This window comes from Sus scrofa, chromosome 10 (assembly GCF_054392235.1).
Source record: "Sus scrofa isolate SSC_HxYL_T2T_F1_AM1 chromosome 10, Sscrofa_HxYL_maternal_Yorkshire_Landrace_v2.0, whole genome shotgun sequence".
Lineage (NCBI taxonomy): Eukaryota > Metazoa > Chordata > Mammalia > Artiodactyla > Suidae > Sus > Sus scrofa.
Genome location: NC_139392.1, coordinates 59,264,266 through 59,832,067, shown reverse-complemented (window position 1 = coordinate 59,832,067; position 567,802 = coordinate 59,264,266). Strand labels below are relative to the sequence as shown.

At 44.1% G+C, this 567,802-nt stretch overlaps 11 protein-coding genes, 1 long non-coding RNA gene, 2 other non-coding genes and 1 pseudogene across 60 annotated transcripts; 8 read left to right on the top strand and 7 right to left on the bottom strand.

Moving 5' to 3' along the window:
- The first annotated feature begins 61,289 nt into the window (after positions 1 to 61,289).
- SPINK4 (serine peptidase inhibitor Kazal type 4) lies at positions 61,290 to 70,697 on the top strand. The gene is given in 4 exon segments (NM_213864.1): positions 61,290 to 61,374; positions 67,401 to 67,441; positions 68,736 to 68,848; positions 70,571 to 70,697. Coding segments are annotated over 4 exon segments (261 nt in total). The 5' UTR covers positions 61,290 to 61,313; the 3' UTR covers positions 70,617 to 70,697.
- Positions 70,698 to 76,243: 5,546 nt separating this feature from the next.
- On the bottom strand, positions 76,244 to 89,426 carry BAG1 (BAG cochaperone 1). 2 transcript variants are annotated; one of them, NM_001244791.2, is given in 7 exon segments: positions 76,244 to 77,246; positions 78,160 to 78,222; positions 79,723 to 79,830; positions 82,690 to 82,803; positions 85,752 to 85,834; positions 87,313 to 87,441; positions 88,969 to 89,426. In NM_001244791.2, coding segments are annotated over 7 exon segments (756 nt in total). In that variant the 5' UTR covers positions 89,138 to 89,426; the 3' UTR covers positions 76,244 to 77,156.
- A 332-nt stretch (positions 89,427 to 89,758) lies between these two features.
- CHMP5 (charged multivesicular body protein 5) lies at positions 89,759 to 104,244 on the top strand. Its single transcript, NM_001244744.1, is given in 8 exon segments — positions 89,759 to 89,856; positions 90,661 to 90,765; positions 92,133 to 92,179; positions 92,649 to 92,742; positions 92,880 to 92,951; positions 98,131 to 98,239; positions 101,477 to 101,589; positions 103,552 to 104,244. Coding segments are annotated over 8 exon segments (660 nt in total). The 5' UTR covers positions 89,759 to 89,787; the 3' UTR covers positions 103,603 to 104,244.
- Positions 104,245 to 116,289: 12,045 nt separating this feature from the next.
- Positions 116,290 to 190,184, top strand: NFX1 (nuclear transcription factor, X-box binding 1). Of its 6 annotated transcripts, none has more exons than XM_084979831.1 (24): positions 116,290 to 116,388; positions 120,550 to 121,554; positions 133,484 to 133,642; positions 136,085 to 136,162; positions 141,218 to 141,323; positions 143,291 to 143,362; positions 145,162 to 145,301; positions 148,750 to 148,849; positions 148,933 to 149,150; positions 156,539 to 156,636; positions 159,766 to 159,796; positions 164,298 to 164,377; positions 165,293 to 165,401; positions 167,647 to 167,766; positions 170,814 to 170,893; positions 173,695 to 173,925; positions 174,764 to 174,837; positions 176,166 to 176,267; positions 176,807 to 176,848; positions 185,374 to 185,472; positions 186,166 to 186,232; positions 187,388 to 187,533; positions 188,188 to 188,292; positions 189,910 to 190,184. In XM_084979831.1, exons 1-24 carry the CDS (start codon positions 116,364 to 116,366, stop codon positions 189,980 to 189,982), a joined length of 3,360 nt encoding a protein of 1,119 aa, XP_084835957.1. In that variant the 5' UTR covers positions 116,290 to 116,363; the 3' UTR covers positions 189,983 to 190,184. The 6 variants fall into 6 exon arrangements, 4 of the variants coding, with proteins under 4 accessions (XP_084835957.1, XP_084835956.1, XP_084835955.1 ...); XM_084979830.1 differs by having other exon boundaries at positions 164,295 to 164,377; XM_084979829.1 differs by having other exon boundaries at positions 159,766 to 159,838.
- Positions 190,185 to 191,136: 952 nt separating this feature from the next.
- LOC146399457 (uncharacterized) lies at positions 191,137 to 270,624 on the top strand. Of its 8 annotated transcripts, XM_084979933.1 has the most exons (13): positions 191,137 to 191,269; positions 200,232 to 200,294; positions 200,820 to 200,923; positions 203,947 to 204,105; positions 207,308 to 207,408; positions 212,249 to 212,378; positions 216,401 to 216,743; positions 217,213 to 217,326; positions 222,452 to 222,641; positions 240,664 to 240,815; positions 241,087 to 241,172; positions 243,537 to 243,644; positions 244,999 to 245,129. In XM_084979933.1, exons 9-12 carry the CDS (start codon positions 222,509 to 222,511, stop codon positions 243,544 to 243,546), a joined length of 381 nt encoding a protein of 126 aa, XP_084836059.1. In that variant the 5' UTR covers positions 191,137 to 191,269; positions 200,232 to 200,294; positions 200,820 to 200,923; positions 203,947 to 204,105; positions 207,308 to 207,408; positions 212,249 to 212,378; positions 216,401 to 216,743; positions 217,213 to 217,326; positions 222,452 to 222,508; the 3' UTR covers positions 243,547 to 243,644; positions 244,999 to 245,129. The 8 variants fall into 8 exon arrangements, 6 of the variants coding, with proteins under 6 accessions (XP_084836059.1, XP_084836060.1, XP_084836061.1 ...); XM_084979937.1 differs by lacking the exons at positions 191,137 to 191,269; positions 240,664 to 240,815; positions 241,087 to 241,172; positions 243,537 to 243,644; positions 244,999 to 245,129 and having other exon boundaries at positions 216,499 to 216,743; positions 222,452 to 222,621; XM_084979934.1 differs by lacking the exons at positions 212,249 to 212,378; positions 216,401 to 216,743; positions 240,664 to 240,815; ... (1 more) ...; positions 243,537 to 243,644; positions 244,999 to 245,129 and having other exon boundaries at positions 222,452 to 222,967.
- Positions 202,578 to 217,567, bottom strand: AQP7 (aquaporin 7). The gene is given in 8 exon segments (NM_001113438.1): positions 202,578 to 202,890; positions 203,244 to 203,461; positions 203,669 to 203,787; positions 203,993 to 204,130; positions 204,529 to 204,652; positions 212,163 to 212,289; positions 216,379 to 216,429; positions 217,547 to 217,567. Coding segments are annotated over 7 exon segments (987 nt in total). The 5' UTR covers positions 216,405 to 216,429; positions 217,547 to 217,567; the 3' UTR covers positions 202,578 to 202,655.
- On the bottom strand, positions 267,286 to 272,187 carry AQP3 (aquaporin 3). The gene is made up of 6 exons (NM_001110172.1): positions 272,079 to 272,187; positions 268,923 to 269,049; positions 268,419 to 268,556; positions 267,972 to 268,090; positions 267,553 to 267,770; positions 267,286 to 267,466 (listed from the first exon to the last, which is right to left on the bottom strand). The coding sequence occupies exons 1-6, from the start codon at positions 272,184 to 272,186 to the stop codon at positions 267,304 to 267,306; spliced, it is 873 nt and encodes a 290-aa protein (NP_001103642.1). The 5' UTR covers position 272,187; the 3' UTR covers positions 267,286 to 267,303.
- Positions 272,188 to 282,399: 10,212 nt separating this feature from the next.
- NOL6 (nucleolar protein 6) lies at positions 282,400 to 304,407 on the bottom strand. 2 transcript variants are annotated; one of them, XM_084979832.1, is made up of 26 exons: positions 304,252 to 304,407; positions 293,710 to 293,913; positions 293,512 to 293,628; positions 291,736 to 291,915; positions 291,223 to 291,391; positions 290,859 to 290,993; positions 290,611 to 290,774; positions 290,405 to 290,525; positions 290,142 to 290,200; positions 289,958 to 290,059; positions 289,636 to 289,751; positions 289,318 to 289,495; positions 289,040 to 289,162; positions 288,718 to 288,866; positions 288,492 to 288,567; positions 288,128 to 288,268; positions 287,644 to 287,761; positions 287,408 to 287,562; positions 287,161 to 287,324; positions 286,676 to 286,828; positions 286,356 to 286,453; positions 285,483 to 285,607; positions 285,280 to 285,369; positions 284,169 to 284,363; positions 283,952 to 284,053; positions 282,400 to 283,797 (listed from the first exon to the last, which is right to left on the bottom strand). In XM_084979832.1, the coding sequence occupies exons 2-26, from the start codon at positions 293,911 to 293,913 to the stop codon at positions 283,648 to 283,650; spliced, it is 3,384 nt and encodes a 1,127-aa protein (XP_084835958.1). In that variant the 5' UTR covers positions 304,252 to 304,407; the 3' UTR covers positions 282,400 to 283,647. The 2 variants fall into 2 exon arrangements, with proteins under 2 accessions (XP_084835958.1, XP_003130726.1); XM_003130678.5 differs by lacking the exon at positions 304,252 to 304,407 and adding an exon at positions 295,375 to 295,562.
- Positions 303,447 to 424,388, top strand: UBE2R2 (ubiquitin conjugating enzyme E2 R2). Of its 5 annotated transcripts, none has more exons than XR_014817777.1 (6): positions 303,447 to 304,229; positions 385,532 to 385,618; positions 405,333 to 405,430; positions 417,144 to 417,267; positions 418,120 to 418,254; positions 420,986 to 424,388. XR_014817777.1 is itself a non-coding variant. In XM_084979891.1 (6 exons), the coding sequence occupies exons 3-6, from the start codon at positions 385,595 to 385,597 to the stop codon at positions 421,203 to 421,205; spliced, it is 477 nt and encodes a 158-aa protein (XP_084836017.1). In that variant the 5' UTR covers positions 304,677 to 304,811; positions 305,732 to 305,823; positions 385,532 to 385,594; the 3' UTR covers positions 421,206 to 424,388. The 5 variants fall into 5 exon arrangements, 3 of the variants coding, with proteins under 3 accessions (XP_020920359.1, XP_084836017.1, XP_084836018.1); XM_084979891.1 differs by lacking the exons at positions 303,447 to 304,229; positions 417,144 to 417,267 and adding exons at positions 304,677 to 304,811; positions 305,732 to 305,823; XM_084979892.1 differs by lacking the exons at positions 303,447 to 304,229; positions 417,144 to 417,267 and adding exons at positions 304,677 to 304,820; positions 305,732 to 305,823.
- On the top strand, positions 341,858 to 347,931 carry LOC146399456 (uncharacterized). The gene is made up of 3 exons (XR_014817801.1): positions 341,858 to 342,204; positions 344,578 to 346,524; positions 347,750 to 347,931. It is a non-coding gene; the product is annotated as an uncharacterized LOC146399456 (long non-coding RNA).
- A 1,441-nt stretch (positions 424,389 to 425,829) lies between the features above and the next one.
- Positions 425,830 to 562,756, bottom strand: UBAP2 (ubiquitin associated protein 2). Of its 29 annotated transcripts, none has more exons than XM_084979836.1 (28): positions 562,583 to 562,756; positions 518,026 to 518,165; positions 501,216 to 501,321; positions 499,586 to 499,696; positions 493,932 to 494,085; positions 491,650 to 491,727; positions 478,068 to 478,122; positions 474,877 to 474,980; positions 467,814 to 467,866; positions 463,423 to 463,490; positions 459,365 to 459,548; positions 455,778 to 455,991; positions 452,551 to 452,828; positions 450,249 to 450,418; positions 448,590 to 448,803; positions 440,156 to 440,195; positions 437,273 to 437,456; positions 436,464 to 436,512; positions 431,567 to 431,762; positions 430,883 to 430,974; positions 430,615 to 430,662; positions 428,271 to 428,349; positions 427,873 to 428,078; positions 427,501 to 427,600; positions 427,311 to 427,418; positions 427,104 to 427,171; positions 426,823 to 427,017; positions 425,830 to 426,741 (listed from the first exon to the last, which is right to left on the bottom strand). In XM_084979836.1, the coding sequence occupies exons 3-28, from the start codon at positions 501,276 to 501,278 to the stop codon at positions 426,646 to 426,648; spliced, it is 3,207 nt and encodes a 1,068-aa protein (XP_084835962.1). In that variant the 5' UTR covers positions 501,279 to 501,321; positions 518,026 to 518,165; positions 562,583 to 562,756; the 3' UTR covers positions 425,830 to 426,645. The 29 variants fall into 29 exon arrangements, 15 of the variants coding, with proteins under 15 accessions (XP_084835962.1, XP_084835959.1, XP_084835960.1 ...); XM_084979833.1 differs by having other exon boundaries at positions 501,216 to 501,293; XM_084979834.1 differs by having other exon boundaries at positions 437,273 to 437,438; positions 501,216 to 501,293.
- LOC146399455 (small nucleolar RNA SNORD121A) lies at positions 438,168 to 438,249 on the bottom strand. The gene has a single exon (XR_014818501.1). It is a non-coding gene; the product is annotated as a small nucleolar RNA SNORD121A (small nucleolar RNA).
- Positions 443,523 to 444,482, top strand: LOC146399454 (UPF0235 protein C15orf40 homolog pseudogene; annotated as a pseudogene).
- On the bottom strand, positions 459,161 to 459,243 carry LOC146399453 (small nucleolar RNA SNORD121A). The gene has a single exon (XR_014818500.1). It is a non-coding gene; the product is annotated as a small nucleolar RNA SNORD121A (small nucleolar RNA).
- LOC146399452 (uncharacterized) lies at positions 562,239 to 565,110 on the top strand. Its single transcript, XM_084980961.1, has 2 exons — positions 562,239 to 562,296; positions 562,340 to 565,110. The coding sequence occupies exons 1-2, from the start codon at positions 562,239 to 562,241 to the stop codon at positions 562,936 to 562,938; spliced, it is 657 nt and encodes a 218-aa protein (XP_084837087.1). The 3' UTR covers positions 562,939 to 565,110.
- Positions 565,111 to 567,802: the final 2,692 nt, after the last annotated feature.

Below are 567,802 nucleotides of genomic sequence, written 5' to 3'. Positions count from 1 at the left end.
GACTGAGTTTCCTATATGCCAGGAAGTCTAGTTGCAACACTGTGAATTAGGCATTTGTTAACTGTTGCCATTTCACAGAGGAGAAAACTGAGGCTTGGGTATCACAGGGTTGTGATCACACAGAATCATCTTTCTTCCCTTGGCTTCCTGGACACCCAGCTTTCCTGATCTTCACTGGCCACTCCTTTGCCTCTTTTGTGGGCTTCTCTTCCCCACTTTTCGAAGGCCCCAGGCCATGGTCCATGATGCTTTTTTCAGTCTACGTACTCCCCAGGCGTGACTTATAATAGCTGTATGCTGATGAAGGCAATTTTTTTTTTTTTTTTTTTTTGTCTTTTTGCCTAGAAAAAGGGCCGCTCCTGTGGCATATGGAGGTTCCCATGCTAGGGGTCAAATCAGAGCTGTAGCCGCTGGCCTACGCCAGAGCCACAGCAACGCAGGATCCGAGCCACGTCTGCAACCTACACCACAGCTCACGGCAATGCCAGATCTTTAACCCCTGAGCAAGGCCAGGGATCAAACCTGCAACCTCATGGTTCCTAGTCGGATTCATTAACCACTAAGCCATGACGGGAACTCCTGAAAGCAAAATTTCTATCTCCAGACCTGACCACCCAACTCATTCAACTGCCTCTCTTACCAGTACCTCAAATTCAACACATCCCCCTGCAACAACCTACTCCCTACAATCTACTCCTGTTCTCACCTACCTCCAAGAATGGCACTGTTGTTCATTTATTTTCCCAATCCCCAAACCTGACAGGTGCCCCCAATGTGCTTCTTATTCTTTTATTTATTTACTTATTTTTATTGGGCCACACCAGCAGTATATGGAAGTTCCCCAGGCTAGGGGGTCTAATCAAGAGCTGCAGCTGCCAGCCTATGCCACAGCCACAGCAGCGGGGATCTGAACCATGTCTGCTCTGTGACCTACAGCACGGCTCCTAGCAACACTGGCTCCTTAACCTACTGAGCGAGGCCAGGTATCGAACTTGAATCCTCATGGATACTACTCAGGTTCTTAACCTGCTGAGCCACAATGGGAACTCACTTTTCTTATTCTTAAATGACATTTCCAATCCTTCAGCAAGTCTTGTCAGTGCTACCTTCAAATCATCAGAATTAACCACTTGCTAACTCTGCTGTAGCTATCCTGGACCAAGGCACCAATATCTTAACCTGGGTTATATGGTAGCCTCCTAAATGGTTACCCTGCTTCTACCTCTTTCATGCCCCTTCCCCAGTCTATTCTCCAAGCAGCATCTAGGAAGATATCTGTAAACATAAACAAGTTCGTGCCATTTTATTTAGAACAACTTCCAAATGTATAGAAGCCCTGTCTAACCTGGTTTCTATCTCTCCTCCACCCTCTTCTCCTATCAGCCTCTAATGTTCTACCTGCTGTAGTCACACAAACCGAATTGCTGCTATTCATTGCATTTGCCCTGTTTTTTCCTGCCTCAGGACCTTCATACTTCCTGCTCACTTAGCCTGAAATATTTAGCCTCATGTTTCATTCAGATCTCTCAAATGTCACCTTATAAGAGAGATCTTTTCAGACTACCTTATGTAAAAATAGTCCCCCAGCCAAATCTGCTTAACCTGCTTGATTTTTTTACAGAGTAGGTATCACTACCCAAAATTATGCATTTATTTATTGTTGTCTGTCTCTCTCATAAGATCAGCTACATGGGTGTAGGAACTTTCTCACTTGTTCACTACTATATCCTCAGCTCCTAGAACTGAACTGGACACATTGTTGGCACGGAATAGATATTTGTTAAAATACCTGTTCATTGAATGCTTATGATCATCTTAATAATGTCAGAAGGGGCAAGAGGAAGAACTATGTATTTAGAATTCAAAAATCAAGAGTTGTTTACCAGGAAACTGGTGAGGGTGAAGCTGGCCCCAACAGCCTATGCCCAGAGTAAGGATAGGGCTCAGAATAATCCCCTATCTGAAAAATGAGGGGAGGGCAAAATGGAGATGTATCTTCCATACATCCAAATAATGACCAGGAGACAGACCTGAGAGGACATTAGGGGGTCACAGACCTACCCCAAAACACTCCCCTCCCCAGAAATCAGGGAAAAGGAACAACATTTGCTAACTGTCTATCTCTTGGGAACATGCAGTGTCCACTGAAGCTTGACACAGGCTCATTAACCGCCCATCTAGAGGTACCTAGAATTGGCCAATTTCTTACTTCAGAAAGGTCCAGAAGTTCAGAAACCTTCAAGACACTGCCCAGCTGTCCAAACATGAACTGGAGTTAGAAACAGAGACAGACCCTATTAATACCTTGAAGAAGCACCTGGTGGAGGAAGATGCAGTGCTGTCTGGCAAAAGCTGGGATCTGAGTTTGGTAGTTTGCCCATCAGTGCTGGTCTGCCCATAATCACCTAGCTGTCTGCTTCTCCCTGCAGGCTGCCTGCAACTGGTTAGTGGCATTTCCTCTGCCCTCTCACAGTATCTTCATCTACACCTGTCAGTTTACATTTGTTCACCCTAGTAGACAAGAAGGGCATAAAATAGTGCCTGGCACGTGGTAGACAGTTATTTCAGTTATTTATTTCTGTGTCACACACCATCCCAAAGCTTAGTATCTTAAAATTCACAATTTCTTTCTCACAGTTATGTGCGTTGGCTGGCCGTGCTTCTTCATGTGGTATCAGCTGGGCCACTGGTACTGTTGGAAGTTCCAAAATGGCCTCTCACATAGCTGGCAGTTGGTACTGGCCAGAGGCTGGGTCAGAACGGGTCCTGGGTGTGGGTCTTTGGTTCTTCTCCCTGTGAGTTTCTCCACAAAGGCCTCTCACATGACACCTTGGGTTTCTTATGTTCCTAGAATGAACATTTCAAGAACAAGGTAAGAAGATGCATATCCCTCAGGGCCCAGCCCTAAGCATCAGTTCTGTGGGCATTTTAGTTAAAACAAATTATAGGGCAGTCCAGATTCAAGGGGAGTAGAAATAGACCCCACCACTTGATGAGAGGAGGGGTAAAGTATAGGCAGCCTTTCTTTTATAACCGCCATAGGTTGCCCAGTGATCACAAATTATTTCAGTTCCACATATAAAATACTTTAATCTCCTCCCCAAATCCTCCAAAGGCTCATTCCATTATGACCTCAGGCTCAGGCTCCAAGTCCAGAAGCATATCCTCTAAATTAGGTCCAGAATCATATCATTTAAATTAAGTTCATAGGTCCTCAGGGTCAGGGATTAAGAACTATAAAACAAAGCAAGTTACATTCTTCCCGTACCTGAGCAATTCAGTCCAAAGGCCATTAGATAGGGATGAACAAGGTAAGAGTCTAAATGGCACAGGCAGTGACAGTGTGTCAAAACCCATCTGAACAAGGAAGAGGGTCGGGCGGGGGTGGCAGCCCAGCTCAGGGTGTTAAAGCCCAAGCAGCATAAAGACGACATCCATGGAGTATTAGGGGTTCCTGTAAAGTAGGGCAGCCCAGTGCAGAGTGTTAGAGCCCAAGTAGAATGAGGAGATTGTTAATTACATGGAAACTGATTAAAGGAGTTCCTGTCATGGTGCAGCAGAAACAAATCCAACTAGAAACCATGAGGTTTCGAGTTCAATCCCTGGCCTTACTCAGTGGGTTAAGGATCTAGCATTGCCATGAGCTGTGGTGTAGTTTGCAGACATGATTCAGATCTGGCGTTGCTGTGGCTCTGGCATAGGCCAGGGCAACAGCTCTGAGTCGGCCCCTAGCCTGGGAACCTCCATATGCCGTGGGTGCAGCCCTAAAAAGCAAAAAAATTAAAAAAAAAATTTTAAGATGATAGTAATATATTAATGTTAATTTCTTGATTTGGACTGTTGTATTTTAGGTATGTTAGAAATATGGATATATTTGGGGGTAATATGGCGTTGTGTCAGAAACTTACTCTCAAAGTCTGAAAAAGTATTTGTACTGAACTTGTAACTTTTCTGTAAGTTATCTTTTCCCCCCACACATCCACCATGGGATGGAAAGACGGGGACAAGAAAATCACAATAGACACTTCCACTCAAAAAGGGTAATAAAAGGTGCATAGCAGGAGTTCCCTTCGTGGCGCAGTGGTTAACAAATCCGACTAGGAACCATGAGGTTGCGGGTTCGGTCCCTGCCCTTGCTTAGTGGGTTAACGATCCAGCGTTGCCAGCGTTGCCATGAGCTGTGGTGTAGGTTGCAGACGTGGCTTGGATCCTGCGTTGCTGTGGCTCTGGCGTAGGCCAGCAGCTACAAATCCGATTCGACCCCTAGCCTGGGAACCTCCATATGCTGCGGGAGTGGCCCAAAGAAATAGCAAAAAGACAAAAAAAAAAAAAAAAAAAAAGGTGCACAGCAGTCCTTAGGTCTTGAGGAAATCTGAGATCCAGTCATGCACATATCATCAACTCACTCTGTTCCAAGGACAGGGAATATGATACCCTCTGGGCTCTCGGCTCCATCCTCTAGGTCATTCCTCTTTTCCCTTGTTTGCAGCAGAGTAATTTGTCCAGGCTACTTCCCTGGGTGCCTAGTGGCCTCATTACATTTTGAACTCTCTGTTTTAGTCTAAGCTATTGGTACTTATGCTAGTACAATTCTCTTAGGGGGAAAGCAAACAAACAAAAACTTTGTGAGTTTTCCATGAACCTTATTGAGTTTCACTCCATTCAATAAAAATTATACCCCCAAATCTCAAGATGATCTCTCTCTCTCTCTCTCTCTCTTTTTTTTTTTTTTTTGGTCTTTTTAGGGCCACACTTGTGGCATATGGAGGTTCCCAGGCTAGAGGTAAAATCAGAGCTATAGCCACCAGCCTACACCACAGCCACAGCAACACCCGATCCTTAATCCACTGAATGAGGCCAGGGATCAAAACTGTGTCCTCATGGATGCTAGTCAGATTCGTTTCCGCTGAGCTATAAGGGGAACTCCCTCCTCCCTTCTTTCTTTAGGCTATGAGGGTGCTATGGGACAAATCCTTAAGATTCTTAGAAACACTTTTGTCTAGCTAAGAGGTCTAGAAGGCACTGCTTGAAATCTTTCTGAGATCATAAAGTGTTATACAGTCACATCCTTTACCTTTAGTCCAGGTTTTACTGGGAGTGTCCTAGAATTAATCTTTCCTCTAGGTTTTTGTAGGTTTTTTTTTTTTTTTTTGCTTTTTGCTTTCTTAGGGCTGTAGCCATGGCATATGGAAGTTCCCAGGCTAGGGGTCGAGTTGGAGCTACAGCTGCTGGCCTATGCTATAACCACAGCAACGCCAGATCTGAGCAGGGTCTGCATCCTACACCAGGGCTCACAGCAATGCCAGATCCTTAACCCACTGGGGGAGGCCAGGGATTGAGCCTGCAACCCCATGGTTCCTAGCTGGATTTGTTTCCACTGCGCCACAACAGGAACTCCTGTTTTAGTTTACTTTTAGTGAACTGTTTCTGCAGTCACAAACCCTGATTGGGGTTTCTTCGAACAACAAAGAAGGTTTTCTGCTTCATACAGTATTGGCTGTGAAAATATCGGGAAGTTATAAATGGCTTCATTCACTTGGTTGAAATTTGGTGCTGATTGCTGGCTGGGACTTTAGCTGGAGCTATCATCCAAAGGTCTGTTTCCCTCCATGTGGCCCTCTCCACATGGCTGCTTGGGCTTCCCTACAGCATGGCAGCTAGCTTCTAAGAAGGATTATTCTAAATGCAAAAAGGGAGTGGGAGATTCTTAAGGCCAAGTCTTGGAAAGTATTCAGTGACACAACTGCCACATTCCATTGGTCAAAACAAGTCACAGGGCCAGGAACTCCCGAAACCCTTCTTATATTAAGCTGAAACTTGTTAATAGCTGTGATGCCAGCTATATTCCATGGAGCCACAAAGAATAAACTCAATCTTCCTTCACTTGCTGGTCTTTCACTTATTTAAAAAGATCAGACATAGGCCTTCTTCCAACCTGAAGACAATGCCTCTCCAGGCTGACCAATGCATTTCATTTTTCCTGTTCTTCATGCTTCATAGTTGAGTTCCTTCCCTTTCCTGATCATTCTTCTTTGACCCAGCTCCAGCCTGTCACCTTCCTTCATCCAAGAGCAGTGCCCAGAACTGGATGCAGCATTCCAGCTGGGGTCTCAGCAACAGAAGAGAGAAGGAGGGGAGTTCCTGCCGTGGCACAGCGGAAATGAATCCGACTAGGAACCATGACGTTGCAGGTTCAATCCCTGGCCTCGCCAGTGGGTCAAGGATCCAGGGTTGCTGTGAGTTGTGGTGTAGGTCACAGACGCGGCTCAGATCCTGCATTGCTGTGGCTCTAGTGTAGGCCGGCAGCTACAGCTCCAATTGAACCGCTAGCCTGGGAACCTCCATATGCCACAAGTACAACCTAAAAAAAAAAAGGAGGAGAAGGACCATCACTCCCCTCCATATTTCCAAATACCATGCTTTCACCAATGCTTTCTAACACAACTTTCATTTTTGGATGTTCCTATTAAACTAAAAGATAGGCTGAAGACAGAATCCCGGAACAGTGGCAACCCCCCCCCCACCAGGTTGATTTGGGTCCTTTAAAATATAGTGTTTGTACTGATCAGGGTTTTCGACTGCAAAAACAGCCAATTACATCACTGCTCAGCCACGGCCACCGCTACCAGTGAAAACTCAACACTAGCAATTTAGGAGCAGCTGCTTCTGTTGCTGCCATGCACTTTCTACACTACCCCTGCCTCTTAGATTCACCTTCTAAAAAATAAAAGTTCTCGGTAGGAATGGCTGAGCCCAGTTCATATGTTTGAGCCCTGGCTGCAAGGAAGTGAAAAAGAAAATTCGTCTTTCTGCTTCCACGGTGGGAGCCAGGGCACTAAAGCCCTCAATACTAAATTGTTATTATTAGAAAATTTTTCCAAAATAAGATAGGGGTTTGCATGTTGAATGAACAAATATAACGACCTAAGTTCAGGTTACTTTTCCTCTTAATGGTCCTATCATCCAACCCGTGTTTCCCATTTAATCTACAGAAGGATATCATGGCAGAGATTGTTAAAGGTCTTGCCGAAGACCCAGTTTACCAACACAGACTATCAAGTACAGCCCTGTGTTCTGTCAGTTCAGGGACCTGTCAAAAAAAAGAAGTTGAATTGTTCTTGCTGTGACTTGTTCTGGGAAATCTCTACTTCCTTTATATTTCGAAAAATTCTCGGATGAGGATTTCCCGTTGTGGCACAGTGGTGACAAACCTGACTAGTATCCATGAGGAGGCAGATTTGATCCCTGGACTTGCTCAGTGGGTTAAGGATCCAGCATTGTTCTGAGCTGTGGTGTAGGTCGAAGACACAGCTTGGATCTGGAGTTGCTATGGCTGTGGCGTAGGCCAGCGGCCATAGCTGCGATTTGACCCCTAGCCTGGGAACTTCCATATGCCTCGGGTTTGGCCCTAAAAGTACAAAAAAAAGAAAGAAAGAAAGAAATTCTTGGATGAAAGCATAGTTTGCAGAATCAACTTTTTCTCCCTGCAATGGACAAGTGTTAATTTTGTATTCCCTGTATTCATTCCTCAGTCTGGTAAGAGATGAACACACTTCCCCATGTGGTTGGGATCGGCTAACCTCACCATGGGCCCCTCACTGGACTTAGGACTCATCTCTCGCCCATCAGAAAGCTATTTCCCTCTAGCCACAGTGATTAGTTCAGGAATGGACTCATGGCCCAAGGGGGCCAAGAAGCAAAGGTCCGCCCTCCCCACGAGTTCTGTAAATGTTGAGAAAAAGCCTCTTCCTTTCCTCTAGAGTGGCCAGCCTAGATTTGCCGAGGTTGTTGTATTAGTTTTCTAGGACTCTCATAACGTTTGCCACACGCATGGTGGCCTAAAACAATAGAAGTCTACTCTTTCACAGTTCTGGAAGCTATTAGTCCAAACACAAAATGTAAACAGGGCCAGGCTCCTTCTGGAAGCTCTAGGGAAAAAAATCCTTCCTTCCTTCTTTTATCTCCGGTGGCTTCCAGCAGCCTTGGGGTTCTTTGCTTGTAGCTGCATCACTCATTATGCCTATCTTCATATGGCCTTCTTCCATGTGTATCTTTCTCTTGAAGTGATGTGTCCCTTTCTTATTAGGACACCAATCACTGGAAATAGGCCCATCTTAACCCAGTATGACCGCATCTTACCTTAACTAATTTCATCTGCAAAGACCCTATTTCCAAATAAGATCCTTTTTTTTCCCTCTTTTTAGGGCCGCGCCTGCAGCATACGGAATTTTTGGGCTTGAGGTTGAATGGGAGCTGCAGCTGCCAGCCTGTGCCACAGACACAGCAATGCCAGATCTGAGCACATCTATGACCTACACAGTAGCTTGTGACAACCCCAGATCCTTAACCCACTGAGGGATCTAACCTGCATCTCATAGACACTATGTTGGGTTCTTAACCCACTGAGCCAAAATAGGAACTCTGATATGAGATCTACTCTGAGGTGTTGGGTAGACATGAATTTGAGGGGTACACTATTCAACCCCTCCAGCTACCATGTGGAAAGAGTTTGCCTGAGAATTAAGCTAAAATGGACAGAGGGAGGTATGCCCTGCTCTGGCCACATCAGACTCCGCCTGGAATGATCGGTTATGTGAACCAGCAAATCCCAGCTTCCTTTTTTCCCCTTAAGTCTGTTTGAAGTAATAGAAGAAAACTGACTACCACCTCTCCTATGTCAAAATTGGAAAATCATTCACACAGGACCCGTATTCCAAATGTCTTCCTACTGCACTTTTCCTCCAAAAATCTCTGATGGGGATTGAGCAATCCCACTTGGAAGTTCTCTTAGTGCCTTGGATTTACTTCATTTGGCCAAGAAACAAATGTATTTTGAGCAGCTGGATGATCTCTTACAATGTCTTCCACCATTATACACACCACAAAGGAAAGGAGGCCTAGAAATGAAAAGTGAGCACGGCCCATATTCCTGAGGCTTCCTCCCCCTTCCTGTCCCTCCTAAGATTTAACAACATTTCTGCCCATGGATTCTGAACCTCAGGATCCAATCTCCCTGTATTGAAATTTCCCAGGGGTTGCACCAGTGGGTTTCGGAATTTCACAATCAAAGAAACGGACAAATTGCCATGATCATATAACAAGTGGGGACAAAATCAGAGGAGGGGAAGGGTAAGAGCTGCTGAGCCTAGGAATGCAGGTCAGGATGGGTCCCTGGGCAGGCGGGTAGAGGAGAGGGCATTCCTGGCAGGATTGACATTTCAGGAACCAGAATAGAAATTTGCTCTGGAGTTCTCATTGTGGCTCAGCTCTTAATGAACCTGACTAATATCCATGAGGATGCAGGTTTGGTCCCTGGCCTCACTCAGTGGGTTAAGGATCCAGCGTTGCAGTGAGCTGTGGTGTAGGTCATAGACTCATCTCGGATCCCACGTTGCTGTGGCTGTGGCTGTGGTATAGGCCGGCAGCTACAGCTCTGATTCAACTCCTAGCCTGGGAAATTCCATATACCATGGGTGCAGCCCTAAAAAGACAGGAGAAAAGAAAAGAAAAAAAAGAATAGAAACTTGCTTCCTGCAGGCAGAGTGGACTGGGTCCTCTCTGGACTGCCTCAGAGGCCACCAGCTTCATGCTGCCTGCCTGCCAATCCTCACCCAGGAATTTCCCAATCATTCTGTGTTAGACTGGTCACACCAGAAGGCACCTGTTCTCACTTAGCTCTGAGGGCTGTGATGTCTCTGCTTTATTGCCACCTGGCGTTATAGTCCACCCCTCCCAATTGCCTGGGGAAAGCTGCTGCCGGTTGGTTGTCACTCCGCTCACCTTCCTAGTCTGCATGCCACTCTGTTAGTCCCTGGCCTGGGAGGTATGAGGAGGAAGTTGGCCTGCAGATCATTCCTAAAGTTTTTTTTTTTTTTTTTTCCCCCAGGGCCACATCCATGGCATATGCAAGTTCCCAGACTAGGGGTCAAATAGGAGCTACAGCTGCCAGCCTGCGCCACAGCCACAGCAATGCTAGATCCAAGCTGGGCCTGTAATCTACACCACAGCTCACAGCAAAGCCAGGTCCTGAAGTTGATGGTGGTGATCCAAGCCCAGTCCTTTTCTTATAGTAGGGTGGTTAACTTATCTCTGTTTGCCTACAACAGTCCCAGTTTTAAAACTGAAAATCTTACGTTCCAAGACCCCTCTCAGTTCTGGAAAAACTGGGAGGGTTAATCACCCTAATTATAGGACCCCCAGGTTCTCAGAGGAAACCTGCCTAAGCATCACGACTTGAAGGCAACATCCCAGGTCTGGAGACTCTGGACCTCCACACCCTACTCACCTGAGCATCCCCACATGACTGGTATTTCTGAAACTCCACATCTCCCCATAGGCCTGTAGGCAGCATGGCAAGTTAAGAGCACAGATTCTGGGAGTTCTCATCATGGCTCAGCAGGTTAAGAATCCAACTAGTATCCATGAGGATGCGGGTTCAATCCCTGGCCTCGCTCAAAGGGTTAAGGATCTGGCGTTGCTATGAGCTGTGGTCTAGGTCACAGACACAGCTCAGATCTGGTATCATTGCGGCTGTTGTGTAGGCCAGCAGCTGCAGCTCTGACTTGACCCCTAGCCTGGGAACTTTGTATACCGCAGGTGCGACCCTAAAAACACACACACACACAAAGAGCACAGATTCTGAAGTCTCCCGTTCACTAGTTGGGTGGGCTTGGGCAAGCTCCCTAACCTCTCAGTGCCTCACCAGCAAAGTGGTACCAGTAACAGTACATCTACCTCCTCATGTTGTCGTGAGAATAGGGCCCGACTATACAAATGTTGGCATTTATTTCCATGCCCTCCTCCCAATCTAGTCAGTGCCTCCTCCCACCAATGGGTACACACCCACCTCTCTACTGGGCACACGTCAGAGTCCCAGTGGTGTGGCACAGACCCTGGCCCAGACCATGGGAGGAGCCAGGCTGTCTTCAGAGGCTTCACCTAGTCTTCCTCTCCCTGGGCTCCAAAGTTGGGCCTCTGAGCAAGGCCTGATTTCTTTTATTTCTGAGCAGAATCCCAGAAGGGAAATGCTCACGGGTCCCATTAGGAGGGCCTAGCAGAAAGGGATGAGCAAAGGACCTCAATGGCTTGGCCAGCCCCCTGGTGTGGACAGAGGCCCCAATGCCTCTGGTCCCCTGCCCCCGGGGTTAGCCTGGTCCCTCCACCAGCTTTCTCAGCAGCTGTGCTCTCACACCTCAGCCACTAGGAAGAGATTCCTGGCCAGGAACATTTTCTCCTGGGAACTCTGCGAACAGTGGCAGAGTGCCTTGAGGGCTCAGGGTTTGTGCATGGTGGGGAAGTGCACGTAGCTCCTGCAGACAGCAAATCCATGTGACACTAACAACTGGAGATGGGGGCTGTCTGCCCACAGAGGCACCCTGGCCTGTGTTCATTTCTTCCACTCGCTTCACCGCAGGGAAGTGCAGGCACTAGCGCTGGCTTTGTATGTCACCACGAAAGCAAATCCCAAAGCCCTGGTGCCAGGTTTCAGGTCCTCTAAGGAGAAAACCCCAGAAGTCCCTGGAGGTCTCCCCACCTCCCCTCAGGCCAGCCACACCAGGCCAGCTCTCAAAGGCCTCTTGTGTCTATCCTTTTTCTCATCTTTCCCCACTCTGATAAATGTCTTGGGATTAGCCCTTCTGTGTTTATTGGATGAGCAATTTGTGTCTGTCTGAAAAGCTATGTCTGAATAATATTTGGCACGAGCTGAAGAAATGTGATCTGCCACATTCTCCTCCAGGCAGCTCTCGAGCCAGCCCATCTCCTGCCAACAGTGCTGTGCAGCTCTGCAGCTGGGGCTGCGGCTTCCACATGCTTGTGCAGAGGGGAGGGGTGGGGGGAGGCTGGAGGGTGAAGGAGGGGGCCTGTGGTGGCGTCAGGAACCAGAGTGACAGAGGGATAGAGCAGCCTTAGGAGATCTGCCAATCATTCTGGAGCCTCTATGATAATTTGGGGGCAATACAGATGCTCATGGTGGTCCCCCCAGGAACTCCAGGGCCCTGAGCTGCATAGGGGCTCTCATGACTACCTGGGCCCAGAGTCCCAGGTGTGAATTGCAACAAAGGAGATTCAAGGGAGTCAGGGGGTGGCATGTAGCTCTCCGGCCTGGACTGGTAATTTGTGCTGGGCTCTTCAGGTTGGGGTTTTTTTGGTTTTGTTTGTTTGTTTGTTTTTTGTCTTTTTAGGTCTGTACCCATGGCATACAGAGGTTCCAAGGCCAGGGGTCACATCGGAGCTGCAGCTGCTGGCCTATGCCGCAACCAGAGCAACGCCAGATCCAAGCCGTGTCTGCAACCTACACCACAGCTCACGGCAATGCCAGATCCTTAACCCACCAAACAAGGCCAGGGATTGACCTGCATCTCTATGGATACTAGTCAGATTCATTTCCACTGAGCCACGACGGGAACTCCTGTTTTTGATGTTTAGGGCACACCTGCAGCATATGGAAGTTCCCAGGCTAGGGGTCGAATCAGAGCTGCAACTGCCCACCTACACCACAGCCATAGCATGTTGTAGAGCTGAGCCCCATCTTCGACCTACACCACAGCTCACAGCAATGCTAGATCCTTAACCCACTGAACAGGGCCAGGGTTCAAACCTGCATCCTCATGGATGCTAGTTGGGTTTTTTAACACTGAGCCACAGTGGGAACTCCTGGGCTCTTGAGGTTTGAATGTTTGTGTGGGATGGGGAGTGGTAGGAAGTGCTGAGGCTGTTTGAATGAAACTTCATCTCCGCAGGTCCTGGAACTGGGGACAGAGCTGGCAGTGATAATCAGGCAACTCAGTTATGTGGTGCTGAGGAGCATAGAGGAAATTTGGTGGGTGTGGATGTGTTGACAACCTCTACCCCCCCCCCCACTCAAAGGGCCTCTGTTCTCCCTCATCACCATCTCTGCTCCTTCCTTAGAGCCCACGTCATGTCTCTTTGAATCCCACGATGCAGGTCCCTCCTCCACCGGGCCCTGCTCTCCCTAGTCAGTGATCAGATTGCAGGCAGCACATCATCCCTGGGCCCCTATCAGGGAGCACAAAACTGGCTGCCAAGAACGCATCCACCATGGATAACAGAGTAAAGGGATGAATGAGGGAGCCTGGGAGCTTAGACCTCAGGGGTCAGAGATGCACAAGAAGACAGAAGATGGTCAGACAGAAGCAGCGATGCAGGAAATCAGTTCAGGAGTGAGCACTCATGCCCAGCTCCACCCCCCACCTAGAGACTGCTGAGATGGGTAGGGAAGGCCAGCTCCCGGGCATGGGCCCCTTGCCCCTCTCCAGTAGCTGGACACCCATCTTAGTGTTTCAGGAGCTGCCATCCTTTCGGTTAATGTGTTTTGAATCGTTCCCTTGTGCCGTACTCCATAGGGTACCATCTGTCCCCTCGAACAGAAAAAATAGATGTACCCATAAAAAGGTAGGAGCGATCTGTGCTCTTACAGAGGTAAGAGGGAAGGCTGTAAAAGTTCAGAAGAGAAAGAGGTTCATTTCCTTGAAAGAGCAAGGAAGTCTTTGCAAGGATGGGGGTGATGCATTAGACCTAGACAAAAGGGACATGCATCCCAAGTGCTGTCCATCACCACCCAGCCATCCTATCCCCCAACCCTCCCCACCCCCAGCCCCAGCACACACCCCATTTGGTGTCCATGGCAGAGTTTGCTGATTGATCCTTTTACTCTTTCCCTGAGCCCAGATATGTTCACGGACTCCTTCTCAACACAGACAGGTGATCAGAACCATCCCACACCTTGGAAGGTACAACCAAGACATGTAGGAATAGGAAGCAGAAGGAACAGAGTGATGAGAAGTACCATGGTGGGGAAACACTGAATGCATATGATGATGGGACGCATGGGTAAGGTTTGTGAATAGCAGACAGTGGATGATGCAGCTGACGAAGTAGGTTGAGGCAATATCTGGAATAGGGTCTTGCCAGACTAAGGTGTGTGGGCTTAGGCCTGGAGGTGGAGGACAAGGGGGGTGGGGGGGGGTGCGGGTGGCAGAAGAGGCAATCGTGTGTCTGAGGTGATCGGGAAGCCATTCTGGCAGCAGTGGGTAGCATGGGCTGGGTGGGGAGAAGCCGGAGGTGGGTAGACCAGCCAGATGACTATCCCAAGCAACAAAAGCGCGCGCCTCCTCCACGCTCCTTCGGCACTTGGCAAAAACATCTGTTCACCACTCACCCTGCTGATGCTCTGAGAGCGGTCTTTTGACAGCCTGACGGCCCCACAAGACAGTGGGTTCCTTGACAACAGGAACTGTTTGCTGCCTCTCTGGGGCCCCAGGCCTGACATGGTTCTTGGCAGGTGCTCATTATATATTTGCAAAGTTACTGAATGGGGCGGTTGAAAAAAAGGACAAGGGGCATACAGAGAAGGGCACAGATTTCCGGGACAACATCCTGTTTAGCAAGTGCAGTTCCTTAGACCTGAACATTGGCACAGCTGTCTTTTGGTGGGTATGGAGTAGAGGCCTGTGTGGGCAGCGCGGGTGGGGAAGGAACTACACAGCTCACTCCTAGAAGCTGGGAATTGCCAAGACTGTGTGAATGTGAGAGTGAGAGTGTGTGTGCACGTATGTGTCCTGGCTGGGGAGGTGCTTGAAGACATTTTGGCTTTTCAGACAGAGGTAGACAGACAGACAGGAGACCCCATGATCTGTACTGTCTTAAGGTACCTTAGGAAATTCTATTTTATTTATTTATCCTTTTAGGGCCACACCTGTGGCATAAGGAAGTTCCTGGGCTAGGGGTTGAATAGGAGCTACAGCTGCTGGCCTACGCCACAGCCATAGAAACATGGCATCTAAGCTGCATCTGAAACCTATGCTGCAGCTTGCAACAATGCCAGATCCTTAACCCACTAAGTGATGCCAGGCATCGAACCCGCATCCTCACGGATATTAGGTCAGCTTCAACAGGAGCCACAACAGGAACTCCAAGATAGCTTAGGAAATTAAAACTCTTTTTTGATTGCAAGTACTAAAACTGTTTTTTGATTGCATGTGACAGAAACTCAATGCAAGCAATCTTAGAGAAAATGGGATGTTTATTGGCTCATAAGGTGCCTTTGGGCACAGCCAGAATCAAAGGTTCCAACAATGTCAGACTCTTTCTATCTCTCAAATCGGCTTCTCTCCACAGGTCCGTCAGCCTCCTTCTAAAAGCCACGCACCCTTCACAGGCTGGAAGTATGGCTACCAGGAGCCTAGGTCTCACATCTGGGAGCTCCCCAATCAGAAAGATACCACTTCTTTTCTCACGTCCCAAGGTCAAAGTTCCTAGGAAAGGACTCTGATTGGCTGTGCTTGTGTCAGGAGCCCACCCCTGGCCTAAAACTAAACACAGTGGCTAAGGAAGTAAGGCCACCAAAGAAGGAAAATGCTTCCACCAAAATCTCATAGTTGAAGTAGAAAACGAGTATTTCCTGGAGGCAGAGTCAACAATAAAAACCTTGCAGAACAACCCCCATAAGTGGTTCTATTGTAATCAATATTACACCTGCAAATTTTTACCTCAGGAAACTAAGGCCCAGAGAGCGTAAGTAACTAGTATAGCACACACAGCTAGTAAATAGCAGAGTGTGCTGAGATTTAAATCTGTTCAATCTGGCTCCAGATCCTTTATCTTCCTACTGTGTTATATTGCCTATCACTACAGAAGGAGAGAACGAAAGGTGTAGGGCTGTAAGGAAGGAACCTGGATAGTTTCTCAGAAGATCCAAAGCCTGAGCTGAGAAGCCTGTAGAAACTGACTGGTGCAATGTCATGGAAATTTGGAGTAAGAACCACCACCACCCATCTTAATTTCACTGGAGATACCTGAAAAGGAATGTTTCATTTTAACTTCTTTTTTCTTCATCTTTATTTACTTACAGTAGAGTTAGATGACACCAAGGAAAGTAAACGAAAGAACAATGAGGTCCCATTTTCACCTATTAAACATTTAAGCAGCAGTGTATGAGTCATGCTGGCAATGGTGGGGAGACAGTTTGCTTCTAAGTGACTGGCGACAGGACAGAGCAGTCCAACCAGTAACAAAACAATTTGACCATGAAAGTCAAGAGATTTAAGAGCTTTCTTTAACTTTGACCTGATCATCTCACTCTTTAGAAACAGCTCATGGGGTCACAAAAGAAAACCTAGGTGGTGCCGTGTGTGAGAGAGACCTCTAAAACTGTGTTGGAGTTCCCGTCGTGGCGCAGTGGTTAACGAATCCGACTAGGAACCATGAGGTCGCGGGTTCGGTCCCTGCCCTTGCTCAGTGGGTTAAGGATCCGGCGTTGCCGTGAGCTGTGGTGTAGGTCGCAGACGCGGCTCGGGTCCCGCGTTGCTGTGGCTCTGGCGTAGGCCGGTGGCTACAGCTCCGATTCAATCCCTAGCCTGGGAACCTCCATATGCCACGGGAGCGGCCCAAGAAATAGCAACAACAGCAACAACAACAACAACAGACAAAAAGACAAAAGACAAAAAATAATAATAATAAAATAAAATAAAATAAAATAAATAAAACTGTGTTCCTCAGAAAGACTGAAAGTAAAAGAAAAGGAAAAAAAAAAAGAGAACAATACAAATACCACATATGCAAATACAAGCAACCAAAAAAATCAAGGGCTGTGGTGTTGGTAACAGATACAGTTGAATTCACAGAAAATCAGAAAACAAGACACAGGAGAAAATGCTGTAATGATAAAGGCTGAGGGATCTGTCATAAATATTTATGCACAAAATAATATAGTATCAGAATTTGGAATGCAAAAACAATAGGAAATATGTGGAGAAGAGACAGAAATATAGTAATTCTAATTTACCTCCCTTAGCTCAGGATTGATTAAGAGATCCTATAATAAGTAAGGATTTGTTAAATTAGTATGATAGATTGAATTAAAAGACATCAAACTCCATACCTTGAAAACCTTGAATATATTTTTTGTGAGTGTCCATGGGTCATTAACAAATGACCACATGGGAGCTCCACTGTGGCTTCAGTGGGTTAAGAACTTGACTAGTATCCATGAGGATGTGGGTTTGATCCCTGGCCTCGCCCAGTGGGGTTAAGGATCTGGCGTTGCTGTAAACTGCAGGGTAGGTTGAGGATCTGCTGTGGCTGTGGCTGTGGCATAGGCCAGCAGCTACAGCTCCAATTGGAGCCCTAGCCTGGAAACTTCTATAGGCCTCAAAAGCAGCCCAAAAAAGCAAATGATCACATGTAAGGCCACAAAACCCAACAGAACAAACAAAAATCTTAGCACGTTTCAAAAAGCAGGATGAATTCAGACAACATTCTCCAATCACAATGCAGTAAACTAAAAAGTAATAGTCAAAACAGAAACTGAAAAGCAATAGAAAAGTTGGAAGTTCAATCAAAAACAACAAACAAAAAACTACACCTGAATGGAATATTATTCAGCTCTTCTTTAAAATGAAGGAAATTCTAACACAGGCTTCGACATGGATGAACCTTGAAGACATTATGCTGAGTGAAACAAACCCGTCACAGAAAGACACACACTGTCTGATTCCACTTATGGGAGTATCTAAAGTGGTCAAATTAATATAGACAATGTGGAATTGTTTCCAGGGGCTGGGAGGAGTGGGGAATGGGGAGTTGTTGTTTAATAGGTATAGAGTGTCAGTTTTGCAAAATGAAAAAGTTCATTTTGTATATTGCACAATAATGTGGCTATACTAAACACTATTAAACTGTGCATTTGGACATAGTTGAGATGATAAATGTTGTGGTACATGAATTTTAAGAAATTCTCTCTTAATTAGTTCTCAAAGTTTAAAATATCTTTTTTTGCAGGGGGAAGGATAATTCCCAAGGAAATAGTGCACAAAGCAAGTCAAAGGAATGAGCATTTTTGTGGCTCTTGGCTAAGTCTCCCATAACCTTCAAGGGAGGATTTAGAGGGATAAATTCTGAACAGTACAAGCTCTGAAACGGACACACGGAAACTGCTCCCCCCAAAAAAAAAAATGTTTTTCTTCCTGTACTGATTTAACAAGCATGTGTGCCAGGCCCTGTATTAGGCCCCAGAGAAACCTAAAAGGGTTGAGGTTGCCTCTCCTCAGTGAGGACAGCCTGGGGGGAGGCAGGCCTTGGGGAGGTATGTACATTATGAACCAGAGCCAGGCTGGACCCTGCCTGAAGGGTTACGGGAAGGAAGGAGGAGGGGCCGGGAGAAAGCTAAGATTCCACCGGAGGAGAAGTGCTATGAAGAGCAGTGCAGGCAGAGGAAAGGCCCAGAGAACAAAACTGAAAATTCTGTTCAGCCCCACCTGGTACTTCCAAGCAGGACAAGGGGAAGGAGTACAAACAGCTCAGAAGGGGTCCTTCTCCTCTCTACAGTTAACCCCCTCCTCACCTGGGCTTCTGATTGTGGCGTCTTCGTGGTGACCATAGTTAGATCATTGCACCTCTCAGACAGCCAGCTTCCTCATCTACAAAATGCCAACTGAGAATGCCACCTGGTTTTCACGAAGATCAAATAACATAAGGCGTTTTAAGAGTTTGGAGCCTCACGCATATTCGGCACACAGGAGCAGATGGTAAACATTTTTTTATAGTCAAGGGAACATTCTCCAACTCAGCTATATTCCTTATTCTTTCTCTCTCTCTCTCTCTTTTTTTTTTTTTTTTATGCCTCAGTACTTGAATCTTTATTTCCTTTTTTTTTTTTTTTTTTTTTTTTTTTTTTTAGGGCTGCACCCACTGCATATGGAGGTTCCCAGACTAGGGGTCTAATCGGGCCTGTAGCTGCTGGCCTGTACCACAGCAACTCGGGATCCGAGCCGCGTCTGCGACCTACACCACAGCTCACAGCGACGCCAGATCCTTAACCCACTGAGCAAGGCCAGGGATTGAACCTGCGTCCTCACGGATACTAGTCAGATTCGTAACCACCGAGCCACGAAGGGAACTCCGTTGCTCTCTCTTTTTTAATGGCTGAACACATGGCATATGGAAGTTCCCAGGCCAGGGATTGAATCCAAGCCGCCGCTGCGACCTATGACTTAGACCGCCACAGAGGCAATGCCAGATCCTTTAACCCACTGCACCAGGGTGGGGGAATTGAACCTGCAACTCCACAGCGACCGGAGCTGATGCTGTTGGTTCCTTAACCTACTGTGCCACAGTGGGAACTCTCTTATTTTCTTTGAAGTTTAGATGTGCTTGAGTCTTCCTTTCCTGAAATTTCTTCCAAGATTTCCTCTATACACTTAAACACCAGGTTACTCCTGAGGAAAAAGGAAAAGTTGGCTCTTCCTATTATCTTTAGGACCTGACACTTGGCAAAAAGAATGGACTCCTTAGCTTTAGGCAGCCTATAAAATTCATAGCCACTTCATGGCTATGAATTTCGTGGCACCGTACCAAGCATGGTGCCACGAACACCCAGGGCCCCAACAAATATTACAGGGGCAGTGGCACCTTCTGTCTTCAGGTGTTCAGGGTTTTATCTCCTGTACCGTGCAGATAGCATGCTTCATGCCTGATAACTTAGTTTATTGATTAACTAATTGAAATGAAAACAAACAATTGCGAAAACTGCCCTGGAGGCCTGTGCAAGATGGAGTGGGGATGTGGAGGAGGAGCGCCTAAGCTTCACAGCAGAGCAGCGTGATCTGGGCTCTGAATAGAGAACGGACACGGGGGTTGAAGAAAGAAAACAGAGTTAAGGAGCAGAGCTGGGGGCCCCTAGAATTTCTTGCAAGGCTGAGCAGCTGTTTCCCATGAGGCCGTGTCCAGTGGCAGGGACACAGCAACTATTAACCTCCTCTAGAGGGTTCTCTGCAAATCCTCCTCTCACTGCCTCAGCCCTCCCAGCCTTACCTCATTGGCCAGAGCTTTTTCCCTAAGGAGAACAGAGCTCTGCCAGCATCCCAGAGTGAGCAGTAATGGAGCAGAGATTAGGATCTGACTGAGTTATAGTCCTAGCTTTTCTATTCTTAACTCGTAGGCTTTTATGGAGCTCCGGGGGTTGAACTGCCTTTTAAAAGCCCACACATGGAAAGCATGGTGGGTACAACTTGCTCACCATTAGGGAAAAAAATTAAGTTAGAGCTCCAAGTCATGGCTGACATTGGAATAAATTCCAGATGGCTGAAAGCTTTGAATGTAAAACATAAAATCATAAAAAGAGTAAGAGAAGACAGATGAATATTTATCATTGAGGAAGATAAGGGGGATTCTAAGACCATTCTAAATTTAACACCAAAGTCAGATAATAAAGAAAAGACTGACACTGGTTTAAAAAAAAAAAAAAATGGGAGTTCCCATCGTGGCGCAGTGGTTAATGAATCCGACTAGGAACCATGAGGTTGCAGGTACGGTCCCTGCCCTTGCTTAGTGGGTTAACGATCCGGCGTTGCCGTGAGCTGTGGTGTAGATTGCAGATTCGGCTCAGATCCCGCGTTGCTGTGGCTCTGGCATAAGCCAGTGGCTACAGCTCCGATTTGACCCCTAGCCTGGGAACCTCCATATGCTGCGGGAGCGGCCCAAGAAATAGCAAAGAGACAAAAAAAAAAAAAAAAAAAATGGAGTTTCCCTTGTGGCGCAGTGGAAACAAATCCAACTAGGAACCGTTAGGTTTCAGGTTCGATCCCTGGCCTCACTCAGTGAGTTAAGGATCCAGCCTTGCTGTGAGCTATGGTGTAGGTTGCAGACATGGCTCGGATCTGATGGTGCTGTGGCTGCAGTGTAGGCTGGCAGCTGCTGCTCCAATTAGACCCCTAGCCTGGGAACCTCCATATTCCATGAATGTGGCCATAAAAAGACCAAAAAAAAAAAAAAAAGGGTAGAAATATTAAGAAAGAACTTCAATTTCAGAAGTTCAGAGTTAATGGGCCATGGGCCATTTCTTGGCATGGTTAATTGGGAAACCAAATTTGGAGTATCTGATAAAATTACCCCCTTCTTTCTCCCCACATCTGTACTAATCAGCCAGCTGCAGTGGGGATTCACTCAAACTGCTGAGAGTGGGCTTGTGGGCCAGAGGCAAGGTCTTGTTCCAAACAACAACTAATGCCCAGGAAGGGAAGAGAATTGTTGTACCTAAAAAACAAGACAAATCCTCTTCTTCCTTAAATACTCTCTCTCATCTACCCCCAGCTAGCACGTTCCTCTCCTCCCATCAAGTTACTACAGGCAGGCTCAGTAAACAGAACAGACAAGAACAAAAATGCACAATTAAAACATGGACATGGAAGTTCCCATTGTGGCTCAGTGGTAACAAACCCGACTAGTATCCATGAGGAAGGGGGTTTAATCCCTGGCCTTGCTCAGTTGGTTAAGGATGTGGTCTTGTTGTGAGCTGTTGTATTGCTGTGGCTGTGATGTTCGCTCCAGCTGCAACTACAATTTGACCCCTAGCCTGGGAACTTGCATATGCCACAGTTTTGGCCCTAAAAAAGCCAAAAAAAAAAAAAAAAAAAAAAGGCTAAATGTCTAGAAAACTACACATTTGAGTAAAGTCAGGACTATGAAACAGGGCCATCACAACCCACCATCAGAAAAACTAACATTAAGAAATAAGAGTTAAGAGTTCCCATCGTGGCTCAGCAGATTAAGAACCTGACACAGTGTCTGTGAGGATGCAGGTTCAATCCCTGGCCTTGCTCAGTGGTTTAAGGATCTAGCGTTGCCACAAGCTTCCACGTAGGTCACAGATGCAGCTTGGATCCAAAGTTATATGGCTGGAGAATGATAACAGAATTGAAGAATCAAGTGGAGAAATTCTCCCCAAATGCAGTTCAAAAGTACAGAGGTGGAAAGCATAATAGAAAAGTTAGAGGCAGTGGCTGGTTTGGCCCAGAGGCTGCAGTTATGGCTTTCAGGGCCCTCATTTGTAAGATGGGGACATTCATTATAGCTACCTCATAGAGCTGTTTGGGGAATTAAATAGGGTAATGTGTCAAGTGCTTTGCTCATTGCCTTACGCACAATATGAAGCCAATAAATGTTACTGTTGTTGTTGATGCGGTTGTTGAGGTAAATGCTGAGAATAAAAAAAGAATGAGGTCATGTTTATTCAGCACCTACTGTGCACACAGCAGGGCTGAGTCTTAAAGGGACTTAAAGGATTTCATTTAGTTTTTTTTTTTTTTTTTCTTTTTTTACAGCTGCACCTGCAGCATTTGGAAGTTCCCAGGCTAGGGGTGGAATTGGAGCTGCAACTGCCAGCCTATGTCACAGCTCATGGCAACGCTGGATCCTTAACCCACTGAGTGAGGCCAGGGATTGAACCTGCATCCTCACAGACACTATATCAGGTTCTTAACCCACTGAGCCACAATAGGAACTCCTCATTTATTTTTATTAATTACTTAATAAAAGTATCTCATGTCCCCGTGTTGGCATAGCAAAAAAAAAAAGGAAAAAAAAAAAAAAAAAAGGAATCATGGAGGATGGATCCAGATGTTCTACCATCCTATTTTATAGGAATTCCAGAATGAGAGAACAGAGGGAATGGAAAGGGAGAAAAAAAGGAAATAAATGGATATAAATTACATCCTATTTCCTAGAGGTCAAGAAAAAAATAAGCTTTCATGGTGAAATGGCCCACTGAGCACTGAGAATAAATTTTTTTTAAAAAGACTTACACACTTGGAGTTCACATCGTGGCTCAGTGGTTAACAAATCCAATTAGGAACCATGAGATTGCGGGTTCGATCCCTGGCCTTGCTCAGTGGGTTAAGGATCCGGCGTTGCCGTGAGCTGTGGTGTAGGCTGCAGACACGGCTTGGATCCCGTGTTGCTGTGGCTCTGGCGTAGGCCGGTGGCTACAGCTCCGATTGGACCCCTAGCCTGGGAACCTCATATGCTGCGGGAGTGGCCCTAGAAAAGGCAAAAAGACAAAAAGACCTAACACCCAGGCTAATTATGATGAAATTTCAGAACGTGGAGCATAAAGGAAATACCAAGCAATTTTGTTCCGCCTCCTTACGTTTATAAGCACATTTTTCTAGGAAGAGGACCCAGAACAAGAATCCAGTTCTCAAAAGAGCAACTAAAAACTAAGTCCCTCTATGAGGGCAATTTCGCCAAACAGGGGGGCTTGTGGGAGGGGCTTGACCTCTAAGGGAGACACTCCCCCATATGTTGTTCCACATCTGGATCTTTAATAAAAAATACCTCAGGTTGACACAGGGGGAAAAAGGAAAAAGAAAGGTTAAGAAGGGCGGAGGATGGGTCCAGAAGTTCTACCACCCTATTTAGTAGGAATTCCAGAATGAGAGAAGAGAGGAAGTGGTCTTTTTGCCCCCTTTTCTTGCAGACTTGGAGAGTAAGTTTTGACCAAGCTTAAAACCAGCCTTTCCTTAACTCAGCACATTATTACACTGGGGTTTTTTTTGTTGGTTTTTTGTTTGTTTGTTTGTTTGTTTTTTGTCTTTTTGCCATTTCTTAGGCCGCTCCCTTGGCATATGGAGGTTCCCATGCTGGGGGTTGAATCGGAGCCGCAGCTGCCAGCCTACGCCAGAGCCACAGCAACGCAGGATCCAAGCCGAATCTGCAATCTACACCTCAGCTCACGGCAACGCCGGATCGTTAACCCACTGAGCAAGGCCAGGGATCGAACCCACAACCTCATGGTTCCTAGTCGGATTCGTTAACCACTGAGCCACGACGGGAACTTCGTTTTTTTGTTTGTTTGTTTGTTTTTTGTCTTTTTAGGGCCGCATCTGCAGCATATGGAATTTCCCAGGCTAGGAGTCGAATTGGAGCTGCAACTGACAACCTACTCTACAGCCACAGCAACTTGAGATCTGAGCCTCATCTGCAACCTTCACAGCAGTTCATGGCAACGCCTGGATACTTAACCCACCGAGCAACACTAGGGATCAAACCCCTGTCCTCATGGATACTGGTTGACTAGTAGGACTCCTACACATTCCAGGAAATGTGCCTGCTTTTTAAAAAATCTCTAAGACGCAGACATGCTAGGGGTATTTGCTACTCTGAAAATCTAGCTGGGAAAATGGGGAAGGGGGTGGGGAGGGTCCTAAGATGTTGCTGCAGACTTGCAGCATTGGGAACAAGGAGATATGGGCCTGATCTGTGCATTAGCCCCGTCTGGGAGGCTGGAGACCTGAGTTGGAGACTCAGCTCCATCACTTCCAGCTGTGTGATCTAGGTCGTCCAAGGAGATCATCTTTCTTTCAGTCTGTTTCCCAGTCAGTGAAATGGGAACACACTCTGCCTATCGGGGTGGGTCTGAGGCTAACCTGGCAAAGCAAAGAAAATGCTCTGAGACAGCAAGTTCTAAACCAAGAGTCACCAATGCAGATGCCTGCAAGGGTCACCCAGGTAAAGAAAACTTTTGAAGTGGATGGTTTAAGACACTAGGAGATGGTGGAGACCCTGACCCCAAAAACACTCCTGGAAGCCAAATTTGGTCCTTAGTCACCTGCTCATGACTGCTGCTCTAAAAAAAAAAAAAAAAAAGGAACAAAGTAGCTCTCAAAAAGAATGTGTATGTGTGTGTGTGTGTGTGTGTGTGTATATATATAAAACTGGGTCACTTTGCTGTACAGCAAAAATTGACAGAACATTGTAAATCAACCATAATAAAAAGAATAAAAATCTTTTTAAAAAGAACATAGCTCTCAAAATTGAGGTAAAATTAAAAAAAAAAATTTTTTTTTTTTTTGGCCCTGGGTTCAATTTTGAGTTCAATTGTCATCCCCTCTCAAAAAAAGAAAAAAAAAATAGTAATAGTAATGAATGGAAGTCCAACCCCAAGAATGTGATCTTATGTGGATATGGGTCACTGCAGATGTAATTAGTTAGGGCAAGGTCATCGTGGAGTAAGATTGGCTCCAAGTCTAGTGTGACTAGTGTCCTTACAAGACAGTCATGTGAGGACAGAAAGACACAGGAAGAAGGCCATGGCAAAGACACAGGCAGAGATTGTGGTGGTGCATCTCCAAGCCAAGGACACCAGAATCGCCAGCCATCATGGGAACGAGGAGAGAGGTAATATTCTCAGAATCCTCAACAGGAACCAACCCTTCCAACACCTGGATTTCAGACTTCTAGCTTCCAGAACCCTAAGAGAATACATTTGTTTTTTTGTTTGTTTTTTCTTTCAGGGCCACACTCATAGCATTTGAATTGTGCAGCCACAGCCACGCCAGATCCTTAACCCACTGAACAAGGTCAGGGATCAAACCCGAATCTTCATGGGTCTTACCCGCTGAGCAACAACGGGGATTCCACATTTCTGCCATTTTAAGCCGCTGCCGAGTGTGTGAAATATTGTTATGGCAACCTGAGGAAATGAATACACTCTCCTAAAAGGAACAGGCATGAATTTCTGATTTTCATCGTGAGTCAGTGGGACTTCCAGCACACACATGCTGGCAGGGCCGAGGACCAGGGTGAGGTATGTAAAGTGCACAGATCCTGCAGTTCCCTGAGGCAGTCACGCTTAGGTTCCTGCAAGTGGGTGCCTCCTTAAGAGCCGGGCACCTCCGCTATGCTGGAGTGTGTGGCAGTTGTCCTGCTTGAAGGCTTTATCGGAAATCTTTGAGTGGTGCTCTGGAGCTGATTATAAAATGTAGTTTCCGAGCACTTAAACCCAGGGTAGAGCAAATAAACATTTATTTCTCACCGTCTCAGAATACTTCCTTTTTGCTTAAGATGGAGGTTGAAGGGTAGCAGAATATTCCACCCCAAAATATGATGCATAAGTTCAGGACATGTCACCCCAAAATATAATATATTATTTTGTTTGGGGTTTTTTTGTGTGTGTGTATGTGTGTTTTAGGGCCCCAGGTCTGGCATATGGAAGTTCCCAGGCTAGGAATCCAATCAGAGCTACCCCTGCTGGCCTAAGTCACAGCCACAGCAGTGCGGGATCCAAGCCGCATCTGCTACCTACACCACAGCTCACAGCAAAGCCAGATCCTTTAAGCTACTGAGCGAGGCCAGGGATCGAACCCAAATCCTCATGGATACTCGTCTGGTTTTTAACACAATGGGAACTCCCGATATATTATTTTGGAAGCATTTGAAAAACAGCGAATGCAGGGAGGGGCTTTCTCTGAACTCGCCATATCTGTCTAAAGACAGATCCTTCAAAATGAACTCAGTCATCATAAATCCCTTCCCCAAAGGAACCATCAACTAGTGAAAACTGACTCTCATCATGGGAGAGAAGGTTATAAATCACCCAGACAATCTTTGTCACAAACTATTTTTTTCTTTAAACGTTCATCTTTCCTAAAAACTATTTCCTTTCCTCTGCGGCCTACATCCCCTCCTCTCCTTCCCCTTTAAGATGGTATTTGATCCTGAATTCTAAGCTACCTCAGGGAATTACTCTTGTGTCCCTGGGTATCTCCCATGTATGCATGAGGTAGACACATTAATAAACTTCGGTCTGGTCTCCTCTTGTTAATCAGCGTTTTATTACGTGAGTCTCAGCCAAGAACTCAGAAGGGCACAGAGAACATGGTTTTTCCTCCCTTTGTAGGTTTCTGGGGATGGGACAGTGTCACTGAGACACCCTACTCAAAACCCTGGGAACGTTGGCAGAAGGGTAAGAATTATTATTTTCTTTTTAGGGCTGTACCTGTGGCCTATGAAAGTTCCAGGGCTAGGAGTTGAATCAGAGCACTGCTGGGCTATGCCATGGCCACATTCACTCAGGACCAGAGCGACATCTGCAGCCTACTCTATAGCTCATGGCAACGCAGGATCCTAAACCCACTGAGTGAGGCCAGGAATCGAACCCACATCTTCATGGACATAGTGTCAGGTTCCTAACCTGCTGAGCCACAATGGGGACTCCCAGAGAGTCAAAATTCTTACCAAAGTCAGAGCTCTTGGATCCCTGTCTGTGGGGACCAATCAGAGAGGAAGATAAAATTTCACATTGTCCCTTCCTTTCTAAATTCAGATTAGCAGGAGCAAAACATTACTAAGAATTCAGTTTTTTGAATTGTGACTTATGAATTTGGTTTTAGGGGTGACTTTTGGTAACCTATCCTTTCCCTCCCAGGGACAGTTATCTACTGCTTCCCTGTTGTCTCCCTTTCTGTCCAGAGACCTTGGCTTGCAGGCAGGTTGTTGGTTCTGGTGTGTACAAGTGGTTCACCCAACAAGTTGGGGGCCCCAAGAATTTGGTCAGACAGGAATATGGGTCATACTCTGTTTGCAGCTAGCCTCCTAGGTATTTTTTTCTTTTGGCAATCTTTGTGCATCATTCTTTTTTTTTTTTTTTTTTTTTTTTTGTCTTTCTGCCTTTTCTAGGGCGGCACCCTTGGCATATGGAGGTTCCCAGGCTAGGGGTTGAATCGGAGCTGGAGCCGCCGGCCTACACCAGAGCCACAGCAACACAGGATCCGAGCCGCGTCTTCAACCTACACCACAGCTCACGGCAACACCAGATCCTTAATCCACTGAGCAAGGCCAGGGATCGAATCTGAAACCTCATCGTTCCTAGTTGGATTTGTTAACCACTGAGCCACAACGGGAACTCCTGTGCGTCATTCCAGATCTTGGGAACATTGCATCTTTTGCACCCTTTTTTGGGGACATCTCTTGCATCCATAGTTAAGTCATGAAAGTTTAGGTGTCAAGTCACTTGATGGTTATATCTTTGGTTTGAAAGAAAAGGGAAAGAGATCATTTTTGAAAAAGAAGTTCAATACTGCCAGAAATATTTACTGTTTTGTCCTGGCTGCAATTTGATAAAATAAGATATTGAAAGGATTTTTCTAAAAGAGCTTTATGGAGTACCTGTCGTGGATCAGTGGTAATGAACCCAACTAGTATACATGAGGATGTGGGTTCAATCCCTGGCCCCACTCAGTGGGTTAAGGATCTGGTGTTGCCATCAGTTTCGGTGTAGGTTGCAGATGCGGCTCAGATCTGGCGTTGCTGTGCCTGTGGTGTGAGCCAGCAGCTGCAGCTCTGATTTGACCCCTAACCTAGGAACCTCCATATGTTGCGGGTGCAGCTCAAGAACATGATAGAGGTTGGAGACTAAGAGGTACAAGTTACTACATATAAAATAAATAGGCTACAAGGATATATTGTACAGCACAGGGAATATAGCCATTATCTTATAACTATAAATAGAGTATATAATCTTTTAAAATTGTGAATTATGTTGTACACCTGAAACTCATATAATATTATAAATCAACTATACCTTAATTTTAAAAAAGAAAAAGAAACATGAGTCTTCTCCATTAAAAGAGTTGTTTTTACAACTATATGATTTCCATATTTGCCTTTTGAAGCTTTGTCATTTTGGTTAAATGGATAACAGTATTATTTCAGTGGTCTATGCTACTATTCAATCAAGTGTTTTCAAGTCTTGATTTTTTTTTTTTTGTCTTTTTGTTTTTTCTAGGGCTGCACCTGAGGCATATGGAGGTTCCTAAGCTAGGGGTCTAATCAGAGCTATAGCCACCAGCCTACACCAGAGCCATAGCAACATGGGATCCAAGCCACGTCTGCAACCTACACCGCAGCTCACGGCAACACCAGATCCTTAACCCACTGAGCAAGGCCAGGGACGGAACCCACACCCTCATGGTTCCTAGTCGGGCTCATTAACCACTGAACCATGATGGGAACTCCCAAGTCTTGATATTTTTGAAAAACTTGCCCAAAATCAGGTTGGACGTGCTGAATCTCAGGTGCCTGTAGATATACAGGGAAAGATAACCAACACAGCATTTCCATGTGTGTTCCAGGAACCCAAGTTCCAGGAGATATTAATATTCCAGGAAAAAGGGTGGATGGGCCTGTTGAAGGTTGTACTAGCCCAGGTTCCCCGGAAGACAGAGCCTGAGGCCCAATTATATGCTGAGGCTTTTTATAGAGACACAAACCCAAAACTTCAAGAACGATATAAAAGGGAAGGGGGGGTGATGGAAAACAATGCAAGATGCAGAGAGGAAGGTGTTCCCATGTGGTGCAGTGGATTAAGGATCTGGTGTTGTCATGGCAGTGGCTTGGGTTGCTACTGTGGCAAGGGTTCAATCCTTGGCCCAGGAATTCAACATGCTTCGGCCACAGTCAAGAAATAAGATGCAGAGAGGAAGAGCTGGTTGCCCTCAGAGCTACACTGTTGGCTACAGTGAAACACTTAAGGAAAAGCAAAAGGCCAGGGCTCCAGGACTCAGGCAGGGCTGAGAGAATCGAATAATACAGTTACCAAATAAGTTGCAGAAATACTGGCATTACATGGTCCCTCTTAAAAATGCATGTTAGCACATTAACAGTTCTGGGAACACATCAGCAAAAAAAAAAAAAAAAAAAAAAAAGAGAGAGAGAGTTTCGTTTTTTATTTAACCCAGCATTTTCCAAACTTATTTGCCCATTTCTTTCATGCCCTGCTTTGTAGAACTTAGTTCTGATGGGCTGTGGATACTGGAATTACCCAGGAGCCTATCAGAAATGCAGAATCTGAACACTCACTGCAGACTACTGAATCAGAATCTACCCTTTAGCTGGAGCCTCAGGCCAATACGAGATTAAAATTTGAGGAGCTCTGGCTCAACAACATTGCTGAAAGTTCTGAAGGAGCAGACTTTAAATGGAGCCTCCAGAAAACGATAAGCCCTTAGACTCTTGTCATGCCTCTATCATCATGATCAGGAAAGAAGCCATGACCACTCTGCTACGGGAAGCTGCTGAACCAGGAAGCTAGTGATCATGAAACAAGTCTGCCACAATCCACACCTGCAAAATGGATCCCTCATGTGTTCCTTCTCCTCACTTAGTTCCAGGTTCCAGCCTTGTGCCAGTGCCTTTAATTGGCAATGCCTCAATCACATTTGGAATGCCAGCTGCAAAGAGTCTAGGTAGTGTGGCCTCCCAGCTTAAACTAGAAGGAAGTAGAAAGGGATATTGTCCACAGTAGCCATCAGTGGGGGTGTCAAAGAAGCTCTGACAGGGGCTGATATCTCCCCCCCATTATCAATTCTCCCCTTCATCCATGGTAAGAAAACTTTTAGTTGGGAACACAACTGCCCAGAATAAAGACATTTCCCAGCCTCTCTGCAGATAGATATAACCATGTGATTAAGTTTGGGCCAGTAATATAAAAGCGAAAGCATCACATATCAGTCCCTGGGAATCTTTGAGAGACAGCTGGAGCATGTCCTTTATACTCTTCCTTGTTCCCCCCACCTCTAGTGCACTGCTTGGAGCAGAGATGCCACCACATTGACAGTGAGCTGGAGGTCTACACCCTGGTGTTGGCAGAGCAGAGCTGGAAAGAGCCCACCCTCCAGCTCTGATGACTGACCTCCATGTACACGAAGGACAAATCGACCACTGTTATTTTGGATCACTGCCAGCAGATCCTAATTCTAACCAAGGGCAGTGGTTCTTAACATTTTGGCAGATCCTTGATCCCTTTGAGAATCTAACAAACACCCTGGATCATCCTCCTTAGAAAAATGCAGATCTGTGTAACTTTTTTTTTTTTTTTTTGCTTCTTAAGGCCAAACCCGCAGCATATGTGGAAGTTCCTAGGCTGGGGTCGAATTGGACCTGCAGTTGCCAGTGTATGCCATAGCCACAGCAATGCGGAATCAGAGCCACATCTGCAAGCTGCATCATAGCTCACAGTGACACCAGGGATTGAACCTGCATCCTTGTGGATATTAATTGGATACATTTCCACTGTGCCACAATGGGAACCCCCTTGTATGACATTTTTTTTAAGGCTTTTGTATAACATTTTGTAAAAATTTTAGGGACTACATGTTGTTTCTTCCTAAAGACTAGGGACTCATGGATCCCTAGTTAAGAAGCCCTAGAGTTGAGATTTTCAAGAAGTGACTGTAATCAACAGGTAAATGAAAAAGTGAGAACTGGGAAGTGGCCCCTGGATTTGGCTTCAGATTGTTGATGTCATTGGTCGGAGCAGTTTCAGTGAGGTTGGGTGAGGTGGAACAGAAGCTCGACTACAAAGTGCTACAAGAATGAGAATCAAGAAAGTAGCGGCATGGAGTTCCCGTCATGGCTCAGTGGCTAACGAATCCGACTAGGAACCATGAGGTTGCGGGTTCGATTCCTGGTCTTGCCCAGTGGGTTAAGGTTTGGCATTGCCATGAGCTGTGGTGTAGATTGCAGACGCGGCTCGGACCCCGAGTTGCTGTGGCTCTGGCGTAGGCCAGCAGCTACAGCTCCAGTTGGACCCCTGGCCTGGGAACCTCCATATGCTGCAGGAGTGGCCCCAGAAAAGGCAAAAAGACCGAAAAAAAAGAAAGCAGCAGCAGCAGCAAGTATGGTCAACCATTTAGAGTAGAAAGGCCCCGATGATAGAGGTGGCCAGGAGACAGTGGAGGTCAAGGGCTGCAGGGAGCATTTTCCTGGACTTCCTCTGCTTCTAGGACTAGACCGGCCAGAGGGAGGGCAGAATGGATACCACTCAGTGTTGCAGCCCAACTGGTGGCTTTAGCTTTCACTGTCCTGGAAATGCCAACAGTCTCAGAAATGGGAGTTGAGGGGGATCCTTGGAACAGGAGACATCTCTGAAGGAATAAAGGCTAGAGGATGATATGGGCTCAGCCAGAGTAGATGCTATTGATTAAGTTCTTCCCCTTCAGACTCCACACTAGGGTGGCTCTGGGCATCCTTCAATGAGAAGGGGACTCTCCTCTGCCCCCCAAGCCCTCCCATGGCCTCTGCTGTCTCCTAGCCACCCCCATCTTTAGGGCCCTTCTACTCTAAATAGTTGACAACACTTGCTGCCTCCACTGTCTTGATTCCCATTCTTCCAGCACTTCACAGTCTAGCTTCTGTTCCACCCCATTCCACCTCACCGCTGCCACAGCAGCTGGATCCCAGACCTGAAACCAGTACTTCCAGCAGCCTTGCCACATCAGTGAAGCTAACATCAAAGCAGACCATGGCTTGTCCTCACGACCGCAGAGGGAAGCACACCATGTGTCCTGGTTTCTCTTCTCACCAGGAAGCCTTGGACTGGGTTCCCGGCGTGCTTCCATGATTCTCTCCACTCATATCTCCTCAACCCTGCTCCGTGATCCCAGGCTTATCCCTTTCTTGTCATCCTGATGATCCTTTCCATCATCACTGAGCACATTAGTTACTTATGTCCTCTCTTTTTTTTAGCATCGTTCTTTCTAATGATAAAACCACCTTCCCAATGAAAGATTTATTGTTCGGGGAACCGTCCCCAACTCCCCATGGTGGTGAAATTAGACAAAGGCTAATCACATGTGGGAAACTGGAGAAGGAAATGGCTCAGATTTACACTCGATTCCTGTGGAACAGCATTGTCAGTGGGAGCCTATGACCGAGGCTTTACTCTGAGTGGCTGAATGTTTATAAGGACACAAAGTGCCCATTTATCTCCTATCTTGGGAGGAAGCAAGGGTCCTCACTGGGGCCTGGCACTTGCCAGTGTGCTGATCGCTGGGCCAAGTTGCCAGGTTTCAGTAATCCCTCAAAGGCATCCAGGGAGCAAGCGAGGGTCCCAGGTCAGAGCTGGAGCAGGGTCTGCTCTCGACTTCGTGACCCCCAGGATGTACCTCAGCTGCTCTGGACCACAGCAACCACCAGAAAGGAGACCAGGCTTACCAAGTAGAAGCTGTCCTGCAAAACTTAGAACCATCCCACTGGTATCCCTTCCACTTCCCACTGCCAAAGCCCCAGTGTTTAAAAATGAAAATGCTCAGGAGTTCCCATTGTGGCTCAGTGGGTGAAGAACTTGACTAGTATCCATGAGGATACGGGTTCAATCCCTGGCCTCACTCAGTGGGTTAAGGATCCAGCATTGCTGTGAGCTGCAGTGGAAGTCACAGAAGCAGCTTGGATCTGGTGTCACTGTGGCTGTGGTGTAGGCCGGCAGTTGCAGCTCTGATTTGACCTTTAGCCTGAGAACTTCTACATGCCCTGGGTGTGCAAAACAAAACAAAACAAAACAAAACAGAGCACTCAGCAGCCACAGAAAACCTTTCAGATAAATTAGGGCTGAGCCAAACATTCACATATCGGGAGCCTGGTTCCCTAGGGTAGCCTTATCCTCCTCCCAGGATCAGCATTTCCTGGGTGAGGAGGAAGAATCCAATAAAAAGAGTGAACATCCTCCTGCAATTCTAGCAGGGTGCCCAGAAAGAAACACGGGCTATGGCCTCTGAAAAAGCTGGGTGGCAGTCCTAACCCTGCCACCAAAATGCTGTGTGACTTTGGGCTCATCCCTTAACTTCTCTGAGCTTCTACTTGCTCTCTCGACAGTAGAATAAGAATTCTGTAAGGGAGCAAAGTTTACCAGCCCAAAACCTCTCTTTGGCATGAAGAAGAAACAAAAGGCTCCAGAAGTTTTTTCTTTTCCCCTTTGTCCTCCTTAACTGCCTCAAAGAATTTAGAGAGAGGGCCTTCTCCAAGAAAGAGAACTATCACCAGAGCTATCTATAGTACAATATGAATGAGGCATGGCAGACAGGGTGGGACCCAGCAAAGTCTCTTTGTTAAAACTCCTCTCTGTATCCCTTTTTTTCTACATGTCCCAGCATGTCCCATTTGTTCACCAAACATTGTCTCTTTTTCCATCTTCCTACAAATTGCCTTCCTTCCCTTTGAAGTCCCAGACACCACCCCCTCCTCCTTGGCCAGAAAAACATATAGACCTCATTATGCCTGTCTTTGGACTATCTCATGTTAATGTGGATTTCTTGTACATAAGTCATTTAATTTGATTTTCTCCTGTTAGTCCGTCGCATGTCAATTTATTTCTTAGACTAGCCAGAAGAGCTGAGAAGGGTAGAGGAAAATTTTTTTCCTTCCTGGCAGTTCTCATAAACCTGGATTTTTCCTGTATAGTACTTGTTCCAAGTCTGTCCTGTCCTAGCCTCCAAGTCTAAGGTCCCTGAGGGTATATACTATGTCTCTCCTATTCATCATTAAATTTCCAGTACTTTGCATAGTACCTGGAACATAGTAGCTGCACCAGAAATATTCCTTGAATGAATAAATGTGTTCGATAAGGAAGTTCATACTGTTCTTTAGTTCTTTGGATTAATAACAAAACAAATCCATCTAAATTAGCTTAAGCAGAAAGGGAAAACAATTTTAACAATACAGGGACATATCACAGAGATTAGGTTACAGCCTAGCCTCGGGAATTTAGCAGAATCAGAAATACAAACACCAGTGGAAGTCTTCCCATCTTTCCTTTTTTCTTATCAGATCAGCTTCTCCTGATTTTCACTTCTATTCAGTGAGGAAAATATGACTAATAAGACAATCTAAGAGCTGTACGTTATGGACCAGGAAGCTGGAGAGAAATTAAGATAGTGCTTCTCCCATCTCTATTTCTTCAAAATTCCCAAGCTGAAGTAAGTCAGAAAGAGAAAGACAAATACCATATGATATCACTTATACCTGGAATCGAATATACGGCACCAATGGACCTACCTACAGAAAAGAAACAAACTCATGGACATGGAGAACAGACTTGTGGTTGCTAAGAGGGAGGGGGAGGGAATGGGATGGACTGGGAGTTTGGGGTTAGTAGATGCAAACTATTGCACTTAGAGTAGATAAGCAATGAGATCCTGCTGTATAGCACAGGGAACTATATCCAGTCATTGTGTATATAAATGTATACATGGGTCACTTTTCTGTACAGCAGAAATTGACAGAACATTGTAAATCAATGAGGTTTGTTTTGTTTTTTTTGTTTTTTGTTTTTTGTGTTTTTTTTGCTTTTTAGGGCCACACTTGCGGCAGATGGAGGTTCTCAGGCTAGGGGTCCAATCGGAGCTACAGCTGCCAGCCTAACCACAGCCACAGCAACACAGGATCCAAGCCATGTCTGTGACCTACACCACAGCTCACGGCAACACCAGATCCTTAACACTGAATGAGGCCAGGGATTGAACCTGAAACCTCATGGATTCATTTCCACTGCGCCATGACGGGAACTCCTAAATCAACTACAATTAAAATTTTTTTTAATTTAAAAAAAAGTTCCCAAGGAGTTCCCGTCGTGGCGCAGTGGTTAACGAATCCGACTAGGAACCATGAGGTTTCAGATTCGATCCCTGGCCTTGCCCAGTGGGTTAACGATCCGGTGTTGCCGTGAGCTGTGGTGTAGGTTGCAGACGCGGCTCGGATCCCGCGTTGCTGTGGCTCTGGCGTAGGCGGGGGGCTACAGCTCCTATTCGACCCCTAGCCTGGGAACCTCCATATGCTGTGGGAGCGGCCCAAAGAAATAGCAAAAAGACAAAAAAATAAGAAAAAAACAAAAATAAAAATAAAAGTTCCCAAGCTGAAAAATTATTGTTCCAGTATGAGTCAGGTGCCTGATCCTGGACCAATCAAGAGGCCAGGGGCCAGTGTCCTACTGTAGAACCATGGCAGTTCCACTGCAACCTTGTGATTTGGGTGTGGGAGAGTTGATTCCTGGAAGAGAGTTTTGGGGCAGAACAAACTGTGGATATCCACTGAAGTGAGCATGAGCTTCCTAACATTCAGCAGCCCCAACTTCCCAGCCACAGTTCCAGCATCTCCTTGGATTAATGCCAGGTTCTCTGGGGCCTCCACTGGGCCTCCAAAGGCCCTTGACAGAGTCTTCCATTAGATTCTAGTATCTGGATTTAAACTCTTTTTTTTTTTTTTAATGGCTACACTTATGACATATGAAAGTTCCCAGGCTAGGGACTGAATCCAAGCCACAGTTGTGGTCTATGCTGTAGCTGTGGCAACACTAGATCCTTTAATCCACTGTGCTGGGCTGGGGATTGAACCCTGGCCTCTGCAGTTTCCCCAAACCACTGCAATTGGATTCTTAAGCCACTGCACCACGGCGTGAACTCCTGGATTTCAACTCTTTATTGATTCCTCAGAACCCTTCTTCCCCAACAATGTCAGCGTTCAGAGGTACCATGGGCACTTGAGGCTTCACAAGGAGGGCCTCCTCAACAACCCGAAGATGCTGCTGGGCCTTCCTGGCTGCAGAAGGTGGAAAGTGGAATCAGGAGAGTCATTAGGAAAGGTCAGACCTCAGGTGGAGGTAGTTCTCTCCATGATTTCTCCCCCAATCAGGACCCTACTCTTCTAATTGCCTTTGGCCATCAAGCAAGATCGCCCTATCATGAAGATCTGCACTGCAAGAAAGAAACTTTACTGTGTTAAGCCATTGAGAGGTTTTTTTGTTTGTTTGTTGGGTTTTTTGTTGTTGTTGTTGTTGTTGTTTTATTTTTTTGCTTTTTAGGGCCGTACCTGCAGTGCATGGAGGTTCCCAGGCCAGGGGTTGAATGGGAGCTATAGCCGCTGACCTACAACCACAGCAACACAAGGATCCTGAGCCACGTCTACAACCTACACCACAGCTCATGGCAATACCAGATCCTTAACCCACTGAGCAAGGCCAGGGATCGAACTTGTGTCCTCATGGATGCTAGTCAGATTCATTAACCACTGAACTATGACAGGAACTCCCCAAGCCACTCAGATTTTGAGGCTATATGTTATTATCCATAGCCCAGCAGACCTAGACTAGTACATCTCTGCTGGAGCCCCTCTTCTCTAAGGAGAGTTAGACTTGACCTCCTCCAGCACTCTCTCTGCCCTTTGCCCCTGACAAAAACCACAAAAGGGCAGTGCAGCTTTGCAGTTAGGAACACAAGCCTTAAATCCAGTCAGATCTGAGTCTGAACTCCAGATCCACCACAGACAGACTGTCAGGATGCACCCAGCAAGCCTTCAAGCCCTGCACTTGCCCAGCTTTTACGACCAAAGAAAGAGTGTGGAGTCAAGAACAGAGACGTCAACGGTTCATGGACAGGGGGTGCTTACGGGTATGGAGCAGGGTCCTGGAGTGACACCCCACTGCGTAGCTTGTGGCAGGACAGAGCAGCAGTCTTCGCTCCAGGCGGGAAGGGAAGCTTGCCAGTTATAAGGGGAATTGACGTCAGGTCGGCTCATTAGTTACCATGGAAACAAGCAGAGGGACACGCCCCTTGCTGCCCTTTTGATAAGAATAATCACTAGCTGGTGCCTGCGGCCAGTACATAGGCAGGTCCATCATGTAAGTGGGGTGGAGGTGAAGCACACACTGGTCAAGCAGGGGGATGTTCAGAGAGCAAGAGCACAGCCATCTTGAGTGGCCTAAGCATACAGAGACCTCAGCAGATTTCTTGACCTCTTTGAGCCAATTTCCACATGAATAAAATAAAGATACCCAGTCCAAGGTGTTGGTAAGGGTGACATAAGGTATTATTTATGGATGGTTCTCAACAGAATGATGCCACTGCCCTGGGGGGAGGGGACTAGAAATTTGTAAGGCCGTGTTTGGTTGTCACTATGATTGTGGAACCCTTTTGGCGAGAGATGCTAGATGTCCTGTGAAGCCAGGACACTTCTATACAGTGACAAGTGGTCCCTCCCCACCTCCAGCTTTCTTTTCTTTTTTCTTTTTTTTTTTTTGCTTTTTAGGGACACAGCTGTAGCATATGGAAGTTTCCAGGCTAGGGCTCCAATCAGAGTTGCAACTGCCGGCTTCTGCCACAGCCACAGCAACGAAGGACCTGAGCCTCATCTGCGACCTACTATACAGCTCATGGCAACGCCGGATCCTTAACCTACTGAGTGAGGCCAGGAATCAAACCTGCGTCCTCAAGGATACTAGTTGGATTCGTTACTACTGACCACAAGCAGTGACAACATTTGACCCATCGAGCCACGAGGGAACTCCATCAGTCTGCATTTGTAGTTGTTGCACATTTGCAGGGAATAACTACTTCTTTGTATCATCTAATGGAATTCTGTCCAAGCATTTCCCTATTAAAAAAACACAAAACAAAAAACAAAACAAACAAAAAACTGCATATATATATATATATATATATAGTCTTCTCTGTACAGTTCCAATATTAACACATTTGCTGCCGAAGAGAGCATGAACTGTATGTTCTTTTATTATAAATTCTTTTTCGTTCCCCCTTTACACTAACTGTGATATTTTATGGTTTAATATTATGAAATTGAGATGTAGGTTGTTTATATTATCTATGAATGCTGAAGTGGCACTGAAAAGTATTAAAAAGAAAGGGCACTGTGTTGCAAAAAGTTGAGAACCACAAGGTTTAGGTGACCCTATGACAGCACACCAAGTGCTCAGTAAATAGTACCTATTGTTAGGAAAGCTGCTGTCATTCTTTCTCACCTCCAGGCACCACTGGGTTGAGGACCCTGGTGACCAGTCCTGCTGTGATTCATCAGCACGATGGGGGAGGAGAGGGCGCAGCCTGGGAGCCAGTTCCCCTGGCGGGGGAGTGGGGGGGCACTTGACACAAGCCTGGGTTCAAGGCAGGTTCCTGGACCCCCTCCCCTGGAAGCACAATGTCTCCCGAGGAAGGGAGGCCCCCTGAGGAGCCCTCTACCAGGTTTATTGCAGCTCCCTCCCTCGGAGCAGACCAGCAACACTGGACTTTCCCCCAGAGCTGAGAGGGAGGCCAGCCAGGAAGCAAAGCCGACAGGCCCCACCCAGCTGACATCAGCAAGTTGGCAGGTCTGGGAGGAGTGAGGTAGGCCTGGGAGCCTGGTGTCTTACCCCCAGAGGAAGGGAGGAGGGGAGAGAATTGGGAAGAGAGGAGGAAGGGAGGAGAACGGCAGGCAGGGGTTGGAGGTGAGTGCTTGGCAGTCTGGCTCTGGCCAGTCTGGACAGACTAGGAAGAGGACCTGGGGCACCAAGTTACCTCCCTACTTGAAACTTCGCATTCAAGGCCCCTGCCTCCCTCTCCATCCTCATGCCGCCATGCCTGAGACTCTCCTACAGGACAACCTGTAGATCCCTCTAAAGGCCAGGCTAAGAATCCATGCCTGTGTGCCTTAGGGTGAACTGCCTAACTGCTTTCCCCTTGTTTATCCAGCTTGAGACTTCTTTGAAAACATCTCCTTCTCAATGAAGTATTTCCCAGTCTGAATATGATTAGTTCTGTCTCTGTGCTAAAATCTATAGATGTCTGAGGTAGACTAGAACGGCTGTTTATCACATTAGTACAGTGTTTGAAAACTTCAGTCTGCGTCAGAATCACCCAGAAAGCTTGTTAAAACACAGACTGCTGATTTCAGAGTTTCTGATTCTATTCTGGTCTGGGGTGGTTCAGAGGAGGAATCCGGAGGATGTGGCCACCAGTTGACCCTTGAGCTGGACCCAGGCAATCACAGGCTTCTCACCCCCCCACCCCGTCTTTGGAATGGACGCTCTGGCTATGGTTCCCGCAGTGGAAGCTGTTTCAAGGACGCAGCCTTGAGAGAGAATGTTGTTGTTGAGATTATCTGAACTGAATATATATATATATAATATCTGAATCTAGTTAAGGTCTCTTTGTTTTTTGATTTTTTTTTTTTTTCGTCTTTTTAGGGTTGCACCCATGGCACATGGAAGTTCCCAGGCTAGGGCTTGAATTGGAGCTGTAGCCGCCAGCCTACACCACAGCCACAGCAACACCAGATCTGACCCATGTCTGTGACCTATACCACAGCTCACTGCACCCCCAGACCCTTAACACACTGAGTGAGGCCAGGGATCGAACCCACATCCTCACAGATACTAGTCAGATTCTTAACCCACCTGAGCCACAATAGGAACTCCCCATATAGGCATATTTTAAACAAACTCTAATTGTATGCACTTATTGCACTGTATTGCTAAACACTAGACAATGTTCTCCTTGAAAGCTAGAATCTTGTCTTCCTAATATTTGTGCCTTCAGCATACTGCAGAGAGTAGGGCTTTGATAGATAGTGTAAGAATGGATGGAGAGATGGAGGGATCATTGGAAGAATAAACGAATGAGTAAAATGCCAGATGAATGTATGCATGTGGGCATGGGTGGATGGATGGATAGGTGGATGGATGGGAGGATGATGGATGGATGGGTGACTGTCTCCGGCAGCAACACAGAGAACCAGGATTCCTGGTGGTACCAGTGAGGCTGGAGTAGAAAGTGATAGAAACTTAGCTGACTCCTTTACTGTATTTCCAGACCCTGTTCATCATTTAAAGTGAGCCCCCCAATGGCCCCTCCTCCCCAAAGTTCCCTTGATTATCACTTCTCAGCCTCACTCCCCCATGAATGTTGTTTTTACCCCTTATACTCCCACACATGCCTCACTTACTTCAACACACACAACTGTCTTATGGGGCTGGCCACTAACTAACCACCTGGGGTGCAAGTTTCTCAGGGCAGGGCATGCTCTTTGTGTCAGACTCAGAAGGGAAAAGGAGTCGGGGGAAGAAGAAGAGAAAGTTTTTCTCCTACCTCTGTGCTAACGAAGGCACAGATCACAGAGGGTGGTGAGGAGATTCTTGCTCTGATACTTCCTCACGTGACTTCAAAAAAGCACTTTACATGACACATTTCCTCTAAATATATGTCTAAGGCTCCTAAGAGGGACACAGTTTATTTAAAGACTCATTTTGAGTTAAATAAGGAGCAGAAAATCACCCAGGGTCCCTTCGGGGTGTTTAAAATTGGAGCGTGAAAAGAAAATTATATGGAGACCAATTACTAACCTTTGAAGACTTTCCACCTGGGGGTGAGAGTTCCACTGGCTCTTCAGCTTCAGACTTTCAGACTTTTTTGTTGTTGTTGCTGTTGTTGTTTTGGCCACACCCTCGGTGTGCAGAAGTTCTAGGGCCAGGGATGGAACTCTCGCCACAGCAACGACCCAGGTCACAGTACTGACAACACTGGATCCTGCTGAGCCACTGGTGAACTCCAGACTTTCATACCCTTTTTTTTCTTTTTACAGCCACACCCTTGGCATATGGAAGTTCCCAGACTCGGGGTCCAATTGGAGCTGTAGCTGCTGGCCTTCGCCACAGCCACAGCCACAACCAAGCCAGAGCCGAGCCACGTCTGCAATCTACACCACAGCTCACGACAGCTCTGGATACTTAACCCACTGAGTGAGGCCAGGGATCGAACCTGCAACCTCATGGATACTGGTCAGATTTACTTCCACTGAGCCATGATGGGAAGTCCAGGACTTCCATACTCTTGTTTCCGCCCCCCATGGAAGCTCTTAGCTACCCAAGCCCTGTCCTCCTCTGCCAAAAGGACTTGAATTTGGATGGGAATTGCCAAAGGATTTACAGGTGAAAGAAGAGCCCCTCTCCAACCAAAATGGGACAGAATGGAGAATCTGGGACATGAAATTCCCCAAGGATTGAAACAATTGTGAAACACTTGAATACTCTCAAAAGAGGAGAGGTGATAACAAATGCGGAATAACTGTCCGACCACAACGTTACCTAAAGAAATGTAAAGAAAGTTCCCATTGTGGCTCCGCAGGTTAAGAACCCTTTCCTGGGAACTTTCACATGAGGCAGATGAGGCCGAAAGAAAGAAAATGAGAAACAACTTGGATATCCAATAATAGAAATGATTTGAAAATGTGCTTGTTTCTTTTGCCTTTTCCTCCTCAGCACAAATCACATGGGCGAGCTATTCTCCATTTGACCCTTTGAATCCACTGTCCACCATTTTCACCCTCTCTGTGCACTAGGAGGCTGACCTCTGCAGAATATTTGTTCCCCTGCCTTCCAGTTCAGTTCTGCTAATGGGAGGCGCTGGGAAGAGATAGAAGGCAGGTGGAGAGAGATATCAGAGTCATTACCCGCTTAGGTCCCTCTCAGCCAGACCTCGGCGACGCTGTGGCTGCCTCCCACCACCTGAACTCCCGTGTGACAGTCTCCCTTGCAGAGTTGCAGCCATTGCTGTGGCTCCTTCAGGACTAGGGGCAGTAACACCCTTGTACATCCTGGCTGAGTACTTCACCCTTTCTTATGTGTTACCCTCGTCTTGCTGGCATTTTTATAGCTAGTCCCTTATGAAGCTCTTCAGTGGCTGCATTGAACAGACCCTCTGTTTTCAGCTGAGACCCTGGCCATGAGAAGGCAGGAGGAGCAGGTTTCAAATTGAGAAGGCAGGAGGAGCAGGTTTCAAATTTGTTACTGAAGGGATGCAAAGAGAAAGACGGAGGTTTCCTTTCTTTCTTTTTTCTTTTCTTTTCTTTTTTTTTTTAGGGCCACACCTGAGGCATACAGAGGTTCCCAGGCTAGGGGTCTAATTGGAGCAATTAGCTGCTGGCCTACGCCACAGCCACAGCACTGCCAAATCTGAGCCGCCTCTGTGACCTACACCACAGCTCACGGCAACACTGGATCCTTAACCCAGTGAGCGAGGCCAAGGATCGAACTTGCAACCTCATGGTTCCTAGTCAGATTCGCTAACCACTGCACCATGATGGGAACTCCTGTGTCACCCTCATCTTGCTGGCATCTTTATAGCTAGTCCTTCATGAAGCTCTTCAGTGGCCGCATTGAGCAACCCCTCTGCTTTCAGCTGAGACCCTGGCCAAATCCACGAGAAGGCAAAAAGAGCAGGTTTAGAATTTGTTACTGAAGGGATGCGAAGAGAAAGACAGAGTTTTCTCTTTTTTTTGTCTTTTTTTTTAGGGTCACACCTGTGGCATATGGAGGTTCCCAGGCTAGGGGTCTAATTGGAGCTGTGGCCACCGGCCTACACCACAGCCACAGCAACGTGGGATCCGAGCCACACCTGCAACCTACATCACAGCTCACAGCAACACTGGATCCTTAACCCACTGAGCAAGGCCAGGGATTGAACCCACAACCTCGTGGTTCCTAGTCAGATTCATTTCTGTTGCACCACAATGGGAACTCCAAGACGGAGGTTTCTGACATGCAAAGTGGGATCACAGAGAAAGAGAAAAAACTCAAAGTCTTTCTTCACATTATTTCTTATTATTCTTTAGTTAGACCCATTGGTTTTTTGTTTTTTGGTGGGGAGGGGGCACACTCGCGGCATATGGAGGGTCCCAGGCTAGGGGTCCAGTTGGAACTGTAGGCACCAACCTACTCCAGAGCCACAGCAACTTGGGAACTGAGCTGCCTCTGCAATCTATGCCACAATTCACAGCAACGCCGGATCCTCAACCCACTGAGCGAGGCCAGGGATAGAACCCACATACTTGTGGATACTAGTGGGGTTCATTAACTGCTGAGCCATGACGGGAACTCCCGGTTAGACTCATTATTAATTTTCCTTGTGAAGCAGATAGAGAGTTGTGCAGGAGACTAGATCATCTAGAAACAAAGAATATAGAAATCAGTTTTTCTGCACATTTCCAGGATGTGATCTGTAACCACTACAGAGATGTGGCTAACTGAATCATAGACATGTAGGATGGAATATTAATGATGATTACAGCAAATAAGAGCTTATGCCAAGTGAAAAACGACAGTATGAAACTCATAGTATGATCTCAATTATGTTAAATACATACACACATGTGCATAGGAAAAAAAAACTTGTATGGGGTTCACCAAAAAGTACAAAGAGTTTTGCCTTTAAATGGTGGTGGGATGGTGGGATCTATTTTTTCCCTTCATATTTGTCTTTATTTTCCAATTTTCTACAGTGAGCATGAATTACTTCTGTAGCCAGGATTTGATTTGTTTTTTTTTTAGAGCACACATATATCACGCCCTGCTCACATTATCAGGAACAAACCAGACTGACCCTGGCCAGTCCCAGCCAAGGAATCTGCCTCCAGATATGCCTTGGCCTGTTTTGTGTCAGGAACCTCAGCAAACAACTCTGTGAGTTAACCCTTTCTTCAGAGAAGATTAGGAGGTGGTGAGGCTGTGTCCCTTCTGAGGAGTTTCCTGTAGGAGCAGGGGTGCTACAATACCTCCAGGTGTCCTGAGTACCTCCTGTGACGCTGTGGGGAGCTCTTGGTCTTGTGGTTAGGGGTAGGTTGGGCTACCCAGGATGCAGGGAAAGAAGTTGAATCAGAAGTAGCCCTGGGAGTTTCTGTTGTGGCTCAGCGGTTTAAGAACCTGACATAGTGTCCAGGAGGATACAGGTTCAATCCCTGGCTTTGCTCAGTGGGTTGAGGATCCATAAATGTGGCTTGTGGCTTGGATCTGTTGTTGCTGTGGCTGTGGCATAGACTGGCAGCTGCAGCTCCAATTCGACTCCCAGGCTGGAACTTCCACAGACCACAGGTGTGGCCCTGAAAAGAAAAACAGAAGTAGTAGCCCTGTCCTGGAGTTCTGGCTGTGGCGCAATGGGATCAGCGGTATCTCTGCAGCACCAGGACGACAAGTTCAATCCCCAGCCCAGCACAGTGGGTTAAGACTCAAGTCATTGCCTCAGCTGCGGCTTAGGTCACAGCTGAGGCTTGGATTTGATCCCTGGCCCAGGAACTCCATATGTTGAGGGGTGGCAAAAAAAGAAAAAAAAAAAAAAAAAAGAAGTAGCCCTGTACATGGGAAACAAATAAGGGACTCTACTACCAGTGACATGCACAGAGTACAAATGGTGTCCTTGGAGCTGTGTCAGGACCAAGTGAAGACATGAGGTCATCCCTCTTCCCACCCAGGTGAGTGCAGCCCTGCCTTAGGGCCTTTGTGGGGACCCTTCCTGCAGCTTGAAATGCCATCCATCCCATCTCTGTCTATCACATTGCTACCTGACTTACCCTTGGCGAATTTAGCTAGAATAGCAAGAAGTCTTTATCCAGGTGGGTCCAGGCACTGGGTGCTCACCTCATCTGTTCCGGCCCCAGAGGCTGCAGAAGGATGCCCCCTGCTGGGAGATGCATCACACATGAGATCTCCTGAGGGCAGGGCCCATGTTGTGTTGTGTAGTTTGATTTCCTTTTTTCCTTTTTTCTTTTATTTTTTCTTTCTTTCTTTTTGCTGCTGTGGGGGAGAAAAAAAAATAACATTCTCTCTACCCTTCTGAGTTCTTTGCTGAGACCCCCATAATAAAAGAGAGGTTACCAAGAGAAAAACAAAAATAAGCTTATTAACATGTATATTTCATTGGTGATACCCAGGGGGAAATGAATGACTCCCTGAGGTGGCTTAGGATTCAGAAAGAATATTGTCTTAATAGGGGCAGGGAATGCAGGACTTTCGGAGGAGAGGAAATGATTTTAGGGTTAAATAAATGGGCCCTTAGATGGAAGGCATGATAATACCTGGCACATTTTATCTTCTGGGTGTGCTATCACCTTCTAGTCTCCTCTCCTGTCATAAAAGTCACTCTTCCCCTGGGAGTTCCAGTCACGGCTCAGTGGTAACCAACCCAAAAAGGATCCATGAGAATGTGGGGCTGATTCCTGGCCTTGCTCACTGGGTTAAGAATCCAGCATTACGGAGTTCCCATCGTGGCTCAGTGGTTAACGAATCCGACTAGGAAACATGAGGTTGCAGGTTCGACCCCTGGCCTTGCTCAGTGGGTTAAGGGTCCAGTGTTGCTGTGAGCTGTGGTGTAGATTGCAGATACGGCTGGGATCCAGTGTTGTTGCGGCTCTGGCGTAGGCCGGTGGCTACTGCTCCGATTCGACCCCTAGCCTGGGAACTTCCATATGCTGTGGGAGCAGCCCAAGAAATGGCAAAAAGACAAAAAAAAAGAATCCAGCATTACCATGAGTTATGGGGTAAATGGCAGACGAGACTCAGATCTGGCTTTGCTGTGGCTGTGGTGTCCACCAGTAGCTGTAGATCTGATTCAGCCCCTAGCCTGGGAACTTCTGTATGCCATGGCTGCAGTGCTAAAAAACAAAACAAAACAAAACAAAACAAAACAAAAAGAGTCACTCTTCCCTAGTTGATGATCCCATTGGGGAGGGAATCTATGACAAATGAGTTCTTTCTGAAAGATCTATCTTTAGGCAGATAAGGGGAGTTCAGAGAAAGCTTCTCCCTAAATTTGCTATTTTTCAAGTGCTTATAGCTCAAAATAATCAACATGTCAGAGTAGCATATTTCAGGGCAGGATGTTCTGCTACCCTTCATGTGGTTATTGATGTTACAATTTTCGGTTCCCTTCTTAGTTACCTCCTCCCTGGGCTAGTCACCCTCCACCCATTACAAGCCAAGTCTGTGGGAACAGCCCTCCCCTGGTGCTCGTCAAGGACCCTAGGGAAGGCCCAGCCTGCCTGCAGTCTCACTGTTGCCTGCATAGCTCTCCCCACCTGTGCCGAGAGCCAGGCCCACACAAGCGCATGACCTGTGGAGGGAAAGGCATTGCAAAACCAGTTCACATGCTCACTGTCGAGGTGAACTTTTTTTGCTTCCTTGATGGGTCAATCTTCTAAGAACCTTCCCTGTACCTCCTTGCCTCTACAAATGCTGAGAATGAGAAGCTCAAAGTCCTCCGTACAGAACTCTGAGCCTTGGGCTGTGTGGCTGGCCGTCTATCTGGTCCAGAGCAGTGATGGTGTCCCTGGAGGCTAATGGGAAGCCTCCTATTCCCCTCCAAACCCTGCTCTTTCCCTTCCTCCTAATCATTACAGTTACTCGGTCGTGGCAGACATCTAGGCAGGAAGGACCACAGGTACAGCCTCATTACCTGTCCACACTCCCCAGTGACATGCCTGCAGCCTTAGTCAGGCATGGCTAGGTGAGGGCAAAGAGAGGGAAGAAGATGCTTGTTACCTTTGGCCTAGACACTACACAGAACTGCCTTTTGGGGGTGGTGGTGGGGGGCTGCACCCGAGGCATGTGGAAGTTCCCAGGCTAGGGGTTGAATGGGAGGTACAGCCGCCAACATACACCACACAGTAAAGCAGGATCCAAGCCCTGTCTGAGACCTACACTGAAGCTCATGGCAATGCTGGATCCTTAATCCACTGAGCTAGGCCAGGGATCAAACCTCCATCTTCATGGATACTAGTTGGGTTGGATACTAGTTATGGTTCGTTGAACCACTACAGGAACTCCCAGAACTGCATTTTGTTCCTGTTTACATTCTTGTCAGCGAGTGTACTCATTTTAAAGCAGTGCCTCTCAAATAGCTATGTACATAAAGAGCCCCTGGAGGTCTTGTTAAATCATGGATGCTGACTTGGTAGTTTTAAGGTGGAGCCTGAGACTCCAGCTTTCTAACAAGCCCTTGATACTGCAAGGCTTAAGGGATTGAATCTTATATTTTGGCTTAGTGAGGTTTTGCCTGATCTATGAAGGTTATCAGAACTCGGTGTCAGAATTAATCACTGGATTCCATTGTTTCCCTGAGACCTGGCTCAGACCATGGCACATCTGCTGACGTAGTCTGACTCATCTGTTTCCCAGGGGCTGCAGGGACAGGTAATCTTTGTTGTCCTGGTACCTAGGATGCTGGATGCCCAGCAGTGTTTTGAATAAACGAATGAATACATTAATTGCTTTTAAAGGCAATTTACAAAAGATGTAAGTTGTTCATAGCTAGGACAACATTTCCCAAACTGTGTTCCTTGGGACACCAGTAGAGGTGTTAACAGATATTTGTTAAGCAATGGGGAGAGGGTGGGAAACTTCTGCAGTCAATCTGGGAACTGCTGTATTAAAAATAGGGAGTTCCCATCTTGGCTCTGCAGAAGCAAATCTGACTGGTATCCATGAGGATGCACTTTCAACCCCTGGCATTGCTCAGTGGGCTAAAGATATGGTGTTGCTGAGAGCTGCCATGTGGGTCGCAGACTCAGCCTGGATCCTGCATTGGCTGTGGCTGTGGTGTAGGCTGGCAGCTGTAGCTCTGATTTGACCCCTAGCCTGGGAACCTCTGTATGCCACAGGTACAGCCCTAAAAAGACAAAAACAAATAAAAAAAAATTGACTTCTGGGGAGTTCCCATTGTGGTCTAGGGGTTAAGGACCCAACATCCTCTCCATGAGGATGTGAGTTCAATTCCCAGCCTCACCGAGTGGGTTAAGGACCTGGCATTGCTGTGAGCTGCAGTGTAGTTCACAGATGCAGCTCTGATCTGGCATTGCTGTGGCTGTGGCTGTGGCATAGGCCAGCAGATGTAGCTCTGATTCAACCCCTAGCCTGGGAACTTCCTTATATGGAGCATTGGACCCTAAAAAGCAAAAAAAAAAAAAAAAAAAAAAAAAATTGAGAGGCCCCAAATGTCAATAGTGTCACTGTTGAGAAAACTTGCCTTTAAAGTTGTTCTAAATCATCATCTGTAATTTAAAATTTAGGATGCTGCTTAAATTTATCTGTTTCACCACAAAGAATCAGGGAAAATTTATTCAGTAGAAGAAAATCCATGATCAGCAATTTGGAGGTCCAAATCCTAGTTAACAATACTATTTTGTAAATATAAACCACATCACAAAGGGCCCTATGCATTTTGCAAGGAGATATACAAATAAAACAACTCATAGCAAATATTTTCTTTAAAAGTTTAGGGAGTTCCTGCCATGGAGCACTGAGTTAAGAATCTGACTGTAGCGTCCCAGGTTACTGCAGAAGTATGAGTTTGACCTCCATCCTGAGGCAGTGAGTTCAAGGATTCAGTATTGTTGCAGCTATGGCAGAGGTCACAGCTATGGCAGAGGTCACAGCTGTGGCTCGGATTCAGTTCCTGGCCTGGGAGCTTCCATATTTGCCAGTATAGCCATTAAAAAATAATCATCATCATAAAATAAATAAATAAAAGTCTAGGATGTTGCTTGGATTCAGGTATTTTAGCACACACACAAAAAAGGGAGAAATTTGATAAAGTAGAATAATAAGGTACAAATAAATATTATGAGTGAAGCTGGGAAGGATCACACTCCCGGCTACATCATAAGAGATTCTCCTACAGGTGCATAAGGAGACATAAAAGAGCATATTTTGTCACAAAGTTATTTGTGGTGGTTGGAGATCTGAATGAGGCATCCAACACTAGAATGTTCTATCACAATAAGAGCAATGAATTAACACAACAGTGTAAACAGCTCTTTAAAACACCTGTTGAATTGGGGGAGTGAGGGTAGTAAGGAACAGAAAGAGACCTCCAGCCCAATACTCTTAATTGAAATTAAAAATTCATGCCTACAAAACAATGCCTCATGCTTTCAAGCACTCACAAATAGAAAAATTTATGAATCAGGTATTAATACACTTTAGAGTTGGATTTTTAGGAATTCGTCTCCACTGCCATCTGGTGATAGCAATCCAAAATTGAGGCATAATTCAGTTTGTCTTTTTTTTTTTTTTTTAATTTTATTGTAGTATAGTTGACTTACAATGTTGTGTTAATTTCGGGTGTTTTAAATCTCTAATTTCTTGTATATTTTCAGTTCTGTCCTCTTTTATACACTTTCCTATTTTTCTGGTTGTTGTTCTTTTCTTTTTTGGCCACACCCTAGGCATGTGGAAGTTCCCGGGCCAGGGGGGGATCAAACCGGAGCCACAGCAGGGACCCAGGGTGCTGCAGTGACAACTGGGTCCTTAAACCACTGCGCCACAAGAGAATTCCCCAGTTTGTCTCTTTTTTAAATGAGGTATAATTTATTTACTATGAACTGCACAGATCATAAATGTGTAATTTGATGAATTTCGACAATTGTCTACTTCAGTGTAATCATTACTCTAAACAGTATAGAGAACATTGCCATCACCCCAGAAAGTTCTCTCCTACCCTTTCCAGGAAATCCTCCCACACCCTACTCTATTAGCAACCACTGATCCATTTCTGTTACTATAAATAAGTCTTGCTTGTTGTAGAATTTCATACACATGGAATTAGACGGTGAGTATACTCTCTTGTATTTGCCTTTTTTTTTTTTTTTTTTTTTTTTTGGGGACTAAGACTGCGTCATTCAGGAGTTCCCAGGCCAGAGACTGAACTCATGCCACAGCAGTGACCTGAGCCATAGAAGCGACAACCCTGGATCCTTAATTGCTAGGCCACAGGGATCTCCCGAGTTTGCCTTCTTTTAGGAATTATGTTTTTGATTCATCCATCATATTGTGCTTATCAATTGTTGATTCATTTTTATTGCCTAGTGGTATTCCATTGTAGGGATGTTTCACAGTTTGTCTATTCACCAGTTAATGGGCATTTGGGTTGTTTCCACTTTGGGGCTATTACAAACAAAGCTGCTATGAATATTCATGAGTAAGTCACTGTGTGGACAAATGTTTTTATTTACCTTTGGGTGGAATTTCTGGGTCATAGGAAGATGTATGTGTGATTTTTTAAGAAACTTCCAAAATACTTCTCCAAAGCAGTTGTTTCAATCTGCACATTTACTAGCAATGGTGTATGTCAACAACAAAAAGATGAACAACCCTAGTTTATTCTTTTTAATTGCTAAATACTATTCCATTGTAAGAATATACCCTGATCTCAGACTTCCAGCTCTAGAACTGTTGTTTAAAAAAAAAGATGGAAATTCCCTCCGTGGCACAGTGGGTTAAAGGATCTAGCATTCCTGGGCATCTATCCAGAGAAAACCATGACTCAGAAAAGATACGTGTACCCCAATGTTCATTGCAGCACTGTATACAATAGCCAAGACATGGAAGCAACCTGAAGGTCGGTCAACAGAGCAATGGATAAAGAAGATGTGGTACATACACACAATGGACCATTCCTCAGCCATAGAAAGGAATGAAATAATGGCATTGGCAGCAACATGGATGGACCTAGAAATAATCATCCTAAGTGGAGTGAGACAGTGAGACACAAAGGGTCATATGCTATCACTTATATGTGGAATCTAAAAAAAAGATAGAGTGAACTTCTTTGCAGAACAGATACTGACTCCCAGACTTTGAAAAACTTAAGTTTATCAAAGGAGACAGTTTGGAGGGATGGGGAGGGATATGCTGGGGGTTGGGACAGAAATGCTATAAAATTGGGTTGTGGTGACTGTTGTACAAATATAAATATAACAAAATTCATTGAGTTAAAAAGAAAAAAAAAAATCCAGCATTGCCCCAGCTGTGGCATAGGTCACAGCTACGGCTCCGATTCAACCCCTGGCAAGGGAACTTCCAGATGCCATGGATGTGGACATAAAAGAAAGAAAGAAAGAAAGAAAGAAAGAAAGAAAGAAAGAAAGAAAGAAAGAAAGAAGAAAGAAAGGAAAAGAAAAAAAGATGAACAGGAGTTCCCATTGTGGCTCAGCTGGTTAAGAACTTGACATAGGGTTGGTGAGGATGTGGGTTTGATCCCTGGCCTCACTCAGTGGGTTAAGGATCCAGCATTGCTGCAAGTTGCAACATAAGTCAAAGATGCAGCTGGGATCTGGTGTTGCTGTGGCTGTGGTGTAGCCCTGCAGTTGCAACTCTGATTTTACCCCAGCCCAAAAAGTTCCATTTGCCATAGGTATGGCAATAAAAAGAAAAATAAATATGTTAGCATGTGAAAAATTATCCAACATCATTAGTCTTTAGACAACTGCAAATTAAAACCACAGCGAGATATCATTTTACACTCACTAAAACGTTCAAAGCAAAACGTTGAGACTGGAGAACTTGGAGGCCATTGGCTATAACATAGACAATAGTAAATGCCAGCAGCTCTCCAGGGACACCAGCCCTACAAAATAAGAATTCAGCATGGGATTTGCACGTGCCTTCATAGACGATCGTTGGTCAGATCTGGAAATTGAGAGATCAGAAGACAAACCTGATGTTTTTAACATCAGGCCCTTATAACTGTTCTTTATCTCAGGCTGTAGATTGAACGTGTTCCCCAAAATTTGTATGTTGAAACCAAATCCCTATGTGATAGTATTTTGAGGTGGAGCCTCTGGGAAGTGATTCAATCATGAGAGTCCCTTGCCCCTTCCACCAGGTGAGGACACAGAGAAAAGATGACCATCTATGAACTAGGAAGTGGGCTTTTTCTGGACACTGAATTTGGCAGTGCCTTGATCATGGACTTCCCAGCCTCTAGAAATATGAGAAATTAATTTCTATTGTTTATAAGCCACTCAGTCTGTTGTATACCTCAGTTTCTCATTCAGGAGGCAAAGTGTATATTAGCAGAAGTTGTTTCCTGACCCTCCTAAGGAAGGTAAGGGTATGAGTTAAAACCAATTAAAACCAGGTAATAGTCTCAGGATAGAGCTGGGTGGGTTTCAGGGAACCCATGTGCTGCCTGGGTCTGCCCAGATTGATGTAGCACTTTTGTAGCTTTGCCACCTAACTTCTCTCCCCTCTTCCCCCTCTGGTATTCATTCTTTCTTCCTTCCTCCCTCCCTTCCTTCCTTGGCCATGCCTGCCACCGAACCAGGGACAGAATCTGAGACACAACAGTCACCAGTAACAATGCCAGATCTTTACCCACTAAGCCATAAGGAAACCACTCTTCCTCTTGTTCTGACAGCACCATTCATTTGGTTCTTATCATGAATGAGGCTTTTAATACATACTTTTTCTAAAACAACAATCCTGCAAGGTACGCATTATTACTCTCATTTCACAGATTAGGGAATTTGGGCTCCTGGGGTTGAGGAACATTCTCAAGGTCATATAGCTAGTGGATTCATTTCCTGTGGCTGCTCTAACAAATGACTTCAAATTTAGAGGCTTAAAAAATACATTTTACCTTACAGTTCTAGAGATCAGAAGTCTGATGTGGGCCTGCAGGGCTGGCTCCTTCTGGAAGCTCTAAGGGAGAGAGAATCTGTTCCTTGGCTTTTCCAGTTTCTAGGGACTTCCTGCACTCCCTGGCTCCTGGGCCTGCAGCAGACTGACCTCTGCTTCCATCACCATCACATCTCCTCTGATTCTTTTCTTTTCTTTTTGTCTTTGTCTTTTTTGTCTCTTTAGGGCCGCACCCGAGGTATATGGAGGTTCCCAGGCTAGGGGTCCAATTGGAGATACAGCTGCCGGCCTACACCACAGCCACAGCAACACCAGATCCAAGCCGCATCTGCAAGCTACACCACAGCCCACGGCAACACCAGATCCTTAAACCAATGAGCGAGGCCAGGGACCGAACTTGAAACCTCATGGATCCTAGTGGGATTCGTTTCTGCTGCGCCACAATGGGAACTCCGCTCCTCTGATTCTGACTCTCCTGCCTCCCTTTCCTAAGGACATGTGATTACACTGAGCCCACTCTGATAATCCCAAATAATATCCCCATCTCAAAATCCTGATTTAGGTATTCCCACTGTGGCTCAGCAAGTTAAGAACCTGACATAGTCTCAGTGAGGATGAGGGTTCAATATGTATATATATATATATCTCAATCAGCTTGGCGCCCTTCCTTGTGCTTCTCCTTGGCTTAATTGCACCCTAAACACAATCACCTGTAACCTAAAGATAGGTACTCTGAGCACAATTGACTGTGGACGAAAGATTATTAGCACATTATATTTTTCAGAAACTTTCCTAGATTGTTCTAATCTCTGATCAATACGCCCTTTCCCAAGTACTGTTATTCTAGGCAATAACCTAGAAGACCACCACCTCGATCACGCTGAGCTCTTCTTTTTTTTTTTTTTTTTTTTTTTTTTTTTTGTCTTTTTGCTATTTCTTTGGGCTGCTCCCGCGGCATCTGGAGGTTCCCAGGCTAGGGGTCGAATCGGAGCTGTAGCCCCCCGCCTACACCAGAGCCACAGCAACGCGGGATCCAAGCCGCGTCTGCAACTTACACCACAGCTCACGGCAACGCCGGATCGTTAACCCACTGAGCAAGGGCAGGGACCGAACCCGCAACCTCAAGGTTCCTAGTCTGATTCGTTAACCACTGCGCCACGACGGGAACTCCCAGAGCTCTTTTGACACCAACTTTGATGATTAACATTCCCTGAAAGAAAGAACGCCTGTTTGCCTCAACCCTGATTCTTATCCGATACCCTGTTTTCCTCCTTTTAGACTATAAAACTCCCAGCAATTCTTCCCCAAAGGAGATCACAGTCTTTATGGCATTAGCCTGCTGTGGCTTCCTTTGCCTGAGAAAGCAATGAAAACTTTTTTTTCCTCCTTAACCCCACACTCTGTCTCTACATTTCTGTTCGGGACCAGTGGACAGAGACCGAGTTTCCAAGTTTTGGCAACAGGGTCAGATCTCAAACGAATAGATGAAATCTCCTCTTAAAAGTGCAGAGGGGTGTCCTTTCCTTCTACTGCCATCGTGTGGGGGTCCTGCAGCTTTGGACCAGACAGAATGGAAGTGGCCAGACCTGGGACTTGGAGCTGGGTGGCTGAGGAACCCAGCACAAGAAAGGATGTGTCCCGACCAGCCTTCCCTGGAATGGGAACCTCCACGTGGGCTGCTGGTAACAGGTAGATGCGCGGGCGGGGGCATCTGAGGCTGGAGGGAGGGTGGAGCAGGATGTAGGCTGTGATGTCACGAAGGATCATCCAGGGGCAAGCTGGCCATGCTGGCCATGCCATCTGGCAGGCTCACGCCCTGACTGAGTTTGGTTTATCTACCTTAAAACAAAGCCTTTGTCCCCTCCAACCACAGCAGGGTTCCTGACTCAGACCTAATGGATCCTGTGTTGCCGTCATCAAGGAGGGGCTGTATTCTTACAGGAGCTGGGCACCAGTCCAAGTCTCAGCAGGCAGCCTGAAGTCTGCTGGGTGAGGCTGGTAAGTGTGGGCTCAGCCGGTGTGCATGTCCTAGCCTTCCCTCTGATCTGGGGCAACAGATGAAGGAGTCATCAGCTCCCCTGCTCAGTTCTGTCCTTTTGGTGTTGATCCCAGCACTTGCGCAGGTCCCCCGGGCTTGGCCCCTGCTCTGCTTCCAGTATTCCCCACTCAAGGCACTTCCTTTGGCTGCACACATGTCATTGCTCCTCCTCAGGGCCCTCACAGCTGCCTTGGGAGGCAGGCTAGATGTGGGACATTTCAGCATGTCCGTTTCTCAGATGGGAGCATAGGCACAGGCCCAAAGAGAGGAAGGGATGCACCAAGTTCACTCAATAAGTTGGTGGCTGGGCTGGGATCTGAGTATGAGCTGGCTTTCTCCTCCTGCCACTCATTCCCCTGTTCACTCCATTCCAGCTACAACCTACTCCTCAATGCTTACTTCCTGAGTATGCCAAGCTCATTCCTGTCCCAGGGCCTTTGCACTTGCCATTCCTCCACTGGGCAGGCTCTTCCCCCAGATCTTTGCAAGACCTGCTCCTTTCTTACAAGTCATTATCTGAAAGAGCAGCCTCCAAATTCCCTGGTAGCTCAGTGGGTTAAGAATCCATCATTGTCACTGTTGTGATGCAGGTTTGATCCCTGGCCCAGGAACTTCTATATGCCGAGGGCATGGCCAAAAAATAATTAAACAAGATAGCAGCCTTTCTCCCTTTTGTCACTTTCTCCCCTTACACCACAATTTCCCTTCTACATAATATATGTGCCTTTGGGGGTGGGGGGGGCTGCACCTGTAGCATATGGAAGTTCCCAGGCTAGGGGTCAAATTAGAGCTGCAGCTGCCGGCATAGCAATGCAGGATCTGGGCCTTATCTCGACCTACACTGTAGCTTTGCAGCAATGCCAGATCCTTAACCCACTGAGTGAGGTCAGGGATTGAACTCGCATCCTCATGGATACTTGTTGGTTCCTTAACCCTCTGAGGTGCAATGGGAACTCCCCATATGTGCTTATTTTTAACTTCTTTGTTGTCTGTCACTCCACTAGACTATAAGCACCTGGAAGACAGGGACTTTCTCCACCTTATTCACAGCTGAATCCCTAGTGACTAAGAACAGTGCATGAAATATAGCAGGCACTTAATGCATATATACTGAAGGAATGAACAAACTGAGGTTGCCTTAGTTCTGGTCCGGAATGCTCTCCCTGTACATTTTTGCATCCCAGAGAAGCCAGAGTATAGGGATGGTGAAGGAGGGGTCAGCCCAGGCTGGAAGGAGGCAGCATTGCCCCTTCACCAGAGAGGCACCAGGCACTCTGACCCAGGCTGTGCTGCCTGAGTCCTGACCTGTGCTGGCAGGCTCTCTCTGGTTCCCACGACCTCAGGAGCATGGCGATGGCAACTGCCTCCACTTCACAGCTCATTCCCAAGCTGGGACCATCTCTGTCCTTGGATCCACTGTCTTCTGCTCCCTCTTGGAACTGTCACTCAGTTTTTATTGGGTGCCTACTGTGTGCCAGGCTGAGGACAGGGCACCCACAGAACTTTATGGGCAAAGTGGACAGGCCAATGTCACCAGAGGATGGAGGACTTAGGAGCAACGGGAGCAGGGCATTCAGGGTGAGTGACAATGACCTTGCCCAGGTTGGTGGAAACAGTAAGAAAGGTTTCTGAAGAGAGGGATATTAGAGCTGGTTTTTATAGATGAGAGTGAAAGGGATAGAGATGGGAGAATTTGCACTGCTGGCAGAGAGGATAAATTGTGCAAAGGACTCAGTAGGACTGAAGAAGCGTGGGGCCAGCCTGGGGCCAGGCCAAGGAGAGGCTGACAAGGTGGGTTGGAATCAGATGTTGAAGGGCTTGGAACACCAGGCTGAGGAGCCTGGGCTTTTTCCTGCTGGTAGGGAGCACCATTACAGCATTTGGGGCTGGGGTGACTTGGTCTGATTTGCATATTAGGAAGCTTGTCCTGACTGCCGTGTGCAGTGGTTTGGAATGACGGGTGGGGAACCAGGGATATGAGTTAGGTGACTCAAGATGGCCAGGTCAAAAATGAGGGTGGCCAGGCCCAGGGTGTGGCAGTGGGTATAGAGGGACAGAGTCAAGAGGGAGTTCCCGTTGTGGCTCAGTGGGTTAAGAACCCAACATAATGTCCGTGAGGATGTGGGTTCGGTCCCTGGCCTCCCTCAGTGGGTTAAGTATCTGGTGTTGTGCAAGCTGCAACATAGGTCGCAGATGTATCTCGGAACCTGTGTTGCTGTGGCTGTGGCAGAGGCTGGCAGCTGCAGCTGTGATTTGACCCCCTAACCTGGAACTTCCATATGCCACAGATGTGGTGGTAAAAAAATAAATAAATAAACAAACTTAAAATGAGATATTTAGGAAGCAGAACCTATACACTCAGTAGGAAGACAAAGAAGGCCACAGGCTTGGCTCCCAGATTCCACAGCTGAAACGTGGTAGGATGTGGAGTGGGAGGCACTGATTTGGCCCTCTGACCATTCCCGGCTCATCTCATGCTTCTTTCTCTGCTCACTGACCCTGCCTTAGCTGCACTGACGTCTCTGTTCCCGCCATGTGCCAAGCTTATTCCTGCCTCAGGGCTCTTATGCATTCTGCATTTTCTCTGCCTACAATTCCATTTCATTCTGCTAGAGCCTGCCCTACCCACTCACCCCTTGGCCTCCTAGGGGGTGGGTCAGTCTTGGATCCCCTCAAAGCACCGAGCATGTCCCACTCATGGGACTCAGCCCAGTGTTGATGCTACAGTTCTGCTGTGTATTTAGTACCAACCACCCCTTAACTACAAGCTCCTTTAGGGAGCTGACTATCTGACTTATTCCCTTACCCACATGGAGCTTGGCGCCTAGCTGCTCATTAAACTCTTATTGAATGAGTGAATGAAGTCTGAATGAATGAATGAGGTTTATTTGGATACACTGACATCCATAGGGGTACTGTCCAATAGCAGTTGGATATGCTTTGGTGGGAGGACAGATTAGCAAGTTAGAAAGAGACCTTGGGCAGGGGGTGGATGGTAGGTGGAGTCGGCACCCCACAGGACCCTTGATTGTACTCTGGATTTTGAAAGATGCAGAACTCAAGCTTTCTGGTTCCTTGAAGCAGCTAGAGCCATCAGCAGTCATTCCTGCCACATTCATAGAGGTCTAAAGTTCAAAACAAGCGAGGTGACACACTCCCTTACTCCCCTCTGTCCCTTTCTTTCTTTTTTTTTTTTTTTTTTTTTTCCCCTCTGTCCCTTTCTCAGTCTAACGTGGGACACTGGCAGACAAAGTAGGGGACCAGGTGAGAAATGCAGAAAAGCCCAGGCGCTTCATCATATACAAGGGTTGGGGCAGACATGGGTCTGGAGGTCTGGACCTACTCAGCTTGGAGATGCTCAGCTGGGGCTCGTGCAGGTGCAGGAGCCTAGAGACAGGGAAGCAGACCACTTGTGTGAGGAAGGCCTCTGTGCTAAACTATGCAGGGAGTTTCTGCTGTGGTGCAGTGGGTTAATGAGCCAACTTGTCTCTGTGGCATTGCCGGTTCGATCCCCAGGCCAGCTCAGTGGGTTAAGGATCCGGTGTTGCCTCAGTTGTGGCAAAGGTCACAGATGCAACTCAGATTTGATCCCTGGCCCAGGAACTTTCATATACCGCAGGTGCAGCCAAAAAAGAAAAAAAAATCCAACAATGGACACAAATACTGTTTATCACTTATACATGGGACCTAAAAAACAAAACAAATAAATGAATATAACAAAACAGAAACAGACGCACAGATATAGACAACGAACTAGCGGTTACCAGTGGAGAGAGAAAATGGGGGAGGGGCAAGATAGGGGTAGGGGGTTAAGAGATATAGATTACTAGGTATTAAATAAATAAAGGAGCTCCCTAGTGGCTCAGCAGAAAGGTTGTCATTGCCATGGCTCAGGTCATAGCTGTGGTATGAGTTCAATCTCTGGCCTGTGAATTTCTGCATGCTGCAGGTATGGCCAAAAATAAAAAATAAAATAAAATAAAATCACAAGGATACATTGTATGACACAGGGAATATAGCCAACATTTTATAATAACTATGAATGGAGTATAAACGTTAAAAATTGTGAATCACTGTGTTGTACACCGGAAACATATAATATTTACTTCAACTATACCTCAATAAAAAAAATAGTAAATTTGAGATGATCAAACCTAAAAAAAATTCAACAATGAAACTGGCAGGGAGTGAACTCCCCATCATTGGAGGATGAATGACTTCTTGGTGAGGCTGCAGCAGGAAGGGCCAAGTAGAAGAAGGGACAGGAACTAGGTTACCTTTAAAATTCCCCTTCTTTATGAAATGGCTTCCTGCTTTAGGACAGGAAATCAAGGTTAAATATTTGCTCTGGTCATTTAAGCAATGGAAGCATGGCTGCCACCTGCCTCAAAGGCACTCCTGAGAGGGGCGGGAGGATCTAGAAAATGCGTCATGGGCCTGGGGCAGGAATTGGCTGCAGATCTGAGGTTTCCATCAGTCTGTAGATGTGACTGGTTGCCTATGGCTCCTGAAGGGGCTATTAAACGAGAATGTTTCCCATTGATTCATTTAACTATTCTTACAAGTTATCTATAGGTTTGAAATCTTTCAAGCCTGCAGATAACTTGTAAAAAGATCAAAAAAAAAAAAAAAACAACTAAAACTAAAACTTTAGGGGTTTTTTTTTGGCTGGGCCCATGGCCTGTAGAAGTTCCTGGGCCAGGGGCTGAACCTGAGCCAAGGCAGTGATTTGAGACACTGCAGTGACAACACCAGATCTTTAACCTGTTGCTCCACAAGGGAACTCCACTAAAACTTTGATTCAAACATTTCAGAGTGAGGCTCAGCATCTATAGTTTAAAATTCTCCCCAGGGAAATTTAATCTGCAGGTTGAGCAAAAAAAATCACTAATTTAAATGAATTAGAGAAATGCATATATAAATAAAATCTTTTTTTTTTTTCTGTCTTTTCTAGGGCCACACCCGAGACATATGGAGGTTCCCAGGCTAGGGGTCTAATCGGACCTGTAGCCACTGGCCTAGGCCAGAGCCACAGCAACACCAGATCTGAGCCTCGTCTCTGACCTACAACAGCTCATGGCAACACCGGATCCTTAACCCACTGAGTGAGGCCAGGGACCGAATCCGAAACCTCGTGGATCCTAGTCAGATTCGTTAACCACTGTGCCACCATGGGAACTCCAAAATCTTGTCATTCTTTTTATTTTATCACTTATTTATTTATTCATTTTTTGTCTTTTTGTCTTTTCTAGGGCTGCACCTGTGGCATGTGGAGGTTCCCAGGCTAGGGGTCCAATCAGAGCTGTAGCCGCCGGCCTATGCCATAACCACAGCAACACCAGATCCCAGCCATGTTTTCGACCTACACCACAGCTCACGGCAATGCCAGATCCTTAACCCACTGAGGGATACCAGGGATTGAACCCACAACCCCATGACTCCTAGTCAGATTAGTTTCCGCTATGCCACAACGGGAACTCTTCTTTTTATAAATCAGAAATTCTTTGAAAGCAGATAATGAAATACCTTATTCATATATATTGTATAAGGGATTTTTATTTTTTATTTTATTTTCTTTTATGAGGGACTTTTAGATATTCATTTGTCTTGAACAGACTGATATCTGTATTTAATCCATTTAAGTGTAAGTGGACATACAAGGCAGCAAAGCACAAGGGCTTTACCCTTAAGTTTTACTCTGCCGTTTTTTGCTCTGTCCATTGTGCCCACTTCATGGTGCAAAAAAGGAAATAAAAATAATGAAAAGAATAATTTTTAGAAGTTCCGTCAAGGCTCAGTGGTAACAAACCCGGCTAGTATCTATGAGGATGCAGGTTCAATCCCTGGCCTAGCTCAGTGGGTTAAGGATCGGGCATGGCCATGAGCTATAATGTAGGTCGCAGACACAGCTTGGATCTGACATTGCTGTGGCTGTGGTATAGGCCAGCTTGGCTACAGCTCCCATTTGACCCCTAGTCTGGGAACTTCCATATGCCTTGGGTGTGGTCCTAAAAAGCAAAAAAAAAAGAGAATAATTTTTATTTACATTTATACCTCATTTCAGATACTGCAAAATGTTTTCCCATCTACTATCACCATTCTCTCTTCACAGCAGGCCTCAGAAGGATACAGAGCCAGAACGATCATCGTAATTTTATAGTGGTAAAGTGAAGTCCAGTTTAAGGAAATGGCTTTTCTGAGGTCAAAGTTGCTTAGTGGTGGCACTGGCAAAGGAACCCATGACTCCACCCCCTTTTCTCTGCCTCCGCCCACCTCCCAGTTGCTGATTTTTTTCACATTTGTTTTCTTTTTTCTCTCTCAGTCTCTCTGAATTGGTCTTTTTTTTCTGTTTGTCTTTTTGTCTTTTTCTAGGGCCACAACTGTGGCATATGGAGGTTCCCAGGCTAGGGGTCTAGTCGGAGCTGCAGCCACCAGCCTATGCCAGAGCTTCAGCAACTTGGGATCTAAGCCATGTCTGTGACCTATACCACAGCTGACAGCAACGCTGGATCCTTAACCCACTGAGCGAGGCCAGGGATCGAACCCACAACCTCATGGTTCCTAGTCGGATTCATTAACCACTGAGCCACAACGGGAACTCCTGAATTGGTCTTTCTATCTTTTCCTCTATTTCAATTTTCCTCTCCCTCTTGCTGCAGCCCTCAGGCTGGAGTCAGCTTTGCAAGTTGGTCAAACTTTCTTACTTCCAAAGTCTCCCGGCCATGGCCCCAACCCCAGGCCATCATGAGTAAAGAGCAAACCCTTTCTATATGCCAGGGTGCAAATATTACCTCTGGGGACACTTCCACCCTCTCCATCTGGCCTCAGATAAGATAAGGGTGGGGATCAGCACTATAAAGAGGCCCCAGAGGCCCTGGCCCTGGCCCCAGCCAGCTCCCGCCACGCCAGCCCAGGATCAGCATGGCTGTCCGCCTGTGGGTGGTCGCCCTGGCCTTGGCTGCCCTCTTCATTGTGGACAGAGGTGAGTAGGCAGAGCCTGGATTCTCTGTGGCTTGGTGTTGGTAGGTGAGCTTCAGGTAGGGGCAGAGGTAGGGGCTGGAGCACCCTGTGAGGCCTTGGTTTCCTGCATATACCTTCTTTCTGCTCTGTGGGCTAAGAGAAAAGAAACCTGCGGAGTTTCTGTTGTGGCTCAACCAAAATGAATGTGACTAGTATCACGAGGACACAGGTTCATCTCTGGCCTCACTCAGTGGGTTGAGAATCCAGTGTTGCCATGAGCTGTGGTGTAGTTCGCAGACACGACTGGGATCTGGCATTGCTGTGGCTTGGCGTAGGCCAGCATTTACAGCTCTGATTCGATCCCTAGCCTGGGAACTTCCATATGCTGCAGGTGTAACCCTAGAAAAAAAAAAAGAAAGAAAAAAATAAACCTGCATTCAAATCCTAACTCTGGCCCCAAATTACAAAAGTCCTGTCCCTGGGAGTTCCCGTCGTGGCGCAGTGGTTAACAAATCCGACTAGGAACCATGAGGTTGTGGGTTCGATCCCTGCCCTTGCTCAGTGGGTCAAGGTTCTGGCGTTGCCGTGAGCTGTGGCGTAGGTCGCAGACGCGGCTCGGATCCTGCGTTGCTCTGGCTCTGGCGTAGGCTGGCAGCTGCAGCTCCGATTAGACCCCTAGCCTGGGAACCTCCATATGCCGCGGGAGTGGCCCAAGAAATAGCAAAAAGACAAAAAAAAAAAAAAAAGTCCTGTCCCATCTTTGGGATCTCTGTTTCTCCAGCTATAAAGCAGAAGGTTGTTTCAAAGCTTCACTGTGAAACTACTGGGCTAGAGATCAGGGAGGCAGAATGGAGAAGGTGGTGGTGCTGAAGGAAGCCCACCCTGGGTCCTCTGAGCTCCCATATGCTCTGATAGGCTGTGGTTGTGGGGCTGAGAGCAGCCAAGTGAGCACAAGAGAGCCCTCACCCTGGGCTGGACACAGGCAGCTGGAGTGGGCCAGGGGAAGGAACCAGGCACCTCTGCAGTCTCACCCTTGCTGTGCATCAGGCACTGCTGTGGGCTCTTAAAGCAAATCAGTTAGCAAGCCAGAAAAGAAATGCCCTGATGGATCTAATAAGATTATATTACTATTATTTTTGCTTTTTAGGGCCGCACCTGCGGCATATTGAAGTTCCAGGGCTAGGGGTCGATTGGAGCTGCAGCTGCCAGCCTAGACCACAGCCACAGCAATGCCAGATCCTTAACCCACTGAGCGAGGCCAGGGATCTTAGCGAGGCCAGGGATCGAGCCCCCATCCTCGTGGATACTAGTTGGGTTCTTAACCCACTGAGCCACAATAGGTACTCCCTTTTCTCTCTCTCTCTTACTTACTACTTACACCCCACCCATCTCCTTTTTTTCCTGATGGATCTTAAAGGCAAGGAGGAAGGGGAATTGGCAATAAACGAGACAGGCACAATGTACCTTAAACAGTATGTCAGAAGGTGATAAAGCCTGAGGGGAAAATATTGGGCAAGGTGATGGAATCAAGAGAGTGCTGCAATGTTAAATCAGGGGAGTTCTCTCTGAGATGCTGATGTTTGAGCAAAGATTGAAGGAGGCAGAGAAGTGAACATGGGGCTATGTGAGAGAAGACAGTTCCAGACCGAGGGGAACAGGCAGTGCGAAGGCCCTCAGGTAGGAGCATGCCTGGAATGTTTGAGGTACAGCTAGGAGGCCAGTGGGGCTAGAAGGGAGTGAGGGGCAGGGTGATAGGAAAGAGATGATACAGGCAACCGGGAACTATACTAGGTAAGGCCTTGAAGGCCGATGTGGGAATTTGGCTTTTCCTTGAGTGAAGTGGGAGGCACTGCAAGGTTATAAGCAGAGGTCTGTGTAAAAGGATTGCTCTGGTTGCTGTGTGGAGAACAGACTAAAAGAGGAAGCAGGGAGACGACTTACACCCCACCTATCATCAAGCTTTTGATCTCAGAGAGGCAGCAGTGAGTGATGGCTTGGAGCGAGATCTTAATTTTCTGCTTGGGAATTGAACCTGGGCAGCCTGGTTGAACAACAGGAATCCTAGTCACTAGACCAGTTAGAGGCTAGAAGCGGAATTGCCCTGATTCTTGCTCCCTGTTGAAAGCAAGAATGTTTCACGGAGGCAAAGATTGTGAAAATAGTCCATTGTTAGAGTCACAGTACCACATGTGGGAGAGCACACAGAGAAGTAGTTTAAGTCAGAAGCAAATAAGTAATACACGCCCTAAAGAGGAGTGTGGGTGAGTGTGTCCCACTGGGTGAGGAGTGTCCCAGTGAGGCAATTTATGTATTTATTTAGGGCCGCACCCTCAGCATATGGAGGTTACCAGGCTAGGGATCCAATTGGAGTTGCAGCTGCCAGCCTACACCACAGCCACAGCAACGTCAGATCTGAGCCGCATCTGTGACCTACACCACAGCTCAGGGCAACGCTGGATCATTAACCCACTGATGGAGGCCAGGGATTGAAACCTGTACCCTCATGGATACTAGCCAGATTTGTTTCTGCTGAGCCACGACGGAAACACCCAGGGAGGTGATTTAAATCACTTATATAGCCTGGTTCTTCCTGGTCTTTGTTTACCTTTAGCCAATTATCTTGTTTTGTTTCTCACAACCTGACTGGACACAAGTCCCTCCCCACTATGCTCACGCATCTTTTGGCCAAGATGGATTCCACAGCAAAGGGTGCCGGGACAGTATCAGGACTTATTATGGCCTGGAGCCCCATCCCTTTTTGACTCCTAGGAGTCCCACTGCACATGTGTAATTGGGGAGGTCTCTTTAACCCCAGGAGTGATTGAAGTGGTCATCTTATCTTTCTACTCAAGCAGAGCTCAGCTCCTGCAATTAACTTTTTCCTTGAAGTGTCAAAGAGAAACAAGGCTCAATTTACTCAGCCTAAAAGTCCCAGGTGTTCTCAGCCCAGGGGCCCATGTACCTCATACCTCAATGTCACAGGGCAAGGCCCAGCAGGGCCCCAGGGACACTGACTTCACGGCCAGTCCCACACCCCTTCCTCCTTTCTGGGAACTTAGACTTGGGCGTTGGGGCAATAGAGAATGGGTCTGGGGGCTCTGGCCTGGCACAGCCAGCTTACCACCAGCCTGGCATCCAGTCCCTGAGCAGTTCTCTGGTTGGAACACGGAGGAGGACTGCCCTGAAGAGAGTCCTTTTGCTCATTTCAGATTCCTGGCTTGGTTGAGTGAGGAAGGGGCACCTTGGGCCAAGGTCAAGAGGGCAGCCTGAGTGTTAATGTTACTTCTTCCCACATCACCTAGGAAGAAACTCTGACACCACAGGGTTCAGAATTTCTCGTCCTCCCATGCACATTCATGGTCAAACCCTGAATACTCACTGTGGGGGAGGAGGGCATTGCGACATGGGGCAGAGACAAAGGAGCCCCAAGGCGTGCAGGTCCATAGGGAGGCAGGAGTGACCCAGTGATGGGAGAGCACAGGGTCTGGCTATTTGTGGCCTCCGAAATTTATATGTTGAAATTCTAACTCCCAAGGTGATGGTATTGGGAGGTGGGGCCTCAGGGGCCTTGTTTATAAGGGCACTAATCCCATTCATGAGGGACCAGACCTCATGGGCGCAGCTCTAGGAAAAGAAAAAAAAGGAGGGATTCAATGGTCATTATAGGGAGCCCTGAGAGGGCTATATATATATTTATATAGTCTTTTTAGGGCTGTACTCTTGGCATATGGAGGTTCCCAGGCTAGGGGTCGGACAGGAGCTGTAGCTGCTGGCCTACACCACAGCCATAGCAATGTGGAATCAGCCGAGTCTGCGATGGATGCCACAGCTCGAAGCAATGCCGGATCCTTAACCCACTGAGCGAGGCCAGGCATCAAACCTATGTCCTCATGGATATTAGATTTGTTTCTGCTGAGCCACAAAGGAACTCCAGGACTTTATATTTTTTTTAAGTGCTTCCCTGCTCCAATAATTATATTTCATGAAATGCACAAATCCTATCACTCAGTGAATCCCATTCAAAAAGTTCTGACGATGCATATACTTGTGAACCCAGACCCCTCTCAAGACACAGAACATTTCTATCACTCCAGAAATTGTCCTCATGCCAGTCAATCCCTGCCCCTACCCCCACCCCTCAGAGGCAACCATGGCTCTGACTTTTTTCCACCCTGGGTTAGTCTTCCTGCTCTAGAATGTCAAACAGATGAAACCACACAGCATGCAGTCATTTGGGTCTGGCTTCTTGGGCTCAACATGTTTTTGCAATTGAGCCATGTAGCATTTATCAGTTAGTTGCTCATTTTTACTGCTGAGTTTTATTGCATTGTACGTGTGTATTTATCAGTTACTTGCTCATTTTTACTGCTGAGTTTTATTGCATTGTACGTGTGTGTCGCAGTTATCCATTCACCCACTGAAGGACGTTTGGATAATTTCCATTTGGGGTATTTATGACATGGAAGGGTTTTGAGCAGCATGGTGACAAGGGTAGATTTAAGTGTTGACACTTAAACAGTGCATCAGAGGACAGGCTTGGTTCCCTGCTTCCTTTCTACCTTGGAAATCTCTTAAAATAGCATCTCCAGGAAACACTAAAATCTCAGTGCATAGCCCACCTCCAGGGATGGAGAGCTTCCCACTTCTGGAGAGAGTCTCCTTCCCTAAGGCATTGCTCCCACTGAGAGAAAATTCTGGAACCCACGCCTGCCTCTTTGCAGCCTCCTCACACAGATGGGCTCTGCCTTGGGAGGCTGAGAAGAGCTCGTCTCTCGCTTGCCCCCAGGACAGCCCTTCAGAGACTTCAGGAAGCAGCCTGCCCTTCTCCAATTTACATCAGACCTTTCCTTCCACCTGTGGCATTAGATATGGCGCCCAGTCTCTCATCTACCTGTCGTGGTCGCCGGTCACATCACAGTTTGCTTTTGTCCTGTAAGCAGTTCATCCAGACCTCAAGGGGCCGTGGGTCCCAACTATGTGTGTGGAAGGAGCGGGCTGTGAAGGGAGAGACCCGTGTGCAAATGCCAGCTCTGCCCTTAACAAACTGTGTTGCTTCACCTCTAAGACTCTTTAATAAGCTGGTCAAGTGTACCGGGAAACAGACTGTGAGATCTGCATGTGATTTGTTAGGGCATGCTCATAGGGTAACACCTGTGAGGGATGAGGGACGTTGACTGTGATACAATGGATCAGGGGTGGCCCTTCAGCACTGTTCTGAATAGAGATGAGGAGTTCAGGCCTTGTATCCACATCACCCTGATGGTGGATGTGGGCTGTTCCTTGGTAGGAAGTGTGACCTCTAGCAAGGCAGCTCCATTCCCTGGAAGGTAATTCCTAGGACAAGACTTGCTGTGAGCAGCCAATTCTCCTTGCAGCTGGGGAAATGAGTGCCTCAGTCCTGTGGGTGGTATCTGGGTCACAGACCTTAACACCCACTACTGCTTCCTCTCCTCCCCATTACACAGGAGTGAGAAAGCTGTGATAGTAGTCAAGGTCATGTATTGTCAAGGCCTGGTACACAGAAAATTAATTATTTTCATTATTATTATATGGAACATAACAATGCCAGTGAGACCTAATAAGGAACAGGCTGGCCTTTTTTTTTTTTTTAAGGCCACACCCGTGGCATATGGAGGTTCCCAGGCTAGGGGTCAAATCGGAGCTACAGCTGCTGGCCTACACCACAGCCACAGCAATGCAGGACCTGAGTTGCGTCTGTAACATACACCACAGTTCATGGCAACGCCAGATCCTTAACCTACTGAGCAAGGCAGGGATTGAACCCGAGTCTTCATAGATCCTAGTCAGGTTCATTACCACTGAGAGACAATGGGAACTCCTCAGGCTGGACTTTATAATTCTAGACTTTCTGTCTCAGTTCTGATAACACGAAGTCACATGAGCTTTCTGGGAGCCCCTGTCTGGTGACTCAATACCTTTCCTTGAGGAATTCCAGACTGGGGAGTGGCTGGGGAGAAGCAGTCCTCAGACCCCTAAACCTGGGGGTTCAGAATCAATATAACCTAACTTTGCTTTTTTGCCTTTCAGAAGTGCCAGTGTCGGCAGAAAAGCAGGTTTTCTCAAGAATGGTAAGGCAGCTGCTTGCAATCCTGGCCCAGAGTCTGCTACTGCAGCCTTCCCTCTGCAGCCGGAGCCTTCTCTTCTATGCTGGGAAACCAGCGTTTTTCTTCTTACACATTCTGCTCATACACCTTCAATGGCTCCACAGTGGCCAGAGTGGCTTCCTGGGCCTGCATACTCCCCAGGCCAGCCCTTCCAGGCTGAGCAGGCCCAGCCCCCTTACCAAGGTTTACACAGCTAATCAGAGCAGAATTCAGGTCTCTAGGGCCTGGAGCCTTTATGGCTACATGGCACTGCCTGCCTCACCCTATCCCCACCCCAGTCCCCGCTCCCAATCCTGACCCAGGTCTTATTTTATTTATTTATTATTATTTTTTTTTAATGTCTTTGAGGGCCGCACCTGCAGCATATGGAGGTTCCCAGGCTAGGAGTCCAATTGGAGATACAGCCTACACCACAGCCACACCAACGCCAGATCCGAGCTGCGTCTGCGACCTACACCACAGGTCACAGCAATGCCAGATCCTTAACCCACTGAGCAAGGACAGGGATCAAACCTGCATCCTCATGGATACTAGACAGATTCATTTCTGCTGAGCCATGACAGGAACCCCCCTGACCCAGTTTTGATGCTGACCTCAGGGCTGGCCTGAAATCCTCTCAGACAGAGCCTCAATTTACGTACCATTTCCCCAGCCTTCTCATCCCAGGATCCTGATAGGTCATGCAGGACAGAGTGAGCTCAGGAGACCCCAGGGAGGCAGGGTCTCCAAGAATGATGGCTGGTTCTCTCTCCTGGCATTCTCAATAGGATCAGTAGCAGAGGTTCTTTTTTTTTTTGCTTTTTAGGGCTGAACCCTTGGCATATGGCCAGGGATCAAACCCGAAACCTCATGGTTCCTACTCAGATTCGTTTCCACTGTGCCACGATGGGAACTCCAGCTGCAGAGGATCTAGTTAGATGCTGTGAGGGCTGTGTGAGCCCATAAAGACAGGCACACACCTGGATGTCTGCATGCTTGGACTCAGCAGATCCCCTACACACTTAGGCACATGACCACAGCCATAGCCATATACACGGTCACGCACACACACACACAGACACACACACGCATAAGCAAACATGACAGGGGGCCCTGAGTGGTTGGTTTCGTGCTCTTTGGACCCACACTGGGGCCTTCTTGAGTTTGGCTCCTCCCTAGAGCCTTCCCCCCACCCCACCGGCTCCAAGCAGAACCCCTGGGTCCCTCCCCTCCGCCTTCTCATCCTTAAGTGCCCTCCCCCACTTCCTTTCTTCCACAGCCCATCTGTGAGCACATGACGGAGTCCCCAGACTGCTCCCGGATATACGACCCAGTCTGTGGCACAGATGGGGTCACATACGAGAGTGAATGCAAGCTCTGCTTGGCTCGGATGTAAGTCCACCCCCCAACACACACCTTCCCCTTGGCTTGCTTGGGTGGGCCCCATCTGTGGTGCATACGGATCTGAAAGGAACAGGACTTAACCTGCCTTTTCCTTCACTCACACTTGGCCTGGGAAGAGTTCCCCAACATTTGCCTGTAACAGCATGAGCACATGTATAATTCAAAAGAAGGCACATGGTTCCAAACAGAAAGCTCACTGGTAGGGGGTTGGGGTGGGGCCAGAAAGCCTGGGCTCTTTTCCTTGTTCTGCCCCAGACTCACTAGTGACCTCATTTGTTCATTTAATCCTCCAGCCAACAATTATTTATTAAACACCTACTACGTGCCAGGCACTGGGGATACAATAGGGCATAAACTAGACATACTAGCCTACCGGCAAACTGTCAGGCTAAGGAGAAGCCAAGCTAAAAGTCAGTTGGCTGCAGCACAGAATGCTATAGGCTCCGGTGGGGGTGCATAGGGTCCTGTGGGTGTCACACAAAGACAAGGGCAGGGAAGACTTCCCAGAGGAGGTGACACCTTAGTTCAGCCCTGAGGGATGAGTAGAAATTAGGTAGGAAGAGGAGGGAAGGTTATTCTAAGTAGAGGAATGAGTTTGGAAAGATCTAGAATAGAAAGAAAGTTTATATTTGAGGAAATATAAGAAGCTGGATATGCTGGAGTATGAAGTTTAAAGGAGAATGGGGGAGAAGCAAGAAATGTGTCTTGAGGCATTCCCATTGTGGATCAGCGGGTTAAGACCCCAACATTAGTTTTGGTGAGGATGCAGGTTTGATCCCAGGGCTCGCTCAGTGGATTAAGAATCCTGCATTGCTGCAAGCTGTGGCATAGGTCACAGATGCAGCCTGAATCCTGGGTTGCTGCGGCTGTGGTGTAGGCTGGCAGCTGTAGCTCTGATTCGACCCCTAGCCTGGGAACTTCCATATGCCACTGGTGCAGCCCTAAAAAGAACAAAAAGAAAAAAGACATGAGTCTAGAGTGAGCAGGGCCAGAATATGTCCTTGGTACATCAGATCTCTATATGGTCACATTTCTTCACTAAGACCTGGATCTGGTCAGAGCTAAGTGAGATCATGGAAGAGAAGAAAGTCTTTGGAAGCTGCAACACTCTAGACAGAGGACAGGAGAGCAGCAGGACACTGCCCTCACTTAGAAAAAGAGCATGATGAAGACTCAAGGTTACAATTGGGGTAAAACTGACAGGCTATAAGGTTGGGTGTGGGGGTGAGGGGGTAGGAGGAGGCAAAAGCAACATGCTGGTTTCTAACCTGTAGGCTTGGGTGGCTTGTGGTACCAAGTGGGGAGACCTGGGGGTGGTAGCAGGTTTGTGGGGCAGTGCTGTTTGTGGACAGTTGCCTCTCTGGGACATCCCTGCGGAGATATACAACGGAAAATGGCAGGAATAGTCCTAGAGTTCAACAGAAAGTTCCAGGCCAGAGGCAGACTTGCAGCCATCAGCCTACAGAGGTAGCTGAAATCCCAGGAAGCTGAAACCTCCCAGGGGGAGGGTGTACAGAGGAAAAGCTGGGGAAGGATATGTCCGGGGAGCCTGGGGACCTGTCCTGCACTGCACACGGGGTGGGGGTGGGGGTGGGGGTCGGGGGGTGGGCAGAGTTGAGGAAGGGCTGTGGATGGACTGGGCCAGGGCTCCTGAAGGGCTTATGACAGTTCCTGAGGAGGTGGCCTCATGCTCGTCTGCTGTGATCCTAGAGAAAACAAACAGGACATCCAGATCGTGAAGGATGGCGAATGCTGACTCCACAGGAGCCCCTTAAGCCATGAAGCTTCGGGCTGGAGGACAGCTCTGGGAGTGGAGAAGATGTGACATTAAATAAAAGATCCAGCACAACCCAGCCAAGCGAGTCAGTGTCTTTTAGGACTTGGGGAGGTGGCTGGGTTGAGGGGAATTTTGCCCTTTCCTCCCTAGTCTGAGTCTAATGTCCTCTCCATCACTCTGGTGTTCCTCACACATTCCCCTAGAGGTCCCAGGTAGCTTCTGTCTTTTGAAGGGGACAGGACTCTGAGAGGCCAGCCCCTGTCCCCACAACTCTGACCCATGCTCCTGTGTGCCCCAGCCTGGCCTGTCACTGAGGTCAAGAACCCAAGTGAGGGAGTTCCTGTCATGGCTCAATGGAAACGAATCTGATTGGTCTCCATGAGGATGCAGGTTTGATCCCTGGCCTTGCTCAGTGGGTTAAGAATCAAGTGTTGACGTGAGCTGTCTCGTAGGTTGCAGATGTGGCTAGGATTCCGTGTTGCTGTGGCTGTGGTATAGACCCCCAGCTGTAGCTCTGATTCGACCCCTAGCCAGGGAACCTCCATATGCTACGGGTACAGCCCTAGATAGACAAAACAAACAAACAAGCAAAAAAACCTATGTGAAATCTGTGTCCTCTACCACTGCAAGGCCCAGCCTCAGACAACCTTTGGGAGGGTCCAACACCCCGACAGCTTTCTCCCTGGGCTACACCAGCACCCCAATCTCACTCTCAGGCCTTCACACACATATCACCACACACACATCAACGCTGTCGTGGCTGATATTCAGGTAGTGTTCATTGCACATCTGAAGTGCTTATTAAAATACTGAACCAGGAGTTCTTGTGTTACGCAGTGGGTTAAGGATCCTGTATTGTTACTGCAGTGGCCTGGGTCAAGGCTGTGGCTTGGATTTGATCCCTGGCCCGGGAACTTCCACATGCCACTAACACAGCCAAAAAATAAAATAATAAATTAAAAATTTATAATAAATAAATAAATGAAATAAAATACTGAACTAGGTCTGTAATTGTTGACAAAAGGTGTGGCCCCCAGCCTTGGAATGAGTACCCCCTGCTCCCCAGCCACCCACAGCAGGATGACTTCCAGACCCTGCTCTGCTCTTTTTGTCAACCTGCACTCTGATGAGTTGTTAAGTATGTTGAACTTTGGACACAACCCCAAGCACACAAAGAGCACACGCACTCACCCAGTGGCCCACAGGAATAGCAGCATTCAGAAATCTCCCTATGTGGGGTTCCCTGGTGGTTCAATGGGTTAAGGATTTGGTGTTATCACTGATGTGACTCAGAAGCTGCTGTGGAGTAGGTTTGATGCCTGGTCCCAGAACTTCTGCTTGCTGCAAGTGTGCCCCCCCCCAAAAAAAGAAAGAAATCTCACCAAAGACAGAGATCCCAGCCCGTGGTATATACAAAACATCTACTCCTCTCTTGGCCAAAGTTTATAGGAGCCCCTCCCTTTTTTTTCTTTTTCTTTTTTGGCCTTTCCTATGGCATGCAGAAATTCCGGGGCCAGGGATTGAATCTGAACCACAGCAGTGACAAATGCCAGATCCTTAACCAGCTGAGCCACCAGGGAAGTCCTACAGAAAGCTCTTGATAGTGGTGGTGGTGGAAAAATGAGTGTGGAGAGGGGCCTGGCCAGGTGGGAGCAGTTTCATGTGGAGTCAGATTCCTGCTCTACAGCAGGCAGGTAGAGCAGGAAATGCTCAGTGGGAAGACACCCTGGGAGGAAAGTGGGGGCAGGAAAGACAGGAACCAACAGTCCCTGGACCACTGAACTGGGAACCAACCTGGGCAGGAATTGCTGCTGAGAGCTCTACAGGAGGCAGGGACTGAGAGGTCCCTGTAAGGTCCTTCCACCACTGTTGATAACAGAAACTTGTTTCCCACCTGCATAGTGATGGTGTAGGATTAAGTTTAGTTGTGAGAGATCAAAAAGCCAAAATAACAGTGGCTTAACTAGGTAGAAGTTAATTTCTCTCACACACAGAATTACGCTAACTTCATGCTTGTTTTATATTGTTACTCTGCTACCCACATCAGTTTCCACCTCAATGTCCAAATAGCTGCTCTGGATCCAGCCATCATGTCTATGCTCAGCCCGCAGAGAGGGGGAAAGAAGAGCACTGTACTTCTTCTGAGACACCTTCCATAAGATGTACACACTCTGGGAGTTCCTGTTGTGGCCCACTGGGTGAAGAACTTGACATAGTGTCCATGAGGATGCGCGTTCAAAAACTGGCCTCACTCAGAGGGTTAAGGATCTGGAGTTGTCATAAGCTGTGGTGTGTGGTACAGATGTGGCTCAGATCTGGCATTGCTATGGCTGTGGTGCATGTCAGCAGCTGCAACTCTAACCCCTAGCCTGGGAATGTCCATAGACTGCAAGTGCTGCCCTGGAAAAAAAAGAAAGAAAGAAAAGATACACACACACTCTGTTTCCAACACTTTAGCTAAAAGTAGTTTCTTGGCCATGCCAGTAAAAAGAGACTGGAGAATGTTATTTTTATCTGGTTGGCCATGTGCTAAACTGAAGGGTAGAAGTTCACTTAGTGCAAAACGACAGTGTCTATTGATGACATTTAAGTCTCTGCCCTAAGTGGGAATCCCCTCTTATTTTTATTCTTTTATTTGTTTGTTTGTTAATTTATTTATTTTGTTTTTTTGGGTCGAACCTGTGGCACATGGAGGTTCCCAGGCTATGGGTCCAATTGGAGCTGATCCAGCTGCCAGCCTACACCACAGCCACAGCAACACAGGATTTGAGCCACATCTGCGATCTACACCACAGCTCACAGCAATGCCAGATCCTTAACCCACTGATAGAGGCCAGGGATTGAACCCAAATCCTCATGGATACGGGTCAGGCTAGTATTCCACTGAGGCACAATGGGAACATCTGGAATGCCCTTCTTATAAACAAGTGGCATAGCTCAGCCAAGCTCAGTGACCCTCTCCTCCCAGGCTCCCACTCACATGAGCAATCACAAAGGTTAAGCCTGAAAAACATTCCAGGCACCATGCAGAAATACCTGATTCCCTACATTGCAGATATGGAAACTGCGGCCCTGTTTTTGGGAACCACTCTGAAACAGAAGTGTGGGCCCCTAAAGGCCTATCTGTGGCATGTGACCTTGCAGCCCTGGCCATTACTAATTGGCCGGAAGATTCTTCTCCAGACTTTTCAAATTAAAATAAGGAAACAGAGGCAGTTCCTCTCTGGTAGTGAAGCTATAAGATCTGCCAAGTGGGGATCACTGATGCTGACATGCAGAGAGATAGAGAATGATTCCAGGCAACGTCCATGTTCCCAAAGCCCAACTGCCCTTGAACTCCCCAAAGTTACACAAGATAGACATTCCATCAACAAATTTTCTGTTTCGACAATCTCTTTGGAATAAGTTTCTGGTGTTTTCAATTAAGAGAGTCCAGACTACCAGATGAAGAAGGGCTTCTCAGAGGGGGTTCCTTTTAAGCTGTGCCTTGAAAGCTAAGTAGAAATAATTGACTGAACAATGTGTGGGAGAATTCTTCCAGTTCTGTGAGGCTGAAGGATGTTTGTTTTTGTCGCCTTGAGGTGGGACAGATCATGTTGTGGGGAAGTGGGCAACCGAGAAGTGTTCTATCCCTATTCACACACAGAGGTGCCCTGTGGTGTGCAGATCTGTGTGGTCTGTGTCACCACCCTGCACATCTGCTGGGCAGCCTACTTAAGACAATGACCATTGGATGCTGTGTTTTTCTTTTCTTTTCGTCTTTTTAGGGCCACACCTGCAGCATATGGAAGTTCCCGGGCTAGGGGTTGAATTGGAGCTGCAGCTGCAGGCCTATGCCACAGCCACAGCAACACCAGGTCCAAGCCACATTTGCAACCTACGCTGAAGCTGGTGGCAACACGGGTCCTTAATCCATTGAGTGAGGCCAGGGGTCGAACCCGCATCCTCACAGACACTGTATCAGGTTCTTAACCTGCTGAGCCAGAACGGGAACTCCAGGATGTTGTAAATCCATGGCTGACAGCGCTTCAGTGGGTGTGTCAGTAGAAATTTCACTAATTTTTTTTTTTTTTTTTTTTTGCTTTTTAGGGCCACACTTGTGGCATATGGAGGTTCCCAGGCTAGGGGTCTAACCAGAGCTACAGCTGCCAGCCTATGCCACAGCAATGCCAGATCAGAGCACGTCTGCAACCCACACCACAGCTCATGGCAACACTGGATCCTTAACCTACTGAGTGAGGCCAGGGATCAAACCCACAACCTCATGGTTCCTAGTCATTTCCGTGCACCATGATGGGAACTCCTGTAGAAATTTCATTATTGATGTGTGTGCAGTCAACACTCACTCATTCTCCAAATGTTTATTGAGCACCTACTATAATCCAGACAAGCCACTTGTAATACACTGTTAACAAGACAAAGAAGCTCCTTAGCTCAAGGAACTCCCAGTCTAATATTAAAGGCAAATATTAATCAAACAATCCCACAAATAAATCATCATAGGCCATAATAAGTGCTATTTATGGTAAAAAGAAAATTTATGACAAACTGTGAGAGGATATCACCTGGGGGCTTGACATGTTCTCAGACACTAGGGAAGCTTCCTCCATAGAAGAGACATTTACGTTCTGAGGCTGAACAGAAGTCACCTAGGAAGTGGGGAGGGGGAGGAGAAGGGGAAGGATGACGTGGGGCTGTCCAAGCAGAGGCACAGCGTGTGCAAAGATCCCAGGGCAGGAGAGGACACAGAGCCCCCGACCTAGACCCAGAGTGGCTCATAGTTGATAGCAAACAGAAGAGTGGCCAGAGATGAGAAGGGAGTAGGGTAAGGACCTTGGCCTTCATCCCAAGAGAAATGGAAGCCACTGAGGTTTTAAAAAATTGACGTGATGTGTGCTTCCTGATCACTCAGGCTGCTGTGGAGAATGAACTGGAGAGGGTGAGAGAGGAAGTGCAGAGACCAACATGGAGATAAACGGAAGGAAGAGAGAGAGAAAATGAGTGTGAGAGCCACTCTCTGTCAGCTGGGAGGCCAACTGGCAGAGATTAAGAGCATGGACTCTGAATCAAGCTGCCCAGTTGCTGTCCTGGCTCTGTCACCTACTCTACAATCTTGAGAAAAATGCCTCCGCTCACCTCTAAAGCAGGGACAAAATCTGTCTAACTCCTGGATTGTATGAGGATTAAATGACTGATACACCCAAAGAACTTAGAATGGTATCTGGCACACAGAACTTGTGTTCTAGGGCCACCCAGTGACTGCCTACTAAGAGATAAATTCTGAACTGCTCTGATTAAAGGTGGGGGTGGGCTGGTTGTGCCCTGAGCCTCTTCCACTTGTCCACCCACCACCTGATCCTAGGTCCCACCCACGCAGCCCTAAGTTCCTGGGACTTCACTAATAAGGTTGGCCTCAGAGTGGCCTGTTAGGAGCCTATCTCCTGGGCACTGTGACCAAAAAAAAATGGGGTGACAGCAGTTGACCTGTTAAGAGTTCCAGCAAGCAGGGCCACTTTATAACATAACTAGACAAGAACCTCAGCAGGTTCTGCTTCTCATACTTCATACCAAAAAGAAAAAAAAAATTAAATACTCACACTTCCTAATAAGTATATAAACTTTTATTTTTCAAATAACAGCAAAGGGAAAAAAGGCAACAAAACACAGAAACAGTCTTGAAGGAAATATAAATCTCAGAAGGGTACAGTTAACAGAAATGCCTTTGAAGGAACTCCTGAGAAGTTTATGGTTGCCCTCACCACCTGCTGGCTTTACCCATAGCTCCTCTCTCTACCGCTCCTAAGCCATGGTTCTGACCTGGTTTCTCGCAGAGACTTAGTAAACTCTGGGTTTGAACCTTCTAGAGATTTGCTTGGGGAAAAGGAAGTTCACATATCAATCACAGGCCCCACTCCCAGGAATGGCCCCTGGAGATTCATGGCCTGTGGCTGGTCAGGGTCACTGGGAAGTGAGGACAGGGTCTATAAACCAACAACTCAGCCAACTGTCCCAGAATGAGGTCACAACAAGGGACACTTGGACTACCTGTGTGCCAAATACTTGTTCGGAGCCATTTCCAACATTCCTGACCTGATGCAGCCTCCTGGTGATCCTGACTTAGAGATGGAATGATGACGTCACAGAGGAAAAAGGCCTCATGGACCTGAAGACCAGGATGGCCTACAAACCCAGAACCACCTGAGGACAAGAGAGAGCACTCGCCAGCCCGAAGAAAGGACCCAAAGTTCAAAAAAGCTGGAAGACCTGGGCAGGGGAGGCCCCTCCAGACCAGGTGGGCTGCTAGGCAGCACAGATACCCAGACATAGAATGAGAAAACTGATGGGAGCGCTCAAGATTGTATGGATGACATTTGTTCAGAGAGCGGGTGTAAGAAAAGCAACGCCAGCCATGGGCCAGCTGTCCCCAGCAGCCCTGGAGAAAGCAGGTAACTGCTGCTCCAGAGAGGGCAGAGCTGGGGGAGCCATTCTTCAGGGTAGCATAGCCTCCTCCGCTGCCCCTCAGTCGGCCAGGGCCAAATTTGTGGACTGCAGTCGCTCCGTCTCCAGGCAGATGTTCTGCTCCACTGTGTCACACTCAGCTAGGAAACCCTAGAAGACCAATAATGCTGGGCAGTGAGGACCATTCAGGGACGGCCAGCCCCTGCCAACCCTAGCCTCAAAAAGCTCTTGGCGGAGTTTCCGCTATAGTGCAACAGGATCAGCGGCGTCTTGGGAGCACTGGGATGCAGGTTCAATCCCTAGCCCAGCACAGTGGGTTAAGGATCTGGCATCACCACAGCCATAGCATAGGTCACAACTATGGCTTGGATCAGATTCCTGGCCCAGGAACTCCCTATGCTGAGGGGTAGGCAAAAAAGAAGAAAAAAAGCTCATAGTTCCCATTGTGGCACAGAGGAAACAAATCCTACTAGAATCCATGAGGATGCGGGTTCGATCTCTGACCTCACTCAGTGGGTTAAGGATCTGGTGTTGCCGTGAGCTGTGGTGTAGGTTGGAGACAAGGCTCAGATCCCTCATTGCTGTGGCCGTGGCATAGGCCAGGAACTGCAGCTCTGATTCAACCCCTAGCCTGGGAACTTCCACATGCCTTGGGAGCTGCCCTGAAAAAAAAAACAAAAACAAAACTCTTTGCCCTGTCATCTAGGGAACTCATGGGTGACTGACTCAGGCTGCCATACGTATGCAAGGATCGAGAAGGCCTGGGCTCCGGAGTGAAGAGAAGTAGAGCGAAGCACAGGACCAGGGGGCCCTGTCCCTATGAACAGCACCTCCTGGAACTATGTAACCTGTCAGCCCTACCTGCTCTCCAATTAGTTTAAATCCAAATTTAAATACAGACTCATGAAAGGGGCTCTTCTCTTATGTTCTAGGTTCACACTGAGAAATAACAATTGAAAGAAAGCCCTCAGCACACACCACACTTCCACCCTTCTCTACTTTGAACACATTACACACATTACGCACCACATGTTATACTCTGATGCTCTACCACGCAACTCACCTGAATCCTTTTCACCAAACCCTTCCTTTTCATTCTACTGTCTTTGAAATTTTCTGGCAGAATCTATGGAAGAATAAGATGACATAAAAATAATCCTGAGTGAAAATGCCATAAGAACATGTCAGAGAAGCTCCCTTCATGGCTCAGTGGCTAATCAACCTGACTAGTAACCATGAGGATGCATGTTCGATCTATGGCCTTGCTCAGTGGGTTAAGGATCCAGAGTTGTTGTGAGCTGTGGTGTAGGTCATAGACGCAGCTTGGATTCCTAGTTGCTGTGGCTGTGGTGTAGGCCGGCAGCTGTAGCTCTGATTTGACCCCTAGCCTGGGAACTTCCATATGCCATGGGTGTGGCCCTAAAAATCAGAAGAAAAAAAAAAGAGCAAGAGAACATGTCAAATACCCACAGTCCCTCAAACAGGCCACAGGTCACCAACATGAATGAGGTGCATTTTCAGGAACCACTTCCCTGGTCTATATCCTACATGGCCCTTCCCATGGCTGCCACTCCTGTAAAAGCTCCCTTTGTTCTCAGCATCCAGGCCATAGATCTGTAACATGGACTCTGTCCTTTCACTGTTTCTTGCACAAGGACACTAGCCCTGGCTGGACTATGAGTCACTGTGCAGGAAAAGAACAGTGCTTTTCTGCTTCTTCTTTATCAGGCCCCTCAACACCTCCCCCGAAAGAATCCTAAGCAGAGTAGTTCACCCCCAAGAATGAGCCATCAGGCTAGAGATAGCATTACTGCGTCATCTCTAAGAGAGAATGTGGTGTCAATGATTCCCAAAAGCCTCCCAGGAGCTGGGTCTGACTGAATTCTGTCCAGGCAACAAGCTCAATGGAACATCAGACACACAAGTGGCAGGAAAATGAACTGAAGTGCACCTGCATCTTCAGTTTCCTAATACATTCTTAAGAGATCTAGTGTCCTTTTTGTACACTAAACAGGTGAATGCTGATTTCTTTCCCCTTTTTTTTTTTTTGTCTTTTTAGCACCACACCTGTGGCATACGGAAGTTCCTACCTAGTCCAGGGGTTGAATCAGAGCTGTAGCTGCCAGCCTAAGCCACAGCCACAGCAACACCAGATCCAAGCTGTATCTGTGACCTACACCACAGCTCATGGCAATGCCAGATCCTTAACCCACTGAGGGAAGCCAGTGATCAAACCTGCATCTTCATGGATACTAGTCAGGTTCTTAACCTGCTGAACCACAACGGGAACTCCTGTATGCTGATTTCTTTTCAACCTACAATAAATTTCACTGAACTGAAATTCCTGGTCTGACCATGAGATCATGGACCATTTGGGTCCCAGCTTCTTGAGGATTAGAAGCTACTAGCACACATAAATAAAAATGACAAAAGCCCTACTTTGGTGGGACATGAGAAATCAGGAACCATCTTAGCTTTCTGCTTATTCACAGAATAAGACCTAGCAGTGTCTGGCACACAGTAGGTGCTCAATATACTTAGGCAATGAGTGAGATACTGAAAGAAAGGAACTGACTGAGATAGAGTCAAAGGAAGCTAGAAACTTCTCTATGGAATATTTACTTACCAGTGTGTCAATCTCCTCCAAGATCTTCATAAACTGCTCAATGGTGGCTTTTATTCTCCTATCAAGTTTGCAGAGAGCTTCTGCTTGCAAATCCTTGGCCAGAAAACCCTGTGGAAGAATGACACATCACTGCAAGGGTTCTCTGAGGCTGGTGAAAACGCTAAGCCAAAGCAGCCACAGCCCAGTCCACACTCCCCAACAGGCTGGGCCAGACGTCAGGCCCACAACTTCACCTCTTGGGAAAAACAGAGAAGCTAGCCCTGGGCCACCCCAAACACTGCCAATAGGCTGCTGGCCATTCTATCTGACGTGGCACACTGAGGCTGCAAATGCCCCAGGATGCCTGGCTCTGGCAAAGCCCCTGTCACCAGTGTATACTCATATACAAGAGGCCCACACAGAAGAGGCAGATGTTAAAAGCATAGGGTTTATGGAGTTCCCGTTATGGCTCAGTGGGTTAAGAACCTGACTAGTACCCATGAAGATTCAGGTTCGATCCCCGGCTCCAAGTGGGTTAAGGATCTGGCATTGCTGTGAGGTGTGGTATAGGTCACAGATGGGGCTCAGGTCTGGCATTGCTGTGGCTGTGGCATAGGCTGGTAGCTGCAGCTCCAATTCAACCCTACCCTGGGAACTTCCATATGCCACAGGTATGGCCCTAAAAAGCAAACAAACAAACAAACAAACAAAACACAGGGTTTAGAGTTTGACAGGCCTGGGCTTTAATCCTGACTACTCCTCAGCACGGCCTGTGATTTCGAGCAAGTTCCTTAGCCAGTCTGTGCCTCAGTGTTCTCATTTTAAAATGGAGATCATAAGCAATGAGATTCTGCTGTATAGCACTGGGAAATAAATCTAGTCACTTATGATGGAGCATGATAATGTGAGAAAAAGGAATGTATATGTGTGTGACTGGGTCACCTTGCTGTATAGTAGAAAATTGACAGAGCACTGTAAACCAGCTATAATGGAAAAAAAAATAAATTAAAAAAAAAGTTTCCTGGAAAATAAATAAATTAAGTGGAGATCATGATGCCCACACCCCAGAGGGTTACTGTGAGGATAAAGAAAAATACATGTAGAACTTTATTTTTTTTAGGGCCACACTCACGGCATATGGAGGTTCCCAGGCTAGTGGTCGAATAAGAGCTGCAGCTGCTGGCCTATGCCACAGCCACAGTAACATGGGATCCGAGCCACATCTGTGACACACACTATAGCTCATGGCAACGCTGGATCTTTAACCCACTGAGCAAAGCCAAAGATCGAACCTGCATCCTCATGGACACTAGTCAGATTTGTTTCTGTTGCGCTGCAATCAGAACTCCAACTTTTTTGGGGGGCTGTGCTTACAGCATGTGGAAGTTCCAAAAAAATCAGAAATGGTCAGGAGCTACCACTGTGGTATAGGGGAAACGAATCTGACTAGGAACCATGAGGTTGTGGGTTCGATCCCTGACTTTGCCCAGTGGGTTGAGGATCCAGCATTGCCATGAACTGTGGTGTAGGTCACAGACACAGCTTGGATCCTGCATTGCTGTGGTTGTGGTATAGGCCAGCGGCTACAACTCTGATTGGACCCCTAGCCTGGGAACCTCCATATGCTTCAGGTACAGCCCTAAAAAGAAGGAAAAAAAAAAAAAATTCAGAAATGATCAAAAAAGGAGTTCCCATTGTGGCTCAGTGGTTAACAAATCCTGCTATGAACCATGAGGTAAGGTTTGATCCCTGGCCTTGCTCAGTGGGTTAAGGATCCAGCATTGCCGTGAGCTGTGGTATAGGTCACAGACGCAGCTTGGATCCCGCGTTGCTATAGCTCTGGTGTAGGGCGGGGGGCTACAGCTCCAATTAGACCCCTAGCCTGGGAACCTCCATATGTTGTGGGTGCAGCCCTAGAAAAGACAAAAAATAAAATAAAATAATAAAAAAATAAAGAAATGGTCAAAAAAGATTTATGTCCAAGGATGATTGCACATAATGGTAAAAGAATACTGGGTGGTAAGTAATAGAGAAGTGGTTAGGTAAACCATGATACATTCATATGACATAATATGAAATATTATGCAAATTTTGAAAAGTGTGATCACTTTTTTCCAGTTAAGACTTTTTTTTTCTTTATTGAAGTATAGTTAATCAATAATGTGTTAGTTTCAGGTGTACAGCAAAATGATTGGGTTAAGTATGATCATTTTTAATAACATAAGAAAAAGTTCAATTTTTTAAATGAATAAAAGGAATTTAAAGGGTTCCTAACATGACACCAATTTTTTTTTTAACTGGAAAAATAGATTCCAGTTTTTAGTAACAGTCATCTTTGAGTTAGGTCTTAAAGGTAATATTATTTTCCATTCTAGTATACATATGTCTATTTAAAAGTAAGGTACAATCAGCATATATGAATTTTGTAATGAAAACACATATATATCCATTAATGTTATAAAATGAAGGGGTCAAAAATACGTATGTGGTTTGGGCCTGTTCCTAATCCTTATTTGGTTTCATTACTCCACCTCTAATATTAGGGGAATTGAATAGGATGACCCCACCACACCACCACAAGATCATGCTCAACTTGGACCTTCTTTGAATCAACTGAGAGAAGCTACTTATTCTATTTCAGGCAATGCATGAACCTAGCACAGCAGGTGTTCTGCCAGGAGCACAAATGGATGCTGGCTGGGGTTTGGAAATAATAATAATAATAACACTTATAAAGCACTTAGTCAGAGGCTCAAACTATGTTATTTAATCCTTATAACAACCCTAAGAGGGAGGTACCGTCAATACTCCCTTTTTACAGAGGAGGAACATGAGACAAAGGCGAACTTGCCCACTGTAACAGAAACGGTAGAGCCAAGATCTGAATCCAGGGAGTTGGACAACAAAGGGCATCCTTGTAACCACACATTTGTATCTCTAGAGAGTTCACATAAAAGGAAGAAAGTCAAAGTCCACAGACAGATTTACCTGCTGGATTCCAGTAAGCTCTTTATTCAACTCTTCCAGTTGGTGAGCTATCTTCTCCACAGATCTCTCCAAATCTTTCAGCTTTTTTAGTTCTACTTCTTCTTCTGAACTGTTCTAAAATATGTACAATTATTATTATTGTTGTTGTTTTTGTCTTTTTAGGGCCGCACCCTCGGCATAGGGAGGTTTCCAGGCTAGGGGTCCAATCAGAGCTATAGCCACTGGCCTACACCACAGCCATAGGAATGCAGGATCTAAGCTGCGTCTGTGACTTACACCACAGCTCATGGCAACACTGGATCCTTAACCCACTGAGCAAGGCCAGGGATCGAAAAACTGCATCCTCATAGATGCTAGTCATGACAGAAACTCCTAAAATATTTAAGATTAAAATGAAGTCAATAATCACCAGACAGGTACCTTCCTCCACTGTTGGTGGGAATGTAAACTGGTACAACCACTATGGAAAACAGTGTGGAGGTACCGCAGAAAACTAAATTTAGAGCTCTCATATGATCCAGCAATTCCATTGCTGGGCATATATCCAGACAAAACTTTCATTGAAAAAGATACATGCACCCCTATGTTCACAGCAGCATTATTCACAATAGCCAAGACATGGTAACAACCTAAATGTCCATCAACAGATGAATGGATTAAGAAGATGTAGTACATATATACAATGGAATATTACTCAGCCATAAAAAAAACAAACTAATGCCATTTGCAGAGACATGGATAGATCTGGAGACTATCATACTAAGTGAAGTAAGCCAGAAAGAAAAGACAAATAATATATAACTTATTTGTAGAATCAAAAATATGGAACATGGAACAGATGATCCTATCTAAAAAAAAACAAAAAAAAAAAAAAAACACAAAAAAACAAATAGATCATGGCCAAGGAGAACAGACTTGAGGTTCCCAAGGGGGAAAGGGGAGGGAGTGGGATGCATGGGCATTTTGGGGGTTTTTTGGATGCAGACTATTATTTGGAATGGATGGGCAATGGGACCCTACTGTACAACACAGGGAAATGTGTGTGATTGGGTCACTTTACTATACAACAGTATTTGACAAAACATTGCAAATCAACTCTACTTTAACAATAAAAAATAAACAAATAAAAAAAATAATCACCAAGAATAGTAGCTTCTGCCGGGGGCCGGGGGGGAGGGAATCTGAGAGTTCCCGTCGTGGCTCAGTGGTTAACAGATCCAACTAGGAACCATGAGATTGCAGGTTCAATCCCTGGCCTTGCTCAGTGGGTTAAGAATCCGGTGTTGCCGTGAGCTGTGGTGTTGGTTGCAGATGCGGCTCAGATATGGCGTTGCTGTGGCTGTGGCGTAGGCCAGAGCTACAGCTCCGATTAGACCCCCAGCCTGGGAAGCTCCATATGCTGCGGGTGTGGCCCTAAAAAGAAAAAAAAAGAAAAGAAAGAAAGAAAGAAAGGGTTTAAAAGGAAAAAAAAAAATCTAACCACAAGGGGGATAAACCACTCACCTAGAAAAAATTGTCTTAACTCTGCTGCTTCTTCAAAAGCAAGCTGGAGGGGTATACACTGAGGTTTTCTATCTACAAAGCCTCTGGAGAGAAGGTATTAGGCACACATTTTGGTGAGGGCCCTCACAGCCTGGGTTCAGAGAACAAAGCCAAACCTTGTGCCAGATTCAACCTCAGCCTGGGGCCGATCATCAATAGATTTCAGACTGAAGCCTGGAGTGGTAACAAATTACAGAGAATACCCGTGAGGAGTCCAGAATGGTGAGACAGGTGGAATTCTACTCTTCCTTTAGATGGAATTCCTGCACTCTCTCATTCTGTATGATGATGGATGATGACAATGAATACTTTTACTGAGCATTCCCTCTAAGCTGGGCATCATCCTAAGCACTTTACCTGTATTACTATTTAAGGTCTACCACAATCCAATGAAGGAGGTACTGTTTCAGTTGATGAAAATGAGGTTATTGGAAAGTAACCTAAGGTCACACAGCCCTTAACAGGTAGAGCTGAGACCTGAACTGGACTTGGTTCCACACACCCCAGAACCAACTGGGGGGCCTAAAGCTTCTTCATACTCAACCCTTGGGTTCTGCTCACTGCCCATCATCATTCTCCCTGACCTTTGAGCAAGAAGTCTAGAATGTTTCCCCTTCTCTTACCTTAACAATTGGCAATCAGCAGCTTCCTGCTTTTACACTACCTCAATTGTGCACATTCTTCCTTGTGGCCAAAATACTGAGTGCCAGTCTCTTGGCCCAAGGCTGAACTAGACTTTCCTTGCCTCCACTTTGCTAATCTCTTCCCTCTCATCAGTCTGAATCAGCCCCCTCACTCAAAGTAAGGGAACGTCATTTGGCCAACTATTCCAGTGTCACAATGCAGGGCTGGCCATGATCCTCTCTCATCACCCCAGGGCCTACTGTCCTCACCCAGTTTCTCCTCATCAATTGCCCCTTTTTCTCCCTTAGTTCTCTAGTCTGAATATTTTTTTTTCAGCCAAACAGGGTTTACCCTTGTGGGAGAGTTTAGTAAAAAGAATGATTAAAAGAACATAGGCTCCAGAAATTTGCAAAGTACTTATTCCACCACCAAAGTCACATTATTATCATTTTTTTTTTAGGGCCACACCTGCAGCATGTGGAAGTTCCCAGGCTAGGGGTGGAATTGGAGCTGCAGCTGCCGGCCCACACCTAGCTCACAGTAGCAATAGATCCTTAACCCATTGAGCAAGGACAGGGATCAAACCCACATCTTCATGGATAGTAGTCAGATTCTTAACCTGCTGAGCTACAACAGGAACTCCAAAAGCCACATTACTGAGGCAGCATAACCACTCCCAGTTCCCAGAGTGAAAGCCCTAAGCCATAGGAGCTGGAGGGTATGAGAACAGCAAAACTTGTAACTCCACTAAACAAAAAGAGACTATATTTGTTTAGAGAGAGCTCCTTCATGAATGCCGAATCAGGGTCCCCAATTTGGCTTTCTAAACAGAAACAGAAACATAAAAGACCTGAGGAATTTGGTTCTGAGGTTTTCCGGTAGAAAGAACAATTTACCTTTTTCCCAATTAACATGATCCGGCAACCATTCTGTATTCCAAGTGCAGACAAAGGTGTCTTCATTTCCTTCAGAGATTTTCCTGAGAAAAGAAGAACGTTATGTCAAGTTGTATCAAGTGTACAACAGTGAAAACAGATTTCAGCAAGGGTACAAGCAGTAGTGTGTTCACTAACGAGAAGAGGATGAACTGGTATATATATGACTCAGTAACTTCGCTTCAGATATTTACCCTAACAAATAATTGGACATATGCCTGCAAAATAACTGTTACATAATAATTATTCTTCATCATAGCAAGAAACCAGAAAGAGCCAAAAATTTAGGAACAGAGGACTGATTAACTATATATCACTACCATAGAAGATTACAGGAATTAAAGCTCATTTTTTCCAGGAAACTTCATGCCACAATATATGTTGATGACACAGTATTATAAGGAAAAAATGTTATAAAAAAAGGCACAAATAAGAACCCACACTTCAGGATGCCAGAAACAAAAAAAAGGCTGGACAGAAATATACTGAATTGTTACAGAGGGGTTTATTCAGGAGAACATTTTGATTTTTGTGTTTTCCTCTATTTTGAGACATGGATTTCTACTGCCTTTATAATCCTAAAATCAAATGTTTTTAAAAAGAAAAGACAGGAGTTACACTATGAGGCATAAATAAAAATGCTTCCCATTACTAAATTCTTTATGACTGGCACCAAATGGGATAAATTTAGCCCTATCAGATACCAAAATAACAGGTTGCCATGAGAATGGGCACACAGAGAATAGGGATAGGAGTGGGTGTGTCCTGGCCTAAATCAGCATCATCCGCTTAGCCTGCCACATCCAGGCCCTGGTAAGTATGTTCAGCACCTTGTCTGTGTTAGCACTATGCCAAGCACTGGACACACAGTAGTATCTCCACCCTCGTGGAATTTGTCATTCTATCAGATGTTTGGTGACTATGAAAACAATTATTTAATAGTAACTGTTATGTTCCTATTGTGGCTCAGCAATGTTGCCTCTATGGGGATGCAGGTTTGATCCTTGGCCTCACTCCCAGGTTAAGGATCTGGTGCTGCCACAAGTTGTGGCAGAGGTCACAGATGTAGCTTGGATCCGGTGTTGCCATGACTGTGGCGTAGGCCACAGCTGCAGCTCGGATTCGACCCCTGGTTCAGGAACTTCCATATGCCGCAGGTGTAGCCATAAAAAAGAAAAAAAAACAAAACAAAATGCAATACAAGTTATGAAGAAGTGGTAGGGAGTGCCATAAGAACACACAATGGGAAGAGGCTCTAAGTTACTCAAGAAAGACTGCCCTTGTGCTTCATCAAAAGTGGTAATATTTCTGCCACTCTCATGTAGCTGAATGGGGACACATGTTTGCAAGTATTCAGTACATGGTAGGTCCTCAATAAAAATTTGTTGAAGGAATGAATGAATGAACAAGCACATAAGAACTGTCCCAGTTTGAAAACTAAGAATCACTATTAGGTAAGCTTAAGAAGTTTTAAATAGGTCCTTTGGCTGTAAGGGCTCAAAGCTGGAAAAGAAATACCTACCCTTAAATATGAGTTTCTGAAAAGGCAGTGGGACCCCTGTGGCCTCTTCAACAACCTGGGCCAGGTCTTGGACAATTGGTTCACTACAGCCCTCTTGTGGGATAACCTGAAGATCATGCTTCTCATTGCCTGGGGAGATAGAGAAGGTTTAGATGAAGAAAATTCTTTCAGGAGTCATGGCTCAGCGGAAGTGAATCTGACTAGTTCCCATGAGGCCTTGCTCAATGGGTTAAGGATCCTAAGTTGCCATGACCTGTGGTGTAGGTCCTGAGCTGTGGTGTAGGTTGCAGAACTGGCTCAGACCTGGCGTTGCTGTAGCTGTGGCATAGGCCAGCAGTTGCAGCTTTGATTCGACCCTGAGCCTGGGAACCTCCATATGCTGCAGGTTCGGCCCTAAAAAAGACAAAAAGAAAAAAGAAAACTCTTTCACACAAATCAATATAGGCTGACAGTTTATTTACCCAGCCTTCAAGGTCTGCTCAAGTATTTTTGTTTCCTCTATTATAGTAACTAACAGTATCAGTGATAATCAGCTAACATTTTAAGCACTTAACATTCATAAGCAGCTGACTAGACTCATTTTATGCAATCTTAATCATCAGAACAACCCCATGAAATAGGTCCTATTATTCCCCATTTCACAGCTAGATAAGCAAACTGAGTTCAGTCCAGTTAAGACCTGTCTAATGAGACCAAACTCTAGAGTCAGTACTTGACCTCAGATCTGTCTAATTCCAGATCTGTGCTTTTCTTCACAAGCCATCTCTCTCCTGTGGCCTTTCTGTCCTCTACTCTGTGTTGTACTAGTCAGGGAACTATGTCTCCTTTGCTGTAATGTTTCTTCTTCAGCTTTCTCCCACTGGACACCTGGTCACATACATGGCTGGTGCCCAATAAACAGACAAATGAGTGAATAAACTGAAACAGCAGAAAACTTCTTTTTGGAAGATTCCTTTCTGGGCATGTGGACAGTAAGGAGGTAGCCTGTGTCCAGCTCATTATGCCAACACTTAAGTCTGCTCGACAGCCGCATGAAGTCAGCAGGACAGGTGTTACTAATTCTACTTCACATAGAAGAAAGAGCTGCCTAGAAAGGAGCTATTCCAAGGTCACTCAAACCTGCAGAATTTAGAATCCTGGTCTACAGATTCTGAAGCCTTGAGATCTCTACCAGTTGGTCCTGAAGAAACCCCATGAACTCAGCTCTCTAGAGAACTATCTTGTCTAGCTCTGTGTCAACTCCAACAGTAAGCAGACCCAAAGGGTGCCCAGAGTGTATGCCTGAACCCAACGAACTCAAACAGTAGATAGGAGTTACACATAGCAATCAGAAGCAACATGGCCAAATTCAAGCCTGGCATAAAGACCAACAACTACGCAGGCCCACACTTGTAACACACATAAGGACCACAACCCACGACGTGAAGCACTGACATCGTGGATCTTAAAAACGCTCTGAGATAAAATACACCAGCCACATGGAAAGGTGTGCCGAAACAAGACCCGTACAAAAGCCGGCCCCACGGCCAGACAAGATCCCATGCGTCCCGACACCAAACACAAGGACACACACTTCGAGAGGGCACATAGCCTAACCCACAGACCCCGACGGACTCTCGTAGCCCGGGATCAAGCCCATCCGCAGCCCGCGCTCACTGTGGGTGACGGTCACGCTGAGCCCTGCTGCCGCCATTTCCTCGCTCCGGGCCACCTCTTCACTCAGGGCCGCCTCTTCGCTTCGGACCACCTCTTCGCTCCGGGACACCTCTTCGTTCCGGGTCACCTCTTCGCTCCCGGCCGAGCGAGGCCGCGCTTTCTTCTTCATCCGCGGCCTGCGAGAGCAGGCGGCGGCACCTCTGGTGGATCCCGCATGCCCTCTGGTCACACTCCGGACAGCTGATCGCTCGGAGGGAGGCGAACCGCGTTCGGCTGGGGGCACCGACTGACGCGGCTCCCGGCCCGGCCGAGGGGCGCGCCGCCGGGGGCCCAGCCGCTCCCGGTCGCCTCGCGGTCTCCGAGCGCCGCCGCTCTCCGCCAGACCCGCGTTTGTTGTCCTCCCAGCGGTGGGAACCTAGCTCGGCGTCCTGCCACCCCGCGGGTCCCCTTCCCCGCCTCGCCCGGGCCCGCCGGCCCCGCCCCTCAGAGCAGCCCAGCTGGCTTCTGCGGAGCTCAGTTCCGAGGAAGCCGCCCCCAGGCCCCACCCACTCAGCGAGGCTCCGCCTGGCTCCTCTGGGGCCACGCCCACGACCGCCATTGAAGCCACGCCCCCTGCTGAATGTGCGTCCCTCACCTCTTACCTCCAGCCGCTCTCCTTCCCCGGAAGGCCCAGTTGAAGATCCGGAAAAAGGATCGGGAAACGCCAATAGGCACATTGCGCTTGCGCCAGGGTCCGGAAGTCAAGTCGGAGGCGGAGGTGACTCTGCTTCCGTTTCTGGTTTTGCTCCAGTGTTTAGGTTCTCTTTGCGGCTGTTCAAGATGAACCGATTCTTCGGGAAAGCGAAACCCAAGGCTCCGCCGCCCAGCTTGACCGACTGCATTGGCACGGTGGGCACTTTACCACACATAACTAGGCTCAGGGACTCTGACACTTCGACCCCGCCCACCCAAGGCTTCTACTCCTCCACTCCATTCCGGGGCCCGGGCTCATTACACCTCAGCTCTCGCCACCCCACTTTGGTTCTTGTTACCCAGGTCATTCGTGACGCCACAAATCAGGGACCCCCTAAGCCATCGCTGTCTCGCCCTACTCGTGCCCCACCCCTTCTGAAGCCCGCGTCCACTCACTCTTTATCCCCTCACTGGTTCACACACTCTTCCCACCTCGTCCAGTTCGACCCCTAATTCCTCTACCATCGCTCATCCCTCTCTCACGTCCCCATCCTCGGTTTGATATCCTACCTCAACATTCTGAATCTCAGTAACACAAAATTCAGAACCCTGGCCTCTTATGTTAAGCCACCACTTTCTATTGAAGCAAATAGATCTACAGCCATAGCCTGGATCCACTGGGCACTGGCCTATTTCCTGATTGAGCCCCCAGCTGGACTAGTCTCTGATTCTAGAGAAATCTCAACTCAGACGAGGGGTTCTCAAATTATTTTTCTGCTCAAACACACTTGAGGGCAACTCTGGAATATTACAATCTGGGGTATAGTTTATAAAAGCCCCACCAGTGTTTCTGACCGGGTATCTTCCTCCCCACCATTAGAAATATCTGTTTTCACCTTTCACTTTATGCTCTTATTTTTCCTTTTTTTAAATTCCTCTTTATTCACTCCTCTCCTGCCACTTTTCATGTAAATGTATTGCCATAACTACCACTGCCTTTGATTTTTTTTTTCCCTCAAGGTGGACAGCAGGGCAGAATCCATTGACAAGAAGATTTCTCGCCTGGATGCTGAGCTAGTGAAGTATAAGGATCAGATCAAAAAGATGAGAGAGGGTCCTGCAAAGGTAAGGTAGGCAGCACCTGCAGAAGGTGCTGTGACAGCCTAACTCAAGTACCAGTGGAAGTAGGGCCTGGTGATAGGGGCTGGTGAGAGGTACAGAAGACACGTTCACAGTCTAGTAAGGGGAAAACACATGTGAGGAGGAGGAGGAGAGTTTGTAGCAAAATATGAGAGAAAGGCTGTAGTTTGAACTGGTGGAGAAAAGATGCTGATCACATGTCCAGAAGCATGTACATGGGAATTAGGGCCTTCTACTGAGAAAGGGGAAATCTGGAGAGGCAGGACCTGCTCAGGAATAATGAGTTGCCAGGCTGGTCAGGTTAGATAAGTATAATAGAGTGGTTAAGGAGTGGCATGTTGGGGAAAAGTACCAGTATTCTCTGAATAATACCATCACTACCTACTAGCTGTGACCTTGATGAAGTTACTTAATTTCTTATTTTTCTCTTCTGTTAAGTTCATGGACTGTGAATGTAGAACTGCCTTCTTTTTTCCCATCCCTGTAACTTATTAGGCATCTGAACTAGAGCAAGATGCTTAGCATCACTGATCCTCAGTTTTCCCTTCTGTGAAATGGGAATGATATCTACTTTATAGTGTGAGGATTAAATGAGGTAATTCATGTGACCTATATAATACTGTGTGTAAATGTTAGGGATTATTATAATCTGTGAAGTAATATTATCTACTTTTCCTTCTTCATTGGAGAAGACAAATAAAATGATTTATGAAAAAGTATAGAAAAGGAAGTGACAAGAGGATTTTCTCTGCCATCTTAGTTGGATGGCATGGAATGAAGAGTGACCAGAGGCAGGAAAGCTCACCTAGACTTGAGGAGATGAAAGCCTAAACCATGGTGGTAGTCATGAGAATGACATGAGAGGAATCAATATGAAAGCAAGTTCTGAAAATCTAACAAGATGACAGTGCATGAAGAGACAAGTGGTAAGGTCAATATAACGGTTCTCAACCTAGAGAACTGAGACTGGTGGGGCCATTGTTAGTAATTTCCAAGGTGAAAACAAGTTGAGGGATTTGAGCATGTTGAGTTTGAGTGGATAGCAGACTCCAAATTGGAACTCTCCCTAAAGCACCTGGATATACAGAATCAGCCCTCTTAGGGCTGGGAGTAGAGATAATATGCACTAAGAAAAGGAAATGTACTTCAGTACACTGAGGTGTGGGATGCAAAAACTGAGGCAAGCTGGGGCTTAAACCTGCTTGGGAGGTGAACAATCCAGGAACCACTGTGTCTACTGCTTTGAAGGCAAGAGGAAATAAGTATGTGAGTTGAGGATATGGGTGATTTATTTTACCTTATGTATGTTTTCTACTTCCTTTAAATCTGTTAAAATTTGTTTTTCTCCCTAGAATATGGTCAAGCAGAAAGCCTTGCGGGTTTTAAAGCAAAAGCGGATGTAAGTTTTTAGCACAATCTCCTTTCCTTTAGCGGGTTTACCAAAAGGGAAATAGTCTTCCATTCCTTTAGGTTCTCTCTCTCTCTCTCTCTCTTTTTTTTTTTTTTTTTTTGTTATTTAAAGGCTGCACCTGTTGCATAGGGAGGTTCCCAGGCTAGGGGTTGAATCTGAGCTGCACCTGCCAGCCTGCACCACAGCTGCAGCAACACCAGATCCAAGACGACGTATCTGCAACCTACACTGCAGCTCGCGCTAACACCAGAGTCTTAACCCACTGAGCAAGGCCAGGGATTCGAACCGGCATCCTCATGGATACTAGTTGGGTTTATTAGTGCTGAGCCACAATGGGAACTCCCCTTTAGGTTTTCATACCACTTAAAGAAAATTCTCTTATTTAGTGTTAGAGATGCTTTCTTCCTGAGGATTTCTATATGACTCATATTTCCCATTCTCACTTGACCACAAAAAGGTATGAGCAGCAGCGGGACAATCTCGCCCAGCAGTCATTTAACATGGAACAAGCCAATTACACCATCCAGTCATTGAAGGACACCAAGACCACGGTACTCCCAAAACACCTTTTCCCATGATTTGACTTTATTTTGTACCCTTGTGCTGTTTTCCCATGGTTATTAAAAAGCAGCTTAACCAATGCACCTTCTTAAGACATGGTGTTTTCTTTTTCCTTTTTTTTTTTTAGGTCGACGCTATGAAACTGGGAGTAAAGGAGATGAAGAAAGCATATAAGCAAGTGAAAATCGACCAGATTGAGGTGAGATGTAAACTGGTTTCTGCAAGAATGTGCACTGGTTCTAAAAGAATCAAAATGAATGCGTATGTGATGGGAAAGATCACAGAAGAGGGATCAAATCTTGGGCCTGCCATTTACTAATAGAGTAACTTTGAGAAAGGGTACCAAAGATCTTACTTTCCTGCTGCTAACCTAAGGAGCCTAATGCCATATATAGTTATTATAAGGATGGGCTGGTGTATCTAAACACACAACACCTGGCACGTAATAAGCACCCAGTTTCCTTTTACTTCAGACTCACTTAATGATTAGTAGTTACCTAAATTACAAAGTGGGCATTTGCTGCCCATCTCCCAGGATTGTCACAAGTGTTAAATGATGACATATATATAAGGTGCTTAGCATGGTTCTTGGTGTAGAATTGATTCCATTTTTTAGTAATTCTTTCTAGATTTTTTTTTATTGAGATACACTTGGGATATAACATTGTGTTTAAGGTATATAATGTGATGATTTTGGAGGTGTATATATATAAAGTATATATATATAGTGAAATGATTAGCACAGTAAGGTTAGTTAACACTTTCATCACCTCACGAGGTGATGTGGTGAGAATCTTTAATTTTTTTTTTTTTTTTTTTTTTTTTTTTTTTTTTTTTAGAGCTGCACCCGTGACATATGAAAGTTCCCAGGCTAGGAGTCAAATTGGAGTTGTAGCTGCTGGCCTACACCACAGCCACAGCAATGCTGGATCCAAGCTGCGTCTGCGACCTACACCATAGCTCCTAGCAATGCCAGATCCTTAACCCACTGAGCGAGGCCAGGGATTGAGCCCACATCCTTGTGGATCCTAGACAGGTTTGTTAACCACTGTGCCACAATGGGAGCTCCTAGCATTTCTTTTGAGATAGTGTTTTGGCTGGGGAGGTGAGCCCTGAGAGCCTGGCTCCTCCCTCTGTCATTTAAACAGCCCAGATGGTGAGCAGGGATAGCAGAGGGAGTGGTGACTGGCCAGAGAAAAGAGGCTTCCTTTCCTTTCTGCATGTGTGATAGTGCTCTTTTTCTCTACCCTCGAGTAGACTCTTTCTAAGAGGGTGGGGACTCAGTTTTGTTTATTGTTGTATCCCCAGTGCTCTAAACATACCTGGCCATAGTTGGTGCTCAGAAAGTATTTAATGGTAAACAGGAGTTTAACCTAACTAGGATCCATGAGGACACAGGTTCAATCCCTGGCCTCGCTTAGTGGGTTAAGGATCCAGTGTTGCCGTGAGCTGTGGTATAGGTCACAGACATGGCTTGGATCCTGCATTGCTGTGGCTGTGGTGTTGGCTGGCAGCTGCAGCTCTGATTTGACCGTTAGTCTGGGAATTTCCATATGCTGTGTGGTGTGGCCCTAAAAAAGAAAAAAACGAATGAGACTATTCAAGGAGTTAAAGCAGTTCTGCCCAATCAAGCATTATTTGTTAGTTGAGTACTTATTATGTCTCCAGCATTGTACTGCTTCTGCAGAAGTATTCTCTCATAGTTCTGGTCTTCAGTAAGTGAAGGTATTCCTCTCTTCTTGCTCTTTTTTTTTTTGGCGGCGGGGGTGGGTGGTACATTCTTGAGGCATGTGGAGTTTCCCACGCCAGAGATCAAACCCATACCACAGCAATGACCTGAGCCACACAACAGTGGCAAGGCTGGATCCCAGCCTACTTTTAGCTACCAGGAACTCCTATGTTACTCTTTTTGAGCACCTCCTTAGACTGCCTGGGGCCCTCTCTCTAATCCTCCACAGTCCGAGCTTACAAAAATTTAAGCTTAGTGATAGCTTCCAGGAGATTCACCAAAGAAGTTCTGAATTTGCTTGTCTTATTTGAATAGTACTATTTGATAATATAATGAAACTGAATTTTATTTTCTGCTTTTAGGGCTCCTTGTGGTTTTTTTTCTTTCTTTCTTTCTTTTTTAGGATTCCTTTTGTTTTAATTAGTGCTATTTCATAAACAAAGTAGGAAAAAAGTTGGTCTTTCTGGGTTTTTTGGTATGTTTATTCATCTTTCCCCTCTGGTTGTCTCACTGTCTCCCCAGCTAATTATCCTTCTCTGTACCCTAATAGCTTCACCTGCATGATAGGTGCAGAGCCCCTTTCTTGCTAACTTTTTTGATGTATATGGGTCTTTGGCTGGGCTAGGTATTTTGAACTTCATTTTTTTTCCCTAAAATACCATACTTGTAAAATACTTTCAGAATTCTTTTGTGGCGTAGTGGGTTAAGGATCCAGTGCTGTCACTGCAGTGGTTTGGGTTGCTGCCGTACTGTAGGTTCCATCCCTGGGCCAGGAACTTCCACATACTTTGGGCAAGCCAAAAAATAAAATAAATAAAACAATTTCATTGTTCTATAGTGCTCATTTAAAAAATTTGCCTCTGTGTGTCTTTCCCTGTTTCTTTTTTATTTCCTAGTTTCTGCACATAAAAGTCTAGTGATCCTTTTTGTTTTGTACTGCTTCTGTCTGTTTTTCCAAAATTAAACCTTCTAATTCTTTGTGATGAAATTTTTTTTTGTTTTTTTTGGCCTCACCTGTGGCATGTGAAAGTTCCCAGGTCAGGGATTGAATGTGAGCCAAAGCAGTGACAATGCCAGATCCTTAGCTCACTGAGCCACCAGGGAACCCCAACTTTGTGTTGATTTTTTTTTCATGTGTCTATCCTAGAGTCTTGCTAGGAATCCTATTCATAATAGATGATTTTGGAAGACTTATCTTGATATGTAAAAGCATGATATAGGTTCATCTTGATTAGTTTATTTTTACTCTCCTTTAATTATTGTTGCAGCCAATGCTCCTCTGTATAGCAGACTGTTAGATATGTATAGTGTGGTAGTTTGCCATTTGGAGATGCAGAAAAGCAAGGCATTTTCTTTTTAAAAAAATGTTTTTCTTCATTTTATTTTCTACCTTTTATATGGAAAAACAAACCTCTAATTTGGGTGCCAGGGTGGAGTTTTTAAATGTTTTGATTGCTGTAGAAATTTTTTTTTTTTTTTTTTTTTTTTTTTGTCTTTTGTCTTTTTGTTGTTGTTGCTATTTCTTGGGCTGCTCCCGCAGCATATGGAGGTTCCCAGGCTAGGGGTTGAATCGGAGCTGTAGCCACCGGCCTACGCCAGAGCCACAGCAACGCGGGATCCGAGCCGCGTCTGCAACCTACACCACAGCTCACGGCAACGCCGGATCGTTAACCCACTAAGCAAGGGCAGGGACCGAACCCACAACCTCATGGTTCCTAGTCGGATTCGTTAACCACTGCGCCACGACGGGAACTCCTGATTGCTGTAGAAATTTTGAAGGATACTTGGTGCTGATTTGGCCTTCTGCATTATCAACAAAAGTCTCTTCCCCTCTTTGTGGAATTTTCAGTATGTGAAGAGTATACTGTTGTTCTGTACATCCTTAACACAGTGAAAGATATATAGGATTAGGTGCTTAGCGTTTCACCTTACTATAACCCTGTGAAGTATGGCTACTAATAATCCCCCTTTACAGATGAGGAAATTAAGGCTAAAAGACATTACTTTTCAGAGTTCCCACTGTGGCTCAGTGAGTTAAGAACCCAGCTAGTATCCATGAGGATGTGGGTTCCATCCCTGGCCTCATTCAGTGAGTTATGGATCTGGCACTGCTGCAGGCTGCAGAATAGGTCACAGATGCAACTCATATCTGCCGTTGCTGTGGCTATGGCATAGGCCAGCGTCTATGGCTCTGATTCGACCCCTAGCCTGAGAACTTCCATATGCTGTGGGTGCAGCCTTTGAAAGACAGAAATAAATAAATAAATAAATAATAAAAGACATTACTTTTCATTGAGTAATGGCCAAATTTTAGCTTGGATATTTTTGACTCCACAGTCTGTTCTTCAAACTGTTGTATTAACTGCCCTGCATTATGTTGTACCACTTTTCAGATTGGTTTTACATTCTTTCTGGCCTTGTAGTAGTCTCCCAATTAACTATCAATAGATCATTCCCAAATGCTTTATGTCCTCAGTCAATTTATTTCACCAGCGTGGTCTCAGATACCAAGCCTATCCTGATTCATTTCTGTTTCCCCATCCAGAGTGGGTACAGCTTTTTGTACCACCCAGTTGTTTCCACTGCTACTTCCTTTCCCTCCACAGTGTAGTCACCTTTTGGTTGACTCAAGAAGAGTAATATGGGAGTTCCCATCATGGTAAAGGGTAAACGAATCCTACCAGGAACCATGAGGTTGTGGGTCTGAACTCTGGCCTCACTCAGTGGGTTAAGGATCCAGTGTTGCCATGAGCTGTGGTGTAGTTCGAAGATGTGGCTCGGATCTGATGTTGCTGTGGCTGTGGTGTAGGTGGGCAACTGTAGCTCTGATTGGACCGCTAGTTGCAACCTCCATGCTACAGGTGTGGCCCTAAAAAGCCAAAAAAAAAAAAAAAAAAAAAAGTAATATGCTTGTTTCAGTAACGTCCTTTTTTCTATTAACTAGAAAAATTGATAGTGTAAATGTTGCATGATTTCATGTTTTAAGCAACAAACTTCCTGTGATGACAGAGAGCTTATGGGTTTTTTTTTGTTTGTTTTTTGCCACATACATGGCATGCATGAGTTCTTAGCCAGGGATTGGACCCCCATCACAGCAGTGACAATTTCAGATCCTGAACCTGCTGAGCCACCAGGGAACTCCTATGGCCATCTATTCTTTTTTTGTGTGTGTGTCTTTTTGCCTTCTCTAGGGCTGCTCCCGCGGCATATGGAGGTCCCCAGGCTAGGGGTCTAATCGGAGCTGTAGGTTCTGGCCTACTCCACAGCCACAGCAACGCCAGACCCGACCGAGCCGAGTCTGCAACCTGCACCACAGCTCACGGCAACGCCAGATCCTTGACCCACTTAGCAAGGCTGGGATCGAACCCGCAGCCTCATGGTTCCTAGTCAGATTCGTTAATCACTGAGCCACAACGGGAACTCCTGGCCATCTATTCTTGCAATAGCAGTTTGGATTTTGATGAAGCACCTTAAATTCAAATGCAAGTCTGCCAATTCTATTCTTTAAGTTTACATTTTTATCTCCAAAAATAGGAGGATTATATGGGTCATTATTTGTTTCTAAGATTCGGGGGAGACAGTGGGAGCAGTCTGTATTTAGAGAAAAATGGTAGGAAATGAATAAAAATACTGTCATGTATTTTTGTAGGATCTACAGGACCAGCTAGAAGATATGATGGAAGATGCAAATGAAATCCAAGAAGCACTGAGTCGTAGTTATGGCACGCCAGAATTAGACGAAGATGACCTAGAAGCGGGTGAGTTACAGGAAAAGCAGTATATATGTAGCTTTAGAATATGAAAGAAGTGCCTGCCTGGGACCTTTCCAGCATGCTCCTGTGTGGGTTCCCTGAGAGATAGTTTATGGTACAGTCTCTGGGAAAAGAGCTTGAGAGATGCCATGTCAGACTTTCATACCCCACCACCTCTGGGACAGACAAACTCTGAAGGATGGTTCAGGCACAGACCTCTGCTGATCTGGTGCTTAGTATCCAAACATTGCCATTCCCCGCCATTTTCCTTTTGATTTTTTTCTGTTTATTTTCCTACTTGGAGTCCTCTCCCTCAGAACAACAAAGCAGATCAAGAAACAGTAGTTGGCAAATACTTTGTATGCCTCTACTGTGTGCCAGTCACTGTTAGTTGTGGGGAACTCAGCACCGAAGAAAATAAACATGATCCCTGTGTTCATGAAGCTCCTTCTCTAGCAGGGGTAAGAAACTGCCTGTTTCAAAATAATTAATTAATTATAAGAGCACAGAATGTGGGGAGGAAAAGTGTAGGGTACCATAGGAGCACACAGCCAGGGAATCTAACCTAGTTGGGAGTGGGGGACATAGAATCTGGAGAATGAGTAAGGGTTAACAAGACAAAATGGGAGGGCTTGTTGAGTCACAGAGAGGAGTTTAGAAATTTACTGTAGTCTATGTAGGAAATGATGGGGGGTGTTCATTGTGGCTCAGCTGGTTAAGAGCCCAACTAGTATCCATGAGGATGTAGGTTTGATCCCTGGCCTTGCTCAGTGGGTTAAAGCTTTGCCCTGAGTGGTGTTTGTAGGTCAAAGATGTGGCTTGGATCTGGTGTTGTTGTGGCTATGGTGTAGGCCGGCAGCTGCAGCTCTGATTTGCCCCCAGCCGTAGAAATGTGATATGCTGTGGATGCGGCTCTAAAAAGAAAAAAGAGAAAAGAAATGATGGTGAGGAGTTCCCTGGTGTCTCAGTGGGCTAAGGATCTGGTGTTTTCACTACTGTGCCTCAGGTTAATGTTGTGGCACACTTTTAATCCCTGGCCCAAGAACTTCTGCATCCCATGGGCACGGCCAGAAAAAAAAGAAAAGAAATGGTGGTAGCCAAGACTAAAGTGGCAGTAGCAGAAACAGAAGTGGACAGATGGAAGAAATTTTAGGAGGTTGAATGGACAAGACTTAATGGATGACTTAATTGAATGTGGAGAGAAAGGGAGGTATCACAGATGTTTGCCAGTTTCTTTTTTTTTTTTGTCTTTTCTAGGGTGGCACTGCGGCATTTGGAGGTTCCCAGGCTAGGGGTCTAATCGGAGCTGTAGCTGCCGGCCTACGCCAGAGCCACAGCAACGGGGGATCCAAGCCGCATCTGCAGCCCATACCACAGCTCATGGCAACACCAGATCCTTGACTCACTGAGCTAGGCCATGGATTGAATCCGCAACCTCATGGTTCCTATTCAGATTCATTAACCACTGAGCCACGACGGGAACTCCAATGTATGCCAGCTTCTAACATGAGTAACTGGGTAGAGGGCAGGACGACCCCACAGTGGACACACTGGATTTTCTGTTACATGACTCCTCTCTCACATTACTCCTTCTTTATCTTCTCTTTTGCGTAGAACCTTGTTTTTCCCCATTTGTTTCTTTCTTTTCTTTTATTTATTTCTTTCTTTTTTTTTTTTTTTTGTCTTTTGTCTTTTTAGGGCCACACCTGCAGCATATGGAGGTTCCCAGGCTAGGGGTCTAATCAGAGGTACATCTGCTAGCCTACACCACAGCCACAGCAACCTGGGATCCGAGCCGCATCTGTGACTTACACCACAGCTCATGGCAACACCAGACCCTTAACCCACTGAACTAGGCCAGGGATCAAACCTGGAACCTCATAGTTCCTAGTCGGATTCATTTCTGCCACACCACTATGGGAACTCCTCTTTATTTTCTTATTTCCCATCTTGAGTTTGCTCTGATGAGTCTCTACCTGCTCTTCCATTCATTGTGGTCACTTCCAACTCACTTTGTTCCTAGAATTATTTTTAAGCCTGATTTCATGTAATCATCAATCACTGCACAAAAATCTCAGTCTTATGCATTTCACTGTCTCCTCTCAAGTTCGTTAGTAAATTAGAAAGGCTTTTTTTCTTTTGGTCTTTTTTTTAGGGCCACACCTTGGCATATGGAAGTTCCCGGGCTAGGGGTTGAAATGAAGCTGTAGCTGCCAGCCTACGCCACAGCCACAGCAACACAAGATCCGAGCCACATCTCTGACCTGTACCACAGCTCACAGCAACACTGAACGAGGCCAGGGATTAACTTCCTTAATCCACTGAACGAGGCCAGGGATTGAACCTTCGTCCTCATGGATACTAGTCAGGTTTGTTACCACTGAGCCATAACAGGAACTCCTGGGAGAGAATTTTTTACATCTGTTATTGTCAGGATTTCCCAGTTTGAATTGACCAACTGATAACTATAGAGCCCTCTTAAGACGAGGGCCTAGTAAAGCTGTGGGGTATAGTGGTTTTTATTTATTTATTTATTTATTTTGGGGCCACACCCAGAGCACATGGAGATTCCCAGTCTACAGGTTGAATCAGAGCTGCCTATGCCACAACCACAGCAATGCCAGCTTGTGGCAACACTGCATCATTAAGCCACTGAGCGAGGCCAGGGGTCAAACACGTGTCCTCACAGACAGTATGCTGGGTTCGTAACCTGCTGAGCCACACAGCAGGAACTCCTGTCTGTTTAATTTCAATTTTTGATTTTCATAGATTTTACCATACCAGTCCCCTGGAACATTGTTACTATGGTCAACTTTTGTTTTGGAAATAGAAATTAATAACCTCTTTCTCTCTAGGTTCTTTTTTTTTTTTGTCTTTTGTCTTTTTAGGGCCACACCTGCGGCATATGGAGGTTCCAGGCTAGGGGACTAATCAGAGCTACAGCTGCTGGCCTATATCACAGCCATGCAAGATCTGAGCCGTGTCTGCAACCGATACCACAGCTCATGGCAACGCCAGATCCTTAACCCACTGAGTGAGGCCAGGGATCAAACCCGCAGCCTCATGGTTCCTAGTCAGATTGGTTTCCTCTGTGCCACAACAGGAATTCCCTCTTTCTGTTTTTAAATTTTTATCTTACTTCAGATAATTTGGTTGCCTTTTGTAATATTAGCTGCAAATTTTCTTGCTTACTTTTTTTTTTTTTTTTTTTTTTTTTTGACATGTTGACTCTTTCAATCTCAGAATTGGATGCACTAGGTGATGAACTTCTGGCTGATGAAGACAGTTCTTATTTGGATGAAGCAGCAGCTGCACCTGCAATTCCAGAAGGTGTTCCCACTGACACAAAGAATAAGGTAAAAGCTTTTTCTGTTTGATATACAATTTCCTATACAAAATTATAAAGGTTTTATGCTTGATCACCATTCTGGGAATCTAAAAGGTTTTTTTTGCTTTTTGCTTTTTAGGGCCACACTCACAGCATATGGAAGTTCCCAGGTTAGGAATCAAATTAGAGCTACAGTTGCTGGCCTAAGCCACAGCCACAGCAATGCCAGATCAGAGCAGCGTCTGTGACTGACACCACAGCTCGCGGCAACACTGAATCCTTAAACCCACTGATTGGGACCAGAGATCGAACCCACGTCCTCATGGATCCTAGTTGGGTTCGTTCCCCTGAGCCACAGCAGGAACTCTTAAAAGGTATTCCTAAGTAAGAGTAAAGAAGGGCTATCTCGGGAATTCCTGATGTGGCTCAGAGGATTATGAATCTACCTAGTATCCATGATGATGTGGGTTTGATCCCTGGCCTTGCTCAGTAGGTTAAGGATCTGGTGTTGCTGTGAGCTGTGGTGTAGGTTACAGACTCGGCTTGGATCCCGAATTGCTGTGGCTGTGGTTTAGGCTGGCGGCTTCAGCTCCAGTTTGAGACCCCTTAGCCTGGGAACCTCCACATGCCATGGGTGTGGCCCTAAAAAGACAAAACAAACAAACAAAAACTGCATGGTTATCATTATAAATAGATAAAATTTTGCTACTTGGGAAATCCCATTCACCTTATCTGAGTTCCTGGTATAATGTGTCCTTTTCTTCTATTGCCTCTGGCCGTTGGCAGCCTTGGTCTTTACTTGTTCCCCTTGTGTACATTGAGGAGCACAGTGTAGATGACAAAAATACTTGAGTGGAAGCCAGTCTCAGCTCTGCCTTTATCAATTTATGTGACTTTGAGCAAGTTAGAAATCCATGTCCCCTCTAAACCTCATGTTCTTCCCACCTTTAAAGTCTGGGGAACAAAAGTGGGAAGTAGGTGATTTCTCAGGTCCCTTAATGCTGATTTTGATAAATGTGCATCTTCTCCTACTTAACTCCCACTCTGTCCCCATTATTGCTTGATCATGGGATAGTCTTACCTTTCTTTACTGCCCATGCCACCTCCACTTCAACGTGCCAGGTGCATAGGTTGCTTTTTCTCAGCATACCTGAAATAATGTTTATTAACACTACCATTGTCCACCTTTTCAAATCCCTGGTAACAAGGCCCTGAAGCATATATGTGAGTCCCACTTTTTTTGTTTTGTTTTGTTTTGTCTTTTTAGGATGCAGCATCAGCATATGGAAGTTCCCAGGCTAGAGGTTGAATCAGAGCTGCAGCTTACGGCCTATACCACAGCTCACAGCAATGCCGATCCTTAACCCACTGAGTGAGGCCAGGGATCTAACCTGTGTCCTCATGAATACTAGTTGGTTTTGTTACCTCTGAGCCATGACGGGAACTCCTCTTCCCACTTTTCAAAGGTCACAGATTCCTGACTTAAATGTGCTGTTGAGATAGGGTTTCTGAATTGATAGTGGTATCCGCGCCTGTGAGTTTATAGCCAAGTGTCTTATGGAGGTGACTCCCTGTCCTCGGACGCTGCTCCTTCAAGGACTGAGGAGGCTATAAAAGTTGTTGGTTCCTTTTAGGGATCAGAGTGAAAGTGAGAATCTGAAGGAAGGAACTCACTCCTCGGCCTTTCCTCCTGGATCCTCCTAGCCCATGTTTCCCCTTTCTGGGTTTACTCTTAAATTTCTCTTTCTTTCTCTCATTTTTCCTTTATCCTGCAAAGAGTCATCCCTTTTGGTTCATTTCATTTCTTTTCTTGGTTTATCACTTAACCCTTTTACCTTTCACAAAAAAGCTTGTTCTCATATTATCAGTGGGATTTTTATTTCCATCGATTATCACACTTGAAAATGAGTTTTGTCTGCTAACTATTTGCAATCATTTTTTGCTTATCAGGTGGAAAGTAGTGGCACTAAACATTGCCTCCTTTTCACAGGATGGAGTCCTGGTGGATGAATTTGGATTGCCACAGATCCCTGCTTCGTAGACATGCACCATTCAAGTATATCATGTAAAATAAATACATATTCTGGGATATTTATCTTTCCAAATTTGCCATAACAGTTTCAGATTCCTTTATTCTCTTTGGAGGAAAAGTTAATTACATTGCTTTTGTTTTTTTTCTGTTAAGAGACTCATTGCTTGGAGAAGGCTTTCTTCATACTAAATTTGTATTCCTTTTCTCTTACAAAAGACTAACTTACTTAAAATTATCATTGAGGATGTATGTATGACTCCATTACTTAGTAGTACTTGTGGAATAAAACCAAGAGAATGTGGATGTTTAAGCTCCATGACAGCATATCTCCACAGTCTCGGATTGACCTGATAAACTGATAAAACAAAATTGAAATTAGTGAGACTGTCCATATTATGATTCAAAACCATTTTCTTTCGTGGTATTATAGGTTGGTTAAAGTGATGGCCTTTTTTGGTGACTTTGTTGTATCTTGTGAGTAAATCATTACTGTGTCGGATATTGGAATGGAATTATCACTACTGTATCATGAGTGGATATTTTGATTCTATGGTTGCTTCAGTATTACAGCTGACTTGTAATCAATAATGAATATTTCTTGATATTTAATGTATAGGACATTTATTTATACTCAATAAATATTTTTCAAAAGGATATAATTTTATTTATTATTTTTATTTATTTATTTTTATCTTTTTAGGGCCACACCCGCGGCTTATGGAGGTTCCCAGGCTAGGGGTCCAATCGGAGCTGTTGCTGCCGGCCTATGCCAGAGCCATAGCAACGCCAGATCTGAGCCGTGTCTGTCTGTCAGCTACACCACAGCCCATGGCAACACTGGATCCTTAACCCACTGAACGAGGGCAAGGATTGAACCCGCAACCTCATGGTTCCTAGTCGGATTCATTTCTGCTGCACCACAATGGGAACTCCTATTTTTTTATTTTTAAATTGAAGCGTAGTTGATTTACAGTGTTGTGTCAATTTCTGCTGTACGGCAAAGTTACCTCAAAATATTCATGATATAATCTTTTTTATACTTTTTCTCATATTATATACTGTCATGTTCCATCTCAAGAAATTGGATATAGTTCCCTATGCTGTATGCTTATCCTTTCTAAATGTAATAGTTTGCATCTGCTAACCCCAAACTCCCAGTCCATCCCATTCCCTCCTTCCCTCCCCTTGACAGCCACAAGTCTGTTCTTTATGTCCGTGAGTCTGTTTCTATTTTGTAGAAAGGTTCATTTGTGTTGTATTTTAGATTCTACATACAGGTGATATCATATGGTATTTGTCTTTCTCTTTCTGACTTACTTCACTTAGTATGATAATCTCTAGTTGCATCCATGTTGTTGCAAATGGCATTATTTCATTCTTTTTTATGGCTGAGTAGTATTCCATTGTATATATGTACCACATCTTCTTAATCCATTCATCTGTCAGTGGACATTTAGGTCGCTTCCATGCCTTGGCTTTTATGAATAGTGCTTCAGTGAACATAGGGGTGCATGTGTCTTTTTGAATTGTAGTTTTGTCTGGATAGATGCCTAGGAGTGGGATTGCTAGATCTGTGGTCTTGGTATACTTAGTTTTCTAAGGAACCTCCATACTGTTTTCATAGTGGTTGTACAAATTTACATTCCTACCAACAGTGTAGGAGAAAAGGATATCATTTTAATAACATCACTTCAGCCTAAAACCTCCACCACAAAAACCAAAGTTAATGTTATTTTAATGTTGACTCGGCCTAAGCAGCATTATAGCATAGAGAAAAGACCAAGGAGCAGTCCAGGCTTGTCCTGGATCTGCCATCTAATAACTACTGAGTGGTCTACTCATGCCTCTAAACTTCTGTTTCCTTACAAGTAAAATTGTGCTTACCTCACAAGGCTTTTGTGAGGAATAATCGAGGTAATTGTCTTGAGTACTTTATTAACTGCCATGTCATATGAGGGATTATTAATTTAAAACAAACACGGGATTTATTCTTTTCTTGGAAGGTGCCTGGAGTGCTCCAGCAAATCCAAATTCTTGCCTGACTTCAGGATCTTTAATGGTCCATCCTCCCTCTCTTACTCAACCTCTTCCCAAGAGCAGTCCCTCCTCCAGCCTCACTGGGTGCCTGGCAGTGCCACACCCACCAGCCTTTCATGTGTCAGCAGGTCAATCCAGTTAGAATTTACTGAACCCCAGCCCTGTAGAGTCTCTATACCAACTCAGGAGATACCAAGTACAATTCGCAGCTCCTGTCTTGCAAACTTCACCGTCTAGTTATAGGTGAGGATGAGATATCTGTGTAACCCTTTCCCACCTCCACTAACCTCACCCTTGACCAAGCCTTTCAGTGGAGCGAATGTTACATTTTTGTCACTACCTTCTTCTTCTTTTTTTTTTTTTTTGATTTTTTTTTTTTTTTTGCTTTGCTGTTGTTGTTGTTGTTGTTTGTTTAGGGACACACCTGTGGCATATGCTAGGGGTCGAATTGGAGCTGTAGCTGCCGGCCTACACCACAGCTCATGGCAACACCAGATCCTTAACCCACTGAGCAAGGCCAGGGGTTGAACCTGTGTCCTCATGGATACCAGTCAGGTTTATTACCACTGAGCCACAATGGAAACTCCCGCTACACAGAAGTTTTACGTGTGTGTCCCATTTGTCTATTTTTGCTTTTGTTACTTGTGCTTTTGGTATCATATCTAAGAAATCATTGCCCATTGCAATGTCATGAAGCTTTCCCTCTTGTTTTCTTCTAAGAGTTTTAGCATTTCAGGTCTTACATTTAGGTCTTTAATCCACTTTGAGTTGATTTTTTGTATATGATGTAAGATAAGATCTTCATGCTTTTTTTTTTTTTTTTTTTTTGTCTTTTTAGGGCCACACCCACAGCATATGGAGGTTCCCAGGCTAAGGCTAGGGGTCAAGTCGGAGCCACAGCTGCTGGCCTACGCCACTGCCACAGCAACGCCAGATCCAAGCCAAATCTGTGACCTACACCACAGCTCACAGCAACACTGGATCCGCAACCCACTGAGCAAGGACAGGGATCAAACCCGCAACATCATGGTTCCTAGTTGGATTCATTTCTGCTGTGCCACGACAGGATCTCCCTTCTTTTTTGTAATTGTGGTGGGTTTTTTTTTGTTTGTTTGTTTTTAGGGCTGCACCCATGGCATATGGAGGTTCCTAGGCTAGAGGTCCAGTCAGAGCTGTAGCTGCCAGCCTACACCATAGCCACAGCAACATGGGATCCGGGACGGGCCCTTAACCCACTGAACAAGGCCAGGGATTAAACCTAAGTCCTCATGGATGCTAGTCGGATTCGTTGACCACTGAGCCATGACGGGAACCCCCCCCATTACCTTCTTGAAACCTTCCTTGGCTTCCTTGCAAATTCTCACTTAACCCTTTCAATATTTTCTTCCATTAAGGTTCCAATCTTGGACTTCTCACCCTTCATACTTTCCTTGAGAGATCTTACACCTGTGATTTTAACTATTACCTATGATTTAATGCCTCAAGTGTCACTGGCCTAGACCTATTTTTTATTCTTATTTTCAATTCTGGGTATTCTCAATTAAATGTCCCACCACTACCTAAAATCTAACATCCAGATTATTACCTTGGGCTTCACACTCGGCAAACATTCCTGTTTTATTTTTTATCTTGCCAGTGTTCTTGGTGACCCATGTATTGCCAATTTCGGTGGATGATATTTAGTCCTTGAGCTAGATCTTGTTAGTATGTTGGATGCAAATGAACATCATTCTACCAAAATCTTTGTTCCCTTGGCTTTTGTGATGATATGCTCTGGTTCTCCGATTCTGACTCTTCCCTCCAGGACTTTCTGAAATCCTCACCTCTCCAACCCTGTAATGTTGGTTTTTCTCAGGATTCTAGCCTTTATCCCCCATGCTTCTTTCTCTGCCCACTTATATTTAATGGTCACAGCTATTCTCATAGCTTTAACTGCTGGCATCTAAATCTATACTTATATCCCTGGTCCTGCCCCTGAGTTTCAGAGTCTTATTTCTGTCCAACTGTTGCCTAACAGCTATTTGGATGTTCCCAAAGCCCACAAACACTTCACATTCAAATGACTAAGATAGCCATTACCTTCCTCCCGAATCTCCGTCTCTTTTCCCTGCCACAGCTAATGGAACCACTATCGTCCATCATTCAAAATGGAAAGTTCTTGAGTTGTTCTTGATGCCAACATTTTGCCTCATCTATACATCCAATTAATCATTAAACCCTCCTTTTAACTCCTGAGTGTTTCTCAAATCCAACCCCTCCTTTCCTCTCTCAACTCTTTCCTCTCTCACCTCTCTCAACTCTATAGTGTCTTGGAATAAATGACTTGCTTTCTCTTCATGCCTAGTGTCACTTCCTAAGTCCATTCATCACACACAGCTGTACTGACCTTTCTGAAACACAAATCTGACCATATCATTCCTTTACTTAAATTACATTCCCTGACACTTCCAACAGGACATAAAAAGCTGTCTATGGAAGTTCCCATGGTGGCTCAGCGGAAACGAATCTGACTAGCATCCATGAGGATGCAGGTTCAATCCCTGGCCTCACTCAGTGGGTTAAGGATCCGGCATTGCCATGGTGTAAATCACAGACGTGGCTCAGATCCTGCGTTGCTGGTGGTGTAGGCCAATGGCTATAGCTCTGATTTGACCCCTAGCCTGGGTCCTTTACATGCTGTGGAAGTGGCCACAAAAAGACAAAAAAAAAAAAAAAAAAAAAAGCTGTCAGTGATTTTGCCCCTTCCTCTCTGTAATGGTTTATTGCTTGATATTTTCAGAACTGCCTTCTCTTTCATTTTGAGAACTGCTTCCCTGATTCTAAACATGTGATTATTGGAAAAATACCAATTAAAGTAGCCTTTCCTTTATTTTTCCAATATGGGAGTGGGCTTGTACCCAGGTTGTTCCTATTGAAGTTCATCCCTAGAATTTTCTAAATGGAAACTAGGAGAAATGCTTCCTTTTTTTTTTTTTTTTTTTTTTTTTTGACTCTTTGTCAGGCTGAGAATTTTGAAATACTGAGTCTAGAGAACAGAAGGATGAGCAGAATGAAAGACTCCTCATGGCACTAAGCCCTGACTTCTGATCCTTGAGATTCTCAGAGTCCCCCAAGTCTCTCTGCAGCTCTTCCTTTAATTTTTTCAGCCAAGATTTCTGCCAGTAAGCCCCCTTTCCCGCTTAAACTAGTTGGAGTTGGGTTCCTGTCACTTTCCAGAAAGAGTCCTGAAAAATTTCTCTGCAGCCTCCCTTTGTGCCATGTCCTACTTTTCAATTTTCTGCTCTAATAATTGCATCTAGTTCCCCTGCATCTGTCAGACAGTCACGATTCCCTGCCTCTTCTCAGTTTCCCCTCCCTGGAGCTGTAACTAAGCAATGGGCTCATGTGTCTATGGCACAGAAAGTCACATTGTCTGTGGGTGTTTGCAGCAAAGTAAGAATTTATTGCAGGACACTGAGCAGAGGAGTAGGAGACAAGCCTCAGATCTACTCTAGCTTGGTCTCTGAGTGAAGGGCTTTTAAAGAGGAAGAACAAAGAAGCTGGAGTTAATCATTATTTTGTGACATTTCTTAATCACAGTTTCTGGAGTCAGGTTGCCTGTGGTTTAGGAGTCTCTGATGTGGTAATCCACAACCTGGGGAGGTCTGTTAGCTCATTTTGCCCTGGAGGAACAACCTGAGGCTGTACAGTAAAGATGTTGTTGACAATAGCCATTTTAGTCATCTGACTAGTTGATTAGTGCTGAGTTAGCACAAGATTGAGGGCAGAGGGGACAAACAAAAAAGAGAATAAAGTTTTGGAGAAAGAGGGAATTCCCATCGTGGCTCAGTAGTTAATGAATCTGACTAGTGAACCATGAGTTTTCGGGTTCGATCCCTGGCCTCACTCAGTGGGTTAAGGATCCGGGGTTGCCATGAGCTGTGGTGTAGGTTGCAGACGCGGCTCGGATTCCGCATTGTTGTGGCTGTGGCACATGCCGTCGGCTACAGCTCCAATTAGACCCCTAGCCTGGGAACCTTCATATGCCACAGGTGCAGCCGTAAAAGGACAAAAAGACAAAAAAAAAAGTTCTGAAAAAAAAGTTCTGGAGAAAGAGGTTAGTCATAAACTTGGCAGAGGAACTCAGTTTCAGAGCTTCCTTAACACCTTTATCATTCTGCTCATTCTTGCTGTACTGGGAAGAGATCAAAAGTCAGGCCCTGGTCTTTGTCAATCCCAGTGAGTTTAAGGAAAGTGGAGAGGATAAATCCTGTGGTAGAGGGCCAAAGGCACCACAGAGCCTCCAGTGATCATTCCTGTAGCTGCCATCAGTTAGCATCGCTGATCCGCATCTCACCTGTTAACCATTAGGAGCAGAATAGACTGCCGGTGGTCTCCCCAGGTTGTAATCTCGCAGCCCTGGAAGTTTAGCCAGGCTGGAGGAGATTGCAATGATCCAATACAGAGAGAGAGTTTGGCACTTCTACCTCTATTGTCCATATCCTTTAGCTTTCCACTTAGACATTCTTTTTTTGTTTGGGTTTTTTTTTTTTTTTGCTTTTTAGGATCGCACCTACAGCATATGGAAGTTCACTATCTTCACTATCTAAGGGTCAAATCAGAGTTACAGCTGCCAGCCACAGCCACAGCCACAGCCATTCAGGATCCAAGTCAGATCTGAGACCTACACCACAGCTCACGCCACTGCCAGATCCTTAGCCCAGTGAGCAAGGCCAGGGATCGAACTCACATCCTCATGGATACTAGTCAGGCTTGTTACCACTGAACCACAACAGGAACTTCCTAGACATTCTTATATCATCTAGAGAGTATTTGTTCTATGGCTTCCTGGGTCCTACACACATATAGATTCTTATATAATCTAGATACAGTGTGGGCACTTGGATTTTTAAAAGCTCCCCAGGTTATTCTTCTTTTTTGTCTTTTTTGAGCTTTAGGGCTGCACCCGTGGCATATGGAGGTTCCCAGGCTAGGGGTCTAATCAGAGCTGTAGCCGCCAGCCTACACCACAGCCACAGCAATGCCAGATCCTTAACCCACTGAGCAAGGCCAGGGATCGAACCTGCAACCTCATGGTTCCTAGTTGGATTCGTTGCTGCTGCGCCACAACGGGGAACTCCTCCCCAGGTTATTATGCATAGCCACAGTTAAGAACCGCTGCCCTGAGATGCCTCATCAATCTGAACCTGTTTTCATGGATAAGCAGTCTGACTCTTACCATAAATTTCTGCAATGAAAAGATAGGCAATGACGGCTCTAAGGCAGGGTTTTCATCCAGAAAATGAGTTGGAAGTATTACTTCTTTTTTTTTGGAAGAATTTGTGAAGGATTGATGTCAATTTTTTGAATATTTGGTAGAATTCACCAATGAAGCCATCGGGGCTTGGTTTTGTGGAAAGTTTTTTTTTTTTTTAATTATTACTCTAATCTTTGTTATAGGTCTGTTTAGGTTTTCTATTTATTCACAAGTCCATTTTGATTATTTGCATTTTTCTAGGAATTTTTCCATCTCATTTAGGTGGTCTAATTTGTTGGCATACACATTTTAATAGTATCACCTATAATCCTTTTTATTTCTGTAAGGTTGATAGTAATATACCCTCTTTTATTCCTAATTTTAATAATTTGAGTTTTCTTTTTTTTGTTTGTTTGTTTTTCTTGGTTAATCTAGCTCAAAGCTGACTAGTTGTGCTGTAGGGGTTTTTTTGTTTGTTTGTTTGGGGGGTTTTGTTTGTTTGTTTGTCTTTTTAGGGCCCCACTCTCAGAATATGGAAATTCCCAGACTAAGTGTAGCTAGGGCTCGAATTGGAGCTATAGCTGCCGGCTACACCACAGCAACAGCCACAGCAGATCCAAGCCGTGCCTGCGACCTATACCATAGCTCACAGCAACACTGGATCCTTAACCTACTGAGCAAGGCCATGGTTTGAACCTGTGTCCTCATGGATACTAGTTGGGTTTGTTAGAACTGAGCCACGACGGGACCTCCCTGTGTTGTTTTTTTGGTTAATGAATCAACTTTGTTTTGTTGATTTTTCTCTTACTATTTTTCTGTTTTTTATTTGATTAATTCCTGCTCTAATCTTTATTATTTCTTTCCTTCTACTTGCTTTGGTTTAATTTGCTCTTCTTTATTGAGGTTTGTTTTTGTTTTTTTGTTTGTTTGTTTTGCTGCATCTGTGACATATGGAAGTTCCCAGGCCAGCAATCAAATCTGAGCTGCAGCTGCAACCTACACCACAGCTGCAGCAACCCTGGATCCTTAACCTACTGAGCAGAGCCAGGGATCAAACCCTCATCCTCATGGATACTAGTCAGGTTCGTTATTGCTAAGCCACAATGGGAACTCCTCCTTTGGACTTTAAATGTTAAATACTTATAGCTATAAATTCCCATCTGAGCACTGCTTTTATTGCTTGTCATAGTTTTAACATGTTGTGTGAAGTACTGTTTGTATTGGAAAGGCAGAATAAATGCTTACTTCCATTTATTTTTAATTTTTAGAAATAATGAGTAGTTTCCCCTGGTATACCAGTTAAGAATGATTGACTTTCAGTTCCAAAGTTATCCTTTTTGCCTGCTCTATGAAATGGACTTGGCCCCTTTAAATATTTATCCATTACCAGCTGGTAGGTATTAAGCAAGTCGGTAGAGGGCAACAGAGAGATATTGCAGGAGGAAAAGGTTTCATTTCAGGCTTCCAGTGTTTTGGTTGTGCAGACTTCTGTTCTGTGGCTTCTTCAGTGTATGGTGGCTAGCAGCTGGAAACTTCTCCTAGCACACTCCGACTCCACCTACCCCCCCACCCCCACCCCCGGCCCCACGCCAAGTGGTTTGTAAAGTGCCTCTCATGAGACACCGCCCCATGACTGGCTTTCCCCAGCACCATACAAGGTAGATTTCTGGCACATTCCACCAGTGCAGCATCACAGCAGTTTCCCTCTCATCTAGGGAGCCATAGACATACCCCCTCTAATGAAGTCTGCACCTCTGTTCTGGGGTGATTGTCACTGGACACTTTACCTCAATGGTTCAGGAAGTGGCTCTTCCTTCTATTGCTAATAGAGTTCTCTTTTACTTTATTAGCCAATTCCTTTTTTACTCCAATCCCCTGTTAAAGTTAGTCCATAAATAAAGTGTTTCCTGTTCAAATTACTCTGGTTCAACCCCCTGAATATGGAGTTCCTGGGCCAGGAATCAGATCCACGCCACAGTTGCAACCAACGCTGCAGCAGCAGCAACACTGAATCCTTAACCCACGTGCCAGGCTAGGGATCAAACCCACATCCCTGTGCTCCAGAGACACGGCTGATCCTGTTGCATCACAGCAAGAACTCCTCTCCTAACTTTCTAAAGGTAACAATAAGAGTTTTTGCTTAATGAATTGATCTGTCAAAATTAAGAATTTATGTTTGATAAAAGATAAAATTAATAGAAGACAACTGAAATGTCTAAAACTGACAAGATACATAAATCTTGTATATCTACAACATACAAGAAATCATCAGCAAGAAAAAATGGGCAAAGGATGTGAATAAGTAATTTAAAAAGAGGAAACAATAGGGTTCTGTTTAATTGAGTTCAGTGTAATTAACTGAGTTTAGACTCAGTAATCAGAGAAACTCAAATTAACAAAACAATGAGATATCACATCACATCTTTGGTTTGGAAAAAAAACTGGAAGCTGGATAATGATTATATCTCAAAAATACCTTAGATCTGTCCTCTTCTCTCCATCATATTTGCTGCACCACAAGAGAACTACCCCCCACTTCTATTTTTGTTCCCCAACAATTCACTCTTCCCCTGAGAGCATGAGAAATCTTTAAGGGTAAATCAGATACTAAAGCTGGGTGTCTCTAAAACTGAGTTCCCTTACCGAGTTTATAATTAATCTATCCAAAACTTTATTCCCTTTCTTGTGTCCCCTCTGACCTCAAACCTGTGCTATCTGAACACTAATCAACCAGAGTCAGATGACCAAAACTGCTGTTGTCAGTAACATTATTAATGTACTAAAATTGCTATTATTAGATAGCATCATTAACATACAAACTCAGGACAAGATGAGTTCCCCAGCCATGAACCACCTGGTCAAAGACTTTTAAACCAGAGACAGCCTAACTCCTGAAACTACGATTAAGAAACCACACGAGGAGTTCCCATCGTGGCTCAGTGGTTAACGAATCCGACCAGGAACCATGAGGTTGTGGGTTCGATCCCTGGCCTTGCTCAGTGGGTTAAGGTTCTGGAGTGGCTGTGGTATAGGCTGGCAGCTATAGCTCCAATTAGACCCCTAGCCTGGGAACCTCCCTATGCCAATGCCACGGGTGCAGTCCTAGAAAAGACAGAAAAAAAAAAAAAAAGACAGAAAGAAATACCACATGGAGGTCCTGCTACGGCACAGTGGGTTAAGAATCCAACTGCAGTGGCTTGGGTTGATGCAGAGGTGCAAGTTAGATCACCAGCCCGGTGCAGTGGGTTAAAGTATCCAACATCGGTCACGCTGTAGCTCGGATTCAATCCTAGCCTGGGAGCTTCTTTATGCCTCAGGTATGGCCATAAAAAAAAAAAAAAAAAAAAAAAAAAAAGCCACAGAAATGTAACAAGACGATTTTTAAGCCCAGCCTCTTCCATCTTCTGCTTAAAAAGACAAAAAACAAAACAAAAAACCAAAAAATCCTGACTCAAAGACCAAGTTGGAGTGGATCAGAGGCTTGTCTCTCATTCCCTTGTTTGGCACTCTGCAATAAGAATTGATTGTACTTTTCTTCACCACAACCTGGCATCCATAGATTGGCTTTTCTTTGCATCTTTGCATCAGACAAGCAGCAGACTGTGTTCAGTTAGGTAACAATATCACTTCCTTCAAACTTTTTTAAAAATTTTATTTTATTTATTTTTTGGCTGCGCCTTTGGCATGAGGAATTCCTGGACCAGGGATCAAACTCGCGCCATAGTTGTAAGCTGTGGCAATAGGAGCTTCCTGCTTAGAACCTTTTACTAACTTCTTTTTTTTTTTTTTTTAAGTTAGTTTATTTTATTTTATTTTTATTATTATTTTTTTTTGTCTTTTTTGTTGTTGTTGTTGCTATTTCTTGGGCCGCTCCCTCGGCATATGGAGGTTCCCAGGCTAGGGGTTGAATCGGAGCTGTAGCCACCGGCCTACGCCAGAGCCACAGCAACGCGGGATCCGAGCCGCGTCTGCAACCTACACCACAGCTGACGGCAACGCCGGATCGTTAACCCACTGAGCAAGGGCAGGGACCGAACCCACAACCTCATGGTTCCTAGTCGGATTCGTTAACCACTGCGCCACGACGGGAACTCCCTTTTACTAACTTCTTAATGCTCTTGGAATAAGATCTATTATCACATCCTGCAGGTGATGCACGTGATCTTCTTTACCTACTTCTCCAATTTCATACTGTGCCAAGCTCCTGACTCACTGTTCACCAGCAAATATTTCCATAACTTGAACTTAAGCTATTTCCTTCTTCCTTAACATTTGCACATACTATTATCTCTAACTCTTCACGTAGCTTACCCATCTCATCTGTCCAATTCAAAGAAAGCTGGCCACATTTTCTGGAGCAGATCCTATAAAGTCTATATCACTGTTTATTTCTTTCACAATGCAAATTATTCATTTGTAAATATAAATTACTCAGTTTTAACTTTTCCCCCCTAGACAGTTCACTTCATGAGGGCAGGAAGCATATTTCTTTTTCACCATTAACCTCCTCCAGCACTTAAAAAGACAAAATATGCATTATAACGGAAGTTAATGAAGACTTGTGTTTTTGGGGAAACCTGCACCACTGAATTACTTTACAAATGCAGATGCTTCACACTTAAATCTTGTGTTCTTCTTGGTAATGCAACAGCAAAACACACAAACAAAAGAACTCCACACATTCACCTAACAGTTTGTACTTTAAAAATTATCAGTGTCTCCAAACCTTTCCCCTAACGTTCAGTGTCAATCTATATTTGTCACCGTGCCCGCTCAAGCCCTTTGTCATATCTAATAAACGACCTTTCGTTTTCTAAACTGATTTGTAAGAGCCGATATGTGTATCATCTTTTTATCGTCTTTTTGCAGATTATTTTTTCCCAGGCTGCTTTTTAAAATTTTATCATTTAACCAATATTTTATTAGTCTAGCGACCTTCTATCCTGAGTTCATGGAATTTAAATTTACAACACTTAAAGAACAAAAACTAGTTATCCCACTTTCATAATAATTCCTGTAGAATTAATTTTTCCCTCAATTTGTTACACAACTTTCAGAGCAAGTTAGATTCCAGGCTGCCTTTCCACTACTTGTTTTTATTTTAACCCTAAGTCAGAATTACTCTAGTAAGGCGGTGATGTCTGAGCTGACTCCGGAAAACCAGGTGAAGCCGGTTGGGTGGCGGAATAAAAGCGCACGGTAGCAGGAGAGCACAGCGAATCTCAAAAGGAAAACGATAGATTACGCAAGCCCCAGCACGCCTACCCTCCCGGGACCTAGTCACCCACAGCCACTAGTTTCTTCCTTCAGCCTTACGCCTGGTGCGTCTATCTGACGTCATGACGCACCACACAGTCTCCACAGGCCGCGCAAGCTCTGTGGCCGTCCACCGGGCGCGCGGATGCGAATATTCTCCCGGCGCCGGAAGTCCAGGGCACGTGACCGGGTGACAGCGCTTGCTGGGCTGCAGGGCTCGCCTCAGGTGTTGCGGCACGGGATGGCGGAGGCGCCTCCTGTCTCAGGTACTGTCCTGGCCCTCACGGGACTGGGCCCTTCGCGAGTAGCGGAAATTGGGTCAGTGACGAGTCCTAAGGCACTGGCCATTCGTATCGCGAGAGTGGCGCGTCCTAGGGTTGGGATAGTGGCTCGGAAGGGCCAAGCCACGCGCGTCTTGCATACAGATCTCTTAACCATCTTCCACCGTGTGGAGAAGCTCGGCAGCTGGTTTTCCTCAGAGAGCGGGGTTGTCCCAGGGCGTTGATGTGGGTATCCCGCTCTCTTCAGGGCTCATCTCGGCCTTCCTGGGGCAGCGGCCGCACGGATATCCGACAGGCGGGCGTCAGTCGGGTCACCGCCCTTGACGGTGGCGGGCTCTTGACGCGAGGCAGGTTTGCGCGCTGTACTTCAGGAGTACTCGTGTGTCCTGGGGCAGCACTGCGAGCGCGAGCGAAAGACCTGTGGTTTCCATTCTCACCCTGCCGCAGTTCACAGTGTGACTGGGTGTTTTCCTCATCTTTGAGTTGGGAGTAAATAAATCAACTGTTGCGAAGGTTCCCGCCGATACTGTAACCTGTTACTTCCTCTACTGGAATTGTCTCTGTGTGTGCAGGCAGCCGAATTTGTTATTAATATAACGGCTGTTAATGTAACACCCATTTCCACTTCCTTCAAGGTACCTTAGATCTTTGTTTTCCAAACTCTTTGGACAGTGACCGAAAAGGAGCGTTTTCCATCTTGACCTCAGTGCACACAGAACTAAATATGAAAGCGAACCGAAAGTTTCAGGAAGCAATAGTTTTCCTTACTATCTCTAATGCACTCTAATACATATTTCGTTTGAAAAAAATACTTGTCACAATCCACTATGTGATTTGATTTCCTGACCCACTGTTTCTGAGAAAGGGGGCAGCAATTTGCAACACGAGGTTTGTGAACAGTCATTAATTTAAGACTTAGTTCTGCTACCTACCAGCTGTTGGGGCACCAAAAAGAGTATATATGTATTTGTGTACTTGGTGGCAGGTAAAATGTATTTATTACTATGGGTCTTGGTCAAAAAAGTTGGATAACACACTGCATCTATGTACCCCTGTCCTGATACAGGTATTAAGTCATCTTGGAGGGGGTTCCTTTTTAGGCTGGTGTTTTGTTATTCTCCCACCCATTTTTTTCCTAGATCCTCTAAATTGGATTCATTAGTCTTCCTAACCTTAGACTCACTTCTGGCCCATTTCTACATCCTTCAGTGTTTGAAGCAGAATTGAGTGGGGCTAGTAGTGAGTCATAGTTTTGATATTTGGTGTTGTGTTCTAGGTTACAACCTCTGCCCCCATCTACTGAGGCAAAGTCCACTAGTCCAAAGACCTCCCCACTCTGTCTCCTGTGCCTTAGTTTGCTTTTGCCATGGTTCCAATTCCATATTATTTCAGCATCATCTCTAGCCCACACGTCCATCCCACTTAAGGTTTAGTTCTCTTACCTTTTGCAAGAGAACAGCAGCCCAGTCCAGGGGATATCTTTCTGCCCAGGGGCAGACTCTCCAGCACCAGCTTTGCCTCCGGACTCTCTAATCTACAGTTGTATTTCCCCTTACTCTGTTCCACCCACCTATTGGTCACCTACCATGGTGTTATGGATCTCGGGTACCTCTTGGCACTATGGCCAAGCCTTGGGGATGAGACATCCTATTTGTTGTGTAACTTCCAGCTACTTAAAGTATTGAAAAAATAAAGGTGTCTTTGATCTCTGTGTCCACTTTCCTTGTATGCCCTTTTCCCCTTCTTCATGTCCCTTAAGGGTCTTTCTGAGGGCTTTGCCTACTACCCCATGCCTGGTGGAACATACACTGTGTGTGAATAGATGGCTGCCCTGTGTAGATTCTCTAGCTGCATCAACTCCTTGCTGCTTAACATGAGAATGCCCTCTTCTCATCCTTTACCAGGCTATTCTGGACAACTTTACTGATGTTTTCTCTGCCCCTCTTACCACCGTCTTCAAGTAGGGCAGGACTACGCAACACCCACTTCGTCTAAGCTTTCCCATTCTCCCTTTAAGTTATCTCTTATGTTTCTGGCACACCTTCTGAATTCGTCTGATCCTCTTGCCATTTTGTCAGGTCCTCCACATCATCCCCAGAATTCTGAAAGTTTTCAAGACAAATCATGGATTGAATGAGAGGTTACCCTGTGACCTTTATGGTCTCGCCTTTGTGAAAGTTTTCAAGACAAATCATGGATTGAATGAGAGGTTACCCTGTGACCTTTATGGTCTCGATCAGTTCTTAAATACACGTTTCTATGGTACCTGCTACCCAACCTCTGGCAATGGACCGTGGTGTAAGAGTGTCATCTCCAGGGCCATATAGCCTGGGGTGGAATCCTGAATCTACTTTGGAATACTCCTGTGGCCTTGGTCAAGCTGCTTACCCTCTCCTGGTCTCATTTTTCTCATGAGGAATGTAGGGGTTAAATGACGTGTGCACAGTGCTTAGAATCATGCCTGGCACGTGTTAAGTACCTAATTAATGTTAGGGTTTTTTTTTTTTTTTTTTTTGTCTTTTGTCTTTTGTCTTTTTTGTTGTTGTTGTTATTACTGCTATTTCTTGGGCCGCTCCCGAGGCATATGGAGGTTCCCAGGCTAGGGGTTGAATCGGAGCTGTAGCCACCGGCCTATGCCAGAGCCACAGCAACGCAGGATCCGAGCCGCGTCTGCAACCTACACCACAGCTCACGGCAACGCCGGATCGTTAACCCACTGAGCAAGGGCAGGGACCGAACCCGCAACCTCATGGTTCCTAGTCGGATTCGTTAACCACTGCGCCATGACGGGAACTCCAGGGTTTATTATTAAATCTAAAACCCGCAGGCTGTGCAGCACACCCATTTGTGGCCAGGTCTGTGTTTTGGATAGTCTATAGTCCTAACAGCAGTAACAAAGCACTGTTTTAACCCCTTTATACATGTTACTAGGCTTGCTTTAATCTTCATAGCAACCCTTTGGTGTAGGTACTCTTACTATCTTCATTACTAGGATTAGGTAACTTGCATGAAGACACAGTAAATGATGGGCAGGGATTTAAACCCATCTTCCAGGCCCTATTGATTCATAGAATATTCTGTGTGCTACATAGTTCTGACTTTGCTACAAACTGGTTTCTTAGCCTTAGGCAAATTATTTCCTCTTTGAACTTAAGAGACTGGGTTGACTTTAAAAAAAGTATGTTGCAGGTAGAAAATGAGTAGGTTGAAGGGGTATATGCTCAATTTTTGAGACTCTGAGATTCTGGGCATGTTACAGAGGTTGGGTATGGAAACCCCAAGGTCTCTTCCTGGGGGAAGACATGGGATGTACTCATCCTGCTAAGTACTGTCTATAGGAAATCTTACTTAAATTCCACAATGATCCTTTGAAATAGTGTTGTCACCTTTTGACATGGACGGGGAAACTAAGGCTAAAAGCAATCAGGTGATATCCTTAAGCTCATGTCATAAGTTGGAGGGCTAGACTTTAAACTGATTGTGACTGAATCCAAAGCTTGTTTACTTAATATTACACAATGAAAGACCACATGAACCTTGCTGATTGATATCTCACCCCTGAACTGTTTGCTGACCTTACATTTCTTTTTTTTTTTTTTTTTTTGTCTTTTTGCCATTTCTAGGGCCGCTCCTGCGGCATATGGAGGTTCCCAGGCTAGGGGTCAAATCGGAGCTGTAGCCCGCCGGCCTACGCCAGAGCCACAGCAATGCAGGATCCGAGCTGCGTCTGCAACCTACGCCACAGCTCACGGCAATGCCGGATCGTTAACCCACTGAGCAAGGACAGGGATCGAACCCGCAACCTCATAGTTCCTAGTCGGATTCGTTAACCACTGTGCCACGACGGGAACTCCCTACATTTCTTAGTAAAATAAATATATTTATAAATAATGCCTGATGGCCCAGGTGGGCAGATTTACTTAGCAGTTGAGCAAAGGTGTTGTTAAGGCTGCTGAATGTGGGATGATGAATCAGTCATCCACAAGCACCTTGAAACCACCACTTCACAGGACACATACGTCCTGTGTAGAGATGGTTTTAAACAAAGTCCATAGGAAAATAACTTTAAATATGGCCTACAGTCTCTAGGGATGCATGGGTGACCAATTAATTTCTTTACTTGAATGTCTGTTTCTTTTGTCTTAGGTACTTTTAAATTTAATACAGATGCTGCTGAGTTCATTCCTCAAGAGAGAAAAAATTCTGGTCTAAACAGTGGGAGTCAAAGGAGACTAGATTCTAATAGGATTGGTAGAAGAAATTACAGTTCACCACCTCCCTGCCACCTTTCTAGGCAAGTTCCTTATGATGACATTTCTGCTCTTCATCAGCACAGTTATCATCCTTCAGGAAGCAAACCTAAGAATCAACAGACTTCTTTCCAATCCTCTGCTTCTAATAAATCACTCAAGAGCCATGGCCTTCAGAATCACCCTTGGCAGAAATTGAAGAGTGAAAAGCAGCACATCAGAGTTAAGAGAGCACAGAGTCTCATTGACCAGACCTCAGAAGCAGCTGGGTTAGAAAGCGTGGCCAAGTCCGAGAGTGGGACCAACCTCAGAGAGCACAGCCCGTCTGAGAGTGAGAAGGAAATTGTCGGTGCAGACCCCAGAGGAGCAAAACCCAAAAAAGCAACCCAGTTTGTATACAGCTATGGTAGAGGACCAAAAGTCAAGGGGAAGCTCAAAAGTGAGTGGGGTAACAGATTGACTCCAAAACCTGAGGATGCAGGATCTGAAAACACCAAACCTGTGGGGGTTATCCAGCCTGATTCTTCGGATACATCCTCTAGAAAAGGAATAGTGGATGGCTCTGGGGCCAGACGCAGCGAGCAGAAAAGATACCTACAGAAGAGGCCTCCCTGGGAAGTGGAGGGGGCCAGGCCACGACCAGGCAGGAATCCACCAAAACAGGAGGGCCAACGACATACAAACATAGGATTCAGAAACAACACGGCCTCCATTCCAAAAGATAATCTTAATGAAAGACCAGCAAAATCTGCCTGTGACAGTGAGAACTTGGCAGTCATCAACAAGTCTTTCAGAAGGGTTGACCTAGAGAAATGTGCCGTAAGGAGGCAGGATCCTCAGGTAACATCTTTCCCCCGAGGCAAACAGAACCACCTGCTGAAGAATGTGGAAACACACACAGGTAAATCTACCTAGATGGGTGGAAATGTTTTCTTTTGTTTTTTCAAATTTTAATTTCTGAGTAGGTAATAAATTCACACAATTTGGAAACCAGCAAGTGTAAAAAGGTACACAGTAAAAAGTACCCTTCTGTCCTTGTTCATCATCTGTGTGGGTCCTGCCACTACCTGCTCCCCTCTCTAATAGGTAACCACTTACTTAGTTTTTATATGTCATGAGCAAATACAAATAAGGAATTTTTTTCTTAAAAAATAAGGATTCAGTAAAGGTTTTACTTACTTATTTTGTCCTTTTAGCCACACTCATGGCATATGGAAGTTTCCACGCTAGGGGTTGAATTGGCACCACACCTGCTGGCCTACACCACAGCTCATGGCAGTGGTGGCTCCCTGACTTACTGAGTGAGCCCAAGAATCGAACCCACATCCTTATGGATACTCGTCAGATTCGTTTCTGCTGTGCCACAATGGGAACTCTCACTTTTTTTTAATTTTTTATTTTTTAGGGCCAAACCTGTGGCATATGGAAGTTCCCAGGCTAGGGATCAAATCAGAGCTGCAGCTGCTGGCCTACACCACAGACATGCGGGATCCTTAACCCACTGAGCCGGGCCAGGAATCAAACCTTTGTCCTCATGGATACTAGTCGTTACCGCTGAGCCACAACAGGAACTCCTACTTATTTATTTTCGGCTGTGGTGTGCAGTGGCTTGATGTGGGATCTCAGGTCCCACACTAGGGATTGAACCCATGCTGCAGCGGTGAAAAAGCGCCAAGTCTTAAACCCCTAGAAAACCAGGGAACTGCCAGTAAGAGTTTTAAAAAATGCAGGTATGAGTGGTATAGATGTTTGGCTACAGGATGTTTTTTTGGAGTTGTGAAAGCACAGGTAGGGGATGGTGACACTGCCTGTCCTGGTTCCGCCCTGCATTATCTCTTATCTCCTCATCTGCAAGAATTCCTAGCTAATCTCACCATCTCCAGTTTCTCTTTTTTAGTTCACCTCTTACATCAGCATCAGAAAGCGATCTTTCTAAACACATGTGGAATTGTGTCACTCCCCTGCTTAATTCTGTTCACTTTTTCTCATCACCTACAGATTCTGGCTTCTGCCTTACCTGACAGCTTTATCTTTTGCTGCCTCATTCTCCACATCATTTTATTCTCTGGACTCTATACTGTTATCTTTCCATGATGTTGCGCATGGCTCCTTCTATCCACACTGTCTTGCTCCCACAGCCTGTGGAAGTTCTTGGGCCAGGGATGGAACCAGAGCCACAGCAATGACCCAAGCCACAGCAGTGACAATATCGAATCCTTAACCCACTGAGCTACCAGGGAACTCCTGTCTACAGTGTCTACTACTCAGCTCACTGGTGAATTCTTACTTTTTTTTGGTCTTTTTAGGGCTGCACCCGAGGCATATGGAAGTTTCCAGGCTAGGGGTCAAATCAGAGCTGTAGCCACTGGTCTACACCGCAGCCACAGCAACAGCAACTCAGGATCCAAGCCACGTCTGTGACCTATACCACAGCTCACAGCAACTCCAGATCTTTAACCCACTCTGTGAGGCCAGGGATCGAACCTGTGTCCTCATGGATACTAGTCATATTCATTTTCACTGAGCCGTGATGAGAACTCCAGATTCTTACTCATTTTTCAAAAGCTATAATTTAGTCATGTGTCCAGAAAACTTTTTTTCACCTCTACTAGCATTAAGCTTTTCCAGCCCTGTGATATGTTTTTTTCTTACATATATGCTTCTCTCATAGCACTTACCACTGGAAACTGTCATACGTTTGTATGTCAGTGCCCTCCATTAGTTTATATGCTCCTAGAAAGCAGAAATTATATCTTTCCTTTCATTTTCATGTCTCTATTGCTTTTAGAACACAATGGATATTCGGCTTTATTAGCCAGTACTTCCTTATATTGAATGGAAAACTTTTTTCCTAAAATACTTTCTGTCCCCTGGTTCAGATTCTGTCCTCTGGAGCTACACAGCAGCTAGTCTTTCTCCACACAGCCCACCCCCTGCCCCCCAGTTCATTGCAAATCATCTCTTTGCAGTATTTGAAGACACTTCTCATTTTGCCCTAAGTATATATTTTATCTGGGCTAAATAGCTTCATTTTGCCAGCTCTTCTTCATGGACCTTCGCCATTCTGGTCTTACTCCAGTTTAATGTGACATACAGCCTAATACATGGAGCCACCATCTGCTCAGGCCTACTTTTACTCTGGCTTGAGTTCTAGTTCTTATTCACTTCACCAGGCAGTCCTTTTTGGGACCTCAATTTGTGTGTGAACCAAGGCATTATTATACCAGAGTTGTTCTTGAATTCCCAAGTCTGGTTAATATTTTCCTGTTGCTTCATCACAGGTTACCACAAATGTAGTGGCTTAAGTAAGATAACACAACTTTACTATGTCACATTGTCTGTGAGTCAGGAGTCTGGGTACAGGTTAGCTGAGTTTTCTACTCAGGATCTCACAGGACTAAAATTTAGCCAAGGATGCAATTTCATCTGAGGTGTGGGGTCCTTTTTGATGCTCACTGGTTGTTGTTAGAATTTAGCTCCTTATGGATGTAGGATTGGGGTCCCCACTTTCTTGCTGGCCGTTGGATGGGAGTCACTCTCAGCTCCGAGGGGTCTCCCACAATTCTTTACCATGTGGCCCTCTTCCCAACATGGTAGTTTGCTTGTTTAAGACCTACAGGAAAGCATTTGCTCCAGATTCTTTACATCTCTCTGTTTTCTGTCTCTGATCACTAGACTGTTTTAAAAGGGCTCTCTTGAGTAGCTCAAGTCCACCCATACTCAGGGGGAGATTATACAGGCACCAGAGGGTGGGAATCTTGGAGGCCATCCTAGAGTTCTGCCTAACAAATCTCTCTTGGCCTCACATCCAGCATTTTCTTGGGAAAACATTCATATTTATTGAGTAAATGCTATGTGCAAGCACTGTTCTAGGTATTGGGAATACAGCACTAATGAGAGTTACATTTTGGTGGGGAAGACAGAAAGCACTTAAATATTTAATGTCAAGTGGTGATAATAGCTAAAAAGAAAGTAGGTGAAGAGGACAAAGTACCAAGGGCACCAGTTTACATAGGTTGGTCTCTTTGATGAGGAGATGTTTGAACAAGAGACCAAAAGGAAGTGCAGAAGTGTACCTCTGGAGAAGAGTTTCAGGCAGAAGGAGAGGCAAGTATAGCATTGGGGTGGGCTCAGGGCATTGTAAGCAGTGAAGAGGTGGGTAGGAGAGGAGGTCAGGGAAATCACAGGGGCTGGCTCAAGGGAAGCTCTTAGAGCTAGTTCTGCTTAAGATGGCTCAGCGGAAGCATCCCACTAGCATCCATGAGGGCACGGGTTCCATCCCTGGCCTCACTCAATGGGTTAAGGATCCGGTATTGCCGTGAGCTGTGATGTAGGTTGCAGACACGGCTTGGATCCCGAATTGCTGTGGCTGTGGCATAGGCCAGCAGCTGTAGCTCCGATTTGACCCCTAGCCTGGGAACTTCCAGGTGCGGCCTGTGCTACAGGTGTGGCCCCCCACCAAAAAAAATAAAAAATGAAATGATCGCCCAGCCTGCTATGGAGAATAGGCCCTAACGAAGGAAGATTTAGATGGCCGTTTCAGTAATTCAGGTTGATAGAGACTTGGATTGAGGTCGTAGTGGTGGGAAAGGTAAGAATTGGTTAGACTTTGGATGTGTTTGGAGGGTAGAGCTGACAGGGTTTGCAGATACACTGGCTGTTGGATGCAGGAGGATGAGAGGAGTCGAGGATGAAGCCAGGGTGTTGTGTCTGAGTGGTGCAGAGACTAGAACTGCCACACATCAAAGTGGAAATGCCTGGGAGAGGAGAGTAATGTTAGTCATTCAAACTCTTTAGCTTAGAATAATTAATTGTAGATTTATAGAAAGGCTGCAAAGATTATATGGAGAATTCCCATGTGTCCTTCACCCAGCTTCTTCTAATGGAAAGCTTTCATCTTTTTTGTCAAAACTAAGAAATTAACACTGCTACTATGCTGTTAACTAAACTTCAGTCTTTATTTGATTCTAGTTTTTCCACTAATATCCTTTTTCTGCTTCAGGATCTAATCCAAGATACCACATTGCATTTAATTATCACGTGTCTCAGTCTCCTCTGATTTGTGACAATTTCTTTTTTTGTTTGTTTGTTTTTTGGTCTTTTTGTCTTCTTAGGGCCACACCTACAGCATATGCAAGTTCCCAGGCTATGCGTCCAATCAGAGCTGTAGCCACCGGCCTACGCTAGAGCCACAGCAACTTGGGATCTCAGCAGCTCACGGCAACGCTAGATCCTTAACCCACTGAGGCCAGGGATCGAACCCGAGTCCTCATGGATGCTAGTTGGTTTGCTAGCCACTGAGCCGCGATGGGAACTCCTGTGACAATTTCTTAATCTTTCCTTCTTGAAAAAGGTATTTTGCGTATGTTTTGCTTGTCTCCTTATTCAGGAAAGATAAAGAATTTGGTTAAATTTGTTAGATTTGAGTTGCCTACTAGATTACCAAATAGACTTTTTTCTTTTCTTTTTAGGGCGGCACTCTTGGCATATGGAAATTCCCAGCTAGGGGGCAGATTGGAGCTACAGCTGCCAGCCTATACCACAGCCACAGCAACACAGGATCTGAGCTGTGTCTGCGACCTACACCACAGCTCATGGCCGCGCTGGATTTCTGACCCACTGAGTGAGGCCAGGGATCAGACCCTCATCCTCGTGGATACTAGTTGGGTTCATTTCCTGTGTGCCTCAATGGGAACTCCCCAAACAGATATTTTAAATAGAGAGTTGAATATGAAATTCAGGGATGAAATCTGGTCTAGAGATTTAAATTTGGAAATTATCAGTATGGAGATGGTGTTTAATGAACTAGAGGTCACCTAAGGTGTGAGTGTAGTTAGAGAAAAAAAGATTGAGGATGGAGCCTACCTAGGCCTGGATGGAAGATGGGCATTCAGTAAGGGACATGGAGAAGGAGTGGCAGCTGAATTAGGAAGTGAAATGTTCTAAATACCAAAGATTATTCCATGAGGAGGGAGTGATCAGTTGTTCTAAATGCTATTGCTGCAGAAGGAGAATTACATATTGACTGCTGGATTTGGCCATGTGAAGGTTATTAGTCTTAATAAGAGCACTTTTGGTGGAGCAGTGGAGATGAAAGCTTGATTAGAATGGAAAGAGAGGATCACCCCAAATATAAGTCTCCATGGCTATCAGGGGGCTTTGCTTCCTCTCACTGTGTACTGAGAGAACGTAGCACTGTCTGGTCCTCCCATACTGTCTGGATTCCTCATCCTCTGGTAACAAAATCCCCTGTATCCTTAATTGGTTTCTGCTGTGCTCCTGCTCTTAATCGCCCTATGACCTCTCCATTCACCATTTTCTTCACAGAGCCTGCTTTTTTTCCTTATCTCTCTTAGCTTAATTTCTGAAAGATGGGAAGGGCACATTCCTTTCCCAGTGGCATTTCTAAACTGTTATTCTACCTTTGTATCAAAATTCCTACTCTTTTAAAGCTTCTAAATGACCTTTTTTTTTTGTTTGTTTGTTTTTTAAAGGCCCACACTTGCAGCATATGGACGTCCTGGGCCAAGGATTGAATCTGAGCCACAGCTGCGACAATGCCAGATCCTTTAGCCCACTGTGTGGAGGAGGGGGCGGGGGGGGGGGTGAAATCAAATCCATGCCTCCTCAGTTACCCGAGTGCCACAGCAGGAACTTCCTACGTGACCTTTTATTTCCATCACCTCCCATGTTTCCTTATCTTTGTCATCTGTTAGCCTCCAAATTCCCCAACGCCAGTCCTCATTTATTAATGTGTTTAGTCTGTTTCTTTTCTCTACCACGGTTGTTCTCAAGGTATAGTCCCAGACCAATAGCCGTCAGCAATACCAGGGAACTTGTTAGAAATACATTCACTAACAAGTCTGGGCCTCACCTCAGACTTACCAAACAGAAATTTTGGGAGTCATGCCCAGAAGTCTCTTAACAAGCCTCTGGGTGATTCTTATGCACATTTAGGTTTGAGAACTACTGATTTACTGTAAATTCTGCTGTTGTTGTGGGTGACTTCAGCGATCCGTAGGGGTTATGCCATCCTCAGGTTCTTTGAGCTTGTCAACTGCAATGACCTTCACATTCATTCCACCTCCACACCACCACCAGTTCTGTCTGTCTCCTACCCTTCTTCATTCCCTCTTCAGTCTACGCCTTATCGTAGGTTGTTCGAAGTAGTATCCTTTCACCAAGACATTTGGCAGAATCCCAGCCCTGGACTGATGCTGCAGTTGAGCTGATCTGTCCCATCTGGGTGACAGAATGCCATTCCAGGAAATTGTATAACAGTACAGATTTGGTGCTGCTGCAAATTCACTCACCTTCTATGAGAAGCCTTCCTGATCACCCTGTTTAAATCTATAATCCTTCCCCAACTGCCAGCATTCTCTTTTCCTTCTCTGTTGCACTTATTACTATTTGATGATGCTACTTATTATTTATTTGCTTATTGGCTATCTTTCTCCACAAGATAATAAACTTCTTAAGGGCAGAAGATTTTTGTGTTTGTTCATTGTATATCCTTAGTGTCTAAAGAGTGCCTGGCACATAGTAAATGCCCAGTAAGTATTTTTGAATAGTGGTCTCCAACTTCAGGTGGCTTTCATCACCTCTAGTTTCCCCTTATGTGATCTTGGGTAGCTATCCTTCCCATTTTCACCAAAGACTACTCCAAACCTTCTCCACGCTTATTCAGACCTTCCTAACATTCATTTCTCAGCCTCAGCGGACCTCCTTGCCTCCTGTTTCACTGAGAAAGGGTATAATTTTCTCAACCTTTTGCTCTCTAAACAACTCAGAGCCATCTGGGCCTGTTCTTTCTTTTCTTTTATTCTGAGAGCGCCTTTATTGCCTTCTACCAACCTTTTCATTTTCACACCTACCACTCCAAGCTCTCAGCCTGAAGCTCTTCTCGAGTCTGTCCTGCTCTCTTAAAAGAAAAAATTCCCTGTTATGTGACCTGCCAAGAATGTTTCTTTCCTTCCATTCAGTCTAATCAAGAGTCATCTGCTCTGTGCCTTTTCCCTGTTTTGATTCACTTCTCAGTCTTCTGCCAGCATCACCATCTTGACTCAGAGAGTTACTGGTAAGGTCATGAATGACACAGTCTTTATTATCCTGAACTTCCCTTTGAGTTTGACACAAAGGGATCTTTTCTGAAATATAACTTCCTTGACTCCTTTAGTACCTCAAACTTCTGGTCCTCCTTGTTCTGCTTGACTTGTTGCTGCTTGTGACTTCATGTTTCTCTTCCTCCACCTCGACCCTAAATGTTGGTGTTTCCTGGGGCTTTATCTCAGCCCTCTCTCTTAACTTGGTAGATCTCATTGGGAGATTACATCAGTTCTATACTTTCAGCTATTGCCTCTATGCTGTGCTGACTTGTAATCCTTTACTTCCAGTCGATAAGCACTGCCACAAGCCTTAGACTCACATAAATGAATGTGACGTCTGACATATGCTTCAGATTCAGCAAGACTATCTTGAATATGTTGACTATGCTTATGTTGTATAAGCTTTTAAAAAACAGCTGCCATAGTGTTCCCTGGTGGGCTAGCGTTTAAGGATTTGGCATTATCGCTGCTGTGGCTCCATTTTGATCCCTGGCCAGGGGACTTTCACATGCCATGGACACAGCCAACACACACACACACACACACACACACACACACCTGCTTTACCTTCAAGAACGTAGCTTACTAAACTTGCTAAGGTAAATAACTTTTATTCCCACCATCCAGATGTAATCAGCTTTAACTTTTTATTGTTAGAGAATTTTTCTTTTTCTTTTTTTTTTTTTTTTTTGTCTTTTTGCATTTTCTAGGGCTGCCTCTGTGGCATAAGGGGATTCCCAGGCTAGGGGTCTAATCGGAGCTGTACCCGCTAGCCTACCACAGCAATGTGGGATCTGAGCCGCATCTGCAACCTATACCACAGCTCACGGCAACGCTGGATCCTTAACCCACTGAGCAAAGCCAGGGATCAAACCCGAAATCTCATGGTTCCTAGTCAGATTCGTTAACCACTGAGCCACAACGGGAACTCCAAGAATTTGTCAATGCTCAGTTTTACATAGTTGAAATGATATAAATTATTTTTAAATTTTTATCCTTTTTGTTTATGATAATGTAATGGTTTCCTACTCAATCTTTGAAAACCCTTTTTTTTTTCCTTTTCAAGGCTGCACCTGTGGCATATTGAAATTCAGGGGCTAGGGGTTGAATCAAAGCAGCAGCTGCAGTCTGCACCACAGCTACAGTAACACCGATGTGAGCTGCGTCTGTGACCTATGCCACAGCTTTCGGCAATCCTGGATTCTTAACCCACTGAGCTAGGTGAGGCCAGGGCTTGAAACCACATCCTCACAGATACTATGTCAGGTTCTTAACCTGCTGAGCCTCAATGGGAACTCTGAAAACCTTATTTTATTTTATTTATTTTTGTCTTTTTAGGGCCACACCTGAGGCATGTGGAAGTGCCCAGGCTAGGGGTCAAATTGAAGCTGCAGCTGCTGGCTTATACCACAGCCACAGCAACATGGGATCTGAGCTGCATCTGCAGCTTACACCACAGCTCACAGCAATGCCAGATCCTTAACCCACCAAGTGAGGCCAGGAATTGAACCCACATCCTTATGGATATTAGATTCGTTACTGGTGAGCCACGACAAGAACTCTGAAAACGTTATTTTAAGTTAATATGTAATGTGCCATAGATATACATTAATATTTAAACAATCTCCCATTTGTTTTATTTATTCTTTTTTTTTTTGCTGATATATTTTAAAGTAAATTCCAGATATCAGTTTATTTCACTTTCATATGCTTTTTAGTATACATCTATTTTTTTCTTTTCTTTTTAGGGCTGCACCCACGACATAGGGAAGTTCCCAGGTTAGGGGTGGAATTGGAACATAGCTGCTGGCCTACACCACAGCCACAGCCACACAGGATCCAAGCCATGTCTGCGACACCTCACAGCAATGCTGGATCCTTAACCCACTGAGCAAGGCCAGGGATCAAACCTGCGTCCTCATGGATACTAGTTGGGTTCATTACTGCTGAGCCACATGGAAATTCCAGTGTATATCTATTTTTAAACATGGCCATTTTCTTACATAATCATGTTGCCATTATTATGCTTATCAAAATTAGTGATAATTCCTTGAAATCATCTAGATCTGCTCAGTCCACAATTGAATTTCCTCGTTTGCTTCAAAAATGTCTTTTTACATTTGGATTTTTCAAATCACAGTTGCTTTTGGTTGTTTGGAGTTTTGTTTTATTTTTTATTACATTTTATTGGAGTATAGTTGTCTTACAAAGTTGTGTTCATTTTAGGTGTACAGCAAAGTAAATCAGTTATACATATACTGATATCCATTATCTGTTAGTATATCAGTTATCCTTAGGAATCTGCCTGCCAGTTTAGGGCTAGAAAGGAGGCCATTGTCATCCTGGAGTAGTAACCTAAGGAAAGAGGAATCACAGGTGAGGACCAGGCGGTGACAAAGCCTTTGTAAGGCTTTCACAGGCATGTGATGTAGGAACCATTGGCAAGTTCTGAGCAGAAGAGTGCGTCATCTCATTTACATTTTGACGGGCTCCCTCTGGCTGCTGTGGTGAGAATAGACTGAAGTGGGCAAGGGCAGAAGTAGGAAGACCATTTAGGAGGTGATTGTAGTAATAACAGGTGAGTAAATAGTGGCTTAGACCAGAGTGTTAGCAGCAGAGGTGGGATTCTGAATATATCTCAAAGGTAGAGCAAGCAGGATTTGCCGACATATTGAACATGGAATGAGAGAGATGGCCTTTGGAATGGGTTTAGCAATAATTTGTAGGCTGTTTAAAGTTGACACCTGTCACCATGTAACTAAATATGTGTGCATCCTGGTGGTCAAATTTCACTGTGACTGGACTTAGAAACATCACAATAATTATTTATTTGTTTGCTTTTTAGAGCCGCACCCATGTCATATGGAGATTCCCAGGCTAGGGGTTGAATTGGAGCTACAGCTGCAGCAGTGCAGGATCCGAGCCTCGCCTGCAACTTACACCACAGCTCACAGCGATGCCGGATCCTTAACCCACTAAGCAAGGCCAGAGATCAAACCTGCATCCTCATGGATCATAGTTGGTTTTGTTAACTGGTGAGCCACGAAGGGAACTTCCACAATAATTATTTATTAACAAGCAATAAACTTAATGAATAAGAAACAGTAAAATAAAGACAGTCTTCAGGGTAAAAATCAAAACAATAGTCAATTTTAGTATTCTCGGGTGTGTCCCATAGTTCACTTGCCTTTCTGTGTCCTTTAGTTCACTTATCTTTCTGTGTCCTTTGCTTCTAACTTACTTCTATTTTGGAATGGCCAACAGGCATTTTCTATAAAATTCACTGCAAGTATAATTCTCACAGACAATTCCTCTGCTTCCATCAGCCTCTTATATAGATAGCTCAAACTTAATCTTACTGTATAATGAGCTCTCTCTTCCCTCACTTACCCCTGCAGAATCTTCCACGTGTAGCAAGGTAACTGGTATAATTAACTTTTATTCAGAAATGTTAACCTATGCAGGGTAGGGTATCCCTACTTTCAAGAAAGGGAGTTCCCTTTATGGCTCAGTGGTAACAAAGCTGACTAGTATCCATGAGGACTCGGATAAGAACCTCTATCAGTGGGTTAAGGATTCAGCATGGCCATGAGCTTTGGTATAGGTCACAGACACAGCTCGGATCTGACATTGCTGTGGCTGTAGTGTAGGCCAGCAGCTGCAGCTCTGATTTGACCACTAGCCTGGGAACTTCCACATGCCACGGGTGCAGCCCTAAAAAAAAAAAATAAAAACAACAACAAAAAAGGAAGAATCTAAGTCTGATTCTTCTGTTTTTATAATGAATTCAGTTTAAGATGTGCTCATCTATGTCTAAAGCAGGTAGATTTCCCTTTAATTAGCCACTCAGATTGTCTTTATTCCAGGCTTTCCCCAGAGCAAAAAAGCTATCCCAGAAATTTAACCAAAGTCTAAAACTTTCTAAGAAGAGAGACTATGGAACAGGCTAGATGATCCTCATTTATTCCTTCATCCATTCATTTGATAAATAATACTGAGCGCCTAATATATGCCAGGGACTAGAAATACTATAGTGAGCAAGGCACATACACTGGTCCTGCCTCGTAGAGATTACAGTTTTGGTGTTCTTTATTTCTTTTGACATTGAACTGGACAAACAAAGTAATCTTAGGAAGCTAATATTATGAACTGATTAAAATGTTAGCTTTCAGAGTTCCCTGGTGGCCTAGTGGTTGAGGATCCAGCATTGTCACTGCTGTCTTTGGTGGGTCTGTCAACTAAAGACTTTTCAGGGCATCTACTAGAACCGTCTCTCCACCTTGGATTTTTGGATCCTGTCCAGGTTTAGGTTTCTTGTACCTGACCACTGCAGCTTTGCAAGCCCCTCCCTAGCCTGAATCCATAGATGTGGTAGCTTCAGACAGGGCAAGGCAAGGTGCTATAGTACGCTGCCCCTCTGAATGCTCAAGCTATGTGTTAGGGGCATTTGGCTACTCTGGTCGGATCCTGGGCAGTTTCTTGGGAACATTTCCTCAATTGTGAAAATCCCTACCTTAATGTCTGCTTCTTAAATCCTCTACCTCGGCATATTCTTGCCCCTTCCTGGTCTCAAACTCTCAATAGCCACCTGACGCAGAATTAGGCATCCCTTAAAACCTCTGCATTCCTCTGCATTTGAATTCTTCTCTCAAATGCCTTGCTGATCCTTGGTTGACTAAAGTAAGGAATGTTTTTCTGCATTTATCTGTTTGTTTTTTTAAACAGGTTCTCTAATTGAACAGCTGACTACAGAAAAATATGAGTGCATGGTGTGCTGTGAATTGGTTCGTGTCACAGCCCCTGTGTGGAGTTGTCAGAGTTGTTACCATGTGTTTCATTTGAACTGCATAAAGAAATGGGCAAGGTCTCCAGCGTCTCAAGCAGGTCAGTCATTTCTTTCTTAGTAGTTATTCTCACCCATGTGATATCTTCAGGTATTAAACTTAGCTTTAAAAATACCACTTAATTCCTCCTGAGTATTTTACCTGCAGGGAATGTATGTTGCCTTGATCACATGTTTCAGATGACCATTATTAAGCTATAAATCTTAAACCAGCTAAACATAAACTAAAATATATGTAGGGTACAACAGGGTCAGTCACTTTTTTTTTTTTGGCCGTGCCCACGACATGCAGAAGTTCTTAAGCCAGGATTCAAACCCATGCCACAGATGTAACCAGAGGCACAGCAGTGACAACGCTGGATCCTTAACCCACTGAACCTCCAGAGTTAGTTCGACTGAAAATGGTAGCTTTTACCTAAGTGGCAGTTATAGAAAACAGTTTTTTTGGTGGGGGGTATTTTATTTTATTTTTTATTTTATAATAACTTATTTTTTCCATTCTAGCTGGTTTACAGTGTTCTGTCAGTTTTTCTACAGTTTTTTTTAAATTGAAGTATAGTTGACTTACAGTCTCCTGTAAGTTTCAAGTGTACAGCATAGCGATTCACAATTTTTAAAGGTTATATTCCATTTATTGTTATTATAAAATATTGACTAGGAGTTCCCTGTGTGAGTCAGTGGTTAACCAACCAGACTAGGATCCATGAGGTTGCGGGTTTGATCCCTGGCCTTGCTCAGTGGGTTAAGGATCCGGCGTTGCCATGAGCTGTGGTGTAGGTCACAGAGGCGGCTCAGATCTTCTGTTGCGGTGGCTGTGGTGTAGGCCAGCAGCTGTAGCTCAGTTTCAACCCCTAGCCTGGGAACTTCCATATGCCTTGGGTGCAGCCCTAAAAAGCAATCAATCAATCAATCAATCAATAAAATACTGACTATATTCTCTGTATTGTACTATATATCCTTGTAGCTTATTCATTAGAAAACATTTCTTGTTTAGTTTGCTTCAGAAAATTTGTAAAGCAATTGATTAATTTACCCTTAGGATGTTGAAGTTGCTTTTACTTTAACAGGTCTTCTCTATAGTATTTTGTGGGCTTTTCCCAAGTATACTAGTATTTGAATTTTTTGTTTTCTTAAAGTATGATTGATTTACAGTGTTGTGCCAATCTCTGCTGTACCGAAGTGACTCTGTTATACGTATATACACATTCTTTTTTTATGTTCTTTCCATCATGGTCTATCCCAGGAGATTGGATATACTTCCCTGTGCTGTACAGTAGGACCTCATTGCTTATCCATTCTAAATGTAATAGTTTGCATCTGCTAACCCCAAACTCTCAGTGTTTCCCACTCCCACCGCCACCCACTTGGCAACCACAAGTCTGTTCTCTGTGTCTTTGAGTCTGTTTCTATTTTTTAGTTAGATTCATTTGTGCTATATTTTAGATTCCACATGTAAGTGATATCATATGATATTTGTCTTTCTCTTTCTGACTTCACTTAGTATGAGAATCTCTAGTTGCACAAAGTATACTAGTATTTATGTATAATGCAAATGTTATTAATAAAATGCTTTCTGAACTTTGGCTCTTCTAATTTAAGACATCTGGGTTTTCATGCATATACTCAAATATTTTACCCTACTTTTTTTTTTCAAACCAAGATTCAAATGTTTACTTTGATATTAAAAATAATAGAATATTCTTCCAAAAAATGAAATATTAATTATATGAAGTGATGAAGGTGTTAACTAACACTGTGGTGGTAATCATATTGTAATATATAAATGTATCGAATCAACACAGTTATGTACCTTAAACTTATACAATGTTATATGTTAATTTTATCTCAATTAAAAAAAAACCAACAGGAATTCTCTTGTGGCTCAGTGGGTTAAGGATCCGGCATTGTCACAATAGTGGCATGGGTCACTGCTATGGCCCAGGTTTCATCCCTCACCTGGGAATTTCCACACTCCAGGGTCTAAAATAAATTTTTTAATTAAAAAAAATTTTTTAATAAAATGGATACCCACTTTATTTATGATATCTGAAGTCCTTATAAGTATAAGCCTAAATGCAATATTTAAGCAAAGCATTCAGTATTATGAGCCTGTTTTTTTCTTTATGGCTTCCTATAGATTTAAATTTTTAAAAATTATGTGTGCTCAGGAGTTCCCATTGTAGCTCAGTGGTTAACGAACCTGACTAGTGTCCATGAGGACGCAGGTTCAATCCCTGGCCTTGCTCAGTCGGTTAAGGATCTGGCATTGCTATGAGCTGGGTGTAGGTCGCAGATACACCTCAGATCCTGTGTGGCTGTGGCTGTGGCTTAGGCCAGTGGCTACAGCTCCAATTCGACTGCTAGCTTGGGACCCTCCATATGCCTTGGGTATGGCCCTAAAAAGACAAAAGACAAAAAAAAAAAAAAATTACACATGCTCTTTTAGGGGAATTACATTTATTTCCTCTCATTTTTCTTGACAGATGGCCAGAGTGGTTGGAGGTGCCCTGCATGTCAAAATGTTTCTGCACATGTTCCTAATACCTATGCTTGTTTCTGTGGTGAGTTTTTTTTTTTGCATACAGCGGAGTCTCTTCCACATTGTATCTCAGTTCCCAGCACAGGATGTATGTTGGCCATGTTTTAGAAGTTAGTAATAAGACTTCAAAGCTACAACAGTTTTCATGACATCATATGCATGTAGTGTATCACACACCTTGAGTCACAGGCCTTTGTGCTCTTGGAAGACTGTTCTGGAGATGGGCCTTCTCATCATGACCCACCAGGACTCCTTGGTCTTAGCTTTAGATCAGAGCTGATTGGATGGCAGAGGTGGTACAGACATGGGCTTCTTCTTACCCTTAAGTGTAACAGCTTTGAAATTCCAGATTTGAGCAACATGAGTAAAGAGTGTGGTGAAGTATGAAGTATACTTTATTTTAATCCAAGAAATCAGTCATTGGTCTTTTACAACAAAAAGAGATTTTCTATAAATCAGCATTACAAACGCTATCCTTACGCCCTATCCCTTTATGGAATGCTTCTTCCTGTTTTTAAGTAGTTTAGTTCTTTCATGTGTTAGGAAAAAAACTTTCTGTGATCCAGATGCTCATTATCTGTTGCTAACCTATTTTCCTGCATGTATTTTTGTTTCCCCCTTTCATTCCTATCTTGTAATGGCTAACCTTGACCATTTGGCAATTGATTTTTCAGATTTTGTTTCTTAATCATTTGTCTCCCTTCTTGGACCATTGTATTTTTATTTCTGTCCTCATTATGTCACTGAAACTGTATTTAGAAGTCATCAGTGACCCCTTCCTGACCAAATGCAATGCTAATTTATAAATTCTTAACCTTTTTGTCCTTAATGTTTTTGAGTATTCACTTTTTTTTTTTTTTTTTTTTTTTTGCTTTTTAGGGCTGCACCTGCGGCACATGGAGATTCCCAGGCTAGGGGCTGAATCCGAGCTGCAGGTGCTGGCCTACACCACAGTAGCTCGGGATCTGAGCTGCATCTGCGACCTACACCACAGCTCACAGCAATGCCAGATCCTCAACCCACTGAGCGAAGCTGGGGATCAAACCCACAACCTCATGGTTCCTAGTTATATTTGTCTCCACTGCACCACGATGGGAACTCCTGAGCATTCACTTCTTGAAATCCCTCTAGCTCTATTTCTTTTCTACCTGCTCTCCTTATTTTTCTAATTTTCTCATATTTCTCTTTTTCCAGTTATAACTGCCAGCTTTCACCAAGAGTCAGTCATTGATCATCAACACTTTAACTTCTAGACTCAATCTCTTTGTGAACTCAACTATCTACAATGTTCTTCCCCTTTTCTTTAAATCTTCATCTCCTGTATCATTCAAGATCTGACCCCAACCATCGTCTTCCAAAAGAAGTTTCCCCCTTTTTTATCTCCTCTCTCATTTTGGCCACTTTTTTCCAGAATCTGCTGGTATTTTATGTCTTATTGCTGAAATCCGAGTCTTAGTAAACACTAAATTAGTATTAGTTGAAGGAAAGAATATTCTTGAATATACTGCTTGGAAGTCAGCTTGATAGAAAGCAAGAGATCAATTGAAAATTGGACAAATAAGACCAACACCGAGGCTTAATTACTTTATTTAAAAGGATTTTTGAACATAAAGCACCACAATGAAATTTAAAATCTTGTTAAAGCCTTCACTGATAAATTGGATATGAGACCCTAAGAAGGTAGAGGAATGTGGGGTGAAGGTCAAGATGATCTGAGAGAGGTAGAATGGTGTGGGGGTGCAAATAATGGGCTTATATTACCTGACGATTTACCCCACCCTGCTCTTCAAGGAGACCCTTGGTTTAATATACTTTATTGAGTACTTATTAATGTATCAGATACCATGATACACAGAGGGGAATGAGACTATTCATTGACTTCCCAGAACTTAGAGTCTAAGAGTTAAGACACAATTAACTTGATGCTGTACAGGGTCTGGGGAGGTCTTTAGGGTGAGTGTGACTTTTAGCTGGATGATTAAGGGAAGTCTTCATGAAGACGGTAGAGTTGAGCTGGGCTTGAAAACTTGGATCCCAAGAAGGCTTAGGATCTGTTGGGAGAAATGAGAGTCATCCAGTTATAGAACTCAGGATCTATGAAGCAGAGAAGTAGGAGATGACTGGAAAGGTAGGCCTGACTTCTTTTTTTTTTTGGTTTTTAGGGCCGCACCTGCGGCATATGGAGATTCCCAGGCTAGGGGTCAAATCAGAGTTACAGCTGCCAGCCTACACCACAGTTACAGCAACGTGGGATCCAAGCCGTGTCTGGGACCTACACCACAGCTCATGGCAGCACCGGATCCTTAACCCACTAAGCGAGGTCAGGGATCGAACCTACAACCTCATGGTTCCTAGTCGAATTTATTTCTGCTGCACCATGATTAGGAACTCCAGGGCTGACTTCTTCATGTCAGGCCTAGATGTTGGGACTTCATTTGTTAAGGTGGAGGAAGCCACTGAGGCCATTGATGTGATTCTTTATGAAGATTAGTCTGGTGGCAGGCAATTAGTAGAGTACTTATGGATCTAAACATTTTGGGGATTTATAATAATCCAGATGAAGAAGAGTAAAAGTCTCTAATGGGTTTTAAAGTTGGACAGAAAGGAAGGGATTAGGTAAAATTTCAAAGGTAAATAGGAATTAATAGTGAGAAAGGAACCCAAATGTAGCTCCAGTTTTATGCTTTTAGAAATGGTGGTAGCAAGAACAGAAGAGGGCAGGTCAAGGGAGCCAGGTTTGATGGTGACAGTGAGTTCAGTTTAGAAATGTTGAGTTGGAGGAGTAAGACATCCAGTGAGAGATGTTCTGCAGGGAGTTAGGAATATATAAAGAAAGATCAGGGGGAGTTCCCGTTGTGGCACAGCGGAAACGAATCCAACTAGGAACCATGAGGTTGCGGGTTTGATCCCTGGCCTTGCTCAGTGGGTTAAGGATCCGGCATTGCCATAAGCTGTGCTGTGGGTTGCAGACTCAGCTTGAACCCCTCATTGCTGTGACTGTGGTGTAGGCTGGCAGCTACAGCTCCAATTTGACCCGCTAGCCTGGGGACCTCCATGTGCCATGGGTGTGGCCCTAAAAAGCAAAAAAAAAAGAAGAAGAAAGAAAGATCAGGATTTAGAGATGATAGACTCAGTTGAGAGCAATAGAAAAGATACCAGTAGGGAGTTCTCTATCTTAGTAGGTTAAGAATCGGTGTTGTCACTGCAGCGGTTCAGGTCACTGCTGTGGCACAGGTTTGATCCCTGGCCCGGAAACTTCCACATGCTGCAGGTGCAGCCAAAAAAAAAAAAAAGATGCTAATAGATGAAAGGGTAATGAGTGAAAAGGGATCTTATGCAGAACCTTGGAAGATGAAGGGAAAAAAAACATCATTTACAATTGGGGAAAGGAGGTGAAAGCATTGAAAGGTGGTGGGAGAAAACCAGAACACCGTATTGGAGCAAGAAAACACAGAGGCAGAGAAGCTTTTCTAATAGTCTAGAGATGAGGTTCTGGCCAGTAGAGAGGCGGGAGCAGGACAGGAGTAGAGGGGAGGGGAGGTGTGAGATACACAATGGAAGAAAATTGGCAAGATTAAATACTTTTTGTTTTGTTTTGTTTTTGTCTTTTGTCTTTTTAGGGCCACACCCACAGCATATGGAGGTTCTGAGGCTGGGGGTCGAATCGGAGCTACAGCTGCCAGCCTACACTACAGCCACAGCAACGTGGGATCCAAGCCACATCTGTGACCTACACCACAGCTCACGGCAACACCAGATCCTTAACCCACTGAGCAAGGCCAGGAATTGAACCTGCAACCTCATGGTTACTAATTGGGTTCGTTAACCACTGAGCCATGAAGGGAACTCCAGATTAAATAGAATATAGAAAGAAAAAGGAGGATGACCAGTCTTTCAGCTTGTGTGGCTCTGACAGTGATGATGTCACTAACAGAAATAGGGAACCCTGAAGAAGGCATTGTTTAAGAGGGAAGGTATAAATTGACATAGATATAGGCAATTTGAGGCGACCGAAATCACAATCACAGATGTTGATCAGATGGTCGAACATAAAGGACTGTAACTGAAGATTCAGGGAAATATAGAAAATGTCGATTTGAGGCTCATTGGCATTTAGGTGTGTTGAACCTTGCAGCGTGGATAAGATTTCTGAAAGAGGCAGGCAAGAGAGAAAAAGCAGAAGCCAAGGACTGGGAACAGGCTTCATTTAGGGTGTAAATTGCCCAAGTGAGGAAGAATTCCTCAAGGGCAAGGAGGAGTCCTATGCTTTGGTTTTGCTCTTCCCGCCCATGCACTAAGTTCATTAGAAAGGCTTACTAAAGATTTGTGGAGTGGTTTTGAATAATTATAAAATTAAATCCCTTTTATGCCTACACTATAGCTTTAGATTTCCCACTATGTGGGGGAACTTACGTTCTTTCCATCTCTTACTGCCTGTTCCCCATTGCTCTCTTCCCATATTCCCTCTTTCTGATCCTTATAGTAGCTATTCCCATATTAATACAAAGACCCATTTACAGAAGGCTTATCACGTAGGTTTTTTTTTAAATCTTAGATGAAATGTGCCCATGAGGAGTTCCCATCGTGGCGCAGCAGAAACGAATCTGACTAGGAACCATGAGGGTGTGGGTTCGATCCCTGGCCTCGCTCAGCGGGTTAAGAATCTGGCATTGCCGTGAGCTGTGATGTAGGTTGCAGACATGGCTTGGATCCCGCATTGCTGTGGCTCTGGCGTAGGCCTGGGAACCTCCATATGTTGAGAGTCTGGCCCTAAAAAGACAAAACAATAACAACACAAAAAGTCTATCAGTCGAAGTGGCACTTTTATAACTAAAAAAAACTTTTTAATTTGTCTTTTCCATGTAATATAGAATTGGTCATATTCAGCAAAGCTTTTGATGAGTATAGCATTACATTCAACTTTTTATTTTAGGATGTGGATAATGTGTTTATTGAACTAATGAAAACCACCCTGATGTTTCATGCTATCTGGCTGTATGGTGTTATTTCGTTAAAGTCATTTCATACAGTTGACATTTATACCATTGACTCTTTTCTCTGATCTGATGTGTTTTAGGCAAGGTAAAGAACCCTGAATGGAGCAGAAATGAAATTCCTCATAGTTGTGGTGAGGTCTGTAGAAAGAAACAGCCTGGCCAGGACTGCCCACATTCCTGTAACCTGTAAGTTGGAACACTAGATCCCTGGGGGTTCCTGGTAAATACACTTTGCTTTGGCTTCAAGTACACCTGTCTGGTTAGCATGTAACAGGACTGGGTGAAGGACAGTATGATATTATTTACTGAGAAATTGCTTTGTGCCAAGTACTCTGCCAGAGTTGACTCATTGAATCCTTACAACATCCCATTGGTGTGTAAATATTTATCATCTCCATTTTACAAATGAGGGGAGCAGTGGCATGATCATAATTAGTTGATCAGTTACAAATAAATTTCCACAGGCTTTGACTTCAGACAAGGGTTTAGTTCCTGGATTTGTTACTTTACAGTTATTTGCTGTTGGACAAAGTACTTCTCTGAGCCTCAGTCTCTGGACTGTAAGATAATAATGAAATGATCAGAGTAGAATTCTATGAATATTAAATTAACACACTTAAGAGCCTTGGTATAGAGCCTGGCACATGGTAATTGGTCAAAAAATGGTAACATTTGCCTTTGTTACCCAAATCTAAGAGTAAAACAGACATCAGAGTGTTATACTTGCTTCTAATGCTATCTGGCTTATACTGCGTGGAGCAGGGATTGGGCTAGAGGTCTTGTAACCAAGACTTGGGGGCAGTGCTGGGGAATACCAGTGTGGAGAGAGGCTGTTCAGACTGGATAAAACAGCACAGTCTGCCATCTGCTGGGCAGTCAGACCCTCTTCTTCTGTTGACTGCTTGCATAGGTCAGAACCCAGGGGCTCATCTATTGAAACTTTTCCTTCCCTTAGCTGGCATTTTAAGTAAATTCAGTAATAAGAAATTAATCCTCTGCATGAATAATCTTTCCAAAGCCTTCAGCAGAATTGGGCCCCTGCTATGACTGCCAGAGAACATCAAGTGTGATGCAGATCAGGTGGTCAGTCACTTAGGGTACATTTTAAAAACCAGTGCCTAGGCTCTTCCTCAGAGCAGCTGAATCAGAATCTTCTGGGGTGGGTCTGAGCACTTGTGGTTTTGAAAGTTTTCCAGGTAATTCTAATGTGTAGCCATCTTCGAGAACCACCGCTGTAAAAGTTTGTGAGAATCTGGAATGACGTCCAGGCCTCAGGGCTATTTGATGTAGCCTGGAATCATCCACATCAGACCAGCAGTTTATCTGTCAGTCTAAAGTTACTTAAATGTGTAGCCATGAAAATGGTTCACCTGAAAGGGTTGAGTTATATCATATGAAACATAACTATTGAATAATGATACTCATCTTTAAAGAAACATGCTTAAACTTATGTCCCCTGTGGGTTCCGTCAGAATGGGTCACCTCAGAAGACTGGGCACATGTTCCTGGATTGTTTTCAGATCTTAAAGCTTGTTTAAGAATTATTTTAACTGATTTAGAAGTCACGTAAAAAATGCAGCCAGGCCACCTTATAGACACACCTAGTTTTTATAGCAAATTCTGTTGCCCACTTGATTAATTACACTTGGCTCTGATTGACCTTTTTTTTGTTGTTCTTTTCAGGGCCCCACCTGAGGTATGTAGAAATTTCCAGGCAATGGGTCGCATCAGAGCTGCAGCTGCCAGCCTGTGCCACATCCACAACACCAGATCTGAGCCATGTCTGTGACCTACACCCCAGCTCATGGTAGTGCCAAATCCTTAACCCACTGAACAAGGGGGTTTCAAGGATCGAACCTGCATCCTTATGGATACTAGTCAGGTTCTTAACCTGCTGAGCCACAAGAGGAACTGCCAACTTGGGCTTTACTTTCTGGTTAAATATTCTAAGATGATAACAACTATTGATTCTTTCTATGTAAAAACATTTTTGGTATCTTTGTTTAAATAGTTTAGTCAACTTTAGATGAATACTAAAACATTTCACAGTAAGTTTATTTGTTGCTATATTCACAATGGGACCTGGTTGGGGCAGCTTTGTTCAGGTTTGGATACATAGGTATGGTTTATTAATGGAAGCCTTTCTTTTTCAGTCTGTGCCATCCTGGACCTTGCCCACCCTGTCCTGCCTTTATGACTAAGACGTGTGAATGTGGACGGACCAGGTAAAGTTAGAATTGTACTCCAAAGATAACTTCGCTTTCCACATTGATGGTTTATGTATGAATGTCGGAAATAAAAGACTAGTGGGTAGGTGCAAATAGTATTTATTTATTATCATTAATAAATGGTAGGTGTAAATAGTACTTTTCTGTAAGTAGTAATTTCCTATGCTGCATTAATCCTATTTTACAACCTTATAAGTAGTTAAAAAGTTATATCATAGTGAGATGACCCATTTCAGGTGAAATGCCAAGGTGACAGGGTGAATGAACCAGGAATTGAACCCAGGCCTACTAAGGTCCAGGAGGCAGGGACCATTTTTCTGTGCCTAGTAGTATCTGGTGTCTGGGATGTTTTCAGTGACTATTGTTGAAGGAAAGAAGAGTTGGCCCCAGTGCTCATCCCCTCTTCATTACAGTGCAAGTTCTACTTTATCAGTGCAAGGGTCACCAGTGGCTGCGGAGTCCCTCTGAGGCCCAGTTAAGACCATAGAATGATATCTGAACCACAAGACAAGATGGGAATTTCAGCATGGATTTTCAGTGATACCCATTTTTAAAATGTTAACTGAACTTACAAGGGTAGCAGTGTGGCCTGAGAATCACATGGAGGGGTTCTGGGTTAGAAAGACCAGGTCAGATTTGGGCTCTGCCATTAACTAGTCACTGACCTGAGCCAGTTATTTGCTCTTGCTAAACCTATTTTTCTTACCATAAGGTAGAAATAACAGGGAGTTCCCATCATGGCTCAGGGGAAACGAATCCAGCTAGGAACCATGAGGTTGCCAGTTGGATCCCTGGCCTCGCTCAATGAGTTAAGGATCTGGTGTTGCCATGAGCTGTGGTATAGGTCGCAGATGCAGCTCAGATCCCGAGTTGCTGTGGCTGTAGCGTAGGCCAGCAGCTGTAGCTCCGATTCAACCCGTAGCCTGGAACCTCCATATGCCTCAGGTGCGGCCCTAAAAAAAAGGCAAAAAACAAAAAGGTAGAAATAATAGTGTCTTCCTCAAGGGGTTGATATCAGCTGTGATACTGAACACTGGAAACTGATCATCTTTGTATATAACAGTGACTTTTTAAAAACAAAATATGTGGTTGAAGTGGGAATAGGGGATAGAATCAAACTTTTTTTGTGGGTGAGTAGACTCCCAAGCTCTAAGCCATCACCCTGGAAAAAAACTTAAAGACAGTTGTCTAACAGCATTGGCCTCATGTCCTTCTCTAGCTGATAAGTCAGCAAAATCAGGAAGTTTATTAGAACAAAGCTAGAATGATATCCCCATCTGGAATCAAAGTCACATGCAATATGTTCTTAAGTATTGTAACTATGATAATAGTATAAGTATTAAGTAAAATGCCAGAGTGCCAGGTCAAGGGAGAATGCCATTGTGCTTTCATTCCAAGAATGTTCATTATAACTACCTCCCAACCTCCCTCCCTGCATCTGTAATATACTGTGAGAGCTCCAGGCTTTTCCCCCTCCTTCATGATGCTTCATCTCAGAGAAGAAATCACATGTGACAAATGCTTACAAATAGTCCTCAATTCCTCACTGGTCCGAAAACAAGGGTGAGAGAAAGGTAATATGGGACATAAGGAAAGCAAAGGGGAGAGGGGAGAAGAAAGAGTGGAGAAGGAAAGAGTAACAGAGGAAATGATTGGAGGAGGGAAATGTAGAAAAGGTAGGGAAAATGGGGCCAAGAGAAAGGTTTAGTAGTTTGGGGGAAAGGTTAGTTTGGCTGTCAAATAGGAACTCAGTGTCCAACAGTAGATGAATGCTGTCTTTACATCTATTTTTACAGGCACACAGTTCGCTGTGGTCAGGCTATCTCAATCCACTGTTCTAACCCTTGTGAGAATATTTTGAATTGTGGTCAGCACCACTGTGCTGAGCTGTGCCATGGCGGTCAGTGCCAGCCTTGTCGGATCATATTGAACCAGGGTAAGTGGGAAATACACCAGCCAGCATTACTTGGGTGCTTTTCTGGAACCTTATTTTTATGGTTGTCTTGATAATGTGGATTTGTCGCAAACCAATAGTCATAAAGACTCTGTCAGGTCTGGTACCTTGCTCGGGTAGGGAGAACAGGAAATACATAATGATTAGGTGGTTTTCATTATTTTAATAATACCAGTATATATCATTGTCCTATAGAATTTTAAACAGTAAGTTTTTTAATGCTTTTTATTTATTTATTTATTTATTTATTTATTTATTTAGTCTTTTTAGGGCCTCATTGCAGCATATGGAAGTTCCTGGGCTAGGAGTCAAAACAGAGCTGCAGCTGCGAGCTTATGCCACAGCCACAGCAATGTGAGATCCAAGCTGAGTGTGACCTACACCACAGCTCACGGCAACGCCAGATCCTTAACCCATTGAGCAAGGCCAGGGCTCAAACCCACATCCTCATGGATACTAGTCGTGTTTGCTACTGCCGAGCCACAATGGTAGCTCCTAAATACTTTTTAAAAGTTAACTACTTAGTATAGCACAACATTGTAAATCAACTATACTCTAATTAAATTTTTTTTTAAAAAGGATAGAAAAAAAAATAAAAATAAAGGTAACTACTTGGGAAATTTCTTTGGCTATGTCCACAGAATGTGGAAGCACTGGGATTTAAAGTAACTGCTTGAGGAGTTCCCGTCGTGGCGCAGTGGTTAACGAATCCGACTAGGAACCATGAGGTTGCATGTTTGATCCCTGCCCTTGCTCAGTGGGTTAAGGATCCAGCGTTGCCGTGATCTGTGGTGTAGGTCGCAGACACGGCTTGGATCCCACATTGCTGTGGCTCTGGTGTAGGCCGGTGGCTACACCTCCGATTCGACCCCTAGCCTGGGAACCTCCATATGCCGTAGGAGCGGCCCAAGAAATGGCAAAAAGACAAAAATAAATAAATAAATAAAGTAACTGCTTGAAACAGACCCAGAAAGGCCAAAGTAATCTTGAAAAAGGACGAAGATGAAAGACCTAATTTTAAGTTTTATAAAGTTAAAGTAATTGTGACATTGCAGTTATTGGTGTAAAGGTAGACTAGTAAATCTATGGAAGACAATAGAGTTCAGAAATAGACATATGTATATACAGTCACTTGATTTCCAACCAAGACATTAAGTTAATTCAGTGGGGAAAAGAGTCTTACAAATGATCCTGGAACATTACTCATGTATGTATGTCAGACCCTCAACCTTTGTCTCACTCTTCACACAAAAATTAAATCTGTATGGATCATGGACTTCCAAATGGAGCAGTGGATCGAGGATCCATTGTTATCTCTGAGGCAGCACGAGTTCAATACTTGCCCTGGTACAGTGCGTTAAGGACCTGGCATTGCCGCAGCTGTAGCATAGGTTGGAGATAGAGCTCAGATTTGCTCCCTGGCACAGAAGCTTACATATGCCACAGGTGGGGCCAGAAAAAAAAAAAAAAAAAGTTGGGGGGTAGTTGTTGTTGCAGCTCAGTGGGTTAAGAACCCAACATGGTGTCCCTTAGGATATGGGTTCAATCCCTGGCATTGCTCAATGTGTTAAGGATCTGGCGTTACCACAAGCTTCAGTGTAGGTCACAGATGCAGCTTGTGCACAGATGCACAGATGCTGTGGCTGTGGCATAGGCCTGCATCTGCAGCTTTGATTTGACCCCTAGCCTGGGGACTTCCATATGCCCCAGATGCAGCTGAAAAAGAAAAATATATATAAAACCCAAAAACATAGTTACCAGAAGAAATTATAAGAGGATATTTTCATGAGTTTGGGATTAGTCAACAATTTCATAGAGCAACAAAAGTACTATGAAAAAAAGAATTGATAAATTAAACTTTATCAAATTAAGAAATTTCTATTCAACAAAAGACAACATTAAGAAAATGAATAGAGGAGTTCCCTGGTGGCCTAGTGGTGAAGGATCCAGCATTGTCATTATTGTGTCTCAGGTCACTGCTGTGGCGTGAGTTCGATCCCTGGCCCAGGAAATACATGTCACAAGTATGACCAAAAAAATAAAAGAAAATGAGTAGTTAAAATCACAGATTGTATTCAGAATATTTTTATCCCTTTTTGGCCACCCCATATGGAGTTCCTGGGCCAGGGATCAGATCCGGACTTTATTTGGAATCTTTACCACAGCTGCGGCAGCATTGGATCCTTTAACTCACTGTGCTGGTCCAGGGATTGAACCTACCTCCTGGCAATGCAGGGATGCTGCCTATACCATTGTACCACATTGGGAGCTCCACGTATCCAGAATATTTAAAGTCTCCTATAAATCAACAAAAAATGATAAACAAGTCACACAATGAACAAAAGACTTGAATAGGTACTTCACAAAAGAAAATATATAAATGGCCAATATACACATGAAAGGTGCTTAACACCTTCAAACACTAGGAAAATGTACATTAAAACCACAATAAGAGTAGAAAAGTATAACCACTTTTTTTTATAATATGTATAGTTTTATTTTTATTATTATTTTTTTATGGCCATACACATGGCATATGGAAGTTCCTGGGCCAGAGATTGAATCTGAGCTGTAGCTGCAGCAACACTGGATCCTTTAACACACTGCACCAGGCTGAGGATCGAACCTGTGCCTCCATAGAGACCTGAGCCACTGCAGTCAAATTCTTATCCCACTGCACCACAGCTGGAACTCTGAAAGTAGAACCTTTTTAGAAAACAATCTAGCAGTTGTCTTCTAAAGATTAAACATAGAATTACCATGTGACCCAGCAATTCCACTCCTAGGCGTGTACCCAAGTGAAATGAAAATATATGTCCATACAAAACCTGTAAATGAATGTTCATAGCAGCATTGTTCGTAATAGTCAAAATGTTGAAATGATATAAATGCCTACAAGCTGATGAGTGAATAAATAGAACATGGTATATTCCTAAATTGGAATATTATTCAGAGACTTTTTCCAGGCATTTTATGTGAACCCCAAAATATGAAGTATTAAGTCTATGCTGCTTGGTTGAAGTGAGGATGGGATCCAGTCATCAACTCCTCCGTAACGAGTTTAGCTTCCATCTCCTGCAGCATCTCCACAGGGCCCCAGGGAGCCTCATGATCCATGGTTTTCAGCCATGGCCTTATGGACCAGAGAATAGTCTCTTACCTTAGAGGATTATTTCACTTTCATGCTCATGTTGGGGCATGCATGAAGGGGCACTCTGAGATATATGGACCAACAAGGCCTTTTTAATTTTTTTCCTATGGTGAAACTCTTAGGTGGGTCTTAGAACTGATGTATGAGCCATGTTTATTTCTATATCAGGTCTGATCAACACTAATGAATAGTATTTTGTGCTTTCTTATATATTGTTTAAAATATTTTAAGCACCTGAACAGATTACTAATGTTTTGTTTTTGAAATTATGTCCTCTAGTATGCTACTGTGGCAGCACCTCCCGAGACGTGTTATGTGGAACAGACGTAGGAAAGTCTGATGGATTTGGGGACTTTGGCTGTTTAAAGATATGTGGCAAGTAAGGTTTTATATTTTTCTCGGTTAGAGTAAAGCTCTATTTTATGCAACAATTGTGTAGTAGTCTTTTGTTTTTCTTAACAGGGATTTGAAATGTGGGAACCATACGTGTTCTCAAGTGTGCCACCCTCAGCCCTGCCAGCCCTGCCCACGGCTCCCCCAGCTGGTGCGTTGCTGCCCTTGTGGACAAACTCCTCTCAGCCAATTGCTAGAACTTGGAAGTAGCGGTCGGAAAACATGCATGGATCCTGTCCCTTCATGTGGAAAAGTGTGCGGCAAGCCTCTCCCTTGTGGTTCCTTAGGTAACTAGTAGGCATAAAGTTGTCTTTAAAAATATGAAAGTAAATATTTAGCAGCAATGACTACTTAAGCAAAATAGTATATAACTCCAGTTGTAATATCAGAGGTTTTTCTAAATACTGTGATCAGGTTTGTGTGAACACTTTTTCTTTCCCCCTTAAAATATACTTGTGAAGAAAGTTCCGTGTGGCACAGCAGGTTAAGGATCCAGCGTTGCTGCAGCTCTGGTGCAGAGCTTAATCCCTGGCCCGGGAACTTCCACATGCTATGGTTGCAGCAAAAAAAAAACAACCAAAAAACCTTGTGAAAACTCAAATTTTCCCAAATGTTTTCTTACTTTCTGAAAAAATTTGACCATCTCTCTTTCTAATTCGAATATTTTACTGCCAAGTCAAGAAAGTTTTGGTTAGATACTATTTTGGGGAGTTAGGTAGTTATGATTTCTCTTGTAGTAAGTAGCGTATACTAGTATCAATACCAGATATCCTATTATTAACTTAGAGCTCAGCAGGTGTTTAAAGGCATTTTCATATAATAGAAACATCTTTTTGTTGCTGTTGTTGATTTGCACCTGTAGCATATGGAAGTATGCAGGCTAGGGGTCCAGTCGGAGCTGCAACTGCCAGCCATAGTCACAGCACTGCCAGATCCTTAACCCATTGAGCAAGGCCAGGGATCGAACCCACGTCCTCATGGATACTAGTTGGGTTCTTTACCACTGAGCCACTATGGGAACTCCAGAAATACCTTAAAATAACTGGGTGAGATGTTTAAGAACTGAACTTTTAGGTACAAATTAAACTTCAGGAGTTCCCATGGTGGCTCAGCAGAAACAAATCTGACTAGCATCCATGAGGACGAAGGTTCGACCCCTGGCCTTACTCAGTCGATTAAGGATCTGATGTTGCAATGAGCTGTGGTAAGGTCGCAGACGTGGCTCGAATCTGGCATTGCTGTGGCTGTGGTGCAGGCAGGCAGCCGCAGCTCCAATTCAACCCCTAGCCTAGGAACCTCTATATGCTGCGAGTGCAGCCCTAAAAAGACAAAAATAAATAAATAAAATAAACTTTAGCCGTTTGAACCACTCAAGAAAAGTCCTTCTCTACAGCTAAGTTTCCCATCTAGCTGAGGATAACACCTCTTGAACATCATTTTGGAGGGATGTTTTCCTAAAATTTATATTCCCTTCTTCCTGTAAACAGAGGTTACTGAAGATTATTTCTTTCCCCTTATTTGACCCAGAATTATGATTTCTCTGAACCTCAGTTATTGTATTATACTGAATACAGTGCTTCCCTTTGTCTTGCTGATGTTTTTCAGACAATTTCCTCACAATAATGTGCAGTTTGAATTGTTTTATTTGTTAAAGTTTGGGGTTGTTTGTTTTCTTGTGAATATTTTCGGTATGCCTGTGTGCCTACCTTTGTAGTGACTCTTCCTTTCTTCTGACTTAGAGCTTCTGATTACTTGGATATATAAACCAGAAAAAGTTCATTGGTATTAGCTATAAAGTAACAGTCTGAGTTTCTGACTGAAAATTTCTGAGGCAGTCCTTGGGAAATGTAAGTGTACAGTTTTGCAGTGGTGTGGCAGTTTCTCTCCTGAATGAGGGTTCAAAGGCTGTGTGTTTAGAAAAAATGAAAGTGGGTAACTGAGTCTGAATAAGAGAGGTATTCCTGTAACTAACCATGGTAAAGATAGACTCTTTAGGTTTGGTTTCCATTTTTCCAAAAAGAGATTTCACATTTCTTCCAAGTACCAGTAGAAGCACCCTACCTAATTCCTTTTCTCAGTCTGACTTTAAAATTATATAAAGAGGAGAAATGCCCTCTTCTCATATTTTAATACATGTTTTAATTGCACCTGGAAAACCAGTTGTCTATTGCTTCTCTGTCCACTGTGAAAATGTATCTTTAGATAAGCCCTATGAAATAGAAGTCAAATGACTTCTAAACCAAGAAGCATAGTAAAGGTCTTCCCTTCTCAGAAAGCACATAGGTCAGTTTTGTAAGAATTTCATATATAATGACCAGAAATCCTACCTGGGGCTAAGATAGCTTGTTGGCAATGAAAGAAAGAGGAAATGTGAAATGGGTAATGCAACAGACCTGAGCAAGAGAAGGACATTAGCTGTTAGTATGAACAGACCTGCAGTTGGGACAAGACCAGCTCAAGGGATTCAAGAGTAACTGCTATACTTCAGCAGAGTTTAAATCATGGAAAACCCTTAAGGAACTAGGGTGAATTGGATTGAGAAACTCAAAGACAAGCCCATAGGTTGTGGTAACAATGGCTCTCATGTTTATTTAGGTCTGGTTTATCTGTAGAGAGCTTGTTTAGGTCTTTTATTATCTCACCCAATAGGAAATTTCCAACTTCAACATATATAGCTTTAGCACAAAAAACTCGGTGGAGTTCTGCTTTTGGGATGGTAGCATGAGGAGCTACACGGAGCTACTCTCCAGCAAAGCAAGCAAAGCTGGGGAAAACTATAAAAAAGCAACCATTTAAAGTCTCTGGAAATTGTCCTACGGGCATACATCAAATGAAGAAATTTTTATTGAAGAAAATCTACTAAAACTGAGTAAGAACAGCAAGAGTCTGTGTTATTTGAATCATAGCCTGCTTCCTCCCTCCCCACCCCTCCCAGCATACCTCAACAAAAGCTCTACTCAGGGTGGGTGTGACCAAGAAATTGGGGCTTCCTCTACCTTCAGCTCCCAGTCAGGGGTTCCTTTCTGAGAGAAGTGGACCACCAGCATTTCTTATCCTCTCCAACTCCAAGTTGAAGAGGCTAAATTTCTGGTAAGTGCTGCTGACATTTTGGGGGCTCCCTCCCTCCACACAGCCCACTCATAGGTTGGAGGCTGTACTGCAGTCACAACAGGCAGAAGTGCTGGGGCTGCATTTACCCTCATCCCAGCTCACTTACAGGGCAGAAGTTTCACAATGAGAAGCAAGCCAAGAAAACTAGAGGCTGCTATCCCACCCAGCACCCAGAGCAGTGACTCAATGACTTTTTCCAGGGAGAGAGGCAGTCCATAAGGAAGGAGAGCTCCAAAATATTCCCCAAAGGAACTGACTTTAATTTGAAAAAGTATGGGGAAGTTCAGGCCTGAGGGCCCTATAGAAAACAATAGTTCCTCTTAATTAAGAGCAACAAGCTAAGAGTTCTCGTTGTGGCTCAGCAGTAATGAACCTGACTGGTATCCATGAGGACGTGTCTTCAATCCCTGGCCTGGCTCAGTGGATTAAGGATCTCGCATTGCTGTAGCTGTGGTGTAGCCAGTGGCTACATCTTCAGTTCGACCCCTAGCCTGAGAACTTCCATATGCTGTTGCTGCAGCCCTAAAAAGACCAAAAAAAATTCTGTTAATTAAAAAAAAAAAAAATCGCTGATGACTTTATACTGTTATAGAAACAAACTTCACTAAAATTGCCTCTCCAAGTCACAAAACAAGTAAACAAGCAGACAGCAACAAAAAAACAAGCCGTGGAGGAGTACCCACTGTGGCACAGTGGGCCAAGAACCCAACTGCAGCAGATTGGGTCACTGCAGAGGCACAGGTTTGATCCCTGGCTTGGAGCAGTGGGTTAAGGATCCAGCATTGCCAAGGGTGTGGCTCAGATTCAGTCCCTGGCCTGGAAACTTCCATATACCATAGGTGCAGCCATTTTAAAAAGCTATGGAAAGAGGAAGCAGTGTCCAGAGTTGCTATAAACAGTATATTGCCAAAAAATGTTTAGTTTCCACCAAAAAATTGCACAGTATACAAAGAGGGAGAAAACACAGGTAACAGAAACTTTGCTTCCTATTTCAGTTTTCTGTGAGAGAGACCAATTTAAATTTAACAAAGACTTCAAGGTAGCCATTATGAATATGTTCAGAGAACTAAAGGAGACTATGCTTGAAGAGATGAAGTTATAAAGGCAGTATTTCATCAAGTAGAGGATGTCACTGAAGAGATAGAAATTATAAAAACCATATGGAAAATTTGGAGTTGAAAAGTCCAATAATTAAAATTAGGAGGACTCAACAGTAGGTTTGAGCTGGCAGAGAAAAGATCAATAAATGTGAAGATAGATCTATAGAGATTATATACTCCAAAGAACAAAGAGAGAATGAAATGAAGAAAAATGAACAGTGCCTCAGAGAAATGTGGGGACACCTTTAGGCACACAAATGTGTGTGTAGCGGAACACCAGGAGAGGAGAAAAGAGCAGACAAATATTCAAAAAAATAATGGTGGAAAACTTTTCAAATGTATTGAAAGGCGTTAATCTTCACATCCAGGAAAATCAACAAACCCCAGTAGGATAAATTCAAAGAGATCCACACCTAGGGACACAGTAAAAATACTAAAAGCCAAAGAATTGGAAGAAAATCTTGAAAGCAGCAAGAGAAAAATGACACATCACATACAGGGAACCATTACGGGATTCACAGTTGACTTTTCAACAGAAATAATGGAGAACACTACCTCACAACAGGAAGGATGACATATTCAAGTGCTGAAAGAAAAAACTACAAAACAAGAATCTTGGAGTTCCCGTTGTGGCGCAGTGGTTAACGAATCCGACTAGGAACCATGAGGTTGTGGGTTCGGTCCCTGCCCTTGCTCAGTGGGTTAACAATCCGGCGTTGCCGCGAGCTGTGGTGTAGGTTGCAGAGGCGGCTCGGGTCTCACGTTGCTATAGCTCCGGCGTAGGCCAGTGGCTATAGCTCCAATTCGACCCCTAGCCTGGGAACCTCCATATGCCGCAGGAGCAGCCCAAAGAAATAGCAAAAAGACAAAAAAATAAAATTAAAAAAAAAAATTAAAAAAAAAAAGAATCTTATATCCAGCCAGTCTTTCAAAAATGAGAAAAACAGAGTTCATTGCTAACAGATCTACTTTAATATAAATACTAAAGAAAGTCTTCAAGCTGATAGCAAGGAAATGCAGATGTAGTCCATATGAAAAAACAAACAGTAAAGTTGATTACATAATTGTAAAAGAAATTATAAGTGCATATTTCTTCTCTCAACTGATTTAAAGAGTGATTGTATAAAATAACATGTATATTACTGTATTGTTAGACCTATAATATATAGAAATATATCTGGCAATAATAGCACGAATGAGGTGGGTGAGATCAAAGTTGTATTGGAGTAAGGAAGTGATACCAGATGGTAACTCCTATCTGTAATAACAAACGAAGAAAACCAGAAATAGTAAATAAGATAAATATAACAAATTTTAAATATATACTTCTTTAATAGGCGTAACATTGTATAAAGCAATAATTATAACTGTATTGTTAAATTTGTGACATATAGATATAATATATATAGCAATACTACTGCAAAAGAGAAGAAGAGACTAGTGCTATATAGGAGTAAGGCTTCTATATCTCACTGGAACTAGGCTGGTATAAATCTGAGGTAGATTCTGAAAAGATGTGTATGGTAAGCGCTAGAGCAAACATTAAGAAGATAGCTCAGGAGTTCCCCTTGTGGCTCAGCGGAAATGAATCTGACTAGTGTCCACAAGGATGCAGATTCAATCCCTGGCCTCACTCAGTGAGTCAGGGATCCCGTGTTGCCATGAGCTGTGGTATAGGTTGAAGACCCAGCTCGGACCCCATGTTGCTGTAACTGTGGCATAGGCCGGCAGTCATAGCTCAAATTCGACCCCTAGCCTGGGAACTTCAATATGACTCAGGTGCAGACCTAGAAGGCAAAAAAAAAGAAGAAGAAAAAGAAGAAAAAGATAACTCAAAATATATTGAAAAAAAAATGCGGAGTTCCCATCGTGCCTCAGTGGTTAACGAATCTGACTAGGAACCATGAGGTTGCGGGTTCGATCCCTGGCCTTGCACAGTGGGTTAAGGATCTGGCATTGCCATGAGCTGTGGTGTAGGTCACAGACGAGGCTCAGATCCCATGTTGCTGTGGCTGTGGTGTAGGCCGGCAGCTACAGCTCTGATTAGACCCCTAGCCTGGGAACCTCCATATCCCGCAGGTGCGGCCCTAGAAAAAGACACACACCCCTGAAAAAAATGCTATTATGGGGTGAGATGTTACACTGGAAAATATTCACTTAATGCAAAAGAAAACGGCTGAAGAGGATTACATTAACAAAAAAGGCAGGAGACATATGGAAAACTAAAAGTAAAATGACAAACGTAAATGCAGCTATATCAATAATAACAATAATGTGAATGGATTAAACAGTTAAACAAGAAAAGATCCAACATATCTTCAGAAAACAGACTTTAGAATCAAAGATAGAGTTAGGTTGGGAGTTCCTATCGTGGCGAAGTGGAAACGAATCCACCTAAGAACCATGAGGTTGTGGTTCGATCCTTGGCCTCACTGTGCAAGTTAAGGATCCGGCATTGCCGTGAGCTGTTTCTGTAGGTTGCAGACTCAGCTCAGATTCCAGGTTGCTGTGGCTGTGGTGTCAGCCAGCAGCTGTAGCTCCAATTAGACCCCTAGCCTGGAAACCTCCATATGCTTCAGTTGTAGCCCTAAAAAGCCAAAAAAAAAGTTAGGTTGAAAGTAAAAGGATAGAAAAAAAATACATCAGGTAAACAACCATAGAGAGACCATGGATGATCCCTGAGGGGTCCTTGAAACAGGACTTAACCTAAAACTGAGTTTCACAGAATGAATAGCAGGCCACCCGTCACCAGACCTTCACAGTACTAAGTCAGTGAGATTATGGATCATGGTTTCTGACTTCATGATCCTCAGATGATTTTCAGGGTCAAGAGTACTTCAGTAAGTCACCCAATGTTGCAGTGTTAAGGAGATACAAGTCTAACCTGGAGACCTGAGTCAAAAATCTGTTCTTTGGAGTTCCCGTCGTGGCGCAGTGGTTAACGAATCCGACTAGGAACCATGAGGTTGCGGGTTCGGTCCCTGCCCTTGCTCAGTGGGTTAACGATCCGGCGTTGCCGTGAGCTGTGGTGTAGGTTGCAGACACGGCTCGGATCCCACGTTGCTGTGGCTCTGGCGTAGGCCGGTGGCTACAGCTCCGATTCAACCCCTAGCCTGGGAACCTCCATATGCCGTAGGAGCGGCCCAAGAAATAGCAACAACAACAACAACAAAAAGACAAAAAAGACAAAAAAAAAAAAATCTGTTCTTTGACTTAGGCAGGGCATCCTGTGCTCCAAAACATATTCCCGTGACTAATGCTGGGGCCTGTCCTTGCTAGGAAAGTCTCAGCCTGCTGGATGAAGGGAAGATAGGGAAAGAGGCATTGACAGCATCCTTCTTCCCTCAACTCTCATGACAGTGTTGTAGGGCATAGAGGTGGAAGACGTTATGGCTAGTGAATTTGGGGGTCTGAAAATGAGTAGTTGCAGTTTTCATTCCCAGCTCTTTTCATTTTTATTGAAGATTTCATTCATACCTGTGAAAAGCTCTGCCATGAAGGAGACTGTGGACCATGCTCTCGCACATCAGTTATTTCCTGCAGATGCTCTTTCAGAACGAAGGTAAATCTTACACAATGCTAGTGTTATTGCCACAGAACCTTTGAAATTAATGATTATGGGAGGGAAGGAATCAAAATAGCTTTCAGGCTTATTCCTGTTACACCGTGTATAATTCATTCAGTCCAGCTGATACGTGCTGACACCTAACATGGAGCAATTACAGGAGAGGTATGAAGAAGTCAGCATTCAAGGCTCGGAGGCCAGTAATAGGCTTAGGGCATGTATACAAGTAGCTCTAAATACTAGTGTGATAATGATAGATGCCAAAAGAGAAAAACAGTAACACTGTTGTTAGAGGGAACACAGTTTACACACTCACTTCTGACAGCCACTGCAAGAGTTTAGACAATTGCTGAATTAGAACAGTCCGCAAGACCACCTTCACCTCTGATACCAACTGCAATCCAGTGGTCCCCAAGACCACCCTCAAGGTTTCGTAATTCTCTAGAAGGACTCACAGAACTCCTTGAAAACTATTAAACTTTTGATTACAGTTTGTTGTAGGTAAAGAATACAGATTACAGTCAACCAAAGGAAGAAACAGGAAGGACAGAATGCAAGAAGGTACCAAATATGAAGCTTCCAGTTGTCCTTTCCTCACAGAGTTGGAACAGTGTTACTTTCTCAGCATCGGTGTGTGACTGTATTTGTGGAGTATTGCCAGCCAGGGAAGGTCACCCACCCAAGCCTGGGTGTGTAGTTTTTATTGGGGCTCCATCCTGTTAGCATAGTTGACTACCCATGTAGCTGATATCAGTCTCCAGTCCCTCCAGAAGTCTACTAACACTGTGACCTGAAGCCCACACCCTAAATTACATCATTGGTGTGCCAACCTCTACCTTAAATCGTATTAGACTATCTGGTGACCCAAGGCCCCAAGTAAACAATTATACTCATATCAGGGATAGTATTTCAAGATTATCTTCCAGAAGCCAGGGGCAAAGGCCAGACCTCTCTTTGGGTAATGTTAATTCTTCACTATACAACTATTTTGTCAATTTCTGCTTTCTGCCTGTGGCAGTCTATCAGACTATGTGTTGTAAAAGGGTCAGTCATCTTACCGTTTTGGAATTAGTGCTCATTCATATGTCTAACTAGAAGAGACAGGAAGCTTTCCTATAAATATTTTTGGGTAGTCCAACTTATGGAACATACTGAGTGTTGATCTCTCCTGCTTTCTGAACTACTAGTGGTCATTTCAGTGCATATTAGCACCTGTCCCAGCAGAGCACAGGCTAAATAGAGACAGAATTTTGAGTGTTGGTTCTGTTTGTTAAATATAGCCCAAGGTTTGGGTAGCAGCTCACTTGCACATGATTCTGAGGATATGGTCCATAAATTGGGAGCCAGCTTAATAGGTGAGCTTCAGAATGAGAGAAAAAAGAATGTCAAAGTAGTGCAGTTTACCTGTGACAAGAGTTGTAGGAGGATGTGTAGGGGATTTTTCTGAAAGAAATCACATGGGGCAGAAGAGGTATCTTGAATGTCAGGTACAGAACCGCTTTATGCTTTTTGGAAACACCAGCTTGAAGACTGAGTTACTGTGATTTAATAACCATAAATTTAATAATGCCTAGAGGTGCTCTTTGTGACCAAGAATTGCAAACAGGATTAGGACGCACGAGCTACAAATGATTACTGTCAGTTTGCTTCTTCCCAGCCATCCCTTTCTCTGCTTCTGTGCTTTTTTGCTTCTCACTCGCTCTCTGTCCTCACTGCCTCTGATAGTGGGCCCCATAGCAAGTGAGTATTCTTGAAAAGTTATGCATAAATTGAATTTTTACAAATATTAGGTCTTATTCTAAAATTGCTGGAGAAGCTCTCTATTATCTTGAATTCTGTTAAACAATTTGACAAAGTGAAAGAACTCTTTGAAATACTGATAATCACTTCATTGTTTACCCACATTTTCCCTGAAATGTCTTTTGTAATAGAATGGGCTTTTCCATGGAAGTGAGTTTTCTAGATAAAGAGAACTTATTTCTTAAAGGTTATTCTCTTTTAATCACTTTGGTGGAAGTCTTTGAGAAATGTATGCTCTATCTTACTGCTGCTTAAAAAGGACTTATATATGTAAGTCTTATTGGTAATTCATATTTATTATAGGGATTTATGGGAGCTCTGCCTTTCCCTGCATTTGTAGGTACTGCTCCACAATGTCATTTCTTCTGTTTCAGTGTTTGCGTTAACTAGACGACTTACTCAAGCAATTTTCTGAGTCACCTTTGCTTCGTATGTCTACAAGAGCAAAGGGGGGATTTTTTCATATCGTCTAACCCATCCAGCTCATTATCTAAAACCTCTTTCTAGCCAGGAAGTTTCAATTTATTATACATCTTTATGTCTGTCCTCAACTCTAGCAGCTGCCCCCTTTTCTCAGGGTCATTCTCACCAAGAAGAAATATTTTTATCATTTTGCTTATTTCTGCATACATGGCAACCTGTACATGACATCAAGGCCAAATTCAGATGTAGATCCTGGGCAGCCAGCCAGGCTCACTCTCTCCCAAGTGACTGACTCGCTCCTCACACAGCAGCCTCACCACTGTTTATCGCCAGGAACATGTGTCAGCAGAATCATATGTGACAGACCTTTGGGACCCTTCCCATATAATTGGATCCACAGGACTAAAATTTTGAATGCCAGAGTATCACCGAATTCTGCTCTGCTGTGGTTCAGCAGTGGTGTCAGGGGTACTTTTGAGTATGTAGAGCTTGTTTGCCCTGCATTAAATGACACCCAATTTTTATATATTTTCAGTTCTTATAATATGCTTCTCTTGGCTTTTTCGATCTGCATTCTTGCCAGACAGTAATTTCCCTTTGCTTTGCATACCTTTAGCAGTCTTTCTTTCTATTCACATTTTGTAACACGATGATCTCTGAGTTTGGAGGCCAGACCACAAAGAATGTTACAGTTATATTTGCATGAAAAGTCATTAGACCTGGGATCCTGTTGTGAGTAAAGCATATTAATACAGGGACTGGGCTACCCTAGCTCCAGGTAGGTGAAGTTGGTGACTAAGTGACTGCCAGGAAGTACAGCATATTTGGGGTATGTGTTTTATATTTAGCAGTTGTTTCATTTATTCCTTAAAGTATTTACTCTTCCTTTTTCTTTTTCCATAGGAGCTTCCATGTACCAGTCTCAAAAGTGAAGGTATGACTGGGAAAGGGCATGAGGAAACTTTCTGGGGTGAAGGTAACATTCTCCATCTTGGTAGGGGATTGGGTTATGTGTTTGTCAGAATTCAGTGCAGGTACACTTAAGATTTGTGCATATAATTGTATGTAACTTTTACCTCAAAAAAAAAAAGAAAAAAAAAAAAAACCATAAATTGAATTCTAGTTAATGAAATGCTATAAAATGTGGGGAAGTGAAAGGGTGGGGGAAAAACTGTAATTGTAATGTATACATGTAAGGATAACCTGACCCCCTTGCTGTACAGTGGGAAAATTAAAAAAAAAAAAAATGTAGGGAAGTGTATTCATGTATGCAGCTTACTTTGAAAACCATCCAGAATTAAGATAAACTGATAGATGGATGGATAGAAGAATAGATAATTATGGGGAAAATTAATGGTAAAATCTGGGTAGTGAATGTATATAGATGTTCACTAAATTTGTTTCAACTTTTTTATGTTTGAAGTTTTTCATAACAAAACATTGGTATAGAAAGGGAAGGTAAATAATATCCAAAGGAGCAAACTTTTTCCAAGCTGATATTCGAACCCCTTAAGGCTTGACAGCACCATTGGAACCTGGAAGAGGGACAGAGCTAGCAGCCATCCTAACCTTGAGGCCTGGAATACTTTGTCCTTGATCCTGGTTTTCCACTTTATTATGGTTCTATCCCTGTTTTATCACATAATCTTTGTTTAAACCACTTAAAACTATTTTGGAAAAGTGATAGAAGATAAACCTGTACAAATGAAAGCTCTTAATCTGGTCAGGAAGAAAGCAGTATTGGGAGTGCTTCTGGCAATAGGTATCGAAAACCCAAGGAGGAGTTCCAGACATGGCTCAGTGGAAACGAATCTGACTAGCATGAGGATGCAGGTTTGATCCCTGGCCTCACTGAGTGGGTTAAAGATCTGGTGCTGCTGTGAACTGTTGTGTAGGTTGCAGACTAGGCTTGGATCTGGTGTGGCTATGGCCAGTGGCTACAGCTCCAATTTGACCCCGAGGCCAGGGGTCAAACCCACAACCTCGTGGTTCCCAGTCAGATTCATTTCCGATGCACCACAATGGAAACTCCAACCTTCTCTTTCTTCTTGAGAGTAGGGAAGACCCTCACTATATTTTATATCACATGTTTGGGTCTAAACCCCTAACTAACAAGGGGAATCAAATTAGCATGACAAGTTAGACTTTTCATCATTCACCCCTGGATCTGAGGAACACATGGGCACCCATTTCTGAATAAAATTAAGGATCTGTTAGCCTGAAGAAGGTGGAGGATGACTGAATATCTGCCTCAAATATCTGAATATTTGACATAACCAGAAATATCTTCCTCAAAACCACAAAGTTTTGGTGATTAAAAATATAATTTACTATAACTTATGTACATTATATACATTAGTACAATTTTAAAGTAAAAAAAATTAATAAAATAATATAAAATAAAAGGTAAAAATATGTACTCATCTGCTTCCCCCTCCTAGTTCCACTCCTCTGATGAAACCACGTCATTAGTTTGTTGGAAATGGGTCCAAATATTTTTCTATATTCATACATACATGTACACATGCTACTGTGGTTTTGTTTCTCCCCTAAACTTAGGTGCTTACTAACTAAACATACTGTCTGGAACTTGGTTTGTTTTCCCCTCAATAATATATCAAAAACATTTTTCCTTGTCAGTGTATATAGCTCTCCCTCTTAAGAGTATTCCGTATGTGGCTATGCCGTAGTTCACTGTTGTCCTTTTGGTGGTCATTTTGATTGACTCAAATTTTTCCCTATTATGGATAGTGTAGTAACCATCTTGTCCCACTTTTTTAGTTTAAGATGTGAATTTTCAGTCATATGTGAAAATAGAGAGACTGGAGATCCCGTCGTGGCTCAGTGATTAACGAATCCGACTAGGAACCATGAGGTTGTGGGTTCGATCCCTGGCCTTGCTCAGTGGGCTGAGGATCTGGCATTGCCGTCAGCTGTGGTGTAGGTCACAGACATGGCTCGGATCTGGCATGGCTGTGGCTGTGGCATAGGCCAGTGGCTACAGCTCCGATTAGACCCTTAGCCTGAGAACCTCCATATGCTGTGGGTGAGGCCCTAAAAAGCCAAAAAAAAAAAAAAAAAAAAAAAGAAGGAAAAGCAGAGAGACTTTTGTTTTCATCCACCCCTCCCTTTCCTATTTTTAATTTTCACTGAAATTTTTTACTTTGGAAACAAATCCAAAGTGTTGTTTTACCCATGAACACTTTTAGCACCTTTATTGAGATAAAATTCACAAAACATACAGTGAAACATTTTAAAGAGCGTGATTCATGGCATTTAGTACCTTCACATTGTTGTAAAATCATCACCTCTGTCAATTCTAAAACATGTTCATCATCCCCAAGGGAAACCCTTCATTTATTAAGTTTTCAATCCCTACTTAACCTTTCCCTTACTTATTCGGGGTAGTTCATATAAATGGAATCATACCAATATGTAACTTTTTGTCTCTGGTTTCTTTCACTTGGTATGTTTTTAAGGTTCATCCACCCTATAGCACATATTAATACTTTATTCCTCTTTATGACTGAATAATATTCTATTGTATGTATACCACAGGTTGTTTATCCATTCATCCATTGATGGACATTTGGGTTGTTTCCTCCTTTTAACTATTGTGACTGGTGTTGTAATGAACACTTATACACAGGCTTTTATCTAAACACCTGTTTTAAATTTCTTTTGGGTATGTACCTGGGAGTAGAGTTGCTGGATTATATGTTGATTCTAGGTAGAATTTTTTTTAAGGAACTGCTATATTGTTTTCTATAGTAGCTATACTATTTTATATTCCCACCAGTACCATATGAGGGTTTCAGTTTCCCCACATCCTCTCCAACACTTGTTATTTTCTTTTACCACTACTAGTATTATTATTGTCATCCTAAGTGGGTATGAAATAATAAATCATTGTTGTTTTGATTTACATTCCCTAAAAACTAATGATGTTGGACATTTTTTCATGTGCTTGGCCATTTGTATATCTTCCTTAGAAAAGTCTATTCAAGTCCTTTGCCCAGGAGTTCCGTTGTGGCTCAGTGAGTGGGTTAAGAACCTGACTTTCCATGAGGAAGCAGGTTCTATCCCTGACCTCACTCAGTGGGTTAAGGATCCAGTGTTTCTGCAAGCTGCAGCCTAGGTCGCAGATGTGGCTCAGATCCGAAGTTGCTGTGGCTGTGGTGTAGGCTGGCAGCTTCAGCTCCATTTCAGCTCCCAGCCTGGGAAACTCCATACGCCAAGGGTGCAGCCCTAGAAAGACAAAAAGACCAAAAAAAAAAAAAAAAAAAGTTTATGCTCCCATCCACCAAATATGAATCTACCTCTTTCTCTACATCTTCTCCCATACTGTAAGTTAGTTAGTATACCTATTTTTTTCTTCCAGTTTTATTGAGATATAATTGACATATAGCACTGTATAAGTTTAAGGTGTACAGCATAATAATTCGACTTACATGTCATTAAATGATTATCGCAGTAAGTTTAGTGAACATCCATCTCGTATAGATGCAAAATGAAAGAAATAGAAGAAAAAAAATTTGTCTTTGATGAGAACTCTTAGGATTTACTCTCTTAACAACTTTCGTATATGACATGCAGTAGTGTTAATTATGTTTTTCATATTATACATCCCTAATACCTATATTATAGCTGGAAGTTTGTACCTTTAACTACCTTCATCTAATTCTCCCTCCTTCACCCCCCCACCTGTGTTAATCCTCAATATAATCTCTTCAGTTATTTTGTTTTCAAAATATAGTTGAGCTACAATTGTATTTTTCCTGTTATATAACACAGTGATTTTTTTTCTATACATTTTGAAATGATCACCGCAATAAGTCTAGTTACAATATGTCACCATACGAAGATCTTACTTAGTTATTGATCATGTTCCTCACACTATGCATTTCATACCCATGACTCGTTGGTTGTGCAACTGAAAGTTTATACCTCTTCATTTCCCTCACCTATTTCTTTTCTTCCCCCCACTCCCCTGTCATCTGTAAACCACCCGTTTTTTCTCTTTATCTATAACTGTTTTGTTTAGTTTATTCATTTGTCCACATTTAAGTGAAATCATGAAATATTTGTCTTTCTCTGACTTATTTCACTTAGTGTAATATCCTCTAGGGCCATCCATGTTGTCGCAAATGGCAAGATTTCATTTTTTTATGGCCCAGTGATATGCCATTGTGTATATATATTACATCTTCTTTATCCATTCATCTATCAGTAGGCACTTGAGTATTCTTATTTTCTGTTTTTGACAGTCTGACAAGTGAAAAATGATCTTATTTTAATATGTATTTTCGCCATAACTAATTTATTTACATCATTACTAATTACATTTGTATTTCTTCAGCCTGTAGTCACTCAAATATTTGTTGAATGAGTACTCATCCTTTGACCTTTTTTTTCTTTTTATTTGTTCATAGCAGATGCTACATTTATGTGTGACAAGCGGTGTAACAAGAAGCGGTTATGTGGACGGCATAAGTGTAATGAGATATGCTGTGTGGTAAGTGGACCTGTCATTAGGCATAGTCAGATGCTTTCGTCCAAAGGGTTGGGCTTCTGGAAGCCTTAGCCATCTAGAATGCAGCCCAGATTTAGAAATCACTAGACAGGTTCCCTGACCAGCAGTCAGAGTGCTGCCCAGAGAGACAGGCTGGGCCTTTTTAGGCCTCAGGCAGGTCAAAAAGTCAGCCAATGGCAACATGGAAGAGGCAGAGAAGGAAGAAGGCCTCAGACCCCAGAGCCCAAGACCATTGGATAAATGTGTGGTCATCGGCAAGAGACTATATGCTGTCCAAAACAGACTGACCTGGCCTTAGCAACTCATGCTTCAAGTTTCATGCACTTCTTGGGTCCAATCAATAGGCAAAATGAATGTGGCATTTTTTAAAGGAGGATGTTCAGTTATCTGAAATACTCACTTCTGTGGAACTAAAGGAAGCACTGCCTGGCAGTTGGTACTGTTATTGTGTGCGTGTGTGTGTATGCGTGTAAACGAGATAACATGGTACCAATAGTTAAATAGTACATATATTAGCACATGTATGAATATACATTAAATAAATGTTACTTTTAATATTTATATTGACAAAGTGAGTGATGAAATTGTTCTGTACGTCAAGACTAATAAACTGGTGTTTGCAAGTTTAAAGACTTCCTCTTATTGAATATTTCAAACATATGTAAAAGCAGAGAGACTAGTATGAGTCCCATATGCCCAACATCTAGCTTCAGTCATGATTTGCTCATTACTAATCTTGTTTCATCCACATCCCCACCTACTCTTCCCCCCTATGAGTTTGAAGCTAATCCCAAACATCATGTGATCTATAACTGTGGAGAGCTTCTTCTTTATTAATCTTGTTTATGGAAAATGTAAAATGGAGATAATTTTGTAAACATAAACCTCTCTTCCTAGGATAAGGAGCACAAGTGTCCTTTGATTTGTGGGAGGAAACTCCGTTGTGGCCTTCATAGATGTGAAGAACCTTGTCATCGTGGGAATTGCCAGACGTGTTGGCAAGCTAGTGAGTGTCTTCACTGTATGCTTTATTATAAGTGTTCTAGGAGTTCCTACTGTGGCTCAGCAGGTTAATAACCTGACATAGTGTCTGTGAGGAATGCGAATTCAATCCCTGGCCTCACTCAGTGGGTTAAGGACCCAGCATTTCCATGAGCTGTAGCAGAGGTTGCAGATGCACCTTGGATCCTGTGTTGCTGGGGCTGTGGTGTACACAACTGCAGCTCCAATTCAGCCCCTAGCCTGGGAACTTCCTTATGCTGCATCTGCAGCTCTTAAAAGCAAAAAAAAAAAAAAGTCATCAGGCATGATAAATTCTGAATGATTGATTTTCTTAGATTGGTCTGGATTACTGAACTAATAAGCCTTAGTTTTTTTGTCTGTTTGTTTGTTTGTTTTTAGGGCCACTCTCGTGGCATATGGAGATTCCCAGGCTAGGGGTCTAATTGGAGCCACAGCTGCCGGCCCATGCCACAACCACAGCAATGCCGGATCCTTAACCCACTGAGCAGTGGTAGGGATCGGACCTGCATCCTCATGGATATTAATCTGGTTTGTTACTGCTGAGCCACAACAGGAACTTCCCATCAAGGACTTTCTTAAGTGAAACTGTCATTTTTATTTACTCCAAGTGCTTAGCAATAGAAATACAGTGATCACAGTTTGGTGCTTTTGCGCTAATTTGCACTAATTAATTAGTATTACCAACTGTTGCTTTTGCACCATCAATGCAAATGTCAGCATAAGTGAAAAAAGTAAATTGTATCTAGGAGTTCCCATTATGGCGCAGCAGAAATGAATCTAACTAGGAACTATGAGATTGCAGGTTCGATCCCTGGCTTCGCCCAGTAGGTTAAGGATCTGGCATTGCTATGAGCTGTGGTGTAGATCACAGACATGACTTGGATCCCTCATTGCTGTGGCTGTGGTGTAAACCGGTAGCTAGAGCTCTGATTCGACCCCTAGCTTGGGAACTTCCACATGCCATGGATGTGGCCCTAAAAAGCAAAAAAAAAATAAATAAATAAATAAATAGTGTCTAAGTACTGTTATGAAAATAATTTTGACCTCAGGGAGTCCTAGAGGTCAACAGTGCACACTTTGAGAACTATTACATTAGGAGATTAGCCTAGATCAGGGTTTCCCAGAATATCTTCTCTGGAATACTATTTCAAAAAGGAGGTTTTTTCCAACAAGTCAGTGATTTATTACAAATCACGCACACAGAGTTCCATAAAAATAACTTATGTAGCCCCCTGACTCTTTTACCTAGTTATTTCACATCTATTAGCCCATCCCCACAGTAAGCTTATTCAGTGGATAGGTCACAGCTTAATATCCCCATTAAACCAAAAAAAGAAATCTCAGCAGTTAGGTTACCTGCCCACAGTCACTGAGCAAGTGAGATGTAGGTCCAGGACTAGAAGCCTAAGTCTCCTGCCGTATTTACAGGGATCTTCCCACCACATTGGGCAGCCTCTGAAGTGTTTGCTGGAGCCTGCTGGCTGGAGAAGAGTGGTGGGTGGAAGAATCCCAGAGGGCTTTTGGTTTCCTGACTCTGGGTCCCTAGTTGAGAACTCTGACCAAAGGCCTGACCTCTTCCAAGGACGGAATTGAAAAACTAGCCCCCCTTTGGGTCTGAGGGAGAACTCTTGCGCTGCTTGTTGGAGGTCCCATGGGAGATCTCATTTTGATTTGGGCTTGTGAACTGAGCCTGATAAACTCAGATTAGCAATCGGCTTCGTCTCAGATTCATACCTCTTAACATGATAGGTTTTGATTGTACCTATAAGAATTTTTTTAATGACTTCAGTGGCTCTCTAAGGTTTATATTCAAATGGGTATTTTTGTGTGTTAACTACCTGTGGATTGCGTAATCTCTATCCATTTTCCTAACCAAAAAAAAAAAGAAAGAAAAAAAAAATCTGTATCTTCAGTAGAAATCTCCTGTTCTGTCCAAAGAGATGGTCTTTGGATCTTTTGTTTATAAAATGTATAAAATACATGTAAAAATGGCTCATGTACTCATAGACGTACAGTTTACTGCAAGTTAAAATGGAACTCTTTGTCACCAGCTCAACTTTAATAAGATAAAAATATTTTTTAATAAAAGGAGCCCCCCCATTCTCCTCTAAAACTGCAAGCCAATTTTTTTAAAAAAAAGGGGTGTGTGTGTGTCTCTGTGTGATGTAATTATGTGTGTGCTCATCTCAGACTCATGAAGGGTTTTGTTTTACCTGCTGCTTCACCAGGTTTTGATGAATTAACCTGCCACTGTGGCGCGTCAGTGATCTACCCTCCAGTTCCCTGTGGTACCAGGCCCCCTGAGTGTACCCAAACCTGTGCCAGAGTCCATGAATGTGACCATCCAGGTGAGTGTCAACTCCTTGCCCCCGAACCTCACAGCCTGCTACACTGTGTCATTTAGGATGTAATCTGTGGATGGCAGGCACACCCCAAAGGTTGGGAGAATCCCCAGCTGGTCTTGTCTTTCATGGACTTGATGTCTTTCTTTGTGGCCTCCACTCTTGGTGCGTATTTCAAAGTTAAGCATCTTTTTTTTGCGAAGTTAAAAGTAACCTCAGGAGTTTCCATTGTAGCTCAGCGGAAATGAATCTGACTAGCATCCATGAGGACACAGGTTTGATCCCTGGCCTCACTCAGTGGCTTAAGGATCCAGCATTGCCGTGAGCTATGGTGTAAGTCACAGGCATGGCTTGGATCCCATGTTGCTGTGGCTATGATGTAGGCCAGCGGTAACAGCTCTGGCTGGACCCCTAGCCTGGGAACCTCCGTATGCCATGGGTGTGGCCCTAAAAAGACCAAAAAAAAAAAAGAGGGAACTTTGGTTTTGTTGTTTTTGTAGATGAAATACATGTTTTGTATTTTTGTGTTTTTTGTCTTTTTAGGGCCGCACCCAAGGCATGTGGAAGTTTCCAGTCTAGGTGTAGAATTAAAGCTATAGCCACAGGCCTACGCCACAGACACAGCAACGAGGAATCTGAGCCATATCTGCAACCTACACCACAGCTCATGGCCACACTGGATCCTTAACTCACTGAATGAGGCCAGGGATCAAACCTGCGTCCTCACCGATGCTAGTCAAATTTGTTTCCGCTGAGCCATGACAAGAACTCTCAAAATATATGTTTATTATGTAAAAAGGAAGAAAGTCAAAAGATTGAAATTAAATCATCCATTATGTCACCTTTTAGAAATTATGCCTTGGAGTTCCCATTGTGGCGCAGTGGTTAACGAATCCGACTAGGAACCATGAGGTTGCAGGTTCGATCCCTGCCCTTGCGCAGTGGATTAACAATCCAGTGTTGCCGTGAGCTGTGGTGTAGGTTGCAGACGTGGCTCGGATCCCGAGTTGCTGTGGCTCTGGCGTAGGCCGGCAGCTACAGCTCCAATTAGACCCTTAGCTTGGGAACCTCCATATGCCGCTGGAGCGGCCCAAGAAATGGCAAAAAGACAAAAAAAAAAAAAAAAAAAGAAATTATGCCTTAGTGTGTATTTTTCATGGCCTTTTTCTGTGAACATTGTATTTGCTTTTTTTCCTCCCTAAAATAAAAGTGGGATCCTACTGAACTTATTTTATTTAGCTTTTTCCCCCCTTATGATTATAACAATCTATCTCCTTATCAATGAATATTTTTCTATAGTGCCTTTTGTTTTTTGGGGATTTTTTGCTTTTCAGGGCCACACCCGCATCATATGGAACTTCCCAGGCTAGGAGTTGAATCAGAGCTACAGCTGCCAGCCTACACCCAAGCTCGTGGCAATGCTGGATCCTTAACCCACTGAGTGAGGTCAGGGATTGAACCCACATCCTCATGGATAGTAATCAGATTAGTTTCTGCTGCACCGCAATGGGAACTCCCTGCAATGTTGATTTTTAATGATAGTTGAGTGTTCTATTACATGGATGGGCCATAACTAACTCAGTAAGTTTGATGTTGCTGGAGGTTTAAGTTATTGCCAGCTTTTTTCTGATAGACTGCTGTAGATACCAGATAAATAGCTGCTTGACATCAGGCGGTCTAGTCACTGGCTTTCTTCTAGGACCATGTTGTGCCCATCATTTTATTTTGCCAACTCCTAGAGACATACCTGATATAACATGTCATCAGAGTTGATACTTAAAGAAAGTCTGGCCATATTATTCAGAATGACAAATGTGCAGCTAGTTCTCAGGTTTTTTAAGTTAATACAGTGGAAGAGAATTAAATTCCTCATGAAGTGAAAACTCTGTCCTTTCCTGGGGACCATAGCATAGCTCTCCCAACTTAGCTGGCAGACCCCTGCATGGTGTTCAAACCAGCATGAAGTTAATGGCCAAGCAGATACTTGTCCACTCAGTTGCACTCACTTCCTTTTTAGTTGCTTGCCGATGTTACAGATGGAGTCCAAATCCTGCTGATTAATGTCCATAGTAAGAACTTAACCATTTGTGAGTTGTTCTCTTTTAGCCTGCTTCAGCATTCATTTAGCTTTTCTTGAGTGTTTGTTGTATATCCAGCATGGTGTCAGACATAGAGGGAAGTTCAGAAGAAGGAAAAAATAGCCTAGGACCTTGAGGTTCTTAGGTCCTTTCTGAAAGGAAGGAGATTGTAGTTAAATACATTTGACACAATGTGTTTGGGCCAGATATAATGACAGCAAGCCATCTACTAAGAACAAAAACATCAAAGCACAGAAGAGCTCAGGGCAGGGTATGGTCCACCAAAGAATGCTTTGTTGTAGGAGATGAGTGTGGAGGTACTACTGCCTCTTCCAGATGTAAAGAAATTGAAAGGAGTCAGAGGAAGCATGTTAGATAGGTAGCAAAGATGTCTGAATAAAAGGGAGAAGTTTCTGTGCAAAGTAGGACCAAGAGGATGAGTAGTGAGTGTGGGCAGACCATGTGGCAGAGCCCAGGAGACAAGGCGGAAAAGCCACCTCCTTCTCTGCTTCTTTGTCTCTTCCTCCTCAGATGGGTTTCTTTTTCTCACTCATGCTCATCTTTCAACACTGTAATATAAAACCAGCTACTTTACCTTCCAATGACCATTTAAAAAAGTATTCCCAACTCCTAAATTGGGAGTTCCCGTCTTGGTGCAGCAGAAACAAATCTGACTAGGAACCATGAGGTTGCGGGTTTGATCCCTGGCCTCACTCAGTGGGTTAAGGATCTGGCATTGCTGTGAGCTGTGGTGTAGATCGCAGACACAGCTCAGATCTGGTGCAGCTGTGGCTCTGGTGTAGGCCAGCAGCTGCAGCTCCGATTAGACCCTTAGCCTGGGAACCTCCATATGCCTCAGGTGGGACCCTAAAAAGACAGAAAAAAGTTCCATGTTAAACACCGCTGTAATACAGATAATAATCTATGTGGCTCTATTTAAACATTATTTCTAATTTTACCTCTGTCTTTCTGCAGTATATCATTCTTGTCATAGTGAAGACAAGTGTCCCCCTTGTACTTTTCTAACTCAGAAATGGTGCATGGGCAAACATGAGGTAAGTTTTTTCTCTCAAGTGTCCATTGTTTCAACCAGATACTTATGATTGGATTTCATTAATTGTTGTTAGCCTCTGGAGTTCCTGTCGTGGCTCGGTGGAAACAAATCTGACTAATAACCATGAGGATGCAGGTTTGATCCCTAGCCTCGATCAGTGGGTTAAGGATCCAGCATTGCCGTGAGCTGTGGTGTAGGTCACAGATGCAGCTTGGATCTGGCGTTGCTGTGGCTGTGGCGTAGGCCATGAGCTTCAGCTCCAATTCAACCCTTAGCCTGGGAACCTTCATATGCCACATGTGTGGCCCTAAAAAGAAAAAGAGTTGTTAGCCTCATTATTTCTGAAAGTGTATATACTTCAAGAAGCAGAGATTTACTATTGCAACCTTTTTTCTTTTTTTCTATTAAGATATAGTTTGCATAAAATAAAATTCGTGCTTTTTAGTGTACAAGTCTATGAGTTTTAACAAAAGCATTTGTACAGTCATGTAACCACCACCGCAGTCAAGATGTGTACCAGTTCATTTACCCTCATACGTTCCTTTAGGCCCCTTCATAGCTACTCTTCTCTTTCTTCCAGCCCTGGCACCCAGTGATCTGTCTGTCCCAATGGTTTTGCCTTTTCCAGACCACCATGTAAATGGAATTACATAGGAGGCAGCGTTCTGAGTCTATTCTTCTCTCATTTTTAATCTAGTTACAATCGAGTGTAAATCAGCTAGTTGGCCCTGAGAGCAAAGGCCTTGTTCAGGGAGATCTTCCAGATTAAGTGGCATGGGGAGAGGTGGCTAGTCCGGGGACAGGTGTTACAGTGAGGACATCCCAAGAGAGTGAAGGAGGGCTCTCCACCAGTTGCCACTGTTCCTTCCCTTTACTCCCTACACAGCTTTCCATGCTAATTAATGGGCTGAAACACCTTCCTCCAGGCTAACCTATACCTCCTTACTTCCTCGCTGCCACTACCATAAGGAACTTCCATCCTTATTCTTAGCATTTAAGCTATATTTGGCACTGCTGACTATAGACCCTCTGAAACACCTAAAAAATTTTGTTTTAATGTGTATTCACTTGTAGATAATTAAGTTAGTATTATTTTGCTACACAGAAAGAAACATTCTTAACATTCTGGTGTATAAACTACCAGACATGTGTGATACCCACTCTCTCCTACTCTATGAAGATTATTCTGTTTTGAAATCTGCTTTTTTTTAACTTCATAACATATTGGCCAGTGTTTCTTGAAATTCTTGACAACTATGACAACATGCTTTCAGTATTCTTATCTTGATGGACATATTTTTCTCCATTTATTTCCTGTCTGTGGTTCTCAAGCCATAATCCGTAGTATTTACTCTTCCTTTAAAGCCTCACTTCCTCTTAGAGTAATCAGACGTCCATGTGTCATCTTTGTGTTGATGGCTTATTTGGATTTCACTCAACAAATACTTACTGCGTATCTGCTGTGTGCTAGGTTTGGGTGATTCAGAAATGAACAGTACAGGTGTGGTCCCTGCCCTGATGAAGGCTTCACTCTTCGGGAAACAGATGTGTAAACAGTCGCTTATAAGTACAGTAGCGTGAGGAGTACAGAGTACTAAAGGGGATGGAAGGGGAACACCCAGGGAAGGTGTTGCAAGAAGAAGTAACATTCTAAAGGATGATAAGAAGGTGGGCAAGCAGTATGGGGTGGGGACAACAGAGGGCAGAGCATGTGCCCCAAAGTATTATCCCCAGCCCACTGGTAGTAGAGTAGGTAAGAATTCAGTTCTATGAACATCCTGATTTCAGAGCATGTATGTCTTACACTTTGGGGGCCTCTTCAAGAGTTCAAGTTATGTGTCACCAGAGTCCAGATATATTCCTCATGTTGAGGGCTCTTAAATGAATTTGAGTGGCTATGTAAAAGTAACCTTTGGTTCCACAGGAATAAGCTTCCAGCATCTTTTTCCTGGAGTGAGGAATCCCGGAAGGAGGCAGTTTCTCAGGAAAAAATGATTTGGGTGTTCCATGGCCTGCTGCCTCTTAATTTTTTTAATGATAGAGCTGCCTAAAACTATATCATGGAGATATGAGGAGAATTGAGTATTTAATTACATAAAATAGCCCTGCCAGCTGTCATGAAACCATGAGCCAAGCGTCCCCACACCCCCAGGTTTTTCTGTCGGCTCTCAGTGCCCTGGCTGTTTACAGAGGAGGGGAAAGATCATCTGATCCTCACAGTTAGTCATAACATTTTCAGATACTCCCTAGTTATCTGGTTTCACATGCTTGTTACCCACCTTCAGAAATTTATATTGCAAGTCACTCTTGGCTGCTACAACAAATCCCTTTAGATCATAACCAGCTTTTTTTTTTTTTTTTTTTTTTTTTTTGCTCTTTTTAGGGCCTCACATGCGGCATATGGAAGTTCCCAGGCTAGGAGTTGACTCAGAGCTGCAGCTACTGGCCACAGCCATAGCAACATGGGATCTGATCTACCCCACAACTCACAGCAACGCCAGATCCTTAACCCACTGAGCAAGGCCAGAGATTGAGCCCACATCCTCATGGTTACTCGTCAGCTTCATAACCCACTGAGCCACGACGGGAACTCCATAACCAGCATTTTAAATAAGGTTCAGGTTTGTTTTCTTTTCTAACTAAACTTTCAGACTTTGAAAATCAGCCTGATGTTTTTTCAGATAAAGGAAGTTTTTTTAAAAAATGCTTTTTTTACAAGCTCAGAAATGTTTAAATAGGAAGTTAAGATTCACCCCAAATCCTCCATGGAGATAAGTATATGGCTACTTCTGTCTCTCCTAGTTACGAAGCAACATCCCCTGTCACCTGGTTGATATCTCTTGCGGATTACCCTGTGGTGCTACACTGCCGTGTGGGATGCACAGGTGTCAGAGACTCTGTCACAAAGGAGAGTGTCTTGTAGATGAGCCCTGCAAGCAGCCATGCACCACCTCCAGAGCTGACTGTGGCCACCCATGTATGGCGCCCTGCCACCTCAGCTCACCCTGCCCAGTGACTGCTTGTAAAGCTAAGGTGCGTAATCCTGACTCCAGGTGGGGCCCTGCTTCTGGGGCTGCTGATGAGTCCAGAACTGCCTGCAGTGGCACCTGGGCACACATCCTAATCAGGGGTCATTGGATTCCAGGAACTGCAGGTTAAATTAACAAGAGAAAGATGGAGTAAATGGACAGATTTGTGTCTACCCAGCTTGAGATGGCCCTTAGTTCAGAAAGTACGCACTGCCACCTGACTAGTCTCTGTCCCCCCCTTGGAGGAGACTCTCAAGAGACTCTGATTGCCTGCTCCGTTTATTTAACAAATATATAAGTGTCTGTTCAGTGCAAGATGCTGTATGCTATGCTAGCTGCTGTGTCTCCACTGGTGAACAGGAGGCACATGCTTCCTTCTATTAGATGGACGGATACTAATTACTCAGATAATTAACCGTGACTGTGGTAAATGTCATGAAGAAGTATTTACACCCTTGTAGAGGGTGCCACAAGAAGGTGAGTGGAGGGTGGGAGGAGGTCTTACCTGTCTGAGAGATTAATAAGCAAGGCCACCCTGAGGAGGTGAAGGCAGAGGGCTGAAGTGGAGTCTATTAGGCCTTGGCTGGTCCTGGGTCAGGTGTCTGCCCCTGGTTCTATGATTAAAAACTTCATTCTAGGCCTGCCCCATTGGGCAGAATTAAGGCCAGGAGTGATTCCCAGTTAGGGGCACTGTAGACTGGACACTTCCCTCCTAGCACGTCAACCACACATCAGTTTGCATGTGTAGTTAGGTTTGATTTGAGAGGGGCTTCAAAAGTGAAACCTACCTGTTCATATGGTTTCCATGTGCTGAAAGTGATTCCATGTTCATCTTATTTTAGGTAGAGCTGCAGTGTGAATGTGGACGAAGAAAAGAAACCATGATTTGCTCTGAAGCATCCAGTACTTATCAAAGGTTAGTGCTACTTAAATGTTAACAGTCAGTAATTCTCAGTAAAGGGTATACAGGAGTTTATTGTAGGATCTTTGCAACTTTTGTTAAAGTTGGAAGGGTTTTGTTTTGTTTTTGTTTTTTTAAATGTAGTTTCATTAAATTCTTCAAACTCAAAAAATATATTTGTGGGTCCCCATTTTAGAAGCATTGCAATATTATTTAATTTAATTCATTTTTTTAAGATTTTTATTTTTTCTACTGTATAGCACTAGGAACTATGTCTAATCACTTGTGATGAATCTATACATTTATGTGGAACCAGGTCACCACGCTGTGCAGTAGAAAATTGATAGAACACTGTAAATCAGCTATAATGGAAAAAAATTAAAATCATTATAAAAAAATAAATTTAAAATACATTTTTATTTTTTCCATTATAGTTGATAAGTTTGGAAGGCTTTTTAAGTAAATTTTCTTGAGTCTGTGTTTTTATTTCTCCTCCTCCTCCTTCCTCCCTCTCCCTTTTGGTCTTCTTTTTTTTTTTTTTTTTTTTTTTTTTTTGGCTTTTTTGAGGTCCACACCCACAGCATATGGAGGTTCCCAGGCTAGGAGTCAAATCAGAGCTACAGCTGCCGGCCTACGCCACAGCCACAGCAACTTGGGATCCGAGCCACATCTGCAACCTACACCACAGCTCACAGCAACACCAGATCCTTAACCCATTGAGTGAGGTCAGGGGTCGAACCCACAACCTCATGGTTCCTAGTCAGATTCATTTCCACTGCACCACAACGGGAACTCCCCTTTTGGTCTTCTTAAACCATGGGACCAGAAGGGAAGATGTCCTGAAGCTGTGTGAATTGCTTTAACGTCCATCTCTTGTGGTGGCACAGCCAGGACCAGGTCCTGTGCTCTTGCTGTGGGGCAGGAGGCGTCTGACTGTTCTCAAGGCATCTTTGCAGCCTCCTGAAATCCTGGGACCCATATGGTCACTTGGGGATCTGAGTACAGAGGTAGAAGTGTTAGGGGTGAATAGATACAGAGATGTGTCCTGGAGGTGGGCTTTGAGAAGTAGGCAGACATCAGATTGTCTGTTTGAATACCCACTGAGTGCCCAGTGTTGGCCCAGATGCTGAGGAGTGTATTACCTCATCATTTCCTATGGAGCTGCCTAGAATCTGCTTGAGAAAATAACATGTGAACATGTGTGTAGTTCAAAATAGATGGGCTTCCAAGGGCTGTCATTGTCAAATGGTAGGTTGTCCTGAAAGCAGTTTTCTGTGTGCCTAATATGAGGAGGTTCTTATAAAACTGCAGTGCCTTTCTTCCCTTCCTTTTATATACTTCAGAATAGCAGCTATTTCCATGGCCTCGAAAATAACAGACATGCAGCTTGGAGATTCGGTGGAGATCAGCAAGTTAATTACTAAGAAGGAAATTCACCAAGCCAGGTAATTTTTTAAATGTGTAGCTGTGCCTTCTTTCTCCCATTCGACTTAATTTCCAGAGGGCAAGAACCATTCATTTGTGTCAGTCCCCCACAGTAAAGCCTTACACACACAGTGTTCGATAGACACCTGAGGTTAAAAGACCACACCTATGCCAATCCAGCAAAACCTACTCAGGATACAGCTAAGACCAGAGGAGGCTTTTCCAGGCCTCACTCCAGATAGTAACCAGAGGAAGGAGAGACCTTGATGTGTCCAGCCCAACTCAAAGAAAGCAGAGTGGTAGCTGTGTCACGAGGGGGAGGTGGGGCTGTTAGGCACTGGAAGCATTTTGGGGTGTGAGCAACCGGGGACACTCCAAGGCCCTTCTGAGGACTCCTAGACTCCCATAATTCAGAGGCCGGCCCATCTGTCCTTGAAAGGAACCTCATCCAACTGTTTTTTGGCCAGAGTCTATTCTGTTTCTAGGTTGACCATATAAGAACTTAACTGTTCTATGATACCTATACCTTGACTTAATTTTTGTTCATTTGCTTTTCAAGGCTGGAGTGTGATGAGGAGTGTTCAGCCTTGGAAAGGAAAAAGTAAGTTGTTTCAAGTGCTCTTTATCTAATTATCCTTGAGCTCTGTGAAATGAATGAGAGGGAGCAACCCTTCAGGCATTCATTTAATACTTGTTCTGAGTGTCTTGCTGCTTTGGAAGAGCAAAAGAAATTCAGTCATTAAGAATTGATATGTCCAAGGATAAACCAGTTAGATGATATCAGCATATTTCTGAAATATGAGCTTGTGTGGTTTTGGGCAAGTATAAACATCACATGCCCTACAGCATACTTATACAGTGACTAGAGGATTTCCTGATTCCAGTAGAGATAAGAGGCTTAAAATTCTTTTAATGAACTTCTGCGTTGAAGTGTAACATACATAAAGATCAGAACTGCACAGATGAGTGAGTTATCACAAAATGAATGCAGTGGTGTAACAGCACCCAGTCAAGAGATAGAAAATTACCAGAACCCTCCCTAACACTCCACCGAGAAATAACTGCTATCCTGACTTCTAACATTTTTTTGTCTGTTTTTAGACTTTGTGTAAATGATTATAACAGATCTTTCATTTGTATTACTTTTGTCTGGTTTCTTTCATTACATTTGTGATACTCATTCCTGTATCGCATGTAGCAATGCTTTGTTCATTTTCATTCCTGTATTAATTTATCATCATTTATCTGTTCTGTAGTTGGTAGATGTGTTTTTTTTTTCAGTGTTGGGCTATTACAAATAGTGCTCTGTTAAGAACATTCTTAAACTTGCTTTAACATATATGTATGTACACATTTCTGTTGGATATAAACTCAGGAGTAGAATTGCTGGTTAGTAGGTTATGCTTATTTTCAGCTTTAATTGATTCTGCCAGTGTCCAAAATGGTTGTACCCAGTACACTTCCACCAACAGGGTCATGGTTCCCATTTCTGTCTGTTTGCGGCAGCACTTGGAATTGTTGGCTTTTTTTTTTTTTTTTTGTCTTTCTCTGGCCGCTGCAATGTCATATGGAGGTTCCCAGGCTAGGGGTCTAATCAGAGCTGTAGCCGCTGGCCTGTGCCACAGCATCACAGGATCTGAACCACATCTGTGACCTACATCACAGCTTATGGCAGTGCCGGATCCTTAACCCACTGATCGAGGCCACGGATCAAACCTGCATCCTCATGGATACTAGTCAAATTCATTTCCACTGAGCCACAACAGGAACTCCTTGTTGGCCTTTTAATTTATTTTGGGGATGTAAAGCTTGATGTGGTTGAGCCTTTAATTTACATTTCCCTGATGACTGATATGGTTGAGCACTTTTTCATAGGTTTATTGACCATTCAATATCCTTTTGGTCTTTTGTCTTTTTTAAGCCCCCACCACAGCATATGGAGTTTCCCAGACTAGGGGTTGAATTAGAGCTACAGCTGCCAGCCTGTGCCACAGCCACAGCAACGTGGGATCCAAGCCGTGTCTGCTACCTACACCACAGCTCATGGCAATGATGGATCCTTAACCCACTGAGCAAGGCCAGGAATCAAACCTGCGTCCTCGTAGATGCTAGTCAGATTTGTTTCCACTGAGCCACAATAGGAACTCCCTGTAAGCCTTATTTTACCTTTCACATTTTAGATCTACAGTTGACCCGGACTGAATTTTTTTTTTTTTTTTTTTTTTTTTGAGTGGGATATAGGGAGCGTTCATGATTCCGTTTTTTTCCCACTTGAATACTCATTTGACCAATAACGATTTGTCGAGAAATCCTTTTCCCAGTGGTCTGTAGTGCCACCTTTCTTTTAATTATTCATATTGTGTCTGGGTTTATTTCTAAGCTCATTTTGTTCCATTGAACTATTAATAATTACTTTTTTTTTTTGCTTTTTGGGCTGTACCTGAGGCATATGGAAGGCACATGGAGGTTCAGGCTAGGGGTCAAGCTGCAGCTGCCAGCCTAAGCCACGCCACAGCAATTTGGGGTACAAGTTTCATCTGCAACCATTACCAAAGCTCAAGGCAACATAGGATCCTTAACCCACTGAGTGAGGCCAGGGATCAAACCCCCATCTTCATGGATACTAGTCGGATTTGTTTCTAATTGCACCGCAATAGGAACTCCAAAACGAGTCTTTTTTTTTTTTTTTTTTTTTTTTGTCTTTTTAGCGCTTCACACCCGGCATCTGGAGGTTCCCAGGCTAGGGGTCTCTAATTGCTTGTTGCTGGCATATACGCCACAGCAACACCAGATCCAAAATGCATCTGTGACCTACATACAGCTCATGGCAATGCCAGATCCTTAACCCACTAAGTGAGGCCAGGGATCGAACCTGCGTCCTCATGGATACTAGTCAGATTCATTTCGGCTGAGCCACGGCAGGAACTCCCACAAGTCTTAATAACTGGTCCGCCTTCAAGATTGTCTTGGCTATTCTGGGCCACCAACGTTTCCATTTAAATTTTAGAATTAGTGGAGTTCCTGTCGTGGCACAGTGGTTAACGAATCCAACTAGGAACCATGAAGTTGTGGGTTCGATCCCTGGCCTTGCCCAGTGGGTTAAGGATCTGGCGTTGCCGAGAGCTGTGGTATAGGTTGCAGACGCAGCACGGATCCCAAGTTGCTGTGGCTCTGGCGTAGGCCTGTGGCTATGGCTCCAATTAGAGCCCTAGCCTGGGAACCTCCATATGCCACGGGAGCGGTTCAAGAAAAGGCAAAAAGACAAAAAATAAATAAATAAATAAATAAATAAATTTTAGAATTAGCTTATTGATTTCTACCCAGAAAACCTGCTGGGACTTTGAGTTGGTATTTAATTTATAGATCAGTTTGGGAGATTTGACATCTTTATAGTATTGAGGCCTCTCATCTGTGAGCAAAGCATATCCTTCCATTTATCCATGTTTTTCTTTGATTTCACTTGATGTTTTATAGTTTTTTTTTTTTATTTTTGCTTTTAAGGGCTGCTCCTGCAGCGTATGGAGGTTCGCAGGTTAGAGGTCGAATCAGAGCTACAACTGCCAGCCTAAGCCACAGCCACAGAGCAACGCCAGATATAAGCCGAGTCTGCCACCTACACCACAGCTCATGGCAATGCCGGATCCTTAACCCACTGAGCAAGGCCAGGGATTGAACCCTTAGCCTCATGGTTCCTAGATGGATTCGTTTCTCCTGCACCACAATGGAAACTCTTGTAGTTTTCTTAATGTAGATTTTGTACATCTTTCAGTAGATTTGTTTCTTGCTATTTGATTTTTTGGATGCAATTATAAATGATACTTTTGGAGTTCCCTTGTGGTTCAGTGGGTTAAGGGTCACAGAGTTGTCTCTGCTGTAGGTCAGGGCACTGCTGTGGCTGGGACCTTTGATCCCTGATCCCTGGCCCAGGAACTTCTGCATACTGCGGTCAAGGCCAAAAGATAAAGAAATAATAAATAAATAGTATTTTTTCTTTTATAACTTTTAAAATTTCTCTAATTGCTTGTTGCTGGCATATAGAGATATAGTTGACATTTGTTGCTCTGTATACACAACCTTGCTAAATTACTTATTTCTAATAGTTTTTCTGTAGCTTTTGGATTTTGCTTGTACACAATCGTGTCCTCTTCTGATTTCTTTCCAGTTTTTAGTTATTTTCTTTTTGTTTCCTTATTGTATTGGCTGGGCCTCTAGTACAGTGTTGAGTGGAAAGTGGTGATATTATTTCTGATTTTTCCCAATTTCATAGGGAAAGCTTTAAATATTTCACCACTATATATGATGTTTGCTCAAAGTTATTTGAGTATACTCTTTATCAAATTAAGTAGCATTTATTCAAGGAGTGGCATAATTTCTGGTTCCACCAAAGATTAAAGGTATAGCTCTGTAAAAAGGTTAACACCTGGAGAATTTAGGTGAAAGGTATATAGAAGTTTATTGTAATATACTTGTAACTTGTCTTTCTTTGAAAATTTTTCAAGATAAAAAGTTAAACAGAGGAGTTCCCACTGTGGTACAGTGGGATAGGTGGCGTCTCTGGAGCACTGGGACCAAGTTTGATCTCTGGCCCAGCCAGTGAATTAAGGATCTGGTATTGCCCTCCGTGCGGCGTAGGTCACAAGAGGCTCAAGTCATCCCTGGCCTGGGAACTCCATTTGCCATGGGACAGCAGAGAAAGGAGAAAAAAAAGTTAAGCAGAAACAAATGCAAACTAAGCAGTGTTGTTTAACCTAGAAGTTAGACTTTGAACAATAATTAACATACCTCTTTAGGTGGATAAATGTGTTGAAGGTAATCTAATAATTAATAGCACTGCCCAGATTCCTCTTGGTTTGACCCTATGGTAACTTTGTAATAACTGCTATTCAAAACCCTAACCTTTAAGAAATGTTGTACTCTTCTCAACTGCAAAATGTGAATTAAGAGTCCTTAGTATTCGGACATGCTATAGTGAATACACAGAAGGCCTTCAAAATATGGAAATGCACCCTTGTGTAGTTGAGACAGTATTGCATAGTAGTTAGAACCAGCCAAAGCTCTAGAGTTAAATTACCAGGATTTGAATGCTAGCTTCACGGATAGCAATTTGACCTTGGACAAATCACATTATCTCTCTAAGCTTTAAATATCTATGGGAATGGTGACAATGATAGTATCAACTTTCTTGAATTATGAGGATTAATACATAAAAACCAAGAGGTTTTTTTTTTTGTTTTTTTTTGTTTTTGTTTTTGTCTTTTTGCCTTTTCTTGAGCCGCTTCTGCGGCATATGGAGGTTCCCAGGCTAGGGGTCTAATCAGAGCTATAGCTGCTGGCCTACGCCAGAGCCACAGCAACGCAGGATCTGAGCCGTGTCTGCAACCTACACCACAGCTCACGGCAATGCCGGATCCTTAACCCACTGGGCAAGGCCAGGGATCGAACCCACAACCTCACGGTTCCTAGTCGGATTCGTTAACCACTGCGCCACGACGGGAACTCCAAAACCAAGAGTTTTAATGCATAAAACTCTGGGCAAAAGCCTAACATATAGTAGATGCTCAGTAAATGTCAGTTATTGATTAGAACTAGGTGTTTTTGTTTTGTTTTGTTTTGTTTTTATGGCTGCACCTGCAGCATATGGAAGTTCCCAGGCTAGGGGTCAGTTTGGAGCTGCATCTGAGAACACTGCAGCTTGTAGCAATGACAGATGCTTAACCCACTGAGCGAGGCCAGGTCCAACCCGCATCCTCATGGAGACTACGTCAGGTTCTTAACCTGCTGAGCCACAGTGGGGAATTCCAGAACTAAATATTTTTGAAAGCCTTTTGAATTTCTCCTCAATCTTCTAATGATGGCATAATGGCCCTCACTATGTAAGGATTGTTTCTTTTTTTTTTTCTTTTTCAGTCACCCATAAGGGCAATGAAAATTACCAGGGCAGGGATCAAATCTGAGCCAGAGCTGCACCCTCCACCACAGCTTCAGTAATGCCAGATTCTAACCCACTGCACCAGGCTGAGGATCGAACCAGCACCTCCACGGAGATAAGCTGGATCATGAACCCACTGAGCCACAGTAGGGACTCCAGGAGTCTTTCTTAAATACTTACAGATCTTAGCACAAAAAAAAAAAAAAAAAAAAAAAAAAAGAAATGGGAATTTGAAAAAGAAAATGCCATCTAAAGTTGTAAACATGCTTCACTGCAAAACAAGAAAAACTGGCAGGCCAAATTTAGCCCACAGACATACTTTATTGGTGTTTATGTTTGAATTAGTGGCCAACTAGTCAAAACATCAAAAGATCTCCCCCCCTAGGAATTCTTTGAAAATTTGAAAGTTAAATCTCTGTTTAAAAATTAAGAAATTTAGGGAGTTACTGTCGTGGTGCAGTGGAAACGAATCCAAGAACCATGAGGTTTCGGGTTTGATCCCTGGCCTCACTCAGTGGGTTAAGGATCCAGCGTTGCCATGAGCTGTGGTGTAGGTTGCAGATGAGGCCCAGACCTGGAATTCCTATGGCTGTGATGTACGCTGACAGCTATAGCTCTGATTTGACCCTGAGCCTGGAAACTGCCATATGCCTCAGGTATGGCCCTAAAAAGCAAAAAAAAAAAAAAAAGTGGAAAAAATCTAAAAGGAAATTATTGAAAATAATGCAGTGCTTACGTTAATAAAATTCATTATTTTCTATACTTTCTGTAAGATGATCTTAATTTTAGTCTTCTTTGTGTATCTGATCTTTAGGTGAAACCTCAGAGCAAGTCATCCGCCCCTGACCATCCCCAGTGCTCCCCTTCCCCAAGTCTTCTCTTCACCAAACAATCTAAGTCACCAGTGTCAGCCTACATCTTGCTCAGACATATACATCTAGATCTGTTTATTTTCTTCTATGAAGACAATTCACTATCGTGTCCCCAGTTCTTTTTTATAAATTTTATTAGAGTATAGTTGACTTACAAAGTTGTATTAGTTTCAGGTATACAGCAAAGTAATTCAGTTATGCATATACATATACTCATGCCTTTTCAGATTCTTTCCCCATGTGGGTTATTACACAGTGTTGAGTAGGTTACCCTGTGCTCTACAGTAGGTCCTTGTTACCTATCCACTTTATGTATAATGGTATATATATGTCAATCCCAACCCCCTAATTTATCCCTCCACATTTCCCCTTTGATAACCATAAATTTGGTTTCAGAATCATTGAGTCTGTTTTTGTAAGTTCTTTTTTTATCACTTTTCATTAGATTCCACATATTAGTGATCCCTTTGATATTTGTCTTTCTCTGACTTCACTTAGTATGATAATTTCTAGGTCCATGCATGTTGCTACAGATGGCATTATTCTTTTTATGGTTGAGTAATGTTGCATTGTATATATATACCACATCTTTTTTTTTTTTTTTTTTTTTTTTTTTTGGCTTTTTGGCTTTTTGGCTTTTTGGCTTTTTGGCTTTTTGCATTTTCTAGGGCCGCTCCCATGGCATATAGAGATTCCCAGGCTAGGGGTCTAATCGGAGCTGTAGCCGCCAGCCTACACCAGAGCCACAGCAACATGGGATCCGAGCCGTGTCTGCAACCTACACCACAGCTCATGGCAACACTGGATCCTTAACCCACTGAGCAAGGCCAGGCATCGAACCCGCAACCTCATGTTTCCTAGTCGGATTCGTTAACCACTGAGCCACAACGGGAACTCCATATACTACATCTTCTTTATCCAGCCCTCTGTTCAGCAGAAATTTGCACAAAATTGTAAATCAACTATACTTTAATAAAAATAAAAGTAGGCACACACAGCAAAATCTTGCCTTGCGTAAGATAGTCATTTTGAGAGTGTTGATTCTTCTAGTCCAAGAGCACGGTGTATCTTTCCATCTGTTTGTGTCATCTTAAGTTTTTTAATCGGTGTCATGTAGTTTTCAGAGTACAGGTCTTTTGCCTCTTTGGGTAGGTTTATTCATAGGAATTTTATTCTCTTTGATGCAATGGTAAATGGGATTGTGTCCTTAATTCCTCTTTTTGATCTTTTGTTGTTAAGTGTATGGGAATGCAAGAGGTTTCTGTGTGTTAATTTTATATCCTGCAATTTTACCAAATTCATTAATGTGCTCTAGTAGTTTTCTGATAGCATCTTTAGGATTTTCTTTTTTTGTTATTACTTATTTTTTTATTACTCAATGAATTTATTTCATTTATAGTTGTGCAATGATCATCACAATCCAGTTTTATAGTATTTCCATCACACACCCCCAGCACATCCCCCCACCCCCTAAACTGTCTCCTTTGGAAACCATAAGTTTTTCAAAGTCTGTGAGTTAGTATCTGTTCTCCAAAGAAGTTCACTGTGTCCTTTTTTCAGATGCCACATGTCAGTGATAGCATTTGATGTTGGTGGTTCATTGTCTGACTGACTTCACTTAGCATGATAATTTCTTGGTCCATCCATGTTGCTAAAAATGCTGGTATTTCATTCTTTTTAATGGCTGAGTAATATTCCATTGTGTATATATGTACCACATCTTCTTGATCCACTCTTCTGTCGATGGACATTTAGGTTGTTTCTATGTCTTGGCTATAGGATTTTCTGTGTATAGTATCATGTCATCTGCAAACAGTGACAGCTTCACTTCCTCTTTTCCACTTTGGATTCCTTTTATTTCCTTTTCTTCTCTGATTGTTGTGGCTGGGACTTCCGGAACTATGTAGGGTAACAGTGGTGAGAGTCGGCATCCTTGTCTTTGTTCCTGATATTAGCAGGAAATCTTTGAGCTTTTCACCATTGAGGGTGATGTTAATTGTGGGTTTGTCATAAATGACCTTTATATGTTCCATCTGTGCACACTTTCTGGAGATTTTTTATCAAAAAAGGTATTGAATTTTGTCAGAAGCTTTTTCTGCATCTATTGATCATATGGTTTTTAGTCTTCTGTTTGTTAATGTGGTATATATATCACACTGATTGATTTGGGTATTTGTCCCCAATATGTCGCCAGTTGTTCTTATTCTCCATAATCAGGTTTACTTAAATGAGATTATTAATTAGGACCTGGTGAGAACTCTGGTACTATAAGATAGTTTTCCTTCCCCCGCCTTTCCTTTTTATTTACTTCTTTCTCACTTTCAGGCGATTAGCAGAGGCGTTGCATATCAGTGATGATTCTGATCCTTTCAATGTACGTTCTTCTGCGTCAAAATTCAGTGACAGTTTGAAAGAAGATGCCAGGTGTGTAACTTGTTTCTTCCTTTCTTTCTTTCTTCCTTTCTTCCTTTCTTTTTTTTTTTTTTTTGCCACACTCATGGCATGTGGACGTTCCTGGGCTAGGGATCCAACCCATGTCCATGCATGCACAGCTGTAGCAATGCTGGATCCTTAACCCACTGCACCACAAGGGAACTTCCATTGCTCACTTTCTTAATTGTGGCTTACCAGATGTTTGGTCTTTTCATATGTAGTAACTAATATGTAATCCCCTGTGCTTGAGGAAGTTTATATCTATTATGAGAGATTATATGATGTTTACAAAAATCCTTCTCTTGGGTCTCTCAAAACTATCTCACTAAAGAATTGAACTTGAGAAATGTGTGTGTGTGGCCCTGTGGTAGGAGTTGGTGCCCCTGAGGCCTGGACTAGCCTGAACAGAAGGATCTATGGCCACCTAGGTCTCAATTACATGGCCGCTCCCTTGGGTGATAAGAGGTCTTATTTTCCTCATGTCTCCTGGTCTTCTGATGAAATAGCCACTTTTTTTCTTATTTTTCTCTTCCTTTGTTCCATCAAACTCAACCTTCTGTTGTCTGACAGTCCTGACCTCTGCAGTTTTTCTGCCCACATTGTCCATTGTCTGCATTTTATAGGCAGAGGGTGGGTGGAAGAGCAGAAACAGGTAAAATTAACTGTGGTGATTTCTCATTTCAGGAAGGACTTAAAATTTGTCAGTGACATTGAGAAGGAAATGGAAGCCCTTGTGGAGGCCGTGAATAAGGTTGAAATCAAAACATCCAACTGTACATGTCTCTAAGGCCAGCTTGATTAAAAAAAATCAAGTCCCAGAAAACACTGTCCATGTAAAGTGGTTACAGGAAAAGTCACAACTTCCTTGAGGTTCCTTATCTTTCCCAGAAGCCCAGCAATCATAACATCCATGGAAACCCTGTCCTATTTCAGAAAAGACATCTGCAATAATATGAAACGTAAATTAAAATCCTAGCTCAGTGCCTAAGGATGGGTGAAGGAACTCTGGACAAGGAATTTAATAGGGATCCTTAGGAAGACATGCTACCTCCTCTGAAGGGCTGTTGTATAATCAGACACACTGGCTCTCATTACCCCAAAGGCTGGAAAGAAACCCTTGGGCAAAGATTAAAAAATTGATGAGTAGAGCTGAAGACTAGACTTCTTCAAGAGAGTGAAACCTGTCCTGGAGGCAGCCAGGGATGGCGAGGAGATAGCTTTAAGCAGCCAGCCCTGCGGCGCCTCCTTCTTCATGCAGGAGGCCTGTGGGTGAGGACAAGATGCTGCTTTAGTTCCATTTCTAATGATGATGGGATTCCTGCCCACCATCTCCTCACCCCTTCCCTTTCTCATTTCTCTTCTCACTTCCCAGTGGGATACTAACACAAAAAAGACAAAATCCTTGTTCCCTTCTTAATTAGAAAACCTGAGCAAGTGAATGTCTCTGCTTATGTGTCTGTATCTGTATGCTCATTTTTAATATAGAACATACTTTTTTATAGGAAGTGAGATTTTCTTGTTTAATGAGTCTTCAATTTATTTAATCATTTCTTAACTAAAAAGAAATGACATTTCTTGGGAACATCACTCGCTCCCCAGTTATGGGCCCCCTCAGGAGAAACCATTACACTGTCCATGTAAATCTCTGTTTAGTTACCCTCTGTCCCTGTAAACCTTGGCCAGCTGCTGCCATATGGCTCAGAGTAGATGAAGGAAGCTTGTCAGCCCTCATCCTCTCACACCCCCGGCTTGCTCGGCAGTCGTGAAAAGCTGTGCACTGTGGGGCTCTAGGAGTCAGCTGTCTGTTTATTGCCCCAGCCTGTTCTGGGACGGTGGGAAGGACCTCTGTGGGCATTTTCTGTTTTCCAGATGATTTATCAATCAGTCGTCTTTTCCTTCTATACAGGGGAAGAACAATAAGAAAAGCCACTGCTTCCCTCCCATGAACCGAGACCACCGCCGGATCATCCATGACCTGGCCCAAGTGTACGGCCTGGAGAGCGTGAGCTATGACAGTGAACCAAAGCGTAACGTCGTGGTCACTGCAGTCAGGTAGGTTGATCTCGCCATCACAGGAGGAACTGGGCAGTAGGGCAAACAGGAACTGGGAAGTAGGGCCAGTGAATATTTGCTCTCCTTACTTCCTCCCTTGGAAGAATAAGTGGAAAATCTGCCTCTGGGACAGCCATTCTGTACTGATCTCAAGGTCTGAACCAGAAAATCAAGCCCATGCCTCAGTCCTCAGGGCAGACGCACATAAAGGATACAACCTCAAGTTCACGTCAGACTCTGAGGGCTTGGGGTGGGTGCCTGCCCGTCACATCCATCCCCTTTTTGCTTGTGCCCTCTGGCATGATGGAGACAGAAAGAATGATGACTCAAGGCATCCCATGTAAACAGTGTTTGCCATTAGAGGAAACAAGGCAGTAGTGTGAACCAGGAGAGAGCAGAAGGACCTGGGATCACTGACAGAATCTGGGGGATTTGGAAGAACCCCCTAACAATGAAAACTCAAGTGTGAAATGAGAGGAAGCAGGTAGCAGGCCCAGCAGAGGTGGGGGAAGGGTCGAGGGTTAAGTGAAGATGACCGTGCCTGTCAGTGTTCCGAAGCCTCTCAGTGACAGCCACAGACTGGATCTCCTGCTGTCTGCCTCTCTCCACAAACACTTCTCATTTCTCAATGCTTTGTGTTCTGCCTTTTATCAGAGGGAAGTCTATTTGTCCTCCTAACACGCTGACGAGTGTACTTGAAAGGGAAATGCAGTCACGGCCTCCACCACCGATTCCTCATCACAGACATCAGACAGACAAGTAAGGTTTCTTCAGCTCCCTTCCAAAGGGCCCTGTCTGTTCAAAGAAGCTGCCAAGGGCTGAACTGTCCTGGGCTGCACCAGCCATTGGCAGCCTCCTCAGGCCTGGCTTTGGGGTGCTGTGTTCAGATATATATGGTTTGACTAGAACATTGGATATGTTTGTTCATGCCGGAGGGATCCCAGGTTTGATGTTTATAACGCCCACTTCCCCTCCAGGGAGAGCAGTCACTGGCCATGATTTCCACGGTGTAGATGGCAACACTGGGAAATGGAGTCAGTCTCTCACCCCAGGTGATTTTGGAACGTCACGTGGTCATCTGGAGATGGCAGTGGGATTCTAGCAGGAAGTTAACAGTGAAGGGGCAAAACTCATGTTTTGCTCTGTCTGCTTATATATGGTTTGAATCATTTTTACAACAAGAACCTATATTCATGATTTAAAGAGAAAAGAAAACCATGTTGGCAAGCAGTAAGCCAGATGTGTGTTTTCTTAGACGTAAGCAGAGGAGTCTCCTCCTGTTCTGGCCTCCCACACAGAAGCCCTGGCAGCACTGCCTACACAGAACCTCTGGGAGGATGGGTAGGAAAGTTTACAGGGTCACCAGGTGGGTCCTAGCAGTCAGTGTCCCCCTGGACAGTAGGTATTGCCTGTGGGACATGGCCTCAGCCAGGAGTGCCCAGGGCCACTTAACTCCCCAGGACACACCCTTCTCCACTCCTGCGAAGCGGAAGGCCTGGATTCCAGTCAGCACAGGCTGTTTCACATGTTACTCCATAGCTGTATCCAGTACCGCCTGGACCTAGTCATTGGCCTGTTTATGCCATGCTATCTCTTTTTCCTTTTGCTTGATCTTTTTTTTTTTTTTTTTTTTTCTTTTGTCTTTCTGAGGGCCACACCTGGAGCATATGGAGGTTCCCAGGCTAGGGGCCTAATCGGAGCTGTAACCACCAACCTACACCACAGCCACAGCAATGTAGGATCCAAGCTGTGTCTGCAACCTACACCACAGCTCACGGCAACACTGGGTCCTTAACCCACTGAGCGAGGCCAGGGATCGAACCCACAATCTCATGATTCCTAGTCAGATTCATTTCTGTTGCGCCATGATGGGAACTCCCAATTTTTTTTTAAATAGGACTTGATTGTTGAAATTTTAGATTAGAGAGAGTGGTATTAATATAATGTATTAATATATAATAGTATAAAATATAATAATTATAATATATTAATATAAACCCCTGGAGTTCCCATTGTGCCTGAGCAGATTATGAACCCAACTGGCATCCATGAGGATACAGTTTCGATCCCTGGCCTCGCTCAGTGGGTTAAGGATCCAGTGTTGCTGTGAGCTGTTGCTGTGAGCTGTGGCTCTGATTCAGCCCCTGGCCTGGGAACTTCTACATGCCACAGCTATGGCCCTAAGAAGAAAATAATAACATATTAATATAAAACCCGTGTGCCCCTCACAAAATTTCAACAGTTACAAGCTCACATGAACTCCAGTGTCTTATCAAGGCTTCACACATGGTAAATCTGCTGATCCTTAACTTTCCAAGACTTGAATCTGTTTCCTATGAACAAGAAAAGATTGATCATTCTGTGTTTGCTTTCCAGGAATCCTGGGAGCAGTAATTTACAGAAGATAGCCAAGGAGCCAATAATTGACTACTTTGATGTCCAGGACTGAGAGGATCAAGATGCACTTAGCAAAAAGAATGATTAGGTGTGGTGGAGACCCGTTTGCTAGCAGATACATCGCTCTTGTTCCCAGCTGTCTGGTGGACTCACAGCTCACACACTGTCTTGTTCTGATACATCCAAAGCATGAGTATATCAGAAACCCCCCTGTCTTCCCTGCCATCTTTATAAAGTGTCTCAGAATGGCCAGATCTCCGATGGTCACTAGTGATGCGGTTGTATTTGCAGAGGCTCCTCACACCACCACCATGGTTGCTCTGAGGGTTGGGGGAGCATTGACTTTGATTTAGAAAAGCCAGAATTCTAGCTTGAAAACATCACTTTGTTGTGGTCTCGGTTGTCCCAGTTATCCATCCTCCTCCTGAAAATGCTTCCACTTTCAAATATACCAAGCTTTCTTTTTCTTTTACTTTTTTTTTTTTTTTTTTTTTTTTTTTTTTTTTGTCTTTTTAGGGCCGTACCCATGGCATATGGATGTTCCCAGTGTAGGGGTCCAATCAGAGCTGAAGGTGCCGACCTACACCACAGCCACAACAACACAGAATCCGAGCCAAGGCTACGACGTACACCATAGCTCACAGCAACACCGTTTCTTTAACCCACTGAGCGCCAGGGATCAAACCCTCATCCTCATGGGTACTAGTCAGGTTTGTTAACTGCTGAGCCATCATGGGAACTCTACACCTTGCTTTCTTAATCCAAAGCGATCACAATCCTTGGAGAGACAAAGGCGAACTTCTCGACCAAAACACCAATGAATTGGTAACACTACATCTGGAATCACGCATGTCGTGTTAAACCTAGGGATCTTATCTGAGTCTTTTGACAAAAGCTCTTACAGGTTTCCCTAGCTGAACTTGTTCAGTGGTCCCAGCACCATCGGTTCCAGACCAAGGAGAGGGGTCAAGAGGGCTTTATGGGGTTCTGCCTCCTGGAGTCCAGCGGGGGCTTCTCATATATCTCTGCACCTGTCTGGTGACAGGCATGATAGCTCCCCACCGTGAAGGTAGAGGGCATAGAGCCAGTTCCTCTTTCAGCCGGGTTCACATTGTGACCTCTGTACTGCCCAGGGCAGTCCTGACCCCTTCCCCGGGTTGAGGAAGTCTCAAGGTCTCTTACCTTTCCTGTGTTGCTTTCTCCCAGGCCTGCATTTCTATATTGGCTTCCCCTGTCTCTGAGCTCTGGACATCTGTCTGAATACCCAAAACCTATGTGGACAGTCCAGGGCTTATGCCAGCAGCCCACTGGAGGCATTCTTCAGGCTCCTGTAAGGCAGGTACACTGGCAGTTTCATTAGTTTGTTCCTCTTTGCACTGGTGCCTCTCCAGCATGCAGGCCAGACTTCCAACAAATTCCTTCTGCTCCAGAACAAGCCACAAGCCCCAGAGCAACAGAAAGGGAATTGAGAAGTGATGTGACAAAACTGGCACTTGATTTCTCTAGGAAGACCAGGACTGCCCTCTGGTCCTGACCCAGAAGCCTTGAAAGATATGAGGTACAGCAGCAGGAATGGGTGACTAGAAGGAAGAGAGAGAACTACAAAACCACCTCTGTCTCAGGTGGTTTAGCAGGGAGCCAGTGGCCCCACACCCGACAGGAATCTCCTGAGATTATGTTCCGTTTTTCAGGCAATGGGATCAGTGGGTGAACTGTACATTGTGAGTATCTCAGAATCCACAGGTGGCAGGAGCCCTGATTTCAGATTCCAGCTCTGCCACGTAACCTGCTGCCTGGTGGAGTGGAGATAGGACCAACCTTAGCAGAGGATTAAATGAGATAATATACATGGAGATGCATGGTCTGTCATAGGTGCTGAAAGCTTATAGTATCTGGAAAATATTTAAGCATCTTTATCCATAATACCAGTCAAGTAAAACATTAGAATGCTAAGTCAGCCACTTCTGATGAACGCCTGCGTGTTCCCCACACCAGCCTGTGCTAGGGCTGTGGCAAGCTGATGTGGCCCCTCTTTCATGGTTAGTAATCCAGTGGGGGACACGTATCTGAACAAATACAATGAAATTGTTTGGTCTCGCACAAATAGGTCATTTGTGTGTTTATTAAAAGCTGAAGATCCATACAAGGAGTTTTTGTGGGCTACTAGGAGTAGGTTTGCTCTCATGTTTGGAGACAGGACCCCTGGATGGGGTAGGAAAACATAAGGAGGCATTTGAGCTGAGCCTTGAGATGGTAGACTGCCATTTGGAGGAGAGAGGTTTGCCAAGTTAAGGTCAAAGTCCTGAGACACCCCAGGCTGTGGTTTGTGGTAGCATTGAGGAAGGGGTAGTTGTCCAGAGTGGACAGGCAATTGGAGGGTCAGGTGGTGAAGCTGTAGAGGTAGATGGGTCAGTTTGTGGAGAGCCACAGGGGTCTCCTGAAGGACCTTGGGTGGAGAGCACAGCTGGCTTTACCATCTATGGCAAAGGTTATCTGTAAAGGGCTCTTTGTGAGCCTTAGGGTTTGTGTTGCAGCTCCCCAACACTGCCATTGAAGTGTGAACACAACAATATTCTTTTTATTTTTTTCCATCTATTTAAAAATGAAAAAAGCATTAGCTAGTAGGTTGTACAAAAACCGGCAGCAGTCTAGATTCGGCCATGACCTTAGTTTGCCCACCCCGTTCTAGAGTAGTCACTCAGGCAGAATGTGTAAAGGGATTAGCCTTCCCAGAGGGCTAACTTTGAGACAAGAAACCCAGCCAGGAGCTGCTAGGGTGATTCAGGTAAGCAGAAAGGTGTGAGATGGTGATGCAAAGACAGAAGGGGTTCAGCAGATCCAGCAGGTAGGGTAGGCTTCCCCGGTCCAGCAGGGAGCTGCCCCCCACCCCCCTACCCTGGATCCCAAAGGGACCTCAGAGCCCCTCAGCAATGGAAAGTGGTTTCCCACAGGTTTGGTAGATTCTCACCAAACAGTGGCCAGAATTTTACACAACCAAGTAAGTAAATTATATTCACTGTAGGCCGAAGGGAACGACACCTCCATCCTTTATGTGGAGGGAGCCTGTGGGTATCAGGACCCCATACGAGAATCAGGTACTCTCTTCCTACTCCTCCAGCCCCACAGTCTCCTTCAGCAAGAGTTTCTTCATGAGGCCAGAACTTTCCAGAGACCAAGTTCTTAACTCTGGAATTCTCTCTGGCAGGGCTGGCTCTTCTCAACAGTGCAGCCAGCCTGACATGCAGTGGGAGCTGGTGTGCAGGATAGAGATGAAAGCAGCCCTCCTGACTGCAGGGTCTGTGTGAAGCCCTCTGGATCCCATCCAGGACAGGGCCCGGTGAGGCGGGGAACCGGCCAGCAGAGGGGAGGCGCAAGGTCTCCCCTGAGAGAGTGGGTCCAGAGGTTTAGGTCTGGGGGAGTCTTTTCCACATGATGCCGGCCTTGCTTCATGCCTGAAAGCCTGGAGCCCTTGTACTCTAAGGGAGACCTGCCAGAATTGGTGGGGGAGGACCGGCCTAGAGCTCCTTCCCTTCACATGAGTCCTGTCACACACCCTGCTACACCATCAGGAAAGTTCTCTCTCCCAAACTCCCCATGGGGCCTCAACGCGAATGTTCCCCACCATCTCCTGTGGCCTTTCAGAGCTCACAGATCCCCAGGGCATTCTCTAAGCCAGGCCACCCCCAGTCAGGAAAGGCCCACCCTGAATGGACAAGCCTCCAAGGCGTATGTATCAGGGCTGGGATCCAGGCTTTGGGTTTCCCAACCTGGAACTGCCCTAGGCTGGGCGGGGGGCGGGGGTTAGTCCTCAGAAGAAGGGAGCTCTCCACAGACTCCCCTCAGAGTCCTTTCCAGTGGCTCAGGCAGCCCTCAGCCCCAGGGTTCATGTGCACAGCCTCCTGGGAGACCTGGCTGCAGAGAACCCTGCTTAAACTGCCGGGATACCCAATTGGCTGCCTCAGCTTGCTGTCACCCTGCGCAGTTTGCTTCCAGGGTCTGGGCATTGCCCACCTGTCAGGTGGGTAACAGTTCCTGCCTGAGCCTTTGGGAGGGTAGTAGGTAGGTGGGGTCTGAGAGGTGGGAAGGGTCTCTGAGTGTCATGGCCCATCTCAGCATGGGCAAGCCTCTGGAGCCTGTCCCAGGACTGTCAGAGCATAGGAGGGGAAGGAACAGAGCAGTGGTGAAGCCACTCTAGCACTCTAGCCTTCAGTCACCCCCCGCCCCTGCCATTCTACCACCACCCCAGCCTACCTGAAGCCCGCCACATGGGTGAGGGAGTCAGAAGTCTTCATCTACCCACTTTCCCAAGACTCACTTCTAGTAGTAGATACCAGCTTTTGAGAATTTTTTATACACAAGCACTGCACTTATCCCTTTTACAAGCCCCATAAAATACATATCCTTATTGTCCCCATTTTACCAATGCAGAAATTGAAGGTTGGAGAAGGTAGATCATTGACCAAGATAATTCAGTGAACTGAGAATGTGAAATTCCTACTAGGTATGACTTAAAAACCTGTGTCCTCTCCACTCCACATGCAGAGCAGTGGCATCTCACACAGCTCATCCAGGAGTCCTGGGGTGCAAGGCCCAGCGGGTCAGGACCAGTGGAAGGGAAGTTAGAGAATCAATGCAGAGAATACTGCCAGAAGATGAGACCTTTTCCTATGGTGGCCACAAGGGGGCAGTGTATATCCCCACAGCACGCACTTGGGCAGGGAAAGTGCTTACACTTTGCCTCAGGAGAGCATTATTTAAAACTTTTTAAATGAGTTTATAACCAATATCTTAAGTTTATCACCTTTTCATTTATTTTTTAAATACTATTTTATATTCTTATTGAGGTACATAGTATAGGCACAGGAGGAAAAACATGCAATATCTGATGGAAGAACATCCCAGGGAGAGGGAACGTGACAAAGGCTCAGTGGTGGAACGTGCCATGCCCCTTGAAGGAGCAGCAAAACCATCAGGCCATAGGATGAATAAAGGAGAGAGTAGAGGTCATTGGAAGGCTTAGGGCAGAGGACTGAATGATAAGATCTGGCTCGTTTTTGGAAAGGATCACCCCAGCTGCTATATTGAGACTAGACTATGGGACTGAGTCAGAGCAAGGAGAGAGGCTGGAAGGCCAGTCAGAGGACCACTGCTACAATCCAAGAGTGAGGTGAGAGTGGTTCAAACCTGGGATGCTGAGAAGTGGTTGCATTCTAGATACACTTTGCAGATAATACCTAGAGAACTAGCTGACAGCTGGGTGTGGGGTGTGAGAAGAACAGAGATGACTTCAAAGTTTTTGGCCTGAGCAAGGAAAGAGTGGGAGGAGCAGGCTTGAGGGATGAAAATCTGTCCAGTAGGCGGTTGTCCATGGAAGTCTGAAATCTGGAGACAGGATTGAGCTGGAGATCTAATTTGGGGAGCTGTTGGCATATAATGGTATTTAAAGGCTGGTGAAATCATTTTGCAGGGAGAGGGTGAGTGAGAAGAGGTCTGAGGATTTTGCCCTGGGCACTCTGTCATCAAGAGGCCAGTGTAGGAATCAGCTCTCAGAGCCAGGGCTGGGCCCTGAAGCTGAAGACTCAGTGCTACAGGGAAGTCCTGTGGGGTGAGGCTCCCTTCGGCTTTTCTCCACATTGCTGTGGAGGGTGCGGCTTTGCCTCACTTGCCCTGAGCAGCATGAACCACCTGAGGTAAGGGACTGACCCCAAGGCACAAGTCAGTTTAATCCTCTGAATATTCAGGTTCCTGGGGCAGGGGGAGATCCCAGGCCTTGGCCGCCCCCTCCCATTTAGCTGTCTCTAAAACTCGGGTGCTCCCTAGGGCTCCATCATCTCTACCTTGGTCGCCTCATCAATCTGCCAGCCTATAACTGCCGCCTTGGGCTTGAAAGCTCTTTCTCCAGCCTAGGCCTGTGCCTTTCCCTGGATGTACTTCTTATTCATCTCCTCCAACCTTCAGACTATCGCCGGTGTATCCATTGGTCTCCCCTGCCCAGGCACTGGGCCTCCTTAGGAGTTCACCTTCTCTCTAGTGCCCCCCAACCTGGCCCCAGAGGCCAGGGCATAGGTGGAGGAATGTGGGAGGCAGTGAATCAGGAGCTTGTACTTGCCCTGGCAGGGCTATTCCAGGGGCCTGTTGGAACCCTCATCTGAAGAATCCTCTTTATCAGCCAACAAGGGTTTGGTTGGGTCCCTGGAGGACTCAAAGGCTCAGCCCTAGGTTTATGGGCTCATCTGTGTGCCTGGGCGTACCTGGCCCTGAACTCTGTATCTCTTTGCAGCCTCTGAGCCTCCAGCCCCCACTTACCCAAGCCTAGAGCATCCCCTCCAGAAAGCCCTGGACACACCCTCCAGCAACCCCTGCCCCACCTTAGCTGGAACAGACACAGGGGAGACCATGATCTCTGGCAAACCACACACGGCATTGCTTCACCAGAATGGAATGCTAATGGCAGAACCGAAACCTAAGGCACCTCATTCGTCTGGGCCATCTGACCCCCATTTTGCAGATGAGAAAGCTGATGCCCAGAGAGGTGGGGGGCCTCTGGAGTGTTTGGGGTTTTCATTTATTTAGGGGTTTTTGTTTTTTGAGTGTTTTACTGTTACTTTCACTGTACTTATATGTTTTATGCACATGTTTACAGAATATATTTCACAATTTAAAGACTAAACAAAACCCAGCAGAGATCCTATCAACAAAAGACTGGAATCCCTATTTTTTGCCCCTTACTGAGCCAACCTCCCAGGCCTCAGATTCCTTGAGTGTCGGATGGGCCTCATGATGAGGGGGACATGATGACCAGGGTACCATGCAGGGTATAGTGTTGTTAATAGCACACACCCTCCCCATGTGCCAGGCATAGCTCATTTCCTCATCCCATCAGCCCTGGGAGGTGAGAGCTATTACTATCCTGAGGTCGTACAGCTAGTGAGTGGCAGAATGGATATTTGGATCCAGGTGGGCTGGCCTTGTCTCTGCTCTTAGGTGCATAGTACAAGCCTTGCAGCCAAAGGGAAGGTGGGGTCACACTTCTTGTGGGTTCAGCAGAAGGGTGGGGGGCAGAACCAAGGTCAGGCTGCACAGCCTTCCCCCTCCGAGGTGGGGCCAGCCTGGGATGGCTGCTCCCATCGCTTCTGGGGCTGCAGGACCCCATCAGAAGGAGGAGTGAGTGAGAGCAGCTAGACCTAGGTACAGCCTGTGAGAGTCTGTCCCTTGAAGGCCCTGGGAGAGCAGCAGGGCAGACAAGGAGTAGGCTCTTCCCAAAGCCAGGACCCCCAGGCTGAAGACCAAGCCTTCTATCTGCAAAGCCCTGGAGGGGCCCGGCCTGGGATTGAGGGATTGTTCCTGCCCCATACATCCCCATCTCAAACACATCCTCCAAGAGTTCCCATCGTGGCTCAGTAGTTAACGAACCCAACTAGGATCCATGAAGAACCCAGGTTTTATCCCTGGCCTCGTTCAGCGGGTTAAGGATCCAGCATTGCCACAAGCTGCAATGTAGATCACAGATGAGGCTCGGATCCCACATTACCATGGCTGTGACATAGGCCGGCAGCTACAGCTCTGATTCAACTCCTAGCCTGGGAACTTCCATATGCCACAGGTGCAGCCCTAAAAAAAACAAAAAAGAAAACAGCGTAGGCTGGTGTAGGGGCAGAGTGTCATGGTGGGATCTGTCATGAGACTTCGAAGTGTTTGGGAGCAGTCAGAGCTGGGCGGCTCCCCAGACACTAACAGATCCAAGCCATGTTGTACAGACAGGGAAGGAGGCCCAGAGAAGAGAAGGGTCCTGTCCAGGTCGCACAGCCTGTGCAGGTTGGCCTGGGCCTAGGAGAATGGGAGAGAAGCCAGAGCTTTCATCCCAGCTTGGCTTCTGGAGCTGCGCCAGTGTGCCTCCTGAGTCCAGCCAGGGAGTAAGGACAGAAGGGGCTGTGTGTGAGCAGAGCCAAGGGCCCCACTAGGCGCCGTGACGCCTGCCCCACCTCATCCTGCCTGCTTCCTTCCTTTCCTGCAGTGGGACCTACCTTTCTCCCCAGGCTTTACCTCGGTTCACTCTCCTTCCTCACTGCTCTGACCTCATTGTCCTCCAGTCCTAGCCTTTCTGTTTCAGCAATGGTCCTTCCATGCTCAAGCCTCAGGGCGTTTGCACTGGCTGTTCCCTCAGCCTGGCATGCTCTTCCCTCATGTGTCCATGTAGCCACATAGCTTGCTCCCTTACTCCTTACAGTCTTCAACTCAGTCACTTTCTCAAGCCTACAGTCTTTACACCCTCACATATTTCCTATTCTCCTTTCCTGCTTTTCCTCCTTAGCATGTGTCATGAACACACCTGATTTTGCACAGAATGTCAGCTCCATAAGAACAGGATTTTTTTGTTGTTTTTTTAGGGCCATACCCATGGTGAATGGAAGTTCCCAGGCTAGAGGTCGAATCGGAGCTGTAGCTGCCAGCCTACACCACAGCCACAGCAACACGGGATCCAAGCCACATCTGTGACCTACACCACAGCTCACAACAATGCCAGATCCCTAACCCACTGAGTAAGGCCAGGGATCAAACCTGCATCCTCGTGGATACCAGTCAGGTTGGTTACTGCTGAGCTACAATGGAAACTCCCAGGACTTTTTAATCTTACTTATGCCTGCAGCCTTAGCGCTAGAGTGGTATTGGCACGTTTGTAGGCTTTCATCCAGTCTGCCAAGAGAAGGAAAGGGGTCTGTCCTCTGTGCACAGAAATACTCTGTGACTGGGGTTAGGGCCCATCTGAGCCTGGCATTGCGATCAGAATCTGCAGGGTGTTAGGGCCAGTGGGCCTAGTGCAGGCCTGTGGCTGAGCAGTAGACAGCAGGCAGGGGATCTGGACGGACCCACTGGCTGTTCTGCCTCTGAAGCTACCTCCCAGGGACATGAGGATGCTAGAGGGCTGAAGTGGTCAGTGAGGGGGAGAGGAGGGTGGGAACTACACTCTGGGCCTGGATAGGCCTCTCCCATCTGTGACCGCGGCCTTAGGTTCACATGGCTCTGGGAACACAAGCAACGAGAACAGCCACCCTCTGTGTTTACAGGGTCACTGAGGCTGAGGGAGGGAAAGAGACTTGTCCAGGGACACAGAGGGAGGCAGCTGGCTGGCACTTCCCTAGCCAGTCCAGGCCTGCCTGGTTCCCTGGCTCATCTCCTCCCACTATGGGATGTCACTCACACTCAATCTTTCCTTCCTCCCTCCTGGTGGCCCCAGCCCCATAATCTCATCAGGCCCCATACCTATCACTTCCCACCATCTCTTCTCATGCTATTGCTAGTTCTTCATCTTTTAAAAGACGTGATACTAGGGAGTTCCCTAGTGGCTCAGTGGGTTAGGGATCTGGTGGTGTCACTGCTACGGCTTGGGTCACTGTTGTGTCACAGGTTCTCTCCCTGGTCCAGGAACTTCTGCATGCCATGGGTGCAGTCAAAATAAATAAAATGCTGGAGTTCCTGTTGTGGCTCAGTGGAAACAAATCTGACTAGCATCCATGAGGACATAAGTTCGAACCCTGGCCTCTCTCAGTGGGTTAAGGATCTGGTGTTGTCCTGAGCTGTGGTGTAGGTTGCAGATGCAGCAAGGACCCAGTGTTGCTGTGGCTGTGGTGTAGGCCAGCAGCTACAGCTCTGATGTGACCCCTAGCCTGGGAACTTCCATACATTACGGGTGCTGCCCTGAAAAGACTAAAGACAAAAAAAAATTTTTAAATAATCAAATAGTGATACCAGTGAATGAATATGTATCACAGTTGTAGGTTATAAGCACAGTCATGTAATAAACCCATACATTTACCCCAACTACAGAACTAGAAAATTCTTCACAGCTGGTACCACCGCCATTATGTTCCTCCCCATCTTACCTCCCATCACTCTCTCCTTGTAGGAAGCATCACTTCTTTGTTTTTCTTTTTGGGGCCGCACCCATGGCATATGGAGATTCCCAGGCTAGGGGTCAAATCGGAGCTATAGCTGCTGGCCTGCACCACAGCCACAGCAACATCAGATCTGAGCCGTGTCTGTGAACTACACCATAGCTCACGGCAATGCCAGATCCTTAAGCCATTGAGGGAGGCCAGGGATCGAACCTGCATCCTCATGGATGCTAGTCAGATTCATTAACCACTGAGCCACGATGGGAACTCCACTTCTTTTTTTAAAAGTAGTTTTATCGCATTTGTACACCCACAGAATATATTCCTTTTTTGCTTGTTTTTAACAGTAAAACTAGTGTCAGACTGCCTTGCTTTTTATGCCTCCAAACCTTTTCCCTGTTGTTACAGGTAGCCGTTTTACCTTGGTTTTCAGTGATGATCATATTCTGCTGTATGTGACTAGACTGCAGTGTAAGTATCTCTTCCCCTGTTGAGGGACATTTGGGGTGTTTCCAGTGTCGCCTGACCACCCACATTGTGCCCCTTGTCAGCCACACCTCCTGAGAGGTCCACTCCACCCCACAGCTGCCTCTCTGCTGTGCTCCCAGGACCCTGTTCATCGACCCCCTTTGCCTTTCTTCGGCCTCAGCTGTCCTCACACAACCACAGCTTCCCCAATCTCTGTTTCCAGTCTCTTCCAAGCTCCAGACCACAGAAAAGACATGATGGTTTATTGAACACTTACTCTGTGCCATACACCATTCTCAGTATCACATGTTTTATTTCATTGAATACTCACATTAACACAAGTGGTAGGTAATATTATTAGACCCACTTTACAAATGAGAAAACTGAGGCCCAGAATGGCTAACTTGCCCAAGACTACACACCACACCTCTCGCTCAAGTTCCATAGGCAACTCAGACTCAACATGTCCAGGATGTAACTCATCCTCTTCCCCCTCAAACCAATTCCTCTCCCATGCTCCACATTCAGTAGAGACATCTCCAGCACCTGGGGCCCAAGCCAGAAGCCAGAAGTCAGCCCTGACCCCAGCTGCATCCTCACCCACCATTTCATCCACCTGGAGCCCAGGTCCTGTGAGTATTACCTGCTTGGTATTAGGCCAGTCCTACCTCTCCTTCTGTCCCCAGCACTGACCATTAGCCACCCTGCCATGCTCTTGGCACCATCTCCTTTGGAGGCCCCATACCCCCTTTTCTAGCCCCTGCACACTGCAGCTCAGAGGGGCTTTCTCAGTGTCATCTCTTCATGGCCCCACCTCTAGAAGAAAGCCCTACCTCCTCTGCCCTGTCCCCTCAAACCACAAAATGTGACAACTAGCTCTGGAAGGGACGTGCCCCCCCCCACCCCCTCTGCTCTGTCTCCTCTAGGAAGCCATCCATGGCCTCCCCCTGAGGCTGGGCTCTGAACCCCCTCTGAGCCCCACATGCAGCCCCTCTTCACCGCTTCACCCCTTTCCTGTGATTACCTGCCCCCTCTAGGAGCTACACTCCTTGAAGGCAGAGACCCAGCCTCATCCTCTGGGGTGTCTCTAGTGCCCAGGCAGGGCCTGCACACAGGAGGTGCTCAGTGATTGTTGAAAGGCACAGTGATTGCACAAGCAGAGGCAGGAGCCATGGGTGACACGCTGCCTTCCATGTCCCAGAAAGCAGGTTGATTCCTTCCCAGCCCCATCCCTACTCACCCTCTGCACCTGTCCCTCTGAGCCCCATGACACCACTTCCTGTCCCCGCACCACTGGGATTTTCCTTTCCTTTCTGACTCTGGAATCCCTCACTGTGAGAGAGCTCTGGCCCCAGAAGAGGGGAGAGGAGCCCAATCTCTTACCTCCTTTCAGTCTACACCAGGCATTTTCAAGGGTGGGGGTGGTTTTTGCTCCCATGGGAGAGAAAAACAGATTCTTAGGAGAGACAAAAAAAAAAAATCTTACTTTTTGTATGTATAAAGCAAAGATATACATACAGTGCATAAACAGATATGCAGTACATCTGTGGTCTTAGAATATCACGTGATTCAGAAAAAAGTATCTAAAAGGCTCCTGAGCAGGGGCGGTAGTAAAAAAAATGGTTGAGAAACTCTTATCTACACACTTGGGCCTTATCTTGCCTGGTCCACGGACTGGCCAGCACTGAGGGAGAGTCTAGGGTCCTATCCCAGGGCAGCTCAAGGTATCTCCAGAGGAGTTCCCATCATGACTCAGTGGGTTCTGAACCAGTATCCATGAGGATGCAGGTTCTATCCCTGCCCTCACTCAGTGGGTTAAGGATCTGGCGTTGCCATGAGCTGTGATGTAGGTCTCACATGCGGCTCAGATCCAGTGTTGGTGTTGCTGTGGCAGCTGCAGCTCGGATTCGACCCCTAGCCTTGGAACTTCCATATGCTGCAGGTGGGGCCCTAAAAGGGGGGGAAAAAAAGGTATCTCCAGAGATGACCACCTGCTGGCTACCTGGTGTCCCGTCCCCCAAGCCAAGCCATTCCCTCCCTCCCTTTGCCGGAAGGTCCACTGTTCTGTGTCCAGTGTCCTCTAACCTGATCCTGTTCTTACAGAGGCCGCAGGTCAGCCCTTCTGCTTTCCCCCCTAAAGGGAACCCCAGCTCCCAGGGCCCGAGGGAGTAGGAGGTGTCTCAGCTCTGTACTCCAGCCTTGGGCCAGGGCGTAACCCTGGAGTTCCTGGAAGAATCCAGCAGGGAAGCCCAACCACAGCAGGCACCCAGGAAGTGGGGATGCCACTGCGGGACAAGGCTTTCTTTATTGGGGAGGGGGTCACAAATAGTCTTACTTAGAGGTACTCTAGGCGGATGGAGTCCCTTAAGGGTGGGACACGACTGAAGATCTGGTGTCGGGATACACAGAGACAGGGTTGTGGGTAGAGGTCACGGGTGGGCGAGACACAGATATTCTGTGGTCTTCGTACGTTAGGGGGTTCTCCAGTATCTGGGGTTCCTGTCGGGTGCTGGAGCCAATGAAGACCAAGTAGATGATGGCACCTAAATAGGCACCCAAGGGAGGTGCCACCACTGGCACCCACCACCAGTCCCCGGCACTGCGGACAAGAGACAAAGGTGGCTTAGGGGGCCAGTGCCCAGCATGCCACCTGTCTCTACCTGTCAGGCTGAGAAGGGGCCTTAGAGTAGAGGAGTAACCCCCACCCTAGCCCGGGAGTTGGCCCCAAGCCTGGGCTCGGGTCAGCTTCAGCCTGATTTAGGGTCAGGGTTGACATTCAGTCCAGGAGCAGGGTCTGCCTCAGTGCTGTCCTGGAGGAAGGTCTGGACTCACTCCTGCCTGCCCAGGCTATGGGGAGCTCTGCAGAGCCCACCCCTACCCCACGCTGCTCCACCCCTCCACATGCAGGGAACCCATAGAAAACCTGCGGGGATGGGCTGGCCCAGGCAGTACCTGAAGACCTGTGTGCCCCAGCCAGCAATGAAGGTGAAGAAGCGGGGAGGCAGGTCCCGGGATGGGTTGATGGCATAGCCTGAGTTCATGCCCATGGATGCTCCAATGATGACTACAAGGATGCCGATCACCACGGCCTGTGTCCCCTGCAGGGCTGGGTTGTTCTCCTTGTCCGTGATGGCCAAGAGACACAGCTGAAGCATCCCTGTCACTATCACCTGGGGAGCAGATGCCATGGCAGCCACCTGGGGCTCCTAGTCAAGCCACAGGGTCTCAGCAGTGCCCCTGGCTCAAACCCCTGGCAGAGATGTCTTGGCATTGTCCCCATCCAGAACTCCCGAACTCTCCATTGTGAGGGGCTGCCTGCTGGCCCGTTCCTATGGGGGGGGGCGCTTGAAGAGGGACACCCACCCTGGACCACTGACCTCATCCAGGAAGCCCCTCCACAATGTCATGTGTTGAGGAAGATAGGTGGCAAAAATGTTAGCTGTGGCTGTGGGACCGGTCACTGTCAGCTTTCCCTCTGAGAATTCCATAATGGCACCTGCGAGACACAGACGGAGTGGGAACCACCCCCAGCTGAGCCCCACTGCAGTCCCAGAGGTGAGGCAGTAGGATGGAGGCAGGGAGCACCTCCAACACTTTTGTCTCCCAGACATTTTCGCAGGCTAGGACACTGAAGCCAGGTCTGCCCATCTTTCAGGAGAGGAGGCCGTGGCCAGAAGGACAACCCAAGGCAGGACACTCACCATAGAAAAGGCAGTAGACGGTGGCAGCAGCCAGGAAGGAGCCCAGGAACTGTCCCAACACGTACACAGGAAACTTCTTCCAGGACATTCGGCCTATTGCACAGTTGGTAAAGGTAACAGCTGCATTCATGTGGGCCCCTGAGGGGAAGGTCAAAGGTGTCAGGGTAGAAACAATTATCAGTAATACTGAGGGCAGCAATGACAACAATGACAGCATTTATGAAGGGCTCACTCAGTCCTCACAAGGCCCCTGAGTCAGGGACCACCATCCCCATTTCACCATTAGGGCCACGACAGTGAGGAGGGATGGAGAAGTTAAATTGCTGGCCTGAGGTGACTAGCTAGTTCAAAGTGGTGGGTCAAGGGGGTTCATGCAGCGTCTGGGCAGAGGAAAGGCGCCCCGGGTGTTCTCCCTCCAGGTGGTCCCTGAGGGGAGAGCCCTGGCTGACTTGGGGAAGGGGCTGCCTGGGAGGGGACAGAAGGAGCCCGCAGGGGACACCTGGCCTTGCCTGTCAGGTGGGGCCCAGCCCACTCACCCGAGATGTTCCCTGCCACGTGCACTCCCATGGTGACTCCAAAGCCAAAACCCAAGTTGACTCCAAGGTAGCTCCCCATTTTATCTCCAAGAACCATGTGGGCCACGGAGCCTAGACCAAACACCTGTGGGAGAGCACCTCTGAGAGGACCACCCACCCAGGAGCCCCGACTCAGAGGACTCAGAGCTCAGCCGAGGCCCCACACCCCCAAGCACAGGCCTTCCCAGCGCTGCCCTTTGGGACCCTCTGCTGTGCTCCCTACTTCAGAAACTTCCTTGCTCATGGAAGCTGCACCAAGGGTATAAACGGAGCTGGGGCAGGGGAGTCAGGGGGTCTTACAGACGCATCCAGGCCACGAGATGTCAAGCCCACCTGAAGTTCCAGGAGGAGACAGGCCTTCAAGGAAGGTGGGGCTTGTGTGGATTGAACGTCTCAAAGCATCTCACTTCAAGCCTGGCCTGAAGGAAGTTTTCTCAAGGGATCTCTAAGCCTCATGTCTGAACTCTGCTGGGACCCCTCAGCCCTCACCGCCCCCACACACAGCAGCCCTGGAAGCCCGGGGATTCTGCCTCTCTGGCCCTCAGTGCCATTTCCCTAGCTCTCAGGTGCCACTCCTGAACTTCCTGCTCTTGCCCATCCCTAAGTGCCGGATCTCATCAGGTGACCACCTCCCCACTGACCCCCTTCACAGAGAGATTAGAGGACTAAAGGGGAGCAACCACTCAACCTTCTCCAACCACTAACACCCACCTGCACTAATGCCCACCTTCCCTGACAGCTCTGGCTCCTGTGCTCTGCAGAGCCTCCCTCTTACCTGTACTTTCCATCTCCCCCGCCCCTTGACTGGCTCCCACAGACTCGGGGCTCTTCCTCCTTAAAAGTAAAGCTTCCACCTCAGCCCAGCCTCACTCATCAGTCAGGCTCTAGGAAGGACCCGCGAGCTGGCTCCTTTATCCCTCTCCTTGCCCTCCCTCCTCTGCCTGGCTTCTGCTTCCACCGGTCACTGACTCCAGCACTCTGAGGGCTCTGACCTCCAGATTGCCCTAAGGTCCCTTCACACATTATCTCACTTGACTGTGCTGACTTTTACCCTCTTCACCACTCTGAGCTTCTAGAAAGTACCTCCTCTTTGGCATCCATGACATCTCTCTCTCCTGGTTTTCCTCTCCCCTCTGTAGCCTCCTCCTCTCCAAGGTTCCTTCTCACATTCTTCTTCATTCATCTGCCTCATCAATACAAATGATCCTGGGGTTCTAGCCCTGGCCCTTTGCACGTCTCACCCCAGTCACCCCTGGGTTTTCTTATCAGGGCTAGGGCTTCAGATATGCCTGATCTACTCATTCCCCAAACCTCCATCTGGGAGCCAGATCCCTTTTTCCAAATACCCACTAGAAGTCTCTGGAGTGTTTTACAGGCACCTTGGGCTCTATGTTAAAAGCTCACCATCTCTCAGAAAATATGATCTTCATTCCATGTTCCCCCAATCAGACTGGCCAAGCCAGAAACTTGGATTTGCTCTCCCTCTTCGCCCACAACCAGTCAGCTCTGCTTCCACTCTCCCTAGGTCTTACCCAGTCTCCTTCACAGCCAGAGTAACCTGACACAAAAATCTGATCACATCTGCCTCTTGTTCAAACATGCAGTGGATCCCTTCCATTTCTAGGATGAGGTCCAAACTCTTGGCCACCATTTAAGACCCTTGATAGCATGCCTTCTGCCCCTCAGTTTCATAGCTGATCCCGTGTTCCCTATGTTCAGCACTAGTATTACTGCTACTAACAGCATTACTGCTATTATTAATAACACCAGCCATTGAGCACTTACCATATGCCAGGCACTGCTAAGCAAGTTCTACCTATCACCTCCTGTAACCCTTAAACCAACTTAGGCATTAGGTACTATGACTCTCCCCATTTGATAGATGGGCAACTCGAGGCTCAGAGAAGTTGAGTGGCTTGTTCAAAGTACACATCTTGCATGTGGTAAGACAGTTTTTGGATCTAGGCAGTCACCTATGCCAGTCTCAGACCAAACAACCACACTGCTCCCTGCTTGCCTTACCTTCTCATGGCCCCATTGTTTGTTTGTTTTTGTCTTTTTAGGGCTGCATCCATGGCATATGGAAGTTCCCAGGCTAGGAGTTGAATCGGAGCTGTAGATCCAAGCCATGTATGTGACCTACAACGCAGCTCATGGCAACACCAGTTTCTTAACCCACTGAGTAAGGCCAGGGATCCAACCCACATTCTAATGGACACTAGTTGGGTTCTTAACCCGCTGAGCGACATGGGAACTCCTGCCTCTATGTTTTTGCATATGCCATTCCCTCCATCTGGAATACCTGATCCTAGATCCTAAAAATCTGATAATCTGTTTAAGGCCACACTTAGATGGCGCCTCCTCTGAAAAGACTATGTGTTTTGGATACACTGGCTTTGAGAGGCCTGTAGATGTCCAAACTGCTGGGAATTGGAATCTAGATCCAGTATGATGGCCACAAGCCACATGTGGCTATGATGTCCTTGAAATGTGGGTAGTCCAAATTGAGATCCACTGAAGCATAAGGCACACACCAGATTTCAAAGGTTTTGTAGGAAGAGGAGACTATAGATCTTATTAATAACTTTATATTGATTATGTCTTCAAGTGGAAACACTTTGGATATATGGGTTAAATACAATGATTATTAAAATTAATTTCAGCCATTACTTTTTATCTTTCGAGTATGGCTACTAGAAAATTATAAATTACATATGTGGCTTGTATTTCCCTTGAACAGTCTTAGAGTTTTTTGGAAAAAGAAAACCTGGAGAGTTGTGGACATGAGGGCTGCAGCTGAAGCCTTCGGAGAAGATGAAGATCCCCGAGAGAGAGCACAGGGTGAGTAGGCAGCTGAGGGCAGAACCTACGGCCAAACATCAGCCCTCGGGGTGGGTGTTAGATGCCCCAGCTGGAGCAGCTGTGGAAATGGAAGAACAAAGAAAGAAGGTGCTCTGGACCCCATGTGGCCCACACAGTCATGTGTAGTCCCTGGGTCAAGCTCATGAAGGCCTGGAAACCACCCCTTTGGATGTCACAAGCCAGGGGTCTTCTTTAGTAGCGTGGTGAGCACTGTATCATCAGGCCATGGGGTCAGAAGGCGGGCCCCAGGGAGTGTGAGATGAGTAGGTGTGGAGGGAGAGTTGAAAGGACCAGTGTAGACATCTCTTTGAGAATCTGCTTGTGAAGGGAGGGAGAGAGAGCGTGATAAATGAGGGGCTCATGGGGTGAAGGGAGGAATGTTCTGTGTTCTGCTCTTTTGGGTAAAGAGATTTGAGTGTGTTAAGGTTGAGAGAGCAAAGGGCTGAAGATAAAAGAGGGAGAAAAGGATGAACAAAGTGCCTTAGTGCTTGGGGGTTTGGCACCAGACTAGAGGATCCTGCCTGAAGGAGGGGGTAGGGGCCCCACCTATATGTGGGTACACAGGGAGGTGAGGTCTGGTGGGTGAGGAGCCAGACAGAGGAAGCCCCGCAATGGTTCACTATGTCAGGCTGGAGACTAAACCATTTGCTGATTAAAAAAAGAAAAAAGAAAAAAAGAGCAGGCAGATGGAGTTCCCATCGTGGCTTATTGGGTTAAGAATCTGACATAGTGTCCCTGAGGATGCAGGTTCAATCCCTGGCCTCGCTCAGTGGGTTAAGGACCAGTCGTTGCCCTGAGCTGTGGTGTAGGTCTCAGACATGGTGCGGATCCTGTGTTGCTGTGGCTGTGGTGTAAGCTGGCAGCTGTAGATCCCATTCAACCCCTAGCCTGGAAACTTCCATATGCCGCAGGTGCGGCCCTAAAAAGAAAAAATGGCAGGTAAAGTACAGCAGCATTGGGGAAGTCTGAGAAAAAGTGAAGCAGCCTGGATAGTGTGAGAGAGAGAAGGTTGAGCAGGCCCCCTAGGTTGCACAGGAGTCCCAGGACAGGTGCTAGGGAGCCCAGACATGGGCCAGCTTAGGACCAAGCTTAGGATGAGGCAGGAGAGGACAGGAGCAGGTGGGCAGCCAAGCCAGGCCAGGCCAACAGGTTTCAGGGCATCAGGAGGGACAGGGACTGGAGCAGGCATGGAGGGTCTGAAGACCAAGGGTCCCCATTTCTAAGTAGGCGCTCACAATCATTTACTAAAAATAATGAGTGAATAAACCCCAGGGGCTCTCCTGTGTCAAAGTTGCCAACTGGCAGCCCAGCACACATTTTGTTTGGATAACTTGGTTTTGATGCATCAGAGGTTTCAGCTTCCCTTGCAAAATCAGAAGCTCTGTCAACTCTGGCCTGAATTCCACCCTGCATGACAACAGTCAGCTGGAGTGGTGGCAGTCACGTCCTTGCAGGGGTCATCACTCTGCAGTTAGCCCCAGTCCCCACCACTCTGAGGTGACACTTTGGCCCCCACAGCCTGTGAGCTGGTTTTCCAGGGCCCAGTGCCCAGAACTGCACCTCCCTGGTCAGTAAATGTGGCCCAGCCTGTCCAGGTCCCTCCAATAGCCACGGGCCCAGCCCAGAAGACAACACCCCCAGGGGGATGGCAGAGTGAAACACAGCGGTACAATCTTCTCTCATCTCAGCTGCAATAAATGGGGCCCAAGGTCACACTAGCTGATCTGGCTAAACCTTCACCCTGATGACTCACTGAGCTTCCTATCAACTGAAAAAGCCCCCATTCCTTGGCACAGGCCCAACACCTAAAAATAACAACAACACGATGTTCTCTGTGAGCTTAAACCTCACAAAGTTCTTTTATACGTATTACTTCCCTTGCATCCTCTCAGCCAATCCAAATGGCAAATGTTTCTGCTCCCACAGGAAACTGAGGCCTTGCAAGTGATCTTGAACTACCCAGAGCCTGGAAGTGAGGGCCTTACCTCAGCTGGGGAAGATTAGAAATCCATAGCTGGAGTTCCTGTTGTGGCTCAGAGGTAACGAGCCCAACTAGTATCCATGAGGATGTGGGTTCGATCCCTGGCCCCACTCAGTGGGTTAAGGATCTGGCATTGCTGTGGCGTAGGCCAGCAGCTGTAGCTCGGATTCCACCCCTAGCCTGGGAACTTCCATATGCCTCGGGTGCAGTCCTAAAAAAAAGGAAGAAATCCACAGCTAAGCTAAGGGACAGAGCATAGAGATGAAAGGTCAAGACCAGGATGTAAGACTGTACTGTTAAATCATCTTAAATTATCTTAAAGTGTGACTTTGGGAAAGTGACTGTCTCATGGTGCCTCAGTCTCTCCATCTGTGAAAATGGGAAATAATAATAGTACCTCCCTCACAGGGCTGTTGTGAGGATTTGAGGATGCCACTCATAAGGGCCTAGCGTTACAGTGCCTGGTCTGTAGTAGGTGCTCTCTAATCATCTCAATAAAAGGAAAAGAAATTCGAGTGTGGGCAGCATGCAGGCATGAATGCACACGGGCAGTGCCTGCTTCCTGTGTCTACAGTTTCAAGGTTTAACAGCCCTCATGGGGTTGGAATGTCTTGTCATAAATGAATTACTTTGCCCTGGATTAAGGCAAGACAGGATCCAGGTGCCGTGATCATAGCTCGGGAGGGTAGGTAATGGGGGAGGGGGAGATGGTGAGAGGCAGGGAGATGGTGAGCAGCTGAGTGTGCTTTCCATGTAGACAAGCCACCAACACATGTGTCCTATGTGTGTGCTGGTTATTAGGCTGTTGGCCTTTTCCACACAAGTCAGCCAGCTCTAAATTAGCGTTGTACTTACCAATGAGGAGGCTAACTCTTCAGAACTAGTTAAGGTGCTTATATGAGGTCACACAGCTAGAAGATAGCAGAGCTGGAATTCAAACCCAGCTCTAAAGACCATGAAAAGGCCCAATTCAACACACTTGCTACTGTCTGAGAAGACAGGCGCTGAGCCACAGAGAGACCTGCCCAAGGCCAGCTGGTGACTCCGTGGCAGGATGATCAAGGTAACAACCCAGAGTGCCCTGGGTTCCATGGATCCCAATATCTCCTACTCTGTGACTCAGTGCACAGGCATGCACAACACACACACAACCACACACACTTAGGCACACTCATCCTCCCTTGCCCTGCTGTCTCTGACCTCTGCCTCCTTTCCCAGAGGCTAGCCCTTCTTTTCACCAACCTAGGCCTTTTTAAGGTGCAAACAAGCATGGCCCCCGTTTAAGGGCAGACACTGGCTAGGATCAGTGGTGGAGCCAAAGCAGGTGGGGAGGGGGAGTTTCTAAGAAACTCCATGTTACATCTGGTTTCTGTCCCACCATCCCCTAAAAGAGCCCTCATCAAGGTCCCCAGTGACCTCCAGGTTGCCAAACCCTATAAGAAGGTATCAGCACTCACCTTCTCCGGCCTGAAGCAACCTCCCACACTGCTGACCATGCTCTCCTTGTGGACCCCCCACTTCTGCAACCTGGCGTCTCCCCACCTTCTCCTTCCAGCCCTCTGGCCACCCCTTCTCAGGCCCCTTTGTGTGCTTCTCTTCATTCTGCAGGCACTGTCCTCAACTCATTTTTTTCTCTTTCTATACATTCCCACTGGACAATTTTTTTTTGTTTTTTTGTGGGTTTTTTTTTTTTTTTTTTTTTGGCTTTTTAGGCTGCACCCTCAGCATATGGGAGTTCCCAAGCTAGCAGTCAAATTGGAGCTGCAGCTGCTGGTCCACACCACAGCCACAGCCATGCCAGATCCGAGCCATGTCTGCGACCTACACCGCAGCTCACGACAACGCTGGATCTTTAACCCACTGAACGAGGCCAGGGATCGAATCTACATCCTCATGGATACTAGCTGGGATCTTAACCCACCAAGCCACATGGGAACTGACCCACTGGACAATTTTTATAACCACCATTCATGTTCTGATGAAGTATAACTCTTTACTTCTAGCTCAAGCACTCTCCAGAGGTCCAGGCCCCCATATCCACAACCACCCCCAAAATTTCTCCCAGGTACCTCACCTGATTGCATCCAAACCGACCTCACCGCCTGCCCTGCACTGGGCCACAGGCTCCAGACCTGCTTCTTGGCGCTTTCCCTGCATGTGCTGCTCTCAGTCTCACTGCTTCCGTTCCTCTGTCACCCACTCCTTCTTCTCTATCCAAGGACCATCACCCCTCACCATCCTGGATCATTGCAACAGCTTCTTCCCTGGTTCTCCCCACTCCAGCTTTGCCCAGTCTGTTCCCGACGCACACTGCACCCAGAATTTCCTTCTAAAATCTAAATCTGATCATATCATTCTCCTACCTTGAAAACCTTCCGTGTCTCCCCATGGCCCTCAGGATTAATTCCCAAAGCCTCTCCAATCAGTGTCCCCTCTGATCTCTCTCCTCTTAGTTCCCCTTCTCCTCACTTCCAGCCATGCCCCCCGACCCACCCACCCCCAGCCAGCCCATGATTTCGTTCTGCCCCCACATATCATGAGCCCTTTCTCTCCCAAAAAGACTTAATGAGAAAGAGCTCTCTCCCTACTTTCCTGTGCTTCTCCCTCAGGCTTCCAGCTCAGGGGCTGAGGAATGGACAGTGTGACTCAGAGTCCAGCTCTGGGGGGTAGGTCGTGGATTGCCCTTACTGAGCCCTACCTTCCTGCGGCCTCTTTCTCAAAGCCCCTCACCCTGTGCCCCCCACACACTCACCATCATGACAAATGTGCTCATGAACTCGGCCAAGAACTCTCTCACCATCTCCTTCCGCATTATTGTTTGCATCTTTGATATTGCAGGTGGCGTGATCATCTTGGAGGCACGGGTAGACCTGGTAGACCTGAAGCAGCAGCCCGATCCCATGGGCAGAAATGAGACTCAAGCCAATTTACTATCCATTGGCCCTTCAACTAATGGCTGAGTTAATTGGTAACGCAATGGCCTCTCCCCACTCACAGGTCCTCTTGCCCAGGGCAGCTGGTACTGCTGGGGTCAGAGGCATGTGACAGCCACAGGGATGTGGAGAGGGATTGGGGGTTGACAGTCAGGCCACGCCCCTGCTTCCTCCTGGTGGGACCTGGACCAGTGGGATGGGTTTACCAACAAAGCCAGGTTGCAGAGGGGATGTTTGGGGAGCCAGTAAATGCCCTCTGTGGTGCCAGTGAGCCTCGAAGGAGAAGCAGGCAAGAAAGAAGAGCTCAGCTATCTGCCTGCCCGCTTGTCTGCAGGAATCAGAGCTCTGGGAACACAAGCAGGGCATCAGGCAGGACCTGGCAAGAGCAAGGCTCTGCAAACAGCACAGGGTGTGGCACAGTCAGCTCCCAGGCTCTATAAACAACACCGAGGCCTGAGCATGCACAAGGTCCTGCCAGTGGTGATGGGGAGGGCAAAGTATACCAGCTCTGCAGCCAAATCTACACAAATGAACATCTGTAAGTGAATGAATGAGTAAGTGAAGGAATGAACCAGTGAAAGGGAGGGAGGAAGAAAAGGAGGGACTGAATCTAGCACTATGCTGGGTATGTGGTAGATGTGCAATATACATTGTCAAATGAGTGAAAACTGAGCAATCAGGAGTTCCCTGGTGGCCTAGTGGTTAAAGATCTGGCATTGTCACCACTGTGGCTCGGGTCACTGCTGTGGCGTGAATTCGATCCCTGGCCTGGAAACTTCAGCATGCCATGGGCACAATCAAAAAAAAAAGAGAACAAAAAACTGAGAACTCATCTGTTACTCTCCACTAAATCCCCAGAACTTCCCACAGTGCCTGATACACAGGAAATGATAAACATTTGTTTAGTAAGTACATGATTGGATGCATAAGTGAAAAAGTGAGTTAGAGGCTCTGTCCTCTGTTGGGGGTTGGGGGGCCTTGAGTTTGGGAAAGAAGTTGGGGTTTGGAGGCTAAAGAGGAGGAGGGGTACAGATTCCTCTAAGCGTGGCCTTAGTTCTTGTCCAGATGGGTGACTCTCCCCATCTCCATGCTGAATGTCCCTCAACTGCTTCACCCTGCTGAGGACAGCAGCATCACCCCCACCCTGCCTCAGGCTTCCTGCCTTTCCTCCCAGAAGCAAAGCCTAAGCACAGGGAGTGAGAAATGTCAAACAGGCATGGATAAAACACCTTCCACTTTTCTGGCTGAGACCCCATGTTCATTTCTCACTCACTCTAGCCCTTGCTCTGTCCTTACTTCAGGGAAACAAACCCAGGGCCGAGCATATAGAGGGGGAGGTAGAAGTGCCCGGATGGTTCAAGGACTCCCATCCAACTGAAGCTTTAGTGCAGTATCCTGCAAGAGTCATCTTGCCCCTAGCACCAGCTTCCTTAGCCCTGAAGAAGAGTCCAAGGCAGGCAGGAATCCAAGAACCGTCCTGGGAAGGTACCAAGAGGCAGAGGAGAGGTGGACAAAGAAGGAAGTCAGAGACACTGAGAGAGCTCTGGAACCCTGGCCCCTTCTCCCTCACCACACAGTAGGCAGGATACAGTAAGTGACAAATAACTAATGAACCAAAGATTTATTGAATGCCTAGCACACCTACTATGTTCAGGCTCCGTGGTAAAGAACACTGGCCTGGTCCCTGCTCTTAGGAAGACAAACAATTAACTAAGCAATCCCAACAGTGTGAGGAGTGTGGCCACAAGTGAGGAGCAGGCACTGTGTGTTTGCAGGGAGGAAGCAGACGACCCAGAGGCGGGAGTAGGAGGCTCTTCCAGAGGAGGGAAATTGTAGGTCAAAACAGAAGACTGGCCAGATGGAGGAGCATCGGGGAGCCCAGGGAAAGTTCTGGGCTGAGGAATGGCTTGGACAAAGGCTTGCAGCTCTGACAACATGTGATGTGTAGAGGAATTCTTCAAGGATGGGCCGCAGAGAGAGGGGAGAAGGTGACTCGAGATGGGCAGAGAGGGGCAGACAGCCTCATGGTCCACACTGAGGAGTCCCACATCAACCCAGAGGGCCATGGGGTGGAGGATTTACACAGGAGTACTGCCTCCTCTTTGGAGGCTGGAATGAAGGAGCAGAAGTGGAAGTGAGGTGAGCAATCAGACGGGCTGAGAGGTAACAGCAGCCTGAGCCATGAAGGTGCAGTGAGGTGGCTAGAGGAAGAGAGTCACACTAAAAGACGTGGTATCTTATTAGAGAGGAGGATGGAAAGGGACGGGACAGGGATGACCCCAGGCTCTGGCTAGAGCAGCACCATGGCCTACATGAGGCACAGGAGAGAAGCTTCAGGCTTAGGCAGGAAGATGAGGAGTCCCCTTCTGGGTGTGGTGAGTTTGAGGAGTCCGATAGTCAGCTAAGTGGAGGTGACCAGTAAGGAGGCTGCGGGTCACGAGGTCTTGCTTAGAGATGCACATCTGGAGGAGTTTCCATTGTGGTGCAGCAGAAACGAATCTGACTAGGAACTGTGGGGTTGCAGATTCGATCCCTGGCCTCTCTCAGTGGGTTAAGGATCCGGCATTGCTGTGAGCTGTGCTGTAGGTCGCAGACACAGCTTGGATCTGGCGTTGCTGTGGCTCTGGCATAGGCCGGCAGCTGTAGCTCCGATTCAGTCCCTAGCCTGGGAACCTCCATATGCTGCGTGTGCGGCCCTGAAAAGACAAAACACACATACACACACACACAAAAGAACAAGGTCTTGGGAGTTCCAATTGGACTCCTAGCCTGGGAACCTCCATATGCCGTGGGTGTGGCCCTAAAAAGACAAGAGACAAAAAAAAAAAAAAAAAGAACAAGGTCTTGACTTCTGGCTTGAGGAGTGGAGGAGAAATGGAGGGATCCTTGACTGAGCTCAGAGCACAGAAGGAGGAATGGGCTTGGGGGAGTGGATATGGCTGTTTTCAGCTGGGACTGAGAGAGCTATGAGACCCAATAGGACTTTTTTTGTGTGTCTTTTTAGGGCCACATGTGTGGCATATGGAAGTTCCCAGGCTAGGGGTTGAATCAAAGCTGCAGCCACTGGCCTACACCACAGCCACAGCAACTCCAGGTTCTGTGACCTACACCTCAGCTTGCGGCAATGCCGGATCCTTAACCCACTGAGAGAGGCCAGGGATTGAACCCACACTTTCATAGATACTAGTTAGATTCTTAACCCGCTGAGCCACAGCAGGAACTCCCCCAGTGGGTCTTTGGAAACAGGATCTAAAGCCCAGGAGAGAGCCAGGGCAGAGACAGCAATGTCATCAGCACAGAGGGGTACCCATTCATTCTCCAAGAGTACAGACAAATATCCCTGCCTGTGTGCAGCTAGCTGACAGGCAGTGATGAAGTGTAGTAAGAATGTACATTTGTCTAAAAGAGGGTAGTGCATCCTATGGGAAAGATGGAGCAAGGAAAAGCGGGGTGGGGGGGCGGTTTTGAATGAGGCGGTCTGGGTGAGCCTCATTGAGAAGGTGGCATTTGAGCAAAGAAAGACAAGAAGGGGCTGAGTGAGTGAGCCATCTGGGTGACTGTAAGAAGACTATTTTAGGCAGAGGGGACAGTCACTGAAGGACTCTGAGCGTGAGTAAAGGAAAGGAAAGGAGGTCATTGTGACTGGAATGGGAAGGGTGGGGTGGGGGAATGTCAGAGAGGGAATGGGCATTAAATAGGCAGGGCCTTGGCCATTGCAAGCCTTCACCCCAAAGAGACATGAGCCGTCCAGGGTGTGAGGCAGTGAGTTCAGTTCAATTGAGAACAACCTACATGGGGCAGCTGGAACCCACTGGCCAACCCCAACCCTCATCCAGGTCTTTCTGAGCTTTCCCTCTTGGTGCAGGCGGGAGTGGCCCTTCTTCTGGGCCCCGTGGTCTGGTGGGGGGTGGGAAGGAAGGAGTCTGGGAGGGTCAGCCTCCATGAGGTAGAGGGAGAGAGTGGGACGGGGGCCGCTGGGAGTGTGCTGAGTGGGGGGCCAGGAGGCTGGGGTAGGGGAATGGGTGGGATGCTTACCGCCTCTTCCTGTCTCTTTCAGTCATATTCTGTCTTTGAGATTGTTAGATGCTGTGGACCCAAAAAGAGGTCACTAGGGCTTGAGGGATGACACAGAACTTGGCCCCTCATTCTCATCAGTTCTCAGCCCCCCGGGGAGAAGCCACAGGGAAAGCTCCTGCCAGTGCCAACCCCTCAACCCAGCCAAGCTGGCAGGGAGGGAGATGCAATGTGCTTCAGCCAATGGGGAGAGGCCCTGGGGCCCCACCCCTGACCCACACTGGCCTCAGGATCCCTGGGCCCTGGACCAGGCCCTGTGGAGGTCCTCCTGCCTTGGACAATGGAGATGCCCACAGCCTCCTCTCAGCAGCTCCACCCCCACATAGGTGGGTATAACTGCCTTTAGTCTAGCTTCACACTCTCTTGCTGCTGACTTAAACTGACCTTCCAGGACCTCTTCCACCCCTTTCTTGCACGCACACACACACACACACACACACACACAGAGACACAAACACACAGGAGGGGTCCTGAAAATTCCTTTAGTCTATACTCCCACCTCAGAACAAAGTCTACCCTCTCACCATTCCTGAAAATTCCCTTTTATTCCCACTTTCCTCACAAATGAGAGCACAGAACTAACCCTGGAATCTCCTATCCTCCGTGTCCTGCTTGTGCTCTAGCCCAGTTCCCTCTAACTGCAGCCTAGGTTCACATCCCAATCCCTGATTGCAGAAACCCCCTAGCCCCAGCCCTGGCCTCTCAGGACAGGACTCGGGGGGTGAAAACCTCTCCAGCGGCAAAGCCAGAAATCCACCCATCTCTCTGATCGGCATCCTTTCTGCTTTGGACCAGGGCCACCGGTCTCTACTCCTCATCCCACCCACCCCCGGCTCTGTGGACAGCCCAGGCTCACACATCCTCCCAATCTCCGTTCCAGGGCTGGTGCTCCCGGCAGCCAATTTACAGGTAAGGAAACTGAATCCCAGAAAGTGTGACATATCCATATGATGCAGCAACTCAGGACTAAACCAGAACAGACACCTAAGCCTTCCGCTCCCAGCTGGGGTTTCTTCCCCAGAGAGTCCTATGGTCCCCTCCTCCCCACAGGGTTTCCAGGGAATGGCACTCCCAGTCCCGGGGCCCCAGGGGAGACCCCTGTCCCAGCCTTGCCTGGGGACCAACTTACTCTGCTGAAGTGCCTTATGCTTCCAAGCTCAGCCTTGGGGGCTCCTTGTAAGTGAGCAGCCTTTAGTGAGCAACCTTTAGTGGCCTTGTTCAGCCATTGGTCAGCATTGCAGTGGGCCCTTCCCCCAGCAAGTGACAGTTAGTGAGTGACCGTTGGCCCCTCCCCCTCCCCTTTCTCAGTATAAAAGGAGCCTGAATTCAGACTGAGGCAAGATGGTTTTTTGAGACACTAGTCTGCCATCTTCTCGGTCTGCTAGCTTTCCGATTAAAGTCGCTATTCCTTGCCCCAACAACTCATCTCTGAATTTATTGGCCTGTCCTGCGGCAGGCAGAGTGAACTTACAGCAGGTCTTGGTCTTGTTCCTCCGTGACTGTCTCAGGCTCTGGCTATGGCCCCCACTAGGGCTCCACAGTCCCGAGCCCACCTCTTAGTCCTCCTCAGGGTGGCCCTGAGCACTGCTCTGCTCCGCTCTGCTCTGCTCCTCCAGGGGAGAGGTCAGTGGGACAGGGGTTTGGCCCATACCGCTTGAGCCAAATCCAGACACACTGCCCAAAATAGCATCCCTTTTCCTGCCAGCAGCACCATAGGGACAGGGTTCTGAAGCAGCCCTGTGAGGTCGGAGTGGAGCTCCAAGTGGGTGCACTGAGCCTCAGAGGGTGGGCCTGTGCTCCAAGCCAGGTGTCCATCCCAGAGCCAGAGGAACCCCTCTGAGGGCCCCAGACCTGGGGGAAGCCCCAGAGGCTCCTGAGGGCCCCCCAGGTAGGGAGAGCTGCACAGAATGGGGATTGGAGGTGGAAAGTTCTGGAGATCAACAACCAGGTTGAGGGGTTGGGGAGAAGACCCTGGATCAGTCCTAAGGAAACCCTCATCCCAAAGAAGGTAGGGGATGCTCAGGCCTTGGGCCCAGGGGTCGCACACTTGGAAAGGAAGAAAGCCACATAAGCCAGATTTGCAAGGAAACCTCAGTCTAAGAGGGGAGGTAGAAAGCCAAGCCTGGTTCTGGTTCTCTGAAGGTCCTTTGAGGGGGAGGAGAAAAAGCCTCATCCTCTAGGAGCCTCCATCTGAGTGGGAAGGGGGACCTAGGCCCCAGCCTCAGGAAAATGCCTCCCCTGGGAACAGCAAGCCAGGCCTCTGTGAAAGAGCTAAGAGGGACCAGAGTGTAAGGCTGAGGGTGGGGTGACCAGGGTGGGGTGAGGAGTAAGCCAGGGGATCAGCTGTCATCTGAGAGGACTTCTGGAGCCAGGGCATGGCTGAGCCTCCAAATGTGGGCCAGTTTGAGCTGTGAGCAGGTAACCTAGTGCTGAGACACGAGGGAGGGGCTGCTGGATTGCAGCATGTCAGGAGACCTGCCAGGTGGAGTAGTGGATGGTGGGCAGTGGGTCCAGGAAGCTTCTGAGGCAGCAGCCCCTGGGTTGTGGTGAGGTGATACAAGATTTGGTTGCAAAGCCAGCTCTGGGAATAGGATTGTCCTCTAGAGGGTGCCAGTAGACTGAGGCAGGTCTGGAGCTTGCATTGCCCAGGCCTCCTCCCCTGCTTGCCCAAGTCCCCACCCCTACTTGCCTAGCAGGTCACTCTGCACAGTGAGGCAAGGTAGGCTGTCCAATCAGATACCATCCTTAAGAAACAAACTTAGAGTTCCCTGGTGGCTCAGTGTATTAAGGGTCAGCATTGCCACTGCTGTGACTTGGGTTTCTGCTGCGGTGAAGGTTCAGTCCCTGGCCTGGGAACTTCTGCAAGTTGCAGTTGCAGCCAACAAAACAAAATAAAAACAAGAAACAAACTCCTCTACTGCCACACCTTGGCTAAGGCTCTGCCTCTCACTCCCCTCTGCAGACTTGCCTTTGTTCCTTTCCTGTGTGCCCTGATGAGGTCAGGGTGAGGGAAGGGTCAGAAGTGGAGCTGGGGAGTTCCTGTTGTGGCTCAGTGGGTTACAAACCCAGCTGGTATCCATAAGGATGCACGTTTGATCCCTGGCCTCACTCAGTGGGTTAAGGGTCCGGTGTTGCCGTGAGCTGTGGGTAGGTCATAGATGAGGCTCAGATTCGACCCCTAGCCTGAGAACTTCCATATGCTTTGGGTGTGGCCCTAAAAAACAAAACAAAAAGAGGCACAGGAAGGCCAGGGAGGCTCCTTTGCTGAGGACAGACTGGCCTTGGTGGGCTGGTGGAGGGAGGATGACCACAGCACTGAAGAAGTAGAGGCTGAGGAGGCAGAAAGTTCAACCACGGAGAGAAGAGAGGCTCTGAGGGGCTTCCAGGCTGGGCACTGGGGTCAGAGTTGGATCTAGACAGAGCCTAGGATGATCTCCAGGGCCTATGGAGATGGTGTGGGCAGAGAGGAAATACCTGTCTTTACCGAGGGGGCTCTGAATAGGGTCACAAGATAAAATAGAAGATGTTCAGTTAATTTGAATTTCAGAGAAGCAGTATTTGCAATATTTGGGACATACTTACACTAAAAATTTACCCATCGTTTCTCTGAAATTCAAATTTAACTGAGTGTCCTAGCTCTGGTTTCAGTGAAGACCCCTCTTGAAGCTTTGCACACTTACCTGGTTTGAGTCCCAGCTAGGCATCAGATTCACAGCACAGCCTTGGCTCAGTCCCTGCCCCTCTGGAGTGGGGTTGGAAGATATGCAGTCCTCTCACCCCACTGCTTTTGGCATCCAGACAGTGTCCAGGAAGGAGTCCTCCTGTGTTACAGTGGGTTAGGATCCAGTGTTGTCACTACAAGCAGCTCAGATTGCTCCTGTGTAGCAGGTTCGATCTCTGGCCTGGAAACTAATGCATGCCTTGGGCTTGGCCAAACAAACAAAAAAGACAGGGTCTAGGAGAAGGTTTACAAATGCAGCAGCAGACCATTAAGTCAAAAAGTAATTTGGTTGAGGAGTTCCCTTCGTGGCTTAGCAGTTAATGAACATGACTAGGATCCATGACGATGCGGGTTCGATCCCTGGCCTTGTTCAGTGGGTTAAGGATCTGGCAATGCCATGAGCTGTGCTGTAGGTCGCAGGCGCAGCTCACATTCTGAGTTACTGTGGCTGTGGTGTAGGCTGTCAGCTGTAGCTCTGATTCAACCACTAGCCTGGGAACTTTCTTATGCCGTGGGTACAGCCCTAAAAAAAAAGAAAGAAAAAAAGTAATTAGGTTGAAATAATAAATCAGTTGGAAATGCATTGGTAATATTAGTGTGCTACAGGGCAATTTTTATAAACTCTGATGTATCTTTTTTTTTTTTTTTTTTTTTAATCTTTTGTTGTTGTTGCTATCTCTTGGGCCGCTCCCGCGGCATATGGAGGTTCCCAGGCTAGGGGTCCAATCGGAGCTGTAGCCACTGGCCTACACCAGAGCCACAGCAACACGGGATCTGAGCCGTGTCTGCAACCTACACCACAGCTGACGGCAACGCCGGATCGTTAACCCACTGAGCAAGGGCAGGGACCGAACCCGCAACCTCATGGTTCCTAGTCGGATTCGTTAACCACTGCGCCACGACGGGAACTCCCTCTGATGTATCTTTAGGCGTTTAGTCCTTTCAGCAATTGCTCAGTTTTCTTATTCTGATTTTGCCTGAAATGCACTACTTTGGCTAGTAAAATGTTGGAAATAGTCCAGTCCTTCAATCCTTAACTGCTAGGCCACTAGGGAACTCCAACCTCCTGTTCTTACTCACTACTAAAAATCTTACAATGTGAATTAGTGATTGAGGACATTAATGTTCAACCTTACTGAAAATTTAAATATTTATGAACACATAGCTAAACAAGTCAAGCAGATTTAGTTATCTATCATTGGAGTGGAAATATTTTAAAAATAGAAAACAAATTAATAATCTCATATCCTTTTCTTTTGTTCTTTTATTACCTAAAATACAAATAAGCCAAAGGAACATTTTCCCTCCATGACAACAACTACAAACATTTTGATAGGTTTCTTTTTAATCCTTTTTTTTTAATGTGTACACATATGCACATACCCTCCCATGTTGTCAACAAGAAGTAGAATAAGGAGTTCCCGTCGTGGCGCAGTGGTTAACGAATCCGACTAGGAACCATGAGGTTGCGGGTTCGGTCCCTGCTCTTGCTCAGTGGGTTAACGATCCGGCGTCGCCGTCAGCTGTGGTGTAGGTTGCAGACGCGGCTCGGATCCCGCGTTGCTGTGGCTCTGGCGTAGGCCGGTGGCTACAGCTCCAATTCAACCCCTAGCCTGGGAACCTCCATATGCCGCGGGAGCGGCCCAAGAAATAGCAACAACAACAACAACAAAAGACAAAAAGACAAAAAAAAAAAAAAAAAAGAAGTAGAATAAAACTTCCATAAGGCTTTGTAAAGTTCTTTTTTACAAAGATGTTTTTGTCATTCAAACATTAAGAATATTTCCGGAGTTCCTGCTGTTGCACAATGGTATTGACAGAGTCTTGGGAGCACTGGGACACAAGTTTGACCCCTGGCCCAGGAACAGTGGGTTAAGGATCTGTTGTTGACACAGCTGCAGCTTAACTCATGACTGTGGCTGAGATATGACCCCTGGCCCAAGAATTCCATATGCTGTGGGGTGGTCCAAAAAGAAAAAAAAAATTTCCATACCAGCAGGTCCATATCCATGTCATATATGTGGCTAAACTGCACAAACTCTCTAGTTTTAAATGTATCCAACTCCATAGCATGCGGCAGACACAACTGGCTGAAACCCCATTAGGATTGAAAATGCAAATAGAAATTTTTAAAAATCAGAGGAAAGAAAAATGCCCAAAGATGCTAAGACTTCTCTGAACTTCCCCCAATGTATCAATGTGTAAAAAAATGAATCATTTCTACTATTTGTTCCAACTAACATACTATTTGATTAACTTATTTATCACATAAACTTCTTTCAATCAAGTTGTTTTCAACTTGGGGTTTTCCAGATTCTATTGAGCCACAGGATCATTTTTACAATTCGGGAGCCATGGTATCAGTAAGAAATGAGTTGTTTCTACCAAGGGAGCAAGAAGGAGAGTGGGAGAGCAGTGCATAAACCCATCTCTCTGAAATCATCTGACACCTTGAAGATTTTCAAACTGCTCAAAAAAGAAAAGACCCTTAAGCCTCATTTGGGTAAGTGTCCCCTTTCGGATTCATTTTTTCAAGTAGGGAAACTGAGACTCAGAGCAAGGTAGCAAACTTGTCTAAAATCACCCAGAACTAAAGCATCCAGATCTGCCCAAGAGGCTAGGGACCCCAGTGAGGAGTCTAGGTGGCACTAGGTGGCTGGGCTGGGAGGGCCGAGGGCACAGGTAGGACTCAAAATGGTCTTTAACGCTGACGCTCTCCAATGACCAGACCCACCCGCCAGCCCAGGCTCTCATCTTTCCTTTTCAGAGCCAGGGAAGAGTGGACAGAGACAGGCAGACGGGATCACACAGTACCACTACTTGCCAAAAGGCGAACATACTGTAAATCATGGAACCAGAATTAAAACCTAGTCCTGCTCCACTCTAAAGCCCTCATCTGGCTGCCTAATATTGCATCAGAAAGCAGACATAATTGCAGCAACATGGATGTTCCTAGATTATCACACTAAGTGAAGTAAGTCAGAAAGAGAGAGAGAGAGAGATACCATTATGATATCACTTATATGTGGAATTTAAAATATGACACAAATGAACTTATCTGCAAAACAGAAACAGAATCACAGATACAGAGAACAGACTTGTGGTTCCCAGGGGTACGGGGCTGGGAGAGGAATGGATTGGGAGTCTGGGATAAGCAGATGCAAACTATTATATATAACTGAGTCACTTTGCAGTACACCAGAAATTAACACACATTGTAAATCAACTGTACTTCAAGAAAATAAATTTTAGAAAAAGAAAAACCATGCATAGAGGTCAGGCCTGTCCACTTTTTAGTATGAGTGGAGCTATCAGGGAAGGCTTCCTGGAGGAGGAAGGGGTCTTATTGACAGAAGTTGGGAGATGACAGTGAAGAAATTTGCATGTGTGAGAAGCATGTGTCTTTGTATATGTCTGTATGTGGACATGAATATGTGTGCACAACTTTGTGTGTGTGTGTGTGCATATGCGTGTCTTGTCTTGCATGTGCACATCTCTCTGTAGGCGCTCTCTCTCTCTCTCTCTCTCTCTCTCTCACACACACACACACACACACACACACACACACACACAGGTTTGCACACATGAGCATGTGCCCATTCCTCTGGGTTAATGTTTTCCTGCCTGCGTCAGCACGGTGCCCATCAGCAGGCAGCTCACTGCAGGAACGTGCCCTATCTGATCTGGTCAGGCGCTGTGGGCCTGGAACAGGGGGCTTGGGGTGGGCTGAGAGCCCACCTTAGCCCAAGCTACTCTCTCTCCACCACTCAGCCTGAAAAAGGAGACATGCCCAGAGGCCCTGGCAACCTGGATCTCCCCCTACTCACACTGGGGGTTCCCTGCCTCCCTCCAGGTGGGCAAGGCCAGCTGCTCCCTAAGTGACCTTTCCCACCCCTCAGCTCTGCCCCATTCCTGAGGCCTCTCCACACATAGATGTTCCACTGAGGACAAATGGGGTGTAGAGCCCCCAAGGACATGCTCACAGGGTATCTCACTTCATTGGGAACAGCTTTGAGATGACTGTGCTACCCTGCAGGAAGGTGAGATTTGATTTACAGCTTTCCAGGAACACAATGATTGCCCAAAGGGCCTGTGCAGAGGTCTGTGTGGGCAGGGATGTTGGCCCAGGCACCAATAGGCATTGAGCCCAGGAAGACTTCATGGAACACAGGGACCCCAGGAAAGGTGGGGCCTTCCCAGTTCCTGGTCCCCTCCCAGTATCAAAGGAGGGTCCTCTCACGCCCACGCTGGTCCCTGGGGCGCAGGCTGAGCCAGACTGGGCTGGGCAGGGAGACACAGCCTCTTCTGCTCTGGGCATAGCCCATGGTCCAGGGTGAGTCAGGCACAGGTGTCCTGGCTCCCTGCCCAGCTCGAGGATGCCCTACTGCATCTCCTCGTGGGAGAGTTTAGGATGGAGCAGGGAGGAAGGAGCATCAGCCCAGTGACAGTGTTCCCCTTGGTGAAGAGTTAGCAGAAGTTTGCCTCCCTCACACTCCATCTCTGCACAGTTTCCTCCTGGCACTAGGGCCACATTCTGACTTTGATGGCCCTTGCCACTTTTGCTTGCGGGCTCCTTCCTCCATTAAAAAAAATACATTAAAATTATATTTTAGGAGTTCCTGTTGTGATTCAATGGGTTAAGAACCCAACTAGTATCCATGAGGATACAGGTTCGATCCCTGGCCTCAGTCAGTGGGTTAAGGATCCGGCATTGCCATGAGCTATGATGTAGGTCCCAGACGTGGCTTGGATCCAACGTTGCTGTGGCTGTGGCGTAGGCCAGCGGCTGCAGCTCCAATTCAACCACTAGCCTGGGAACTTCCATGTACCACAAGTGTGGCCCTAAAAACGCAAAAAAAAAATTATATTTTAATGACTGTGTAGTATAAGGAGACAAATATATTAAGGTTGCATGTTAAAACAATCACTTCAACCTCTAAGTTCATTTTTTTCTAATTTTAAAACCAAACGGGAGTTCCCTGGTGGCTCAGTGGGTTAAGGATCTGGCATTGTCACTGCTGTGGCTCGGGTTTGATCCCTGGCCTGGGAACTTCTGTATACCATAGGCATAGCCAAAAAAAACTCAAAAAATAAAACAAAATACACACATTTTTGTGGGCCCTTAAACAGACCATCTGTCATGTGCACTGTGCCTACCAGGCCCTGTGGAAAAGGCAGCCCAGCACATCCTGATGTCCTCTCCCACCACACAAATGCTGCCATCGCCCCCATCCTGCTGCCAGCCAGGTCTCGCCCCACTGCTCCAGAGCAAATGACCCAGCATTCCATCCTTGTTCTCTTCCTCTGTATCTAATGGAGGTGTGTGCACCTGCCCCAACCCAGCTTCTTCTAAACTGCACCCCAACCTGTCCACTTCCCTAGGGTCCATTGCCAGGAATACCCCTAATGGCCACATCTCCAGATCTTCTCCCTCAAATGCTCCCTGTTTGGCAGCCCCCTCAGCCTGCCCTGAGGTCCTCTTCACACTCCAATCCTGGCTGTCACAGCCCTACTTCTGCACTTTCACCAGACCCCAAATCTGTCCCATCTCCAGGAGTTTCTTCATGGGTCTCCCAGTTTTCATCCACCCCAACCTATTTTCCAACCATTGTGACATTTCTAGCCCCCATGTGGTCCTGTCTCTCCCCTGCTGGAAGTCTTCTGAGCCTCACTTCTCACGACACACTGGAAAAATCCAGGCATTGCCTCCTGGCACTCCTTCACGTGCTGTGCTGTCTCCATGCCTCTGCACTTGTGATGACATCCCCACCTCCCAGTATACCTGAAGCACCCCTGTTATTTTGCTGGGCCAACGCAAGGACTCCATCCTCTTTGAAGCCCTCCCTACCACCTCAGCTCCTCCCAGCTTCTAGGGTACCTATTGGTAGAATTTTAGACAAAGTTTCTTGCCTGCCTGCCCATCAAGGCTACCCAAACAAACACTCCAGCCTTTCATTTGAGATCCCCAGAACATAAGCTCTGAAGTGACGTTAGTAGAGAAAACATGTGAGTGAGTCACTAATTGAAGGTGACTGCAGAGGAGGGGGCTGACTGTGTAACTGAATGGAATTGCAGGAAGGGAACGAGGGCATCTTGGTGAGTGAATTTAGAAGAGTCAGCAGAAGGAGTTCCCATCATGGCACAACGGAAACGAATCCAACTAGGAACCATGAGGTTTCGGGTTCGATCCCTGGCCTTGCTAAGTGAGTTAAGGATCTGGCATTGCCATGAGCTGTGGTGTAGGTCTCAGATGAGGCTTAGATCCTGCGTTGCTGTGACTGTGGCATTGGCTGGCAGCTGTAGCTCTGGTTCAACTTCTAGCCTTGGAAACTCCATATGCCTCGAGTGCGGCCCTAAAAAGTAAAAAAAAAACAAAGAGTCAGCAAGTGTTGGGGAAGAGACCCTCCCATGCCAGACTCCAGCTGACTTGGCTCTGGTGATGGTCTAGGCGCCTCCATTGTCCTGTCCCACACCCAGGAAGGGATCCAAAGAGCTGGTCTCACCTTCTGTGCCCCTTCCCATCTCGCCTGGCCAGGGGCACAAGCTCACCCTCATTCTCCCACCCACTGTAACAGGAGCAGGGCCTCCTGTGCCCACAACTCTAAGCTCTCCTCTTGCTGTCCAGCCCCCAAACTCGGCATTTTAGGCCAGGTTTGCTGTGGCAGGGGAGATGCAGCTGAAGGACAGGAAGCCTTGACATTACAGAGAGAACAAACATTTTTTTTTGTTTTTGGCCACCGCACAGCATAGGAATCAGTTCCTAGGCCAGGGATCAGATCAGATCCGAGCCATTGTTGTAACCTAAGCCACAGCTATGGAAATGCTGGGTCCTTAGCCCTCTATGCCGGGGATCAAACCTGATCCTTAGCCCTCTATGCCAGGGATCAAACCTGCATCCCAGCACTCCCAAGAGGCTGCTGATCCCTTTGCCACAGCGAGTACTCCCAGAAAGAACAAATGGAAGAGGGGCCCTGTGTGCCTGATGAGGTTGACTCAGAGGGCCTAGCCCCCTTCTTGGGAACAAAGCCTATGCTTCAGTCCCAAACAAGGCTTCCCACCAGCTGTGTGGATGTCAGAGGAGCTGGGATGGAGGTAGACAGAATTGAGCTCCCAGCAGTCAGGCCAGCTCCGATGCCCAACCCCTATACCTGGAAACCATACTCCTTTAAAGCTTTTTTTTTATTTTTGTTTTTTGGCTTACATTCCCATCAACAGTGTAGGAGGGTTCCCTTTTCTCCACACCCTCTCCAGCATTTATTTGTAGACGTTTTTGTTATGTTTTGTTTTAGGGCCTCACCCGCAGCACATGGAGATTCCCAGGCTAGGGGTCTAATTGGAGCTACAGCTGCCAGCCTATGCCGCAGCTACAGAAATGCCAGATCCGAGTCAAGTCTGTGACCTATACCACAGCTCATAGCAATGCCAGATCCTCAACCCACTGAGCAAGGCCAGGGATCGAACCCATAACCTCATGGTTCCTAGTCAGATTTGTTTCCACTGCGCCACAATAGGAACTCCTAAAGCATTTTTAAATGAAAATTTCAAACATGCACAAAACCCCACATAACCATCACCCCATAAAATCAACCTTCTGGCATTCTGGTGCATAGATTTTTTAAATTATTTTTTTAATGAGGTATTTAAAAAACAAATTCAAGCCATTATTGTTGTTTCATTCCTGCATACTTCAGTATTCATCTCCAAAACCATTTCTTACATATGCCTAACAAAATGAACAATTCCGTGGAAGTTTCAGGTACCCACAATTATTTCCAAATGTCTTCATCTGTTGGTTTGAGTCAGGATCCAAACAAGGTCACACGTTGCCCTGGGTCAAATGTTCTCTTAATTATGAGCACTTCCCAGGAATTTTCAGATTCAAAATTATATTGTGCACTGGAGTTCCTGTCATGGCTCAGTGGTTAACGAACCCAACTAGTATCCATGAGGACGTGGATTGGATCCCTGACCTTGCCCAGTGGGTTAAGGATCTTGCATTGCCATGAGCCATGGTGTAGGTCGCAGACAGGTCTCGGATCCCACATTGCTGTGGCTGTGGTGTAGGCCAGCAGCTACAGCTCCAATTCAACCCCTAGCCTGGGAACCTCCATATGCCCTGGGTGCATAGACCAAAAAAAAAAAAAATTATGAGCACTTCCCCTTTCTGTTCTGTTCATGTTCTGCTCCTGTCACTGTCATTACTGAGTGATTGTGCTTCTATAGGAAGTCCCAGTTCTGGGTTTGTGTTTGCTTCCCTGTGGTGTCACTTAATTTTTCCTCTGTCCCCTTTCTTAGAATATATAGGAAGTTAGCTCTAATTATGTGATTTTATTTAGGTTCAGTTTTCTTGAGGAAGGGGGAGGAATCCTCTATGGACAATGCTATGTGCTTCCTACTGTACTCCATCTGAGGGCACATAATGTCTATTTGCCCCAAGCTTAGTGATGCTGACCAGTCAGTGAGTTCAGAGGGTGGAAGCCTGATCCCACCAATGTCAAGTTCCCCATCAGCCTTTCACCTTCTGGTTTCATCCTTTGATTTCTGCCTGAGTCAATATCAACATCCTTCCACACTCAAGTGCTTTCTCTTTTTTCTTTTTTTTTTTTTTTTTTGCCATGCCACAGCACATGGAAGTTCCCAAGTTGGGGATCGAACCTTCATCACAGCAGTGACCTGAGCTGAACAGTGATGAAGAAGTGACAAGACCAGATCCTTAATCCACTGCGCCACAAGGTAACTCTCACACTAAAGCATTTTAAAGGAGAATCTGAGTTCCCTTGGGATGCAGCTGGTTAAGGATCTGGCACTGTCATTGCAGCAGCTCAGGTCCCTGCAGTGGCATGGATTTGATCCCTGACCCAGGAACTTCTGGGAAAAAAATAGAGAAGCTCTGAGTGGCAGTTTCTTAACCCACAGGAAAGCAAGAGTTTAATAATGGTGGCATCTCAGGTACTGAGTTAATCAGAGAAAAGAGGGGAGTCAGGATCAGGGATGCTTCATGAGAAGGATGGAAGACTGAGGTGGTGGCAGGAAGGAGCAGGGGAAAACCCAGGGGCCTCCTGGCCGGGAGCCTGGGTATAGGGCTGGTTTGGGGTTTGGCTGTTCAGGGTGGCTCCCCCATCCAGGTGATGAGTTGTGGTTCATAGCTCAGACTTTATAGCCAGCAGACCTGAGCTTGAATCCAGTTCAGCTTCGTAACTGGCGCCAGGCGCCTTTGAGCAAGATATTTAATTGGTGTCTTCATGTGTATGATGGAGATACTAATCCTCACCTCTCAGGGTTGTTGGGAGAGTAGCTTGAGTTGGTGGGGTGTGGCGAGTGCCTGGTGGAGAGTAAACACTCTGTGATGTGGAGAGGATGTCTCTTTGAGGAAAGGGACCCTGCACCCCACTTCTTCTTCCCTGAAGCCAGGGCTGAAGCTTTAAGGGCTGAGGGTGTAGGGATGGGGTTCGGGGAGGATACCATGCTCATTCATGGACTTCCACAGATCTCAAGCTGCTCCAGCTGGGTATGGCTGTTCTCCAAGCCCTTCCCATTATATCCTGGCACTCAGCTCTCGGACCTGACTCCCCCATTGCCACCCCTCAACCCTGGCACTGGGGGGTGGGACCGCCTCAGGCACCAGCTCAATCAATAGGCAGTGGTTGGGGGATCCAGGTGTGACAGGGCCTTGGGCAGGCAGCCTCCTGGGGATGCCCTGGCCTGCACAGCATGCTGTGCAGACAAGGTGCACAATAAATGTATGTTGGGAGAACTGAGTGCCCTGCCCTGAGTGAGAAAGAGGCTGTCAGGGAGGGCGACTATGCCTGTGGATGGGGTGGGGTAAGGGGGTGTCTTGGGCATCCCCAGGAATTTGTGACTCCAAGACCCTGAGCCCTGGGGCGAGCAGCCTGGCAGGGCAGCCAGCCAGGATCTCCCCACTCCTGCTTCTGTTTCAGCCTGTTCCACCCCTGCTCCCCCCCACTGCCCTGGCCCCCACTTAGCCTCAATTGCTTTCCACAGCAGCTGAGACAGCCCAGCCTAGGTTTCAGTGGAGTGGGATTGGGGGGGATGTTGAACCCCACCTCCCTCCAACCACACCTCTTTGACAGAACTCCTGAGATTTGGCACTAGCGACCCCTGCTGGCAATCTAAGCTGACTTCATTGGCCTGGGTCCACTGGAGGCCCCACCCAGGAGCCCCCTCCTCTCACACCTCATAAGGTACTGGCAGTGCCAGCCTTAGTCCCAGGGTCCTGCTCTGATGAGAGGCACCGGGCTCATTCCAGCCCAGCCCACACACCTCCACTGCAGCTTCCAAGTTTTCTTTTCCATTGCACTGCTTCCTTTCTTGTTGTGTTGACTTTATGATGTTTGCTCTGGCTAAGCCTAGAACCCCAGGATGAAAACTCTGAACTCAGGATGTGTGAGCCTGGAAGACAGCAAGCTGGGAGTGGGGCGGAGGTGGATGAGAGGGAGAACTGTGAGCCGGGTCCCAGTCTTAGTCTGGGGCAATCTGCTGTTCTCCCCTGGGCAGGTAGGCAGGGTTGGGAGGGGCAAGGATGGGTGACAGACTCTCCCAGCCTTACTGAAGGCAGGTCTCAGCCTGTAACATTAATTTGTTTTGAAGTTCAGCCCCAGAACTCTAAACACCTCACTTCTTCAGGAGGTTTGCACACCCCTTGTAGGGCAGAGGGTAAATTCTCTGGAAATTGTTACCTGCTTTCGATCCCTAGTCCTTCAACTGAACATTCCCCTTGTAAAGCCCCCAGGACCAAGCCTTCCTGACTTTTCAAACACCTCCATAAAAATCTGTCACCCAATAGCCTGTGAGGTGGCACCACCAGGATCATTGCTCCTCCACATTTTGCAGTGGGAAAGTCGAGCCCCAGAGAAGGTAAAGGGACCTCTGCAAAGTCACTAAGAGAGAGCTTAGGGTAGAACCCAAGCATTCTGGCTCCCAGCCCAGGCTCCTTGCCCCACTTTAAGCATCTCTCAGATCGTGGAGCATGATGGGAGGGCGGCACCAGGCCCCGGGTTCTGGGGCAGGGGCCAGCACACCCAGACATGGATACACACGCACACTGCACACCAGTGCACATAGTACAACACACACAAGGGACGTGGGCAACCTGGGGCCACCATGCTCATCTCACATCCCAGCAGACCAGACACCACTCAGACCCTACTTCCTTTCCACCTGCAGAGGGGAGGAGAGGAAGCTCTGGCTGGAAGCCCACACTCACTGCTCCTGGTCTGCCTGTGGTCTCCAGGGTGTGCATGTCCTTTCAGTTTTAGGATGGGGGAGACACCCTGGCCTGCAGCGGAAGGCATGAGCTTAGGGCATGAGCTCAGGGAAGCTGCTGCTTCTGTCACCACAGGCTTAGAGTGCCTGGCTTTGCCAGCTGGTTCAGCCAAGCCCTCCTTGGGGAGGATGAGCTGTCATCAGGGAACCTCCTTACTTGTCACCCACCCAGACCACCTCCTCTGATGGCTCACCAGGCTCCAAAGCTGCATCCCTTTTTCAGGGAGTCACCTGTACCCACGTACATGTGCTCACCCACTCCCCACCTCCAAGGCACACAACAAACCCTCCACACCGGTGGCCCACAGCTTTGGACAGCCCACATGGCCCATATGCACAGTCAGATGTGAGCACACATTGCAGACTCAGCCATGTAACAGAGTGTGTGCCACATCCGTTCCATTCTCCATGCCTCCCTGCCCCTACCTGGACCTGGGTCATGTGAGGATAAGGGGTGAGTCACCTGCCAACCGATGGGACCTGCTGAGCCAGCAGGATGGGAAGCCCCAAGCTGACAGCTGTGGCCTCAAGGGACCAACACCCTGCATGGGTCCCGCCCTGCCACCAGCCTAGAGTACCCCATCATTCCTCCACTTTCACCCTTACTACCTGCTGCCTACACCCTCAGCCAGAACTCATGCCAGAAAGGCACCTCTATGCCTTTCAAACCTATACATATATTTATATCTGCAGCTGAGCTAGCTGTCTGACACTGTGCCTCAAGGCTCCCATCAAATTGCTGTTGAATGCAGATGCCCAAAGAGAAAAACCAAGATGGCAGCAGGACCCAGCCTCTCTCCTCTCCCCATCTAAACCCAAGCCTCCTGTCTATGTCCCCTCCATGGAAGCCCTTCCTGTTGATGATCATTCACCCATCTCCATCCTCTTAGCTTGCATACACTTGAGCCAAGAGCCCCTGGGCCCAGACAGGCTCTGTCCCACATGCGTATGCCTGTCCAGGAGTCTCTCTCTGAGACTAGGAGCTCCCTGAGGTCAGAGGGAGACCCAGGAGGCCAGAGTAGCCCAGATGAGTGTACTGTCCACCAGAAAGCTAGTAAAGCCCACCTACCCTGGCTCCTCATAACCCCATTATCAACAAGTCAAGTCCTGCTGGGTCTGAAGAATGTCCTCAAGCTCCTCCTATCTGCCAAGCATATCTGTAAATATTGATCAACTTTGTACATGTATTAGTATCAAGAAACATTGCTCCAGGAGTTCCCATTGTGGCTCAGTAGTTAACAAATCCGAGTAGGAACCATGAGGTTGCAGGTTCGATCCCTGGCATCACTCAGTGGGTTAAGAACCCGGCGTTGCCGCAAGATGTGGTGTAGGTCGAAGAGGCAGCTTGGTTCCCATGTCACTGTGGCTGTGGTGTAGGCTGGCAGCTACAACTCCCATTTGACCCCTAGCCTGGGAACCTCCATATGCCATGGGTGTGGGCCTAGAAAAGACAAAAAAGACAAAAAAAAGACAAAAAAAAAAAAATAGAAAGAAAGAAAGAAACATTGTTCCAAGTTTCGCTATCTTTCTAGCTTGAAAATAAAACATACACAGAGTTCCCATTCTGGCTCAGTGGGTTAAGAACCCCCATGAGGATGTGAGTTCGATGATCTTATTCAGTAGGTTAAGGATCTAGTGTTGCCACCAAGGTGCAGTGTCAGTTGAGGATGTGGCTCAGATCTGGCGTTGCTGTGGTTGGGGTGTAGGCCGGTGGCTACAGCTCCTATTTGACCCCTAGCCTGGGAGCTTCCATATGTCTCAGGTGCAGCCCTGAAAAAGACAAAAGAAAAAAAGGAAAAGAAAATAAAAAATATAATAGTTAAGAGTGTACCCTATGAAGCCAACTCCTAGGTTGAAATACGAGCTCTGCCACTTAGTTATTTAATCTCTCTGGGCCTCAGTTTCCTCATCTGTGAAAAGGAGGTAATAATACATATGAAGTCAGAGTTAATGAATCTGACTAGCATCCATGAAGATGGGGGTTCAATCCCTGGCCTCACTCAATGGGTTAAGGATATAGTGTTGCAGTGAGCTGTGGTGTAGGTTGGAGACCAAGCTCAGATCCTGCGTTGCTGTGGCTATGCTGTAGACCGATGACTACAGCTTCTATTTGACCTCTAGCCTGGGAACCTCCATATGCCCTGGATGTGGCCTTAAAAAGACAAAAAAACAAACAAACCAAAAAACGCATACGAATTGCTCAGGAGAGGGCCTGACCTAAAGCGGACTGAGAGTTTGCTGCTTCTGTTCTCCCTCCAAGAATTCATTGCCTTGTAATCTGTCCCTAACAAGCCAGTCTTTGCACCACTTATAAACATGACATAAACCCTAATCCTGTAGGATCTCTCCTGTACTTAGAATCCTTCTGTGGCTCCCCATGGTGTGTGGCTCCTGAGCCCTGCTCACAAGGTCTCTCCCGTCTGTCCCATGCTGCAACCTCACCATCTCCCCCTCACTTTGCCCTAAACACCTGGACCCTCTGTCTGAACCCTCTCTGTCCCACAATGTGCTGGTAAATGCTAAACATCTGGCTTTCTGGAAAAAAATCTGTACTTCTATAGATGTACACACATTCATTATAAATTTTATTGGTACAAAGCTGTAAAATATCACATGATTTACAAATAATACTAAAATATACAGTGTTCATTTTAAATTCTACAGCATCAGTTGCCCTATAGAATGCTCTCGGAGGAGTTCCCATTGTGGCTCAGTGGAAGTGAATCTGACTAGCATCCATAAGGATTCAGGTTCGATCCCTGGCCTCACTCAGTGGGTTAAGAATCTGGCATTGCCATGAGCTGTGGTGTAGGTCGCAGACGCAGCTTGGATTCCGCTTTGCTGTGGCTCTGGTGTAGGCTGGCAGCTGTAGCTCCGATTCGACCCATAGCCTGGGAACCTCCGTATGCCACGGTGTGGCCCCAAAAAGCAAAGAATAAAAAATAGAATGTTCTACGATTTTGACCAACTCTTTTTTTCTTTCTTTTCTTTTTTTTTTTTTTTTTTTTTTTTTTTTTTTTTTTTTGTCTCTTTAGGGCCAAACCCACGGCATATGGAAGTTCCCAGGCTAGGGCTCAAATCAGAGCCGCAGCTGCTGGCCTACACTACAGCTACAGCCACGTGGGATCTGAGCTACGTCTGTGACCTACACCACAACTCCCGGCCACACTGAATCCTTAACCCATTGAGTGAGGCCAGGAATCTAACCCATGTTGTTCTCATGGATACCAGTTGGATTTATTACCACTGAGCCATGGTGGGAACTCTCTACCAACCCTTATATCTGTAGCCCACCTATGGCTGCAGTTCATCTAACCTGATTTGTCAAATCAGGTCATGAAAAATGCTTGACTGCTATTCCAATCTGCACAAAGTCATTTGAATCATTGACTAATGAGTATAGTTCTGATATAAATGTTGGTTGATATTTTCATTTACATTAAAAAGTAAAAGAATAGAGAATGTAGTGAAACATTGGTCATTTGCCAATGAATGATAGGTGACCTTTTTTGCTAAATTGGATGATGGTTTTCAACAGTGGAAGAATGTTTCCTCAATGTATTGTGCTCTTCACATCATAATGGCTGAGACATGATAAACTTTTATGTTTCATCTGTATCATTAATGCTTTCTCCATCACTTTCTTAAGTCAATAAATATTTTTGTTAAGGGTCACAAAGTAAATATTTTAGGTTTTGAGAGGCAACTACTTAGCTCTGCCACTGCAGCATGAGAGCAGCCCCAGACAGTATGTAAACAAATTCATGAGGCCCTGTTCCAACACAGCTTGCCTTGTGGTCACTGAAATTTGAATTTCATTTCATTTTGTCATGTCAGGAAATAGTCTTTCACTATTTCAAATATAAAAGCCCATTCTTAGCTTACAGACTGGGCTTAACCTGTGGTCTGTAGTTGTTAAACTCTGGTCCATGCAATCAACAAAACCATAAATTAAACCCTGATTTTTCAGTGATGCAGATACTGCCACCGTGGCCAATGTCAAACTACCAAAGCAGAGGAGTTTCCATGTGTTAACAAACCTGACCAGTATCCATGAGGATGCAGGTTTGATCCCTGGCTCTGCTCAGTGGGTTAAGGTTCCAGCTTTGCTGTGAGTTGTGGTGTAGGTCACAGATGCAGCTCAGATCCTGCGTTGCTGTGGCTGTGGCATAGGTCACACTCATGGCTTGGATCCCACATTGCTGTGGCTGGCAGCAACAGCTCTGATTCGACCTCTAGCCTGGGAACCTCCACATGCCTTGGGTGCGACCCTAAAAAAAAACAAGAAACAAAACCAAAAACCCTACCAAGGCAGAGATGAGCAGCAGGACACCACTGTGTAGTTCCTCCATCTTTTTTTTTTTTTTTTTTTTTTTGTCTTTTTGCTATTTCTTGGGCCGCTCCCGCGGCATATGGAGATTCCCAGGCTAGGGGTCAAATCGGAGCTGTAGCCACCAGCCTACACCAGAGCCACAGCAACGCGGGATCCGAGCCGAGTCTGCAACCTACACCACAGCTGACGGCAACGCCGGATCGTTAACCCACTGAGCAAGGGCAGGGACCGAACCCACAACCTCATGGTTCCTAGTCGGATTCGTTAACCACGGCGCCACGACGGGAACTCCTTTTTTTTTTTTTTTGCATTTTAGGGCTGCACCTTCAGCATATGGAGGTTCCCAGGCTAGGGGTCAAATCGGAGCTACAGCTGCTGGTCTACGCTACAGCCACAGCCAGCTCGGGATCCGAGCCGCATCTGCAACCTACACCACAGCTCATGGCAACACTGGATCCTTAACCCACTGAATGAGGGCAGGGATCGAACCTGTGTCCTCATGGATGCTAGTCAGGTTCATTAACCACTGAGCTAGTTGGGTTCATTAACCACTGAGCCAGGATGGGAACTCCAGGAACTCCCATTTATTACCTTTGTTTTTAAAACAATTTCTGTAATTATACATTTCTACAATTTAACTTTTAATAGTGGCTGTGTTTAACAAGTCATTTGCCAAATTCCTGAAAAGGTACAGTCAGTTCATGTGAGCCTGTTGGAGAGGCTCCAGAATCTTTGCCTCTGCCTCTGTTGTCCTCCACGGCCTCCCTGGCAAACGCCCACTGACCCTTCCAGACTCAAGGTCGTTGTGACCTTGGCCCTGACCACCCCTGGGCTGGACATGGCGCCCTCTCTGGATTCCCCCAGCCATGTGGGCTCCCTCTCACACACAAATAAAGGCTAAATCATCTCACTGATTTTCCTGCCTGTTTTCCCCTGAGGGGGAAAGGAGTGCATGGACCAACAATCTTGTTCACCTCTGAATCCCTAGGGCCTAGAAAATGCCTGGCAAATAACAGGTGCTGCATAAATATTTGTGGAATGAAACAGGGAGAGGCCGAGGAGCCCTGAGGAAGGACCCTGGAGCAAAGAAACAGGATTGAGGAACTAGGCTAACAAGAGGGGCTTATTCCAGGGGTTCAGAATGTCTTGGGGATCAGAGTCAGAATGTGGCCTAGATGTTGTGGGGGCCTTTGGGCGGGGGTATCTGATCAGGCTACTTATATCCTAAATACCCACTCTGCCCCGACAGGTCCACACTCCCCACCCTCCACTTCACTTGCCCAAATCTCAACTGAGTTTTCTCTTAGCTCCCCAGCACTTCAAGAGGAACTTAAAGGGAGACTCTCTGACCTTCAGTGACCAGGTCAGGGAATACTTTGTCTTTGGTGGGCAAGGACCAAGGAGATTCTCCCCCATTTCACAGAGAAACAACTGAGTTCAGGGCTGGCAGGCGCTTGAACCAAGCCTTAGATGTCCCGGTGCTTCTTCAACTGTGAATCGCCCAAACCCTGGCCAAGAGCAACCTGTTCCCCAGGTCATCCTGTCTCTCTCCCCCACCTTCTAGGGGCTGGGTGGAATGGCTTTCTCCACCCTCCTGGAAAGCAGCCCAAAGACAGGCACCTCATTCTCCTTCATCCACCATCACCTGCCCCTCCTGTAGTCTCACCTAAATCTCTCCTGTTGTCATGACACCACCTTTCCTTCCCAGAAAGAGACTTTGGCTGCCACCCTGAAAGTGACCTCACCAAGGGGATGGTCTCCACCCCCAGCCCCTCCCCAGCCCCATGGTAGAGCCAGGGCTTAGCCCAACCCAGCTTAAGTCTCTGCAGATCCTGAAGGCTGTCACCAAGCAGGGTCAGCTGACTTGCTGGAGCCACCTCTCCCATCCTTGACCTTTGCCTGGGATCTGCCCTGGTCTACCCCTGCTCCACGACACATGCACACACATCCCATCCTATGGCCCAAGCTCCACTGTCCACCTGTCCAGACTCGCCTTCTGTCCTGCCAGCTGACACACCCAGTGCAGCCAGTCCCCTGTGGTAGAATGTCTCACTCAGGTCAGAGAGGAGCAAGATGAAGGAGCCTGTGAGGCACCTTCCCATCATACATGTGGCTGACACCCCTTTCCCAGCCTGGGACGTTCCATAAAGGACCCCAGAGCCCAGGTCACCAAATGTCCCAGTTTTATGAATGGGCAGTGAGGCTCCAGATTGAGAGTGTGGACCTGAGAGCTACCCCAAGGCCTCAGAGTGGCTTAGTGGCAGGAATAAGACTAGATTCGGGAGTTCCCGTTGTGGCTCAGCAGGTTAAGAACCAGACGTACCATCTATAAGGATGCAGGTTGGATCCCTGGACCCAAACCCTGGGTTAAGGATCCACTGTTGCCACAAGCTGCAGCTTAGTTTGCAGATGTGTCCAGATTTGGTGTTGCTGTGGCTGTGGCATAGGCCAACAGCTATAGCTCCAGTTCGTCCCCTAGCCTGGGAACTTCCATGTAATGTGGGTGTGGCCCTAAAAAGAAAATAAAAAAGACTAGATTCAGGGCTGGATCCTCTGCATAGTCTCCCATCCCTACACAGGGTGGCCTCCTTGCCATAGAAGGCAACCAGCAAAGAGACCCAGAGGATTGCTCTGAGGAAGCTGTGGGTGCCAGAAGAGTCATAGGCAGAAATCAACTCTGGCAGAGGACAACCTTGCCCTACAGAGTTTTGAGAAGTTGGACACTTCTGACATCACTTCCAGCTCAGGGCTCAGGGAAGGAAAACAGACCAGCTCACTCAGTAATCAGGGTTCCTTACCAGTGGCATACTAAATGGGGGTGGGGGTGGGAGAGGTCCTTCCTGGGGACAAACAAAAGGGGATACATGACCAGCTGAGAACTGAAAAACCACAAAACTGACTAAAAGTCAGTCTGCTTCTTGTATCAGCACCATCAGCAATTCTAAACAACGTCAGTAATAAAATACTTCTCTCAGGAGTTCCTGTCACTGTTCAGTGGTAACAAACCCTACTAGTATCCATGGGGATGTGGGGTCGATCCCTGGCCTCACTCAGTGGGTTAAGGATCTGGCATTGCCATGAGCTGTGGTGTAGATTGCAGACATGGCTGGAATCTGGCATTGCTGTGGCTGTGGTGTAGGCTGGCAGCTGCAGCTCCAATTTGACCCTTAACCTGGGAACTTCCATATGCCTCGGGTGCGGCCCCAAAAAGAAAAAATAAAATCAAATAAAATACTTCTCTCAGATGGAGTAGATCACTCCCACTGTCCCCATCTTTGTACACCAGTTCCTAATTACATATTCACGCAAATTCTTGCCTATCAGATCCACATTATTTCCTAGATCATAAGACAATTTCATCTCCTTTGGAGAATTTATGGATCATTTAAGGATACCTTTTTCTAAATGTCTTCCACGGAGTCTCTTAAGAAATATTAAACAGCCTACAAGGACACTTGATTTATTAATTATTCATTCATTCAGCGGCCATGGAAGACATGCAAAGTGCTGGGTGCTGGACCTGAAATGGAGAACAAGTCACAAGTCCAATACTAGAGAGCTTACAAGGCATGTAGGGAAGCAAACAAGAAATGACAATACAGATATCAGAGGTAATGACAAGGGCCTGTGGGAGCTGGGGGGTGCATCAGAGAGGCTTCCTGGAGGAAGGGATGTGCACTTTAACAACTAAGATGTGAGAAGGAGTTATATAGGCAAAGGAGTGTGAAGCAGAAAGGACTGTTTACCCTGAAGAAGAGACAACTCAAGCAAAGGCCCATAAGGAGCCTGGGAAATGCCAAGAGCGAAATTCTGTGTGGCTGGGGTAGGGTGGGAAGATGGTGATAGTAGAAAAGTCAGCCTGAGCCGGATCATGAACTGTCTTCTACTTGCTCCTGAGCATGATGGGGAGTCATTGAAGGGCTGTAAACAGGGAACTGGCTGGGGTAGTGTATTAGGAAGCTTAGCATGGCTGTAGCTCAGGAGGTGTGAGTTTGGGGTGAGAAAAGTAAGAGTAAAGCAGAGAAACTGGTTAGGAGCCAGTTGCAGGAATGACGGCAGGAGATGGGAGTAGCATTAGGGATGGAAAAAGGGGTTGGGCTTGTGAATGACTGACTCTGGGGGTGTATAAGAGCCTCAAGTGTGGAATGACTCTCTGGTTTCCAGCTGGGTGGTGCCCGGCTTTGAAGTGGAAACAAGGGAGGAGGCACAGGCTTAGTGTATTTTCATATTTTGGATAAGAATTTCTCAAATTCCGGAGTTCCCATGCGTGTCGGTGAGTTAAGAACCTGACATACTGTGTGTGAGACTTCAGGTTCCATCCCTGGCCTCACTCCGTGGATTAAGGATCTGGCATTGCCAAGAGTTGCCACATAGGATCCTGCATTGCTGTAACTGTGGCTATGGTGTAGGCCACAGCTGCAGCTCTGATTTGACCCCTAGCCCAGGAACTTCCACGTGCCATGGGTGCGACCATAGAAAGTGTGTGTGATGATTTTTTTCGTTTTGCAAAACACTCATTTTGTGTAAGGAGAAGTTACTCTGAAGAATTAAAGTGAAAATTAGTGGATTTCCCTGGTGGCTCAGTGGCTTAAGGATTCAGCATTGTCACTGCTGTGGCTCAGGTTCAACCCCTGGCCTGGAAATGTCCAAATGCCATGGGTGCAGCCAAAAAAAAAAAAAAAAAAAAAAAGAAAGAAAGAAAGAAGGAAAATTAGTGATGTAACAGGGAAGAACAAATCTGACTTCATATTGAATCGATTCCTTTTGCTTTAACCTTTGTATTCTGTTGCTTTTGCTACAAGGTAGTCACTAGAGGGATGTTGCCTGTAGCTTAAAGTATACATAATGGCCCATCTCAGGAGAACTCTGCTTCTCATTCTTCAACTTAAGCTAAAATACCTTTGTTTAGCTCACAGGAAACACCTAACCAGGCCCACCTGTGAACGGCTACAAGCAAGAGGGAAGAACCAGGAGCTGTTTGCAACAACTTACCCCCTTTTTAACTTTACCTCCTCGTTTCTCCCTCTTTGCTCTATAAAAGAAACTAGCATCCAAACCCAGGTAAGATGGTTCTTTGGGACACCAGTCCAACATCTTCTCGGTCTCCTGGCTTTCTGAATAGCTCTTTTCCCCCAACCCCTTGACACCTCATCTCTCAATTGATGGATTAGCCTGTCATGTGGCAAGCAGTATGAACTTGGACTCAGTAACAAATTTTGATGAGGTCAGATCAGAGCCTTGCAGCTTGTGGCCAGTTGGCTCCAATTGGGGAGTTTTCCAGTAAGGCCCTACCAGCTGCCAGGACGCCTTGTCCTAAGGATTTTCCCTTCAGAATTCTCCAAAGCAGCACTGCTGCCCCAGCACTTGGCAGTTGGAGCAAGGAATCAACATCTGGACACTGACGGGCTCAGTACAAGGGTAAGTGTCTCCTCTTGGTACAGCCAGAAACTTTATTCCCCTCCATTTGGGGATTTTTTTTCTCCAGAATAAGTCAGTTTGTCTTATATTTGAGTGGGATACCCTGCTGGAGAGAGAAAACAGTTGCTGGACTTTTACCTGACTTGTGAACTTGTTCAGTTGTTTCTTTGGATGTTTGTGTTTTGTGTTTTCTTTGTCTTGTATTTCTTTTTTCTTCTTCTTTTGGCCATGCCCGTGGCAAGTGAAAGTTCCCGGGCCAGGGATCAAACCTAAGTCACAGCAGTGACAACCCCAGATCCTTAAGTCACTGCACCACCAGGGAACTTCTTGTATTTTTGTCTTTAAGAGATGAGGAATGTTTCATCCATCCCTAAAGAAAGCCCTCTGGGGCACATTTTGGATAAGCGGTCTTACTGTAGCTGTGAACTCATGACTAAGAGGAAGATAAGCAGTGTGTGGCCACAGTCCCCATTAGGATCTCCACAAAGGGTTTATGCAGGTTTGTCTCAGGACCCTGGGAACCATGTACTATCACCCTTGCTGTGTTAATAATGTCATGTGCAGTCTCCTCTCTTGTTGATCTGGATCCAACGGCTCCCCAAGGAGGTACATTGCATGAGGATTGTGTTGATGGTTCTTGTGATGTGTAAAACCCCGAGACCAACCTTGAGGGTTTATTTAGGGTTTTCTATTTTTCCTTTGGGTGTTTTTTTGTTTTGTTGGTTGGGGTTGTTTGTTTGTTTGTTTGTTTGTTTTTGCCTTTTGTCTTTTTAGGGCCGCACTTGTGGCATATGGAGGTTCCCAGACTAGGGGTCTAATCAGAGCTACAGCTGCCGGCCTACACCAGAGCCACAGCCACGCCAGATCTGAGCCGTGGCTGTGACCTACACCACAGCTCACGGAAAAGCCAGATCCTTAACCCACTGAGCAAGGCCAGGGATCGAACCCGCAACCTCATGGTTCCTAGTTGGATTAGTTTCTGCTGCACCACGATAGGAACTTGTTTGTTTTCTTAGGGCTGCACCTAAGGAATATGGAGGTTCCCAGGCTAGGGGTCAAATCAGAGCTGCAGCTGCTGGCCTTTGCCACAGCAACATAGGTCTGTGACCTATACCACAGCTCACGGCAACACCGGATCCCCAACCCATTGGGTAAGGCCAGAGATTGAACCCACATCCTCATAGATACTAGTCAGGTTCATTTCTGATGGGCCACGAAGGGAACTTCCTCCTTTGGGTTTTTTGTTTCACTTTATTTTCGTACCATTTCTCTGTTTAAAGCCAAATCAGTTTTCTGACGTTTATAACTTTCACTGATGTCAAATGAGAAAGAAAAAAAATGGGGCGGGGGGGAAGCCCTGCCTGTTCTTGTCTTAAAGTGGGACATTCCCAGGGAGAAGAGAAAATACATTTGGTTCACCAAAAACCCCAGTCCAGAATCCCGCCCCACTGGTTGATGCCAATGCAAAAAGGCAACCTTTTAATGTTTAGAGAGGATCAATTGCTTTACCATAAAACACTGAGGAACAGTGGCCTTTGAATTGCTCTATACGGTCCTGCAATTAAAACTCTTCTGTGATTAGTTCCCATCATGGCGCAGTGGTCATCGAATTAAAAAATGAATTCTCTTCATGAGGGAGGTTATAATTTTTGCTGCCCATCACCCTTTATGGGCAGATATACATGTTCTTCTCATTACAATGCTTACAGGAGATGAAAGGAGAATGGTCATTGATAAGGTCAAGGAAGACGCATACTAGCTCCACCTAACAGGCCCAAAGGGTGCACCTGAGGCCCACTTGTCAGTACCCACAGCTGAACCAAATCGGAACTTCAAAGAGGGAGGATCGCCCTTATTAGAGCACTACCCTAAGTGCATCTTGGCAGGGCTTCTCTTCGAAAAAGGGTGCCAAAGCAAAAGAATTTGAATGAAACTCAAGAAATTCAGCAAAAAACAAATGAAGACCCCTCTGCATTCCTGGAAAGGGTTTATCAGACCTACAGACATTATACTGATGCAGATTCTGAGGTCCCTGAAAATGCTAGAATGGTAAATATGACCTTTATTGGGCAAAGTGCCCCAGGTATTAGAGGAAAATTGGGCAAAAACTCATTGATTTCTGGTAAACACAGGGCAGTATATTCCCCATGTTAAACACCAGTTTAGCACAGAGAACATCACCATCTACCCCAGTTACTGGGATATCAGGAGAAGTACAAAGCCCGTTATTTTCACAGCCATTGGAATGTCAATTAGGAGACCTGACATCGAACCTTAGTTTCTTGTACATGCCTGAATGCCCTATCCCCCTCCTGGACCAAGATCTCCTCTGTAAACTAAATGCTCAAATAATTTTTTCACCAGGACAACTTGATGTCAGAGTCCCACCAGAACATGTGTTAAAGCTACAGACAGATCTCATAGAAAACGTGAAAAAAGACAGAACTTCTTCCCTCTGAGGTCTGTGAAAAGGTAAGACGAGAGTATGGGGCTGACAGCACCCCCCGGAAAAGCCAAGAATGCATGATCAATACAATGCTCCCAAAAAAGGACACTAAGGAGTTCCCAGTGGTCTAGTGGTTAAGACAGTGCTTTCACTGCTGTGGTCCAGGCTCAATCCCTAGTCTGGGAACTGAAATGCCACATCAAGCCACTGCACGCCGTGGCCAAAAAAAAAAAAAAAAAAAGAGGGGAGGGGGAAGGACACTAGAAAATTTCAGATACTTGTTAGTGTTTGCAGACATACTATTTTATCTACTCAAATAGCTTATTTTGCCAGCATCATTTATTGACAGCATTTCCCTTTGCTGTTGATTTGTGTTATTGACTTTATCAAAATTACCTCTAGCCTCAGCAACTTCCGATGTGTTTTCTTTCTCTGTAGTTTTGCCTTTTCCAAATCATCACACAAGTTGGAGTTCCCCTCATGGCACAGCATCAATGAATCCAACCAGGAACCATGAGGTTGTGGGTTCGATCCCCAGCCTCGCTCAGTGGGTTAAGGATCTGATGTTGCCATGAGCTGTGGTGTAGGTCGCAGAATCGGCTCAGATCCCATGATGCCGTGGCTGTGACATAGGCCGGCGTCCACAGCTCCAATTAGACCCCTAGCCTGGGAACCTCCCTATGTCATGGGTGTGGCCCTAAAAAGCAAAAAAAAAAAAAAAAAAAGTACAATCACTATGTAGCCCTTTTCACTAGGCATAATAATGAGGTTTATCCATGTTGCTGTGCCTAACAGTAATTTATTGCTGAGTTCTCCATGATATGTTTATCCATTTCCTGGTTGATTTGGATTGCTTCTAGCTTTGGTAATAAAACTGCTAATTACAGGAGTTCCTGTCGTGGCGCAGTGGTTAACGAATCCGACTAGGAACCATGAGGTTGTGGGTTCGGTCCCTGCCCTTGGTCAGTGGGTTAACGATCCAACGTTACTGTGAGCTGTGGTGTAGGTCGCAGACATGGCTCAGATCCCGAGATGCTGTGGCTCTGGTGTAGGCCGGCGGCTACAGCTCCGATTAGACCCCTAGCCTGGGAACCTCCATATGTCGTGGGTGTGGCCCAAAGAAATAGCAAAAAGACAAAAAAAAAAAAAAGAGCGTTGCTGAAATATGTCAGGAGACTGGTTTAATTTGGGATAAGGCCTTGCCAGTTTCTCTGCTATGGCTCTGAGAAACAAGGTTAAATTAAGCCCTTTTGAAATAGTGTATAGTAGGCCATTCCAGATGTCTGCCCAGGCAGGAGCATCTCTAGATATCTTAAGGGACTCAGCAGTCACCAACTACGTTAAGACTTTACGGACTATACTAGACTTCTCTTCATGAAGTTTGCTTCCAATAGGTCTGCCTTCCCCGCTGAGGTCATTCTACACCCCTTCCAGCCTAAGGATGGAGTCCTTCTTAAAACCTGGAATAAACGAGGGCCTTAACATCAACTTGCTGCTAAATGAACAGGACCATATGAGGTGCTGCTCGACACTCACTCCTCTGTTAAATTAACCAGGATAAGGTCATGGATTCACCACACCCTAGTAAAACTGGCTCCTCCAGAAACTGGATGAAGGAAAACAGACTTGGCCTTTAGAGACTTAAGTTGCTATTTCAAGTCAAGCTTCTTACCAGGTAAATGATCATGACTTTGGCTCTTCTCTTTTGTTTGACTACACTGGTGACAGCCACTTGTTGGAAAGGACCAAAGGAGGAAATAACTCTCCTTCCTGTAAAATGTTTGGCAGGAAAGTTTCCATCATGGCTCAGTGGAAACAAATCTGACTAGCCTCCATGAGGACGCAGGTTCCAACCCTGGCCTCACTCAGTGGGTTAAGGGTCTGGCATTGCCGTGAGCTGTGGTGTAGGTCACAAACACAGCTCAGATCTGGCGTTGCTGTGGCTGTGGTGTAGGCCAGTGGCTACAGCTCCAATTTGATCCCGAGCCTCTGAACCTCCATATGCCTCGGATGCGGCCCTAAAAAGACAAAAAAAAAAGGGGGTTTGGCAGGATATAAAGATAGCATAGAGCAGAGCATTCTGGGTGTCTTTATCCCAAGTGCTGGAGTTTATGTATATGTTCAAGTGCTTGTCTAAGTGTTGTGACAGGATCACAAAAAGGAGAGCCATGTATGCCCAACCTCGGACTCCGGAACACTTCTAGTACCGAGTTGACAGATTCCATTCCACAATCACCCCCTCATTACCCCCATCCAGCAGGAAGTAGCCAGAGCAGTCTTTGTCCCTTTGCCCACAAGATTGCAGAATGGCCATTGACAGTGGGGAATTGGCACAGGCAAGAACAGATCTGACTGCATATTGATTGACAGGTTAACAGTGAGAGATGCTGCAAAAGAAGCAGATTTAATTAACTCACACTTTACTGATTACTCTTTCATTCAGACCTGGTGCTGGAAGATAGACAAGAAGTCTGGCCTCATAGAATTTACAATCTACTGAATCAAAAAGTAATCTAGGGGAGTTCCCTGATGTCTCAGTGGGTTAAGGATTCAGTGTTGTCACTGGTGTGGCAGCATTTTTTTTCTTTGTCTTTTGCTATTTCTTTGGGCCGCTCCTGCAGCATATGGAGGTTCCCAGGCTAGGGGTCCAATTGGATCTGTAGCCACCAGCCTACGCCAGAGCCACAGCAACTCGGGATCCGAGCCGCGTCTGCAACCTACACCACAGCTCACGGCAACGCCGGATCGTCAACCCACTGAGCAAGGGCAGGGACCGAACCCGCAACCTCATGGTTCCTAGTCGGATTCGTTAACCACTGCGCCACGACGGGAACTCCTATGGCAGCATTTTGATTCCTGGCCTGGGAACTTCCATATGCCATGGGCATGGCCAAAAAAAAAAAAACTAATCTAGGATTATAAAGTACTAACACTTTGACATAAAACATTATTTTTGCCTCTTTGGGTTGTTTTTTTTTTTTTTTTTTTTTTTTTTTTTGGCCACCCCACATCATGCAAAAGTTCCAGGGCCAAGCAGTAACCCAAGCCATGGCAGTGACATCACCAAATTCTTAATCTACTAAGCCACCAGGGAACTCCTCTTTGTTGTTGTTGTTTTTACAAACTTAGAGCTTTTATTGTAAAAGTAATAATGCCCATCATAAAAATCATCACAATTCAGAAACAAAATGCCTATTAATCCTCTCACGTCTCTATCCTTTAATCTTTCTAAGTACTCTGTTGAAATAATTAAAAATAATTCTATATTAAGCCTATTTGTATAATGCCCTTTTGACCTAATGCCATGATTATAAAATAATTATCAACTCTTCAGAACCATGATTTGAATAACAATGAGGCAAACTGTACTTTATTTTTCTAAATGACTTTTATTTTTTCCATCATAGCTGGTTTACAGTAGTCTGCCGATTTTCTACTGTACAGCAAAGTGACCCAGTCATTCATATATGTATATGCATTCTTTTTCTCTCATTATCTGCTCCATCATAAGTGATGAGATATAGTTCCCTGTGCTATACAGCAGGATCTCATTGCTACTCCACTCCAAATGCAATAGTTTGCATCTGTTAACCCCAAACTCCCAGTCCATTCCACTCCCTCCCCGCCCCTCTTGGCAACCACAAGTCTTTTCTCCAAGTCCATGAGTTTCTTTTCTGTGGAAAGGTCCATTTGTGCCGTATATTAGATTCCATATATGTGATATCATGTGGTATCTGGCTTTCTCTTTCTGACTTACTTCACTTAGTATGAGAGTCTCTAGTTCCATCCATGCTGCTGCAAATGGCATTATTTTGTTCTTTTTTATGACTGAGTAGTATTCCATTGTGTATATATACCACATCTTCTTAAACCATTCATCTGTCGATGGACATTTAGGTTACCATGTCTTGGCTATTGCGAATAGTGCTGCTGTGAACATATGGGTTCATGTGTCTTTTTCTTGTCTTTTTGTCTGTTTAGGGCCATACCTGCAGCATATGGAGGTTCCCAGGCTAGGGGTCTAATTAGAGCTGTAGCTGCTGGCCTACACCACAGCACAGCAATGCCAAATCTGAGCTGTGTCTGCAACCTCCACCACAGCTCATGGCAACTCCAGATCCTTAATTCAGTGAGCGAGGCTAGGGATTGAACCCGTAACCTCATAGTTCCTAGTTGGATTCATTTCTGCTGTGCCACGATGGGAACTCCTAATGTGTCTTTTTCAAGGAAAGTTTTGTCCAGATATATGCCCAAGAGTGGGATTGCTGGATCAAATGGTAGTTCTATATTTAGTTTTCTAAGGTACCTCCATGCTGTTTTCCATAGTGGTTGTACCAATTTACATTCCCACCAACAGTGTAGGAGGGCTCCCTTTTCTCTACATCCTCTCCAGCATTTGTTATTTGTGGACTTATTAATAATGACCATTCTGACTGTTGTGAGGTGGTACCTCTTTGTAGATTTGATTTGCATTTCTTTAGTATTTATTGATGTTGAGCACTTTTTCATGTGTCTGTTGGCCATCTGTATATCTTCTTTGGAGAAATGGCTATTCAGGTCTTTTTCCCATTTTCCCATTAGGTTGTTGGCTTTTTTGCTGTTGAGTTGTACAAACTATACTTTAACCTGCCCTCTATCATTGGGTGTTCAGTTTGTTTCCAGCTTTTTAAATTTTATATTGCATTTTTTCATTCATAAATATGCATTTATATTTCAGTGTTTCAGTATAAATAACATTGCAGTGAAGATCTTTGGGCATAGGCTTTGTCTGTATCTCCAATTATTTTCCCAAGGATAAATTCCTAGAAATGAAATAACTGGGACAAGGAATACAAGAACTATCCAGGTTTATTTTCACCCTTTATATATATGCCTCTCAAAACCATCAGTTTTAGAGTTCCTGTTGTGGCTCAGTGGAAACGAGTCTAACATCCATAAAGACACAGATTCAATTCCTGGCCTCGCTCAGTGGGTTAAGGATCCAGCATTGTCATGAGCTGTGGTGTAGGTTGCAGGAGCAGTTCAGATCCTGTGTCACTGTGTTCCCCTAGCCTGGGAACCTCCATATGCTGAGGGTGTGGCCCCAAAAATACCAAAAAAGAAAAAAGTCAGTTTTATGGTGTTAGATAAGGGTCTAATTTTTGCTTTCCAGAAATCAGAAGTGATCTTTGATAACCCCCGCCTTCCCTTGGTCCCTTGCTTCTTCCACCTCCCTTGGAGAGCAGGAAGATGAAATCAAGAGGTGACATTATAAGCCATGACTCTCTTTGCCCTGATTATGACAAAGTATTTTTCCTTGTTCTGTGGGTAACTGACTTTCTCTAAATGTCCTCACTTTCTGATGAGTAACTAGAAATGTGCTTCTCTGCTTGAACTTTGTCAGAAGTGCTTATGCCAGATCAGCTAAAAAGCCCTTGAAATGCTCAAAAGTAAATAAAATTAAAAGGGACACCAAAAATACAATAGGGAATGAACAAGTTAATATTGTACAGTACTTAGCACAGTGCTTGGCATGGTTAAGTGCTCATCAAATAGCATCTATTCACTCAACAGACATTCACTGAGTTCCTTTCAGAAGCCAGCACTGTGCTAGGCAATGGGGAACCACCCTCCCAGAGTGTCCTATCTGGTGGGCAAGACGAGCTTAGACACGTGATTATATGAGTAAGTAGTTGATCACAAGTCTTATAGGTAACGTAACACTTGAGGGGCTATGAGAGTATATGTAGGGGGTTAGGTAGTAGTCTGAGGGGACATCAGGAATTTCTAAAAAGGGAAATAATAATCAATTTAATAAGTGGAGATTTTAGGTCTGGTCTGGGTGAAAGGACCTGCCAGATGGCATAGGTGCAGGCAGAGAAGATTCAAAGTTTCTTGGCAAAGCCTCTACCAAGTAATTTTTTTTCTTTTTAGGGCTGCACCTCCCACATTTGGAAGTTCCCAGGCTAGGGATTGAATCAGAGCTGTAGCTGCCAACTTAAACCACAGCCATGCCAGATCTGAGCCGTATCTGTGACATACACCACAGCTCATGGCAATGTGGGATCCTTAACTCAATGAGCAAGGCCAGGGATGGAACCTGAATCCTCATGGATACTAGTCGGGTTCATTACCACAAGCCACAATGGGAACTCCCCAAGTATATGAATAAATGTCTAGCCCCAGGGTCCTGACAACATGGTGAAATGAAGGCCCCTCGGCCAGGGCAGAGAGCAAAGGTAAGGAACTTGGTGATTCTAGACACAGAAACAGAGAGGTGGCCAGAGGCTAGAAAGGCAGGGGCAAAGGCCCAGAGGTAGGCACATGTTGAGAACATCTAGACCAGAGGAAAAAGCCCATTTGGGGACCTAGATGAGCGACTGGAGACAGGAGGATGTTGAAAGTGGTAACAGGGTGGAGGCTCGATGGGCAGTGCCAGTGAACTAACAGAGGGGATGGGGAAAGATGGTTACAGTCCCCAGGACTTAGAAGTGACAGAAATTGTAACAGGTGGTAAGGGCTATAGTAACAAAGGTGACAAGGATGACATGGACAGGTGGTGACAGTCAGGGTGACAGGGGAGACAGAAATGGAACCAGCCAGTGATAGGTTTGGGGGTAGAGGCAGTTGATAAAGAAGACAATGTGGGTTCAGATAGCAACAGCCTTGGTCATGAGGCTGGGCCAGGGATGGTGGCAATCTTGAGAAGGAAACACGGTGATGGAAACTGGGTCAAGTGAGTGACAGTATGGTTTAGAAAGGGGCAGAGGTTGTCATACAAGCATGATGGTGAGGGTGACAAATGACTGAAAGGGTGGGAGATGAGTGATGACCATAAGGTGACCCAAAGATGATAAGAGGTGTGGGGTAGCAATGATGTCTGTGCTGATGGCAAACTAGAAACATCCACCCTTCCCCCTCCCCAGGCCTATTTCAACATCAGAACTGTTTCTTAGGCCCCAGGTCCCATGACTCAGTACCATCCATCAGTGCTGGGTTCCAGATAAGATCTCCAGGTGTGGTCACAGCCAGAGGGTCTGGCTGGGTGCCTTTCTTAGCTGTGCCAAGGCCCATCAAGGGACCCAAGCGTGTCATATCTGCCTCCACCCTCATGGGTACACATCCACCCCAATATGAGGTCCACCAAGAGCCCCTAACCTCCCTCTTCTTGGAGAATACAACTTTTGCCACAGCTGTCCTAGCCAAGGATTTGTCTATTCCTCCGTTCCACCAGTTTCTTCCACAACTCTTTCCCTCTTTTTTTTTTTTTTTTTTTTTTTTTTGGTTTTTTTTATGGCTGCACTTGTGGCATATGGAAGTTCCCAGGCTAGGGGTTGTATTGGAGCTGTAGCCACCAGCCTACACCACAGCCACAGCAATGCCAAATCTGAGCTGCATCTGCAACTTACACCACAGCTCATGGCAACTCCAGATCCTTAACCCACTGAGCAAGGCCAGGGATTGAACCCATGCCCTCATAGATCCTAGTTGAGTTCATTAACTGCTGAGCCACAACGGGAACTCCCCACAACTGTCTCTTCTAATGCTTTTTTCTTAAACTACTCAATGAATTTATTACATTTATAGTTGTACAATGATCATCACAATCCAGGTTTATAGGATTTCCATCCCACACCCCCAGTGCATCCCCCCACCCCCCAAACTGTCTCCTTTGGAAACCATAAGTTTTTCAAAGTCTATGAGTCATGGAGTTCCTGTCATGGCACAGTGGTTAACAAATCTGACTAGGACCCGTGAGGTTGCAGGTTCGATCCCTGGCCTTGCTCAGTGGGTTAAGGATCCGGCGTTGCCATGAGCTGTGGTGTAGGCCAGTGGCTACAGCTCTGATTAGACCCCTAGCCTGGGAACCTCCATATGCTATAGGAGCAGCCCAAGAAATGGCAAAAAGACAAAAAAAAAAAAAGTGTGAGTCAGTATCTGTTCTGCAAAGAAGTTCATTGTGTCCTTTTTTCATATTCCACATGTAAGTGATAGCATTTGATGGTGGTATCTCATTGTCTGACTGACATCACTTAGTGTGATAATTTCCATGTCCATCCATGTTGCTAAAAATGCCGGTATTTTGTTCCTTTTAATGGCTCAGTAATATTCCATTTTGTATATGTACCACATCTTCTTGATCCACTCCTCTGTTGATGGACATTTAGGTTTTTTTCCATGTCTTGGCTTTTTTTTTTTTTTTTGTCTTTTTGCCATTTCTTGGGCTGCTCCTGCAGCATATGGAGGTTCCCAGGCTAGGGGTCAAATTGGAGCCATAGCCGCTGGCCTACACCAGAGCCACAACAACATGGGATCCAAGCCGCATCTGCAACCTACACCACAGCTCACAGCAACACCAGATCCTTAACCCACTGAGCAAGGCCAGGGATCAAACCTGTAACCTCACGGTTCCTAGTCGGATTCGTTAACCACTGTGCCATGACGGGAACTCCTGTCTTGGCTACTTTAAATAGTGCTACAATGAACATTGGAGTACATGTGTCTTTTCGAGTCACGGTTTTCTTTGGATAGATGCCCAGAAGTGGGATTTCTTCTAATGCTTTGTCATAACCATTCCCCAGAAGGAGAGAGAAAGGAACGTGGGCTTCAAGGGGAGGTCGGAATAATCCCATTCATTTCTCCTGCAAATATTTATTGGGATACATGCAACATATGAGGTTTCTCTGACTTCATGAAGAATAGTCTTTGGGATAGACATGTAAATGGCAGTTACCAGAAGAGTTGTAATTGCTTGAAATGAAGGAGGGCAGACTGCTTTTTAAAACCTGAGAAAGGAGTTCTTGCCATGGTGCAGTAGGTTAAGAATCCGGCTGCAGTGGCTTGAGTCGCTTCAGAGGTACAGGTCTGATCCCTGGCCCAGTAGGTTGCAGCTACTTCTCGAATTCAGTCCCTGGTCCAGGAACTTCCATGTGCCATGGGTGTGGCCATAAAATGGGGGGAAGAAAAGTAAAACCCACAAAAAACAAACAAAAACCTGAGAAGAGTGGTTTTCATTAAAGGAAATCTCAGGACCTGTGTGCTAGTGATCTTTTTGCTCAGGTAAGTACTTTACCAAAAAGTTAAGGTAAGAAAGGAAAGAAACCTGTGATGTGGCCAGGGGCTAGACAGCTGAACAGGATAAAGGTGCCAGTGGGAAATCACCACTGTGGTGGAGCCAAAGTGATTTCTAAGAGCAGGAGTGTCTGATATTCAACTCGAATGGGTAGTTGAGTTTGTGCGCAATAAACTCCCTCCATCTCCCCAAGCCTTCAGCAGTTTATTACTAATGTAAAGACCTTCTATAAAAAGGGGATTCCTCAGAGTTGCCATTGTGGCTCAGAGGAAGCAAACCTGACTAGTATCCATGAGGGTGCTGGTTTGACTCCTGGCCCCGGCAGTGGGTTAAGGTCCCTGTGTTGCCATGAACTGTGGTATAGATTGCAGATGCAGCTCGGATCCTGTGTTGCTGTTGCTGTGGCTGTGGTGTAGGCCAGCAGCTCTGATTCGACCCCTAGCCCAGGAACTTCTATATGCCACAGGTACCACTCTAAAAAGCAAAAAAAAAGAAAGAAAAAAAAGGGGTATTTCTTTCTCTTTTTTCCCCCTCTCCTTCCTTCATTCATTACTTCCATTATCTGAATTTAAGACTGTGAAGAAACCCAGAAGAGAATACAAAATGCTAGAGCCAGAGAGGAAATTAAGGATCCAATCATCTCATGCAACACCCCCTATGGTCTTGAGGGGAAACTGAGGCAGAGTAATAATGGAAATTGCTCTGGAGCTTTTGACGCCCACGCCTCTTACAATACTTTTCTTACGTCCCTAATCTGTTCACTGTGTGTCTAGTCTCCATCCAAGACTGAGTCTGGTCCTAGCTGGCTTCTCCCCGTCCCCTAGCTTAGTGATGGATGGGTTCAGAGGGGCCACTAAACAAGAGTCCTAGGAGGCTTCAGTGACCAGAATCCTGCCTGACCTTGCCCCACCCACCTTTCTAGTCTCTTATGGTACTCTAAGCTCTGGCCACACAGAATGCTCTCTAGCTTTTCCAGGGAACTTGATCTCCTGTCACCTGTTACCTCTACCTGGAGTACCCCATCTGGCTGATTCCTTCTCATCCTTCGGGCCTCACTATAGTGGTATAGGGTTGGCTTAGTGACAGGTGACCTTGGCCCACTCTCCACAGCAATGCAGGATCCAAGCCACGTCTGCGACCTACAGCACAGCTCATGGAAACACCGGATCCTTAACCCACTGATCGAGGCCCGGGATAAAACTTGCATCCTCATGGATCCTAGTTGGGTTCGTTAACCACTGAGCCATGAAGGGAACTCCTAGGCTTTTTTTTTTTTTAATTATTTTTTCCATTACAGTTGCTTTGCAGTGTTCTGTCAATTTCTACTATACAGCAAAGTGACCCAGTCATTCATATATCTATATTTTTTCTTCTCACATTATCCTCCATCATGTTCCATCACAAGTGACTAGATATAGTTCCCTGTGCTATACAGCAGGATCTCATTGCTTCTCCACTCCAAATGCAATAGTTTGCATCTGTTAACCCCAAACTCCCAGTCCATTCCACTCCCTCCCCCTCCTTCTTGGCAACCACAAGTCTTTGCTCCAAGTCCATGAGTTTCTTTTCTGTGGAAAGGTCCATTTGTGCCATATATTAGATTCCATATATGTGATATCATGTGGTATCTGGCTTTCTCTTTCTGACTTACTTCACTTAGTATGAGAGTCTCTAGTTCCATCCATGCTGCTGCAAATGGCATTATTTTGTTCTTTTTTATGACTGAGTAGTATTCCATTGTGTATATATACCACATCTTCTTAAACCATTCATCTGTCGATGGACATTTAGGTTGTTTCCATGTCTTGGCTATTGTAAATAGTGCTGCAATGAACATACAGGTGCATGTGTCTTTTTCAAGAAAAGTTTTGTCCGGATATATGCTCAAGAGTAGGACTGATGGATCAAATGGTAGTTCTATATTTAGTCTTCTAAGGTACCTCCATACTGTTTTCCATAGTGTTTGTACCAATTTATATTGCCACCAACGGTGTAGGAGGGTTCCCTTTTCTCCACACCTGCTCCAGCATTTGTTGTTGACTTGTTAATGATGGCCATTCTGACAGGTGTGAGGAGGCACCTCACTGTAGTTCTGATTTGCATTTCTCTAATAATTAGTGATGTTGAGCATTTTTTCATGTGCCTTTTGGCCATCTGTATATCTTCTTTGGAGAAATGTATGTTCAGGTCTTTCACCCATTTTTCAATTGGGTTGTTGGGTTTTTTTGCTGTTGAGTTGCATAAGTTGTTTGTACGTTTTAGAGATTAAGTCCTTGTCAGGGGTGTGAAACTGCATCGTGTGAAACTATTTTCTCCTATTCTGTAGGTTGTGTTTTTGTTTGTCCTTATGGTTTCCTTTGTTGTGCAAGAGCTTGTCAGTTTGATTAGGTCCCATTGGTTTATTTTTGCCTTTATTTCTGTTGCCTTGGGAGACTGACCTAAGAAAACATTTATAGGGTAGATGTCAGAGAATGTTTTGCCTATGTTCTCTTCTAGGAGTTTGATGATGTCTTGTCTTATGTTTAAGTCTTTAAGCCATTTGAGTTTATTTTTGAGCATGGTGTGAGGGTGTGTTCCCATTTCATTGATTTACCTGTGGCTGTCCAGTTTTTCCCAGCATCACTTGCTGTAAAGACTGTCTCTTTCCCATTTTATATTCTTGCCTCCTTTGTTGAAGATTAATTGACCATAGGTGTCTGGGTTGATTAGGCTTTAAATTCTGTGAAGAAGGAACTATTCAGTAGACTCTGGTTCCCCCTTTCTTAACATTCTTTGTTTCCATTTGGGAATCATTTTGTTCAGATGGAGCTGACATCTCTCTTGAGACCAGAGGTACAACATGTGACTTAAGGTAATCCAATCAGTTAGGCCATGCTTGTGACTCAGGGCTGGGCATGGAACCAAGCTGGTCCAATCAGAGTGTGCCTCTGGGTATTTGCTTGACCTGCTGTGACAAAGATGCTCCCTCTTCCCTGCTGGACACTAACAACAAGCATGTAGCCTGGAGCTATTGCCAGGTATCTTGGAACCATAAGAGAATCTAGGCTAGGATGAGGTTGACATCATGGAAGGAAGAAAGACAAACAGAGTGGACATGAGTGCTGATTCAAGCCTCACCTAAAGTTTTCCTCTGATTTTTCAGTTATGTGAGCCAGTGAATTACTGCTGTTGCCCAAACCAGACTTCCTCTTTTTTTTTTTTTTTTCTTTTTGGTCACCCCATGGCATATGGAGTTCCCAGGCCAGGGATCAGATCTGAGGCACATTTGTGACCTCTGCAGCAGGTGTGGCAAGGTCAGATCCTTTAACCCACTCTGCCGGGCCAGGGATCCAACCTGTGTCCTGGTGCTGCAGAGATGCCACCACCCAATCCCATTACGCCACAGTGGGAACTCCTGGAAATGAGGAGTTTTAGTCAATCCTGCTGTTCTCTTATTCAGCAAGTATTTGCAACAGTTACTATGTCCCCTGACCAGCCACTGGGACTCTCATTCACATTCTCTAAACCTCCTGCTTCCTGACCCCTTGCCCTGAAAATCTGGGTTGTGACCTTAACACCCAAAGGCTTCCCAAGCCCATATCCTGACCCCCATGATGCCCACCTCTTCCTCCCCCATCTCTGCACTCACCCCACACACTTCCACCTGTCAGACTCATTGCATAGATGTGTGGCTTCTGGCAACCTGCAAGTAGAAGTGTATTCGAGCTGCACAAGTGTGTATTCAAGGGTGAGTGAGTGTTTCAATGTGAGCTTAAGCATGCATGGCTATAAGAGTGTGTGTGTGTGTGTTGGAGTTCCCACTGTGGCACACTGGATTAAGAATCCAATTGCAGGAGTTCCTGTCATGGCTCAGTGGTTAATGAATCCAACTAGGAACCATGAGGTTGCGGGTTCCATCCCTGGCCTCACTCAGTGGGTTAAGGATCTGGCGTTGCTGTGAGCTATGGTGTAGGTCTCAGATGCAGCTTGGATCTGGCATTTCTGTGGCTGTGGTGTAGGCCAGTGGCTACAGCTCCAATTCGACCCCTAGCCTGGGAACCTCCACATGCCGTGGGCGCGGCTATAGAAAAGACAAAAAAATTTTTAAAAAGAGTCCAATTGCAGTAGTTCGGGTCACTGTGAAGGCATGGGTTTGATCCCCAGCCTGATGAAGTGGGTTAAAGGATCCAGCATTGCTATAGCTGTGGTGTAGGTCATGGCTAAGTCTCAGATCCCCGGCCCAGGAATTTCCATATGCCATGGGTGGGTCCATTTAAAAAAAAAAAAAAAAGGACTGTGTGTAAGGACATGGAGTAGAGGTAGGGGTGTGTGTGTGTGTGTGTGTGTGTGTGTGTAAGAAGTGCTGGGTGCACAGGAGTGTATGTAAGTGTGTTTGAACACTTGAGTGTAAGTGAGTGTCATTGTCAGAGTATAAGTGTGCATGTGTGAATATAGGTGTGGAGTGAGTGTGCCTGGGTATGTTGGTGAGTGAATGAGTGAAGATGTAAATGTATTGGTGTGAACATACACACATACACACCACCGCCCAGTTCTTCACCACTTAGAGCAGATACACCCTCACTTGTAGGTGGGCACACATACACCTCTCAGGGCTGAAGGTGGCTCAAGCTGTAAACTTTATTTAGTCCAATAAAGGGGAGACTTTGTCCACAGGCTGCAGTCAATTTCTCTTCTCCACCCCTGATGTGGACTGAGGATCCTCCAGCTAAATGCTACCTCTCCTAGGAAAGTACTCCCTCAGGCCAGAGCCTGCAGCCTGCCTGCCTGATTAAGCCAGCTACCTCCCCTGCCTCCCCACCTCTTTCCGGCCAAGCCCTGGCAGTGATCCCGAGCAGAGAGGCAAAGGATGAGGGTGGTAAGCAAGACATTCCAGGTACCTCCTGAGCTATGAGGGGCATCTCCATGGAGACAAGCGGTGGGCTGTGTCCAGATGGTTATCAGGACTCCCAGAGCTTTCTCTCTCCTTACCTGGCCAGGCCACCGTGACAAAAGCCATCACACCTTAAACCAGCTTCCAGAAAAAAGGCAAGGCCTAGAGGAGAGTGGGAGTAGACCAAAAAGACTTCCCAGAGCAAAGCTCCCTTGTGGTGCATCAGGTTAAGGATCCAGCATTGTCACTGCTGTGGCTTGGGTTGCTGTTGCGGCGTGGGTTTGATCCCTGGCCCAGGAATTTCCATATGCTGTGGGAACGGCCAAAAAAAAAGAAAGAAAAAGAAAGAAAGACAGACAGACAGATGAAGTTCTGGTTTTGGCTCAGTGGTAATGAACCTGACTAGTATCCGTGAGGGTGTAGGTCCGATCCCTGGTCCCACTCAGTGGGTTAAGGATCCAGCATTGCCTTGAGCTGCAGTGTAGGTCACAAACACAGCTTGGATCTGGCACTGCTGTGGCTGTGGCATAGGCCAGCAGGTGCAGCTCCAATTTGAACCCTAGCCTGGGAACCTCCATATGCCACAGGTGTGGCCCTAAAAATACAGGAAAAAGAAAAAGAAAGAAAGCAAAAGGTAGAGAAATGGCATCTGTCAACAATCCAGCAGGAATAGTATATCCTCAGAAGGCTTTGCCGAAGAGGGCTTATGAAGGGACTATTTACAAGAGGTGGGCAGGGTGAAGGGATGGCCCAGGCACTCATGGTTGGCAGCCATTCCCTCAGCCAGAGGAGGTGAGAGGAGAGAGCAGTATTACTGGATTCACTGAATGTCCTGGAAAAGGCATGAGTACCCTGACTTTTTCCCCCAATCCCCTCCACACCCTCTCTGCCTTCTGATTTCCCAGGTGTGCCTCCCACTTACCAATCCTACCTGGAAACCAGAGGGCAAGAGGGCCCAGGTGATGCAGCCTGCAGAAACTAGCCTCCAAGAGCATGGAGTGGGCAGAGATTGGGTCTGGAGATGATGAGGACCACATGCCCAAGGGCCCATGTCTGGGAAGGGCTGGTTGGGAACACTGGTGATCTGGACCCAGGGTGCTGCTCCCTAAGATGCTACAAAATTCTGCCTGGGAAAAGTGTTGAAGGGAGCCAGGATGGGAACAGTAAGCTGAATATTGGTCCAGGTTTTGCTGCATTGCTCTGTGACCCTGAGTGAGATGCTGGGCCTCAATTTTCCCCTTTGCAAAGAGGAGGTAGGTGCCACTCTGGGACAGCCACAGTGCCCAGACCAGGCAGTGTCTCTGTCCCACTGCCATCCTCTCCCTTACCTCTGATAAACCTGGCACCAAAGACTGAGGACCCAGGAATGGAACTACTGAGTCCCTGAGGAGGCTGCCCAGCTGCTGGGCATATATACCCACTCCTCTGCCTGCCTGGGACTCAGCTGTTCTACTCAGTGTTCAAGGTGAGCCCCTTTAATCTCCCTGAGGGACCCAGTGCCATCTCCTTGAAAAACAAATAATAAAAATTGTTTTGGGGTTTTTTTTGTTTTTTTGTTTTTGTTTTTTGGCTTTTTAAGGCTGCACCCATAGCATATGGAGGTTCCCAGGCTAGGGGTCAAATTAGAGCTGTGGCCACCGGCCTATGCCATAGCCACAGCAACGTCAGATCCAAGCCATGTCTGCAATTTACACCACAACTCGTGGCAACGCCGGATCCTTAACCCACTGAGCGAGGCCAGAGATCGAACCCGCAACCTCATGGTTCCGAGTCGGATTCGTTTCTACTGTGTCAAGATGGGAATTCCTATTTTATTTTTTTTAATTGAGGTATAGTTGATATACAATATTATGTAAGTTATACAGTATAGTAATTCACAATTTTTAAAGGTTATACTCCATTTATAGTTATTACAAAATATTGGCTATATTTCCTATGCTGTACAATATATCCTTGTAGCTTATTTATTTTATACATAGTAGTTTGTACCTCTTAGTCTCCAACCCCTGTCATGTTCCTTGAGTCTTCCCTCTCCTCACTGGTAACCCCTAGTTTGTTCTCTATATCTGTGAGTCTTTCTTTTTTGTTATATTCATTTGTTTATTGTATACTTTAGATTCCATGGAGTTCCTTTCGTGGCTTGGAGGTTAGCGAACCCAACTAGCATCCGTGAGGACATGGGTTCGATCCCTGGCCTTGCTCAGTGGGTTAAGGATCCAGCATTGCTGTGAGCTGTGGTCTAAGTCAGAGATACGGCTCAGATCTGGCATTGCTGTGGCTGTGGCTGTGGTGTAGGCTGGCAGCTTCAGCTCCAATTGGACCTCTAGCCTGGTAACCTCCATATGCTGTGGGTGCAGCCCTAAAAAGACAAAAAGACCAAAAAAATAAAAATTAAATTAAAAAAATAGATTCCACATGTAAGTGATATCCTACAGTAGTTTTCTTTGACTTATTTCACTTAGCATGATGCCCTTCAAGTCTATCCATATTGTTGCAAATGGCAAAACTTCATTCTTTTTCATGGCAGAGTAGTATTCATACATCTATTCTGGATATCTATCTGTCTATCTAGGTATCTATCTATTTCTATCTAGTAGAATTCCTGAATCTACCACGTCTTCTTAATCCATTCATCTGTTGATGGACACTTAGGTTGCTTCCATAGCTTGAGAACTGTAAACAGTACTACTATGAACATTGGAGTGCATGTAACTTTTATTTTATTTTTTGCTTTTTTGGGCCGCAGGTGCAGCATATGGAAGTTCCCAGGCTAGGGGCCAGGGGTCAATCAGAGCTACAACTGCCCACCAGCACCACAGCCATAACACCACCAGATCCAAGCTGTGTCTGCAATCTACACCATAGCTTATAGCAACACCAGATTCTTAACGCACTGAGTTGGGCCAGGGATTGAATCCACATCTTTGTGGATACTATTTAGGTCTTTTCCACTGAGCCACAATGGGAACTCTGCATGTATCTTTTAGAATTAGTGTTTTCATTTTTTCAGGTATATACCCAGTAATATAATTGCTGAGTTATATGGTAGGTCTATTTTTAGTTTTTTGAGAAACCAGCATACTGTTTTCCATAGTGTCTGTACCAATTTACATTCTGGAGTTCCCGTCGTGGCGCAGTGGTTAACGAATCCGACTAGGAACCATGAGGTTGCGGGTTCGGTCCCTGCCCTTGCTCAGTGGGTTAACGATCCGGCGTTGCCGTGAGCTGTGATGTAGGTTGCAGACGCGGCTCGGATCCCGCGTTGCTGTGGCCCTGGTGTAGGCCAGTGGCTACAGCTCCGATTCGACCCCTAGCCTGGGAACCTCCATATGCCGCAGGAGCGGCCCAAGAAATAGCAAAAAGACAAAAAAAAAAGAACCAATTTACATTCTACCAACAAGGTATAAGGATTCCCCTTTCTCCACATCCTGGCCAACATTTGTTATTTGTACTCTTTTTGATGATAGTCATTCTGACAGATGTGTGGTGATAATCTCATCGTGTTGTTTGTTTGTTTGTTTGTTTGTTTGTTGGCTACTCGGAGGCATATGGAGTTCTCCGGGCCAAGGATCAGTTGGCCACAGTTCTAACCTACACTGCAGATGTGGCCTCACCAGGTCCTTTAATGCATTGTGCCCAGCTGGGGATTGAACATGCATCCCAGTGCTCCAGAGACGTCTATGGTCCTGTTGTGCCACAGCAAGAATTCCCTTATTGCGGTTTTGATTTACATTTCCCTGATGATTAGCAATGTTGAGTATCTTCACAAGCCGGTTGGCCATCTGCAAGCTCTCTCTCTCTCTTTTTTGTTTTTTTTGTTTTGTTTTGTTTTTTTGTTTTTTAAGGGCAGCATCCTCAGCATATGGAGGTTCCCAAGCCAGGGGGTTGATTTGGAGCTGTAGCTGCTGGCCTACACCACAGCCACAGCAATGTGGGATCCTACACTGCAGCTCATGGCAACACCGGATCCTTAACCCACTGAATGAGGCCAGGGGTGAAACGAACATCCACATGGGTACTAGTCGGATTTGTTTGCGCTGAGCCACGACAGGAACTTCCTGACCATTTTTTAATCAGGTTGTTTACTTTTTTTTTTTTTTTTTTGGCCATCCTTGCAGCATGTAGAAGTTCCCAGGCCAGGGATTTAACTTGTGCCAGAGCAGCAACCCAAGATACTGCAGTGACAATGCTGGATCCTTAACCTGCTGTGCCACAAGAGAACTCTAGGTTGTTGTTTACTTTTTTTTTTTTAGGTTGTTTACTTTTTTGAGGTTGAATTGTATGAGCTATTTATATATTTTCGATATTAACTCCTATTGGTCATATCATTTGCAAATATTTTCTTCCATTCAGTAAGTTGTCTTTTAATTTCATCAATAGTTTCCTTTGCTGTGCATAACTCTTAAGTTTGTTTAGGTCTCATTTGCTTATTTTTGTTTTTATTTTGTATTTTTTTTTTTGTTCTAGGAGACTGATCAAAAAAAATATCACTACAATTTATGTCAATGAGTATTCTACCTATGTTTTTCTCTAGGAGTTTTATGGATCCAGTCTTACATTTAGGTCTTTAATCCATTTCAAGTTTATTTTTCTATTTGGTATTAGAGAATGTTCTAATTTCATTCTTGTAAATGTTGCTGTCCAGTTTTCCCAACCACTTGTTGAAGAGATTCTTTTCTCCATTGCATATTCTTGCCTCCTTTGTCATAGATTAATTGACCATAAGTGTGTGGGTTTATTTCTGGGCTTTCTCTTCTGTTCCATTGATCCATGTGTCTGTTCTGCTGATCCCGTGTGTCCGGTTTCATGCCAGTACCATGTGGTTTTGATGATTGTAGCTCTATGGTATAGTCTGAAGTCAGGGAGTCTGATTCCTCCAGCCTCCAGCTCTGTTCTTCTTTCACAAGATTGTCTTGACTATTCAGGGTCTTTTGTGTTTTCACACAAATTAAGATTCTAGTTCTATGAAAAATGTCATTGGTATTTTGATAAGGATTGCATTGAATCTGTAGATTGCTTTGGGTAGTATAGTCATTTTAACAGTATTCTCCCAGTCCAAGAACGTGGTATATCTTTCCATCTGTTTGTGTCATCTCCAATTTCTTTTTTTTTTTTTTTCAAATCTTTTAATGGCCACACCTGTGGCATATGTAAATTCCCAGGCTAGGGATCAAATCAGAGCTGCAGCTGCCCAGCCTGTGCCACAGCCACAGCAACACTGGATCCAAGCTGCATCTGTGACAAGCTTGTGTCAATGCTTGATCCTTACCTGCTGCACCACATGGGAATGCGCCTTAATTTATATATATATATTTTTATAATCTTCTCTCTTTTATTTATTTATATATATATTTTTTGTCTTTTTGTCTTTTTTTGTTGTTGTTGTTGCTATTTCTTGGGCCGCTCCCGCGGCATATGGAGGTTCCCAGGCTAGGGGTTGAATCGGAGCTGTAGCCACCGGCCTACGCCAGAGCCACAGCAACGCGAGATCCGAGCCGCGTCTGCAACCTACACCACAACTCACAGCAACGCCGGATCGTTAACCCACTGAGCAAGGGCAGGGACCGAACCCGCAACCTCATGGTTCCTAGTCGGATTCGTTAACCACTGCGCCACGACGGGAACTCCAATTTATATTTCTGATAGTTCATTGTTAGTGTACAGAAATGTAGGGAATTCTCTGGTTAAGGATACGGCATTGTCGGCATTGTCGCTTCCATGGCTCAGATCACTTCTGTGGCACTGGTTCAGTCCCTGGCCTGGGAACTTCTGTATGCCTCAAGCATTGCCAAAAACAACAACAGCAACAACAAAAACAGAAATGTAACAGATTTCTGTATATTAACTTTGCATTCTGCAACTTTACTGAATTCATTACCGAGCTCCCCAGTGCCTCCTTCTGTCCTTCCTTTACACTGCCAGCATTCCCAGGCCATAACTTGGGGTCCCCACTGCAGGACAGGCTCCCTCCTCCCAGTGAGGAAGCCAGTACCTTTGCCACTGGGGTCTTTGTACGGGTGGAGTAGTTCCTCCTCTCCCCTTCCCACCCCACCCAACTCAACCCAACCCACACTTCCCCAAGCCTGGGGGTGCCCCACCCAGGTTTTTAGACAAACAAAATCAAGAGGAAAGAGTTAGCAAGCAGGAGGGAGCTCATTACCGGGAATAAGGAGGAGGCATGCCCTCCGGTAAGACAAGCGGGACTGGGCTGGCAGGAGAGTCACTCAGACTCTCTTAGGTACACAAGGAGTTCCCGTTGTGGCTAAGTGGTAACGAACCGAATAGTACTCATAAGGACATGTATTTGATCCCTGGCCTTGCTCAGTGGGTTAAGGATCCGGGTGTTGCCATGAGCTGCAGTGTAGGTCGCAGATGAGGCAAGGGTCTGGCGTTGCAGTGGCTGTGGTGTAGACCAGCAGCTGTAGGTCCAATTCGACCCCTAGCCTGGAAATTTCCATATGCTGTGGGTGTGGCCCTAAAAAAATCAAAAAAGAGAGAGAGAGAAAAAAGACCCAAGGAAGTTACAGAGGTGCAGAAAGAGACAGAGACATGGGGGCACAGACACAGAGCCCTAGCCAGACAGACTGAAAGAAAGAAGGGCACACCCAACAACACTGACCAAGAAGTGCACACTTGTGCATACAGAGGCCGGCACACAAGGAAAAGGAAACCAAGCTCAGGTTTCACGGAGGCTAATTTTGACACAAACAAGTCAGAACTTTAAGGAACCGTGGGCTACTCCAAAGTGGGCTGTGGAGAGGACTAACTCAGGAAGGAGGAACAGAGATGAGGCCTGGATCTTGATTTTCTTTTCAAGTCTACCGTGGAAAATGGATTAAGATACCTTCCTGAAGGAGATAAAAAGCTTTCTTTCCAGAACTTGCTATCAGATGGAGCTGCTGATAGGATGCATATCTCAGGAGGGAGTCAGGAGATGGGAAACTCCTGCCCCCAAGGGTCATGCTACTGCTGGGCTGTCACTGATGGGCCAGGCCTTCCCCTTTATCACGAGGTCTGACCTTCCATCCAACGTGTTCCCTCAGCTGCTTGCTCCTCTCTCTGCCCACTATGCCCATGATGGCCCCATCTTGTGTCTCCCTTATAGTCCTACCAAAAACCTCCTCAAGTTAGGGAGCGTCAATCTATCACCCCACTCTTTCTCCTCCCCACTAAGGAACTTCAGACTCATGGAAGGAATCTGAAGTCGAGAGGATATTGAATTCAGTAACCTTTAAAAAAACAGCTGTCAGCATCTCTCCTCCACCACCAACCCCCATCTCCAGTCTGCAGGAAGAATCACAAGGTGACATTTGTTGACTAATTCCCATCCAAGGGTCCCTGTGCTAAGTCCTTTTCATGAGTTTTCTTCCACTACCTCCTTGTCTTAGTGTCTCCCAGTTCACAGAGGAGGAAACTGAGGGTCAGGGAAAGAAAATGTGTAGCCCAGCATCCTACAGCTAGAGAGAGACCAAGCTGGGCCTGGAACCCAGTCTGACTACTTGATCACCACTGCACCAGAAGGCCTCTGGACTGACTGGTCAGGGTCAACTGCAGGATTTGAGAGGTAGAGATGACAGAGGGCCTGCTCGAGAGACCAGCAGGTGAGGGCGTCAAGAGTGGGATCGGTGTGGCTGGATTGAAACTCTGAAGCCCACATTCTCCTCCTGTGGTTTGCCCTTCTTCCCCCCCAGGGCCTGAGAAGGGGACACTCCCTCTGGCTCAGGTCCCTTCAGCATTCCAGACACGCCTCTTGTGAGCTGGGGACAAGGAGGAGGTGGAGACCTGAGATGGAACTGCCTTCTCCCACCCCCACCTGCCCCAGAGTCCGGGCTGTGTGACCATGCATTTGCCACCCACCCTCTCTGGGCCACGGTCTCCTCCTCTGTGAAATGGCTAGGGAGCAAGAGTTGGCTTCTCTAAAAACCACAGTTCTCTGGACCTGGGGATCCTCTGGCTCCCACAGGATTAACCCTACAGGAGGGCTTGGATTGGGGCCGCCTTCCCTTTTACTCCTAGTGAAACGTGAGGAGGAATCAGTAAGGAAGGAGGGGAGGTGAGAAGGGGCTCCTGAGTTTCCCATGTTTAGGTGTAGAAGCCCCTGGCCTCCTTGGGCATTGAGGGCACCTGAGTCAGTCCCCACCTTGCAGGACACAAGTGCGCTCAGACTGGACTGAAGTACAGCCAGAGGCAGGAGTGACTGCAGCATGCTGGAAGGGTGGGGAGGGGCAGGGATGACTTCATGGAGGAGGCATCAGAGCAGATCTGGAGGACATTAGTGAGTGGGCACTTGGGAGCAGAGGTCCCAAAGTAGGAAGGCACAGGAGCACACAGTGGTCTGGGGTAGATGGAGCGCTATGAGGGGAGTGGGAGGGACCAGGGCCAGGTCCTGGAAGACCTGAATGTGGGATGGAGAGACTTGAATTGTCTCCAGGTGGCCCACTTTCAGCAGGGGTTTCAGAAATCCCTTGGTTGCTGGTTGCTGTATGAACTGACCTGAGCAGGCTGGAGGCAGGGAGGTTGCTAAGGTGGCTGTTGCCAAGGTCTGGTTGGAGGTGATGGAGCCCAAACAGCTGAAAGCTGTAGAAACAGTACAGGTTGCCAATCTGGTTTCTTCTAGCATCAGGGAGCTGACTACTTCTTGGATAGCAGTCCTCCCCTTTGGGCAGCTCTGCTGGGAGAAAGTTCTTCCCTTTTGGGGTAGTAGGTGAGTACAGGGATCAGGAAGGAGATGTGATTCCTCTTGCTGGGTTTCCCAGGGCGATAGAAGCTTGGGGGAAAAGTGTGGAACCACCAAGTTCAAGCTGACACGAAGGAGCTCTCTGACCTGTGTGTGTGACTGACCCCTACCCTCAGGGTGCCCTGGCTATCTGTGGCCAGGCTCACTGAAGCTCCTTAAAGTGGCCCCAGAAAAACAGCAGAGCAAGTGGAGAGATATTTATACAATTGGCATATATTTTATTTTTTTTTTATAAAAGGCAAAAGAGTACATGTATTGAGTGGAGGATTAAAGGAATGAAGACCCTATTTAGAGTCTCCCAACCCCCATCCCTAAAACTGTAACATCTGCTATATATATATTTTTTTTTTTCAAAAGAGCAAACATGAAACTTATGACCTGGACGTCACCCCACCCCCCTCATGCCTGCATTGTGACAGAAACACATCACTCTGCTCCTACTTTATGAATAGCCAGAGCTCCACACCTGGGCTGTGACCCCCTCCTCCCAGCCCTGCTCACATTCCCTACAAAGCCTATAGAAGCCCCCACGGAGGAAGAAGGGCAGACAGGCACATACTGAGAAACACAGGTACCTTGACCCCCCTCCACGTGGAGCCCCTGAAAATTCAGGCCCCTAGTGCCTTTCCTCACACGTGGACACACCACATTCCCCCTTCCTCTGGGCCTCACCCACAGCTAGAGTCCTTTCCACGTGGTCCCGTGCCATGAATATCTGGGAAAACTCACACACACATGCACATGCACACACATTCACCCACCTGCTGCCCGTTCTCTCTCTTTGGGAGACAAAGGGCTATCTTGGCCCTACTTCCTGTTTCACCACAGCTTAGGTGCAGTGGACTGTTGGGGCAGGATGGAAAATCTCCAAGGGGCCTGTCTGGAGGGGTGGCGGTAGGAGTTTCTTAACCCGGGAGAGGAGTCAGCAAGGGGGCTTCAAGGGGGCTTCAAGGGAGCAGCCCCCGCACAGTCAATGGATGCTCAAGGGAGGGGGCAGTGGGGGGGGTGCCTCCTGCCCATTCGCATCTACTCCTTGTGCTTTACTTGGGACAGCTTCACATTCTCCTCGTCAGTGGAGGGTGGCGGTGGCTCCAGGTGGCAGCCGATCATGAGCTGGTACACGAAGACACCGGCGATGGAACCCAGGAGCGGAGAGACAATGGGCACCCACCACCAGTGGCGGCCGGTCCTGGGGGCAGACAGATGTGGTTAGGGCCGGGTGGGGCAGCGCAGAGGGGGGGCAGACATGGGCAGGCCAGTGGGGGTGGAACTCACGTGAAGACTTCTGAGCCCCAGCCAGCAATGGCAGTGAAGAGGCGAGGGCCGAAGTCCCGGGCAGGGTTGACGGCATAGCCAGAGTTGAAGCCCATGGAGGTGCCAATGACCAGGACCACCAGGCCCACAGTGAAGGCCTCCAGGCCACGGGGCACGGGGTTGTTGTTGGGGTCCACAATGGCCAGCACGCACACGATGAGGGAGGCTGTGCCGATGAACTGGGGAGTGGGGACAAAAGGGTGAGGGGAGCCCTCTGGTGCCGCCTTCCACCCCGACTTCCCTCTACTCCTAGAATCTTGGCATCTCCTGCATTCTGCCTTCCAGAGCAGTGGGGCTAAGATTTTTGCTGGTGAAATGTCGAGTCCTGTCCCCAAGCCGGCCCCCTCCCTGAGTTCCCTTCACTCATCCCCAGCCCATACCTGGTCGAAGAAGCCATTGACCATGTCCAAGTGTCCAGAGGGGTAGGTGGCAAAGATGCCAGCTGTGCCATTGGGGCCTGAGACTATAAGCTGGTTGTTGGCGAAGGCCCAGATTGCATCTGGTGACAGATTAGATACCAAATAGGTGAGGGCAGAGGCCTGAGTCCCACCTACCTTCTCAGGCTGGGTCCACCCTCCCAGGGGTCCTAGGTGAGTGTGATCACCACTTTATTACTCTGGAGTGAGGGGTGGAGGGTCTGAGTTTCCATTGTTGCCCAACTCATTTCTTTCCCCTTGTGCCCCCACCCTGGACCTGCACGTGAATGAGTCATGAGCTCAGAGCCTGGACAGGCCCCAGTTAGTTGTCTGTCATCGAAAGGCCTGGTGCTAGCAGGTCCCAGACAGAGGGAGGGGAGCAGTGGAAGAGTGCAGGATGGGAATGCTCACCATAATACAGCCCAAAAATGATCCCAGCACCCAGGAAGGCTCCCAGAGTCTGAGCCAGGGTATAGACGGGCAGCTTGATCCAGGGTTCACGGGCCAGGAAGCACATAGCGAAGGTCACAGCAGGGTTCAGGTGGGCCCCTAAGCAGAGGAGAGATGGGAGCCCCTGTTAGCCCCTGCCTACCACAGTGGGGAGGCCAGGGTTCCCCCCATCCCATGTTCTCCCTCTCTGGCCCTGGTGAGCAGGGGTGCAGAGAAGGGTTTCTTGTGCAGAATGGCAGGTTGGACTATGTAACAGACCAACTCTGCTAATCTCTGATTCCAAGCTGAGCGCCTAAGGTTCTAAGTATCAAATTCCTCCTCTACTCTCCTCTTCCAAGGGTCCAAAGCTAAGGCATGGCTATACCTTGCCCTTGGGAAAGCTCCCCACCCCATCCCATTCTTTAGGGGACACCTGGTGGAAGTTCTGTGGAGGGCTGATGGCTGAGGGTCAGGGGAAGGCCTTACCAGAGACCTGGCCGGCAACAAGGATACCCAGGGTGACAGCGAAGCCAAAGGCCAGGTTGATGGTGAGGAAACCACCATGAGTGCCCCGGCTGAGCACGACCTGTGCCACGGAGCCACAGCCAAACATCTGTGTCAGGAAACAGAACAAAGCAAGGAAAGTGAGGCTCAGCTGAAGACCAGTGACTCCTGCTCCAGAGGGAAGGGAGGAAGCCAGCTACCTCCCTCTGCCTTCATGGGGAGACAGGAGGATGAGAAGCCCTTTCATGGAATCAAACCCCACCCTCTCTTGTGGCAATTATACCCCACAGAAGAGGCAGACATGCCCTCAATGTCCCAACTCTTAATATAACAGGGTCCTATGGAAGGGACTGGGCTCCTATGATTAGGGGCCCGGAAGATGGCTGAACTGCCCTCACTGATTTTCCTTGACTCTCTATGGGAGTGGATGTAAGGGGCACTCTCACCTGAGCAGGTCCTCCCCCAGCCCCTCAGGCCTGGCCCACAGATGTGGGAAGGTTCACTTACCCCCCACCTGCAGCTGCCTCCCTCTCTGCCCCAAAGAGGAGCTGGGGTGGGGGTGGAGGGCACGAAGGAATAAGGAGGAGTCTGGGAGTCAGGCTGGCTTCTCCTGAATCTGGGGTGTCAGAACCCCTGACTCTCCTTGTCACCCTCTCAGCACCTTTAGCCTCCTTGGCCTGTCCCTGTCCCACAGCCTCCTCTCTCTACCCACTCTGCCCTCCTTGCCCCCAGGGGTCCGGGTTCCCCACCCAGATTTGGAGGTTTTAAAGAAAGAGATCTTAGGGGCTTCTCTCACTATTCATAGTCCAGGACCCCCAGCGCAGTGGACGTGGGGAGATTGGTTCTAAGCTTCCTGCCAGAAATGGGATTCAAGGGGACTAAGGTCCCCAATGTCCTGCAAGCCTAGGAGGGGCTGGATATCTGTTCCTCTTGTTTGAATGCAAATATGCTTTGGTACCACCTGTAAAGAGCTATTGTTCTGAGCTCCCCAGTGCCCCCCAAAGCTGCTCCAGCCCTGCCCTGGCTCTCCTCTCCCACCTCACCATAACTGAAGTGTTTATGCTGACCTATCAGAAATTTTCCAAGACCTGTGCTAAGGACCCTTGTCCTTTCTGATGGGTCAGTGTCCCATTGTACTGGATTGTTAAGCATTTTGATTATCCTCCTTCAGGAGGACCAAGAGATAGTGGGGAAGCCAGCGGGTGGTGATGCAGGGCAAAGGTGTACAAGCAGGTGAGAGCAAAGATCAGAGATTGTGTGTGTGTGTGTGTGTGTGTGTATGTGTGTGTGTTAGAACAGGCACGTGAGGGTCTGGGGCACCCTGCCTGGCTTGGCAGGCCCTGGCCTCGGCTCCTTGCCCATCTGAGGCCCAAACCTGGCTCCATCCCAGGAGGGCTTGGAGGGGGAAGCTGTCAGAGCCAGTTCCACCACCTTGGGACTAATCTTCCTCTTCCTCCCCGCTCCTTCTCGTCTCCTCACCTTACAAGGGACCCCAGAGAAAGAGGCTTCCCGCTCCCTAAACCCAGCCCTCTTTCTGCCACTGTAGGCTCTAGGGCCCCAGCCCACAGAGGTATGCAGGCCAGCCCTCACCCACCACTCGGGGGTCTCCCAGGCCTGGTCCCTCCTCCTTGGGCACGGACATCCAGTGCCTCACAAGCACCTGAGCCTGGAAGCCTTCAAAAAGGTAACACCCTCCTTCTGTGGTCAGGGATAATAAGCCAAATGCTCCTAGGGCTCAGCGGGAGGCCTGACTGCTCCTTTGCAGGAGTGGGGATGGGGAGGCGGGGCTGAGACTTGGGTGGCAGTTGGGAGGCCCTTCTGTGAAGGGAAGACAGCTTCCCCTGTCCTTACTGCTCTCAAACAGGGCTGGACCCTAAATCAGAGAGGGCGTGGGGGACACAAGGCTCTGGGGGAGGAGGTGTTAAGCACCTGCCCGCCCACCCCACCCCCCACTTCCTAGCACAGGAGAGAGAAGGGATGACTGGCAGGACCATGAGCTGGGGAGGGGCTGTTGATAATTACCCTGCCTGGCTTCCCCCCTTCCTGTTCCTGGAAGCCAGAGAGTCTCAGCCCTCCTCTCCCCATGAAACCTTGTGGGGTGGGCTACCCAGCCCTACTTGTCCCTGGTTCCTCTTCCTAGTCCCCAGGGAGCTGGCTGGTCTGTCTTACCTAGGGCTGGGACTGGGACACGAGCAGGGTACTAACTGAACCCAGAAGTAACCCAGAGAAAAACAGGTGTAACCACAAGAGTGGCTGAAAATCAGAGAGTAACTGGGACAGGAAATGGAGCCCCATAACTGGTGTGTCCTCCAGACCCAAGAAATGCAAACAGAGTCGCCCCGGAACAACCCAGAGCATAACTGGCGTAACCAGGGAATAATTGGGATGGGGAATAACTGGGGTAGGGAAGTGTCCCTCTCAGAGAACCCCCAGAGTAACTGAGATGCTTCTGCACAGAGGCTGACAGCATCTGTCAGGGTAACTGACCAGGTCTAGGAGTCGCTGAGCACTAGGGGTCAAACTTTAATGACACCATGTCTTCTGTGCCTGAGGCAAGGCTGCCTTCCACTGTCTCCTATCTTCAGGATCCTCCTTACTTCCCTCTCTGCTGTGTGCTGTGTGGCTCCCGCCCTCTGCCCCCAGCCCCCGTGGCAAACTGTCCTCACGTCAGAGGAACTTTTGGACTTTCTGAGGCTTAATTATTCATTAAAAGCCAGGCATCCCAGACCCAAATAACCTAATGGGACCCATTTGTCACAGCTCCCATTACCTCTCAGGTCTGGGACTCTGGAAACCTGGGGAACTGTGGGAGCCAGAAAGGGCTGGAGGTCCCAAGCTGCAGAGTGACCCTCCCTCAGCCTGTGGGATAGGTTCCTGTGAGAGGGTAAGCTATCAGAACTGTCACTGGGGCATAACAGCTGTCATTCTGGCAAGAGTCAGAGCTGTCATAGACGGGGTTACAGCTATGGGTGAAGAGTACTCTGGAAGGGGTGAAGTTTGCCGCGGGGTTGGGGAGGGTCGATCAGAGCTGGGAGAGGAATCGGGGCTGTCTTAAAAAACACAGCTCCTCCTGTGCACAGCGGGACCGGGACTTGTGGGTCTGGAGACAGAAGGGCTTCTTTGGGTCCCTCCACTCACCACGAGGATAAGGGTCCCCAGGCACTCAGCCAGTGCCTGGCGAAGCAGCCGGTAGCGGATATGGAGCATCTCCCCGCAGCGGGTCACCAGCTCCTTCTGTCGACCCATGGCAGGGGCAGGCGGCGGCGCTGTCAGAAGGCGGGTGGCGTCAGGCGCGGCAGCAGTGGCGGCCAGCACCGGGTGGCGCCCTTTATAGCAGCGCTGCGGCTCGCGCCCCGCCCGCAACCCCGCCCGCCCAGCCGCGCGCCTGCCGCAGGAGTTGGGGGGCCGCCCCCTCGGCTCGCCTAGGGGCTAGAGGCGAAGCTGGATTGGAGGAAAGCTAATGAGGGAGGTAGGGGTATGGGGCGTGAGGAGACTTTGGGGGGAGGATTGGCCCCGGGAGGGCGATTAGGGGAGGAAGTGCCTGGAGCTTGAGACCCGTTTGCGGGATTGCTGAGTCTGAGAGCGGAGGGTGGAGTGTAGACATGTGCAGGACCAGGGCCGGAGGGATTGGAACTGCCAAAGAGACCTGCTTGGCTGGCCTACTGTGAACCTCGCTGCCGTCCCTGCTAAGGTGGCAGTGAGAAGAGACAGGACAGGAAGGAAAAGAGCTGGCTCCAGCTCTCCAGGACTCCTGGACCCAGCATGTCAATCAGAGGCCTGGAGGGAGGAGGCTGTGGTCCCCAAGGGAGAAGAGACCCTCTCATAGTCCAGATGGGAACACATGTGCAAGTGTTGAGTTCCAGCCAGAGTCCATGGGCCCTTGCTTCTTGTGCTATTAGTACACGTCCTGACCAACTGGATTCTCAGCTGTTTCCACACATGATGTCTGTTCTGTGTGTCTGACCACCCGTTCTGGGTATCTTTCATGGCTGCACACACATGCCTGTTAAACATGGCTGGGCTTGGAGTTCCCATCGTGGTGCAGTGGTTGACGAATCTGACTGGGAACCATGAGATTGCGGGTTTGATCCCTGGCCTTGTTCATTGGGTTAAGGATCTGGCATTGCCGTGAAGTGTGGTGTAGGTCGCTGATGCAGCTGAGATTCCGAGTTGCTGTGGAGTAGTCCAGCAGCTACAACGCAGATTAGATCCCTAGCCTGGGAACCTCCGTATGCCGCCGGGCCCTAGAAAAGGCAAAAAAAAAAAAAAAAAAAAAAAACCATGGCTGGGCTGACAGAGCTTGACAACCATCTACCTCCATGCATTTTGCACATGGCTCCAGAGCCTGAGCTGCAGTTGTCCTGACATGCCACATGCCACATTCTTGCCAGCAGGGTGAGTCCCAGCTGTTTTTAACCCTCCCCACTCCCACTCTAGCTGATCCCTGGCCAGGGGTAATTCTGTCCTTTTAAGAGATTAAGCTGGCTGAACTGGAGGGATGTCTGTCCCACCTGAGGGAGGGCATGGGGCAACCCTGCTCCCTAGGCTGCATCTAATAATTGGGAAACAGGTCTGGTCACTTGGGCCCTACTCCCTCAGGACTGGGGCAAATATGCCCTCACCCCAGTCTCTATTGGCAGCATTGCCAGGGGAGACCACATCTTCCACAGGGACTTAATCCAGGTGGGCTAAGGGCCCTGGGGATTTGTTTCTTTTCTTTTCTTTTTTTTTTTTTTTTTTTTTGTCTTTTTGCCATTTATTGGGCCGCTCCCGCGGCATATGGAATGTTCCCAGGCTAGGGGTTGAATCGGAGCTGTAGCCACCAGCCTACGCCAGAGCCACAGCAACGCGGGATCCGAGCCGTGTCTGCGACCTACACCACAGCTCACGGCAACGCCGGATCGTTAACCCACTGAGCAAGGGCAGGGACCGAACCCGCAACCTCATGGTTCCTAGTCGGATTCGTTAACCACTGCGCCACGACAGGAACTCCCGGGATTTGTTTCTTAAGGAACCGCTGTCAGAAATGAGGGCTCCAGGAATTCCCATCATGGCTGAGCAAAATGAATCCAACTAGTATCCATGAGGATGCAGGTTTGATCCCTGGCCTTGCTCAGTATGTTGAGGATCCGGTGTTGCCATGAGCTGTGTTGTGGGTCGCAGACATGGCTTGGATCCTGGGTTGCTGTGGCTGTGGCATAGGCTGGCAGCTGTAGCTCTAACTCTACTACTAGCCTGAGAACTTCCATATGCCTCAGGTGTGGCCTTAAGAGGCAAAAAAAGAAAAGAAAAAGAAATGAGGGCTCCTGGAGTTCCTGTTGTGGCTCACTGGTAATGAACCTGACTAGTATCCATGAGGATGTGGGTTCAATCCGTGGCCCCACTCAGTGGGAGGTAGTTTGCAGACACAGCTTGGATCTGGCATTGCTGTGGCTGTGGCATAGCCTGGCAGCTGCAGCTCTGATTCGGCCTCTAGCCTGGGAACTTCTGTATGCCGCACCTGTGGCCCTAAAAAGAAAAAGAAAAATAAGAAATGAGGGCTCCATTTTTTGGTCGCTTGGGCCCTTCTCCCTCAGGACTGAGGAAAATATACCCTCACCCCAGTCTCTGTGGGCAGCATTGCCAGGGAAGAGCACATCTTCCACAGGGACTTAATCCAGGTGGTGACTCATGCCCAAAGAGATGGGGTTTAGTAACATACATAGGGTAGATTCACACACATGCACCTGCAGGTGTGCTCACACACACATCACCCTGAGGCTGGCAGCCACACTCGCCTGTTAATGCTGAGCTTTGTTCATGTGGTCCTAGGATCCCATTTCCATGAGAGCCAGGCCATGGGCTCACACATACATGTCACCCCTACATTCGAGGTCTCCCATGACCTTTGACACAGAAGCACCCCACCCCCTGTCCCCTCAAGGGCTGGGAGGCCCCGTGGTGAATCAGGGAGCCATCACTGAGTGCCTGCCCTTGGCCCCAGTGCTTGTCTGTGACTCAAGACAGAACCCTAGACTCCTGGTGCCAGAGCCCAGCCTGCGGGAAATGGGGAACACCCCCACCATACTGCCCTCTTTACCCCCCCACCCCCTTTTATGCTTCTCAGCCCCTCATTGCCTTTGGGGTGGCTGCAGAGCAGCCCAGAGCAGGAGCTGGCATAGGGGCTCTGCAACACTGAAAGAATGTGGGGAGCCCCAGCCCATAGCACCCTGTCCTCATTCTGCCCAATCCTGTGCCTTCCATTAGCCAAGCCTAGTCTGGAAACCAGAGCAGGGGAGAGAGACAGGGGCAGCTCTGCCATCAGCAGGCTCATGCATATACCCCTACCCCATACACACAGGTGTCTGCATTCACTTCACGTAGGCGTTCACATATGCAGCACTCAGAGGGAGTAGGTCACACACACAGTCGTAGATTTGTGTATCTTGTTCACATTAAGTAGCATTTATTTACACATGTGCACCTACACGTACTCACACATGTGCGTGTGCGTGTGTGTGTGTGTGTGCTTAATCCCAGGGCTGTCTCACCATAGAGCATCTTTGTGACACCCCCCCACCCACCCCCACAGTGGATGCAGCCCCATGCCAAGGCACATGGATTGGCAGGTGGAGCAAAAGCTGATTCCCAGTGCCCCCTGGCCCCAAATCAAGGTCCAACCTTCAGGACCATGACCGTATCTACTTCCACTTGCTCCTGTCTGTAACCAGTGCGTACACACATGTTCATACATGTACACACCGTGAACATTGGGATGGGTTAGGGTTGAAGCTGAGAAGGTACAGGTAGGGCTTTATGTTTCTTAGTGGGCCTGAGAGGACCTTTCCCAGAGGAGGGGGAAGGATGCCATGCCTTCCAAAGATCCCCTATTCCTGTCAGCCTCCTCGGGTCATCTGGGATTAAGAGGGGTCAGGGCCTAAGGATGCTTGTCCAGAGGTGCTGGGCTGGCCTGAGTTTGGGGGCAGAAGCAGGACCTCCTTGCACAACTAAATGCTGACAATGGGGTGGAGGTGGGGGTGGGGGCGCATTCTCATTGTAGTCAGTGTGAATGGCGCCCCCTGGAGCAAAAGACAGAGGAAGCCGGGCCTCACAGAAGGGGCCTGAGCTTGGTGAGGCAGGCCCTGCCCCTGAGTCACAGAGCTTACCCAGAGCCCTCTGGGCTCCCTCCTGTGCCTTAGGAAGAAGAGCCAGGGCCAAGCACAGCCTGGAAGCCAGTTTGCCCAGGAGCTCCGGGAGAAGGCAGATGAGGAGGCCCCACCTCCTCCCAAGGCATCTTTAGCAAGGTCTGTGTCTCACTCAGGCAGGAGGGCTGAGAGCAGGAGGGCTGAGCCCAGGAAGGGGCCTCTACAGCCCATCCGCCCTGTGGGAGGCCGTGACTCCCTGAGGTCAGAGCTGGGGGAGTGGGTTCCCAGGCTAGGGTAGGGCTGAAGACTCAAGTCCCAGCCTGTTGGACCAGAGGGGCTGGCTGGGGCCCTGTAAGGGGTGCGGGTGGCACGCCCTTCATTTCCTGTCCCCCAAACTCTTTTTGCCTGAATCCGAGCAGCTCCAACCAGCTGAAAAAGAAACGTGGACCTTGCTATCAGCAAATGGGGTGAAGAGTGTAGACATAGAAAACAAATCGTACTACACTCCCCACAGCCTCCCTGAAACCCCAGCCACTTCCTGAACATTGGAGTAGAATGGGGGCGGGGCAGACCAAAACAGACATGCAGATATTTTCAAGTTATTTTATTTTATTTTTGTTTTTTGTCTTTTTAGGCCTGCACCTGCAGTATATGGAGGTTCCCAGGTTAGGGGTCGAATTGGAGCTACAGCTGCCAGCCTACACCACAGCCACAGCAACGCCAGATCCAAGCCTCATCTGTGACCTACACCACAGCTCATGGCAACGCTGGACCCTTAACCCACTGAGCAAGGCCAGGGATTGAACCTGCAATCTCTGGGTTCCTAGTTGGATTCATTTCCACTGCGCCATGATGGGAACTCCTTTTTTTGTTTGTTTTTTGTTTTTCGTTTTAATGGAAGTTCCTGGGGTCGAATCAGAGCTGTAGCTGCTGGCCTGCACCACAGCCACAGTGATGCCAGATCTGAGCCACATCCGCGACCTACACCACAGCTCACTGTGCTGGATCCTTAACCCACTGAGCGAGGCCAGGGATCAAACCTACATCCTCACAGAGACTATGTTGGGTTCTTAACCCACTGAGCCATAACAGGAACTCCCATTTTCAAGTTTAGAAAGTACTCCCTCCCATTTGCAAAACAACCCCCAGAAAGAAGTACCTACTTTCACAGATGACAAACATCACCTTTCATAAATGACAAAACTGATGCTTGGAGAGAATTCACAGGCTAAGATCTCACTCAGCTGCTAAGTATTGAGCTGGATTCAAACCCCAGGGGAAGAGGGAGGAGAGGTGATAGGGTGGGGAGGCCAGGGAGCCACAGGTCCTTCTATACTTTAGCACCCTGTCTAGAGTGTGCGCCACTCTTAAGCCACTGCTGGACACTTTTCCTGCTTCTGGGCCTCAAGAGAGTTGGGGACTGGCTCTGGACTGGAATGGGGAATGGAGAACAGAGATGAATCACCCTGTTATGAGTGTTCCCAGACTGGCGAGTGGGCAAGCAGCAACTCCTACTAAGCCAACTGTCACCTCCTGTCTCCAGACAGACGAAATGGCAGACAGCCCATGAACACAAACTTCCCCCTCAGGAACCTCTGTCCAGATGTCCAGCTGGAACTTGAGAAAATCTACCTTTGGATCCGTGTCCTGGGGACTCTGGTTCACTTTCTGGTGTCCCTGAGCTGCCCTTGGCACCCTGTGAGGACAGCAGAGGGTCATAGAGAGGAGGCAGAGAGATGGAGGCCCAGACCCTGTGCTGAGAAAGGGCCCAGAATCGCAGGGCCTACACTGAGGACAGAGCCCTCTTGCAGACCCAGAGGCTCAGCTCCAACCCTGGCTTGGCTGCTGACCAATCAGGTGGCCTAGCCAGCTCTCTTCCCCCTCCCCTCAGTTTCAGTTTCTTCATCAGTCACCTGGAAGTTTCAGGTGGAGTGCCCCCCACTCCCAACACACACATACACACACACGCACACACTCATACACACAGCCTTTGTAAGAATCAGACAAGATTATGCATGTTTCAGGCTCTGAAAACTGTATTACAGTCAACATAGAAGGAAAGGTTGGCGTTCTTATTGTGGCTTAGTAGATTAAGAATCCAACAAGGTGTCTATGAGGATGCGGGTTCCATCCCTGGCCCCGCTCAGTGGGTTAAGGATCTGGAGTTGCCATGAGCTGTGGTGTAGGTCACAGACTTGGCTCAGATCCCGCATTGCTGTGGCTGTGGCGTAGGACAGCAGCTGCAGCTCTGATTTGGCCCCATGCCTGGGAACCTCCATATGCCGTGGATGGGGGAGGGAGTCAGGAGGAGGAAAGGTTCATTCCAGAAACTACCTCCTTAATCAGAGCCATGTTTCCTCCTGTGTGAATATCCATGTGCATTCATATGCATTCCTGGCCTTGTGTGTGTGTGTATCCATGGAGGTTTGTGTACACATGGCCAATCACAGAGGTTTGTGTACATATCTGTGTGTCCCTTTCTGGGCTTGGCTATGGATCTGGTTTCAGTGTTTATAAAAGCCAGAGATAGGAGATGAGAATCTGTTGAGGAGTCTGGAGACAAAGTGACCTGTGCACATGATGAGAGCATTTGGATTGGGGATCTAGGAGGCAGAGGGGGCAGAGCACATAGGCAAGGAGCTGAAGCTGGAGACGGGCAGAATTAAGTAGACAGGAACCTGAACCTGAGGTGGGGCCTGGGGCAGTCACTCTTTGAGGGGCCTGTGGTCTAAAGGAGGTGGAGGTGAGGGGACAGGTGGTGGAAGGCTCTGCATCTGGTGCTCCAGAAAGTGATGGGTATGTGTGAGCCCAGAATACTTTCCCCTCATCCCAGCCTGGCCTGGGTGCTAATTACAGGGCAGCCAGCAGATGCCAGCCCTAAGGGAGAAGAGTCAGGGAAGGATCCAGAGGGGACAGGCCACAGTGGGAGATTCTGGAGTCAGACTTCAGGAATGACTTCCTGAGAGTCTCTAGACTAACTTAGGTCAGTGGGAATTGGGCTCCAAGGAGACCCCATTGGTTGGGAGATGGGGGTGGAGATGATGGAGGGGGAGCTTGGGGAAAGACCAGGGTTTACATCTGTCTTTTTTGTCCAAACGATTTGGTCACCACGTGGAACAGGGGCTGGACCTCAGTGCCCTCTTAGCCCCTCAGTCAGGGTCCAGCCTTGGCCTCATCATTCTGTAGGAGATCCCAGCTCCGTCCTGTGGAAGATTCTAGTCTGGGAGAACAGACAAGAGCTCCCAGCCAGAGAATAGAGGTTTAGGCTTGATCTGAGGTGAACCAAAGTGCTCCCACTGCCACCACCTACCCTTATTCTTGACTCTGCTCTCTGGGTCTAATAACAGCTTCCTTTAGCTGCCTTGGGCAGGAGAGGGGCAAGGCCAGCAGGCAGCTCAGAACAGGAGAGGAGGCCAAGCCTTTCATTCCTCCCCGCCTCATTGGGCCTCTCTACTCTTTCATTCCCCCTTGGTCCCAGGAGAACCCAGGCTCAGCAGCAAGGCCTGGAGCCAGGATGCCTAGATTCTCTGTAACTCTCTGTGTGACCCTGGACAAGTTCCTGCACATCTCTGGTCCTCTTGCAAATCAGAAAAATTATCCTCTCATCCCTCCCACTGAAGTAGGAGAGGTAAGTGAATCTCTCTCTAGGTTTGGAACACCCTGGTCCCCCTCGGTTCCCCTGGGGCAACCCAAGAGGCCTCCTTCCCTCTGCAGCAGAGGGATGGGCAGGCTGGCCTTTCCTGAGGAGGGTAGGGGTGACTCACGTGCCCCAAGCTTCCCCTCCCCTTTATCACTCACCTGGATTAATCTGTGACTCACAGGTAAGTACCGGATGTTGGAGGGGGGTTAGATGCATATTTATTAGGAGGAGGGAGGGGGCTCAGTCTAGCCCAAATAGGTCAGGGCAGCCCTCAGGACTTCAATGAATGTAACCTGTTGCAAGGACCCCTGGGCTTTGGGATCTTGCTCCTTTTCTCCAAAGTAAGGAGCTGAGCAGAGGCAAATAGGGTCTTCAGCTAAAAGGATTCTGCTTTAGAGGAGATTTTCCAATACCACAGCTAGAAGGGAGGACCCTTTTGAGAATTCACTAAATGTAACTAGTAGAGAGGCTTAGAAGTACATAAAGAGACTTAAAAGTTCTGACAGAACTGGCAAAATTGAAGCCCCAAGAATAAGTCTTTATTCAAAGCCATTTAAATTCAAAGGAGGTAGCCCAAAGTTTCTGCCTCCTGGGAGCTTTTTCTCCTGACTTGCTCTCCCCCCCCCATCTTTTTGCCTTTTCTAGGGCCTTTCCCACGGTATGTGGAGGTTCCCAGGCTAGGGGTCTAATCGGAGCCATAGCCACTGGCCTACTCCAGAGCCACAGCAACGCAGGATCCAAGCCGTGTCTGCAACCTACACCACAGCTCACAGCAATGCCGGATCCTTAACCCACTGAGCAAGGCCAGAGATCAAACCTGCAACCTCATGGTTTCTAGTCAGATTTGTTAACTGCTGTGCCACGACGGGAACTCCCTGACTTGCTCTTTTACAGCAACCCAGAACTAGAAGGCAAATACTGCACATGCAGACTAAGTGTATACCAATGTGCACACGCTGCCCCTCTCCCCATACTGAGCAGACAAATGACACCATACACGAGACACAGCCTCCCACCCATCCACGTCCCCCTGCAGGGATGTGGAGGCCTGCAGGGGCAGACACACCCATGGGCTGTGTAACATGCATCCCCCTGCACACCCTTCCTTGCGAAGAAGTTCCTTCTAGGCTCCTCTCCTTTCCTCCCCCTGAGGTTCCAGCTCCTCATGCCCCTTCTTCTCCAAGATCATGTTAGACCACACCAGCCTCCTCACCTACTTCCCAGAGAAACTCCTGGGGAAACAGGTTGAAGCAGGCATTGAAATTGGAGCCTAGGCTTCCTGCTCTGCCACCAGCCCCCCACCAAAGGGAGCAGAGCGCATGGTACGTGCAGCTCCTTGGGTGTCAGTGATCAACCCTCTTCTTTCGCCAAATCAGGCACCTGACAAAGCCATTATTGTGCCCATTTTTAAGATGGGAAGGCTGGAGTTCCCGCTGTGGCATGATGGGATTGGCAGCATCTCTGCAGCACCAGGATGCAGGTTCAGTCCCCGGCCTGACACAGTGGATTAAAGGACCCAGCATTGCTACAGCTGTGGAGGAAGTCACAACTGTGGCTCATATCTGATCCCTGTCCTGTCAACTCCATATGCTGTGGGAGGCCAAAAATGAAAAAAAAAAAAAAAAAATGGGAAGGCTGAGCCCAGCAAGACTACATGGAGAGGTACCAGGGCCAAGGCTCATTTCCCCTGATTGGGACTGGTGTCCATGCTTCCTGGAGCCACCTGCTTGCCCAAGTGCAGCTTTCATTCCCCACCCCACCCCCCACCCCCTCTCCCACCCCCTCACTGGGTTTGTGAAAGAAGCTACGGGACTGAAGCCGACTCTGGGATGAAATGGGCTGGTTTGAAACCAGCCTGCACCCCTTGCCCCTCCCCAGAGCTCACAGAAGGACTGTGAAGAAAATGTGTGAGGGAAGGAAAAGGGAGGCCAAGAAGCCAGGGACAACCATGGCCAGCAGGGCTCTGTGAGGGCTGGACCACATCTCTGTCACTAAGGTCTGGAGTTCACAAATGAATGGCACCGGGAGAGATGGATATAGACGATATCATACAGTTCACAAAGCCAGTCAGCATATCTCCTATGCTAATTTCAACCCCAGGCCAAGGCATCCTATGACAGTGACAGGCAGGGACTGACATAGGTTCACAAAGACTAATAGAATCTGGACAAAATTGGAGACTACAGTTCCCTCGTGTGGCTCATCATCTTGAGGATGAAGTCAGAGAGCCAGGCATCAAAGTCCCTCTACAGTTGGGCCCCTGCCTGCTGCTCAACTGTTCCTCATTCAGGAAATGAGCATGATGAGGATAAGAGGTCCCTCACAGGGCTGGTGTGATTATATGATCAGCTTCCATAGCAAGATGTATAAAATAACAAAGGGTGCCCAGCACTTATTGGGCAGGCACTCAATAAATGTCAACTTTTTATTACCTCTCAAGCCTGTATTTCACCATTACCACCCTACCCATTCTAGGCAGAGACCACAAATTATGATTTTCTTTTCCTTGAACGCTTCTGGTGCCCTGTCTTCCCTGTGTCTGGGGCCCCTTCTACACACATCTGTATCCTACTTGAGCAGAGCACTGTACCAGATGCCACAAATCTGTCCAAGCATGTTCTCTGCCCCCCAAAAAGCTTACATTTAGGACACAAGGTCAAAATCATGTGGAAAAAAGGCAAACAAGACAGGAACATGGGGCGGTTGAGTGATTTAATTTTAAATCAGAGTTTAACAGAAGAGTTCACGCCACTGTGAGTGACTACAAAGAGAAGTAAACAGGCTGTAATTGTTCTAATGTTTCAGAGAGAAAGAGCACCTTAGGCTGGGGGCGAGGGAAGGGCTTAGGAGGAGGCACTATTTGAGCTGAGTCTGGAAAAACAGCCAGGATTAGGGAGAGGCTGCCAGAAAGGGGGTGTGGATCAGGCTGAAAGGAAGTAGCACCCCCTCCCCCAGGGCAGTAGGAGCTTCTGGACAGCAGGGCTTGGGTCCTAGTCACCTCTGAGGCCCCACAGAGCCTGCCTGAGGGGCTTGGGCACCAGACGCCAGGGCAGCCCCAGTACTTTCTGCATGTCTCCAGGATGGGGGGCCACCAGGCCCCCTCACCCCTTCCCCCACCCAACTCCTTCTTGTCCTCTGTGCTCTTCCATGTTCCCACCCCAGGAAGCAGCAGACACCACAGGAGGGCATTGTGCCCTTTCAATGTGGTCTATTCACCCCACGTAGCCCCCTCTTCCACTACTCAGTGCTGGTTCTCTGTGACCCTCAGGCAGTGCCACACCTTCTCTGGGTCCTATTTAAAGGCCTGACACTGCACCAAAGGGCATACAGAGGTTGAGGCACACATCCCAGCAAAGAGGAGGGGACAGAGCCTCAGCCCTGGGCACACAGCTTCCTGCCCAGGCTTTTGGGAGCAGCCTAGGAAGAAAAAAAAAAGGCCCAACCTGGCATTCCCACTGTGGTACAGTGGGTTAAGAATCTGACTGCAGGAGCTCGGGTCACTGTGGAGGTGCAGGTTCGATCTCCAGCCTGGCGCAGTGGGTTAAAGGAGGTGGTGTTACCACAGCTGTGGTTTGGATTCAATCTCTGGCTCAGGAACATCCACATGCCTGGGTGTGAACATTAAAAAAAAAAAAAAAAGTCCGGGCCAGGCCGACAGGTAGGTGGCTCTCTGGGTTCATTCAGTTCTCCCTCTGAGATGATTCCCACTCCTCTTCTGGGAGTTCAGATGGTCTGCCCAGGGAGTTCCAGAGGACACATGACCCTTGCCCCAGTGTTGAAGCGTCAGACAGAAAATTGGGACAGGACTTTCTTGGGGACATGTTCAGGCCAGCAAGCCCTCCTTGGAGGGTCCATGTGCAGTGAGGGTGGTTACGCCATTGACATCTTGCTCCAGGGGTCTGAAGCCCTGCTGTCCACCTACAGCTCGCCCCTGGGCTGGAGATCACACAGTCCACCTCTCACTCCGTGCCTCCACGGCCTGGACCAGGCCTTCACCCAAGATGGCAAAGTCCTCCAGGATGGCTTCTACGTTGGGGACCATCACCAGCTCCCCACCTTGAGATACCACCATGCGCCCCTTTGCGTTGGAGGCCTGGGGGAAATCAGAAATGTGGATTGAGGTGTCACAGAGGCACAGCCAGAGACAGCAAGACACACACGCTTCGCACCTGACTCAGGGTTCCTCATGGAGCCACACACAGACATGCGTACCCATGGGGAACACAGGTTCACACTCAGGAACGAACCTTCAAGGGCTGGGGCTGGAAGCTGGTGGGCTTCCAGAGGACCCCGATCACTTCTCCACCATGCTGGTCATAGAAGAAAAGGGCAAGGTCCCCAAAGGCCTCCTAGGAAAGGGCAGGACAGAGACAAGATGGCAGGTGGGCACCTGAGAGCCAGCTCCTTGGCCCCCGCTCCACCTGGAAGTCCCCTCCCCAGGGTCAGCTGGCCCTGGAGACCCACCCTAAGCTGTGCCAGATAGAGCTGAGGAGGATCGTAGCCCAGCACAGGCATCAGGGAGGAGGGCCCCGGCTCGCTGAGCAGGCCTCGGCAGAAGGAGGCAGCTGGAGAGTCCACAGCCTGGCGGTGCCGGGGGATGTGGCGGGGAGTCAGGCGGATCAGCACGTCGTACATGTCCAAGGGTGGCCGGAACACTGTCTGAGGAAGGGCAGGTATGGCTCAGCTGTGCCCACTTGGGACTCAGGAACTGGACCACAACCACCCCCCACCACGTGCCCACCTTGCCCCCTGCCTTTTTCGGTGTTTTTAGGGCCACACCGTGGCATATGGAGGTTCCCAGGCTAGGGGTCAAATCAGAGCTGCAGCTGCCAGCCTACATCACGGTCACAGCCACAGCAACACAAGATCCAAACTGCATCTGTGACCTACACTGCAGCTCATGACAACGCTAAATCCTTAACCCATTGAGTGAGGCCAGGGATGGAACCTGCATCCTCATGGATACAAGTCAGATCCGTTTCCACTGAGCCACAACGGGAACCCCCCCACCCCCGCTTTTTTTAGGGTGGAACCCATGGCCTATGGAGGTTCCCAGGCTAGGGGTCGAATTGGAGCTGCAGCTGCCAGTCTACACCACAGCCATCACAGGATCCAAGCTGCACCTGCGACCTACACCACAGCTCATAGCAATGCTGGATCCTTAATCCACTGAGTGAGGTCAGAGGTCAAATCCACATCCTCATGGATACTAGTCAGGCTTGTAACCCACTAAGCCACGACAGGAACTCAACTTCCCTCCTTCCCTTCTGTATGACTGTCCTTTATAGGCCCAAATGCTCATCTGAAGGCAGGAATACCAAGAGCCAGCTGGTGGCAGCTTAGGTCCAGCAGAGGAGCACAGGCTTGGAGCTCAAGGCCTGAACAGAGCCAGGGCTCTGGTTTTCCTCTGGCTCCACCATTGCCAGGCACCATGGGCAGCTGCAATCCCTTCTCTGAATTCAGTCTCACCAATAAGGGGACTGGGCACTTGGCGCGGGCCCCTAGAACTCCAGACTTCCATGGTTAAAGGCAGGACCCCCAGAGCCCCTGGAGTCGGCCTGGGTCGGGGGCTTACCCTGATGTCCCCAGGCCCCCGGGGATCCATTAGCTGCTTCTCTAGGACAGGCAAGGCCTCGGCTGCCAGGACCACGAGCCTCTGCAGGATCTGGGGGGATACATATAGGTCAGACCTGACCACAGGTCTCTCTTAGCTCAGACTGGGCCTGCTTTTTCCCAGAGAGAGTAACTCCACATTTGGGAGCAGGAATGAGATTAAACCTGGGGTGAGGGTCCATTCTGTGTCCACACAGAGCTTTTGCGATCTTGGGGGGTGATGATGACCATCACAGGGAGTTGTGTCCGAGTTGCCAGGAAGACACTGCGGATCTCCACCTGCTCTTCCGCTGTGGATGAGAGGGGGCCCTGGGTCAGCCTGCCCCGCCCCACAAACAGCAGTCCTCCTCCTATACACTCAGCAGCTGCTGGTCACAGGGATCTTCCAACACTCTTCCCCAAAATGGCAAAAGCCATGAAAGGGACACCCCATCTGCCTCCACCGGGATGGGCGTTAAGCTCTCAGCCTCACTTCAGAGGCAGAATTTTCCACTGTCCGGCACCCTAGTCTGGTTTCCGGGCCGGCACAAGCTGAGGCCTGCCCCTGGCCCCCTCCTGCCCTGGGCTCCCACACACCTGGGGAATTAGAAAGCTGACACCTCCTCTGTGCTGCGCCCAGCAGCTCCTCATATTACAACCAGAAATCATCCCTCCCCTCCCCAGCTCCTCCACCCCCACCTTGAGGTCTGGGCATCTCTTCTAACCTGAACCAGTCCCCTACTCCTGACTGTAAGACTTCTCACTTCCTCTCTCTTCCCAGCCCCCCAGGTAGCCTGCTTACCACCCCCCGTCCACTCTGCTTCTGACCATCACGTGGACAAAGCACGTCTCTACCAACTCAGCGCTCCCTAAAATAAAGGCTGGATCTGGCCTCTTCCTCCCTGCCCACCCCTGGCAGTCAGGGTCAGGAGCAGACATCTGGGAGTGGGAGGCACAGAGGAAACCTAACAGACTGACAGGGAAAACCTGTGCCTGTCCTACCCTGCAACCTGCAGAGGGTAGTTCCTCCCATAGCCTGACCCTCGTTGTCCTACGTACCTGTGAGCTCATTGTTGAGGTTGACAATAAGGGGGCTGTTCTTCCAATCAAAGGTTGAGACCAGGAAAAGGAACCGAAGGAAGCCCACCTGGGGGGAGCTGAGAGGAAGGAGTGAGGGGCCCTGCACACATCCCTAGGCTCCCCAGGGTTTGAGGAGCCTTGAGTCTTTGGTGTGTATTGTGGGGAGTAGAGAGGGAAGTCTTAGACCCTCGTCGTCCCTTGCTTCAGCCACCTCTCCCATGTGGACTAAAGGTTCAGCATGAAGGATGAAAGCTGGCCCCAGGGAAACTTCCTGGCTGGGGGAAGGTGGAGGGAATCACCTGGGAGGGGTGAAGGGCTCAGGGTGCAGGAAAAGGGCAGCAGCCACCAGGTCCAGGCTCTCGTCAGTGAACTCTTGACCCAGAAGCTGGGCTCGCACCCACCGCTTGGCCAGCCGAGCCACCCCAGAGAAGGCTGGGTGCTGCTGCTGGAGTCTGCGGGGGAAAAGAGGGTGGTGGCAATGAGACTCAGGTGCTTGGGGCCCAAGTACCGTGTGCCAACCCTACTACTGCTATTTATCCAAATTGCACCCCACACTGGCCTCCATGCTAATGCATTACATGTATAATTTCACATCTGCCTGACTGATACCCCAAGAGGAAGGTCCTAGAGTGATCCCCAATAAGGTCTGGGGGTGGGGGAAGAATCCTGCCTGAGGGTGGCAGGGCCAAGACTGTAGAACTTGCCTGGCTCCAGAGTTCAGGTCCCTAAATGGCCTCCCAGAGAGACAGCCTATAGCCCTAAGGGTCTGTGAAAGTGGCCATACCCATGCAAGGCACTGGTCAGCAGAGGCAGCTGCTTTGTGTCCCTCTCGAGGCGGAGGGAGGCAGGCGTGTCCCTCAGTGAGATCATCCCCTCAGGGCTCCGCGTCTCCCTCAGGATCTGGGGCTCCCGCTGATAGGCCACACGAATCCGGAACACGAACCCATCCTGTTGGGAGGCACAGGTCAGCCCAGGGCACCGACACCCTGTCCCCTCCTTCCCTGGGTATCCCTGCCCTCCACCAGCCTGACCTTGAGGACATCGGTGTGCGTTGCCGTGGCGCGGCACTGCAGCCCATGCTGCTGCATCAGCAGCTCTGCCAGGCGCAGCTGGAAGGCAGCCCGGACCCTCCGTATGGCCTCAGCATCCTGTGGCCACTGACCACTGCCCTCCAGGTGACACACCACTGTAGAGAAGAGTGAGATGGCTCAGACTGCAGCCTGGAGCGAGAACTGTTCCTCTCATCCCTTTGAAAGGGCTCCCTCACCAGTCATGGGCTCCACGTAGGCTGGACAGGGCTTGTCAGGCCGGGGCAGCAGCGAGGCCCGCTCTCGCAGGTGCTCGTAGAAGGAGCAGGCTGGCCGGGCTGGGGTTGGTGGGAAAACCTATGGAGAAGCAGGGGCTGAGGAAGAGGCCTGGGACTGGGAGGGAGTGCCCAGAGTCAGGAAGCTGGTTTTATGTATTTTTTTTTTTTTTTGCTTTTTAGGGCTACACCTGAAGCATATGGAGTTCCCAGGCTAGGGGTTGAATCAGAGCTACAGTTGCTGGCCTACACCACAGCAACGCCAGATCCTTAACCTACTGAGCAAGGCCAGGGATTGAACTTGCATCCTCATACATGCTAGTTGGGTTCTTAACCCACGGAGCCACAACAGGAACTCCCTGGAGTCAGGAATTCGGAAGCCAGAATACCGGGTGAATGGAGCAGAGGTGGGTGTCCCCCAGCGGAAAAGGCTCCCCTTATACCTCACCTCAGTGTAGCGCAGCACTGGGTGGGCTCCCTGCACAGCAGACACAGTCAGCGGGAGACCTTCCAGTCCCCACAACATGCGGCTGAGGTCATCATAGCAACGCACAGCAGCTGCCAGGGCCTCCTCACCTGTGCTTGAGGTCTGAGAGGGAGAAGACAGGACCTTACACACAGGCTTGGCATACAGCCCTGGCAGGGCTGCTGAAGAGCCAGGGGGGCCCCCTGCTGGACGCTCAGGGAAGTGCAGCCTGGCTAAGGTTGTAGGGCTTTCCATACCCCCCACCCCACGCCCCCAAATCTGGCCATACAGGCTGCTTACTGTATAGTCCCTTGCCTTGACCCCGGCCCTGAACCAGAGCCCTTACCTCTTTCAGGCCTTGGATCAGTGCATCCAGGAAGCCCCCTGTATAGTGGACACAGGTATCTGGAATGTCAGCATGGCTGGAAAAGGGGTGCAGACACACTGTGGGCACTGGGGGCATGGAGTGAGCTGCTGGATGTGAGCTCTTGACCCCCAGAGCTTAGAGCAGAACCACCTAAAAGCATCCCCAGCCCACGGTTGCCTCCTGGCATTCAGATGCTAACACTTACAGCGCCAAGAGGTGAGTGACCACCTGGTGGGGAATAAGGCGCTTCTGGGCCAGAGAGGCTGCTTCCCAGACCACAGCTTCCCGAATGGCTCCATCCTGGAAACGCCGAAGCTCTGAGCGAGATCCCCAGAACTGGCGGAAGGCAGCAGCCTGCGGAGAGGAAAGAGGTGGTGGGAGAGATCAGCAGAGAAGGGCTCTGTCGGCAATCTCCCTGCCAGGTCTCCATCCAGGTAGCACAAGAATGATCCACCCACTCCTTCCACTGCACGTGCTGGGCTCCCTGAGACAGAGCCAGAGCTCCCTCAGACCCCAGGGCTCCTCACCTCAGGCTGGTCAGCCTCTGGACCCAGCTCAAGAACACTGGTCAGTCCCTCAGGCCGGAGGAGCAGTCCCAGGGTCAGGACCCTGGAGTCTCTATGCTTCGGCGGATCCTGGCTGATGTCCCACTGTCAGGTAAAGAAAAACTGAGCTAACCTAAGGATCCCCCGGTGTGTCTGGAAACTCACTTTCTAGTGAGAGGAATGGTTCCTCTTTTGTATCCCCTGGGACTCTGCGTCCAACACCCTGAGACCCACATGCTCCCCAACACACGCCACCTCACCTCTGAGACTGGGGGCCGAGAGTGAGCCAGCAGGTGCAGCCGAGACCCCAGGCCCTGCTCCAGCAGAGTGGTCAGTGGGCCCAAAGCAGCTGAGACATAGTCTCCGCCGTGATCCTGCAGCTCTGGCCACAGCTTTAGCCGGTGGCATGCTGCCTGAAGGCGACTCAGTGGACATAGACTAAGAGACAGAGATGGTCAAAGAGGGGGAATCGGGTACTGCTGGCCACCCACCCCACCACCAGGAAGAACTAAGCTGAGGACCTCTGCCCCCTCACTAGCCCTAGGGAAACAGAACTCACTGATATACCCCAAACTTACTGCAGTATGTGGTCAAAAGCCCGGATCATGGGTTTGGGGGTCATCAGCAGCAGCTGGAACCCATCGTCAGCTCTGCTGTCCAGCAGTGCCATGGAGAGCTGTGCCTCGTGCTGCACCTAGGGCCACAGAATAAGGTGTAAGGTGGGAACTCTTAGGTGAGACCACTGCCACTGCACCCCGCCCTCACTGAACCAAGGACTCAGACCCAAAGAAATGCCTGACCCAAGGTCTCTGGAGAGTTTCTGGGGTTCTGGAACTGGCAGAAGGGACAGGGTTTGGGCTGGGACATCTGGGGAACCCAGGAGTGGGGGACAACTAGTACCTGGCGGTAAGTGGAGGCAGTGACATCCGCACAGAGGTTGAGATGGCCTGAAGGGTCCAGGAAGACAACAGGGAAGGCCTGGTGGAAGTCAGCCAGAGCCGGCTGGATGGGGGAGAGAGCAGCCAGTCAGGGCTGGGCCTGACCTTCAGGCCTCCTTGCCCAGACTCAGCACTGCGCTACTCACCAAGGAGGGATCTGAGCTGGAACATAAACTGATCCCATTGACTGTCAGATCTGTGGTGGCTGGAGTGAACCAGAGAAGGTGGGTGTGTCAGAATTGACCCCCCTGCCTAGGGAGCCAACCCCATGACACCCACCCTCCAGACAGGTGGCTGCAACTGCCTGCCTCTGGGATTCAGTTTGCTTATCTATCTGAGAACGATAAACCAAATGATTCCTGATGGGAATGGGTGGAACCCCTGGCCTTTCTGAGTCCAGCCGCCTCACCCAGAAACTGCAAGATGCTTCTCAGGACCTGGTAGCCGCTCATGGTGGTGTGGATCTTGCGCGTGGACACAAGGAAGGCAACCAGCATGGAGACAATGAACCCGCTGAACCCTCCCAGGCCCTAAGGGAGAGATGGAGGGAGAGGCTGGAGCTCAGAGCCAGCCCACCGCCCAGGGAGGCAGGGACGCTGGGCCACTCCCACTCACCTTGTCCAGTTCCCGCTGCCGCAGCCAGACCTTCAGAAGTGCCACACCGTCCTTCAGCCCCGAGGCTGTGCCCAGCATGGTTGACAGCAGCTGCATGTGGGACTCAAGGGCCGTGTCCTGCAGGACCCACGTGTTATAGTGAGGGGTAGGGGGTTCTGGGCTACCTGTGGGAGAAAAGGGAAGGTTATGAGAGAAGCCCCCACAGCACCCTTCCCTCCAGCTCCATGTTGATAGCAGTGCCTACTCACCATCCCCCGACAGACTCTGCCCTCGGTACCAGGCAGAGCGCACGTTGTTCTTGGAAGGCAGCAGGCGGCACAGGCGGAAGAACTCACGTGGAGGGCATGGATGCAGACGTACAGTGACCAGGTGCTTGTCCTTCCCTGGGGGGTGAGGGCAGGAGAAGCTGACACAGTGCAGGGCCCCCTGGAGCCAGAGGAGCCCCCGTACCACCCCCATCCCCATCTGAGGGCCCCATGACCTCCCATATCAGAATCTTAGGTTCCTATACCCTTCCCCTCAACCTTGGGGCCCAAGCCTCTCGCCTCAGACTTGAGGCCCCTGTGCCATCCCCACTGGATTTGTCACCCTATACCATGCCCAGTCTCTCACCATGCGGCCGCAGCAGCAGTGAGGGTTTCAGGTGGCAGCCACTGGTGTAGGAAAAGTGAACGCTGCCAAAGAGTGGGTCTTGGGCCAGGTGGTGAGCCAAGTGAGCCAGGTAGAGGGCGCGCTTGCGGAAGTAGCGTTGGTTCAAGCCATCCTTGTCCTGGAGGATCTCCTGGAGAGGGTCAGAAGAGAGAGATGGCCAGTGACTTGTTGTTGGAGAGCTTAGGGACCAAGATGAAGCCAAAGTGAGAGTCACAGCTTGGCCACCCCAGGGATATTCTGCTGGTTAGGATGCCTGAGCCAAGGCTAGCAATACCACATCCAGTTCTCAAATGAGGACGGCAAGGTTCAAAGGGCCTATCTAACTCCCTCAGGACAATTGCAGTGGTCTTTCTTTTGATTTAGAATGCAGATTTCAATGCCCTGGCAAATGGCAGGTGGGGAAAAGAGAGGGATCCAGGGATTTGAAGGTGTTGAAATGGCAGACCTCCCCATCCCCTAGACTCTGGACCTTACCCTGGGCATGGTCAATGCCATATCCACATTGATGTCTGGCCGGATGCAGGTGCCCAGAAGGTAACTGCCCACAACAGTGACCTGGGCTGGAGCCAGGAAGCGGAAGCAGCCCTTCACAGTATAGGGTACTTGGTGGAGGGGGACTCGAACTCCATCCGGGAGCCATGACTGGTCTGTCAGCTGAAGGGAGAGAGACGGTGACACATAGTAATTTGACTGCCTTCCAAACATGTCCCCTTGATGTCTAGTAGACACCTCAAATTCAATATGTCAGAATTTCCCGTCATGGCTCAGTGGAAACGAATCTGACTCGCATCCATGAGGACGGAGGTTTGATCCCTGGCCTGCTCAGTGGGTTAGGGATCCAGCATTGCCATGATCTGTGGTGTAGGTCGCAGATACAGCTTGGATCTCATGTTGCTGTTGCTGTGGCTATGGCGTAGGCCAGCAGCTACAGCTCCAATTTGATCCCTAGCCTGGGAACCTCCATATGCCGCAGGTGCAGCCCTAAAAAGACAAATATATATGTGTATCAGCATGTTAGAATGTTTGAAACCAAACTTCTAATCTTCCTGTAGACATGTCTTCCCTGTTAAAGCAACTTCATAGTAACTGCTCAAGCTAAAAAAACATTTAAATCACCTTGACTTATCTGTTAAAAACACTCATTTCACTTTCAAAAGGCATCCAGACACTGACCACTTCTCCATTCTTCTACCATAGTCTGAGGCATTTTCTAGTGGAACATTGCACAATAGGTTCCTGACTTATCTCCCAGATTTCCCCTTTGTCCCCCTCCATTCTATTTTTCTTTTGGCCATGCTCTTGGCATGCAGAAGTTCCCAGGCCAGGGACTGAACCCACACCAAAGCAGTGACCACCACAGCAGTGACAACACCTGATCCTTAACCCACTGTGCATCAGGGAATTCCCCCAGTCTACTTTTAACACAAGAGCCTGAGTGAACTTTTTATGTTTTTATTTCTTTTAATTTTGTTGTCATTGTTTTTTAGGGCCACATATGTGGTATATGGAAGTTCCCAGGCTAGGGGTCAAATCAGAGCAACAGCTGCCAGCCTACACCACAGCCACAGCAACACTGGATCCAAGCTGTGTCTGCAACCTACACGACAGCTCGTGGCAACACCAGATCCTTAACCCACTGAGCGAGGCCAGGGATCAAACCCATGTCCTCATGGTACTAGTCAGATTTGTAACTCGCTGAGCCATAATGGAAACTCCCTTGAGTGAACTTTTTAATACTGAAGTTAGATCACATCATCATTTTACAAAAAAAAGGGAAACAAAAACAAAAATGAACCCTGCAATTGTTCCCCATCTTATCCACAGCAACAGTAGAAGTCCTTATTTTGGTGCACAATGCCTTGCATGATGAGCCCCTTCCTCCCTTATCTTTCTGAACTCACCTCCTTCCACCCTCATTCATTGCAAAGAATGTACCAGAGTCCCCGTCCCTTGTTCTTCCCCTCCCTTTTCCATAATGTTTACCACCTTCTAACACTGCCTTGTCATGTTCACTATCTATCGTCCATTAAGTCCAACACTACAACATAGGCTGCGTTGTTCACTGATGTGTCCTAAGAATATAACTACTGCAAGGCACACAGTGTTTGCTAAATCAATGAACGAACACATGATTGACTGCATTCGCAGCTGAGCCTCCAGACAGTGAGAATAAGCTTCCAGCACCCTAGAATAGCAAGGCCTCCAAGGACATCTTCTGGAATTTCCAGTTCCCCTCACTACCTGCCTTACCTCTGTCTCAGAGGTTGGGGGCACCCTCATGATTCGCTGGTTGACCTCCCGTAGGAAAGCATCAATCCGCTCCTTCTTCTTCTCTGATAGCCTCACTTCCTTTAGTAGCTCCTCTACCTATAAGAAGGGGCAGGGAGAGTACTTCAGCCTCAGAGGCTCAAGCCTGCCCCTCTAACCCATGCCCCAGCCACTCAGTACCTGTAATCGGAGCAAGCTGGAATGGAACAGACTTTCAGTCTCCCGAAGGCGATTCAGCTCCTCATTGGTAGGCTCCTTGTACAGTTCTGCCCGGCTGAGTTTCACTGGCTGCAGAAGACCCACTGGAGACCCAGCCACTGGACGCTTCTTTGAGGAATCCCTTTTCCCCTCCTTGACTGGGCCTTCGAGAGCTGACTCCATCATCTGTGGTCAGTGAGAGGGAGAAGCCAGGGTGAGATCATAGATACCTAGTACCCATGCCTGACAGGCCACCATGGTACAATGTGGGTAAAAGATGATGTGGGTAAAAACTTCATCTGCTCCTGGTCTCTCCTTTGAATAGAAGTTAGAATGTGTAAAACAGAATAATTTTCACTTAAAAGAATATAACTGGAGTTCCCATTGTGGTGCAGTGGAAACGAATCTGAATAGGAACCATGAGGTTGCAGGTTTGATCCCTGGCCTCGCTCAGTGGGTTAAGGATCCAGTGTTGCTGTGAGCTGTAGTGCAGGTCACAGTTGCAGCTCAGATCTGGTGTTGCTGTGGCTGTGGTGTAGGGCAGCAGCTATAGCTCTGATTAGACCCCTAGCCTGGGAAGCTCCATATGCTACGGGTGCAGCCCTTAAAAAAAAAAAAGAATATGACTGAGCTCTTGGGGAGTTCCCTGGTCATCTACTGGTCAGGACTTAGCACTTTCACCACTGTGGCCTGGGTTCAATCCCTGGTCTGGGAACTGAGATCCCATATCACATTGTGGCAGAAGAGGAAGGAGAAGAAGTTTACTGAGCTCTAGACCAAAAACTCCTTGAGTTGAGGGTTCCCCGTATACTTGACAGCACAAGCATGGAGCTCTGCTTGGAGCTGATAGGAGTGGTAGCTGGCTGTACCCTGCCCAATGCAATGCCTAAGCTCCTGTGCTTTCAAGTATAAGGAGCTGCTTCTGCTGCTGGGTTAGTCCTAGGACTTTGCAAATGCCATCTCCACTCTTACTCTATCTAAACCCTGCCAGGTCACACACACACACACCACGACAGCATGCAACCCCTGACAACAACAGACTTCAGGATACATTAAGTGCTCAGTAATGGAAAGAGCCTACTGGTTTTGAAGGATATACAGTAAATCATCCAATTCTCACAACAATCCTAACTGAAAACGCTAGAACGAAGCCCCGAGAGCTTCCACAGTTGGTATGCCTATACTGTGAGAAGGCTTCAAACCCTGATCTGAGGGATCCTAAACCTTCTCCCCTACAGCGGGCCCCGCCCCCCTCCAGGTTCCCACACCCGGAAGAGCCTTACTGGAGCGCTCTAGGAGCGCCACCATGTGGGGAGCCCAGAACTAGATCCCACCCAGCATCAAGGAGGACCTGGTCAGGGAAATGATCCAAGCTGCGGAGTGGAGTGGAGTGGGGTGTGGTGGGGTGGGGGCTGGGGCCACTTCAATTTCAAGGTGTAGAGCTAGGGAAGAGAGAAGTTCAATAGGCTTTAGTGCTTCTATCCATCTCCCTTACCAAGCCCTGTCTCGGTACCCCGGGCTGGAAACATTGGGGGAATGGGGCTCCTCCAGAAGGTACCGCCCTAGTGCCCCTTGTTGGCGAGCTATCAGGCTCTGCCGTTCCCCCCTCCCCATGTTGCATTCCTTCCTCCCAGATGGTTCTCCCACCTCCGGCTCCTCAGCAGTTCCGCGATGCTGCGCTCCCGCAGGTGCGGGCCCCATCCTTCTGGTATCCTGCTGGCACTTTGGGTTTAAATTCCGCTTGCTCTACAACTTCTTCCCACGTTGGCAGAAATGCCCAAGCACGGGCAGAAATGCTGGCACGATTGTCAGCAAGCCTCGTGGCGCAGGACTCCGCCCAGCTCCAGAGCCATTGGGTGAGTGCCCATCGACTCGCTCGCCATTGGGCTCTGTCACTCTCCAAGACCGCCCACTATGGGGGAGGGGCCAAACAGGGTTCTCCGATTTCCGGCTTCTTTGCGACGCCAGACCGGAAGCCTGCCTGACGCTTGGCGCAGCTTCCTTTCCCTCACTTCCTGCACTTGGGTCTAAAGGGTAAGGGCGGGGCTGGTTTGAGTTTCTGTGGTGAGCGTTTGTTTATTTACCCCGGTGATTCCTCTTCTTTTTTCATTTACCATTTAACCTTTTTTTTTTTTTTTTTTTTTTTTTTTTTTTGTCTTTTTGCCTTTTCTAGGGCCGCTTCCCAGGCTAGGGATCTAATCGGAGCTGTAGCCTCCGGCCTATGCCAGAGCCACAGCAACGCGGGATCCGAGCCGCATCTGCGACCTACACCGCAACTCACGGCAACACCGGATTTTTAACCCACTAAGCGAGGCCAGGGATGGAACCCTTAACCTCATAGTTCCTAGTCGGATTCGTTAACCACTGAGCCAGGACGGGAACTCCCAGTTAACCAGTCTTATCTGTTCTACCGCTAAAATATACCTTGAATTTACTCACTCTTGTCTCTTTGTTTTTTAAAGAAATTTATTCTGGCCGTACCAGAAGTATGTGCAAGTTCCCAGGCCAGGGATGGAATCCCTGCCATAGCAGTTACTCCCAGTTGCTATAGTGAAAACGCCGGATGTTTAACCCGCTGAACCACAAGGGAACTCCTCTGTTTTTACTGCCAAGTTTAGTCCAGTTCGCACGTCTTGTGCCTGGTTTATTGTAATAGCTTTTCTCTATTACATTTTCCAAATTTGCTGAATATGATGACCATCCATATACTCTTCACCTACCCATCATAACCTAGTATTAATAAATGCCAAATTTGCTTTGTCTTTGTGTACTTATGTTTTACTATTTTGCAGAGCCATGCTGTACATTAGATACTTAGAAGTTTGTCCTCATTTACTGGAAGTTTGTACCCTTTAACCAACATCTCATTTCTTCCACCTTCCAGGCCCTGGCAACTACCAATCCAATTTCTCTTTTTATGGGTTTAGCTTTTTTGGTTATTTATGGCCACACCTGTGGCATGTGGAAGTTCCCAGGCTAGAGGTCGAATGGGAGCCACAGCCACCAGCATAGACCACGGCCACAGCAACCTGGGATCTGAGCTGCATTTTCAGTTTAGGCCACAGCTTGCAGCAATGCTGGATCTTTAATTCAACCAGCGAGGCCAGAGATGGACCTCACAGACCAGTTCTTAACCTGCTGAGCCACAATGGAAACCCTGGGTTTAGTTTTTCTGAATTCCACATATGCAATACTACAATACTTGTATTTGTCTCTCTCTGACTTCTTTCACTTAGCATGATGCCCTCAATGTTCATCATGTTGTCACAAATGGCAGGACTTCCTTCTTTATAACTGTAGAGTGTTTTGATTGTTAAGGAAGCTTTCCTGGAAGAGATGGGACTTGTACTAAGTCTTGAAGCATGATTTGAGTTTGAGTTAGCCAAGAAGAGGAATAACCACAGTTGAAATTTAAGGAAGACCACAGAGGTGAGAGATCAGTCAACCACTCACTCCACATCTGATGACCCTTAAATGCCAGGCTCTGTGCTCAGTGTCAAGGATAAAGATAAATAAGACATGAGGATCACAAGTCAGAAACCTGGAATAATGCTCTTGCTTTAACATTTCATAGGCTGGTTCCTCTGTTTATTTAAACATAACCTCAAGTGGTTTCTTCTGACCCTGCCTTCATTTAAAATTGCAAATAGGGGAGTTCCCGTCGTGGTAAAGTGGTTAACGAATCCGACTAGGAACCATGAGGTTGCGGGTTCGGTCCCTGCCGTTGCTCAGTGGGTTAACGATCCGGCGTTGCCGTGAGCTGTGGTGTAGGTTGCAGACGCAGCTCGGATCCCGCGTTGCTGTGGCTCTGGCGTAGGCCGGTGGCTACAGCTCTGATTCAACCCCTAGCCTGGGAACCTCCATATGCCGCGGGAGCGGCCCAAGAAATAGCAACAACAACAACAACAACAAAAAGACAAAAGACAAAAAAAAAATAAATAAAAAAATAAAATAAAATAAAATTGCAAATAGGAGTGCCCATTGTGGCTCAGTGGTAACAAACAACTAGTATCCATGAGGATGCAGGTTCAATCCCTGGCCTCACTCAGTGGGGTTAAGGATCTGGCATTGCCATGAGCTGTGATACAGTTGCAGATGAAGCGTGGATCTGGCATTGCTGTGGCTGTGGTGTAGGCCTGCAGCTGCAGCTCTATTCGACTCCTAGCCTAGGAGCTTCCACTTGCCACCAGTGTGGCCCAAAAAAGACAGAAGAAAAAAAAAGAAAGAAAGAAAAGGAGTTCCCGTCATGGCTCAGTGGTTAACGAATCTGACTAGGAACCATGAGTTTGTGGGTTCGATCCCTGGCCTCACTCAGTGGGTTAAGGATCCAGTGTTGGTGTGAGCCATGGTGTAGGTCACAGACGCACCTTGGATCCTGTATTGCTGTGGCTCCATCGTAGGCTCTGATTTGACCCCTAGCCTGGGAATGTCCATGTGCCGCGGGTACGGCCCTAGAAAGATAGACAAAAAAAAAAAAAAAGCAAATAAATAAAATTGCATCCACCCCAACAGTTTCAGTGGTAGCCCTCCCCAATCATCTTCATTAATACTCACCAAAACTTGCAACAATATTGTCTACTAATTACTTATTTTTGTGTGTTTCTGTCTCAACTAGCTAGGAACATAAACTCCATGAAGGCAGGAACTAATCATTTCCGTCTCATTCACTACTTTATTTTTCATCCTTTTTGGGTGGGGGAGTATGCCCACAGCATGTAGAAGTTCTCAGGCCAGGGATCAAACCTGTGCCACAGCAGTGACCCAAGCCACTGCAGTAATAATACCAGACCCTTAAACTGCCGAACCACAAGATAATTCCAGTTTTATGCTTTTTTTTTTTTTCCTGGTATTTTTGCCTTTTTTTCTAGGGCCGCTTCATGAGGCATATAGAGGTTCCCAGGCTAGAGGTCTAATTGGAGCTGTAGCCGCCGGCCTACCCCAGAGCCACAAAACACAGGATCTGAGCCTTGTCTTCGACCTACACCACAGCTCACAGCAACACCGGATCCTTAACCCATTGAGCAAGGCCAGTGATCGAACCCACAACCTCATGGTTCCTAGTCGGATTCGTTAACCACTGCACCACGACGAGAACTCCTGTTCTATTTTTTATTCCTTTTTGGGGGGGACATCATTCACTACTGTATCCTTGGCATTTAGCACTGGGCCTGTCACATAGAAGGTACTCAATAAATATATGTTGAATGAATGAATGGCTCTTTCTTAAGAGCACCTCAGAGGCTGGGAGGAAAATGTAAACACAGTTGCAGTATAGCAATGAGGGTGATATGATATGTACAGATTGCTATGGGCACATTAGATCAGGAGCATTACAGCATGGTGATTAAAGCAGTCACACTAGAGTGGGATGGCCAAAGTTAAACTTTGGGTTTAGCCTTTCACTCACTAGGTAACCTTGGGTGACTTTCTTACTTCTCTAAGTCTTGGATATTCTAGTAATCCACCATGTTGTGGATTTTTGTGAGAATTCAATGAGATTTACCGTATGTAAAGAGCCTGCCACATACTGATGCATAACAAATGTTAGCCTTTTTTTTTTTAAGGCCATGCCTATGGCATGTGGAAATTCCCTGACCAGGGATTGAACCTGAGCCACAGTAGTAGCCTAAGCTGCTGCAGTCACAATGCCAGATCCTTAACCCACTGCACCACAAGAGAATTCTTAGCTGTTTGTTGTTTTTATTTTTATTTATTTATTTATTTTGCCTTTTTGCCATTTCTTGGGCCACTCCCTCGGCATATGGAGTTTCCCAGGCTAGGGGACTAATTGGAGCTGTAGCTGCCAGTCTATCTATGCCAGAGCCACAGCAATGCGGGATCCAAGCCGAGTCTGCGACCTACACCACAACTCACAGCAACGTTGGATCCTTAACCCACTGAGCAAGGGCAGGGATCGAACCCGCAACCTCATGGATGCTAGTCTGATTCGTTAACCACTGCGCCACGACGGGAACTCCTGTTTGTTGTTTTTAAAGGAAGATTGTGGCTTCTTTAGCACTCACTATTCAAGACTTAGATGTGTTAACATATGCAGAATGAAGAAAATGGTGGCCGCTTGAAAAAGTCATTCTGTAAAGTCAGAATTAACCTTTCTTTCTTCATCTTCTTCTTCTTCTTCTTTTTTTTTTTTTTTTGTCTTTTTAGAGCCACACCTGCGACATATGGAAGTTCCCAGGCTAGGGGTCGAATTGGAGCTGCAGCTGCTGGCCACAGCCACAGCTACAGCCACATCAGATCTGATCCATGTCTGAGAACTGCACTGCAGCTCATGGCAAAATCAGATCCTTAACCCACTGAGTGAGACTAGGGATAAAACCGGAACCAGTTGGGTTTGTTACCTCTGAGCCATGAGGGAACTTCAGAATTAACCTTCCTTCTTTTTTTTTTTTTTTTTTTTTTTTTTTGCGCTTTTTAGGGCTGCACCTGCAGCACATGGAGGTTCCCAGGCTAGGGGTCCCATCGGAGTTATAGCCGCCAGCCACAGCCACAGCAACGGAGGATCTGAGCTGCATCTGCAACCTACTCCACAGCTCATGGCAAAATCAGATCCTTAACCCACTGAGCAGGGCCAGGGATGGAACCCTTATCCTCTTGGATACTAGTCGGGTTTGTTAACTGCTGAGGCACAAAGGGAACTCCCATAATTAATCTTTTTAAAATAAATACCCTCCTCTCTCATTTATTTTACCAAGATTTTCACATCTTTTCTCTTTGGAAGAAAGATAATAGATTCTTCAGAAGAGCCTTGGTTGGAGAGTACTAGAGGACAGACTGGGCATAAATATCCTGTTTTATTTGCCACTAGAGGGCACCAGTCAGTGAAGTCAATCTGCCTATCATGACGCTATGGGGGAAGCTGTTCCTGCCATTTATTCTTTTAACAAATGTTTTGCATACCCACTATGTGCCAAACATCATAGTAGCCTGTATATGGTTATGAATAAGACCTGTTGTCCTTATGGAGTTTATAATCTTGAGCACTTATTATGTGTCTAAGAGATCCCTATTAGACATGGGAATGGAGCCTGGGGTTCAATTTGTGATTTGTTGTTGTTGTTACAGATTATCTTTTTACCCTTAGCTATGAACCCATGAGAACAATTCCTTAGTATCTATTTTGTGTCAAACAGTGTGCTAGTTGCTGAGGATCCAGGGATGAATAAGACACAGTTACAACCTACTAATAAACAATGTCTTACCTGCTAAGATAAAAAGGCATGAGACAACTTATGGGGAATTTTGAGTCCTCTGAGAATGGAGTCTTAAATACACAACTCATCAACACACTAAGCTGTGAGCCTTCTAGTCACGTATATGTTTATTAGCCGCCCACCTTAGGGTCATGGCATCATGAATATTGTATGAGTTTGTGAGTTGATTTGAGTCCAGGAAGTGGCTTCTGGTCTGGATGCCAGATGTGTATTCCAGTGACTTAGGCTAGGCACCTGCTACCTTCTGGGTCAGGGTGGGGCTGTGATAACTTTATGTGGGCGAAATGCTTTGAAGATGAACTTTCTGCCTATTTGTCTACTCACAGCCTTGCTATTAAAGGTGTCAACATCATCTCCCATATTTCCAGGTCAGCAATCTTCCTGTCCCTAAATTGAGTGGTGAAGGACAGGAAGTTAGAACCAGTCATACACCATCATTTGGGGAGGAGGGGTTGCATTGACTCAGATATGCTCTAATTCCAGTGGAGTTTGGTCTCAAGACCTAAAGAATAGAGTTGGGAGCTAGGGAATGATTCTTTAAAATACTGAGACTTCAGCTCAGAAAAAAAGAACAATAACAAAAAAATGAAGGGGATCTTTCATTTGGTTATGCATAGTGACTTCCTTCTAAAGAGTACAATACAGAAAGGTAAAAAGGGTAACTTTACAGTGGAGGAACTTGGTATCTTGCCTCAGCCAGGTGATCCAGGTCAATATCAACATTAAGTCATGTTAATATTATAGTCTCCTGATATGATGAAAATATCATTTTATCCCTGTGATCTTCTCCCCCAAACCCCAAAATTCTAGTTTAACCATGAGAAAAACATCAAAACTATAATTGAGAGCCATTCTACTACTTGACTAGTACTCTTCAATACTTTTATGGTCATCTAAAACAAGGAGAGTCTGAGAAACTGTCATAGTCAAGAGGAGCCTAAGGAAACACAAAAACTAAATATAGTATGGTGTCTAGGAGGAATCCTGAAACAGAAATGGGCATTAAATAAAAACTAAGGAAATGTGAGTAAAGACCTCAGTTAATAATAAAATTATCAATGCTGGTTCACTAATTGTAATAAGTACTACACTAATGTAAGATGTTAATAATAGGATAAATTGGTTGCCAGGTATATGGGAACTCTTTGTACTATCTTCTCCATTTTTCTATAAATCCAAAACTTTTTTTTAAGCCTACTAAAAAATTGAGATGTATCCAAACATAGCTGTGCCTTAAAATTTTTTTTTCTTTAAAGTCCTATTTATGGATAATTTACCATGTGCTAGTCATTGTGCTAAATTCTGTACATAGATGATCTTGTTTAATCACTACAATTGTTTATATGTTAGGTATAATTAACTCTCTTTTACGGAAGGAAATGAACAAGGAAGAGGTAATATAATGAAAATGGTGGAGCTAGGGTTGGAACCAAGGATCTTTCTGATCCCCAAATTCTAACTATGTGGAACTCTCACAGTATCCTGGCCTTTCTAGGAAGTATTCAGGCAGTATCATAGGACATGCCTTCCTAAGAGAAAGCGGTATTCTAAACCATGGGGACTGAAGACTGTCTTCATACCTCACTTCAGTTATGATTGTCTTGAAAGTTCTCCAGTTCTAGATTGGACTTTCAAGCTGAAAGGATCTGTAGGGAGGTCAAAGTTCAACCAAATACATCGTTTTACAAATGGGTAAACTGGGGGATAGCCAGAGCACTTGCCTCAAATCACACAGAAAAGGGCCAGAAACCCAGGTTCTGTCTGTATTATTATTTCTCTATTTCCTACAATTTCTTCATTGTAGTTAAGAAGGGAAGTAGAAACTGGCCTATCTGCCTTCTTCATTTCTCCAATAGGAAACTGCCCCCCAACTCCCTATGCGGGTGACACAGCTTTCTCAAGGATACAATGGCATGAGAACTGGATATGCAGAAGAGATGTCGGGACGCTTGTTCCCACCAATAAGACCCACATTATCAGCACATCCTTGTCAAGCATCTACTGAGTGCAGGGAGAGCAGACTGTGTCACTGGAAGGAAGCGGGAGGGAAGATGGATCAGGGCTCCTATAAGGAGCGGTGCAGAGGCCTGTGGATACACCGAGGGGAAGGAGAGCGAAAGCAGTTTTAGGATCAGAGGTCCCTTCCGGGGCGCGCCTTGACACCATGGCGTCAAGCCACACAACTGTCATTTTGGGGCCAGGGGCAATCTCCTGCGGCCACCCTCGGCCCGCACGAACGCTTGGCCCTTTAAGGGTGGGGGACACGCGCCAGCGTCACAAAGCGCCGCCACCACGCGGGGCAGCGGAGAGGAGGCGCCCAAGTGGGAGAAAGAGGAGGAGGAGGAGGAGGAGGAGGGTGAGGGTGAGGAGGGCGGGGGAGGGAGGGGCGCGCGCACGCGCGTCGGGCCACCCTCCGCCCCAGGCCGCCCTCCCTCCCGACGCGCGCCCCTCCTCCCTCTCTCTCTCTCTCTCCCTCCCTCCCTCCTTCTTCTCGACTCCGTCGCTCCCGCGGCGCGAGGCGCTCTCGCTCTTCTCCTCCTCCTCCTCCGCCGTCGCCCCTCCCCCCGCGCAGCCGCCGCCGCTGCCGCCGCCGCCGCCGCCGCCGCTGCGAGACCCCCGCGTGCCGCCCTCCTCCCGCCCTTCGGCTCCGCGCGCCCTTCGGCCCCGCGGCCCCCGAGGAGAACGAGAGGGCGAGCGAGCGCGGCGCTCCCGGGCCGGCTCGGCCGCGTACTCTCACCATCGCCGGCCCTCCGCCGCCTTCCTCCAATTCCACCTCCTCTCCCCCCCCCCCAAGTTGAGGCCCCCTCCGGGGGGGGGAGGCCCGGGACCAGGAGCGAATTTCTCCAACTCTCTCCACCCCTCCCCCCACACGGCCTGAGTGCGAGGAGAAGGGCTCGGCCCGGCCCGCGTCGTGTGAAGAGGAACCGGGCTGGCCCACGGGCCGTCTGGGGCCTGGTCCGGGCCGCCGGGTGTGTGAAGACCGGGGCCCGTTGCGGCCCGGCCGAGGGCGAGCGCAGGGGAGGGGCCTGGTCCGGCCCGGCCGGTGCGTGAGGACTGGGGCCCCGGCCCGGCGCCGCCGCCGCCGCCGCCGCGATGGCCCAGCAGCAGATGACTAGTTCGCAGAAGGCCCTGATGCTTGAGCTGAAATCCCTGCAGGAGGAACCGGTGGAGGGCTTCCGGATCACCCTGGTGGATGAGTCCGACCTCTACAACTGGGAGGTTGCCATCTTCGGACCCCCTAACACCCTCTACGAAGGCGGCTACTTCAAGGTACCCCCAGCCCCTCTCCAACCTGGCTTCCTCGGGCGGAGGCCGCCGCTTTCCGCTCTTTTCCCGGCCAAGAGTGGCAGCGCGGGTGAGCGGAGGGGGCTCCTCACGTCGGCAGCCCCCTCCCCCATCCGTGGAGGCAGGAAGGCCTCGCTGGCTCTCCAAGTGCCTTTTCTTTGTCATGGGGGCGGGGGCGGGGGCGGGAGGCCAGACTGCACCGGGAAATAGGAAAGTCTCTGTGGCTAGGGTAGTGGCTACCCGAGGAGGAGGAGGAGGGCGGTCTTTGTTTTGTTTCCCCAGCTGAGGGTGTGCGGGAAGAAAGGTGGTCTGTCTTTCCCCTCTCGTCCTCCCATCGGGACCATCTCTGCGCCGGCTGGAACTACCCCAGAGGGCAGAGTGACCTGCACTTATGGGATTGGACCTTTCTTTTGGGGTGGGGGTGGGGGTGGGGGAAGGGTATCGGTCTGTCATTCCAGAGGCTGCCTGGTGCCCTGACATTTTGGGGATTTGCTGGGCTTCTTGAATAGTGGTGGTTCCAACTTCGCATTCCAGTGGGCGGTCATGAAGAATAGGACCCTAGCGCTGGTAAACAAGGTTGCCTGCTTTTTCTAGCCATTACCTACTTTAGAGAACTTGAATCTAGCCCCTTTTCTGTCCTCATTTTCTATTTACTTCAGCCGTGTGTCAAAATGCCCTTTGTCCTCACCCTGCTACCAACTCTACTGACTCCCTCCCTCCCCCGGCCCCACATGTAGAAACACCCACAGAGGGCGGAACAGGTGATGTAGGGGGATTGGTTCCCACCTTAGTGAGACAAAATTGAAACCTTTTGCTCAGGTGGTTAACTGGCAAATGGAGGGTGATTTCACGAATGAAAAGTATCACCTGCGGTGGGATGGTGTCACAGAGTAGGACGACTCCTTAGCGACCGTAGACATTGTTTCTATTTTTTCACGATTTTAGAGCAGTGGTTATTATTCCTGAATCCAGTATTTTTTTTTTTTTTATTCCACGGTAGATAACTTAGAGGTATTGGGGATTTTTAATTTTTGTTTTTACCATTTTTGAAGAGGCAAATCACAGATTGAAAGTTGAATATTTTAAATGGTAGAGGTACAGAGACAGAAGAAATGAGTGCTTAGGAATTCGTTTAATTTTTTATTTCTAAAATTAAGTCAAATAGGACTATGAGTCAGTCTTAGTTTGTTTTGAAGGGAGGGGCTATCTTGGCAAAAGTTTTAAATGAGTATCTTAGTCATGTAGTATGTGTATTTTTAAGGACTACCTAATTTAGTTTCTACTCTTTTTAAAAGTAGAAGCCTTACTTTCAGGCTTGAAATTGGGTCTATTTTGTAGAAAATGTGAAGAATTGATAGGGGAATGTTTAATATTCATGTTTGTGAATAACAGAGACCTGGTTAAAGGCACGTATTTAGTATTTAGAATATTGTGTATACCCACTACATGCTTAATGTTTTGTGGTCACCATATACTGTACTTTTCAGATGCAGATACTTGCAATATGTACTGACTGGCCTTAGAGAAATGAAGTTTAATTTCCAAAAAGTATCGTTGTTTGGGACAATCCATAGTCAAGGTAAAAGGATACTAGCTAGAATGATCTTACTCCAGTGCAATTTGTTAAAAACAACAACAAACTGTATGTGAAGGAAACACACTGGGTTACAAATTGTAATGTTTTTGCTTAAGTAATTGGGAAAGGAATGTGGTGAACCCTTTCAGTTTGGAATAGGTAGTATGGAAGGAAGATTCGGTGTAGCATACACTGATTTAAATGCTTTTTAATTTCAGTCCTATTTAAAAGGAATGGTTTAATCTCCAGTTTGTTTTTTTTTTTTCCTTTGTGACATGTAAAAAAAAAGTATGGAAATTCATAAACAGGTTTTGCGTTTTAGTCTCATGTGAGAATTTTGTTTTTTTCTGCTTTTTCCCCTTATTATATGGCTTTTTGTACCAAAGTTCTTTGTTGGAAAAAGGCAAATTTATGGTTCTGTGCAGTTAACACTAGTAATAGGTTTAAAACCATTGTTTTTTATTTCACTGCTTTTGTCCTAAAACAAGGCTTTTAGTGTGTTCCACTACAGCTGCAGTTAAAAGTTGGCACAGACCTTTCTCTACTACTGTTCTGCCTTATCAAATGGTGGTCCTTGAACGTTTAATAGAATCTATTTCAAGTTAAAGTCTTTCTTTTCTCTATTTTGCATTATAGTTTAGGCATTGGGCTGCCCCATCATTCTTTAAATTTTTCATCATGTAACTCCTTTACCTTTTACACATTAATAGGGTTCTAACTGATCTTTTCCACCATGAAATAGTTGGCTCCAGTCTATTTTAATTGTGTGGCATCTGTTCTGATAGAGACTTGTGAGACCTGTATTTCACAAATTTGTTTTTTCATTCTGTTTTTCTTTTTTAGAAAATCTTGAATCTAAGTAATCGTTAGCTTGGGGGGGAATATAGATATGTGATGGGCAAAGGTAGTTTCTTATGTCTGATTTTTTTGTGTATTTTGAAGTGTTCTTTGGCTTCAGTATCCTTTTGTCCAATTTCTTGATCTCATTGATTCACCAAGTGAATTTCTTTGCTGCTTCAATTCCCCCCCCCCCCCCCCGGGGGTCAGTCATGAGAACATAAAGTAGGAGATGGCTTAGGACACCCAGAAATACCTCTGAATTTAATTTTGCTAATGTGGAGCAAGTTAGAATTTTATTATGTTATTGGAATAACTTGTTGATCAAGTCAGCATTCAGTGATGACTCCTGAACAAATTCACCCTCGTTCTTTTAAAAGTAACTGTCTTTTCAAATAACTCCTGATAATGATCATAACTTAGTGTGGCTGCTTTAGTGTAGAACCTCCTTGGAAGTCCTGCAGTATTCATCTAAATGCATAGTAACCGTGAGTCTAGAGATCAGAAAGTGAGTGTCTCATGATAGGTATAGCATTAAAGGTTAAAATGATACCAAAAACTTAAAGTATTGCTGTTTTTATAGTTTTGCTTTTATTCAGTAATGTAAGGGAATGAAATAGAGGCATGTTCCATTTTTGGATAACTCCCAGGTGATGCAGTTTAGGAAGTATTTGTTATATACGCAAAGTTTTCCTTAATAGGATCTTTATCAGACTTAACACTGCTTTTATATTATTATTATTATTATTATTTTGGCTTTTTAGGGCCGTACCCACAGCATATGGAGATTCCTAGGCTAAGGGTCTAATCAGAGCTACAGCAGCCAGCCTACACCACAGCCACAGCCATGCCAGATCCAAGCTGCATCTGTGACCTATACCACCACTCACGGCAGCGCCGGATCCTTAACCCACTGAGTGAGACCAGGGATCAAACCCACAACCTCATGGGTCCTAGTCGGATTTGTTTCCGCTGCTCCACGACGGGAACTCCAAGAATAGTTGTTTTTAAAAATAAAGGATATGCATTATTTTCATTTGTTCTAGAATAAATATTTTTCTCCTAGTGTGCCACCCCCACAAAAACAAACAAATAAAAACCAAACAAAACAAAACCCACCAGACCTAACCTCTGTGCCTGGCAATATTCTTCACATTATATGGCATGCTGTATTTTATGACCCTGTAGATACTTTTTTGTTTTAATATTTTGTTTATTTGTAGTTTTTAAAATTATAGTTGACTTAGAATTTTGTGCCACGTAATTCTTTTTTTTTTTTTTTTTTTTGCTGTAGCATATGGAAATTCTCAGGCTAGGGGTCGAAATCAGCTGTAGCTGCCAGCCTATGCCACAACCTCAACAACTCAGGATCCCAGCCATATCTGCAACCTACACTGCAGCTCACAGCAACAGCGGATTCCCGACCCACTGAGCAAGGCAAGGGATGATTGAACCCACATCCTCATGGATACTGGTTGGATTCGTTTCCACTGCGCCACAGTGGGAACTCCCAAGAATAAATGAATCTTTTCTTCAAGTGTGCCACCCCTAGAAAAACAAACAAAAAACAAACAACAAAACCCACCAAACATAAGTTCTGTGTCTGGCAGTGTTCTTTAGATTATATGGCATACTCTATTTTATGACCCTATAAATCTTTGTTTGTTTGTTTTAATATTTATTTTGTATTCTTTAAAATTATAATTAACTTACAATGTTGTGACACGTAATTCTTAATACATAGTTGAAACAGTTCTTTTAAGCAACTCAGCCTTCTTTTCATAGGGATCCTTTTGAGAACTTGATAACTTTTCTTCAGAAGAGAGAGTTCCCATTGTGTCTCAGAGGTAACCCAGCTAGTATCCATGAGGATGAAGGTTCAATCCCAGGGCCCACTCAGTGGGTTAATAATCTGGCATTGCAGTGAGCTGCTGTGTAGGTTGAAGATGTGGCTTGAATCTGGTGTTGCTGTGGCTGTGGCATAGGCTGACAGCTGTAGCTCTAATTTGACCCCTATCCTGGGAACTTCCATATGCCGCAGGTGCAGCCCTTAAAAAAAAAAAAAAAGACAAAAAAATTTTTTTTCTTAAGAAAATGACATACAAAGTAGTTTGTATACATTTTCAGAGGGTTAACTGACAGATTAAGAATCCGTGTTGTAAGGGATTTGGATAGGCAACTTAAAAACAAAATTAAACACCTTTGAAATTATAAAAGTCATGCTTTTTTTTTAATGCAACTATATGATGAGTCAGCTAAAATTTTCTTATTTTAAAAATTTTCTTTAGTCCTTTTGAGAACATCTCTTAGGGCTTTTAGCTGTAACCTTTTCTGGAAGCTGAACTTGTCTTGAGTGGTAACCTAAGGCAACGTTGTAAGTGAAAATATGGTTAATGTCCAACGATTTGGGGCACTAAATGCAATTTTAGTCCCCTACTCCCCACCCCTGGCAAATATAGCACCTGAGTATTTTATAGAGTAAGTCTTTATCCTATTAAGATAATTCCAGTAAACACTCTTTTTTTTTTTTTTTTGTCTTTTTGTCTTTTTGCCATTTCTGGCGCCACTCCTGCAGCATATGGAGGTTCCCAGACTAGGGGTCGAATCAGAGCTGCAGCCACTGTCCTATGCCAGAGCCACAGCAACGCGGGATCCGACCTCGTCTGCGACCTACACTGCAGCTCACGGCAGCACTGGATCCTTAACCCACTGAGCAAGGCCAGGGATGGAACCCGCAACCTCTTGGTTCCTAGTCAGATTCTTTAACCACTGAGCCACGATGGGAACTCCAACATATTTTTATAGTTTAACGTCTTTGAAATTTGGAATGAGTCCATGAAGTCTTAGAATTGCCATCAGCCAGGTGGCACTTGTAACCTAGTTGCAAGAGACCCTTCCACAACTTTTTTTTTTTTGTCTTTTTAGGGCAACACCTGCAGTAGAAGTTCCCAAGCTAGGGGTTGAATCAGAGCTGCATCCGCCAGCTTACGCCACAGCCATAGCAACACCAGATCTGAGCCGTGTCTGAGACCTACACTATAGCTCACGGCAGTGCTGGATCCCTAACCCACTGAGCGAGGCCAGGGATCAGACTTGCATACTCATGGATATCAGTCAGATTTGTTTCCACTGAGCCACATTGGGAACTCCCCATTGAAGTCTTCTGGTAATTTTTTTTTCAATGCCAGCATGAGTATCTGTAATTTGATAAAGATTATTTTCTTTTTGAATCAAGGATTTGGGTCCTCAGTACTTTTTGTTGCATATTGATTGTTCTTCAGAGATTTCTGTTAGTAAACCTTTTATTGGACACACATCAAAGGCAGAGCACTGTAGGAAGAGTCACTACCTTATAGATGGTAAAGAAGAGCATTAGGACATTGATAACTTTAGAGGTCTTATGAATGATCTTCATAAAAACCTTTGTGCAGACTTTGAAACACATGTGAGGTGTGGGTGTTATTGACAGAATTGTAATGGCAATCAAAATTTTAAAGTTTTAAAGGCTGTGTTGAGCATTGGTCAACATAACCACAATCTGTTGTGATGAAATGTGCTGTTCCATCTATGCAACTTAGTATTAGTGGTCCTAGTCTAAGGTTGTAGAAGCAGCTGTCTGTTGGAGTCAGGTGAAATAAAGGAGGTCATCTAACAAATTGGTCCACTTCTGCTAATTTAGTTATGGGAAAATAACAGAAAGCGTCATAAATTTAGGATTTAGGGCTATATCTTGCTGAAAGGTCAAATTTAAAAGTTGTAATTCTTGGAGTTCCCGTCGTAGCGCAGGGGTTAACGAATCCGACTAGGAACCATGAGGTTGCAGGCTCGATCCCTGGCCTTGCTCAGTGGGTTAAGGATCCAGAGTTGCCGGGAGCTGTGGCGTAACTTGCAGATGCAGCTCGGATCCCACGTTGCTGTGGCTCTGGTGTAGGCCAGTGGCAACATCTCCAATTAGACCCCTAGTCTGGGAACCTCCATATGCCATGGGAGCTGCCTAGGAAATGGCAAAAAGACAAAAAAAAAAAAAGTTTTAACCCTTCTGTGTTCCTGAGCTTCTTTCATGTAGTACTACATAGATAGCTGAATAAGACTGAACCTCTTTGAAAGTGTTTTGTCAGCAAAGAATCAGTTCACCTTTATTAAGCAGTAAATTGTAATTCAGAGTTTATGCTTATGTATCTTTAAATGCATTGATCTTGAAGTGAATGAAATGGTAGTTGAAGAGATAATTATAGTTCAGATTGCCGAGGTTTGATGTTACATTAGAGTTCTTCCATATAAGAATTGGAATATTCAGATTTGGAAATAGTGTGTGTAAAGATTTATCCATCCACTTCAGTTTTTCTCTCTTTTTTTTTTCCCCCTTTTTTGGCTTCAACTGAGGCATGTGGAAGTTCGAGGCCAGGAATTGAATCTGAGCCACAGCTGTGGCATTGCTGGATCCTTAACTCACTGTGCCAGGCCAGGAATCGAGCTGGCAACACCACAGACATGAGCCAGATTATGAACCCACTGCATGCGCCATACCAGGGACTCCAAATGGTACTTGTTTTTTTAGTGGGGGGGGGGGGCTGAACCCTCAGCATATGGAAGTTCCTGTGCTAAGGATGGAACTCACACCACAGCAGTGACCACAGCCGGATCCTTAACCACTAGGCGAACAGGAAACTTCTTTACTTGTTTTAATAACAAAAATTTTTTTTTGTTGCAGCACAATAAATTACTATTGTAACCTATTGGCAAGGTAAGTAGAACAGTCACTTAAAACATGCTAAAACTGGAGTTCGCACAGTGGGTTAAGAATCCAACTGCATGGAGTTCCCATCGTGGCTCAGCAGTTAATGAATCTGACTAGCATCCATGAGGACACAGGTTTGATCCCTGGCCTTGCTCATTGGGTTAAGGATCCAGTGTTGCAGTGAGCTGTGGTGTAGGTCACAGATGGGGCTCGGATCCTGCGTTGCTGTGGCGTAGGCCAGGAGCTATAGCTCCAATTCGACCCCTAGCCAGGGAACCTCCATATGCCTTGGGTGTGGCCCTAAAAAGCAAAATAAATAAGTAAATAAATAAATAAAATTAAAAAAAAAAAAAAAAGAATCCAACTGCAGTGGATTGGGCCACTGCAGAGGTGAGGGTTCAGTCCCTGGCCTGGGAACTTCCATATGCTGCAGCTGTGGCTATTAAAAAAAAAAAAAGAGCTAAAACTTCTGAGTGTCATATTTATTTGCTTATTATAGTAATGTAGATATTAGTGGTTAACATCATTTGAGTGCTTATTGTGTGCCTCATACTTTACATAGAATATCTCATAATCCTCCTATGAGGTGTGGTTGCTGTTACTCTCATTTATTTATTTAGTTACAGAGCTTATTTAACTAGCCCTGGGTCCTCAGCTGGAAAGTTGTAATACACACTGGAATACCAGACTGCTTGACTTTATTTGTTTATTTATTTATTTATTTTGCTTTTCAGCACCGAACTCACAGCATGTGGAGGTTCCCCAGGCTGGGGGTCACATCAGAGCTACTTAATGCAACACCAGATCCGTAACCTACTGAGCAAGGCCAGGGATCGAACCTGCAACCTCATGGTTCCTAGTCGTATTTGTTTCTGATGCACCACAACAGGAACTCCCAGACTGCTTGACTCTAAAGCCTGTATTTTATCTTACTGAGACTGCTTAAGATGTTTGAAGGTATAAAAGTGGAGCTTTGAGAAAATAAAATTTATGGTTTGATCCTTGGCCTTGCTCAGTGGTTTAAGGATCCAGCATTGCTGTGGGCTGTGTGTAGGTCACAGCTGCAGCTAGGATCCCGAGTTGCTGTGGCATAGGCCAGCGCTATAGCTCTGATTCGACCCCTAGCCTGGGAACCTCCATATGCCTTGGGTGTGGCCCCCTGCCCCCCAGAAAAAGGCAAAAATAATAATAAAATTTATGGAGCATTTGGAAAGGAACTATTTTTAAGTTTTATTTTATTTTAAAATTTATTTTATTTTTTTTTTTTTGCTTTTTAGGGTTGCTCCCGTGGCATATGGAGGTTCCCAGGCTAGAGTCTAATCAGAGCTGCGACTGCCGGCCTACACCACAGCAGCACCAGATCTGAGCCGCGTCTGCAACCTGCACCACAGCTCACAGCAATGCCAGATCCTCAACCCACTTAGGCCAGGGATTGAACCTGCACCCTCATGGTTCCTAGTTGGATTCGTTTCCGCTGCGCCACAAAGGGAACTCCTGTTTTAAGTTTTATAAGTTTAATTGTCACAAGTGTATTTGTCTCTTCAGATTATGGGGAGAGATTTTTACAACTTAATAGAACTCTTGAATTCACTAGAAAAATTGGATTTTTTTTTTTTTTTATTAGCTTTTTAAGGCCATTCCCATGACATATGGAAGTTCCCAGACTAGGGGTCTAATTGTGCCTACGCCACAGCCACAGCCACAGCAACGCCAGATCTGAGCTGTGTCTCTGACCTACACCGCAGCTCACGGCAATGCCATATCCTTAACCCCATGAGCAAGGCCAGAGATGATTGAACCCGAATCCTCATGGATACTAGTCGGTTCATTACCACTGAGCCACAATAGGAATTCCCCAAAAATTGAATTTTTGTTGTTCTTGGACTGCTTGGATTAGAAAGTGACAAATCATTGCAAAAAGTTTTTTTTAATTGACAAATTGATTCCTTTAATAGCAACCTTCTCATTACTTTAAGGGGACTGTGGGGTAGTGCTAGCATTGAGAGATATAAGTCTAAGAAAACTAGTCTTTGGATTTAGAAAAGATAAAACACCTCTAAAGTGACAGTGGGAGATTATGGAGGAGCATAGTGCAATACAGTATTGCAATACAGTATTGATTTATGCTTTTAAAATGATAATGCATTAATACTTTTCACGTATATTTAAACACTATAGGAAACTTGAGCAGTGTAAGATTAAAACTTTCTTTGTTCTTTCAGTTGAGACTGTTAACTGGTATTCCTTGTCTCTGTTACAGCATCGTTACTTATTCATTCATTTATTTATTTGGCCTTGCCCTCAGAATGAGCAAGTTCCCAGGCCAGGGATCAAACTCGAGCCATAGTAGTGACCTGAGCCACTGCAGTAACAATGCCAAATCCTTAACCTGCTGCACCACAAGGGAACTCCTATGATGGCATCTTTAAATCATTGCCATAGGTTTATTTATTTACTTTTTGCCTCAGTCCATTTTATTTAGGGGCTTTGGAGGAGGGTCTAGGGCCTTATCCTTCTGGCCAGAATTTCCCAGCTTCATAGTCACTGAAAAGTGCCATAGTTTTAATCTCTTCTGTATTTGGATTTTCAAGTTTCACAATTATTTAGTTATCTGCTTTGCTTTATTTGCTGCATGGGCAGCTAAATGCTTAATATGAGGAATAAATTCTATGAAAATATTCAGATTGTGTGGTTTACTTAATAGTATACATAGTAATTCAGATGGTAAGCATTGAGTGTTTATTACCAGACTGAAAATAACTATGGTTCCTTTCATAAGATAAAATTAAAAATTTGTAGGAGTTCCCTTGTGGCGATGTGGGTTAAGGATCATTGTTCCTGCAATCATGGGTTGCTGCTATGACGAGAGTTTGATCCCTGGCCTGGGAACTTTCACATGCCACAAGCGTGGCCAAAAGAAAAAAAAAAAGGACTAGAAGTGCATTTTAGGGAGTTCTCTCTGGGGTGCAGTGAGCTAAGACTCCAGTGTTGGCACAGCTGTGGTGTAGGTCACAGCTGCAGCCTGGATCCGATCCCTAACTAATAACTTCCATAAGCCTCAAGTGAGGTCAAGAAAGAAAAAAAAAAAAAAAAAGTACATTTTAGAAGTGCAGAATTGCTTATAAAGAGGAGAGTTCCCCTCATGGCTCAGTGGTTAACAAACCCGACTAGGATCCACGAGGCTGTGGGTTCAGTCCCTGGCCTTGCTCAGTGGGTTAAGGATCCAGCGTTGCCATGAGTTGTGGTGTAGGTCACAGACGTGGCTTGGAGCTGGTGTTGATGTGGCTATGGTGTAGGTTGGCAGCTGTAGCTCTGATTAGACCTCTAGCCTGGGAACTGCCATATGCCGTGGGTATAGCCCTAAAAAGCAAATAAATAAATAAACAGTGACTGTAAAAGCTACAGATATTTTAATGGTTCTTGATACATTAAGGATTAGTATAATTAGAAAAATACTTTTTGGGGGGGCTGTGCTCGTGGCATGTGGAAGTTCCCAGGCCAGGGTTGGAACCCTCACCACAGGTGTGACCTAGCCATAGCTGTGACAACTTGGAACCCTTAACCTGTTGAACCACCAGGGAACTCCAAGAAGTACATTTTTATAGCTGTACTTTGTGCTTTGATAATACTCTGCATGCATGCATTTTGTTAAAGAATAATTTTGGTTGATGTTTAGCCAAATATGTATGTACTTTTTCTTTCTTCCCCAGTATATATAAAGTTTCCTAAATATAAGATTAAATACACCTTGATCATTCCTTTTACTTATGTACTCTGAACAAATTAATTCTTAATAATGTGGAGTAGGGAGGGAACTTTTAAAATAGGTTAAATTTTTGAGGTGTATTGAATTGTAACAAACAAGCTTTGCTGGATTATTGTTCCAACTGCCAAATATGTCCTGAAAACTTTTTGTTTGTTTTTTGTTTTTGTTTGTTTGTTTTTGTTTTGGGCCATGCCTGTGGCATGTGGAAATTCCAGGGTCAGGGATCAAACCTGTACCACAGCAGTGACCTGAGCTCCTTCAGTGACAAAGCTGGATCCTTATCCTGCTATGCCACCAGGGAATTGCAAGCCCTGAAAACTTTTAAGTCTACATCTAATTAGATCTTTTTTGAGTTTTCGTTATGTATGAGTTTTCTAATATGTCTTATTTGCACAAAACACTTAAAAACTAAATTGAACTCTCCTTTTCCCCATGAGTCTCTTCTGTATTCACTCTCCTGGATATTGAACACTGTCTGCCCAGTCACACAAGCCTAGAAGCTGGAAGTCAGTTCAGATGATTTCTGCTTCTGCTTTCCACATAGTGATTATTTTTAGTATATCACGTCTCTGGTATTTAGTCCCTTTTCTTTATTCCTACTGCCATCATGTAAGCTCATACTCATTTGCCACTCACTTGGACTGTGACAGTAGCTTCTTTATCTTGTGCCCCTCCAATCTGTAATGCCACCAGAGTAACCTATCTAAAACTAAGCTGAGAGTTCCCATTGAGGCTCGAGGTAATGAACCCGACTAGTATCCATGAGGCTTTGGGTTTGATTCCTGACCTTGCTAATAAGTGGGTTAAGGATTTGGTGTTGCTGTGAGCTGTGGTGCCCGTCACAGACATGGCTCGGATCTGGCATTCCTGTTCCTGAGGTGTAGGTGAGCAGCTGCAGCTCCTATCAGACCCCTAGCCTGGGAATTTCCATATGCTGCTAGTGCAGCTCTTAAAAAAAAGACCAAAAAAAAAAAAAAAACCCTTCCATGTGTCATAGATGTGGCCCAAAAAAGAGAAGAAAAAACCAAAAACTAATCTGACCTGTTCCCACTACAAAGGAAAAGAAAAGAAAAAAGCCCATCTTACATTAAATTAAACAAAAATTCCTTTATATGGCATACAAGGGCCTTCATGAACTGGTTGCTTCTTTTCTTGTCTTTATTTTTTTGTTCATTTGTTTGTTTTTTGCTTTTTAGGGCCCAACCCCCACCATATGGAAGTTCCCAGGCTAGGGGTCAAATCAGAGCTGCAGCTGGCAGCCTGCACCATAGCCACACCAACACATCTGAGTCGAGTCTGTGACCTACACCACAGCTCACAGCAATGCTGGATCCCTGACCCACTGAGTGAGGCCAGGGATTGAACCCACATCCTCATGGATTCTCTGTGGATTCGTTTCTGCCAGGCCACAACGGAAACTTCTGTTACTTACTTTTCAAACTGTATTTCCTGTTCTTGCCCCAGAAGTAGTCTTTGTGCCATTGCCTAAACTGTTACCTATCTGGAATGTCTTTTCCAGTTTTTCTCCTCTCTTTAGTCCATGAATTCCAGCTTATATTTTAAGACTCCATTCGCTGCGAATGACCTCTTGGGATCTCTCCCTTTAATACCCACTCCCCCAATTACATTATTTAAAGTAAATGCCAGACCTTATATCCTTTTATCCCTAAATGCTGGAGTCCCTAAAAGAAAAGGAATCCTTCCAAAAACATAGTTGTACTATCTTTACACTTACTAAATAAAAAATATTTCTGTAATATTATCTAATATCTAATTAGTGTTCAGATTTCCACAGTTGTCTTATACTTTTTTTTTTTTTTTTTTGGTTTTTTTGCCATTTCTAGGGCCGCTCCCGCGGCATATGGAGGTTCCCAGGCTAGGGGTTGAATCCGAGCTACAGCTGCCAGCCTACACCAGAGCCACAGCAACGCGGGATCCAAGCCGCGTCTGCGACCTACACCACAGCTCACGGCAACGCTGGATCCTTAACCCACTGAGTAAGGCCAGGCATCGAACCCGCAACCTCATGGTTCCTAGTCGGATTCGTTAACCACTGCGCCACGACAGGAACTCTGGATACACTTTTTTAAAAGTGTAGGAGTTACCTTCGTGGCTCAGTGATAACAAACCCGACTAGTATCCATGAGGACACAGGTTTGATCCCTGGCCTCACTCAGTGGTTTAGGAATCTGGTGTTGGCTGTGAGCTGTGGTGCCTGTCACAGACATGGCTTGGATCTGGCATTGCTGTGGCTGATAGCCACAGCTCTCATTCAGACCCTAGTCTGGGAACTTCATATGCCTCAGGTGCAGCCCTAAAAAGACAAAAAAAAGGAAAAAAGAAAAATGAATTGTAGTTGACTTACAATGTTGTGTTAGGTTCAGGTGTACAGCAGAGTGATTCATTTATACACAAACACACATTCTTTTTTCAGATTATTTTCCATGATAGGTTTTTTCAAGATGTTGGATATAGTTCCCTGCACTATAGGTTGGTCCTTGTTATTTTATTTTTAAATTTTATTTATTTTTTTGGCCACTCCCACACTGAGTAAAAGTTCCCTGGCCAGGGGTCAAACCAGCAGCAACCCAAGCCTGTTGCAGTGACAGTGCTGGGTCTTTAACCTACTGTGCCACAAGAGAACTTTGATTATCTATTTTATATATATATAGTAACATATATGTGTTAATCCCAACTCCTAGCAACCCCTCCTTGTTTCTGTATCTGTGAGTCTGTTTCTGTTTTGTAATAAGTTCATTGTGTCTCTCTCTCTTTTTTTTGCAGCCTTTGGCATATGGAAGTTGCTGGGCCAGGGATTGAATCTGAGTTGCTGCTGTGGCAACACTGGATCCTTAACCCACTGTGCCACAGTGGGAACTCCTGTATCATATTTTTTTGAATAGATACACTTTTTTTTGTTTGTTTTTTTGTTTTTTTTGCTTTTTAGGGCTGCACCCATGGCATATGGAAGTTCCACAGCTACAGCATCTTGGGATCTACGCCAAGTCTGTGATCTACACCACAGTTCACAGCAACGCTGGATCCCTAACCCACTCAGTGAGGCCAGGGATCAGTGCAATTTGCCCACTTAAATGTACAGTTCAGTGCTTTTTGGTATGTTCACAGAGTTGTACAAACATCATGACAATTTTAGAACATTTTCATCACTTCAAAAAGAAACCCCATACCCATTAGCAGTGACTCCCTGTTTCTCCCCGTACCCTAGGGAACCAGTCTGCTTTTTGAGACTATAGATTTGCCTATTCTATAAATGTATAGATTTATATTTCATATAAAGGTAATCATATATAGTCTTTCACTTTGTATATTGTTTCTAAGGTTCATGTATATTGTGGCATTTATCAATACCTCATTCCTTATCATTATAAAATAATGTTCCATTGTATGGACATTTTATTTATCCATTCATCATTTGATGAACATTTGGGCTGCTTTCTATTATTTGGCTGTTATAAATAATGCTGATAATGAACTTTTATGTATAAGTTTCAGTTTGATGTATGTTTTCATTTCAGTTTACCTACGGTTAAGAGCTATGACAGGTTGAGCCATAATGGGAACTCCCCAATTTTATTTTTAAGGGATTTTTTTTTTTTTTTTTTTTTTTTGCTTTTTATGGCTGCACCTGTGGCATATGGAAGTTCCCAGGCTAGGGGTTGAATTGGAGCTGCAGCTGCTGGTCTTTGTCACAGCCACGGCAACCCTAGATCCAAGCTGCATCTGCAGCCTACACTACAGCTCACAGCAACACCAGATCCTAAACCCACTGAGCAAGGGCAGGGATTGAACCTGCATCCTCATGGATCCTAGTCAGGTTTGTTAACTGCTGAGCCATGAAGGGAACTCCCTAAAGTGGTATTTAATGTAACTAATTTCTTAGGTTTTAATTTTAGAATGTACTAGCAACTTTGGAGGCTGTAGCCTCCAGGTTACCACTTAAAAGTGTTGATGATCACTAGTTCCCTACTAGTATCCATGAGGATGCAGGTTTGATCCCTGGGTCTACCTCCGTAGGTTAAGGGTCTAGTGTTGCAGTGAGCCGTGGTGTAGGTTGCAGATGCAGCTTGGATCCAGTACTACTGTGGCTGTGACAAAGGCCAGCAGCTGCAGCTCCGATTTAACCCCTAGCCTGGGAACTTCCATATGCTGAAGGTGAGGCCCTAAAAAAAAAAAAAATTGATGATAATACATTTCTTAGTGAAGTAAGAGAGTAGGCTTTATGTATTTTGTTGATCCTTTGCGTTTTCTTATGCTAAATCTCATTTTTCCTTAATAAAGAACAGGGAGGTAATATAATACAGTGGTTAAAACTGGTCTCTAAGAAGTTCCCTTTTGTGCAACAGGTTAAGAATCTGGTATTGCAGCATGTGCAGCGCAGATTTCATTCTTGGCCTGGGAACTTGCACATGCTGCGGATACAGCCAGAAGAGAAAAGGCGGGTGGGGCTCTAGGGAGATCTCTGGTGGTTCAGGATTAAGGATCAGTGGGGCATTGTCACTGCTGTGGCTCTGCTTACTGCACTGGTGCAGGTTTGATCCCTGGCCCAGGAACTTCTATGCGCTGTGGGTGCGACTACAAAACTTTTTTTTTTTTTTTCCTTTTAGGCCGAACCCTCGGCATTTGTAGTGGTCTACAGCTGCCTGGCCTACGTCACAGCCACAGCAACGCCAGATCTGAGCTGCATGGCAATGCTGGATCCTTAACCCACTGAGCTCAGCCAGGGATCAAACTCTCAACCTCATGGTTCCTAGTAGGATTCGTTTTCACTGCGCCATGATGGGAACTCCCAAAAAACATTTTTAAAAAAATAATAAAAAATAAAAATAAAGGTTCTAGGAGTTCTCTTCTGTGCAGTGGGTTAGGGATCTGGTGCTGTCACTGCAGCACCTTCGGTTGCTGCTCTGGAGCACATTTGATTCCTGGCTTGGGAACTTCCACATGCCTTCAGTGTGGCCACAAAGAAAAAAAAAAGACTCTAGAGTTGGCCAGCTAGTTGCAGTTAAGGCTCTACAGCTGTGATCTTGGGCAGATTGTTTAACTTCTGTGTGTCTTAGTTTCTTCTGTAAAATGGTGGAAAGTATGGCATCTACCCTGTTAGGGATTCTGTGAGAATTATGTATGTCAGTACATGTGGAAGTACTTCGAATGTGCCTGCTCTGTAAAAAGCACTTAAATGTTAAAGTTGCTATTAGTGTAAGCCACACTGTTTTGAATGGTACTTTTCACTTTATAAATAGTATATGTACAAGGTAAAAATAGTATAAAATGATATTAGATGATGAGTTTTATATGTCTCCTACCCTAATCCCCCTCTCACATCCCTAACCTTGAGGATTTTTTTTTTTTTTTTTTTTTTTTTTGTCTTTTTATTGGAGCGGCACCCATGGCATATGGAGGTTCACAGCTTTAGGGGTCTAACCAGAGCTGTAGCTGCCGGCCTACCCCACAGCTATAGCAATGCCAGATCCAAACCATGTCTGTGACCTACACCACAACTCATGGCAAGGCCAGAGAGAATTTTTTTTTGATTTAAAAATTATTTTAAAAGTTGTGAAGTATACATAACTAAATTTCCCATTTTAACTTTTATTTTTTTAATTAGTTTTTAAATTTATTTTTTATTATTTCCCCCAACACACTTTTTTTATTTTTCCCAATGTACAGCCTGGGGACCCAGTTACATATACATGTATACATAATTTTTTCTCCCATTGTTGTGCTGCGTTTTCAGTATCTAGACATAGTTTTCAGTGCTACACAGCAGGATCTCATTGTAAATCCATTCGGTGAGCAATAGTTTGCATCCATTCACCCCAAGCTCCCAATCCCTCCCTCTCCCCCCAATTTTAACTATTTTAAATGTATAGTTTAGAATTTAATGCCATTGATTTTAGCTTTTTTCTTTTTTTGGGTCTTTCTAGGGCTGCATCTGCAGCATATGTAAATCCCTGGGCTAGGGGTTGAATTGGAGCTGTAGCCACTGGCCTACAGCAACACCAGATCTGAGCCGCATCCTCAACCTACACTGCACCTTGTGGCAGTGCTGGATGCTTAACCTACTGAGGGAGGCCCAGATCATACTGACATTCTCGTGGATACTAGTAGAATTCTTAACCTGCTGAGTCAAAGTGGGAACTCACATGTCCCTAGTTTGAAGACTCAGATGGGTTTCACAACATTATTACGTAGAATAGCAGTCCTCCAGACACCTTTCTTCCCCATTTCCACCACTCTATATGAAACGATTTCTCATTCTTTCAGCTGATTATTTTAGCATTTATTGCCTTACAAGTAGTATGCTTCTGTTGCTACTTTTATTTTAAAATTTTATTCATTATGTATGATTGCTCCCCACATAAGATAAAGATTTTATTCTTTTCCTTCCACCTCTTCCTCTCTCCAGCATGTGTGTACACATATTCACAGATACATGTGTATATAAATTTCTTTGGTCTCCCAGTAAAGTTATATATCGTAATTGTAGATCTTCACAGCTTACAATCTTATGATACAATAAAATATTTTTAATTTCCCACATACTTGTTTTCCATGTAGTTAATTACCCTTTTCTGCATAGTTTTCCATATACTTTTTTTTAACTCAGTGAATTTTATTACACTTATAGATGTACAGCAGTCATCACAACCCAGTTTTACAGCATTTTCATTCCAAACGCCCGGCCCATCCCTTTGGAAACTATAAGTTTTTCCACAGTCTGTGAGTCAGTATCTTTTCTGCAGAGAAGTTCATCATATCCTTTTTTTATGCATTCACATATAAGTGATAGCATATGACCTTGGTGTCTCCCTGTCCAACAACGTAGCATTATCATTTCTAGGTCCATCCATGTTGCTGCAAATGCCATTATTACATTCCGTTTTGTGGCTAAGTGATATTCATTGTGTATGTAGCACATCTTTTTTATCCACTCCTGTTGTTGGACATTTAGGTTGCTTCAGTGTCTTGGCTATTGTATATAGTGCTGCAGTGAACATTAGGTACATGTATCTTTTCGAGTGATGGTTTTCTCTGGATAGATGCCCAGGAGTGGGATTGCTGGATCGAATGGTGATTCTCTTTTTAGTTTTTTGAGAAATCTCCATACTGTTTTCCATAGTGGTTGCACCAGTTTACATTCCCACAAACAGTTTACATTCTCCACACCCTCTCTAGCATTTATTGTTTGTAGACTTTTTTTTTTAGTTTTTTTATTACTCAATTTTATTACATTTATAATTGTACAGCGATCATCACAACCAAATTTTATAGCATTTCCATCCCAAACCCTCAGTGCATCCCCCCACCCCTCAACCTGTCTCATTTGGAAACCGTAAGTTTTTCAAAGCCTGTGAGTCAGTATCTGTTCTGCAGAGAAGTTCATTGTGTCCTTTTTTTTTTTTAGATTCTACATGTAAGCGATAGCATTTGATGTTGGTGTCTCACCCTCTGACTGACTTCACTTCGCATGATAATTTCTAGGTCCATCCATGTTGCTGCAAATGCAGTTATTTCTTTCCTTTTAATGGCTGAGTAGATGTAAATTATACCAATTTACATTCCCATCAGCACTGTAATAGGGTTCCTTTTTCTCCATACCCTCTCTACCATTTATTGTTTGTAGACTTTTTGATGTTGGCCATTCTGGCTGGTATAAGGTGGTACCTCATAGTAGTTTTGATTTGAATTTCTCTAATAATTAATGATGTGAAAATCTTTTCATGTGTATTTTGGCCATCTGTATGTTGTCTTTAGAAAATTGTCTGTTTAGATCTGCCCATTTTTGATGGGGTTGTGTTTTTTTTGGTATTGAGGTGCAGAAGGTGTTTATAAATTTTGGAGATTAATCCTTTATCACATCATTTGCAAGTATTTTCTCCCATTCTGTGGGTCGTCTTTTCCTTTCGTTTAGGGTTTTCTTTGCTATGCAAAAACTTTTAAATTTAATTAGGTCCCATTTTTTTATGTGTGTTTTTTGGTGTTTTTTTTTTTTTCTTTTTAGAGCTGCACCTGGGGCATATGAAGGTTCCCAGGCTAGGGGTCTAATTGGAGTTGTAGCCGCCAGCCTCTGCCACAGCCATAGCAATGCCAGATCCTAGCCACGGCTGTGACCTACACCACAGTTCATGGCAACACTGAATCCTTAACCCACTGAGCAAGGCCAGAGATCAAACCCTTGTCCTCATGGATGCTAGTCAGATTCATTTCTGCTGAGCCATGACGGGAACTCTCCATTTGTTATTTTTGTTTTTATTGTCATTACTCTAGGATGTGGATTTAAGAAGATATTGCTGTGGTTTATGCCAGTGTTTGGCCTATGTTTTCCTCTAAGAGTTTTATAGTATCTGGTCTTACATTTAGGTCTTTAATCCAGCTTGAGTTAATTTTTTGTGTATGGTGTTAGGAAGGGTTCTAATTTCATTGTTTTACGTGTAGATGTCCGGTTTTCCCAGTACCACTTATTGAAGGGACTGTCTTTTCTCTATTTTATATTCTTGCCTCTTTGTTGTAAATTAGTTGACTGTAGGTGCGTGGGTTTAATTCTGGGCTTTCTGTCAGGTTCCACTGATGTATATTTCTCTTTTTGTGCCAGTACCATACGGTTTGATGACTGTCGCTTTGTAGTATAGTCCAAAGTCAGGGAGCCTGATTCCTCCAGCTCCATTTTTCTTTTTCAGGATGTCTTTGGCTATTCTGGGTCTTTTGTACTTCCAAACAAACCAAAATATTTTGTTCTAGTTCTGTGAAAAATGTCCTCAGTAATTTTTTTTTTTTTTTTTTTTTTTTTTTTGTCTTTTTGCCATTTCTTGGGCCGCTCCTGCGGCATATGGAGGTTACCAGGCTAGGGGTCTAATCGGAGCCGCAGCTGCCAGCCTACGCCAGAGCCACAGCAACGCGGGATCCGAGCCGCATCTGCAACCTACACCACAGCTCACGGCAACGCTGGATCCTTAACCCACTGAGCAAGGGCAGGGACCGAACCCGCAACCTCATGGTTCCTAGTCGGATTCGTCAACCACTGCGCCACGATGGGAACTCCTCCTCAGTAATTTGATAGAGATTGCATTGAACCTGTAGATTGCCTTTGGTAGTATGGCCTTTGGTAGTATGGTCATCTTGACAATTTTGTTTCATCCAGTCCAAGAGCATGGTATATCTTTGGATCTGTTTGTGTCCTCTTCGATTCCTGTCATCAGCATCTTATAGTTTTCAGGGTACAGGTCCTTTTGTCTCTTTTGCTAGGTTTATTCCTAGGTATTTTATTCTTTTTGATGTGATAGTAAATGGGATTGTTTTCCTAATTTCTCTTTCTCATCTTTCGTCATTAGTATATAGAAATGCAGTCAATTTCTGTGTATTAATTTTGTGTCCTGAAACTTTACCAAATTCGTTGATGAGCTCTAATAGTTTTCTAGTACCATCTTTAGAATTTTCTAGGTATAGTATGTCATCTGCAAACAGAGGTAATTTTAGTTCTTCCTTTCCTATTTGGATTCCTTTTATTTCTTTTTCTTCTCTGATTGCCGTGGCTAGGACTTCTAAAGCTATGTTGAATAGTAGTGGCAAGAGCAGACATCGTTGTCTTATTCCTGATCTTAGTGGGAATTCTTCTAGCTTTTCACCATTGAGAATATTAGCTGTGGGTTTGTCATATATAACCTTTGTCATATTGAGGTAGGTTCCCTCTCTGCCCACTTTCTGGAGAAAATGAATGAATGAATGTTTCTGGAGAAATGGATGTTGGATTTTGTCAAGGGCTTTTTCTGCATCTATTGAGAAGATCATATGGTTTTTATTCTTCAGTTTGTTAATGTGGTGTATCACACTGATCAATTTGCAGATATTAGAAAATCTTTGCATCCCTGGGATAAATCCCACTTGCTTAAGGTGTACAATCCTTTTAATGTATTACTGGATTCAGTTTGTTAGTATTTTGTTGAGGATTTTTGCACCTGTGTTTATCGGTGATAATGGCGTGTAATTTACTTTGTGTGTGTGTGTGGTATCTTTGTTTGGTTTTGGTATCAAGGTGGTGGCCTTGTAGAATGAATTTAGGAGTGTTCCTCCTGCAATTTTTTCAGAAGGGTAGGTGTTAGCTCTTTTCTAAATGTTTCCTAGAATTTGCCTGTGAAACCATCTTGTCCTGGACTTGTTTTTTGGAAATCTTTAAATCACGTTTCAATTTCAGTACTTGCATTTAGTCCGTTCATCTTTTTTATTTTGCCTTGGTTTAGTCTTGGAAGAGTGTACTTTTCTAAGAATTTGTCCATTTCTTCTAGGTTGTCCATTTTATTGGCATATAGTTGCTTGTAGTAGTCTCTTAGGATCTTTTGTATTTCTGTGATGTCCATTGTAATATCTCCATTTTCACTTCTTTTTTCTTTTTTCTTGTTCTGCTTTTTAGGGCCACACTTGCACCATATGGAAGTTCCCAAGCTAGGGGTTGAATGGGAGCTGCAGTTGCCAGCCTACACCACAGCAAGGCCAGATCTGAGCCTTGTCTGAGACCTACACCACAGCTCTCGGCAATGCCAGATTCCCGACACTGAGCGAGGCCAGTAATCGAATCCTTATCCTCATGGATACTAGTTGGATTCCTTTCTTCTGAGCCATGATGGACACGCCCTCCTTTTTCATTTCTAATTTTATTGATTTGAGTGCTTTTTTTTCTTGATGAATCTGGCTAAGGGTGTGTCAATTTTGTTGATCTTTTCAAAGAACCAGCTTTTAGTTTCATTGATCTTTTGTATGTTTTTCTTAATTTCTATTTCATTTGTTTCTGCTCTGATCCTTATGATTTCTTTCTGCTAACTTTAGGTCTTGTCTGTTCTTCTCTGTCTAGTTGCTTTAGAGATAAAGTTAGGTTGTTTATTTGCGCTTTTTCTTGTTTGCTAAGGTAGGCTTGTATTGCTGTAAACTTTCCTCTTAGAACTGCTTTTGCTGTATCCCATAGGTTTTGGATTGTTGTGTCTTTGTTATCATTTGCTTCTAGGTATTTTTAAATTTCCTCTGATTTCTTCAGTGATTCTTTGGTTGTTTAGTAGCATGTTGTTTGGTCTCCAGGTGTATGTGTGGTTTTTTTGCAGTTTTTTTCTTGTTGATTTCCAGTTGTATAGCTTTGTGGTCAGAAAAGATGCTTAATATGATTTCAGTTTTCTTAAATTTACTGAGACTTGGTTTGTGGCCCAGAATGTGATCAGTCCTACAAGATGTTACATGTGCACTTAAGAAGAATGTGTATTCTTCTGCTTTGGGAGGGAATGTTCTATAAATATCTATCAAGTCCATCTGGTCTAATGCATCATGTAAGGCCTGTGTTTCCTTGTTGGGGTTCTCTCTGGATGATCTGTCCATTGCTGAAAGTGGGATGTTAAAATCCCCTGCTATTATTGTGTTATTGTTAATGTCTACTGTTAAGGTTGTTAGCAGTTGCCTTATATATTGAGGTAATTCTATGATGGTTGCATATGTATTTATATTGTTATATATTTGCAATTGTTATATATTCTTCTTAGATTGATCCAAAGGATCATTATGTAATGTCCTTCTTTGATTTAAAAATATATATATATATATATTTTTTTTTTTTTTTGGTCTTTTTGTCTTTTCTAGGGCTGCTCCTGTGGCATATGGAGGTTCCCATGCTAGGGGTCTAATCAGAGCTATAGCCACTGGCCTACACCAGAGCCACAGCAATGTGGGATCTGAGCTGCATCTGCGATCCACACCACAGCTCACAGCAACGCCGGATCCCCAACCCACTGAGCAAGGCCAGGGATTGAACCTGCAACTTCATGGTTCCTAGTCAGATTTGTTAACCACTGAGCCCCGATGGGAACTCCCCTTCTTTGATTTTATAATATTCTTTATTTTAAAGTCTATTTTGTGTGATAGGAGTATTGCTACTCAAGGTTTCTTTTGATTTCTGTTTTCATGCAATATTTTCTTCCATCCTCTCACTTTCAATTTATATGTGTCCCTAGAACTGGGTCTCATTGAAGGCAGCATATATAGGGTCTTAATTTAATATCCATTCAGCCAGTCTTTGTCTTTTGGTGGGGCATTTGGTCCATTTACATTTAAGGTAATTATTGATATGTATGTTCTTATTGCCATTTTATTAACTGTTTTGGATTTGTTTTTGTCAGTCTTTTTTCTTCCCTTCTTCTCTTGTTCTCTTCTCCCTCCTCTCTTTCTTTTATTTAGCTTTTTTGGGCTGTACCCACAGCATATGGAGGTTACTAGGCTAGGGGTTGAATCGGAGCTGCAGCTCAGGCCCGAGCCATAGCTACAGCAAGTCGGATCAGAGCCTCATCTGCAACTACACCACTGCTCACAGCAGTGCTGGATCCCTGACCAACAGGGTGAGGCCAGGGATTGAACCCGTGTCCTCTTGGATGCTAGTTGGATTGTTTCTGCTGTGCCACAATGGAAAGTCCCTATATTATCTTCTCTGGCAGTTAGATGACTATCTTTAGTGTTGTATTTGGATTTCTTTTTCCATATATGTGTGTATCTATTGTAGATTTTTGGTTTGCAGCTACCTGAAAGTTTTGATATAGGAGTCTATATATATATATATATATATATACAAGATTGTTTTAAGTTGTTGGTTTCTTAATTGCAAGTGAATGTCCAATGTCCTGCATTTGTACCCTCTTCTTCTCTTCTTTCTGATTTTGGTAGTATATTTGTGTGTGGATGATTTCCTGCCTTTACTATATGTATGCCTTTACTGGTGAGCCTTGTCATTTGTAATATTTTTGTTTCTGGTTGTGGCCTATTCTTTTCTACCTAGAGAAGTTCCTTTAGTATTTGTCTTAAAGCTGGTTTTGTGGTGCTGAATTCTCTTAGGTTTTGCTTGTCTGTAAAGCTTTTGATTTCTCCTTCAAATCTGAATAAGTGTTACTGGGTAGAGTAATCTTGCTTGGAGGTTTTTTCCTCTCATCACTTAAGTGTATGTTGCCACTCCCTTCTGGCCTGCAGAGTTTATGCTGAAAAATCTGCCGATAACCTTATTGGGGTTCCCTTGTATGTTATTTCGTTGTTTTCCCAAGCTGCTTTCAGTATTTTTTTTTTTTTTTTTTTTTTTTTTTGTCTTTAGTTTTGGTCAGTTTGATTAATATGTGTCTTGGGGTGTTCCTCCTTGGGTTTATTTTATATGGTAATCATTGTGCTTCCTGGACTTGAGTGAGTGATTCCTTTCCCATGTTAGGGAAGTTTTTAGCTATTACCTCTTCAGATAATTTCTCTACCACTTTCTCTCTCTCTTCTCCTTCTAGCACCCCTGTAATGTGGATGTTGGTATGTTTAACATTGTCCCAGAGTTCTCTTCAACTGTCTTCATTTTCTTTTCAATCTTTTATCTCTTTTCTGTTCCACATCAGTGGTTTCCACAAGTCCTCCGCCTTGCTTATTCGTTCTTCTGCCTCCTATATTCTGCTGTTGGTTGCTTCTAATGAATTTTTTATTTCAGTTATTGTATTTTGCATATCTCCTTGCCTTAATCCTTAAATCTTCTATTTCTTTGTTCAGTGTTTCTTGTAATTTATCAGTCTTTGCATCCAGTTTATTTCCAAGATCTTGAATCATCTTTACTGTCATCAGTCTTTGTCATGGAGGTTGGTAATCTCCAGATCACTTAGGTGTTTTTCTGGGGTGTTTGTGTTTGTTTTTGTTTTGCTCCCTTATTGGAGTCATAGTTCTTTGCGTTTTCATTTTGTATAGTTGTTTTTTGTTTGTTTTTTGCTTTTTAGGGATGCATCCGTGGCATATGGAGGTTCCCAGGCTAGGGGTTAAATTGGTGCTGCAGCTGCCAGCCTACGCCACAGCCACAGCAATGCTAGATCTGAGCTGTGTCTGCGACCTATATACCACAGCTCATGGTAATGCTGGATCCTTAACTGAGTGAGACCAGGGATTGAATCCATTCTTAAGGATACTAGTTGGGTTTGTTAACCACTGAGCCATGACAGGAACTCTGTGACTGACTTTTTTTTTTTTTTTTTTTTTTGGTGACTTTTTTCACTTAGCACAATATTTTCAATGTTTATCCATGTTATAGCATGTTTTAGTGCTTTATTCCTTTTTACTGCTAAAGGAAACTCTATTGCATAACCCATACCACATTTTTTTTTTGTTTTTTTTCCTTTTCTAGGGCCTCTTCTGTGGCATATGGAGGTTCCCAGGCTAGGGGTCTAATCAGAGCTGTGGCTGCCAGCCTGCACCAGAGCCACAGTAGCACGGGATCCAAGCCATATCTGCGACCTACACCATAGCTCACGGCAATGCCAGGGATCAAACCTGCAACCTCTTGGTTCCTAGTCAGATTTGTTAACCACTGCACCAAGGCCAGGGATCAAAACTGCAACCTCTTGGTTCATAGTCAGATTTGTTAACCACTGCACCACGACGGGCACTCCCTATTTTTTTATTTTTTATTTTTATTTATTTTTTTGTCTTTTTGCCTTTTCCAAGGCTGTTCCCGCAGCATATGGAGGTTCCCAGGCTAGGGGTGTAATCAGAGCTGTAGCTGCCGGCCTACGCCAGAGCCACAGCAACACGGGATCCGAGCTGTGCCTGCAGCCTACACCACAGCTCACGGCAATGCCGGATCCTTAACCCACTGAGCAAAGGCCAGGGATCGAACCTGCAACCTCATGGTTCCTAGTCGGATTTGTTAACCACTGTGCCACAACGGGAACTCCCCACATTTTTATTTTTGTCTGTTTGTTTGCTACCCCACATTTTTGTTCATCTCTTGGTGGACATTTGGGTTGTTTCTACTTTGTGGCTGTTACAAGTAATGCTTCTCTGACAGTTTATGTACAAGTTTTATGTGGACATACATTCATTTCTCTTGGATGTATACCTAGGAGTAGAATTGCTAGATCATATGTTAACTATATTTAATCTTTTGCAGAATTCCCAAACTGATTTTCATTGTGACTGCATCATTTTTTTTACCTTCCCACCACTCTCCTGGAGTATTCTGAACTTCATTCTGCCTGGGTCTAATTCATAGCTGTTATCTGAGATTAACTGTTGGCCTGGGTATTTCATATTCCTTTTATCTGTAGGAACGGCTGTTTTCTATATCTTCTTTTTCTTTGGTTAATTCTCTTGTTTTGGTTTATCACATCCTTGAGTATATTTTTGAAGTTGGTAAATTTTTTGAACTCTTCTACCTTATACTTGTGTTGGTTGGCAAGATATAGAATTCTAGGTTGGAAATACAACTTTAGAATTTTGAGGCTATTACTGTGTAAGTACTGCTTGCTAAGCGATTGTGCTACTGGAGCTCTGAGGCTATTACTTATTGTCTACTTGATTCTAAAAGTGCCGTTTGAAATTCAAAGCCATCCTAAGTCCTGTCCATTGTATGTGAACTATTTTCTTCTGAAAGTTTGCAGGATCTTTGTGTTCCTAGTGTTTTGAAATATGAAATTTTACAAGTGCTTTTTTTTTTTTTTTTAAACTTTAGGTACTTTTAGTCTGGAAACTTATGTTCTTCAGCATTGGGAATTTTTGAAGTGATATTTTCTCCTGGAATTACAAGTTAACTAGGTATTGGATTGCCTGGATTAATCCTCTAATTTTAATTTTTATTTATTTATTTATTGTCTTTTTTTAGGACTGCACCCACAGCATTTGGAGGTTCTAGGCTAGGGGTCAAATTGGAGCTGTAGCCACTGGCCTACACCACAGCTCACAGGAACACCGGATCCTTAACCCATTGAGCTAGGCCAGGAATCGAGCCCACGTCCTCATGGATACTAGCCATATTCATTTCTGCTGAGCCACGAGGGGAACTCCCTATTTTTATTATTTATGTATTTATTTTAATTTTAGGGCCGTGGGTGTGGCATATGAAGTTCCCAGGTTAGGGGTCAAATTGGAGCTGCTGCTGCCCACCTACACCACAGCCACAGCAACTTGGGCAACACTACACTATAGCTCATGGCAGCACTGGATTCTTAACCCACTGATCAGGGCCAGGGATCTAACTCACATCCTCATGGATGTTAGTTGGGTCTGTTACCACTGAGCTACAACAGAAACTCCTAAAAATTGATATCTTTTAGTCTACAGTTTACCTCTCTGTCTCTTTCTTACAGCTTTTCAGTCTAAGAACCCTGGCCAAAGTTTGAATTTTACTGATTGCACACTTATATTGCAGTGCAGCATTTTCCTTCATTTTCTGTATTTATTGCAAATTGGTGGTTGGATTCAGAGGCTCGGTTAGACTCTGGTTCAATCTTTCTGGTATTACTATAGGCAGTGTTGTGTTCTTTCAGCAGAAGGCAAATTATTGGGTTTATCTCTTTGATGATAGCAGTTGGGCTCAGTGCCCAGAACTGTTGAATTATTGGTAGTTGTAAAATAGTAATATTCCATTATTTATTTTTCATTTATTGGTTGGAATACTTTTATTAAGAGATGCTTCTTGGAGTTCCCATTGTGGCGCAGCAGAAGTGAATCTCTCTAGGATCCATGAGGTTTTGGGTTCGATCCCTGGCCTTGCTCAGTGGGTTAAGGATCTGGCGTTGCCGTGAGCTGTGATGTAGGTCACAGATGCAGTGTGGATCCTGCATTGCTGTGGCTGTGGCGTAGGCGGGCAGCTACAGCTCCAATTAGACCCCTAGCCTGGGAACCTCCATATGCCACTGGTATGGCCCTCAAAGGACAAAAAAAGGCAAAAAAAGACAAAAAAAAAAAAAAAACAACATTGTGAATTTAGGAATTCAAACATATTTGATGGGTTTTAATCAATGGCAATTATTAATATTACTTGTGCTCAAATTGTCCTATCTTTGGCCAGTTGGAGCCTCCTCAGTTGGCTGCTGAATAACTTAATTCACTACAGGTAGTCTTTGTAGCATCCTTGCTATCTGGTATTACCAAGTGTTCCAGACTTACCTTTTATATTTCCTGATCCAGATTTGTTACCAGCTGGTTTCTCCAAGAAGCCCTGCTTTTAGTGGGAAATGGTATTTGAGGGTGTAATCTGGGCATTGAGGTGCTCATTGCTGTCAGTTACTGTGTTTAAGACAAAGTTAATGGTGATATATGTATGTCTGTATACACACACAAAATTTACTCTCTATGTTTTATCTGTAGCTTCTTTCTGTACCAAAAATCTGGTTCTCAAGAATACAGGGGATAATGAATTCAAATATCCTCATTAATTACTCATTTGCTTTATTCCATACTATACAGTAGTCTTAGACTAGCAATACTAACATACCATTTCCAATGTCATTACTGAGAACAGTTGCATAAAGTGTTTTGCATATGCTATTTCCATTCCCTTCGCACTCCGTAGATGTGCTATATCTATACTATCAGACTATATTGCTATTACATACTCTATAGTAGTCCTCCTTATCAGTGGGATATTTTCCAGGACCCTCAGTGAATGCCTGAAACAATGGATAGTACTAAATGCTCCATATGCTATTTGTGTACATACAGATGATAAAGTTTATAAATTAGGAGCAGTAAGAAGACATCTGAATTGCTAACTATCATCATTACTCTAGTGCTTGGGACCGTTGTTTAAGTAAAATGAGGATTACTTGAACACCAGCACTGCGGTACTGTGACAGTTGATCTCAGTTACACAGATAGCTACTAAATGACTAACTGGTGGGTACCATGGACAAGATGGATACACCGGACAAAGGGATGATTCACATCCAGGGTTAGATGGAGAGGATGGTGAGAGATTTCATCGTACTATTAAGAACAGCAACTTGATTTAAAACTTAGGAATTATTTTTGGAATTTTCCATTTAATGTTTTTGGACCTCTCTTGACTGTAGGTAACTGAAACTGTGGAAAGCAAAACTGTGGATAAGGATCACTACTGTCTTTTAACCTTCATTTATTTTTAGTAAGTAGTTATGTAGTTCAGGGGAACCTAAATAGTTAGAGGTTGACATACTTTTCCATGAAAGGTCAGATAGAGCAGGTATTTTAGGCTTTGTGTGCCAAAAGGCAAACTCAAAAATATTGTGTAGTTACATAAGTGAGAGAAAATAAATTTCAACAGATCTTTATTGACAAAATTTAAAATAGAAATAATTGAATGTAATCTTTTTGATGCAGGTCTACTAAGGAGAAGAATGGAATTAATATGAGGGGGTTACATAATGCTTTGCTTAGTTTGAGTTCAGTGACTGTTTATTGTTAAAACTAATTGTAAAAGTTCATCTGTAATGTTGATATCTAATGAGGTTTTCTCTTTGAAATGTCTTTTCACACATACTGGTACTGCCAAATACAGACATCAGTTCACAATCATATGATTTCAGTGGGGATATTTATTCTTAGGAAGTTATTTATAAAATTCTGTTGGATTTCTCCTCTTGATATTTGTTTTTTTAGCACGTCATTACAGTGCCAATTCATTACTTCTGATTGAAGGTTAGAGGGAAGCTCCTCGATTGCATAGTTAAATTGATTTTAAAATATGTAGTTTTTTTTGTCTTTTTAGGACCATACCCACGGCATATAGAAGTTACCAGGCTACGGTCAAATCAGATCTGTAGCTGATGGCCTATACCACAGCCACAGCAGTGCCAGATCTCTGTGACCTACACCACAGCTCAGGGCAACACCCGGTCCTTAACCTACTGAGTGAGGCCAGGGATTAAAACTGCATTCTCATGGATACTAGTCAGGTTAGTTACTGCTGTGCCAGGACGGGAACTCCAAAATCTGTAAATTTCTATTGTAGTTGGCTCAAGATTTGAAAAACATTGTTAAAACTGTCCTTTGAGTTCAGAAAATATATTTGTTGCAAATTTGTGTGGGAATGGAGACTTCACTTCTTGTTTTAACTTTTGACTGAACAGGAAATGAGTAAAGCAGTTTAATATTACATGAGATTCCAATAGGCTTTAGTTGTCATCAGAGTATTTTAAGCTTTACTATAGTATAAGTTTTGCATAAGCAGTGTTTTGCCTTAAAATTTTATTTTAAATTCATTTAGAAACATCAAGTTTGTGGCAAAAACTGATTTCCTAAGCCGTTCAGTGTTCTGGATTAATGGTTGAGGCTGGTTTTTACTTAAGAAAAATTTTGAACTCATTCCTAAGCTCAAGAAATTGCAGTAAAACATTATCTGCTGAGCAGTAGAGCAAGTCAGGATATTCTGCCTCCGTTTTGAAACAGATGATGGCTAAATCCACAAAAGTAAATGAAATGTATCTTGGCACTACTGGTCAATAAGACATGATGGATTCAAATATTTTCCACAGACTACTGCTGATGAATAATGCAGTGAATAACTATAGGCTTGAAATACCTTATAAATTTTATATTTTTACAAGTTTTTTAGAAATGATTTTTATTTTTTCCTTTATAGCTGGTTTACAGTGTTCTGTCAGTTTTCTACTGTACAGCAAGGTGACCCAAGCACAAATACATATGTACATTCTTTTTCTCACATTATCATGCTCTATCATAAGTGACTAGATATAGTTCCCAGTGCTATACAGCAGGAACATTTTGTTAATTTGTCCAACTAAGCCCTTTTCTGTTCCACACATGTGTTTGCCATCACCATAACATTTTTTTTTTTTTTAAGGGCTGCACCTGCAGCATATGGAGGTTCCGAGGCTAGGGGTTGAATCAGAGCTACAGCTGCCAGCCTTCACCACAGCTCACGGCAATGCCAGATCCTTAACCCACTGAGCGAGGCCAGGGCTCGAACCCAAAACCTCATGGTTACTAGTCGGGTTTGTTAACCACTGAGCCACGACGGGAACTCCCACCATAACATTCTTTAGCAGATTCTACTTCAGGTTGTACTGACTTAGTGTTTTCTCAAGTTTGAAAATACTGTTTCCTGCCATAGTTTCACACTGACATTTATATGAGGCTAATTCCTTAGTCACTTCAAACTGTATTCACTGCTCAAACAACTGAACAGTGACCAGTAACATCTCTTGACTCTTCTAGAGTCATTCAAGGAAACCCATTAGAAACCATTTGTCTTTTTTTTTGTGTGTGTGTCTTTTTGCTATTTCTTTGGGCCGCTCCCCTGGCATATGGAGGTTCCCAGGCTAGGGGTCGAATCAGAGCTGTAGCCACTGGCCTCTGCCAGAGCCACAGCAACGCGGGATCCGAGCCGCATCTGCAACCTACACCACAGCTCACGGCAACGCCGGATCGTTAACCCACTGAGCAAGGGCAGGGACCGAACCCGCAACCTCATGGTTCCTAGTTGGATTCTGCGCCACGACGGGAACTCCTGTCTTATTTTTTTAATTGACTGTTGGTGGTGCTCCCAGTATCCTCAACTTGCTTGAACGACTCTTCTCACCAAAAGGCTAATAATCTTAAACAAGTTTATTTTCTGTGGATGCATTTCTTTGACTACTGTAATCAAACACAACTTAATTAACTTACCAACAGTAAATGGCTTTCCTTGCTAGGCTGATAAATGAGCTGCTCACACACCTAGTTTATTTGTGATTTTATTTTATTTTTTTAATGAAATCTATGATGTGATACTCAGTTTAAAATTTTCTAACTTTTCTGACTATTGCTTTTTTGTGAGTTGGAGATTATTGTGATGAGTGCAATCTAGTGATGTCTGTGTATTGTATTCTTTAGCGGAGTTATAGTGTTATTGTCTAATAAAGACAATTTAGTGACAAACACACTGATGCCTGAGTGTGTGGCATAGAAGTCTAGTTTTCTTGGTTTGACATAATGGGTTATGCACTTATAAAATTAAAATGTCACAGTGCAGCAGCATGTGTGACACTCAAAATGCTGTTGGATGTAACTATATCAACTGAAATTTGTAGTGTCCCATGCTGTAGCTTTTGAAGTGATAAGGGCACCACACATGGTCTCTCTTGCAGCTACTCAGTTCTGCCACTGTAGTGATAAAGCAGCCACAGACAAATTATAAATAAATGAGTATGACTGTGTTCCAGTAAAACTTTATGTGTACTGAAGTTTGAATTTTCTATGTATTTTCGTGTGTCGCAAATTTTTTTTGTATTTACGTTATTTCTTTTTACAGTGTTTTTCAATTCCTACCCACAGTGGTACTCTTTTTTTTTTTTTTTTTTTTTTTTGGTCTTTTTAGGGCCACACCTGAGGCATATGGAGGTTCCCAGGCTAGGGGTTGATTTGGAGCTGTAGCTGCCAGCCTACGCCACAGCTATAGCAGTGCAGAATCCGAGCTGCATCTGCAACCTACACCACAGCTCACAGCAAAAACAGATCCTTAACCCACTGAGCAAGGCCAGGGATCGAACCCGAGTCCACAGTGGAACTTGTATCTAAGATATTTTTCTTCAGTCTACAGAGCTTTTAATAAATTCTGTAGTGCAAGTCTGCTGGCAACAACCTCTCAGCATTTGTTGTCCTGAAAGCATCTTTCTTTTTTAAACTTACTGGCCAAGTGTAGAGTTCTTCTTTCTTTCTTTTCTTTCTTTCTTTCTTTCTTTCTTTCTTTCTTTCTTTCCTTCTTTCCTTCTTTCCTTCTTTCCTTCTTTCCTTCTTTCCTTCTTTCCTTCTTTCCTTCTTTCCTTCTTTCCTTCTTTCCTTCTTTCCTTCTTTCCTTCTTTCCTTCTTTCTTTCCTTCTTTCCTTCTTTCCTTCTTTCCTTCTTTCCTTCTTTCCTTCTTTCCTTCTTTCCTTCTTTCCTTCTTTCCTTCTTTCCTTCTTTCCTTCTTTCCTTCTTTCCTTCCTTCCTTCCTTCCTTCCTTCCTTCCTTCCTTCCTTCCTTCTTTTCTTTTCCTTTCTTTTCTTTTTTTTGCCACTCGTGCAGCATGTGGAGGTTTTCAGACCAGGGATGAACCTCTGCTGGAGCCATTGGCATGCCAACACCGGATCCCTAATCCACTGAGCCACCAGGGAACTTGTAAGGGTAGATTTCTAAGTTGGCCGTTTTTTTTTCCTTTCTGTCTTTTTTGGACACATACGCAGCTTAGCATATGGAAGTTCTTGAGCCAGGGGTTGAATCTGAGCCACCACCAGATCCTTTAACCCATTGCACCAGGCTGGGGATTGAACCTGCACCTTTGCAACGAGTAAAGCCACTGCAACCGCAGTCAAATTCTTAATCCTTTAATGAATCTGACTAGGAACCATGAGGTTGCAGGTTCGATCCCTGCCCTTGCTCAGTGGGTTAACGATCCGGTGTTGCTGTGAGCTGTGGTGTAGGTCGCAGACGCGGCTCAGATCCTGCGTTGCTGTGGCTCTGGCGTAGGCTGGCAGCTACAGCTCCAATTAGACCCCTAGCCTGGGAATCTCCATATGCCGCAGGAGCGGCCCAAGAAATGGCAAAAAGACAAAAAAAAAAAAAAAAAAAAAAAATCTTAATCCACTGTGCCACAGCGGAACTCCTAAATTGGCGTTTTTTTAAATCTAGTCTTTCAGCACCTCTAAGTTGTCATTTCATTGTTTTCTGACTTCCTTAATGCCTTTTTTTTTTTTGGCCAGTCCCATAGCATGTGGAAGTTCCCCAGTTAGGGATTGAACCTGTGCTATAACAGTGACCTGAGCCGTTGCAGTGACAACATTGGATCCTTAACCCACTGTGCCACAAGAGAACTCCCTTAATGACTTTTTTGTAGCTATATTGAGATCTAATTGATGTGTAACCTTGTGCATTGAAGGTGTTCAGATGATAATTTGATACACATATGTATTGCAAAATGATTACAATAAAGTTAGTTAACATCCTTCATCTCACATATTTACCAGGTTGTGGTAAATATAGTAACATTTAAAATTTATTTTCTTAGCAAATTTCAAGTGTACAATATATTTTTATTAACTGCAATCACTATGCTGTACATTACACCCCAGAACTTCTACCTCTTTTAACTGGAAGTTTGTACCCTTGACCAGCTTGCATCCTACCTCTCACTGCAGCCCCTGGTAGCCACAAGTCTACTCTATGACAGTGGCTTTTTTAGATTGCACGTATAAGTGAAATCATAACAGTATTTCAGTTTTTCTGTCTGATTTATTTCCCTTAGCATAATGGTCTCAATGTTCATATTGTCCCAAATGGCAGGATTTCCTTTTTATTTATTGTTTTTATTTTTTTCTTTTTAGGGTCGCACTAGCAGCGTATGGAGATTCCCAGGCTCGGGGTCTAATCGGAGCCGTAGCCACCAGCCTATGCCACAGCCACAGCAACACGGGATCCGAGCCGTGTCTGCGACCTACACCACGGCTCACGGCAATGCCAGATCCTCGACCCACCGAGCAAGGCCAGGGATCGAACCCAAAACCTCATGGTTCCTAGTCGGATTCATTAACCACTCTACCATGACGGGAACTCCCATATAGTTGTTACTTTTGTAGGTTTCCAAAGTCTTTTTAAAACAGGACTTTTGGGGGAGTTCCTGTTGTGGCTTACAAGTAACAAACCTGACTCGTATCCAAGAGGACATGGCTTTGATCCCTGGCCTCCCTCAGTGGGTTAAGGATCCAGTATTGCCATGAGCTATGGAGCAGGTTTAAGACTAGGCTCAGATCTGGTATTTCTGTGGTGTAGGCCGGCAGCTGCAGCTCCTATTCGACCCCTAGCCTGGGAACTTCCATATGCCACAGGTGCGGCCTAAAATGTGTAACATATATATGTAAAAATGTAATATATGTATATATACACACACATATACATATGTATGATTTTTGCATATCCCTCCCCCACATTATGGCAATGGGATCATTGGTATGTTGTGACCTGCTATATCCCATTTGGAAGCTAAACTATCTTCTACTTACTATCTGAGTGACTGAAAAGCTGACCAAATTCTCAGTGCATGGATTGGGGGAGAGGGGGCTGATAACTTTTAACTTCTTTGTGTAGTGATCTGGCTGGCCTTTTCCTAATGGAACCTCCCAGTGTCATTATCTTTAGACCTTTCTCTTGGGCCTGTGAGTTTCCCCAGGGAACACTCTTCCATTTTTCTGTTTCTGGAGGATAAGGGACTAACTGCCAGCATCCTATGAGCCAGCTGGGGAAGGAGAACTAGGGTTGTTAACATTTAGCATGTTAACTTTTCCTTCATCCCCCCTTGTTTGCAGCATGGGGTTCTTGATGTTGTCTAACTCAAAGACTGTTTACTTTCCCCAGAAAATAGTGTCTGTCTTCTGGCATGAGCATCCAGCTATATAAAATCAGGGAAGGGATCTGAAACTCTATTTCGGGAGTCCCTGTTTTGGTTCACCTGGTTAAGAACCTGACATACAGTCTTCATGAGGATGTGTGTTAGATCCCTATCCTCCCTCAGTAGGTTAAGGATCTTGTTGGTGTTGCCACAATCTGCCACATAGGCTGGCAGCTCCAGCTCCAATTCTACTCCTAGCCCAGGTGCGGCCCTAAAAAAGAAAAAAAGAAAATCTGTCTTCTTCATAAATTAACTTTCAGGCAGTCCTTTCTCCTCTTAGCCTCTTCGCACATCCATTACTAGAGCTATTTGATGTTTCTGGTTCTCAAGATTTTAGGGGAGGATTGTATGCATAAATTATGTTGGTTTTCTACTTTTTCTACTACCAGTTTAAGATTTGGCTTTCTCTGGTCATTTGGAATTATTGTTTCTTTTCAAAATGTTTTCTGCTGTGCAAAATTTAATTGCTCTTGTCTCTTTGCCTATTTGTCCTTCCGAGTGTATGCTTTTTTTTTTTTTTTAAACCCTGCACTTTGGAGTTCCCATCGTGGTGCCAGTGGTTAATGAATCCAACCAGGAACCATGAGGTTGCAGGTTCGATCCCTGCCCTTGCTCACTGGGTTAAGGATCCGGCGTTGCCAAGAGCTGTGGTATGGGTCACAGACACGGCTCAGATCCTGCATTGCTGTGGCTCTGGCGTAGGCTGGTGGCTACAGCTCCGATTAGACCCCTAGCCTGGGAACCTCCATATGCCTTGGGAACGGCTCAAGAAAAGGCAAAAAGACAAAAATAAAATAAAATGAAGTAAACCCTGCATTTTACCTTTTAGTGGATTTTGAGAGTGGGCCAAAATAGAACTCTGTTCAGTCTATAGCACTAAAAAAAAAATAATATGGTATAAAATTCATAAGGTATAAAAGGGAACATATGGCAAAAAGTTAGTCTAAAAATCTATTTTTCTGTTTAGATTTGAAATGCTACCTTTATTATAATCCAAGTTCCTCTATTTGCTCGAGTCAGTTTCTTTTGTTTGTTCCATTAATCTCTACCTAGTTATACTTATTTTGGCTTAGTTTTTTTTTTTTCTTGGTCTCACCTGTGGCATCTGGAAATTCCTGGGCCAGGGATCAACCCAGAACCACAGCAGTGACCTGAGCCGCTGCAGAGCGGTTCAGGATTCTTAACCTGTTGTGCCAAAAGGGAACTCTAGAATTTGTTTATTTTTTTACAAGTTGTTAAAATCAATTTTATTGAAATTTATTTTTTCAAATGAGTTTTTTTCCATTATAACCAATTTACAGTATTCTGTCAGTTTTCTACTGTATAGAGAATGTATTTTTATTTATTTATTTATTTTTTGTTCTTATTTTCTTTGTATGAACCTTTGAATCAAATAAGCTAGATTCCCCCCCAGGTCCTTTTAGTATATACGTGTTTTGTCACTGCATTACATTTATGAATTAGTTTGAAGAGCATTGACATCTTGATATAATGAAATCTTTCTTCGACCTTCCATTTATTCAAAGCTTTTGTGTCTTTTTTAGACCTCAGACATCTTAGGTGTGTGTTTCTAATTGTATTTTGTAAATAAAGACTTTTTTTTTTTTTTTTTTTTTTGGGCTGTTTAGGGCCTCACCCGCAGCATATGGAAGTTCCCAGGCTAGGGGTCGAATCAGAGCTGTAGCTGCAGGCCTTCGGCAGAGCCGCAGCAACACGGAATCCAAGCCCAGTCTTCGACCTACACCACACTCATGGCAACGCCGGATCGTTAACCCACTGAGCAAGGCCAGGGATCGAATCTGCAACCTCATGGTTCCTAGTCGGATTCGTTAACCACTACGCCACAACGGGAACTCCAAAGACTTTTTTAAAAGCAATTTTCAGTTCAGAGCAAAATTGAGAGGAAGGTACAGAGATTTCCCATATACCCCTTTCCCCCCTGTGTGTATAGCTTTTCTCATTATCAGCATCTCCCACCAGAGTGATATATTTGTTATAATTGGGGAAACTACATTGACACATTATAGTCGGCTATATTCGATAGTTTACATTAAGGTTTACTGTTCGTCTTATACAGTCACAAATGTGTAATGACATGTATCCATCATTATACTATAATACAGAGTATTTTCACTGTCCTAAAATGCTCTGTTCTTTGCCTCTTTACTCCTCAACCACTGGCAACTACTGATCTTTTTTTCTGCTCCAGTAGTTTTGTCTTTTTCAGAATGTCCTGTATTTGGAATCATATAGTAAATTGCCTTTTCAGATTGGTTTTTACTTAGTTATATGCATTTAGTAACTTGATAGCTGTTTTTTGTCTTTTAGTAACTTGATAGCTGTTTCTTTTTATTACCGAATAATATTCCATTGTTTGGATATATCATGGTTTGCTTATCCATTCACCTATTGAAGGACATATTGGTTGTTTCCGAGTTTTGGCAGTTATGAATAAGGCTGCTATAAACATTCATGTACAGGTTTTTGTGTGGACATAGATTTTCAACTGATTGGGGTTTTAAATACCAAGGAGCACATTTGCTAGACTGTGTAACAGTTATGTTTATTTCGTAAGAGACTGCCAAGTATCTTTCAAAGTGACTGTGTTGTTTTGCACTCCCAGCGATAAGTGAGTGTTCTAGTTGTTCCATATCCTTACCAGCACCTGGTGTTGTAAGTGTTTTGGATTTTAACCTGTCTATTAGGTATGTAGTGGAATCTCATTATTTTAATTTGTAATTCCTATGATGTGTAATATTGAGAGTATTTTCATACACTTATTTGCTTTTTGTGTATCTTTCTTAGTGCGATGACTATTCAGATATATTGCCTTTTTTTTTTTTTTTTTTTTTTTGTCTTTTTAAAGCTACACTGGTGGCATATGGAAGTTCCCAGGCTGGGGTCCAATCAGAGCTGTGGCTGCCAGCCTACACCATGGTGACAGCAATGCCTCATCGGAGCCACATCTGTAACCTATGCTGCAGCTTGTGGCAGCGCCACTGATCAAGGCCAGGGATAGAACCCATACCCTCATGGTTCCTACTCGGATTCGTTTCCTCTGCGCCAAGATGAGAACTCTTTCATTTTCTTATTGTTGAGTTATTTGTATATTTTGGATAAGTCTTTTATCAGATGTGTCTTATGCACATATTTTCTCCTGGTTTGTGATTTAATTTTTTATTCTCTTGGCAGATTCTTCCACAGAATATGTCTTTAATTTTAATGAAGTCCAACTAATCAATTCTTTTGTGCCTTTAATATTGTATCTGGAAAGTTATCACCAAATCCATGGTCATCTAAATTTTTTTGCTGTTACAGTCTAGTTTTATGACTTTGTGTTTTGCTTTAGGTCTGTGATCCATTTTGTGTTAGTTTTTGGTGAAAGGTGTAAGGAATGTGTCAAGATAAGCTTTTTTTTTTTAAGCACAAATAGTAGCATATTTAACTTGCAGCACTCCTTTTTTCACTTAATATAAACTTTCAATATTATTGAAGGGTATCCTCATCCTTGTTCTTCAGTTATTAGTAAGTGTTGCATATGTGAGTTTATTGCTAAATAACTTATCTTTACTGTTGCTATTTCAAATGGTATTTGCTTCTGTTTTCTAAACAGATATTTGTATGTGGAAGTGCTATAGAATTTATTGGTGTTAATTTGTACCAGTACCCAACTGGATTCTCTTACTATTTGGAATAATTTTCCAGTGGAAATTCTTTTTAGATTTCCAAGTAAAGCATATATAACTTGAAAATCATGATGGTTTTCTAATTTTTGCCCTTTGCTCCTCCTCTTTTAATAACATTGACTGGTATAAGCAGAATAAAATTAAAAACCATACTGGTAAGAATATCTGCAGAGTTCCTGCTGTGGCGCAGTGGATTAAGGATCCATTGTTGTCTCTGCATCAGCATAGGTTTGATCCCCAGCCTAAGTGTAGCCAAAAAAGAAAAAAAAAAAAGGCAGTTTTACACAACTTTCTTAACTATATGCAGTTAACTATATGCAGTAAAATTTATTTAAAAAACAAAGAGAGGGAGTTCCCTTCGTTGCTCAGTGGTTAAGAGACTAGGATCCATGAGGATCCAGGTTCGATCCCTGGACTCACTCAGTGGTTTAAGGATCAGGCATTGCTGTGAGCTGTGGTGTAGATCAAAGACGAGGCTCAGATCCCGTGTTGCTATGGCTGTGGCATAGGCCAGCAGCTGTGGTTCCGATTAGACCCCTAGCTTGGGAACTTCCATATGCCACACCTGCAGCCCTAAAACAAACAAAATAAATAAAAAAACAAAAAGAACATCCTTATCTTGGAGTTCCACTGTGATGCAGTAGCTGACAGATCTGATTATAGTGGCTCAGGTTGCTGTGGAGGCACAGATTTGATCCCCAGTGCAGTGGATTTAACTGTCCTGTGTTGCTGCAGTTGCTGTTTTGGTCACAGCTGTGGCTTGAATTCAGTCCTTGGCCTGGGAAATTCCATATGCTCTGGGTGCAGCCACTTTAAAAAAAAAAAAAAAGAGAGAGAATGTCCTTATCTTTTTCCTGACTTTACTGAGAGTGCTTGTGGCACTTATCAAAGATTATATTGAGTTTTGGGTCAGGCATATATGTTTTACTGTTATTGAAGTATTTGACTCTTAAAAAATAGAATGGATGGGGGTTCCTGTTGTGACTCAGTGGTACCAAACCTGACTAGTATCCATGAGGATGCATGTTCGATCCCTGGCCTTGCTCAGTGGGTTAAGGATCTGGCATTGCTGTGTGGGCTGCAAGATGTGGCTCTGATCTGGCATGGCTGTGGCTGTAGAGTAGGCCAGCAGCTGCGGCTCTGATTCGACCTCTGGCCTGGGAACTTCCATATACTGCAGATGTGGTCCTTAAAAAAAAAAAAAAAAGAATAGGTGAATTCTGTTGTGTGTCTTTTCTGCATCTTTGGAGATAGGATTTTTTCATTCCCAGTTCTACTAATCATTGAACTATTTGCTAAGTATTATGACCTCGTAGTGCATGGTTATTATAGAACCAGTTAAGTAAGGTGGATAAGGGTCTGGACCTACCTAGTTGTTTAAAATAAGACCACCTGGGAGTTCCTGTCGTGGCACAGTGGTTAACGAATCCGACTAGGAACCATGAGGTTGCAGGTTCAATCCCTGGCCTTGCTTAGTGGGTTAACGATCCGGCGTTGCCGTGAGCTGTGGTGTAGGTTGCAGACACAGCTCGGATCCCTCGTTGCTGTGGCTCTGGTGTAGGCTGGTGGCTATGGCTCCGATTCGACCCCTAGCCTGGGAACCTCCATATGCCTCGGGAGTGGCCAAAGAAATGGCAAAAAGACAAAAAGACAAAAAAAAAAAAAAAAAAAAAAGACCACCTGGAACTGAGCCAGCCTCACACATAGAAAAATGGTCTAGACTGATGGGCTGGGCAATTTTCAGCCCCAGAGGAGTCTAATCAGAGATGAGAAAATTGTCTGAACAGAGAATTACAAAGATAATAATAGGCATTGTTTATTGCGTGATTAATATGTGCCCTGCCGTGTGCTAAGGGAAATTTGTATATGTATATATAAATTATTACTATATAATACACATATATATTACAGGCTCTATTTGTTACTAGATGTGTGACATTGTGCAAGTTTCTAAAAGTCTTTTTATTCATCTTTTTGTTAAAAATGATGAAAATACATACCTCATACAGGGTGGTTTTAAGAATTAAATGAGTTGATATATGTAAAATACTTAGAACAGTATAAGCTAGAGCTGCTACTACTGTCTTCCTTACAGCAACCCCAAGAGGTATCCCTGAACTAGTTCTATGTATATGGGAAAACTAAGGCTTGCAGGGAGTTTGAGAATCCAAGGTTAAACAGGTTCCTGGTTTTTTTTTTTAGCTTACTAAGTATGTCTGCCTTTATTTTGCCCTGGCTTTCAAAGCAGGATACTTGGGTGTTCAGCTAAGGGAGGTTTGTCAGGAACTTGTCTGATAAGGGTACCAAGATAGATCCCTGCTACTGAGTTTGGAACATATTTCAGGAAGACATTGACCATGGTACATGGAAACTGAATGTACTTTTAGAGTAATAACTTCAGAATTAGTGTTGGGGCATACATTGGCATTTGGGCTGAACGAAAGAAGTTGGAGTCCAGTAATTATGTCATTCAGGATTCAACTGAGTCTGAGCATCAAGGCTTTAAATAGCAATCAAGTTCAGAATTGTCCCTGGGAGTTAGGGATTCACCAATTGTGTGGATATTCAAAGTAGCATAGCTATTAGTATGTTTATGGCAGAAACTGGGAATGAGGCCATCATTAGTTACTTCATTTCTCAATCATCCATGTTTACTTTTTATCTCATGACACTAGACAAGCTGTGTCCTGATAATTATGAACTGCTGGTTTAGATGCCCTTTGCAGTAAATAACAAATTGCATCTGCATTCTAATGGTCGATGACTTAACTGCCCTGCTTATCTGGATTCCTGACTTCTGACTTACTTTTAACCTCTTAAAATTTGCCTGCTCCTCTAATCCTGCCAATTTATAGTCCTTAATGCCTTCACATTACTGATTTGACACTTACTGCTTTTCTTTTAATTGAATTTATTTTTCATTTATAAAGATGACTCAGGTACATAGTTGTAAAAGTTAAACATGGAGTTCCCTAGTGGCTCAGTGAGTTAAAAACCCAGTGTTGTCGCTGCTGTGGCACAGATTTGATCACTGTCCCGGGAACTTCTGTGTGCCACAGGTGCTGCCAAAAAAAAGAAGTCAAATATACTATAAAGTTTATAAACAACACTAATCCCTTACCACTCCCCACCGCTCAAAAAGCAACCTCTTTTAGAGCTATTTTGTTTTGTCTTTATTTTTTTGTCTTTTTAGGGCCGCACCTGTGGGCATATGGAAGTTCTCAGGTTAGGGGTCTAATTGGAGGTGTAGCTACTGGCCTGTGCCACAGCCATAGCAATGCAGGATCCTTTAACTTCCTTTAACATGATGAGACCTACATCATGGCAAAGCTGGATCCTTTAACTTACTGAGCGAGGCCAGGGATCAAACTTGAGTCCTCATGGATACTAGTTGGGTTCCTTACCACTGAGCCACAATGGAAATTCCTTAGGTCTGTTTTACAAATGCAGAAACGGTGAGTCTTCAGTTACCTCACATGGTTATGTCTAACATAAAGCCGCACCTGATGTGAGCTCTAGATTCAATCACATATATTTAGACCATTTTTTGGTTGTTGTTCCTAGGATTGAATTAATAATCATACTTCTCAAATCATGGTTCTTTATAATTTTTTTGCCCATATCATATTTTTTCTTTTGTTGGTTATGTATGTATATATCCATTTCTTTTTATCCCCATTCCCATTTCTCTCCCTCTCATATCCATTAGGCAACCAATCTAACAAGTTTATGACTATCCTCTGGTAGATACTCTTTTTATTTTTCTTTTTTTTGGCCATTGTAGCAGCTTGATGCCGGATCTCAGTTCCTAGATCAGGGATTGAACCTGGGCCACAGTGGTGAAAGCACTGAATCTTTTTTCTTTTTTCTTTTTTTTTTTTTTTTTTTTTTTTTGCTTTTTGCTTCTTAGGGCTGCACTCGTGGCATATGGAGGTTCCCAGGCTAGAGGTCTCATTGGAGGTACAGATGCCAGCCTACACCACACCCACAGCAACACAGGATCCAAGCCACGTCTGCAACCTACACCACAGCTCAAGGAAACACCGGATTCTTAACCCACTGAGCAAGGCTAGGGATCGAACCCATAACCTCATGGTTCCTAGTTAGATTCTTTTCTGCTGCGCCACAAGGGGAACCCCCCCTTTTTTTTTGAAAGCAGTGAATCAGTTCCCATTGTGCCTCAGTGGGTTAAGGATCTGGCATTGCCATGAGCTGTGGTGTAGGTGGCAGACGTGGCTCAGATCTTGCATTGCTGAGGCTGTGGCAGGCCCGGCGGCTTCAGTTCCAATTGGACCCCTAGCCTGGGAACCTCCATATGCCATGGGCGTGGCCCTAAAAGACAAAAGACCGAAAAGAAAAAAGAAAAAGCAGTGAATCACAACCACTGGACCACTAGGAAACTCCCAGTGCTCTTTGTTTCTGGTGGTGCTGTTTTGGCCACATTCTGGGGCATGAGGAACTTCCTAGGCCAGGACCCTCACCACAGCAGTCACCCAAGCTGCTCCAGTGACTAGGCCGGATCCCTAACCTGCTGCTCCACAAGAAAGAGAACTCCCCAGCGCTCTTTAAGATTTATTTTTTTTTTTTTTATTTTTGTCTTTTTGACTTTTTCTTTTGTCTTTTTTTTTTTTGTTGTTGTTGTTGTTGTTGCTATTTCTTGGGCCGCTCCCTCGGCATATGGAGGTTCCCAGGCTAGGGGTTGAATCGGAGCTGTAGCCACCGGCCTACGCCAGAGCCACAGCAACGCGGGATCCGAGCCGCGTCTGCAACCTACACCACAGCTCACGGCAACGCCGGATCGTTAACCCACTGAGCAAGGGCAGGGACCGAACCCGAAACCTCATGGTTCCTAGTCGGATTCGTTAACCACTGCGCCACGACGGGAACTCCCTTTTTTTATTATTTTTTTTTATTTTTGTCTTTTTGACTTTTTCTTTTGTCTTTTTTTTTTTTTTGTGCTCTTTAAGATTTAAAAAAAAAATTTTTTTTAACAATCGCAAACTTAGAGCTTTCTTCCTGAATCATTTGAGAGTAGGTTGCCGATCACTGATGTCTCATAATTCCTCTGAATGTTTAGAATTTATTTCTTATAAACAAGATCATTCTACATAATGATAACCAGCAAAAATCAGGAAAATAAGATTGGTACATTACTGTCATCTAGTCCTTAAGCCCTGTTTTATTTTGTGTTACTGTTGTTTGTAGCATAAGGATCCAGTTCAGAATCATGTGTTGCATTTACTAGTTACCTGTCTCTATAATCTCTTTCAGACTATAACCATTCCTTAATCTTTTCTAGACTTTTATGTCCTTTGTAGGTTTGAGAGTTACAAGACACTTATTTTGTAGAATGTCCCTCAGTTTGAGTTAGGAAAACTTCCTCATGTTTATTTAAGGTGGAACATGATTTTGATTTGTCTCATTACTGATGATGTCTACTTTGGTAACTTAGGAGGCTTCTATAAAGTTACCTTTTCCCTTTTAATTAATAAGTATCTTGCTGGGAACTATTTTGAAATTGCATAGATACTCATTTCCTACTCAACTTTCATTTTATTTATGTCTATATGGAGTCATAGTTTCCTTTTTTTATTCAATGGGTGATGATGCTATGCATTCAGACAAATATGCATTTTATGTGCATACATATTACATTGGTATAATGATATTGTTTTAATTTTATTTTAATATGTAACAGTATATTAAAACATGAAAATATGGTCTGAGTCCAGAAGGTCCTATTCCAGAATGTTCAGGATGATTATCTGTTTTGCAGTGAGTAAAACTTCACCATAGCGAGGAAGATGGAGTTGGAAAAATTTAATCACACAAAATAAGAGGCCAGTGTTATTTCTAGCTGGCCTGGAGTTACAGGAATCTAGCTTCTTGATTCAAATCTGACCTGATCGTGACTACACTTCAGTGCCACCTGGGGGCATTTGTCCACTTCAGTATAAATATAAATGGGGGCAAGTCTGACTGGCTAGGACCTCCAGATATTGGCAGCAATTTTAGGCATGGTTAGTTGATCCAGGTTCTTTCATACAGTCTTGGGAGATTGGGCCAAGCAGATACTCGGAAGGAGAAGGCCCATTTTCTACCTCCTTGCTTTCTAAGACAAACAGCCTGCTCTTCTCTTCTAGGCCTCACTTTTGTCTCTGCCAGGGCAGGGGTAAATGGTGAGTAGATGTATTTACTGTAATATCAGTGATTTTTTTTTCTCTTTTTAATATCTGTGCTGATATCCTTCAAATTATTATATGAAATATTAATAGAATCTTAATAAAATTAAGATTAATTTTTTTCCCTGTCCATCCCGGGTCAGGGATTGAATTTGAGCTGCAGCAGTAACCTGTGCCGTAGCTACAACAATGCCAGATCTTTAACTGCTAGGCCACCAGGGAGCTCCCAAATTAAATCCCCCCCCTGCCCCACCCCCACGCTTTTTGGCTGTCCTGCAGCATATAGAGTTCATGGGCAAGGGATCATATCCAAGCTGCAGGCAACCCAAGCTGCAGCTGTGGCAGTGCCAGATCCTTAACTTACTGTGCCAGGCTTGGGATCAAACCTGCGCCCCAATGTCCCCAATATGTTGCCAATCCCGGTGGGCCACAGTGGGAACTCCCCAAATTAATTTTTAACAGAGAAAAAGACAAAATGAGTTAAGATGGGAAGTCTAGCTTCTCAGGAATAAGAAAACCACATTAAGCTACTTATTTATGTAGGAACTGTTTTCCAGCACTGCAAATTAGTACCCTTAGGACTTGTTCTAGCTATGTAAAAGGATTCTCTTTTCCAAAGCAAGTTTTATTTATCTCTAACTTTTCTATTTTAATTCTGTTATGTATTATCATCACTCGAATTATTTTCAAATTTCTGCTGATTACTTTATTCACCCACAAACATTTTCTTTTTGGATAATTCCACTTTGATTTCTCTCCTGCCTTAGGCAACCATTCTGCTTATTCTTGTTCCTATAAAATGGGTTTTCATGTTTTATATTTCATATAAAATATGTTCATGTACATAAGCTATATGTAATTTAGGTGTTATTTCTCATATTTATTTCTGTTAATTTTTTTACTTCCTAAGCTTTGTATAAAAACCTGTGTGACTACACGTACGCTTAATTGCTCATGACTATTACGTCATATTGTAGTAATGTATCCATCACAATTTAGCTGTTCGTTTTCAGTGATGACCATCCAGGTTGACTCCAACTCCATCTTTGATTGTCACTGCTGTAGTGAACACCTAGGTATGGGTCTTGTTAAGTACCTTTATGAGAATGTCTTTGGAATGTAGAGCCAGGAGCAGATTTTTCATTACAGGGGGTGCATACTTAATTTGACTGAATTGTGTTCTCTAGTATAGGGAATAGAATAGGGAAGAAATGAATCTGCATTTTTTTTTTTAGTCTTTTTTGTCTTTTTAGAGCCGCACCCACAGCATATGGAGGTTCCCAGGCTAGGGGTCCAATCGGAACTGTAGCAGCCAGCCTACCCCACAGCCACAACAACTCAGGATCTGCAGGTCTGTGACCTACACCACAGCTCAGGCAATGCTGGATCCTTAGCCCATTGAACGAGGTCAGGGATCGAACCCACATCCTCATGGATGCCATTTGGGATAGCTGACTGCTGAGCTGAGACAGGAACTTCTGAATTTGCATTCCTAACTAGCAGTGCGCGATGTTTCTTTTACCTTTGCATTTCAGCCAGCACTTGACAGTATGAAGCTTTCTTATTTTTGCCAACCTATAAATGCAAAATATTCCTTTTTTTTTCCCCCTTTGATACTTGGTGTGATGAAGTTCCCATCATGGTTCAGTGGAAACAAATCTGACTAGTATCCATAAGGACACGGGTTTGATCCCTGGCCTCACTCAGTAGGTTAAGGATCCAATGTTGCTGTGGCTGTAGCATAGGCTAGTGGCTACAGGTCCAATTCGACCCCTAGCCTGGGAACCTCCATGTGCCACAGGTATGGCCCTAAAAAGACAAAAATATTAAAATAATTTTTTAAAAAAAGATAATTGGTTTGAGTGTCTCTTTACATGCATATTATTGTGTTTCCTCTTCAATAAAGTGTCTACTTATTTTTTTGCTCATTGTTTGGAATGTGGGTATTTTTTTCTTGTTGAGTTATAGACTTTGTGTATGAAATACCTTCACACACGATGGAATACTACTCAGCCTTAAAAAGGAAGAAGATTCTGCAGCATGCTACAGCATGGAAATTTAAAAACATTTTGCTAAATGAATAACCTTAAAAGTTGGTTAAAAACTTCATCTGTAATATTATCTTAGCTTGGGGTTTTTTGAAAAAGACTATACTCAATTTAATTTCTTCAGTCCTTGTAAGTCTATTTTCAGTTCTCAATTTTTTTGGTACCAGTTTTGACATTGTATATATTTCTGTTTCTCCATTTTTAAAAAAAATTTTTTTGGAGTTCCTGCCATGGCGCAGCAGAAACGAATCCAACTAGGAACCATGAGGTTGCGAGTTCGATCCCTGACCTCGCTCAGTGGGTTGGGGATCCGGCATTGCCGTGAGCTGTGGTGTAGGTTGCAGACTTGGCTTGGATCCCACATTGCTGTAGCTGTGGCATAGGCCAGAGGCTACAGCTCCAATTTGACCCCTAGGCTGGGAACCTCCACATGCCTTGGCTGCAGCCCTAGAAAGACAAAAAGACCAAAAAAAATTTTTTTTTATTTTTAGGGCCGCACCCATGGCATGTGGAGGTTCCCAGGCTAGAGGTTGAATTGGAGCTGTAGCCGCTGGCTTGCACCACAGCCACAGCAACGAGGGGTCTGAGCCACATTTTCGGCCTACACCACAGCTCACGGCAACGCCTGATCCCTAACCCACTGATCGAAGCCAGGGATTGAACCTGCATCTTCATGGTTCCTAGTCAGATTCATTTCCTCTGAGCCACAATGGGAACTCCTATTTCTCCATTTTTATCTAGGTTTAAGTAGTTACTATAAAGTCATTAATGGTAGCCTTTAAATTTTTTTCTCTTTTTTTTTATTTGGTCTTGTAATATCTGTACTTATTTTCCCCTTTTTCTGTATTTTTAAATTTTGTGATTTTTTTCTCTGCCACACTTTTTTATCTTGTTTGAGGTCTCCCCTATTTGCTTTTTTCTTAAACTACCTTTTAGTTTGGGTAATGTTATGTATTTTTTTGTTGTGGATGACTATTTCATTGATTTCTGCCTTTTTTTTTTTTTTTTTTTTTTTTTGGTCTTTTTAGGGCCACACCCATGGCATATGGAGGTTCCCAGGCTAGAGGTTGGATTGGAGCTATAGCTGCTGGCCCACGACGGCACAGACACAGCAATACCAGTTCCGACCCTTCACCACAGCTCATGGCAGTGCCGGATTCTTATCCCACTGAGTAAGGATAGGAATCGAACCTGCGTCCTCATGGATACTAGTCAGGTTCGTTTCCACTGAGCCATGATGGGAACTCCTGCAAGATTCTCTTGATAGCTGGTCTATCACTTCCATTTTCTTTTTATCTTTTTGAGTTTATATGTATTTTTTATTCTTCTAAAGGTCATTTTGTTGGGGTTTCAGAAGAGAATAGAGGTGAATACTTAGGTTCTTTCTGTGTTGAAACCACAAAATACTTTATATTTAAAAGTCATTTCCTTTGATACACTTTACTTTAAAGTCACATATAGGTGTTCTTTGATTTATAAGGCAATAATATTTAGTTTCATGTGTGTGTACCTGCATCTATGAGAGAAGCAACTCAGCCAGCTGATTAGAGTGGTGAGATTGTTAACTTTTATCCTTTAACTATACAGCATATTGACTAATTGTTGAAAAGTCTGCGAGTTGTTTTGCTTATTATAGTAGTATACAAGGACTTAAGAATTTGTTGTTTTTCAGAATTATTACTTAATAAGGGCTAAATCCTTGGTGGGAGGGTAGCCTCTCTCATTTTTTGCATATAAGTTAGGAAGTCTTGGGTCATATTCTATTTTATACTACTGTAAGGCCAAGATACTAACTTTTAACTCATGGAATAATTGCATATAGTAAAAACTGGTCTTCATTCTTACGGATAAAATACTTAAGCACTTTCATTTCTCTACCGGTAGTATATCACTGAGTGATGTAAATAACAGTTTTGATGTAGCACCCTGAAGCATCTTCAGAATCTTCTCAGAAAGGCTAAATTAGAATTTAGAAAGATGGCTTGCCATTGTCAAGAGTGCTCTTTACTTTCCTATAAAATATCTTCTTAGTGTTAGATTCTAACTGGATATTAAAATATGAAGACAGTTACCAGGGGAACAGGTGAAGGCAATAATTATATTTTGTTAACCTTAAGCTTTTCAAAATTAATGATGTATAATAATATGCTGTAAATGTTAAATTTCTAATTACAATACTTTACTAAACTGTTGCATTCCACTCTAGGACTATGCCATGTAATAGTCTATTTTCTTTACACTTCAGTCTACAGAAGAGTTCATTTTACTGTATTTTAAAAATAAAGTTCCTGTATTTGGGAGCAGAGGTACAAATACTTTGAAAACCACTCAACCTTTATAAAATATTAGTTTGAAAATGTTCATTATCTCATCAATATGTATAATTACTACTATAATGTCTCTGTGTATTTTATCTCTTGGTAGATTAATATCTACCCTAAACTGTGACACATTTGGATACTTATGAAAACTAAGCTGAATTAGGACAATTTATGTTTAAATTTATTTAGGCTCATTTCCTAAGTTTAATTTAGAATTCCTACCCTTGCCTGATAGTTTAAGACCTTTGAGAATATCCCCATTTTAACATGGAAGGTCATATTTTCAAAGTGCTCACAAAAATGACTTAAGTAAATTATTAAAATGGGCTCATAAAATCTTTTTTTTTCTTTTTTTCTTTTTGCCTTTTTCTAGGGCCGCTCCCACGGCATGTGGAGTTTCCCAGGCTAGGGGTCTAATCGGAGCTGTAGCCATGGGCCTATGCCAGAGCCACAGCAACGTGGGATCCGAGCCGAGTCTGCAACCTACACCACAGCTCAGGGCAACGCCGGGTCCCCAACCCACTGAACAAGGCCAGGGATCAAACCTGCAACTTCATGGTTCCTAGTCGGATTCGTTAACCACTGTGCCAGGACGGGAACTCCATAAAATGGGCTCATAAAATCTTAAGACTGGGAGTGACTTGTAGAAAATGTTTTGCTTTTCACATCTGTATTTTGGAAAACTTAATTAGAACTAGGATTTTTTTCCCCCTAAAAAGCCAAAGTTTTACATGTTTTTGTGTAACATAGAAGGTCTTATTTAAGTTTCTTTGTTTTGTTTTACAGAGTGATTTTGTATACAATAAAACACAGTTTGTTAATTTAAACATAGGTTTAGTGTTTAGCATATAAATTCTTATGGCTGTTTTATTTATTTATTTTAATTTTTTTTTTCTTTTTGCCATTTCTAGGGCCGCTCCCCTGGCATATGGAGGTTCCCAGGCTGGGAGTCGAATCAGAGCTGTAGTGCTGGCCTACGCCAGAGCCACAGCAACGCAGGATCCGAGCCACGTCTGCAACCTACACCACAGGTCACGACAACCCCAGATCCTTAATCTACTGAGCAAGGCCAGGGATCGAACCCACAACCTTATGGTTCCTAGTTGGGTTCATTAACCACTGAGCCACAATGGGAACTCCATGGCTGTTTTATTTTGAATTGCATTTTAGGCACATTTTCCAAGTAATTCTGTGAAAGGAAATTCTCTTAATTGAGATATCACTTTCTTGATATGCCGGAGATTGGTACATAAGGTTTTTTTTTTTTATTTTTTTTGGCCGCACCCATGGCATGTAGAAGTTCTTGGGCTAGGGACTGAACCTGTGCCACAGCAGCGGCCCAAGCCATTGCAGTGACATTAGATTCTAAACCCTCTGAGCCACAAGAGAACTCCACGTAAGCTTCTTTTTTCCTGTCTTTTTAGCCTTTCGTGTCAGTTTGTATTTTATTGCTTTCTAATTCCTCGTGGCTTCTCCCTAACATTTTCTATCATTAATTATTAGGTTGCACACAGCAAGTACCATTTTGAGAGAGTGAGGACACAATATCTTATTATGTTGGCATGGCATAATATTCCTTAGCACTATGCCTATCACTCTTGGGCTGAGTGAAAACATTGCTGCCAGTACCTTTTCTAAATGAGTTCTCGTATGTCACTTTCATTCATTGTTGAGTTCATGTGTCTTTGAAATAAGAGTTTTTACAGATCCATGTTTGTGTACATCAAATATCCATTTTTTTTACTTGTCTGTCATACACTTTTTTTCTTTCTAGGGGGTGGCATGGTAAAAAAGAATATGAATTAATGTTATAAGTAATTAGATAATGCAGGATAAGATCTGGCTTTATCAAAACTGCAGTTTTAATGTGCAGAGGATCTGTTTTCTGCTCCTGAGAAATATTTGATTTTTGAAAAAGATGACATGTTAAGCTTTATTATTATTTGACTGAATAAAATATGGATTAATGAAGAAAGGAGTTTTAAATCTTTTCATTCTTATTGTTTCTTCTCCAGATGATTGTCACTGGAGGTATCGTTTGTTGATCTGCTTTTATCTTTGGTAATAAAATTTTATTGCTTGTCATTTGATAAGAGAAACCGAACCAGGAGTTAGTGATTTGTTCCTTTTTATTTTCTGCCATTGCCACTATCAAAAATCTTGACTTTTTCCCCCTTCACATCTGGTGCATTAACTTAACCCTCTTCACTTGTCATGCATACCCTTATCAAATACTTCCTCACTCATTATGTCAGTTTTCTGTTCAAGAAACTGTAGTATCTTTCCCTGGTGTTTAGTTAGGTAGAAATATAGAAGATAGTGTACAAGCAGAATGCTGTTAGAATCCTTTTCTTGTTTTGATAAACTTATTTGGCATATAACTTAGTCTCTTGGCTGAATTATATGCTATGTACTCTCATTTCCTACTAGTATACACAAAAAATATTACCCTAGATTTGAAGAAGTTGCTGACTCATTTTGCTATAGGTGTGTTTTTCTATCTAAGCTTCTCAAAGAGAGTCCACAAAAAGGATGCTAAGTAGTAGAATATAGTTCTGTTTTGCTTGTTCGTGTCCTTGCTTGTTATACTAGATAGTTTTGTTTTTATGCTTTCATTTAAAAGCATTCTTTATATAAAGATATTAATTAGCCTTTTGTCGGAAATTGTATTCATCTCCCCCAGTTTGTGGTTTTGCCTTTAATCTTAAATATATATAATATATATAATATTATTTATATAATTTTTTTTTTTTTTTTTTTTTTTTTTGGTCTTTTTGGTCTTTTTAGGTCTGCAGCCACAGCATGTGGAAGTTCGCAGTCTAGGGGTTGAATCAGGACTGTAGCCTCCAGCCTACACCACAGCCATCGCAAAGCCAGATCCAAGCCTCATTTTTAACCTACACCATAGTTCACAGCAATGCTGTATCCTTTAACTTGATGATTTAGGCCAGGGATCGAACCCGCGTCCTCATGGATACTAGTCGGGTTCGTTATTGCTGAGCCACAACTGGGAACTCCATGTTTTGTTTTAGTTTTTTTTTTGTAAGGCTGCTCTCACGGCATATGGAAGTTACCCAGCCAGGGACTGAATCCAAACTGCAGCTGCGACCCAAGCCACTGTAGTTAGATTCTGAACCCACTGCACCACAGCCTTTAATCGTATGTATATGGTATATACATGGAATTGTTTAATATTCATGTTATAAAATTCATATCATTTCCTTTAGGGTTTTTTATTTTTTTTGTTTTTGTTGTGCCTAAAGCATGTGACAGTCCCAGGCCAGCGATTGAACTGGAGCCACAGCAGTGACAGTGCTGAATCCTTAACTGTTAGGACACCAGGGAACTCCTCCTTTAGGGTTTTTAACCTGTGGTGTCATGCCTAGAGAAAATATATGATGGAATTAAAAGAATGTAATCTTTATTTTTATACTACTTTACCATTTCAGAATTGTTTATGCATAGTCTTTTTTTTTTTTTGGCGTGCAGGGGCTAAGGATCTCAATTGTCAGACTAGGGATTGAACCCAGGCCTCATCAGTGAAAGCACTGAATCCTAACCACTAGACTGCCAGGGAATTTACTGTGCATAGTCATTTTTAACTTATCTTTGGTACACTCCTGGTACAGCTTCAAAACTGCTTAGTAGTTTTATCTGCAATTTTTCACATATAAGGTGCTAAAGATACCTTGTTAATAAGGGCAGAAAAAGCTGAGAATAAAATTCTTCACTTTTGAATGCCTTTTCTTGTGCTTTTTAGCTTCCAGCTCATGTGTTCAGAAGATCAGGAACCCAGAACGTCATATTCTGGCTGCCAAGGGTCCCCTCATTTTTAGGTTAGCCGTAACAAGTCATTCATGGATTATCTGTGACATGGTTGTATAATAGGAACTCTGTGAGAGGCCAAAATGCTACATAATTATTAATAATTAAATATTTTTTAAAAGTTGTCAAAGAATACATGTAAATCGTTTGAAGAGTCTAATAATTCTAAAAGGTTTATAGTCACTTGCATTGTCCCCTTTCTACCCCTGAACACTTCTCCCCAAAGACAGTTATTTTGAAACTTTTCAACCTTGTCTTCTGATATTTGTACTCATATTTCTAAATGTTTAATTGCTCTTTGTTTGTTTATTGGCCACCCTGTGGCATATGGAGTTCCTGGGACAGTGGTCAGATCTGGGTCACTGTTGCAACCTACACTGCAGCTGTGGCAGTGCTGGATGCTTTAACCCACTCTGCCACAGGATCCACCTGCGTCCTGGCAATGCAGAGGCACCACTAATCCTATTTTCCACATCAGGAACTCCTCTTGATTTATCTCTTAGTTTTTAGTTTGTTATGAACTATTGAATTTTTGCTGTGGAAGTTAAGATTTGTTTGCATTATGGTAATACTCCATCCCATGAACACACTCATTAGCCCTCCCATCTTTACAAGTTTGGTTATTATTTTGGTTTAGATTAATTTTCATTGTTGTAATATGACTATGTAGATAATGGTCCCAGTTAAGCCATGTCATATACCATAATTACCTTTTGTTTCACGTGATGTATTTTGCTTTCTGGTGAAGTTGATTGACCTCCCCACCTCCTATTTACTTAGTTTTCTAATATATTTATCAATAATTTATCTCTGAACTCTGCCAGCAAAGTAAATTTCCTCAAAATGGTAAAATAGGAGTTCTCGTCGTGGCGCAGTGGTTAACGAATCCGACTAGGAACCATGAGGTTGCGGGTTCGGTCCCTGCCCTTGCTCAGTGGGTTAACGATCCGGCGTTGCCGTGAGCTGTGGTGTAGGTTGCAGACGCGGCTCGGATCCTGTGTTGCTGTGGCTCTGGCGTAGGCCGGTGGCTACAGCTCCGATTCAACCCTGGTGTAGGTTGCAGACGCGGCTCGGATCCTGTGTTGCTGTGGCTCTGGCGTAGGCCGGTGGCTACAGCTCCGATTCAACCCCTAGCCTGGGAACCTCCATATGCCGCGGGAGCGGCCCAAAGAAATAGCAAAAAAAAAAAAAAAAAAAAAAAAGTAAAATACACAAAGTTATTGTATTTTAACTCATTAAAATATGATGTTTTACATTTTATCAAATTATATGAATACATAAAAATATGTGTCATATATATACAGTTAAATGAATTTTCACAAACTGAGGCATCCGTATATCCAGCATCCAGATCAAGAAAAAACTACCAGCATTCTAAGAGTCCTTTCTTTTGCTCTCTTTCAGAACTATCCTCCCACTCCCTGGAATAATCTTAGTTTCTAAAAGCATAAATTAGTCTTACCTGTTCTTAAATTTCATTATGAATAGATTTATACAGTATGAATCTATTTTGTGTTTGGCTTCTTTCAAAGTTATGTTTATATGATATAACCAGATTATGTTTAGTTGTAGATGACTCATTCTCATTGCTATGTAGTATACTGTTAAATGACCATTTCACCTTACCCTTTTTCCTATTGATGGCTGTTGGATAGTTTCAAATTTTGTCTATATGGATATCCCTACTATAAAACTGCTAGTTCATGTATTTTGGTGAAAATACGTATCATTCTATTGGATATATACCTAGGAGTGGAATTTTTGAGTCACACAGTATACATATGAACAGCTTTAGTAGATAAGAACAATTTAATAAAGTGATTTATGTTCCCACAAGCACTGTATGATAGTTGTATTTTTACATCATTGTCAGTCTCATTCATTTTTTCATTAAATGAATGATACTGTATTAAATTTGCATTTCTCTAATGACTAATGAAATTAAACATCTGTCTTTTACTTTATTCTTGGCATTTGGATGTTCTCTTTTATGAAATGCCTGTTTAAGTGTTTGCCCCCATCCACACCTCTTTTTTTCATCCACACCTATTGCATGTGGAAGTTGCCTGGCCAAGGATCAAACCCACTTCGCAGCAGCAGCCCAGGTGGCTGCAGTGGCATCACTGGATCCTTAACCTGCTGTGCTACAAGAGAACTCCCTCTTTTGCCCATTTTTATTCATCTTTTTAAAATTAATTTACAGGAGTTCTTTATATTCTGTATACAAATCATTTGTTGGATGTATGAATTATATATATATATTCTGCTCCTGTTTGTTCCCTGTCTTGATGTTTTTTTGTTTTTGTTTTTTTTATTTTCCCACTGTAAGTCTTGATGTTTTTTGATGAGCCAAAAGTTCTTAGGTTTAATGGAGTCAAATTTATCAGTAGTTTCTTTTATGGTTAATACCTTTTGTGTTTTATTTAAGAACTTTTATCTATTTATGAAGATATTCTCTTTGTGTTTGTGTGTATGTGAGATAAAATGTATCTAAGTGTACAGTTCAGTGGCATTGTTAGTACATTCATGCTGTTGTATAACCATTAGCATCATCCATCTCCAGAACTTATGTCATCTTCTGAGACTGATCCAATACATAATAACTCTTCACCCCACCCAGAGCAGCCACCATTCCATTTTCTGTCTCTGGATTTAATTATTCTAGGGAACTCATATAAGTAGTTATACATATGGTAATTGTCCTTTTATGACTGGCTTATTTCACTTAGCATAATATCTTCAAGGGTCACCCATGTTCATAGCATGTGGCAGAATTTCTTGCCTGTTAGAGGCTAAATATCCCACTCTGTGTATATGCCACATTTTTTGGCCACACCTACAACATGTGGATGCTCCTGGGCCAGGGACCAAACCTGCACCATAGCAGCAACCCAAGCTGCTGCAGTGACAGTGCCAGATCCTTAACCTGCTATGTCACAAAAGAACTCTCATGTATATACCACATTTTGTTTATCCATTTGCTCATTGATAGATAACTTAGGTCACTCCCAACATTTGCCTAATATAAATAAGCTGCTATGAACATAGTTGTGTAAATATGTCTGAGACTCTAATTTTGCTTCTTTTGGGTGTGTACCCGGAAGTAGAATTGCTGAACCATGTGGTAAATCTGTTTTTAATTTTTTGAGGAACCATTATACTGTTTTCCAGTGGCTGCTTCATTTAGTTTTCTACCAGTACTACTGCGTGAAAAGTGTTTCCAGTTTTTCCATATTCTCACCAACGTATACTTTGTTGTTTTGTATTGCTTTGATAATAGCCATCCTAAAAGATATAAAGTGGTGTCTTATTTTCTTAAAAAAAGTTTAATATGTAGTTGATTTACAATGTTGCATTAATTTCTGCTGTGTACCTAAATGACTCAGTTATACATATATAGTCTTTTTTTTTTTTTTTTTTTTTTTAGGACCATAATCATGGCACATGGAGGTTGCCAGACTAGGGGTCAAATCAGAGCTATGGCCATTGGCCTATGCCACAGCCACAGCCACATCAGATCCGAGCCTCGTCTGTGACATACACCATAGCTCACAGTAACTCCGGATCCTTAACCCACTGAGTGAAGCCGGGGATCGAACATGCATCCTCATGGATGCTAGTCAGATTTGCCTCCACTGAGCCGCAAGAGATAGTCCCTACAGTCTTTTTGTTGTTGTTGCTAATTTTATTATAGTTGATTTACATTTCTGTCAGTTTCTACTGTACAGCAAAGTGACACAGTCATATACACACACACACACATATATATACTTTCTTTTTCTCATATTAGCTTCTATCATGTTCTATCACAAGTGATTGGATATAATTCTTTGTGCTATATAGCAGGACCTCATTGCTTATCCATTCTAAATGTAATAGTTTGCATCTACTAACCCCAAACTCTTAAGTCCATCCCACTCCCTCCGCCTTCCCCTTGGCAACCACAAGTCTGTTCTTCATATCTGTGAGACCGTTTCTGTTCTGTAGAGAGGTTCATCTGTGCCATATTTTAGATTCCACATATAAGTGATATCATGTGGTAATTGTCCTTGTCTTTCTGACTTAAGAGAATCTCTAGTTGCATCCATGTTGCAAATGGATTTATTTTGTCCATTTAAAATGACATTATTTTGTCCTTTTTCAAGGCTGAGTAGTATTCCATTGTGTATTTGTACCACCTCTTCTTAATCCATTCTTCTCTTGATGGCCATTTGGGTTGTTTCCGTGAATAGTGCTGCAATGAACATAGTGGTGCATGCATCTTTTGAATGAAAGTTTTGTCTGGACATATACCCAGGAGAGGGATTGCTGGATCATGTGGTAATTCTATTATTTAGTTTTCTGAGGAACCCTCCATACTGTTTTTGTTTGTTGGTTTGGTTTTTAGGAGTGCACCGTGGCACATGGAAGTTCCCAGGCTAGGGGTCAAACCGGATCTGCAGCTGCTGGTCTCTGCCACAGCCACAGCAGCGTGGGATCTGAGCCTCATCTCCAGCCTATACCTCAGCTCATAGTAATGCTGGATCCTTAGTCCACTGAGTGAGGCCAGGGATCAAACTCACATCCTCATGGATACTGGTTGGGTTCATAACCTGCTGAGCCACAATGGGAGTTCCCCTTCATTGTAGTTTTGATTTGCATTTCTCTAATAATTAGTGATGTTGAGCATTTTTCCATGTGCCTTTTGGCCATCCATATGTCTGCTTTGGAGAAATGTCTATTTAGGTCTTCTGCCCATTTTTCGATTGAGTTGTTTGTGTTTTTCTGTTGAGTTGTATGAGTTGTGGCCAAAAATAAATAAAATATAAACAACACAAATCAACATATCTACAAAACCAAAACAGAGAATAGAGTTGAAGCTGCCAAGGGGGAGGTGTAGAGGATATTTTTGAGATTAAGCCCTTATCAGTTGCATCATTTGCAACTATTTTCTCTCATTCCATAGGTGTGTTTTGGGTTTGTTTTTTTTAAATTTTTTATGGCTTCCTTTGCTGTTCAAAAGCTTGTAAGTAAGTGTGATTAGGTCCCATTGGTTACATTTTTTTTTCATATTTTTCATTTTGATTTATCACGTTGACTATTGTTCTCTGTGCTTTATGATAGGACCTTGTTTATCCAGCCTATATATATAATAGTTCGCCTCTGCTAATCCCAAACTCCCCATCCTTCCTTCCTCTACACCTCCCCCTTGGCAGCTTCAACTCTATTCTCTGTTTTGGTTTTGTAGATGTGTTGATTTGTGTTGTTTATATTTTATTTATTTTTGGCCACATCCTTGGCAAATGGAAGTTTCCAGGCCAGGGATTGAACCTGTGCTACAACAGTGACCCAAGCTGCTGCAGTGACAATGGTGGATCCTTAACCTGTTGCACCACCAGAGAACCCCTGGGTTGTATTTCAAGTTCCACAAATAAGTGATATCATATGGTATTTGTCTTTTTCTTTCTGACTTTCTTTGCTTAGTATGATAATCTCTAGGACATCCATATTGTTGCAAATGGCATTATTTCAATTCTTTTTAATGGCTGGGTAGTATTCATATATATATATATAATATATATTTATATATAAACATATGTGAATGTATATATTTATTTATATACCACATCAGACATTTTGGTTACTTCCAGATCTTGCTGTTGTAAATAGTGCTGCTATGAACATAGGGGTGCATGTATCTTTCCGAATTAGAGTTTTGTCTGGATATATGCCCAGGAGTGGGATTGTTGGATCATATTACTCTATTACTCTATTTGTAATTTTTTTTTTTTTTGTTGTTGTTGTTGTTGTTGTTTTTAGGGCCAAACCTGTGGCAAATGGAGGTTCCCAGGCTAGGGGTCCAATTGCAGCTTTGCTACTGGTCTACACCACAGGTCACGGCAATGCCGGATTCTTAGTCCAATTAGCGAGACCAGGGATTGAACCCACAACCTCATGGTTCCTAGTCGAATTTGTTTCTGCTGTGCCATGACGGGAACTCCTATTTTTATTTTTTTTTTTGAGGAATCTTCATACTGTTTTTCATAGTGGCTGCACCAATTTACATTCCTACCAGTACTGCACAAAAAGCATTTCCAGTTTCTCCACATCCTCACTATCATTTATTTTGTTGTTTTATTTGCTTTGGTAATAGCCATCCTAATGGGTCTAAAGTGATATCATTTTGATTTTGTGGTTTAGTCATTACATTTCTCTAATGAGATATTGAGTAGCTTCCATATGCATATTGGCCACTTGTAAATTTTCTTTCATCTAGTTTTTAATACTTAATATTGTTGAGTTGAATCCTTCATCAGATGTATGATTTGCAAATATTTTCTCCTGTGGATTGCTTTTTTACTCTTTTGATAGTGTCACCTGATGAATAACAATTTTTTTTTTTTTTTTTTTTTTTTTTGTCTTTTTGCCATTTCTTGGACCGCTCCCGCGGCATATGGAAGTTCCCAGACTAGGGGTCAAATCGGAGCTGTAGCTGCCAGCCTACGCCAGAGCCACAGCAACGCGGGATCCGAGCCGCATCTGCGACCTACACCACAGCTCACCACAACACCAGATCGTTAACCCACTGAGCAAGGGCAGGGATCGAACCCGCAACCTCATGGTTCCTAGTCAGATTCGTTAACCACTGCGCCATGACGGGAACTTCGAATAACAATTTTTAATTTTGATGTAGTCCATCTTATTTTTTTTTTCTTTGTTGCTGTGCTTTTGATGTCATATAGAAATCATTGCCAAACCCAGTCATAAAGCTTTCCCATTTTGTTCTAAGAGTTTTATAAATTTAGGTTTTATATTTAGGTCTTTGATCCCTTTTGAGTTAATATTTGTATGTAGAGTAAGGTAAGGATCTAATTTCATATATTTATTTATATACCACATCAGACATTTCATTCTTTTCCAAGTAGGTGTCTGGTTTTCCTATCATTTGTTAAAAAACTATGTTTTCGGAGTTCCCATCGTGGTGCAGTGGTTAACGAATCCGACTAGGAACCATGAGGTTGCGGGTTCGGTCCCTGCCCTTGCTCAGTGGGTTAACGGTCCGGCGTTGCCGTGAGCTGTGGTGTAGGTTGCAGACGCGGCTCGGATCCCGAGTTGCTGTGGCTCTGGCGTAGGCCGGTGGCTACAGCTCCGATTTGACCCCTAGCCTGGGAACCTCCATATGCTGCGGGAGCGGCCCAAGAAATAGCAACAACAACAACAACGACAAAAGACAAAAAAACAAAAAAAAAACAAAAAAAAAACCTATGTTTTCGTAATTGAATGGTCCTGGCACTTTTGTCAAAAATTATTTGATCACGTATGTGAGGGTTCATTTCTGGACTTTCTTTGTATTCCGTAATTATGGGTCTGTCTTTATGCTAGTCTTACATTGTTTTGATTACTGTAGCTTTATATTATGTTTTGACATCCGAAGTATGAGATCTCCAAACTTTGTTCTTCTTTTTCAAGATTATTTTGGCTGTTCTGAGTTCCTTGAGATTCCATATGAATTTTTTTTTTTTTTTTTAAATGGCTGTACCTGTGTCACATGGAAGTTCCTGGGCCAGGGATGGAATCCAAGCTGCAGCTGTGGCAATGTCGGATCCTTTAACCCACTGAGCTGGGCCAGGATCAAACCTGAGACCCCCACAGGGAGTTTCAGTCGAGGCTCAGCAGTAACAAACCCAATTTTTGGAGTTTCTATTGTGGTGCAGCAGAAACGAATCTGACTAGGATCTATGAGGTTGCAGGTTCGATCCCTGGCCTTACTCAGTGGGTTAAGGATCCGGTGTTGCCATGAGCTGTGGTGTAGGTCACAGACACAGCTTGAATCCCACATTGCTATGGCTGTGGTGTAGGTCGGCAGTTGCAGCTCTCATTCGACCCCTAGCCTAGGAACTTCCATATGCCACAGGTGTGGCCCTAAAAAAGAAAAGGGTAAAGCCTGAGACTCCACAGGAACCCAAGCTACTGCAGTGACTTCTTTTTTTTTTTTTTTTTTTTTTTTTTTTGTCTTTTTAGGGCCATACCCTTAGCATGTGGAGATTGCCAGGCTAGGGGTCGAATCAGAGCTACAGCTGCTGGCCTACCCACCACAGCCACAGCAATGCCAGATCCTTGACCCACTGATTGAAGCCGGGGATCAAACCTGCATTATTCATCAATACTAGTCAGGTTCATTACCACTGAGCCACAACAGGAACTCAGAAAAAAAATTTTTTTAAACCACCGTATTGAGGTATAGTTGGCTTTCTTTCTTTGTTTTTGTTTTTGTTTTTGTTTTTGTTTTGTTTTGTTTTGTTTTGTTTTGTTTTTGGTGGGGAATGGTTAGCTACTCCAGTGAAGAATCCTTCCTTCTACCTGGCACATATAGGCCTGGTTGCCTTCCTTTTTAGAGCCAGATGGAAAAGAAATCCAGGATCTTGTGATTCAGTAGTGAGATTTGCCCTGTTTTCATGTTGGTTTCCCCATACTCAGCTCTACTCAGTTCAACCATGGCAGAGAGTAAACTTTCAGTATTTTGTTGGTGTGGTATGGGCTTATTACTGATCAGCATGGAAAGGGGTAAGTTCTGGGGTTATGACTATTTTTTTTTGGCCACACCCACAACATGCAGAAGTTCCTAAGCCAGGGACTAAATCCCAGCCAGAGCTGATTTAGACCACAGCAGTGGCAATGCCAGATTCTTAACCCACTGTGCCAGGCTGGCTATCAAACTGGTACCTTCAAAGAAATTAGCTGGATCATTAACTAACTGTGCTATAGCAGGAGCTTCTCTGATTACTTTTTATACGGACTTTTGACCAGTCCTCTTATTTTTGACACAACTTGTAGCTAGTACTTCTAATTTCTGAGTGTGTCTGTGGTTCACTAGAGGAAGTAAACCTACTCTTGGGCTTCCTGACCAGCAGACTTGTTTTAAACATTCTCCAGTCCTGTAAATTAGTTGCTACTGATTCTTCTGATTTCGAGCTTCCAAATTTTTGTTGCTTTTGTGTCCTCTCATTTGTCATTCTGGGTTTATGATTTTTAAAAAATAAAAATACCTTTTAAGGAGTTCCCGTTGTGGCTCAGAGGAAATGAATCTGACTAGGAACCATGTTGTGGGTTCTATCCCTGGCTTCATTTACTGTGTTTAGGATCCGATGTTGCTGTGAGCTGTGGTGTAGGTCTCAGATGCAGCTCAGATCTGGTGTTGCTGTGGCTGTGGTGTAGGCCAGCAGCTGTAGCTCCGATTCGATCCCTAGCCTGGAAGTCTCCATATGCTGCGGGTGTGGCCCTAAAAAGCAAAAATAAATAAATAAATTAATTAATTAAATTAAATAAAAAAACCTTTTAAAATAAACAGTCTGTGAGGAGGCAGTAGTAAATAGACTTGTTGACGTATTTTTAATCAAAAATCCACCTCAAAGATCTTATCTGCTAGTTCAGTTAACATTAACCCAGTTGATGGTGGCATGCTTTCCTCTGGCTTTTATTTTGGGAATAAAAGTGTTTACTTTCTAAGCTGAAAGAATCATTTTTATATTCTGTTGAAAAAAGAGAGCTATCAGTATTGTTACTGAGGATTATTTTTCCTTAACTGTCTGAAGTTTGCTTTTTAGATTCCAGTAAGAGCATCAGGTATTTCCTGTTATTTGTATATTTAATCTCAATTTTAGACTAAGTATTACAATAATTCTAAACTTTTCCTAATGGGATTCATAATCAATGAGGACATAATTTCTTCACTTTAAAGACTGTGGCACTAGGTATAGCTATTCAATTTATTCTTCAAATACTGTTAGTGAACAATTTAAGTTTGTATTGGTGGTTGGCAGACTTCTGAAACTTTTGGCAAGTTAGTAAGAAAACATGTTTTGATTGCTTTTGCCGTCAGGTTGGAAACATATCCTATAGCAGTTGTGAGCTGATGACATTGCAGAAAAACTCAGCAGTGGGAGTGTCCTTATTTCACACTAACTTCAGGCACTAAGCCAAATGTAACAGTAAACGCTATATTTGCTGTCAGCTGACCTCTTACCAAGTATAGTTGTGGTTAAAATTTGGAAACTTTTTCTTTTCTTTTTTGTCTTTTTAGGTCATACCTACAGCATATGGAGGTTCCCAGGCTAGGGGTCAAATAGCTGTTGCTGCCAGCCTACACCAGAGCCACAGCAATGCCAGATCCCTAACCCACTGAGTGAGGCCAGGGATCGAACCTGAAACCTCATGATTCCTAGTCGGATTCATTTCTGATGCGCCACCATGGGAACTCCTGGAAACTTTTTCATAACCTTTTTTTTTTTTTTTTTTTTTTTTGGTCTTTTTTTTTGCCTTTTTGCCATTTCTTGGGCCACTCCCACGGCATATGGAGGTTCCCAGGCTAGGGGTCAAATCGGAGCTGTAGCCACTGGCCTACGCCAGAGCCACAGCAACATGGGATCCGAGCTGCATCTGCAACCTACACCACAGCTAACAGCAATGCCAGATCGTTAACCCACTGAGCAAGGGCAGGGACCGAACCCGCAACCTCATGGTTTCTAGTCAGATTCGTTAACCACTGCACCATGTCGGGAACTCCTCATAACCTATTTAATAGTGTATTAATAACCAGGTAGAAGGAATAATTAGAATGTATTTCACTATTCATATTTGTTTTGTCATAGCTAAAATTCCATATGAAACTAATTCGTAAGATAAAATTAATACAGCACATGGGGTTAGCAAAATTTGTCCCAAGCTGATGTATAGCTACTTCATTTCCATATGTTTTCTGTTATCTAAATTACTTTTTTGGTTTTTTTGTTTTTGTTTTTTTTGTTTTTTTTTTTAAGGGCCTCTTTCTGCCTAGAAATATTTGGTTTTTGTAACATGTCACATTTGGGGAGAATAGAGAACCACGGAAAAGTTATAGTGAGAACCTAATAAGTTAAAAAGGTCTTGGGGAGTTCCCGTCACGGCGCAGTGGTTAACGAATCCGACTTAGGAACCATGAGGTTTCGGGTTCCGTCCCCGCCCTTGCTCAGTGGGTTAACGATCCGGCGTTACCGTGAGCTGTGGTGTAGGTTGCAGATGCAGCTCGGATCCCATGTTGCTGTGGCTCTGGCGTAGGCCAGTGGCTACAGCTCCGATTTGACCCCTAGCCTGGGAACCTCCATATGCTGTGGGAGCGGCCCAAAGAAATAGCAAAAAGACCCCCCCCAAAAAAAAAATTATTTAAAAAAAAAAAAAAGAAAGGTCTTGGGAGTGCTTGTTGTGGCTCAGCATAATGAACCTGACTAGTATCTGTGAGGATACTGGCCTCACTCAGTTGAGGATCCTGCATTGCTATGAGCTGAGGGGTAGGTTGCAGATGCCACCCATATCTGGCATTGCTGTGGCTGTGGTGTAGGCTGGCAACTGCAGTTCCAGTTCAACCCCTAGCCTGGGAATTTCCATATGCCCTGGGTGCAGCCCTAAAAAAATAAAAGATCTTGGAGTTTCTTGTGACACAGCAGGCTAAGGATCTGGTGTTGTCACCCTAGCAGCTTCAGTTGCTGCTGTGGTACACGTTTGATCCCTGGCTTGGGATCTTCCACGTGTCATGGGCACTGCCAAGAGAAAAAGGAACTTTTTTATTTTATTATAATTGATTTCCAATGTTTTGGAAAAAAAAAAAGATCTTGAGAGGAGCTAAAGAGTATGAGAAAGAATAGACAGAAAAGCTGGAGCATGAGGGGACAGTGGAATTGGAGAATCCTAAGAAATGAAATGGCTCAGGAAGACAAAATGATAAATGGGGAAATGTTTCTTGGTGGTCAGAAATATGGATTAGAAAATAATCTGTTCCTCAATTAAAAGTCACCGCATCTGTCTTGTCCACACATCTCACCTTTTTAATTTACAACTGAGTGATAAAATGATGCATTTTAAGCATTTAGCTCAATGCCTGTTACCTATATGCACATTATAAGCATTATTTATTACTGCTTCCAGCTCTTAATGTTCACCTGTTTCCTCAGTCTAGAAAACAGAGTCATCCCTGGAGTTCTCTTTGTGGCTCAGTGGATTAAGAACCCAACAAAGTTCTCATGAGAATGTAGGTTGGATCCCTGGCCTCGATCATTGAGTTGAAGATCCAGGGTTGCCTCAAGCTGTGGCAAAGGTCACAGATGCACCTCAGATCTGGTGTTTCTGTGGCTGTGGCTTAGGCTGGCAGCTGCAGCTCCAATCCTAGCCTTAGAACTTCCATGTACCGCAGGTGCGGCCCTTAAAAAAAGCAAAAAAAGGAGTTCCCGTTGTGGTGCGTGGTTAACCAATCTGACTAGGAACCAGGACGTTGCGGGTTCGATCCTTGGCCTTGCTCAGTGGGTTAAGGATCTGGCGTTGCCGTGAGCTATGGTGTAGGTTGCAGATGCAGCTCAGATCCCGCGTTGCTGTGGCTCTGGCGTAGGCCAGTGGCTACGGCTCCAATTTGACCCCTAGCCTGGGTATCTCCATATGCCACGAAAGCAGCCCTAGAAAAGGCAAAAAGACCAAAAAAAAAAAAAAAAAAAAAAAAGTTTCAGAGCCTAAATTACTTTTCTAACAATTGTATGTTTTTCTTATTATTTTTTAAAAGAACACAACTGTATGTTTTTAGATATGACTTCAGATGTATCTCCTATATTTCTTGATATATTCATATATGAAATTAAACTATTTCATGATTAAATTTATAAAGGGCATAAAAGACCTCTTCAATATTTAAAAAACACAAAACTGAGTTTATTATTTAAAGAGAGCTTTGGTGGTTATAGTCTCTCCAAGTAGAGCACACTGCTGATCTTACAGGCTTTTTGAGAAATGTGAAGTTTAGGGAATGGTGGAGTTTTCACAGCCATTGTGAGATTGGCATTAATTAATGGGAACATAGATACTTGGTTGAGACCATTACTGATTGGTTGGTATTCAGAAGTGTGTTTGTTGAAGGGAGCGTGTTCCCAGTTGTCTGGCTTTGAAGAAGCAAGGGACGGAGTTCCCGTCATGGTTCAGTGGCTAACGTATCTGACTAGGAACCATGAGGTTGCAGTTCAATGCCTGGCCTTGCTCAGTGGGTTAAGGATCTGGCGTTACGGTGAGCTGTAGTGTAGGTTGCAGATGAGGCTTGGATCCTGCATTGCTGTGGCTCTGGTGAAGGCTGGCAGCTACAGCTCTGAGTAGACCCCTAGCCTGGGAACCTCCATGTGCCACAGGTGTGGCCCTAGAAAAGGCAAAAAGACAAAAAAATAAGAAGCAGCAAGGGACTTGCTGATAGATTGGCTTGCAAAAACATATTCACTGAGGCAAGTTGTTGTTTAAATAGGTTTAAAGTTTGTTCTTGTTTCATAAGCAATTTAAAACTGGTCCTAGTGGCTGTTTGTTACTATGGCTACGGAACAATCCATCTTTTGCTACTTGATTATGAACTCCTTTTTATTCTTGGGGAGATCAAGGATTGTCCAGATTTTCACAACCTTTGTTGATGCATCTTGAAGCTAAAGCTTGATCTTTTTTCTCCTTGAAAGTGAAATCTGGGAGTTTCCACCATGGCCCAGCAGGTCAATGGTCCTGCTTGTCTTAGTGGAGGTGTGCAGTCAATCCCTGGCCTGGCCCAGTGGGTTAAGGGTGTGGTGTAGGTCGAAGCTGCAGCCCAGATTCTATCCCTGGCCTGAGAACTTCCATGTGCCAAGTGTGTGGCTGAAAAAGAAAGAAAAAAAAGTGAAACCTGATTTTCAGTTCAAGTGTCTATAAGTGTCTTTACCCTTTTATCCAGAGGAAGAGTCATTTACCCCAATAATATTTTACTCTTTCTCCTATTTATTTGAAGTATTACCTTTATTGTTTTTTAATAGCTTATTCTATTCTGTATCACTGTCTGTGTGTAATTTCCTCTTTTAATAGCATCTTTGTAGGATGTTTTTCTGTTAGTGTGAACCCCTCCCTGTTACTGGTTTTTACAAAAAAAACAGTATTATTTTCATGTATTTTCTCTTTTGCATGAACTTTATTATCAACTTGCCAAAGTTCCTTCACGTTCATGTGGTTAATAGTGACATCTATTGCTATTATAATGGTATGCTTATACTAGTTGTGCAAAGTGCTCTAATGCTTTAAAAAATAATTGCATATTTGTCATCTCATTTTTAAGCTTTTTGTATGTTTGAAGTTTTCTGTAATATGAAATTAGAGATAGGAATATAATAAACTCTGTATACCTATCACTTAGCTTCCATAATTAACTCATAGCAAATTTGTTTTATCTATACCTTATCTACTCTCTGCATTATTTTGTAACTGATGAGACATCTTTTTTTTTTTTTTTTCTTTTTCTTTTTTGTCTTTTTAGGGCAACACCTGTGGCATATGAAAGGTTCCAGGCTAGGGGTCCAGTCGGAAGTGTAGCTGCCGGCCTATGCTCTGGCTGCCACAGCAATGCAGGATCCTTAACCCACTGAGCGAGACCAGCGATCAAACCTGCATCCTCGTGGATGCTAGTCACTTTCATTACTGCTGAGCCACAACAGGAACTCCTCATACATCATGTTATTTCACTTGTGAATATAAGGGCCTCCTTTAAAAAAGTAACCATAATATTATTATTACAACTGAAAAAGTTAATTCCTTAATATCTAGTCAATATTCAAATTTCCCTTGTTCTCATAAGTTTATAGCTCGAGTCATACACCACGGTTTACTAGGATTGGGAATGGGTAAGAGCACAAGTTTTTGTATTAAGCTTAAATGCTCCTGAGTACAATGAAAATATTTTAGTCTTTGATTTTTTTTTTTTTTTTTTTTTTTTTTTTTTTGTCTTTTTGCTATTTCTTTGGGCCGCTCCTGCGGCATATGGAGGTTCCCAGGCTCCTACGCCAGAGCCATAGCAACGCGGGATCCGAGCCGCGTCTGCAACCTACACCACAGCTCACGGCAACGCCGGACCGTTAACCCACTGAGCAAGGGCGGGGACGGAACCCGCAACCTCATGGTTCCTAGTTGGATTCGTTAACCACTGCGCCACGATGGGAACTCCCTTAGTCTTTGATTTTTGATGATTTAAGATTATATGTCTTGGGGTTCCTTTTTTTTTTTTTTTTTTGGTCTTTTTGCCTTTTCTAGGGCCGCTCTCGCGGCATATGGAGGTTGCCAGGCTAGGAGTCTAATTGAAGCTGTGGCCACTGGCCTATGCCAGAGCCACAGCAATGCAGGATCCGAGCTGCATCTGCAACCTACACCACAGCTCACAGCAATGCCGGATCCTTAACCCACTGAGCAAGGCCAGGCATCAAACCCCCAACGTCATGGTTCCTAGTCAGATTCATTAACCACTGAGCCACAACGGGAACTCCATGAAGGTTCTTTTTAAATTTGTATATGATCCTCACGATATGTCTAAGGTCAGTGTTTCTCACCATTTTATTTAAAAAAATAAAAGAAAGAATTGGAGATTTAAATGATTTGCTTAGCAGAGATTGCCAAGGCCAGATGCCTTTTTTTCTCAAGGTGTTTTTTGTTTGTTTGTTTTTGTTTTTTTTTTTGCTTTTTAGGGCCACACCGGTGGCATATGGAAGTTCCCAGGCTGGGGGTCTAATTGGAGCTGTAGCCTCCAGCCTACGCCACAGCCACGGCCACTTGGTATCTGAGCTGCACCTGCAACTTACACCACAGCTCACGGCAATGCTGGATCCTTAACCCACTGAGTGAGGCCTGGAATCGAACTCACAACCTCGTGGTTCCTAGTCAGATTTGTTTCCACTGTGCCACGATGGGAATTCCTCTCAACTTTAAAAAAAAAAAGTTTATACAGTTCTGTGAATAAAATTGAAATGATATAAAATATCTCATTTGAAGTTTTACGTGAAAGTTACTTATTGTAATTTGCTTTATTTCAGAGAATTTCAAAGAGGAAGATAAAATCAGCGATGAGTTGAATATTGTTTCCTTATACTTCACTATGAAGAGATAATATTAAATATATACTCACAGATAATTTAGATAATTATGGGTCAATATATATGTGAAGAAATATGTTTAAATTATTCATAAGGTTCTGAAGAATGATAGTGGTAAAATTGCATAATCTCTGGGAAGCACCGTTGCAGAATATTCTCCTTGAATTTTAACTTGAGTAAATTCTTTAGGATTATAAAGTGCATTTAAAGAGTTTTTATAACAACTGAAATAACCTTACCAGGGGTACACCACCTAATGTTATCTTTTCCAGTTGTAACAGAAGCGTAATTTAGGCATGATACTTTCTTTTTAATTACTCAATGAATTTATTACATTTATAGTTGTACAGTGATCATCAGGATCCAATTTTATAGCATTTCCATCCCAAACAACCAGCCCATCCTCCCAGCCCCTAACCTGTCTCCTTTGGAGATCATACGTTTTTCAAAGTCTATGAGTCAGTATCTGTTCTGCAAAGAAGTTCATTCTGTCCTTTTTTTAGATTCCACATGTCAGTGATAGCATATGATGTTGGTGTCTCACTGTATGACTAACTTCACTTGGCATGATAATTTCCAGGTCCATCCATGTTGCTAAAAATGCTGGTATTTCGTTCCTTTTAATGGCTGAATAATACTCCATTGTGTATATGTACCATATCTTCTTTATCCACTACTCTGTTGATAGACATTTAGGTTGTTTCCATGTCTCGACTGTTGTATATAGTGCTGCAGTAAACATTGGAGTACATGTGTCTTTTCAAGTCATGGTTTTATCTGGATAGATACCCAGGATTAGGTTTGCTGGATCAAATGGTAATTCTATTTTTAGTTTTCTGAGGCATCTCCATACTGTTTTCCACAGTGGTTACACCAGTTTACAATCCCACCAACAGTGTAATAGGGTTCCTTTTTCTCCACACTCTCTCCAGTACTTACTATTTGTAGACTTTTTGATGATGGCCATTCTGGCCGGTGTAAGGGTACCTCATATGTGGTTTTGATTTGCATTTCTGTAATAATTAGTGATGTTGAACATCTTTTCATGTGTTTCTTGGCCATCTGTATGTCTTCTTTGGAGAAGAGTCTGTTCAGATCTTCTGCCCATTTTTTGATGGGGTTGTTTGTTTTTTTGGTATTGAGCTGCAAAAGGTGTTTATAAATTTTGGAGATTAATCCCTTGTCAGTTGCTTCATTTGCAAATATTTTCTCCCATTCTGTGGGTTATCTTTTTATTTCATTTAGGGTTTCCTTTGCTGTGCAGAAACTTAATTAAGTCCCATTTGTTTATTTTTTTATTTTTTTTGTCTTTTCTAGCTGTACCTGTGACATATGGAGGTTCCCAGGCTAGGGGTCTAATCAGAGCTGTAGCTGCCGGCCTATACCAGGGCCACAGCCTATGCCAGGGCCACAACAACATGGGATCTGAGCTGCATCTGCAGCCTACACTACAGCTCACGGCAACGCTGGATCCTTAGCCCACTGAGTGAGGCCAGGGACTGAACCTGCAACGTCATGGTACCTAGTCGGATTCGTTAACCACTGAGCCTTGACAGGAACTCCAGGAAGTGTTCTAATTTCATTCATTTACATGTTGCTGTCCAGTTTTCCCACCACCACTTGCTGAAGGGACTGTCTTTTCTCCATTGTATATTCTGGCCCCCTTTGTCATAGATTATTTGACTGTAGGTGTGTGGGTTTAATTCTGTGCTCTCTATCTTGTTCCAGTGGTCTACATTTCTGTCTTTGTGCCAGTACCACAGTTTTGATGACTGCAGCTTTGTAATATAGTCTGAAGTCAGGGAGCCTGATTCCTCCAGCTCCATTTTTCTTTCTCAGGATGGCTTTGGCTCTTCTGGGTCTTTTGTGCTTCCAAATAAACTTGTAAGATATTTTTTTCTAGTTCTGTGAAAAATGTCCTTGGTAATTTCATAGGGATTGCATTGAACCTGTAGATTGCCTTGGGTACTATAGTCATTTTGATAATATTCTTCCAATCCAAGAGCATGGTATAGACGTCTTTCCATCTGTTTGTGTCCTCTTTGATTTCTTTTATCAGCATCTAGAGTCTTCAGAATACAGATCTTTGGTCTCTTTAGGTAGGTTTATCTCCTAAGTATTTTATTCTTTTTGATGTGATGGTAAATGGGATTGTTTCCCTAATTTCTCTTCTTGATTTTTTTGTTGTTAGTATATAAAAATGCAGTCAATTTCTATGTATTAATTTTGTATCCTGTGACTTTGTCAGATTCATTGATGAGCTGTAACAGTTTTCTGGTAGCATCTGTAGGATTTTCTAGGTGTAGTATCATGTCATTTGCAAATGGTGATGGTTTTACTTCTTTCCAATTTGGATTCCTTTTATTTATTTTTCTTCTCTGATTGCTGTGGCGGGACTTCCAAAACTACGTTGAATAGTAGTGGCGAGAGGGGACATCCTTGTCTTGTTCCTGGTCTCAATGGGAATTCTTTCAGCTTTTCACCATTGAGAATGATGCTAGCTGTGGGTTTGTCATATATGGCCTTTATTATGTTGAGGTAGGTTCCTTCTATGCCCACTTTCTGAAGGCTTTTTTTTTTTTTTTTTTTTTTTTTTTTTTTTGTCCTTTTTTAGTGCCGCATCCACAGCATATGGAGATTCCCAGGCTAGGGGCTACGCCACAGCAACATGGGATCCAAGCTGCGTCTGCAACCTACACCACAGCTCATGGGAACACCGGATCCTTAACTCACTGAGCGAGGCCAGGTATAGAACCCTCATCCTCATGGATGCTAGTCAGGTTCATTAACCGCTAAGCCACAGACAGGAGCTCCTCTGAAGGCTTTTTATCAGAAATGGGTGTTGGATAGGCATGGTACTTTTAAAAATTAATCAAAGATAATTTAAACTTGACTTTATTCTGAAGATGATACTTTTAAAACTTATGTTAAGGAGTTTCCTGGTGGCCTTCTGGTTAAGGATCCAGCATTATCACCGGTTTGGCTTGCATTCGATCCCTGGCCTGGAAACCTCCATGTGCCATGAGCACAGCCAAAAAAATATTTCAGCCAGTCAAAGTGTACAGTTCATTGGTTTTTATTGTATTCACAGAGTTGTATAACCATCACTGACATCTAAGTCCAGTATATTTCATCACCCCAAAAGAAACCTCATATGCTTTAGCAGTCGCACTTGATTCTCCCTTACTGTCCCTAATGTCTTTTTATTATTCCTGCATCTAGTTCAGGTTACTGCATTTAGTTGTCATTTCTCCTTAGTTTCCTCTGATACTTGATGGTTTCTCCACTTTTTAAATCTTTTTCATGAGTACCTTGACAGTTTTGTTTTTTTAGGGTCGCACCTGTGACGTGTAATTTCCCTGGACAGAGATGGAACCCCCATTATAGTTGTGACCTGTGCCACAGCTGTGACAACACCAAATACTTAACCTGCTAGGGCACATGGGAACTTCCAGTCTTGAAGGTTTTGAAAAGAGTTGGCCAGGTATTTTGTAGAATGACTCTCCATTTGGGTTTGGCTAATGTTTTTCTTATGATAAGACTGGTTTATGGGTTTGGGGTAAAAACACTACAGAGATGAACTACATTTCTCACCACATCTTATCAAGAAAGTCATGATGTCAACAACAACAACAACAACAAAAAAAAAAGACAAAAAAAAATAAGACAAAAAACAACAACAACAACAACAAAAAAAAAGACAAAAAAAAAAGAAAGTCATGATGTCACCATGACTTCGCACCAGTGATGTTAATAAGGTGTTGTCTGCAAGGTTTCTCACCTGTAAAGTTAGTGTTTCTTTTCCATACTCTGTTCTTAGGAAGAGAGTCATTCATTCTTGCCCACACTCAAGGGGAAAAGAAATTAAACTCCACCTCCTTAATAGGATATAGCTACATATATTATCTGGAGTACTGCTATACTTCTCTTGCTAGTATTTTTTCATTCAATAATTTATACCTGTATGCTCTTACTTATTTTTAATACCTTGAGTCATCATCTAGTACTGTGAATTGCTTTTCTTTAGGCCAATAGGGGCTCTTTCAGCTTGGCTCCTTTGTTGTTTTTATGTGCCTCTCATTTTTTTTCTTTAGCATTTCCTTTCAGGCACCATAAAATGTTCCATGCTCATTTTGTATTGTCCCCACCCCAGATCTAGAATCAGGTATTTCTTCAAAGGGCCCTGGTTCATTTTATTATAAAAGGTTTCTTGAAACCAGGATCTGAGGAGCTCAGTATGCTGTTGCTACTACAGTGTGACTGCTTTTGGGCTCCAGGTTGTTTTTTTTTTTAATAAGATTTATTGTGATTTTAATGCATACTATACAGTCTACTAATTTAAAGTACACAATACAGGAGGTTCCTGTTGTGGCGCGGTGGAAGTGAATCCGACTAGAAACCATGAGGTTGAGGGTTCGCTCAGTAGGTTAAGGATCCAGTGTTGCTGTGAGCTGTGGTGTAGGTCGCAAATGCGGCTCAGATCTGGCATGGCTGTGGCTGTGGTGTAGGGCTGGCAGCTGTGGCTCTGATTTGACCCCTAGCCTGAGAACCTCCATATGCCATGGGTGTGGCCCTCAAAAGACAAACAATAATAATAATAATAATAAAGTATACAATTCAGTGTTTTCTAATAACATTCATAAAATTGTGCAACCATCACCATCATCAATTTTAGAACATTTTCCTCATTCCCAAAGCCCCATACCATGTTTTTAAAATTTATTTTTTATTTGGGTATAGTTGATTTATACTGTTGAGTCGATTTCTGTTATATAGCATAGTGACCAAGTCATACATATATATACACATTATTTTTCTCTTATTATCTTCCATTGTGGTCTACCCTAAGAGTCTGGACATAGTTTGCTGTGCTCTACAGTAGGACCTCATTGCTTATCTATTTTAAATGTAATAGTTTGTATCTACAAACCCCAAACTCCTTGTCCATCCCACTTTTTTCCCCCTCCCGTTGTGCAACGGGAATGTGGAAGTTCCCAGGCTAGGGATTGAATCAGAGCCGTATCTATAGGCCACAGCCACAGCATGGCCATATCTGAATCGCGTTTGCGACCTACACCACAGCTCGCAGCAATACCAGATCATTAAGCCACTGAACAAGGCCAGGGACCAAATGTGCATCCTCATGGGTCCTCATCAGGTTCATTAACTGCTGAGACATGAAGGGAACTCCCAAATCCTATATCTTTTATTTATTATTTATTTATTTGCTTTTTACGGCCTGACCCGTGGCATGTGGAGGTTCCCAGGCTAGGGGTCTAATTGGAGCTGTAGCCACTGGTCTACACCACAGCCACAGCAACATGGGATTCTGGATACATGTCCCTTATCAGATAAATGATTTGCAAATACTTTCTCCCATTTTGTGCGTTCGTTTTGTTTTCCTTATGGCGTTTTCTGTTACTTCTGATATTCCTATCACTTAGGAATAATAAGTGTAAGTGTATTTAAAACTTTTTGTAGTTGTCCCACAGTCCTTGGATATTCTCTTCTGTCCACCCCTCACCCCTTTCCCAGTCTACAATTATATTATAATTGTATATAATTATAAACTGTATATAATTATAAATTATTATAAATTCCCGGTCTAATCCAGCATCCTTACCATGTCTGGTTGTAATCATTGCTCTATCTTTTCATTTGTGATTTTTCCTTTTGGTATGCCTTGTGATATTTTATTAGTCAGATGTGATGTACTGGGTAAAAGGCACTGGTGTAAGTGCTTTAGTAATATAATGGTGAGATGTGAGGGGATGGGGAGGATTTCTGTCCTCCTGTCTTTGGGTTTCAGACCTTTAGAGAGGCTTTGCCTCTGGACTGTGAACTTTTCACAAGAGTTTTTCAGTTTTTTCCTCTCCACTTTAGGTGGATTATTAGGATTAGAATTAGGTATTTCTCTTTACCTGGGTCAGTTAGGTGCTTATAATAACCTAGCAAGTGAGGCTCTGATTAACTAGTTTCTCCTGAGGGTAGGCGTTATTAAAAACTTGAGTTCTTTGGTGTATTTCAAAGAATTTAACTCCATTCTTTGTGACTATCCAGTTGTCTCAGCACAATATGTTGAAAACACCTACCCCCATGCGCCCCCTGCATTGAATGGTTCTTATATTAGTACCACACTATCTTGATTACCATGGATTTGTAGGAAGTTTTGAAATTGCAAAATATGAGTTGTCTAATTTTGTTCTTTTTCAAATGGTTTTGGCTCTTCTGGGTCTCGTGAATTACTATGTGAATTTTAGTGCCAACTTTTCCATTTCCAAAGAAGGCAACAAGAGTTTCTACACAGTTGTGTTGAACCTGTAGGTCAGCTTGGGGAAGATTACAACAGTCTTACATCCATGAATGTGTAATATCATTTCATTTAAGTCTCTCTGTTTTTTTTGTTTGTTTGTTTGCTTTTTAGGGCTGCACTCACGGGATATGGAGCTTCCCTGGCTAGGGGTCTAATTGGAACTAGCTGCCAGCCTACACCACAGCCACAGCAACGTGGGATCCAAGCCACGTCTGTGACCTGCGCCACAGCTCACAGTGACACCGATTCCTTAACCCACCGAGCGAGGCCAGGCATCAAACTCCCAACCTCATGGTTCCTAGGTTCCTAGTCGGATTCATTTCCGCTGTGCCATGACAGGAACTCCAAGTCTTTAATTTCTTTTTAACAGTGTTGTGTACTTTACAAATTATAAGCTTTGCACTTTTATGTTTTTGATTCTTTTGTTTATTTCTTTTTTTTTGGTTTTTAGGTCCACACCTTTGGCATATGAAAGTTCCCATCCTAGGGGTCTAATCAGAGCTGCAACTACTGGCCTATGCCACAGCCACAGCAGTGTGGGATCCAGGCCACATCTATGACCTACATCATAGCTCATGGCAACGCCAGATCCTTAACCCACTGAGTGAGGCCAAGGATCGAACCCACATCCTCATGCATACTAGGCGGATTTGTAACCCACTGAGCCACGGCGGGAACTCCCTGTTTTATTCTTTTTGATGCTGTTATGAATGGAATTTTCTTAATATTTTTGGTTTGTTTAGTACTAACCTATAGAAATATATTTGATGCTGGCATATTGATCTTTTATCTTGCAACTTTGCTGAATTTGTTACTGTTATATTTAGTGGGTTCCTTTGAGTTTTCTATATACAGGATTTTGTAATTTGTAAATAGATTAAATTTTTTTTCTTCCTTTCCAACCAAGATGCCTTTTATTTCATTTCCTTGCCCAGTTGCCCTGGCTAACACCTCTGAAACTATGTTGAATAGAAGTGGTGAGAGTGGACATCCTTGTCTTATTTCTGAAATTAGCAAGAAAGCATTCAGTCTCTTAAGTACAATGTTATGATTTTGTTTAATAGATACCCTTTATCAAATTGAGGTATTTCCTTTGTATTCGTAAATTGTTGGATGTTTTCAGTAATGATAGGGTATTGAATTTTTGAGTTATTTTCTTTGTGGTTACTCTCAGGATTACAATCAACATCATATGTAGTTCAATTAATAACCATCTTAATTTTAATAATATACAAAATGTTTGCTCTTGTGTAACTCTGATCCTTCCCCTTTACTTTTATTGTTATACAAATTACTTCTTTGTATATATTGTGCCCATCAGTAGATTTATAATTATTAGACTATGAAATTCTCTTTCAAATTGGAAGGAAAAAAGGTTATAAACAATACATTTAGAGTTGCTGTCCTGGCTCAGCAGAAAGGAATCTGACTAGTATCCATGAGGACGCAGGTTTGATCCCTGGCTTGCTCAGTGCGTTAAGAATCTGGTGTTGCCATGAGCTGTGGTTTAGGTTGCAGACGTGGCTCGGATCCCAGCTGCAGCCAGATCCGAGTCACATCCATCACCAGTGATGCAGCTTGTGGCAACACTGAATCCTTAATCCACTGATTGAGGCCAGGGATCGAATCCACATCCTCGTAGGTACTAGTCGGGTTCTTAACCTGCTGAGCCACATCAGGAACTCCTAAACATAGAATTCTTGATTGACAGATTTTTCTTCTTTGAGCACTTTGAATGATATTCCACTGCCTTGTGGCTTTCTGGTTTCTGATGAGACAGCATCTATTTGACTTGATACTCCGTTGTATTTGATGGATTATTCCTCTCATGCTGCTTCAAAGATTCTGTCTTTGGTTTTCAGCAGTTTGATCATGATATATGTAGATGTGTATCTGAATTTTTTCTACTGGGAGTTTGTTGAGCTTATTAGTTATGAGGGTCAGTGTTTTCCATCATATTTGGGAAGTTTTGGGCCATTATTTCTTCAAATACTCTTTGTTCCATTGTTTCCACTTCTGCTGAGACTCCCAGTATGCATATATTGATATCCTGATGGTGTCCCACAGGTCTCTGTTAATTGCTTTTTATTTCTCTTACTCAGACTGGTTAATCTAAATAGACGTATCTTCAGTTCACTTATTCATTTTTTCCTGCTTGCTCAAATCTGCCAAACAGCCCCCTAGCAAATTTTCAAAATTTCAATTACTGTATTTTTCAACTCCACATTTTATATTTAGTTCTTATTTTTTTCTCAAAACTTTTTGATTCTTTTTTTCCCTCTTCCCCCCCCCCCCCCCTTTTAGGTCCACGCCTGTAGCATATGGAAGTTCCCATACTACAGCTGGTGGCCTACACTGCAGCCACAGTATACCAGATCCAAGTCACGTTAGCGATGTACACCACAGCTCACAGCAACGCCAGATCCCCGACCCACTGAGCAAGACCAGGGATGGAACCCACACCTCATGGATACTAGTTGGATTCATTTCCGCTGTGCCACAATGGGAACTCCTTGATACTTTTTTTACAATCTTTTTATTGGTATTCTCAAAGTGCTAAAACATTTTTGTCATAGTTTCCTTACTGCTTTAGCCATGGTATCTTTTAGTCCTTGGGATATATTTAATATACTGATTTAAAATCTTAATCTAATCAATCCAATATCTGGGTCTCCAGCTTCTGTTGGTTGCTTTTTCACCCAGTGTGTGGGCCATACTTTGTTTCTTTTCATGTCTTATAATATTTTGTTGAAAACTGGATCTTTAAGTAATAAATGTATTGTGGCAACAAGATTTTTGTTCTTTGTTATAATTGCTTCTGTGCTTAGTCATTTTTATGACTTAATTCTGTAATGTGTATATTCTTGGTTATATGTGGCCAGTTATATTTCCCCTAGACTAGCTTTGTAGTCACCTAATGATTGGGCAGAGATTTCCTTTATTCAATTAATTTAGATTTAATCTTTTCCTGGAACCAACAAGCGTCTTGGGCTCTTTAGAGGAGCTCTATATGGATTTGGGGGCATCCCTTTAACAATCAGCTAGGTAGTTTCAAACTCTGCTTTAGCCTTCACTTCCTGTCTGTACAGATCCTCAAGCTCACCCAGATGTGGTAGTTTAAGGCCTTTGGTAAGTTGCTTCCCCCCTCCTCCCAGAATGTTTAGGGCCTTTTAATAACCTCTCATGAATTTTCTGAGCTTGCACATAACCAGGGCATATTGGCTTGGTATTCTAGATTCTTAGAAATTTGTCAGAGATTTTCAAAGCCCTCTGAATATCTCTTATCCCAGCCTTTTCTATCAAAATATTTGGTTAGTCTCTTTGACCTAATAGGCAGCTTTGAAGTTAAACAGTTACCTGTTAACTGTTTTTGGCACCCCCCCGCCCCAGGAAAGATATTTTCACATTAGCCGAGCTCCAAATCAGGTAAAATATAGACAGTCTTGCAAGTGCAGTCTTCTAGGGAACCACCAGAAAGGTCATATAATGACAGTTCTTTGAGAATAAGACTTTGAAGAAGTTCTGGCCCATTCTGTGACTTCTGTTCTTCGCTTGGTTTTGTTATTTCATCTTTTATTTTTGACATAATTTCAGACTTTGCAGAAAAGTTGCAAGAATACTACAAAGCATCTCCATACAACTTTTCCCTTGATTATTGTTTCTAAAATTTTAACAACTTGAACTATTTTCTTATTCTCCTGCCTTCAAAATTTAGGCTAATAGTGCCTTGACAAAATATATTAAATTCACTCAATATGGTAATAAATATAATAATAATTCCAAAAATTGCCTACTGAACGTTGTGCCAGACAATTTACTCAATATTGAACTTGGATTATCACATACTCCTAACAGCTCTGTTAAGACCGGTAATACTGGTACTGAACCCAAGCTCACTTTGCCCGACAGGCCAATAAATTTGGAGATGAATTGTTTGGGCAAGGAATAGCAACTTTTAATTGGAAAGCTAGCAGACCGAAAAGATGGCAGATTAGTGTCTCAAAAAACTACTCTTTTTTTTTTTTTTTTTTTTTTTTTTTTTTTTTTTTTTTTTGGTCTTTTTGCCATTTCTTGGTCCACTCCCATGGCATATGGAGGTTCCCAGGCTAGGGGTCCAATCGGAGCTGAAGCTACCGGCCTACACCATAGCCAAAGCAATGTCAGATCCAAGCCATGTCTGCAACCTACACCACAGCTCATGGCAACACAGGATCCTTAACCACTGAGCAAGGCCAGGGATTTAACCTGCATCCTCATGGATGCTATTCAGGTTTGTTAACTGCTGAGCCAAGACAGGAACTCCTTTTTTAACTTAAAAAAAAAATGTTTTTTATTTACTGGCTGAACCTGTGGCATATGGAAGTTTGTGAGCCAGTGACTGAATCCAAGCCACAGCTGTGACCTATGCCACAGCTGCTGCAACACCATATCCTTTAACCCACTCTTCCAGGCCAGGATTCAAACCCACACCTCCACAGTGACCCAAGCCACTGTAGTCAGATTCTTAACCCATTGTGCCATGGCAGGAACTCTAGTGGTCCTCACCTTAAATGTGAGCTCTTGGTGTTAAGGTTACCATAGCTGTGGAGAACAAAGCAAGGGACGAGAACAAGTTAAAACACAACAAAGATTACTCTTAAGAATAGATTTTCAGAGCTCTCATTGTGGCTCAGCTTTAAAGAACCTGACTAGTATCCATGAGGATGTGGGTTTGATGCCTGGCCTCACTCAGTGGGTTGGGGATCCATCATTGCCGTGAGCTGTGGTGTAGGTCCCAGTTGCGGCTCGGATCTGGTGTGCTGTGGCTGTGGAATAGGCCAGCAGGTATAGCTCTGATTTCAACCCCTGGCCTGGGAACTTCCATATCCTGTGGGTATAGCCCTAAAAAGACAGAAAAAAAGAATAGATTTTCATCTGTTTTTCTTGAATAAATGCTCCCTGAATGGCTGCAAGTCTTTGGCTATTCTCCAGGTCTTGAAGGAGTTGATTATTACAGTTTTTGCTATTTTTCTCATGGCTTTCATTGAAGACCGTTTTTGAGGCTCCTGTCTCTGTTGTTTTTACTGCTGTCCTTAGCTTATTTTTAGCTTGTCCTTTCATTCCCTTCCTCACTCCCTTTTACTGGTACTGTTAGATGAGGCTTTGTCTGGATTTCTTCATATTTGAAATAGGGGATACTGCCAAGCACATTCATGGTAGCAGTATTCATGGTAGCAAAAAAGTGAAAGACAACCCAGATGTCTCAAAGTAAGGAAATAATTTTTAGAAAATGGTTCATCTATATGTCCATATGATAGAACATTATGCAGATACTAACAATCATACATTTAGAAACTATTTTATAACATAGGAAAATATTTATGCTATGATACAGATGGAAGAAACAGTATGAAATATAGAATATTCAGATTTTTGAAAATAAGCTTTTTGTAAAGAGATAAGCATAATATGTAAGCACCAGAAACTCCTGGAAGGAGCCATATCGAATGGTAGCATTTATTATTTCTGGGTGTTAGTTAACTTGGTGTTAGGTAAAGAAAAAAATAGTTTTGTTTTATATTATGTATCATAAAATTGTATTAATTTTTGTTATTAAAATACAACTATTAACATGTGAAGCACTTTTGCATATTAAACTGTTTTCCCCTAATGTGTACTCAATTAAAAATTATATAACTGTTGAGCTCTGGCAGTTTTAACATAAATTTTTATAAATATTTGAAGAGATAGTTTAAGAACATGCTAATAATAATGCTGGCATTGTGGCTATAAAATATACATAAGCTATTTTAATCTCCAGAGTCTACAGTATAGAAAGGAGGTTTGTTTCACTGGATTGTATTAAGTCGAATTGTAAGGCAGATGAATAACCTATAGTCTCATTTATTAGTATTTCATTTTTTTTTTCTTTTCAGGCTCATATTAAATTTCCTATTGACTACCCATATTCACCACCTACCTTCAGATTCTTGACCAAAATGTGGCACCCCAACATTTATGAGGTAAGAGGCATCTACTGTGAATTTGTCTGAAAATTTTTTAGATACTGTCCTTTGTAATAGATTCTGTATTTCAGTATGATGTAATAGTTATGCTGTAGCCACAAAGAAGTATTCATAGTTTCCCATTTTTGGTTAGCAGTCTGTAGTTGAATTGTTCAAATAATGAGAATAGTCTTTTTTTTAATTTTATTTTTTTGTTTTTTTGCTTTTTAGGGCCACATCCGTGGCATATGGAGGTTCCCAGGCTAGGGGTCTATCTGGAGCTGAAGCTACCGGCCTACGCCACAGCCACAGCAACTCCAGATCAGAGCCATGTCTGCGACCTACACCACTGCTGACAGCAACACCAGAGCCTTAACCAACTGAGCGAGGCCAGGGATCAAACCCACAACCTCATGGTTCCTAGTCGGATTCATTTCTGCTGTGCCACACCGGGAACTCTGAAGGCTAGCTTTATTTTTTTATTATGTTATTTTCTTCAATGAATTTATTACATTTATAGTTGTACAATGATCATCACAATCCAATTTTATAGGATTTCCATCCCATAACACCAGCACATTCCCCCACCCCCCAAACTGTCTCCTTTGGAGACCATAAGTTTTTCAAAGTCTGTCAGTCAGTATCTTTTCTGCAAAGAAGTTCATTCTGTCCTTTTTTCAGATTCTTCATGTCAGTGATAGCATATGATGTTGGTGTCTCATTGTCTGACTGACTTCACATAGCATGGTAATTTAGAGGTCCATCCATGTTGTTAAAAATGCTGATATTTCATTCATTTTAATGGCTGAGTAATATTCCATTGTGTATATTTACCACATCTTCTTGATCCATTCCTCTGTTGATGGACGTTCAGATTGTTTCCATGTCTTGGCTATTGCAAATAGTGTTGCAGTGAACATTGGAGTACATGTGTCTTTTTGAGTCATGGTTTTCTCTGGATAGATGCCCAGGAGTGGGATTGCTGGATCAAATGGTAATTCTATTTTTGGTTTTCTGAGGCATCTCCATACTGTTTTCTACAGTGGTTGTACCCATTTACAATCCCACCAACAGTGTGATAGGGTTCCTTTTTCTCCACACCCTCTCCAGCACTTACTGTTTGTAGACTTTTTGATAATGACTATTCTGGCTGGTTGTAAGGTAAGTACCTCATAGTAGTTTTGATTTGCATTTCTCTAATAAATAGTGATGTTGAGTATCTTTTCATGTGCTTTTTGGCCATCTGTCTTCTTTGGAGAAATGTCTATTTAGGTCTTCTGCCCATTTTTTAATTGGGTTGTTTGTCTTTTTGATATATATCTATATCAGCTGTTTATGTATTTTGGAGATTAATCCTCTGTTGATCACTTTACAGAGATCTTCTCCCATTCTGTGGCTTGTCTTTTTGTTTTATTTTTGGTTTCCTTTGTTCTACAAAAGTTTTTAAGTTCAGTTTAGGTCCTTTTTGTTTATTTTTTGTTTTTATTCTCGTTACTGTAGAAGATGGATCCAAAAAGATATTGCTGTGATTTATGTCAAAGAGTGTCCTGCTTGTTTCCTCTAATAAGAGTTTTATACTATCCAGGCTTGCTTTTAGATCTTTAGTCCATTTTGAATATGTTTTTGTGTATGGTGTTAAGAGAATGTTCCAGTTTTCCCAGCACCACTGACTGAAGAGACTGTCTTCTCCATTGTATATTCTTGCCTCCTTTGTCATACATTGACGTAATTGAATAGGTTTGTTTCTAGGCTTCCTGTCCTTTTCCATTAATCTATATCCCTGTTCTTGTGCTAGTATCATACTGTTTTGATGACTGTAGCTTTGTAGTATAGTCTGAATTTTGGGAGCTTGATTCCTCCATCTCCTTTTTATTTTCCTCAGGATTGCTTTGACTATTGTGTTTAAATACAAATTAAAATTTTTTTTGTTCTAATTCTGAAAAATGCCATTGATAATTTTTTAGGGATTACATTGTATCTGTAGATTGCCTCAGGTAGTATGGTCATTTTGACAGAACTGATTCTTCAATGCAAGAGCATGGTATATCTTCCTATCTGTGTCATCTTTGATTTCTTTCAACAGCGTCTTATAGTTTTCAGTGTATAGGTCCTATGCCTCCTGGTCTCATATTATTGTAGCTGAGGCCCAAGCATTAAAATTTGTTTTTAAAATATGCAGGCTTTGTTGTGTAGTTCTTTTTTTTTTTTTTTTTTTTGACCAGACGGAAACTTGGAAGCACCTTTGCTCTGGAAAGAGCTTTTAAGAAGTTCACAAAAAAAAAAAAAAAAAGTTCACATTTGGCTCAGTGGTAACAAACCCGACTAGTAACCATGAGGATACAGGTTCAATCCCTGGCCTTGCTCAGTGGGTTACAGATCTGGTGTTGCCATGAGCTGTGGTGCAGGTTGCAGACACAGCTTGGATCTGGCTTTGCTGTGGCCATGTCATAGGCTGGCAACTGCAGCTCTGATTTGACCCCTAGCCTGGGATCTTCCATGTGCCACACTGCAGCCCTAAAAAAATAAATAAATAAAACAAAACAAAACAAACAGCCTTTAAAATGTTTATAGGCAAAGGATAGAGAACTTACTCTTTAGCCTAAATTTGAATTTCACTCTGTATAAATGAGCACAGTGGAACAGCTTTATCGTTTTTCAAAACCTGCTTTTTCTGTAAGTCATTATCTTCATTTTTCTTTCTTTTTTTTTAAACTTTGCTGCATCTGTGGCATGTGGAAGTTCCCCTCCAAGGGTAGAACCTGAGCCACAGCAGTGATCATACTGAATCCTTAACCACTGGGGCAATAGGAACTCCTCTTTCTTTCTTAAAACAAGACAAACTGGTGCTCAAAAGGTGATGCTTACATACCTTTCGAGAAATAAGTACCAGGATTTTGCTTTCTTCAGTATCTTTAGTATTTGATGTAATCATAATTCAAATAAATAACAGTATGTTGTATTATTCTATATAACAAAGCTATCCTGTTGGAAGAAAGATGATAGAAATTATTCACTGATTCGTAGGATTCAAACTGGATTTAATACACATAGAAATATTTTTGTGTCCTTGTCCATTTAGTAATCAAAAATTCTTACCTTCAAAACTGTGGTGTACATAGACTTTAGATTGCAAGAGAGAAATGAGAACACTCAAGCTTTTGTCTTGCTACTGAAAACTAATTCACGTTAAAGTTGTATACTTACCTCTTTCCATCTCAATTATCTAATTTTCAAACCTTTCCCAAAAAGAGGAAATAATAAAAAACAGAGTAAAGGATTCAGAGCTCTCTTGGAAGAAAGTGTAGGTAAATAAACGCACCTTTCTACTGCTTTTCACCACTCATGTAGGCTGTTTAGTTCTGTCACTCAAGATTTAACATTGGGTCATTATTTTAAAATATATGTACGTATTTTTTTACTCAATGAATTTTATTACATTTGTAATTGTACAATGAATCATCACAACCCAGTTTTATAGCATTTCCATCCCAAACCCCAGCCCATTCCCCCACCCCCAACCCTATTTGCAGCAATGGACAGATCATCCAGACAGAAAATCAACAAGGAAACACAGGGCCTAAATGAAGCATTAAACCAGATGGGCCTAGTATATATTTATAGGACATTCCGTCCAAAAGCAACAGAATACACATTCTTCTTGAGTGCACATCAAACATTGTCTAGGATTGATCACATTCTGGATCACAAATTAAGCCTTGGTAACTTTAAGAAAATTGAAATCATATCAAGCATCTTTTCTGACCACAATGCTATAAGACTGGAAATAAACAACAAGAAGAAAAACTGCAAAAAAAACACAAACACATGGAGACTAAACAACATGCTGCTAAACAACCAGTGGATCACTGAAGAAATCAAAGAGGAAATTAAAAAATAACCTAGAAGCAAATGACAACAAAGATATGACACTCCAAAACCTATGGGATGCAGCAAAAGCCATTCTAAGAGGAAAATTTATAGCAGTACAAACCTACCTCAGGAAACAAGAAAAAGCTCAAATAAACAACCTAACTTAACATCTAAAGCAGCTAGAGAGAGAAGAATAGACAAGACCTCAAGTTAGCAGAAGGTGAGAACTCATAAAGATCAAAGCAGAAATCAATGAAATAGAAACAAAGAAAATGATAGAGAAGATCAATGAAACTTAAAAGCTGGTTCTTTTAAAAGATCAACAAAATTGATAAACCCTTAGCCAGACTTATCAAGAAAAAAAGAGAGAGGACTCAAATCAGTAAAATTAGAAATGAAAAAAGAGGAGTTCCCATTGTAGCACAGTGGTTAACGAATCCAACTAGGAACCATGAGGTTGCGGGTTTGGTCCCTGGCCTTGCTCAGTGGGTTAAGGATCCAGTGTTGCTGTGAGCTGTCGTGTAGGTCACAGAGGCAGCTTGGATCCCATGTTGCCGCGGCTCTGGTGTAGGCCGGCAGCTACAGCTCCGATTCGACCCCTAGCCTGGGAACCTCTATATGCCTTAGGAGCGGCCCTAGAAAAGGCAAAAAGACAAAAAAAAAAGAAAGAAAGAAAGTAATGAAAAAGAAGAAGTTACAATGGACATCACAAATACAAAGGATCCTAAGAGATTACTGCATGCAGCTAGATGCCAAGAAAATGGACAGCCTAGAAGAAATGGACAAATTCTTAGAAAGGTACAATCTTCCAAGACTAAACCAAAATGATATAGAAAAGATGAACAGGGCAATCACAAGTACTGAAATTGAAACTGTGATTTAAAAACTTCCAAAAAACAAAAGTTCAGGACCAGATGGCTTCACAGGCTAATTTATCAAACGTTTAGAGACGAGCTAACACCTTTCCTTCTGAAACTATTCCAAAAAAATGCAGAAGGAGGAACACTCCTAAACTTATTCTGTAAGGCCACCATCACCCGATACCAAAACCAGACAAAGATTCCACACAAAAAAAAGAAAATTATAGGCCAGTATCCCTGATGAACATAGATGCAAAAATCCGCAACAAAATACTAGCAAACTGAATCTAACAATACATTAAAAGGATTGTACCTCATGATCAAGTGGGATTTATCCCAAGGATGCAAAGTTTCTTTGATAACCGAAAATCAGTGTGATACACCACATTAACAAACTGAAGAATAAAAACTGTATGATCCTCTCAATAGATGCAGAAAAAGCCTTTGACAAAATTCAGCACCATTTCTGATAAAAACCCTTCAGAAAGTGGACATAGAAGGAACCTACCTCAACATAATAAAGGCCATATATGACAAACCCACAGCTATGGCATCATTCTCAATGGTGAAAAGCTGAAAGAATTCCCATTGAGATCAGGAACAAGACAAGGATGCCCCCTCTCACCGCTACTATTCAACATAGTTTTGGAAGTGCTAGCCGCCGCAATCAGGGAAAAAAAAGAAATAAAAAGAATCCAAATTGGAAAGGAAGAAGTAAAACTGTCACCATTTTCAGATGACATGATACTATACCTAGAGAATCCTACAGACGCTACCAGAAAACTGTTAGAGCTCATCCATGAATTTGGCAAAGTCACAGGATACAAAATTAATACATAGAAATCGACAGCATTTCTATATACTAAGAATGAAAGATCAGGAAGAGAAATTAGGGAAACAATCCCATTTACCATCACATCGAAAAGAATAAAATACTTAGGAAATAAACCTACCTAAAGAGACCAAAGATCTGTATTCTGAAAACTCTAAGACACTGATGAAAGAAATCAAAGAGGACACAAACAGATGGAAAGACGTCTATACCATGCTCTTGGTTTGGAAGAATCAATATTATTAAAATGACTATACTGCCCAAGGCAGTCTGCAGATTCAGTGTAACCCCCATGAAATTACCAAGGACATTTTTCACAGAACTAGAAAAAAATATTTTAAAGTTTATTTGGAAGCACAAAAGACCCAGAATAGCCAAAGCCATCCTGAGAAAGAAAAATGGAGCTAGAGGAATCAGGCTCCCTGATTTCAGACTATACTACAAAGCTGCAGTCATAAAATCTGTATGGTACTGACACAAAGAAAAGATATTTTCATATTTATAAAATTTTAACAGTCAAATAATGCATGTGTATCTTTATAAAATATGCAGTCATTTCCATACCATAACAATTTTGTTTTTAAAGATGTGTTGGAAGGTCCCACGTTGGTATAGCAGGTAAGGATCTGGCATTGCTGAAGCTGTGGCACAGGTTGCAACTGCCACGTGTATTTGATCCCTGGCCTGGAAACTTCCACATGCTGTAGGTGCAGCCAAGAAAAAAAGAAGTGTTAAGTCGTAGTTAGGAATTAAATGTGATGTAAATCAAGTGGGTTGATTAAGAGACTCTTTTCATCTCTGTTAATTTATCCTGTAAATTAAATTTATAAATATCTAGGGGTAACTTGGAGCACAAATGAAAATTAATAAAAACTTGTCATTAAGGATCATACTGCACAGTTTGCTCATTTCTGCTTCATAGTATGTTGGGTGACCTCAGTATCAATTCCTGGTTACATGTGTTACTGTGTGCTCAGAAATAGACAATCAGTGAAGCCCATTTACTTCACAAATCTTTTTTTTTTTTTTGTCTTTTTTTTGTCTTTTTTTGTCTTTTGTCTTTTGTCTTTTGTTGTTGTTGTTGTTGTTGTTGTTGCTATTTCTTGGGCCGCTCCCGCGGCATATGGAGGTTCCTAGGCTAGGGGTTGAATCGGAGCTGTAGCCACCGGCCTACGCCAGAGCCACAGCAACGCGGGATCCGAGCCGCGTCTGCAACCTACACCACAGCTCACGGCAATGCCGGATCGTTAACCCACTGAGCAAGGGCAGGGATCGAACCTGCAACCTCATGGATCCTAGTCAGGTTCATTAACTGCTGAGCCATGAAGAGAACTCCAGGGCATGGTATTTTTAAATGTTACTGTTTTAATAATGATTAAAAATAGATCCTGGGTTCCTGTTGTGGCTCAGTGGTAAGGAGCCCGACTAGTAATCCTGAGGATGCAGGTTCTCTCCCAGGCCTCGCTGAGTGGGTTAAGGATCTGGCATTGCTATAAGCTGTGGTGTAGGTTGCAGAATGCGGCTCGGATCTGGCGCTGCTGTGGCTGTGGTATAGGCTGGCAGCAGAAGCTCTGATTCCATCCCTAGCCTGGGAACTTCCGTATGCTTCACGTGTGGCCCTAAAAGGCAAAAAATAGATATAGGTCGATTTTATTGTCTTAATATGCTTTTCCTAAGACATGTTGTCCTAGCTTTAGCTACCATAACAAAGTGCCATAGATGTGGTGAGTTTCTTAAAAGGACAGAAATTAATTTTTTCATTTAGGAAGTCAGAAGTACAAGATCAAGGTCAGTTTCTGGTGAAGGTTCTCTTCCTGGTATATTTCTTTGTTTTAATGTGGCTTAAGAAGGTGGTGGGGGGAACATGAGTTAGCTCTCTGGTGTCTTTTATTATGTTTTTGTTTTGTTTCAGGTTTTGGGGGGTTTTTTGTTTATTTTGCCTATGCCCATGGCATATTGAAGTTCCCAGGCCAGGACTCGAACCCATGCCATAGCAGCAAGCAGAGATACAGCAGTGGCAATGCTGGATCCTTAACCTTCTGAGCCACCAGGAAACTCCTCTTAATAAGGTTTTAAAAAGGTTTTTGCCAAGTCTGCAGAACTATTGTTTTTCGGAATAATGCAATTTAGGCTGTATAAATGGTGAGTTGGTCTAATTATGTATAGTTTATGATCTTTATAATTATGTATTCAGATGGTAAACTATTAGGAATGAAGTGGATGAGACCCAAAATAAGATCTTTGAAAGCTAAAAGAACTCAGTGTATCAAGAAATCCTTTACAGTAAAGCTATAATTATAAATTACATTTTAATGGAGTTCCCATCGTGGCACAGGGGAAACGAATCCAACTAGGAACCATGAGGATGTGGGTTCGATCCCTGCCTTGTTCAGTGGATTAAGGATCTGGTGTGTCATGAGCTGTGGTGTAGGTCACAGATGTGGTTCAAATCCTTCATTGCTATGGCTGTGGTATAGTCCAGCAGCTATAGCTCCGATTTGACCCCTAGCATGGGAGCCTCCGGATGTGGCGGGTGTGGCCCCAAAATGGAAAAAAAAAAAAAAATGCATTTTAAAATTACGCAGAAGTTGTTCCCGTCATGGCGTGCAGCAGAAGCAAATCCAACCAGGAACCATGAGATGGCGGGTTTGATCCCTGGCCTCGATCACTGGGTTAAGGATCCGGCGTTGCCATGAGCTGTGGTGTAGGTTGCAGATGTGGCTCAGATCTGGTATTGCTGTGGCTGTGGCATGGGCTGGCAGCTGTAGCTTCAGTTAGACCCCTAGCCTGGGAACCTCCATATGCCACAGGTGTGGCCCTGAAAAGACAAAAGACAAAAATAAATAAATAAAATCACCCAGAAAAGACCAGGTAAAAAAGTAAGGATACTGGAGTTCCTGTCGTGGCGCAGTGGTTAACAAATCTGACTAGGAACCATGAGGTTGCGGGTTCGGTCCCTTCCCTTGCTCAGTGGGTTAACAATCCGGCATTGCTGTGAGCTGTGGTGTAGGTTGCAGACGTGGCTCGGATCCTGTGTTGCTGTGGCTCTGGCGTAGGCCGGTGGCTACAGCTCCGATTTGACCCCTAGCCTGGGAACCTCCATATGCCGCGGGAGTGGCCCAAGAAATAGCAAAAAAAGACCAAAAAAAAAAAAAAAGAAAGTAAAGATATGTTAGTTGGGAAATCAGAGAAACAGAACCAATAGGATATATAGGGATACATTTAAGAAGACATTTATCACTTTGTTGTACAGCAGAAATTAATCACAATGTTGTAAATCAACTGTACTTCAATAAAATAAAAAGTAAAGGGAAAAAAGTTTATTATAGGAATTTGCTGACATGGTTATGAAGTCTGAGAAATCCCACTGTTTGCCTTTTTCAAACTATAAATTCAGGAACCCTAAAATTAAAACTCAGTTTGAGTTCAAAGGCCAGATGTTTGAGGGAGCCAGTGGTGTGACCCCTAGTCTGAGGCCATAAGCTTGAGAACTGGGGAACTGCTAATACGAATCCTGGAGTCCTAAACCCTAAGGACCAGGAATGCAGATGTACCAACCCAACGGGAGAGAATTTGTTGTTCCTCTGCCTTTTTGTTCTGTTTAGGCCCTCAATAATCGTGTCGTTGCAGAAATCTTCTTTACTCAGTATATTTATTCAAATACCATTCTCTTCCAGAAAGAATACCCTTACAGACACAGAAATAATGTTTTACCAGCTGTCTGAGCATCTCTTAGCCCAGTCAAGTTGACACATACTTGACTTTTTCTACCATTCCTCTCCTGTCATCCACATTATATGCTCCTTCTATACTCTACATACATCATTATATTCTCAGAGGGTTGTAATTTGACTGGAACCACATTTGAATACTTGAAATAGCAATGTGTGTATAGTAAGAGTTTTTGTGTCCTTTTTATTTCATAACACCTAGTAAAATTATATTTAGATAGAAAAATAATGGTACCCCAGCTGATTTTGCTTCATCTCCTTTGATCACATAACACATATTTCTTTCTCTTTAATTAAATTGTTATTATTTTTTCTGTTTAGTGGAATTACAGAGCTTCTGTGGTATTTCTTTGAGAATGTAACTGTTATTCCATTCAGGAATCAAATAATGAAGCCAAAGAAATACATTAGGATTGATCTTACAAAGTTGTAACATTTCATTCTCTGATGATCTTTCCAGACCAGGACTAACTGCTTAAGTTCATTATTATTAAACGCATTTCATATACATTTTAAATATATAGGTCATGTTTGTGTGTGTGCGTGTTTGTGTGTTTGTCTTTTTAGGGCTGCACCTGTGACATACGGAAGTTCCCTGGCTAAGGGTTGAATCAGAGCTATAGCTGCTGGTCTATGCCATAGCCACAGCACTGCTAAATCAGAGCTATGTCTGCAACCTATACCACAGCTCATGGCAACACCATATCCTTAATCACTGAGCAAGGCCAGGGATCAAACCCACGTCCTCATGGATGCTAGTCAGATTCCTTACTGCTGAGCTACAGTGGGAATTCCAAATATATAGTTTTTAAATTGTAAAAACTTTAAAATTGGTTTTATTAAGATGCTTTGATTTTTTTTCAAAAGTTTTTTACCTAGTTGATTTACAATATTCTGTCAATCTCTGCTGTAAAGTGACCCAGTTATATATATAATTATTTTTCTCATATTATTCTCCATCATGTTCCATCACAAGGAATTATATATAGTTCCCTGTGCTATACAGCAGGATCTCATTGCTTATCCACTCCAAATGCTGTAGTTTGCATCTACTAACCCCACACTCGCAGTCTGTCCCACTCCCTCCCCCTCCCCCTTAGCAACCGCAAGTCTGTTCTCCAAGTCTATGCGTTTGTTTCTTTTCTGTAGATAGGTTAGTTTGTGCTATTTTTTAGATTCCAGATATAAGTGATATCATATAGTATGTCTTTCTCTTTCTGACTTACTTCACTTAGTATGAGAGTCTCTAGTACCATCCATGTTGACTGCAAATGGCATTATTTTGTTATTTGGGGGCTGAGTAGTATTCCATTGTGTATATGTACCACATCTTCTTAATCCATTCATCTGTTGATGGACATTTAGGTTGTTTCCATGTCTTGGCTATTGTGAATAGTGCTGCAGTGAACATAGGGGTGCATGTATCTATTCAATGAAAGTTTTTTCTGGGGAGTTCCTGTTGTGGCTCAGCGGTTAGCGAACCCGACTAGTATCCATGAGGACGCCGGTTCGATCCCTGGTCTTGCTTAGTGGGTTAAGCATCTGGTGTTGCCATTAGCTGTGGTGTAGTTCTCAGACGTGGCTTGGATCCAGCATTGCTGTGGCTGTGGCGTAGGGTGGCGGCAGCTCCTATTGGACCCCTAGCCTGGGAACCTCTATATGCCGAGGGTGTGGCCCTAAAGAGACAATAAAAAAGGGTTTTTTTTCTGGGAATTCCCATCATCGCTCCACGGCAATAAATCTGACTAGTATCGTTGAGGGCACAGGTTAGATCCCTGGCCTTACTCAGTGGGTTAAGGATCCAGTGTTTTCATGAGCAGTGGTGTAGATCACAGATGCGGCTTGGATCTAGCATTGTTGTGGCTGTGGTCCAGGCCAGCGGCTACAGCTCCGATAGCCTGGGAGCCTCCATGTGCCTAAGTTGCAGCCCTAAAAAGACAAGAAAATAAAAATAAAAAAAGTTGTTTTCCGGATACATACCCAGGAGTGGGATTGCTGGATCATATGGTAGTTTTCTATTTAGTTTTCTGAGGTACCTCCATACTGTTTTCCATAGTGGTTGTACGAGTTTACATTCCCACCAGCAGTGTAGGAGCGTTCCTTTTCCTCCACACCCTTTCCAGCATTTGTTATTTGTTGATTGTTAATGATGGCCATTCTGACTGGTGTGAGGTGGTACCTCTTTGTAGATTTGATTTGCATTTCTCTAATCTTTATCAATGTTGAGCATTTTTTCTTGTGCCTGTTGGCCATCTGTATGTCTTCTTTGGAGGAATGTCTACTCAGGCTTTCTGCCCATTTTTTCAATCGGGTTGTTAGTTTTCTTGTTGTTGATTTGTACAAGTTGTTTGTATATTTTAGAGATTAAGCATTGTTTATTTGACGATGCTCCCATTTCGTAGATTGTGTTTTTATTTTGTTTTTTTACTATTTCCTTTGATGTGCAATAGCTTATAAGTTTGATTCAGTCCCATTGGTTTATTTTTGTTTTTATTTCTGTTGTCTTGGGAGACTGACCTAAGAAAAAACTTGTACCGTTGATGTTAGAGAATGTTTTGCTTATGTTGTCTTCTAGGAGTTTGATGGTATCTTGTCTTACATTTAAGTCTTTAAGCCATTTTGAGTTTATTTTTGTGTATGGCGTGAAGGTATGTTCTAGTTTCATTGATTTATATGCGGCTGTCCATTTTTCCCAGCACCACTTGCTGAAGAGACTTTTTCCCATTTTATGTTCTTGCTTCCTTTGTTGAATATTAATTGACCATAGGTACCTGGGTTAATTTCTAGGCTCTATTCTGTTCCATTGGTCTGTATGTCTGTTTGTATACCAGTTCCACACCATCTTGATTACTATAGCTTTGTTATATTGTCTGAAGTCTGGGAGAGTTAGCCTCCTGCTTGTTTTTTGTTCCTCAGGATTGCTTTGGCACTTCTGGGTCTTTTATGGTTCCATATAAATTTTTGTATTGTTTGTTCTAGTTCTGTAAAAAATGTCACGGGTAATTTGATAGGGATTACACTGAATCTATAGATTGCTTTGGGTACTATGGTCATTTTAATGATAATAATTCTTCCAGTCCAGGAGCATGGAATACCTTTCCATTTCTTTGAATCCTCTTTAATTTCCTTGATTAATGTTTTATAGTTCTCCACCATATAAGTCTTTCACCTCCTTGGTCAGGTGTATTCCTAGGTATTTAATTTTTGGGGTATGATTTTAAAAGGCATTGTATTTTTATATTCCTTTTCTATTATTATATATATATAGAATAATGTATTATTTCTATATATATAATACCATGTCATCTACATAGAGTGACAATTTTACCTCTTCCAATTTAGATACCTTTTATTTCTTTCATTTGTCTGATTGCTGTGGCTAGGACTTCCAATACTGTATTGAATGAAAGTGACAAGAATGGGCATCTTTGTCTTGTTCCAGATTTTAGCAGGAAGGCTTTCAGCTTTTCTCCTCTTGCGTATTATATTGGCTGTGGGTTTGTTATAAATGTCGTTGATTATGTTAAGGTATGTTCCCTCAGTACCCACTTTGGTAAGAGTTTTTATCATGAATGGACGTTGGATTTTGTCAAATGTTTTTCTGCATCTATTGAGATGATCATGTGGCTTTTTTACTTTGCTTTTGTTAATGTGGTGTATGACATTGATTATTATATGTTGAACCATCCTTGTGAAGTTGGGATGAATCCCACTTGGTCATGGTGCATGATCTTTTTTATATGTTGTGGGATTTGGTTGGCTAAAATTTTGTTGAGAATTTTTGCGTCTGTATTTATCAAAGATATTGCCCTATAATTTTCTTTTTTGGTAGTATCTTTGTCTGGTTTTGGTATTATGGTGATGGTGGCTTTGTAGAATGTCTTTGGGATTATTCCTTCAGCCTGTTGGAGAAGTTTAAGAAGGATGGGTATAAGTTCTTCTTTTGTATGTTTGGTAGAATTTGCCTGTGAAGCCATCTGGCCCTGGACTTTTGTTTGTAGGGAGTGTTTTTATTACATATTCAATTTCATTTCTAGTGATCCATCTGTTTACTTGATCTGTTTCTTCTTGATTCAGTTTTGGTGGGCTGTATGTCTCTAAAAAGTTGTCCACTTCTTCTAGGTTGTCAGATTTGTTGGCATATAATTGTTCATAGTATTCTCTTACGATTTTTTGTATTTCTGCAGTATCTGTTGAGATTGCTCCTTTTTCATTTCTTATTTCATTTTCTTATTTTGGATATTTGAATAGTGTTGCTGTAACCATATGTATATATCTACTTGTGTAAGTACTTTTTTTACTTCTTTTGTTGTATACCTAGGAATGGAGTTTTAAGGGTCAAATTGTAGTTCTGTATTTTACTTTTTGAGGAACTACCCAACTATTCTATAGCAGGTGAACCACTTCACCAACAGCAATGTCTAAGGGTTACAGTTTCTCCACATCCATCCTTATTTTCCATTTTCATATTCATTTTAGCTTTTTTTTTTTTTTTTTTTGGCTTTTTAGGGCCGCACCTGCCACATATGGAGGTTCGAAGGCTAGGGGTCTAATCAGAGCTCTAACCACCGGCCATGCCAGATCCTTAACCCACAGAGCGAGGCCAGGGATCGAACCCGCAACCTCATGGTTCCTAGTCAGATTCGATTCATTTCCACTGTGCCAGGACGGGAACTTCTAATTTTAGCTATTCTGAGAGGATATGATGAGATAACTCGTCATTTTGATTTCCATTTCCATAATCACTAATGATGTTATGCATCCTTTCATGTGCTTATTGGCCACTTATTTATCTTCCTTGGAGAAATGTCCATGTTCTTTGACTATTATTTTTAATTAATTAATTCATTTATTCATTTATTTTTTAGTCCCACCCAAGGCATATGGAAGTTCCCAGGCCTAGGGATCAAATCCGAGCTACAGCTACTGGCCTACACCACAGCCACAGCAACACGGAATCTGAGCCGTGTCTGCGATGTACACCATAGCTCATGGCAGCGCCAGATCTCCAACCCACTGATCAGCCAGGGATCGAACCTCAACCCTATGGTTCCCAGTTGGATTCGTTTCCGTTGTGCGACAAGAGAAACTCTGCCTTTTTGTCTTTGAGTCATAGGGGTTCCTTATATATTATGGACACTATAAATTTTTATCAGATAAATGCCTTGCACGTATTTCCTCCCATATTCATAGTTGTTTTTGTTTTTTGGGTTTTTTTACTTTATGTCTTTTGCACAAAAGTTTTTCTTTTTTGTGAAGTCCAGTTTACCTTTTTTTGTTTCTCTTGCTTTTGATATCATAACTTAAAACTCCATTGCCAGCTCCAACAAGACCCCTCCTTTTTTTTAAAAAAAAGAGGTTAAGATTTTAGCTCTTTGCTCCATTCTAAGTTAATTTTGTAAGTGGTATGTGGTGGGAGTTCAACTTCATTCTTTTGTTTTTGGAAATCCATTTGTTCTAGCACAATTTGCTGAAGAGGCTGTTCATTTCCCTTTGAATGGATTTAAGATCTTGTCAAAAATCACTTGGCCATGGATGTATGGGTCTGGTTATGGACTCTCGGATCTATTTCCTTGGTCTGTAAGTCTATCATTATGCCAATCCTAAACTGTCTTCTTGACTGTAAGTTTTGAAATCAAGAGTCAAGTCCTCTGACTTTATTATTCTTTCCAAGATCATTTTGGCTTTTGTGGGTCCCTTAAATTTCCATATAAATTTTCGGAATGGTCTGTCAATTTCTGCAAAAAAGGGAACTAATTATTTCGATTAGGGTTGTATTGAATCTCTAGATCAAATTGAGGAATATTGCCAACATTAAGTCTTCTTACATCATGAACACAGACTGTTTTTCTATTTATTTAGGTCTTTGTTAATTACTCTGAGTGATGTTTTGTAGTTTTCTGTGAACAGGGCTTTCACCTCCTTGCTTAAATTTATTCCTAGATATTTTATTCTTTTTAAAAAAAAAGATTTAATAATGATTTTTATGTTTTCCTTTATAGCTAGTTTACAGTGTCCTGTCAATTTTCTAACTGTACAGCAAGGTGACTCAGTCGCACATACATATATACATTCTTTTTTCTCACATTATCATGCTCTATCATGAGTGACTAGATATAGTTCCCAGTGCTACACAGCAGGATCTCATTGCTAATCCATTCCAAAGGCAATAGTCTGCATCTATTAACTCCAAGCTCCCAGTCCATCCCACTCCCTCCCCTTCCCCCTTGGCAACCAAATCTCCATGTCTTTGATTTTCTTTTCTGTGGAAAGTTTCATTTGTGCCATGTATTAAATTCCAGATACAAGTGATATCATATGGCTTTTGTCTTTCTCTTTCTGACTGACTTCACTTAGTATGAGAGTTTCTGGTTCCACCCATGTTGCTGCAAATGGCATTATTTTGTTCTTTTTTATGGCTGAGTAGTATTCCATGTTGTATATATACCACATCTTCTTAATCCAGTCATCTGTCAGTGCACATTTAGGTAGTTTCCTTGTCTTGGCTATTGTGAATAATGGGTGCATGTGTCTTTTTCATGGAAAGTTTTGTCTGGATATGTGCCCACGAGTGGGATTGCTGAGTCATATGGTAGTTCTATATATAGTTTTCTAAGGTAACTCCATACTGTTTTCTATAGTGGTTGTACCAATTTACATTCCCACCAACAGTGCAGGAGGGTTCCCTTTCCTCCACACATGCTCCAGCATTTGTTATTTGTGGACTTATTAATGATAGCCATTCTGACTGGTGTGAAGTGGTACCTCATAGTAGTTTTCATATGCATTTCTCTAATAATCAGGGATGTTGAGCATTTTTTCGTGTACTTGTTGGCCATCTGTATATCTTCTTTGGAGAAATGTTTGTTCAGCTCTTTTGTCCATTTTTCAATCGGGTTGTTGGGTTTTTTTTCTTTTGAGTTGTATAAGTTATTTGTATATTTTAGAGATTAAGCATCAGTTGCATTGTTGGAAACTATTTTCCCCCATTCTGTAAGTTATCTTTTTGGTTTTTTTTTTTTTTTATGGTTTCCTTTGCTGTGCAAAAGCCTTTCAGTTTAATTAGGTCCCATTGGTTTGTTTTTGCCTTTATTTCTATTGCCTTGGGAGAGATATTTTATTCTTTTAGAAGTCATTACAAGAGATCTTGTTGCTCATTGGGTTAAGAAAAGACAGACTGACCGACCACAAGGATGTGGGTTCTACCCCGGCCTTGCTCAGTGGGTTAAGGATCCAGCATTGCCACAAGCTGCTGTGTAGGTCAATGATGCAGCTCGTATCCAGTATTGCAGTGGATGTGGCATAGTATCAACTCGGATCCAGTGTTGCTGTGGCAGCTGCAGCTCCAATTTGACCTCTAGCTTGGAAACTTCCATATGCTGCAGATGCAGCTTTAAAACAACAACAACAACAAAAACCCCAGTCATTATAAATGCAATTGTTTGCTTAATTTTTTATGTTATTCATCACCAGTGTATAAAAATGAGGCTGATTTTTTTTTTTTTTTCCTTCCTTTTTCTGGCTGCACCTGGTGTATACAGAAGTTCCCTAGCTAGGGGGTCAAGTCAGTGCTGCAGCTGCTGGCCAAAGCAGTGCTGGATCTGAGCTGCATCCGTGACCTATGCTACAGCTTATGGCAACACTGGACTCTTAATGCACTGAGCAGGGCCAGGGATCAAATCTTCATTCTCATGGTTATTAGTTGGATTCATTTCCCCTGCGCCACAACAGAAACTCCCAATTCATACACCTTTTAAATTTCTTTTTCTTTTCTTATTGCTCTAGCTAGAACTTCCAAGACAGTGTTAAATAGCAGTGGTGAAAGTGGGTGTCCTTGTCTTATTTCTTATTTTAGCAGGAAAGCTCTCACCATTGAGTATGTTGTTAGCTGTGGGGTTTTTTTATAAGTAGCCTTTATAATTTTTTTAAATTTTTTCCTTCTTTTAATGATTTTTATTTTTTTCCATTATATCTGGTTTACAGTGTTCTGTCAATTTTCTACTGTATAGGAGTTACTGTCGTGGTGCAGTGGTTAACACATCCAACTAGGAAACATGAGATTTCGGGTTCAGTCCCTGGTCTTACTCAGTGGGTTAAGTATCCGGCGTTGCCGTGAGCTGTGGTGTAGGTTGCAGATGCAGCTTGGATCCTGCGTTGCTGTGGCAACTGGCTTGTGGGGTAGCCAGCGGCTACAGCTCTGATTAGATCCCAGCCTGGGAACCTCCATATGCCTTAGGAGCGGCCCTAGAAAAGTCAAAAAGACAAAAAAACAAAAAACAAAACAAAACAAAATTCTGTACAGCTACAATTTTAAGATAGAAGGTAACTATAGTTTTCCGGGTGTTTTTAATTTTGAGACGGTGTTAGGGCTTGTTGAACACTTCGTCAAGTTTATTTTTTTATTTTATTTTATTTTATTTTTATGTTTTTTGTCTTTTTAGGGCTGCACCTGCAGCATATGGAGGTTCCCAGGCTAGGGGTCTAATTGGAGCTGTAGCCACCGGCCTACACCACAGCCACAGCAACGCGGGATCCGAGCTGCGTCTGCAACCTACAACACAGCTCACAGCAATGCCGGATCTGTAACCCACTGAGTGAGGCCAGGGATTGAACCTGCATCCTCATGGTTCCTAGATTTGTTTCCACTGTGCCACAACAGGAACTCCTGCTTTGTCAAGTTTAGATGCCCATCTTTTAATATGTCATTTCTGCATACAAATCTATTTATGTCATTTCACTACTCAAAAGTTTTACTTAAGCACATTTTAAACTCTGAACACAGTAACATACTCCTCTGGCCTAATTTTTGTGCTCTGTTTTCTTGATTCAAACTGGGTTTTTCACTACTACAGTAGGTAGAATAATGGTCCCTTATCCCTGCAGTCTATGATGGGTTACATGTTAAAGAGGAATTAAGGTTGCTTATCAGTTGACCTTCATCTGAGATTTTTCTGGATAATCCAGGTGGGCCAGTGTAATCACTAAGGTCCTTTAAAGTAGAAGAGAGAGAGTGGGCAGAAAATGAGAGTGAGGAAGGAGATGGGACTTGGGAATAACGGCTCAGAGAAATACAACATTGTTTGCTTTGAGAGTAAGTGGAATGGGGCCAAGAACAAAGGAATGTGAGTGGCCTTTTAGAAGCCAGAATGGGCAAGGAAAGGGATTCTTTCTTAGGGCCTCCAAGAAGGAATTCATTGTTGCCCACACATTGACTTAAGCTCTTTGGAGAGCAATATCAGACTTGAACCTTACAAAACTTATTATAAAGCAACAAATGAGTGGTGTTTAAGCCACTAAGTTTGTGGTAATTGGTATAATAATACAAAATAAATATAACTGCACATTTATAATGTTGGTTTATTTCTTTAGGCATTTTCATGTCTAAATTTTCCTTAGATTAAAATTATAATCATTACTGAAAGCCTATCTCAAAGCTTCCTCACACCACTAAGCCTTTTGTTTTTCTGCTACACCACCTCCCAGGTGTCCTCTTCAAATATGCCTAGTTTCTCTCTCCTTTCTGTGGTGCGTTTTTGTTTCCTCATGTTTCTAATAACGCTGAGTTTTAGAATATAATATTTGATACTGATTATTAAAACTGTATTCTCCTTTAAAAATATTCTTTTACCTCTTTCTGTGTATGTATGTGTATATAAGTTTGGGTTTATCTGTAATATTTTTGTACTTTATATAGCTATACCTCCAATTTTCAAAAAAATTTTGCATCTTTTATTTCACTTTAGACCCAGAGATAGCTGAGTGTATCTTTCTCAATCTTTTCTGCCAGCAATCTCTGTTGCCTGTGGTAGACAGTCTGTATGTGTTTGACTTAAACTAAATGAACTTATGAGTTAGGCCCTATAATTTAAATTTATAAACCACAATATTATAATCATAGTGGTGAGTTCTATCCATATATTGAGAGTTATGATTTATCGTATTTGTCTATTTCTTTTTAAAATGATTTATTTTTACAAGGATGATGCTATTGACATAGTGGGTTTTTTTGTGTTTTTTTTTAATCTTTGGCTGCCCCAAGGCATTTGGAGTTTCCGGGCCAGGGTTCAGATCTTAGCCACTGTTGTGACCCACAGCTGCAGCAACACTGGATCCTTAACCCACTATGCTGGTCCAGGGATCAAACCTATGTCCCAGTGCTCCCAAGACACCGCTGATCCTGTTGTGCCACAGTAGAAACTCCAGTCTTTTTTTTCTTAATTAAGAGTTGTATTTTGGAGATTGGTCAAAATGAATATTTATAATATAAAAATGTTTAATTCTTCTTTGTCATTGATTCCAAACATATAGAAAAAGCAGTATTTTTCTCTCTAATGCTAAGAAAACAAATTTTCTAGGAATAAAATAAATTTTAGCAGAACTGATACTTTTTACTCTCATTTTTTTAGTATTTTACTAAATGTGATATTCGTGTCTCGTAGAATGGAGATGTATGCATTTCAATTCTTCATCCGCCGGTAGATGACCCACAGAGTGGAGAACTGCCCTCTGAAAGGTGGAATCCTACTCAAAATGTCAGGTAAGGAATTACATAAGGAATAATCAGGTTTTTAGATGGCTCATAAGATTGGATTTTATCTTTTAATAAGTACAAAAGAATCCTTTCTGTGTTTGGTTGTTTTGTCTTCTGCTAGAGGTTTAGTACATGATTTTAAAGAATTGTATTTGGAGGGTAATAATGCATATGTTACTCATTTCTCTGTGTTTACTATGGAAGAATTTTCTACTCTGAATTCTTATATCATCTAAGTTCTGTCTTGCTGCTTTGGATTTCATGACTTCATGTCTGGATTGGTTGCTTCCTTATCCTAGGAGTATTATTACTCTTCACTGAAAAGTCTTAGTCTCTGCAAACTAAAATTTGACTTTGAATAATACATTTTAATAGAGCTGTCATTATCTTTTGTTTTTTTCTTCGTTGTTTTTATAAATGTGGATGTTTCTTATGATTTGGAAGGCTTATATATTTTTCATGATTTCCTTTGATTACTCATCTAGATCGATCTATCATAGATGGATGGATATTTAATCGTCTGTTTCTTCAGTAGTAGTCTATATGTGCAGGAGTTAGTTACACAACCGTTAAAAGAATTTCGAAAAACCAAGTACTCTGTTACATGTTTTTGGTTTGGTTTTGTTTTTTTCTGCTTTTTCGGGCTGCAACTTGTGGCACATGGAGGTTCCCAGGCTAGGAGTCAAATCAGAGCTACAGCTGCCGGCCTACGCCACAGCCACAGCCACAGCAACAGCAACATCAGATCCAAGCTGCATCTGCAGTCTACACCACAGCTCATGGCAAACGCCAGATCCTTAACTCAGTGATCAGCCAGGGATTGAACCCTCAACCTCATGGTTCCTAGTCAAATTTGTTTCTGCTGCGCCACAACGGGAACTCCAGTTGTATGTTTTTAAGTGCATTGTTCTACATCACAAAATTAAATTTAAAAATACATTTTTTTCTTTAATTCACATTGCCATTATATTTTCCCTTCTGAGTTTTTTTTTTTTTTTTTTTGTCTTTTTGTCTTTTTGCCATTTCTTTGGCCACTCCCGAGGCATATGGAGGTTCCCAGGCTAGGGGTCGAATCGGAGCCATAGCTGCTGGCCTACGCCAGAGCCACAGCAACTCAGGATCTGAGCTGCGTCTGCAACCTGTGCTGCAGCTCACGGCAACGCCGGATCCTTAACCCACTGAGCAAGGCCAGGGATCGAACCCGCAACCTCATGATTCCTAGTCGGATTCGTTAACCACTGAGCCACAACGGGAACTCCCCCTCCCTTCTGAGTTTTATTTATTTATTTTTTTCTTTTTTTAAGGGCCATACCTGCAGCATGTGGAAATTCCCAGGCTAGGGGTTGAAGCTGAGCTTCAGCTGCTGGCCTACACCACAGCCATAGCAATGTGGGATCCAAGCCAAGTCTGCGACCTACACTACAGCTCATGGCCACACCACAGCTCACGGCAGATCCTTAACCCACTGAGTGAGGTCAGGGATCGAACCCGCATCCTCATGGATTGTAGTTGGGTTCATTATTGCTAAGCCACAATGGGAACTCCCTTGAGTTTTATTCTAATACTTGAAATGTTTGTGTTTGATTATTATATTAGTATTACCATATATTATTACTTACAATAGTTTCCACAACAAACCCTGTAAATGGTCTTTAATTGCTTGTGATAAGGCTCTAGTTAAACATATTTCTATATTGAATTATTTTATTAATATACAGTTGATTAAAAATACAAGTATATTATACTTTTGATATGTTCTTTTTACATTTAGTAATTATTAGAAATGCATTTTTAATCTGATAGATAATTGTCCTCAGTCCATGTATCCCTGAATAATTGTTATATTGCTAGAATGAGGCAGAATATAGCTTCAATTTTATATACATACATATACATGTATGTGAATAATATGACTATACTAATACGTATATTCTTGTGTGCATATGTATAGATACACATATGGACACACAAGGATATATTATATATATATATATATTAGATGCAGGGATTAAGAAACTTTACATGTGATGCCAATGGAATAAAATTTTTAGGGCAGTGTAACGAAATCTTTTTAATTCCTTTGGAGTATTTGGCACAAATCACATTGTAATCTGTTGTCGGTCTTCTAAAAATATAATTTTATGAATATATAATTACCATACCATACAATTCTCCCATTTAAAATACATAGTTCAGGAGTTCTCCTTGTAGTTCAGCAAATACGGGTTCATTCTCTGGCCTCACTCAGTGGGTTAAGGATCCACCATTGCCGCAAGCTGTGATGTAGGTCACAAATGTAGCAGAGATCCAGTGTTGCTGTGGCGCAGGCCAGCAGCTACAGCTCTGATTCGAAGCCTAGGAACTTCCATATACTGCAGGTGTGGCTATAAGAAAGGAAAGAAGGATGCACAGAAAGACAGATAGCAACTATAAGAAAGAAGGATAGGTAGGTAGATAGATACATGAAATAATTCTTTGTTTTTTAATATACTCAGAGTTGTACAACTATCACCACATTTTAGAACATTTTGACAACCCCTAAAGAAACTATTAGCATTTATATTCCATTACCCCCTCAACCTTTGTATCCACTCCAGGTACCCATAGCCTTAGGAAACTGCCAGGTAAATCCTGTCTGTATGGATTTACCTATTATGAACATTACATATGAATAGAGTCATAATATGTAGTATTTTTTGACTGGATTTAATTTAGAATAATGTTTCCAAGGTTTATCCTTATTGAAGCATATATCAGTGTTTTTATTCCTTCATATATTTCTTTTTCCTGAATAATATTTCATTGAATGCCTATACTACAGTTTATCTATTCACCAGTGGATGAACATTTGGGTTTTTCCACTTTCTGGCTATTATGAATAATGCTACTGTGAACATTGTGTACAAGTCTTTATGTGTATTGTATAGTTTCATTTTCTTGGACACATACCTGGAAATGGAATTGCTGGGTCATATGGTAACTTGCTGTTTAACTTTCTGAGGAACCGACAGACTGTCCAACATGGCTGCACTAAATAGTACAGTCCCACCAGCAGTGTGTGAGAATTCCAGTTTCTCCACATCTTGTTAACACTTGCTAGTTTGGATGTTTTTTATTATAGCCACCCCAGTGGGGGGACATGGTCTTCTCATTGTAGTTTTGTCATGAATATGTGTTTTGTTTTGTTTTTTTTTTTTGGCCACACCTGTGGCATGATGAAGTTCCCAGGCCAGGGATTGAATATAGCAGGGACCCGAGCCACAACAGTGACAACACCAGATCCTTACACCACTGAGCCACTAGGGAACTTCATGAATGTGTTTTGTTTTCTTTTTTAAATAACTTTCAAAATTAGATTTTCAGAAAAATTGTGAAGAAAGTACAGATAGATCCCATTATTCCCACACCTGCCAGTTTTCTCTTTTATTAACATCTGACATTAGTGTGCTTTATTTATTACAATTAGTGAACCAGTATTAATACATTATTATTTAGTAATGTTCATACCTTTCCTTAGTTTTTACCTGATGTCATTTTTCTGCTCTAGGGGTCTCCATGTATGAAAGATAACATATTATATTTAGTAGGCATTTCTTCTCAGGCAGCTGTGACAGTTTTTTGGACTTGCCTATTTTTTTAGATGACCTTGACAATTTTTAGGAGTACTGATCAGGTGTTTTTGTAGCATGCCCTCCAACTGGAATTTTTCTGTTTTTTCTGCTTATTATATTAGAGTTATGAGTACTAGGGAGGAACACATGCAGGTAAAATACATTTTCATCATGTTGTATCAAGGGTGCATACGGTCAGTATGACACTCCTGATGTTCACATTCATCGCCTGGCTGAGACTTTTTTTAGGGCTTCTCCACTGTAAAGTTATTCCTTTCCAAAAACCTTTCCATTCTGTTTTCTTTGGAAAGAAGGAAAGTCATAGGTGCAGCCCACACTAAAGGAATGGGGCACTATACTCCCTTGGGGCTGATACCTGTATAAATTATTTCAAGTTCTTCTGCACGGAAGATTAATCTACTCTCCCCCTTTTATTAATTCAGTCATTTTTAATCATTTTAATGGTCCGGAAGGTAGTAACTTGATTAGAATCTCCACTTTTGTCAAGAATAGAGAATTGGGGAGTTCCCATCATAGCTCAGTGTAAATGAATCTTACTAGTATCGACAAAGATGCAGGTTCGATCCCTGGCCTCGCTCAGTGGGTTAAGAATCCAGCGTTGCCATGGCTGTGGCATAGGCCAGCAGCTACAACTGTGATTGGACCCCTAGCCAGGGAACCTCCACATGCCATGGGTGCAGCCCTAAAACAAAAACAAAAACAAATTGGAAGCTTCCTAATGTGCACAAGGAGTTTTTAACCTGTAATAACCAAGTTATATATTTGCTTCTCACTTACTGGGAAGTGTATACCAAAAAGTCTATTTAGAACATAGCAGATGACTATAGATTATGCTCACTCATTTCTTTAGGTACTTTTGTTCCATCCAGTGTACTTAGAAAGGATTGAGAAAATAGATATATTTTGGATTTCAGCACATCTTGCCAGTATATATTTTTAATCAGAAAAAACTGACCCCTCTTTTTAATTCAAATAAATGCATTGATATACTTCATCTTGATAAACATGCCTCTGAGTAATTCTCAGATCATGCATAGAGACTTGCCATAACTTTATTATGCCTATGAAATAAGGAATCACCATGTATTCCTTATACTTTCTACTTTAATGGACTCTCCCTCAGAGATGATGCATTTCTTAATAATAATAGGGTGAAATTAGTGAATTCATTTTAATAAAAATAAAATTCCAGTAACCCTAGTCTTTATATATCTGAATTATTATACTCAGCCACATAGCAAAATACTCCTTTGTTTTTAAAACAAGAAAAACAGTCAGCTCTGTGTGTAAATTTCTCTTTGTTTTGTACTTCTGATGTTTCATCACTACTGGGCAATGCACTATAGGAGTGTGTGGGAGGTATGCATTTCTTGTAAAGGGCAATTGTGGAAAGGGAGTTTAGAAAAGAGAACTGATAGGATACTTCATAAACCTCCAGGGGCATGTTTATATTAGTTTTGAAACCATTGCTTTACATAGGAGCTTTTATGATTATTAGCAAAATTAGTGTATTTCCACTTCTTCATACCCTCATATCCCCACAAATAATTGTTACCTGATTATTTGTACCTTCAACTTTACTTACGCATACTCCCCATCTTTTAACTTTTAAATATTATTGTTTCTTTATTTTATTTTATTTTTTTGTCTTTTTTTTTGTCTTTTGTCTTTTGCTGCTGTTGTTGTTGTTGCTATTTCTTGGGCCGCTCCCGCGGCATATGGAGGTTCCCAGGCTAGGGGTTGAATCGGAGCTGTAGCCACTGGCCTATGCCAGAGCCACAGCAACGCGGGATCCGAGCCGCGTCTGCAACCTACACCACAGCTCACGGCAACGCCGGATCGTTAACCCGCTGAGCAAGGGCAGGGACCGAACCCGCAACCTCATGGTTCCTAGTCGGATTCGTTAACCACTGCACCACGACGGGAACTCCAAAATATTATTGTTTCTTTATTGTCAGGGTTATAACATTTATAATCTGTACTTTTCTGTAACATAACCCTAGTTTTTAAAATTCTTATTTCTGGCGTTAAATGAATTCACTGTTTACTGCCCATTATTTTACTTCCTTTGATCTATTAATTGGCTGAAATTTGTCCATTAGTAATTTCTCAAAGAATTGCTCCTAGGAGCTGTATTCCATTCCCCGAGTTCTTACATGTTCAGAACGTTAAATCCTTATGTATTTGGGAGTTTGCGTGTGTGTTTACCATTATACTTCACATGACAGTTTTTGACCAGACGTAAGATTTCAGGATCATGCTTTGCTTTCTTGAGTATATTATGGGCATTACTCTGCTGTTTATCGTTGCTGTGGAAAAGTTTGTTTACCCTATTTCTCTTTTTCATTCTATATAATTGTTTTAAGAGGTTAGTATGCTTTCAAAAGAAATACATTGTTTTATCAATATAATTAAGCTGACAATGTAGAGAAAAGGTTTTAATTATTTTTGGAAGATTTGTTGAAAAATTGGACCAGAAGTGCAGAGTCATTCTTTAAGTTTGATTTTGGTGCTTGTTTATCAAGGCAAGTTAAAACCCTAAAGTGGAAGAAGTGGTAGCTCTATGGTGTTAGTGATTCTTGCTTTTGGAGATTGATGTTGAATCAAATGCTTCACACACCACTACCCAAACAAGATTTCTCTCATTGCATTTTCCTGCTGCCTGGATAGATAATCTGTTACCATTACCCATGGGAATTCAAAATTTATACCTTTACTTCTGTGTAAATACAGACTGTATTCACTCCCCCCCCCCCCGAATGGCCTATTTCTCTATTTATTTATTTTTGTCTTTTTGCCTTTTTCTAGAGCCGAACCCACGGCATATGGAGGTTCCCAGGCTAGGGGTCTAATTGGAGCTACAGCTACCGGCCTATGCCAGAGCCACAGCAACGAGGGATCTGAGTCGCATCTGCGACCTACACCACAACTCACGGCAACACCGGATCCTTAACCTACTGAGCAAGGCCAGGGATCAAACCTGAAACCTCATGGTTCCCAGTCAGATTCATTAACCACTGAGCCACTATGGGAACTCCCTATTTCTCATTTAATCCATTTAGAGGCAGGAAATTTTTTCCATATTAAAATGCTGTCTAAAACTACTTTGGCCATTTTGGGTACCAGCCTCATTTTTTTTCCCCTCTTTCTCTAGGTCCTCAGGTTGCCTGACTCCCAATTTAAATGCATTCCCTGGACTTTGCCTCAGGGATCATCTTCCCTGCTTTTATGCTTTTTGGTTTAGAAGCTTTACAATCAGAACCTGGTTATTTTCAGATTACCCCTCTGATCTTATTCCATGACTTTAAAAATGTATTTGCATTGGAAATCATTAGTTACCTTCTTGGACCTTTTTGTTTCTTAGTTCCATGTAATCATTGGATGATTCTTCAGTGTGGTATTTTTGAGGTGGGAGAGTGAATGGAGAGTTTGGTGTTGATGGATTTCTAGGAGGACCTAGAGTGTTTTGAATGCCTTGTGGAACCTCATGTGCCGAGAACTCTGAAAAGTCAGGAAAGCACTACCTAATGTAGAACGCTTTTCCCTTCCCAGTTGGTTTCTCTGTTATTTGTTTTGCGAGAAGGGGGTTCTAGTTAATTGTACCTACTTTCCGTAGGTCATGTATGGCAGTGAACTAAGTGTGGCACATGAGGTTCCACAAGAGGCAAGATATGAGGTGCCAAAGATATCCCTGATATCCTTTGGGGGCTAAATTGTCCAGAGTCAGTAGTTGTCCAGCTAATGGTTCTGAGCTCCATATCCAGTTTATTATGGCTGTGGCAAGACAGCAGTGGAGGTGGCATAAAGTTCAGTTCAACCCATTGTACGGTCTTTTTTATTTTTGTTTATTTATTTATTTATTTTTGCTTTTCAGGGCTGCTCCCTCGGCATGTAGAAGTTCCTAGGCCAGGGGTCAAATTGGAGCTACAGCTGCTGGCCTGCACCACAGCTTACAGCAATGCCAGATCCTTAACCCACTGAGAAGTCCAGGGATCAAACCCACATCCTCATGGGTCCTGGTCGGGTTTGCTACCTCTTGAGCCACGATGGGAACTCTCATGTTGTAGGGTCTTGACTGCTGCATGGCACTGTTATCTGAAAGTTGTTTTTTGTTCACATATATTTGGACTTATACATGATTGCCTGTACTAATCTTTCATTTAGCACCTCAGTAAACATATTTAGAAATGAAGTTTTATGTAGAACACTTTTTTTTAACCTGAATAACAGTTCTTTTTGAGAGCCTAAGTCAATTTCTATAACTAGACCTAGTGAGTAGTTGAGAGTTGGCCCAAGGGGAAAACAAGAAAAACATGGTTTTGCTACAGTTGTTGGGTTCCAGAGCATCAGCCCGCTATTCCACTAATAGCTTAGTAGTTCTCCTCTTCTCAGAGGAAACTAGGATACTTTTTCTGGAAGAAGGGGTACAGAGGCCTATCCTCAGATGTCTGGGATTAAGTTTAGGGGACTGAGAGTTCCTTATGGAAGTGAGAAATTTTGAGGGGTCGGGTTTAGTCAGCAAAAAAATGAAGTTGGGAGGGTGGTGGCTCATGATGCTGCCACATGCATCTGATTAGGAGCCCACAGCACCATGCATCTTCTTCTTAGTAGAAGAAACAAAATGTGCCATTATCCACACTGTCTAGAACCAAGTGGGAGCTTTCTAGGGTGGGGTTCTCAGTTGCAGTAGAATTCATAAGTGCTTTCTCTGAGACACCACCCCCAGAACTACCTACCATACCTCTGCAGGCTCTTGGACAAGAAAGTAGTCTTTAGTAGGATTTTGCTTTCCTTTGAAGGATGGATAACAGTGTTTTCTTTGCCACTGTGAAGCTACAGCATAGGACCAGTTTTATGGATCCACTCCAGAGGCCATGGCTTCATATAGAAGGGTCTCTCAGGAGTAGGGTAGAGGATGTTTCCCTGCCCATCTTCTCTACAGCCTACTCAAAGGACAGGGAGCTAAGGACCACCCCAAGTATTATTAGATGGCAAAGTAGGCAAGGTCAGAGGAGATGGCTATAGCTATGTTATTTCTAGGGCTCCTATAAACCCAGCTCTGAGCTAGAGCGATTTTTTTTTTCTTCCTTGACATTTGCACATTGTATCCCACTGAACTCAGTTTGCTAGTTTCATCCTGTGCAATTGATATATTTTTTGTGTATTTAAAAATTTTCCCTTTTAAACTAAAATATTCTGACGTTGTGGTTTTGTGTATTTTAATCTGAGACCCTTGTTCCTGCCATGTGTTCTCAGGGATGTGTCAGTCAGCAGAAGCTCCAGGGACTACACAGCAGGAACTGTTGTATATTGCTGCTTTATCAGCATAAAGAAAAACTATTTGTAGTATGTGACCCATTAAGCTACCACATTTTATCTTCTCAGTCATAACAGAATCTTTTGTCACGATATCGTCTATAAATTCCTCCTCTGCCTTGAAAATATAGAACAAGGACTGAGTTTAACTGGGTCATCTTCTGGTGTTACTGATCCATCTTTTTTTTGGGTGGGGGGAGGGTGCATACCCACAGCATATGGAAATTCCCAGGCTAGGGGTTGACTCGGAGTTGCAGCTGCCAGCTACACCACAGCCACAGTGGTGTGGGTTCTGAGCCACATTTGTGACCTATGCTGCAGCTTGAGGCAATGTCGGATCCTTATTAACCCATTGAGCAGGGCCAGGTATCAAACCTATGTCTGTATGGATCCTAGTTGGGTTTGTTACTGCTGAGCCACAGTGGGAACTCCCTGATCCATATTTTGAAATGTATAAATGAGAGATTGAAAGAACCCTTCTAGGTCAACTAGAAGGGTCAGGCACTGAGCTTCACTTCCCCAAACATCAGTTTTTATCATATTAAGGCCTGTAAAACCTAAGAATCTTAAGCTCTCTTACTTTCTATATTTCTGCTTATATTTTAAGAGTCAAGTAAGAGGAGGTTTTTTTTTTGTTTTTGTTTGTTTGTTTGTTTTGTTTTTTTTAAGAATGAATCCTTTCTATCTCACATGCTGCCTGGAGAGTATGTTTATACATTGGAGGGAAAATGACAATCTCTAATCCCACAAAATTCCAGGTTTCCTGCATGGTTTCCAGGGAGACCCATTAGCCTGTCATATCTCCCTTTAATGTTTTTCTTCTGGAAAAAAAATACAGTAAATGAATAAAGGTTTTTAAATACTTACCCAAACTAACAACAACAAAATAGAAACCAAAGAAAGAGGTAGGAGTTCCCGTTGTGGCTCAGTGGTAATGAACTTAATATCCATGAGGATACGGGTTTGATCCCTAGCCTTGCTTGGTGGGTTAAAGGATCCGGCAATGCTGAGAGCTGTGGTGTAGGTCAAAGACACGCTCAGATCTGGTGTTGCTGTGGCTGCAGCGTAGGCCAGCAGCTACAGCTCCAATTCATCCCCTAGCCCAGGAACCTCCCCATATGCCACCATTGTGGCCCTAAAAAGACCAAAAATTTAAAAAAAAAAAAAAAAAAGCAAAAAACAGGGGGAGGGGGTAAACATTGGAATAGCTCTAGGAATAATTGTTTTGTATATTCTACCAGTATTGTCTTCCTAGTTCAGTTTTTCCATTCTTTGAAGGTAGGATTAATAATACTTCACTTGTAGAGTTGTTTACCATGCTACGGTGTAACACCTTTGTTAAATTATTTTGGTAGAAGTGCTATATATGATACTGCTTCCCAGTTTTTTACAGTCATGGTACATAGAAAAAATGAGAGTATTTGTAGATCATAATGCAGTAAACTAAAGATGCTCCTTTGGCCAGTTATTGTTCCAGGGGCTTAAGTTGTCCCAAGTTCTGTTCTCCCAACTGCCTGAGGGAATCACACATAATTTACCTATAACCCACTCACAATATACTATTTGGGAAATTTTGAATAGGAGTATCACATATGAATTGCATCAGGAATCTTTGTTAGAGGCGGGGAAAAACGTCTCTATTCTTTTTTGCTCTACATTGGCCTTACTGTTAGGAAGGCTCTCAACACTTGGTGACAGAGATGGCCTCGTGACCTAGGATTTCCCTGGTCTCACAGTTGTCAGTCCAACTACCTTTCTGCTATTAGTTTATAACCATCATAGTTCCCACCAGGGTTCTGATTGGCCCAGTTTGGTGAAATCCTTTGCCAGCGCTGTGTAACGCTGTGGGTAGGTAAGTTTTTTTTTAATGAAGGTGTGCCATGGTTGGTATTTGAAGGTGTACTAGGAGAAGGAAATTAACCTCGCCAGGACCAGTGGAAAGGATTCCCTGTACAAAAATGACTTTGCTCTCCAGCCAAATGAGGAAGTAAAAACGTTCTGGGCTAATAACCAATATCACAGTCAACTGAAGTTAGTGCCTAATGTTTCTGAAAGCATCATTCACTTAAAAGTAGTACCTGGTTAGAAGTGAGGTCCTTTTCCTTTTGATGGGCAGGGATGATTCACCGTTTTAAAAAAATTATTTCTCAATGTGGTATTTTAATAATAAACACAAGATGTAAGAAAATTAACTTACTGAAACCACTTGTGGGAAAAATTTCCTAATTCAGTGAATATAATTCATCTAGTCCTGTGTTGTCCAGTGTGGAGAGCCACTAACTACATGTGGCTATTTAAACTTAATATTAGAAACTCATTTCTTCAGTTGTGTGGTCTCCTTTTCAAAGTGCTCCATGACCACCTGTGGCTAGTGGTGACCATATTGGATAATACAAATTACATATTTCCATCATTACCAGTGCTGATCTGGTTAAGTTAAACCAATTTGGTTTTATCCTGCTTATTTTTGTAACAGCCTTTTTTTTTTTTTTTCCCTGAAGCAGTCCTTATGGAATTTCCTACACACATTTTTCTTTTGCTTCTAAGATACTGTCAGTCTGTTTCCCACTTTTGGCAGTAATGAATTTCTATGAATCTTAGTATAATTACCAAAGAAATCCAGAAGGATGGCGGCGGGGGGTGGGGTACAATAAGGAGTTATTCTTAACCTAATAGGAAGGGGGGTATATGTATATGTAAATGGATTTCTTTGAAAGTTTCTTTGTCATAGTCTTGTATAATCACATAACAAAACTCTTTACCCTTTTTAGGAAAAGGTTTCATCAAATCAAACATCTAATTGCCTGGTTCCCTCCCTTTATTTTTTGCTTGGGGCCAGGAGCAAAAGGCTATTTTGCAACAACACAATCTATAACCTCGCACCAATGAGAAAAGGTAGAGAAATTTAATTTTTCCTCCCATGTTTCTCCTTACCTATATGCACATAGCTTTTAGGGGGGAAAAGCCTGGGAACTATTTTGGACAATTTTGGAGCTTATTCAGCTTATTTTGTCTATCTTTATTCCCTGTGATTAAGGTGTCTAGTTTTTATATGTGGATGAAAATTTCCCACAAGATTTCTAAGCCCCGAGAGAGCAGGGATGGCATCTAACTCACTCACTATTGTACATCCAACATCTCACTTGGTGCCTCTGGCACATAGTAAGTGCTTAGTAAATATTTTTGAATCAAGATTCCTATTATTCAGAAACTAATTCTTCCATGTCGAGGCTATTGCTTTTTCTCCTGCTTAATTCTGTCTTGCTTCCCTTAGAGGTATGGAAAAGAAATTATTTTGTATATGATACTGTTTCTTAACTCTTCCCTGCAGGTATGATACAAAATAGATATATGGAGTAGCACCATTTATCCTCTCCCATGAAAAGATTGCCTTCAAGCTAATTTTTTTCTTTTTTGCTTCTGTCTTTTCCTGTTGCACTTGTAATTTTTAAAATACGTTCCAGACCTTCATTTTTTTGTAGATCGTAGCCTTTTAAGACAGCACCTTCTACAGAGTTCATGTTTTGCCTTGCAACATGGCCTTTATGCTAAACTCAGATTCCCTCTGCTTTGTCTCCCAGGTAGCAACTTATTCCTAGCTTAGCCAGATGGGTACTGAAAAGAAAATTTTGGCACTCTTTCCATTCCCCAAAGGCCTCAAATATGATAGTCTTAAATTTATAACAAAATACTCTTGAATACTGTGAGTATGAGTATTCGTAGCTGACCCTTTCTTCCTGTTTTTAGGACTATCCTGTTAAGTGTAATCTCATTGCTTAACGAGCCCAACACCTTCTCCCCAGCCAATGTGGATGCTTCGGTTATGTTCAGGAAATGGAGGGACAGTAAAGGAAAAGACAAAGAATATGCTGAAATCATTAGGTAAGGTGTTTTGTCTTCTGTTTGATTACTTTGTCTTCACATAGTGGAATCAAAGTCCATTTCTCTCAATTGGATTTATTGTTTAGGAAGAGATTTCTGCCTGAGCCTAATGACTTTGGCTTTTGGGAGAAAACACACTAGAAGATAATGCTGTGGCGTATCTGTTTCCTGGGAACCAAAACTTCCAGGTTCTGAACTAGTCAAGTTTGCAAACTCTTGCTCCTAATCATTTTAGGACATTGTTCTGGACTTTCAGCATGTCCTTTAAGTGTAGCAAACACTCAAGCCCTTCCAGACATTCCAAGTATTTTTACTTTCAAAATTTTTATTACCCTTTGGCCTTTTTGACCATAGCAGCAAGTTTCTTCTGGGTATCATTATCAGCAGTACTAGCATATGGTTTAACAGAGCCCTAGAATAAGAATCAAGAGACTTGGAATCTTCTCCTAGCTCTGCCACCCCTCATGTGACCTTTTTATAAGTTAACTTTCTGGGATCTTTAGTTTACCATCTAAAAAGGGATAGTGAATACTGATAAAATATACTATAAAAGGGATACTCAATCCTGAGTACTCCAGGATTAATTAAGGACAGTTCCAGCACAGTCTGTTTACAGGACTTTTAGTAAGCACTAGAATTTACACAAATCACGTCCTTCTCTGTATAGTTGACATGGTACTTTGTGATATGAAAAAAAAGGCAGAGAAATGCATGTCATCTGACAGCCAAATAATATAGATGCGACCCTCTCCCTAAATCCAGTCATTTAATGAGATTACAAGGATAGAATCTGGGCATCTATATTTTGGTTCTATTTCAAAGATTGATGAAAGTTTAGACATGAAGTAGAGTGAGGAAGCATTCCCGTCTTTCACCTCAAACAGGACTAGAGCCTAATGTTCACGGAAAGGAGGATTTAAGGCACAGTCTGTCTTAGTGAGGAGCTCATAGTTTTGATTGTAAACAAACAAATGACTGTAATATGATCTCTAGAAGCTTACACGAGATGCAGTAGAAGGAATATATAATGCTGTGGAGTTCCTAGGAGAGATGATGCCTCGTAACCAAGATTTTTTCAGGTAAAAAGAAGGAAAAAGACTCTTCAGAGAGAAACTGTTTGGTAAAACACAGGTGTGAACAGCATGAGAATTGTAAGTAGTTGTACTTGAATGTAAATTCTGATTTAAGAAGTAATGAAATTAAAAGGTACTGAAGTCATAAGGCATTTGGTCCTTAATCTTAGAGGTAATGGAGTGTCACTTAAAGATTTTGGGGAGGGACAATCCTATTTGAGTTCCAGTGTTGACCAGGTGACAAGCATCATGGTTGATCTGAAAACTAAATTGAAAATACTTCACTTTGGAGATGATGATTTTTAGGAACTGAATACTCTTAGTGAGAAGAAAGACGGCAGAAACCAGCTGTGGAGGTGGGCAGTGGTAAATGCAGGCTTGTAGAGTTAGGGTTCCTTTGGAACATTAGGATTGAGACATATACTAATATAGGGGTATAGAGTTGAGAAGAGAGGGCTGGGCCCTGATGAATTGCAAACTGTCAGTCAGTATAAAGGGTTAAAACCATGGGAATGGATAAGATAGTTAAGCTTGGAAGCCCCAACATCAGGTGCAAGGCAGCAAGAGTGACTAATGAAATCTAATTAAAGAGGCAGGAGGAGGACAGGGAGAATAGTGGCTTGATGTTTTCTCACGTCCCCTAAGGGGTCAAATTTTAACTTATTGAAGGAAGCATTAACCTTCATGCATTCAAACAGTCAATATTTGTTACACAGCTGTATGTGTATTCTAGGAACTGAGGAAATAGAATTAGATAGACAAGTTAGGTTCACACTCAAGGGCAAAGAGAATGACAGAAAAATGAACAATGGAGGAAGATACTAAAGAGGAAAAAAATACTAGATTGTGGTAAGTAGGATATGAATGGCTGCTTTATTTTTTTATTTTATTTTTTTATTTTTTATTTTTTTGGCATTTCTTGGGCTGCTCCCACGGCACATGGAGGTTCCCAGGCTAGGGGTCTAATCAGAGCTGTAGCCACCAGCCTATGCCAGAGGCACAGCAACGCAGGATCCGAGCCACGTCTGCAACCTACACCACAGCTCACGGCCACGCCGGATCGTTAACCCACTGAGCAAGGGCAGGGATCGAACCCGCAACCTCATGGTTCCTAGTCGGATTCGTTAACCACTGCACCACGACGGGAACTCCTGAATGGCTGCTTTAAATTGGATTGCCAAAACAGGCCTCCTCCAAAGTTCAGATCTGAGTGACAAGAAGCAGGCAACCATATGAAGAGCAAAGAGTAACTGGTCCACACAGAAAAACCCAGAGTGGCCTGAATGTTTTGGAATTGGAGAAAGTAATGGTGGTGAGAAAAAGTAGCAGTCAGGTTGATCCTAAGACTTTTGGATTCTACTCTCAGTAGGAAGATTATTGAGTTGTTGGGGTTGCATTTAGTGTGAGAAGACTAGGCAGAAAAAAATCTCTGAGGTGATTTCTGGCTAATGAGCATTTGAGATCCATGGCTTTAAACAGTCTTCAGTAGAGTTGTACACAACGGGCTAGAATGGTGCAGTAGAGGGTGTTTGTCAAATGCTTTTAGGTAAGTAGGTAACAAAGTTCAAAAACCTGAGTCATAAGGAATCTTGGATTATTCAGGCCAATTATATATACATCTATCATCCAGAGACTTATATAAACTCTCTTACCTTCAGGAAACAGGTTTCAGCCACTAAAGCCGAAGCAGAAAAGGATGGAGTGAAGGTCCCCACAACCCTGGCAGAATATTGCATCAAAACTAAAGTGCCTTCCAATGACAACAGCTCAGATTTGCTTTATGACGACTTGTATGACGACGACATTGATGATGAAGATGAGGAGGAGGAAGATGCCGACTGTTATGATGATGATGATTCTGGGAATGAGGAGTCGTGACGCGCTCCTTCAGTGCCCCTGCACTGCCCTGCCGTCTCAGGCCAAAGGGAGGGGAGCAAGTGGGGACCTAGCAGTGGCCCCTCAGCAAAAGCTAGCACGGGGGTGGGGAAATAAACACGGCTCCTGCTGACTCCCCTTAAGGATCTCAGTTTGCTCCTTTTTATGGACCTCTTAATGGAGAGAAAGTAATCCTCCAGAGAATGTCTGAATTCTTGCATTCTTTACCCTTCAATCTCTTTATTGATTTTTTTTTTTTTTTTTCTTTTTCTTTGATCCCAAACTCCTGCCTCACTTCGTCTCTACAAAGCGTTCACAGCAAAACACGTTTGGTCTGTTTTTAGATTCTTGAAGAATTAAATAGTCAAGATGTTTCATAAAGACATTTAAGTGTTTAATGCTGGGAACCCATTGGGAGTTCACAAGTGCTGCATATGCTGGGTAGCAAAAAGGAAAAAAAAAAAGCATAAGAAGCATAATACCCCCCCAAAACAAACTTACTTTTTTTTTTTTAAAGCAAAATTTGCCAAGGTTTAGCTGCTCATTTACCTTAGTGTGTGTGCATTTGTTCAGCCCCATGGTGGTGAATTTTGTTTCTTTCCCTTCTTAAGGCTGGGGCACAGTGGGCATCAGGGACTTTGTGCTGAACCTGATAAAGTGTGTTCCTAAGGGCATAGCCCCTTCAGCCTCCAAGAAAACCATCCTGACACAGAGGCCTCAGCTACTTTAGGAGAGAAATCAGATTTTGTTTTTTGAAATTGATTGGGATCTAAAGCCTGAAATAAATATTCATACTTTACATAGAACTGAGCACTTGATTGCTATTTATTTTGAAGGCAGTTATTTTCCCCCCAGGGAATGGGGAGAGAGTGGGATTAGTATGTGTGTGGAGTCTTAGTGATGGAAAGTTAAATCACTATGCCAATTTTGGTTGATGCTGCTGGGGGTGAAAATCAAACTACTGGTGACCACTGTTGGGAGAGAAAACATCTGTATTTAACATAACCTTTCCCTGAAAGATACACTCTCACCATGAGGATTTTTTTTTTTTTTTTAAGTAGTCAGTTTGAATTACTCAGTATTACTACTAGGTGCATGTGTTAAGATTTTGGTTTTCATTGAGCTGCTTATACTGATAGTAACTGTGGATATATGTGAGACATGAGTGACTGGCTCCCGCTTTCCTCATTGGCTGTGACCTGGAGTTTCCTTTTCACTGTTCCTGGGCTGTGGATCACAAGCAGAAGCTGTGCATGGAGCTTTCCCCGGAGACTCTCTGACTCTTCTGGCAGAGCCGAGGGAGCTGACTGCAGGCAGTGTCTGGACAACGATAGATCTTCCTGCCATGTGATTGCTGCCGCCGTGATTCCCCTCAATCGTATGTCACTCCGAACAATACCGAGTCCTGTCAGCCTTCACCAACCAGGAATTTCAGAACTTGGTGGTGATTTCTTGTGGGAGCGGGCTAGTTCAAGGAGGGCAGTGTTCTTTCAGTGGGGAAAATTTTGGAGGGAAAATACAGCATAGTTCATATCCCTGTGCGTTAGCATCAACTCCTTTTCTTCAGATGGTACAGTTCAGAACGACGTAAGAGTTGATGAGGGACAGGGGCAGGGTGGAGCCTGGGGCAGAGTAGGTGATGCTTATGTCCTTAGTTCCTCCTTCCTTTCTGATCTCAGGGGTTTCATTCGCTCTTCAAACTCTCCAAACATTTACTAATTCCCAGCAGCCCTGTCTGGACTCATAGTTTTGGTCTGGTATTAAGTGGGAATGTTTAACGTGCTAAGGTTCACATGGGACAGTGTTGAGCCAGTCCCAGAATCTGTCTAAACTCCACAGGCTACCTGCACCCCTGAATCTAGTGACTCCAGTCAGATTCAGAGAACAGAGTAGCTAGCTGTCCTGTGACAGAACACTGAGTGCAAACACACTTAAGTAACACTTAGAGATACCTGCAAATCTTCTGGAGCCCAAAGTCTCCTAATGTTCTGATCGCCCCCACCACCCCTACCTTCCCAACACACACACTCAAGTTTACAGCCAGTAGCTAGGTCTCACTCTATTAGAGCTCTAAAACTAAAGCCTTTCTTTCCCCTTCCTGCACAAGCATTTCTCTCCCAGGGCAGGCCAGACAACTTGGCATTGTGGGAGGTGCTATGCTGCTCAGCCCTGTCCCAGTAGGCCCTGTTGGCCTCTGTTGCACATTGACTCAGGGAGCCAGAGAGCCAGGTGGAGGTCATACCTCTCAGCCCTTTGGGGTGCACAATCAGTCCCCAAAAAGACTGAGATGTGTTGATGTGCTAAGAGGTAGACATCCTAATAGCTCAGACTGACTTGTAAAACCCAGATGCTGGTTCCAGAGCTCTGTCCTGAGAACACAGCCTGTGGCAGAAGACTTGAGCATGTCAATTCTAGTCTTGGGAGTGGAGAGCTCAGGCTCAGGCTACAGTCCTGTGAGTACAGTTGTGATTATTTACTGTAACATGAATTCAGAATCCTGCATTTTTAGGTTCCTTTTGATTCTGATTTGAGGCCTCTGGATGCTCTTTGGGTCTGTGTATTTTGAGGCTGGTGGACAAAGTGTATCATCATGATTCTGCTGTTGCTTCTCACAGTCTTCCTCACTTTCATTTCATATCATTCCAGAGTTCTTTTCTATTAGCCAAACTTTTTTGTAGACCCTTTTGTTCCTCCTCCCTGGTAATTATTTGCTTCTTTATTTGCTGTTGTCCTTTTGTTTAGGACACACCTAGTAAGCGATTGAAGGGGAAAATGTGTAGTTCTCCACTGAAAATTAACTCTCCACCCTTCCTGATTTTTAAAAAGGTTTACATTTACAAAGATTCAGATGCAATTTTCAACTATTCTGAAACCAGCAGGACACACCTGACTTTAATAGTTTTCTTAGCTGAAATTGTAGATGTTTTTCTTCAGTTTAACTTATGAGAAAAGATTACCTGATGCATTTTGTGTTCACCTTCCCCTTTAGTGGTTTATTTTGTCTTTTTCTGCCATCTGTCTACTAATAAAATGTGAAATAAAATATACCTGTATTGCTACTTCCCCCAGGATGACCCTCTTCTTTTGTGTGTGTTAAAATTTAAAGGTGGTTTTAGTATTTCTTCTGTTTTCCTTACAGATTATGCCCAGGGCTCAGCTGAAAAATTAAAACAAATAAAAACCAAATCTTGCTCACCTGACTTTTTTGATACTCTGCTCAGAATAAACATCCCCAAGTCGTTACTAGCTTTTAAAAAAGGTTATTAAAGATACAGCCACTTGTTAACCTTAATTCTGAAATAGGTCATTGTAGTGAGGGAGGAGTGCTCCACTGCCCTCCTTAGGCAGGGTTTGTCTTCACCATCACTTGTCATCTAACTTCCTGCTCCTAAAAGCAGGGATCACAAAATTTAGTAATTCTGTTTCAGTTGTAGACACTTTTCTTAAAGCCAGCCTCCCAAGCTATTGGGAAGACAGCCCTTGACCTACCTGATGAATGACCATTGATTTTGGAGGTCAAAAGCAGGACAAGACTGGCGTTCCCATTGTGCCTCAGCAGTAACAAACCCAAACTAGTGTCCATGAGGACTCGGCTTTGATCCCTGGCCTCACTCTGTGGGTTAAGGATCCAATGTTGTCATGAGCTGTGGTGTAGATAGCAGACTCAGCTCAGATCCGGTGTTGCTGTGATGTAGGGCCAGAGACTACAGCTCTGATTCAACTCCTAGCCTGGGAACTTTCATATGACACGAGTGTGGCCCTAGAAAGACCAAAAAAAAAAAAAAAAAAAAAAACCAGATAAGACTGTGGCCCTGGGCTGATTCTAGACTTGAAACAAGAAGTTGTAATGCCTAACACCTCAAGGCCCTGAACTAGCTGCCAGGTTGGAACGCCTGCTGGGTTGAGGGTCAGGGACCTGGGTGGGGGACCTTGGGTAAGTCACCTCACCTGACCATACGTCCCAGCGCTCTTGTTTAACAGACACCCTGATTGTTGGTAGCCCTGGTTCCCTCGGAACTGGTGGCCTGAAATCATGCTGGACTAGCTTAGGGGAAGTCAGAATCCTGGCCAGGTGAATGGTGCCTTGGGACTGCTGGACCAGATATTTAGCTCAGGACCCATTTACCTACTTGGTATCACCCTGACCATCATCGTTTCACCACAGCCCCTGTCAAACAAGATCGCATTTGGATGATGAAGATCAGAGGAGAGGATTAGCTGTTCAAACTTATTCTCTCACAGGCCTAGAAGTATGTTCTCAATTCTTTGTTCCTTTGGAAAATAAATCACCCTGCCCTAATATTCCGGTTGCCAGGACATACCCTGTAAGAGACCCCCTTGTCCCCTAAGTCTGTTAGAAAGTCACAAGAAAAACAAAGGGAACTGCAATAAGCACTGCCTGTGCCCGTCTAGAGGGCTGTCTCGTCAGATGTATCTTCTACCTTCTCCCTGGATGGTGACTGGAGGCAAGGCCGGAGGAGGGCCCAGCAAAGCAAGGAAAGCCAGCTGAAGCCCCATAAACCTGTTCCCAGAAAACTGACCACTGGGAGGTCCAGCTTCCCTGGCTCTGTCGTAAAGGTGGCCTCCGCCCTGCACTCTCCCTTAGTCACACCACGCAGAGACCAAGCATGCTCTCAGAACTTTATTAGGTGGAGTTTGGGCAAAAGAGAAAACCTCTCAAACAGTCGTCCGCCTTGTTCAGGACGACCAGAATCGAGGAGACGGGCCCTCACTGAGATGAAAGCAAATCTTTGATTTTTTAGAAGGGGAGCTGAATGGCTGAATACCTCTGAGCGCAAATTCAGATTATTTTTAAAACGGTCAGCCAGACGAAGGCAAGTCTCTGGGGATAAGACCAGACCAGAAGCAAAAGTTCCTGTTCTATATGAAGACAAACAGGTGCCACTTCCTGGGCTGGGGGATGTATCTCTGCTATTCCCAGATCAAGATTTGGTGGAAGGGGGACATGACAAATGACAAAAGGTCCAGGTTCTCAAAAAGAGATGGATAAAGTAATTACACAAGGAAGAAAACGCAAATAATGGTTTACAGGGGAGGGAGATAAGTTGTGATTCTTCATTGGTACCTGACCCCAACTCCCAACCCGCCTCAAACCAGACACTGCCCACCAGGGGGCTGTGTGAAAGCCCTGAAGGCAGAAGGTGGGGAGGGGGTGATTCTGCTACAGCAAGAAGGAGCTTGAGTGAGGGAAGCAGTCCGGCCGCGAGGAGCAGCTGCACCCCACAATCCCCCAAGACGTTTCTCACATTTACAAATACATACATAAATACATTACATACAAGAGCGAGTCTGGGGGCAGGCTCCCCACAGAGGCTCGGCCGACACAGTTACACGTCTCAGGAGCTCTGGGAAGGGGCTCCGGCTCCGTGTGATCTCTCCTGCCCAGGGTAAGACCCACCCAGCCCACCCCACTCTTCAGGGTTCAGTTTGTCCAGTACGGAGAGTTGCCGTAAGCAGGTTTGGAGGCTTGCGACTTGGGCTGCAGGGAGCTGGGCTGGCTGCGCTGGCCGGAGCCACTCTGAGGAGGAGAGAAGGCCGTCAAGGCTGGAGTGGAGCCCCCAGCCCAGGGCAGGATGGCTGCCTCCACCACCGGGCTCACCTGAGCATCCTGCAGGAGGTGGTGGTGTAACAGCTGTGAGGGAGGCTGCTGGTGGGCAGGCAGGATGTGCAAGAAAGGCGGGGGCACATAACCGGGGGCAGCTCCAGGGGCCAGGGGCCCAGTGGAGCCCAAGGCCGAGGGCAGGCTGAACGGCGGGGGCGGGGTCCCAGCATGAAATCCCTGCTTGTCAAAAGTCTGCAGGGCAGAGACAACCGTGAGGGCCTGCTTGGTGGGACCAGGCACCCCAACCTCCCCTGACTCCCGGGTTGGTCCTCCCTCACCTGAGTCTTGTTGTAGACAGAACCTGTCATATCAGGGAGGCCAGTGGTGCTTGAAGACGCCGACACTCCTAGAAGAAAAGGCACTCATTCCCACGGCGGCTGGTGCCAGTTCCGTCCCCCCACCTCCAGGGCCACGCTGGGGTCACCTCGCCTGAGAAGCGGTCAGGGCAGGACACAACTATCCTGGAAAGGAGGGGCAGACGCTACCTTTGCCGGGCCCAGAGCCTGCAGATTTGTTTTGTGCCTGCGATGATCCACCATAGCCACCCTTGGTGTAGTCCCCAGCTGCTGTCCCCTGGGTCAGGTCGTCATAACCTAGCATGGCAGGTGCAAGAGGACGGGTGAGCTGGGCAAGCCCATCCTGCCCGCGCCTCTCCCTGCCAGGAGCACCCCTCACCTGTGCTGTAGCTGTGCTGGCCATAACCACCGGCCTGTTGGAAAGGGGGCGTGGGGGTGCTGAGGCTCACACCAGGCTGCTTGGCTGAGGCCGGAGGGACCTGGTTGGGGGGCAAGCAGGGGAGGCATCAGGGGAAGAACGGGGCGACGGAACCAGGTCGCCCCAGCTTAGCCTCAGGCAGCAGGTGGCACAACCACTAGGGACCTGTCTCCTGAGTGCAACACACGCTGGACCTAAGAACAGATGGAAAAGTGACCTCGCCCCCAACCTGACTCATCGCTCAAGGCCAGGAGAGACTCTGAGTGGGGACCTATCCCTCCTACCCTGCTCCTGCTCCTTGAAGCTGGGGTCCCCCTCCCACCAGATACTCACAAACATGGTGGGCCCATACTGGAAGGCACTGGGCACTCCCGCGTAGTAGGGGAGGCCGGTGTAGCTGTAGCCAGGGGGCAGCGCAGGATTCAGAAAGGGCTGCTGGGCTGTGTGGTGGGCCTGGGACTGGCTCTGCTGAGGCTGAGCCAGCGTGGTGGCAGGTGCAGGGGATGCAGAGTCACCTCGGCCAAACTTTGTGACATCACCTAGGAGGAGAGGAACACTGATCCAGTCACTGCCCCTTATCCAACCAGGAAAAAAACCCCTGCAAACAGAACAGGTCTGGCTGCCAGCTCAACTACAGGAAGCTGGAGGTCTCTGCAGCCTTCCGCTTCAGTTTCCCGACTTCTGGGATGAGCCCTCCCCCCGACCCCTTTAATCCCTCAAACAAGACTAACCTGAATATGGGTTATTAGTGAGGCTCCCATCTCGACTGGCCAGGGCTGGCGGTGTGGCAAAAGGAATCCCATAGTAATCCTAAGAGACCAGAGAGGTTCCGTCAGCACACCAGCCTTGCCCCACTCCCAGGACGGCAGGCCCTGCAGGCAGCACGGGTCCTCCCGGCACTGCCAGACTACAGGGCCATAGAGTGCACACCTCCAGGGGACAGCACTCAACTCAGAGAATTGCAAACCAACGGGCCCATCAGACCTGCGTACTGTGGCAGCCACAAAGCTTGCAGACACTGACAATTCCTCAGCCTCCCCCGGCAGGCAGAGCCATCGGAGGCCCAATCATGCGCATCCGTTTCTGAATGCCCTGGGCCAAACCTACTCCCTCGGCTTCTCCAGTGAGAGGTATTCTGAAGGCAGCTAGGAAAATTAACTGCACAAGTAGGAGCCTGAAAAGAAGGAGTCAAAAGGGTTTACCAGGGGTCAGGGCAGCAATGCCAGGCAGGCACAGGGCAGGTCCTGAACTGGCCTCTCACCACCTACTGCCTTGGCAACACTGCCACTGCATAGGAGCAGGTGGAGTGTGGGATGCCAAGGGGGCAACAGAGAGTAGAGCTCTGTGGAGAAGGGGAGGCCTGCCCTGACCCTGACTCACCACTTAGGGCCTGGCCAGCCCTGGGCATACCATCTCCTGGGCCTCAACCAAGAGAAAGCCCTCCTGCCCTCCTTGGGAGCAACAGTGTCTAGGAATGACACCCACACTCTCCTGGCCTCCTCCTGAGGAAATCTCCAAGAAACCCATAGCACTCTCAGTCCAGAACCCCAAGAGGAGAGGGGGCGAGGAAGGCACAGTTAGAGGGAACTTAACGGGACAGGCCTAGAGGAAGCCCAGGAGGGGGAGCTCTTTCACAAAAAATCCGAAGGAGGAAACTGGGCACAAAAGTACCAGAGCCTAGAAGATCAAAAAAGAAAAAAGAAAAAAAAAAAGTACCAGAGCCTAAAAAATGACCAATCAGGAAAATGAAATGCAGGCTCAAAGGTAACTTCTAAGGCAAAAAAAAATTAAAAATAAATGAAAATAAAAAAATTTTTTTAAATAAAAGGAATATTAAGCAAGATGACTTTCAGGCGTGGGATCCCACTGAGCCACTCCCACTGAGCCAAGCAGGCCCCCCACACAGGCTCATTCAGGACCACCTCCTGCACCCCATCTCTGCTGCCCTGGGGCTCCTGGACCAGGAGCTTCGAGGTTTCATGACTGTCAGGAGAACCAGGGCCACTTCCAGTTTCCCTGCAAAGCCCCAGGGCTAAGGCATTCCCAAAGACACTAAGTTCTGAGGACCCCCTAGAAATCTGCCAACTGGGCCCTGCAGAGACATGGCAAGGACACTCCTGAAGGGAGGCCTGCAGTGTGACCAGCTGGTGGTCTGCAAAAGCCACCCAGGAACCAGCCTCTGGAAATAGGCCAACAGATCAGAGACTGTCCTGAGAGACGCAAGCTGCAGCCACTGGGCCTGGGAGGAGGGCATGGTGCCCAAAGCTGCCTGCTCCTTGCAGCCAGCCCACGGGGGGTCAGGCAACAGCAAGGGAGAGGGTCTGGGGAGAAAGTCCTTTCCTGGGGAACAGGAAAGACTGTAGCCACTGCAATGGGCAGCGGTGACCAGACAGCCATTTACTCTCCAACAATGTGACGGGCCCTGGTCTGCTGAAGACGATCAGGAGTCTGGGGACCAGGTCATGAGGGGAGTGTAGTGCAGAGCCCCTCGTGCACTGAAGCCCTGGAAGCAGGGGCCAAAGTGAGAAGGCAAGCCGGGCCTCAGTGAGGCTGCAGCAACTAGAGATCCTGGGGCCACATTCATACCAACAGGGATCAAAGGCCAGGCTCAAAAGGGCCCAAGAGACTGTCAGCTCCAGCTGCTGACTCAAAGCTGCCATCACAAGCATCACTGAGGGCCACCAGCCGCCAAAAACTCTGCAGAGCACCTTAGAAAAAGTCTAGGGGCAGGCAAGCAGCTCTATGCCTTGTGTTAGATGGTTTTCCTTTTTCTCTTTCTAAAGTGGGGGGCTTGAGGGACAGAAGGATGCACATTTAGTAGGGACACTAACTACTGGGGGCCCCGGGTTCCATGGTCTTCAAGTCCCTCGGGCATGAGCACAGGACACTCATCCCCAGGCTACCATGGCGCCAGGCACAGCCTCCAATGTGAGCAGCTTTCTCAGCAGTGGAGCTGAGGGACATCCTTAGGCCGAGTGTCCCGAAGGCCAGGCAGGGTGGCAACCAAGGCCAAGCAGGTGGGGCATGCAGAAGTGCCTGAATGCCCACCCCCACCCCACCCCACATCCCACTCACCATTGGCAGCCGGGACTGCAGCATCTGGAGCTCGTCATAGCCGTAAATCTGTGTTGGGACCAAACAGGCTGTGAGGGGCCACATGCCATCCCCCGGAGGCCCAGGCCCAGGTGGTTGGGAGGCTAGGATACACTCAGCAAGGGACCTGGATGACACCCTGCCTTGATGGTATCTAGACAGAGATGGGCTCAGGGAAGGCTCAGCAGGGACCCAAGGGTGCCAGGGTCCTGCCAGGCGCTGGGCAGCCTGGAGCCCCGCGGGCACTCACCGGGTAGGCAGGAAGCAGTCCTCCAGGGCCCACGAGGTACTGGTTGTGCAGCAGGGGAGGCACCCCCTGGGGCAAGTTGGGGGGTGCTTTGCCTGTAAAGGCAAAATTCAAATGGAGGGAAGGGGCCATTGAGCTCACTGTCGCCACCCTCCCAGATGGGGCCACAGATATGAGGAGGGGGCAGCACCCAGAGATACGAGGCCATGCTAGGGGGTGGGTAGACAAGGCTGGGTCGTCAGAGGGTCCCGGGCCTGGCGACCACACCCACGTCCCCCCCCCCACTCCTGAAGGTCGCACTGCACTGAGCAAACCCTAACAGAAGGAACAACCCGCCCCCTGAGACCTCAGCTGGCGCGGTGGTGGTGGGGTGTTAGTGGGAGGAGGGGACAGGCTGGTGAGCAGCTTGGCCCACACATACCAACTGGGTCTAGCTGACAGGTGGTCACACAAAGTGACCAAAAAGAGCCCATGAGAGCTGCCCCATCATCTCAGCCCCAGGGACTAACGAGGATGGAAAAGACGGAGCCTGAAGCACACAGGCCACCAGAAACCCTGTCCGGGGGAGTTCTTCCCCTGGAACCTGACTTCATCAGCCCCCATCAGCACTGGAAGGCCCAGCAGAACAAAGGGAACAAGCGCGGGGGCACAGTGGGGGGACGGGAAGCCGGGCCTCGGGGCACACACCTGAGGTCACCAAGGGCGTGGCCCTGGTACTGCTGCTGGGGGCACTGGCGGCGGTGGCGCCCAGGCAGAGGCTGCTCACTGTGTTCATGCTGCTCGGCAGGCTGAGCCCTGAGGACGTGGCACTCGAGGCAGAGGTGGCTGCCGTGGAGAAGGTGGCTGAGGGCTGGAGGGGAGGGGCGCTCTCCACGCTGGCATGCTGGTGAGACAAGAAAGCCAGGACACATGGGTCTGGGGACAAGGCCCTAGAGTCCAAGAGGGCCTGGCCTGAGGGCTGCAGCTCAAGATGGACTGTGTGCCCACTGCGGCCCTCACACTGCAGCCAGATCAGCCATTGGAACACAATTCACCAGCCGAGGATCAAGACTATTAAAAATCGAGATTTGTGACTAAAAACTCTCCTAAAAATCATCAAAGCTACTCATGCTTTGGTATGTGAAACAAGGCCCAGAAGAAACCCCAAGCAAACCTTGGGTCAGAGGTGAGCACAGAGCACAGTCAGTGAGGCGAGAAGGCAGCCCACAAAAAGAGAGGCGGCTCAGCAGGTCCAGCTGGGGCCACAGGCTGCCCAGGTCAGAGCCGCCCAGGTCAGAGCCTCCCGGCTACACTAAAGTCACAGGAGGCAAGAGAGGCCTCTGCTCCAGAACCTACCAGGAAGGGCACGGCCCACTGAGGAAGGAGGGCGAAACCCACAGAAAGCTCTGAGGAGCCTGACTTCCAAGAGCCCCCAGCCACTGCTGACAAGGCCTGAGGAAGGGCTTTGGGGCCTGAGGGCTATGGGGCAGGTGGAAGAGCCATACCTGTTCTGGCAAAGCAACACTGAAGAGAGAAGAAAAGGCTGTGGAAGCCCGAGACCAGCCTCGAAATCAGAACACGTGCACAACAGAGAACTGGGGGAGAAGCTGAAGAAGACGGAGGCCCGGGAGAAAGGGAGCTCTGTGTGCTCTGCCTCAGGGCAGAGACGTGCCTAGGGCTGAGGCATGCACCCAGCTCCCCTGGAAGGACTCCTGCTCCTTCCACCTAGATAGACAGACAGCGAAAGGGCAGAGGGCCGGGGTGTCTGTAGAGGCTGCTGACTCCCACCCAGGACAGCGCCAGAGTCAGGAGTAGCTCTGACCACTGCACAGTGAGGCCCCCAGCCAGGCCAAACAAGCTTTTGCCCCTTTTAACCAAAAAGGGCAACTCCTGGTCTGGGGAGGAAGGGAATCCTCAGAGGAGCTCTTGTGAGAGGAAAGAGATCCTACTCCCTGACAGGAACGTAGGAGCCACCCAGAGAGCCTCTCCTGCCCTCAGCAGACCTAAAAAGCTTGAGTATCTGCCCCCTCAGACCAGGAAGGGGACAAGCTCATCCCTTAGGCCATCCAATGTGGCTGCCACGCAGCTCCTCAGATGGGCCCAGGAAAGCACAGTCCACCACACCTTCCACCACATGAGACAGGAGAAAACACTACAAGTCCTTCATAAAGGACTGAAGCAGTAAAGACATGGCTATGATGGACTATGATATACCTGACTATTTGAAAATCAAATATTTGCTGGAGTTGCCATAGTGGCTCAGTGGTTAACGAATCTGACTAGGAACCATGAGGTTGCGGGTTCAATCCCTGCCCTTGCTCAGTGGGTTAACGATCCGGCGTTGCCGTGAGCTGTGGTGTAGGTCGCAGACGCGGCTCGGATCCCGAGTTGCTGTGGCTCTGGCGTAGGTCAGCGACTACAGCTCCAATTAGATCCCTAGCCTGGGAACCTCCATATGCCGCAAAGGCAAAAAGACAAAAAAAAAAAAAAAAAGTAAATAAATAAAATAAAATAAATCAAATATTTGGGAGTTCCCTTGTGGTGCAGATGGGTTAAGGATCTGGCACTGTCACTGAAGCAGCTTAGACCGCTACTGTGGTATGGATTTGAGCCTTAACCTGGGAACTTCCAGATGCCATGAGCACAGCCAAAAAAAAATTTATATATGCAGACACACACACAATGACAAACTTAGGGAAAATAGTTACACTCCTCATCACAAAGGGCTACTTACTAGTCTCCCAAATACAGAAATAAACATCACAGACCTGAGGGGAAAATGAACAGTATAAACTGTTCACCCAAAAGGAAATTTAATGGCTTGAAGTATATAAAATGAATCTTCAACCTCTTTCAATTAAAAACTATACTGACAAGTCATTTTTCTATTAACAAGCTGGGAAAAATACAATGATATTATTTGGTAATGTCATTTCAGGAGGTGGTGGGGAAATGGGAGCCTTCCATAACACACGCCTAGTGGTTCCTCCTTCAAGGGTTTACCCTTTAGACACAGCTGCAAACAAGCAGAAGGTTCCAGGCCACGGTTTGTACATACACATCTCGTGTCCTTGTGCTTGGCAGATACTGCGTCTCTTACAACATGAAGGTCTGTGGCAACCATGCGTTGAGAGCAGATCTATCAGCACAATTTTTCTAACAGAATTTGCTCACTTCCTGTCTCTGGGCCACATTGAGGTAATTCAGATCTCTGGGTAAGTCAGATCTCTTCATTATTATTATATTTGTTATGATGACCAGTGACCTGTGATGTTACCTGAGAAAAAAAGATTGATTTGCTAAAGGCTCAGATGATGGTTAGCATTTTTTTAGCTAATAGTATATTTTTAAATTAAGGTATGTAAGTAACTTAATTACTTAATAAATAAAAAAAAATAAAAATACTTAATTACTTAAGTTACTTACATAAGTTGTAAACATAACTTATGTGAACTGAGAAACCCCAAGATTTATGTGACTTGCTTTCCTGCAATATTCACTTCACTGATCTAGAACCAAACCCATGATATTTCTGACGTATCAAGACTGAAAATGTCCCGAAAGTTTCATCAGAGGAAGATTAAATAATGTTACGCAATAGAGGTGTGAACAAAGAACTGATTCAACACAGAGACCTCCTGAAGATACACTGTTAAGCTGGGGCAAAGTTAAAGGGCACTATCACACTGGGATACTCCCACTCCTATTACAGGAAAAGGGTGGATGGAAAATGATTGTGTATTTTCTTTTTTTTTTTCTTTTTTTTAAATTTTTGTCCTTTCAGGGACACACCTGAAGCATATGGAGGTTCCCAGGCTAGGGGCTGAATTGGAGCTTACCCGCTGATCTACACCACAGCCACAGCAACACTGGATCTGAGCTGCATCTGCAACCTACACCACCACTCACAGCAACGCTGGATCCTTAACTCACTTAGCGAGGCCAGGGATCAAACCCGCATCCTCATGGATGCTATTCGGGGTCGTTACTGCTGAGCTGTGATGAGAACTCCAGATTGTGTATTTTCTAGTTTATGGGTTTAAAAAAAAACAAACTCCATAGAGAGTCAAGAAAATAGTAGGAAAAGGGCTAGAAAGAAGCAGGAGAGAGACAAAAACGTCTCTCTGTATGTCTTTCGTTAATGGATCTTGGGGCTACATCAGCAACTGCATTCAGCAGCTCCGGCCATGGCTGCTGCGCTGCAGGATCTGGAGTTTCTTGCTAAGACACCGAGTGCAGCTAACCCAGGACAGCAAGGGCTCTGGGCTCCAACACCCAGAGCCCAGGGACAGGAGGCCAGCTCTCCAGGGCTCACAGGGGGACGTCTCAGAGCTCCCATGGAGGCTGATGGGCAGGCACTCAATGCAAAGGCAGAGAAACACTCCCCGAGCTCTGCTATGGAGGCAGTAGTCTGTATCGGAAGACAGATAATTAGGCATAAGCTTTTATGGGGAAAGCTAGGGTATGAAAGCCACAATGTCAGCCAGATCCCAAGGAAGGGGGACGGAACCTTTTCCATCTCGTCATTCTAGAGCAAAAATATGACTAATTCTTCAGAGGAAGCAAATTTCCCCAAGTTCCCGACTCCTTCATTCATCTGTACCCGAAATTTCCCTCCCTGCCTGAGGCCCCATCAATTGCAACGCAGTGGGACCCTGATGTCTCCCAAGAGGGGACACTGCATTCTTCCTCTTCCCAGTCACTTTCGCTTCTGTGGCTCCTGGTGTCCATGTCTCTCCAGGCTTCCTGCCAAGTATCTACCCCCTGCCCTGCCCTGCCTCCTCGCCGCAGCCCAGCCATTCCCCACTCACGCCGCAGAGTCTAGCTAAGCCCGATCGCTGAGCCTGCACTCCCAGCTCCGCAGCCGCACTTCCATAACCACCCAGGGCCTCTCTCTGGCACATCAGGACACGTGCATGGGGCTCCCACTCATGCTTCCATCCTTGCCTCTCCACACTCGGCACTTCTTACCCCAAGTCTGTCCCTGGGTGGAGAAGATGGAGTGAGATGGCATGAGGTAGGCATGATCAGAATACCTCAAGTCCCCACGACCGGCACACTGGGATGCAGTGACATTGCCTGGCTGTCAGTCTCGGACACATGTGCTCTTCCTTCCCCTTCCAGCGTCCCCCCTACATTGGCCTTCACAAAGTAACAGAGCATCACCCAGGAGCAGTGCGCAGCTGGTGGAGCCCAGGTGGAAGTAATCAATGAGCCTGCTTTCCTCTAAAAAGCTTCCAAATACCTCAACATTACAAGTCCCAGAAAATAAAATCAACCCTGCCTGGTAGAAAGGTGTCTTACACAGTGAACTGCACAGTGAATTTGTAGGAATACATTCACCACCTGACAGCCCTGCCAATCACATAGCAGGTCTGGAGAACCAATTCTTCCGCGGAGGCATGAACATAGGAAGCTAGATGTCCTCTGGAGGTTCCTAGGAAATTATCTCTTCAAACCATGTTCCCAGATTGAGACATGAGAATAAAGCGATCAGAGTATTGCAGATACTTACAATCTACAAACTAAAGCCCCTCCTTTGAAGCACACAACCAAGCTGCAAGCCAAGCAGGGTCGAGGGGGCGGGGGCACAGAGAACACTTACTGTGTGTGATGTGCTGGAGGAGAGGCTGCTCTGATGGCCAGAGAGGGAGCTGGAAGACAAAACACAGCCCACGTGTCTACCCTCTACATCACTGCGCACCAGGGGCCCGCCACCCTAGGCAGGCTGCACCCAAGATCGCCTCCCTCCCACCCTTCCATCCGTTTGGCCCTGGAAGCAAGTCCAGGTGCCGTGTGGCTAGAAAGGACCTGAAGGGTTACTCGCATGAGGATCTGGGAACCCATAGAGCCAGCTGTAAACACCAGCCTTGGAGACACCATCAAATCTGTGTGTGAGGGAGGCACATTCCTACGTTCAACCCCACAGGCCAGAGTCAGAGCTGGAACTCCCATCAAATCCAGAATTCAAACCAAACACTTTCACTCCTGGCTTATAAGCAGGAGGCAAGAGGAGAATTCCAGTCAGAAGACAGGGCAAGGCAGAGGCCTGCTCAGAAACCCACCAGCGCTCTCACTCCACACTGCAGGGACAGGGCCCAGAACAGAGGGGAGACGGGAGACAGGGTTCAGGGTTCAGGGCCCTCCCCCCCACCCCCGCCAGGGCTGGAGAAGAGTAGCAGCGACCCCCCGGCCCACCCCCTTCCCAGGGGGCCGGTGTGCTGTGATGGCAGAGGCAATCCAGGCCCACAAGGTTTCCACACCCCACCCAGTACCACGCTGCAGCATTACTGCCAAAGGCCAGGAGGGTCCTGGGGGGGTCAAAGGTGTTCTGTTCGTGGGAACACCCAACGGAAAGGGCCCAGTCCTGGGTCTCAGTGTACCTCAAATTCTGGGACCCTGTTTTCCCCATACCTGCTAAGCTGAGAGAGGGGGCTGCTGGACAGGTCACCAGGCTGGGACAAGGAGGGCAAAGTGGCAGTGTGCTGGGATGCAGAGGACAGAAGCGGAGCGCACGAGGTGGTGCTGGGCAGGGAGCCCGCGGATGGGAGGGCGGAGGGAGGGTCGGTTGTCTTTGGAGCTGGAACGGATGAAGTAGCTGTAAGAAACACAGGACTCAGGCAGGGTGGAAAATGCCATCCTTGTCATCATACGTGTCTGATGACGTGGACACACACCTCCCAGCTAAAGGAACAGCCTCAAGCTGCACCCAGAGAGGGAAAGAGGCTTTAAGACTGAGAAGTATGGTTTCCATAGAAGCACAAAAGATGACAGTGAAAATCTGGCGGGCAAACCACCTACAAGCTGGGTCTGCTTTTATCAAATGACTATCCCATCAGGGAGTTCCCACTGTGGTGCAGCAGAAATTAATCCAACTAGCATGCATGAGGACTCGGGTTCAATCCCTGGCCTCGTGCAGTGAATTAAGGATCCAGCGCTGCCGTGAGCTGTGGAGTAGGTCACAGATGCGGCTCAGATCCCAAGCTGCTGGGGCTCTGGCGTACGCTGGCAGCTGCAGCTCCGATTCAACCCCTAGCCTGGGAAGCTCCATATGCTAAGGCTGCGGCCCTAAAAAACAAAGAAGACTATCACATCAGGCTGGCCTTGGGAAAGCGCAAAGTGAAATTTAGCGCAGGAGGGGGTTGAGAGCCCAGGGAACCTACATAGGCCTGAAATCCGGAGAAGACACCCTGCTGTGCACATCTACTTCCCAAAGTGCAGGAGGAATGTGCTTGGTCAGGGCAGACCCCAGAGCACACAACACATGAATCAGGCTGTGGGAAGCGCATGAATGTGACCAAGCCTGGCTGCAGAAAAGACTCAGTTTTAATATCATCCACACATATAACTCAGATATGTGCTTGGAAATAAAGCATCATTGTCTTTTCCAGTTAGGAGGGAGCAGCACCTTTCTGTAGGGAGCCCGGGGCACCCCGGTCACACACAGGGGTTGGTGACCTGAAAACAAGCACAGGCAGGAACAGGGGTGACACTCCACGAGGTCAGTTCTTAAAGGGGTCGTCACCCCCGAGGCTCACTTCTTACCAACAGTCTTTCCCAAATGACACCTGTTCTTACAGAAACCAGACAAAGACACCACAGATATCCCTAGCCCCAAACTCACCTTTCTGGGTATTGACTCACACTGAGGACAGGGACACAAAAAGCCTCTCAAAGAACGTGTGTGACAGAGCGTGTGTGTGTGTGTGTGTGTGTGTGTGTTTGTGTGTGTGTGTAAGGCGGCGGGGGCGGGGGGGGGGGGATCCTATCTAAAATGGACACTATGTTTTACAGATTATCTCATTATCTCAGAGTTCCCATCGTGGCTCGGTGATTAACGAATCCAACTAGGAACCATGAGGTTTCGGGTTCGATCCCTGGCCTTGCTCAGTGGGTTGAGGATCCGGCGTTGCCGTGAGCTGTGGTATAGGTTGCAGACGCGGCTCGGATCCTGTGTTACTGTGGCTCTGGCGTAGGCAGTCGGCTACAGCTCCAATTAAACCCCTAGCCTGGGAACCTTCATATGCCGCAAGAGCGGCCCTAGAAAAGGCCAAAAACAAAAACAAAAACAAAAATAAAAAACTTATTATCTCATTTAAAATCTCCAAATACAATCTCTAGTGTAGGTTCTCAACCCAATACCTGGACAAAAGAAAGCTCCCACCACAGCTTATGGAATTCACACTTCCTATGATATCCAACCTTCTCAGAGCTACTCATCTATCTCCAAACGGCTCTGGCAGCCAAGCAACATCAAACTCAATTCTGGGTAAACCATGTGTGTCATTTCATTGTCAACTGAGATCTGCTCCTAATCTGGCAAAAAAATTCCATGACCACACTCTTCAAATTCCTAAATAAAAAGGTCGTTCTGGTTTCCATACCTAATAGTGCATACCATGTGCCCTACTGAATGATGAACGAAAATCATACTAAACTATGGCAGATAAACTGGCCTAGAACAAAGGAAACAACGCGAACAAGGACTCACCTGCACTCTCTGCAGTGACCACTGAGCTGTACCAGACTGGGGGTGCGAGTTGCCCCCCATTTTCTCCCAAGTGTTCACTGTGAGCAACAGCGCCTCTCTTCCTCACCATGTCTTTCCTGAACAAGCTCATGACTTTTGCTTTACACATCTTTCACTTTATTTTTTATTTTTTTTTTGTCTTTTGCCATTTCTTGGGCTGCTCCTGCAGCATATGGAGGTTCCCAGGCTAGGGGTCTAATCAGAGATGTAACTGCCGGCCTACACCAGAGCCACAGCAACGCAGGATCCGAGCCACCTCTGCGACCTACACCACAGCTCACGGCAACGCTGGATCCTTAACCCACTGAGCAAGGGCAGGGATCGAACCCATAACCTCATGGTTCCTAGTCGGATTCATTAACCACTGCGCCACGACGGGAACTCCCGTCTTTCACTTTAACAGAGTGAGAGCCCCCTAACCATCCTGGAGCCTGGGCCTTTGAGCAAAGAAACTGCTACATCCACCCATATTAGAGTCTACACTTGGGGTGCAGGCTGACAAGAGCAGAGGAATACAAGATTGTCACCACCTTCCCACTGTGGTTATTTCTAATAACCTGGTCACACAGGAATCGCTAGCTCAACTTCTAAACCCAAAGAAATGATGCTGACGATGCATCTGGGGAAGCTATTAGAAAAAAATGTAAAAAGACTACTCTTGCAAAATTAGCAATTGGCCATTTGTTTTCCCTACCACATTAGCTATGCCCTTTTTCTTTCTGTGGTTTCCACCAGCCACAACAAGGATCGTTAGCTCACATACTTACTGTCTATTGTCTGCTGACTTCGACTACCACCATGTCCATTCTGTAAGAGAGAGAAGAAAGTAAGTAAACCAAATGATAACTTAGATGACTTTAACCACAAAGATATGAAGCATTATAAATTAAGCAAACAACTATAGCCTGTTCTGTTTCTTAATAAAAGGAGATGCTTTTACTTATTGTGTGTATATCTACTATAGATTTTTGGTTTGCAGTTAACCTGGAGAAAAGGGAACCCTATTACACTGTTGATGGGAATGTAAATCGGTGCAACCTCTATGGAAAACAGCATGGAGATTCCTCAGGAAACTAAAAATAGAATTACCATTTGATCCAGCAATCCCACTCCTGGGCATCTATCCAGAAAAAGATGACTTAAAAAGATACATGTCGGGAGTTCCCATCATGGCTCAGCAGTTTAACCAACCTGCCTAGCGTCCATGAGGATGCAGGTTCAATCCCTGGCCAGTGGCTACAGCTCCAATTGGACCCCTAGCCTTGGAACCTCCATATGCCACACATGCGGCCCTGAAAAAAAAAAAGAAAAGACACATGAACCCTATACATTGCACCACTATATACAATAGCCAAGACATGGAAACAACCTAAATGTCCATCAACAGAGGAGTGGATAAAGAAGATGTGGTACATATACAAAGTGGAATGTTACTCAGCCATTAAAAGGAAGGAAATAATGGCATTTGCAGCAACATGGATGGACCCAGAAATTATCATCCGAAGTGAAGTCAGTCAGACAGTGAGACACCAACATCACATGCTATCACTTACATGTGGAATCTAAAAAAAGGACACGATGAACTTCGAGGAACAGATACTGAACTCACCAACTTTGAAAAACTTATGGTTTCCAAAGGAGACAGATTGGGGGTGGGGGGTGGGCGGGGTGTTTGGGATGGAAATGCTATAAAATGGAGTTGTGATGATCATTGTACAACTATAAATGTAATAAAATTGATTATGTTAAGGGAAAAAAAGGAGATGCAATACAACAGGTTTTTTCTTTTTTTTTTCCCCCGCTATGCCTGCAGCATAAAGAAGTTTCCAAGCCAAGGACTGAACATGTACCACAGCAGCAACTACGCCAGATACGTATCCCTCTATGCCACAAGATAACTCCGCAATACAAAAAATCCTTAATAAATCCCAACAAGCTGACATTTTTTTAAAACCAAAGTGGGTGTTTAAGGAAGTAACAAGGATAAAACATAAGACCCAACTCGCCAGAAACAATGAAAGGGTCCTAAAACTTACTAAGCCATACAAGAACCAAGGAACTCTTATTACCCTGAAATCACCATGAGACTTTCTTCCTCAAGCACATTCTGTCTCCGAGAAACCCTCATACCAGAAAGAAAATGTTTCCAAATTATAACAAAGATAAAAATGAATTATCATGTTTTATACTATTAACAAAATGGTTCTCAGATAAAGCATGTGACTTAGAACCTGTGTTTTTCTGAACTGAGGAAAGAGTGAGGACAGTAGATTCCCCCACAAGAACAGAACCTGAAAACAACTGGTGTGAGCTCATCACAAAGCATTTCATTTGAACCTTCACACAGTAGGAAGCATTCTCACATGAGAAACTGCTTCCACAGACTGAGTGACTGACAGTGGAGCCTACAGGTCCGACACTGGCCCTGTACAGGAAAAGGAAGAATATGACCTCTTACAAATGTCAAAACCATGAAAGAGAAAGACAAACCTTATGGCTGTTGCCTCTGCTCTGACCAAAATCCCATACAACTTCTGCTCATAAAATCTTATTTACAACACATTTTATTCTTAAAAGAATTTGAGATTATTTACAAGAAATGTAGACAATAAAGCAGAACTGCTGGTGGGAAAATAAATAAAAGACTAATGATAGGGAAGCGAAAGGAATACAGGAATACATAGATAAGTGGAGAGCAACCAAATGTCTAAGCTTTTGCCCCCTTCTCAAGGAAGATTTACTACTCAGTAAATGTAAATAAATGACATCAAGTGTGTATAACCTAAATAGCATGAACCCCAACATACAAAGTCTTCTCAAACCTATACCAGGCCAAAAAAATAGAAAGCGGGAATAAAAATGATTCCTATAATACCTTAGGAATATTTCATTATTCCTTGAAAATCTTTTTTTTTTTTTTCTTTTTTTGGCCACTCCATGGCATGTGGAGCTCCCAGGCCAGGGATCAGACGTAAGCCATAGTTGCCACCTATGCCGCAGCTGTGGCAACACCAGATCCTTAACCCACTATGGTGGGCTGGGGTCAAACCTGTGTCCTGGTGCTGCAAAGATGACATTGATCCCATTGTGCCACAGCGGGAACTCCTGGAATTTTTTTTTTTCTTTTTAGGACCACTCCTGTGGCATATGGAGGTTCCCACACTAGGAGTCTAATCGGAGCTGCAGCCACAGCCTACACCACAGCCATAGCAATGCCAGATCCAAGCCTCATCTGCGACCTACATTGCAGCTCACGACAATGCAGATCCTCACCCATTGAGCAAGGCCAGGGATTGAACCCGAGTCCTCATGGATACTAGTCATGTTCTTAACATGCTGAGCCATAATGGGAACTCCAGAAAATCATTTTCAAAACACAAGCAATGAACAAACTGACATGACAAAGGAGCCACATTATTTGGGGTGGGGAAAATTCTAGGCAGAAGCATGGCGGGTAAAGCACTGGGAGTTCTCTTATGGTGCAGCAGGATAAGGATCTGGCATTGTCACTGCAGCAACCTGGGTTGCTGCTGTGGTGAAGGTTGGATCCCTGGCCTGGGAACTTCTCCGTGACACAGGCACAGTCAAAAAGAAAAAAAAAATTTAATTTAATAGATAAGGCACCAAATGATCAGGACAGATGAGAAATCTGCGAAGGTTTTAGGGTTTAGTTCAATTAGCTGAGCCAGTAAAAAGGTAAACATTGATATGGACAAGCACGAGCTAGAGCTGAAACTGAGATGCCGTGGAGATGACAGCGTTAACCACACCATCTGATTTATGTTTTACAAACCAGAAAACAGCACCATCCAAGGAAATGGAGTGTTCTGCAATAATGGAACAGTCTTTCTCTATGTGCTTATAACCACATCTAGACATTGAGATTTAAAATGTGGGGTACCTGGAGTTCCTGTTGTGGCTCAGCAGAAACGAATCCAACTAGTAACCATGAGGTTGAGGGTTGGATCCCTAGCCTTGCTCAGTGGGTTAAGGATCCAGTGTTGCTGTGGATGTGATGTAGGCTGGCAGATGCAGCTCCAAATCGACCCACTGGCCTGGGACCTTCCATATGCTGCACGTGCAACCCTGAAAAACAAAAACAACAAAAACTCCATGTGGCTAGTGGTTACCACCATGTTAGAAATCAGAAGAATTAACTTCTTGTCTAACAAGATAGATTGGGAATACATGACTTGGGCTCTCCCTGCCATCTCCTTGGTGGGGATGCTGCAGCTTGTTGTTTTTTTTTTTGGTTTTTTTTGTTTTTGTCTTTTTGCTATTTCTTGGGCCGCTCCCGCGGCATATGGAGGTTCCCAGGCTAGGGGTCGAATCGGAGCTGTAGGCACCGGCCTACGCCAGAGCCATAGCAACGCGGGATCCGAGCCGCGTCTGCAACCTACACCACAGCTCATGGCAACGCCGGATCGTTAACCCACTGAGCAAGGGCAGGGACCGAACCCGCAACCTCATGATTCCTAGTCGGATTCGTTAACCACTGCGCCACGAAGGGAACTCCTGCAGCTTGGTTTTGAGCTGAGGCAGCTCAGGGTAGAACTTGGCGCTGAGGCGGCCACCTGGCTCCCTTTGAGCACAGAGAAGCCAGAGAAAGCTAGTGTGACAAACAAGGGTAAAAGTCAGAGCATGGAACCAGAGAAACCACCTCCTCCCTTAGGTCCCATGACAGTTGAATCTAAAGGTTGTGTCACCACAGCCATTCATGCAAAAGCCAGTTCCAAACAAAATGCTGTGACAGATCTGACAGCCAAGGCCGAAAGTGTAGCTACTCTAACGCCTCCGTCAGAAGGAGAGGCTAACACTGAGCTCTTCCAGTATCTTTCCAAGATCTCAGAACTCGGGAAGAGTGATGTGGTTTTGGATAAGGGTGGTAAATCTCATGAAAAAGTAGCAAGGCTTTTGGCCTCCACAACTCCAGAAAGGATCTTGGAGAAACTGAAAAAGCAGGTTGAAAAAAAAAAGATAAAAGCAAGAAATGAAAAATGTTTTTAATAAACTTTTTTTTTTTTTTTTGTCTTTTTTAGGGCTGCACCTGCAGCATATGGAGGTTCCCAGGCTAGGGGTCTAATCAGAGCTGTAGCCACCAGCCTACACCACAGCCACAGCAACACGGGATCCGAGCCACATCTGCGACCTACACCACAGCTCACAGCAATGCCGGATCCTTAATCCACTGTGAGGCCAGGGATCAACCCACAATCTCGTGGTTCCTAGTCAGATTCATTAACCACTGAGCCATGATGGGAACTCCAAGAAACTTTTTTTATTGCTAATGATAAAGAGGCTGTTAAAAACGAAAATATATTTAAATACACAGAACACTGAAATGTATTTAATAAGAACAGGAGTCGGTGTTCCCATTGTGGCTCAGTGCAAACGAACCTGACCAGTATCCGTGAGGATTCCAGTTTGATCCCTGGCCTTGCTTAGTGGGTTAAGGATTTAGTGTTGCCGTGAGCTACAGTGCAGACTGCAGACAAAGCTCACATCTGGCGTTGCTGTGGCTGTGGTGTGGGACGGCAGCTGCGGCTCGAATTCAACCCTTAGCTTGGGAACTTCCATATGCCATGGGTGCGGTCCTAAAAAGCAAAAATAAATAAATAAAATTTAAAAACAGGAGTCAAAAAGGAAGTATGAAGATTAAAAGTACTATACATTGAATTTAGGTCCTAAAGTCCCTGATCCCACCCAGCTTGGAACATGTTACTCTGATTTTGTGGCATTTCAGACAACAGAGCTGGATTCAGCCCCTCTCATCTTGTGATGGGCTTTTGATATCCAGAAGTTGAGAGAATTCAGGATCACCTGGTACAAGACGGCAAGTGGAATTTAGATCCCTTGACTCCCAGTTGAATGCAGTTTATCTGGATTATAAATTAAAATATTTCCACGATACTTCCGGAATTCTGGGAATTGCCTTCCAACTCAAGTTTAAAAGTGACAGAGGAGGAGTTCCAATCATGGTGCAGCAGAAATGAATCCAACTAGGAACCATGAGGTTGCAGGTTTGATCCCTGGCCTCACTCTGCCGTGAGCTGTGGTGTAGGCCAGCAGCTGCAGCTCAGATTCGACCCCTAGCCTGGGAACCTCCATAGGCTGCAGGTGCAGCCCTAAAAAGCAAAAACAAAAAAGCAAAGTGACAGAGGAAAACTGTCATACTGCTTTCTAGGGTTACTTTATATCCAAAAATGTGTATCTAAATGCAAAAATGTTTTCTGTGTCTTTAAAAACTTTATTGAGCATTTTTGAAAAAAGTAAACAACAATAATCAAGACTTGTAATTTAATATTAATTCTTTCTTTCTTTCTTTCTTTTGAAAAAAGTAAGTATGTATTAAGAAGAGGGAGTTCCCATCGTGGCTCAGTGGTTAACGAATCCAACTAGGAACCATGCATGGGGTTGCGGGTTTGATCCCTGGCCTTGCTCAATGGGTCAAGGATCCAGCATTGCCGTGAACTGTGGTGTAGGTTACAGACGAGGCTCGGATCTGGCATTGCTGCAGCTGTGGCATAGGCCGGCGGCTACAGCTCTGATTAGACCTCTAGCCTGGGAACCTCCATATGTTGCAGGTGCGGTCCCAGAAAAGACCAAAAAAAAAAAAAAAAAAAATAGAACATTAAGAAGAGAAGACAGGCAGGCTCCAGGGGAGGGAGCAGAGAGAGAAAGAGCAAGAGAGGAAGGGAAATTTTCATTTTTGAGAAATCATTGAATTTTCTTCTTCCTTAGATGGTAAATGGAATCATCACCAGATCTGGCAATTCTTATGAATCTCCAAAGATCCTTATAAGATAGAAGACCTGGAAGCTATCTTCAGTCTTTGTAAAAGCCTATAAGAAATCATATGTATCTTGAAGCCTCAAAAACTAATAATAACTATCTTGTTTTTAAACATAGTTAAAAAGAAAAGAAAACCCAGCTCTTGGGTGTGGAGAAATGAATACCCTGATCATTTGATGCTTTACTTGGTGGGAATATAAACTGGTATAAATTGCTGTGCTGTACACCTGAAACTAACGTAATAGTGTAAATCAACTATATTTCAATTTAAATAAAAGAATATATGACCTTTTTAAAATATGTAAACCCAGAAAGACAAATATACAGTGGAAAAATGAGAAAAATTTTGTGTGGTAGAAAGCAGATGCAGGATAGAAACTGACTGAACTGACCCGGTAAAGCCAAGTCCTAAGCCAGTAGTACAGAAAACCAAAAGACCACTCAACTTACACCAAAGAACCATACTAAGCAACTCAGTATTTATATATACCACATGACACTGGAAGTGGGTATGAAGGTAGGGCTAAAGTGTAGAATTTTTTTTAAACTCTGCACAGCATGGTGAATGCCCCCTTCCACCTCTCCCACAGTCTCTAAACTTGAAAGAGGGTTATCAACACATGGCCAAGGGAACTATGAAAAAAAAAAAAAAGTGAAGTCAGTGCAGACAAAACAAATATTCTGACAGTATCCTTTTCTTCCTGTTAGGCTCTTAAGACAATGAGTGACAGATACAAGCCCTATAGAGAAGAGACTAGAAGAATGGTCCCTGAAGAATCCAAAAAAATTCAACAGAAAAGGCCCACTGGACTTCCAGTCATGATGCAGTGGAAAAGAATCCAACTAGGAACCATGAGGTTGCTGGTTCAACCCCTGGCCTCACTCAGTAGGTTAAGGATCCAGCATTGCCATGAGCTGCGGTGTAAGGTTGCAGACACGGCTTGGATCTGGCATTGCTGTGGTTGTGGTGTAGGCCAGCAGCTACAGCTCCAATAAAACCCCTAGCCTGGGAATGTCCATATACTGTGGTTGTGGCCCTAAACAGACAAAAGACAAGGAAAAAAAAAAAAAAAAAAAAAAAGGCCCATGGGGGTAGAGTTCCCACCATGGAACAGTGGGTAAAGAACCCAACTGCAGCAGATCAGGTGGCTGTGGAGTGCAGGTCTGATCCCTAGCCTAGCACATTGGTTTAAAGTATCCACCATGGCAGCTGCAGGTTTAGGTCACAGCTGCGGCTCAGATTCAACCCCTGGCCTGGAAACTTCCACACACTGCAGAAGGAGTCAGTGAGCCAAAAAAGAAAAGAAAAAAAAAAAAAAAAACATGTTACACAACCTAACCCCACAAGCAGTTAATCTTTTAGTGTCCAGTAGCCAGCCTGGAATCACTAGACATTTGAGGAAAACATCTAACATAAAAGTTGGAAAAGGAGGAGTTCCCGTTGTGGCTCAGTGGTTAGCGAGCCCGGCTAGCATCCATGAGGACACAGCTTCGATCCCTGGCCTCGCTCAGTGGGTTAAGGATATGGCGATACCATGAGCTGTGGTGTAGGTCAAAGATGAAGTTTGGATCCCAAGTTGCTGTGGCTGTGGCGTAGGCCAGAAACTACAGCTCTGATAGAGGTTCCCAGGGTAGGGGTTCAATGTGCCACAAAAAAAAAAAGTTGGAAAAGGGCGATAAAACTGTCAGGTTGATATGGACAAGTATTACCTCAGCACTTTTTTTTTTTTGCTTTTTAGGGCTGAGCCTGAAGCATATGAAGTTCCCAGGCTAGGGGCCGAATTGGAGCTGCAGATGCCAGCCTACACCACAGCTACAGCAACGATGGACCCAAGCTGTGTCTGCAACCTACACCATAGCTCATGGCAACATGGGATCCTTAACCCATTGACCAAGGCCAGGGATCAATACTGCAACCTCAGGGTTACTAGCTGAGTTCGTTAGCACTCAGCCACGATGGGAACTCCCTTTTTTATTATTTTGCTGTTGTGGAGAAATTTTTGAGAAGGAAACAAGAAAATGTACCCACAATTCTGCTATGCCAATTGTTTATTATTTTCATGTTCTCATCCACTATTTAAAGTAGCTCTCACTGGTACTGCCTGAATGTCTTTGCCTTACAGGAAACTAAAATACTAAAACCCTCCTACCCCATCTAACCACTCTGAACAACTCAGGGTGTCTCCCTCCACTACCATCATACCAAAGGACTCGGGTCCATTTCCATACTCCATGCCCATGGGTGCTTGAAATGAGAGTTTCAAACAAGATAGCTACTACTGACAATTCAACACACTATACAGATTCTACTCAAAAGGGGAGCCAATTTCTAAAAGGAAATCTTACCCAAAAGGCACACTGAGCTCCAAACAGGCATTCCTACAAGAAGAAACCTGAAAGACCACTCACCGCGATGGTTCCTGGAGCTGACTCCGATGGACTCACAGAGCTTTGGTATGCAATCCTGTTATGCACAGAACTCTGGTCGTAGGAGGAAGACGTTGTCACTGGACTAGTGGAGCTCAGCGATGAGCTGGTCAGACTGGAGGAGGTAATGACTGAAGTTGTATAGGTGGAGTTCTGTACTGCACTGGTCATGGGCAGAGAGGTATTCAAAGAATCACTACAAAAGAATGAAAGACATCAGACACAAATTTGTGTCACTTGAAAGGTATTCATGAAATAGGATGACTTCATCACTTTATTGGCATACTCTAAATCAAATAAGCATACCTGTAACTATGAATTTATACTACTGCATTATTTAAATGATGCAAATGGTCGTTCCTGTTGTAGCTCAGTGGAAATGAACCCGACTGGTATCCATAAGGATGCAGGTTTGATCCCTGGCCTTGCTGTGGCTGTGGTGTAGGCTGGAGGCTACAGCTCCAATTTGAACCCTAGCCTGGGAACCTCCATATGCTGCAGGTGTGGCCCTAAAAAGACCCCCCCACACACACAAAAAAGCAAACAATTCAAAAGAACCTCCTCTAACCCCCTCCACTATCAGACCCACTTAATTTATTTTTTTATTTTATTTTATTTTATTTTTTTTTTTGTCTTTTTGCTATTTCTTTGGGCCGCTCCCACGACATATGGAGGTTCCCAGGCTAGGGGTTGAATCGGAGCTGTAGCCACCGGCCTACGCCAGAGCCACAGCAACGCAGGATCCAAGCCGCGTCTGCAACCTACACCACAGCTCGCGGCAACGCCGGATCGTTAACCCACTGAGCATGGGCAGGGACCGAACCCGCAACCTCATGGTTCCTAGTCGGATTCGTTAACCACTGCACCACGACGGGAACTCCAGACCCACTTAATTTAATTAATAGGCAAGGGGACATGAAACATCTTTAAGAATCCTTGCAAATACTTAAGGAATCCAGATGCCTTGGGTCCATCCTTAAAGAGAGGACTCAAGCAAAATCACATTTTGGCTCCAGAAACTAATTTTATTAGGTAAATGTGATAAAGTCTAAAATCTGGAATTCCTGGAGTTCCCGTCGTGGTGCAGTGGTTAATGAATCCGACTAGGAACCATGAGGTTGCGGGTTCGATCCCTGCCCTTGCTCAGTGGGTTAACGATCCGGCATTGCCGTGAGCTGTGGTGTAGGACACAGATGCGGCTCGGATCCAGCGTTGCTGTGGCCCTGGTGTAGGCTGGCAGCTACAGCTCTGATTAGACCCCTAGCCTGGGAACCTCCATATGCTGCAGGAGTGGCCCAAGAAATGGCAAAAAGACAAAAAAAAAAGAAGAAACAAGAACAAAAGGCTACTTATGCATTTTTCTAGTTATAGGCAATACCCAGAAGTGGCAAATCCATAGGCAGGTTACTGGTTTCTAGGGGAGGGAGGGGAGGAATAGGAGTGACTGCTAACAGGTACAGGATTATTTTTTAGGGTGATAGAAAAGTTCTGGAATTAGATACTGGTAATGATGGCGCAAACCCATCACTACAGAGTGTATTTTATTTACCAGGTGATTTCTTAGGCTCTATTTTGTTTTACTTTGCAAACAAAGGATTTAATTAAAACAAAACCAGAGAAGTAAAGTGGGACGTTGTGTACCTTAAAGATTTCGAATACAAGCTAATGGGAATCTGACTACTAGTTTCACTGCTTGCAACTGATCCGAATTCAGAGAGAGAAGGTTCTGATCCAAATTCCAAGGCTCCAAACTGGACATTTAATCCTGTGACATCTGCTGAACCTGGCATTTCTACCGCAGAAGCTGGGATCTGAAAAAGCAAAAACATGATTCAGCAACAGAGGTCAGAGACTCCAAATTCCAAAGGCTATAACAGAGCTAACAAGCACTGCAGCCACCCTGAGCAACAAGGGGTGAAAGGATGAAAGGAAGGAAAAGGGAATAGGATTTTGTTTAAAAAGAGAAAGGAAAAGAGCAAAGAAAAATTAAAAAGTTAATGGGAGGGTGTTCCTGCTGTGGTGCAGTGGGATTGGTGGCATCTAGGGAGTGCTGAGACGCAGGTTGGATCCCCAGCCCAGCACAGTGGGTTAAGGATCCAGCATTGCCACAATTGCAGCTCAGATCTGATCCCTGGCCCGGGAACTCCATATGCTGTGGGGCAGATTCTTATGGTCTTATGTGTTTAAGATCATCATATTTTCTGGGCCAGAACAAAAATTTGAAATAACAGTCCCACAGAACTCGAACAAAATATTTTAAAGTTTGTTTGGAAGCACAAAAGACCCAGAATAGCCAAAGACATCCTGAAAAAGAAAAATGGAGCTGGAGGAATCAGGCTCCCGGACATCAGACTATACTACAAAGCAACAATCATCAAAACCGTATGGTACTGGCCCAAAGACAGACATATAGATCAGTGGAACGGGATAGAAAGCCCAGAATTCAACCCACGCACCTACAGCCAACTAACCTATGACAGAGAAGGCAAGAATATACAATGGAGAAAAGACAGCCTGTTCAATAAGTGGTGCTGAGAAAACTGGACAGCCACATGGAAAAGAATGAAATTAGAACACTCCCTAACACCATACACAAAAAGAAACTCAGAACGGATTAAAGACCTAGATAGAAGACCAGACACTATAAAACTCCTAGAGGAAAACATAGGCCAAACACTCTCTGATATAAACAACAGCAACATCTTCTCAGATCCACCTCTTAGAGTAATGACAGTAAAAACAAAAATAAACAAATGGGATTTAACCAAACTAAAAAGTTTCTGCACAGCAAAGGAAACCCTAAACAAAACCAAAAGACAACCAACAGAATGGGAGAAAATATTTGCAAATGATTCAACTGACAAGGGATTAATCTCCAAAATTTATAAACACCTCCTACTGCTCAATACCAAAAAAACAAACAACCTCATCAAAAAATGGGCAGAAGATCTAAACAGTTCTCCAAAGAAAACATACAGATGGCTAAAAAACACATGAAAAGATACTCAACATCACTATTTATTAGAGAAATGCACATCAAAACCACTATGAGATACCACCTTACACCAGCCAGAATGGCCATCATCAAAAAGTCTACAAACAATAAATGCTGGAGAGGATGTGAAGAAAAAGGAACCCTATCACACTGTTGGTGGGATTGTAAATTGGTACAACCACTATGGAAAACAGTATGGAGATTCCCCTCAAAACTAAAAATAGAACTACCATTTGATCCAGAAATCCCACTCCTGGGCATCTATCCAGAGAAAACCACGACTCCCAAAGACACATGTACTCCAATGTTCATTGCAGCACTATTTTCAACAGCCAAGACATGGAAACAACCTAAATGTCCATCGACAGAGGAGTGGATTAAGAAGATGTGGTACATGTACACAATGGAATATTACTCAGCCACTAAAAGGAATGAAATACCAGCATTTTTACCATCATGGATGGACCTAGAAATAATCATGCTAAGTGAGGTCAGCCATACAATGAGACACCAACATCAAATGCTTTCACTGACATGTGGAATCTGAAAAACGGACAGAATGAACTTCTTTGTAGAACAGATACTGACTCACAGACTTTGAAAAACTTATGGTCTCCAAAGGAGACAGTTCGGGGGTGGGAGGATGTGCTGGGGTTGTGGGATGGAAATCCTATAAAATTGGATTGTGATGATCATTGTACAACTATTAATGTAATAAATTGAGCAAAAAAAAAAATTTTGTTTAAATGAAATAAGTCCCTGTTTCTTAGTACAAACCCACTCCTTCTGTATTAGCCCAGTCCCTCAGAAATGACTGATCCCTCATAAAGCAGTAAACTATGTGCTTGAAAATACCACATCACATTTTCTGAGACTAAAACCCTCGCATGAACTAAATGTTAAAATACATCCACCTTTGGGACAGTCACTTCACGATGAAAGACCCACCTTAGAAGCTGGAGGCATCCGCCGCTTAGGGAGTTTGACATGTTTTGGCTGCGGTGGGTGAGCAGACACGGTCATGTTTTCCACAGTCATACTTGGAAGCTGCAACAGTTTGTGCACAGTGGAGGCACTGCTGTCTCTGGGTGCTGACTCTCGGAGTTTCACCTGGGAAGGAAAGGGCTCCAACCCAGGAGGAGGCACAGAGACTGCCTGAGTCTGGTGTTGCTGTCGCTGGCTCAGCTGGCTTAGAACAGGGGATGGTTCAGGCTGAGATTTGAAGTCTGAGAAACAGGTGGGGAGGGAAAGGGAGAGCAACAATCAACTATTTAGGCTCAGGAGCTCCATGCTCCCTCTTCCACCATCACTGATGGGAGAGGGTTGCTGCTAGTTTCCCCCAACCGTCTTTTTAGCTGAATCCCATTTGTGGTGATGACATATGTGTGTCTGAAATATGGAACAACTGGTATATGATAGATGGAAAGGGACGCCTGAATGGGTTTACAGCCAATTTCACGTGCAGAGAGAGAAGATTCAATTTGTGCTAAAGTATATGGGGGGGGGATGGGTATTTCACATAAACTTTTGAAAATTATTTTGAGTTTTTTCATAACATATGATTATTATCACATGTGATATTACAAAATCCAAAAGGTACAGAAGTACACATGATGAATGCCAATTTCCCTTCCACCTCATCTCAAAGCTGTTCCACAGACGCAGACACTATACCCAGTTTCTCGAATATCTTCAGAGTTACTGTTTCAATAGACATACATAAAAAGGAGTTCCTGTATGGGCTCAGCAGTAATGACCCCGACTAATGTCCATGAGGACAAGAGTTCAATCCCTGGCCTTGCTCAGGGGGTTAAGGATCCCACATTGCCATCAGCTGTGGTGTAGGTGATGGACACGGCCTAGATCTTACGTTGCTGTGGCTGTGGTGTAGGCTGGCAGCTACAGTTCTGATTTGAACCCTAGCCTGGGAACTTCCATATGCCCTGGGTATGGCAATAAAAAAAGACCCCCCCCCAAAATATATGTACACACACATACATATATAGAGAGACACATACACACGCTCCCTACATATAACATACATAAACACATACACACATATAGACACACATTCTCTCTCTACATATATATATATAATATATAAACACACACACACACATATATCTTTCTTCCTTGTAAACCATTTAGATTTCAGAGACTGTTCCACATTAATGTATGAAGAACTACTTCATGTTTATGGTTACAGAGTAATCCTTCATACAAAGGTATTGATTTTTAAAACAAGCACTATATATTAACAAACTTTTAGGTTTTCCAGTCTCTTACTATAAAAAACAATGCTGCAATGAATATAATTTTATGCAAGACAGTTTGCTCAAGTACATCTTCAGGATCAACCGCTAGAACAGAGTTGCTGGATCAGAGAGTTACTATACTTTGTCCTTTTCATTTGGGTATGGTATTTCCTGTCATATCTAGAAAGGGCTACCTCACCACAGCATATGTTAAAATCTTCCTACATTTTTCTCCATTATTGTTCTAAATTCACTATTTATGTTTAAAACTATTTCACTCATTTGGTAAAGAGTGGGAGTTAGAGAGTCAACTTGCATCCAAGCCAGATACCCAACAGCGTAATCCATCATTTCACCACTGATTTGAAATGTTACCAATGGAGTTCCCATTGTGGCTCAGCAGTAACAAACCCAACTAGTACCCATGAAGATAGATGCAAGTTCTATCCCTGGCCCCTCCTCAGTGGGTTATGGATCCAGCATTGCTATGAGGTGCAGCGTAAGTCACAGAGGTGGTTCACATCTGGCATTGGTGTGGATGTGGTGTAGGCCAGCAGCTACAGCTCCAATTCGACCCCTAGCCTGGGACCTTCCATATGCCACCGGTGAGGCCCTAAAAAATAAAAAATAAAAAAGCTTGAGTCCTTTTCTTTTCAGTTTTTGTGAATGTAATGTTGATTTGTGGTTTTTTAAGTATGTTAACCCCTTCCAAGGGGGAGGGGGAGGGAGTGCAATGGATGGGGTGCTTGGGGATAATAGATGCGGTCTATTGCCTTTGGAATGGATTAGCAATGAGATCCTGCTGTGTAGCACTGGGAACTATGTCTGGTCACTTATGATGGAGCATGATAATGTAAGAAAAAAGAATGTATACATGTATGTGTAACTGGGTCACTTTGCTGTACAGTAGAAAATTGACAGAACACTGTAAACCAGCTATAAGGGAAAAAAATAAAATTATTGTATATAAAAATAAAATAAATACATAAATAACAAAATAAAAAAGCAAGCTAGCACAATGGGCTCTTGGCTGCTATCTGGGAACATGGGGTTTTGATATTTTCCAGGGAGAGGATGCCAACGCTCTGATTAAGTTACTCTCTGCACCTCCAACGACTGTACACAATTTGGTCTATCTGAACATTTTGCCTTCCTTCTGGGATTCTCAAATTTTGCCACCTACTAAGTAAAGGGTGACTGACTATGTAGCAAGTCGCCCAATAAAAACCTGGGTTATTGAGTCCTTAGTGAATTTGCTGAATCTCCTTGACTTCAAACTTGAGTAGTCTCAGGTACTTCCCTAACAGGAAACCACTTCATTCAGCTGAGAAATGTGCTTCCATGTCTCTCAATATGCCTTAAACAAAAACCAGACAGCCAACCCTATGGTTAAAGTAACCCTCTGCTATTATGGTATGTGTGTGTTGGTGGGAAATGGTGGTTTAATATCAGAAAGTTCATGGGATTATAGCTAGAAAACATGCAACTTATCAATGGTGTCTTTAAATTACAAACCACAGACATTAATCATGATGGATATATGCATGTGTAAGAATCAGACAGCAATCCAGAGGGTGTGCTTTAAACTACTGTTTACATTCCCCTTCTGCCACTACCTAATTCGAATAGAGCTCAGAAAATCTGCTGAGGCATTTACTCACTGTTGTTTCTTTGTATCTGCATGAGGGTTGCCATGCTTTTGCACAACTTCAAGGTATGCACTACTACTACTATTAACTAATAAATGCAGGTATTTATACAATACAAATCTGCCTGATTTAATTCAGAAACTCTGTACAAGTTTTACTAAAAAGAAGCATGTCTGATCAAATTCCACACTAATGTTCACAAGTCACCATGCTATGCTGGGGTTCAGCAAAGCCTCATCAGGGCAAATCCCCACAGAAAATGCACACTTACCGAAATGACTAAGGACTGAGGACTGGGATGCTGAGGGCTTGAGGTCCCAAGAAGAAGTGGTTGTGGGAGGGCTCGTACTATTCTGCTGTGAACTTGGGGTGGTAGTAAACTGGCCCAAGCCCGGAGCTTTCAACTGGTCCAAAATGTGGGAGCTGGTGATGTTTGCCATTTTTGAAGGTGCAAGCTCTCCAAATCCTGAACCAAGGACGGATGACTTTAAAGGGAAAGAAAAGCAAAAGTCCTCAGTAAGACTCAGCAAGGATTTCTACCGCAAGCTCTGAAACACACCGTGTCATTTCCACAAGGATTTTAAAAATTATAACCTAGAACATCTGAATTAGTACGACTTACCTGAGTAAATGCTATATGAAAATATTACAATGCAACAAGATATGATCAGATAAATCAAGCAATCCTTCCTGATTCTGATATAAGAGGTTTAAAGGGAAGGGGACTATTTCCCCTGGAATTTAAGACACAAATTTTTATTTAAAAAGTGATGTCACAAGTTCATAAACACAAATTACTCTTTTAAATTTTTATTTATTTATTTTTTTATGGCCGCGCCCGTGACATTTGGAAGTTCCCAGGCTAGAGGTCGAACTAGAGCTGCAGGTGCCAGTCTACACCACAGCCATAGCAACACTGGATTCTGAGCCGGATCCTTAACCCACTGAGCGAGGTCAGGGATCAAACCTGCATCCTCTTGAATAGTAGTCAGGCTGGTAACCTGCTGAGCCACAATGGGAACTCCCACAATAATACTTTTTTATAATACTTTTTAAAATTTTTTCATTTTTTGGCCACATCTTTAGTATGTGGAAGTTCCCAGGCCAAGGATCTAACCAGCGCCACTGCAGTGACCACACCAGATCCTTAACTGCTAGGCTACCAGGGAACTCCATTAATACTTTTTTTTTTTTTCAAACTAAAGAGGATTACCATGAATTAAATGACAAAGACAAGCTTGAAAAATAAAATATACTATTTCTTTAATGTGTAGAACAGTCATCATCTTTAACTTTTCAAGTTTTTAATAGGTTTAGCCACAGAAGAGATCAGCCATGAGGTCATCCTGCAAGATTAGATATAGGTCACAGGACTTAGTTAAAAAGTTAGTATTCCAAAATCAGACACTGAATTACACAGGAGGTATTTGGGTATTGAGCAAATACCCTGGACACTGCTGTGTTTATTTCAAAGGGTTTAGATGACTAAAAACACCAAATACACTCCAGGGTGAGTATACAAAAGAAAATGTTACGCCTCCCTCATATATCCTGTCAGGACAGACATTAAGATCCAAGGGGAATGAAAGCCTGACAAGACAACAGACAGTGACAGATCATCTGCATTTCTACTTATCAAGATTTCTGAAAATTACATTCTTTATCAATAACAAGTTTTAATAACCCTCTAAAAGGTTAAAAACAGGAACGATTTGCCTTCCCTCAAGAAACCAGATCTAGGAAGTTGAATTAGTTCTATTATCAGTTTCCAAAGGCATGGATTGTCCCAGTTGTTTTAATGACAGCCAAATTCCCCAATGTGAGAAGAACTTTAGGGTGGGGGCAATTATTGCACATCAATCACAGAATCAACTTCTATTAACACTACTCATCACTACTCCAGATTCTGTGCTCCTGCTGCCTGCTACACCTCGTGTAAGCGTATTTGCTCTATATGAGGCAAAGCACAGCTCAAGCCCATTTCCTCAATAAAAGCTTCTTGGGAGTTCCCTGCTGGCTCAGTGGGTTAATGATCTGATCACTGCTTCAGCTCGGTGCAATGCTATGGCATGGGTTCTGATCCCTGGCCCAGGAACTTCTACATGTAATGGTCAAGGCCAAAAAAAAGGGTGAAAAACTTCTTGGATGATGCTTCTAATTCTCCCTCTCTTTTCCTACCTAATCTCTATGCTGTATCAGCTAATTTCATCCTAACGGCACTTTTTTTTTTTTTCTTTTTTGTTGTTGTTGTTGCTATTTCTTGGGCCGCTCCCGCGGCATATGGAAGTTCCCAGGCTAGCGGTCCAATCGGAGCTGTAGCCACCGGCCTACGCCAGAGCCACAGCAACGCGGGATCCGAGCCGCGTCTGCAACCTACACCACAGCTCACAGCAACGCCGGATCGTTAACCCACTGAGCAAGGGCAGGGACTGAACCCGCAACCTCATGGTTCCTAGTCGGATTCGTTAACCACTGCGCCACGACGGGAACTCCCTAACTGCACTTTTTATGTATTTTACAACACAATGACATCACCGTGTCAATGACTCATGTCTTTTTTTTTTTTTTTTTTCTTCTTGCTTTTTAGGGCTGCACCTGCGACCTATGGAGATTCCAGGCTAGGGGTCCAATCGGAGTACAGCTGCCGGCCTAGGCCACAGCCACAGCAATGCCAGATCCAAGTTGCATCTTCGACCTACACCACAGTACACAGCAATGCCAGATCCTTGACCCGAGGAGCGAGGCCAGGGATCAAACCTCAACCTCATTGTTCCTAGTCAGATTCGTTTCTGCTGCACCATACAGGAATGACTCATTGTCTTGCTTCAGGTAATACTTAGCTCAAGCCTTCTCAATGCTACCTTCACATTTCAGGAGTTCCCATTGCCCTACTCGGGCTAAGGATCTGGCATTGCTGTGGCTGTGGCACAGGCCAGCAGCTGTAGCTCTTACTTGACCCTCAGCCTGGGAACTTCCATATAGCACACTTGCAGCCCTAAAGAAAAAAAAGAAAGAAATTCCATTTCTCAAATGGGGATTTCAGGTAAAACACAGCAAAGAATGAACCAAAATAACTATCACTAGGGAAAGCAGCGGATCTGTGTTTACAATCCTTCCAACCTCCCCTCTTACAACAGAGGTGCCTACACTTGGACAGGGACTTGGGTTCACCATTCTGCAGCTGCATCCTTCCGCTTTCTATGTGCTAAGCGTTTATTTCCCTCACCTATCTTCCTATGCTTCACTGAAGTTCTTTTTGATGGGAAGCCAACTTTCATAAGGAGCCAGAGTCGTACACAACAGCTGATGACACTGTTTCACTGAAATCACATTCAAATTTTAAAGGACTCTAACTACACAGTGTGGCATTTTAAGAGAAAGCACACAAATTTTTTGGAATAACAAAACAAAAATGCAAAAAATTTAAGAACTTGGGCAGATTTAGAACTGTTTTTCATATTAGCAAGCCACTAGTGTCAAACATCTGTGTTTACATAAACTGGAAAATAAATGAAAATTTAGTATATCTTAAGTATAGAGACAGACTACAAGACAAAAACCAAAAAGAAAAATCATTAGTAAGATGGATGCTTAAGTGATTATGACTGAACTAAATCATAACTCAACTAATCATAAACAAACATTTTTTTCTTTGTCCAGAAAACTCAGAATACTTGAATTCCACACAGAATCATCAGATATGTGCTTGGAAATTACCACATCATTGTTTTCCAGACTGAGATTTAATGTAGAAATTTTTATATTTAGAAAGTAATTATAAGACATGCGTCATTCTAGGATACATTTGCTCATGGGTACATTCCTTAAAAATCCCATAATGAAATTAACATGAGTTACCAGACTCTGAGGAGAATAGGAGTTGACGGTTGTGGAGCTGCCATTTCCTGGTGCAATCTGATTGTTGTGCTGAGAATTTGTGAAGACAAGGGCTTGGCCAAAGCCCTGCTGTTGGGAACTTTCAAAGGAGTTGACTTCTGAGGCTTGAGGAACAGGCTTCTGGAGCAAGGCTACCAGATCAACGCTAAGCAGACAAAAAAAAAAATAAAGGACAAGTCATAAGCAAATCTTACCAACGAATGAATGCAAAGTTAATCAATATAAAGTAAATTCATGCTAAAGATAAACTAAATGAGGAAAGCCTTTGGAATCAGAATTTAAGAAAACCAAAAGGAGGGCAAAAATCACTGCCCCCACCCCCAAAATAAATAAGGCATAAAAAGCCACAGAGAGTGAAGCAGCTTTGTAACAAAGAGAAATAAAAAGGTACACTGAGCTATTTCCACAGAAACGGCACAATGACAACTGATCTGAAAACCTGGACCAATTAATATATTCATAAGCGGTTGTATCAGGTCTGGCTTATTTCCTTTACAACATTTTGCCCTCTCACTCCTTATGACTTGAAATCAGTCTCTCTTAAACTTTCCTAAAGGAGAGTGCATCCATATTTTTAGGGAATGAGGAACAAAGCTATAGTAGACCATTCAAGCAATTTCATATTTATCACAAGTATTCCTATAATCTCTACATTCTAATCCATAATACATTTAGGGTTATATGAATTTCATATAATTTTTTTGGTCTTTTTAGGGAAAAGGAAAAAAATACACAATACATAAGCAAATACTAGGATTGTTATAATGCACCCAGAAAGACAGATATTTCAGTTTGAGAACCAGGGCCTTAAAACCTCAAAGTATGAGGGGGAGTTTCCTTCCTGGCTCAGCGGTTAATGAACCTAACTAGGATCCATGAGCATGCGGGTTCAATCCCTGGCCTCTCTCAGTGGGTTAAGGATCCAGTGTTGCTGTGAGCTGTGGTGTCGGTTGAAGACGTGGCTCAGAGCCCCTGTTGCTATGGCTGTGGTGTAGCCCAGAGGCTACAGCTCTGATTCAACCCTTAGCTTGGGAACCTCCATATGCTGAGGGTACAGCCCTAAAATAGCATAAAAAAACCTCTAAGTATGAGGAAGAAAAGATCTTCCAAATATATACTAACTGACATAGCAATGAGCTACTAATTTCTCCAAAGGATTACCTAACATGGTAATTTGCTCCATTAAATTGCACCACCCCTACTGCATTTTTGGCCATCCCTCAGCATGTGGAGTTCCCCAGCCAGGGATCAGATCCAAGTGCAACTGCAACCTAAGCCACAGCCATGGCAATGCCGGATTCTTAACCCACTGTGCCAGGCTGGGGATCAAACCTGCACCCCACCACTCCCAATACACAGCTGATCCTGCTGCAGCACAGCAGAAACTCCAACATTAAATCTTTTTTTTTTAATTTAATGATTTTTATTTTTTGCCATTATAGCTGGTTTACAGTATTCTGTCAATTTTCTTGTCTTTTGTCCTTTTTTTTTTTTTTTTAGGGCTAGACCCGCGGCATGTAGAGGTTCCCAGGCTAGGAGTCTAATCGGAGCTGTTGCTGCCAGCCTACGCCAGAGTCACAGCAACACCAGATCAGAGCCGCATCTGCGACCTATGCCACAGTTCACGGCAACGCCAGATCTTTAACCCACTGAACAAGGCCAGGGATCAAACCGGCAACCTCATGGTTCCTAGTCAGATTTGTTTCCACTGTGCCACGACGGGAACTCCTTCTGTTAATATTCTACTGTGCACCAGGGTGACCCAGTCACACATGCATATTCTTTTTCCTCACATTATCATGCTCTATCATAAGTGACTAGATATAGTTCCCAGTGCTATACAGCAGGATCTCATTGCTTATCCATTCCAAAGGCAAGAGTCTGCATTAAATCCTTTTAAAGGCTAGTTCCCAGGTAGTTTTCCTAACGGAAACTCTCACCATTGCAGTGAGGCAGATTCTGAAAGGTCAAACAATTCAAAACTTACTCCTGATATACAGCAAAGCTCCTAGGCCCAAGTTACTCTCCTTATACCCTGCCCACTTTCTCACAACCAAGTTGAAATTATGGGCTCCAATATTTTGGATCCCAAGATAGTTTTCTACTTATGACAACCTAACTCTAGGGTGACAAATCCAAAGTAGTTACATTACATATGAACCATCTTAAAAATTCCATTACTACAAAAACTAGAGAAAGTTCTATTCTAAAAGACTGATAAGACACATGCATGAAAAGCAGAATAGCACTGTTTCCTGAAAAATAAATGTTACAAAAGTCCACTCCTGGAGTTCCCACTGTGGCACAGCAGGTTAATGATCTGGCTTGTCTCTTGGCTTTGCCAGTTTGATCCCCACCACAACGCAATGGGCTAAGGACCCAGTGTTGTCACATCTGTGGCATAGGTCAGAGATATGGCTCAGATTCAATCTCTGGCCCAGGAACTTCCATATGCCATGGATTTGAAAGGAAAAATGGCAGTAGGCGGGGGGGGGGGGGGGGGGAGCAGTTATTTCTGAGCAAATCACAAAATAATATATTGCAATACATAACTTTTTTTTTCTCGCTTTTTACAGTTATACCCGTGGCAAATGGAAGTTTCCAGGCTAGGGGGTCGAATCAGAACTACAGCTGCCAGTCACAGCCTCAAGGGATCCGAGCCACATCTGCAACCTACGCTACACCTCACAGCAATGCCAGATTCCTGACCCACTGAGCAAAGCCAGGGATCTAACCTGCATCCTCATGTATACAAGTCAGTATACTGCGCCATGACAGAACTCCCAAGACACACTCTCGATCATTTTTATTTCCCTAGAATGAAGTCTTCTAACCATCTCATTCAGCATGAAATTGAGCATGTTGGATTTAAAACTGCCTTTAATGCTCAGGAGTCATATATATACTAAGGCCCTTATCCTTTTAGAGCACCGTATTTTGAAATCATAATCAAAAGTTTTTAAGATTTATTATAAAAACTGGGATGAGGGAGTTCCCATCATGGCTCAGTGGTTAACGAATTCAACTAGGAACCATGAGGTTGCAGGTTCGGTCCCTGGCTGTGGTGTAGGTCGCAGACGCAGCTCGGATCTCACGTTGCTGTGGCTCTGGTGTAGGCCGGAGGCTACAGCTCCAATTAGACCCCTAGCCTGGGAACCTCCATGTGCCGTAGGAGCGGCCCTAGAAAAAGGCAAAAAGACAATAAAAAAAAAAAAAAAAAAGCAAAAACAAAAAAAAAAAAAACTGGGATGAAAATAAATACTTTTGAGTAATTCAGCTCTGCACACATTCTAACAGTGTTCCTATCACCCCAAAAACTCATTCCTTTTCTGTAATCTATAAGCAGATTAAAACTAGCAGAGCCCATTTAAAAAACAAGAAGTTTGTACTACCCAGAGAAGGACCCTTCTGTTAAGTTTATCTGTCAAAAAAATTATGATTACAAAACTAAAAAATGAATAATTAAATAGATTTAATATTATCTTTGTCACAAATACTAACAAATCACAAAAAATAATTGCTATTTTATCAGTGGCTACTAGTTAGGAAATGATGGAGGCTGTCAGTTCACCAGGTTAGTTAAGGATAAAATAAAAATTTTAGACAGAAAAGAGAAAAAACAGAGATTGAAGAAGAGGGTAAAAGGAGTTCCCATTGTGGCTCAGTGGTAACAAACCTGACTAGTATCCATGAGGACACAGGTTTGGTCCCTGACCTTGTTCAGAAGTTTAGTGGGTTAAGGATTCAGCATTGCCGTGAGCTATGGTGCAGGTCGCAGACTCAGCTTGGATCCCATGTTGCTATGGCTGTGGTGAGGCCAGCATCTATAGCTCTGATTCGACCCCTAGCCTGAGAACCTCCATATGCCCCCGGCGTGGCCCTAAAAAGCAAAAAAAAAATAAAATAAAAAGGTAAAAAAATAAAAAGAAACCTGAGAAAGAAAACAAATTTTCCTAAGATGCAAAATTTCAATTATGCTTCATATAACAAACAAAAGGTGGGGATGGGGACTTAAATACCTTTGCCCAGGTGTGACATGATTCTCTGCAGGGACAGATGAGGAAGTGAAGACTTTTGTTTCAGATAGCTGTATGGGAAGAATTTTTAAAATATTTTCATCTTACTTTATATAAAATCGAAAATGTATCAAATTCCTGACAATTTTAGTCACCAGTATTCAGTCTACCTAAGAAGTAGTCTAAAGGAAAAAACATGTACAAGTGATCATGATGCTTATAATTTTAAGGTAAAGATAATTTTAGATTGGTGAAGCCCACAATAAGGATTCCACATACTAGTCTCACTACTCTACTTGACCTTATACAAAATGAGAACACCAATAAAAACCACCACTCTTAACATTCTCTTTTTTATTAAGTCATAGGTTTCCCTGCAGTTTTTATCAACATAAATCAAATTGAGGTGTAACACATACAGTAAACCTCAAATGTTCAAACTGAATAATTGAATGGGTTTTGTCATATGTATACTCCCATGAAACCATCACCAAACCAAGACAAGAAATGTATCCATTACCCCAAATTTTGCTCCTGTCCCAGTGTAATCAGTTCCTCCCACTACTCACTTTCATCCCCAGGCAATCATCGTCACTATAGATTGGGTTGTATTTTCCAGAATTTTAAGTGGAATTTTTAAACATGCAATCTTTTTGTCTGGCTTTTTTCATTCGATATAATTATTTTGAGATTCATGAATATTGCTTTAATACAGCTTTTAAGGCACAGAGGATAAAATTTCTTTTCTTTTCTTTTTGCCAAACCCTCAGCATGCAGAAGTTCCTAGGCCAGGGAGCAAACCCGTGCCATAGCAGCCACCGCAGTGAGAACACTAGCTCCTTAACCAATGCACCACAAATGAACTCCTAAAGTTTCTTTTTCCTTTTTCTTTTTGTTGGGGGAGCTACACCCACAGCATGTACAAGTTCCCAGGCCAGGGATCAAACCCAAGCCCCAGCCAGTGACAATGCCAGGTCCTTAACTAGCTGAGCCATCAGGGAACTCCAAGATAAAATTTCTTGAAACCTCAACTGACACTTTTGAAAGGTAGGTTCTTTTTCTATTTTCAAAGTGGAGCATGGGTCATTTTTTTTGGCGGGGGAAGGGGGGGAGGGTTCACCCTATGGCATATAGAGTTCCTGGGACAGGGACTGAATCCACACCATGACCTACACCACAACTGTGGCAACGCTGGATCCTTAATGCACTGCACTGGGCTAGGGACTGAACCTCCATCCCCTTGAGCCACAATGAGAAGTGACAAATGTTGATCTAATGACATTATGTGAAAAACTAACAACAATGTTATTCAAAGACTGCTATAACTTTTAACAAGGCTAAATGTCTCAGAACTCCGAAACCTGGTATAAAATCAGGTTTCATCAGACATTATTATTAAGGCGGGGCAGAGCAGACAGTAAGTATTCATCTCCCATAAAAACAAAAAGTGCTGAATTGGCTATATTATTTCAACAGGAAAGCCTTATGCTATGCCGCACCCTATTCCAAGATAGTTATCTGTAGAGTCACAAGGAATCCAAGTTTGTCTTAAGCTATTTTTTTTTTTGGTGGGGGGGGTTGTCTTTTCATGGCCATACCCCCAGCATTTGGAAATTCCCAGGTTAGGGGTTGAATCAGAGTTACAAGTTAAATTAAGACAGAGAGGAATTCCCATTGTGGCTCAGTGGAAACGAATCTAACTAGGATCCATAAGGACACAGGTTCAACCCCTGGCCTTGAAATGTGGTTTAAGGATCTCACGTTGCCCTGAGCTATGTGGTGTAGGTCACAGACCCGGTTACTGTGGCCATGGTATAGGCCGGCAGCTACAGCTCCAATTCAACCCCAAGCCTGGAAACCTCCATTATTCTACAGGTGTGGCCCTAAAAAGACAAAATAATAATAGTAATAATAATAAATAAAACAAACAGAGAAGCAATTAAGGAGTAATTCCATTAAAAGCAATAATAGAATAGATCTAAAGCCTTAAAAATAATAAGTTTAAGTGAGAATTATATTAGTCATTGAACTCCAATAAAACCCCAGTAGAATACAAGAAATGGCATTGTTTTCTCTTTCTAAGCTCTAGAAGGAGTTTAGGATTTGCATTTTAGAGTACTCACCTGTTAATCAACATCACTTTATATATACCAGAAGACTTTTAAATAATTGTGATAATTCCTGAGAAAAGGTATCCAAATTCCTTATGCCAATTCTTTTTAGTAATTATATTGTGAGACAACATGCTCTAAACAGAATATTACTGCCTATATGCATGTACATTTGAACCTCTTGTTAGCTGACTTACATTACAGACCTCATCTGAGGCACAGAATAACTCCATCGGTTAGGCAGGATAGTTAGAGAGGCGCAGAAAAGAAAGATGCCTCACCTAAGGCGAAAAGGTCAACCTAGCTAGAATTCAAATACAGGGCATATGCCTTCTGATAGCCTGCTGACTCTCTAACCTGCAGGATGAACCAGACAACAGGCAAGCAGATCTAAAACTCTTAATTCTGGAAGGCTTTTTTTTTTCCTTTATAGTAAACTCTTAGCGAAAACTCTAGTAACACAAAACACTTAAAAACAGAACAGCTTTGTTTGAAATAAGGTAAAGTGCCCAAAGGCTGCTCACTCTGACTTTTTATCATCCCACCAGTAATTCTAAAAGCCACCATTTAGCCCAGTCTCCTCAGACTACAGGCAACAGACAGCCCAGTGACATCATTCCCCAAGGACTTATGGACAGTGTGTGACCAAAGTGAAAATATACCTTACATCTCCAAAATTCCAATCAGGTGCATATATCTTTCTCCTCCTTTCTCACACCCTACCCAGCTCAGTCCCTAACAAGTCAGATAAAACAGTGCTAAAAAGAAAGGAAGCACAAGTGCAGTTTTGTTTAAAAAAAAAAAAAGTACAAAAATGGGAAGGGAGGTGGAATAATCTCAAAAAGAAAAATAAAACCTTCAAGTCTGGGGCACTTTATGTGATTCTCAAGGGCAGTAAGCCCTTTATTAGCATCCCCTAATGTCAGCTATAACTCATGAACATGTGTCATACTTGTGTGCTGGCTCTTGAGAGGTAAACAGAGTTATCTTATGCTAACCGTGAACTTAGAGAGCAACACTATCCTGAAGCCAGTGTAGTGCACTCAAATATGTCTGAGGAATAAATGAATACAAAAGAGCCAGAATAGTTGAAAATGGAAGCAGTCGAGCCTAGAACCAGAATTATTTATTTGAGTTCATTTCAACTGTGAACCCCAAACACAGACTCTCTCCTTTAATAAAAAGGTTAGAGAGTTCTCTAGTGGTTCAGTGGGTTAAGGATCTAGTGTTGTCACTGCAGGGGCTTGGGTCACTGCTGTGGCACAGGTTTGATCTCTGGCCTAGGAACTTCCATATGCTGCAGGTACAGCCACCAAAAAAAAAAAAAAAAAAAAGAAAGAAAAATGCATTTGGTTGTAGTTCCCGTTGTGGCAAGCAGAAACCAATCCAACTAGTAAGCATGAGGTTGCAGGTTCAACCCCTGGCCTCGCTCAGTGGGTTCAGGATACAGCGTTGCCATGAGCTATAGGTTGCAGACACAGCTCGGGTCCAGTGTTGCTGTGGCTGTGGCACAGGCCAGAGGCTACAGCTCTGATTCAACCCCTAGCATGGGAACCTCCATATACCTCAGGTGCGGCCCTAAAAAGAGGGGGAAAAAAAGGGTTGTAAAGGAGTTCCCACTGTGGCTCAGCAGAAACAAAGCTGACTAGTATCCATGAGGATGCAGGTTTGATCCCTGGCTCCATCCAGTGGGTTAAGGATCTGGCATTGCTATAGCTGTGATGCAGGCCAACAGCTGCAGTTCCAATTTGACCCCTAGCCTGGGAACTTTCATATGCTGCGGGTGCAGCCCTAAAAAGAAAAAGGAAAAAAAGAAGTTATAGAGGTTCTCTTGCGGTGCAGTGGGTTAAGGATCTGGTGTGGTCACTGCAGCAGGCAGAGTCACTGCTTTGGCATGGGTTTGATTCCTGGCCTGGGAACTTCCACATGCCACAGGCATGGCCAAAAAAAGAAAAGGTTTTAAAGATTAATCGTTCACAGGCCAGGGTAATAACATCAGTTGGTTATCAGGCCAAAGAAAACAACGATGATAAGCCAAAAAATGATGTCATTCCTATTTAACACTCAGTCACCTTTAAATGTATGCTTTGAAACCAAGTTTCTCAAAAATCTCAAAACATCAACTTCCTTCTGAGAAGCATCTGCTTTAAAAAAACGTGGTAATCACAGACATCTGAAAGGGAGCCAAAAAGAGCCAGAAAGTGTGCCGGGGTTTCAGCAAAGTATCCCTGTCCCTACCAGAATCCAAGAGCAAGATGGGTCAGATCTGATGCTGACACTTACATCTTCAGTCCAGTCTTCTGTCGTCCACTCTTCCACAGAATTCTTCCAGGCTCCTGTTGAGAACATCACAGTTTATACCACAATGGTGAAATATTGTCTTTTCCAAATGATTCTCCATTGTGTACTACACAAGATCTATCACATAACTGATTAACAATAAATTCAAAATTCAAGAAATGTTAGGCTCATAATCTACCTCAAGAAAGTCATGTTTTCTTTCTTTCTTTCTTTGCTTGTAGGGCCACACGCACATCATATGGAGGCTCCCAGACTAGGAGTTGAATCAGAGCTGTAACTACAGGCCTATACCACAGCCATAGCAATGCAGGATCTGAGCCATGTCAGTGACCTAAACCACAGCTCATGCCAACACCAGATCCTTAACCCACTGACTGAGGCCAGGAATTGAACCTGCATCCTCATGGATACTAGTCGGATTTTTTTCCATTGCACCACAATGGGAACTCCTCAGTCATGTTTTCAAACACAGCTTGGCTAAGTACTATCCACATAAACTCAAAAGGAATGTCTCAAATTGATTTTGTTTCAATGTACATAATATCCAAAGTATGAAAGTATGGTACAGCACAAATAAATACATTCAATAATGAGGTCCTTATGATATGTAACATTTAAAAGGGAACAAAATTCAATATAAGGCAGCTAGCTCTGCTTTGGGCCCTAATTTCAGATGGATTATGGAATTATCAAATCTAGAGAAACACCCTTTTTATATTTACTCCACTGTATGGTTTCCTAATAGATCTCTAGGAAAGCTGAGTATTAGTCCTATTCATATGAAGTCTGTTGTAACTCCTGATGAGCAGGTACAGAGGATGTGCTCAAACAGTTCTTACAGAACAATCATCTATATAAAACAATTACATGCTTTAAAAAATGCAAATTCATACCCAGATGAAATAGCTTTAAAAGGAAACACACGATGATACTAACTATAACCACCACCAGGAAGTAGGGCTGTGAATGTTTTCAGTGCCTTCAACGGGAAGAAAAGAGCTGAGCATCTGACCTGAGGTTTGTGTGTGGAAAAAGGAGAGGTATACTCCTTAGGAAAAAGGCTGATGAAAAGATCTAACTTCCTTTGGTTTTTTTTTTGTTTTTGTCTTTTTTATCTTTTCTAGGGCCGCTTCCTGCAGCCCTAGATGTAAGCTGTGGTGTAGGTCTCAGACAAGGCTCGGATCTGGCATTGCTGTGGCTGTGGCATAAGCTGGCGGCTACAGCTTCGATTAGACTCCTAGCCTGGGAGCCTCCACATGCCAAGGGTGCAGCCCTAAAAAGATAAAATAATAATAATAATAATAAAGATTTACAATTCAACGAAAAGCTGAGGCTTGACCTAAGCAGTTTTAGGAATGCTATAATCAAGAAATAGAAAGCAGGAGTTCCCGTCGTGGCGCAGTGGTTAACGAATCCGACTAGGAACCATGAGGTTGCGGGTTCGATCCCTGCCCTTGCTCAGTGGGTTAACGATCCGGCGTTGCCGTGGGCTGTGGTGTAGGTTGCAGACGTGGCTTGGATCCCGCGTTGCTGTGGCTCTGGTGTAGGCCAGTGGCTACAGCTCCAATTGGACCCCTAGCCTGGGAATCTCCATATGCCGCGGGAGCGGCCCAAGACCAAGAAATAGCAAAAAATACCAAAAAATACCAAAAAAAAAAAAAAAAAGAAACAGAAAGCAATTTCATGGAATTCCCGTTGTGGATCACTAGAAACTAACCTGACTAGTATCCATGAGGATGCAGGTTTGATCCTTGGCCTCAATCAATGGATTAAGGATGTGGCATTGCTGCAAGCTGTGGCAAGGGTCACAGCTGTAGCCTGGATTGGATCCCTGGCCTGGGAACTCCCATATGCCAGAGCTGAGGCCAAAAAAAAAAAAAAAAAAAGGAGGGGGACTATTATTCCAAGGGAGATAAACAATGATGAGGCATTCAAAAAAACAATTTATATTAAAAGTAACCTAAAATTCAGGAGTTTCCATTGCGGCTCAGCAGGTTAAGGATCCAACACTGACTCCATTTCAGTCCCTGGCCTGGCTCAGAGGGTTAAGGATCAAGCATTGCCGTGAGCTGTGGTGTAGGTCTCAGACGCAGCTTGGATCTAGCGTTGCTGTGGCTCTGTCGTAGGCCGGAAGTTGTGGCAAAGGTTGCAGATGAGGCTTGGATCCAGTGTCTCTGTGGCTATGGTGGAGGCTGACACCTGCACCTCCAATTAGAAGCCTAGCCTAGGAACTTCCATATGCCACAGGTACAACCATTAAATGAAAAAAAAAAAGAAGAAGAAGAAGAAGATGCAATTCATATGTGATATCCTATTCAAAATTTCCCAACTAGTACATTGTGGGTGAGTTACAGGTAAATTATGCGAGATTCCCTCAGGCAGTTGGGAAACAGGACTTGGGACAACTTGAGCCCCTAGAATAATAACTGGCCAAAGGAGCATCTTTAGTTTACTGCATTGTGATCTACAAATACTATCACTTTTTTTTTTTTTTCTTTTTTGGTTCAACCCCTGGACCGGAAATTTCAAATGCCACAAATGCAAGCCATAAAAAGAAGAAGAAAAAAAAAATAACCTAAAGATCAGAATATACTTTCATTTTTTTCCCAAAAAAATTTAAGTTGTGGTAAAATATTATAAAATCTTCCATGATAAACATTTCCAAGAGTACAATTCAGTGATATTAAGTAAAAACACACATTCTTATTCATGATAAGAGACGGACTTACCACTTAGAAAGGAGTATTATGAAAATAATTGAAACACGAATTTAGACACATATAAGAGGATGAATAGCTGAGTACAATGAAAAGCAGGAGGAAGACGATGTACAAACTGTAGGCATAAGTCCAATGTGCTCAAGTGGTTTGTCAGGCAACAGAGGGGAAGCCCCATGTCAGAATCCAGGGACAAGCTATTGCAGTGACCCACTCTAGGTATACAGACTACAAAAACTACATGATGTTATAGTCATTACAACACAAGGTCAAGTCCTAGTTTTATTCTGGAATATTAAAATTTTATAGTAACACTTTGACCCCCATTGTAGACTAGAGACTTTCACTTAAAACACATGAGGCCAGTGTAGGCCTGCAGTTGCAGCTCCAATTCAACCCCTAGTCTGGGAACTTCCATATGCCGTGGGTTCGGCCCTATAAAACAAACAAAAAAACATATGAGGAGTTCCCGTTGTGGCGCAGCAGACACAAATCAGGCTAGTATCCATGTGGATGCAGGTTTGGTCCTGCTGTGGCACAGTAATTCGAACCGTAGCCTGAGAACTTCTGTATGTCATGGGTGCAGCCCTAAAAAGCAAAAAAAGAGAAAAATTTAATGACATTATTTTCAGCTTAAAACAATAAATTTTAAATGTATATCAAGTTCAAGTTAACTTGATGTTAGTCATCTATCAAAAGCATGTATCAGGCAACTTTGTAGGAAAAAGGATAGCAAGGATGCAAAAATCCGTGTTGCATTGGAGGCCAATGTGAGAACTACTTCCATTATCAAAAGCTGATTATTATTTTATCAAGTGGTTATAAAAAATAGTTTACAAACATTCACCTGATTAACTTTTTATTAGCTAACCTTGATAAAAATGGAAGATATTTTAAGCATTTTATAAGATTCTTAGATAAGGATTTTTTTTTTTTTTTTTTTTTGTCATCCCTTTGAGCCCAAAGGAATTGTTTTTTTTTTTTAAGAGCCGCACCGGAAGCCTATGGCGGTTCCTGGGCTACGGGTGGAATCAGAGCTACACCACAGCCATGGAAACGCGGGACCCCAACCTCATCCATGACCTACACCACAGATTATGGCAACGCCAGATCCTTAACCCACTGAGGGAGGTCAGGGATCGAATCCACAGCCTCATGGATCCTAGAACAGTTCATTAACCACTGAGCCACGAAAGGAACTCCTCAAAAGGAATTTTTGTTTGGCAGATTCTGAGCTACATTTTGAGCATTTGATTTCAGTTCTGTGGATCAATGTAAAATGGAAGGTTTTAAAATATCAAAACAAGCCTTCCCAGAGTGGACCCCCACTCATGTCCTTCACCTGTTTTTTTTTTTTTAAATCCATAGAAAAACTCTAGTCAACCCATTTAGTCAGAGAAGTGAGAAAATACAGAGAAAAAGGAAAATGGTAAAAATTTAGCCATTCGACAAAGTCAAGCACCTTCAGTTCTTCAAAGACTATAGAAGATCTGGAGTTCCCGTCGTGGCACAGTGGTTAACAAATCTGACTAGGAACCATGAGGTTGCGGGTTTGATCCCTGGCCTTGCTCAGTGAGTTTAAGATCTGGCGTTGCCATTAGCTGTGGTGTAGGTTGCAGACGCAGCTCGGATCCCACACTGCTGTTGTTGTGGCTGTGGCGTAGGCCAGCAGCTACAGCTCCGATTTGGCCCCTAGCCTAGGAACCTCCATATGCCGTGAAAGCAGCCCAAGAAACGGCAAAAAGACCAAAAAAAAAAAAAAAAAAGAAAGAAAGAGAAGAAAAAAAGACTATAGAAAATATTCTGAGCCATGTCCTTGGAGATGTTTTGCAGGAGCTGAAGCCCCCACCAGGCAGAAGAAGTCAACTGGATGCTGCCCACAAGCATGTAGACCCCAGATGGGTTGGAACCAGAAGGGTGATGACACTGCCTCCCAATTACTTCACCACCAACCAATCAGGGAAATGTCCACGAGCTGATCACACCTGCTCCTTCGACACTATGACTCCTCACTACCCCCTCTAAGGGGCCACACCATCCTTGAGGCACGAGCCTGCTGTATTCCCCTCTTTGCCTGGCAATTAAAGCTACATTTTCTGTTTCCTCCCCCCCAAAATTAATTAATTAATTAGCTAAATAAAATATCAAAATAATTAAGGCTACTAAACCTTTTTTCATTTTCTCTTTGTTGATAGGTTATTGAATTATTACCTGTTAACTGAAACATCTGTACCTTTTAAAACTTTCTTACTAATTTTGATGATTTATCTATAGATTCATTATTTTTAATTTTTAGGGCCACACCCACAGCATATGGAGGTTTCCAGGCTAGGGACTGAATCAGAGCTACAGCTGCCAGCCTACACCACAGCAGCAGCAACACAGAATCCTTAACCCACTGAGTGAGTCCAGGGATCAAACCCTCAACCTCATGGATACCAGGGGAGTTCGTTACTGCTGAGCCAAAATGGAAACTCCCAACTTAATATTTGAGTAGTTCAGAAATTTCAGAATCCCAGGCCAGTGAACCAGTTGGAGCAGTCAGATAGCTGATCCTGAGGAGTCTGAGAATGTTGGTATATATGTATGCATGTGTACTGCTGATTAAGAATCTGATACTTGGTCAGCTTGAAAAAAGAATTCCGAGCCACAATGGGAACTCCTCTATAGATCCTTTAATATCACTGCCAGAAAAGACAGGTTCATTTCCTCCCTTTTAACCTTTCTTTCTTTCCTTCCTTCCTTCTTTCTTTCTTTCTCTGCTTTTTTATGGCCAAACCCATGGCATATGGAGGTTCCCAGGCCAGGGGTCGAATTGAAAGCTGTAGCCACCAGCCTATGCCATAGGCACAGCAACTCAGGATATGAGCCACTTCTTCAACTTACACCACAGCTCATGGCAACGCGAGATCCTTAACCCACTAAGAGAGGCCAGGGATCGAACCCACGTCCTCATGAAACCTAGTCAGGTTCATTATCCACTGAGCCATGAAGAGAATTCCAAGCTCTTCTTTTCTTTTTCATTCCTTACTGCCATGGTAAGGACCTCTGGTGCAGTGGTAAATAGAAATAACGAGAGTAATCCTCCTGTTTCTCTACTGTTCAACTAAATCTCCTGCGACAATACCAGATCCTTAACTCACTGAGCAAAGCCAGAGATTGAACCCCTATCCTCACAGAGGCTACATCAGATGCTACGTTGGATTCCTAACTTGCTGAGCTGCAATAAAACGCCCACCTTTTATTTACATTTTTTGTTTAAAGTAGTAGCAGTAGTATGGAGTTCCCATCATGGCTCAGTGGAAACAAATCCAACTAGTATCCGTGGGAAAATGGGTTCAATCCCTGGCCCCGCTCAGTCAGTTGGAGACCCAATGTTGCTACAAGCTCTTAGACACAGATCAGATCCCACATTGCTGTGGCATGGCATAGGCCGGCAGCTACAGCTCCAATTTGACTCCTGGCCTGGGAATTTTCATATGCTATGGGTGCAGCCCTAAAAGTAAGTAAGTAGGTAAGTAATAAATGAATAAGATAAAGTAGTAGCAGTGAGAGTTAGCCCCTTGATCTTGTTACAGTGAACCCACACCCTCAGAGACATTATATCTTAACCTGCTGAGCCACAAAAGGAACTCCCACGAACTGTTTTTATATATTAATGCTTTAACAAATAAAAATTTTAAAATCCTCAAAAGAGATCCATTAAATGATCAATGAAAATCAGTAAAGAAATAATCCTAAAATTACAGGATAAAGAAAACTCTGCAAAAGCAACTGGTACACCAAACTCATCTATTATCATCTCTATCTGACCAAATTTGTGTTGGCCATTACAAATGATAAATGCTTTGTTTTCAAGTCTTTCACTAAGAAATTCTATATATCCATGACACACTGAGAGCCTCTTCCTCTGAGTGCAAAAGTGAGCAACCACATACCTCGTCGTTAATGAGTGAGAGACTTGGAGGTAAGAACTAGCTAGAGTAGTGTCAGACGTAGGATAGCTACCTTTTTTCCATTCTTCTCCATCAGCACACTTTGATGTCATCTTTATATGTTAAGAGATCAAACATTTACAATATATCTCTTCAAGTTCCCGTTACGGCTCAGCAGTAACAAACCCAAATAGCAACCATGAAGATGCAAGTTTGATCTCTGGTCTTGCTCAGTGGGTTAAGGATCCAGCGTTGCTGTGGCTCTGATGCAGGATGGCAGCTGCAGCTCCCATTTGACCCCTACCCTGGGAACCTCCACATGCCATGGGAGTGGCCCTCAAAAGCAAAAATAAAATAAAATAAAATACGTCTTTGGCAAAAACAGACACTTACCAGTTCCCTCATCTGCACCATTCTGAACAGCTTCCCAAACTACAGGTTTTGTCCCACACCCATCTATAGATGGAGAATCTGAATAGTCCGCAGGATTAAACGTCCTTGGGTTTGAAACAAAGAAGAAAGGGCAGATGAAGCAATCACCAGAGTCATAAAATTAACTATACATCATTTTACTCAAAACAAGCCCTGTCCCTTCTAGGAACCACCATAAGAAACTTCACCCTCTCTCTCCTATTTAATTATAGCCAATTCTTCTGGCCATCAGAAGGTAGATCCTCTGAAAAGCAAAGCTTGCCTAGGGAGCTTCCCAACAGATTTTTTTTGGGGGGGTGTGGAGCGGGGGCACACCCCAAGCATGTACGAACTCCTAGGCCAGGGACTGACCTGGCGCCGTAGTAGCAAACCAAGTCACTGCAGTGACAGCACCAGATCTTTAACCTGCTGTGCCAGAAGGAAGCTCCCCATACACTCTTTTATGATGCCCCTACATTCCTCTGAATCCTAAAGTAGGTGTGGAGACCTGTAACAGTTAAAGGCAGGGTAAGGGCTCTAACAAAAAGCCCAAGTTTATTTCTGAACCATTTACAACAAAAGTATGTGATTCTTTTTGTCTAGAAACAGTGTATATGGATTAGAAGAAAATGTTTTGTGGAGTTCCCAATGCGGCGTAGCAGAAACAAATGCAACTAGCAACCATGAGGTCTATCCCTGGCCTCATTCAGTGAGTTAAGGATCTGTCATTGCTGTGAGCTGTGGTGTTGGTCACAGATGCAGCTCGGATCCTGTGTTGCTGTGGCTGTGGTACAGGCCAGCACTACAGCTCCTATTCGACCCCTAGCCTGGGAACCTCCATACGCATGGGTGTGGCCCTAAAAAGCACACCCCCCCCCAAAAAAAGGAAGTTCCCATCATGGTGCAGCAGAAATGAATCTGACTAGGAACCATGAGGTTTCAGGTTTGATCCCTGGCCTCCCTCAGTGGTTTGGGGATCGAGCATTGCCATGAGCTGTGGTGTAGGTCACAGACACAGCTCGGATCTGACCTTGCTATGACTGTGGTATAGGCCAGCAGCTGTAGCTCTGATTGTGGCATATGGAGTCTGGAAACCTCCATATGCCATAGGTATAGCCCTTAAAAAAAAAAAAAAAAAAAAAAAAAAGTTTTCTTAGATGCCGCTCTCTTTTTTTCTTATTAAAATCCTAAATACTCATGATTCTGATGTCTAGTGCCAAATCAAATACCATCTCAAAAATCTCCACAACCAGAATTTTAAAATGTTTAAGCATTATTGGGGTAGCACTGACACAAATAATCAAAAAAGAATTTGGGTTTTTTTTTTTTTTTCTTTCCCTTGATGTCTCCTTGTGGTGGGGCAGGTTAAAGATCCAGCATTATCACTGCAGTGGCTTGGGTCTCTGCTGTGGTGCAGGTTCAGTCCCTGGCCCAGGAATGTCTACATGCCGCAGGCACAGGCAAATTAAAAAAAAAAAAAAAAAAAAAAAAAGTTTATTTTAAGTAAACAGCAAAATTCACACAATATATGAAAGCTACTGGGCTAGGCATATGTGTTTAAATGTTCTGGCCAGTTTGCTCCCTGTTTTAATCCTTTGTTCACAGAGAGCTTAGGCAGAAAACAGAGATGGCAAACATCACCACCCAAAAGCAGTGACTCCCATGGAGTTCCTGTCATGGGTCAGTGGTTAATGAATCTGACTAGTAGTATCATGAGGACGCAGGTTCGATTCCTGGCCTTGCTCAGTGGATTAAGGATCCGAGTTGCCGTGAGCTGTGGTATAGGTTGCAGTCGCGGCTCAGATCTGGCATTGCTATGGTTGCAGCATAGGTCAGCAGCTACAGCTCCAATTCGACCCCTAGCCTGGGAACCTCCATATGCTGTGGGCGCAGCCCTGAAAAAAAATTAAAAGACGAAAGACAAAAAAAAAAAAAAAAAAAAAAGCAGTGACTCCCAACAGTGCTGCCCTGAAGCTATAGGGGAGACAAAGAGCTTTTCCTGGAACCAATTCTCTTCATTTTATTAATTTTATTTTATTTTATGGCCACACCCACAGCATACAAAAGTTCCCAGAGGCCAAGGGTTGAATATGAGCTACAGATGCAACCTATGCCATAGCTGCAGCAAGGTCAGATTCTTTAACCCACTACCCTGGGCCAGGGATCACACCTACACCTCCACAGGGACCCAAGCCACTGAAGTCAAGTTCTTAACCCACTATCCCACAACAGAAACTCCTCTGTAAATTATTGTTATCATTATTATTGCCCTTCCTTTCCTCCTGTTATCCACTTACAGCCTCTGTAAGATGCTTAAAATTTTTTATAGGAGTTCCTGATGTGGCAAAAACGGGTTAGTGATCTGGTGTTATCTCTGGGGTAGCACTGGTTTGATCCCTGGTCCAATGCAGTGGGTTAAGGATCTGTCATTGCCACAGCTGTGGCACAGGTCAGAGCTGTGGCTAAGATTCAATCCCTGGCACAGGAATTTCTATTTGCCATGGGTGTGGCTGAAAAAGGAAAAAAAAAATGTATAAAGATCCAGGTGAAAGGTAATGTTTTAGATAACAGCTGAAAGTGAAAAACCAGAAATAATGACTAAATAACTGATTATACCACCCATTTATTAACAACATATTCATCCTTCACTATTACGATTCAATATAAAAACTATTGCTTTACATAAAAAAAAAAAAACAACCATTGCATTTACTTACCATTCAAAGACAATTGCTGAATTTACCAACATAACGCTTAGGCAATGGTTTTCAACTGAGGTGGTTGGTCACCTCCCGCCCAGGGAACATTTGGCGATGTCTGGAGACATTTTTGATTGTCACAACTTGAGGAGGGGTGCTACTGGCATCTAGTAGGGAGAGGCCAGGGATGTTGCTAAACATCCTACAGTACAAAGGGAACCCCACCGCTTCAACAAACCATTATCCAATCCAAAATATTAATAGAGCCAAAGCTAGAAACTCTGTTCTAAGGCCAACAGCAAAGCAATTTTACTTGTGCTATTTTGCTTTTTCACTATACTCACTTTTTAAGCATAGATAACATCTGACTCACCAGGATAAATAAACCGGGTACAGGACAGAGGAAGGAAAACCTTAGAATAACAACTAGCCTAGGTAGCTATGTCAAAAATAGGATAGATAGCTAAAACTTACCCCATGCCTTGGGTTGAGAATCTTCCTGCCCCTCTCCCTCTGCCACGTCCAAATCCTTTAAAAACAATAGTGTAAACATAATACTTATGTCCCACACAATTACAATTTACCAGCTTCATCCTATTCACACCTACCCAAACATTATGGTCATTATCCAAACAGAACCAACATTCCCAACCAGTGCACCCTAATGACACAAATATCTAGAGTTATTCAAAGGATTGAAAATAATTTAATTCTGCTTGTATGACATTTGTCATATTAAGATAGGCAGTCTGGAGTTCCCATTGTGATTTAATGGTAACGAACCGAAATAGGATCCATGAGGATGAGGGTTCAACCCCTGACCTCACTTAGTGGGTTAAGGATGTGGCAATCATGAACAGTGGTATAGGTTGTGGACCTGGATCAGATCCCACATTGCTATGGCTGTGGTATAGGCTGGCAGCTGCAGCTCTAATTCAATGCCTAGCCTGGGAACTTCTATATGCCATAGGTGCAGCCCAGAAAACCAAAAAAAAAAAAAAAAAGGCAGGTTATATTTTAAATATTCTGAGTCAGCTAATGCAGACTATCTCATCATAAGCCTCTAACAAAAAAAGAAAAGAGAATCAAAAAGAAGAAACTGCTAAATAACCTGAAGGTACTACTGCATACCAGTTTTAAAACTAGGACTTGGACCAATAACCAAAATGGCCACAAATAAGAGAGCAAGCAAGCAAGAAGAAACTTTCATTCAGCAACTCTGTTTTTTCTTAATCAAATCCTAAATTGTGGATTAAAGATCTAAATGAGGAGTTCCTGATGGCCTAGCAGTTAAGGATTCAGCTTTGTTCCTGCTGTGGTTTGGGTTACTGCTATGCTTCCTGGTCTGGGAACTTCCACACCTGTGGGTGTGCCCCCCCCCCAAAAAAAATTATGGTCTTAACCAAAATCTACCCTATTCCCAGAGAGAAGGGAATAAAGGGAAATGTCTTAAAAAGTAGAGAAATCCCAATAATGCATATCAGTGGCTACTGTCTATTCCAAGACTGTCAAAAGGCAAAGGTATGACATCACACACAGCTTACCACAGCATACAAGGTTAAGATACTCAGTGTAAAAACAAAAAATAGTCCCAAGAAGGAAGCTTTCAATGTACAGGTTTTGGCAAGATTACAACCCAATACTTAGGAATAAGATAACTTAATCTTAAAGTTGGAGGAGTTTGGGGCAGGTCATGGGACAAGAAAAGAAATTCTCAGGAAATAAAATACTTAACTGTAAAAAAAAAAAACAAACTGATATATTCATACAATAAAATATTATTTGGCTATAAAAAAGAAATCAAATGCTGATACATGCCACAATGTTGTGCTGATATGTGGTATAATCTTGATGACCTTGATGAAGCTTTAAAATATTAACTTTGGTGAAAGAACCCAGTCATAAAAGAGTACATATTACAAGATTTCATTTACACATGTCTAGAATAGGCCAATCTATACAGAAAGAAAGTCAATTACTGGTTGTTTACTGCTGGGATAGGGGGTAAGAAGGATGGAGGAATTGGGAATTGATAGTTATACAGTATGGGGTTTTCTTTTTGAGGTGATGGAAATGTTCTGAGGTTGATTATGATATTGGCTGTGTAATTCTATAAATATACTAAGAACCACTGAGTTGTACAATTAAATGGTGAATTGTATGGTATGTTGATTACATTTCAAGAGATTTTTTTTTTGGCTATAATAAGCACTGTTACCAATAGAGAAATCAAAAGAAACACAACTGCTCTTAACAAGTGGGTTCATGTGTACCCATTCAATGGTATACCTTGTGATAAAAGGTACTGACAGTAGATAAATATTAAGAAAATAGTGGCCAATTTAAAAAGTGATTCTGCTAATCTGGCATTTATAGACAGAAACTATTAAAAAGGAAAAAAAATATCTACTATCACTTGATTAACTTTGGGATATAAGTTCTCCACAGGCCCAGTATAGATAAACAAAAGTGAATGTCTTTTGTTCATGGAGATTTGACACAACAGCATAAAGATAGATTTATACTGGATGCAAAAAAAACTATAGGGTAAACTTGTCCTCAATACATAAATAATTAGACACATACAATTTATAATTTAAACACTGGAAGTTAAATTTGTACCTTTCAATGGGTGTCTCACAATAAAGCTTTGACACTGGGTAGGGCAGTGGCAGGGGAAGGAATTCTGCTAAGAAGTCATTAAACAATATCTAACACTTGAGCCAGAAAGCAAGATGTGCATGAAAGAGGAAAAAGAAATTTATACATTGTGGCTCAGTGGTTAACGAATCTGACTAGCATCCATGAGGATGTGGGTTCGATCCCTGGCCTCGCTTGGTGGGTTAAGGATCTGGCATTGCGGTGAGCTGTGGTGTAGGTCACAGACATGGCTCGGATCCTGCATGGCTGTGGCTGTGGCCGGCAGCTACAGCTCTGATTCAACCCCTAGCCTGGGAACCTCCATATGCTGCAGGTGCGGCCTTTATACAAGAGAAACATGCCCTAAGGCCAAAAATTCAAGTAATCCTGCAAGTCCTCTAGAAAAAGTCAGGATCAAATATATATCTCCATGTTCCCAGAGAGCAGCAGTTGTGCCAAATACTTCAGGCAGATTTTTAAAATTCAAATCCATCTTCAGGTAAATTTTAGCAAGATAACAAAATTGTTCTTTCCTATTCACCTAGCTAGTAATGCTACCACTAAGACTGTTTTCTATGTATGTACCATTTCCCTTCATTGTTACCTGGTACACACAGCTGTTTTCATCTAACAAAATGACCTGGGGTCTTTTAATATAGCAAATAAAGAAGATTATCATAAAGAATAAACAAATGTTATGATACATGCTATGCCTTCACTCAGAGTTCCCTCCAGGGACTCTGCAACTACATCTATGTTCAGTAATTGTCCAAGTTTTTAATTGTGTAATATTTACATCTTACACTGTGAGCCAGAGTAGAAAAGGTGCTCATTTCCCTTGAAAAAAGCCCAAAACTCAAAGAGAACAGCTAACCTCCTCAAGTGGAAACAGATCCTAATAGCAGACATCCTCCTTGGAGCCAAACAAGTGTAATCTAAAGAAAGGCAGATAGGGAGGGTGATACTAACATTACAAGACAGAAAGCAATCCCTTTCCCTCAACCCCAGGAGACTTTAAGGAGGGCTTTGAACCAGGACCTGTGTGCACTTGAATTAATCACTGTACCTTCTGGATCATCTTTAAGGCCCTGACTAGCTCTAAAGTTTCTTGTACTAGCAAAAAGTCCTAGATTTTGCAAGGCTGGTTCAATGATAAGGATGGTTGCTGCATAGACTATGAACAGTCCACCTTCCCAGAGACCTGTTCAACCCACATGCATCTCTGGGATTTGCGCTACTTAGAGACAGGAGCCAGGCAAGTTGTACCTCTCTGTCCTTGAGTCAGGGTATATCCATAGAGAAAAATTAATACACCTTCTACAACCCCCAAAGCACCATAAATGAGTCAAATGACAGCAGGAAAATGCTCCCGAGAATCAGTGAGGAAAGCTTAGGGAGTTTGCTGGTGGTCAGGGGGTTACGACTTGGTGCTTTCACCATGTTCTGGGAACTAAGATTCCACATCATGTTGCTGCATGAGAGAGGGGGAAGTGGAGGGGAGAGAGAAGAAAGGAGGGAGAGAAGTAAGGGAGAGAGAGGAAGGAAGAGAAGGAGGGAGAAGGAGCAGAAAGAGGGAGAAGAAAGGGAGGGAGAGAGAGGGAGAGGGAGGAAATGGGGGGAGGGAGAAAGCAAGCTTGGAGTCTCCCCTCATCCCTCATATATTAGCTTTTTCTTAGCAAAGAAGTCTCATTACAGATGTATCACAAAAATTATTTCAGTTAAGAATTAGAGCATTCTAGTATGAGTAAATAGAAGTCTGATGGAAAAAAAGCATATTTACACTGTCTCGGAATATTCCCTCTAAAAAATATGTACTAATTACAAAGAAGGAGGAAGTAACTTTACAAAGAAGAAACTTGGCAGAAACCTCCTTCCTAAGTAATCAAAGCTATCACCACTAGTGGTGAGATACATCTGTATCATGAACCTTCTAATATGATGTACCCCAATCATCACTCTGTGACATTCCAGCCAAAAACAGATAACATAATCACAAGGACATTCTATACAAGAATCGATAGCTTCCAAAGCATCAAGGCCATGAAAGACACAATATTCCAGATTGAACTGTTCTAGATTGAAGGATAAGAGACATGGGAACAAAATACAGTGTGTGACCCTGGATTGGAACTTAAACCAGAATATTTTCTTTTCTTTCTTTTTTTTTGGCTATAAAAAACATCAGCAGGATAACTGGAAATTTTTGAATAAGATGTGTACATTGAATCAGTATCAACTTCCTAATTTTACCATTTTAAGGTAGCTCTGTAAGAGAATCTATTTTTCTTAGGAATTACATACTAAAATATTAAGGGGGTAAAATGGTATGTTTGAAATTCACATGCACAGGTTTCAGAGAAAGCAATATGTACAAATTGAGAGAAAATGATAAAGCAAATGTGAAATATTAAAGTTGGGGGATTCTGGTGTATCTTTTAATTTCAAAGTAAAATGTGCAACCTGCATCCAGTAAGTACTTTTTATTCTGTGAAAAATCCAAGTTTCTTCCCATGTTTCCTTCCACTAGCTAAATGGTTCCTCCTACATATAAAGTTCCTACCCAGATTTCCCTCCTCACTTTAAATCCCATCTCCGCAGAGACGTTCCTAGGTCAATCTAAAGAAGATGCTACTGACCACCACTCATTTCCTTAATAAGCTGAACAGTGCTTTTCCTTGACTGTCTCTCCTCCTTCCCCACTGAGGACATGAGGAAGCAGCTTTATGCAGAGTAGTATCTTCAACAATAAAATAGGGACCTAAATATCAGTTGTTGCATCTAAGACTAACCCCAATTTCATAAACATGGACTTCTTTCATGGACTGTTTAGAGGTGTAGTAACAATGCTACTGGAGTTCCCGTCAAGGCACAACACAAACGAATCTGATAGGAACCATGAGGTTGTGGATTCAATCCCTGGCCTCGTTCGGTGGGTTAAGGATCCATCATTTCTGTGAGCTGTGGTGTGGGTAGCAGACTTGGGGCTCGGATCCTGCATTGCTGTGGCTGTGGTGTAGGCCAGTAGGTGTAGCTCCATTTTGACCCCTAGCCTGGGAACTTCCATATGCCATAATAATAGTAATAATGTCACTACTCAATTATAGGAAAAATCTAGCTGTGCACAAACTAATTTATAGTACTGAATTCTGTAAAATACTTTTTGTACCAGGACCTGAGAAGGCATTGCAGAAAAATCAAAAAGTAAAACTAGATTGCTAGCACATAGTAGATACTTAACAACTACTTTTCAAATGTATTATATAGACCATATTCATGTATTAGCTTTAAAAGGAGAACTGGAGTTCCCGTTGTGGTTCAGTGTGTTCAGAACCAATATAGGGTCCATGAGGATGCAGGTTCAATCCCTGGCCTCACTCAGTGACTTAAGGATCCAGTGTTGCTGCAAGCTGCAGCATAGATCACAGATGTGGCTCTGATCCAGTATGGCTGTGGCACAGACCTGCAGCTGCAGCTCCACTTTGACAACTAGACTGGGAACTTCTGTATGCTACAGGTGTGACTGTAAAAAGAATAATTTAAACAAATAAATAAAATATAAATGTAAAAAAAAATTTTTTAAAGGGTAACTAATTTAGGATGCTAACTACAAAACAGTGAGGTACCTAAGGTAAAGAAGTGAGAAAGGTTAGGTGGTAAACTATTATTGCCCTTTTCACAGCATTATTTTTTATTTTTTTTCCATTCCAAAGGAAACCACTCCCTCTATAATCTCAAATATTACTCATTCTCTTACCTGACTCAATCTCAAAGACAAAAGCAATACACACAAAATGTCAAACTAGGCAATGATTAACAAGATAAAGAAATTTATAGGAAGAAAAGAGTAGAGTGGTGGCTTGATTGCAACTTCTCACACAATAGTAAGCAGTTTTCATCCTAGAACACAGAATTACATTAGTTTTTTACTAACATGGCACATAACAAAGAATTTTACCTAGAATACTCCATATCTCACGATTTTTAATATGGTCGTCAAATCTAAATTCAGAATTAAGTTAGTATCATGTTCAGTCAGACAGCAGCTATTTCAAAAAATATCGGCTAAATCCCATATTTCATACACAAAATACAATATTATTTGATGGCCAAGTACCTTTGAATGGTCATGTCTAAAGTTCCAAAGGTTCTCATGCCAATTACCATGTTTACTTTCCAAAGAGCAAAGACCAGGGCGCTGAAGACAGCCTAGCACAGCCGCTACCCTCTTCCTCTGAGGAGACTGTTGTTTTCTCACAAAAATACGCAACTCACAAGATGCCTTTCCACAAACTTTAAATGAATTATAGAAAAATTATCTGTTATGAGCACCACACTGCTTCTTGTTCCTCCAAACAGAGATAAAACATTCAGGGAAAGGCATAGAAAAACTAGGCATATAAAGGGAACTTTATTTCATTGCTACAGTTTATACTTTTCATACTGTAAAATATAATCCCATTTATGACCCAATACGCCCATGTATGATTTTTATATAATAGAAATTATCAAATTCTTAACATGAATCACCCCCAAATAGCAAGTTAGCATATTCAATCCATGCTGCTTCATAATATTTCTTAAGCCAACACCATGAATATAAGGCAAAAATTAAGGAGAAAAGGGGCAATTTACTAAAATTTTAGCAGCTTAACATTTTAGCTTTTTTTTTTTGGTCCACTCTGCCCTGTGGCATATGGTGTTCCCAGCCAGGGATCAGATCCTAGTCATAGTTGCAACCTATGTTGCAGCTGTGGCAACACTGGATCTTTAGCCCACTGTCCTGGGCCAGGGATAGAACCTGCATCCCAGCACTCCCAAGACGCTGCTGATCCTGTAATGCCCCAGCGGGAACTCCCATTTTAGCTAATTTAATCACAAGTATAGATTAGTGTTCTGAAGTTCCTGTCATGGCTCAGTGGTTAACGAATCTGACTAGGAACCATGAGGTTGCGGGTTCGGTCCCTGGTCTTGTTCAGTGGATTAAGGATCTGGTGTTGCCATGAGCTGTGGTGTAGGTCGCACATGTGGCGCAGATCCCGCGTTGCTATAGCTCTGGCGTAGGCCAGCGGGCTACAGCTCCAATTCAACCCCTAGCCTGAAAACCTCCATATGCCACAGGAGCAGCCCAAGAAATGGCAAAAAGACCAAAAAGACCAAAAAAAAAAAAAAAAAAAAAAAGCAAGTATAGATTAGTCTTCTGAGGGAGAGCCAATGTGAAGTCAGCAACAGATGCCCACAAATATGGTCAAGATTAACAAATAAAGGTAATGGAGACCTTAAAGAACAGTTTAAAGCGTTTACTTGTTTTTTAAAGATACATTTTCAAATCTGCATACTGCCAAACAGATCAAAAATAACTGTAAAGGGAGAGACCAAGCAACTGTTTTAAGGCCAATTCAAAAAACTACCACAAAGTATTTTAAGACATTAGATAACAACCAAACTTTTGGGAAGGGATGTATTACATAAACAAAAGACTTATCCTTTGATTATGAAAGTGACCAACTATTTGTCTCGCACCACCATTCACTATCAAACTGTACTGTACTAATACTCCCCAAGCAAAATGATTGCTTTTTTGTGCATATTGGGTACTGCATGTTTTTTTCTGTGCTGAACTTGGGATACGAAGCAATTCAAAACAATCTCCAGACAGAGACCAGTACCCATCAAGAGTCAGTTTAAATGTATTTAGATAGAAGTGTAATCATATTTTAAAAAATTATACCTCGCTAGAATTTACACATGGGAGATAGTGGACCACTTATTTTTAAGCCTAACTGGGTTTATAAAGAGTCAATATGGGAGTTTCCGTCGTGGCGCAGTGGTTAACGAATCCAACTAGGAACCATGAGGTTGCGGGTTTGGTCCCTGCCCTTGCTCAGTGGGTTAACGATCCGGCGTTGCCATGAGCTGTGGTGTAGGTTGCAGACGCGGCTCGGATCCCGCGTTGCTGTGGCTCTGGTGTAGGCCGGTGGCTACAGCTCCAATTCGACCCCTAGCCTGGGAACCTCCATATGCCGCGGGAGCGGCCCAAGAAATAGCAACAACAACAACAAAAGACAAGAAAAAAAAAAAAAAAGAGTCAATGTGAGGAGTTCCCGTTGGGGCACAGCAGAAATGAATCCAATTAGCAACCATGAAGATGCGGGTTCAATCCCTGGCCTTGCTCAGTGGGTCAAAGAACCAACATCACTGTGGCTGTGGTGTAGGCCTGCAGCTGCAGTTCCAATTTGACCCACAGGCTGCAAACTTCCATATGCCATGCCAAACTTTTTCTGCCCTAAAAAGCAAAACAACAACAAAAAAGAGTCAATCCGAGTCCTTTACCCACTACTTTATATCCTTTTTTAAAACTAAACGTTATCTAAGGAGTTCCCATTGTGGTTCAGCAGTAACAAACCCGACTAGTAACCATGAGGATGCAGGGTGATTCCTGGCCTCGCCCAGTGGGTTAAGTATCTGGCATTGCCATGAGCTATGGTGTAGGTCACAGATGCAGCTTGGATCCTGCATTGCTGTGGTTGTGCCACAGGACGGCGGCTGCAGCTCCAACTCGACCCCTGGCCTGGGAACTTCCATATGCCACACCTGTGGACCTAACGATAAAAAAAAAAAGTAAACATATCTGAATGAGGAATCAAAGAAATTAAGTGTCTTCACTATAGAAGATTTTATGTGGTTTGGCTCCTTTTTTTTTTTTTTTTTTTTTTTTGTCCTTTTAGGGCCACACCCATGGCATACAGAAATTCCCAGGCTAGGGATCAAAACAGAGCTCCAGCTGCCAGCCCACACCACAGCCAGAGGAATGACAGATCCTTAACCCACCGAGGGAGACCAGGGATTGAACCTGAGTCCTGAGTGATACCAGTCAGGTTCTTAACCTGCTGCACCACAACAGGAACTCTGGTTTGACTCCTTTCAATCCACAGAGCCTCTCAAAAGCTATTCAAGGAGTTCATGTCATGGTTCAGCAGAAATGAATCTGACTAGTATCCACGAGGACGCGAGTTTGATCCGTGGCCCCTCTCAGTGAGTTAAGGATCTGGCATTGCCGTGAGCTGTGGCGTAGGTCACAGACGAGGCTCAGATCCCAAGTTGCTGTGGCTCTGGCATAGGCCAGCCACTACAGCTCCAAACGGACTCATAGCCTGGGAACCTCCATGTGCCTCAGGTGAAGTCCTAAAAATAAAAGAGCGATTCAATAAGCCCAAGCAGACAGCAGACTTGGTTTCAGGGCTACCCACTATTTACTTAAGTCCTTCCATTTTTTTATTAGGAAAAGCTATTTTTTTTTTTTTTTTTTGTCTTTTCTAGGGCCACACCCACGGCATATGGAGGTTCCCAGGCTAAGGGTCTAATTGGAGCTGTAGCCAATGGCCTACACCACAGCCATAGCAACAGGATCCGAGCCGGATCCTTAACCCACTTAGTGAGGCCTGGGACTGAACCCGCAACCTCATGGTTCCTAGTTGGATTCATTTCCGCTGAGCCACGGCAGGAACTCCAGGAAAAGCTATTTAACTCCACCTTTACTACTACAAAGAAGTTTGTAACCCTTGAGGAAAGGAGGAGGCAACAAGAAAGATAACTGGTCTCCTACTCAGACTTCCCCTCTTTCTCTCCATCTCCCTGAAGAAGTCAGCTTCCAGAATAAGATAGAACCAGTTCAAAGCCTGACCCTGAGCAAGCCTCTTTCTAGACTCAGTTCTCTCCTCTGTCAAAGAACAACACTCCTCACAGGGTTTTACTGGGGAATTAAAGGAAAATACCTATAAATAACAAGCAAAATTCCTGCCACACAATAAATCACTCACAATAAATGTTAGCTATTATTACTTACTCCATTTTTGTTCAATTCACAGACAGAAAATACATTCCATAAATAAGAGATAACTCTAAAGACATAGGAAAACATCACAAAAACTCATTTGACCAAAATAGTGTTAGCGGCTCTAAGGCCCTGAACAATGGGAAAAAAAAAAAACAACAAGGTCCGACACTTACCCTGAGCAGACTACTCTTGACACAAAGAAAATCACAATGTGAAATTGTTTATGTTACAGTCTTTTTTTTTTTTCTTTGTGGCCAAACCTGTGGCACATGGAAATTCCCAGGCCAGGGAAAGAACCCGCTTTCATGCTGCAGCTATGACCTGAGCCACAGCTGTGGCAAGGCCAGATCCTTAACCCAGTGCTCCTTAAGGGAACTTCCTACAAATTCCTTCTTGAATTTCCAGAGAAATTTATGTTAGCTTTTTTTTGGGTCTTTTTAGGCCTGTATCTGTGACATATAGCAATTCCCAGGCTAGAGGTCGAATCAGAGCTATAGCTGCAAGCCTGTGGTACAGCCACAGCAATACCAGATCCAAGCCGCATCTGTGACCTATGCCATAGCTTGTGGTAACACCGGATCCCCAACACACTGAGGATGAACCCAAATCCTCATGGATACTACTCAGGTTCTTAACTTGCTGAGCCACAGTGGGAACTCCCCCAGAGAAATTTTTTAAAAAACTATAAAAACCAGGACCATGTTAAGAACTGTATTTAACCTAAAACCCACTGATACTCACTACAAAAAGACAACTTACTGATTAACCTGAATATCACTAAAAAAAATTAAAAAGACATAAAATGCCTTCTGAAGTAATGCATTATAGAATAACACCACCACATGTTTATCTAAAAATTTACTCCTGAATCTAATCTTTAAAGCTAACTTACATTTACAGTAAATACAGGGGCTAGAGGAATAAGCTAAATGACACCGCAAGAAACAAAAAGACAAATGTAGAATGTGAAACATGACATCCTTTAAGACAAATGACATGGGTCTGTAAACATCCCCATAGTAAATAAAAAGGGGGGAAGGTAAAAAGATGGTGGGAGGAACTACTCTAGATTAAAAGAGAATCAAAATACATGATGTATAAATCTTACTTGGACCCTGATTCAAAGAAAAGAACTATTAAAATACATTTTTGAAATAAAATAATCAGGGCACTTATGTATAGACAGAGTATGATGATAACAAGTTTATTATCTTTTTTTAAGAGTGAAAATAGCATTATGGTTACTTGTGGAAGCATCTACATTTTTTAGGAGGTGCTTATCACAGTAACTAGGGGTAAAAATGACCCCAAAAATCTACTTTAAAATATTTCTGCAGGAGGAGTTCCCACCGTGGCACCTCAGAAACAATCCAACTAGGAACCATAAGGTTGCAGGTTCGATCCCTGGCCTCGCTCAGTGGGTTAAGGATCTGGTATTGCTGTGAGCTATGGTGTAGGTCGCAGACAAGGCTCAGATCTGATGTGCCTGTGGCTGTGGTGTAGGCCAGCAGCTGTAGCTCTAATTGGACCACTAGCCTGGGAACCTCCATGTGCCCCAGGTGCGGCCCCAAAAAGAAGAAAAAAAAAATTTCTGCTGACAAAAAAGGAAGGCCATACATAAAGCACATATGGCCAAAATCCTTAAGCATGACTGATTAAATGTGAGGAGACAAAGACTCATTCAACTATTCACTTTTCTCTATGTTTGAAATTAATCACAATAAATAAAGCTAGACTGGGAGGTTGGGGTGGGCATATACACACTACCATATAGAGGAGAGATGACTAGCAGGGACCTACTATTAGCACAGGGAAGTCTACTCAATATTCTGTATAAACTATATGGGAAAATAATCTGAGAAAGAATGGATACATGTATATACATAACTGATTCACTTTCCTGTACAACTGAAACACAACACTGTAAGTCAACTATACTCCAATAAATTTTTTTTTAATTTCTAATTAAATGGCACTATGAAACAAACCAGAAATGGCTAGAAATGGTAATTATAACTAAAATCCGGAAGTTCCTGTCATGGCTCAGTGGAAATGAATCTAACCAGCATCCATGAGGACGCTGGTTCGATCCCTGGTCTCACTCAGTGGGTTAAGGATCCAGCGCTGCCATGAGCTGTGGCGTAGGTCGCAGATGCAGCTGGAATCCCAAGTTGCTGTGGCTGTGGTGTAGGCCAGCAGCTACAGCTCCAATTCGACTCCTGGCCTGGGAACATCCATATGCCACAGGTGTGGCCTTAAAAGACAAAAATAAAATAAAATAGAAACTAAAATCTGTTAGAAAATTACCACCTTATTATTACTACGCCTGGCACATTAGTAAATAATTTTGCTCTTTGCTAATCTCTGAAGTTGAGTAAACGATAGTTGGATGAACAGCCACGGGAGCTGACAGTGTAGGTGCGATTCCACATATTTCTAATCTTTAATAATATTTCTGATAAAAAAAATTCTGCCACCGTGAAATGTTCACTTGGAGAAGAGTAATAAGTGTATTGGACAGTGGATCACACAAAATATCAGTCAATTCAGGTAGCTTTTCCACAGAACTGAAACTGAAGATCTTCCTATCACATCACTTATCTAGATTTTATAACCCTGAAGAAATTCAGTTGCAACTCTAAAGTATGTGGAACTACATTCTTGAAGTGGTTTAATGACATCCCAAGTCAATATATGCTAAGAAATGATCACTAGGTGTTCCCGCTGTGGTGCAACGAGATCAGTCACGCATCTCTGCAGCACCAGGACACAGGTTCAATCGCTGCCTGCCACACTGGGTTAAAGGAAGAGGCATTGCTGCAGCTGCAGCAAACACTGCAACTGCGGCTCAGATCTGTTCTCTGACCCAGGAGCTCCATATGCAGTGGGGCAGCCAAATTAAAAAAGGGAAGGGAAGGGGCAAGGGAGAAGGAAGGAAGGATCATTAACATAAAACACTAGGAAGGGGTAATAAATGGGCAAATTAAAATTATTTTAAAATCAATATCGCATGGATAAAACACACCTGTTTAAAGCCCAACACAGGAGAATTTGGAGTTCCCTTCGTGGCTCATCAGTTAACGAACCTGAATAGGATCCACCAGGATGTGGGTTCAATCCCTGGCCTTGCTCAGTGGATTACGGATCCAGCGTTGCTGTGAGGTGTGGTGTAGGTCACAGATGTGGCTCGGATCCTGTGTTGCTGTGGCTGTGGCGTAGGCCAGCAGCTACAGCTCGGATTCGACCACTAGCCTGGGAACCTCCATATGCCATGGGTGCGGCCCTGAAAAACCAAAAAAAAAAAAAAGCACAACATAGGAGAATTAATAATTACTTTTTGGTCAGAGTCAAGTTTAAATAATTCATACAAAGGGCCTTCTTAGCTCATCTGAAAACCACCGGTAAATTTCCTCAAAATGAGACAGTCCAAAAATATTTATTCATAGGCATCAGCAAACAAAAGGCATCAGATCAACCATTCTTTCAAAGTACAGTGCCATCCCTTAGTGTCCTAACAGTGTACCAACAGCCTGTCTCCTTCTTCAGATGATAAGCATTTCCTTCCCCTTCATTCTGACTCACCTCTTCCACGAGCTCGCTTGCCACGATCCGAAGGCTTGTCCCCTTGATTGGAGTCAATTCCATTCTCTTCACCTCTAACTGAGGAAGAAAAGAGCACCCCTTGTACATAATCATGCCAAACAGCTATGACAGACAAGGACAGTAAGACTTTCTTAAAATGGTTAAAATTTAGGAGTTCCCTTGTGGCTTAGTGGGTTAAGGATCCAGCATTGTCACTGCTATGGCTCTGGTTACTGCAGTGGCATGGGTTTGATCTCTAGCCTAGGAACTTCTACATGCCACAGGTATGGCCGAATAAATAAAATAAAAAGGTTAAAATTTAACCAAAGTTCAGAGAACAAGAAAACCAAAACCAAACCAGTGTGTCTCAAAAAAAAAAAAAAAAAAAACTGAATGATGGCACATCTTATTTAATTCATAGGTGAAAATTCAAAAAGAGATCAAAATTATCACTTTTTTTTTCTGTTTGGACCTGCTCTGAAGTAAGTTTGCCTCCAAAAATATCCTTTTTATGCAACTATACTCCACAAAATTTGCTCACTGCTTAAGTTCAAAGTCTGGAAAGGCAGAGAATAGCAAAAGAACAATACCAAGGAAATACTGAGTTCTTAGGTAAGTTATTGTCAGAGAGAAATTTTTTGAGGATTGTATCCAAAAGATAACATCTTTTTTCCTCATCCTTAAATTGGCATGAATGGTTCTGCATAATACAGAAATTTTATGAACAATATTGGCACAACTTGCTCCCATCATCTCTTTTGGGGCTTAGCTCCATGAGTTGTCAATGAAGCCCTCCCTGACCACTCCACTTACATTTATTGAACTCTATATACCTATAATTCCCATCCCTCTGCCTTTGTTTTTTTCCCCATAGCATAGTTTCTAAATATTATTATGATATAATGTTTATAAATTATCAAGTTTATAAACTACAAACTTAAAATATCATAATATGAAATACATTATTCCTCTATTTTTTACATTTCACTCTATCTCCACTAAAAAATATTTCAGGGAGTTCCCGTCGTGGCTCAGTGGTTAACAAATCCGACTAGGAACCATGAGGTTGCGGGTTTGGTCCCTGCCCTTGCTCAGTGGGTTAACGATCCGGCGTTGCCGTGAGCTGTAGTGTAGGTTGCAGACGCGGCTCGGATCCCGAGTTGCTGTGGCTCTGGCGTAGGCCGGCGGCTACAGCTCTGATTCGACCCCTACCCTGGGAACCTCCATATGCCGAGGGAGTGGTCCAAGAAATAGCAAAAAGACCAAAAAAAAAAAAAATTTCAGAAGGACAAAAATTTCTATATGTTTTATTTATCCCTATACACCTGTAACAATGTCTGCTATAGGAATTCCCATTGTGGCACTGTGGGTTGATGATCCAGCTTGTCTCTGTGGAGGCAAGGGTTCGATAACCGGCCCCGAAAAGTGGGTTAAGGATCTGGCGTTGCTGCAGCTGTGGCATAGATCGCAGCTGTGGCTGGGATTTAATCCCTGGCCTGGGAACTTCCATGTGCTGAAGGTATGGCTGAAAAAGAATATATACTACCCTGTAGACACTCAAGAAGTATCTGGGGAGGAGTTCCCTGGTGACACAACAAGTTAAGGTTCTGGCATTGACTGTCACTACTGTGGCTCAGGTCAATGATATGGTATGGGTTCGATCCCTGGCCTGGGAACTTCCACATGCCACAGGCATGACCAAAAAGAAAATAAATATCTTTAAGATAAATGTCTGTGGAACAAATAAACTAGCAAAGTCTATAAGAGTTAAATATTATGTTAAACATTTATATTTATTCATTCGTAACTTAGCAACTTTGGTACATCTGAAGAGTAGGTAATGTTGTTTTGGGTGAATGCTGCCAAAACCTGAGTTGAATGCAGTTCTGGGAACATCTTCCCTATTCAGCAACCTTCCTCTTACTTTAACCCTTGCCTATACCCTGAGCATCACTAAGTGTGGAAGCATAAACAGCTTTAACAGTGAATGAAAAACCTCCTTGAAAATTAGAGGATGCACCTGATTCATAACAGAAGGCAGTCCTAAGACACACAACTACCTACCTATAGCCCTGGTCAGTGCTAATATGAAACCGCATCAGTTAGGTTTCTAATCAACTACTCTATTGTAGCTCATTACTGAGTGTTAACCATACTAACCATACTAACAAATACAAATCCACACTGAGGAAGTGGATTTATGGGCATTCACTGAAAGACTCAGTTTTTTAGTATGCATGAATTTGCATAACACAAACTTCAGGAGAAATATCTGTACTTACACTCTCTCCCACGATTGCCACCTCTTCCTTTCCGGTTGTTGTTTCCACGTCCACGACTCACTTCTCTCTCACTTCTCTTCTCTCTATTCTCTTTGTTTTCTGAACTGTCTTTTCCAAAATTCTTCTTCTTCCCTCCTACCGTCTCCCATGAAGTCTACCAAAAATAAGAGTGTTTATTCAGAGTGGCCACTCAAAGTGTGTACAATAATCAAGGGTATGGGCATTTATCTCTCAAACCTAATTACCCACGACTTACAGCTGACTTGCCTACCATTTTCATTCTTCTCCACATACATACTGTACCTTCTAATGATAAAGTCAGCAAATCTTTTGCTAAGCTCCTGTTGCTAAACAGGGCACTAAATATTACAGCAACTAGAAGAACTGAAACCTACTAGATGAACATTCTCCTATGCCAATGTAATGATAAAGTAAATGTTACTTCACCAAGCTCTCATCCTATGCCACCTCCACCTACCTTAGTATTAGGCCTTAAACCTATCAGCTAAAAAACAAAAATTACACCCTAAAATCTTAAGAACACAACTTTCCCTATTCAGTTATCCAAGGTAGCCATCTTAAAAAATCTAATAGTTGACAAATTTTGGGTTAGTTTTCTTAAAGTACCCCAAATTTCAATCTTAAAAACTTGTTCTACTGGGAAGTCAAATGATTCTTAACATACTCTCTTCTCCCCCAAATCAAATACAATCATATATATAAAAATTACTGAGAAAAGAATGAGATATTATGTTCTTATGGATATACATATTAGAATATCCATCAGAGTATGTCACTGAGAGATGCCAAAAATGGTCCATTTATTTCTACTTACTTCTCATAATCTATTTGATTTCACAAAGGAGTTGAAGTGATTCAATTCCAAACTAAGAGCATTAACTCTTTTCTTGTGTGTGTGTGTCTTTTAACTTTTGGGTTTTGTTTGTTTGTTTGTTTTTAAGGCCACACCTGCAGCATATGGAGGTTCCCAGGCTAGGGGTCGAATTGGAGCTGCAGCTGCCAGCCTATGCCACAGCCACAGCAACATGGGATTCAAGCCACATCTGCAACCTACACCACAGCTCATAGCAACACTGGATCTTTAACCCACTGATCAAGGCCAGGGATTGAACCTGCATCCTCATGGATACTAGTCAGATTCGTTTCTGTTGAGCCATTAGTAGAACTCCACTACTTTTAACTTTAAAAAAAAAACTTACAGAAAAATAAAACTGTTGTTACCCAAATAAACATAAGTGCTGGAAATTAATAAACTAAAATTAATTAGAGATATACAACCAAATTACTTTCAAAATGGTAGAGGCTAGATTTAAAATGCTTTCTTCAAAGGAATTTTTTTGCCATCTGCAAACCTCTGCTGAATGTTTATATTTAGTTACATATATAAAATAAAATACTGGAGTTCCCACCATGGTGCAGTGGTTAACAAATCCCACTAGGAACCATGAGGTTTTGGGTTTGATCCCTGGCCTTGCTCAGAGGGTTAAGGATCCCGTGTTGCCGTGAGCTGTGGTGTAGTTCGCAGATGCGGCTCGGATCCTGTGCTGCTGTGGCTCTGGTGTAGGCTGGCAGCTACAGCTCCGATTCGACCCCTAGCCTGGGAACATCCATATGCCGCGGGAGTGACCCAAGAAATGGCAAAAAGACAAAAAAAATAAATAAATAAAAATAAAATACTGATGTGAAAAAAATACAAATTAAAAAAAGTTATTTTCCACCTCTAAGCTTTGATAAAAATTTAAAAAGTTAATACCCAATAGTTACGGCAGAATAATCAGGAATTCTCAGCTCTGGTAAACATACATCTATTTCAACCTTCCTGGCAACAGTGTCAGATTTTTAATTAGTTCACAACTTTTGTCCCAGCAACTCTACTTCTTGGCCTTTATTTAGAGGAAATAATCTGGTAACTGTACAAATATTTATAGACAAACAATGCATAGCAGAACAAAAGGGTGGAAATTCCCCAAGCACCTAGTTAAAGAGACCACCTTCTCCAGAACATGCATACAGGGAAAAGTATAAGCCACTTAAAGAAAGAGATGTATAAAGAAAGAGACCCATAATGTAAGTGAAGCAAGCTATCAGCAAACAGCATACAAAAGAGGATTACATTTTTAAGCTCAAATAGGAGCTTGGATATTACTGAAAAAAACTTAGAAGTAGTTACCTAAGCGAGGACCTTTAATGTCATTTTTATTGTTCTGCATTGTTTTAATTAGCAAAAACAATAAAGCTTATTTATTTCAGATAAAATTCTATAGTATACAAACTATATTATGTTCACCAATATGATGAATAAACAAGAATGTAAGATAGAATCCTGGCCTTTTAGGTTAACAAGACAAAAAGTCAATCCTAGAGGTCCTGAAAAAATTACACAAAGTAGAGGAAGCACAAGGTGCATATATACATACATATATATATATATATGCACAATTTATAATGTCTTTACACGGCTCAACTGAAAAGTATTCAATCATTACAAAAGGACAGACTTTCTATGTAAAGCATCTGAGAGAAAGCAACATCTTATACCATTTCATTCAGCAAAAGATAAGCAAATTCTGGCTTATGAACTAGACAAAAACTAACAAGAATTTATTTGGGGAAGAAAGCAGGGCAAGAAATTTTAAGGGGCAATTAGTTTAAGACTATAGTAAATGCTAAACAATGTATTCTTACACATTTGCAAAACACTCTGCAAGCATATGCACAGATTTTCAAAGTGAACTAAGTAATTATTATAAAAGATTTTCAACAGAACTGGAAACCTTTGTCATCTATATTTTGATATTTGTAGAATAGGTCTGAACAAACTCAGAGAGAGTAACATCTTTTTTGTTTGTTTTTTTTTGGTCTTTTCTAGGGCCACACCCTCGGCATATGGAGGTTCTCAGGTTAGGGGTCGAATCCGAGCTGTAGCCGCTGGCTGACACCAGAGCCACAGCAACGCCAGATCCTTAACCCACTGAGCAAGGCCAGGGATCGAACTCACAACCTCATGGTTCCTAGATGGATTCGTTAACCACTGAGCCACGACGGGAACTCCAAGAGTAACATCTTTTACCATTTCATTCACAGTCCTCTAAGAGACACAGTTCTCCAAGACACTGCTTTTAGTAACCAGAAAAGCAGCTTTTCAGGCCAGCTCATTTAAAATCATTCTCCCATCCCCTTATATCTGCCAAGAAGTGAACAACGCAAACACATTTCTATATCTGTATGTGTAGATTTTTAAAGCACACGAATGCAAGGGACTTATATTTCAAAGCTATTCTAACACTCATAAAAAACAACATGGTAATAAAAAGTTTGGTACTTAAGATTATGTTTTTCAAAGTAATAAATTTGTTTCAGAAGGCCTTGGCCCAAAACAAGACAAGCCAATAGGACAAGATTATTTTGCTTCCATGGTTTATTTTAAATGTGCCTGCTCCTAGCAATCCTACAGTGTTCACATTCTCCAGAAGCCCACCCCCATTAACTCTACCCCGGTCAGGGGAAGATACTCTCTACAGCTGGTCAGCCATGGCTGCTGAAGCAACAAGGTAAGAAACAAGACAAACAAGATGAAAGAAAAGATGCACACAGAATGATCAAACAAACCAGCGTTTCCCTCTGTCTCCTCAGTATCCCCACAATCCTCTCTCAACACAGGCATATGCCTTTCGCATTCAGGCCCTAATTTGCTGTTTTCTGATAGTTTAAGAAAACATGCCAGATCTAGTCCAAACTATGTGATTTCTAGGTTCAAGAGCTAATCAAAGAGATCTTTATGTAACTTTCAGCCCAGAACCACTTCCCCAGGGTTCAGTCACAAATGAGGGGAGGAAGCGGAGACTCAGTAAAACAAAGAGAGAACTTGACATCCATTTAAGACTTAGTGACTCACCCAGCTACAGAGAAAAGGAATGACGAATCTGCGGGAGCTAAAGGAAAGGCAAGAGAAAAAAATCTGTGGGCCTATCTCTACCATAAACAACAACAATAAGGCCCTCCAATTAAAGATTTGGAAATACTTCATCTATTCAGTGATTTCTTTCAATAAAGCAGGCAGTTAAGCCCTTTTCCAGTTCATTTTGAAAATAACTAAGAGCCATTCTATGCTGCAACCATTACCAATAAAGTAAACACTTCTGATATGTCACAAGACTCAGCAAATACATGGCTAAGTATAAACAAAAACTCTTCCAAAATTTTGTTTCCTCATTTAACATATTTTCCCAACAAATTGACATATTTGGTAGTTTACTGTGTTGGACCAGTGTTACCTTGCATACAATTTTATATAGATACTGCTATAATATTTTCCTAATTATCTAATTTTTCTAATTATGAAGTTCATTCTGCTTGATTCCTATTAAATAAAAAGATAACCATTTTAGTTGTCAGCTTGTCACAGCATTCCATTTTAATACAGCCTGTCCCTAATAAAGCCTATTCCAAAAAATGAGAACCTGATTCAACCTAAACATTGATAAGGAAGGCATTATTTTCCCTTTGGCTACTCTCATGGCATGTGGAAGTCCCTGAGCCAGGGATCCAACCTGTGCCAGGGCAGGGACCCAAACCACTGCAGTGACAACAGATCCTTAACCCAAATCACACAAGGGAACTCCTTTGTGTTTTCTTTTTGTTTTTGGAAAGAAGGCACTTTTTTTGAAGTGTTCTTCTTTATATCCCTTTTAGGTAAATCACTTATTTGTTTTAATCTGCTCTGAATTGGTTTCTTCAATGAAAAAAATACAAATGAGGAGTTCCCATTGTGGCGCTGTGGTTAACGAATCCGACTAGGAACCATGAGGTTGCGGGTTCGGTCCCTGCCCTTGCTCAGTGGGTTAAGGATCCAGCGTTGGCGTGAGCTGTGGTGTAGGTTGCAGATGCGGCTTGAATCCCACGTTGCTGTGGCTCTGGCGTAGGCTGGCAGCTGCAGCTCCGATTAGACCCCTAGCCTGGGAACCTCCATATGCCGCGGGAACGGCCCTAGAAATGGCAAAAAGACAAAAAAAAAAAAAAAAAGAAAAGAAATAATGTGTAATTTCCATGTAGAAATCAAAAGATTAGGGCTGAAACCTGCTCAGTACAGCTTAAGTTGCATCCTTCCTAAAATAAAAGTGAGGGCTCTAGTAATGCACATGTGCATTCCTCAAACTTTACTAGCTAAAATAAAAATTTTCTTACTTTATGCATCTGTCAGACTGTCATTAAAATGTGTCTATAATATTCACACATAAGCAAATAGATGTACCAGCAAATCCTGGTTTTCTGTTAGTCTAGAGATCTAAGTAGTAGTGAGAGGTGACAATTGAGATGAAGAAACATGAGCAGTGGAGCCAAGAGAAGTTTTTCAGGTGGTGAAAATGTCCACAGGCCCAGAGAATTTTGGCAACTGTGTAAAGCTGGAGGAGATGACCAAGTTCTCTTTCAAGTCTTCAGATTCTACAACTTCATGAAGAAACCATACATAACAAAAACAGTCATTTCAGGTTAGTGTTCTTTCTGGACTTAAAACAAATATGGAATGGCACCCTTAATCCCCTCCACCCCCACCCCCAAATAAGGTGAAGGTGAAAATGTAATATGGGGCAGGAGACCAATCTTACCATTGCAAATCAATTAATAATACTTACTGTGTCTGAATTCCCTTCCAGCAATATATTGATAGCTTTATTGACATCTCCATTACAGTCATGTAGGGCCACTATGCATTCATCCTGATTTTTTCCTGTCACTTCCATAAGCTGTTGAAATTATTAGAAAATGATTAGCGGAATCCAAAAATGACACTACAGGGAGTTCCCACTGTGGCGCAGTGGTTAACGAATCCAACTAGGAACCATGAGGTTGCAGGTTCGATCCCTGGCCTTGCTCAGTGGGTTAAGGATCCAGCATTGCCCTGAGCTGTGGTGTAGGTTGCAGACATGGTTCGGATCCCGTGTTGTTGTGGCTCTGGCGTAGGCCGGCGGCTACAGCTCCAATTCGACCCCTAGCCTGGGAACCTCCATGTGCCACGGGAGTGGCCCAAGAAATGGTAAAAAGACAAAACAAAAACAAAAAACAAACAAAAAAATGACACTACAGGAGTTCCCGTCATGGCACAGTAGAAATGAATCCGACTAGCAACCATGAGGTTGCGGGTTTTATCCCTGACCTCACTCAGTGGATTAAGGATCTGGCATTGCTGTGGCATGGGCCAACAGCTGTAGCTCTGATTAGACCCCTAGCCTAGAAACCTCCATATGCCACGGGTATGGCCCTAGAAAGCAAAAAAGCAAAAACAAAAAACAAACCAAAAATGACACTTCATATTAATTTCAATAGTCTACTATAAAAAGACAGAAACTAGAGTTCCCTGGTGGCTCACTGGGTTAAGAATCCAGTGCTGTGACTACTGTGGGTCAGGTCTGATCTCTGGCCTGGGAACATTCATGTGCCACAGATGCAACCAAAAAAAAAAAAAGGGCAAAAAAGACAGAAATTAGGCAGCCCTTCCACATGAAGACAGCCTCTTCCAGACTTTGAACTTAGGATCCAAGATCAGACTGACCTGTTTTTGTGGCTACCCCATGTATTCCTATCAGTACTGGCAAAGTCAACCTACAAATCAACCATCCTCCACGGTGACTGAGTTATCAGACTCTTAATCAGCAGCACATATACATATATACCAACATTCTCAGAATCCTCAGGATCAGCTATCTAACTGCTCCAACTAGTTCAATGGTCTGGGAGCCCTAAATTTCTGAACTACTCAAATATTAAGTAGGACTATATGTTTCCCAAAGACCATGTGTATGTGGCCACGATTAGCAGATCATTCAGTCTAACTGTTTTGCACTGTTCCATAGTCCAGCTGTTTCCGACAATGTTCAGAACCAGGCTATCACTTCTTGGATTAGAACATTCTACATACAAAATAAGTTATAACACCCCAAGGTCTCAAAAACAGAATTTGGCAGTTATCATAAAACTCACTCCCAGACATATTATTTTCTCAAGGAGGCTCAACAGGGGGTTTATGTTTGAAGTAATCAAGAAAATCTTAGTGTATTCCCTTTAACAAGAGATATTAAGCTATTTAATGTTTTCAACACAACAGATTTAGGGACAACATAGGTTTCTCTATCATCAGGGAACAAATGCAGGTATTTAATCACAAGTTCAAAATCCAGTTACTTGAAACTTAAGCAAGAAGCATACTTTAAATTTAGAATTTAGTATAGATTTTTAAAAAGATAGTATCCTTTGCCAGAAACATACCTGTTTAACTTTAGCTTCAAACTCTGAGTCATTTTTATCAAAGATCACTTGAGCGAGACGCATCTGTTCAGCTGTTGCCTGGAAAGCACGTACAATTGTTAAAGATCTGAGCACAAAAAAAAAAATGTTAGGTGCCAAAATCTGGCATAAACAGATAAAAATTCTCATGCACTACAGCACTATGGTAACAGAAATAATGAGTAACTAAGAAAAAAGACGGACTCTTGATTTTAGACCTCTTAAATGTATACAATGTGTTCCCATGAGGTCAATAACCATCAAGTTAAACAGCACAAAGGGCCCATTCCTTTGGCCAAATGACCTAAAGTCCTGTTCATCTTCATTAGCCATGTCCTTCATTTGAATTTTCTTTCCCTTGGAGAGATGAAGTAACAGCATAGCGCAAAGTGGAAGAATAGGAAGCAGCAGAAACTGCCAAGACACAGATACAGACTTAGCCTTGCTGTCAAAAAAAGCAAAAAAAGCCCAAAAAAAAGGTCACTTCTGAAAAAGAAAAAAGCTGTATTTACCTAAATAAAAATTATTTTTAAAGTTAGATTTTCATTTTCAGCCACAATTTTTTTTGTCTTTTTAGGGCTGCACTCACGGCATATGGAGGTTCCCAGGCTAGGGGTCTAACTGGAGCTATAGCCACTGGCTTACACCACAGCAATACCAGATCCAAGCCTTGTCTGCGACTTACACCTCAGCTCACAGCAATGCTGGATCCTTAACTCACTGAGGATTGAAGCTGCATCCTCATAGATGCTAGTCAGAAGCATTTCCACTGAGCCATGATGGGAACTACTCCCTTTAATCACAATTTTATTTTATTTTCACATGTATACATTCTTTTTTTCTCACCATGCTCTTTAACCACAAGTTTTTCTTTTGTTCTTTTGTCTTTTCAGGGCCGCACCCGTGGCATATGGAGGTTCCCAGGCTAGGGGGTCTAATTGAAGCTACAGCTGCCAGCCTACACCACAGCTCATGGCAACACCGGATCCCTAACCCACTAAGCAGGGCCAGGGATTGAATCCGCAGCCTCATGGTTTCTATTCAGATTTGTTTCTGATGCGCCATGACAGGAACTCTATAACCATAAATTTTAAAATGGTTTTAGTTTAACAAAAAAATTTTTTTTTTAGTTTTCAAACACTAAAATTAGTCAACTGGGTAAAAAACTCTTTCCAAGCTGCTTTTTATCACTCAAAATCCCTTTCCTAAAAAAAAATAAAAGAAAGAAATTACTAAGCTTCTGAGGTTCCCTTTTGTAGCATTACTGGCAATTAAAAATTAGAAAGGTATTTTTAAAAAATTATAGACAGGTGTAACTCTTGTGCAGTGAGTTAACAGTCACATACCAATTTGGTTTCTTGACTTTGACAAAGGTACCATGATTTAGACAACAAAACTGGGTGAGGGATATAGAGGAAGGCTGATCTGCAACTTTATAGTAAATCTAAAATTCCTCCAAAACAGTTTATTAAATAAAGTTACCAGTGCCAGCTAAAACCTATATTAAGAACTCCCAACATAAATATTTTAAATCATTTAAATGACTAAATGAGCTTGGGGGTGGGAGGACAACCCAAAAAGTGCCAACAATAAACAATGCTTCATTTTTACCTTTAACACAGATTTCTAATAATCTCAATGCCGGGGGGGGCGGGGTTTAGTAATTTTTACATTGTAAAGACACATTTCATAAGGGCTTTCCAGTCCATGCCGGTGGCTGATTATACAAGCTCTAGCCAGCTTTGGCCTGTTCCCTCCAATCTATTGGCCAATCTCTCCATCCGAAACTATGCCTACTGTGAACTCAATCGCACTGCTACTGCATTACCCCCAGAAAGGTGTTTGCTCAGAAACCGCATCTATACATACTGTCAATTTTACCTCAATCCTAACCAGTGTATATGTACACCTTCTTTACATAAACCCTCACGTGAGAAGACCCAATGATAAAGCAAAAGGACCCAAGGTATGAAATAACCGGGCGGGGTGAAAGGGAAACCCACAGGGAACGCTGAGTTCTGGAAAGATGGCACTTCCACACTATACATTTCAGTTTTGGGTAATGGCAACCTGTGAGGAAAGAAAGTCAACCACTGGTGCTTCTGGTGGTAAAAGCCTACATGATTAATATTTGCCCATTTTCCCTAATATCACTTTCTTCCACTCTCTGAGATTCAAATCTAAAAAGCACATGAATGCTCATGGCTTGCTACCATTAATTTTCCTTAAATTACAAAATTTTCAGAGTTTCTGTTATGGTACAGCAGAAACGAATATGACTCGGAACCATGAGGTTGCAGGTTCAATCCCTGGCCTCACTCAGTGGGTTAAGGATCCAGTGTTGCCATGAGCTGTGGTGTAGGTCACAGACACGGCTCGGATCTGGTGTTGCTGTGGCTGTGGCATAGGCTGGCAGCTGTAGCTCTGATTTGACCCCTAGCCTGGGAACCTCCATATATCACGGGTAGAGCCCTAAAAAGCAAAGAAAAAAATTTTTTTCACACAGCCCACAAGAAAATTACAGTGACCTATAAGATTAACTATCTGGTACCAAAAACTATTTATTTGGCACTTACATGTTTTTCTCTGATACCAAAAACAAAAAACTAACTATACTAATTTGTTGGGACAACACTCGCACGCAAGCTGTTGTAAATATCAGTATCATAATGTTTACTGGCTGCATAAAAATCTACTGGACAGGTCCTGCACTTTACTTACACTCCACAAAGTTTTCATTACTATCCAAACGTTACAGGGAGCCATTATTACAACTAAACTTCTAAATACATCCATGATAGCTTTCACAGAATAAATACAAAGATATGAAACTATTGGGTCAAAGAAATGTCTAGAAAAATGTTACAAGGTGTTTCATACCATCTGCTCAAAAATGCTCTACACAAAGGCTGAAGAAATTTATACTCCATCAACAGTATAAAACAGAATGTTTTTCTCAAAATCTTTCCAGTTTAAAAAAAGTACAAATGTAAACAATAAAGGGAGTTCCCACTGTGGCTCAGTGGTAACGAACCCCAACTAGTACCCATGAGAATACTGGTTAACCCTCAGTGGGTTAACACCAAATCCTTTAAAAATAAATAAATAAATAAACACACATATATAAAACCAATGAAAAGTAAAAATGGTCTGTATTTGGTTTGACTTTTGTTTCTTAGGTCACTAGTAGGGATAATCTTTAAAAATACACTTACTAATATGGCAATGATAAAAAGAGTAAGAAAGAGATAGCAGAATTGAAACATCTTCATTTTGCAACCAACAGAGTAAAGATTAATTCAAACAATAATCATCAATAAATGATAACTCTAAATGGGAAAAGTAATAAGGAAGAAACTATTTACACAAGGTCTCAATCAAAGTCTCTGTCTCAAGATTATTTTTTAGCTATTGGCTGAAACACAGTTATTTTAAAAATAGGGGAAATGGGCAAAACCTGGACTTAATGATCAAAATTTACATCCTCACTGAGAAGCAGATAGATATTATGTGACCCTACATGTGGTACTCAGATTCAATGTCAGTTACATGTCATTCCAACAAGAGATTTATAACCTGAATGTAATCATAAAGGAACATCAGACAAATTCAAATTGAACATTTTATGTAGTAACTGGTCTTCCTCAAAATTGCTATTATTTCAAAAGACAAAGAAAGGCTAAGAAGTGTCCCACATTAATGAAGACTATAAAGGCATACCAAATAGGGTACATATGATTCTATACTGAAAAACAGAAATGTAGTATAAAGGACATTATTGAAGTAATGGACATTAATGGAATAAATGAAAGTGCCACACTGACAAAACTGACATATGAACTGTGAAGAACACTAGCAATGATATATTTACAAAATTTGATAATGGAATTTGTGTTTATGTAAAGAACTATCTTTGTTCTTAGGAAATGAGACACTTAAATACTAAAGGGTAAAAGACAAAAATGTACTTAATAAACCTCAAACAGTTCAGAACAATAAATAATGCATATGTGTGTCTGTGTGTATACACAACATAAAATAACAAAATAAAGGAAAAAACATGACAGGAAAAAAAGTGGAACCAGGAGTTCGTGTCATGGCCCAGAGAATCCAAGTAGGAACCATGAGGTTGGAAGTTTGATCCCTAGCCTTGCTCTGTAGGTTAAAGATCCAGCGTTGCCACGAGCTGAAGCTCCGATTAGACCCCCAGCCTGGCAATCTCCATATGCCGCAGGTGTGGCCTTAAAAAGCAAAGTGGAACCATGCTAAAAATTTGATAAAATACAGAGAGTTCCATAAACTACTCTTGAAACTTTATAGCAAAACTAAAATCCCATTGACAACAACAGAGACTCAAACTAGGTGACAAGGCATCCCTCATAAACCTCGAAATACAAACAGGTAAAGAAAAACAAACAAACAAAAAAACAGATACAAGACATGCATGGTATCAATTGCACCATGTGAAGGAAGCAGGGGCAAGCATTGGGGTGTACGACTGGTCCAAGAACAGGAAAACCCCAAGTAGCCAAGAGGTATTCGCTAGAAAGCAAGGTGGGACAATCTGAGAACAGCATACAGCTCTGTAGGGTCTTGACAACTCCAATGGCAAACTAAGTGCCAGGACTGCAGAAAGGTTTACAGGCTGGGGAAATTACCAAATTACCAATATGAACTCCTTTTTTGGGCTGTACCTGTAGCATATGGAAATTCCCAGGCTAGGGGTAGAATTGGGGCTGTAGCCCCCAGCCTCCCCCAAAGCCACTGCAATGCCAGATCCAAGCCACATCCTCGACCTACACTGCAGCCTATGGTAATGCTGGATACTTAACCACTGAGGAAGGCCAGGGATCCAACCTGCATCCTCAAGGATACTAGTCAAGTTCATTACCAATGAGCCACAACGGGAACTCCACCATTATTAACTCTTGTGACTAAGCCAGCAAGAGCTCCCATCAAGAGAAACTACTGGAAGGAAACTCAAAATTGGGCCACATAAATAGGAAACTCTTAAAAAACCCACATTAGGGGAAGAGAACAGAGCCAGGAAATCTCAGAAAGCCAACATAATGGCACAGAAAAAAAGGAAACACTCTGCAATTACAAAAGCCACTCTGAACCATGCTGCCATGTAAAAGTCTAAGACTCATTTCACATAAAAAGGAGCAACAGAAAATAAAGTTCAAATCCCATGCAAAGGTACTGTAAGAGAATTCTAAAGAATAAGCTGGATAATACTCCCATAACCAATGAAAGTACACCAAAAGGTGCCTAAGAACAAAGCAAAACCGCCATCTTCTGCTTCAAAATGTACTAAAAGAGAGCATGGGAGTTCCCGTCGTGGTGCAGTGGTTAATGAATCCGACTAGGAATCATGAGGTTGCGGGTTCAATCCCTGCCCTTGCTCAGTGGGTTAACGATCCGGTGTTGCCGCGAGCTGTGGTGTAGGTCACAGACGCGGCTCGGATCCTGCGTTGCTGTGGTTCTGGCTAGGCCAGTGGCTACAGCTCCGATTCGACCCCTAGCCTGGGAACCTCCCATATGAAGCAGAAGCGGCCCAAGAAATGGCAAAAAGACAAAAAAAAAATAAAATAACGTATGGTTAACTTTTTCTAATTTAGAAATGTAAGTAAAGACTAAACTAGAAGGAATACGAAAACAAACAGTTAAGGCTATAAGAGAAATAAAAGGTGAAAGAGGAAAATACTTTCAGTCAAAAAAAAAAGTTTAAAAAGGAAAAAGAAAAGATAAAGAAATGGGAAAAAAGGAAGCATCGAATGTTGAGCAAGTAAATAAAAAAAAAGAAAAGAAAGAAAATACTAAGTTCCCACTGTGGCGCAACGTGACTGGTGGTGTCCTTCAGCACCAGGACACAGGTTCAATACCCAGCCCAGTGCAGTAGGTTAAAAGGATCTGGCATCGCTGCAGCTATGAGTATAGGTAACAAGTATGGCTCAGATCTGATCCCTGGCCTGGGAACTGCATATGCTGCCAAAAAGAGAAAAGAAAAAAAAAAAAAAGTTGAGCAAGTAATATCAAATTTAAAAGGAAAAAGAAAAAATAAATGGGAGATAAAGAAGTGCCAAATATTGAACAAGTAAAAAAGAAATTGTAAAAAAGGAAAGAGATGTTCCCTTGTGACACAGCAGGTTAAGGATCCAGCATTATAACTGCAGCAGCTTAGGTCACTGCTGTGGTGCGGGTTCAATCAGTCCTTGGCCTGGGAACTTCCACATGCCATGGACACAGCCAGAAAAAAAAAAAAAAAAAAAAAAGAAAGTCAACATTTATATTTAGTAATGTCTAATTCTGATGCCAATGACAAAAACATAAAAACAAGCCAATGGTGGGAGTTGCCACTGTGGCACTCACTGGGTTAAACATCAGCGTTGTCTCTGTGGCAGCACAGGTTTGATCCCCATGTGGTTCAGTGGGTTAAGGATACAGCATTGCCACCAATGTGGCTCAGATTCGATCCCTGGCCCAGGAACTTCTGTGTGCCAAAAATGCATCATCAGCCAACATTTATGGAGGCACCTGGAATAAAAAAGCCAAGTACCCAAAGTTCAGAACTAAGTATAAATAAAAACAGCACTAGGCACAGGAGAGATGGGGTAAGAATGGGGGAAACATAGCAATAGCATCAATACTGTTATTCTTAAGAACAGTTATAGGAGTTCCCATTGTGGCTCAGTGGAAATGAATCTGACTAGTTTCTATGAGGACAGAGATTCGATCCTTGGCCTCGCTCAGTGGGTTAAGGATCCAGTATTGCTGTGAGCTGTGGTGTAGGTCAAAGACCCAACACTGATCCCAAGTTGCTGTGGCTGTGTCATAGGCTGCCAGCTGCAGCTCTGATTCAACCCCTAGTCTGGGAACTTCAATATGTCTCAGGTACAACCCCAAAAAGCAAAAACAAAAACCTGTTATACACATAAAATGGGATAAAGCAAATAAGTAATTTTGGAAAATTCTAATGACTCTATCCCCTGGTTCTGAGGAAACTAGGATTCTCAGTGTAGAAGTGATAAACATGTAACATACAAGATGAGAAAACCCTATGTTGATAGTCCTGAATGTGAACTATCAACATTAACTCATGAGGCCTTTAACTCTGTCCACTGGAGAAACCTAAAAACAATGACAAACCCAGTAACAATAAATATCACTTAGCAGATTGAGGTCTCTGAGTGCCCTTTCCCACTAAAAGCTGCAAGATTCCTTTGAGCAATATATGAGCTAGGTACATAGCAGGAATTGCATAAGATAACGCTAGAGTATCTTTTCATACCAGTTTATAAAGAAACATTAAAGATTACTAGAACCAGAAGTTCCCATCGTGGCACAGCAGAAACGAATCTGACTAGGAACCATGAGGTTGAGGGTTCAACCCCTGGCCTCAATCAGTGGGTTAAGGATCCGGCATTGCTGTGAGCTGTGGTGTAGGTTGCAGAGGAGGCTCAGATCTGGCATTGCTGTGGCTATGGCATAAGCCAGCAGCTGTAGCCCCAATTAGACCCCTAGCTGGGAAGTTCCACATGCCACAGGTGTGGCCCTAAAAGGCACAAAAAAAGGATTACCACAACCAAGTCAGGATCCAATTTAAAGAGACCTGACCAAGAGAGTTCCTATCATGACTCAGTGGTTAACGAATCTGACTAGGAACCATGAGGTTGCAAGTTCAATCCCTTGCCTTGCTCAGTGGGTTAAGGATCCGGCACTGCTACGAACTGTGGTGTAAGTTGCAGACCTGGCTCAGGTCCCGCGTTGCTGTGGCTCTGTTGTAGGCCGGCGGTTACAGCTTCAATTCGACCCCTAGCCTGGAACCTCCATGTGCCGCGGGACAAAAAAACAAAAACAAAAACAAAAACAAAAACAAAAAAACAGAGAGACCTGACCAAAGATGGAATTTCAACTTCAAATGATAACTAGAAATAACCAAAACCTCTCAAATGTTTACATCCTAAATTTATTTAATATTTATATTATTTTAATATTTATAGTAGTACTTTAAAGTTTTTTTTTTAAAGTTCTAATTTATACACCTTTGGAGAATGATAAGTAACCAATTAAATTTTTTTCTTTTGATGGCCACGCTTGTGGTATATGTAAGTTCCCAGGCCAGGGATTGAATCCAAGCCTCAGCTGTGAACTATGCTGGCCACAATACGGCAATGCTGGATTCTTCTAAGTCACTGTGCCAGGCCAGGGATCAGAGCCCACGCCTCTGCAGCAATGCGTGCCACTGCAGTTAAATCCTTAACCCAGTGTGCCACAGTGGGAACTCCACCAATTAATTATTTCAAAAACTGATAAATATGAGTTCCCATTGTGGCTCAGCAGAAACAAACCCAACTAGTAACCATGAGGATGTGGGTTTTGATCCCTGACCTAGCTCAGTGGGTTAAAGATATGGTGTTGATGCAAGCTGTGGTGTAGGGCACAGATCTGGATCCCAAGTTGCTGTGGCTATGGTGTAGGCTGGAAACTGCAGCTCCAATTCAACCCCTAGCCCAGGAACTTCCATATGCCAAAGGTGCAACCATAAAAAAAAAAAAAAGAGAGAGAGAGAGATAAATATACTCTTCACATGAGTAATAGTCATGAAAAAAACAAGGAAAGACTGATAAAACTGTTAAAGATCAGAAGAGACTAAGGAGACATGACAACAAATTGGACTGGATTCTGGAACCAAAAAAAAAGGCCTTGGAAAAACTAGGAAAACATATATAAAGTCTATATTTACCTATTAATATTATTCCAATACTACTATCATAGTTTTGACAAATAATTATATAAAACAGCAGTTAGTATACTAGAGCTTAGGATCTGATTTTGTACAGTGTGCCAGCTAAAAAAGGTTTTAACATTTTAAAAAGGTTATTACACAACAAAACAAAGAAAGAACATGTAACAGAGATTGTGTGTGATCTGTACAGCATCAAATATTTGCTGACTGACTTTTGGAAAAAGTTTGCCAACATGTGATATAAAATGTTAGCATTAAATAGGAAGGTGGCTTAATGGTATAGAGACCTGAAGCATTTTTCAATTTTTTTGCAAATTATAATTATTCCAAAACATTGATTCTGAACAGGTTTTTGTTCTTTTGTTTCTGCCTTTTTAACGGCTGTACCCATGGCATATGGAAGTTCTCAGGCCAGGGACTGAATGCAAGCCACAGCTGTTACCTATGCCACAGATGTGATGACTCCAGATCCTTTAACCCAAAGCACTAAGCCAGGGATCAAACCCACACCTCCAGCAGCAACCTGAGAAGATGCAGTTAGATTCTTAACCCACTAAGCCACAGTGGGAACACTCCTGAACAGTTTTTGTTTGTTTCTTTGGCCACTCCTACAGCATACAGAAGTTCCTAGGCAGACCACAGCAGTAACGAGAGCCACAATGACAATGCCAAATTCTTAACCCGCTGAGCCACCAGGGAGTTCCCCAGTTTTTAAAGACAGAAACAGCAGAAACTACAGTAGATATAAATGAAATAGGAGTTCCCTTCATGGCTCAGTGGTTAACAAACCCAACTAGCATCAATGAGTATGTGGGTTCAATCCGTGGCCTCGATCATTGGGTTAAGGATCTAGCATTGCCATGAGCTGTGGTATAGGTCACAGACATGGCTCAGATCCCGTGTTGCTGTGGCTGTGGTGTAGGCCGGCCGCTACAGCTTTGATTCAACCCGTAGCCTGGGAACCTCCATATGCCGAGGGAGCGGCCCTAGAAAAAGGCAAAGAGACAAGAGGAAAAAAAAAAAAAATGAGTTTAAGTTACCACTTTCTCAATACAACTTATGCAATTTCTAATTCCCTACAACCATCTTTCAAAGTAAATACTCTGAAAATTCATAAAGGGAAACTTCACTAAAAGAGAATCAGGAGGCTGGAAGGGGAAGTGCTCATGTAGAACCACTAGAGGTCAATTACAGTAAAAAGGCCAGAAAGGAAAAAGATGTACATTGCATCCCCACAAGAAATCGACTACTCCAGCAACTCAGCTAATGAGAAAGCTCATTACCCTCAAACTTACTACTCTTCTCTATTAATTTTTGTTCAAAACAACCCCTCCCAACTTCCTCCTTTTTCTCTATTAACATTCCTCTCCTTTGTTTGTGGGACTTGCCTATGGTTTTTACCATGACTTGTTTTGAATTACAATTCTCTGCTATTCCAAAACAAACCCATTTTCACTGGTAAAGTAACTTTTCATAGTGCATTTTACCTTTTAAAAAACTAGAATGAGTTCTCATCGTGGCTCAGCAGAAATGAATCCAACTAGTAACCATGAGGTTGTAGGTTCAATCTCTGGCATTGCTCAGTGGGTTAAGGATCCAGCATTGCCATGAGCTGTGGTGTAGGTCAAAGACGTGGCTTGGATCCTGCGTTGCTACTGCTGTGGCATAGGTCAGCAGCTGTAGCTCTGATTCGACTCCTAGCCTGGGAACCTCCATATGCCACTGGTGCGGCCCTGAAGAGGAAAAAAGGAAAAAGAAAAAAAAAAGCTACAACAACAACAAAACTAGAATGAGTTCCCATCATGACTCAGGGGTAACGGACCCGACCAGGATCCATGAGGACACAGGTTCGATCCCTGGCCACACTCAGTGAGTTAAGGATCCAGCACTGCCATGAGCAGTGGTGTAGGTTACGGAAGTGGCTCGGAGCCCACACTGCCGTGGCCATGGTACAGGCCAGAGGCTGCAGCTTCAATTCAATCCCTACCCTGGGAACTTCCATATGCTGAGGTTGCAGGCCAAAAAAAGACAAAAAATAATACAAATTAAATTAAAAACCGGAGGGTTTTTTTTCTTTCCTTTTTCTGCCACACATGTGGCATATGGGAGTTCATAGGCCAGAGGTCAAATGAGAGCCACAGCTGAGGCAACACCAGATTTTTAACTCACTACACCAGGCTAAGGAATAAACCCGAGCCTCGGGAGTTATCCAAGTCACTGCAAAGACAATGCCAGATTGTTACCCCCATGTACCACAACAAAAACTCCAAACACAATTGGAAGGTTTTAATATCCCCTGATGGTAACAGACAACCAAGTAACAAAACGGATAACTGGCTTATAAGACAAACCTGTCTTGTACATCATGATATGATGCATTAAGAATGGATTGGAGTTCCCATCACAGCTCAGCTGAAACAAATCTGACTAGCATCCATGAGGAAGCAGGTTCAATACCTGGCCTTGCTCAGTGGGTTAAGGATCTGCCGTTGCTAAGCTATGGTGTAGGTCACAGATGTGGCTCAGATTTGGCATTGGGTGGCTGTGGTGCAGGCCAATGGCTACAGCTCCAATTCAACCCCTAGCCTGGGGACCTCCCATGGGCCACCCCAAATAAAAGGAGCTACAGGAGCCTGCCTAAATAAAAGATTTAAAAAAAAAAAAAATTGAACACATCACCAGGAGTTTCCAATGTGGCACAATGGGGCTGGCATCATCTCTGCAGCACCAAGATGCAAGTTCAATCCCCATCTGGCACCGTGGGTTAAAGGATCCAGCATTACTACAGCTGTGACACAGGTCACAACTGTGGCTCAGGTCTGATCCCTGGCTCAGGAACTCCATATGCTGCAGGGCGGCCAAAAAGGGGGGGGGGGGGACAGATTTCTGTGGTATTTCTACCAAAAATGCATACCCCCTCTAATTATGAGGAAGTATGAGACAAGCCAAAATTGGGAGACATTCTACAAATGAATGGCCAGTATTTTTCAAATATTTTAATGTCATGCAACAGAGGAAGTTGTACATTAAAGGAGACTAAAGAGACTTGACCCCTGAATAATACAATGTATGGTCAAGGACTTAATTAGCTAAAAAGAACATTACTGAAACAATTGAAAAAGTATGAATATAATGTATATATTACATTAGAAAGAGAATTTCCTGATTTTTGATAACTGTATTGTGATTACGTAAAATAAGGCCTTGTCTGTTTTTTAAAAATATTCAAACTAAAGTATTTAGGGGTAAAGATGCAACATATCTGCAGCTTATGCTCAAAAGGTTCAGGAGAAAGGCTGTGTGTAGTTTATCCTTTATAGAAGGAGAGAGAAAAGGAAAAATTAGTAAACATGGTAAAAATGTTTACTATGGGATCTGGATAAGGGATATTCAGGAATTAAAAGCACTACTCTTGAAAATCTGATCTCTCAAAAGCACATTTTTTTTAAAAATCTGAGATTTGAGTTCTCCCTCTGGCACATCGGAAACGAATCCAACTGGTATCCATGAGGCTGGGGGTTCAATCCCTGGCCTCACTCAGTGGATCGGGGATCTGGCATGGCCGTGAGCTGTGGTGTAGGTTTCAGATAAGGCTTGGATTCTGCATTTACATGGCTGTGGTGTAGGCCAGCAGCTGTATCTCCGATTCGACCTCTAGCCTGGGAACTTCCACATGCTTAGGGTGAGACCCCTAAAAAGCAAAAAAATCTGAGGTTCAAAGAGATTTAAGTAATTAGTAAAGTGGCAAACTCAGGACCCCAATGGAGGTTTATACAGATTCCACAGACCTCACCATCTCTCTTACACCCTGCTACCTCGACTGGGTATCTCAGCACACCTCTATCATTAGACATCCTAGAACTGGGCAACAAGCATCTCGTGGAATCAAGCGCATGCAGACACACACATTCCACCTCCAATTTCAGGTTGCTTCCTCAGACAATACTTCCCAGAATAGAACTAATAGATAAATGAACATGAACAATTTTACTAATAGTGCTGCGAGACAGTCTCACAAAACATTTTTTTTTAAGGGGAAAAAACCACAAATCAGAGGGTCTAGGAATCCTTCTCAAAGCGCAGTGGGCGGCTTTTTTCTTCTAATTATATAAAGTGAGCCATCCCCAAAGATCCAATGGAAAAACTATTAGGGACAGTACTTAGCAGTAAGACAGCCCTCCTTCCTCCATTCTGGACACTGACTCTCTGGAAATCATTCCAAGGATTTTATTTGGGTGGAAGATGGAGACACTTTACATTAACAACAAATCACATTTATGAAGTCAGACAATGAGACACCAACATCAAATGCTTTCACTGACATGTGGAATCTGAAAAAAGGACCCAATGAACTTCTTTGCAGAAGAGATACTGACTCACAGACTTTGAAAAACTTATAGTTTCCAAAGGAGACAGTTTGGGGGGTGAGGGATGTGCTGGGGTTGTGGATGGAAATCCTATAAAATTGGATTGTGATGATCATTGCACAACTATAAATGTAATAAATTCATTGAGTAATAAGAAAAAGAAAAAACAACAAATCACTTTTAATGTTTAATCCTTCCTGATTTAATAAACAACAAAATGAAATGTCTGTTTTAATATATTAATTAAGTCTTTAATTAGCAGGACTGCATCTGTGATTACTCAGAACTTATATCTCTTCTCTGATAAGAGGCTATTCAGGGAACAAGTATTATCTTTTTTTTTTTTTTTTTTTTTTTGGTCTTTTTGCCATTTCTTGGGCCACTCCTTTGGCATATGGAGTTTTCCAGGCTAGGAGTCGAATCGGAGCTGCAGCCACCAGCCTAAGCCAGAGCCACGGTAACACCAGATCTGAGCTGCATCTGCAACCTACACCACAGCTCACGGCAACGCCGGATCGTTAACCCACTGAGCAAGGCCAGGGATCAAACCTGCAACCTCATGGTTCCTAGTCGGATTCGTTTACCACCGAGCCACGACAGGAACACCAAGGAAACAAGTATTTTCTTAAATAATCATTCATCTATACAAGGAGGACCCAGTACAAAAAGTCCAAATTTTTCCCACAATAGACAGTCTTTCTTAATCAGTTGTGATTAAATACCTAGCAGGGTAAATATATTTAGAAGCAAGTGCTAAACAGAGAGATGTCTGTTGATAGCAGCAAGGTACAAGGCTAATATTAAACTAAAAAATGTGATGCAACAATTAATTGAGTCCATCTCCTTGGTCCCTTAACATCAACAGGGAGCTTGGGTATGAATGATTATTAACAAGTGATTTTAGGGAGTTCCCATCATGGCTCGGTGGTAATGAACCCGACTAGTATCCTTGAGGACCCAGGTTTGATCCCTGGCCTTGCTCCGTGGGTTAAGGATCCAGCATGGCCCTGAGCTGTGTTGAAGGTCAAAAATGTGGCTCAGATGCCAAGTTGCTGTGTCTGTGGCTATGGCCAACAGCTACAGCTCCGATTCGACCCCTAGCCTGGGAACTTTCATATGCTTTGGGTCGGCCTTAAAAAGACAAGAAAGGAAAGGAAGGAAGAAGGAAAGAAAGAAAGAATGAATATACACAATGGAATATTACTCAGCTATTAAAAGGAAAGAAATAACGGTATTTGCAGCAACATGGACGGACCTAGAAATTACCATGTAAAGTGAAGTCAGTCAGATGGTGAGACACCAACATCAAATGCTATCACTTACATGTGGAATCTCAGAGAAGGACACAATGAACTTCTGTGCAGAACAGATACTAACTCACAGACTTTGAAAAACTTATGATTTCCAAATGAGAAAGGTTGGAGGGTAGGGGGATACACTGGGGGTTTCAGATGGAAATATCATAAAACTTGGTTGTGATGATTGTTGTACAACTATAAATATAATAATGTAATAAAATTCATTGAATAATAAAAATAATTTTTAAAGAAAGAAAAAAGAATACAAACAAATTGAGATGGAGGGATTATTTAACATTCCATATTTTATACAAATGAATCTTATTAAAATCTACCCTAGAGTTTCTGTGTGACTCAATGGCTTAAGAAACCAGTGTTGTCGCTGCTGTGGTGCAGATTTGATCCCTGGCCCAGGAATTTATGCATGGCACAGGCTCAGTCAAAAAAAAACAGAACAAGAAAAGGAGGTGGCCCAGATGCTAACAAAGAAAAAGTTCAATCTCCTCAGAAAAGAAAATCATGGACTTGGAGAAGAGACTTGTGGCTGCCTGATGGGAGGGGGAGGGAGTGGGAGGGATCGGGAGCTGGGGCTTATCAGACACAACTTAGAATAGATTTACAAGGAGATCCTACAGAATAGCATTGAGAACTTTGTCTAGATACTCATGTTGCAACAGAAGAAAGGGTGGGGGAAAAAATGTAATTGTAATGTACACATGTAAGGATAACCTGACCCCCTTGCTGTACAGTGGGAAAACTAAAAATATATATATATATTAAAAAAAAAAGTTCAGGATTAAATAAGTCAGGAGTAACATCCTACTATATCTGAATCAGTATTTCCTCTTTCCTATCACATACTACCTACCTTTTGGGGGGGGGGGTACCTGCTGCATGCAGTGGCTTAACATAGGATCTCAGTTCCTAGACCTGAGACTAAAATCAGGCCACAGTGGTGAAAGCACCTAATCCTAAACTGCTAGACCACCAGAGAACTCCCTATACCACCTTTTTTTCCTTCTTCTTCTTATGAAAGTTCCCAGGTCAGGGAACTTCCTCACTGTATTTATTATTGTCAGGCTTTTTTTTTTTTTTTTTTTTTGACTGCGCCCATGGCACATAAAAATTCCCAGATCAGGGATGGAACTGGAGCCACAGCAGTGACAATACCAAGTCCCTAACCACCAGGCCACCATGGAACTTCCCATTAGTCTTTTATTTTACCAGTTTAATGGGTGTGGAACTGTATTTTTTTTTTTTTTTTTTTTTTTGTCGTTTTTCTTTTGTTGTTGTTGTTATTGCTATTTCTTGGGCCGCTCCCGCGGCATATGGAGGTTCCCAGGCTAGGGGTTGAATCGGAGCTGTAGCCACCGGCCTACGCCAGAGCCACAGCAACGCGGGATCCGAGCCACGTCTGCAACCTACACCACAGCTCACGGCAACGCCGGATCGTTAACCCACCGAGCAAGGGCAGGGACCGAACCCGCCACCTCATGGTTCCTAGTTGGATTCATTAACCACTGCGCCACGACGGGAACTCCTGTATTTTTTTTTTAATTTGTTTTTCTATTTAGGGATGCACAGGCCACATATGGAAGTTCCCCAGGAAGGGGGTCAAGTCAGAGCTACAGCTGCTGGCCTACACCACAGCCACAGCAACATGGGATCTGAGCTGTATCTGTGACCTACCTCACACAGCAATGACGGATTCTTAACCCACTGATGGAAGCCAGGGATCAAACATGCATACTCATGGATGTATACTAGTCAGATTCTTTCACCACTGAGCCACAACAGGAACTCCATGGAACTGTATTTCATTGTGGGGATTTTTGTTTGTGGTTTGTTTGTTGTTTTTTTTTTTTTATGGCTGCATATGGAAGTTTCTGGGCCAGGAATTTAATTCAAGCCCTAGCTGCAACCTATGCCAGATCCGTAACCCCCATGCCAGATCCTTAAACCCCTGTGCCAAGCCAGAACATTATTAACCCACTGTGCTAGAGCAGGAACTCTCTACCTACTTTTGAAAAACTAGTGACAAAATTCTGAGGTTTGAGGTTCCCATTGTGGCTCAGCAGTAACAAATCTTGAGGATGCAGGTTCGATTCCTGGCCTCGTTCAGTGAGTTAAGGATCTGGCATTGCTATGAGCTGTGGTGTAGGTCACAGATGTGGCTGTGGTGTCGGCCGGCAGCTGTAGCTCCGATTAGACCCCTAGCCTGGGAACTTTGGTATGCCACAGGTACAGCGCTAAAAAGCAAAAAAAAAAAAAAAAAAAAAAAAAAATCCTGAGGTTTCATACAAAGGAGAACATTAAAGCCTATGTGCCCCCTCAATTTCCGTAATTCTAAACAAAGCAGAGTTGTACAAAAAACTTACCTGTACCACTTGTTTCTGTAGCTGTGTTGTCTGTGTCACTGAAATCTGTGGTTTTTCCCGAGCACCTCTGGACCGGTCATTGCTCACTGAAGTCATCATATACAGTATATACAAAATAATGTATGCACAAAATAGAAAATCTGCAAGAGAGTAAACATGGTAAGCCCAACTTCCAAGTTATAGAAAATGGCAAGGACAAAATTCAGGATAAGGAGGAAACCTGAGATAAAACATAAAGGTTCCCTAGAATGCAAATTCTCAAGAGATAACCACTAGAATTTTAGACTTTCTTGGTAGCACTTAAGTCAATTTTACCAATGCAATCTAAACATCTATAGTTCATGACTATAGGCAATTGTAAACAACAATATCAAACACTAACCAGCAATTATTTAACCACTTTATAATGGAACCACCAAACCCACAGGTTCTGCATCCACATATTCAACCAACCACAGATCAAAAATATTTTGAAAAAATTTTTTTCAGGAAATTCCAAAAAGCAAAACTAATGAGTGTGCCACATTATGGCAACTATTTATATAGCATTTACACTGTATTAGGATTATAAGTAATCTAGAGACGATTTAAAGTAGGAGGAGGTGTATAGATACTATGCAAATATGACATTTTTGTAAGGGACATGAGCATTCATGGATTTTGGTATCTGAGGGAGGTCCTGGAACTAATCTCATGCACATACCAAAGGATGACTGTATGCAGATGCTACTACATGTAGTTTTATCTGCCTCTTCCCATTTGCCATTGGTATTTGAACCCCAAAGCAATACTACATCTGGCCAGTCTAATTTAAAATGTGATGTCCAGAAGCAAGCGATATCTTAAGGCAAAAACCATTTATAAACAATAAATCTTCCAAAGAGACAAAGACAATTGTAATTTTTCTTTGCTTACTCAACAAATACTTACTGAATAATAGCTACTAACTTCCAAGCATATAACTCAATATAATATGCCATCAAACATGATTATGACAAAATACCTCTTCACACCAATTAAGACAGCTATCATGATAAAAAAAAAAAAATTTTCAAACAGCAAGTAAGTTTGAGAAGATGCAGAGAAACTGGAATCCTAGAACACCACTGTTAGCAATGTAAAATGGTGCAGCCACTATAGGAAATAGCATGGTGGTTCCTCAAGAAAAAAAAAAAATCAAAAGTAGAATTACCACATGATTCAGTAATTCCACTTCTGGGTATAGACCAAAAAACAATCAAAAAGCAGGGTCTTAAAATTATTGGAGATATTGGAACTGGCGAGAAAGCCCAGAATTAAACCCACACACCTACAGTCAACTAATCTATGACAAAGGAGGCAACAATATAGAATGGAGAAAAGATAGTCCCTTCAATAAGTGGTGCTGGGAAAACTGGACAGCCACATGGAAAAGAATGAAATTAGAACACTTCCTAACACCATACACAAAAATAAACTCAAAATGCATTAAAGACCTAAATATAAGACAAGATACTATTATAAAACTGTTAGAGGAAAACACAGCCCAAGCACTCTCCAACATAAACCACAGCAACATCTTCTCAGGTCCACCTTCTAAAGTAATGACAATAAAAAAAATAATAATAAACAAATGGGACCTAATTAAACTTAAAAGATTCTGCACAGCAAAGAAAACCCTAAAAAGGATTCCTGTCGTGGCACAGCAGAAACGAATCCGAATAGGAACTATGAGGTTTCCAATTCAATCCCTGGCCTCAATCAATGGGTTAGGGACCCGGCATTGCTGTGAGCTGTGGTGTAGGTCGCAGTCGCAGCTCGGATCCTGCATTGTTGCGGCTCTAGCATAAGCCGGTGGCTACAGCTCCAAGTAGACCCCTCGCCTGGGAACCTCCATATGCCTCAGGTATAGCCGTAAAAAGACAAAAAGAAAAAAAAAGAAAACCCTAAACAAAATGAAAAGACAATCTACAGAATGGGAGAAAATATTTGTAAATGAAGTGACAAGGGATTAATCGCCAAAATTTATAAACACCTTCTGCAGCTCAATACAAAAAAAAACAAAAACAAAAAAAATCAAAAAATGGACAGAAGATCTAAACAGACAATTCTCCAAAGAAGACATACAGATGGCCAAAAAACACATGAAAAGATGTTCAACATTACTAGTTATTAGAGAAGAGCAAATCAAAACCACTATGAGGTACCACCTTACACCAGCCAGAATGATCATCATCAAAAAGGTCTACAAACAGTAAGTACTGGAGAGACTGTGGATAAAAGGAAACCCTATTATACTGCTGGTGGGAATGTAAATTGGTGCAACTACTGTGGAAACAGTATGGAGATTTCCCAGAAAACTAAAAAGATAATTACCATTTGATCCAGCAATCCCACTCCTGGCATCTATCCAGAGAAAACCATGACTCAAAAAGACACATGTACTCCAATGTTCATTGCACCACTATATACAACAGCCAAGACATAGAAACAACCAAAATGTCCATCGACAGAAGAGTGGATAAGGAAGATGTGGTATATATACACAATGAAATATTACTCAGCCATTAAAAGGAAAGAAATAATGGCATTTGCAGCAACATGAATGGACCTAGAAATTATCATGTGAAGTGCAGTCAGTCAGACAGTGAGCCACCAACATCAAATGCTATCACTTACATGTGGAATCTAAAAAAAGGACACAATGAACTTCTTTGCAGAACAAATATTCACTCACAGACTTTGAAAAACTTATGATTTCCAAATGAGACAGGTTGGGGGTGGGGGATGGGCTGGGGGTTTGGGATGAAAATGCTATAAAATCGAGTTGTGATGATCATTGTACAACTATAATTGTAATAAAATTCACTGAGTAATTAAAAAAAATATATATATATATATGGTATCTTGACAGCTGACAGCTAACCAGTCATACAGAGCAACCAAATTCAATCAGAGCCAGAAAATACAGGTGCTTCTAAGAAAATGTTTATGACCACCTTAAGAAGTTAATTTGCATATATGAATATTTTGTGATGATCTATGTGGGAAAAGAATCTGAAAGAAAATGGGTATGTGTACATATATAGCTGAATGACTTTGTTGTACAGCAGAAATTATCACAACATTGTTAATCAACTGTATGTCAAAAAAATTTTAAGTGAAAAAACAGAAGTTAATTTGCACATGTGAAATAAAGTACAGTGTTCAATCAGTAGTGGCTACACAGAAATCTAAGCAACTGTGAAAAAACAAAAATAAAAGCAATTATTGGGAGTTCTCGTTGTGGTTCAGTGGTAATGAACCCAACAGGCATCCATGAGGACAAGGGTTCACTCCCTGGCTTTGCTCAATGGGATAAGGATCCGGCATTGCCATGAGCTGTGGTGTAGGTTGCAGACTTGGCTCCAATCTGGCATTGCTGTGGCTGTGGTATAGGCTGGCAGCTCTGCTTTGACCATTACCTGGGAACTTATATGCCATGGGTGTGGCCCTAAAAAGATCAAAAAAAAAAAAAAAAAAAAGAAAGAAAGAAAGAAAAAATTATTAAGGCCCCCATAAAATGCCTTATACCATGTATATGGTTACAACAATTTTTGTTTGTTTTTTGTCTTTTTGTCATTTCTTGGGCCGCTCCTGCGGCATATGGGAGGTTCCCAGGCTAGGGGTCCAATCGGAGCTGTAACCACCAGCCTATGCCAGAGCCACAGCAACACGGGATCCGAGCCGCGTCTGCGACCTACACCATAGCTCGCGGCAACGCCGAAGATCATTAACCCACTGAGCAAGGCCAGGGATCGAACCCGCAACCTCATGGTTCCTAGTCGGATTCGTTAACCACTGCGCCACGACGGGAACTCCCTGTTTGTAGACTTTTTGATGATGGCCATTCTGGCTGGTTAAAGGTTATACTTCATAGTAGTTTTGATTTGCATTTCTCTAATAATTAGTGATATTGAGCATCTTTTCATGTGTTTTTTGGCCATCTCTATGTCTTTGAAGAAATGTCTATTTGTATCTTCTACCCATTTTTTTATTAGTGAATTTTAGTACACTTATAGTTGTACAACGATCATTACAACCCAGTTTTATACCATTTCCATCCCAAACCTGTCTCCTTGGGAAACTAAGTTTTTTAAAGTCTGTGAGCCAGTGTCTGTTCTGCAAAGAAGTTCATTGTGTCCTTTTTTCAGATTTTCAGTGATAGCATATGGCTGGAAAAGATACATGTACTCCAGTGTTGATTGCAGCACTGTATACCATAGTCAAGATGTGGCCCATTTTTGATTGGGTTGTTTTTCTTTTTTTTATATTCAGTTTCATGAGTTGTCTGTATATTTTGTTATTATTTTTTCTTGGTCTTTTTGCCATTTCTTGGGCCGCTCCCACAGCATATGGAGGTTCCCAGGCTAGGGGTCTAATCAGAGCTGTAGCTACCGGCCTACACCAGAGCCACAGCAACGCAGGATCTGAGCCGATTCTGCAACCTACACCACAGCTCACGGTAACACCAGATCCTTAACCCACTGAGCAAGGGCAGGGACCGAACCCGCAACCTTATGGTTCCTAGCCGGATTTGTTAACCACTGCGCCACAATGGGAACTCCTGTTTGTATATTTTGGAGATGAATCCCTTGGCAGTCACATCATTTGCAAATACTTTCTCCCATTCTGGGGGTTGCCTTTTTGTTTTGTTCATTTCTGATTCTTAAAATGAGGTTAATGCCAAGTTCTATAAAGTGTTAAGGATTTCAGGGTGTAATTTATGCAAAACACTTAGTTCGGTCCTCAGCACATAGTAAATTTAAATCAAAAATTGTTGTAGGGAGTTCCTGTCGTGGCGCAGTGGTTAACGAATCCGACTAGGAACCATGAGGTTGCGGGTTCGATCCCTGGCCTTGCTCAGTGGGTTAGCGATCCGGCGTTGCCGTGAGCTGTGGTGTAGGTTGCAGACGCGGCTCGGATCCTGCGTTGCTGTGGCTCTGGCGTAGGCCAGGGGCTACAGCTCCAATTGGACCCCTAGCCTGGGAACCTCCATATGCCGCGGGAGCGGCCCAAGAAATAGCAACAACAACAACAACAACAACAACAACAAAAGTCTACAAACAATAAATGTAGAGGGTACGGGGAAAAGGGAACCCTCTTACACTGTTGGCAGGAATGTAAACTGGTACAACCACTATGGAAAAAAGTATGGAGGTTCCTCAAAAACTAAAAATATAACTACCCTATGACTCAGCAATTCCAATCCTGAGCATCTATCCAGAGAAAATCTTAATTCAAAAAGATACAAGCACCCCAATGTTCATCACACCACTATTTACAATAGCCAAGACATGGAAAATAACCTAAATGTCCACTGACAGAGGAGTAGATAAAGAAGATGTGGTACCAAAAAAAAAAAAAAAAAAAGATTTGGTACATATATGCAATATAGGAATAAATGTTTAAAATATAAACAAAGATGTGGTGTGTGTATACACACACACACACACACACACACACACACACATACATACAATGGAATATTACTCAGTCATAATAAAATAATGCCATTTGCAGCTATAGGGATAGACCGAAAGATTATCATACTAAGTGAAGTAAATCAAACAAAGACCATATGATATCACTTATACATGGGGTCTTAAAAAAGCATACAAATGAACTTATTTGTAGAACAGAAAGTCATAGACTTTGAAAACAAACTTAGGGTTACCAAAGAGGACAGGTGGTAGGGGAAGGAATGGACTGAAGGTTTGAGGACTGGCATATACATACTCTGGTATACAGAATGACTAGCCAACAGGGACCTGCAGTATAGCACAGGGAACTCTACCCAGTATTTTGTGATGGTGTATGTGGAAAAAGAATGGATGTGTGTACACGTATAACAGAATCATCTTGCTGTGCAGCAGAAATTATCACAACATTGTCAACCAACTATACGTCAAAAAAACTTTACCAGAACAAACAAATCAGAAATAAAACTTGAAGAAAAAAAAAAGTTCCGATCAGGGCTCAGTGGTTAACAAACCCGACTAACATCCATGATGATGCGGGCTCAATCCCTGGCCTCACTCAGTGGGTTGATTCACGTTGCTGTGAGCTGTGGTGCAGGTTGCAGACACAGCTTGGATCCCACATTGCTGTGGCTGTGGCATAGGCCAGCAGCTACAGCTCCAATTCCCCGCCTAGCCTGGGAACCTCCATATGCCACAGGCGCAGCCCTAAAAAAAGATGTTTCATTCTAATGTGGTGACTTACTTGTTTAGGTAATTAAGTACTCAGACAATTTAATGAAAACTATGGCCCTCAGAAAGATGCATATCCACACAAATTTCTGCCTGAATCTCATCTCCCTTACGCTCTCCCTGTAAAATCTGTCCATGAATAACTCACACCATCCCCTCAATGCCAATGGACACCCAGGCTTAACATCCTAGTCTAAGATTTAATAGGGCTCTAAAATGTACTTTAAAAAAAATAAAATGAAATGAAATGTACATAAAGCTTAGGGGTATAGTTGATCAGGCAAAGTTAAAAATATAACTGCAAATATGACCATGAAACTAAAAACAAAATCTTATACTTGACAAAAAAAATTGCAGGCGGGGGGTGGGGGGCATAGCTTTGCAGCAGCTTGATGTAGGATCTCAGTTCCCAAAACCGGAATTGAACTCGGGCTTCAGTGGTGAAAATGCCAAATCCTAACCGCTGGACAACCAGTGAACTCCCTCACACACTTAACCGACTTTATGCTCCCTGAGAAACAAAAGACACCTGGAGTTTCCCTCATGGCGTAGCAGAAACAAAACAGACTAGGAAACCATAAAGTTGCAGGTTCAATCCCTGGCTTTGCTCAGGGGGTTAAGGATCCAGCGTTGCCATGAGCTGTGGTGTAGGTCACAGATGCAGCTCGGATCTGGCATTGCTGTGGCTGCACAGCAGCTCTGATTGGACACCTAGCCTGGGAACCTCCATATGCCATGGGTACGGCCCTAAAAAAAGACACCTGGCTTTGCTCTCATGGACACAATAAGGAGAAAACTCACACTCTGAGATCCTCAATAAACTGACACTTAGTATTTAATCAACACACTATCTATGTCCTTTCTGGAGACACTGGTTGTTACCACTATCTGATGAAGAGTTCCCACTGTGTGACCCAGTGGGTTAAGGATCCAGCACTGCTGAGGTTGGGATTCCATCCCTGACCCGAAAATTTCATATGCCTTGGGTACGGACAAAAACAGAAAAAGGGAAAAAAAAAATGTGTTGAGATTGTACAAACCCAATCATCTAATAAGAGTCACGTTAAACAGTCTCATGTTTTTAGTGGAAAACCTATACATCCTTCCTTATGAACCACATTTAAGAGCTGGAACTGGAAACAGACTAACCCTCAATGATGTACAAATATCTTTGTTTTGGGTTTTTTTTTTTTTTTTTTTTTTTTTTTGTCTTTTTGCTATTTCTTGGGCCGCTTCTGCGGCATATGGGAGGTTCCCAGGCTAGGGGTCGAATCGGAGCTGTAGCCACTGGCCTAGCCAGAACCACAGCAACGCGGCATCCGAGCTGCATCTGCAACCTACACCACAGCTCACGGCAACACCGGATCATTAACCCACTGAGCAAGGGCAGGGACCGAACCCGCAACCTCATGGTTCCTAGTTGGATTCGTTAACCACTGCACCACGACGGGAACTCCCTACAAATATTTCTTTGAATCAACTGACCTAAACATGGCACATAAAAAAATTATGTACTTTGGAGTTCCCTTGTAGCAAAGTGGGTTAAAGATCCGATATTGGCAATGCAGTGGCTTGGGGCACTGCTGTGGTCTGGATTCCACCCCTGGCCAGGAAACCCACATGCCACAGCAAAAAAAAAAGTACACCAATGGAATATTACTCAGCCATAAAAAGAATGAAATCTTGACATATGGAGCAACACAGACGGACGTAGATATTATCTTATAGAATGAAGTAAGCCAAAGACAAATAAAATACCGTATCACTTATATGTAAAATCTAAAAAATAAAACAAATGAACTTATTTACAAAACAGAAACAGACCCAAAGACATAGAAAACAAACTTACAGTTACCAAACGGGAAAGAGGGAGGAATAAATTAGGAGTTTGGGATTAACAGATACAGACCACTATATACAGAATACATTAACAAGGATGTACTACATAGCACAGAGAACTATACTCAATATCTTATAACAACCTATAATAGAAAAAAGTCAAAAAAAAAATGTACAACTGAAGGACTCTACTGTTTACCCGAAACTAACAAAAACATTTTTGGAGTTCCTATCGTGGCTCAATGGTTAGCAAGCCCAACTAGTGTCCACGACAATATGGGTTTGATCGCTGACCCCGTTCAATGGGTTAAGATCTGGCGTTGAGGTGAGCTGTGGTGTAGGTCACAGGCACGGCTTGGATCCCAAATTGCTGTGGCTGTGGTGTAGGCCAGCCACTACAGCTCTGATTCCACCCCTAGCCTGGGAGCCTCCATATGCCACGGGTGCAGCCCTAAAAGACAAAAAAAAAATCCTAACACAACATTTAAATCAACCAAAAAATTAAAATACTCCAGGAGGAAGTTTAAGATAATAACATACTTCATATCAAAAAAAGTTTAAAGTTGACCCTGCTAGACTGAAAACTAAAATTGGATGTAACACTGTCACTTACAAGATGAGTCACAGGATGAGATGTCCAAGAAAAAGGCACACCTGGATGCCCTAACTGGTCCAACCAATCTCCTTTAGATTGTATCACACCCATCCCTTAGAGAAGCTCATTATCAGCCTTCTCAAGGCTCTCTCTCTCTTTCCCCTCACCCTCCAACACTGAGACCAGGGATTGAACTGGGCCTGCAGCAAAGAAAGGACTAAACCCTAACGACTTAGACCACCAGGGAACTCCCCATAGCAGCACTATTTAAAATAGCTAAGACAGGAGTTCCCGTCGTAGCTCAGTGGTTAACAACTCCGACTAGGAACCATGAGGTTGCAGGTTCGATCCCTGGCCTTGCTCAGTGGGTTAAGGATCCAGCATTGCCGTGAGTTGTGGTGTAGGTTGCAGACAAGGCTCAGATCCCGTGTTGCTGTTGCTCTGGTGTAGGCTGGCAGCTACAGCTCTGATTCGACCCCTAGCCTGGGAACCTCCATATGCCGTGGGAGCGGCCCAAGAAATGGCAAAAAGATAAAAAATAAAAAAATAAAATAAAATAAATAAAAATAAAATAGCTAAGACATAGAAAATAGCTAAATGCTCATCAACAGATGAATGGATAAAAATGTGGTGTGTGTATAAATACATATATATACATTGTATGTATAAGTGTATATACACACAGAAACACACACAATGGAATATTACTCAGCCATAAAAAGAATGAAATAAGGCCATTTATAGCAACATGGATGCACCTAACTATTACCATACTAATTGAAGTCAGACAGAGACAAATACCACATATCACTTATACCATGGAATCTAAAATACAACACAATCAACATATCTATGAAACTGAAACACTCACAGACATAGAAAATTGACTTATAGTTGCCAAGGGTGAAAGGGTATGGGGGAGGGAAAGATTTGGAGTTTAGGATTAGCAGATGCAAACTATTATATACAGGATGGACAAACAAGGTTCAGGGAACTATATTCAATAACCTATGATAAACCATAATGGAAAAAAATATGGAAAAAAAATATAGACCACAATGGAAGATAACATAAGGAATGTGTGTATATATGTATAACTGAGTCACTTTGCTGTACAGCAAAAATTAACACATTATAAATCAACTATACTTCAGATTTTTTTATTTTTTTTAGGGCTGCACCCCAGGCACATGGAAGTTCCCAAGATACAGGTTGAATCAGAGATGCAGCCGCCTTGCCAGCCTATGCCACAGCTCACAGCAACGCTGGATCCCAGACCCACTGAGCAGGGCCAGGGATTGAACCCAAATCCTCACAGATCCCAGTCAGGATTGTTACCACTGAGCCATGACAGCCACTCCCAAGAAATTCTTTTAAACTGGGGAAAAAAGTGGCTCCTGGGAGTTCCTGTCATGGCTCAGTGGAAACAAATCTGACTAGTATCCATGAGGGCACAGGTTCAATCCCTGGTCTCGATCAGTGGGTAAAGGATATGGCATTGCTGTGAGCTGTGATTTAAGTCGCAGACGCAACTCCAATCTGGCTGTGGTGTGGGCCAGCAGCTACAGCTCCAATTCAACCGCTAGCCTGGGAACTTCCATATGAACAGGTGCAACCCTAAAAAGACAGAAAAAAAAAGTGGCTCCTGAAATCAAAGCTGGATAAATCTGAGAAACCAAGCAGAAAAAGCTAAGAAATAAAAGTTTAAAGCTTATACTGGGCTAATCAAGAAATTACTTATGGAAAGGGTTAAGAATGACAAAAGAGGAGTTCCCACTGTGGCACAACAAGTTAAGGATCAGCATTGCCACAACTGTGGCATAAGTCACAGCTATGGCTGGGAAACTTCCACATGCTATAGGCATAGCCAAAAACACAAACAGGAGTTCCCACTGTGGCACCAGTGATCAATGGTGTCTCTACAACAGCAAGGATGCTGGTTCAATCGCCAACCCAGTGCAGCGTTTAAGGATCTGGCATTGTCATGGCTGCAGCATAGGTTACAAGTCTGACTTGGTTTGGGGTTTTTTTGTTTGTTTGTTTGTTTTTTAATCTTTCTAGAGCTGCACCTACAGCATATAGAAGTTCCAGGATAGGGATCAAATTAGAGCTATAGCTGCCAACCTAGACCACAACCCACATCAACACAGGATCCTTAACCCACTGAGGGAGGCCAGGGGTGAAACCCAAATCCTCATGGATACTAGTTGGGTTCATTACCACTGAGCCACAATGGGAAATCCTCCAACTTGGATCTGATCCCTGGCCCAGGAGCTCCATATGCTGGGGGTCACCCAAAAAAGTTAAAAAAAAAAAAAAAAAAGAAGAAGAAGAAAATATTACAAGATCACACTTCCCAAGTAATTCTGCAAATAAAAGCATAAACAATCTTTAAATACAATTATTATAATTAGTAAATATAGGAAAAATTCTAAATACAAAATAAAAATAGGGAGTTCCCATTGTGGCTCAGTGGTTAATGAATCCGACTAGGAACCATGAGGTTTCGGGTTCGATTCCTGGCCTTGCTCAGTGAGTTAGGATCTGGCATTGCCGTGAACTGTGGTGTAGGTTGCAGACCCATCTCGGATCTCCCGTTGCTGCAGCTCTGGCTTAGGCCGGTGGCTACAGCTCCGATTGGACCTCTAGCCTGGGAACCTCCATATGCCATGGGAGCAGCCCTAGGAATGGCAAAAAAACAAAAAATAAAAATAAATGTACAAGGGAGTCCCCTGGAGACTCAACAGGTTAAATCCCGCATTGTCACTTCTGTGGCACAGGTTTGATCCCTGGCTCAGGTACTTCCACGTGCCATGGAAACAGCAAAAAAACGTATAAAATAAAAAATAAAATAAATAAATGTACAGAAATTAAGTATACCTATATACCAGCTAACAAAAAAAGGCCATGCCTACAGCACAAGGAAGTTGCTGGGCCAGGGAATGAACTGAGCCCCAGCAATGACAACAGGCCACAGCAGTAATAACACAGAATCCTTAAATACTAGGCCACAAGGGAACGCCAAACAAACAAAAAAAAATTTCTAAGAAATTGTCTGTCTCTGCTTTTACACCATGATGGCAGTAATGAATCATTATATCACAGGCAAGGCAAGAAAAACTTACTATCCGGTCCTTGAAAGAAATGTTCCTACCTCTGTTTTTAAGATTCACTCAATAAAAGTAATACTTCTTCCTCAACTACAGATTCAACTTAATTCACAGTAATATTCTAACAAGGGTTTGTCTCGAAGCTGACAAGGTGATTCTAAAATTAAACAGGGTGGAGTTCCTGTCGTGGCTCAGAGGTAACAAATCTGACTAGTATCCATGAGGATGCAGGTTCGATGGGGGCAGCCCTAAAAAGACAAAAAATAAAAATAAAAATTAAGGAGTTCCCGTCGTGGCTCAGTGGTTAACCAACCCGACTAGTATCCATGAGGACACAGATTCAATCCTCGGCCTCACTCAGTGGGTTGGGGATCTGGTGTTGCCATGAGCTGTGGTGTGGGTCGCAGACATGGCTCAGATCTGACGTTACTGTGGCTGTGGCGTAGGCCAGTGGCTGCAGCTCCAATTCGACCTCTAGCCTGGGAAACTCCACATGCCACAGGTGCAGCCCTCAAAAAAAAAAAAAAAATAAAAATTGAAAAATAAAATAAAATTACATGGGGGAACAAACAGTCAAAGAGCCAAGACACTCCTTAAAACAACAACCCCCGGAGTTCCCGTCGTGGCGCAGTGGTTAAAGAATCTGACTAGGAACCATGAGGTTGTGGGTTCGACCCCTGCCCTTGCTCAGCGGGTTAACGATCCGGCGTTGCCATGAGCTGTGGTGTAGGTTGCAGACGCGGCTCGGATCTTGCGTTGCTGTGGCTCTGGCATAGGCCGGTGGCTACAGCTCCGATTCAACCCCTAGCCTGGGAACCTCCATATGCCGCTGGAGCGGCCCAAGAAATGGCAAAAAAAAAAGACAAAAAAAAAGAAAACCCAGAAATACAATTTCTAACAAAATAGCAATGCACTGGTGAGGAAAAATCAACTTTTAAAGAAGTTGAGAAGAACTGGCTGACTATACTTCTAAATGTTTATTACCAGACCATGTGTTAAAATATTCTGCAGGTATTTTAAGGATGTACAGGGAGTTCCTGTCATGGCTCAGTGGTAATGAACCCAACTAGGATCCATGAGGATGCAGGTTCGATCCCTGGCCATGCTCAGTGGGTTAAGGATCGGCATTGCCGTGAGATGTGGTGTAGATCGCAGACGCAGCTCGGATCCCATGTTGCTGTGGTGTCGGCTGGAAGCTGTAGCTCCGATTTGACCCCTAGCCTGAGAATCTCCATATGCCATGGCTGCAGCCCTAAAAAGCAATAAATAAATAAGTAAAAATGAAGTGATAGTATAAAAGTATTTCTATTACTCTTTTGGACCTATGTATCTTAGATTTAAAGAGAGAAGACTAACCATTAATTTAGGATACCATTTTAGGCACCACAATGAAAATTATGTCCCTAAAATCTATTTTAGCTAGAAAAGGTTTCAGAAGATTTTTTCTGAATTAGCTGTCTTAATATTATTTATTTTCTCAAAACATCCTCTGTAAATTGGAATGCTGAAGTCCACAGGCATATTATTGCACTTTCACATACCCCATAATAGCAAAAAACCAATTAACTAGAATATCTTGCACGCCTAACATGCCTACTTAAAACTTCTTCCTCCAGCAAGTTTCCTTGTAACACAGCATGTTAAGGATTTGGTGTTACCACAGCTGAGGTACAGGCTGCAAATGTGGTGTGGGTTTGACCCCTGGCCCAGGAACTTCCACGTGCCACAGGCACAACCAAAAAATAAAACATCCAACCAAAATCTGCATAGCTGAGTGGTATTCCAAGGGTGAAACCTTTACCAAAAAAAAAAAAAAAAAAAATCATGTTTAGTTTACCTGAGTTTTTCGTTTTTTGGGTTTTGTTTTTTGGTGGTTTGTTTTGTTTTGTTTGGTCTTTTTAGGGCTGCACCCATGGCATATGAAGTTCCTGGGCTAGGGGTCGAATCAGAGCTACAGCTGCCAACCTACACCACAGCAACACAGGCTCCAAGCTGTGTCTGTGACCCATACCACAGCTCACGGAAATGCCAGGTCCTTAACCCACTGAGCAAGGCCAGGGATCAAACCTACATCCTCAAGAATACCAGTCAGTCTTTTCTGCTGCACCACAACAGGAACTCCCCTACCTGCAAATTTTGAAACCTTTTTTTTTCATTGAATTATGTGATCTTTTCACTCAACTCTCTTTATTCCTTAGTGCCCTCATTTCTGAAAATTAAGTACATTAATTATAACAAAATGAGCATTTCTTCTTACAGCAGTGCCATCTGGTGATGAAAATCTGCATGTAAGGAAATAAGCTAAATTGAAAGGATTTTTTTTTTCCTTTTTAGGCTGCACCCTCAGCATATGAAAGTTCCCAGGCTGGGGGTCTAATCAGAGATGTAGCTGCCCACCTACACCACAGCCACAGCAATGCCGTATCCTTAACCCGCTGAGCAAGGCCAGGGATCGAACCTGCAACCTCATGGTTCCTAGTCAGATTCGTTTCTGCTATGCCACGAGAGGATGTTAAGATTTGAGTTTTTTGACTTACACAAAAGACTCTAATCCAGACACCACTATAGAAAATATTATGAAAAAAAAAAAAAAGAGGAGTTCCCGTCGTGGCGCAGTGGTTAACAAATCCGACTAGGAACCATGAGGTTGCAGGTTCGGTCCCTGCCCTTGCTCAGCGGGTTAACGATCCGGCGTTGCCGCGAGCTGTGGTGTAGGTTGCAGACGCGGCTCGGATCCCACGTTGCTGTGGCTCTGGCGTAGGCCGGTGGCTACAGCTCCGATTCAACCCCTAGCCTGGGAACCTCCATATGCCGCGGGAGTGGCCCAAGAAATAGCAACAATAACAACAACAACAACAACAAAAAAGACAAAAGACAAAAAAAAAAAAAAAAGAAAAGAAAAGAAAATATTATGGAGGAGTTCCCGTTGTGGCTCAGTGGTTAACGAATCTGACTAGGAACCATGAGGTTGCGGGTTCGATCCCTGGCCTTGATCAATGGGTTAAAGATCCGGCGTTGCCGTGAGCTGTGGTGTAAGGTCACAGACACAGCTCAGATCTGGTGTTGCTGTGGCTCTGGCATAGGCCAGCGACTACAGCTCTGATTCGACCCCTAGCCTGGGAGCCATATGCCGCAAGTGTGGCCCTAGAAAAGACAAAAAAAAGAAAAAAAAAACAAAAAACATTATGCAAGTACCTCAGAAAACTAAATATAGAACTACCCTATGACCCAGCAATCCTACTCTGGGCATATATTCGGACAAAACTTTCATTGAAAAAGATGCATGCACCCATATGTTCACTGCAGCACTATTCACAATAGCCAAGACATTGAAAAAACCTAAATGTCCATCAACAGATGAATGGATTAAGAAGATGTAGTATGTATACACAATGGAATACTACACAGCCACAAAAAATAACAAAACAATGCCATTTGCAGCAACATGGATAGAATAAAAGACTCTCATACTAAATGAAGTAAGTCAGAAAGAGAAAGCCAAGTACCATATGATATCACTTATATCTGGAATCTAATATATTGCCAAATGAACCTTTCCACAGAAAATAAACCTCATGGACTTGGAAGAAAAAACTTGTGGTTACCAAGGAGGAGGGAGTGGTATGGACTGAGAGTCTGGAGTTAACAGACAAACTATTGCATTTGGAGTGGGTAAGCAGTTAGATCCTACTGTATAGCACAGGGAACTCTATCTAGTCACTTGTGATGGACCACGATGGAGGATAATGTGAGAAAAAGAATATGTAAGTATGACTGGGTCACTTTGCTGTACAGCAGAAATTGTCAAAATACTGTAAATCAACTATAATGGAAAAAACTAAAATCATAAAAAAAGCCTCTATAATCTTAATAGCTTTGCTATTACAACCAAATATTTTAATATACTGTACCTGAATTCTCACTTGTCATAGAAAAACCATAAACTCCTTATCTTTTGAACAACTAAAATTTTACTAACTCACTGCCTCAATATAAATATTAATAGTTTCTATCTCCACTCGAATCATTAATTCTCAATCTGCATTTTCAACAACAAACAAGTGATTAGACAATAAATAATAGCCTCCGTTCCACGACTAAACTAGAATAAATGCACGGTGAAACATGTAAAGTATGCTGCTTATTTTACGTTTAAATATTTTTGTTTGTGGAGTTCCCGTCGTGGCTTAGTGGTAACCAATCCAACTGGTATCCATGAGGACGCAGATTTAATTCCTGGCCTTGCTCAGTGGATTAAAGATCCAGTGTTGCCATGAGCTGTGGTATAGACTAGAGACTTGGCTGGAATCCCAAGTTGTTATGGCTGTGGCATAGGCCAGCAGCTACAGTTCCAATTTGACCCCTAGCCTGGAAACTTTCATGTGCTTTGGGTGTGGCCCTAAAAAAAAAAAAAAAAAAAAAAAAAAACCTGTTGTTTGGACATAACCATTCTTCTCATTAAATTTCTCTTAATAAGGTTTAGTGCTAGAGGTTATATATTCATAAACTGTTACTATGAAAGGCTTTTGGCATAAAGATTGCAAATACAATCCTTGCAAGAAAAAAATTAAATAGTAATGATAGCCCCAGCTCATGCTTCTAAGAATGCCTGCTTAAACAAATTCAGGCTATTTTTCTTCTTCTTTTGGACACCCCACAGCATAGGTCCCAAATCAGGGATCAGCTCCAAGCTGCAGTTGTGACCTAAGCCACAGCTGCAGCAACGCTGGATCCTTAACCCACTGTGCTAGGCTGGGGATCAAATCTGTCACAGCACTCCCAAGATATCAACGATCCCATTGCACCACAATGGCAACTCCAGGCTCTTAGTTTTTGTCACTAAGTCTTATCACACTAACAATGAAATGTTTATGAAAAATGTCTTAATATTTTTCCAGCATAGAAGTTCCCATGGGGTGCAGCAGAAACGAATCCAACTAGCACCCATGAGGATGTGGGTTCAATCCCTTACTCGAGCAGTGGGCTGGGGATCTCGCATTGCCACGAGCTGTGGTGTAGGTCGAAGACTCAGCTTGAATCTTGAGTTGCTGTGGCTATGATGTAGGCCGGCAGCTGTAGCTCCAAATGGAACCCCTAGCCTGGGAACTTCCATATGCTACGGGTGTGGCCCTAAACAGCAAAAAAAAAAAAAAAAAGTCCAGCAAAAAACTTCTTAAGATACAACTCCATGTTTACAGAGCAAACAAGGGAAAAAAAGTGTTGTTACTAAAATTCTCTGGGAGGAGTTCCTGTCATGGCGCACTGGTTAATGAATCCAACTAGGAACCATGGCTGCGAGTTAAATGGGTTAAGGATCCAGCGTTGCTGTGAGCTGCAACATAGGTCGCAGACATGGCTTGGATTTCAAGTTGCTGTGGCTGTGGTGTAGGCCTGGGAAACTCCATATGCCTCGGGAGCAGCCCAAGAAATGGCAAAAAAATTTAAAAATAAAATAAAATTCTCTGGGAAAAAAAAAAGCTCAGAAAACAGAAAGTTAACAGGATGTATGATTCAACAGACAAATTTTCTTTACTGTACATAGAGCTTCTGGAGACAATGAATTCGTAAATCAATGCATAAAAAGCATAAATTATCAATATAATTATCACATCCTCAAAAACTGTTACCACCAATGAACTGAGGAAATGAAATGTTACAGTAAGTAGACTATAAAGCTCAACACTTTTAACATACTGTCATACAGGGAAATTCCATGTCCCCTTTTTGGAAAAAGACTTACGTGCACTAAGAGTGCTTCTCTAATAAGCACCCAGTTGCCAGATCATAGGAATTCAGTTTACACTTGTGTTCCATCCCCTCCATCCCTCATCACTCCGAAGAACTATTACCCTGGAACAGCTTCCAAGAGAATTCTTAGAATAGAAACAGACAAGAGCAAGAGATTCTAAAAATAATTCAGGAGAAACTCAAACATCACATCTCAGGTTCTTGAGTGGCAGGAAGCACCAGATTATTTCGCCCTAAGCAACCAAACTGTAAAACCAGTATTTACCTCACATTCAAATGTGATGGATTTTAATACATAAGAAATGTTACTAGATTTTTAACCTCTTTAAAACTAAAATTAGCAACATACCATATAAAGCTTCTTAGATATCTAAAGTGTAATAAGAATGGTCTAAAATTACCTGTAAAATATATATATCTCAGCAGAATAAACCAACTTGATTAAACTACAAAGACTTTCTCTATAAAGGGACATTTTTAGAAAATGTTTTATTAACTGCTCTTTTTTCAAGGACTTTTTTTGTAGATAAGATAGCTCAGTGAAAGAGCAGCATTTTCCAGCGTTCCAGAATTTTTTTTGTTTGTTTGTTTGTTTGTTTGTTTTAGGGCCCCACCCACAGCATTTGGAGGTTCCCAGGCTAGGGGTCCAGTAAGAGCTATAGCTGCTGGCCTATGCCAGAGCCACAATAACGCCAGATCCGAGCTGCGTCTGCAACCTACACCACAGCTCTCGGCAACACCGGATCCTTAACCCACTAAGCGAGGCCAGGGATAGAACCTGCAACCTCATGGTTCCTAGTTGGATTTGTTTCTGCTGCACCACGATGGGAACTCCTGTTTCAGAATTATAGAAATGAACTGAAAATGGTTAACGGCCACCTGCACTTCTATTAAAGTTTACATAAGCAGGAGTTCCCACTGTGGCACAACACGATTGGTAGTGTATCTGCAGCACCACAACAAGGGTTCGATACTTCACCCAAAACAGTGGGTTACAGGATCTGGCATTGCTGCAGCTGAAGCATACGTCACAACTATGCTCAGATATGATCCCTGGCCCGGAACTGTATGTCCTGTGGGGTGGCCAAAAAAGACAAACAAACAAGAAAAAGCTTACACAAGCAAATATCACAAACTCATTGTAAGAGGACCATTTAAGGCATTTAAAAAAGTTTTTTGGAGTTCCCATCGTGGCACAGCAGAAACGAATCTGACTAGGAACCATGAGGTTGTGGGTTTGATCCTAAAAGAAGTTCACACAATGATGCAGAGCATCTCATCTACTCCATCAAGAAAAAACTGTATTCCAGAAACAGCAAAACCAATGTCTTTTTTTTTTAAACAATAAACTTAGACAACATGAATTACTTAATCAGTTAAGGGCTCAACTACTAAAAACAGGAGCAAATCTCCATCAAGAATGCTCAGTTTGGGAGTTCCGGTCGTGGCGCAGTGGTTAACGAGTCTGACTAGGAATCATGAGGTTGCAGGTTCGATCCCTGGCCTTGCTCAGTGGGTTAACGATCCAGTGTTGCCGTGGGTTGAGGTTAGGTCGCAGACGCGGTTCAGATCCCGAGTTGCTGTGGCTCTGGCGTAGGCTGGCAGCTGCAGCTCTGACTCGACCCCTAGGCCTAGGAACCTCCATATGCCGCGGGAGCGGCCCAAGAAATGACAAAAAGACAAAAAAAATAATAATAAAAAAATAAAATAATTCACTTTAAAAAAATAAATAAATAAAAAGAATGTTCACAGTTTGGAGCTCCCAGCATGGCTCAGTGGTTAATGAACCCAACTAGCATCCATGAGGATGCAGGTTCGATCCCCGGCCTCGATCAGTGGATCAAGGATCCAGCGTTGCCATGAGCTGTAGTGTAGGTGGCAGATGTGGCTCAGATCCCGAGTTGCTATGGCTGGGGGTGTAGGCCGGCGGCCACAGCTCTAATTCACCCCCTAACCTGGGAACCTCCATATGCTGAGAGTGCGGCCCTAAAAAGACCACAAAAAAAAAGAATGCTCTAGTTTGTAAATCAACTATATAGAAAAAATAAAAATCCTACCAAAAAAAAAATGTTCACAGAGACGCTGTTCACTCAGTCCCAAAAAGAGGCCAATGGTGCCAGGACTATCTCGGACTAGAAAGGAAGGGTAGGGGGCCCTTCATCTACAAGAAGGACTCATTCACTCATTCCCAAAAGCCAGAAACCATGAAGTAAAGGCAATAGTAATAGCAGCCAATGCATGCCATTTATCATGTGCCAGACACTACTGAAGGGCTTTGTATATACAGTATTAAGTCATTACCTTCCCAAGAACACTCTGAAGTAAAACTGCTCCCATTTTACAGACAAGAAACTAAGACATACAGAGATTCGCAGCTAGTTAAGTGGTAAATCCAAGATCCAAACCTAGGCCATCTGGTTCCACAGTCTGTGCTCTTACCCACTGCTATGCTACAAGGCTACTCATTTGGTCATAGCCATACAACAGACTTCAACTCAGTTTCCTTGTCTTTAAGACAGCTTAACTACAGTTAGTGTCACCTGCATAGCTTATACCTGATGTGAAAGATCTGGTTCTAGGTCAGAATCTCATCTAGCTTCCCAGCCTTTCATATGCACTTGGGTGCCCCCTTGGCTCTCTGTTGTAATGTTTTGTTACCAGTTCTATTATTTTTACTTAACTTCCAATACATGTTCTGGCTTTTTCTGTCAAGAAAATACCCATTATTCTCAACCTTTTCCTGCAGAGAAAGTTCATGTATTCATTCCTTCAGAGAACAAAATCAGTTTATATTAAGAACCTTGGAGGTTAACGAACCCAACTAGTATCCATGAGGATATGGGTTCAATCCCTGGCCTCATTCAGTGGGTTAAGAAGTTGCTGTTGCTGTTGTGTAGGCCAGCAGCTGTAGCTCCAATTTGACCCCCAGCCTGGGAACTTCCATATGCCACAGGTGCGGTCCTAAGAAGCAAAAAAAAAACAAAAACAAAAAAAAAGAATCTCAAAGAATTTGGGAGGCCCAAAGCAGCCAGCAAGAGGAAGTGTACATCCTCAACTCAGAGGAGTAAAGCAACTACAGTGCCAAGGAACTCTAATGTGAGACCAAATTCCATGCACTTGTGCCCTGCATGCCAGGAGCTGACCAAGCTGATACTTTTATTCTCCCCAGCTGCTGAGGGCAGGGTCAGGCCTCAAGCAGTTGGTGGACAAGGTTAACTCTCTACATGCAGGCGTGGCAGACAATGTTATCTGCTATTTGGTACATAAAATCTGCCCACAAAAAAAGACGAATGCTGGTGAACCCCTGAACATTACAGGACATCAAAAGTTATTTGGTATAGTCAGAAGTTCCCTGGTGGCTCACTGGGTTAAGGATCCAGTATTGTCATTTTTGTGGCGCAGGTCCAACCCCTGGCCTGGTAACTTCCACATGCCATAGGTACAGGAAAAAAAAAAAAATTATTTGGTATAGTCATATTTCTCTTTTAGGTTACCTAAGGTCAGGAGATAAAAGTATTTAATTGCCTACAGCTGCTTCCATACATCTGTTCCCCCCCCCCTTTTTTTTTTTTGTCTTTTTGCCATTTCTCGGGCCACTCCCGCGGCATATGGAGGTTCCCAGGCTAGGGGTCGAATCGGAGCTGTAGCTGCCAGCCTACGCCAGAGTCACAGCAACGCAGGATCCGAGCCGCGTCTGCAACCTACACCACAGCTCACGGCAACGCCGGATCGTTAACCCACTGAGCATGGCCAGGGATCGAACCTGCAACCTCTTGGTTCCTAGTCAGATTCGTTAACCACTGCGCCACGACGGGAACTCCATCTGTGCCCCTCTTAACACTACTCATTTCTTGGCTCTAAACCCTGTCTTTAACCCAGGTTCGGCAGCTACCGTATGATTCTTTTGCTCTCCTATACCTTGAAAAGTCCCTCATTATTCATGAGGCAGCATGTGGAATTCCAGAGCCAGAGATCAAGCTGGGAGGCGGAGATCAAGCTGCTGCAATGACAATAATGGATCCTTAACCTGCTGAGCCACAAGAGAACTCCTCATGACCAATCTTAATCCCTTAATCTAACAGTTCTTTCTCTCAAAAAAAGGGGAGGGAGTGCCCTATAAGAACACTGTACCTTTGTGGAGTTTCCATTTTGGCTCAGTGGAAACAAACCTGACTAGTATTCCATGAGGATGCAGGTTTGATCCCTGGCTCTGATCAGTGGGTTAAGGATCCACTGTTGCCCTAAGCTACAGAGTAGTTACAGACGAGGCTCGGATCTGGCATTGCTGTGGCTGTGGTGTAGGCTGGCAGCTGCAGCTCCAATTTGACCCCTAGTCTGGGAATTTCCATATGCCGCAGGTACAGCCCTTGAAAAAGGAATATGGTACTTTTTATTTAGATTGCATTCAAACAAGCACCCCCCCCCCCCCCCGCCAAATGATGTTACCTTGATTAGAGGGTTACTACATCATAGACAAAAGACTAATAAAAGGTCTATTTTTTCAATTTAAAAAAAATTAGTCTGGGGAGTTCCCGTGGTCGCGCAGTGGTTAATGAATCTGACTAGGAACCATGAGGTTTCGGGTTCAATCCCTGGCCTCGATCAGTGGGTTAAGCATCTGGCGTTGCCATGAGCTATGGTGTAGGTCACAAACATGATTCAGATCTGGCACTGCTGTGGCTGTGGCGTAGGCTGCAGCTGTAGCTCCAATTCAACCTCTAGCCTGGGAACCTCCATATGCTGTGGGTACAGTGCTAGAAAAGACAAAAAGGCAAAAAAAAAAAAAAATTAGTCTGTAACCAGCTTAAAATAGAATTTGTATAAATCAGTCACTTATAAATCTCCAGAATATATTAACAGCTTTCTCATAAATCCAGTAATAATTCTTGCTAGACACAGACACACTTTTTTTCTTGTTCTACTTGTACCAGATTCTATTTACCTTCCTACATATTATTCTCTGGTCTTGCTCCCCCAGAATTTTTACCTACCCCCAGATACAGTGAAAATTCTACAAAGTCTGTGTTCTGCTTTCAACCTCCACTTCTGGAAACTTCTAAGTTCCTCACAGGCTCTGGCAACAAGGAATTACTATATACCCATTATCTTCTAATAACCTATAATCAAATATCATCTGCAAAAACACTAAATCACTGTTCTGTACATCTGAAAATAACACAATATTGTAAAGCAACTAAACTTCAATTTTAAAAAAAGAGAGGGCATTGGGTTAAGGATCTGGTATTGTCACTACAGCAATTCCGCTGTGGCACGTGTTTGACCCCTGGCCCAGGAACTTGCACATGCCACAAGAACAGCTAAAAAAAGGAGCAGGTGCAGCCCTAAAAAGAAAAAAAAAAATTACTAGATAACTTATCTCCTGCCATGTTCTGATCCAGTGGGTGCACAATGGGCCTGAGGAACCAAGAGAATGGTAAACCAAGTTGAGGAGCAACCCAGAAAAACTGCTACTCCATGAAAACACTAGAAAGCCAACCCAGATTTGTGCGCTTCCTCACAAGCTAAATGTGCCTTTTTATCTCTGTCCAGATGTTGACAGTGATGTTATTTCCAGAAGCATCAGGAATTTCCCATTATCAAATAAAATTTAAGATTCTGGAATAGTAGATTATAGATTACCCTCCATCACCATCCTTAGTTTCAAAGTATGATCCCTTAGGCAACTTCTACACAATTAAACTAGGTCCTATTAAAATCAGGCTGCTCAGAAGAAAAAAAATAAAGGAGTTCCCTGGTGGCCTAGTGGTTAAGGATCTGGCATCACTACTGTGGCATGGGTTCAGCCACTGGCCTGGAAACTTCCTCACGCCTCGAGCATGGCCAAAAGAAAACAAAAATCAGGCTCAGAATATTAAGACCCGGGGTGTTCCCATTGTGGCTCAGTGGTAACGAACCCAACTAGTATCCACAAGGACACCAGCTCAATCCTTAGCCTCGCTCAGTGGGTTTAGGATCTGGTGTTGCCATGAGCTATAGTATAGGTCGCTGACACAGCTTAGATCCCACACTGCTGTGGCTGTGGTATAGGCCAGCAGCTATAGCTACAATTCGACCCCTAGCCAGGGAACTTCCACATGCCGCAGGTGCTGCCCGCCCCCATGAAAAAAAAGCAAAAAATAACAATAATAATCCTCTTAAAAATTCTCCAATGGGGGTGGGGGGATGTGCTTGGGTTATGGGATAGAACTGTAAATGATCATTATACAACTACAGATGTGATAAATTCATTTGAGTAATAAAAAATAAAATTTCTCCAAGCAATTACTAAAATGTTTTTAAAGAGTTACTGTATGATCAAGTAATTCCACTCCTAGGTACATACCCAAAAGAATTTAAAATGTAATGTTCACCCAGTAATGTGCTCATGCAATGTTCATAGCAGCATTTCCCATAATAACTAAAAAGTAGAAACCAAAGTTCATCAATTGATAAATGGATAAATGCAATGTAACCATACAATGGAGTAGCATTAGTATTACTCAAGCAATAAAAGGAAAAAATTTCTGATACAAACTATACATGGATGATCCTTGAAAACTTTTGCTAAATGAAAGAAGTCAGTCACAAAAAACCACATACATATATTATTCCATTTATATGTAATGTACAAAAGAGACAAATGCAGACACAGAAGGTAGATCAGTGGTCGCCACGGTATGGGAGCAGGAGAGAATGGACAGATTGCTAAATGGGGGGAGGTTCTTTTTGGAGTTGATGAAAATATAGAAGTGTATGCACAACCTTGTGAATATACTAAAAAAAAAAAAAAAAAAACACCAATTTGCATACTTTAAAAGGATGAATTTTATAACATGAATTTCAATTTTTAAAAAATAAGCTCTCTAGATTTCTAACGGGCAGTGAGGACACCAAACCAGTACTCTAGAATAGTGGTTCTCAAAGTGTGGTATATGGACCAGCAACATCAGCATCACCTGAGAAACTGGTGACAAATGCAAATTCCAAAGGCCACCCCAACTGTATCAGAAATGTTCAAACAAAACTTGATGCACAATAAAGTTTGAGAATCACTGCCCTCAAAGAACCTTAGATGAAAACTGATCCTGTTGGTTCAAACTGAAAAATGACAAAGCTGCAACATGCCTAATTTCACCTTTATTTTACTCATGTAATACTCACAGTCACACAAAGTTCCAAAAATACTGAAAAATGGAAGAAAATAAAACCACCACCTATAGTTCCACCACCCCAAAATAACTACTGATAATAGTTTAGTGAAAAGCCTTCCGGTGTTCTATTTGTTCTGCATCATTGTAATCCAGAAGAAACGACTACATCATGCTTTTATCACACAGAACATTAACATATAAACTATTATGTAAAAGCAAAGCAGGATTATAATTTTAGCACCTCAATTATACTGTTCAGCTAAGTAATGGGATATATTAGGGGAATATGAAGGAAAATTCCTTAGGGGCCAAAAAATAATTTTAGTTCCAAGACTTTTTTGATGTAATTACCTTCTAAAATGCAGTATTTCTCTTCCTTAGCAAATACAGTACAATAAACAAGATTTAACTTTTCTGACTCTACATCAGTTATTTTAACCATATGACAGATAATGTGAGAAATCAGTATGAATCTATTCTAACCCCAGGATATACCTAGGAACTTGCTTTATTTTCTTTTTATGTCCACACCATGTGCCATATATGGAAGTTGTCAGGCTGGGGGAGGGGGTGACATCAAAGCTGCAGCTGCCAGCCTACACCACAGCAACGCCGGATCTGAGCTGCATTTGTGATCTACACCACAACTTGAGACAACGCTTCACCCACCGAGTGAGGCCAGGGATCAAACCAGCATCCTCACAGACACTACTATGTGGGTTCTTAACCCACTGAGCCACAACGGGAACACCCAGTACTTTCTTTCTAAATAAATTCAACACATCATCATCTTTCTTGTCCTTGGCCTCTTTGTCAAAAGTAGCACCATTTACGTATCTGCATGACTTCTGGGCAGAAGAGTATGGCCACTTCCCAAAAATAATTTCTGAAGCCAAGACAATACAATCTTTCAAGCTGTTTCCTTGTCATTTGCTTTAAAATCATCTGTATTGTTTTAAATCACTGACTGATTCACTGGGTTGTTGTGTTTTGGGGTTTTTTGGGGGGAGGGGGACACTTTCCACCCAAGCCTTACACTGAATAACCCCTCAAATGTTTCCTGATTTTAGAAGGTTGTCCTGGGAGTTCCCGTTGTGGCGCAGTGGTTAACGAATCCAACTAGGAACCATGAGGTTGCAGGTTCGATCCCCAGCCTTGCTCAGTGGGTTAAGGATCCAGCGTTGGCGTGAGCTGGTGTAGGTTGCAGACGCGGCTTGGATCTGGTGTTGCTGTGGCTCTGGCGCAGGCCGATGGCTACAGCTCCAATTAGACCTCTACCCTGGGAACCTCCATGTGCCATGGGAGTGGCTCAAGAAAAGGCAAAAAAAAAAAAAAACAAACAAACAGAAGGTTGTCTTATGCTAACTTGAGAGATTAAGAGACAAACTTACCTGTAAGCATCCACTGTAGGCATGCATTATATCAGACACCAAAAAAAAGAAAAAAGATAAAAATAAGAAAAAGAAAAAATTTTAAAGAAAAAAGACCTATTTCCTCAATATTAACAAAAAATGCTAACAAGTTGCCAAAACAATGTTCTCATCTCAAATTCTCCTACCTACCCCTAACCCTAGTTTGATTTGGCTCTTTTCCCAACCCTGTTCAGCTGCCTTTATCCCCACTATCCTTTCAAGAGAATCAGGTAAAGTCTGAGAGAGTCATTAGAATATGAGTCATAGCCAACAATACTCTTGTCTGTGATAGACTGAGACATACTTTTGCAAATTTTGTCTTCATGCTCTCCCATTCTGCCCTCACCCTCCAGCTCTACATCCATCAGAAAAAGAGTAACTACTCACTAATTGCTCTGTCCTAAAGCCTTCATGGAGAAGGGGATAAGCAAGGAAGTTACCTTCTCCCTTTGGGTTATCTTCCTTCTCCTGAGATAGAGTCAAAAAAGGGGAAGGAAGGAAGGAATTCCCAATATGGCACAGTGGGTTAAGAATCCAATTGCAGCAGCTAAGGTCCCAGCAATGAGGCAGTAGGTTAAAAGGATCTCGCATTGCTGCAGCTAGGGCTGGCTCAGATTCAATCCCCGGCCAGGGAACTTCCATATGCCATGAGTGCAGACAAAAAAAGGGAGGAAGGAAGGAAGGACAGTGTCAAACTGTAGGCTAATAAGCTACCTCACCATTCTTGGGAATACAAGTTCAATAAGCCAATTTTTTTTTTTTCTTTTTACAGCAAAACCTACAGCATACGGAAGTTCCCAGGCCAGGGTCAAACCAGAGCTGCAGGCAAGGCACAGCCAAGGCAACAAGAGATCCAAGCTGCATCGGTGACCTACACTGCAGCTTGCGGCAATACCAGATCCTTAACCCACTAAGCAAGGCCAGGGGTCAAACCCACATACCCTATGTCAGCTTCTTAACCCACTGAGCTGCAACAGGAATTTCCCCCCACCTTTTTTTTCTTAATTTTTCCAGCAATGCCCAGAGCATGCAGTGTGAAATTCCCAGCCAAGGATCAAACCAGAGCCAGAGAAGTGACAGCACCAAATCTTTAACTGCTAGGCCACCAGAGAACTCCAAAAATCTTTCTCTTAACCAAGTTTTTTTGTGTGTGTTTTGGGTTTTTGTGGAGTTTTTTGTTTTGTTTTGTTTCGTTTGGTCTTTTTAGGACCACACCTGTGGCATATGGAAGTTCCCAGGCTAGAGGTCAAATCAGAGCTACAGCTGCCGGCCTAGCCCACAGCCACAAGCAATACCAGATCTGAGCTGCGTCTGCGACCTACACCAGCAATGCTGGATCCTTAACCCACTGAACAAGGCCAGGGATTGAACCCAAATCCTCATGGATACTAGTCAGGTTCATTACCACTGAGCCACAATGGGAATGCCCTTATCAAGTCATATTGACCACAACCAGTCAGAAAGATCAAGAATCTTTGGTTCTTGACACTCTTAAACCAAAAACGTTATCTTAAACGGTAATGAGTTTAACTGTCGCTTTTTTTCAAGCACAGAAAAGCCATAACAAACTCATCACAGGCAAATCTCCAAACTCTCCAAGGTGCAAAAAACTTGCGGAATTATCTCTATTCAACAACACAACACAATACTTGGTTCAATTCATAATCACCTCAAAGTTTTAACCCATTATCTCACATTATTTTTTTTGGTTTGGGAGCAAAGCAGCATCTCTGCTAACCACTCTTATAGTAAGCTGGATATCTCTGCTAAAAATGTTTAGATCCCGCAACAGACACTATTTCACAAATCTTCTATTTAGTTATGTGTTTATTTTTAGGGCCACATTTGCAGCATATGGAAGTTCCCATACGGCTAGGGGTTGAATCGGAGCTGCAGCTACTGGCCTGCACCACAGCCACAGCAACACCAGCTGTGAACCACATCTTTGACCTATGCCACAGCTTGCAGCAACACCAGATCCTTAACCCACACAGCAAGGCCAAGGATGGAAACCACATCCTCATGGATACTAGTCAAATTCTTAATCCACTGAGCCACAATAGGAACTCCCAATTTTATTTAATTGAAGTTTAATTGATCTACAGTATTATAAATCTTCAATTCTTACTGAAGACAAAATATTTCAAGTAATTCTTTTTTTTTTTTTTCACATCTCTATTCAAGTCAATTAAAAATCTGGCGCTCAACTGGGAATTCCCTTTGTGGTTCAGCAGGTTATGAACCCAACTAGTATCCATGAAGAGGTGGGTTCAATCCCTGGCCTTGCTCAGTGGGTTATAGATCTGGTGTTGCCATGAGCTGTGGTGTAGGTCACAGATGCGGCTCAGATTCCAAATGGCTACGGCTGTGACGTAGGCCAGCAGCTCTAGACCCCTAGGCTGGGAACGTCCATATGCCGCAGGAGCAGCCCTAAAAAGCAAAAATAGGAATTCCCAGAGTTCCCGTCATGGCTCAGTGGTTAACGAATCTGACTAGGAACCATGAGGTTACAGGTTCAATCCCTGCCCTTGCTCAGTAGGTTAAGGATCCGGCATTGCCATGAGCTGTGGTGTAGGTCGAAGACGAGGTTCGGATCCTGAGTTGCTGTGGCTCTGGCGTAGGCCGGCAGCTGCAGCTCTGATTAGACCCCTAGCCTGAGAACCCCCATATGCTGTGGGAGCAGCCCAAGAAATGGCAAAAAAAAAAAGACCAAAAAAATATATATATATATAGGCGTTCCCGTCATGGCTCAGCAGTTAACAAACCCAACTAGTCATCCATGAAGATGCGGGTTCTATCTATTTTTTTGTCCCTAAAAAGACAAAAAAAAAACGCAAAAATAAATAAAAATTTGGCACACAATTGTTTCAATACACAACTACACACAAATATTTGACAACTGACTTTTTTTTTTCCCCGTCTTTTAGTGCCGCACCTGCGGCCTGTGGAGGTTCCCAGGCTAGGAGTCAAATTGGAGCTGTAGCTGCTGGCCTATACTGCAGCTCACAGCAATGCCAGATCAACCCATTGAGCGAGGCCAGGGATCAAACCCTCATCCTCTTGGATACTAGTCAGGTTCATTACTGCTGAGCCACAATGGGACCACCTTCATGACTGATTTAAAATGTTCCATATATTCATTATTAAGCTACTTCAAGACAGCTATATCATCATTAGCCAAAAATATAAACTCTAATTTTTTTTTTAAATTACTTCAGACTCACAGCTTTTCATTACAGTTCAACTCTTCAAATTCTAAATCCAGGATATACAGTCGTTGATTTTTTTTTTTTTTTTCCCCTTTTTAGAGCTGCACCCGGGGCATATGGAAGTTCCCAGGCTAGGGGTCCAATAGGAGCTGTAGCCACCGGCCTACACCACAGCCACAGCCATGAGAAATCCAAGCCGCATCTGCAACCTACACCACAGCTCACAGCAATGCCAGATCCTTAACCCCCTGAGCGAGGCCAGGGATTGAACCCTCATCCTCACAGACATTTTATCAGGTTCTTAACCTGTTAAGCCACAAAGGGAGCTCCTAAAAAAAATTTTTTTTAATATCACTTACCTAAAGAATATATCAAATGTAATCACACAAACCATTTAAATGTTAACACACCTATCATTTATGCACCAGGCTATTTTCATTCACATACCAAATATGAAATTCCTTAATAAGGAAATCTCCTACCACTACACTGAGAAAACATTTCATATCCTTTTCCTTCCCACAAGAGTGCACATAAAAACCTGTTCAACTCTTCTCTACATCCAGATTAATTTCAAAAACAAAGCCTTAGAAAAATTACCTTCATGGAGTTCCCGTCGTGGTGCAGTGGTTAACAAATCCGACTAGGAACCATGAGGTTGTGGGTTCAATCCCTGCCCTTGCTCAGTGGGTTAACGATCCGGCGTTGCCGTGAGCTGTGGTGTAGGTTGCAGACGCGGCGCTCAGATCCCGTGTTGCTGTGGCTCTGGCATAGGCCTGCGGCTACAGCTCCAATTCAACCCCTAGCCTGGGAACCTCCATATGCTGCGGGAGCGGCCCAAGAAATAGCAAAAAGACAAAAAAAAAATTACCTTCAGGTACTCCTGGAAACTGCATGTGCTATCCTGTAAGCTGCATTTCTCAAAAAGAATACACTCACTGCCTCCATCTCCTCACTAAACATCTCCCTTAACTTTCAATCTGGTTTCCACCATCCTACCACTCCAACAGTAGGAAAGATGCTATTCCCCAGGTCACCACCAGAACTCCTAATTGTCATATCTTTCTTGTTCCAATTTTCACCTCTCTGCCATACCACACACTGCATAACTTCTCCCCTTGGCTTCTCAGACACTATACCATATTAGTTCTCTTTTGTTCTCAAAACCTCAGCAGCATCACATCTTTCTCCCACCCTTGAAACACGAAATTGTTCAGTTCTTAAAGCATGTTCACCTTTCCCACAGAAAGTTTACACCCTACTGGCATCAATAATTACCTCCAACTTCAAAGGAAAAGCTAAAGACTTTATGCCTCTCCAGAGATTCAGCCTGCATGAACTGCCTATTAGACTGGTACACCTAAAATGGAATTCATCCAAAACCACCCCATTTGAAGATTTCCCAAATGTTTCAAGTAACCAATAGTATTTTTCAAGTGTTTCAGAGCTCAAAACGTTTAAGCCATTCTTTTAATGCATCATTTCTTCCTATACCCATTAAAATAGGATTCAAGACCTCACATCTATGCCTGTCTTTACATTCTGCCATCAACTTATCGGTACCTGAATTAAGGGTCATTGTTTGTACTTAGAGCCTCTTAGTCTTCTAGGAATATTAGGTAAACCTTGTCCAGTACTAAATGTCAACTTGTCACATATAAACCTGCAGTTCTAAAGTACCTTTATCAACTAGAATTTCAATAACTGTCTCTTCTCTACCTCTCTGAAATGTCATGCCCTTATTTACCTGCCTGAACTATCTTAATTATGAAACTGATGCCAAGGTGGAATGTTTAATCTTTTAGAATACCACTAAAATCCATCAACTTGTTTATAAACCACCAATCATCACAAATAAAAGTCTTTATTCCTTTTTGATCCCTATATGTTGATTAAACTGACTTGCCTTTCTCCCAAATTGCACCTGTTTTATTTTGTTTGCCTCCACCTTCTATAGGCATGTTTTCTCAACAGCATACAGAACATATTCCCATCTTCTCATTTTCTATCCTTCAATATAAACACCAATTACTCTTTACTTGATGTCTATAATAACTCCATGGTGTTTCAGGGTCTCCTAACAATATAATAAATAGCCCTAAGTAACAGCAGCGTTGAGTTCTTAGGTTTAATTTTATAGCCTTCCTCTGTCTCTTCTTAGGGCATGCTCTCAACTGCCACTCCTCAGTGTTATATGCCTGAACTTCCTCTTAAGATGCACATGAACTGGCAGAGGGCTTAGACACCAGCTCAGTTTGATGATTAGAACAGCTAGTAAAAATCAGAATGAAAAACTAAAGCAAAGGCATGTGTGTTGTTTCTTTTTCTTAACCACAGAAATCAAGTCCAACTGAACCTCTATAAAAGAGATAAAAGTAAAATGGGTCTAGTGCAACCAGGCAGAGGACTTTAGAGGCTCACCTGTGTACCCATCCCTAATTCCCCATCCAATGCAAAACACCAGCTTTATGTACCACAAATGTGGACACTGTTATGACTTATCAGCTAGCAATTGGCTGTATTCCCAGACAGAAGTATTTTAGATAAGTAAAGTAGTACAGTATTGTGATTAGGAACATAGGTTTGGAAGCACATAAACATGAATTCTACAAATTACTAGATTAAGTAAACTTGACCACTTTACTCTTTCTCAAACTTGTAAGGAAGAGTTCCCATCATGGCCCAGTGGTTAACAAACTAGCTAGTAGTATCCATGAGGATGTGGATTCGATTCTGGCCTTGCTCAGTAGGTTAAGGATCTGGTGTTGCTGAGAGCTATGGTAGGTCGTAGATGGGGCTCAGATCTGGCTTGGCTGTGGCTGTGGCTGTGGCTGAGGCCAGCAGATACAGCTCTAATTCAACCCCTAGCCTGGGAACCTCCATATATCCCAGATGAGGCCCTAAATAGACAAAACACAAAAGCCAAAAAAAAAAAAAAAAAAAAAAAAACCTGAAAGGGGAACCCAACAAGATAATGTAGCTCAAATGCTTAGCCTAAATCCTAATGGTTACCATAAATGGTACCAACTATAAAGGATTAATATACATGGACCACTTCTTTTTTCCTGTTGATTCTACTTCAAAATATTGTTAATTTTTTGAAGCAATTCAAATAATTTTACTGAAGTATAATGAATACCATAAAGTCCACCCTTCTTTTTTTTTAAGGGCCATACCTGTAGCACATGGAGGTTCCTAGGCTAGGGGTCAAATGGGGGCTACAGCTGCTGGCCTACACCACAGCCACACCAACAAGGGATCTGAGCCACATCTGCAACCTATACAACAGCTCACAGCAACACTGGATCCACTGAGCAAGGCCAGGGATTGAACCCCATAACCTCATGATTACTACTGGGATTTGTTTCCACTGTGCCTCAACAGGAACTCCAGTCCACCCTTTTTTAGGTGTACAATTAAATGATCTTTAGTATTTACAAAGCTGTACAACTATCATCACAGATCAACTGTCACTCCAACAAAATACTCTGTGACACTGGTCATTTGTTCCACAGACGGCTGGATTGTCAGGGTATATAAACCAGTTCATGGTATGCTGGCTATATCCCATTATAGCTGGGATCTTTGGGAAAATGAGATAAGCAGTAGAATTAAACAGATCAAACTGTCTTTTAAAAAAATGAAAGTTCTTCTATAGTAATACAACAGTAAACAGCCTATTATAGCTAAGAATGATGTCATTCCTGTTACCACCACCTGGATTGTTCTGTAAAATACAGGGGTATTTTTTCTACCATCACTTTAAGGTAATCGCAAGGAATTAAAAAGATACTGAATAAGCTGAGGTACCAAAGCTAAGAATTATTTTTTGGCCATGCCCACTGCATGCCAATCAAATCTGTGCCACAAGGTTCCATCAAGCCACAGCAGTTAACACCAGATCTTTAACCTGCTGCACCACCAGGGAACTCCAAGAATTTTTTTGAGAGGTCATGCAGTCTTTAGCAATTTAAAGAAGCATTTCACCAAGTAATTGCTATTTTACCAGGAAATTTCTCATCAAAATATGCTATCTTAACTGGAAGGGGGAAATTGAGACAGTCAATAAGTTACTATAAAAAAAGACCCAAAGAAAATGTTTAATGTGACAAACTTACCTTAAGAATAACTTTATCTTTTCCTAGTTGTTTAATTAACTCCCAAGGCCAAACACAAAAATAAAATATGGTAATCAAAATAACAGCAAATTCCAATAAAACTTATTTATCAACACAAAAATCAAACTGTTTTTAACAAAAGAAACAATTTTAACTTCAGGAATTTGGTCATAACTGATCACACAGGAAGAACCCAGGAAAAGTAAGGCTCAGACTCCCAAAACAATAATATCTCAATGAAGTCTTGCCCAACTGACAGTGCTTTTGTCCTGTCACTCCCAACAGCATCCTGACTCCTAACTGCACTGTGTCTGTGTTCTCACTAGCATGTAAACACCCAGAGAACAGGGCAAGTAGTAAAAATAAATCACTGTTCAAATGAACACCTATATAGTAGCATAGGAGTTTCCGTCATGGCTCAGCAGAAACAAATCTGACTAGTATCCCTGAGGATGAAGGTTCAATCCTGGCATCACTCAGTGGGTTAAGAATCCGGCGTTGCCATGAGCTGAGAGGTACAGGTCACAAATGTGGCTCGGATCTGGCATTGCTGTGGCTGTGGTGTAGGCCGGCAGCTACAACTGATTCAACCCCTAGCCTGGGAACCTCTGCATGCTGAAGTGTGGCCCTAAAAAGATTAAAAAAAAAAAAAAAAAAAAAGAATATATCGTAGCATGTTTCATTAATGACAACAAAAAACTGTCAATCAGGTCTGATCTGGATACATGCTACATTCTGAGCATTTCAGGGGAAAAAAAAATGCCATGAGAACATTACTATTTAAAGTTTTTTTTTAGGGCCGCACCCATGGCATGTGGAGGTTCCCAGGCTAGGGGTTGAATCGGAGCTACTGCTGCCAGCCTAAGCGACAGCCATGGCAACGCCAGATCTGAGCCGAGTCTGCGACCTCCACCACAGGTCACAGCAATGCTGGATCCTTAACCCACTGAACAAGGCCAAGGATCGAACCCACAACCTCATGGTTCCTAGGTAGGATTCATTTCCACTGCACCACAACGGGAATGCCACTATCTAAAGTTTTTATTAACGTAATAGCTTGGCCTTATTGCCACACCTCAAAAGGACCTTTCCTTAGTGTTTTAAAGCCTGGGGTCTACAAACAAGTAACAGAATACATAGAACTTTTTTTTTTTTTTTGGCCATACCGGAGGCATGCGGTAGTTTCCAGTCCAGGGATTTAACCCACACGGCAATTGTGACCGGAGCCACAGATCCTTAACCCACTGCACAACATAAGAGCTTCCTACATAGACATTTTTAGTCTTTTATTAGTCCAATAAGTTACAACTTACCTAACATCTGCAACCATTACCTCAACTAATATCAGTAGTGACTTCTTGCTTATCAGATGACCTGATGGACAGTTACATCTGATGACTGAGAAAATAATAACTTAAGAAATAGATTACCAGGAATTTCCCATGGCACAGAGGGTTAAGGACCTGGTGTTGCTGCAGCTGTGGCACAGGTAGCAAATTGGGCTCAGGGTCAATTCCTGGCCCAGCAACACCCACTTGCATGAGTGCAGCCAAAAAAAAAAAAGAAAGAAAAGAAATGGATTATCATTCAGTAGTGTACTGCATTGACAATACTTAAATAGGGTAAATCAGAAACCCTGACTGAATAGGAAGGGGGGGTTACAAAAGACAATTTGTCAATAACCGGGAAAATCTGACTGTGAACTTGTACAAGATATTACTATACATTATTAAATTATAATTATTAAATACATAATAATTATCCAGTTTTCTGGGTGTAATGTTTTTGTGGTTGTTTGTAAGAGAAGCTTTTTTTTTTTTTTTTTTTGTAAAGAAATACTTGCTAAGGAAATATTTAAGTGTCAAGATGTTTGCATTTCACTTTCAAAGCATTTGTCCTGGGAGTTCCCATTGTGGCGCAGTGGAAATGAACCTGACTACTATCTATGAGGATGTGGGTTTGATCTCTGGCCCTGCTCCATGGGTTAAGGATCCAGCATTGCCATAAGCTGTGGTATAGGTTGCAGACACAGCTTGGATCCCAAGTTGCTGTGGCTGTGGTATAGGCTGGCAGCTGTAGCTCCAATCTGACCCCTAGACTGGGAACTTCCATATGCCTTGGGTGGGGGCCAACAAAAAAGCGGAAAAAAAAAAAAGCCTCAAAAGATAATGTACAGGTGGGAGTTCCTGCTGTGGCACAGTAGAAATGAATCCGACTAGTAACTCTGAGGTTACAGGTTCGATCCCTGGCCTTGTTCAGTGGGTTAAGGATCTGGCGTAGTCATGAGCTGTGGTATAAGTCAAAGACACGGCTCAGGTCCAGTATTGCTGTGGCTATGATGTACGCTGGCAGCTGTGCTCCAATTCAATCCCTAGCCTGGGAACTTCCATATACCCCAGGTGCAGCCCTAAAAAGAAAAAAAAAAAGATAATGTATGAGAGTTCCCACTGGGGCACAATGGGATTGATGGTGTCTTGGGAGCACTGAGACAGGGGTTCAATCCCCAACCTGGCACAATGGGTTAAAGATTTGGCATTACCACAGCTGTGGCTTGGGTCAAGAATGAGGCTCAGGATCTGATCCCTGGCCTGGGAACTCCATATGCTACAGGGTGGCCAAAAATCGGGGGCGGGGGGGGGGGGAGATGAGTGCAACATATATATAAAAAAAGTCAATGTGGCAAAATATTTAGTAACTCTAGGTCAAAGGTATACATTCAACTTGAAATCTTTTTTTCCCCTACCCACAGCCTATGGAAGTTCCTAGGCTAGGGGCCGAATCTGAGCTGCAGCTACAGGCCTATGCCACAGCAACAACAGATCCAAGCTGAATCTGCAACTTATGCTGCAGCTTGCAATCTATGCCGCAGTTTGCAGCAATGCTGCATCCTTAAGCCACAACCCATTTAGTGAGTCCAGGGATCAAACCAACATCCTCACTGAGACTACATCAGGTCCATAACCCGATGAGCCAAAATGGGAACTCCCTAAAAAATTGGAGGAATTCCTGCTGTGGAACAGTGGATTAAGAATCCAACTACAGGAGTTCCCGATTAATGAACCCAACTAGTATCCATGAGGAAGCGGGTTTGATCCCTGGCCTCAGTGGGCTAAGGATCCAGCATTGCCGTGAGCTGTGGTGTAGGTCGCAGATGCAGCTCGGATCTGATGCTGCTATAGCTGTGGTGTAGGCTGGCAGCTCTAGCTCTGATTCGACCCCAAGCCTGAGAACCTCCATATGCTGCAGGTGTGGCCCTAGAAAGACAAAAAAAATCCAACCATAGCAACTTGGATTGCTGCCCGGAGGAGGAGAGTTTGATCCCTGGCCCAGCGCGGTAGATTAAAAGGACCCAGTGTTGCTAAAGCTGTGGCTGGGAGTCAATCCCTGGCCTGGGAACTTCCATATGCTGCAGGTGCAGCCATTTAAAAAAATTTTTTGGAAGAAACTGAACAGAAAAAAACCAAAACTGCGAAAAGGACAGGAAAACAATAAAGATCAAGCAAGTATAGGACTGGGATAGCAGAAATATATCCAAGATATCCATAATTACCATAAATGTGAATGGTCTCCATGCTCCAGTTAAAAGAGAAGTTGGCAGGTTGTATTAACAAAACAAAATCCAGCTGTGTGGTGTTCATAAAAAAATGTATCTAAAACACCCCACTGGACTTGCAGTACCAAATGAAATACCAAAATGTTAGCCAGGATGTGGAATTCTTACCCATCCAGCTTGAGAATTAAATTCCAGTGTATGCATGAATTAAACTCTTCCCTAGGCATCTAGACTAGTAGTTATGTAACATCCTCAAGAGAAGTGAAAAAACAGTTGCTCAACTTTCTGTGTTCTGTGGTTCAAATGAGGAGCCTAATTAAGAACAACTGTACCACACTATGGAAAAAAGTTTGGGATTACCTAGTAAAGTTACACATAGCCCACTCACAACCCAAAAATTCCACTCTCAGTTATATATAGCCTTAGGAAATTCGTTGTGGTTTTTTTTGCGGGGTTTTTTTGTGTGTCTTTTTAGGGCCGTACCCAAGGCATATGGAGATTCCCAGGCTAGAGGTTGAATGTGAGCTGTAGCTGCTGGCCTACACCACAGCCACAGCAACATGGGATCCGAGCCGAACCTGCAACCTATACCACAGCTCACGGCCAACGTCACATCCTTAACCCACTGAGGGAGGCCAGGGATCGCATCCTCATGGATACTAGTCATTCGTTAATCACTGAGCCATGAGGGGAACTCCCTAGTTTGTTTGTTTTGAGGAGGGGTACAAATGTTCACAAGGAGGCAAGTATAACTTGTAATTAAAACAAACTGAGGAGTTCCCCTCCTGGCTCAACAGTTAATGAATCTGACTAGCATCCATGAGGATGCAGATTCAATCCCTGGTCTTGCTCAGTGGGTTAAGGATCCAACACTGCCATGAGCTGTAGCATAGACTGCAGATGCGGCTTGGATCCCACGTTGCTATGGCTGTGGTGTAAGCCGGCAGCTACAGCTCCTATTGGATCCCTAGCTTGGGAACCTCCAAATGCCACAGGTGCAGCCTTTAAAAAAAAAAAAAAATGGAAATGAGACAAACATCCATCACTATAGAGTAAGACAAGGCGTATCCTCACAATGGAATGCCGTACTACTGAAAATGATCAAGAGGTGTAACAATCAACATGGATGAATCTAAAACATGTAAAAGAAGTATCAGGAAAATCACACAACCCCATTCAGATCAAGACTGAAATTGGCAATATTTAAATATATATTATTTACGGATATACAGGGAGTAAAAATTATTCTAAAAAATAATAGGCCCAAAATACAGGTAACGGTCACCCCTGGTGTGGAAAGTAACATAATGTCTTTTCTATCAAAGGAAATCTTGGTTACTCCACTTTGCTCTGGTTTCGGCTGAAACACCCCCTGCAACCCTCTTCCTCTTTACCTCTTTTCCCAGTAACAATTTGTTTCAATTAGCCAACAGGGAAGAATGTGCACCCTGACCTGACGAATGGGAAGGGGACAGGTAAATCACGTTCATTAGGGATAAATAGGGGAGGGTCCTTTGTTCGGTGCGCACGCTTTTTGGAGTACCCGCACCCTTCTGCAGAAGTAAAGAGCCTTGTCAAGATTTCTCCTTGTCCACCTGTCTCATTTTCCAACAATGACGACCCAAGCCAGAGTTATCTTAATTTCCAACACTGGGAAAGAGGAAAAAGTAATGCCTTGGGAGATGTAATTCACAAATGGGTTTTAGGTAGTATTAATGTTCCATTTCTTGGTTGGTCATTTTATTCTTTTTTTTTTTTAATTTGTCATTTTATTCTTGTTTTTGAAAACTCTACATGTGTTTTTCTACCAACTATACCTCCTTTGGTATGTATTCTGCTATCTTTCAATAAAAAACCAGTAAGTATGCAAATACTACAGCTGCCAGCCTATGACACAGGCACAGGAACTTGGGACTCCAGCCATGTCTGCAGCCCATGCTGCGGCCTGTGGCAATGCTGGATCTTTAACCCACTGAGCAAGGTCAGGGATCAAACCCAAATCGTCATGGATACTAGGATTGTTTTTGCTGCGCCACAGTGGTAACTCCTAAAACGTATTTTCTTACGTAAAACAGTGCCAGCCAGCCTGACCCAAAAGCCAACCTTAAAATGGAAATTTGCAAATTAGCTTGGGGGGGGGAGGAACTGGTTTGGTCTAGAAGTCAACTTAAAGTTAGGCCTGTCAATTAATCCTAAAGGCAGGTTTTTTTTTTCCCTATACCCTAATTCAGTTAAATTTGTGGGTTTTTTTAAGCCCACATATTCTCTTGTTCATAATCTGATGATGACTAACATTATCAAATGAAAAATCTCACCCTTCAAAGAGCACACATTCCAGGTGGGGAGGCAAACACAATACAGGTAGCATTACACACCTTCCCCAGGCCCATCAGATTGCAAAGATATTTCAGGTTTGCATCTGCTGGCTTGGGAACCAGTACATTACAGTGGCAAACAAAGTCAGAGGGAATTTAACCTCCTCAGTTAAGAGTGTTGAGAGAGGGTTTTTTTTTGTCTTTTTCTTTTTAGGGCCGCACCTGCAGCATATGGAGGTTCCCAGGCTAGGAGCTAAATCAGAGCTGGCACTGCAGGGCTACACCACAGCCACACTGAATTCAAGCCGCATCTGCGACCTATACCACAGCTCACGGGAACACCAGATCCTTAACCCACTGAGCCAGGCCAGGGATCGGACCCACGTCCTCATGGATACCAGCTGTACTCTTAACACACTGAGCCACAACTGCAACTCAAAGAGTGGATTTGTTTGGCCAAGCCCATAGCATGACACAATGCCAGATCCTTAACCCACTGTGCCACTAAGGGAACTCCAAATGTATTTGGTATGGGAGTGAAGGGACAGAAGAAGGCAAGGGGTGGGAGGGAAATAAGAGAAAAAGAAAAATAAGAGGAAAACAGAAAGGAGTAGAAAGGAAGAAGGCAGAGAGGAAGACAGACACTATTAGCAAGAAGCAACTCTGAGCTTCCAAAAATCTTCACAGGTATATTTAGGACTGATTTGATGAGAATATTGAGACATGAAAAAATAAACAGTAAAGCACTAATGAAGTACTATTGAGCTGTGTATGCATAGCATAACTTTAAATAAGTTCCTATGTGACATCTTACTTAAAAATGTTACACAATAGCTACAGCAACAGATCTAAATCCAAATGAAATTCTCTCCTCTACAAACCTTTGAAAAATTTTTAAATTTTAGACCTAATCAATCAAATATATGTTCTAAGAGGGTTTTTTTGTTTGTTTTTTGGGGGTTTTTTTTCGGTCTTTTTAAGGTGGCACCTGTGGCATATGGAGGTTCCCAGGCTAGGGGTCCAATGGGAGCTGCAGATACTGGCCTACACCACAGCCACAGCAATGTGGTATCGAAGCCACATCTGTGATCTACACCTCAGCTCACAGCAATACTGGATCCTTAACCCACTGAGCAGGGCCAGGAACCAGTGTCCTCACAGAGCCTAGTCAGATTCAATTCCACTGAACCACGATGGGAATTCCCTTTTTTTTTTTTTTTTTTTAAAGGGCCTCATCTGCAGCATAAATTCCCAGGCTAGGGGTTGGAACTGGAGCTGAGGCTGCTGGCCTACACCACAACCACAGAAGCACTAGATCTGAGTTGCATCTGCAACACATACCAAAACTTGCAGCAACACTGGATCATTAACCCACTGAGCAAGGCCAGTGATCGGACTCGCAAACTCAGGAACACTAGTTGGGTTCTTAACCCACTGAGACATAATGGGAACTCCCTAGGAGTTCTCTTATGGTGCAGTGGCTTAAGGATCTGGAGTTGTCACTGCAGGGGCTTGAGTCACTGCTGGGTCGATGCCGTGGTACAGTTCAATCCCTGGCCTGGGAACTTTAACATGCCACAGTTGTGGCCCGCCCCCCCAAAATTTTTTTTAAATATACGTTCTATGAGAGTTCCAAACAAAGAAAAACAAGCAACACATTCCTAACAATCTTTAAAAGTAGAACACTGCCTAGTTTTAAAAGAAACATTTACTACTTAGTCCAACCACATTTCAATAAATTAATCCCAAACAATTAATGGGGTTTCAATTTATGATTTTTTTTTTTTTTAGGGCCACACCCGTGGCATAGGGAGGTTCCCAGGCTAGGGGTCCAATCAGAGCTACAGCTGCTGGCCTACACCACAGCCACAGCAAAGCCAGATCTAAGCCGCATCTGCAACCTACCCCACAGCTCACATTCCTGAGCGAGGCCAGGAATCAAACCCACAACCTCATGGTTCCTAGTTGGATTGTTTCCACTGTGCCACAACAGGAACTCCAACGGCGTTTCAATTTAAATGAGCTCTTAACTCCTGTATGACAACAAGTTATCTGAGAATTGAAACTCACTGTAGTATACATGCTACATCAGCCAGAAACTCACAAACCTGTTCTTCAAAACCTGGGCCAAGAAATTTCAAAACTAATTTACTTTCTTTAAAACGTACAAGACATGCAGCCTTTGAGAGAAACACTAACAAGAAAACTAAAAAAAAAGGAGTTCCTGTTGTGGCTAAGTGGTAAAAACCCAACTAGCATCCATGAGTATGTGGGTTCAATCCTTGTTCCTGCTCAGGGTGTTAAGGAACTGGTAGTGCTGTGAGCTGCGGTATAGGTCACAGATGCTGCTTGGATCTGGCATTGCTGTGACTGTGGTGCAGGCCAGCATCTGCAGCTCCAATTTGACCCCTAGCCTGGGAACTTCCATATGCCACAGATGGGGAAAAAAGACCAAAAAAAAAGTGGAAATTTCAGCATACACAGTTTGCATTATAACTGTCAAAACAAACCTAGCAAATTTAGTTCTTGGACTTAAGAAAAACAGGATTCCATTCCTAAATACTTATTTGATAGCTGGATCAAAAATAACTCAAAACCTACCACGGGTTTATAAGGCGATATTCCCTATATCCTTCTTGGCCTTACTTTGGTTACATCTCCACTCTCCACTTGGGGAAAGAGAAAACAGATACTTCTAAGATCTATTAGAAACCCACCATCTCAGCAGTCACCACCACCGATGCCATACTACTCAGCTTTTAAAGGACACTCCATACACTCAAAGTTAACAATTGAGAACTAACTGACCTATGGGCTGCCTCATAAGGAGAAATTTTTTAAATTTTGGTTAAAAGCAAATGAACCTGACAATCTGAATTCACGCAGATCGCTTCTTTTGAGCACATGCTAATCCTTTGTAAGACACACACACACACCCCAAAAAAAATCTTATAAATTTTTTTTTTTGCTTTTTTTAGGACCACACCTGTGGCATATGAAGTTCCCTAACTAGGAGTCCAAAGAGAGCTGCAGCTGACAGCTTATGCCATAGTCACAGCAATGCGGGATCTGAGCCGAAGTCTGCAACCTACACCACAACTCACGGCAATGCCTGATCCTTAACCCACTGATCGAGGCCAGGGATCAAACCTGCATCCTCATGGGTACTAAGATTCTTAACCCGCTGAGCCACAACAAGAATTCCCAAAATCTTTACAGTAAGTCATTAAAAAAAAAAAGGGCTGGGGAATCAACACTTCAATAATGGCTTCACTTCAGACTGCTTCAAACCTTCAAAACAGGTGTAAACTTTCTTTACATAGTTTATGCTTAAGTGAGTAGAGACAGCAACCAGTTCCCAGCAAAAAACAAGGGAGTCCTGAAATAAACCCATTCTCCTCCATGTTTCCCTACCATTTCTCCCTACACAGTACGAGTCACTCTGGCTAATACCAAGAGACACTCCTGGTGAGCACTGCACAGGCTACACCAGTTACCAGGAAAGGGAAGCAGAGGTGTTATTGTTGTTCCAGCCTGGTTCTAAAGGCAGCTCCATGTGACTAGTGCAGGCCCAGCCCACATTTAAAGAGAGAGGCAGAGTAAACCAGAGCAGCATGAAACAGGCAGGAGGGGCAATTACCACAACCCTTTCCCATGGCCTCATTCCCATGCCACCACTTCCAGTCATATTTCAATGATAACAAAAACCTCCTTTCTCTGAATCATATTCTGAATTATTGAAGGTCAGAAGCAATAAGGAAGCAAACGGACAAAAATCAGAGCTGTGGGAAACAAGTGGGCCAGGGTGCGGGGCCGGGGACATTGGGGTGGGGGGTGACTACTCAACATATATGTGAACTAGCCTTAAGGACGAAAAATCAGGAAGAACACACTGGAAGCAAGCCCAAGAGTAGTGTGGCGGAAACTAATCACGTCTGCCCTATGGTAAGACAAGGCTTCAGAGCAATGGGAGGATAGCCCTAACTTAGGGGCTCTACAGGCAGGTTAGAGATTCGGGTGCACTGGAAGACCATAACATCTCCAGAGAGTGGAATTTATCCCTTCCTGAGACAGACACCACCCCAAGAGAGTCACCCAATCCCCTCTGTAGGAGAGCTTAAGTATTAATATTCACCTTCCTTCCACTTCCATTAGACAAACTGACACTAAAAATTAAGAATGCACAATTTCTGGTGAAAAGCGAGGATTAGACTACTCACATATCCCTTGGTCTTAAAAGTACTATCATAATCGAAGCGAAAATATAAAATTACATTCACCCAAAAAATGAATTGTATGCCCTTTATCAGATAAAAGATGATCTCTGGACACCTTATGGAGACCTTCAAAACTCTCAATTATTCAGACGCACAAGAGCTGAAGAAAGTAAGCCTAAATACTAGTAGAGACATCTTGGATACAAGTAGAAACAATATCCAACAGAGGTGGAAGTAAACTACCGGATTATGTCAAACAGGAAATAACAGGAATGATGATGGAATCACGCAATCAACTCCCAGAGAGAACAAGGATGAGACCAGAGTGGTGAGAACAGTGGTGGCACGTGAGGTGCGAGGACAACTAATTAGACTGAAAACCCTGGGGGAAAAGTGGGAAAGCCAAGTGAAAAGTGATTCAGCGGCAAAGAAAACTGAGATGCAATGCACCAATGGAAGAGTAACATTTTGAATAGTATTCTAAGAGTGCTTTAGTTTACAAAGCTCTTGCAAACCTACACTAAAGAACAACTGTGACACGGCCAGACTACAGGAACTGGGAACGTGGAGGAAAACTGAGTCCTAAGTGTCTGACACCAAAACCTTCCCGAATGAAGAGGAGAAGTGGAACTGCACTAGCCTCTGGGTAGCCGGGAAAGGCGAGAGAGCGCAGAAGTAAGGCTCTGAAATATCTAGTCCCAGGTCTAGCGACAGGCATGAAAACGGAAAAGTGGTCGGTCGGCGACAGCGTGGCGCGGGAGCTCCAGCGGACAGGCAAGGGAGGGACAACGGTGGGAGAGAAAACCACACCCTCCAGGACAGAAACCCGACCGGGGGGAGGGGAAGGCGCCCCCTGGGGCTGGGTGGGGCCGGGACGACAAGCGTTGGGGTAGGCAGGAAGGAGCCCCGGACAACCCGCGGGAGAGAGGAAGGACTGCACCAGGCCTGGGCAAACTGAGGACGCGTGAAACCAGCGAGGGAAGCTCGGCCCGCTTTCACGGGTGGGCGCTGGGGCACTATGAAGAAGGTTGGAGAAAAGAAGAACAGAAGCCAGGACTACCGGGCGCAAGCTGCAGAGCTCAGGGACCTGGACCGGGGAAGGTGAGAGAAGGTGCCAATTACCGCTGCTGCTCTCGCTGGACTCGGGACCCGCTGCTGCTGCTGCCGCTGCCGCTGCCGCTTGCCGCTGCCGCTGCCGCCGCCGCCGCCGCCGCTCGTTACCTGCCAATGTGCCTCTTACAAAGCGGCGGCGGCGGCAGAGGCTGCTCGGCCCGTCACGTGACCTCTACGTCATGGGCGAAGGAGGAGCCACTACAAGTCGCTCGCCCGCGGCTCGTCATCAACCCGCCCACAGAGCGCGTCGCTCTCACTAACCAACCCCCCGTCATGCCCTCCAGACTGGGCCAGCATGGTTGAGGCAGGGGGAGGCACGCAGATGGAGCCAACAAGGGCGAGTTTACGCAGTTTCTCGTACTCGGAGTTGTTAGGGACGTGCTAGCTCCCGCCTCCAGGAAGCCCACAAGTGCAGCTCGTTGTCGCGCTGTGATGACCTCACAAGGCACCACAGGTCGCTGCCTTGCGGCCGCCTTCCTCTCATCACGTGAAGTGGTCCAACCACTCAAGAAGACCCTAGCCTGCCAAGCGTTGCGCCAGGGCACTACGATTCTCAACTTGCTGCACAGCAAAGCCATCTACCACCACATCCTTTCCCTCGTGGCTTCATGGATGGTGCGGCTGTGACTTCGGACCGAGGGAAGGCCGAGACGGAAAGCGGACAGGGCAGGCATCTGAGACTAATGCTAGTGAGCGGCCCCTGCTAGGCAGCTGAGCATGATTCCTGCTGGGAGATGTAGTCGCCGTGGGAGGTGGGGTTCGGCTACCACCTTCCCGAGCCGGCGCTCTGCCCCGCCCCCCTGCGCGGGAAAACACCAACGGCTCGCGGAGATATCCGTTGCACCCAGCTGGCTTCCCAGGGAACCTCCACCGGAGTGGGAAGGCCCCGAGGCTTACGTCCTACGAAACGTGGGCTCAAATTATGCAGTCCCAAGCCCCTTATGCGTGAAAAGACTAACATTTCTAGAAAGCCTACTCGTCAGCCGTTTATACAACCAGTTTTATTAAGTCGTAAAGTCAACCCTTTGAGGCTGGGATTGTCCCGGTTTTAAGCAAAGAGAAAGGATCAGGGAGGTTCAGTTGTTAACTGGCTGAGGAGACCCAAACCAGATTATCTGTCTCCTAATAATGAATAACCTGCCTCTCAAAATGACCTCACCTGTTAAGCATAAAGAAGGAGCTAATGGTTTATAATTGTAGCAGAGTATTTTAGAGTATGTTCTCAATTACTGGACGGTTGACCCTCAAAGGCAGTATCTAAGGACTTTGGAATCCAGCAGGCCTTACCTCGATTTGAGCTTTCCTTTGTGATAACACCGCTTCACCAGGTTGTGAAATAAGATTATGTAAAATACCAGATTGGCACAGAATAAACCCTCAATAAATATTAGCGATTATTTTCACACCCTGCATGTATCCTTGGGCACCATAGGTCCAAGATGAAAAGGGAATTAGCACATACTGATCTTTGTATGGGGCACTCTACGAGTTACTAACTTGCCAGGTACTAATAGACTTGTAGGTTAAAGTACTTGATGCAAAACACTTGAATCCTTAATAGCCTGCTCAGTTCAAGGGAAAACTTTGTTTTTCATCTGAATTGATCAAAGAATGCTCAGGCTGTGCCTTTAACAAATAGAACTTATTATCATGACCATTCATGTGTAGATGTATCTTATCTCTCTTTTTACAGTGAGCTAGCGTTGTATATAGTCAGTTTAGTCTTCCTTCTTTTTGTATTTCTGCTGTATAGAAATGTGTGGGAGAGGAGTTCCCATCTTGGCACAGCAGAAACGAATCTGACTGGGAACCACGACGTTTCGGGTTCAATCTCCGGCCTCATTCAGTGGCCTAAAAATCCGGCATTGCCATGAGCTGTGGTGTAGGTCGAGGATGCGGTTCGGATCTGGTGTTGCTGTGGCTACAGGTCCAATTAGACCCCTAGCCTGAGAACCTCCATATGCCGTGGGTGCAGCCCTAAAAAGAAAGACCAAAAAAAGAAAAAAAGAAATGTGTGGGAGAGTCAAAGATAAAAACCATCCTTTGAGAGGCACAGACATAATGGAAAGAGCACAAGAAAACACTTCCAAAGGATCTATACGAACCTGCTAACAGCTGTTTTTGAGAAGTGGGAAAGAGGGTTTGTGATTGAGGGCGCAGTGAAAAGAAACTATAGTCTATAAGTTAACTATCTGCATGGAGGAGTTCCCATCGTGGCACAGGGTAAACAATCCAACTAGGAACCATAAGGTTGCAGGCTCTATCCCTGGCCTCGCTTAGTGGGTTAAGGATCTGGTGTTGCCATGAGCTGTGGTGTAGGTCGCAGATGGGGCTCAGATCTGGCATTGCTGTGGCTGTGGCGTAGGCTGGCAGCTGTAGCTCTGATTGGACGCCTAGCCTGGAAACCTCCATATGCTGCAGGTGCTGCCCTAAAAAGAAAAAAAAAAATAATAAAAATTCTACGTGGAGAAAGTACTGGTGTTTAAGACTATGTGTTGGTTTATACAAGCTATGTTACCTCTCCAGGCCTCAGTTTCCTCTTATATTTTAAAACGTCTGTCTTTCTATGCCAAGCATATTGCCCTGGGCAGTTTCACCAAATTATCATTTATCAAGGAACATGTCCTACCTAAGACCTGGAATGGGGGGAAGGGCATAAGAGTCCTAAAACCTTACTCACTATAGTTATTACCACCTGGATGCAATAGAACTATCCTTTCCAAATCTCTCCTAAGGGATATCACTACCACCCTTTTCTACCCAGCCTGACTGACATTAACTCCAAAACAAATTTCACATCCTGTAACTGCAAAGAACATCACCATCCTTTTCACCAGTTTTTGTTTGCTTAACTGCTCTTGGTTGGACTGAAGTGAAAGCATTAATGAGATGGAAAATTCTCAGAAGCCTGGGACTTTTTGTTTGTCTGTTTTGTGTTTGTTTGTTTTGCTTTTTAGGGCCAATCCTGCAGCATATGGAAGTTCCCAGGCTAGGCATTGAATCGGAGCTGTAGCTGCCAGCCTGCACCACAGCCATAGCAACACCAGATCTGAGCCGCATCTGCCACATACACCACAGCTCATGGCAACATGGGATCCTTAACCCACTGAAAGGGGTCAGGATCAAACCCGCATCCTCATGGACGCTGGTCGGGTTTGTTACCACTGAGCCATGATGGGAACTCATGGCTGGTGTTTAAGACCATGTGTTGGTTTGTACAAGCTATGTTACCTCTCCAGGCCTCAATTTCCTGGGTTTTTTAAGTCTGTACATTAGTTAGGTGAATGAAATGAGTTATTCTTAGAAGACCCATCTCAGAAAAAATCAGTAACAGGTGGCTGATATTTAGGAAGGTAGATTCAAGGTGTATAAACTCCAAAGAATTTTCACAATCTAGATTAAGCTAATCACACTTCAAATCTATTCATTTACTGTAAAATAAATGATCACAATTAAATGCATTATACCCTGCAGGAAGAATGTGATAACTGAAAGGGAATGGTCTCTATAGAATAATTTAAAAAGGGGAAGAAAATTGAACCTTAAGCAAAAATGTACACCATGCAGGGAAAACGGTGATGACCTGATCAGCAGATGGAACATTTTGGTCCCTTTGGCAGATCTACAAATTTGGCACAGAGATGCACGCTCCCTGCCTATTACTTATAAAGATATCCCAAAATTCCCATGTCACCAACAACCTTCTGATTAAAATTTGGATTTTCCTCCAGAAATGTGAATGTATTATTGACTAGAGTGAAACCGCACAACTCAGGTGAGATTGGAATACAGCCAAAACTTATACCGGGACTTGAACCCACTATCTTTTAGTTGAAATTGCACACCTGGTCTCAGGATTTAATGAAGCTCAGGTTCTTTATGTCTTGTTGCAGAAGCAATTCAATGAGAGACTAAGTGATAGGTAAGAAGTAAATTTATTGAGCCATACGCACTCCACAGACACAGTGTGGGCTATCTCAGAAGCAAGAAGATACACATTTCATAGACAGAATGCAGCCTATCTCAAAAGGCTTGAGAACTGGCCTGGGAATATGGGGTGGTTAGGTTTTATGCGCTGGTAATTTCATAGGCTAATGAGTGGGAGGATTATTACAACTATTCTGGGCAATGGGAGGGGATTTCCAGGAGGGCCACCATCCGCTTTTTGCCTTGGAATTATCATGGCTCCTGTGGTCATGTCATTTAGCATGCTAATGTATTACAATTAGCATATAATGAGGCTCAAAGTCCACTGGAAGTTGACTCTTCTGCCATCTTTTGTTGTTGTTTTTTAGTCTCACCCTCAGCATATGAAAATTCCCAGGCTAGGGGAGGAATCAGAGCTGCAGCTGCTGGCCTACGCCACAGCCAACACCAGATGCAAGCCTCTTCTTCAACCTACACCACATCTCACAGCAACACCTGATCCTTAACCAACTGAGCAAGGTCACGGATCGAACCTATGTCCTCACGAATACTAGTTGGGCCCTTTATTGCTGAGCCACAAAGGGAACTCCCTTTTCGGGCATGTTAGTTAGACACAGTTACTTGGGATTTCTTTTCTTCTTTTTCTGGCCACTCAGCAGCATATGGAGTTCCCAGGCCAGGAATCAGATCCAAGCTGTAACTGCTGGATCTACCTACCACGCAGCTGCAGTCACACCAGATTCTTTAACCCACTGCGCTGGGCCAGGGGATTGAACATGCATCCTAGCACTGCAAATATGCCTCCGACACCATTGCACCACAGTGGTAACTCTGAACCTATTTGGTTTTAACCATATTTTTAACCAATTTATGGTTAAAACCAAGGTTGTGCTCTGCCCACTTCAATCCTGTCTCAAGAGGACCATTTGTTCCTTTGCTTGGCTGAAAAATAGTAGAGTGACCATGACAATTTGGAATTACTATCAGTTTCTGAGATATATTTATGCCCAGAGTCAGCTGAGCTGGTATATATTGATTGGTTCTCTGTTCACTTTTAGGAATTGTTAGTATGCTTTGTCCACTTATCTACAGAAATATCAGTGTTGTCAATTTGTATGAACTTTTTTTTTTTTTTTCCATTTTCTTGGGCCGCTCCTGCAGCATATGGAGGTTCCCAGGCTAGGGGTCCAATTGGAGCTGTAGCCACAGGCCTACACCACAGCCACAGCAACTGGGGATC

Coding starts and splice junctions, on each gene's coding strand:
- NOL6 (XM_003130678.5), bottom strand. CDS start 295,428: ATGGGGCCCGCACCTGCGGGAGCGCAGCATCGCGGAACTGCTGAGGAG. Junction 293,914..295,374: donor GAACTGCTGAGGAGCCGGAG/GTGGGAGAACCA, acceptor CACTGACCACAG/ATGATGGAGTCAGCTCTCGA. Junction 285,608..286,355: donor CCTCAACAATGAGCTCACAG/GTACGTAGGACA, acceptor TCTCATCCACAG/CGGAAGAGCAGGTGGAGATC.
- LOC146399452 (XM_084980961.1), top strand. CDS start 562,239: ATGAAAACGGAAAAGTGGTCGGTCGGCGACAGCGTGGCGCGGGAGCTC. Junction 562,297..562,339: donor GCGGGAGCTCCAGCGGACAG/GCAAGGGAGGGA, acceptor CACACCCTCCAG/GACAGAAACCCGACCGGGGG.
- LOC146399457 (XM_084979932.1), top strand. CDS start 207,351: ATGAGGGCTGCAGCTGAAGCCTTCGGAGAAGATGAAGATCCCCGAGAG. Junction 207,409..211,413: donor TCCCCGAGAGAGAGCACAGG/GTGAGTAGGCAG, acceptor CTTTACTTCTAG/CTCAAGCACTCTCCAGAGGT.
- UBAP2 (XM_084979833.1), bottom strand. CDS start 518,124: ATGATGACTTCAGTGAGCAATGACCGGTCCAGAGGTGCTCGGGAAAAA. Junction 501,294..518,025: donor TACAGAAACAAGTGGTACAG/GTAAGTTTTTTG, acceptor CGTGCTTTCCAG/GCAACAGCTGAACAGATGCG. Junction 430,663..430,882: donor GACTGCTTCCTGCCTACCCG/GTGAGTGCCCGC, acceptor GTCCCAACACAG/ATTTACGGCTATGACGAGCT.
- NFX1 (XM_084979828.1), top strand. CDS start 116,364: ATGGCGGAGGCGCCTCCTGTCTCAG. Junction 143,363..145,161: donor TGTGAATGTGGACGGACCAG/GTAAAGTTAGAA, acceptor CTATTTTTACAG/GCACACAGTTCGCTGTGGTC. Junction 173,926..174,763: donor TGACTGCTTGTAAAGCTAAG/GTGCGTAATCCT, acceptor ATCTTATTTTAG/GTAGAGCTGCAGTGTGAATG.
- UBE2R2 (XM_021064700.2), top strand. CDS start 304,053: ATGGCCCAGCAGCAGATGACTAGTTCGCAGAAGGCCCTGATGCTTGAG. Junction 385,619..405,332: donor GGCACCCCAACATTTATGAG/GTAAGAGGCATC, acceptor CGTGTCTCGTAG/AATGGAGATGTATGCATTTC. Junction 418,255..420,985: donor GAATATGCTGAAATCATTAG/GTAAGGTGTTTT, acceptor TCTTACCTTCAG/GAAACAGGTTTCAGCCACTA.
- AQP3 (NM_001110172.1), bottom strand. CDS start 272,186: ATGGGTCGACAGAAGGAGCTGGTGACCCGCTGCGGGGAGATGCTCCAT. Junction 269,050..272,078: donor TGGGGACCCTTATCCTCGTG/GTGAGTGGAGGG, acceptor TTCCTGACACAG/ATGTTTGGCTGTGGCTCCGT. Junction 268,557..268,922: donor TGTTGCCGGCCAGGTCTCTG/GTAAGGCCTTCC, acceptor TCCTCTGCTTAG/GGGCCCACCTGAACCCTGCT.